The sequence below is a fragment of the Harpia harpyja genome, chromosome 11 (assembly GCF_026419915.1).
Source record: "Harpia harpyja isolate bHarHar1 chromosome 11, bHarHar1 primary haplotype, whole genome shotgun sequence".
NCBI lineage: Eukaryota > Metazoa > Chordata > Aves > Accipitriformes > Accipitridae > Harpia > Harpia harpyja.
The window spans coordinates 7,366,554-7,935,189 of record NC_068950.1 but is presented as its reverse complement, the minus strand read 5'-3'; the positions used below and the strand labels follow the sequence as shown (position 1 = coordinate 7,935,189).

Below are 568,636 nucleotides of genomic sequence, written 5' to 3'. Positions count from 1 at the left end.
CATTTACACTAGTGAAGTGGCTGAATTGCTGCTAATGTGCATTTTTATGTTAAAAAAAGTTATTGTAGAAGGTGTCTGGACAATTGTAAATTTTGTATCTCTATTTTTCAAAAGGTCTAGATACGATCCGGGGAACTACAGAACAGTAAGTGGGATGTCTGCAGCTGATAAATGAGTTGAAATAATAGCAGAGAACTGAACATAGTTATTTTTTAAATTCTGCAACACAGTTGTCTGCCATGATTTGTTCTAGGTTTTTTTGCACATCCAGCAGTAAAGGTTAACCCTTTTCAGCACTCAATAAGCTAAATCATGATTTAAGAGGATTAGAAGCAGGTAGGCATAGGACACAGGGAACAGTACGGATAGGCTGTCATTGCCATCACAGCAAAATAACTATGCAAAACTACCTCCAGGGTCTGTTTTTGTAGCTGAGTGAATGAAGTGAGTGGAGAATTAAATGCCAATGAAAGTGAACAAATGCAAAGGAGGAGAATTTGCAGAAAATCCCCCAAGTTACACTGTGAAATTATGTTCACTTTTATCCAGAATGCTTGGGGTATGGATGCCAGAAAGAAGATAAGGATAATGTGGGGAGACAAGAGGTGAGGATGGCGGAAGCATCAACATGTGAGGCAAGAGTATCTGATACTTGCTTCTACAGTTTGTCACCTTTCTGTTAAACAACGAATAAACAACTGGTGGTTGGGTAAGGTCTAATGCAGTCTTGCAATCCTGTTGTTTCTTGGTACTCTGCTGCAATCTGACTTGTTAATTTTTTATTTTAATTAAAAAAAAAAAGTTTGCCCCTTAGCAATTTTGTTACTTGTTGCCAATGCATGTAGGAATGATCTGTGCTTCTAAGTAGCTGTGCCCTAAGTTATGAGAACACATTATGAAGCATGGTGCTCATTTTGAGCTTGTACCGTCATCCTCATCTACTGATTGTAACGTTATTCATGATGTCTTTAAAATTTGTGAGGCTGGCAGCAGTTTATCAGTGCTAACTGAAGACCCCTTTTGGTAGGGACTCCGGTATGAAGGCTATATGACTGCCACATCTATGTGCTGCAGAGTTTTCGAGGAGTCTGGCCTCGGTATTGCAGGTAGTGATTTGCTCTTTTAAAAATTACTTTAGTATAGCTCTGTATGTGCTGGATAATGTTCCAGCCTATGCCCCTTTGTTGTGTAGTTCCTGTGAGTAAAACATAATGGACAGGTGAAAATTATAGCCTCTAAACACTGTGTTCCCTGTTCCCAGTTCTTCTCCCTTCCCCTACCCTTTTTCACTTGCGCTCTCTGTCCTTCTCGCCCTCCTCATCAGACATATAACTTGGATGCTTGAGTATATTTACTCTTCCACCAACTCTGCAACCTTTCGCTCCCAATCCCACTTTTCTGCTCTGCATATGTGCTTTGCCTCACACTTTGAGTTTGCGGGAGAGACGTGAATGGGGAGAAAGCGAAGCTGGAAGGGGCCAGTCCAGCTATTTTGGGCATCTAACAGAGCTGAAATTCATAACAACTAAGTTTAGGAGCCTGTGTTTCCTTTATCTTCAGTGAGCAGGGGACAACTCAGCACCTCTGAGGTGGATACCTATAGTTAGCCAATGCTGATTTCTGTCCTTGCAGATGTGAGGAACTGAATAGGAGGTTCAGTACCGATGCCACTTTTTCTTACCTCATTAGCAGTCTGGTTATTTTCATCCTGGTTGTAATATGTGCATCATTTTGTGTTCTGTATTGTTCAGTGTTTTTATTGCCTTTCTAGCCAGTGGTCAAAGTTTACCAATGCCTAATCAGAAACGTTGGAAAATAACCAGAGTACCATAGAGCAGGAATTCTCATATATGAGTGACCCTGTGTATTTTCCAGCTTAAATTTTGTGAATGCACTCAAGCACGTATTTGAACATCTGAACTGATTTTTGGATAGTAAGTTGCTTTTGGGGAGCCAGTGTGCTCAGCACAGTGGTAACAAGTGATTATAATGACTGGCAATGTTTAGATTGCATATAGGTTATTTCATTCCTGCTAAAACAAATAGCTGCCTTGTTGAATTGTTGTGGCCTAATGGGAGGTATTCTCTCTGCCTGTCATGTTTTTCTTCAGGAAAAGAACAGGATATGGAATAGCTTTGACATTTCCTTAGTCATTGCTTACTCATACGCAACACTCTCCAATTAGTGGAGATGCAAAATTAGCTGAGCTAAGTTAATTTTCGGAGTGGTGGTGAAGAGCATGATATGCCCTGGATTAACACTGTCTTCTTTCTTGATTGCTGTGATCTCCTCAGACTTTGTTTTAGCCCTGAAGCACGTTAGTGTTAAGCTTTTGGACCCTTTATAAAACCCAGATGTGCAGCTGAATCAAGTGTTCTTTTTCCCCAGTCAGACTCAAATGATTCAGTCAGGTTACCACATCACTGGAAGATCATTGCTTCTCTCATAGATGTCACTTCTCCTACAAAGTGATTGTAGTATTCAATAAAGCAAAATAACTGGACGATAAAAGGGCATGAAGCATTTGAGGGAGTGTAGGAGCATGTTGTTTACTGCTTAACCAAAGCAAAGATATATAATGGATAAACTTGCAGTGTTTTTTATTTCTTTTTTCATTCCTTTCTAGAAAAAAAAAATCTCTTTGAAAATAGAACTGCCTGGGTGACCAAAAAAAAGTGTATACTTTATAGAAGTTTCTCGTTAAAAATCCTCTGTCTTGTTGGGTTTAAACTGCTGGTTTTGTCTAATTAGAATTTGGGGTTTGATTTACCCCTCAAACATATTTTTATGAACATTCTTTCTTCTGCCCAACTGAGAGACAGTTTGTTGTTACTTTTGTGGTTTTTTTCTGGCAAAATTTTGTGTTGCAGCTATTTCTATGTTTCAGTAACATAATACACTCTGGGGGCAGATCTTGGAGATCTTTGATTCTAATGAATACCAGTCACGTGAGAGCAAATACATGATTTATTACTTGAGTATATTTTCGATAGTAATGCCTGGAGATTTTTTTAGCAGGGGGAAGGGAGATCACAAAAGAGAAGGATGCAGTTGAAAGAAATTAGTGGCAAAGTGATGTTAACTCTCACCTCAGTTCAAGCCTGTGGTTTGCAATGCCAACATTGTGAATGATCCCAAAATAAAAACATCCATCCTTTTCACATTTAAGAATATTCTCAAGGGAATTGTGTTGTAGAAGCAGATCTTAAAATGAACACCAGCAATATTGCTCAGGGCCTCTAAAACTGAAAGCCATTTCTTCTAGTATTTATTGTCTTTGGCAGAACTATTATTCTCTCTTTATATTAACTGCTGCATGAAGTGTCGTCTTTGTCTTGCCAAAACTTCTGTTCATAATATAATTTTTTCATAGGTTGACATGCTTTTGATAAAGACTTAACAATAACGAGCCAGGTTCTTGAATGTGAAATTGAGAGTTACTTTCCTGAGGCTGAATATAGCAATCTGTCATTTGTGCTGTGCAGAGATGTATGCTCTAAGAAGAGGTGACTGTCAAAGAGCCTCAGTGAGCTGTATTGCACCAGCTCCATGAAATGTTTTGAGTCTACCCACGTAACAGAACCATTCATTCTCTTTTATGACTGAGTTCTAAATCATGTTTCCAAAGATTAATAAGTGATATCCAAGGAGTAGTCATGTGAGTAGTATTTTGTCTGGCTTTTTCTGTAGGTTCTGAAGATTTAATCACCTACTGTTACTATCCAACTTGAGAATGTAGGCATAAATATTTAAATTAGAATTAAGGGCCAACTTAAAAGCATTTTGATTGCTCAGAGATTTTGAGGTGTCCTGTGAGATCTGATTTCTGCAAAATTTTAATGTGAACTGGTGAATGCTGATGCTCCCAGGCATAACTTAGATATTTATTTTTTTAGGGAGGTTATTTCTTGAAAATTTGTGAAACAGAAGAGTTAATAAACAACAGAATGTCATCATTTTTTATTACAGTATCCCTGATATTTATGGTTGCTCTTTTTATCAGTGTCTCCCAGGAAGAGAGGTTTCAAAATGGCTCATTATCACTCCCCTATATCTTCCAATTAAAAAGAACAAGAAATTTTTACTTGCCACTTGAGCTTCCATAGCCAAGAAAGAGGTTGTGTCCTGCTTTCATGGCAGTATGTGTTGGTTGTTGTTAGTCAGTTAACCAAGGTATGATTTATCAGTTTAAAATCCTGATAAAGCTGAGGTGCTGACAGATTTTCTGCCTGTTATTTACTTTACCTGATTGCTTTACAAATAAAGTTTTAGTGCTTTGCCTTAGCTGTTGCTTTACATGCAATACAAGAAAATGTGTGTTTATTGTGGCTTCACTAATGTCCTCTTAACAGCTGAGACAAGTTATGTTCTAGAAACCCTTGAGCCATTGTGTTGGTCAGGTAGATATTTCAAAGTGTTTGACGACACCCAACTGTATAAATTCACTGCAGCTACTAACCAGTAGTTTAGTAAAACACACTCTATTCAGGCCTGTTATGTTCATGGTAGGGTTTCCTTTTCTTGAATTACTAAGCATTTTCAAATGTTTATGTAAATTCCAGAGAAACTAAACAAGTTACTGAGATAGTTTGAGAGATGGAACCATGTGAGAGTGACTATGAAGAGCTTTTTAATGGTTAGTTGTTTTAGGTCCCTTTCCTTGTGGATCATCTTAATCACAGGGGATGCTTTAAAGCTGTTTGTCATGACAAACACCTCAATTGATGCCTCTTGGCTCACACTGTTCAGAGGTCAAAAAGTTTTGCCCCCTGCCCATTATTGTCTGAAATTATAGCAATAACCTAACCTTTGCGGTGTAGAACCCAAAAAGGAATAGTGTTCCTTCTTTGAAGTCCCTCTTTCTGCTTCACTATCTTTTTCTGAGGGATTTTTCATGACTCTTCTCTCTCCTTTCATGTTCTTGCTATGCTGGTCTATGCTCTGTCATCTCTCACTGACAGTAAGCCTCACTGCGTATTGATCTGTTACTTTCATGGCAGTCTCCACAGCTTCATTCCACGCCTTCCTTTTGCTGATGGCAAGACCTTTCCTTAGATGTATAGAATTAACCCCCTCTGCTGTCCAGTTGGGTACTTCATCCTAAGATGGCAAATACTTTATCAAAGTCTTTTACATATGGCACTTAACTTCTTGAGGATCTGATCTTGATTTAAAAACAAAACCCCCAAAACCAACAACCCGCCCACCTAGCCACACAGAGCCCTCTCTGGGTGCTACTGTAATACACTGTAACACCCAAGATCAACTTGCCCATATCACTGCTCACATTTCATATATCTGCAGTGGTTTCCTTTGTTGCTTTACAGACTTGCATCTGATATGTGAATCTTAGTATATGCTGAAGATTGCCTAAAGGTTAGGGATGAAGTAGACAACTATGCTTTTGATTCCCTAATGGAGCTTCTGTCATCTGGCCTTCTGTCACCTTTTACTCCAGTTACAAGGTGTGTTTATTGAATGTGTCTTTTCCTAAAGCCTTACAAAAGCATCTTTGGTTGAACGCTGAACCAAAATATTGCCTTGTGTTGTGAATTGTGTGGGATATGCAGAAAATGCAGAAGCAGCAGCAACCTTTTATAGGTATTAATGTTGCTTACAGTATTTTTCACAAACAGTATGCACGTAGGGTGAGACCTGAAAAAGCAGTTAAGTGGGTAAATTCAAGAGAGATCCAGGAAAATGATGCATATAGATGCCTGAGACATAATGGATGCCTAAGTACACTTCTGAAAATCTCTGCAACCAAGCAGGTTTCACAAGCCTGATTGAGCCAAGCATCTTGACTGCTGAAAAAGCTCACATAACTGGTGTCTGTATAAAAAAAAAGACTTCATAGTACAACATTATTTTCCAGTAGTTTTCTTCTCTATGCTCTGTTCTGGAATATTTCAACAAGACTTTTAATTGTTACTATATGTGTTAGTCTTCTGTGTAACTTTTATATCCCATGGGTTCAATCATTTCATCTTTTTTGAGACCTATGATGTGTTTTATCCATATGTCAGATGGTTACATTGAGGAAATCAGAAAACACTATTGAGTCTTACAGCACTCACCATCCAGGTTGCAACCAAAGCATGTTGTGCAAGTGTAGCTTTTTGAATTCTGTTCCAAAACCCAATTTTCAATGACCGTAGCAAAGCCAGAGTATCAAACACCTGTGTCGTGTACTTGTGCACAGAGGAAGAAGGTTTTCAGACTGTGTGTCTTGTAGACCAGGACTGGCTGAGAAACAGTGGGGAGATGTACTGGGTTATCCCAAAGCTTCCCTCCACAGGTGGCCCTGTATGTTTTTTGGAAGGTGGAGGTCACTGGACAAAGAAAATATTTGACAGTAGAACTTAATACCAAAAATTAACAAACTGAGTAGAGTTTTCAGGTATCTGAGAATCCTCTGAAAGCAAATTCAGAGTTTGGGAAGTCGAAAACTTAGTAAGATTGGAAAAAAAGTAATAGGAGAGTGGAAGGGAATAATTGATGGAAAGGTTTGTTTGTGCAAGTTCGGCTTTGTATGGAAGTGAATTTAATGTGAGGACTCGGGGATTAGAAGGTGTTGTCCCAAGCCTTGAATACTTGCTGCTTTTTCAGCAACCTGACCTGGCTGGGTTTCAGGGTCAGCACTCAAGAATGCTGAGATCTGAAGTGCCAGCTTGAACTGAGTGATAGACTTTTGGGGGGATGCCAGGTCTGTTACTAGATTTTAGAGCACGTGATGCTGTACGGATAGATTGCCAGGTTAATAAGTAGAAAAATAAAACTAACTACATACATTATATATTCATATATTTCATATTTTTTTAGTTTTCTACTGACTGCTTCTTTCCCTAGGTAACATTTTTCATTTTCTTATGCACAAATATAAGGAGACATGGAATCAGCAAAACTTCCTTTTCTTCTTTTAACATGTCAAAGAATTCTCAGTCCACAAGCCTCCATCAAAAATAGACCTGCATAACAGGTAACCTTTGTGCTCTTGATTTTTCTGAACTGCCATATAAATACACAGGTGCTGAACATCTTTTAAAGCAAAGGCTATGTCTGTAAGGCAAGACGTGTTGATCACATGCTTGCGCACATTCTCTCAAAGATAAGATATTGCCGTATACGATTTTCCTAAGTTTTGCTCAACTTGGTCTTTGCTTCCACCTTACAACTATGCAAAACTTAAGTATCTTGTCTTTACAGGGATCAGTGTGGTGGTGTTCTGATGCGCTAATCAAGTAATGCTTCTTGAGAACATTTTTCTCCATGCACATCCCCTCCTACTTGGACTTTTACCTTGAAGAGAAGAAAGGGAAGGTGCTCCAAATTTTCTTCTATTTCATTTTTGCATCCCGCTCATGCCCCCCTTAAAACCAGTCTCTAACAGGGAGGAAATCCAAACAATTGTTATCTCATGGAAACAACAAATGCGTCTGACAAACATCAGCTCATCATTCATTCTCTTCCATTGATATGTAAATCCCCTGAGAGTGTCTAGGGAAAGAAGGAGCTTGCTGCTTTGTAAACCTGCCTTGGTGTCTGATAGAAACATGGAACACTTTCTTTGGTGTTTGTATGTCACCAGGAACTGCTGAGAATGCAGGAGAAGAAGAAATTAGTATAGGCTATGAGGAACAGGAGGAAAAGATGTGTTTTATGTAAACAAAGTCAGAAAGACCTTGGAAGTAATTGTTTAAATTGGCTAGGAAAGCTGATGGAACATAATAGTTATGGAGGCTTCTTGGCAGAAGTAGTATTTATTGGCTTGGTTTAGTATAGCACGGAGCATGTCAACTAGGTATAAAGTTGTTAGCACTGGAAAACTCTGTATGTTGTGAACAGGCATAAAATGCAACAAGCTGTGTGGTGTGGACCAAACTTAGTATGCTTGAAAACAGAAAACTCTATGGCAGGTTCACACAGACGCAGCCACCATAATTTGAGTGTGCATATTTTATATATACTGATTTATTAGCTAGATCCAATGGTACTTTTTAGGAATGATTTACCCTAACAAGATAGAGCACAGACGTATTGCAGCATTTTCATGCACAGAGAGTTGACTCCTAACTCCTGTGCTGACAAGATTCTGAAAGTGGACTTCAGATCCGGATTTGTGGGAGGGATTTCTTCGTTGACTGTCTATGAAACATTGCATGAAGGAAAATGGAAACCATATGCAATTCGCTACACAGATCTGTTTTTCATTTAAATCTTTTCCTGTATTATATTTTCTGCTAGTAGAAGAGAGAGAAACAAACTGCTAGATGAATAGCATGGAGCTTAAAATAAAAGGCAGTGTGGTGGTTTGTTGTTTTTTTTTTTTTTTTAAACTGAATTAAAAATGGTGTTTGATCAGTAATATAATTTCATGTAGGATTCTATAGAAAGAGGACAATTTGTATACAATATGCTTGAAACATCTGTTGTTTTACATCTTAGTGGATTGAATTGATATGATATCAACGGAACTGCAAGGTTGCTGAGTTAATAGAGCTGTATCATTCTAGTAGTGGCACCACAATATAAAAGTTTTGATGAACTCTGCATGCAGAACTAAAATACGTAGTAGTTTCTAATACTGTTCAAAAAATCCTTGATCTGGTATGGAGTTGTGGAAAATTTCACCATCTCTGAAAACAGTCCAGTAGATTTACTCAGAGTCTCAGGGTTTGGATTTTTTTTCCTGTTTTTGAACAGAAGTTCAGTTTTTAAAAGTTCACTGAGACTCTTTAGTGCCGAGGTAGTCCCTTGTTTTTTGCACAGAGCTGGGAAAAGAAGCACCGCAGGACAAATAAAACAGAATACAGCGCTTTAAAAAAAGCTGAACTTTTTAATGTATTGGATATGTTATACTTTAAGTTCAGGCTGTGAATGAAGGACTTAACTGGCTTGAAAGGGAAGTCGTGAAGATCTTCAGCGTCTTGGACTTTTTGGAAGGTGTACAAAATGGAGATCTTCAGTGATATTGCCAGGCGCTCAGCAGTATGTGTGCGCGCATGGTAAACACCTACATTTGTCCTGTGATTTCAAGCCCTGCTATCCAGCAATGTAAGCAGCGTGGTAAGGAATCTCTTTCATTTGCTCAGGGTAGTAGTGAAAATTAAGCAAAGGAGATGGATCCCTAGATCCAATTTTCTTACATTTCCAAGGATAACATTATCTAAATCTGCTTGAAAAATAACAACATTATCATAAAGGAACACTGCAGGCATTCAAAAGTGTTTCTGCACCTCCTGTCAGCTGCACAGATGAAGGAAGGTGGAAGGACCAGTTTCAGTTGCTATATCTCTTTAAAGAGACTTTCAGTATTTTAATGTAACAATTATAAGAATGTTAAAATAGCTTCTGAGCACTAGAAATGCACGGATGAAATGATAGTACACGCTTTATACGGTGAAGAACCGCAGAAAGAGGCACTAAACTCACAAAAGTAATTAGAGGAACTTTCAGAAAGCCTCAGCAGATTGCATGCTGATGACGCTGCTGTCATGCAGTTGGTTGAAATCTGGCTTGATTTAATTAACAGCAAAGACCTGAAGGCACATAAGGGCATAACCGAAAAGCAAGTCAGAGAAGCTATTGAATGTTTCTGCTGTTTTGTCAGTGTCGCACAACTCAAATGTTCTCTCAGAGTATTTGAATTCCAAGCAGGAGAAGAAATTGAAATGTGATTCAGTGGAATGTAATTCTGAATTCCTGCTTTTTTAACAGTAAATACAGGAGAGAATTGTTTCTACTTCATTCTTTTTGAAAAGGTGTTAATGAGATATACCTAATTCCTGTATTAGCTCATTTTTTTTTAAAATGCATTAAGATTCCTGCCCTGTGAGAGTAGCTATGGTGTAATTTGGGGTTGGTGTAGCCAAAGCTTCATAGATAACCGTGCATTGAGAGGGATAAAAAAAAAAGGTTACTTTTATTTATGTAGTAGTAAAGTGCTGAGTAGATAGGAGATGTAATTATTGTATCCTTGCCTCTTATTGACAAAGCATATGAGATCCTGTTTTGATTACTATAGAACAATTTGTAAACATATTTCACTCCTCAAAAATCCCACATTAAACAAATAACTCTAACAAAATGATGTTAATCCGTATAAAATATGTTTGCTTGGTGTATCTCATTCCCATTCAATGCTCTCTGCTTGTGTCTTGAAACTGTAAGCACTTCAAAATATTGATTGTCTGTGTGTGCATCCAAATCTCAGTGTAAAAGATGTGAATCTAAGTTATGGCATTCAGATCCTGCTGTAACAAAAATATTTACTACCAATAATATTGACATTTGGCTTGTGCTTTGTTTCACAAAATCTCTTTTGTTTTTAGAAGTTTTCTTTTGGGTTCCTTAATTTTGGAGGGATGGGAAATACTTTGTTTTTCAGGTTGGATAAATCACAATGCTGTCTTTGGTCTGAAGCTTTCCCATTAGCTAGAGAGAAACATGTTTTTCTGTGGAAAATTTAGCTGTTTGAATGTATTTGAATTATCTGAAATTTTATTTATATACTTTCCACCTGTTGAGAAGTATTTGTGGTATTCTTTTAGCTTTCGTTCATAATTCAGGCCCCTATTTTGAAACTTCATATTTGGCATACTCTGAGGTATTGACAGACTGTTGCCTTGACTAGGAAAAACAATCATGGGCATTTAAAAAAAACATTCTTGGTGGTGTCCTTCCCTTCTTCACTTTGAAGATTCACCAGGCATTTAATTATGTAAAGTCAATATGCTGCTATTTTGGAAGTCTCAGTTATGTTTAAAAGATACCATGCATTCAATTCCAGCGCTGTTAGTGTTTTGTTCATTCATAGAAGGGCTGATAGAAAATTTCCTGTGCAAGACGGCAAGCTTGTATAAATCTCTGTGTAATGTGAATATTTCTTTTCATGGCTACAGTTTATTGTCTGTTTATTACACCATTAGCTTTCCTTTTTTAAAAACTGCACATCTCTTGCGATTGTAATTGAATCATAACATAGGAGTTGAAACAAATATTTGAGTTGATCAGTGGCAGAAGAGAGATAGTAATGTATAAAGGCAGTATTTAATTACTTGAAAAGGGATGACCATAACAGACTGTCAGATGTGACAGATTACACAGCCTGCTCAGTAACTACAATGCCACTGTCCTCCCAGCAACCACATTGTACCTGCAAATTAATTTGTTCTTAAAGCAAGCTGGAAAAATCAATGAAATCAGCTCTGATTGCAGATGGTACTCCAAAGAAAGGCTGTAGCCCTCTGTGAGGTCTGTGTAAACCTCTTCTCCTGAAGCTGAGACTACACATCTACATATATGTACAGTGCTTCATATAATGAAGAAATCAGCTAGATCTATTTTGTTGGGGTTTTTTTCACAGGTGGTTCATTTTCATTATAGACTTGGGGATTTAAAGGCACAATGATAATGATTCCTTCTACAGGAGGAGATGCTGAAAAAGCATTATCTCAGGAAAGATAGAAGGGAAGGAGCTTCATAATTCACCAGTGTTGGAAATATTTGGAGGAATTAAACTGTTTATTAATGATAACATGTTGGGAGTAAGCAGTATGATTGGAGTGAAAATTGAATCAAGATTTTTGCCTTTGTCTGTGTCATCTGCTTGTATGACCTTGAGCAAATTCTTTCTGCTTTGGGTTCTTTCTCTTTTCTGTAAAGCCTTCAGAAGAAGACTGTGTTACAATGCAATGCAAAGTACTTGTCTGGAGCTGCAGTCAAATAGTAACAAAACCAGGTAGTAGGGAATGTTTGAAGTTGTGCAAGATACGCTCGCTAAGTATGCAACAGGAGATGGATAGTGTATACAGTTATGTTTTATAGGCTCTGAGATAGAATTCTGTCCCACAAAATCTCCTGCAGTGTCCCCTTTACGGTAACTCTCAGAAGTCCTGCATTTGAACAACTAGAGGGGAAAAAAACTCTTTATACAATATATTGCCTTGGTCTTAGGAAAAGAAGTTTACAGAAAGATCATGTTTGGATACCGCCTGTCTTTGGAATATAATTCATCAGTGCTTCTGGATCCTTACCGCTGTAAAATTTGTCTAAGACTACTTTGGAATTCAATGAATTGGATTCAGTTTGGAAGTTCAGTGGAGTCTCCTTTGTTATGTGGCCCAAAGGCCATATTTTTGAATCTGTCTTTTCAAAAACATGTCACCTGTGGCATCTCTCAGACAGTCTCTTGAACTGATTCTGCCAAGCTAACTCTTTGTTCCATCACTCTGAACCAGAGAGGTGTTTCCTTGCCCAAGAGGTGAGGAGTGGTTTCCTGCAGGTCTCAGTAGTACTCTCTCTTCCAGCTATCTCCATCATACTACCATCACCATTTATCAATCTCTTACTCCAGGGACCTTCAATTCCTCCCCGCAGTGACTTTCTCTCTTCCACTGTCATATCTGCAGTCCACAGTCTCCTAATAACTGCCATCCAGAAGATGTAACACTGCAATTCTTTCTGCACCCAGTCCCTTTGCTCCCCAGAACCTGTCTAGTCCCACTTGACCATTTCTGCACTCTTCTCCTTCATGTCCAGTATATTTCAGTCGCATCAGAAACTTTAGTGGCATATAGCTCCTGTTGCTTTAGTTATCCTTCACCAGTATTTCACCAAAATTTTCTTGCCTGTGACATTACTCTAGTTCCCAAGGACAACCTCCCCAAATCTTGTTATTCTTTTCAAACTTCTTTCTACTCTCTCCATGGATATCTCACCAATATGTTTGACGGGGTTAATAGTCAGTTCACTCACTGTGCTTAGAAATAAAAAACACAACCAGAAATATTAATGTGTCCCTATAACTATATATTTTGTGGGCAAAAAGGTGTGGATTTTTTTCTCAGATGAGATTGGGTTACCAAAAGATTGTTTTCAATCAGGAATGGCTGTTCAAAACGAACACTTCTCTCAGGGCTTCGGTCTACATGGTGGTGTGTCTACTTGTGATGGACTTGAGCATTCTGCTGGAGATCTGGTTTTTATTTTTCCTTTTATTCTTCTGTTGTTTTGTTGCTTTGCTCTCAACTGATCATACAGAAGGAAAACTATTAGTTTGTGGCCAATCTGTCTTAATCTGAGACCTTGCTATACCACATACGGTTGAGTTTGGGAAGAGCATCCTCTAGGAGAGGAGCCTGTGGAAATCATGCCTCGCTTATTCACCTAATTGCAGCTGTAGTCTAATTACCCACAGAATTTCTTTTTACATAGAGGTTACATTTATCTTCACTACCTATCATAATTTCAGTATTTTAAGATAATTAATAAAGATGTCTGCTAAAGGCCAAAAAACTAATGGTAAATTCCTTTTGCATAGGGTATGTTCATATAATTAAAGAAAAACATTCTCTAGAGCCAGGAAGTCAGAAATGAGGCCTTACTTTATGGTATCGGAAGGTAACATCAGGGAGAGCTATTAAACGCATGTCCAATTTATAGTCTTCTGTGAAGAATCTGATATTTTACACCATGCTCCACTTCTTATGTTTATGAAGGTGTTGGTGACTTGTTCTTTTAATGTAGCTCCACTACTATCTATGAATTTTGTGCTCTTTTATTGTATATCTGAACATCCTTATCTGACTGAGTCTATATTAAAAAAAAACCCACCATCTTTCATGATCTTCGGTGAGATAAATATTAACTCCTTTGCATAGGTAAATCATAACTGTGTTGCATTTGTTTACCCCATTTGGCATATCTTCCCCAAGATAATTTGTGACTTGATTTGCAATGATAGTGATATATCTGATTTGAGGTCAAAGGAAGTGAAGATCCTAACAGGAGGCAACAAAAATTGTTCAATGTGTCTTATGAGAGTAAATGTTACCGAATTAGCCTCGTCTTGTGGATAGACTCCAGCTTCTTATTTCTGTGGGCCTCGGGCTATATTTGTGAAGAAAGGGAAAGTAGAGCCTATGTCAGTACAGTTAAAGAAAACCAGAAGAACAAATGCTGAGCCAATACTGTCAGGTGGAAGGAGATTGGAGAAGTGGAGACAGCAAGCTTGGGAAGGAAGAGTTGGAGAGGGAGCACATTCCATGGTGGAGACTGTATCATGTGGAACAGGTGGCACTACAAGTCTTAGTATATGTTGTTAGAAGACTATAAGGAGACTAAATAATATTGGCAGCCTCCCAGAAATCTTCATGTGACGGTTGTAAAGTTAATGATAAAAATTAAACTTGTTGATAGCAGCTAAGTTCTCCAAGGGTTTGTGGCACAAACGCAGGTGTTAGACCCTGAAAGAGCATTGAAAGGTTGGAGTACATATGCTTGAAGACCTTGTTAGCCGATTAAGAAATGAAGACATGAGTATTTAGTTAATCCTTCAGTCTTAGCTAGGTGGCTGCTTAGTAATGAACACTAGTTCTGTCTTATGTTGTGTGGAAACATAGATTATCAAAACTAACACTTTGTGTCTATTCTACCTGAAGATGTTTACCTTGAACTGGTATGAGCGTGTGAAGGACATTCCCTGAACACTCTTACTAGGCAACTAAAGCTTAGCCTTAAGAAGCTCTTTCTGTATATTCATTACTTGCTATTCAAACTGGTTTGCTAATATTGTTGTGAACAATATTTATTTTGAATCAAAGATGTTGTTCTAGTGTGCATGTGGGGAAAAATCCTGCTTTCCTGTCCTATAATCATCTCTTATAATTTCTGAAAATGAATGACACTGTTTGTACTTTTCAGCATAGAGGTTAAGTATTGAGGCCATCGCTAAAGCATGGTTATATATATTAACAGAAATCTCTACTTGCTTCCATGCTGCTTTTGTAATAAAGTCACATTTAACCTGAAAATGCTGCATTCTGTTTTCCATCTCCATTAAGTCCCGCTGTAAGCCATGTTATGAAAATTCCTGAATGAATTGCAGTATTGGAGACCTGCTTACCTGTTTCCAATAGAAATGACAACCCCAATTTACCTGAAATGTTTAGTCTGTCTAGTGAAAAACTTGAATTTGCTGAGGGATATCTCCTTCAGAACTCTGTCCCAGCATCTTCCCAATGTCAAAGGGAAAGTTTAAAAATTCCTCCAAGCACTGGATAGCATGGAAAACAACTAGAAGAGGAGATAGATATTCAGGGAAATATCACACCTCTACTTGTATTCCTCTGAGTGCTGACTTAATTATTTGGGGTTTGGATTTTAGTTTTACTGCTTTCTTCTGCTCACTGCCCTACAGCTAAGAGAGAGTAAAGCAGAAACAGTAGTTTGCAAAGTTCTATTTGCTTCCACCCAGTACAAATGCCCTAATGGTTAAAGGAGTTGAACGAGCTGAATTTAGGTGAGTACCTGAAATTGCAGTATGTATATGACTTTTGGAGATGCAGCAGGGATCCCTGGCTGAGTTGGTAGGGTTTTCCTCCATGAGTTCTCAAAGTAGAATCAATGAGACCTGGTAATATGGGACCCTTCAGTACTATTTTTATGGTTGTTTTTCAAAGTCGAACCACAGTTTAGTAACCAGTGCTTTTAGCTGCCTAAGAAATCTGCTTGGGGGCTATGGAGTAAAAGTATCATATCTGTGTTAATCCAGTGCCACCTGCTGAGCCAGCAACTCCATTGTGCACTGTGTCTTTTCTGATTGTAGAGTTCCGTTGAACCAGCTGACATTCTGATAGTCTAACTTGGGTATAAAAGCTACTGCCTTTGAAGACATGTTTCTGGAAATCTATAAGAGGTACTTTCTGTTTTTCTTTCAAGTTGTGTTGGGTAAGATTTGTGCCCTCTCCTGCAGCTCAGAACTTCTGCTTTACTAAAACAGCACCACAATCTCCAGCAGCTTTAAAGGGAAAACGGGCCTTATTTTATATATTGCTATTTTCCTGATATTTTTTGTAAGAGTGCAATTAAAATGCTATTTACTATAGGTTGCCCTCCAACCCCCACCCTTCTTAATTGTTTACTTGGAGCTCAGAGAATGCAGTTCATTGTTAGGAAGAAAGAGAATAATTCAGACAACTTGGTCAATCAGTGTGCAGCTTGTTTTAATTTTTACACTGCTTCTATTGTGTGGAAAATATGACTTTTATAAGCGTGATAGTGCAACCATGAAATGAGAGTTTTTTAAAATGTTTCATCCATAAAATGAGAGGGTTCCAGAAATTGATTGTGTACCTTTAGACAATACTGTAATGTAAGTTGTTGCAATGTTCTTTAGGTGTATGCTGTACAAATATTACAACTAAAAAATCTACATGAAGGGAACATTGTTTGCAAAGTCAAGTACTCAGAAGCTAGGAAATACTGGATTTATGGTTGTTTATGCAAATGTAATTCTCCACTCTTGTATGTGCTTTCTGCACACTGAATAAGGCAGGAGTCCCAGAGAAAAATAGTGCACAATCACGTAATCAGATACTTAATCACGATGCATACACATACGGAGCGGAATTAAGGTTCTATGAGCAACCATAAATCTGACATTCCCTGACTCTCAGGTATTTGATGTTGAAAGAATTTCATTTAAGTTGCAACATTTGTTGGTTTTAGGTATGATTTCCTAACTTTAAAAAGGAAAAGGCTAAAATACTTTATGCAACTGTTAAGGTTCGATGCAACTCCAAGGATGGAAGTTCAGGGTGAGAGGCTGAACTTCACAGCTGGTCCTATTCTCAAGTAACACAGCGTGAGCTACTCCGGACTGGAGCAGTGGCAGTGCTGGGGACATCAGCTACGCTTGCCACAGTAATTAACCCACTGCAACTGTAACCACTCTCCCTGCCTTTTGGACCTTCTACCTTAAGCATTGCAATAGGAATCATTGCCAGAGGAGTTGTAGGGATTAGCAGTGGTGGCTGGCAGGACAAGAGAATTGTCTCTGTGCAGTGGCAATTAATTGCCAGATTCAGGTATTGTGGGCATGAAGAATGCCAAACTTAATCTGTTTTCCTTCTGGGTGAAGAGAAGTGGAGCAGAATTTCATGGGTTGGGGGAAAAAAAAACCCCAAACCTCCTAGCTTGAGGAGTTGTGTGTTTTGGGTTTTTTCTGCTATATATTATCAAAAGCCTACTACAAACTGCACAGATTTGAGAGATCTTCAGAGATAAATCCACAAGATCGATTAATAATTGGAAATGTGAGGGAGTTAAAGTATTTTAGATTACTATAATCTGTTGAACTTGAAATGGTGTGCCCAGATCGACTGTCTTACAGCGCATCAAGATTTTTGGAAAAGAGTAGGTGATTGTAAAAAGCTTTCAGTTCAATTTCTCTTCTGTAAATAGCCCATCAAACCTCATGGATAATTGTTCAAATATATAACAGCCATCTTGCACAAAACAAGCCAACCCAAAACAACCTATAGTTGTCCAACTGTTCCTGCTAGCAGCTAACTACTTTTGGAAAAGCTTCGTAAACTGGGCACAGTTCAGCTCCCTTGTCACCCTGCCTTGACAGCTACATCACAACGAAGAATTGCCTGTGCTGTTGGAGTGCAAGTGGGAGTTGTGCATCCAGCACTGTATTTTGGTCAGAAAGCTTGCAGTCAAGTGAGTAGATTCTTGGCCTTCGACCTTTCGCTTTTTAATACACCACCTCAGTTCTGTAGCTCTCATGTGGAACTGCACTGATCAGAAGTGTAATGTGAAACTGATTTTGCAAAACAATAAATTGCAGAGAGCTTGAGGAAACAGGTGGTTTTGGTTAGTAAATTGCACATAAAATACAAAACATCAGTAAATGGAAGTCTTGGCCCCAGGAGAGGAGAAGCATGTTTTAGCCCCCTTGCTTTCCCTAGTCTGGTGATTGGTTTAAGCTCACTTGCCTTTGGCCCCAAAGGGGGTTGTTCTAGCAGCCTAGAATAGCCAGAGACTGCAGAAGCTCAGTCACAACCTTCCTGTCTGCATTTGCTGAGGATTGTAAATAGCAAGTTACAGCAGCAAGGAATCTGAGCTTCACATGCGAATATCTCTGATAAGGAGATTTCCCAAGCTGCTAGATTTGCCAACTCTTTGGACCCTGTCAGTGGCCAGAGTGGCATAATCTGCTAGATTATCTGGACCCGTTTGACGTTTTACAATGCTTCTCTTCTTTGTGATGGCATATCATTCGCAAAGACAAATGAAAGCATACCAAGAAAAACTAAAAGGTAAAAAAAACCACAACAAAAAAAACAAACTTAAAAAAAAAATCCTTCCTTTGCAATTTACACTGAATAACTTTCCATGAGGCCCAAACTAACTGCGGTAATAAAATGTAGTTGATATTGAATTAATCTTACCAATTTGATGCATGTGGTAAGGATGATGGTTGCTTCAATCCTTACTGTACCAAAGATGTATAAATGTAAATTGTGTTTTCAGAACTGGAGCTCTCTTTAATGTTGACTTCTAGCTGTGTTGCAGCTAAACCCGTGCCCAGATCCAAGACTGCAGACGCTCACACACAATTAATCTCACAAATTTATGAATGCCAGAGCATGGAGCAAAATGAAAACAACTGGAGGAATGTATAAGGGGAATAATTGGACTGTATCCAGATGTGCATGTGTAAAACATCACCGATTGACTCCTCCCCCATATCCTGTCTGAAGAAAGGAATTTTTTCAAAAATAAACTGGGGTTATTTGAAAGAAGTTGTGGTGTCTGAATGAAATCTAATAGGCAGGATTAGTGGTAATTAGGTACATTCTTTGCTCCTTGGGTTTTGGGGGGTTTGTTTTGTTTTTTTCAACTCTTTAGTATCATTGAATTTAGCAGATACATTGCCAGTTTCAGTGTTACAGCTGGAGCTTTTGCTACACATATTTGAGCTGCAGGATAGAAGAGGAGAATCACAAGAATTGTATGAGTGTGTGTGTTGTGCACTGTAAATTTTATGAGTAGTGATGGGCACTTGTAAGTTGTCTATCAGGAAAATTTTGTAGTGAAGGCTGGTTAAGAGGCAGAGGGACACTTGAAAGGTTTTATATAGTGAGACTTTACTAAACTGGAAAAAAACAAAGTGGCCTTCCTCATGTTGTATTTGCAGATTGGAATAGAAATGAAGGTAACAAACATGCTCTTACACAGATTTTGTAAAATCACTGGCTTTCAGTGAAAGAGGACTATCGCAGTGTGTGCAGTTAGGGCCAGCGTCTTTCCTCTCAGCAGCGACTGTATACTTTCTGACAGATCTATGGTTACAATGGGGATGGGAAGAGAAGAAACGGGGAAGGGAAGGAAAGGAGAAAAGTCTAGACTGGAAAAAAAGTCAACTTTTGCTTTACTGTTTTGTTGATTTAAAAAAAAAATAAATCTATCATTCCCCTAATTATTTTGATGCACTTTTAATGTTCTTCCTCTTTAATAAATTGCATTGCCCACCTTTAAATATTTGTGTGCTTTCTCAGCACAAACTTTTCCTAGACATTTTGTAGCGCTTATTTTTCTCCCCAAATTAAAATAGCAGGAACCTTGGCTGAGTTTCACAAAACACCCTCACAGGCTTGCTCTAATGTCGTATGTTTACTTTGGTTCTATACCCAAATAGGTTGAGAAAAAAGAAAGAAAGAGTACTGAATCTTCTTAAAAGCTGCAATTGATACTTACTGCGGGGAAGACTCGTAATGTTCTGATTCTTTTTCTAGTCCTTGCTCACACAGCAGTGTCCCTGAAGCCAAGGACATGAAAATAAAATTCTTTGGGGTTTGGACCACGAGACTCTAGCCACCTCCCTCCACAAAAGCCTTTATCACAGAAGCACTCTGTGCCGATTTCTTTTCACAAAGTCTTGTTTCGGATTTCAACCTTTATTTTAGCTCTGCTTAAAATGGAGTTGTAGGAATATTACAGTTTGGCTTCTGTTGAAGGGATGGGTTAGAACTTAGGCTTTCTGTGCCTCAAGGAGTTAGACTTCTTTTTTTTCCCCCCTTCTAATGGAAAAGGACATGCTAAACTGTCCAGGCAGGCTTGTATTGTTGCCAGAGATGTAAAATTCTTGCACTTAAACTGAATGAACACAGAGGCACGATACTGTTTTTACACCAGGTATAAAATTGCCAGACACAAATCTGATTTGACAGAATATGTTTTTGAACTTAGTGTCACAATGTTTCCACTAGAATACAGTGAAAGATATTTTTGAGAAATACCGATAGTCCTTGGCTAAAGAGCCCCAGAGGTTCATCTGAAAATGCTTTATAGTTGGAAAGACTCTTTTAAAAAAAAAAAAAAAAATTCAGAATTGCCGCTGCTCGTCATGTTGATTCGCTGAAGTTGCAGCAGCTGTCGAGGTGAGATCAAGTTGCCTTGGCAACAGCACATATTGTATAACAGTACCACACCACCATCAAACCATTGAGGTGAGAAGTAGTTTAAAAGCATTACTAAATTTTTATGATACGTCTGCTACATTTTCAACCTTGTGGTTGGCTGACTTTACCCAGCTTAGCCTTCTTGGAGCCCAGAAAGCTCAGCTGCTGAGTACTGTTCAGTGAAGAAAGGGGGGGGGGGAAAATCCCTAATTTGTGGGTTTTTTTAAAATGCTGAATTTAAGCTGTCTCTATATAACTGTTCTTGTTAATTATGCTCACTCTTACAATGCAGAGGTACTGCTGTATGTAAATGCATTTTTCTCTCCTTTTTATACCTTCTATTACAAGCAAGAGTGACTTTTTTTCACTGTTTTGGGTAATGAAAGCAGGAGATATTTAGAAAAATCTATTAAAGCTTGGCAGAGAAAGCCCCAAAACATGAAATTGGCCTGGTTTTATGGTTGCATTACGAATTTGGGCAAAATCCCTAAAGCATTCAAATGATGAGGTTTCTGTCTTTTGTGACGCCACCTAGGTACTGTGCTTTCTTTCCAATTTGCTTGCCTTTCCAATCCTTTGTGCTTCCCACAGCTGTTTGATTTAATAGAATATATAATCACTTCCAACCACATTATTCACAAGGGGTATCTGTTTGCGTCCCCACCCTGTATATCATACATTCAGCTAGAGAACTTCAAATCTATTATTTTACCAGTCCAGTGGCCTCCAAAATATCTTTAAGGCTCTTTTCAGCATTTCTTTACTAATAAGCATGTGTCTTGGTGGAGTGGTTGGTCATGTAAATTTTTCACCTACCTTCACCATTATTTCAGTTCTTTTTGGTTAATTTTGACAAAGATTCAGATCACCTTGAGTCTTTTTTGGCCTGTGATATTTAGATAGCTTTAATTAGAAACCAGGCAAAAAACAGTGGCTAGGTGTTATGTCATACTTTTAAATCTGAAAACAAAAAAACCCCCATGAACAAAAACATGGTATCAAGGTTAAGCAGAAGGGGAAAAAAGCAGCAAGAGGAGCAAGTGTTGTGAAAACCCTGCAAATCACAACCACCTGGTTAGAGTAGCGAGTCCCATGTAACTTAAAGAAGAACTGACATCAGTTGCCATGTCCAAAAAATAAACCTGTGAGATGCTGCCCAAAGCACTAGTTAATAATTATTGCATACAGCTTGGAGTCAGCCCAGAATCTACAGTGCTGTTGGATCCTCTCATGGGTTCATGCATACCACAGTGATTATTGAATGCTTTTTCAAGGTCCATTGTATGTTCTTACTCGTGGGATTTGGTGCCTCTAGTGTTGAGCTGTGGAACTATTTAACAAAGCTGTCTCAACAGCAGGTACGGTCGCATTTCTGCTCTGTAGTGATCTCATGGTCTGTGTAAGTTCAGTTGGTTTTAAGCATGTCATACAGATCTGAATGAAATGATTTCTTGTGCCTTGGAGCTGATCTAGCTATAGAATATTTTGTAAAAGTTATTTATGGCATACTTAAGAGTTGATGGAGTCACTTGCTGCTGCTGTTCTTTAGAATCAGAGGGTGTTCAAAAGGCCTCTCTCCTGTTTATCTGTATTTCTGGGGACTGGCTTGCACATTCAGTGTCCTGGTTAGTGATGAGAAGCTGAAGGTGTGTCCCTGGGCATAGTTTGCTCAACTGCCACACTTGGAGCAAGGGCAAGCTGGGTCGTGCCTGTATCACATTATGCTACTCATTGAGCGAGCTTACAGCTGTTCCGGGACTGAAAAACAGTCATCACACCTGCACAGGTACTTGTGCTGATAACTGTATTAAAAGTCAGGGCTCACTAACCTGGGTGCAGCCCCTTGGAAACAGGTTTATCCTACTTCCAGATTTGTGCTCAGTATCTTCATTCAGTGTTGCCCTGTGCAGGATGATACCATGCTGACAAAAGTCAGTTTGGCAGGGCTTCCTGCGTTTTCTTCTGTTATGTCCTTAATGCAGGTGATGCCGTATTCACTTTTCCAGTATTGGTCAGTCTAGCAAAGGATATTTGATGTTGGTGGATTTTGAAGACTAGGAAGAAGAAACTGAAGTAATAGTGATGAGGGAGAAATCTTTCCTTACCGTAGACTGTAAAGCCTATTAAACTACCTAGCCCAAGCACTACTTTGTTCCTAGCAGATGCAGTTTTGTTGTGTAGTTGCACAGCTTGATGCTTCATACTTAATTTAAGTGAGGCTGCATGGAGGCAAGTCTTAAAAAACAGTTATCAGTTTGTAAATAATCCTCATTCTCCCAACATGGTATGGTTTTGCAGCCTTTGAAATAGGGTCTAGCTGCAACATCAGAGGAAAGAGCATGTTAGAGGAAGAATGCCATCTGGCAGAGGAAAGACTGCCAGATGACCTCCAAGCTTTTAGTTAAGGTGATAAGGATTGTTAGCCCGTGGGGCAAGGAATGTTTGAGTATTTTTACAGTGCCAGTTTGAAATATTTTCTTGATGCTCCCACAATGCAAGTGATGATAATGGTCCTGTTACTAGTCTTGAGTTTACCAGTAGATTGACAATGTCAGCATTTCTTAGACCTGCCTACCTTCTTCTGCTCCCATTGCATCACAGACTGCCACATTTGAATGTATATTTTTACCAATAATCAGAATATGACTGAGTTCTACTGTGCTATCTCTCTTTATTAATCACAAGTAACAGATCTACTAACTAGCAATTTTTGGCTGAAACATTTTGTTAATTGTTTGTTTTAGTTGCTTGGGTGAGTGAGCTAGCCTATTAAATCTTCCAGTAGTTTTAAATAATAACATGATTTTTTGAAGCTATTTTCTATTAGCTGAGGCAACCAAATTATTGTCTTTGCAGTCAGAGCACAACATATGTACCAGAGCAAAAACTATTAGGAAGCGGATCAGAAAACTGATTAGTACATCAGGCTGTTAGTTGTCACGAAGGTTTCTGTTCTGCACAGGAGAAGCTTTTTTTTTTCCATACAGCTTTGAAGGCAGTTTTATCCTGGGCTGTAGAGAAAAGGCTTCACTATTTTTGATTTGTTGATAACGTGCCATTGGGCAGTTGTATAGTAGCTGCACTCCTTTGTTCCTCTTTTCCATTCATTTGAGGATTATCTTACTCATAGGTTGGGTCCTTAAAGAAATGGTATTTGAATTCATTCTGATTCCCTTTAAAATGGCAAATGAGAGAGGCCGATATTTGAACACACTTATTTTGGAAGAATTACCATAATGCTTTCTTTTGCATTAGTGTCTTTTCTCTGCCAGTAGTGAGGGCGCAGACCACCATCTGCCCATGCAGCAGACAGAGTTGTTGAATCGTCTACTAGCTTGCTTGTATTTCAAGTCTTGCTGTCTGTCTGTCTGTATACTTGATTGTCATCACCATTGGAGTTAACATCCTCTCTTCTCAAGGAAGTGAATATATATCAGTTACAGTCCATATCTTGGTGGATTTTGTCATGATGGCCATCTTGGCATATCTAATTGGAGTAGAATAAGAATACTCCTGAAGCCTCATGTCTCTGAAACTTGATGACATTTTCAGCAGGAATAGCAATTAAGCTCTGACTACCCCCACTGAAGCTCCCATAGGTCCAAGTGGGAAAAGCCAGGCAGGTAGCAAGTGCACACCCCATAACACTGATAACACTGGTCTAATATGTACCACAGAACATGTGTGCAGTGAAGCATTGTGCATGCCCTGTGGATGGAGGCTGGTACGGATGTACGTGCAGTCTGCCTGCAAGAGCTTTGACTAGGCTACCTGGCTTCTGGGAATCCTGAATAAGGGACCATGACCCTTCTTTTCAGTTAGGGAAGGTTTCCATTGGGGTAAATGAGTATTTCCAGGGAAGTGTTGTCATATGGTGCCTTAGCTGGAACACACCTATTTTCCTGATTGCTAGAATGTGGGGCCTCAACAAAATTAACACACTGAAACAGGAATAGAAAGAAATCATTTAAGTATGAGTTGGTGTATGCTTGTGTTCTGTTAAAGTGAAATTTGCCATTTTCCCATCCATGGAGTCACTTAATAAGCCAGAGAGGCTGGAGGTGGCATGAGGATGGTAAAAAGCATCAGTGTAAGAGATGACAATGACTCCAGTCTGAAAATAAGGGTTGTACAAATAGGAATGTTCTTGTTTGATTTAATAGTGTGGGAGTAATCACTGCAGATGAGATACTGTACCCAGTCCTGTAACCTATCTCCTCTATTATTTGTCTTTATATAACTTCTAGTCAATCTTTGGCTATTGATAAAAGTCACGAAAACAGGCTATAACCTTTGCCAGTGTGAGCAGCTTTTATGTGATACATCATCTTTTACAAGAGACATCCCATGTGCTAATCCATGTTTCTAAGCATATCTAATGTGCTGTCTGTTTACCCAAAATTATTCCTTTTGGTTTCCCACTTTTGCACTGCCCTTTTAATTTTATTACCTGGCTAGCAAGTGAGAAGTAAACTCAGGGTAGTGGTTTAAATGTTTTGCGAGAAAGAATAGTCTTGTGACTAAAACATAGGATGAAAAGTTAAAAGCTATGATTCAGTTCCTGTTTCTACTGTTTATCTTGTTAAACCCACTGTAAGGAGATACTGTCAACATAAAATCAGACTTCAGTCTGCAATTTTGTTATCTGTTAGATGTAAACAAAACTTTACGATAATGAAAAAGCTAAGGAAAAAAAATCTCCGCTTTTGACATTGTGTTATTTGACAGTATTTTGAAAAGTAGCAATTCCTGTCCTGAATCAGACAGTGTGTTTGTGAAAGCAGCAAATGCCAGATGCTAAAGAGGAACTAAATCTAATGGACTACTACAGTCCCCACAGCAGACTGTTTGGCAGCATTTGGCTCACTCCCTGGCTTTATGAAACTTTATTTTCCTTGCATGGGCTCCCTTTTCTTTTCTAAGGCAGCTGGGGGCATCCATAGGAAAGGATTCCTGGAATCACACTGAATTCTTAGTCTCAAGGATGCTTGGCATCAGTGGAGGTCATAGCTTAAGTATGTGTTTTGTTTAAAGAAACTTCTGTTTATCAGCTTTCACAGAGGAAATGCAAAAGTTAGTCACTTTCTTGATTTCATCTTCTGTTTATGTTGGAGAAAACAATATTCACAAACTAGAAGATTAATTTTAAAGCTACAGAATGGTAGTTGGGTGCTTGGAGAAACAGGTAGAACCTTACGCTACTCAATACAGTACTGGTTTTGTTTGTTTTAAATGAAAACATCAAATTAATGTCTCTTTGACTGCAAACTCTCTTAGCCATAAAATATCATGCATCTTCCCTTTAAGATTTCAGTTTAATAATTGATGTTTCTAGAGACTGCTTAGATTCTTTATGCAATGCATAAAGGCAAAAAATAAATGTTGCCTAAGCATTTAAATGCCAGTGCTCAACAATGGGTTAAAAATACTGCACATTTTTGGTAATGTTAGAAGCCCTCATGGGTGGAGTACGGCAATGGGCGTTTTAGTGTAGATGGGTTCACTAACCCTTTGCTGTACAGCTGAAATACAAAAAGACTGAAGTAATGGCCAGCAAGAAAGTGGATTCTCGGGAAGCTGTGTTTAATGAAGCCTGTTTAAAAACCTTTTCTGTGCAAAAGAGATTTGGTGTTTTGTGCTGCAGGAGGAGCAAGGATTTTAGCCATTTTCTAATCACTAGCTTTTTCTTGTAAATACTGTATGAAAAGCATTGCAAGAACAGCTTTAGAGAGTTAGGAAAGCTCATTAGCAACCAGTTGCCAAAATAGCTGTTTCTACGTATTCTACCCAAGTTAGAATATTCAAATTAAATGAAAGATGGTTTTTACATCTGGTTTTGAATCTGGAAATAAGTTGATACAGACAGAGATTCACTGGACAGTTTAATTGCTGTAATAAATTTGCAGTAAACCTCATGGAAATAATATTTTCTTTTTTCACTGTAAAGATGGGTACATCCTTACATAAAGAGAAGCCTGCTTCCTTCTTTGTCTCATTGTTGAAAACCATAATTTTTCAGTTAGATTTTTGTAATGGGTAACTACACATAAGAAATCCCATCTGTATGAAAAACTATGTAAAGTGTAGGTATCCACAGAGGTGGTCAATAAGCTGTGCTGCTAGCAACAGAAACGCTAGGAAGAAATGTCTTTTTATTATGCTTTTCAAAAATAGCCTCCAAAGATTCCACATGGGTGCTTTGTGGGAGAGCATTCCACACTGTGGGAGCAGAAGAAGTGCCTTTAGGCATCTGAGGTCAAAATGTGAACAAGGACTTCAGACATTTATATTTGTGTTTCTCCCTGCTTATGAAAAAAATTATCTCAACAGTTCAGGGATAGTTTATATAGCAAGCTTAATTTGGGGATAACCAACACTTTATTGGCACAAGTTCCATGAAACTTAAAATTCTAAGTCCTCTAATGTTTCCATAATGACCTTCTTTGCTGTGTGCAGTGCACATGTTCCTATAGCCTTCCTTTAAGACACATGAAATGATGCTTGTCTGCAAGTTATTTGCTGTTGAGATGATGGACCAACACCCTACCCTACCAAATGGAAAAGATGAGTAGCTGTTCCTGGGCTAGGCTAAGACCCAGCCAGGAGGGGATAAAGGAAGGTGTGGTGCATTATTTCCCAGAGTCTTGACCCCTTTGTTTTTGGAGCAGAATCAGATATTGACCTCTTCTCTGGAAGATGAAGGTGCCTCTATGGATTGAGTCTCTTGCTCAGCTGGACTTGCCATTGCATGGTGGAAAGCAGATGCCCCTCTTCTCTGGGTTTGGTTTGTACTGGCAGCTTATTCCATAGACTGGCAGTTCTCATGCTGGGTAAGCATGGGGTGCTGTTGCCTTTTAGCCCCGCACTGATAAGCAGTTGCACCATTCCTAGTAAACTGAGTTCTTTAGTTCTGTCATTAGAGCCTGTGTCTCGTGCCTCTGTCCCAAGCTCTAACACACCACTGCGAGCACCTTCCTGAGGAGCATGGCATGGGAGCTGGGACTTTCAAAAAGCAGTTCTGGAGAGAAGGAGCTAGCAGATGCAGGCCTACAGTATGCAAAGTTGTCTGCACTGGGATAGAGCAGAGAGGAAAAGAGAACGTGCTTAAAATAGAAAAACGTTTGAGAATCTCTGAGTTAGGCTGTGTTTTCGATGAAGATTGCGTGTCGTCTTGTACAGCAAAGATGCTAAGCTGCAGTGTAAATAGCAGAGTAAGAGTAGGGCTTAGTTCCAAGGAACTCTTGTGCTTTTTAAGTCAGGTTTGCTTTTCTGTTCACTCCATGTAATTTAGGTGAGAGGTTTACACACATGGGTTGCAGAGTTTTTACTTGTGACTTTAAGATGTTGATTCAAAACTGAGGCACTTGAGAGAACTGAAAGAATTGGGTGAGGGGGCAGTTATTGAACTTAGCAGTTATACTAGTGTTTCATTTTCTTTAACTTAACCGTACTAATTTTTACTGCTTGTTAGGCTTTTTAGTGAAGAGTAACGTGAAAGAAGGATTGAATACTGGAGCTTTCTCAACATTGCCTATTAATAGGTTTCCCCCTCAACCAAGCAGTAGGTCAGCTTTTCCATGGTGTCTTTCTTTTAGTTAAAATACCTCATGATCATCAAGTCCTGTACCGTGAATCATTGTAGTGATCACTGAAAGTCCCGGTGATGCACACGTTGTTTGTTCCTTGGTTGCCTCCAGGAATGTTCAGAGCATATCTCTCCCTGTTTGGTGTCAACCCCACACCAATACATGTGCTTTTGATATGAAGGATGATGCTTTACCAGTTATTTTCTGTCAGACTTCCTAAACAAGAATATAAAGATATGTCAATTTTTCAGATTATGTGAATTATTCCCCTAGGTCTCTGTTAGATCAGTGAAGTAATAATTTTGATTCTGTATTGAAAATTTCTAGCTTCTCCTGTTTATTTTGTGTGCCATTAGTAAGTCAGTCCACAGACATTTTAGATACCTGTGCAGCAGTTGCTACCATAACCCTTTCCTAACCTTACTCCCACCTTTGCAGCCCCTTGTCCAGGTCACCATGTGTTATACCCATCAGTAGGTCTTTCTACATTCTCATTTTCATCTTTGAGATACTCTGAAGGGCTTTAAAGTCCTCCTCACTACATTATTCTCCCCCACACCCCCACATCCCCTTTAGGATATGGCTAAATAGGGAACAAGTGTTGTGATTCTGTAATTCACAGCTTGCTTTTCTTTTTAAGCAGCGCTGTTTCTGTGTGGATGTGTGTGTGTGAGGGCAGTGAGGATTTTCTTAGACTGTGGAGTAAGTTGAGAACTTACAGCCTAATTCAAATTAATTAGAAATGTGTTCTTATGAAACTCAGCACCTGACATCCGTCAGTTTTTGTGCTAAGTGATCCTAATAATGAAATAATGAAGATCTTTTGGGCTGTGTTGTTTAAGCTCAGAGAATTTAGAATCCAATGCTAATTAGAGTGTAATAATTTTAGATTAAGGGGCATACGCCTGTTATTATATATAATATTTTTCTCCTTTTCAGTGAACATAAGCAAAATTCCATTGTGATGTTCTCTTCAAGATGATCTTGTGTCCTAGTGTTCTGAAAGGCTCTGGGATTTTGTTTATGCCTGCTGAAAACATCTGAGGCCACTGCATTCCCATCTTCACTTACCTTGAAGGAGGTAGTGTCTATTTTGTAAGACTGCAACATATGGTTTCAGTCTCTTCACAAACGGTGACCTTCTCTGCAAAAAGGCCCTAGAAGTAGTGGTCTTTGTCCACATACAATCTGTGGTCAAAGTCTTCTTTGCATTTCAATAGTTCCTGTCTTTGAAAACACTTCTCGCACCAAATATCCTCAGCAGGACATGTGAGAGGTGAAGGGGGAAATAGAAGTGAATGCAAGAAAAGCAAGGGGAATAAGGGTTCACCTATAAAGGCTCTGTGCAGATGCCAAATTAATTTGATTTTAAAATCTTAGTTGTGTGTTCTTAGACTAAGTGTGTTTTACCCCTGTCCGAATTCGGTTCTCCCCCTCCCAATTTCTAAAGTGCAATTTCAGGGCAGATTGAAACGTATTTGAGGTATTCCATTTCCGTTAGGGAATGTGAATTTCTTTTAACTGTAAATTTTCCAGGCTTAGAACACTTGGTTTTGGCAGGGGTTTGGAGGGGGGGGGGTTGAGCAATGGCAATAGTTCTATAATGTCTTTTGTTCAAATATACATGCATTTAGCCTCATCTATCACCATGTACTTTATTCTGGGACTTACTGGTAATTATATAGTTTGGTAATGTATTAGTATAAACCCCTTATTTCCTAGTATAAAACTCTGAAAATTATTTCAAACTATTTCAGTGTAATATATTATTAGACATTTAAAATAAATCTAAATTGTTAGACAATCTAGTTTTTATAACATTGGGAATATTCTCAAAGGGGAATAGAATGTTATTTCAGCAAAATGAATGAATTGAGAAAATAATTAAAATATACATTCAGTTTGGGTGATGTAAATGTTAAAAATGGTTTACAGAAAATCAAATTGCTGAATACGATGTTTAAAAAGCTCTTAGGCAGACTTGTAGTATTTTTAATGAACATTTTATTTCAATATTTTTGTGGCTTTTGGAGGTTAGAGGGGGAACTAGCTGAAATGTTTTCTTTGTTTTGTATTGTATTTTTAAAATTTTTTTGCATGCACAACTTTGCAATAAGCTGTCCTCCCGGCTTTTTATCTTTGAGTGTCTTGAAAACAAAATGAGTGGAAAAAGTGTTTGTCTAAAATGTTCTTTATTACTTTAGAACACATTAAAAGATTATCTCTGTTGATGTTAGGAATCACTGTGTGTGAAATTAGCTCATTGACTACCAATGAGATGGTTTACACCAGTAAGGCTTAGTTGTATGAATTCAGTTTTCGGAATTGATCCTAAAATAAATTTATATGTGGAAAATTATAAATTTGGGAGTTTTAGTACTTGACAGCTTGTTTCCCTATTATAGATTCCTTACTGAAATTCAAGTTTGCACCTATATTTGTAAGTTAGTTGTCTTCTTTTACTTGGATTTTGTTGTTACCGTGCCTCTTTCATGTTGAAACAATCTCAATATGTCAGTGTTAGAAAACAGTTCTAATACATATCTTCCAGCAGCAGTTCCTTGTTGGTTGCAGTATCTGTGAAGGGTAACGACATTAAGGAGTAATGGAGTATATCTTTCAAAGCACAAGTAACGAGTAATAGGAGTGTTTTGACATAGTGTTTAAAGAAAAAAAAAAAATCATGGAATTTGGTTTCCTGCCCAGAACTTTGACTGACTGTCTGGGAATTCAGTGCCGTATGTCAATGTTATGTAGAATTAGTGTATGTACTTTGGAGTGATTCTTTACAAATACAATAGTGTCCTGCAAGTTTAGGGCCAATGTATTGACAGACTACAATATTATGAGTCAGTATTGATGAAGACCTGTATTCTTGAGGAAGTGCTACGTTTCCTAATAAATATTTCATTTTCTTCTAGAGAAGCAGAGGTGTTATCTTTCTCGCCTGTAATACAACTGTATGCTATAAAAATTCAATGTTTTTGCAGGTGTGTTTCAACTTCCAGATTTCAATATGTGGTTTTTGTTGTCTTTTCTGTGTTTGCAATAATGTCATTACCTCTTGTATTGTCATTATTTGTTTATAGTTCTGAAACTCCTAGAGACTTTCTAAGACATTATACGTTTCATAGGTTCTTTGAAACAGCTGAGGTTAAGCACGTATAGACAGTTCTGCTGGAGCAAAAATTTACATCTTGTTTATTGGCTCTTTAAAATCTTATTTTCATAATATCACTTCACCAATAATAGCTATCCAAGCTGCATGTTGCAAATTTTTAGACCATGATTAAGATAGTTCTTACAGCTATTTTGATCATTGGTTAGAGGGTTTTTTTCTTAGGAATGAGCTCCTTCCCTTTTGTGTTCCTGGGGGAGTCCAACTGATGGTATCTTAACACAGACGATTGAGTGAATGCAGGTGTTTGTCATCTTAACACAACTTCTAGTCTACACAATGGTATAGTCAATTTGTATTTTCCTTCCTAAACAAACAGCATGAAATAAAAGAGGGTGTTAGGTATGAATCAGAATAAAACTTGATTGCAGGAATCCAGGCAGGGGAGAACTGGAATTCTTTAAAGATGATGTTATTTTATACAGAGGAGAAATGACATATTTTAAAATGTTATAGCAAGAAAAGACAAGGTTTGGCGTTAGTTTGGATTGGAAGAGATACAGAGAAAAATAGAAAAACAATTAAAAATATTTTTTAATTATTACTAAGGATGCTATTTTGCGATAGCAAAAGAATATAACTGCAAGATTCTTAATCTGGCAGTTTCTGAAGACCTCATCCACCATGCAGAAGCACTGGAAATGCCACCTTCTCCCAGGTGCTGATACTCTTGAGAGATACTCTCATTGCCCAGTTTTTATGCTCGTTGCTCACAACAATGATGATGGATTCTCTGGTTGACTGAGTGTTTGTGGCTGCTTTAGTGGAAATCAATCTGGCTGCCAGAAGCATCACATATGTTGTCTCCTGACTTCAGCACCCCACTTCCCTCCCGTGCCTCTTGCACTGCACAGTGGCAGTCCTGCTTTGTTCGTAGGTCTTGGTTGCGGCAGTGCACAGTCTGTCTCTTAGCAGAAGCCTCTAGCTGTTGCCTCCTATGTAGTGAAACTAATACCACATGACTGAGGATTTGCTGTAAGTTTATGCTTGTAGAGTGTTTCACTAGCCTGTTTCTTAGCTATGTGCTCAGTTCTAGCTGGCTGCAAAACATAGCTTTGGATAATCAGTTACTGGACATAAGCACTGTCTGCTCCAGGCCTGCAGGAAAACTGCCTTTGATGCCAGGTATTTGACAGTCTCTAAGACTTTGGTGTATGGTTATTATCCTGTTGCTCTGATTCAGCTAGGACATGAAGGTGAGCTTGTATGGAACTGACAAAGGTGATCTGTCAATAAATTAATCAAGTTCTGCCATCATACATAAGGGCAGTGATGACACTTGAACAGTCGTGGTTATTTCTGTTTGAGGATGTCCTTCCCTTCCAGAGGTGCTGCTTTAAGCTTCCCCAAACTGTGGTACCTCCTGCTGACATCTGTCCGAGTTCACCATCTGCCATGGTATTTAGAGGGAGCATGTGGCCAAGGCAGTTGAATTTGTCCCTCTGTTTCAGTTATGGGTTGTTAAAGTATGCTGTAAGCTTGATGTACTTTTCCCTTAGGGTGATACTGGAACAGGACCTCTGTTTTCTGTATACTGCTGCAAGTGAACCGCTGAGCAGCACAATCGAAATAACTAGCAATGTGTCGAGTGTCCTTCATGGTACATGCATTCGCATGTGAAAAAAGAACATATCGTTATCAGGAAAGAGCTGCTTGTGGGTGAGCAACACTTGGATGTTTTCATTTAATATGCAGCAACTGCAGATTGAAAACTACCATGTTTGGCAGCTCTCCTACACATGCTTCCCTCCACATGTACTCCTAGTGGTAGGAGGCAGTAGTAGACTAACACTGCCTAGCACCTTGCAGTCACTTTTTTTTAATGACAGTAGCTTTAAAAATGCTTTGATGTTGCATCTTTTGCTGCTGTCCTCTAGCTCTTGATGGTTCTTAAGGCTAATAGTTTCATGATATCTTGGATATTCTAACCTTTTTTCCCACATTCCCATGCCCATGTTTGTCAGGTTCCTTTTTCTGAGTTCAGTTTTTTTTCAGGGTTTGCTCTGATAAAGTCTGCAATCCCCACTGGTGTTCAAGTACCCACTGGGGCAGGTGATGTACACTGAGAAACTACTCCTCTCTTTAGACGGTTACAGTCTAGAGACAACTTAAAGTCAGTTTGAGGAACAACTTTGGCTATGAGCTTCAGGAGTGTTTCAGTCTGGGACAGTTTTATGGAAACAGTCTGCCTGATAAAGGCTTCACTCTAATAGCTATTCATTTCCAAGGGCAGAGGGTTACAAGTTTTCCTGCACATCACCATAATTATTTTAGGATATCTTTTGTCAAACTCTGAGACACATTTCAAAACCCACTCCCTTGAAAGTTTGATGGCATATGTCACTTAGCATTTGAAGGTAATGTTCTTGATATAAAGTAGAAATAGTGCTTGATGATTATGGTTTATTCAGTTTTCTTTGTTTATTTAATATAGGAACATCTCCAGGGCTACTTATTTTACAAAAAAACGGACACGTTGCTATGATAGAGTAAGTGGGTGGTTTTCTCACTCTTTTGTTATAATTCAACAGTTTTTCTTTGATGAAATTAAGAACCCAGAGTATATTTATACATATTGCATAGAGCAAGGAAGGAGATATCTTCAGACAGTTGTCTCAGAAGTTAATGTTTTCCATGATTGAAGTATCTTGGCTTGCTTAAAAAAAAAAATTTAAAAAGAAAAAAAGCTGAAATGTACCTTTCAAAAAATGCTGCTATAAAAAAAAAAAAAGGAGGGGTGATGGGGGAGAAGCCTTGACACCAGAAGCTCTGTCATAGCAGAGTTTCTCTCGGATGTCTGGAAAAAGTCTTATACTTCTGGGATGCTGTCCAAAATATTTTCAGTGACCATTGCCACAGGCGTGAACTTCTTAATGCATTTTGCAGTAATCTCCACCACAGTGAAATTGATTACTGTCTGAAAGGTTTTAATGATAACAAGCAATAGGGCAGCATAAATGCCATGAACTAATTTGTGTGTGTGTATTTTGTTGCATCTTCAGGAGTCTTGCAGAGACAGATGTGTCGCCTGAGGAAAATCCTGCTTAATGTTTTTTACATAATTATGTAATTGCGTATTTGTCATTTTGATTTTGGTAAGAAGCAAATTTTTTTTTTCCACATACACGCATGCGCACACACAAAGGATCTAGTGTCTCTCCAGATACTTCAATTGGTACCCAATGAAAAGTATCTGGTGGCTTCCTGAGTCTGAGCTTTTCTAGGATTCATTTTATAGAAACTGAAATGCATCCAAAAGCTAGAATAGTTTTAAGAAATGCCTTTCTAGCAGAAAACAAGGGTACTATAGCAAAGGTGTATCTTCTTCATGTACCTACCAAGGAATTTCAGGAGGCTTATAAATGAGAGGCTCTCTTTTTATGTGCATGTTAAGGGAGTCCAGGAAGCTGAAAATACAGTTAAACTTGTTGGGTTTTTTCAATCTTAACTTAGTATTCCTAATGCAAGAGGTCATTAGAACTGGAGAGGTTCTTCCACCCAGACCATCACCTTCTTGAGACTGAAATCTGAGCTGCACTTATATTCAAAGAGAATAGGTTTCAGGAATTACGTTTTTCCTTTAAATAAAAAAAATACCACCACCAAAACATGTGTGTGTACATATATATATAAAAGTATTTTTATACACACGCTTATATATGTAATAAGCAAAATTGTAAACTGTATGAATGGAAAGCTGTACCCAACTGAAAAGCCAGATCTCCCAGGAACTGGTATGTCATTGTCACTCCATGCCCTCTGCCAGCACAGACATGCTGCACCAAAGCCCTTCATCCTGCATGATCGCTCCCACAAACCACTGTAGTTGTTGGATCATCTGCAGTAGGTGAAGAGTGAAAAAATAAAAACTTGAGCACCAGTAGAAAAAAAACAAGCTGTCATAAGCAGGCTTCATTGCAAGGGATAAAAAGGTCAAAGGATACTTTTTTTCCCCTCTACCTTTGGAGCAGCCACTAGACGCATCCAGCAGAATTTTTCCAGACTGTCAACTGGTTCATCAGTCGGGGCTTTCTCTCAGTTTTAAATGCCAGCACCACTTCAGTTCAGAGGAATGGCTGGCTTCTTTCCCAGACAAGATTTCCCAAATTCAAAATGACCTTTCAAGATTCTAACTAATAGGAGCTAAACAGAGATTTCCTCTTCATCAGGCCCTTTCTCAGATTGATCCTTTTACTGACAGCACATCCCCACAGCGGAGACCAGTGAAAGACCAGCCCTTCCACTTGTGATAATAAACACCTCTCTCGAAGGAGGCAATCTTAAATCATGTTGAATTTGTTGTATATTCCAGAAACTATTACACTTCTGTTTGATGCACTGATTATGTAAAGGCAGAGGAAGAACCAGTGAAATAACTGGATTTTTTTTTTTTTTTTTTTTAATCCAGCCATTCAGGCTTTGCACTAATGCAATGGGATGCCTGCTCAGCCACCTACTTCTCATTATTGAGGGAAGTGAGAGATGAAAAATGGGAAAGCTGTTTATCTGGGTACCATAAAGTGGGGACTGCTGCGCAGGCAGCAACCCCATGGACTTAGCTTGGTGCAGCAGGTTTGTTAGCTCCCACTTAAGGGCCAGATTGATTGCTCAGCACAGCACTTCCCAAGAATTCTGGTTGTTCATCGTTGTGTGCTGTGCCCATCCCCTCCTCCAGGCAAGAAGGAAGTATTCAGGGCTGCCCAGCTTTGAGCAGGTGGATTGTAAGGTTCTGCTCTGGTGTGTGCTGCATGAATGCAAGCTGCAGCTTCACCTCCCTGTAAACCCTCAATTAAAGCTGGACAGCTGTGCTGCAAAATAGTGATATAGAGATACCCTATATCGGTGTCCTTCTGTGAAGTCTTGAAATGTAGCAGGATAGTAAACTCCTTTCAAGAAAGACACCAGTGACCATTTCTTGAAAGGATGAAGTATTTCAAACAGAGAGTTATGAAGTCTTGTGGTTCTATTACTGAAGAAGTTTGGGCAGAAGCAAAGTGCAGAAACAAATATAATACCATTTCTTATGAGAGAAAAACACTGTGGGAAATGAATAACACATTGTAAAATGAATGACAAGACCAGACTAAGGACTGATTTAACATTAGCATCAGGTTTAATTGCGTAGTTGAATTCAGAAGAAACACCAGAGATAAGACATGCCTGTTGAATTTTTTTAGTAATATGTTGTGGGAAGAGGTACCAAGAGATTGGGAAAAAATTGGAAGTGCCAGGAGTATGCATAATTGCCTAGAAATGATATTATAAATGCAAAATATAGAAAGATAATAACTGAAACCTGAAATAGCTTGATTCTATCATCAGATCTCTCTTTTTCAGCTGCAGTTTCAGGTTTGGCATTTTCAGCTTTGATTTATATAAGGAACTCATTATCTCCACCATGGCAGAGGATAAAGTCTTGTAACACTGAGGGAATACAAGATTTGGTATTGTGCTCTGTGCCATGTGCTCCATTGTTCTAACAGTCTGGCTTATCACCCTAAGTTGTTGCCACATTTTTGTGTCGAGATTTTCAACTTGGAGCTCTCATTTTATTCTTTAGCATTTTCCTAGAATTGTTTCTCTTATGCGTTGCATAATAGTTCTTCTGTGTCTTTGATGATATTTAATTATATGTATGCCTATGTGTGACAGCTCTCTAATATGTCATACTGGATTATTCTTGTCAATACAGATACATGTAATAAAACTGCTCTCTAGGTAATGTATATCCATTGTGGTGTAGCACAGCTACAGAGTTCTGGCACACGGTGAGAGCAGAGCAGGAATAGTAGTGCATCATGGAGGTATAATCCACCTGCCTGTGGAGGAGTCTCAGGGAGTGAGACAATAATTTTTCATTTTTTGCCTAAAGTTTTTGTCTGAAAACTTTCACTTGAGCACATAGGGAATCATTTATACATGTGAGAGTGCTTCTTGATGCCCATGTGGCTGGCTTTATTGACGAATCAGAATCTATGGTGGTTTGAATCTGGTTTCAGTGGTCAAAGAAAAGAAACTCTTGGAAAAGTGCTTGGCTTCAATGCTTTATTATCAACAGCTAAAGCCATGTAGGAGTTGATTGTAGAAGCCTGGAGAGAGGTGCATAGGTGGAAGAAACATGGTCTTCTCATCTGCAACTTACTAAGTATTCTTTTGCTATGCTTTTCGTAAAAACGTTAGAATGTATGTCTGCATTGTTTTTCTGTTAAAGCAGCTCCTTCTTCATTTTGTAGGCAGTTTAGAATTATGTTTCTACAGCTGTACCCAGGAGCATGTTCAGGCCCGAATCCCACATTGCTAAGTTGTCTGTAATAAAATAACTTGCTTTGTTTTTCTTCAAAAGTTTGCAGTGATATGTAAGTATCTCACACTTCATTTTTCAGAGTATGCTTTAAAGCCAAGTGTAGTAAAGCAGAGGCCATTGTGAAGATGCTGTGTGGCTTTCTAAACTGAGAGAGAAAAATAAACTGAAATAGAAACACTGTAAAATTATCTTGGGTATATTTAAAGTTAGAATATGGTTAACTCTTGGATATTGATTTAAATACTATAGAAGTTGCTATGAAGCATCTTAATAGTTTGCATTTTCATCAAATGCCACAGAGTAGGCTATTCTGCACTGGCAGTGAGAGCAGCTCGTCGGTGTAAACAGGCATAGTTTCAGCCTACCATCAGCATTTCCTTATGCTTCCTATTTTTTTTTCTTCTTTTTTTAATATAGATTGCTCTGGCTCAGCAGGTTCACAAGCCACTGCTTCTTGTGTCTCTTCCTGTCTGTAAAATGAGGGTAGTGATCCAGCCATCTAAAATAGTACAGTACTGTAGAACATCTTCATTTTGGTATTATTTTCTGCCTCTGCTACTTAACTCCTTTGCCAAATAGTTGCTCGGCTTTGGTGTTCCACCTCCACATTTTAGCACCCTGGTTACAGGATACCTTAATGATGCCCTGCCATCACTAGCTGCTTGCAGAAACGAGGTCTAGCACAATGCCTGTGAGTCAGGTAAGTATTAGGCCTGAGTTACTACTGTGGAAACAAATACAGAGAGTAGTACAGTGTGTTGGTCTGGAAATCTAGTTCAGAGGCAGAAATGCCAGCCTTTTTATCTGCTGTTCCCAAGCTTTAATTCAAAGCGGTCCTTCCTCAGTTTGTGATTTTAAAGTAGTTCACTATTTTGCCTCATTAATGCCTAATACTTGTTAAGTCTAATACTAATGGCAGAGGCATTTCATGGATACCTGTTTGCTATCAGTGCACAGTAATTACTCTTGAGAGTTGTGCTTTCAGTACAAACGATGCACAGAATGAATCCTGCTGTAAAACGGCCTTTGTTCCAACTTTTCCAGTGTGGCCTGCACTTCCAGTTGGGATCTCGATTTCTTTGAACTTGTGGTCCCCACAATTGGCACAGACAGGTTTTGGTTGGTGTCATGACCACCCCACTTGGAAACTGGTGTTCTAAAAAGCTTTACAAAGTGGTGAGCAAACCAGCTCAATTCCCCGTGACGTAACTGAAAGCGCAATTAGGCCAACGCTCAGGCTCAGACCTGCCTTTCAGAAACTGAGCATCATATATTTGAATTGTCCTGCATGAATTTTGATTCTGTTCCTCAGGATACGAAATGGGGAGTAGAGTTTGTCCTGCATGCTGCTCTTAGGCAGAAGCCATCTTGAAGTGACAAATAAAAATGAGAATCACCTTTGATAACTGGAAGAAGCTGAAGTAATTTAACAGTCTCTTTTCTTTGAACCAAAGGAATTCTGTTCCCCTTATAATCCAGTTAGCTGACATTGTGTCTGAGGTTGTTTCTTCTGCTGTTCTGACGGAGCCTATGAAGTCCCAAAAGCCAAGAATGATTTCTGCCCCTAGCTGAAGACGAAATGAAGTTCATTCGCTTGGAAGTACTGGCTGAGACCTTGCTAGGGGGAGGGGAGCTGCTGTTGTATTTTTTGCATCCCTTGTGCCATTTTGGACTTCAGCAGTATTTATTTTTAGTACATTTAAACACTGCAGAAGGAAGGGACAGTTGTAATATGGCATATTTACGTCATGCTGTCAGTTCCTGGCAGCTTACTTGCCTGTCAGAGAACAGAACTAGTCCATTAAGGATGTGAGTGCTACTTATGCCCACGAGTGGTGAAACATTGTCTCAAGGGTGGGAAGGCCTCCCCGGGCTAGCAGGTTGGTTTGTTTTTCTAAGGTGCATTATGGGGATTTTTTTTTTCATGTCACAGGGACAGGAATGGGCCATGTTATCTCCCACTTTTTCCTTCTTCTTTTCTACTCTGTATAGGAAAAAGAGGCAAAGTCTCTACATGAGGTCAGCATGTGCTGATTTTTCCCCTCATGTCACGCTTAAGTTCTCTGCCCCATTATAAAAATAAAATTCTATAAATAAAAAAGAACAAATGCTGAGGGGGACAAACTGGACCCACAGTTGTGTGCATGTCGTCACTTGTAGAAGTGTGCCTAGCCCCATTCCTCCCAGGCTTCGTACATTCCCTCTTTCTTATGCTATCAGCCTCTCAGGATGGGAAACATGCACAGATAGTCCTGGCCGGAGCTTTTTTTGCCCTGCCATAACATAATATTAATTGAGCTAAGGCTGAAATGATGTTGGGCTCATCTGCTGTTGAATTAGCTCATGCTCCATTTATACATATTTTTTTCCTCTTTGTTTGAAACAAACAAACAAACAAGTTGCTATGGGTTTTGCTGCCACGCTTTAATGTCACAGTAATACCTTTCTCCTGGAATTAAGCAGTATTTAGGTCTGATCTCTCATATGTGACATGCTGTCTCTGTTAGCTTTAAGCATAGGCACCCTATGATTTCCCTTTCTTGGAAACTGCTCTGTCTCAGCATGTGGGTAGGAGGCCATGTAAATAAATACCAACCACTTCTTAGCCTTCAGTAGGCACTTCCTTTTTCCTGGTGGCTACAGAAGAAACACTTTCTCACAGTTTGGCATCAAACATTTATAAAACTTTCCTGCTTGTGGAATTTTTGTTTAGACAATCAGATTCTTGGTATAGTTTTTTCATCAGTTTCTATTTTTACTCATCTGTGCTTGCTTGGTTTGTCAGTAAATAGTGTCTGTCAGAACAAACACTTCATCAGAAGCTTTTTAGATTTCTGGTAATTGAATAGTATATCATTATAAGCATATTCTGTAATAGTGAAAGATAAGTTTTCAAGAATAAAAATTAAGCTTACCTAGTTTATTTTCCTAGTTATGATGGAATAAATAACATTGATATTTCTGTCCAAGAGATTTTTTTTAATATATATATAACCTGTCTTAAACATTTGAAATGGAAAACAAAGTATCTTACATTACCACGCAGTCCAGCTTTCAACTGAAAAAAAATTATTTGCTTTTAATACAAAGTTTAATATGTGTTCTCCTGAATTTATATGCTAGGATATTTTTCAAGTGTGTGTCACTTTGTCTTGGCAGCAAAGCTAATGCAGTTTTCCCTTTTAAATGCTACCAGAACTATTTAGGACATAGGTTTATAATATCAAAACAGATCGTATCAATAAAAATCAATATTAGAGGACAGTGTACTTCTATTTTTTATACATAAATATATGATCTATAAATTCCTTATTTAGTTTAATTTACTATTATTTATTACTTTTTTATTGGTAAATTATGAATTACTTTGCTTAGTTTTATTTATCTTAGTGGTAGTATTTACTGAATGAATGACAGTATACTCTCCCTTCAGGGAGAGCCCCAAAGGTTCAGAGAGTATATATTCCCTGGAAGCAGAATACAGATATGAACTGTGATAAATAGCTATAGACTGGCACAGAACTAGAGTCCTTCATCAGAATTGTTGTTAGATGAGAGAGTGAAAAATATACATATGTATGATCTTTTGTGGGTAATAATTTCTAGGATGGCTAAGCTAGAGGAGGTTTGAAAATACATCAGATACTTTTTATGTAATACTCCCACACTGGATTTGATAACTTTTGTATTCAACAAAACAAGACAGTAGAAACCATGCTTTTCCAGAAGGGCCTTTGAAATATGTTTTTTTCTCTACTGAGGCCTGTTATGAAGCTGTCTAGGAAAGTGAGCCATTGTTGGACACGTCACTGTATTTTTATAGTTTTAGGTACATTCTCATATGGTTTAGTTTTGCAATCTGCTGAAGCTTTGCCAAGTTGAATTGCATCTGCCCTCACAGTACACACATCTCAGTCTAGCTAGGACTTCTTCCAGTTCTGTGCAGTGGAAGTTACTTTTGTGTATTTATTTCTTCTGGGAAATATGTGTTGAGAAAAATGAGTCCTGGTTTGGTTTGTCCCTTTTGCCCTGTTTCATGGCATACAATAAACTATTATCACATGCATATTTCTTATTTGAGCCAACCACCGTTAAGTGATGTCCCAGTTCACAATTCTCCAGCAAGTGCGATGGGTGCTGGACCTTACAGCTAGTTCTGATGATGGCTAGACAGAGACTAGTCAGTCTTGCTTCATGTTGGCAGATAAGGGACTGTGAAGGGGCCCTAAGCTGTCCAAGTTTGGTGATTTATTGAATTTCTGTAGAGTCATTGGATAGCCAAATTCACAAGAACCCCATTTGGTATCCACTGCACAAATTCCAAGGCATAAATCCTCTCCCCATTCCATTGCTGCCATGGTAATGGCACCAGCCTGAACAGTACCTTCACGGCCTTTGAAAGCTGTTAAACTCTGCACCGTGTTAGTATCCTTGTCAGCAATTTTATTGTGATGTGCAAAACCAGAATGCGGGTTTGAGGATGCAAGTGTTGCCCCTCTTGTCTTTGGATCGCTTCTACTTAGCATCGGGTGTATTTGCAAAGCAAAATGGAGAGGTTTGCTCTGGTTTATCCATCAGTATGAGGACTTCAAGGAAGTTTAACACAATCAGAACAGCTAATAATCTTAGGGCTTTTTTGTTCTGTCTTCATAAAGTAGCTTGTGAGTGTTACTAGTCCTTATTTTGGAGTGACAGGAAGCAAGGAACCCAGAAAAGGTGAAATTATAGTGATTGTGTTGTAAATGAGAATGTGCTGTAAATGAGAGTTGTGATGAAAATGCAAAAGGAGTTGCCTACAGTGAGAGTGCATAGATCATTCCTGCTGTTTGGAGAAACAAGATTAGGAGGTTAGATTAGAAGTCTGGTTTTGTTTGTATATGGTATATATGAAACCTCGATGATGGTATGATTTTAATTGATTTGTATGATTTTTGTATTTTCCACTGGAGGAATGAAAATTTATCCCTGGGATCATCAAATGCTATCCCTAAATAATTAATAATAGTAATTCTAGATAGAGATGAATTTTATGTCACAGGTTGGTTACTCCAGTTGCTACACAGACATGGCAGAAGAGTTCTGTATTGATTAGGCACTTTCATTTTAGTTAAGTCTGACCCTTTTCTTTTTAGAATTCAGAGGAATGAAGAATAATAAATGTGGATGTTTATGTGTTTGAGGTGGAATTTTTTCATTAGGAAACGTTTTAAAAGGGTCAGTGAAAAACAGAACTGGAATTGAGGTTTCATTTCTGTTGCAGGTATGTCTATGAAAGATAAGCAGACATTTCAATTTTGATATTCCCTTATGATAATAAATGTATTGAAGGCATTACCAACTAAACAGAGCTTGCTGAGATCAGGCTTCTTTGAGACTTCTCACACAGTGTTGTTTTAATCTGTTTTTTCCTAGGAAAAAGAGAAGAAGTATATGCTTCCTTTGGACAATTTGAAAGTACGAGATGTTGAAAAGAGCTTCATGTCTAGCAAACATATCTTTGCATTGTTTAACACAGAACAGAGGTAAGAAAATGTGCTATTCTGCAGATACTTCTATAAAACTGTATCTAGCTGAGCATTTTAATAACTGGGAGTGCAGTTGTGGTATTTCCACTATGTTCAGTGAAAAAAGATCTTAATACTCTTGATTTATCTGCTTCTTTGCGGTTGCATAACCATGGGATGAAAGGTTAGCGTCCTCCTAGCCACTCATGGCGTTAAACAGCTCTATGATTAGTCATCTAGTTCTTCTGTATGGCTGAATAATCATCTCCTGATCCTATTTTTGTTTTGTTTGGCAATCACCTAGGCTTACCAAAACATTCATGACTTCTGTACCTTGTGACCAGATGCAACTGGTGTAAATCACAAAAGCGTCATTGCTTTTCACTTTCTCCAGTGGAAAATCTTGCCTGTCTGTAATCTTGGGAGTCATTCTATTGTTTGTTTGGGTTTGAATACTGCTGAATGGAGAACAAGTGAGATTCCTCGGCTTCCCTAATTAATAGAAACTTTGCTTTGTAGTGTTTGCTTCATACTTTTGCTTTCAGACTCCATACTCTGATTTAAGTGGTGTGGGTACTCTATGGAAGCCTATTCCTGATACACAGCCAATTCAGATTACTGTGCACAAATAAGTCAAGGAAACACGACAACATTTAAAGACATACAAGTGTCGTGTAAATTTTTTTTTTTTTACTGAAGAGGAGAGTTGCATTGGCAGCAGTCTCAATGGAATTGCATTGCAGCAGATAAGGTGCAATTTCTGTAAGTTCTTTTTCAGGAAAATAAGTAAAATTAATTGTAGTGGTAACATGGATAGATGCCCTTGTTTTCCTCTTTTCTTCTGCTATGTCCCTTCACACCCAAAGCTTGGCAATACATTCAGATGTTGTTCAGGATGGTGAGGGCTGGATGTGGCTCCCTGCAGAGCCAGCTGTTGTTGCTCCTGAACTGGCCAGAAATAGTCCTTTCAAAAGCAAGGAATGCTCCTCCCTCCTGCAAAGCAAAAGCAAAGCACAGGATTTCTGGGCTGTCAAGTTTCTGCTGGCCCCAGAAACATGAGGATGCAATGTGAGTCTCGCTCTGAACTACCCCACGAAGGCTTTGCCTACATCTGCTGACATCTCAGCTAGCCTACATGTGGACATTGTCTGCCAGGCGATGCCCTTTGAAAGTATGTTGCATACATACTTGCTGGGAATAAGATTTCAAATACATGACCACTTGCATTTCTGGAGCACAGAAAAAAGCTTCGAAAAACTTTCCATGTTTATAAAAACATAAATGATCTTCAGATGCTGGAAATTAATGTAATTCTGATTATTCTGCTATAGATATGTGTGAATTGTCCCAACATTGCGTGTACATCAGTCAAGAAAGATAACTTTGTCCTGGTGGCTTGATATCAGCTGTACATATTAAGTTCCTTCCGTGAGAAATCTGTTAATTTTAGCTCATTGTTTCTCCTTTGTTTTGGCTAATGGCTTTGAATGTTTTCATCATCTTAAATATTAATCACTGAACTGCTGTGAAAATCCAAGAGAAGCTTGCATTTCCACTGGCAAGTTTGGGATTTATTTGGGTGTTATATAGCTGCACATTTGCATTTTTGCTGGATCTTCATACACACCGGACAGCAAGGATTTCAAAATCAGATGTCTAAAATGTTTGCCATGTCTGTAATAACCCTGCCCATCTGGGCTGTGAGTAGACCCACCGAGCATCTGCAAGCTGCTCTAAAAACATCCTTATATCTATATGGGCATGTTAAGACATGACAGCATAGTGATAAAACGACAAAATAACTGCCTTGGGAGAGGCTGTTTATGGAGACAGCCTTCCAGCTTAAAAGGAGGCAGAAGTTGTTCTTGAAGAAATATTTATTGAATACTAGTTACAACAGCAATTCCTCTGTTACTGTAAAATAGCTGATTTTTGATGTTTCTAAAAATCTGCCTGCTGGCACAAAGTGGTCAATACAAGTTTAGTATCACTTTCCCCTGTCTCCTAAATTCATAGATTGTCAGCAGAAGCAGGAATATTGGGGCTTGAATAAAGTGATCTGGCCCTCAACTGGGGGGACTGTGTTCCCTGTCCAAGATTCTTAGGGAAACTAAAACAGGGAATCAGTAAAGATCTGTTGAAATAAGGAGTCTCGCTGTTGTTTTACTTTATGCTAATCCGTTGATTTCTGCTTTCTGAATGGGGGTGTGTGTGTGAATATGGCTTGCTTTTCAAAATTTGTGTAAAAATTAACTTAGTTTCTGGTTGGGTTTTTTTTGGGGGGGGGTAAGGGTGGGGTGATTTTTTTAATTGAAAAAAACACAGCAATTGAGAAAGAAATCAGCTTTCTCTTTCTGAGTTTGCCCACTGAGGGTTCTGGTTATGGAACCATTTTGCTATTTAAGATGTAGATCATTAAAGAACAAAGGCAAAATCATCTGTTCCAGCTTCCATGATAGCATGGAGATGGTTCTGTGTCTCTCTTTTTTTTTTTTTCTCCATAATCTTTAGCATTTTTTTTCATTGACTATGCAAACGTTCTTAATGTTCAATTAAAGTATTTTAATTTTCAAGCAAATTCCCTTTAGGAGAAGAATTTTAATAAGCTTGTTCTCTTTTTCATTCCCAGCCCCTCACTGCATAGGTATTTGCTCCAGCCATATGTTTCTGATACTGTACATTTCAATAGTTTCCTGGATTATACACTGCATTTTTTCCATTTATGAAAACCTTTCCAGTTCTGAAATATAGTTACCAGGAAAATGCTCATTTCATTGCATAGAAGGAAAAACCATCTTAAGTTAGCTAAGGCTTGGGGATAGATGCAGAAGGAAACTAACAGTATCTGTCATTTTGATTTACTGCAGAAGTCAACAGTTCTCTGACAGGAATCAAATGTGACTTGGTAATGTATAGTAAATGGAGACTGTGACGATTGATTTCACAGTGAAGATAAATTCTCATGAAATGAACATAATTGTATGTTTATGAAAAGGCTGCGTTGTGAAATAATTAAGTTCTTTTCCTGTTACTTTCTAATTCAAATTTTTAAAAAAGGGCTGGGGGGGGGCGTGTAGGAAAACTCTTGGTGTGAAGTAGATATAGTACTGCTTAAGGAATGAGGCGGTGAGTTTTGTTTTTCAGCAAACTAAGTAATTTATTTATAGCTTTTGAGTGGGCCCATCTACTTAATTTATAGACACCATGGAAGACTTTTGGAGATGGAATCCTCTAGTTTACTTACCTTAGCAGTACTAAATGTTAAAACAAACTATATTAGAGTGAGTGCCCTTCAACTCCTGGATCATTTTTGGCCACATCTGTCTACATGAGTCTGCCTTTAAGCAACTGAAGTTGAGCTGTAGGGTCAAGCAGTATGTCTAAACCTAAAGCTGTCAAGAAAGCGAGTGCTATTTTGTGTTAACCATCCTTTTCTCCTCCACAGTAAACTGCTGGCAAGTCTTTTAAACTGGAAAAGAGATCAAATATATTAAAAGTATTTTAAAATAATAGTACTGTAGGAGAAAAACTAATGTTACGCACAGCTAAGAACAGAGGAGGGAGGATTTTGTCAGCACCTGTGCTTACATACAGTAGATTAACCTGTGATGTCCTCACTGATGAATGTATAAGACTCTTGGGCAGAGTTCAAGAACAAACAAAACAAATCCTGCCCATCCCGGAAAGTTTACTTTCCTTCTAGGATTTCATTCCAAACACTTTGCCTATTCCCCACGTATTTCCTGTAAAAATTATTTGCTGATTGGTGCTTTTTCTTTTAGCTAAGTACTGTAGTCTGGGGCAAGAACTGTAGTCTTAAATGTGCCTCCCTTTAGGATCTATGCAACAGTCCCATCTCTCCCTAATTAAGACAGGCAAGCAGTCATTATTTCTCATGATCTTGCTCAGTTGACTACAGGATCCACCTGACACTATTTTACTAGGTTCTGTGTCATTCTAAAGTAATCCTTTGCCTTTGCAGTAGAGTAGTTGCACTTTTGTCCTGATTTATTGGTCAATAAATTGTATTACTGTATTACAACTCCATCTAAATACTACTTCCCTTTTAAGTAAAGGAGGAATGATGAATAAAACCTCTCTTCTTTTGCTACAAGCAGAGGAGATGCTTCCTTTCCACCTCTTCTCCAACTCTGGAGAGATGAATTCTCTTTTGTGGGAGAAGAGATTCTACTAGGTATAGATTTTGGGGGTTATAAAATGGTAGTAGGCTGAAGTGTTTGTTGAGGTGGTGAATTTTCAGGCTTTTCCTACCAATACTGGGAGTAGCGACCATACAATGAGGAAGAGTTACCTGGTGGAGAGTGCCTTATCAGTAGTCTTTCTTATGCAGGAAGCTCTGTTCCTCTTCAGACTCATTCCTTTCCTTGGAGCGAAAGAAGCAGAAGCAGTGTGTGAAATTCTCCCTTCCTTGCAGAGGAAGATCCCACCAAGTCTCCCTGTCTTTTACTGTCCTGCCCAGCCAGGATCCAGATGAAACCGAATAAGGGTGTTGCTTTCCTCACCTCTGTGGTTCTGTATGATAGGGGGATGTGAGGAGCAAATTCAAAGCACAGAACTGTTCCTGTTTGCCTTTGCAGGAATAGGTTCCTGAGAGCTAAATGCTCCTCAATAATGATGAAGCAGTGTGACAGAACCTACCATCCCTGCATGAGAGCTGACTGTCTGGGGCAGCCTCATTGTAGAAACAGATCCTTAATCTGAGAAGCAGATGAATGTCAAGAGGAGAGTGATCAAAAGGAAGTTTTGTGGGCACACAATAGGACTGGAAATAGAACTGCCAGATGATAAATTTTAGCTACTGACTCCTGAGTACACTCTGACTGTCAGGAATCATATTGCACAAGAAACTGTGCTGTCTATAGGACCCAGGAAAGTACGCTGTGTCTACTAAGTGAAAGGTATGACAGTATTTATTTTGGATGCGTGTTGTTGGCTGAGTGTTGCTGTAGAAGGGGATGGAGCACAAGTCTTCTCTGGGACTCCAAATGCACTAGAACTTTTAAGTACTGAATTTTTTCTTATGGACAGCAACTGGTTAACTCCTATCCATATATAAGGGAAATCGGGCAAGAGCCAAACTAAAGGGAACTAGTGAAAGGAGACCGGGTCAGAGGAGGTGCTGGATGGAAGCCAGGCTAAAGGAGAAAGCCTAAGATGAGATGTATGTTTACTTACTGTTTTTGAATTACTCGGAAAGCTAAGCCCCAGGAAGAGCTGGACAATAAGCTATTCAGAGCCCTCTCTGTTAGAAAGGGAAGAATGAGAATCTATTTAATTAAAAAAACCCACAAATTTAATCCAGAAAAAAGATGATAACGTTTGTAAACAAACCTCTAAGATGCTGGTGAGTACAATATTTAAGAATAGGAAAAATATGCAAACCCAAGAAATAACTAGCCTTTATCCCCCCAGCCCATTCCATTAAAAAAAAAAAAAAAAAAAGAAAAAGAAAAAAGGTTGGGTTTTTTTCTGGACTATTTCCATTTTGTCATTATTGACAAGAATTCTTTGATTAATAAAACATAGTATGGTGGATAGGTGGTACAGGTATTAAGGTTTAAAACTGGTATTATTACAGAGCAAAAAGGGGTTCTCAGGGAAAGGAAACAGCAGTGCCAAACCCATACCTTAAATATGATAGTTACACTGTACTTGAAGAAAATTCCCGAAGGGGTTGTGTGGGATCTGAAATGTTAGTGACACCTACCAGAGACACGGGTGTTGTAAGCATGGGCTGTGTTGTGGCTGGTAAACTTGACTCAGCCTGCAGGACAGCTTCACCTTGCTTGCTCACTGTGACTCAGCAAGGTCTGGGTCCCACTGCTCCATCCAGAGAAGCACAGAACTGGAGCAGGAGATGTGCTCCCTCCATGCGTGATGAGGGACTGACAGCTGTGAGCAGCTTTTGCGTCTGTGTGGCCCCAAGGCAGGTTCCAAAACAGGCTTCCATCCCTCACCACGAAAACGATCAAACCTTCTTCTCCAGGCAGTTATGGAATATTTTAGTGCCAGTTACTGTTACTACTGCAGATTTTGGCCTATGTGATGTTAGTTTTGGCTGCATTTCTGTTCTGGATTACATATAGAACTCTAGACACTTCATTGTCCAGGCTTGGCTATATACTGATCAGCATATCTTCTGTTCATTTTCACCTTAAAATTGTGTGGGTTTGTGTATGTATTTGTGTGTGTGAACTTTAAAAGATCCTTCAACTTCTGGGAGACCACTTACATGAGTTACGTAGTAAAATCCTTAAGTGCTATTATTTCATGACATTGTCTCAGAGATTGTCTCTTTGGCTTTTCTGGATATTAAGAAAAAAATCTTCAGAGACGTAATTAATTTTAATTAGCATTCACATTGGACAGATCTGAAATGGCACGCCTTGGTAGAAAATATTAGTCATTGCTGTTAACTCAGAGCAGATGGTAGTTTTTGTTTCTTTAAAATATAGATTTGTGGAGCTTCTGGTAGAGCTTTCTTATATGAAAAATAGTGCATATATTCAAACCAGCCATTGTGAAATTACAGGTGTTTAAAATGGTAGACTAAGACTAAGGTTGAATACGCAGAGTGTATACAGTGGAGTTGCAGGTTGAGTAAGTAGAGAACATACAGTAGAGTTTAATCCAAGATTATCTTTCCCAATTGTGCATGTATATTTGGTGTATCTGGATTCTGTTATTTTCTCCCTTTTTCATTTTAGGTGACTATTTATGAAACCCATATTCTATATGATTTCAGTCAAATAAGAAATATCTAAGAATTGAATCTTTCGTGTTTTTCATGGAATAAAATTGGGCCAATCTGCATTTGGTTCTAGATTTCTAATGTGCATTTTAATTCTGCTTGCATCCTAATAAAAAGACCAGACGTTTACCAAATAATTGTTTGAGATGATAAGCACAGTTGTTTGAAATCCCTGTAAAAGAAGATTATTCCTTTGTCTTTCAGTCTGTGAGTTGCTTTGCTTGTATCAGTGTGACTGCTGAACTTAAATGTGGTTTTGTGTTCTTTGGAGGATTAAAGTGGTTTATAGGCACAATTCTAAAAACTTCACTAATGTTCTTGCTCTGTAATTGGCATTCAGTCTCCTCCCATATTGGCAAGAATAAATACATCTTCATTTAATCTTGGTTTATATTTTCTCTATATACAAAAAAAATACATGCATATATAGTACATCTTTGTCTACTGAAATGCTTCAGATCCAACTCAGTCTAAAAGCTGCCTATGCATATAGTTAATATGTGGATATGCATTAATATATATGCATGCATATTCACTGGGTTTGTAATGTATCTACAGTGGTTGCCCTTAAAATCTTTCCAGGTTTGTTGGAGATAAATATTTAACCTTATCTTAATACTAAGAAATTGCAAGAGATACTATACATCTTGAGGTCTAGCAGTTGAGTTTGCTGAGATAGCAAGTAGTCTTGATGTGCAACTGCTCTAGAGAGAAAGGTACTGGTATTGCCTCCACTGTAGGAGGCAACTAGAAAGTTCTTTCTTTGTGATTTTCAGTTGTGTGTTATTCACCTGTTGGTCCTGGATTGTATAGTTCTGCTGTTTTATAGGCAATCAAACCTTCTCTGTGCAATGTCGACAGCCCAGGCTTCAGGACTAGTGGGACAGGAATCTCAGTAACTCACAGCTGGGCTCAGTCTTCAAACTTACCTGGCACTTCTCTGTTTCCTCTTGTGCAGTTTCAAATACCTTACTCCATTCCTGCATTTTCATGTTAGGATTCTTCCGTGATGGGAGGCGTTAAGGAAATACCTATGGACAATGTAAAGGTCATTTGTGGATTAGAAAGTTCACTTTGGGCCCTTAAATATAGCGGGGAAAAGAATCCAGTATGCTGGAAACAAAGGTGGTAATAAAGTGAAGAAGTTGTTGGGTAAGCAAAGTTACAGCTGGGAGTCTGCTGGACTTTGAGGTAATGGGCCTGGCCTAGAGAAGGTATGTCCTGAGTGTGAAACCATTCCAGAATCGGAAATGATGCTTTTAGTCCAATTGTCTGTTCATCTCCATAAGTAATTATGTTGTATTTTTTCTGGAATGTAGTTCTTGAGGTTTATTTATCTAGAGTATAATAAAATCTGCAGGTAACAAATGGTAACCTTTTGTATTTTTCACTCTGGAAAAAAAAAGTAGTATTATGTTAATTTCCAGTAATGCCACTATAGATAAACTTTCATGTACTATGCAGGATATTAACTTACAAAGATGAGACTCTACGGGAGGAAGCAGCATAGGTAGATGTGGTATATGCATATAGCGTTGCACACAGCTTCTCTATTTATGTGTTCACATTTTAAAAATGTTACATATTCAAGGGAAATGTTGCACACAAATTGTACTTCTAGGCAAGTTCCCATTTATTGTATCTGTTTTGTTTCTACAGTCCCTTAGATTTAAAGATGCCTGAATATCAACAAGATTTGTATTGTTGAGAGTTCGTCTTTTTGCTTCTTGGTATCCTGTATTATATCATTGTCTTTGATGTATAACATCCTATTTAGCTGCTATAGATATGACAATGAGAACATGACCTCACTGTATTCCATATGGAGTAAGTAGGTGAGGATTGAGTAGTAACTGTTTCTGTGCTGATATCTTCAGCAATTTTAAAAATTGGAAGAGAGAACAAAACAGAAAGTCTGAATTGTTTTCAAGAACGTTTTTACAGCTTTCCATGAGACGCCAGTAGATTCCTAATGAGTAAAACATGTTAATGTGTTTTTGTAAGATTCCACTAGTAACAGAAGAAGGACACAATCTTTTCAGAAGTTACTTTGGCTTTTTTTCCTTTGAAAAGTTCCTGTGCCTGTCAGCCTTTCTGGAAGAAAGAAAGGCAAAGAAAGTCTAGTAGCAAGGAAGCTGATTTGGGAGGCAAGCATCCGTTTACCTCCCCTACTGTAAGCTTCCTAAGAGTTCTGGCTCAGTGTGTATGTCCTTCAGTTCCTCATTTATGCTGTGAAGCTGAAACCTGTGTTCCTTTGTGGTAGTGGTGGGGTAAGATTAGCTATGATAAAATGGTGGAGCTCTCAGATACTACAGGGCAAGGGGCCTCGGAGAGCTGGAGACATCAGCTGCTTGGCCATAAGGTGTCCCTAGACCTAGGAAAAGTCTTGATACGGAGACAGGAATGTGGGACTGCCAGCTCCCATCTGTTCAAAGCGGTTGGCTAAAATCCCTTCTCGTCACAAAATGCCAAAAAGTTTAATATATAACATGACAGTCCTGAAAAAATGTTTTCACAAGCTGGTGTCATGTTGTTTTGCTCTTGCAGATAAGTATTTTTGGAACTTCCCTATCGCTGTGTTTTACAGCTTTTATTTGCTCTATTGTTATTTTTAGTCATCTTTTCTGAGAGTACCCTTTTACCGTTTCAGCTTCCTATTTCTTCAGAGTTATAGCTGCTTAGTTAACTTAGCCAAAAAACTTATCTCGGTAAAAGTTTCTCCTAACAATAAATTAAAGCATTTTTTCCTCTGGCGATTTCATTTTGCTTCTCTCTCTATTTTTATTGAGTTCTTTGTTTTGTTCAGTAAATGTTGACTTGGACTTCCACAATATTGCAAATTGAATAAAATTCAAGTGTTTTGTCATCAGTTCAAGATAACAGCATCTGAGGAGGTCATCCAGGCTATTATTTGCCTTAAGGCAGGATTAGTACATTTGGAGTCAAGGAAGAAAAAGGTTTACTTTTAAATTTCTAATCAATAAAAAAATCCATAGAGCTTTCAGTCATTCATGCCATCAGTAGCTTTGCCTAAACTATGGGACCTGACTCTTTAGTGTCGCTGTCCCTTTGTGGGCTGGTTTCTTTGGGAGGGAAGCGCAGGTGTGCTGCCCTGAGCGGCACTGAAGCACGCTCCAGTGGCATCTCTGATCCAGAGGCTTGCAAGAAGTGCAAGCCCGGTTCTGAGCACGCCTGCCTGGCTGCTCAGATGGAGCCATTGAAATTGGTGAGAATTACGTCACCGACATAAGGAAATCTGAGTGTGTCCTTTATTTTTTGCAGTTTTGAATGCAATCTATAAGCCTGCTAAAAATACCTGATTTCCCTCTATTCAGAGGTGGGTGTACTCTGGTTGCTATACTGTGGTTTCACGGCTGGTAATTTAATGATTAGGTGTCATGGCTCCCTCATGCTCAGGCATGAACAGTTACTGTTAAATAATAATTTTTCTACCCATCTGTTTCCTGAGACTGCCCCAAAAAGCAGGGGTAGGACCTGTCTGGTGACACTGTTGGTAAGGGAGAAGCGCTTCTGTGAGTGAGAATTACATCAAGTCGGTTGTATTCCAGCAGTGTGACAATGAAATCCCACCAGTCCCTGAATGCTAAAGAAATTTGTCTAGGCAGTGATAATAATAGCTTTATTTCCTGGTTCTGTAGTGTATTCAATTTGATTTTCTCAAAATATGGGGTAGAAATGACCTCTGTAGTTGCATAAGGAAGCCAAAGAACCCATTGTCGTTGCTGTCTTTGAAAGTTAAGTAATTTCCATCAACCCCTCTCTCCACCCCCACTCCCCTTTCTCCATAGCTTGCTAAGGAAAGAAAACAGTCTGGTTGCGATGGAAGATTGATTCTTGTGCAACTGTTAAGATCTAGCAAAATGTGGTTTCCTAACCTTTGTCAGCTAAGCTTGTGTCCTTTCCTAAAAAGACTGTTGGCTGACAAATTTACAGCGATCTGGTCTGTATATAGAATTTGAATTCGGAAACTAATGGCTAAACCGTAAGGGGAAAATCTTCTGTGTAGTGAAGAATTTTCAAGTACCACCTTCCTACATACGTATTTTTCCTCCTTTCTCTTTTCTTCCATTAAGTGGTTCCCTATATTTATCTAATTATGTGAATTACCTGCAAGAGGTGTTATTTAAACATGTCCCAATTTTCTTACTATGACAGCAGACATCAGAGGTTTGTTTTGGTTTTTAAAATATCTGATTATCATTGTTTTCTTTCCCCTTTTACTGATGATGTCTAAAAGCCAAAACGGGTATATAATGCACTGAAAGGAATTAACACGGGAAAAGTTGCGTTGTTAATTGTTTTGATATTTATTGGTTACAGCAGCAATTGGTCACAAGACATACAGTTTTGTTGGTGTGTCTTATGTGTTTGTCCTCTGCATCACAACAGCCTTTTTTTCCTAAAAGTGCTTCATTTCGGCAAAAGCTGGAAAATTGATTTTAAGTAGTTTCACGGTGCTTTCAGATTATTATTTCCAGAGCTGTGCTGTAGCATTCTAAGATATTTTTAAGTACTCCATGTAATTATTAAACAAGCACCTGTCCCGTAAACTCTGTTGTCCAGAACAATTACCAAGTAATTTCTGATCCCAAAGGATTTTTAATTTAAAATGCTGTGTGTGTGATACAGTGTAGTAAAATGCTACTTTTACAATGTGGTGTTCTTTGTTCTAGGAATGTTTACAAGGATTACCGTTTCCTTGAGCTAGCCTGTGACTCCCAAGAGGAGGTGGATAGCTGGAAGGCATCTCTGCTACGAGCCGGTGTCTATCCTGATAAATCCTCAGTAAGTTAAACAGCTCACTAGTTTTCCAGTAGCTGCTCTGTTTGAGTCAGAAAAAACAATTGTATCATCTGGGAAAACACAATGTCTGCAGATATCTCAAGAAATGGTAGCCTTTTCATTGTACTCTTCTATGGTAATTTTGAAATATTCATAATTAAATATTTTAAGATTAATTTGTGCGTCAAACCTCAATATTAAAAAAAACCCCACAAACCAAATCTTCCAAAATGTTTTTCATTGGATCTGTGTAGTAAAAGTGTTGAGCAATTTGGGGTTTCCTGAGCTTCATTGTTTCTATTAATGTCTTCTAAGGTAAAGATGTGCTTTGAAGAGTTTATTCCCTCAAGCGCTGTATTACGGAACTGACAGAAGCATTCCAGGCAATCATGTGTATTTATTTTACTGATTCACTGCATGTTTTTTGTGTATGAAACACATGCTAAATGTTTCCAAAGGCAGTTTTACTCAGCTAATCATCATGTGGAGCAAATTGAACAGGATACAGTAAAAAAGCCTCTATTAATTTAACAGAAAAGACAGAAAGTTGGGAAACAGAATATGCCCAACTATCATTTCATATTTTTTGGACTTAATTATTTTGATATTTAATATCAAATGAAGGTTTGAGAAAACGTGTCCAGGGAGAATATAGCAAAAATACCTGTCACTTGAGCTTTTGAAAGTTTCTCTAATGCATGGTTCACCTTTCTTCAGTAAGTCTGCTGGTCCACTAGATTCCTTCAGCGGAGGATCTGTTCTGAGAAATGATGCTTTGATTTTGATGGAATTTGTTCTTCTTCCTGCTTGTTTTCCATGGGAAGGCCAGGTCCCTTGAGTCCAGGGTCTTGTGCTGTCTTCTGTCTCTTCATCTTTCTCTTCCTCATATTTCCCTTATACTTGGGATACCTCCATGGCTTCCAGTATAATTCTGTCTGCATCTCCTCCAGCTGCTATTCATGCCAACAACCCTCAGCTTCCTCTTTCATACCAAGTTTCAAGGCTACCACCAATAGATAAATCAGAGAATCCTTGAACTGCTGGATTCTCCAATTATTATAGGAATAAACAGTGATGATGTTAATGATAATTTTTTAAGAGTAGTTCAAATATGAATTTAGCAGGAGACCCGTCAGGTATCTGAGACCTTACCTTTTAAAAATAAATAAATAAATAAATAAATTGGTGACTCTTCAGTATGTTGCCTGACCCAGTAGATCAGTTCCTACCTAAGACTATCAGAAGTCATTTTACAGGGATTAGTTACGAGAGGTTACCTAATTAATTACTAGGAACAAAATACATTTTTTTTTTTTTTTCCTTGCTCAGGTTTTAATAATGATGTCAAAAAAGTCTGTTGCTGCCTCGGGTTTAATCATGTATTCTGTGTGACAAGTTTATCATATTCATATATCTGTTACTTTATCTTTAAACAAGGCAGACTAGTTGGATTTCTAAACTTCTCTTCTGTCTTCCTGTCTCTCCCTTCCCCCTAAAAATATTTTGTATTCAAAATGTGTTTATAAAGAATTCTTGGTTTTGTTTAAAGTTGGTCTGTCAAAGGAGTCTTAGACACAAGATGAGAGACTTCCTTGAAAGACACAAGTAGAAGGGAGTCAAAATTCAGTTTTTCTTTGAGGTGGAATTATCTTTAAGTTACAAAAAAGTGAATATTACTGTTCCAAACGCCTATAGTTTGAAATTCACCCAGTAGTCTATCAAGCTGTTCAGGAAAGATGCTTGATGCTACTCTAGTCTTGCAAAGCACTTTGTTCCTACAGGACTAGAGATCCAAATGTGGACTGCAGGTCTGCTGTTGAAGTTTTGAATTTTGCAGAGCAAAAGCTCTGAGCCCCAGGGTACTTTAGAAGCTCCAGTGGAACTTAAATAAAAATCAGCAGTGTTTCATTAAAATCCCGTGCATACTCCTCAGTTTCACACCTTCCTCTGACAATATAAAATAGTTTTAGAGACACTCCCCCAGTCTTTTATTCTCCTTCGAAGATTTAGAGACCATGTTTTTATGTAAGAGAGACTGCCAGGAAATGGCAGGAACTTGCATTTACTTCAGTGCTTCCCCACAGCTTTGCAATCCCAGAGTTAAAAAGGCAAAGAAGTACCCTAGCCCCTTCCCAGACTGACCTTCTCGCTCTTTTTCATGTGCGAGTCACAGCTGGTAACTTTGAGTATCCAAGGCTTTGGCACCAGAAGTAGAAAAACTGCTGCTTAGAAATGAAAAATAGATTAATAGTGCTGTAAACCTGGAGTATTGCAGTGGTGAAGCTGGCCTGCTTTCTGTAACTGCCAGAGCAGTGTGCGCAGCCTGGAATTTGAAAGCTAAGCTGTGTGCTTTCATTAACAGTTCTGTTGCTCGCGTACAAAGACACTGATGGAAAACCCAATGCAGTTGCCCCTAGCTGGGTTCCTTCTGTAGTGGCAGGAAAAGTAGGAATTTGTCATTGAATTAAAGAGAGTTGCTCTGAATTCTCACCAGGAGCAAATCTGTCAGCTAAGAATATTAATTTTTCTGTTGTTTTTTTTAGTAGTGCTACTTAAAATTGTGTGATTACAGTGGTGATGGGGCTCAGTACTTACTGCCACTAATATGAAGTCTCTATTACTAATTTAATCCTGTAAGCTAAGTACAAGGTTGTTGATTTGTATTTTTTCTTTTTGCCTAAACAGATCTCATTAATATATTAAAAATTAAAGGCCAGATATCACCCCATTCCTCCATTTCCTCGATTCTTTTGCCTGCCTTCCCTTGCCCTCTGCACATGGGGATGCACATTCATGTTCATATATTCACTCTCTTGTTAACTATCTTTAATCACCCCACAATGTTGCTCTACGAGCCCCCGAATTCTTCTGCAGTTTGCCAAGTCACCTCCTTCCCCCAGGAGGTTTGCTTTTGTCAGGACGTGGGCTTTGACAGCCACCCAGATAGCAATGAATCAGTGTTTTTATTTTTCCAACCCATATGCAAGTCAGCTTGCTTGATATAAATCACACTGTGGCCAATTCACTTTGAAACGGGATATCCATTTACCAGCTGACTTTACTGCTGGGTTTCTGGACTGATGCATCCAAAACCCTCCTTTTTTAAAAAATGACTACAACTTTGTGACTAACCTTTCCAGACTGTATTTCTCAACTGTAGGCTGGTGTTTATTTTGGCTGACTTCCCACTGTATAATATACTCTGTTCATGCCAGCTCATGGCAAAACTCACAATTAAAAAAAAATAATAGCACAGATGTTTGTCGTAACTTGCTCTGCACACTTCACCTTGCTAGCACCACCCATTCCTTTTCCCCTCTCCCCTAATGGCATGTCCTCCTTATTTTTATTACTAATCTGAAAGTTCAATATTTGCTTTTAAAAAGCATTGGATCATGAAACTTTCCATTCATTGGCATGTTGTAGGGAGTGGCTGTCATGCAAGGGTAAGCAGACATGTTTAGTGGGTTGCTTTGCGTACTGGAAGTTCAGCATTACCAACGCATGAAAGTCCCTCTGGCTTCCGTCCCATCCCTAGATCATTTCAGGCCTCATTTTCTTCTCCCCTGTGTTTGTGTCCACCAACTTCCCAGGAGCTGCTCCTGATTTACCCTGAAGGAAGCAAAAGTGGAATGAGAATGTTTGTGTAGAGAGGAAATTTTGAAAAACAGTGTGAATTTACAACTTTGCCGAACATTTTAAATCCTTTGTGAATGTTCTATGCTCCCCTGGAAGCTGTCTAACTAAAGGATTCAGTGAATGTTCTTTGAGTCACTTCCTCATTTGGTTTGAGCTGTTTCCAGAACTGTATGAGTTAGACTGAATGGATGTAAAATAAATGTATCTAATATTTCTTTTTTTTCCCTCTTTCCTCCTTGCTGCATCCTGCAAAGGGGAACAACAGAGTAAGTTGTTTGTCCTTTTACAAAATCCTTTTGTATCCCATCTCAAGGGTTTTGTCAGGAAAACTGGTTTCTCTTTTGGTTCACGCAACTATTGCCTGCATACTCTTAACAGCAAACTCCTCTTAAAAATGTGGATGCAAAAGTGTCTTCTAGAAAACTATTAATGGCTCTTTGTTTTAATTTTGGGGAAGGAGATGTGTTAAGTGTTGTTTTTTAAGGTAGTTCAGTAAGAGTGATGCTAAAAAACAGTATTGGGACCAAAGATTATGAAGGTATAGTAATAAAGACCTTCTGAGGAAAGGTTACTACAGTCTGATGAAACTCATTACAGCTGGATTTTTTGACCATACATCAAAGCTTGTATTAATGGGCAGTTATAAAAAGCCAGCACTAAAGTCTTAAATAACAGATTTGCTGGCGTTGTTGGCTAAGCTGAACTAGATCAGTGTACTGGCTTTGAAGGTGCCTTAAAATGGATGGAGGAGGGTGGGGTCAACATTTGACTTGGCTTCTAGACCCTTGATGTGTTCCAGCTGGACAGCAGCAGAAGGGTGTGGGGTGTGGAGAGGGAGAACTGAAATATGCGTGGTCGGGGTTTTTTTTTAAAGTAAGCAGCACATAAAAAGACAGTTTTGCTGATGTTGATCTGATAAACTAATAATTAAGCAGTTCCCAGGGTTAGTACTTTTTCATGCCATTTTTACTGAGCTTAAGAATGGAAATTGCACATCTCACACTTTGGAATATGATGCAGAGAGAATTTGTCATACCACGGAAAGAAGTTATACAGCTTTTGTGCTCCCCCCCCCCCCCCCCCCCTTCCTGTTTTGATATATTAACCCTTAGGAAGGTGTATCTGGAGCATCAAAAGATGCTTCATAGCAAATGTTGAAAGCAGGCCCTCAAATATTGCCTGTAGAATCTCATTGTGAGCTTGAAGCATTTCTGGGGTATTTGGGAAAGATCCAGGTGGGTTTTAAATGTTCTGGAGGTTGACAAATTTTGTCTGCTTTTAATTTTTGTATTTTTAGCAAGTTTTTGACCACTTCTGTCTCCACAGTAGCCAGGCTCAGAAGCACCAAAAATCTTCTGGTTTGTTGGCCTGCCTGAGAAAAAGGGCTCTTAATGTTGGGTGGGGAGGGGTTAAGAGAAGTGGTGTATTGATGGCGTGGAGAGAGGGACTTTACATAGGAGGTGGTGTGAAATGTAAATGTTAACTGTGTACACTAAAATGTCAAGGTAATGTTTATAATGTTTCTTTATGATATGCTGACTTAAGGCTTTGCTGCTGCAGTAGATGCTGATCTGATCTCCAGAGGAGAGAGGTTAGACTGTAGATGCTCTGTCAAAGGAAATGGAGATAGATGGGGCACCAAAGAGCTCTTGGGGCTGGCAGAAACAGAATCTGTTGGGCAGGAGTTGCAGGGACCAGCTATGTTCTCCAGAGACCTGAGCTATGGGGCACCCCAGGGGGGTCAGGACCGGTAGCATCTGACGTAGCGTTAGTTGCTAGCATAAGGCAGGATACCTGTAAGCACGTATAGGAGAAACCTGTGAGATGTGAGGGTTGGTGGAGCTGTTAGCTCTCCTTTCACTCTGAGCAAAGGGCAGTTCTTGCTGTAGGTTCAGAAACGTTCTTGCTCTGGCCTGGGCTGTCAGCCAGAAGGTAACTCAAAAAGAAATATCCAGAAAACCATCATCCTGATCTTTCTTTTGGACCCAGTTCCTTGTAAGGATTCTTGTATCCTCATCTGTGTGTCCCTCCCCTCTCTTTCACACTGGTCATTCATGCTGGATTCTGGAGATTGCATTATCCCAATTACACAGATAGAATTAACGTGCAGCTGCCTGCAGGGGCTCAAACCCCACAAACACCTTGAGATTTCTGGACCTAGTGGCATGGAAAATTAAATGGGTAAACCTGAGAGGTGACGAGAGTTTTTGAGAAGGGGTCGGGGGGAGAGGAGAATGGCAAATTGAGGATGATGATGGTTTCTCAAAGCTTCTTATGCGGCTTTATACTGCAAAGCTGCATAATCCCTCCTTACTGTCCTGGTACAGAATTACTGGGTAGCTAGCAGAGCTGTAACCCTCCTGCTAGTGCTGCCCAGTGTGGTATTCATACCATGGATCATGTCGTATGTACATATGTAAAGATCCAATACCCACCCACCCATTCAAATTGTGGCTGCTTTTATACCTTTTTTATGCTTTGCACCCTTAGATTTACAAAAGTAAAAATAAACATTGGAGTAATGAGTTCCTAAGAAAAAGGGGGGGAAGGGAAGCGTAGAGGGTTTATAATCATCAGAGGGCTACTAATCATTTTTATTTTCACTTTTTATTGTTGCACAATCATTAACGTAAGTGAGATTTCTCACATGGTTAAAGATAAATATATCTTCAAAAGCTTTGTTGGATAAAATCTGTAAAAGGGTCGTGTAGAATGAGGTAATGGAGACCTACCTCATTCAGCAAGCACATGTTGGCAAGCCACATTTTACTAGTATTAAAACTGAACTCCACTCCGTAGCCTTGCGCAGAGAGAGTGGAGCATTGCGCAGAGTTGCGCAGAGCATTGTAGCTTCGGTCCAAGTACTGAAGACAGAGGAGCCGAATGCTTCTGAGTGTCTTAATCCACCATTGTGATTTTGCTTCCTCCCCTGTGCATCTTCATCACCCTCGTTTAAAAATAAAAAAAAATCCCCCCCAAACAGCCCTCCAGAGCCTGCTGTTTGAAAACAACAGTGAAACCTGTAACATTTCTCGTGAAGTCCATCTTCAGTATGCTTCTACTATTGTTAGGTTAAAAGATTAGATAGATGCTCTGTCCTTATGAAATTTTGGTTCCAAATCTCTAGGCACTCAAGCAGTAAAACAGCAACAACAAAAAAACCCCCAAAACCAAAGTGACACTTTTTAATACAGAAGATTCACCTTTCCTTTGTCTTCCTTAAGCACTGAGTTAGCCAATCATTTCTGCTTAATTTGAAGGATCAAACACTTTAATGCTGAGCTCAGACTTGAGAAAATTCAACTTGGAAAATAAAAATCTGATTAAATCACTTTTTGTGGATAAAGTGACAACAAAGTTCTTACCTTCTAATTATTTTGCATTACTGCTTGCTGATACCCTTTACAAAACATGTAGATCTGAAGTTTATAAATCCTGTATTCGCATCTCAGTTAGTGGAGTTGTCACAGTGCAGATACTACTGTGCATGTGAACATTCACTGAATGTAAAGTCAGTTAGTGTAATTTAGTTTGAATTTTCTCTTGGGAAAAACAGAATTCCCTTTGAAAGGAGAAGGAAAATACTCTCCCTGCCAGGTCAGTTTGCATGTTATTCTTTAAAATATTTCTTGGTGACATATTAATTGCTTAGGTTCAAGTCTTTTTTTTTTTTTTTTTTTTTTTTTTTGAGGGGGGGTAGTTTTACTAAACCTAGATTCCAGATCAGCTACTTCATTAAGAAGACCAGATGTCCTACTGCCTCTTGAGACAGTCCTGGAAAATGGAAACTTAGTGAAGTCAGGATACTCATTCTACCTACGTATATGACAACAGCTCTCTCAGTTCATCTATTTCATGCTTGGCTATTGACATGTAAATTGTGGATACAGTGCCAGAAGCCATATGTATCTTTGCATTGTAATAAGGCTCTGATCCTTTCTTTTTCAAATTCAGCCATGTTTCTGAAGGGTCTTCAATTACCTCTGAGACATAAACTCTGACTCAGCCAGTTACTGGCTGTGGTGATGCTCTACAAGTGCCCCAGCCAGATTCAAACTGAAAGTAAGTGGTTCTGCTCTGGGATTGCTAAAGTCTGTGTTCAAGTTAAGTTCCCAAACTAGAAAAAGTAAAGACTCGTTTGGGTTTGTTGCCTAGTAGTAAGTTGAGAAGCAAACTGTGCTGATACGTCAGAGGGTAAAACGGTGTCGACAGAAGTGTAAACTGTGCATTTACTGGTTTTACTTCTTTTTTTTTTTTTTAAACTAATATATTTTAAAAAAGGAAGGCATTGAATCCTAGGAAAAGAAGAATCCACTTCAGTTATGACTAAAATTGGCTTAAGGCTAACTAGGTTTAAAAATAACTTGTAAATGAAGAAATGTTAAAATATTTTTTTTAAGTGGAAAAATGCCATAATTTTATAGACAGTGTTTCAGTCATTGCTTTGAACAGATGAATTGAATTTTACAATGAAGTCACGGTGTAAAAGAGTAGACCAAGCGAGTGAGTGTGCATGCGCACACATGCTGGGTCAAAAGCAGTCCAAAATACAGGGAGGAAAGGAAATGGCAGGCTGTTTTTCAGTCCCTTTCTTACTGCCTAGCCGTTTCAAGGATGTGAAAACATGTTTCAGATAAAAACTATCTTCTTGTTCTCCTAAATATTTACTAGTTCAAACAAAAACTAGATGCAACCTTGCTCCCCCAATGTTCCCTGAGAAACAGAGCAGCCCTGGTTTATATTCTTGTATGAGTAAAATAATTACCGGCACGAGAGAGTTAAAAATGTACAGGGAAAAAGAGATTCATGGTATTGCATCAGTTGCACTGACTGTAACAAGATGCAGGCTAACGGACTGAATGATTTCAAAACCAGTCCTGGCAAAGCTGGTAACTGCCTATCAGGGGTTGGGGGTTCAATAGCTGTCACAGGGTTTTACATTTCTGTTATTAAATGGGACTGCTGACATTAAGCAAACTCCAGGAAATTTAGAAATGAGCAAACATCTTTTATTTCTGTGATGTATTCATGGTGGGCTCTTTACTGTGCTTTTGGCAAGGCATCTACATGTTGAAAATATTTTTAAATTCTTCATTCTTTGTGGCACAGCCAATTTTTGCACCACTTCCACTCTGATGAAAGATTTCATTGAAGCTCTACAGAAAGGTGAAAACTCTTTGGTTGTGAAGTTTCAGATTATGGAGCGTGAGCGTCACCCCTATTCTGGACATATAGTGAGAATTGCCCTGGGGAAGGCAGTGAAGGTGGCCAACCTCTAAGGATGCTTTCCCAGCCCTGGTCAATGAGCACTGAGAGCTGGCTGGCGGAGTGGAAGGTGCTTCTGGACTGTGCCGCACCAACCTCTGCCACAAAGGTCCTTTGGACTCCAGGCTGATACCTGCAGCTGGAGTCCCTGTCTCTCCAGGTCTCAGAATAGCTGCATTCAGGAAGGTCTGATTGCCACTTTAGTGCAACAGTATGGGGTCACCCAGGATGGGGACCGAACAGAAGGAGAAACACACTCACAGGTACCACAAGGCTTTGGGATGACCCTAAAATATCTTCCTTGTCTTCCAAGTCAGTAACTGCACAAAAATCTACTCCCAAGTAGTAATTGGGAGTAAATAAAAATCTGAAAGATTTTTTTCCTGCCAAAAATGTCACCAGGCTCACCCTTCCATAGCATTTACAGTGTAACAGGAAATGTAGTCATTGGACATGAGGGTGGAGGGCAGCTGGTGAACGGCCAGACACTTCTTTTTTCTCATTTACAAGGGAAAACAAAATGATCAGGAGAAACTGAATGCTGTTCTCCCTGACTCTGTTTTGGACAAAAACTAAGATACACAATGTCTAGTCCGATACATAGTTCATCCTGGATTTCTTTAACCTTTCCTACCTATTTTTTTCTGTGGAGATAGGTTTATAATTACTTTCCATATGCCGAGTCAGACTCAAGTCCCATGTTCTGGGTGTAAAATCCTCCATTCTGGAGCTGCATTCTCCACTCATGTAATTCTCCTTCCATGATGTCATGTGTTCCTGTTCTGTGGTCACTCCTCAGGTCCTGTCCCACCTGTTTCCCAAATCCATTGTGGCCTTTGATTAACTGATGTCTTCCCCGTCCTTTTCTGTTTGTTGTATTGTGTGACACTTGACCTACCAAGTACGCTGATTTTGGAGAACTGGGATTTCCCACTAGGAAGAGCTGGCTATGGACATTTTGTGGTGTTTGATCAGTGCGATTCTTTGGTGACTTTCATACCCTTGTTCCTAAAACCCCTGTTCCTGCAGCTGAGAAAGAAGTGGTCTTACTCTGTTTCCTTTGCATTCTTTCTCTTTTAAACACAACCTCTGCTTTTCCTCTTTTATAATCAAGTTATCTGTAACTTAAAGAGAGAATTACATGTCACTGAATGTGCTACTAAGTTCAAATAACATATGTTAAATTATTTGGGTAGGTATAAGCCCGGTGGTGGGTAGATGCAAAGTTACCATGAGCTGTTACACAAGGTGTCAGCCCCATATCAGACCCTTTAAATAGCAGATATTCAAACTTTCCAGTCACATTTGTTGCACAGTGTTATCTTGACCTGTTCAACAGTTGGGGTTTCTGTACTGGGTGGCAGCATACCTAAGGGCATTTAGGGAATTCACCTAAAGATACTAACCCAGAGCATGGAAGATAAAGTCCATGAGAAAAATTAGTCTTATGCAATGTAATTTGGCATTCAGTTGTAATTTGATAGTTTAAAACTCTGCTTCCTTTGCAGACCTAGATATTTTCTAGTGGAAGGAGGAACCTCCATATAATGAATAGAAGCCTTTCCAGTCACAGGCCAGTTGTCCCTAGCTGTGTTCTGCAGACGCTGTGTAGAAGTAGTCTGTAGTTGCTCAGGACCATGATCTGGAAACAACTGCTGTACCATAATTCTAATTTATAGTTATTAAAGGTTATCTGGCTGATTCAGATAGCAAATTCTCAGAAGCACTGTGAGCGAGATTGTCCTTAGCTTTGCTGTCAGGGCAGTGAAAAAAATGGCAGAGGCCACCCTTTTATGCACTTTTGCAGCTGCATACAGTCAGGCATCCTCAAATAGCTCAACCTCTATTTCACATCACCTGTGGCCCGAGATATGGCTGCAGACACTCAAGAGATGAGAAGTTCTCATGCCAGCTCTGTGCACCAAGGAGCTCTATGGGCAAAGTTCCTTGCTGTTCCTCAACTGAGGGCTTCCATATCGGTAATGGTCTGGCTCTGTGAACAATGACACCAGCAGGCAGCCTCAAATGTGTTGGTGTCTAGAGCTGTGGGTTTATACGTGAACCAGAGTTGGTATATTTATATGTGGGCCAGTGTATGTCTCTGTATGTAGGTACGAGTAACCAATGTCCTATGCAAAGGTAAATTCCTACCCTCATTTGTAGGACTTCTTTACATCCAGAGCAATGGCTTCTGGTTAAGGGCTCACTGATGGTTAAAAAGTTAAAGCTAAGGCTAACAGTGAGAACAAAATACAGCATTGTCTGCAATCCTTAACACCATCTGTATTGCCCTTGGTATGGTGAAAATCAAGGCTCTTGCTTTAGGAAGGTTGTCCTTTACTTGTCTTTAATAGTTTGAAAACATCAACTCTCTGTCTGTGCTCTTTGTTATATATTGCTCTGCAGGAAATACCTCTTAACCTGATGAGTGAATGCATATGCTCAGAAATTGTTTAATTGCAACCAGTCTAGGTCATGGAAAGGCTGGAAGATGGGTATGGTGAAGTCAATGGCATCAACTTCCAGAGAGTTAGAATTTCACCCGTTGTGAGTGGGTGTGTTGTCCTTAGTGTTGTATGTTTTTAGGGGACTGTTGGTTTTTTCTGTGCTTTCTGTAGTCTGATTAGTGTTCTGCTAAAATAAAGTTCTCCTTTCCTAGAACCAGTCCTGGCATTGTCTGATTGGGGCTGTGATTTTTGCCCCATGTTGTATTTCTTTTATTTAGTTCCATCTTATTTGTACAGTTTCTTTTGTAAGCCACAGCATGATGCCTTTCCAGCAGCTGTTTTTAATATTGTGAATAGATACTATTTGTCTAGAAGCTGCAGTTGTGGACCAGGATCTCATTTTACAAACTTAGAGTAAAAACATGGTTCCTTGCAGTCAAAGAATGACGTGAGAGAATTTAGAATCAATGGATAATTACAGAACAGTGTCCTGTCTGTGGTTTTTGTTAAAGGTTTGTCACTAGCCATTGAGTGCCTCTGGAAACAGAGGCTCTTGAGGCAAACTACCTGTTTGTCACTGGTCTGACTAGCAGAGGACATGGGATTTAGGATTGTTTTGTTACTAATGAATTCTGTAAAGAAGGAGCATGATTTCTTTCACAGGAGTTCTGTCTTCAAGCCTGAGAAAGCAGTATTACGAGTGGTTTGGAGCAGGTTTGGCAAGATGTCTTCATCTTTCATTCTTTAAAAATACCCCACCTCAACATCTTTTGCGTATGCAGTGATTTCTTTCTGCCTGTCTTTTAAGAACAAGTGGTGATTAATCCTCCTGTTCTGCTTATTTACCAGACTGTCTTCAATTCATCTCTAAAATTTGACACTAGTTCATTTAAGTGTCTGTCCTTACCTGGTGGAAGCATCTCAGCTTAAAGTGTGTGTGTGTGTGTGCGCGTGCGTACATACGTACGTACGTACTGCAGAATTGCATGTATTTCTATGGATCTGTGTCTAAAATAATCTGTGATTATTCCTTCCAAGTCTGGATCTCTTGAATGTAGACTACTTCACTCTCCCTTCATAGACAGTGGTCCTTGGAAGCAAAAGCTCAGCTGTCCTGAGTGCCAGGTTCCTAGGTAATTGTCTATGGGCAACATGACAGTAGAGCAAGGGAACTCAAATTTACAATGGAGTACTTAAATACACATCTTTTCTCTGGTAAGGCTCAGGAATGTTGCCATTCCATGAAAGATAAAAGGATGCAGCACTTCTTAGTGTGACCTGTTCCTCTTTTGTGCGTTGCTGTGTTTTCAAGTCATTCCTGCCTATGCTCTTTGTAGTTGAATCTTCCATTTTGGATGTTGGAATGGTTTACTTGACCTGAAAGATGTTCATGTTTTAAAGCAGTTACTTATATCTTACTTGCAGCTGCATTTTTTCTGTGCGAAGCTCTTGCTTCTTCAGTATTGGTGGCCTTTAGGCTGCTCTTTCATAGCTTTTTATAAATTATATTTCATCATATATAGAAGAGCATTAAGCTATCTACCTGAGTTTACAGATAGTCACAAATACCTGAAAGATTGTCACAAATACCCTGTTCATTCCAAATTCAACCCACAGCTGACAATGGAAAATTACAGTTCAAATATCAGTGATGCTGCCTCTTTTGTTGCTGAGCATTTTGGTACAACACTGCTTTACTATGGTAACTCCACAGTCCCTTGGGAATGACTCTTCAATGCTTCCAACCTTCAATTTTTTTCTTGACAAGTTTCTGGCTATGTCCTGGAAAATTTCTGGAGTCTGCTATGGATCTACAGCAGCTGAAAATAAGGGGAGCAGCATAAACTAAAACACGTTATGTTTGGTATGAAAAGGAATAACTTTGGGCAGAGGAGGTTTCCAGTGCAAATTAAAATGTCCACATTCACACTTAACAAGCTAAAAACTCATTAGAGAGCGAGGTAAAATTGCTAAGAAGTTGCTACCAAGTTTCCACTCTGTCCTCCTGGACATCTGCAAAAACTAAGCGACTTTGCTACAGAACATAAGCTCTGCTTGACACAAAATGCTTTTGTTAATATTCCTACCTGGAATCTCCAACAGTAGAGTTTTTTAGTCAGTCCAAGTTCAGGCGTCACGGTGTTCAGATCTGGTCATTTGTTTGGAAACCACTGTAATTTCTCTTATTTTTACGAACTTACTTTACTGAGTTTAAAGTCTCTTTGCTGGAAGATATGCTTAAAAACACAACTTGCTTCCAAAATGTTGTGCTAATTTAAAAAAAAAAAAAAAAAAAAAAAAGGAAAAAGAAAAAGAAAGTAAGTGAAAGAAAAAAAACCCCCATAGCCAAAGAAGTTATACATTGCAAGTTATATCCATCCCTTCTTTGGATAGAGGACTATTTCTTGCACAGCCTGCTGTGTGTCTGATAACGTATTCCAGAGAGGCTGTGCATGCAGCAAGCTTTTCATTCAGTTTCTTTGGGTGTAGTACAGCAGGATATTTGAATCCATAACACTTAGTTATAAAAGATGCAGAATGTATTGAAATCCAGGCATTTATATATCTTGAGAGTACGACTGCATGTAGTCAACAGAGGAGCACCCTCCAATGCTGTAACAAAAAGCATTCTTTTCACATTTCTTCCCAGTTTGCATTAGACATGTCATACAAGAGCTAGAATATGAGGCAGACTTTGCAAGCAGCCACGGCAGTTCTTAACTGTTTTTTGGGTTTCCCAAAGAGAACTGGGCTCAATAGGTTGTCCTGCTGCCAAAGGTTTTATCATGTGGACTGAGTATCGTAACGGAACAGACAACACCATCTTCATGTGTTTTTAGACATGTTATTTACTGGGGTTTCCCTGAAGAAAGCTTAGGGATTCTTTCCTTATGAGTCACTTAACCAACTGACTGTTTTTCTATAAACTTTCCTTCAGCTGGTTAGAGTTGGAACACAGTGTCTTCTGCTCCTTCTGGGGTCTGACTTTTCTCTTAATTTCTTTTAATTGTTGTTCCTGTGGACAACAGGATGGTTTGAACCTTGTGGCCTTACCCTGCACCCTCTCCGAGTTGCATAGTCTTGAAAATCGCTGGTCTAGCCAGCAGAAGTACTGGTGGCAATCACTATCTGTGTGCGATTCCACTTCTCAGCTTTCTACCTTGTGGTGCTTTTTCAACTCCGCACCTTACTTGCAGCTTAAGGAGAATGTGCTGTTGACATAAGCCAAACTGGAGTTTGCATTTTATGTGCTGAAATTAAAACAAAAAGTTGATATTCGACTTCAGCAGCATAAAGGTTAAAAGCTGTAAAGTGCTGTGTTTCCATAATGGAAATCGCTAAACCTGGAGAGACACATGCCTTCTCTTACATACCCCTGAATCCTTTCTCACCCTTTTTTGGTGGCTGCAGTGGAGTCGTCTTTTGCCAGTGGAGTGATGCAGAGTCACTTTTAATTACCTCCTTCCACTGCTTTTGATTTCAAGCCCAACTGATGGCGCCAGGGGCTGAACCACAGGGAGATCTCTGGGCAAGTCCTGCCTATGTCAGGCAGCCTTGCCAGGCAGATGCTATACAGCCCGCTGCACTTCCTTCTGGTGTTTTTTTAATTACATTTTATTTTTTTTTAACCTGAGACAGGAGCTATGTTAAAATCTAGTAACTCTGCAATGCGCTTGTACACGTGAAATTCTAGGTTATGGTCACCAACTTCTCTTCCGCTCCCTGACCTCACTTCAGATATTTATAGTCTGCGTGTACATGTATGTAATTATATATATGTTTGACTTCACAGGTAACATATCCCGTATACACAGATTTGTTAAAATGCATGCCATTATTTTAAGCCAAGAAGTATGCAGAGTTCTTTGAGTCTTTTTCATAACCCAAGATTGGATTTCTTTATTTTTACAGGAACAGGAATGGTTTAGCTGGAATGAAAGTTCATTCCACTGCATCATTAGCTACAGGCAATCTTCAGTTGAAGCCTAGCCCATTTTTCATGCTAAAGCTCTAATAGTTTGACTATTAATCAACATGTAGGATGAATTTCTGGTGCTGAGAGCACTTGTCTGCATGCCTGTAATTTAAGCTGAAGGTTTTTTTTGTTTTGTTTTGTTTTTCTTATGAAAGGAAGGTAGCCAGAAAATAAATTATATTTTAAAGAGCTCACCTCCCTCTCACCCCCTTCTACCATTCCCCTTCTGATAAACACCCCAATAGTTTTCACTAGACGGATGTGGAGATTTAGCCAGAGTAGCAGATCCTCAAGTGTATCATTTGATCCTCCAATAATTATAAAGCAACCTTCTGTTAGATGAGACTAGTCACTGACACGGTGATTGTCTCAGGTGTGATACTGAGTACCAAGGGTCCAGTCCAACTTGCTTTTATCAATTTTAATGTTAATTTTAGGGTCTCAGATAGTTTTTCCTTCCCTTCTCCATTACATGGAAGCTGTAAGCAGCAGCCCATGTGATCAAGATCTTCAGTCAGCTGTTTACCTGCCTTTTCAGCTGCCTGCTCTTCTCACACAAGGGTCATGCCCTCTTACCAAGTTGGGTGAAGGCTTCTGGAAGGGTGACAGAAGGTGACAAGTCAACCCATGGGACCAGCTCACTGTATGGAGAGTGACAGTTTCTGTTTACTCCTCCTGCCGTTCAGATTGCTCTTTATGGCCAGGCCCCTCTCCTCCCTACATAGAAGCCCATAGAAAGTGAAGATTCAGAGGACTGATCCTCCAGTTCGGAGACAGGAATGGGGAAAAATCATGCTTGGAAGGGCAGGAATTGTTTCATTACACTGCTTCTCTACTCTAGTCTGACCAGGCTCCCTAAATCGCTCTGCACAGACCTGTGGAACATGCAGTACTTCTCCAGCCCCCACTGAAGAAAGTGGTCAAACAACAGTCTCCATGCCTGGTGGCTTCTTAAGAAATGTCTTTTCCAAAGGCCACATTCCTCTTTTCTCAGGCCCAGTAAGCAGCAGAAGCACCTTTGGGTTGATCAGTTTGTGCATGGGAGTTTTTGGAGACCGCTAACCAAATATCTTTGCTCTTTTCTCCCAGATACACTCCCCAGCTTAATGGGAGAGCTGCTGCAGAGCCCTTTCCAGCCTGGAGGCAAGGGAGTATGGTTTGGAACATGGACAAGGACCTTGTGGGGGAGGGAGGAAGAGAGCCATATAGTTCATATAAGATGCAGAGCTATTTCAATTTAACTGTCTAGGGCTCTGAAAGACTGCAGTGCTTTACCCTGTGGAGGCTGAAAAGCAGTTTCAATGCTATTGTGATAAAATCTTCTTGTTCTGGCCATGCAGTTTCATTTCACTCTTAAGGAAATAGCACAGAAACCCTGGAAACAAGGGAAATCTAAAGCATTATCTTTCCCCAGAAAGCACATAGCACAGTGTTCCCTGTATTGGACCCGAATTGCTCATAACAGAGACTACCAACACATTTGGTCTTTTCATGGCCACATTATGCCAGTGTCTCAGAATTATCTGATGCTTAGTTAGAGGTGTTTGGGCTTTCTTTTCCTTTGTTATTGCTAACTCATGAGCTCCCTGTCCAGCGTAACAGCTGTCATTAGTCTGTCAGCATATAACTATTATTTTATCCTGTTTCTGGTTTTCCAATCCTTGAAGTTATCCATGTCTTCCGGGACACTGTTCCATCCCCCACTGTGTTGACAGTACCTCACAATCTTGTGTTATGGGCAGAAAGAAATTTAACTGGCAAGTTCATGCTATTTTATTTCAGTAAGACTGATCCATTGGACACTGATGGTGAAATCCTTCAAGGCTGCTAGTTCTTCTTCCCATGTTATCATTTATTTATCTGTTAGGTTTTTTACTGTACCATTCCTTCTTTAATACTCATCTTTATAAGCCCAATTGCCAGTCTCCTAAGGGTATCACTTTGCTGAACCAAAGATCTGTCAACTTTCCCTTAATCAGAAGATCAGTTAACTTATTGAGTCTGGCATGCTCTGCTATCTTTCTTTCTTTTTATTTTTTTTTTTATTTTATTTCAAGTCTTTCTTTAGAAACATGTTCAAAAGCCTTGCATACAGTCATGGTTCAACTAACAAGCCTGTACTTGCATTGCTTCCCATTTTGTTGACTGTGGGCACTGCACTTGCTGTTCCACAAACCCAAGTACCGCACTGATACCTTCATACTGTGATGCTGCACCCACTCCATGGGCAGTAGCAGGACCTGTTGTGTTACGGGGAGCTGATGACTGGATATGGGTGTGTATCAATGATACTTGTAGGAGATTCTGCACAACGTATCTTTCTCTTTTGAGGGTAGCAATTTATTCCCTCACTGCTTCCCTTCACATCTCCTGTCCTGGTTAGGAAAGAATGATAACGATACACTGAGTTTTATTTCACCTGAGACAGTTGGTACAAGAGTGCAAGAACTTTTGTCTGTGAAAGCTTGGCAGCCAAAATACTTTGCTCTGAGGAACCCAATGGAAATCATCTTGTCAAATAGCAAGCTTCAGAGCCAGTGACTTAGGTTTACCCCTGCTCTGGTCTGGATGACAAGAAACTGCCCATGACAGCCGTGAGGAGCTGAAAGCAGTAATTCACGCTTCTGCGACACAGCATTTTCTCCTTTGGTGTTATCAGTAAATTGCACCCCAAAATATAGCCTGCAATTCCAGACCCAGTCTTTCCTCTGTGGCTCTTTTGCTGCTTGCCTGGCCACTGACTGGTTTTCCTTTTCAGGTCTTTTCATTTTTATACTGGTTCAGTTCCCATTCCTCTTCCAATGCTTCCAAACATACAATCAAGTTCCCTTGGGCTAGTTGATCTGTTAGTGCGTGTTTCGCATAAGCCTTCACTTTCTCCAACTGTGGTCATTCATGGTTCCATGTGAACCATGGTTCACATCGTTGTAGATTTTCTTGCCAATAACCATTGCCCCTGCACACGTGCATGGTATCTGTGTGTGGGTGTAAAGAAGTACATGCATTTGTAGGCATCTGAATTTAAATTGTACTAGTTTACGCTGAGGTATGTTTCTGTCTAATTCTAGAGAGTATTAGGCACAAATAAGAATTGTTTCATGTGGAATATGTAATTATCAATTGAAAAATCTGCACCCTCTCAGATGCCTTGTCAACACTTCATGTCTCAAAATGCGTAGTATCCAGAAAACTGTGGTGTTAACCTTTTCTACTCCATGTTAAACATGTGAAAAATCAGTACTTTTTTGTGTTTGCATGGGATCTTTGTTCACTGTGATTAATGGTCCACTAAGAGTGTCCAATACAAGTTCAGTGCAATGTACAAAGTGTCTTTGATGCCAGACATTCTACAGTGCTGTGCAGAAACTAAAGCTAATAGTCGTAAGCCTGAGAGGACTGGAATGTTTTCAATTTACTTTTAAACAAATGACTTTATTGTGCCATTCTCACATGGGAGTAAATTCCACAGCCTTAGTGCCACATTAGACAAAACTTTTTTACCTGCTGATTTCTGTTTATACTTGGAGAAAAGAAATTAACCTCGGTTAGGGATTGGGGGGAATAGGACAGAACTATTAAACTCGGTGGGAATTTTGCCAGGGGCTTCGCTGAGAGCAGAGTGGGATGTAGGAGTACAGGATGTAGCTGAAGGATGATTTGTGGTGCAGAGTGAGTTCAGGAATTCTGTGTGCCTAAAAATCAAACTCATGAAGGGCACCTGTAGGAAAAGCTTTAAAATTGTTTTTGCCACTCCTGAAATGTAAGGAAGCAGTTGTAGTCTGAGTAAATGCCGGTGGATGTCAGGAGGAAGATTCCTAGTCACTGCAGTTGGAGTTAAATAAGGCTCAACTCCTGAAAGCAACAATTGTCAAATAAGTAATGGGCATCTGTAGCCATAAAGGAATGACATCTCTTGACCTCAAAGAGAGAAAGTGTCTCTGAACTCACGACATTGCTATTGTAATGGTAAAGATTTTCAGACCAAGACAAGGAAGTTTTGAAAGAATGAGTCTTCAGTGCTGATAGGATGGTCTAATACCATGGATCTGTAAAAATATGAAATATTTGCAAAAGGCCTAAGTAAGAAACATGGATCCATTCAGCAAGTGGGAGACCCTCTAATGCTAATAAGTGCATCGTAGTCTTCTGATAGGTACAATACAGAACCCATTCCAGTAACTCCTTTTGATCAAAACATGAGTGTACATTAATTACTAACAGAACCAAGAATGCTGGGTTGTTTTTTTTTTAACTGCTCACTGGGCCTTTTTTGTACTAAACCTTTTTCTACAAGGCTTTTGTTTTGTGCATGTTATGTGGTTTTATTGCTTTATAAATCCTTAAGCAACCAAGAAAAGGGTTGAGTTTTGTTTTGACTAATGTTTTTACTTTTACTTTGGCCGTCTACAATTCATTAGTATTTTATGTTACACGTCACTGCATGGAAATCGAAATGGAAAAAATTACAAGTTTAAGAGATGCTTAGGTAAATGCAATTGCAGAAATTGCACAAATAAATCCACTCACCTGAAAATAGCTTTAGAGCCTTTTGTCTTCCTCTGATGTTTCTAACCACTTTCTGGTCTTTTCCAAAATAATAGCTCATCTCTGTGCAATGGCTTTCCATAAAACTTTACCTCAGTTACAAAATGAACAATGTAAATGGTGCAAATCATTCTGCCCTAAAGCCCTAAAGCCTTTGCTGCCACTGAGTTGGCCTCTAAAGGAAGATACACCTAAAGCTTTTGTAGACTGTCAAGAACGACAGGGCAAATGGTCTGAGAGCTATTTCCATTTTGACTTGTAAGGCAGGAAAAGTCTGTCCAGTTGGTTTCTCCTCACTTGGCAGCTTTTTTCCTTTTTTAAAAAAAATGTGGTGTGTTGATCATTGCTGAAAAGAAACCAGTATGTGTATAGAGGGTGACAGCTTTTACTATATAGCCAAATGCTGCCATGGGTCAAAACAGTGATCAGGAGCATTACTTGGCAGTGCTGGGAAGCTTGTGGGGGCAAAGGCAGTGCCAGTTCCTTCCCAGGTGGTGCCGGTATGTGGTTTATTTCCATGAGCAGAACAACGATTTTGTTACAAATCCAGATTTTCTAAAAAGTCTAGGATGTGTTTCCAGAGTTGTTGTAAAGCCCCTCTCCCTGCGGTGGGGAAGAAGCCGTGCAGGAGAGGGCAGGATCACTTGTGTTTAAACCAGGCTGAATGTTCCTGGGCAGCAGCTCTCCATCCTATCGTAGCAGCAGGTGCCCAGCTGTCCTCTTCAAATGGGAAACACGACTGCAGCAAGGGAATATCACCAGGGCCTGAGGCTGTATTAGCTTTCCAGACTGGGTAGAGTAAGGAGCAATTACATGCTTTTGCCTAAGACTCCTCTGACTCTCTCTCTAACCCACTCGCTTCCTGCCCATCTGGAAAGGCAGGCCCCTCACTTGCAAACTGTCTTGGGAAAAGAGAGGAGGAGGGAATATGCTTCGATGGAAGCATCTTATCCCCTTTGTCTCCCAAATTCCTGTCTACAGTAGGGACATAATCTGTGCTTAAAGGTGCCTCCCTGGGGGGCCCCAGTTTGGCAGGCAGACTGGTAAGGAACACATGCTCTGAAGCCAGAGGGTGTCTCAAATGAAATTATATTTGAATCTCATCATGCAGGTCTTAATAATCCATGAGTCTTAATATGGCCATAAGGCTATAAATTCAGGGATTTTGACCTCAAAGTCTTTGAGTGTGTTTAAAAATAGCTCACCCATCCTCATTTTATCACTTCATATACTCTGACACAATTTTGGAACCTGCCTCCATCCCATCTAGCAGGGGAACACTATAATTAAGAATCAGTTTTGAAAGGCTGTTCTCTCTTAGCTTAAGGCAGAATAAGGCTTTATGTATTTTGCAGGAGATTATAAACAATTCATCGGCTAAAATTAGCAGTAAAAAGGGAGCCCCAGTTCTTTCCTGCACTGTGGTTTGTACCACAAAGACTTAGTGTTTTTAAATCATGACAGAGCTCTCTAAAAACCTTGAAAGCATATTATGTATGTCACTTTGGCTCAGTTAGGAATAGTCTCACCTCTAAGCCAGAAGGCCATGGGTTCAAGTTCCATGCCCGCCCTTGGATTTAGCTGTCTCACAGTAATTTTATTACAAAAAAACATTTTAAAATAGAACTATAGGGGAAGAAGAGTGAAACTTTTGTATCTATAACTGCACTGTGAGACATTCAGTCATTGGGACAATATGTTAAACCACTGCTCAGGGGCTAGCCCTAATGGTGTGGCAGTTTTTTCTCTTCTTGATAAAACCAGTTCTAATCCTTGGGAGCGTGTGCGTGAGCTACTGTTCCCTGTCTGAAAGAAGTTTGCCTTTTCATTGTGCTGCCACAAGGATGGGGTTCCTTGATTGTACATTGCTGTGCAAGAGCTGAAAAATAAGAGATGTCAAATGAGTCTGGACTTCACCTTTTGCTGGTGACTAGTAACAGAAGGCAGGGGAGGACAGGGGGAAAATCAGTCCTTTGAACCGGAAATGCCACAGGTCATTTTAAAAGTTAATTTGCAAAAATATCCAACTGAAGTGCAAGGCTATGGTTGTTTGTGGCAACAATAAAGCCAGGTGATCTTAACTGCAAAGGTAAACTCCATATTGTGTCTGCTTGGACCTCAGGAAGAGTGCTAATCACTCATGTCCTTTAACTTCCCCATAGAGAGGAGGTCAGAGTGACTTAAGGTTTAAACTTTATATTTTCATTTTGGTTTGTGCCAGCAAGCATGTGGTCTTATAACATGAAGTGTTTATGTTTGTTGCTTACAGACATGTGTATTAACTTACCAGAATCTCACTGTCTCTTAAATACAATTTGTTTTTATTTTAGGGAGGGAAAGAAAAAATCTTTCATTTTCTGCTGGTTTTGTAGAATACTTAGAAGGGTTTTGGTATATTTATACAAAATGGAAGCCATGTCTTAAAGCAGTATCTAATTTCATTTGATCCAGGATTATGTGCAGCACAGTTGCTCACAACTCATTTCTTACCCTGAAAATAATTTTACCCAATAATTTTCAATTTCTGTTCTTGTGGTGTGAATCCAAAATGCTCCTGCATGGATGATTTTCTTTTGTTTAGCAATATTTTTTACACTCCAGTAAAGCTCTCGGTGTTTTCAAATTCCTCTTCTGATCTGTTTTGAGACTTTTCTGCTACAGGAATATTGCAGCTCAAATTTTTGCTTGCAAAGTTAAAGGACTTCTTAAATGGGGAGTTTGGATGGTGGTGATCATTGATGTTCTACTGGGGTAAGAGGTCCTGCCAGAATTTGTAGACCACTGTCACTCTGCCTGACGGAGGGCTTATGGAAAAACCATTAATGTGTATGAGAGCTTTGAATCTTAAGACCTGAATTATCAAATGAAATGGGTTTTTTTGAGAACTCTGGCCAAGATATGTTTGGCATATGACTAACATCTGGGAAAGGTAGATTTATCTACATAAGATGCTGGTGGTTCTTGTATGTCTACTTGCTAAATTAGATTAAATACGTTCCCATTATTAATTTTTTTCAGATAAGCAATTACTGTGGGTACTACCTACAGAGACTATAAGAATTGGGGCAAGAGATGGGGGAATAATCCATCTTGTCCTGGCAGGAATGTTCTCCCATTTAGTCACATCTGGGATGTGGGTGGGGTGGTCTGTGCAAGGCTTGAGTTGGTAATGGTCTGTCAAAAATGGGGGTAAAGGGTGGGCTAGCCAGCTAGCCTGTGAGGGGAGGTGTCCACAAGACAGATTTCTGTACTAAGATGCGGTCCATGCTGGGAGAAAAAGATTGAGAATCCTTCCCGTAGAGCCTGGCTTAGCAGTATTGACTGAATGTGAGGCAAAGGGGAAAGGAAATGGTGCCGCTCCGGAGCACAGTGATCCAACTGTGTGAAATCAGTGTGGGTGCTATTAAAATGCCATCTTCCTCTCCCTTCCCCTTTCCTTCCTCCCTTCCTCCCCCCCCCCTCTGCTGTCAGCCTGGCTGAGGAAAAGTCAAATAACGTACGACTGTGTTCCTTGGCATCACAACTGCAATTTCCCTTTAGGGGCTTCAAACTTGAGAATGGGAGGTTTTAAATCTTGCTGATTCGTGCTGTTCCAGCAAGCATATGTGTGAGGAGAAAGAACAATGCCAGTTCAAAACAGAAATCACAAGTGAGAAATCATTGCTGCTAAATCAGGTGTTGCAGAGGCCAGTGGAAAAATCAGACACTAAGAAAAGTAGGAAATTACTTTGTTTAGAGCTGGGAAGGTTAATGAGAATGAATTAGAAAGTGCTTTCTGTGTATTCAGCCCCTAAGGATTTGAGCAAAGTTAGAGGGATTTATTTACTGATTATCCAGACTATACAACTGGCAATAAGATTAAGTGAGGAATTTTGGAACATGCTGACATTTCTTATTTGCATCATTTACTATGGAGATCATTTGTCGGTACTGCACTGAGTTTGTGGTGAACCAGGGCTTAGTCTGGCCCAGCAGAGACGGATCTGGTACTTCTCATGGCTCGAGGGATGTGGGGGTGAAAACAGTTTAACGTCCTCTTTTGCGTCTCAGAGAGGAGAGGAAACATCAAGTTTGTCTAGGTGCTTATCAGAGGAGAATTTCAGAATATTTTCCTAGACATCATTAATTATGGAAAAGAGTGCAGTTATAGGTGACACACTGCATTAGGTCAACTAAAAATAAAAGACAAGGCTGTAATTTATAGAGCCCCTGCATTGGACGCTGTACAGAGCTCCCCTACTACAAGGCCTCCTCCAAGTCCGTCCCTCCCAGCATGCACATAGATCTGCACACTGCCCTTCTCCTGTATTCCAGTTTCTTTAAACCAGGCTGGTAAGTGCTGAGAAGTTACCATCTCGGCTGGAAGAAATGAAGGGGGACCACGGAACAGGGGTTAAGTACAGGATCTCGGAAAAACAGAATTGTGATTTTTATTCTTTATTCTGGGTGCCTACCTCTAAAATGATCACATTTTGTGAAAAATGTCAATTCCTAGATTATACACAGACACATGAAGTCATAAGCTATGCTTTAAACATGTAATCTTGGGCAATGTGTTTTCCAAGATTTGCCTTCACCAAGCCACTGTCCATGCACTGAGCACTTACTTGCCCCATTTTGATCTCATAAAATAAGACAATTCCTTGTCCCTAAAGGAATCCTTCAGCCGAGTCTCGTTCACTGTTGCTGGAATAAGGAAAATTTTGTTAGTGACCCTTTCTTGCATGGTTACTGCTAAGTAGAAGTCCTCAACAATGATCAGTTCTGCCAACACTTCTTCTAAGAATGTTTTTGGTAAGGAGGGAAATAACAGAGGTGAAAGGCAAGGTATTATTTCAGTCTTCATGATGACTCTTAATACTTCTCTGATCAGCATCATCACTGACTAATTCTCCTGCTTTTTATTTTCATCATCTTTGGTAGAATCTCTAAGACTTCTATTTGTTTTCCTTCTTAGGGGAACTGCATACCACAGCCAGTAGCTTTAATCCTTTAATCCTCAGATGTCTGGTCGATGCCTCCACCTATTGATTACCTCCCTTCACAGCAAATGATCCTGTTCCCTTCACAGTTAATGTCCACTGCTGGATCAGACTGTTGTCTCTGGGAACGTGTTTCATGCATTTGGTAACAAACGCACAATAAATTTCAGCCTGAGCATCTTCTGGGCTAATCATCACATTTCGAGTCTTCATCATCATGACTTGAATTCCAGGGTAACTCACCACTATTTGAGACTTCCCAATATCTGTTGACCTCCTTCTACACTGAAATAATGGCAAATATCATGCCAATAGTATCTCACATCCTAGATTTTTTTCTGATGTGCTCTTATAAATATGGGGCACTTCATGTGTTGTTATGACAAGGAAATTCTTTGACTGAAAAGTTTGCAAATTCCAAAGTAGTATTTGTTTTATAAACAAAGGTGCTGTTTTCCTTATGCCAGCCTCATTTTGCTTTTGCTTGTCCAGCAGTCTGTTCTGAAAGGCATGAAGCAGCTGTTGGCCCAGAATCAAAACTTGCAGTGGAGGGAGGGTTATGTAAAAGTCCTTTGTGTGAGAGATGTACAGGGCAGCAAATGGTGAAATTGGAGTACAGATTCTTTGAGGGGAGATAGCTATTCATGGCAATGGTTTATTTTTTACTTGATTTTTGCATAGAACAGAAAGAAAAGTAGAAGATACTGTAAAATTTTTTTGTATTTTCAGAAACACCTTTTCTTGTTGCAGTGTTCTCGGCTTGTAATTTCATGCTGCTTTGCACCCAGGATCACCCACTGGATGGAAGGGCTGCAAGAGGTTGTCTAGTTCTTTCCCCTGCCTCAAGGCAGGATCTCTGTACCTACGCCACTTCTGAGGGATGTTGGTCTAATCTTTGGAAGAGATTCTGCAACTCTCCTAGTCCCATTTATTTCTGTGCTTCACTGTTCTTACCATACAACACTTTCCAAATATTTGTTTGACACCTTTTCCTATCGGCAAAGACACTCATCTCTCTCCTTCCACAGGTGGTTTCTTTTGAACTCATCAGTCCCAACTGATCTTAGCTTTTCCTTTCAGGTAATATTTTAGAGAGGCCTGAACATCATCTTCAATGGTCTCCTCTGAACACTCTCAAAATGTTCCTGATAGTGTGATAACCAGAATTGCATGCACAATTCTTGTACTGATTTCATAATAGCAAGACATTGTTGAGTAATACTCTGTTTATATTGCACTGTAGACACAGTTTCTTTTCTGCTGAACTGCTCCTTAAGTGGCCATTCTTGTGCTGTATGTTTGTAACTGATTTGTTCCTGCCCAAGTCAAGTATTTTCTATTCATAATGAATTTCATCTAGATTTTTAAACTGCTTCTCCAGATCATTGTGAATTCTGGTCCTGTCATCTAATGCATTCACATCCCCTTCCAGTTTCTTCTCATCTGTAAATGTAATAAGCACAGGCTATAATCCACCTTCCTGAGCATTAAGGCATTAATAAGCACATTAAAAATTACAGCCCATGTGAAAGTCCCCTTGACAGAGTTTTCCAGTTTGACAGTGAGCCATTGACAGCTTTTCTATGGAAATGAGCATCCAACCAGTAACTGCAGGAAGAGCACACTCCCCTTGATGAAAATGTCACTTGAGATTGTGTCAAAAAGCTTTACTGAAGTCTGAAATATGTGCCATCTAATGTTAATACCTTACCCATAAGATCTGAATCCCTGCTCTAAAAGGAGATTGGATTGATTTAACATGATTAGTGGTCAACCTGTTAAGAACTATAAGACAAAAGTAACTCCAAATGTGTTGGAGTTCTGGTAATAGGTCATTCTTTTCTGTCTCTCAGTTCCAAATCAGCTTCTTGATTGAAGAAGGCAGGGAGAGAGCCTAATATAGGTTTTGAATGTTTGGGATCATTAAAGCTAGGTAAATATCTGGGGAGCAGTCTGTGGATTCAGCAGAAGGTTTTAGCTAATGTCCTGTACTATACGATGTCTGTAACCACAAAGAAGAATCTAAGTAGGTGACTGTTTAAACTAATCTAGAGAGTTAAATACTTTTGAATCAAATTGAGCTAGCCTATATCTTTATTCTGCGTGGATACGAAGTGAGAGAGATCGTGTGTGCAAGGGAAAGCCAGATCATAACGTCTGTTTAGAGCAGTTCAAGGCTGCTAATGAAAGCATAGTAGCTGAAAGGAGCAGCCTGTGGGTGGTTCAGTAAAGGCAACAGCAGTACAGTCAGGAGATGCTGAAAGCATGGAAGAGAGCGGCAAAGTCACCCTCTGTGAGGGAGAAGGACAGCTTCCAAGCTACCCGGGAAATATTCTTTTTCTGCTGCTTGCTTTGTTGTAAATACACAAAACTAATGTATTGTCATTTACTTGTGTTCCTTCCAGTAAGAAAACCTCACTGTGTGAAGCCATCATGTGGTTTCAGCAGTCCTCTGGCAAAAGGCATGCTATGTACAGCTGAGAGTACATCAGCTAAATTATATATACAGTATCAAACTGCAATGAAGAGAGAATATCAAGAATCGCTTGTAAAGATTTAGGAAAAGGCAGCGGGGTTAGGAGAACTGCAGTGTGCTGAGTGTTGATGCATTAAAGAAAAATCTTACTTGGACAGAAATAGATAAAATAGATTATATATTCAGCAGCTGTTGATTAAAACAAATACAATCTGGAGGGAGTAATTAATTTTCAGGTGGTAGTTTTTGTTATGAACTTGGATCTGTAAATGAAAGATATGAAAGCAGCTTTTAAATGATTGGTTTCTTACTGCAGGCATGGACTTAGTTCTTAGCATACAGAGCATAGCTTTGCTGCTGCTTTGAGTTTTACCCTTTAGTCAGTCACCTTCCAGTCTGCTTCCTTTCAGTCATTTTTAATAGAATGCCTTTTTGATTAAAGAAAATTGGTTGATACACTGCTCTAATGAAAATGCTAGACAAATGCTCCTTCTTGGAACTGACATCAGGAATGTTATACAAGACATTCTTAAATATGCTGGCAGCTGCCCTGAATGTAATGAAATCATGGAAATTAGAAGTATTGCACTCTCTGTGTGGCCAGCTCAGGACTGTTTTCAGTATGTTACCCAGTTTTGCTGTGAATTTCAAAAGGAATCACTTTTCCTGAATTTTTCTTGGGACATTCTTCAACATGCTTATAATTCCCACAATCAGGAAAATTATCCTGATATTCTGAGGTACTATTCCTTTTTTTTTTTTTTTTTTTTTTGGATCGTACACAATTCCTCATGCCTACATCCCTTTGTACCACACTAGATCATTCCTCTTGCAGCAGAGAGTTTACAGTCTTCAAAAGACTGATAACATTTCTGGTAGAAATGCATGTGTAGGGTGAAATCCTATTCCCACTGCAGCCAGCAGTAAAATTCCCACTAACTTAAGTGGTTTGGATTTTGCATGCAGTTTTTAGTCTTTTCTTGTATGACACTTTGATTAATCTTTAATACTGTCTTAGTACAGAAGGTATCTAAATGGAGGAAAGGTAGAACAGTGGCAATGATGCATACTTCGTGTTTCACTAGCACCTTTCCATGCAAGGATCACAAAGCAGCTTATGAAATACAGGTGAGACCTGCTGCAGAGAATAAGGAGTAGTTATTATTTTCATTATTCTAAAGTGCAGAGAAGGTAGGAGGAAAAGACCTTATCTCTGTGGCAATGTGTATGTATATATAAATGAAAGTACCATCTTGGCTTCCATGTTACCTTCTCTTCGTCCGTGTTTTTATTCACATATTGCTTCTCTGTAGCTTTGGTGTATTTTCATCAGATATTCTGAATTTGGGTTTTCCAAGATGAATCTGATTTTCTCTACCTGGTTTTTAGCGCTCTATATTCTTCCATAGTTTCTTTGTTGGAGGCTTACAAAAGTTCCTAAAGTAATTGCAGTTGTGTTCATTTGAAGTAACAATATTCCATTCCTGTCTACAATTAATAGCTGTATTAAGCAAGAGTCAACTGAATGAAAACTTAATCCAGATTCATATGCTGTCACTTAACGCTTGCTATTGGAACGAGCAAGTTCTGGCTTGAGGATGAGGAGCACTGAAAGGGGACTGGCTGCCTTGGCTGCTGGGAAGGAAGGCACAGAAACCTGTTTCTAGCTTCTTCGTTCTCCTTTTCTGTTTAGCATGAACGTTCTGTTCAAGAGCGGTCAGAGAGATGTGAGGGTTTTCTTACGTATTCTGGTTTGGATTTATTCATTGCAACAGACTTGCAAAAGCCTTTCTAGAATGCAGAGTGGCAGGGACTTAGGCTGAGGGGTGGCTTGCACTGAAACTAGAGTCTCCGTGATGCTCAGTGAGAAAACCAGCTGTTTTGAAAGAATGACATGGAGATGGAATAGGGCATCTACATCACTTCTGTCTTGTTGTGATGCCCAGCTCTACCAGGCAACCTTACTCTCAGATGCTGCTGTTGGCACAATGCAGAGATGGCTTACAAAAAAAAGCCTGATGATGCTTGTAGGTGTACTGTAGAGCACAGACTTCCATGTGCAGGATGCAATCCAAACAATATGGTTTCTGGTATGAAAAGCCTTCAGTTGAGACATCAAATCATTAAGAATACTATGGCCAGAAGCTTTCATAATGAATTACTGTAAACTCATGAAAGATTGATCTTTTCTGATTTCAGAGAAAATAAATCAACAGTATGAAGTCAGCTCTATCACAGTTTCAAACAAGAGATGGATTCCTGAAGTATTATCCACTTTCTGTAAATATCACCTATGAGCCTGTATATAAGAGGTTAAATGTTTGCAGACTATTACCCTTTGCCTTAAAGATCAGAGACAAATTACTATTTTTACTTTACATTCTCTTGATGAGGATAATGATAAACATCTGTCACTGCTGCTTAGCCAGCTAAGAATCTTATTGCAATCTGTAATTTAAACAGTGAAGAAAAAAAAAAGAAAAAAAAAAACTTGGACAAAATGCATTTTATATAGACAGCAAAGAAGAAAAGAAAGAGAATAGAAGTCAAATGCAGGGGAACTGGGAAGAGGGCATTTTCAGTCTGCAGTTACTTGGCTAAAATCTGTGGGTGTATGATAGATGTATGATTTTCCGTTTATTTGGTATTTCACAGGGAAAATTACAGTCAGTTTCTTTTCAGACATGGAGGCTAAGGAGAGTACTCAATCTGCACGCTGTGACTTTTTGGCATATGCAGTTTATTAACAAAATGATTAAGGTTTATAGGGTAGTGTGTCTACTGGTGTTACAGAATTGAAAACACTGTTTTCGTCAAGAGCTCTTTCAGTGTCCTCCACAGTCCCAGGATTTTTGGGTAGCACTGCTAATGATTTTTAAAGTCCATAGATTAGCTGGTTTTCCAGTAATTCATCTGTAATTAAAAACAATCTGAACTTTTGAAACTTCTTTTACAAACATTTAGTTTTGGTTCTAAACGGTACATTGGATCTTATTTCTTAACAAAACTATAACTTAACAAATCACAACTATCACCATTTCATTTAGACTGGACTGACCAAGCCATAGTTTACAAGGAGTAAATACAAAGTGGTCTACCTGCCAAAGCTGCATGAACAGAAGCAGACCCTGCATTAGGAGATGAAACTAGGAATCTCTTTTTGGCCCAGCAAGAATGGATTTCATGCAGGAAGAAGCCTCTTTGGTGACATGTTTGCATATCTGGCTCTAACGGTCTTTCGCTAATGGGTTAGCTACTGATTTCAACTGCTCCGGGAATCTGTAAAGCACTAGTAGTGTGCAAATTTTAGCTAAATGCTATATTATAAATGGAGTTGTGCTGACAGGGGTCTGGCTGGTATATAACTAGTTCTCGTTATTGGGTTATTCACTTTGTGCAAGTAATTTCTGTTTCTTCATGTTAGGCTTCTAGGTGCCAACAGAACAGGTTTAGATTTTATAGTTCATGCTAATATGACTTTGGTGGTTGTTTTCAGGGAGTATTATATGTCAGAGTCTGGGGAAAGGACATTGTTCTTTGTACTTTCCAGGTTGAAATTCCATTCTTTTGGCATCTTTGAGCCTCAGAAAGCAGTTTGATTTTTGCCAAAAGGCTACTATTCTTTTTTTAGGTTTTCTTACATTTATACGGGCCAGACCAAAGCAAAGTACATACCTTTTAGCTTCCAGTTAAAGTTCCTTGTATTTTCTTTAATTAGGTCAGCTGTTTACATACAAAGAATTTTTTTTCTGTCCAATGAAAAGGAGACCTCTAATATATAATCCAGCCTATGTTATACTGAGCCTTGAGCACTGGAACCAATGATGCTTTTGCTGTTATCCTTCATAAATCCTTTGTTTATATAGGTGCTATTCACATCTAACAAGTTTGAGGCTGAAGTGTGGAATTTGTCACAACTGAGTCAGTCTTAAATAACAAGGATGTTTTTTAGCCATAGGAGGGTAAAATTCAAAATCCAGGTGCTGCTTTCTTGCATGGGTCAAGCTGGCTGAATCTGAATGGTAAAAGATTGGATAATAAGTATCGCAGTAAGTGATCTGAGGTAATTTCTTGGGGTTTCATTTACCACCACACGTCTTTGTCTGAAAACTTAAATACAAAATTACAAATTTGTGTGGAAATATATAATGTACTTTGTGGAAAAGGTCTTACAGCTCATACTGCATTAATCTCTAAAAGTCCAGATTTCATGACGTTAAACACTAATGTTGAACAGGCCAGTACTTCATATTTTAACCTCCAGACATTCTTTGTATGAGTTACATTGCTGGATTACTACAGTGTAAGTCCAGTTTTTTTCCCCAATATATTTCCAGTTTACTGCAGTTTGAAAGACTTGACTTTTCTTTTTTTTTTTTTTTTTTTCTTTCCTGTGTAGACTGAAAACGATGAGAATGGCCAAGCAGACAATTTTTCAATGGACCCCCAGCTGGAGAGACAGGTGGAGACAATTCGAAATCTTGTGGACTCCTACATGTCTATTATCAACAAATGTATCCGAGATTTGATACCAAAAACAATCATGCATCTTATGATCAATAATGTAAGTAACAGCCAGGGTTCTAAATTATCTTAACATGTCTGTCAAATCTCTTGCACTCATACAAATACACCTCTTGAATACAGCAGCAACAACAGCAGGTACTAAAGAGAATAACACGCTCCCATAAATGCCACGCTCTTAGACAAAATATTCCAATCTTCTGTAGTAGTAGGAAGTTCTGGAGCCTTCTGAAAGGCTGGCACACTGCCTTGAGTGCTTACTCCAAAATGCTAAAGATTGAATTCATTTACATCTTAATCAGAATATAAATTATTATTTAAAGGTAAAGCAAGGTTTTTTTTTTTTTTTTGTCTGTCTTTTGATATAACAGGAAAAGGGAGTTGGGAGCTCCATCTAGGCAGTCTGTGAGACCAGCAGAGCAGAGCTGTGCTTCCTTGATTTTCAATCTGTAGCCCTTTGTCATGGTTTCTTAAAGCAGTTCTTATTTTATTTGGGTTTCTTTATATTTTCAGGCTACCATTTTCAATTAATAAATCTAGAACCCTAGGACACTGTTGTGTAGATAAGCAGATGTGGTTGGTTGATTTACTGTGTGTGTCTTAGATCTGAAGATTATTTGGTTAAAGAAATGGCTTTGAGATATCATTGTTTTTCCACTGCACTAGGATCTCAGCCTTCGCTTCCCGGCAGAGTTCCGAATGGACCTTGTTGAAAACAAAGCTTAACATTAGTGCCACTGCTGCCATATGAACTAATAATGGAAAGCACGGCTCCTGTTAGTTATGGGTAGCACCTTTTCTGTGAAGTCATCAAACCAGTCAGTTTTTACAAATACAATATGCTATAAGGCAAATCTGGCTAGAAAGTAGCATTTACTTTTGACTCAGAGCCACCTCTAGCCTTAGTCCAATGGATTTCATTAGCCCTGCGGAATTTGTGTTGCAGTTAAGAGTTAGGTGGTTGGACAGGAAATTTCAATGGAAATTCCTGGTACATATAATACAATCAGAATTTTTGCATGAGGTGAGAGATAACCCATTAACTTCTTTAGGTTTAGGGGAGTCAGACTCCACATAATGCTCTAGTCATGGGTGAGTTTTTACAAAAAAGCATGGGAACAGTGGAACTGCCCTTTTTTTCCTGAAATCAGCCATGCTCTTGAATTTATAGGGTGAGCATGTTCCCTCTGCTCTTTCCAGATCACAGCTAGCAACTTGCTCCTTCGACTTAGCACAACTTCAGTGCCTTTTGAAAGGGCTGGGTTTTAGCTCTCATTTCATAAACTGCAGAGTTTGGTGAGCAGTTCTTTTTGAAAGTTTACATTAAATTTTCTGCCACTCACCTCCTGATATGGAATAATCTGAGGGTCTCTGAAGTGCATGCTTTACTCAGAAGTAGAATACTATAAGATTTTATACTTTCAATCTCATCAGCTCTTACATTGGTAAAGTCTCCCATGCTGGCTGACCATGGCACACAGAAACAACATACTTACATCATCTACCTTTCAGCTGACCTCATAGTCTATACCTGTGTTTGGGCTTGCGAGTGAGCTAAGACCTCCACCTCAATCCTAGAATTTAAATTTGTGGCAAAGAATCAAAACTTTTTAATGGACTGTGAAGAGTGAGACTGGAAACATTAATGCACTTGTTTCTGTGCAGCATAGGCAGTAAAATACCATATTAAAAACAATAGCTAAAATATCAATTTTAAAAAATAAGCGCTATTAAAAGGAGAAAGAAATGCTTGTATTAAGACTGCTGAGCCAGGCCAAAAGGTTGTGCAAAGACCTGGAAAGCAGTGGAGCTGTGATGGAAGGTGGATCCTGTTAAATATGTGTGTGTTCCTTAGAGCCTTCAGAAGTCCAACCCATCCACCAGGAGTTAAGTGAAAACACCCTCTCTCCCCCTTAATGAGCATATTCTATACTTTCTGCTGCCCCATCGTGTTGCCTCCAAAACTCTGGAAACAAATCGATCCCAAGGAGTTTGTTTCCATGACAAATGTAACCTCCCAAGTCTTCCTAGAACTTCCTTTCCATTTTGTGGGCCTCTAAATGAGCACTTAAGATTCAAGGGAAGTATCAGGTTCAAACTTAATGTACAGAAAATAATTAGATGCTCTCCCTAAGCATATTTTGAGGCCTAAACCTAGATTGTTGTATTCCAAATGCATCCCTTATTCTTCCCTTAGGGTGGATGTTGATTACCTTAGAAGAAAATACATTTACCACACAGAACTGCATTGAGTTACCGTTAACAATTCAAACATGCAGAAACAAAATGCACATTTCAGAATTTGTATTTGATGGTGCCTAGGTATCGCAGATTATACAAGAGGGGTGGTCTTACAGTAGACAGTATATACTCCATAAGCAGTGCTGATATTAATCTCAGCTGAGTAGAAAAACTCCAGCGTACTTATTACTACCAAACTTAAGGTTAAGGAATGGATTGTGCTTGCATTTGAGGCAGTGGTATATGTTGTAGACTGCCCGCTGACGAATGAAGCTGCACGACCATCTTAGCCCGCTTCAGAGTGACAGGGCAGGCTTTGTGGCATTGACGTTTTGGACGCTTGCTATGGTTCAGCTTTGACTGCAGGCCTGATCTGATGTCTGTGAAGGAAAATGTTTTAAACCATTCCCATGAGTCTTTCTGTTTTCTAGAAAGGAGTAAAGGTGTGAGTAAGTGTCACTTTCCCTTCCTTTACCAAGCTGGAGAAAGTGGCTGTTGTGGAAGATCTTCCTCTGTCTAGTACAGTGTATCCGATTGCAGAAGGCAGGAGGTTGATCCAAGAACCGTCCTTAACACAGCAGTCTTCCCCTTCCAGAAGAGTTCAGGGAGTTACTTGAGTCTCCTGCTAGTGGCAGACAGGGATCTCTCATGATAATTGTCACAGGCTGATTTTTTCAAACAGATATTTGTGGTTTAACAATGCCTTTACAATCAGCTCTGGCCTTAATCTAATTTTAGGACTTCTTCTTCTTCTTTTTTTGAAGTGATGCCATTAAAATGCTCATTTCATCGAGTAGAATGTGATGCTGTTTAACTATGATATCTGTTTTTAATGTGGAGTTTTTGGCAATCATGAGGAAAGTAGTGTACTCTGGCTCTTGATCAGTACCATCTACTGGAAAACAGCATGAGACTCATGGAAAATTTTTCCAGGCTTTGCTAAGAATTTGTGCATCTCCTGTCATACGTGAATGGGAGATGACAGCCAAGCGCAGGCAATATGGTTTTGTTTCCCTGTAAGGTCTGTCCTGGCCTTCTTTTCATTGCTAGGTGACCATAAAGGCTCCCATGCCTGCACAGTTTGAGTGCTCTTACTGACTTTGTCTGAACAGAAACATTGCCTTAGTCTAGCTGTCAGGATTTAAATCAGTGTTGCTAAACTAGCACAAACCTGTGTGCAAACGGAGCTCAGGTTTATGTAATCAGAATCTTGGGAATGTATTATCCTTAGCATCTCCAGCTCAAAAAAGCTTTATAGAGCAAAAAGCCAGGTGAGAAATAGATCAGAACAGCAACAGAAGTCTCAAATGCAAGGATTTAGTAGGTCAGCAGTTGGTCTATTTACTGCAGTCTTATTTAATCAGAGTACTTCTAGCTTTTTACCTCTCTTAATGTGGCCCAGGTTTCCATAACCAGGGCAAGCATAGCAGGAAATCAATATAGTAAATTAGATTACGTGGAGACTTCTCCCTTCAGTTTGAATGCATGAGGATGGGATATTTAGAATCTGATGAAGTTGTTGGAGATGAAAGACACCGTCTACAGTAGGCTAAATTGTTGCTAAGAAAATAATTGACAGAGATGTTATAAAGCCTGAAAATTCCCATTCCCGGGGGAATTTAGTATCTGATGGTATTACTAATGGATGCCATTTACCTCTCAGTCAGCCGTTTAGAATTGGACCAAAATGCTGGCTGACTCCTGGGAGCTGCTGGGAAGGAAGCCTGTTTGAAATGAATGGTAAACAGAGGTGTTACCTTAGAGACGTAGACCAGTGTTAACTCCAGCCATGTCCAGTGTTTCAAAGACAGACCAAAAAAAGGCCACAGTGCATTGTGGAGTGACTGCACAAAACCATCTTATCCTCACACGTGAATCATTGTCTCAGAATGTGGCTTTGTAATTGCATTAAGCCCACCTGCATGCAGGCAGCTGCTAAAAGGTCTAGTCCATCCTTTTCCAGCTGCTCTGCCCAGCTGCATGTGCCAGCCTTTCCTTGGGCCACAGCTAGACCTCAGGCTGCTGCACCATCAGCACAATCTGAGTTCAGCATTTTTTAGTCCCTGATCTGACCTAACAAAAACCGCATGACCAGCAGGATTGATGTAAGGTAGTAGGAGAAACCAATTAAATTGAGATATGTCTGTCTCCTGGTTCCATGGATCTCGCAGTGTATTTGTTCAGTATTATATTTTCAATAGGGTCTTTTGTTTGTTTATTTGTTTGGTGGGATTTTTTTGTCTGATGAAATAGGTAAAAGAATTTATCAACGCAGAACTCCTGGCTCACTTGTATTCTTCTGAGGACCAAAACACTCTGATGGAGGAGTCAGCCGAACAGGCGCAGAGGCGAGATGAAATGCTCCGCATGTACCAAGCACTAAAGGAAGCCCTAGCAATCATTGGCGATATTAGCACTAGCACTGTCTCAACCCCTGCACCCCCTCCCGTAGATGACTCTTGGCTTCAGCAGGCCCGCAGGTAAGGATCCTCAAATCTGTATTGCAATGAAATTTAGGACAGGCAGACATTGTCAGCATCAACATCAAACTCCTTGCCTGTTTTTTGGGGCAGATACTCCTCCAGGTCTTTAATAACATTTGTGATGGAATTCAAAACATTTTCCTATATATATATCTTCTGTGGATATGTATGTGAACACCAGACAGGGTATTTGCCTTGTAGAAGACCATCCAGTGGATTTATAGCTTGTCTGATGCTTCAGATAGCAGCCACTTCTGTCACCCCAGTGGTGCATCCACAAGGCCTCTTCTTGCAAGCCGTTATAATAATTCAGCATCTTGGGCTCCATGTCCTAGAAAATCCACTTAACAGAACATTATTAGAACTCTAATATTAAAATCCATTACATTTACCTCTTTGCTCATATATTTATTTCTGACTAACATAAGGCATGCTGTCTGTGGGAAAGGTGTGAGACTTAAATATATGTGATGCTGTGACATTGACAGCAAAGGAAAGTGCCAAGAAAAAACAATTGTCATAGGCATTAAAAAGGTTTTAATATCTGTTTAAAAATAATAATAAAAGAAACAAACAGAACCCCAAACCCCACCTTACTGAACTTCTTAAATCTCTGATATTTCACCAGATCACCTCCTCCAAGTCCCTCAACTCAGAGGAGACCTACATTAAACAATCCCCCAACCAGACCTTTACCTGGCCGAGGACCTGCTCCTGCAATCCCATCCCCAGGCCCTCAGTCGGGGGCTCCCCCGGTCCCGTTCCGCCCAGGACCCCTGCCTCTGTTTCCGAGTGGCGGTGAAGCCCTTGGAGGACCTCCCCAGGTTCCCTCACGGCCGACGCGGGCTCCTCCCAGCGTCCCAAGGTAAGATGTCTAATCTTCCTGGGGGTGGGCATGGTTCTCTCCCTCTAGCATAACAGACAGATTCTGCACTGTGTCGGAAAGTCGAGCACTGTTGTTGAGGAAGTCTTGTAACAAACCAAAATTGGGCATTCCCTGCAGAGAGTCAGAGGTGTTTTGAGGAACCAATTTTTAGCACAAATATGACCTTCTGAAAAGATAGGAAGTTTTTTCGTGAAAAAAACCCCAAACAGTCAGTTCGAAGACACTAGATTAAGAACCCCTGTTCTGGTTGTGTTGTGTCCACATAGGGGTTCACAGAGAGAGGGGTCATCTACCCCTCCACCAGAAGAGGGGCAGGGGTACAACTCCTCACTTCTGCAACTGAGTCCTCCCCAGAAGAAGTAATGGCTCTTCTGGGAGAGAACAAGAACAATCCTTGTAGAACCAGTGGAACAAACTGATAGGAGTCTGATTTTTATTCCACAAGGCAAGTAATTTACAGCCAGTTGAAAACAGTCCATAGTTGTCTAACAGTGTAGGTCATATGGTACAAAACGATTAGTTAAGGAACAGGATTTTCATGACCACATCGTTTCCTTTCCTTCCCAGGGCTTTGCATTTATCAGTACTTTTAAAAGTAACTTCGCATATTTTATAATTTTGTGTGGCATTAACTGCTTTTTTAATATAAGTTATATGAATAAAATGTCCTTAATGTTTATTTTCACAATGACATAATACACGTAATCACTTTTATATATATTTTTATATATGTATATATATATGAAAGCCTCTGATTCCAAGGGCTTCGGTAACTTCCTATATTATGAGAGGCATGGGCAGATTAGGCAATGGTGGAACAAAGGGCTTTCTCCATTTTTAATAAATTAACTATTACATTACAATTAGTCACAGTTTGCAAAAAAATGCCAGTTAAATAGAAACAAAAAGAAAATGTGCACATTTTCAATTTTAGAAATGGCAATTGAGAAGAGAACCTTTAGAGAAAAACTTTCTTTTAAATAGGTGAGATCTGTTGTAGTTGTCAGTAACTTAAATTTGAGGCTCAGTTTCTAACATAATTACCCTTTATAATATGGAAAATAAATAAATGAGGTATATCAAACGAATGAAGTATTTTTTGCTATGAAACGGCATTGTTGCATCAGTGCCCAACTATGAAATGCACTCTTTCATTGTAGTGGGCATCCCATAGCTCGCAGTAGGACCGCTGGGGAGAAACCTAGAGTTGCCTTTCTGGGTACTAAACTTCACGCTGAAATGGAATAAGTCCCTCGCTTGGGAGAGCCTGGGACTGAGCTGCAGGGCACTGGTCCCAGTGCTTCCTCTGTGCCATCAGAGGATAACTCACATGCTAGATACAGAAACAAGGTCCAGTGTTTTGTCAGTTGTACTACTGGAGAGAACCATAGCTCCCTGGCATCTCTCACCTTGCCTTGCAAATGAGCATGTCTCCTTTGTCCTGCCTGGCTGTGATTTTGCATGAACGTTGCTTTCCTGAGGTGGCTTGCCAAGAGCATGTCTGATGATAATCTTTTTGATGCTAAAGTGATAGATGGGATGGAGACCAGAAAAGAATTTTCTAGCACATAAAAGACACTTGGGTAAGCAGCCTGCAAACAACTCAATTTGGGACTGCCACTGGTGGCATGCAAAGCAGTGGCTGATAAAGGAGGTCAGTGTTTTAAAAATGCTGTAGCTGGATATATAATTGAATGTACAACTGCCTGACATTTTTGTGGAAAAAATATCTGCAATACACATCTTCTGGACTGGATCCTAGATGTCTTTTTTAGAGCTATGAAAGCCTCAGACATAAAAAAATCTCAGCTGCTTAAGAATGAAGGAAGGGTTTGCCATTTTGCTGAAACTTCAGGTTTCTCCTGCTGACTAAAGTCCGAGAGAGGAAATCCCAGGGAAGGGGCTGCAGGGGAAATCACCTGAGGGGGACAGTGTGGCCGGCTCCTGCGCCTATTAAATGTTTCTTTTGAGCCTTGGAATTTCTGCTACGCTTGGTCTGGTTTTAATAACAGCCTTTGCAGGATCATAGGAAATTGACTCAGAAAATGGGTCTGAGATATTAAAAGGGAAAAAAAAATAGTTTTGAGGAAGAGTTCTTGTGGAAACTTGAGCTTTCTCTGTGACTTAGTTTTGAACTGGGGCGCTCTGCTCTGACCACACTACCACCATTTTCTGCAATGATTCCTTGAAGTGTCAGGATCCCCCATATCTAAGGAAATAGTTGAGCGTCCTGAGAAGAAAGTTGTATTTTTAAAGTTCATCTAGCTTTCCAAGGGAGCTTTTTGTTCCAGACCCTGTCAGATGGAGCTGAAAATCCTGATATGCTGAAGAAATATATGCTTTCTATTTTCTCCTGTTCTGCCTTAAGATAAAAAGATTATTTTCAGGAGTAAGACTTGGACTGTCTTTTTCCAACCAGCAGCTGAGCACATGTTTGATTTGGAGAATTGGGCACCTTACATTGAGATACAAGCCCTGCCTTTAAAAAAAATCCTTTTTTTCCTCAACACTATTAGCATTTAATCAAAGGAATTGTACAGAAATGGTGAGCTCCTGGCATTTTCTCACTGTTCCTTGCTTACTGTACAGGGAAAGGAAAAGGGTTAGTGGAGCAGGAAATAATTTTCTTCCTTGCTCTGCTCTGATTCTAAAGCTGTTTTGGGTTATGTGCTCTGAATATTTCTGTAAGGAAACAGAAACTATTTGCATGATACATGCCTCTTTTAATTAATCCCACTTGAGGTGGGTGGATCTCTCCCAGCAAAGCCTGTGAGTAAAGGCCCCTGGCTTTAAGGGCTTGATGCCAAAGCATATATGATTTGTGAAATATTCCCTGCTGCCAGAATTTAGATTATTCCCCCTCTCTCTGAAAAGGCTGCAGTAGTATTTTGAAAGAAAATGCAGCTGTGCGCTCGCTTTGGTAAGATGGCTTTAAGCAGGCCACTTTAGCCACTTTAGCTTACCGTGATGTGTGTTTGCCTGCCTGTTTGGAAAGCCTGATCTTGACCAATTTTAGTTCTACTGTGGATGCTTTGATTTATGGCTTTTTAATGTCCTGAATGGGAACCTCAGCTTTGCCACAAGGAAAACAATTGAATTGGAAGTGTTCTTCTCCTGGCAGCAGAGCCCACAGTGTTAGTGGGAGTGGGAGGGTGCTCCCCTTTTCTCTCGGTATCCTGCTCTGCAATGCTACTGTGGATTCATGAAGGCTTTCCCAACGAAGCACTGGAGATTGTTACTCACTTTGCCATCAAAACATACATGAACCCACTCGATGTGGAACCCTGGGACCTGGTTAAACAGGGGTCTTGAAGGGCTGGACCATCCACTCAAGCAGGCAGGAACATAAATGCTCTCCAGCACTTGTGTGTCACCCTCAGGCATGCTGGTGCTTGGTCCCTGGGCGCTGAGGGTGGTCTTCACATGTGAGGCAAGCAGTGGGGAGAGAATTCATGTTGTGCTGTTTGTGAATAGTTCCATACTCTCCCTACAGTTTACTTCAACCCACAACCAGGCAGCATGGAAGGGGTGATGGCTGCTATGCAGCTACGTTTTATTATGCCACTGAGGCTAATTACACGACCTGTTGTGTTTGTAACTAATATATGTTGTAAGCCATCATTACGTATTTCTGCCAAGCTGGCACAAAAAAGTACTTATACTTGACAGTAATCACAATCAGAAATTTCCAGGCAAAGTCAGAAGCGCTGCGGAAAGCATCGCTGCCTGACGTTTCCTGGTCCACAGGCTCTGTACTCAGCTCTTTGATTGTCAAGTGTCAACCATTAAGTAAGTTTTCTGTGATGGATTTTTATGGATTAGAGTTCTTTGGAAAGATTTAATGTAATGTCTAACTCTGTGCATTGAATGATAAGGGGATCCCTTGCAAAAATCGTATGTGATCCTCTGATTAAAATCTGTCATAGTGCATAGGCATATAAGGCCAGAAGGGTTATTCTGCCTTAGCCTGGGAATCTCCTCTCTGCTGAAAGTTTGACCTTGAAGCCTTAAAAGCTTACTACTATATTTTTAAATGGAATATAAATAATAATCAAATAGCCATTGCATCAAACTCTTCTGGCAGGATGAATAAGTTGCCCACCCTAAAGCATTTGCTTGCTGAGTTGGATGATCACAATCTGAACACCCAAGTAGAAGAGCACAGCTCCATAGCAGTAGCATCCATTTGTCCTCTTTGAACGGATCTTCAGTGAAGGTTATATTCAAAAACTGTAATCAGCAATTAGGAGTGTTTCATGCAAGCAAAGAGACAAGAGTGTTATATGGAGAGATTTCAAAATCCTGCTGAATTTCAGGAGAAGGAGAAAGCCTGAGAATAACTAATTTAATTTTGCATTTCATGTCTGTGATCAAAAGAATATACATCTACATGGGTGATGCAAAGCCAGAGCCCATCGCAGGAGGGGATACTGCTCTGCCATAGTCAATATGTTTCCAACTCTGCCTGTCCAAGGACCCCCAAAATCACAAGACTTACGAGAATATCAGTTATTCCCTCTGTGATTTCTGCCCTGAGGGAAGACATCCCTGTATAATTTGTTACCAGTCTAATTTACATTTCTTGTTGAAATGCACACCCAGTAATATGTCCCTTTTGCTGCTGGCTGCTTCAAGCAGGAGACTTGATTTATTTTCTCTTATCTCTTTGAAAGGAGCTCTGCTTTTCCCCCTCCTCCACTGGCTCCTTGATCACTATTTTGTTTTCCCTTTTTTCTTCCCTTCCCTCACTGTCCCTTTCTTGACCATCCTGTTTGCTTCCTCTTTCACCTTCTCCCTTCACTTGGTTTCCTGCCCAGTACATTTGTCTCCCCCACATATTCCCTCCTTTCCTTCTCACCGTCTTGTCCTGGTTTCTTTCCAACTTATCCCTTCCCTGGCACCTTTGTAAATCTGTCTCCTGCTCCTTGCATTTCTGTCTTCTTTTAAAGTCTTTCAGATAGTTTTCAAACCATAAAACGCAATATTTGGCAATCTTTCTTAACAGCAACTGGTGTCAGTGGCTGTGACAGCCATTAGAAACGGTAGCTACACTACTTGGGGTAGCCATACTGCCATGTGCAAAACCAGTTGAGGAATTCTGGTCATCTTACCTGGGGTTATCTTGCAGATTCAGTCCTAACAGAAGCAATGAAAGAAGGACCATTCTGAATGAGGATAAATATTGGAGGAATTGGCCAGAAAGCAGTTTTTAAAAACATGTAAAATATCACAATACAACAACTCTTGTGGTTTCATTATAATTCTGCAATACCGATCTTATGAGAAATTTGGAATGGCATTTGCACAGAACTGATTCTTCAGCTGCCTGAACTGTAATGCCATGAGAGAAACAGGAGGGTCTCCACTTCTGCTCCAGGAGCTTCACCAATTGCTGCCCCTAAAAGGATGGCTTTCTTCTAGACTAGCAATAGGATTTTGTTCACTGCCTTCCTTCATATACCTCTCCTCCAGATGACTGTCCTGAAGATCAAGTAAATGAAACACATTGCAGCCTAGGTACTATATGTGCTGCCATTGACTCTAACTCTACCTCCATCAGCATCTCCTTTCATCAGCCAGAGGCAGGCTCTCCACTTCGTATCTTCAGTGGTCTAGGAATTTTCTGATGGGTAATACACTATGACAGTTGAACAAATGTGTCTGAAGTGTCACTTGTTCTACACAGAGTTAAGGTTTGATCTTATTCATTGTATCTCAGGTAGTTTTTGTCGTCTTTAGTATTGTTCCTGAACCTGCTCCTGCTTTATTCAACCAAAAGTTATTTTTGAAATGAGGTGAACTAGGAGAGATCCATTTGGTTGGGACTGTTGCAAGTTACATTCAAAGTTCAGCAAAGAGGATCAGGCTGGGAAACGGCTCTTCATTACTCTTAGTGTAGACCAGTCCCATGTGATGGGGAAGGGTAAGTAAAAATGATGCAAGAGAGAGGAAGACAGAAAAAGACAGAACCTGAAAAGAGTTGAAAGAAGTCATTCTGGGACAAAGGTGATGTGAGTGCAGTCCTCAAACACAGTGGAAGCCTGCTTTGGGAGTGTCAGCTGGTGAACTGAATGAGTAAGTAATTTATTCTGTTAGGTATTTTCAGCAAAAGCTTTTTTTTTTTTTTTTTTCCTTCCTTAGCCTTTTCTCTCTCAAAATACTGTTAGTAGAAGGAAGTGGTTTTTATTTTTAGTGTCTCTCAACTTAAAAAAGGAAAGTAGAGTCAAACAATAGCAAATGTTGTTTGCCAGAAGTACAGGAACCTGAAGATGTGTTTTGTCCCCAGTAATTATTTAATCTCATAACAGAGTCATTTAATAATAGTTACCATGAAGGCTGTGCAGGATTAGAGCAAGGGTGTTTAGCAGGAAATTTCTTGCCTTGTCTGAAAGAGTGGGCAGAATAGCAGTACATTTCTAGCCTTCCTTATGCTAGAAGAGAAAAATGTATGGCAGTAAACGGAGAGAAAGCAGTGATAATTTGAACTTCCTGAACCTGCAGGCATCTTGAAAGGCTCTCCTTGAAACTCCCCTGTCCCCTGCAAGCTGTATTGGATCACTAGTGAATGAGGGCACTCAATGGCTTCATTAACAACAGTGACACTGATAATCACGTTAGTTGTCATCATGGACAAGAAGAGGTGCAACTCCAGCTGGAGGTGACAACCAGGATCTTTGCTCCCTTTCTTGCAGCGAGGTAAGTAAAGAGGAGAGAGAGAAAGGTCAAAGGTGAGTAGGAAGGAAGAACAGAGTGGGCAGTAGATCTGGTGTTCAAAGACAGGGTATGTGATTTACATTGATGCTGAACAGTACAGCTAAACACAGACCAGTACACAAGACTTGAGCTACTATGCAAAGATTAGATGTTCCTCCTGCTGATTTTGTGGCCCTTCTGTCGTCATCTTCTGTGGACAGAGGAAGGTACAGCAGCATTCTGAATGTATCACTCAGCACTCCTAACTCTTTTCTGCCATGGGCAGTTTTGGTCCTCTTGAGTATCCTGACCTAGAGTTTCTGAAAGGTTAGGACAGTCCTCCACTAATGTGTTGCACGCTTGCTTACTTGACATGTTCCCTGCTGAAGGGCAAGCAAGAACACACAGTTTGTTAAGAATAATAGTCTTTCTTGGTCGCTCCATTGAATTAATTTTTTTGTTTATTCAAGCTGAGTTTTCCGTATGACACATTAATTCCCTGAAATGACTAATTTGAAAATGCAACATCCACATAAACATACAAACATATTTGTATGTGTGTGTGATAGACGTTAATTTATGATGGTCATACAGAAAACAGCTTGAGTTGCAAATAATAAATGAATCTATTGGAGCATCGTATTTTGGACCTCTTTGCCTCTGAAAGGAGTATCTGTATTAAGTTAAATCACACACAGTGGAACCTCAGTAACCCTAATGCTTTGGAGCAGTGCTAGCATTTGAACTGGTGGAGATTTATATTGCTGCAGTGTAGTGGTGCTAGGACACATTCTTCTCTTACTTCTCTTACTTTTTTGTTTCTTTCACTTAAAAGAAATAGGTATCGGATAAAACTGCATAATCTAACACCTTTAACTTGCTTACACTTAGCACAAAAATTCTGCCACTGACAGAGTATAGTGCAGCTGGGTCATTTGAAGTAGTGAGGTTCAGCTGTATGTATAGCTGTGCAAGTATCTGGCAGTACAGTTGCAGCACACCCTCTATGCATTTGTGGAGCCTGATACATATGTGTTCAGCTGGAGAGCTACTTCAGAACTGGCATGCATCCTCAAACACTGTGCTGTGCGCCTCAGTGCTTCTGTTCCTGACTTGCCCACTGATAGCAATCCTGCGGGCATGCTTACTAGAGACATTTCATGTTTGACAAAATGACATTTTTCAGTACAGAAACAAATCTGAGAAATTTTCGCTCTCTTGAACCATTACGTTGGGGCAAGGGACCATCTCAGACAGGCACTCCCCAACTATTTTTTCCTTTCATCACCACTGAGTTCTGTTTCTCATTTCTCCCATAATCATCATCTCCTCCTGATTCTTGTCCATGATTCCTGCTTTACTCATCTTAATGTCATCATCCTTTTTCTGCTTTTCCTACTTTCTTATGACCTGTGTCACTACTATCAAGTGCCTTTCCTCCTCTTGGTTTTCCCACTTCCACTCAAGATCCTTTCTCCTGAGCTGATGTTCAGGAGACTCCACAGTAGCCATGCTGCATCTGCTGTAGGCCAGAAAGAATTTTAAGTATGCATAGAGTGTAGACTAACTAATGAGGCCTACAAACCATGTCTTGCCTCTATTCTTCAACTGTGATGGCTACAGTGGTTTCACTTCTGGTTTGGATTTTCTTCCAAATCCAGAGGCGGATGGAGGTCGAGAGGTACCATAAAAGTTAGGTAGGTTGATACAAGAACCAGGAAAAATAGAGGCTCAGCTGTGTGGGTCTCTCATGATCTTACTGAAAAAGAGAAAACCATATAAAAAAATCAGTCAAGGCATTATAACTATCCCAAGAACAAGCTACTTAGTCTCTCTAAATAATCACCCAAACGAGAAACTACATTTATTCCTCACCTGAAGTAAGTCACTCTTTTATCCTCTTATTGTATGCCACACATCCAGATTTGTATTGTCACATAAATAAAATTTGCCTGCAGTCAGACTTAAAGCCGCTTAGAGATTTTGTTTAAATATTTTCTCGTTAAATTCTGCAAAGACAATGTTACGTATCAGGGTACTCTGAGAGGGCTGTATTATAGGGAAACCAAGATCATGGAAGAGGGAGAGAATAATAGGCTTTGTTTACAATTTCAGATCTATAGGATGTATCGTAAAATATAGTTATGTGCATGCCTTCCACAAGTGTTCTCTGGTGGTCACAAGCAAACAAGAATGTAAAACGTAAGTGGAAATGAAAGCCTTTATTTAGAAGTACGTTAGCTGTGCTCCAAGAAGAGAAGCCATCTTCTTCGAGCGGGGCCTCCCATAGTAATTACAGCCATGCTTTACTGAAAGCATATTTTGTGGACTCTGTGTGGGGAGTGATAGCACTTCTCAAAAGGCAAATGCTTGAAGAGTTCCCATATGTTTCTGATCGAATTTTAAGTCTAGACTTGCTTTATTTAGTTCCTTTTGCTCTGCATTTGCCTAGCTAAAGCTTTTAGGAGTTCTTTTAAAACTGGAAAAATGGGGTGTGCTGCTTAGGTTAAAAATAAATGTAAAACTTTTCCTTTTTTAAAAAGTTTTTGCATAGGGGTAAAAGTTACCCTCTGTTCAAAACCCCACTGAGCTCTTCAAAGGAGGAGTCTCTGCAGCAACATCAGGGAGTTATTAAATACATACTTAGTCCACAATTTTCATTGGTAAATTCTTTATGTCTGCTTAATGTGTGCTAGTTAGAAGAACTGATTCTTTCTGCAGACTCGTTTACTCAACCCTGGGGACCTATGATCCCTTGCCCCTTTAGCACTAACTTTTACAAACACTGTTTCCCTTTTTTTTTTTTTTTTTTAAAAAAAAAACACCAAAAAACCACAACAGACTGAGCAGCCCCTTAAAGGGGCCAGGCAGCGGGACTCAGCCCCCAAAACTGGAAAACCCAGCTGAAATGCTGGAGACAATAACGAAATTGGAATTACCGCAGCAGTGACATTTTTACAAGAAGGAGCTTTCTATGAACCAGGAGCCGCTTTTCGGGGCCTGGGAACAGCTCAGCACTGCGAATGCACCCCCAGGCTGTCGGAGTCGCTCCGATAACACAGAGAAAACGCGGTCCACGCCGTCTCTACCACTATCATCCGTTGGCCTCAGACTAAACATTTAATTGGGCTTAGTCACATATTTACTCACTGACATGGCAGCCAGTGCAGAGCAGGGCTCTGGGGGAGGTTGTTTTTCTCCGGTTTTCCCTCACTCCTGCCCACAGGCAGGCTGGAGCTCCCTCTGCTGCTCTGCCCTCCAGGTTACTGCCCGTTTGCTCCATGTTACTCCACATTTAGAGGGTCTGGCAGCGCTCATTTATGGAACCTTTGCTCAGAAAGCGATGGTGTCGAAATCATGCTAGGCTTCCCTCAGACCTGCATTTTTTCGGAGATGCCCAGAACGGTGAGGAAGGTGGGACTACATTTGCAAGAAGCAGCACAGTGCTGGTTGCTGGCTCTGTTCTCTCAAGATGGTGGTTTGGGTACCCACGCTCCTGCACCCCTCCATCCCGGGGAGCACTCGCACTCCTAGCCACCGCTCCAGGCATAAAGGAGGGGGAGAGGCAAGAGACGTGTGGGTCGGCCTCTCCTCCTTTCTTTGGGGTTGAGATTCCTGTTAGGGTGGAAAAAAAGGTCTGAATCCTACTCGCAGTGTAAAAATGGTCACATAATGACTTGTCACCTTGAGGGGGAAATCTAGTGACAGGCAACTTCAGGGCTTGTCCTTTCCTGCACTTGGACTTGAGCTTTGGCTCGTGCCAGTTGATTCTGTGTGCTGGTAGCTAATGAAGGTGAGGTCTCTTCCCTGAGCTGAACCCCTGCACTGTGCTCTGCCCGGGGACTCAGGAGCATGGCCATTCTTCCTGCGTCACCGGCACAGGGAACCAGAGACGGCCGGGAGAGCGTCAGCAGCAGGACCAGAGGTGAATGGTGCTTTTGCAGGTCTTTTCCCAAGTGCTGCCTTTTCCGAAACATCTGCCACTCCTTTGAAAGGCACCTCTGACCTCCAGGTAACGGTCCCACTCCCCCAGTCATGGTGCGCTCCGTTAAGGAGCTGGAAGGAAGCCCTGTGCGACTGCACGGGGGCCAGGCAGCACCCTTAAGGGGCAGAGGAGAGGGGCTGGAGCTAAGGAGGGGTCTGCCCATTCCTCATGTACATGCCTGCCCATACCCGTTGGGAAGACACACACACGTGTAGGTATGCAGAGCATCCCAGGTACATGCGTGTGTCTCCACAGGAGGTATTCATAGTGTGGAGTGGTGGAGGAGAGCTTGAGCTGAGGGTTCTCCTCACTGAGCAGACCTGCCTGTTGGGCAGTGCCACAGGGAGAGCAAAGCTCTGACGCTGCATGGGGCAAGGGGAGAGGCTGCAGCGTGGCACTGCGCCCCAGGCCTTCGCAGTGGCAGCAGCTCCTTGTCGGAGAGGCCCCTCCCTTGGGGGTATCAGCTTCTCCTTGGAGGGGTACTCTGGAGTGGAAACGAGAGCCTGCTGGGGGATTTTTCTGTTCAGGTCTGGACTGGGCTTGAATGAAAATTCAAAATAATGGTCAGAGAGTACAATGACGGCTCTGGTTCAAGGAGGAAATGGGGCTCAGACCTGATTTTGGTTCAGGTTTGGTTTGACTGATTACATCCAGGAAATCCTCCCACTGTGCTCTCCAGTTTCTGATTCTGCTGGGCTAATAGCAATTTGACTAAATTACATTATTTGAATCCAGTGTGCTGCATTCAACCTGGTATTAAAATGCATGCTTGGGCTTGTATCTTTTAAATTTGATATGAAGACAGCTGTATGCATTTTCCCTTGTTTGTAAATTGTATACACATGATACGATGTTTTCAGTAAGCGCTAAACAATGCAATGTGAGGCATTTCAACAAAGGAATAATTTAATGCAACCCAGCAGAAATGCAGAGCCTTAGAAGTGGTTCTTTATGAAACTACGGATTTTGGAAGTGGGTCCAGAAGACCTACACTGGAGCAACACAAGAAACAATAGTTAACACAGTAATGTTTTTTTGTAAGAAAAATACACCATGAAGAAATATTTTGCCTAATTTTTTTAGCTTGTTGATTTACTTGAATGCTTCAGTTGGCATATTTTGTATTTGTTGCATGTTAGGGATTAAAATTCTCATTTCTTCACCAAAAGAGAATATTGTCATACAAGATACACTTTGAGCCAAGCAAGACTTTTTTTGTCAAGTGTAAATTTGTCTCATATATATGTTCCAGTTCAAAGATTAACACATTGTTACATTCTTTTCATCTTCTATTTAGCTTTAACAGAATGAGACACGTTTCCTTTGTAATCTTCTTCAGAGACAGGAACATTTCCTACTTTCACAGGTGGAAGACAGCGTTAGAGAGGGCTGTACAATTTGTCTTGGCCATTAATGAAGTCTGCTGAAGCTGGATGGGAACTGAAGAACCCTCGGCTGCCCACCTTGTTCAGACCCGAGGTTCATGCCTCTCTTAAAGCAGTGATGCCGTTTCATGGTGATCTGGGCTGGGCTAAGGAATAAAGAGAGAGCTGGTACATCCCGTTAAAGAAAATGGGGAGCAAAAGCAGTGTGTAAGAGATGGATTGGAATAACTGCAGCAAAAAAACCCTCCTGGAGGGTGCTGTATAGCAAGCTAAGGGAGCAGGCTGGCTGTGAGGAACAGTCTCTTAGGTACATTTATACAGCACGAAGCAGTGCCACGCAGAACTGTCCGAGCTAGTGCAGGCACTGGAGGCCAAACAGGTATTGTCATCTCAGATTCTGGCACGGGCTTTGCTCAGCGGTGGGGTGTTTTAGCCCAGGTGTTTTAGCCAGGTCCAAATTGAAATGCAGGGGTCTGCAGTACATGGGAGCCTGTGCTGAATCAGGGAATAAAGACCCATAAGCCTTCCCCAAAAATCTGGGACTCCCTTAGCAGTTACTGAAGTCGATAGAGGAATGCATTAGAGGTAAATGAATGAATCCAGAAGCCATAGCCATGGCTGGGATTTTCATAACTGGCCATTGATATAAAGCCTGAAATTTGTGCCTCAAATTCAGGCACATTGGCATGGATCCAGTTGGCCCAACTGTGCAAGAAGCTGGAGGTTTCTCTGCTTCTGCAAACAGCAGCTGAAGTCACTGCAGGCTGTCTTCCCAAATCCAGCTGGCCACTCTGAAATGTGCCTGTAAGACTGCTCTGAGGCTGTCCAGGCTGGGACCGACCCCTGAGAAAACAGGAATAATGACCCTCCCCTGATGGTTTCTGTGGCACAAGAAGGTAACTGTGTTCAGAGAAAACCTAGGCTGTGGACCAGAGCAAAGAGCTGTCTGATGCGTGAGAGGGCTAAGGCATGGTATGCACGTAGCGAACACATCGCTTTCTTCCTTCTTGTGGATGCTTAGGGCTGTCATGCTTCAGTGTATGTGGAAAGAAGATTGTTGTGTTTGGGAGCATGTGCATGTTCACATAGTGACAGCAAAAGGTGCTGGGTTTGTTCTCAGTGTTTGTGCTTATTGTTTCTTCTCTCTTTCTCTCCAGTCGAAGACCACCTCCTTCACCTACTCGGCCCACTGTAATTCGTCCATTAGATTCATCCCTGTTAGACTAAAAGAAGCTTCTGGCATGTCATTCATTGTTAACCAAATATGTGGAAACAAATTGCTTGATAACTGTTGCAATAACCAATGTATAGTCGCATGTATGGACATCTATAGGCAAGTAACCAATTTTACTGATATACTCTCTGTCCATTCTGCATTGTTTATGATGTCTTAAATGTTTTGGGAAGGTCTGTGCTGCCTTGACTTTTCCTTTTGCAATAGCTGATGTTAGCTAACTTACTGACACGTCTTCACCCAGGCAACTGTGCTCATAGTCCTGTACAGCAAATGGAGGGCTTGACTTTGTGTGTGTTTGTGCACGTGTTGATTTGATCTGCTGCTTTTTTTCCTCTTATCTGAAAGGAATCTTGCTTTTATTTGTACCTTTCAGGTTTTCTGTCGTTTGGAATTATACAGTTACGCCCATTTTCTCTTTTAATGGCTAAACTGGGCAAAGAAAAACAATGTGAGTTCTTACCAAGCTCTTCTGAAGGCCCCACGCTTCCATGTCTCTCTTGCAAGAAGCTTGCTGGTTGGCTGCTTCTCCTATAATTTCTCCTTATCCAAAGTCTAGTTTTTATGGAATGCTGTTAAACAAGAAGTGTGTGTATGGGATAATGCGTGTTTTACTTTATTTCCACATTTTGGCAGCTGACATGCAAAGTTGGTTGGGTGGTTGGTAACGACCAGGCTGTGGTGTCCCAGCTTGCAGGGCTCAGCGTGGAGCCATCTCACCCTGCAGCAAGGATGTGAAAGGGCAGTTGGAAGAGCCAGTACACGACAGAGCAGCGTGTGCCAGCTCGCTTTGTCCTCTGCTGGTGCTTGCTCACATTCGCACTCCCACTGAACTCATGGGAAGCCTTGGGTGTATGTGACTGCATGTAATACGTATAAATGTACTGCGTGGCGGGATCCAGAGCACCGACCGTTGCTTTTGGTCATTTTGTGAAACAGAAGGAGATGTAGATACAGATATAGATATATGCACAGCTGTGAATGGGCTACCGCTCCTCTGCCCACTGTGTGAGCCAATTCACAGAGCTATGGCCTAGATTTACATCTGAGCTTTCTACGGGTCTGGTTTGGATTTGAGATATTTGCTCACACCAGTCAATAAAGTTCCACTATGCCCCCTATATAAAGATTTTCTCTTTGCATCACTTGAAGTCCTGCACACCTCGGATTAGGGTCACTTTATCCAACTAGGTACTGAGAAGTGCTCAGCTGTTTATCCTGGCAATGGATTATTTTAGCAGATGTTCACTTGCAGAGGTCCTCTCTGCCTGTTGTTTTGCACGTTATATATTAATGCGTTATAAAAACCTTTTGTCTTAATTGCATTACTTCACCTTAAACACTTAGGGTCAGTGTCAGCCTTATAGCTTCAAACTTACTGAGTTAACAGAATTAAACTAGAGATGAATTTGGCCTTGTTTCTTCAGAAAATATTAATTGCTGTTATTACAATTATGGTTACAGATCCCTAGGCAAAGCAATTGGTGGTTTCAAAGGCCCTCAGTATAATCAGTCTAATAAATTCACTTATTGAGACTGCATGTAGGGCACCAGTATGCTGTAGCCCCATGGTTAGGAAAAATCCAATCAAAGAGCCACAATAAATGGGGATTTAGCCCGTTAAGTATTCCCAGACTGCTGATTAGTTGTGCTCACCACTGAAGCAAATCGTGTTTCAGCTTGCGTAAGAGAGACGAGCTTGGGAAAGCATCATGATTTGTATGTTAGCTTAACTTTAATTTCCTGTCAACCTTATACTTGTGATACACACCTGGGGAGTCTAGAGGTCAAATTCTGAAGCACAGTGAAGACGGAGTTTGTCAGAGCACCGGCATCTTGGTGATCTCAGAAGACTGCTTAAGTGGCCAGTGTTTGTTTGGAGAACAGGCTCAGATCTCCAACACCAAGTACACAGGACCAGCTTTCAAGGAAAAAAAAAAGGTTGCAAACCCAACTACAGTCATATTGATTTTTACTACAAAAAAAGAAAACATATTTTGATGATTTTTCTTGTGTTCTACACAGTTTTCCACTGTGTAGTGCTCTCTGCTGTAACATGCAGTGCATCTATTAGATGTATTTTTATAAATAGCTATAGTAGTCCATGCTGTTGCCTAGCCAGCAAACCTGTATATAGTTTATCAGAACCTCCGTTACTGACTGGCAGCTGCCTGCTGATGGAAAGCCAGGCGTAGCGCTTCAGCCACAGAAGGCCAATTTAACCCCAAATTTTGATATTCATTCAGTGATACTGCAAGGCCATGGTCTGGGTTTATCCCACTATACCCCAAGCACTCGACTTAGTTGTCCAAGGTCCCCTTTGTTCAGTGGAAAGAGGCAGCACCTCCAGAAGGCGATTCAGACCGGTGTGGCTGCATCAGAGACAAGGGTGGTAATGCCGGTAAATTAGGAGCCTCAATTAGATGACATAGATCCTGGCCTAAAAACATGTTTTTAAATCCTCTGTACTTGAGAGTCCTTAATTTACTTTAATGACTGTTTCTGTCAAGCATAAGGAAGTAGGTAGAACAATTCAGCACTGTCCTTAACTGTGTCCCCCAAGAAATTGTATTTCTCAGCAGTAATCCTGAATTGTAAATGAAGCTCTCAAGGGTGGATTTACCCGAAAGACGAGGAGGAGGAGGCAGTGAGGCGCCTGTGGCCCCACTGTCAGCACCATCTGGTTCTGCGCTCAATGTTGAGGTCGTGGGACACAGCTGCACAGCCCCCCTTCCTCTGCATCCTCATTCAGATCACATCTAAATCTGGCCCTGTGCCCTAAATGCAACACTTTTAGGTGTGCAGGTTAATAATTAACCTTGACCACAGAACCAGAGTTTGATGGCTTTACCTCTAACTTCTTGCATATACGCTTTTCAGAATAAACTACGTAGAATTGATGTTTCTGGGAAAAATGCTAAGTGCTTCCCAAGAAATTGCCACATCCAATTGAGTAAGTACTGTCCTCCCAACCTCAGCCCGTTTCCTCCTGCTGTACAGCGCCTGGAACGGGTTTATCCCGCTTGCTCCTGATGCTGGCGAGTCGTGTCTCTCCCGTCCTTTGTTCTCAAAGGAGCAGCCTTGACAGCAGCTCGCTCCGTGCCTGAAGGACAGCAGGACAAGCACCCTGTGGATCTGCTAGAGGGACTGGCTGCCTTGGACCGGCCACTGCCCCCTCTGCAGACACCCTTACACAGGGTGACCTAAGCCTGAACTCCCGTGTCTGAGAAGCACGGGTTGCTCTCCCTTTCTTTGATTCCCTCTGGCAAAGCCCAGAAGATTGCCAGGGAGTGGTGGAGACTCCCATTAAGCTACAGCAGGGTTTCTGATCTTACGTGAGATGCATAATTAGCTGGGTGATGTACGTGGCTAGGTTTCAGGAGGGTGCTTATCTAGTATTGCATTTAGGCTAAGCCTGAGTCTCTGCCTAGAGAACATGTTCCACCTCACTTCGTCATGGCTGACCAACAGTTGAAGAGCTTGCGCGTGCCGTAAATAGCTCTCGGCCTTTAATCTCAAGGGATCTTGTGTTAGGATTAAAAAGATTGTATGTTCAATGAAAAGGCTTATGTACATAGTTAATGTGTGTTTATTTTATTGCTGATCTTGTTGCACTTTCTGAGTAAGCCTCATAAAAGTAGATTATTTATTATATTAAAGGAGATACATTATTATAGGTTATGGCATCTCGTGTTAAAGCATAACATAGAAAATACTATATCGCAGACAGCTACACTAAACAACATGTATACAGCATATTGAGATTACTGGCTAGTTCTGTCTTTCTGTCTTAAAATAGTCCAAACTTCCTGAATTAAAAGCAGACCTATTTTGCACCTGTGACACCAAGGAGGCATCCAACCTCTTGGTGTGCTTATGGCACAGTTCCTCCCACTGTGGCATTGAACTTCCTCCCCGGGCTCTTGCAGAACAGCTCTATTGTGTAAATGAATGTTACTCTGCCTGTCTTTCCTCTTGCTTTGTCTGCAGGCGAGCTGATACCGATGGCTCCTCCCGTCCAGACAGTCCTCCACTCTTGCTTGATATATGATTTGTCCCGTCTTGCCAGCCGTTTGCTTTACTGCCTGTCTCTTTACTTTTCCAGGATGGTGTAATCAATGACTTCTTTTTTGTAAGAAGCAAATGCTTAATTTCTTTCTGAATTTTGCTCTGTATGTTAATGCCCTACTTCATATGAGCCAAAACATCTGCCTTTGGTTTCATAATCTGTAAATGGTTCCTGGTGTTGACCTTTGAGCAAGCAAGTCGATTCCTGAAACCATGGTCATTACTAAGCATCACATAGACCTGCTGTAAAAATGTTATGCTGCATTTCTGAACCTGAAATAAACTGTAACTCTTGATGGGCTTTTATTATTACTTTCTGGATGCGCATGAGTGGTCTTCTGTCTCTCACACCATCATCTCAGCATGCCGTACTCCACCTCTGTTGGGACTGCAGTGAGGATTTATCAGAGATGTGTGTTGCATTGAGATCACTGGAGGTGTCATTAAAAGGGGAGATGGGGCAGATACAACCCACGGGAAGCATTCAGCCTGCTGCCCTGCAAGGCGCTGGAGTGCTGCAGAGATGTTTTGCTGGGAAATGGATGAATGTTTTTCAAGCAGTACCTGGTATTCATTTCATTGCTGGGGAAAGCATGTTTGGGGGAGATTCAGAGCTGAGCAGAAGGCCAGACTGAGCCCTCCAGAGCAGGAGCTGGAATAAAAATCTGCATGTGTATGCATTATGTCTGGAAGGGATTTCCCCCTAAAGTGGTTGTATATGAATGTACAGATGGCTTGATTACTCAACTCCTCCTTCAGATCAGTATGATGAGCCAAGTAACTGGAATCAGTGCTTGGAGATGGTCTGTATGGCACGAGAAGCACAACAGCTTCCTACAGGAGAGGACATTTCTCACTGAGCACAACGGTCACTATGTTGGTCCTTAGACAGGTTTTGGGAAAGGAGGGAGCAAAACGTGGGACGAGCAAAGCAGCAATGTCCCCGTTGTATTCACTTGCTTGCCTTAACGTTTGGAGATAATTTTTTCTAATAGTCTTTAATGGCTATGCCTGAGGCAGTCTGTGCACCACCCCTCAGTGAACAGCAGTGTCACACGTGTCCCTTCTGGCTGGGGTACATTATGTACCCCTGTATGAGTTTGGTTTGCAGCATATTGGTCGGTGACATGTCAGTGCTCTATGCTGCATAACAGGAGGAGCATCCGCTCTTCTCTAGCCACTGCACTGGGCCATCAGCTGCCAAGGGTCTCTCTTGCTAGGGTTGGCAGTAGATTCATTGCACTGCTGTCACCCAAGTTTTTAACCTTTCCCAGCAACGTCGCCTCCAGATACCCCAGTCCAGCCCATAGGCCATCTTGTTTGATCATTCCCGATTTCATCAGAATCTCACGTAAAAAAGGTCTACTGCAAGAACAGTGTTTGAAGCAGATAGTGGTGCAAATTTCCATTGGCTGGGGAAAAGCTCTTCCAGAGGATATTATTTGCTGCAAGAAAATTAGAAAGCCTGTGACCAGCGACCTCCACACTTGTGATGTGATTGTCCTAGTTCTCTGGTGCCAGCAAGTCAGATGGGAAGCGGTGGGGGTGAAAGCCGAGGCTGTGCTGTGATAGCCAGCTGATTCTAATCTTGCTCTTGCTCTTTTCCTTAATGTGCATGTTCTGTGCCTTTTTCTCTTAACCCATTTTATTAAGATAATTTTGTATATGAGTCATTTTATTGTATCTTGACCTTTTGTTTTAAATCTCTTCTCCCCCCCTCCCTGTGAATTTTGGGTTATTTTTTGTCTTTTTCCTAGGCGACCTCCACCAGCTGTTCCAGGAAGATCATCCTAACACACGCATTTCTTTTTTGTTACATGCAATCTGTCTTCTTTTTTTTTTGTCCAAAATTATCTTTAATTTGCACTAGCCTATTTGTAAATAAAGATTTTATTTTCAGATGTCAGTGATAGCCTGGATATAAAGAAAATAAAAATTCTGACTACAAAACAAATGTGTGCTGGTTTTCTATTGAAGGGTCTACCCATTCTTTCTCACAGGGAGCCATTCACACACCCATGGAAGAAATTGCCTGGGCTCTGTGGAGACTCCCACCCTCCGAGGTGTTGGAGGGAGGGATGTTCTGCTGGGATTCCACCACTGCTTTTGAATTCATTAACCACCAGAATTGCTCCATATAAATGGCTTTGGCTTAGTGTTAGCAGGAAGAATAGCCAGCTTCTTTAACAACAAAAGAGGCCTAAAACATGTCTAACACACCAGCAGCAGCACCTGGCTGAGTGGAAAGTTGAAGGAGAAGATTGCAGCAGTCTCTAGACTGATGAATCTGCACAATTATAAATAAATCACAGCTGCTCTGACCATTTTTTTCAAGCTAAACCTCTGAATTCCTTGCGAGCCGACCTCATTGGAGCATCTGAGCTCAAATAGCTGTAATTAGCTACCTCTGGGATTCCAAATGTGTCTGAACCTATGGGAAAGAGAAAATCTGGGATTTAACATTTAGAAGATGTGCTTGTTTTGGGCGCCAGAGAAGTATATGAAGAGTAAGTCTAAAAAAAAGGGGAAAACTGATGGGTTTTATTGACTTTTTTCTCATATGAAAACAAAGAAGGGTCATCTCATAACCATGCAGATAAATTAGAAGGCACTGCACAGATATGAACTGTGTCAGAACAAACTGCACAGATCAGGACTCCAGCCTGTTGTTTCAGGAGCACAAACAGGACGTCTCTTTGTAGTAGGAAGTTCACAGTGAGAGGGAGCTGCAGTGGTGGTGCTCAGGGGATGGCGGCAGGAGAGCGGAGGAGGTCAGTATCGTGTGTGTAGAAGGGGCCTGATAACACAGACTGTGCTCCGTTTCAAGCCAGGTCTGACACAGCTTTGCTGAGTTTGGGCAATTCCTCTTGTTCCAGCTGATCTGGGTCCCTGCTGACCTCTCATATATCCAGGGAGCTGCTGAACCACCTGCATGTGCTGGTAAATGCCAGGCACTGAGTTTGCTCAGTTATAAGGGGGTGCAAGCCTGGAGAACTGTAGGCTTACACAGATTTTTCTTTCTTCTCACTTAGACTTTGTCTTTTAGTAGAGTACAACAGAAGAAACAGCAATGGTATTAGCAAAAAGGGAAAAAAAAAAAAAACAAACCAAGTACAGAAATTCTTAGGAGAAGGAGATAAATAATCATTCCTGCTAGACCTCTGAATTGCATGTGCTAAACTAGGAATTGCTGAAGCTGGAAAGAGTACAGTGATGGGCAAGGTGCTTCCCTTTTCCCCGGGAAAAGGGAGAAATGGAGTCTCCTAACAGTCTCATGAACACAACTGTCTCAAGAGTAAGGGATGAGGAGGGGAGCTCAGATTGGCCATATCTTTCATCTGTGGAACTCTTTGCTGTCAGGTACTGAGGCAAAAAAACCTCAGCAGTGTTCAGGAACTGTGTATTTTCAGGACTCCTACAGAAGCAACGGTGTTTGTACCCAGCGAGCTCTTGAGGAGGTTCTGGCCATGCTTCATCTCTCAGGTAAGAGGGAATGGGAACAGGCTGAATTTTACAAGCTGCTTTTTTTCCAGGTTGTTCAAAAATCTGTTCCACACTGGGGGAAGCTCTCACTACATTCCCTCTGGGATACAGCATGGTACCAACAGATGAACCAACAACAAATAAAAGGTGGCTGATATTTTAGTTGTATGGCCTTACCTACAGCACTGCAACCTGGAGCCACTGCTGTCCTCTGAGCTGCCAGCTGACCTCCAGGCATTAGGCTGTAAGGCACAAACTTCTTTCTTGGGGCATTTTATGGTGTTAAACCTTTCACAGAAATCTTTACCTTCTTCTGAAGTATTTCATAAAAAATATTGTTGGAAACAGGACTCTGAACTTCACAGTTTTCTGGTAGCTATTCCTAAAATCTCTTAAGTAGAAAGACAAAGGTACTGGTCTGCTGGGAAACCTTGGCACGTTCTTTAGCATCAACTCACGGGATGACTTTTTGTGAAGAAGCTGTATAACCTTGTCTGTGCTATTTCCACCCTGCAATGGTATACATTCTGTGGCTAGGTGGAGAAAGCTAAGGGTGCTGCACCAGCGGGTGGCATTATGCATCCTAGGCTGCTTTTCAATGCATGGGTTAGGACTAAAATCCTATTTTGGTTTCCTGATCATTCATGTTGTTGCCGTTGCCTCTCACATCACAAAGCTGAGAAAAGCTTAGTGATTACTGTGGGAATTGAAGAGATACAACGATCTTACCTTCAAAGACTAAAGCTTCACTCTTTCCAGGCTTCCCAGATCCAGTCTCCCACGTGGGGAAGGATGTGGGCCCCTGACAGCACGGTGTGGGTGGCTGACACTTGCCTTTCCCTGCTGCAGAGGCCATAGATGGAGATTCCAGACGGCACGTGTCAGCAGCTCCCCCAGGAGTAAGGCTTATCCCCAGCCAGTTTACAATTACTCGCATTTGGCCAGCTTCAAATCAAAAGAAAATGTCCCATTGAAGTACTCAATCTCAGTGGACTTGGAAACTTAAGAAACTGCACTTCCTTGTAATGCAAAGTAACATTTAACTCTTTAGAGTTGGGTGATGATGATTTGGTTGCATACAAACTGAGAAGGACCTATTTCTTTGGTCTCAGCATGTGCTTCATCAGAGAAGCCACAGACTGGTATGCTCAGGTAGCAAATGCTCAAAGGGCATCCAACTGAGCTGGGCATAGAGTTATGGCAAGGCATGAAGACATAATGGCCATTTATTCAGCATCTTAAATAACTTCAGCAGCGTTGCAGAGCATGCGTCCTCAGAAGAAGGTCGGAGAAGTCCTAGGGAAACTCCACTTGGCCTTTGCGTCTCCTCCCCCTGTCTCTCTCTCTTGCATTTTTCCCTCCTTCAAAGTCCCTTTGTCCATCCAGGCCATGGACCGGGCTTTACATTTTCATCTCCCAACCAGGGAGAGCAAGGTATCTCTGTGGGCAAGCTAAAGGGAGGGCTAAGCCTTTCCCCAGAGGATCACTGGGCAAGGACTGAGGCTGAGGAGGAGGTGAAGAGAAGGAGCTGGGCGAAGCAGAGAGGCCTGGGGCTGTGGCAGGGATGAAAGTGCCTGCAGCAGGCTGGACGGGACACATCCTGCATCCTGCCTGGAGCAGGGCGGACGGGGCCTGCTGCGTCAATCAAAGCCCAGGGATCTCCGTAGGTGATCCACTGGGTTCCAGCTGTGGCTGAGGCGATGGTGGCAGTCTGTGCCTGTCTCCACCTGGTGTGTCTGGGTAGTTTATGTCTGCACTTTTCCTAACCCAGAGCTGGTTTTGAGAGTCTGAATTTGGGAAGAGTATTTGGGGGGAAATATTTTTCCTTGGGAGAATGGGTGCAGCAGAAACTCTTTTCTGTAGCCTCTACCATGACAGACATTAACAACAGGCGCTAGGCAGGCTAGATTTGATGTACTTTTGATTTACACTCAAGCCTTCCCTCCCGATGGATTCTGTGACAGCAGCGTTACAATGGCATTAGCCCAACGCAAGATGGGACGTCCCGGTTGCTGAGCAGCTTTCTGGAAAACCTCCCTGTGAAAAAACAGTCTTCTTTCCGAAGAACTAAAAAAATGTCATCTTGACTGTGAGCATCTGGCTACTCTGTGCTCCCTGCGAGACTGGAGCACAGGCTCTAAACTTCTGCAGGTTTTAATTAAAACCAAAATGAGATGTAGTCGTCACCATGACGACAACAGCAACATTTAACACTTGGCAAGAGCCGTAACAAAGCACTGGAGGTGTTGGGGACTCCGCCGGGGGTTGCTCATTTCCGAGAAAGCCCAAGGAGTGCGCAGCAAGCGCCCGCTCGCTGGGGTGAGATGCCGGCGCTCAAAGGGATGGGGTAAATCAAGCAGAAAGTTGCAATTCTGCAGCATTGGGTTTCCAAAAGAGAAAAATTTCCTAAAAACCCAGGTAATGTCAAATGCATCCCCACGAGGTGGGGCTGGGGCAGGCATGTGCATCCATCCCTTCCCTCTTGTGGTGCTGGCTCCAGTGGGCTCTGCTCCCTGGGGCGCCCAGAGCAGGGCCAGGCTGCCAAGGGACGGTCCCGGATGGGAGCAGGGAAAAGGAAAGCACCACACCGGGGAAGCCCTCCCGGCACCGGGGCTGGCTCGTTCTGGCCTGGCCTGGCCTGGCCTCGCCTCCAGCTGGACTTCTTTGCCGGGAGCGCCCTCTGTTGCGGTGTGTGCGGTGCCGGACAGACGGCCGCTGGACAGACAGTGCCGGACAGGACCTCGATGGGCCCTGCTGTTGTCGCAGCATCTCCCCAGCTGGTGGGTGCACCCACAGGGGACCGTGCTGAGCTCCATCCCTCTGGCTTGGGGTCTGGCCCTGTGGCGAGGCCAGATCTGCCTCTCGGAGGGGATTAGAGGGGGGAGGAAGGCATCTTGCCTCTTCACCCCCCCTCTCCTAAAGGATTTTGGATAGCGTGGTGTCTGGCTGTGTCATGAGGCTATTCTGGCATCAGTGACCAGCGGGGTGCAGGTGAGCAGGGCTCTGCACTGCACCCGTCCCAGGTGCCCTCGTGCTCAGTCCTGCAGCACCCACCACCCTGCACCTCCACCACACCCACAGTGACCCTCACCCAGCCCCCTTCCCCTCCAGTCCTCCCGGGCAAGTGCTGTCAGTCCCCATCGCACACATCGAGGTCCCTGGGGCTGAGAACCTCCATGAGCATGTCATAGGGCACATCTGAGGCAGATGTGTGTTTCTGTGTGGTGTTTCTGCTTGGGGGATGCATCCCACCCCGCCCCCTCCCAAACACAGGTATGGGTCTGTGTGGCCAGAGCACGCACTGTCCCACTCGCCTGCGCCCCGAGCTGCTGCATGGGCCGGCCACTCTGCGGGGTTCAGCTCCTTCCTTTGCCAAAACCAAGTGGGTTGGGTCCGGAAACAGATGCTGAGGGTAACGCAAACGTGGTCCTCGTTGCTGTGTGAGAGGCTTTATTGGGCTGGTGCCCTCCCCGCAGCGCTGTCCCCCAGCAAGGAGCTTTGCACTGCTCACAGCAGAAGGTCCCTCTCCCCCTGGGCCAGGCCTACATGAGGAACCTGGAGAGGTCCTCCTTGATTTCAGCCTCGTCCCATGGCCCGTGGATGTTGTCCTTGAGCAGCTGAAGGCGGATGAGGCAGTAAGGGCAGAGGCAGGAGATGGCGAGCAGCAACGAGGCGAAGAGCACGGCGCCCACGCTGGAGACAGTGGCCAGCCCCCCCAGTGCTGCCAGCGCGAAGAGCACCGTCAGCCCCACGTAGCACCGGGGTGTCCGGGCTTTCAGCTTCTTCTGCAGCATGGGCCAGAGGGCGAAGATCTGCATGGCAAAGGTGACCATGACAAAGGCGTGAAGGGAGCGAGGCAGGCGGGAGGCCAGGCACACCGAGGCGAAGATGGCCATGTTGAGGGACAGCGTGCTGGAGACGATGGCGGCGTTGGCACCGTAGTCAAAGAAGATTAGGTGGCCAAGGAGCATGAGGGCTGACATGGCGTAGATGGTGTCCGTGCTGATGGACTCCGTCAGCGTCTTCAGTACCGGCGAGAAGCCGTAGGTGAAGGCGGCGAACACCAGTGTGCTCTTCAGGTCGGCCCACCGCGTCCTCCCGCTCTCTCGCCGCCCGGCCCCGCCGTCCACGGCGTCGAAGAGGACGTAGCCGAGCAGGGAGGTGACCAGGGCTGCCCCGAAAAGCCCCTGCGGGCTCAGCATCCCCGCGTCCATGTACCACCAGGTGACGACGAAGACGCAGACGCTGCACAGCTGCTGCACCACCGCTCCCGACTGGAAGACGACGGCCCGGTACCGGTACCGGCGGGCGTGCACGTTCTTCCGCAGCTCCTCCAGGAACCGCTGGTCCACGTAGTTATCGGGGAAGGGCTGCCGCTCGTACAGCACCTTCTGCCACCGCCGCCCGGGGACCGGCTCCATCTCCCCGGGCCGGGCACAGGGCGGGGGGGCTCCGCCGCCGTACACGCACCCGCGGCCCCGGCCCCGGCCCCGCCGCCTCGGCCGGGCCCCGGTGGCGGCGCAAGGGACGCCGGGGCGCTCGGGGCTGCCACCTGCCGGCGGGAGCCCCCGGCGAACGGGGCCGCTTCCCCCGGAACAGGCGGCTGGGGCGCGGGGGGGTGTTGCGCCGCGGGAGGTGCTCGGGGCGGGGGGGGGGCGGTGGGCACCGTCAGGCCTGAGACCCCCCCGGGGCTGCCCTCCCTTCTGCCTGCAAGCAGGCTGTTCCTTGCAGCCAGTTTTGGGTTTTTTTTTTTCGGGGGGGGGGGGTAGGGGAGACCCCAGCTCTCTGTCAGGATCTGGAGTGCCACAGCCCTTATCCGGCGCGCAGGCTTCTGTACGGAGGTGCTGCTGGGGGTGCCTCGCTCTCCCTGTCCCGTCCCCCCCCAGAATGGCAGGGCTGGCAGCTGCAGGAGGTACCGCCGGGAAGGAGGGACGCTCCCTGCTGCGGGCTGGGCTGGTCCTGCCACGGCCCCCACACTGGCTGTGCCCACGTGTCGTGGCAAAGGGCTGCTGGGGGACCCTCCTGCACCCCAGCGTGCCATCCTGAAGAGGCCGTCAAGAAGGGCACAGCTGGTCAGTGGGATTTGGTCTGGTCCTCTCTCTGCTTGGACATACCCGTGTACGTCCAGCTTCACGGCTCGGCAAGTGACCCCAGCTTGTGTCATGAGCCCCACTCCCTGTCCCGGCCCAGAGAAGCACCTGCTTTTCTGGCCAAACCAGGTTCCAGCACCCACGTCAGGGAATGTGGATGTGATGCTGCAAGCACGGGTCACCTTTCCTCTGCAGCTCCTGGCTGCTTGCAGCTTGGTCCTGCCCTGCTCCCCGAACCTGCCGGCACCCTCGAGAAGCGGAGCAGGAGGAGGAAAGGGAGAAGCTGCTGGCCGAGCAGGGGCTGAGAGGTGTGGCTCTAGAAGGACACCCATCTCCTGCACTACCCATCCCCTCGCCAAAGGGACCGAGCTAGTGTGCAGCAAGGGGAACAGGGAACAAAAAGGGACGAGGGGAGGTTTTGCAGAGGCAAGAGGCGTTTTCCTTAAGTGTGTGTTTGTTTGTGCTCAGGTCAGAGCCTTCCCAGCCCCAGAGAGGTGTTTGCTGTGGAGGAGCTGCTTACTTTGGCCTCTCCCGAGAGGCCTCAGCCCGGGGTAGAGCAGCCCCGAACACTGCCCTGTTTGTGCTTCAGGAAGGGGCGTTCGTGGCCGTCCTGTCATGGTGGGAGCAGGCGAAAGAGCTGACGGTTGTTTCCCTCCCCAGCCCTCACATGTTTCCCTTCACACGGGCCGGAGCCAGCCAGTGCCTGCCGCGGGGAAGTCTCCAAGCAGGACCCCACCTCGTCCAGATACGTGCAGAGCAGCAGGTAACCCCCACGCTGCTCGTGTGCCTTCGGGGGGGCCTCGGGCTGAGCCACCCCACAGTGACATCTAAAAAGTGCCACCTCCCAGCCCCATATCATTGCACTTGCTCCGCAGGATAGGATTGGCTGCTCATCCCGTGCAGGTACCCCATGCCAAGGGGTGAAGCCGGCAGCCGCCAAGCCAGGATGGAGCTGGACTCAGTTTTAGCTGCCCTGCCTAAAAGCCCGCCATCCCCACACTTTGCACGGAGCCATGCATGTGCCTCCGTGCGCACAAGCCGGTGCCCACAGGGACAGGGAGTGCTGCCAGCTCCCACGATTGCTGGCATTGCCTTGAAGCCCAAGGCCTGGGAACTCGAGATTTGGAATGAAATGTCACTCTCCCAAAGTCGCAGATTAAAGCTGGGGCGTGCAAGAGAAAAGCTTGGAGGCAGTGCGCCCCTCCTGCTCCCCTGAGAAGTGCCACGGCCACCACGGTGGAGGGATGCCACCTCCCATGGGCACGGGCAGGGCAACGCTGTGCTCTTGCTGCAGCCGGGTTATGGCAGGTTTGGTTTGGCTTGGCCCTGGGCTCTTGTGCATGACCGTGATGCTCTGGGGACTGCAACAGTGGGCTGGGGCATGATGCTGCCTCAATGTCGTCAGGTCTGTCTGGAAACCCCAGTGAAGGGGGGAGAGTAGAGGTGAGGGGTGCTTCTTGTGCCCCTTGAAATCTCCTCTGCTGTGGACCACCAAAGTCCCCCTCAGAGGCAGGGAGAGGTGGGAGACTGCTGCTGGTTGGTGACTTGCAGCATCCCTGAGCCGTGCTGGGCGATGCCAGCCATGGCGGTGGCAAAACAAAGCCCCTCTGGGAGATGCCAGCACAGCAGCTGTAGCCCCCCACGGGGTGCCCAGCCACCAGTCAAGGGGATCACCTTGGTGCTGGCTCCGCACCCTTGGCAGCACTGACCCCAGTGCCAAGACCCACGGGGCCTGGCGCCCACTCGGTGCTTGGGAGACCCCAACGGGCTCCGGCTGGAAGCAGCTGCCGCTGCTGCGCTGGCACTGCGTCCCCGCAGGAGGGGACAGTGTTTGCTCTGCCACGGTGTGAACGTACCGCCTACAGTCGAAAGGGCAGCTCAGCCCTGCCCGGATGGCCCAGACTTTGCCTGCAGGGGAATGACTCACCTGCCTGCGCAACCATCCTAGTGGGACCCGCCATGGGACCCGCCACGTCACCGTCCGAGGGGAACGTGTGCCGTGGAGTCACCCCTCAGCCCTCCTGGGGCTACGTGGCCAGTGGGGCTCTCTTGGTGGGGACAAGCAGTAGCTAACATCAAGGATGCAAAAGCTCTTTCTGAGCATCTTAATTCCCACTCTGGATTCCATGCAAGAAGACCTCCCTCACCTCACGATTAGGAGTCCCCAAGTGCCACTGGCCTCTGGAGAGGCTGTAAGGTGGTGAGAGCTTTGAGACACACTGCTGAAATGCAGGAATGAGGAGCTGGATGTCATGACGCTACAAACTCTGTGTATGTTGAGGACCTGTTGGCTTGGCTGTCCCCTGCCCTTTGCAAAGGGATCCCACTGTGGCTTTGTTTAGTGTCTGCCGGGCTCCGAATGTTTGAATACACTGCTAAAGCTGTTTGGAAGGAAGGCTGGAAAAGGTGACAGGCTGGGACTGAAATAGCTGTGTCTGATCTAGACCTCCACTGGAGATTCTTGAATATCAAAGTATTGAGGGCACTGCACCCCCTACCTCCGGCTTGGGGCTGCCTCCAGGTGTGTCTGCTTCTCCTCAGGGTGGGACCATCACTTGTGCCCCAGAGAAGCAGGCTTTGAAATAACTAAACAGCACACCCTGCTTAGGGTTTGAGCTTGCCTGAGGCTGCATGCGTGAGGGTGGATCCTGCACCTCTCCATGTCCCTGGGCTGGGGCTCTTCCCCTGCATCCCACCTGCGTCACCCCTTGGGGCATAGGGCTGTCCCAGCTGCAAGTCCGCAATGGTGCCAGCAGCTTTGCAGGCTGCCTTGCGGTGTGGGCTTCGTCCTTCTTGCCATCCCCCTGCAGCAAGCGGTGCCTGCAAGGGTTGTGCTGCGTGTCCTGGGTTGCTGCAGCGGAGATGGGTCCCTCCATGGGCCTGGGGCAGTGGCACAGACGGGGCTGCCTGCGAGCGCAGCTATGGACGCTTGGGCTTTGTTTCTCTGCCAAGCGATCCCCCAGCCTTCCCCTTTGACCCCGGAGCCGAGCCCTCCCTCCACAGGAATGTTTTTCGGGGGGGAGGTTGGCACAGCTCCAGCTGCTGAATTTTTCCATGCCCAGAGACCGTCTCCTGCCTTAAACGGCCCCATAACATGGGCTGCGTCTGCTTGCCTGCAATCACCTATTTAAGGAGTTTTTGGCTCCAGTCCCCAGCAACAAGTGGGAAGACACCAGCTCAGCGCCTTGCAGCTGGGCTGAGCCCCGTGGGGGGACACTGGGGCACGCGGGGCTGGTTGCCCTGGGGTCCCCCACAGCGGTATGCCCAGGCATGGGGGAGTTTGGTGCTGCTCCAGCTCTCCCAAGCATCTCCCTTCCTGTGTGCAGGTCAGATTTCCTGGATCTAGCTCCGCATCCCGGTCCCAGGGGGACTTGGGCCACTGGCAGCATGTGAGCCAGCAGTGGCATCCCCTGCGCAGAGATGCCCTTGCCGTGGGCAGCCTGTGCCACCAAGGGATGCTCCTGGGCCCCCTCAGGCACAGCTCCTGCCCACCCAGCTGAAGCTGCCCAGACCTCCGAGCCCTCCTGCCCTCTGCAGCATCTTCTACCACTCAGGAAACCTCCCTGCAAGCTCAGGTGATGGATGCTCTGTCCGATACAGGCTCAGCGGAGGCCCCACCGGCCCTGGCCATGGGCCGCAGTGCTGGTGGTGCAGCCAGGGCAGGGAGCGTGCCACGATCCCCGTGCGTCTCCATCCTGAGGCCGGACAGTGTGGGAGCACCAGGAGATCCTGGTGGGGACGTCACCAGTTTCGGTGTCAGAACTCTCTGTCCCAGGCAGGTCATTTCCAGAGCACAACCTGCCCTATGGAGAGGAGCCTGCCCCAGGGCACAAACCAGGACCTTGCTGGAAACTGCATGGAGGTATTCCCGGGTGAATGGCTCCTGCCCAGGACAGAGAGGACATAAATGGTGGTGAGTTGCTGTTTTCCCTTGTGGCAGCATCCTAGGGGCATGGGGGACAGGCTGGGCAAGACGTGGAGGCTTATAGGGGGGCACGAGGGTGGTGGGAAGGGAGGCAGAGCACCCAGGGAAGGGGGAAACTAGTACCTTCCCAGGCAATGAGCTGAGATGAGGAGGGACCCAGGCTGCTGGAGAAACCCAGTGATGCTGCTCAGGGCTGGGGAGAGCAGTCCAGGAAATTGGGATCAGGTCTGAGGAGCCCAGGCTGGACCAGCATCTGCCAGGGTGAAGTTTGGGATTTGCTGACCCTGCTGCAGGGGGAGAAGGATGGGAAAGCTGCTGTGGAGCTGGGGCAGGAGAGATGCAATGTGGAAAGGCACATGCTTGCAGGACACGACCTCTGGAAGACACAGTCTCTGGGGGCTGCAAAACTGAGCTCCCTCGGTCCTGGCATTCCCCGGCAGTCAGCACGGATCGGTGAACCCCTGTGGCAAAACACCCTCCCCACCACCCGCGCTGGGCTCCAGGGAGAGGGACAAGCCAGCCCAGCTCCAGGGCAGTGGGTCAGCAGGGTCCCATTTTGTAGGGGAACTCCGTGAAGGTCAAGATGTCACCTAGTGAAGATGTTTTTGTTTTTTAATCTGCGTTAAAAAAAAACCCCAAACTAGGAAACTGCAGCCAAAAAATGAAGTCAACGATGTGCTTTGCCACCTGCAGGGTGCTCCAGGGTGGTCTGAGTCTGAACTTCAGCTCTCCAGGTAAGCTCAGCTCAACCCTCAGCCATATGTAGCACGTCCCTAATGCACAGACATAGGCAGGAAACCAGACCTTGGGGGTGAAAAATTAAAACCTGCCTTTGGGACCTGAGTGGGGGTTGTCATGGAAGGTAAAAAATGTCTGAGATTCAAGATTTGGGAGTGAGGAGGGTCTTATGGTTCACATGGGTGCCCCCGATACCTGGCAGAGCAGGGCTGGGGCTCCAGAACAAAGCTTTGCCGAGTGGTTTCTGACTCCTTTTGTCTTTGTTTAGCACCGAATTTGAAGCGCGGGGATGGGATGTTGTCGTGGTTTAACCCCAGCCAGCAACTAAACACCACGCAGCTGCTCACTCACTCCCCCCCCACCCAGTGGGATGGGGGAGAAAATCGGGAAAAGAAGCAAAACCCGTGGGTTGAGATAAGAACGGTTTAATAGAACAGAAAAGGAGAAACTAATAATGATAATGATAACACTAATAAAATGACAACAGCAATAATGAAAGGACTGGAATGTACAAATGATGCGCAGTGCAATTGCTCACCACCCGCCGACTGACACCCAGTTAGTCCCCGAGCAGTGATTCCCTGCCCTCACTTCCCAGTTCCTATACTGGATGGGACATCACATGGTATGGAATACACCGTTGGCCACTTTGGGTCAGGTGCCCTGGCTGTGTCCTGTGCCAACTTCTTGTGCCCCTCCAGCTTTCTCACTGGCTGGGCATGAGAAGCTGAAAAATCCTTGACTTTAGTCTAAACACTACGTAGCAACAACTGAAAACATCAGTGTTGTCAACATTCTTCGCATACTGAACTCAAAACATAGCACCGTACCAGCTACTAGGAAGACAGTTAACTCTATCCCAGCTGAAACCAGGACAGATGTGAAGTGCTGATCGAGCCCTGCCACAGTTAGTGAAAAGGCATCAAGAGCTGCAGGTGGCAAAACACTGAAAAACCCAACTCCCCGGAGGGCAAAAGCAATGTACCATTGGGGAGAGCTGGTTACCAGGGTGGTGGTTGCTGGAGCCACATGCCAGCTCTCCAGTGCCAGCTCTCCATCGTCCCAAACCTCATCCGGCAGCCACTTCCCTCCCCTTGCAGCTTTGGGATGTGGAGCGAGAGGCACAAAGGGACCCACTGTTTCATAACGAGGTTTTTACCATCTGCCCAGGGGCTATGTTTGTTCTGTAGCTGTGCAGGTGCAAAGCAAGTCAGAAATAGATGGAGAAGGGGACACTGGATGAAAAGGCGCATGCGAACAGGCCAGCTGGGGAAAAATGTGGCATGTACAGATCAAAAGAGGTTGTAAATCACTGCTTTGGCTTGGTGCACTGTGAAAGGATTCTCCTCTGTGCTCACCTTCCCACTTGACTAGTAAAGAAGCATTTGTTCAAACACAGCATAGCCTCGGCCTGGAAACACAGCAGTTTCAGAGGAGATATTCGCTCCAGGAGCCCCTCCTGCCCTCTTCCCATGAACATCTACCTGAAGCCTCCAAGCAGGAGCCCGTGCTCTTGGGAAGAGTGGTGCGATGTCGGGGGCTGACGTGTGTTTTACACATGCAGTGCTTCTCCCTGCAATATGAGCTCATCCTACCCCAAAACACAGGGAGGAGGGTCCCCTGGTCCTGGCCCTGCAGGACGTGCATGTTCCCCTGCGAGCACCTGGGTCCCTGAGGAGTGACAGACACTCCCCGCTACAGGCCACCCCCTCACCCGCCTCCCTGTTTTCAAATATCTGCCACGGAGGGGATGGAGCCAGGTGGGAATTTAGTTTATTTTAGTACTCGGCAAAAGGGGAAGGGAAGCAGCTGAGCCCATGGCGTTCCCCACGTGTGCCCAGCCAGCCCTTCTCATCTCTCACCCCCACTGCTTGCATGTGGCGGAGGTGCTGCTGCTCCCGTGCAGGCTGTGCCGCCCTGCCTGGCATGCTCCCGGCATGCTCCTGGCACTGCCGCCCCAGGGCCCCAACTGCCCTCCTAGCCCCAGGCTGTGTATGGGGGTCTTGGTTTTGTGTTGAGAAAGCCACGGATATGCCATCCTGCCAGATCACGCACCTGCGACGTTGCCCACTTTGGTCTCAATTTGCATGGAGCCATGGAGGAAACCCAGCACCATGTTGCACTGGGGGTTTTCCTGGCCCCTCCGCTCACCCTTGGTGCTTATGGGCAGCTTCAGCCCATGCTGTCCTCCCAGAAATAAAGCCCCCAGAAAAGCTTTACACGTCCATCACAAAGTTTTGCCATTTCTGCAGCAAGATTTGCTTTTCCTTTTCCCAGGGGGGCTCAGCCAGCAGCTGCCGGGAAGCACTGGGGGGACCAGCAGGCACCCACCGCAGCGGTTCACCCCACTGGAAGCCCCGGTCCCAAACTACATCGTGCGACCGAGAGTTAATTTTGATTCTCTGTGCCTCAGTTGCCAGCAGCCTTTGGACTTTCCCTGCTCCATCAGCCCCTCCCAGATGGCAAGAGCAGCTCCTCAGCTGCCGACTGCGTTGTCTTCTCCATCTGGCAGTGGGCAGTGGCTTCTGCACCGGTGGCATGGCATTGAGCCGAGATGCTGCTGAAGGTCACACCTTGAATGCCTGCCAGCCAGGCTATGAGAAGGTGGGCCCCTTCTCCTTGAAGCCGTTTTCCATCCGTTCCCAAGCACCAGCTGTAGGAAATGATGTTTTCTGTTGTGCAGGGGCTCTGTGGTCCTGAAACGGGGCCAGGAGATGCTGCAGCTTCCTGCTGCACCCTGCCTGGGCATCCCCACTGGAGCAGTAATTTTGTCTCCTATTTCTAGGCAAAGTTAAAATTGAAACGAAGCCACAGGAAATGAGCAAACCAAATACAAATGTTTTCAAAAGTGGAATTCCCATTTCAATTAATTTTCTTAATCTTATTTAAAGTTTTGATTTTCAGCTTTTGAGCCACTAAAGAGGGGGCTTGGAGCCAGGTGGAGGAAATCTCTCTCTGGACCCAGCTGTGCCCCCTGAGAGCCGTGCGAGGGGTCTGAGCCTGCCGCAGGTGGTCCCGGCCACGGCTCCATCACTGCTTTTGGGAGCCATGGGACTGTGCCACCGTCTACCCGTGCCAGATTTCAGGGCTCTTTCAGGCAGGATTGGGGCTGGCTGGCTGGAGATCAGAGCAGTCGCTCTCCTATACCAGGTCACACAGACCCTGCCAAGTGTCACTGTGTGCCATCGTCCCTGCCTGCCAAGAGGCGAGCTGCCTGCCGCTCCTCGGTGCCGTCGCACACCGCTGCACCAGCCCACACCCACCCACGCTGGCCTACATTAAGTAAACCTAACAAAGCTTTGTGCAGAGCAAGCATTTTGGTGACCCGGCCTGTGAGTATCTGCAGTTTGATCGGCCGGTCGCTGTGACCGCAGTCACAGCCCAGCAGCCCGGCATGGCATTGTCTGGGTTTTAACTGATGCAAAGGAGGCGCGCAGGAGAGGGAATCAGTGTCTGCGCCCGGGGATATCTGGGACCTGCGTTGGGGACCGCAGACACATGGTCCTCCCTGCAGGACGGCACGGCAGCCCTGGCACGGCAGAGGCATGACAGGAGCAGAATCACTGGTGCAAACTCCACCGATGGTCTCTGCTGCCTCAGCCCAGGGGTGAAACCTTGCAGAAACCCTCCCCCAACAGCCCATATCTTGGAGACAGTTTATTGAGTGATGAAAGAGCAATTATCAGCTCAGCTGGAGGCAGTGTTGCTCCTGTTTGATTTTGCAAGGAAAATTATTCCACCCCCCCCCTTTTTTTTTTTGCACACCTTGTTTCCCTTCAATGTGAAGCGCAGAAGAAATAAAAGAAATTCAGGATTTTTAAAAAGTTTTACACTGGTTTGCTGGATTCTCTCCTGCAAGTGGTTAACGGTTCATCTAAAGTCAGAGGAAGCTCTCTGAAGCAATCTTGCAATTTACAGCTTTTCCTTGCTAAATAAGAAACGGTCAGGAAATTAAACAGGAAATTGTGTCTGGAAGGGACAGAAGTTGCATTGTCAGAACCTGCTTACAAAAGATTTACTTTCTTTTAACCAGTAAAGAGCCAAGATCAATAGTCAGAAGAGGAAGGAGTTTGTGCGAATTAAATCACACATTAAAAAAACCCCACTTGGGAAAACAAGAAGCCTTTGTAAAGAGTAGATAGGGATGAATGGGAGAGAAGGCTTAGCATCTGCAGCAATCAGATGCTGGAAAGTGCTGCAAGACGAAAGCCCAGGGTGTAACCCAAGATCAGGTGTCTCTCCAGAAGTCAAATACTGCTCCACGGCCTCAGTGCCCAAATCTCTGGGAGATACTCTACAACACTCCGAGGTCCATTTGAGTGTTTGAGTGCAATGGACAAGCATTGCCCCCTCGCTGTGCAGGGTATGCAGGTAAAACAGCAGCACCTTTTCTTTCCTCCCACTCAGAAACTCCGCATCAATGTGCCCCTTGGGTGGTCACCTCCAGCTCTCCCTGCCTGGGGTGCCAAGCACCATGACCCAGCCTCACAGACTTCTGTGCCTACACATCAACACTCAGGCATGGAGAGCTCTCCCCACCCAGGGGATGCAGGTACGTCCACCATCGGGTGATGTGGTGGCTCGACTTCAGGCCCACGGCAGGGCTTGCCCTCCGTGGGAACTGCACCAGCTCACTTCATCCTGGGATTTGACCAAGAGAAAGCCAAGACCCTGCTGCAAACATGCAGCACTTTTTGAGAATCCCATGCAAATATTTGCTCCCAGATAACCCTACAGTACATTGGGCTTGGGGTTAATTATGGGTTCTAGTTGGGAGATTGGGTAATCTCTAATTCTTTTTTACCATTATACTGCTCATTTTATCAGTGGTTGAGAAACAAGCTTAGCAAGTGCTGGTATGCGGGTACGTCAGAGGTGATGAATCAAGACTTCTGTCTGGCTGATGGCACCAGGAACTTTAGGTGGATGCTTGTACGTGGTGGGGACTGACTCGAAGAGGCTTTTTCTCTGGAATCCTGCCCGGTCACTGTAATGGTTCCCCTGAAATGATCCGTCCTCTGTGACAGCTCTTTAGCTGTGTTTGGCCTAAGCTGTATGTGATTAATCCCCAGCTGGTAACAGGACTGTAGCGCGCGGGAGCTGTGCCATCCGAGAGCAGCCACATGGGCTGAGCAAGTGTGGCTTCACTGCCTTTTCCCCTCCTCTTGGGAAAAAGCTCTTGGAGAGGAGGCTGGAGGAATTACTGTCCTGGGAGCACGACAGAGCCTGATGACGGAGATGGTCCCAGCTGTAAGCTGTGGCATGGCCCTAAGTAAAGCATCCCCTGCCAGTGCTGAGGCAAGTGCTCTGACTAGAAATACTGCGCAATGGGTTAATAAATGTTTACCAACTCTTCTAGCAGACAGCTAAGCAGTTGTTTAAATCTCCAATGCTTTGTGGGAGGATTTCTCTACTGCTCTGGTCCTGGCCATCCCCAACACGCTGAGTTTGTGGCTGAGGCTGTGTTGGTGGGATGGGGAAGTGCTCTCTGCCTGCTGGGTGAGGTGGCCACGGGTGCATCCATCAGTCAGAGGCAGGATGCCGGGTGGTGTGCAGGTGTACACCTTGCTCGGCATCTCCCTGTGCCGACACACCACTCTCACTCGAAGGGGAAGGTACTAGAACTCCAGCAGCATCCATGAAGGAGTTGAGTCCTATGTGTCTCCCTGGGGGTCATGTCCCGGCAGGAGGCAGCTGCAGCCAAAGCTCACGTTGCCCTGCCTCTCTGTGGCACCCTCAAGCCCCAAAGGGGGAGATTTGGGGGCACTCCCTGACATGGTTAAAACAGCTGCAGGTGGGATGTGCGCTGTCGCTCCCACGGTTTGGGGAATTTCCCACCACCGAGGCACCTCCCCGGGGCCAGCGCAGAGGCACGCCCCTGGGCACAGAGGCTTCCTGCACCTGCGCTGCTCTGGGCCTGGCCCTGCTGTGCATCCCTGGAGGCACAGCCGGGCCCCCCACACCGTATCTCTGCTCAAAACCCTCCCAAAGACGGTCAGACGCCCACACAGCCACGGATCCACACTGCCACTGTGCCATGTCTTAGCTGCACAAGGCTGAAGAAACCCTCATGGCAAAGGTGCTGGCTCACGCCCCCCACCCCGTGCCACCAAGCAGCTTCTCAGTGTTTTTCAGGACGTGCCTCACTGCCGTAACCAGTTGGGCTGCTCCTGCGTCATCCCGGCTCCTGGGGTGACAGGACCTGATGAGGGAGTTGAGTGGCACTGGAAGAGCTGGGCTTACTGCTGACTCTCTGGGAGAGCTGCCCGCGGGCTCTGTGGCAGGCAATTGCACCAGGGACACAAAGCAAATCTGCTCACTGTCAGAGCCGCCCTCCTGGCCACTTTCATCTTGGTATAATCTGTACTGTGGTTTAGCGAGACCATTTTCCTCTGCTAGAGGTTCACATTAAATCCCATGGTCTTCTTCCAAAACCTACCAGTGATTTGCCCAGGCATTCACTCCTGTTCAACCTACCGAGTCACAGCCTTGTTCAGCAGCTCCAAGCCAGGCTTCTGGCTAAGCTGCAAGGTATGGGGCAGCGGGTGCTGCTTTGTACCCTGGCTCGCTGCCCCCTGTGCTGTTATTCCCCATTTTCCAAAGAGACACAGCAGGGATCTGTCCGGGATCCTCCTGCGACAGCCCCTCCTCAGGCACTGCAGGACAGCCTGTTTCTGTCACAGGGCAGCCCGTGGTTTGCTGGCCAGGGGGGTTTAAAGCCCAGCCTGTGTGGACATGGGGCAAAGCTGGAGCTACTCCCTTTTCCCTTAACATGTTGGCACGCAAGTCTGTCTGCTGTCTGTGGCACGCGGAGCTCTCAGAAGGGTGGGGGATGCCAAGTGTTGATGAAAGCACAAAATTACAGGGTGAAAAATCAGGAAAAGAACAGACACAAAGACTCTCCAGAGGTTTCCATTGCTGGCTGGGAACATTTACTCGCAGCTGGCTGACTCCAGTCACGCCATCCTGCAGCTCGGCAGCACCAAGCCGAGCCCTGCAGGCACCCCCTCCTTGTTTGGGAGTCCTCCTGGATGGCTGTAAGGGCCAGTTTGTGGGGCTGGGGCTGGAACTCCTGTGGGAAAAACAGCAGCTGTGGCCTGGGAGGGCCCTGCTCCTGCATGGATTGCTGTGATTCACACCCTTCCCATACCTCCCCCTGGGGAAAGCTGTCCTTCCTTGTTCAGAGTCCTGACATGTGCACGTTTCCAACGCGGCGTGCTCGTGACTAATCCACCTGTGCCTTTCAGGGCTGTCGTAATGCCCTGCGGGCTGGGAGAGCAGCACACGTTGCTGCTCGCTGTGGCTCCGATCACACAGCAGCAGCAGGAACCCCAATCCTGAGCTGTTTTTTTGGCATGAGTAAGTTGCAAGGATGGTTTTCTTGGCTACCATAGCTTGGTGTAAAGCCCACCTTACAACACCATGCTTCAGATGGGCAGATTTAGGCCTGGCTAGCTACAAAATCCTTACTGTTTTGGTAGTAACTGTTGTGTCTTTCTACCAGTCTACCCAAATGTGCCAGTATCAGGAAAGGCACCTCTCTCCTGTCCCACATTGGGAGTGAGCACCCATGGATGCCAAGATCACGCTTACAGCTGCCTGGCCTCTATTCCCCCACGCATCTCCCAGAAGAGATCCACCAGCCCCAGCCATCAGAGCGAAGGTAGTGCCAGGGAGGGAAACGGGGAAGGTCTGTGCAGGCAGCTGTGGAGCTGGGGAGAGATGCTGGGCCAGCACGGCTTGGCCAGGCTGGGAGGTCCTGGGCACGGCTCCATGGAAAGCGCTCCTTGTGTGGGCCTCACGACGCGCCCGGCCGGCTGCCACGCAAACCCTGGCTCAGCTCTTGCTCCTACAATGACTAAATATGCACAAAAACACCTTAAACGCTTCTCTGGCACCCCTTGTGCCTATAAACACGGGACGGACTGCCATCGGGTGAGGCCTGAGCCCAACTGCTCCTCACGGGTCCCCTCAGGTCGTCTGCAAAATGGCGGATCCCTCCGCGCCCCCTCCCGCCCGGAACTACAGCTCCCAGCAGCGCCCGCGCCCCGCCCGCGCCCCGCCCTCTGGGAGAGGTGGTTGCCCCGCCCACTCCGCGACTTTTTTTTCCGCTGGGGGCCTCAGCCGACACCAATCAGTGCTCGGCTCTGTGGGGCAGCCCGCGGAGAAACCTGATTAAAAAAATAAAAATTATAAAACTGTCATGTCGGAGCGCTGTTCCTTAAAATGACCCTCGCACCGGAGGTAATGACGTTCCTCGCGCGTCCGGAGGCCTCGGGTTTTGCGGTCAGCCGTCATTTATTACTATGGCGATTTGCCTTTAACGGCTTATTTCGCGCGGACACCTCAGAGGGGTCCTCGGTGGGGCGGGGAAAGAGAAGGTCGCTCTCTTCATTCGCCGCCGCGCTGGAGGGGAGAAGCCAATCTGCGCCGGCAACGGGAATGTGGGAGGCGGGGCCAGCGCCGAGTACGCAGGCCATTGGTGGCGGCGGAGCTCGGGGGCGTGGCGGAATGGCGGGGAGGGTGACGCGTATCCTTCCAGCTCAGCGCGTGAAGGGATAAGGGGCGGAGGGGTGGGGGGAGGGGCCGCGCTCGGCGGGCAGTAACGGCCGCGCTCGCGCCGCCGTGTGTCGCGTTGCGTCGGAGCCGCGCTCGCGCCGCGCGGGGGAGGGGCCGCTCCAACGGTCGTTCCTCCGCCGCCGCCGCTCGCGCTTCTCCCGCCGTCCCGCTGCCGGGGAGGATGCGCCGCCTCTTCCCGGCCGCGGCAGGTAGACGGGGGAGACGATGAGGGAGCCGCCCCGCCGGCTCCTGGCGCTGGGCTCCTGCCTCTTCCTCTGCGCTGTGCTCTGGTGAGTGCCGGCCGCGCCGCGGGCCCTCGCCCTCACGGCCTCGGGGCGCCTCCTCCGAGGTCTCCCGGGGACGGCGGTGTGCCGCCGCTCGGGGAGAGGAGCGGCGGCCGTGGACCCTGACGGCGGGCCCGCCCTCAGCCCTGCCGCTGCCACCCTCCCCGGCAGCCCGGGGCCCCCGGGCCCCTCCTGCTGCCCCGGCTCCGGCGGGGAGAGCGCCCTGGTCGGGATGCTGAGAGCTGATGGTCGGGGACGCGGGGGAGCGGGAGGTGGAGGTGGTGCCACTGGGGAAAGAAAGGGGCTTCCTTTTGGAAGAAGAGGAATGTGTTAATGTGCTGGTAGCACGCGGTGTGGTGGTAGGGGAAAGGCGGGTTACAGCTTTTGGGAGGGTAATTCCCGCTGCTGTGAATAATAGTAATTTGCTGCGTTCGTGAAAACAAGCGGTGTCAGATGTGGAGTGAGTTAGCCCTCAAATATCAGGGGTTCAAAATTACGCTGTACGTTTCTGCGTGTATTTTGTTGCTGCTCTGTGCTTTTAACAAGAAGGCTTGCTTGCTTGTTTTTTTTCAGGCTGAACTTTGGCTGTGTTCTCTGAAAGATCACGATGCCTTATTCTTGAAACCGATTTTCTGTGACTGGCTGGAGTCGTGTTAAAATAAAGCCAATGAGCCCTTTAATTTCTGCATTGGTTACGTCTTTGAGAGTGCTTTTCATGGTGATTACCTTAGCTATACCTTGTTCCAGTATCTTTTCTTTACTTTGTTTTCAAACTTTCTTAAAAGATGACGTTTATTAGAACACAAATATTGGGAGAATATATTTTTGTATGGTAAGTTCTAGGCTTCTTAAACTTTGGTCCTCTTTGAACTCCGTGACTCACTGTTTGAGAAATGCTAGCCAGTTTGAACAGCAAACTGCAAATATTGAAAATGGAAAAGCAGCAGTTGTTAGAGGTAATAGTGTATCTGCTGTATTACTTTAATGCATTTCCTGTAAATTGTTTAAATAGTCTATTAAAAAAAAAGAAAAAATTGACATAGTCTTGAAGTTCTGGGTTGTCTTACAGTTGATTCTCATTGGATGAAGAAAGGGGGAGCCCAGGCATCTCTCTGTACAGAATCAGTTGCAGTCTGGTGCTGACCCTTTCATTACTGGGTTTGGACAATCCTGGAGCAAATTTGGTTCGTGTCATCACATTTTCGTTTGTAGGAGACAAAACAGTGAGTCTAAAAAGTGCTTGAAAACTCTGTTGCCATGTTTATGTTTAGCACAATTTTAAACAAAACCGCTCCTAGCCATATAGGTTTGATTAAGTGAGCTGTTAACCTGCTGAACTGTCTCTAGACAGCTTTTCTTTTACTTGTTGGGTGACTAAGTTTCTTCTCACAGAAGGTTCTACTTGTACAGTTAGGATTCTTATTAGGAAAACAGTTGTTTCTTTCTTACTGTGTCTTGAAGGCTGATAACCTGTTTCTGCCTTGAAACATGAAGGTATTCTCATCTTAATGATATCTAGATGGTCAGAGTAACTTTTTGTTGCTGTGTTCTTAGTCTGCTGTTTTAACGGAACTGTTTAGTTTAATAAAAAGTTCGGCACCTATTCCATGTTGATAAAGGAATATCATGTTCGACTAACTTGTTGAAATAATACACTTGTTCTGTAAAGCTCAGACAACTTCTGTGTTCATCTTGGGTAGTGTTAGGAGAAAAATTGAGCCGAGTTTTTTCTTACTCTTTAAAAGAGATTGCTCTTTCAAGCAGTGTCTTAACTGATGATCTCACTGAGTATCCCAAACCTTTTACTATTAAAAAAAAAAAGTAGTTCAGATTATGTGTTCACCTTGCTCACTCTGGCTGCTTTTGATTGAAGAGCCAGTAGATTAATTCAGATGTTGGGAGGGGCACAACTCTAGTTCCCTAGTCTCTGTTGTCCAAACATAAATTCACTTTAGAGAGTTTAAAATCCTCTGTCTGCAGGATGGCGTTGTGGCTTGCTTTAATTTCAGTAGCTATGTCAGAGTTGTGATTGGAAGGTCTTGAAGTCTATTAATTCCTGTATTATTGCTGGACTGTGTAACGTGATAAGTTGTGATGTATTGAAAATCAGCAACTTTGTTCACATAAGCAGTTAAGAAACTTTAAATAGTAAATGGAAGGCTTTGTGTTATGAATGTTGGCATGTGTGACAAATGTTGGCTTTTTAAATTTAGTTGTCTTGAAATGTAATCTTCAAAGGATTTAATGCTACTAGGAGAGAAGCTCTTTTCTTACAGATGAAACTAGTGGTCAACAGATGATCAAATTAAACAAAAAAGCAGGGGAAAAAACCATGAGACAAAACGGAATTACTGAAAGAATACTTGAGGCTATTTGGACTTTTTTTTTTTTTTTAAAACCTGGGCTTTGTTTTAATTCTGGGTAGATGGTTGCTTCTTTCTTTGGTGAAAGTAAGCTTAAAATAGGAATTTGTTTAATCTCCCATTATGCATTTTAAAGCATGCCTAAAGAAGTTGATCCAATGGAGAAGTATCATTTGGTAAAAATCAAGTGGGGGGAGGGAAAGATTGATTTGACTTTTTTTTTTTAACTGGAAACTGTTTAAAAAGATCTTATCCTGTAAGTTAAAAATGTGACTCTGTATTAGGAAATGTACAAAAAAACCCACCAGAAGCTTGAGTTTAGGGATTTGTAAGACAGTGTCTTTTCAATAAAGGCAATGTGATGCTCTTTGGGTGTTCAGGATCAGAGCTTTATTGGTACTTAAGGCTTTCTGAAGCTGGAACAAACACAGCTCTCTGACAAACCTGAGCCAGCAGTATTGTTCCAAGTAGTTCAAAAGAGTGGGATGGCTGCATGGCTTTAGAGAAATAGTTTTGATGCAGGTAAGGCTTAAGAATGTAGTGCTTTAAAAATAACACACATCTGTGCAGATTGGAGCTTTGCTTGTGCGTGACAAATGACTCTTGCTGTCCTGAATTTACAAAGATTTTTTTTTATGCTTCAGTTAATCCCTTTGTGTAGATGATCATAATATAAAAAATACTTTTAAAACTTACAGTGCTTTGTAGTTTGACAATATACAGAGCTGAATAAGTGGAGTAGATTTAGAAGCTTGTAGGGATACTAGTACTATGTGAATTGAGACTAGCTATGACAGTTGTTTGAAGAGTAACATGTATAAATTGTTCTGACATCAGCTTTTACCTGCCATAAACTGCACTTTTCAAAGTGTTAGCTATGAGTTTAATAAAGAAATCATGCATACACTAATTTGTCTTTCGATGATTCATTCTATCCCAGAAAGTGCTTTGCACATCCTGATCTACTTAGCTTTTATGAACTCTTTTTATCATCCTTGGTTTTACAACGATGAGTATGTAAATGGGGATAAGTGCATGTGCACATCAAGATTCTTTACGTTGTCATTACACTGTGAGTAAGCTGCATCAGTAAAGGAAGGCTTGTATCAAAGTGGCTGAGCAGCAAGATGTGCTGTTTCTGATGAAAAACCCCTGGTCTCGTAGCTCTGACTCCAAAATCCATAATGAGATTGTACCCTGAAAATTGTAAAGGTCAGATTGGGTTAGTGGCATAGCCAGGAAGAAAGCATAGATACAAATACATTGGCAAGGGGTAGATTTTGATATTGCTTTGTATTCCTACCTATTAACGTGAAGATTTATGTGAATTTTAATGAGATAAAATATTTCTAATTTTGGTTTGCACTACAGTCTTCTAGATTTATGAAGGTGTGGTTGTTGAAAGCTCCTGTAATGCCAAGAGGACCTCTGGAAAAAACAGTGCTATACTGGCAGCGTGATACATCACTAGTGTTTATTTTGCTGCTCCTGTTCTGCACAGGCAAAAAAGCTATGCAAGCCAGATAAGAGATCACAGAAGTAGAGGGTTTCCTAATTGAACATTTATTGGCCCTATTACTGACTTTTGGCTTAAACCTTGAGCTTGTATCTGGTAATAACAGAAAGGTGTTGAGTGGTAGAGTTGAGGAGTGAAAGGCTTGTGTTCCAGTGTAATGTGCCTCTTATCACAGAAATCCTCTTTTCAGCAGAGCATAATGTTTGCAGGAGAGTGCCCTAATGATCTGGATAGAACTGCTAGTGTAACTTGTAATGGGCCTCAAAATTTTATCTGGTGATCCTCCTCTTGTGTAGTTACTTAAATCTCTTCAGAAGGCTGATACTAAAATAAACACTGTGTGTGTGCATTTTATGGCAGGAAGAAATGAAGTGATTTGGGCACTGTTCATATAATCAAAACTTTTGTTCCAGGCATCTGATTTCAGAATGAAAAGTATGTTCCTAGATATGGAGAATCTTGTTTGGAAGTGTCTTTGCTCTGTAGTTAAGGTTGGGACAAAAGCTGCACTGGAACTCTTGGACTCTTAAAAATCAAGTGTGAATATGCGTAGCTTATAGCCTGCTCAAGTTGAAGGTGGTGTATGCAAGCAGGGGCTCTGGTGTCTTATGCAAAACAAATGCTTGGCTCAATCAATTATTGAATATTTGCCTTCTAAAATTATTTGAAAATCAGTGAAGTGCTTTCATGCAGTATCTTCTAAAAGATTTGTCCTAGAAACTTCAAATTTGTTTGTTATGCAAGTGGTGTACTAAAGTGACAGTGTACCCCTTCATGAGGTTGCTGTGTTAGACCATGCCTGTTGCAATGAGATGTGCCTCACTTGAGTGCTTAATTTCAACTTTTTTTTGAAATGCCTTTCTCTAACCTGTTATCATTTCTTTTTCACTTTAAAGTTCTTATTCTGCAAAATATTCACAGTGATACTTTTTGGCTTTTTTGCTTTTCTTGTCTTTAGTTTTCATTACAAATCCAGCTTTTGGTAAATTCTGTGCCTCTTTCAAGGGGAGGATATATACAATGTCTTTTAAAGTTAACACTTGGAGGTGCTACAGCCTTCTGCCTGAAGAGGGTGTTATTTCTGTGCATGAAAACTTGGTTGAGAACAGGGTAACATAGATCTGCAAGTCTAAAAACTTTATTGTAATTCTTGGTGAAAATACTGAGCAGGTATAACAGACAGACTGATCCCAAAGCTACTGCAAAGAACTCTTGCTCAGGTGAGTGAAAATATTGGTATAAATGACTTAAACTGGATTGGAATATCACTAAAAGGTTCCAACAGTTCAAAATTAGCTTAGGTGCTCAAAGGGACCTTCTTGGCTTGGCTGAGTTTTGAAATGGCAATCAAGATATTGTTGAAGTCCTTTAAAGGTAAGAAGTCTATTAAAAATACATTATAAAATGTCTCGGAGTTAGATGATAGCAGCTTTACAATGATCTAGGGCAAAATTTATGATGCTAAATTTATGCTAAAATTCTACTCCTTGGCAGTATGTTAAGCTGTATTGCATTTACAGTGGGTTTGAAGCATGGGGAGTTGGTGCAGAGCAGCTGGTGATGATTCTGAGCCTGCTGTTGCAGTGTTGTGCCTGTGTAGACAAGCTTATGAATTTAAGCAATGAGGGAAATCTTCAAAGGTGTGCAAGTTAGACATTACTACAGACTTGAAAACCTTTAAAGTTTAACCACAGTTTGTGGCTATTCAGGTTTTATTGTGTTTTTACAGAATCTGTTCTTTTCCCCAAACTCTTGCGTTAAAGATAATAACTGGAGTTTGACAATGCAGGGAGGTTCTCTTAAGCTGCAATCTTCAGTGCAGTATTACAGAAGTCTGCTACCAAGAATCATTAGGAACTGCCTGTTCCTTTGAGCACTTCAAAATGGACACCTTTTGAGGGCTAGAGTTTGTGACTTCTGTCCTGCTTTAAGTGCCTGAAATAGGGTACCTGGATACTTCTTTCAAGAAATACGGGGTATGTGTTTCAGTGTTACTTTGCAGCATGCATCTAATATAGGCTGTTGTCTATTATGGGCACTATATCAAAACGATATACAATTACAGTGTTGTGAAGGTGGCTGTTAACTGAGCAGCTTTTCTGGGAAAGGATGAGAGTAATACTGTGAGAAGGGAATGAAGAGGTTTTCCACTGTTAGTCCTCGGCCTTGATTTCTGTTGTTTAACTTAGGACAACAGTGGACAGTCATGAACAAATGTTATGTTCTCCCTCTCTCTTCTTGGATTTTTATACCTGAGTATACACTAGCTCAAAGCTAACTTCCTTTTCCTTCCTCAGAAGATACTGGTGTGTCTCCACAATCTCAAGATCAGATCAGGTGGTGCAGAGAAATGTGTGGCTGAAGGTGGGATATAGGACTACCCCTTCAGGCAGTAGTAAATAAGTTAAATCTGATAAAGTATATGGTACAACTGTAACCTTGTGTTGCAGTCTTTGCATGCTAATGCATTTAAAATGCTGAAAGCCATATTTTAAACTGACAGTTGGAATCTCATTGTCTGAAGTTATGAAATTCAGCATTGGCACAAGTATCTTTGTGTTGGGCTCCTGTGAATAAGTGTAGTAACTGTCTTTTTTGTCACATTCCAGTTAGGAGACAGTTTGGAGAGCACATTCTTTGCAAAGAGTGGGCAAGATATTAAACCCCTAAATTAATTGCAAAATTCAATGGATTTGTAAAGGATTTGCAAAAAAGCTCCAATTTCAGTTGTTTTAGGGTTTGTTTTTTTAGCATGTGGATCAAGTTAGTGGCTAGTGGTAGGAAACGAGATGGTATCAGTGCCTTGCTGGCAGCATCCTTGCTTAGTGTAGATCTAGTTTTCAGCTTTTTTCTACCTTAAAGGTCCATCATAACTTTTAAAATTATCTTATTAATGCATGCTGCTCTTCTGTGGTAATAAGTGGCTTCTAAATGAATGGTGTTGTTTGTTTTTTTTTTTTAACTGGCATTAAGATTAATGGTTCTTCATTGCATTTATCAACACTTATTTCCACTTCATATGCAGAAACGAGTATTTTATCTGGGGAGATTGTGCTAAAGCAGTCAATGCCTTGCAAATAGCTTTCTTCCTCTGACTGGTTGAAAATAATGTTGCTGTCCTAAAAGCCTGGTCTTCATTTTCCAAGAGGTTTACTTTGTTCTGCAGGCCCTTTTAAATGTAAGTCTCTCTTGCTGAACTGTTCTGAGAGAAAGATTGATTCCATTAAGTTACTGGGGGAGAGGGTTCCCTCCTTTTGCTGTTTTTTCTGCATTACCAGTGGCTGGAAGACAGATTACTGCTGACTCGAGAGTCTGGTTGTGGATCTGCTAAGCTCCTTGTTCTTACAGAGCCTTCTTTCTCTTCTGACAGTTAGGCTAGTGATAGCAGTCACAGACCTATAGGGCTTGTTCAAAGCAAAAGATAGTTTCTTGCCTTCCTTGCCCTTTCACAGCTTCTCTCATTTTTTACCTGATTAATCCAAAATAAATTATTCTGTAATCAAGAAAGTAAGCTTTGACAAATAGGCACCTCTCCCCCATTCATAGGCCTGCTCTGCTGGCTCTCTGCCCCCAGGTCCAAAACCCACCTGCCTTCTCTTGCACAGGCCTCTTCTGAACTGAGCCTATGAGTATTTTTGGTAGAGAAGTGTCACATGGCAGGGATGGTGACCTCTTAGCTCTCCCTCTTAGCTGTTGGGCATCGGCACATCTGCATAATACAACCCTCTGAGAGGTGCAGAAAATGTCCATCATAGTCCTGGAGAGACACTGTTCCCCCTTCATTCAAGGGGGGCTTGATAATTGGTACACTAGTGATAGCTTCCTTTTATTTTCCCTTTCCTTAAATTACTCTGTCTCGCAGGTGTCAACTGTAAACTGTTTTGAACTGCTTCACTCTCCGGTGTCCAGAAATAGATCTTGTTTGGGGAGAATTTAAGAAAACTCTTGAATCATTTAAAGGACAGATGTTTGAAGTGAATCTTATGTGAGAGTCAGTGGTTTTGTATGAAGTCTTTGGAAAAGAAAGCTTAGGCTGTTTTTCTCTGGGAAGATCAAATTACAGAAAAATGGCTCTTAACCTTCAGATTTTGCTAATTTGGATTTTTTTGTCAGCTGTAACTTGTATGAATAATTTTTCTTACCAGTTGTTTACTTTTTACTTGATTTTTATGCTTGTCAAAACAGTTATCAATAGCTTCACTGTCTCTGATAGTCTTCTGCAGCCTCCTTCAGAATTAGAGTTTGAGCCAAATTAGAGCTGGACAGTCTTTCACGTGAAACTTGCACTGCAATTTCAAAACCACCCGCACTTTTGAATTTCAGTGCATATTTTTTCAAAAGCCTAACAGCCCGTAGACCATAGCCAATTTGCATAGCAATAAGTGTGCCATACCATTCAGATAGGGGTGAGCAGACTTTCTGCTTCAGTAGAGAACCACAGTATGTGCCTGCCCTGTGAAGAGTAAAGATTCCTCCCTCCCCCTCCTCCCCCTTCTCTGTCTGGGCTTGCAGCTTTTGCTTTTGGGTTTGTGCATATCAAGCTGAAAAATTCATGGTGTATTAGAGAAAATATCTTTTAAACTACATTAATGATGATACTATAAAAGTTAGTAAGTGCTTAAGTTCCTTTGTTCTTTATGAGATTTAATAGCAGTTGCTATTTTGAGTCATACTTAGCAAAAATGGAACTATTGAAAACTTCTGTATCCATGTAAGTGGCTAATTGTTGGTTATGTGTTTGGAACAATCTCTTGAAGTATTCCTACACTGTTATGTCATTTGAAGATACACCTTGTACCTGAGACAGTATATCAAGTGACTAATCGCCAGTACTATTTGGGCATTAGATCTGCTTGCTTCCAAGTCAGCATTAAAATACTGCTCTTTTTTGTCATGAGAAGTGGAAGGATGTATTAATATGTACAGATGAAGAAGCTGCTGTGCTTTCACTGGACATGCTGTGCAAGTTTACTAAGCTCAAGGGAAATTCTGCTCTCTGTAAATTAACACTTGGGTTTTCATGTTTGCTGTTTTTCTGCATATAGAGAAATGCTTAACAGAGGTGCTATGCCATTTGGCAAATTTTTTTATTACAAGCTGTATCATTTATCACCCTGTGGCTAAAAAAGCCTGTTGAATGAATATGCAGAATGCTGAAAGACAGAGGAAAAAAAAGTAGCACTGGTCCAGATAAGGTGATTAATTTGACTTCTCACAGAATGGCTGGTCTCACATGGCCTTGTGTTCTGTGGATTTGTGTGTTCTTAATGCTCTGTCAGAGCTTGATGGCAGCAATTGAATGACATATCCTGCTTGCTGCATCCTCTGTTGCAGCAGGGCTCAGGTTTTCCTGTGGGTGCATGCATGCCCACATACACAAAATGAATTCTCAGTCCCCTCCCTTGCTCAGAGGGCTCTTGGGAGACTTGAGGCATCATGTTTTTGTTGGGGAGTAAACTGAGAAGAATTTCTGAAAGTAGGCAAGTTGGATATTGGACACATTATGTCGGAATAGCTTAAATCTGTGAACTGTCAAACTGCATTCTTCTAAAAGCTGCATTCATGCTCTAATAAAGCATGATTTGTTGCGTTAAAGGTATCAATATATTAAGTTAAGAAATGTATGCCTTTTGTGCTAAGTGCTTTTCATGCCTGCAAGTGCTGAAGTAGTTAATGTGGTTGTGAAAATATAGCTAGTGTTTTAAAATGCTGATTCACAGCCAATGGTATTTTTCCTTTTCTACATTAAGGGACTTAATGTTGCTCTGTACAGCTTGCTGAAGATTCCCCCCTTAGTGTAAGCAAAATTGGAAGTAACTTATTTGTGTGCATCTATAATAAAGGCGTGGAATGAGCTACAGCATGTTCTGTATAATTTTTCATCTTTCTCTTGTATTTTTATGAAGAACCTGGGAGTTGTCATAGCTGGAACGAGAAACCAGAGGTACTGTCATTAAGAGCATGAGAAAATTTCTTCATGAAATGATTGAAACGACTTTTCAGAAAAATAAATGACTCGAAGGATTTGCATAACTAATTTTTCCAAGTGAGAGCTAGGAACATAGCTAGGCCATAAAAGTCTGGTAACATTTCATTCAGTCTCTGAAATGTACATCCTGTGCTTAGGATAAGACAGAGGTTTGACGGAGAACTTAATACAAACAAGTAACTACCTGATGGGATGGGAATTTAAGGTGTGTGAGAATGCATACACCTCATTTTCAACTTAACTGAGATGTGAGACATTGTACCCGCTACAATATGTGGTTATAAATGTTTTCATACCCTTATATTCAGTGCTTTAGTTTTCAGTAACTGCAGCTGCTTCTGCTTAACTTGGGGGCTTCCATTTAGTTTAGAGGAAAGCTGTTACCTCAAAGATAAGAGGAATTACTGAGGTGCAGTGGGGCTGAGACAGACCTGGGACACCTTATTTGCCCATCTCCAGAACAGTATGTCAGATCCCACAAGTTCCTTTTCTGCTGTCTTCTGCTCTTCTGGTGGTATGAGACCTGGATTTAGAGTGGCTGTTACCCTGATAACACTCCGTGCAGCAAAAGCCCGATTTTGTGATTGCCTGTGACCTGGAGAAGTAGTGCTCCCTTTCTCTGTGTGTGTGTATATATATACATACATATGCATGAAACTTGTTTTTAAAATGTTGTACTTGATTCTGGTCTACTGCAGCATGGGTTCCTCCTCGGTGGAGGAATCTGTGCTGCGTATACATTCCAATAAAGGTGGTCTTCAAGTTTTTAAGACAGGTGGTAATTCAAGTTCTAAACACTAGACTGATCCCAGTTGCGTAAGTGAATCCTGACCTACTAATATTCTTACTATTATGACTGACTGTTAAGGCTATGTTTTAGTTTTCAAAACTTACATTAGAAAGTTGCTGTATCCAGGTTTCTTGTATGCTTAAAGATCTGCTGTAGACCTGTCTCCTCTTAGGAGGAGGCGGCCCTTTTTTCAGGGTGCAGAGTGATGTTTGTGTGAATTCACACAGGGGTCATACTGATCACCTGGCTGTCAGAGTATTTCCTGGAAAAGTGTTTGGCTTTAAAGTGGCAGGTGACTCTGGTCAAGTATAGTTGAAAACTCCACTAAAAGGTCAATTTGCATAACGTTTTGCTGGACTGATTTGACATCTGCATGAAGACCTTTGCTGGCCTTTGGGCCTCTAAGCCTAATGGTTTGCTGTACAGATGTTATCTGGGATGTGAAGGGGCCATGCACTATAAGCAACGAAAGATGCTGTTCTGGTGCAAATGTTTGTAGATGTTGGCTGTTTTTCTATGGAAATAAACCCATTTCTACTGAGAAGCAAAACTGTTCAGAACTGAAGGTACAAAACCAATCTCTGTGGAGGTTGTAGCTAAAGCCAGCACCTGGTTTGCTATTTGTCTCTACATTTTCATTGGTTTGGGGCCTTTTGTTTAACATACTTATTTTCTCTAATTCTCTTAAATGTGCTTGATGATGCTGACCATACAGAATTTTCTTAGATATAGTCTGCACAGGGAAATAAGGAGCTTTATTTTTTTAATCTGTGGCTTTAGTTTTTGCTTAGTAACAATCATTGCTAAAGACATCACATTACTATATGATGAAGGATATAGTTGATTCAGATTCTTTCTAATTTGCAGTAACTTAACTAATTTGTGTCAGCTTCCACTTTGGGACATGATATCACCCTAATAACAGTTTTGCTGATACTTTTGTCTTTTAGAAGTAGTAAATTTGTAGTGTGTTTTCTGTTACTAATTTCTTAAAGTTAAGTCATCCAATAGTTTTGATAAATGAGTATCTATGAACTGTACATGTGTATTTTTATTTTTTAGGCACCTCATGGGAACAACTGAAAAAAGGTTGAGGGAAATGATGCTGAGGGAAATTAAAAATATCATATTTTCATTGTAAATCAATATTTTGACTCTTTTTTTTTTTTTTAAATAGGCTTCCTATTTGGCATGTCTTTTGTAAAGACAGTCTTTCATCGGCAGTGCAATATGCTTCAGGTGATGCTTGTGCCCTGGCAAATGATGATGAAAATGTCCAGGAAAAGGTATGCTGAATAAATCATGTTAATTAGCTACTCAGTCTGACTTGATACTAAATTAAAAAAAAAAAAAGGTTCATATGCTACGATTCGTAGAGCCTTCTTGGCCAGAATGTTTAATGTACTCAGTTGTTCTGTGAACCATGATTTTTATATTCCCAAGTTTTTGTTTTCCTTTACTTCAAGTTTGTTGCAGTTATGCGACAATACAGCTGGACAGTTCGTGTGTGTGTCTGGCGGGGGAACAAATAGTAAAGCCGGTAATGGTGGCTCAGGTTTTTTTGAGTGCCAGATAGTAGAAGGGGTCATCAGGGATAGTATGTAGCTCTGTAGAGACCACTATAAGAGGTGATGGCCTGAGTAAGTCTAGGCCCCAGTATGTGAGTTGCATCTGTGTTGTGTTAAAAACCCAGTGCACAAATGACTGCTATCCTAAATAGGAGATTTAAGATCAATTGTTTTAAGTCAATATTTATTGCTTTGTTTTCCTCCTGTTTAATAAAAATTAACAAAGCTAAAACACTTATGTGAAATGCTAATAAACAAGATTCTGTCCCTTATTTATATTACTCAGCACTTTAGGTTAAATGGAGTGTAATCATCCCACCCTGATTAACTCATTACAAGTTTCTGCATACTGCAATTTTATAGTGAGTTCCCAAGCTGTTGAGTCATATCAGAAAGTCATGGTAGTTTCATTTATTTACTTACACAGGTAAAGAATCAGCCCTATGATAAGCGTGGGTAGTATTGATGTTATTGGTCTTCCCATTTCCTCCACCAATCAGTAGTAGTGCTAAATCATAGTCCTCATTCCAAGAAAGCTTTTATATGCCACATCAAACCTGGAAAATGTGTGTTGAGCATTCCAGTTGACTCAAGTGGAGAGCTGCCTGACCAGAAAAAAATACTTTAAATATTGTAAGTTTCTTAAGCATTTCAACATCTAGGGTAGCTGTATTTTTTTGCCAGCTTGTGTGGCCAAATAGCATTCAGTCCTATTCTTCCTGGCTGCCTGAAAAAAGTCCTGCTTGAGTTTAATGGCTGATGTAATAAAAGTGGAAAGATCAAGTAAGCTTTGAGACTGGGAAGCCACTGGTGTATGTTTTCCTACTTCTTTGCAAGATTATTCCCTTCATTCTATTAACGTGGCTGCATTGTTAAGCAGATTTCTGAACTTCAACCCAGAGATGTGAAAGCTCATACATTATACTGTACTTTTTGCTCATTAAAGAAAAATCTCTTGGGTGTATGAGAAATCTTAAGCATGTGTCTATTACTCCTAACTAGGCTGCTGGAGCTGTCCTGCTCAAAAAGAGCAGTCTTGCAGCTCTTGATCAGTTTTCCTTAGATCAGTTGTAGCTTCGAGGCATTGATGCTATTTAATCTTAGGGACTAGGATGTGAGCTAATAATATTTGGGGAAAAATGTTGCTTAGCTGTTGTCTTCAAGATTTGCCTGCTCGAATTTGTACTTCCTGCTCTTCTAGTGTATGCCTTAACTCTCAAATTAATATGATCATGTAATCTTGTATAGCATAGCAGCCCATTTTGGATCTGAACACTAGCACTTCCAGTACTCAACCACAGGATTTTAGACAGCCCTTACAAAACAAGGGGTGTGTAAACTTCTAATAGATTTCTTGCCATGTTTTAAAGTATTGCTCAAAAATAACTTGCATATGTTGTTGTCACAACTGAAAAAAAAAAGGTTCGAGGGGCAAGTAAATTCTTGTTAGTTTTCCAGTGTGGTGGTTTTAAAACTTTTTTTCCTCAAGTTGCTTTAAAAGGTTACAGCAGACTTGTGAAATTGTTGTAGTTCTGCTGATAAGACTCCTATAACTGAAATGTGCCAAGTGTTATTTTTTTAATGGTTGTCTGTTGCAAGTCATCTTAGGATTTCCCCATCGCCCCCTATTTTGGGCAGCAAGGAGACAGGGAGGATTTGTCAACATGGGAAATCATAGCAGAATGATTAACCTTCTTTAGTGCACAAACTGAATGATTTAAGACAATGCTAAAATGATCTTTCCTGTGAAGATTTAACTGAATTGCTGTAGCTTGCTGTAGTCTTTGTACAGATGAGATCTTAAACATATGTGGGCAGTGGCTCTGAAGATTCATATATCTTAACTTCTTGTTGATATTTTGGTGGTTTTAAAGGTAGTGTTGTTCAGTCTGTACCAAAGGTAATTCCTCTTACAGAATAGGCGGCCTGTGTTACTGCATACTTACTGTTGTTTTACGTTTAATATACTAGGGGGAAGAGGCTGGTCCCAGACTGGAGTCTGAGCATGCGGACTCAAGTACACGGAGTTACTCTACCCAAGAGCTGCTTGATGACTTTACAAAATCTGACCAGGCAAGACTTCTATTTCATTCACTGTCTCCATACACTCTTCAAATGCTTCTTGGATTTCAGTGTCTTTCATTTAGGTTATCTAAAGCTCGTAGTGACCATCTGTCACATTTCACTTGCATGCAGGGTTGCTGTCAGACTCATGTTTCCAATGAAGGAGAAAACGTGAGCTAACAGATCTTGCATTTCCCATGTGCATAAGTAATAGTAAGAGTAATTTAATATTTGTAGGTACTGACTAAATAAATCTTTCCAAGATAAATTAAAATTGGATGTTATAGGTAAGGTTGTCAAATTATAAATAAAATGTAAAAAACCTTCTTGGTGAAGTCTGTTGTATAGATCAGACTTGGTGATTGTAGCAGTCCGTTTGAGCTTTGGTCCTTCATGGCTTCTGTCAGTTTCATTTCCTTTGTTCAAAATGGAAAAAGGGCTGTGTTTCAGTTGTATGTGCCATTAATACCTTTAAGTCAGTGCTTGGTCTTAAATGTTGCAAAGCCCACTGTTAAAGATGATTTATTTGATAGGTATTTTTGTTTTGTAGATTACAAGACAACATACATAGGACATACTTCTGAATATATATGGCATGGTTTAGATATGCAATTCTGTAGTAAAACATTTCAGACCTCTTCATGTTCGGTTAGATGACTCGGAGTAATCCAGCTGTTGACAAGAGGCTCTTGTTTAATAGCATTTTGTATTGCTGCAAGAGTCAATCTGACCTGTTTCAGTGGTTATGTACTCTTCCAGATTTAGAAAGCCATATTTTGATTATGCTTTGCAAGGGCTTATGAAAACTGAAGACCTAGAATAAATAAGACTTAAGACTACTAGGCTCTTGGAAGTGATAAGGGATTTATCTCTCTAAGTTACAACATAGAATAGACATCTGAATCATTTCGGACCTCCATTGGAGTGATAAAATTGAAAGCCTTCTCCAAAATTAAGCTTAGGATGAAAATAGTAAATGTATATTTTATTGTAATGGAGCATGCAAATAGAGCCATTTATTTCAGTTGCTGAAATATTCAAGCTTATTTTCTTGTGGCTCGCTCTCTATAGAAATGCATGGTTGAGGAAGCTGTTGCACATGCCTTCTCCAATTCATATTTTTACACTATTATTGCAGACTATGGAAGAGTGTTGCAACTATATTCAAGTGGTGCTGAATACCACCTAGGTTTATGAAGAAATAAAATTTATTTAACTGTTTTGCTGCGTGGTTTTCTGGTTCATTGATGACAGAAATCTGAACTACTGAACTGTTAAAACTTCATACTAGATGTTGTTACATGAATACTTTTCCTATTCAAGTTTTGCAAAACGTATGTTCATCTGCAATGTTTTCACAGGCTACAGAAATAAGTGAAGCAAGCCAGCCTGAAGTTGAGACTCCACCTTCAGTAGATATAAGTGAAACTTCATCTAGCATAGTTGCAAGCACTGAAAACATTTCCAGTTCACCTACCTCAGAGATACCTCCAGTCTCGCAGCCCAAGTAAGCTCTTTCATTTTATTGTTTTGGTCTTTGAGAGAATATCACTTACTCTGATGTTAAAAGGGTTACCTGTTCAGGTTTAGTAGGGATAAGACTAGACTGCTACACATGATTCTTTTGCTGTACTTTGGTTTATGGTGTCAATGCTAATGGAATATGCCATCATTTACTCAGCGCGTGGATTAAGAGTTGTGTACTTGCATGAAGTGTCATACTATTGTCATTATCAGTTTATAAGCTGCTGTTTCTTTTATGTGCTAGATAATCTGTACTATAAAAGCCCTTGGGTCTTTACCATTAGGATTTCTGCCCTTCACAAATGCGCTTTCACATCTGTGATGACAAGCATCAGGGCTGCTTCAGTGATGGCCTCTGCTTTCAGTTAAGCAACAACTTTGCAGAATTTTACTCTAGGACTTAGAGCAGTCTTAAATAAGTTCTGATATTAAGAGACTTTTGATGAAATAGCAAATTTTAGTCTAAACACAACCAAGAGAGTTTGTAATTCTGGTACTTAGTGTATTGCAGAGCTACCTCTGCTGCAGGCAGTCTTCAAGAGTTGATGTGCTTAATTTTGTTTCCCTTCTTTCTGGAATGTTGTGCTATCAACTGTGAACTGTACTATGGAAATTCATGTATGTATACTTCTAGGTACTTTCACAAAATTCTCCTGGGCTTTTTAATGTATGCAAAGAGGAATATAGTCTTCTAATTGTCTGCTGATAAAGACCTAATAATTTGGTAGATAAAAATTCAACATATTAAAAATGAAGTAGAATTCTCTTTGGTGTTTTGGGTTGTTTAATAGTCCAGTTTTTCTGGTTTACCAAATTTAGTTTCGTTACCATAGAAAAGGTCTGGAAATCTTGTCTGCTGACTGATCTTGCCTAGTCTCCTAGGGCTAATGCTTAAGCACCTTTTGGTACTTCATAAGTGTCTTCAATTGCAAGTCTTCGAAAATCAAGCTTCCCAAATTTGCAGGTTTTATAAAGCAAAACTGGAATGTAATTTCAGCATGTTTTTATAGCTTTTGTTGACTACTGTTCTGATACGTTTGTGTAATGTGTTGTAAGTCCTACTGTTGTCAGGTCATAGAAGGACATTCGGGGTGTTCTTTGCTTTTGAACATTCAGCTTGGTGTCTTTTAATTGTTGAAAACAGTCTTGCTGTCAATAGTTGGGGAGTACTAGAATGATGAACTCTGAAGACTTGAACTGTGAAACAAATGAAAATGGAAACTTGTATTGGAGGACCCAATATGTTAGTTAATGCTTGGCAGTTGTGTTCTGACCCTAGTAGCATTTACAGGAAGAAAGGGTAGAATGAGTGTAGGAGACGTGCAAATTTATACATTATTTCAAACTTCAGTTTCGTTTTAGATAGTAATAGGTGGTCTCTTTGTACAGATTAACTCTAATATCCAAAACAGCTGTAGTCCAGCTCCATAGTTAAACAAGATCTTTAAAAAGACTCAGTTGCATTTGTTATCTTTAGACAGCATTTTTCCTGTTTTAGATGCTGATTCCCATCAGTGCAACAAAGTCCAGCTTCTTTAGGTGTTACTGGTCTGATATTCCAGCAGGACCTCTTAGTCAAAACGTTCTGGAAGTAATTTTATTCCAAACTATTTTTACTTTGTAATGAATCTTTTTTAGGACAGCACTGATTGTAGCTTTTCTATCCAGACCTAATCTGGGGAAGACTTCTTGAAAAATAATCTGAGCTCCTCTTCTGGCTGCAAGTAAAGACAGATACCATGCAGAGTGAGCTTGGTAATGCACTTTCAAAATTAAGGCAAAGCTACTAACAAATGAAAGTACCCGAAGGAGAGGGAGCACTACAGCTTTTAGGCTTGTGCTACTCACCTTCTGCCAGAATTAGTTACTTGAGGCCAGTTAGGTACACCCTGATATCAGGGTATTTTTAAGTTCGTACTTGTCCCATATTTTATTCAGTTGATAATTATTCATACTGTCATCTATCCACTGAGATCAAGAATATGTGGAGCTTTTTAATTTGGAGTGTAGTGGTCAACCTTACTTAAGTCATTAAAGTGTTACATGCAGAGCTAAACTGTGTGCATCTCAGATGTGTGTGTTTTGGGGAGTTTAGAAAAACTACTCTGTTTGTAGCTAATATTCTTGTATTCCTAGCATTTGTTAGATTTTGCTACATAGCAAAAATACTTGAATACCTATGGGGTTTTTGGTTTATACTGTGGGAACTTTATCATATGAAAGGTACTAAAATTGGCTCCCTGGGTTTGTTGCAGCTGCTTCTGTTGATAATTGTAGCAGTCGGAGAACCAGAAGGATTCCCTTTTAAGTTGCGGACATGCTGTTTGTGTTTTGGCAGCTCTGTATCATGATATTGGATTAACCTAGTTTGCTGCTGACATTGAAGAAAGCTTATGTTGAAATTTAGGAGGCAGAATAAAGCTTTCACTTAGATCTGGTTTGTAACCTTCTAGATAAATATGAAAGTCATCCCTGTACTGGGGAAGAGAGGACAATCACTGAAGTTATCAACTGAAAGTTATTATCTGTCCATCTTCTCTTCCCCACCTGTTCCATCATTCCTAAAGAGCACATAGGGAGGCTTTCTTTTCAGTTTCTGCTTTAGGATTTGTCTGATGTGCTGTGTTCAGCCTTCCTGGGAGAGAGGAAGTAAAGCAGTGGGCAGATTAGCTAGTTTAGGCTGTTGTTGCGGCTTGGATAATGGTCTACTAGGTTACCTCATTTTATTACACTAGCAAAAAAAAAAAAAACAAACAAACCAAAAACCTAGTGGAAAGGAAGTCTGGCTGGCTCTACTATATATCGTTATGCCACCCCTTTTCTCCTAGTTTTAGCCAAGGTCTGACTGCTGCCCACTGACTTGAGAACATTGGAGCTTTTAGTGATGGACTCAGTCTTGTGTTTGATTCTGTTGTTGAAAAGCAAAATTGCTGGCAGTCAGGTAACTCTGAAGCTGTTCTTAATTTGTGATGATGGGAAAAATTATCCTTTGCAGTGTTTGGTAAGATGTTAGATGAGAGTTCTGGGAGATGAGAAGCTAACTCTGTGTTCCTTTGCTGAGACAGTCTGGAAAAGAAAATTCCATTCTTGCATGGGTACAGCTAAGAATGCAGTTCCACAGGTATAGCATACTTCATTCCTCTTTTTTTAATTATTTCTGTGAGACTGTTGCTTTTTAAAAACTTTGAAATATCTTATGTGGTTGACTAGCAGGGTTACTTGTGTTATCAGAAGGGCAAAAAGCATGTTATTTCTTTCCCTTCAGTGCAATAGAGAATTCCCGTGCTGATATTCCTGTAGTCAGCTCTAGTGAAGCTGAGCAGTCAGAACCTGACTGCGATATTGGTGCAACACTTGAGGCTGACCCTCAGAGTGAGGCTTCCTCTTTCGTCAGTCCACCAGAAAGGTGAGTATTGAAGTAGCTTATGAGTCTGAATAATTTAAAGGTAATTGTTCTTTTCTGTCCTGGCCTTGCAACAAACATTTGCATGTGCTTGCTTATCTACATATGTGTGTCTAATACTGCATATGGCTGAAAATGTGATCATTTTATAAGTCCTAATACTCTTAAATTAAACTTTCAGCCTTGCAGGTCAACATATAGAGAACATATCATCTTCACATGGCAAGGGAAAGAAGACAAAATCTGAGTTTGAGTCGAAAGTTTCAGCAGCTGAAAAGGGGGCAGATGAGCAAAAATCTGCTTTGAATGCCTCAGAGAACTTAAAAAGGGAGGTAAGCAGTACTGATAGCCACTCAGTACACGCAGGAGCCTAATGCCCTCTGTTAGGTTATGACCATTGTTAAAGATGAGCGATACCCATCACTTTTCTGGTTGGCAGTGTATAAATGCACAGCCCTCACATTTTGAGCACTGTGTGTGGTTCTGATATTGCCACGTCAACAAGGGTATAATAAACTGGGAGAAAGGGGCAGCAACGTTGATCGATTGGCACAGAACAGCTTTTCTGAGCTAAGTCTCTTCAAATACAAGACTTGGGGAAATCAAATAAAACTATCTGGAGCAGAATCCAGAAGAAACGTTCTTCATGTAACAGATAATTAAGCTGGGACTTCCTGCAGGATGCTGTGGATGCTGAATTTTTTTACATAGGTTTAAAAAAAAAAAAAGGTGGGGGGGAGTGCATTGCATGGTTCAGGTAAGCTTGTAGAAGAGAAGTCCGAGGGTTGACTCTTGACTGAGTCAGGAAGTTCCTGAGTAGTAAGCAGATGGCTAAAGGCAAAGATGATGGTTGAAAGAAATACAAAATGTTTGGTGTGCTTTTATTCTTTCCTAGGTATCTTATTTGGCTACTGTTAAAGTGGGATACTTAGCTAGACAGGTCTTTTATACTTAACTGTATGACTGCTTTTGTGTTCTTACTGGGAGACACTTCCTAAAGCTTACGGTTTTTAAATAGGTAAAGAATGATCAAGGCCATGTCAATACCATTTTTTGTTCTTTTAGCATCACATTTAAACTGTCACTAGAAACTTGGATAACTCTCTGGTAAAACCAAGAAGTTTTTCCCAAGATTATTGAACAGACTACAGTGTGCCTTAAAATTGTTACATGCAGTCATGAAGAGTCTTCTAAAGAACTTACTGCAAACAAATTGGTGTAAACCATTATTTAAAAAAAAAAAAACCAAAAAACAAAAGCCAAGATTTTCTTTATTTAACCTAATGCTTTAAAGACTGCAATTTCAATAATTATGGTATTGGCCTGATGTCATAGTTAAGCAAGAGCATGATTTGGCATTTACTTAGTTTTTTGACTTAATGCTTTCATCATAGTCCAAGGAGGATCTTATATCCTGAACTTTCTTGGGAGAGGAAGATACGGAGTTTTTTTAGGTCCTCTCATTTCTAAATATATGTGGGGATATACTTTTGGGTACGCCACATCTAAAGTTCTGTTGCAGTGTAGTCATGCGAAGAATTCTTGTCACTTTTGTCCAAATATATGGGTTTGGCTCTTTTTTGAGGGCTTTCAGCTATAGAACTGTATGTGAAATAATTCTTGCTTTAAGTGCAGAGAAGATGTCAACCTACAAAGCAGTCATTCTGGAAACTACCTGTAAAATGTTGTCTACAAATAACCTCTACACTTGAAATGTCTAGCAAAAAGCTTTATGCGCATCTGGTGGTGTGCTGGAAATGTGTTTGTACAAAAGAGAAGTTAAGACTTGAAATGGCATAGCATATGGTTACCTTAAAAGGGTTGCTTCTTTGTCAGGCAAGTCCAAAACACTTATTTCTTTGATCATTAAACATTAAATAAAACATTTTCAAATAATATTTCATTCTGCTGTTTTTTTGAGGTGTTCAGAAATTCCAGGGGACCTCTGGAATTCTGCCGTGACCAACATTCATATTTGAAGATTTCTGCTACAGGGAACCTTTTTTTCCTTAGGAGGAAGAAAATAAAAAATCTTGAAGAAAAAGCAGATGTTTTATGAGATGGAATGCTTACGTTTTACTTAAATTGTATTAGTTTAGCCACAAAAATTACCAGCATCTCAAAGAATCTATAATTCTGGGAGGAAATCATCACATGTTTTTTCTGGCTGTGAGCTTACCTTGACACTAAGTTTTTAACATGGGTTCAAATGATGTATCTTCTGTTGACTTGATGAGAGCATGGGGTTTTTTGTTGTTGGGTTTTTTTCTTTTAAACTATTGAAGTTCATTTTTTCATTGTTGGTACTGAAAAATATTCACAAGTGGTGGCTCATTCTTTTGCAGAAAGACTATAAGAAAACAGGAGAAATTGACCCTACATCAGTGATAACTCCAAAGGACCCTGGAGACATTCCAACTTTTGATGAATGGAAGAAGAAAGTTATGGAAGTAGAGAAAGAAAAGAGTAAGTTCAGGATTCATTGGTTTGGTCTAAATACACACCACTTTCGTATTGTATCAGGTTTCAATAGTGAAACTCTCAATTTGGAATGCAGCCTGGAACTTCATTTTTCTAGTAGAACTACATAATTAAGAGCATTTATTATATAAAAGCAGTGAGCGGAAGTTCCCTGAAAGTGAAAATACTGTTTGTTTGTGTAGTTTGTTATAGTAGCAATATTTTCTTGTTCCTAGGTCAGTCAATGCACCCTTCTGCTGTCGGTGGGCAGCATTCCACAAAAAAAGTCCAGAAAAATAGAAATAACTATGCCTCTGTGGAGTGTGGTGCCAAAATTTTGGCAGCGAATCCAGAAGCAAAGGTAAGCATTTACTAATTATTAGTGTGCATGGTTTCAGTTTACTCTTATGCAAGAAGTAGTACAAAGTACACTTCCTTAAAACTGAACACTGATTTCTGAAGTAATCTTTTATTTCTATGTTTGGGTTTATTGTAATTTTTGATTTATAAAAATGGGACATAAACTATGATCTGTCCCTTTTTTAAGAGGGATTGCTATAGAGAAGTTCATGTCTTTTTAAGTGAATTTGAAAGGGGGAGCAGAACCTGCTCAGTACAGAAATTGAACAACTGAACAAAGTCGTATGAAACAGCTCACCATAATAAATAATCTGTGATTGCCCCAAAGTAGTACTGCATAATATCTCCTGTATATTATCTTGCTTAGAATGTTGTGAAACTTGGTATTAGTCTACATAACTAATACCAAGCTTATTTTTGGAGAGAGGGGAAAACCCCTTGGTGCAGTGTTAGTATTTACCATACAATTTAAAATACTAATTCTCTACTAATTCTCTTCTTTATACAGAGCACTTCAGCTATTTTGATGGAAAACATGGACCTTTATATGCTAAATCCTTGCAGTACTAAAATCTGGTAGGTTACTGAGGTTTGCTTGTATCACAGGAGTGGTTATAGTTTTCCATTGTGATGGGACTGTATGTAGTCTGTGGGACTGACTTGACCTTGGTGTGTCTCTGCCTGAAATGTGCATGTAAGGAACTTTCATGGATTTAGCACTAGATGCTTTGTTATGTCCCCTATAGAATTCTGTCTCTGGTATTGAGAAGTAAGATTAAGGGGATAACTTTATTCACTTTAGTATTTGTAAGTTTTGCATAATTATTATCATACAGAAAAGAAAGCACTGAGTGTTCAAGTAAAGATTTTGGTTTCTTTCCCCAGCTGTCAAATAATTGTAGGACACGTGATCAGAATTTACTGTGTACTAACTGGTATTTCAGGTGTGGTTTAAATGATGTTTGCTATCCTCAGTTTTTAGTTCTGTGACTTGTTGCCTTTGAGTACAAGATGGATGAAGCTTTTGTAGCTGCAGGTGCTATCTAGAATTGCTAAGCTAGGTGTGCAGCTTAAATATCACTAGGGATTTTGAAGGGAGCAACAAGTGATGCCTCCTTATTGTACAGCATTTTTGTAGTGTTCTTTTATACCCAGTGAAGGATGCAGTAACAAGGTAAAGGACTAAGGACTGTAATTGTAGATGGAAAAGTGCTTTTAAGATTTCCTTTTTGTCTTGAAGGTTTGTTATTGAGCTCTGTGAACCAGTCCAAGTAAAGCAGCTTGACATTGCAAATCATGAATTATTCTCTTCCACTCCTAAAGACTTCCTGGTGTCTATTAGTGACAGGTATGTTATCAAAACCCACCCTTCTGAATGAAAAATGAAATAATTGTTAAATGGATGGCTTCATAAAACATGGTCTGTGTATGTCTGTTATTACATGTAATGCATTGTGAAATTACATGGATTTTCTTTGTGTGCCTATGTTATCAGTTACTAGCGTATTTTTCCATGGAAAGGGCAACTGTGAGGTCCTAGAGTACATGGCTTGAGTTCTTTCCATGATTCCTGTATTTTTTTTTCTTTACCACCTTAAAAATGAAAGGAAAATTTGTTGAAAAGCAGCAATGAAGCAGCAGAAATTATACAGTAGCTAAGTAATGGATGGCAGATTATGAAATGAACATTCCTTTGCAGAATGCCACTGGGGTTGTGGGCTGTCTCCTCCCTTGTCATTCAGACCATTTTCACGTGTCTTAAGCTGTCTTCAATGCTGAACTCTGTCCAAAAAAATCCAAATTATTTAAAAAGAAAAAAAAACCAAAACAAACAGTAGTACACCATTGAGGAATTGGAAGGGATAAGGATACTACTGGTTGGCTGAATAGCTGGTTAAAGGGTGGCTTTATCGTGTTTTAGGCAATGTTGTACCCCCACTACTTTCCGGGATTGAGCAGATTATTCTGGTATGTGAAAGAGGAGATATTCACACACTGCATCAAAACCCCTTGTTTTCTTCAGTGCTTAAAGCATGTAGATTCTGATTCTCAACGCTTAGTCTGTTGCTTAGTTCTAACTCTGCTTTGCTCACAGGTTTTTTGCTGCTTGCTTACAATAATATTTACAACCTATCACTTATGTGTCATGTTCTTCAGTGTTCATCTGAGGTGACTTTTTTCAGTTCCAGAAACTTTACTGTAGGCTGGCTGAATTTCAATAATCAGATCAAGTATAGGGTTTCATCCTTCAAGGACTTGCACGCTGTTTTAGGTATGTGAAGAGGAACTGCTGAGGTTTTGTGTTGGGACTAACGTTATATTGCAGCTCTTCTTTCCATAAAAAACACATTGCTGCTATCTTGCAACTGAAAATAAAAAAAAAGTATTTCTTCTGGGAAAAGGCGTTTTGGGAAACTTCAGGAAATGTCTGTAAACATTGGGTTCTTGCATTTCGTTAGCTGTCTCCATTGTTTCTTTTCTAGGTATCCAACAAACAAATGGATTAAATTAGGTACTTTCCATGCCAGAGATGAGAGAAATGTCCAAAGCTTTCCTCTGGATGAACAGATGTATGCAAAATATGTTAAGGTAACTTAACACTGCAAAAGTATCTGTGCTTCTCGAGGAAGGAGGGGTTTGCTGGGCTTATGCTGTATAATAGAACATCCAGAGAAATGTGTTATCAAAGCATGCTTTACCTTTAATTGCACTAGTTTCGTTAGTGGCCCTAGTGTGATTGGCCATGTGCTAAAACCTTGTCACATGATCACAAGTATATTACCTTCCTCATAATGGTAACTGAGAGGATCTTGGGAAGCACCTATTACCTTGTGTCCAAGTACATACTTAGTTGGTATCTGAATTAGGAAAAATCCAGACAATGTTCTACTCTATTTGACTTAACCAGCTGTCGCTTGAATGTAAGATTAGAAGTACTGACCTATTTTGTCTCTTGGCTGTACCCGCTTTATATATATGCGCACACATACACGCACTCTCTCCCTGAAGCACAGATTAGAATAAGTGTACTTCTTGATACTTCTGTGCTGTATTTAAGTGTGTTAAGTGAATATGCAAGAGTAAGCATTTGAATTCTGGTTCTCATCAATAGACTCAGAAGTGCAGTTTTGCAGTTATTCAATCATAACTGTGACTCATGCAAATTATTTAGGCTTACTGCTACTGGAGCACTTGCCATGATCTCTCCACCTTCAAAATAACTTGCAGCAAGCTATCTTTAGTCAGGAGACTCAAAAGAGAATAAAACTCCATAAATAATGTGGTACTTGGAGTGGGATACAAGCTTTTGTGAAAATATTGGGATGTAGTGGAGGTTTAAATTCAAATAAAATACAAACCTTCTAGGTCCTCTCCAGTGATGTGTTATCTTCCAATTATGGTGCTGCCAAAAAAAAAAAAAATTTGGTCTGTGGTACTGAATAATGATTTGTGCTTTCATGAAGAAATAACTATGAATGATAGTTATCTAACTTCTCTACCTAGAAATTCTGCATGAGTCACAGGATAAAGATTTCATTTATTTTTAATTCTGCTTTCTGGCTGAATTAATGCCTTAAGGTAGCTGGAGTCTTGCTTGTCACTGAAGTTCCAGAATAACACTAGATGCCTCAACACTTAATCCCTTGTTGGATACAGTGTTTTGCCTTGAATAATGTAGCATGGTAAAATTTTCAAAGGATTGTTCTTGTAATGTTTTTACTTCATAGCACAAAAAGTAAGCAAGTTCTAAGCATGCCTCGTCTACAGAAGAAGAGTCCAAAAATTTTTTCAAAGTTTGATTTTTTTGAAGTGGCTTAATGAACTTGTATCAAAAATAATGGAATTTTTTTTTGTAAGAGTGCTTTTATGGGAATAGTTATCTTGATCTCACTCGCAGATCATTACAGCCCTTCATTGGTAGTGTCTACATAGTGGTATAATAAATGCATTCTACACTTGCAAATTAATTTAGATTAAACAAATACCAGTGTGTAGTCAAGTTCTCACTAGAAATACACAGATGACTCAAGCTTCCAAATGTATCATCAGATGCTCTACAAGTTTTCTTCCAGTAGCATTTCTGTAAATTGAAGCATGCTATATGGAACTTGAGTAGCAGTAGTACATAGAATGCATGCTATGAAGGGTTTTTTTCCTTTTGAGTTGCTTTCTGTAATCTGTGCTCTTTAAGGGAAAAAAAAATACACCTAGTAAATTTAACACACTTCACCATTCTGTCTGCAATCATGCTGCCTAAAAAAACTGAATAACTTCAGATCATTAATAAAACACTTGTTGCATGTTAAACTTCTATCTGCAAGGTATGAGGGCTAAATGAAATCTTGCTACCGAAGGCAGATGAAGTAGTATTGCAACTTTATCTTTCATAACTTGTCATCTTAGGCATTTATAGCACTGAATTAAAACCAACAAAACTGTAGTTGCCTGTGGCATGTGTTCGGCCTTTGTACTGACATCTTTTTTTTTTTTTTTTTTTTCTCTTTTCCTTTCTCTCGCTTCAGATGTTCATCAAGTACATAAAGGTTAGCAACCTCTTCTTTTGGAATGATGAATGCATGGGGCTTGGGGTGTTCTCTACTGTGACTCAGGACTTTAATGCATGGCAAGAACAAATCTTTCAATCTTTTCTGATGGGCAATCTACAAATCCCTTGAGTAAACAAAACTTGCAATTTCAAGATTGGATGTATATGTTAAATGAACTCTTGACTCTGTGGGTCTTTGGAGTTTTATTTTAAGTACCTTTTATTCTTCAGGTGGAGTTGATATCGCACTTTGGATCAGAACATTTTTGTCCTTTAAGTCTTATAAGGTAATATCTTAAGTGTTTTGCTCTGTCTTTCTACCTCCTTGCAGTGAGGATTAGTGTGTTTTAATAATAGTTGGGCAACAAATTCTAGTTTTCAGTTTAAGTTATTTGCAAATACTGTGAATTGAAGTAGTTGCCTAACTTACCTGCTGTGTAGCGTGCTTCACATCTGATTAAAGAAGCTTTGAATCTTTCCATTTGATTCTCCAGTGTGAAAGGAATAGTTTATATTTGCAGGGGGGGTGTTAGGAAACAGGAGCATGAGCAGCCTTACATGAGGACATTTTTTTTATTTACATTTTAAATTACATGAGCATTTCAAGGCTGACCAAGCAAAACAAGGAACAAGTGGTGAACTAAAAAGAGCAGGTGTGGTGAGTGCTTTTGGGATGCTGCTGTGTTGCATGGCACCCCAGGTACATACAGTTAGTAGTGCTTGGAATATCTAAATCAGAACAACTGTGTGTAGTTCAGAGAATAATCAGCCTCTGCACTGCTCCTAAAAAACAATTTCAATTCTCCTGTCAAAGTTGTGTCAGAATTTGAACCTGGGAACTCTAGTGTAATAAGCCAAACCATATTTTCCATTGACAAGACTGATTTAAATTGAATTGATTTGATTTTTATTTTGGCAGAGCAGGTCAAACAATATTGTATGCAAGTATCATAAGATACTCTTAAAGTTAGTCAAATTGAAGCTGAAGAGGAGGCGTAAGAGCTCGTGGAGAGCTTAAGACAAGGAAAGCTAGATATGAGTTCAAGTTTAAAAGGAGGAAAAGTCTCTTTGGAATTACTGGAACTAAAAACAGGATCTTGTTTTGGTACAGCACTTGAAAGCATGCAGTGGCCTTTGTGGATACAAGTTTGAGAAAATAAGCATACCTGCTGCTTAATCTTGGTTAACTGAAGGCAACTATTGCTTATCTAATTTATTGAGTACATACTATATAAGGTTAATATTGCTTATCGAATTATCAATTATCAAAGTAACTACATGACTAATAGACTAATATTGGGTTTTTATTTCAAAACTTTGTTCATAGGGTATTTGGTACTAGTATGGTTGAAGAGTATGAAGAAATAGCTGATTCTCAGTATCAGTCTGAACGACAGGAGCTCTTTGATGAAGATTATGGTAGGCAAATAATTTCTGCATTTTTAGCCATTCAGACATGTCTTTTGCTAGTCTGGTGGCTCATCATTTCCTGCATCTGATAAGTGATTTGACTGCTAAACTTACTTTTAGTCTTGTGGACAGTATTTCAGCATTTCTGGGCTTATCCAACAACCTTTTTAAGTTTTAAACAGTGTCTTGTAACTATTTGGAGGGTTACTTTAAAATGCTACTAATAAGCTCTGCTTCACTTGGCAGGCTAGGCAGTAATATCTTCATGTGCTGACAGTAGTAAAGGATAACTAAAATAATCAAAACAGCTCACATGAAACAGCTTTATTCTTAGTGTCCGTAGTCCATTTCCTAGGATTGTTTGTATGATCAATGCTGCAAGCAACTGGGAAGGTGCTTATTTTGGCTTGCAGACTTTGTGTTTAAATAAAAAATATGAAAATGCCTACCTCCAGCCCTCATGAGGAGGAGGGGGGAAAAACCCTATACAAAGCTCAATGAGCTGTTTGCTGAATCTGTGTCATGAATCCTGGGGAAACTGAAGCTTCAACCCTCAATCTCTTTGGTTTTCTCATTGCTTGGAGCTTGGTATTTCGGTATGTAATTTCTGACCTTTAACTTTATTTCTGTGATTTTATTTTCACACTGTCAAGCTGACATACTTGAATGATATGTTAAATCTTGAGGTTTATTTTCTTTGCCCATAACACGTTTAATTTTGATAGTCATAAGTGTTCTTCTTTATACATAGATTATCTATTGGATTACAATACAGGGGAAGAAAAATCTTCAAAAAATCTCCTTGGTTCTGCTACAAGTGAGTATGATTTATTAGGAAAATTATTGCTGTTCTGAAACAAAATGAGCTAATTGAAAGTGGAATGTCATTTTGTCATGCAACAGCTGCAACTTTCATATTTTTCTGCTGAAACAATTTATTGTGATTCCTATTTAATTGCATAGGAATAAATAGTAACAGTTTGAAGTTGGGGTATCATTCTTCAAGTGTTCTAAAAATAGAACTTTCCAGTTCTAAGGATCTGTATTATTTGGAAAGTTTGCTTTCTGTGCTTCAGGATCCTGAGCACTTAAATAATATGAATATTACATAGGGCTATAAATAACCAGTACTAAAGTGCTGTAGAACCTTAATTATTCAGAACTTGGAAATCTGTGCTTAATTAAGGTGCCTTATTTACAAGAGGCAATATAAAGATTTACTTTGTAGAGCTTGAAGGGAAGGCATGAAGAACACTGTTTCTGAGAAGGCTCTATGTAAATATTGTAGCCTCTATATTCTTCATAAGAGCTGTATATTTTTTTGAGAGCGCTAACAGTTCTTGACTGTCTCTTGTCACTTTTCCATTGGGAAACTTCCAGGTGTGGGGTTTGTTTGGCTAAGAATACTTGAATATTGAGTTTTAATGGTATTCTTAACTGCTGAATTATTTAGGATAGTATCAGCTGCCACACAATTTCTTCTAAAGAGCTCTTACACTGTACCACTCTTCCTTCTGTCCCAGTTCGTGAAGATTTGTTACTGTAGTGTAGATTTGCACTCGAATGCTGTTTAGTCTTAGGCTTTCCTTTCATCCCATAGTGGATCAGAGCTGCAGAGTTCTTTGCTACTGTTGCCTAGAATGTAGTTGTCACTTAGGAGCAAAAAGGTCATGACTAGGAATATTGCACAGCTTAGTTCAGTTTTCAAAGGGGAAATAGATAGTGGAAAGGCAGTTTATTTCTAAATGTTAGCTTCTCACAGATGAGAGAAAGCAGTACTTCTTCCCTGACACTGCTTATCTCTTATTTCTGACTTTGAAAGTTTCTATCTTCAAGCTGTCTGAGGCGTATTCACATGTTCTATGTGCAAGTGCAGTATTGCAAGTTTTTTTTGTTCACTGTCTGAAAAATGCAGTCAGTTTCTATTGTTTTTTTAGAGTACTAAAGCTATGATGAAAAAATTTGAAACACCTATTATTGATAGTGCTTTAGAAAGACAGCTGAGCACTGAAACATTGCAGTGATTATTATTTATTTGTGGCTGGTGGATCTTGTTATTGAGACCTTTAATCTCTGGCAGGGTAGTCAGTGTTCCTTTTTTGAAGGAATACTGAGTTTGTGGGTGTTGTTTTTTTGTGGTGGTTTTTTTATATGTGCATGCTTGGACAAATGTGATGGACTTCCATTTTGCATCGTTTGTCTTAGACTGATACACAGTGAGGAAGAGGGTCCTCTGAGTAGGAGGTAGTGGGCGTCTCAGACATTTGGTCTCTTGTGCTAGTCTAACCTGTAAGGGTAGCTCATGTTCTTCCTCCTGCCATTCTCCTACTGGCAGGCTTCTATACCAACTATTAATTCTCCCTCTTTTTCTGCTTCTCCATCAATAATAAGCAGCCATTCATACTTCAAGTTTAACATCTTTTGTTTATCAGGACTTCTCAAAGAATACAGCCCTAGAAGTAATGTAATTCAGGAATGTCGTTTCTGATGTGTTTTGGAGGCAAGGCAAAACCAAGGTCCTGAACAGAGCTTCCTGGAATCTAAGAAATTTGTCATTACTACTAAAATGCCTCTCTAACTTTATGAACTTATCTGTGACCTACAGTACAGGTGTATGTTGGTGGGTGTGGAAAAAATGGGCAAAATTGGGCCAACTTTTACGTGTTTACAATAAGGTGCTCTTTCCCTGTTCCTAATCTGCTAAATAAGCCTGGCAACGATGTTTGTTTTCAATATCAAGACCAAAGAGTTAGCTGTATGTAATATATGTGCTGATATAGAGCAGACCCTCTTTGCATTTAGTTCTGTAAATTTTTTGGGAAAAAAACCTGTTCTTAAAACTGATACTTAACAGATCCTTAAAAAAATCCGTATATCTAAGCCAGATCTGTGGATATTTGTTAGGGTTTTCTTCCAGTTGCCTTGACTGATCTAGATTGCATTCAGGTAACAGATTGTAAAGTGTAGATTTTCTTCACCAAATCTTAAAATATTTAGAATTGTTATGTTGCAGCAGTATCAGAGCCAAAAGCAAGTTTTGGGATTAGGGAGGGAGGTATGCAAAATGACAGAGTCCAGCTTAATTTGAATGAATCTGTAGTTTTCTGTGTTGTCGTGCTGTGGACATCCTGTGTTCAAAGGCAGAATTCTGTCTTGCTCATTTAGCAGACATTTCTTGACTCACTTTTTTAGTGCTATTATGACAAATGATCCAACCTATCTTTGTTAGAGCTCCTCTGAGTGTTCAAACTCTAACATTCTGGCTTGGGACCTCCCTCACATGCTCAGATTGTCAGAAAAAAATTCCATGCTTAAATATTCTTCTGTTTGTCTTACTGTTCCTTGGTTTCAGTGGACTAATGATCAGTGAGTACTTCTCACTGGTGTTAGAAGGTCTAGCTGGTAAAGGTTAGATACGGGTTTTCAAACAGAGGTTCCTAGCTTATAAATGTATCTTTTAAAAGCAACAGATGCATCCCGTGTAATAGAACGACCGGATTTCTTTATGTCCTTATGCTGCTATTTGTTTCAAGCAAGTGTTACGAAACAGCAGATTGCTCAGTGGTGCTAATATCTGGGCCCTCTGAGTATCTCCTCTTTGAGTAGTTGTTTTCTCTTTCAGATGCTATCCTAAGTATGGTGAATATTGCTGCTAATATGCTCGGAGCCAAAACTGAAGAGTCATCTGAAGCTGAAGGTAATTTTTTTTTAAAGATTAAAAGCATTCTGGGAAGTTTTAATTTCTCTTTGTTATTTTGTTTAATTTTTGTGAGGAGTTGGATGATCTATGTTTAAATGACTTTTTTTTTTTTTTCACCTTTTATGGCATATCTGATTAGTGCCATAGAATTCTTATCCTACTGACTGAAAAGTAGAACAAAGACACCAAGTTGCTGAGAAGGGAACTGATACAAAGTTAACATATGTTTGTTCAGCTATATTCGGAGATCTTTACTCTCTGTATTACCCAGCTTTGGTTGTAAAGTCTTAACTTGCTGCTTCTTCCAGGAAATATTTTGAGACTGTCCATAACATCGTATACATAAACTGTTGGTAGCACTTTTATTCAAATAACTTTGAATGACATCTGCAATTAATTTGGTAGTGCAGCTAATAATCTGGAAAAAAACCCACCACCCCAAAATTCATTGAAAACAAACAGTTCTCGAATTCTTATGTTCACATTTTTTCTCCTTCCTGCAGCAGGGAACAAAAGTGTGTCTGAAAATGTCACTGCCACCTCTGCAACTTCAACAGCTGCACCAAGACTGCCTGAACCAACTCCTGTTCCTTCACCAGAGTAAGTGATTGGTGTTGAGTGTTGGTTTTTTTTTTTTTCAGTGTGTCCCTAGTAGAGACTAACATGCACTAGACTCGAATCTTTGGTAGTAGAATGCTCAGATATAGCACACTGCCTTAAACAAGTAAAAAGGCAAGTATTTGGTGAAATCTGTAGTATGGTAATGCACTAACCAGGGAAATTTATTGCTTTAGTTACTGTTTGTAGCTATTTCCATTATGATATGGGTTCTTTTAACATGTGACTAAATGTCAAATTGCATCACTAACTTTCTCAATTGTTTGTATTACTTTGTTCAAAAGAAGTAGGAGGAGTGTTTTGTTCTTCTTGGCTGTTGCAGATTTCTTGGGTAGAAACCGACTTAATATTCTTCCAGGTTTTGCAGATTTTCTCCTGCAAGGGAGACTAATTGGGAATGTAAGTTGTATTGCTGAAACTTCAGTTAAATTGTGTTGACAAAAATTCTGTTTCAGAAGCTGTATTTTTTTGCTAGGCTTTCCTTGATGAAAATATGTATGCAAAGATATGGAATTAGGTTGGGAGGAGGAGTTGTATATAGATATTCCATGGGGTTTTTTCAGTTGATTACAATTGTTTAGAATTGATTTGGCCACTTAAAGCTGAGACTGTAGCTCTTAAATGTTAAGACATGACCTGTGCTATATTTAGTGGTTTTATGGTTTCCTAGCACTCTGAGAGACTGAGGAAGGTCAGTGGGAAGGTTGTGATTCTTGCATTTGCATTTGAATATTGCAGCAGAAGACTAAGATGCTTGCTATGTAAGAACTTAGTGATATTTGAACTGGTGACTTTTTTCAGGGGTAAGGGAAGGGGTGATATCTGATTGAGAAGGCTTGCTGTTTCAGAAGCAATGGTTGAATTAACTTGTTTGCAAATCGGGATTGAAAAACACCAGAGAAAATACTAACTTACAGAATTTCTGACTGTATCCAGACTGGCCTTTGGTCACTGAAATAAGCTTCACTAATTTTCTAAAAGATCCTACTTTTGCGGTCTTCCAGAGCAGGCATGTAAAACTGTTGAAGTAACATCCTGTCTTTAATTCTTTTATTGTAGACTTGTTACTACAGATATTCCACAGATATATAAAGAGCAATTAATTGTGGATTTGACAAAAGAAAGTCCTATTGTTCAGCTAGTACAAGAGTATGAAGAAGATACAAGTCAGTCAACGGTAACCTTGCTGCCCAGTGATGATCAGGAAGAAGAAGCATTGGCACGGTTTGAACTTGAGACAGAGAAGTACTGTTATGACATGGCAACAGTATGTTGTATTTCCACCTTTTCAGAATATCTGTTTAAATGGTGTTCAGTTGCAGTAGCCATGCATCGGCAGCGTAGTAAAACTGAAGGTAAACAGGGGCAAGGTTACTCTGCTGATGTTCAGCAGCCACAGGCAGTTCTGACTGAATCTATACATATGTCAATAGATGAGCCTCTGCCTGAGCAATTAGACAGCAAAGTTGAGAGACCATCTGGATCTGCTGTTGCAGTTGACTTCAGCAGTGTGGTCCATGAGGAGATCAGTAACGAGACCACAGATTCAATTGAACTGGAGCCAAGCCATCCTCAAACTGTCTCTCAATCCCTCCTCTTAGAAGTTACTTCTGAAGTTAAGCCATTGCCAACAACAGATATGGTGTTGGAGCCTGCAAAAGAAGATGCAGACCTGGTAGCACCAAGGGTGACTCCCCAGGTGGATATACCTGAGATCAGTGCAGAAACAGAAAAGGCTGAGAGCTCTGTTGCAGAGGAAAACTACGTAGCTTCCGAGACCAGTGTGGCCACTGAGGTAAAGGAGATGAGCACAAGAGAGACTATTGCTACTCCAGTGATTTTAAAGCCTGCAGAGACTGTTCTGCAGCCTGAATATACAGTGGGCATGTTAGGCAGTGATGCTGGGGAAGGAAAGGAAAGCACCCCAGAAGTGCAGAAACCTGTTTTGCCTCCTGTTGAGTCTTCTGTATCTGCCGAAACAAAGGAGGATGATCAGGCATCTGAAGAAGCTTTAATGGCAATTCCAGTTGCTGGGGGACCACAGAGAACAGCTACAGACTTCTATGCTGAATTGCAGAATTCAACAGATCTAGGCTATGCTAATGGAAATCTTGTTCATGGATCTAATCAAAAGGAGTCCGTCTTCATGCGCCTTAATAATCGCATAAAAGCCCTAGAAGTAAACATGTCTCTCAGCAGCCGTTATTTAGAAGAACTTAGTCAGAGGTAAGTCTGAGGAAGACTGGTAAGAGTCTACCCTATGTAAACAAGATTTTAGCCAACTATACAAAGGAACCTACACATACAGAAAGTGGTACAGTGGAAGAGGAGTATAATGTAAATCACAGCATAAAGCTTTATGGAAAACTGAGAAAAGTACCTAATCCTAGGCAGCTACTGGAGACCTAGATGTCTGCAGGTGACAGGGGTTCCCTTTCTGTATTTCAGATACAATCACATTTAGTTTGTTTTGAGGAATACTGCTATGGGATTTTTAAAAGGTTAAAGTGTTGCCAGGATGTAAGCACTAATCCTGTCCATAATCCTTTCAACAAAAGGGCACATCTTCCTGTTGCTGTTAAACTGAATGACACAGACCTACAATGCCTTCTTTACTGAATTGATTGTTTCCACTGAAATTACCATGTTATCTGTAATAACTCTTGTTGGAGAGGGAACCAAGGACTTTTGTGAGGGATATATGTATATTAGTGTTTATTTGTTATGCTCCTTAGCCACAGGAGAATCAGGAAACGTACCCATTTCAGAATTGGTTCCAAGGAAGTGGCCCTTTATGTTTACTGTTGTGTTGTCTGTCTTGGCAGTCAGTCTTTGCAGAGAATTCTCCATAGTGAATTCCAGTAAATTGGTGCTAAGCTCTAAGGTATTGAAATAGATTTGACTAACCTTGGAAAAAAACCTCAAAAAAACCTATAAAGAGACACATCTCTGTTTTATGTGTGAAACTTAAAAGGAAATACTACTTCATGTTTAAATAGAATTTTTGGGGGCAAAGAGAAGTTTTCTGCTGGCATAGTTGTGTTTTCTGAAGACAAGTTTAGTGCTGAGGAGTTACATGAACTAGCATTTCAGACCTTTATGCTCTTTGTTTTAGGTACCGAAAGCAAATGGAAGAAATGCAGAAGGCTTTCAATAAAACAATAATAAAACTTCAGAACACCTCAAGAATAGCAGAAGAGCAGGTACAATTTGTTGGAGTACTTAAGTGTTTTCCTAATTAGGAAAGTTTACTTTTAAAGAGTTGCAAGGGGGTGCAGAAATTTTCAATTGAAGATTTTTTTAGCTGCATATCTGCCTTTTAAAAGCAGCTGTTCCATGCTTCCAATTTTTTTCTCTATAATATTTTTAGAGATGTTCACAGTCATTTTAAAATAAAGTCATTTCCAGCTCTGTTTCCTGATTTTTGTGTTTGAAGAAAAAAAATCAGTTGTCAACTGTAATGGCTAAAACTCTTAAATGTCTTTGTCAATGAAAAAGTTACCCAGGTCGTTTCCAACTCTTGTTTCTTGGTTATAGCTGTGCTGAAAACATTTTTTTTTTTTTTAACTTGGTTTGTTTTTCATCTCTGATTTAAAGTATAGATAGACAATTGCCCTGATGCTGCTGAAGAGAACTATTTTTTAGAAAGGGAGAGGGGTACAGTAATGGCTTATGCTGAATTTGCATTTAAAAGTGTAGTGCATGTAACAAAAGCTTAGTTCATTCCTTAAAATGTGATTTAAGGAAGTGGGAGCTGAAGGAGGTTTCCCTGCTCTGCCATCCTAGCTTTCCTGAGCAGCTGTAAAATACAGTGCTGCCAGCAGTGCTGAATAATCACTATGCATGTGGCATAGCAGACTTAATCTCAAACTGTCTGAAAATTTCTGAAGTGCAGTCCCAGGCCTGTAGTTTGCTCATGCCATCAACAGTGAAGAAAATTGCAACTTCCCTGAGATCATATGCATGCTCTTTTCTGCTGCTTTTTTTTTTTTTTTTTTTTAATAGTATCAAATGCTGGTCAGTCTGAGGTGCTCCTCTTGATTAACCTCCCTAATATTCTGCTCACCTCTTGTAATTTCTAATAGGATTAAGAATCCTATTAGGGCTCTTTCTGGGAAGGAGATAAGTGCAAAGGACTTGTTCCTGGCTGGCTTGGGCTCCTGTCATTAAGTGGCTGGCTACCCGATCCCAGAACAGAAGCTGTGCGTCAGCCCTTAGACTTGAGCTCTGCCTGGTCATCTGCATGTGTATTTTGTAACATGGCAGTACTTAACTTCCTGATAGTCATTGCGTGGAGCTGGCTACTTAATCTGCCTTTAATGAAGATAGCAGAAGTCACTGTAATGAAATGCCTTTGGCATAATGTTACAAAACGTTATTTGATAAGTAAAAAGTTTGATGTTTCAAATGTTACGAAAGTTGTGTTGAAAACAATGCTGAATAGGTTGTGTGGCTACAAAATGCCTGGCTGTGTCAGATAGAATGCTAATTTGGTACATGTGAGAGTATATCATAGTGGGAACCTGACAACTAAATAGCATGGCCATGACTCTCTTTAATACAGGATCAGCGACAAACAGAAGCAATCCAGCTGTTACAAGCACAGCTCACCAACATGACGCAGCTAGTTTCTAATCTGTCAACAACTGTGGCGGAGTTAAAATGTGAGGTAATTATAATTCAGCAATATGGCATGAGAACTCAAAGGAAACAGCTGCGTAAACATATCTCAATTTGAAGAGGCCTGGAGTCTTTAAATGAAGCTTTTCATTTGAGAAGTCGTCTGTAGTGTTGCTTTCAGCCTACTTTAGCAGCTGGCCAAGGGAGGGGAGGAGGAAAGTTTGAGTAGCTTGAGCTGTTTTGTACAGAGCAAGATTGGTAGTGATTTCTACTACAACTTGACTAGCCCCATGATTGTAGTCTGAACTAATGATAAAACTTAGAATAGCTTAATGTCTCAGCCTTCCTGTAGTGCATTGGAATTGATACCATTCTGTGAAATGATTCTTAATGAAATTAGAAGACTAACCACTGACTTTGATATGGCAGTAATGGGATTTGTCGCACATATAGAATGTTTGACCTGTCAGAGGGAATGGTAAAGTCCATGCTTCAAGAACTACTCTGGCACTTGCTGTGTTATATAACCAGCTGTATTGCATGGCTTTGTTACACAACTTCAGTAAAATGGGATGGTTTGCAGTGTCCAGCACTTACATTGTCCACTGAAATATTAACAGACTGTTGCCAAAGGAGGTTTAGTGTGCAAGAGCATACTGGCCACTGTTAGAAGTGGGCTGTAAGAACAGATGAGTATGTGGAGGGCTGTGCTCTTAGCTACTGAATGGCAGGCTCACGTGACTAAGACAGCCTTCTCCTCTCCCCTCTGGTTATTGTGATCTTTCCTGGCAACAGTATTAGGAACATGTTCTGCGAAATGCTTATGTTATCCAGCTTGGTGTTTCAAGCAGTACCATAAACATGATCCTTTTTTTGTGCGTGTTGCTGAAGACATCTTTTGAGCTGTTTTCTAACACTTAGACTCCTTCTTTGGTGCCTGGCTGGCTAAGCTCCTGTTCATGAGTGCTGTGGTTTTAACCAGGATTTGACAGAGGTGATCATCAGGGTATGTTAGATGAGTATCCTGGAATTTGAACACATGGCTTTCCCTGAACTCAGCTCTGGTTACCTGAGTCTATTAGTCTGAGATATTTGCCTGTTACAAAATGGGAAGTCGTGTTCCTTGTCTTTTCTAAAGTTTCTGTATGACTTCTAAGATCTCTTAGTGTGTTTAAGATATAGATTTTTATAGGAAAACTGCGCAATTCATTTTTTTAAATGTTATCTGCAAAATACCCTTGGATTTCAACTTCCATGTAATTCCAGTAAGCTTCACCTGTCAATCTTGAGAAACGAACATACTCAAAAAAATGCTTCTGCTACCTTGTGAAATGGAAGAGTATTCAGAAAGACAAAATCAAGTGAATATAATGGTATCCTGTGAAGTACTGCAATGTCAGCTGATGAAAAGCATCACTATCTCACAAAATTGAGATAGTATTACATGCATGCCAACTGTAAAACAGAGAAGTTACTTTTAGTACACTTTCTTATGGAAAGTATATTACTTTCAGATAGGTTTGAATGCTCTTTGCAAGGGGTGGCTGCTTCTTTGAGTTATGGTAGTACCACAGTCAGTGAAATCTTGTCCTGTGTTACCAGCTAGTGGTTTTCAGCCTTCAGTCCTTGAATGCTGTGTAACCAATAGACTGCATCAAACCTCTAAAAAAGTACTCAAATTTGAACAAGTGTTTAGTGAAATTGAAGGAAAGAGACTTGAGATATGTCAACTATGTTCTTTTGAAAAATTTAATATTTAAAACACAAGAATAGTAGTATCATTAAATTATTCTTTAACAACTGTATCAAATTCTTCCAGGTTTCTGATCGGCAGACCTACCTTGTGATTTCGCTGGTTCTCTGTGTCATTCTGGGCTTGGTGCTTTGTGTGCAGCGGTGCAGAAGCACTTCTCAGTTCTGTGAAGATTACCTCTCAAAAATTCCCAAAAGTAATCACTACCCTAGCCCCAAAAGGTAATGTATTTATGTTTGAAACTTAATTGTTCTTGCAGCTTTTAGTGATATTTCCTAAATCTGCTGGGACTGGCACATGTGCTTTAATTCTGAGTCTTCTTTCTGCAAACTCAAAATTGATAGCAAAGAGCCGTTACTGCTCTGTAGTAACGCTCTCCTAGGAGCATTTTGGGTCTACTACACTTAGCATGCCTTGATAGCTTGTTACAAATACAGTACTGTGTCTTTTTGCCAGGCTTTCTTGGGCACCTCAGCAAATAATTCTGTCCTTCTGCCAAAGATGTTTCTTAATGTAAAATGCATATGACAAAGTCCTGAGAAAAATGTTTTTAAAAAAGCTTTGTGGATTTTGTTTCCTAGGTGTTTTTCCTCCTACGATGATATGAATTTGAAAAGAAGAACTTCTCTTCCACTGGTCAGATCGCAGTCTTTTCAGCTAGCTGGTAAAGAAGGTGGTATTCACATACTGTACATCTAGTCTCTAGTGTTGCTGTATCAGTGCTGTACAATGTGTGTGTTACTGCAAGTGTATGAAAATGGAATTGCAGGTTAATACCAAAGTACACTGGATTATAGTAGTTCATGTATACATTCTGTTGGACAAGGTGGTTCATGAACAAATTACCAGATACTCACAGAACTGTGCTCAAGTATGCTAAAACATTAAATGTAGTCTTTGCTATTGTTTTACTCTACAGATGTTTTCTTGCAGTTAGTAGTAATCCATGCAGGCATTCAGGTCTACAAAGCTATGAAGCTTGCAGAAAGTGGCTTTTCTAAAAATTTTTTTTTAATGCCAGACATGGACAGTCTGAATGCCATACCTCTCAAGTCCTGATAGCCTGTCTTTGAACCTTGGCAGGTATTTAGGATCCAAATTTATCAACTGTAGTAAGAAAATTTAGACTGTTTATCTTGGCTTGGGTATGAGAAATGATCTGGTCTTTTCAATATTCATGTTACACTTGGGACAACTGAATTTTGATTTCTTAGGCCATCATCAACATGCAAAACCAAAAGCATTGCAGATTATAGTAACTACCAAGTATGCAGCTGACACTGCTTTTCTGGGTGCAGCAAACTTGCTTCACGGGTTTTTGTACTGTGAATAAAACTGCATGAAAAAACTCATGAGTTGAATTAGGAACATGTTGCAATAGAGACTAGGTAAGGCATAGACTATTTTTTTGCAAAACCACACTTTTCCCAAATTCTCTCCTGCTTTGGCATGGAAGAATGATTTACAAAGCCCTGATGGAGGAATGTCAGGCTGGTCTCATGTCAGTCTGAATATCTGTGTCCTTGATAGGTACACAGGCTTCTAGTATCTGTCCTGTCATGGGCAGGCTGCATCTTAAACACTATTATATTGGTTTTGTTTTTGTAGAAGCTAACTTTTGCTGACTGTTGTTCCTTTTCCCTAAAAGATGTTCTCTGCACCTCTCCGATGGCCTAATCTATCAGGAGGTCAAGTGTTTTCAAGTGTATATCACTGACAGCTGCCATGGCAGCATAGGGGAATTCCTCTGTTGACTTCACTTTCAGTGTTCATGTATTGCACCTCCATTAACCTGTAATGGGAGCAAAAATGTGTGCCATAAGTGGAATATTTTGTCATGCTATTATTTATTTAGAATTGCGTTGCTCTAGAGCTGGCAGTGTCAGGACTGCTAAATTTATGTTCCCTCTCTTACAGTAGATCCAGAGGACCTGTACATTGTAGAACCCCTGAAGTTTTCCCCAGAGAAGAAGGTACAGTGGCTGTGGGGAGGGCAGGCCGAGCTGAGCGTGTTTCTGCCTGCAGGTGGTGCATGGCTCAGCTGCTCTCCCCTGGCCGGCTCCTAGGCTCGGTTTTTATGCTCTGCTTTCCTTCTAGAACCTAACTGTTTCTCTTTTTGCTTGTGGTTTCAGAAAAAGCGATGTAAATACAAAAGTGAAAAAATAGAAACTATTAAGCCAGCAACAGAGCCTCTGCATCCAATAGCCAATGGGGAAATTAAAGGAAGGAAGCCGTTCACAAACCAGAGGGACTTCTCTAACATTGGGGAAGTTTATCACTCTTCGTATAAGGGTCCTCCATCTGAAGGAAGCTCCGAAACGTCATCGCAGTCTGAGGAGTCCTATTTTTGTGGCATTTCAGCATGTACAAGTCTGTGCAATGGACAGACCCAAAAGACAAAAACTGAGAAGAGGGCTATAAAACGAAGACGGTCTAAAGTTTCAGACCAAGGGAAGCTCATAAAAACTTTAATACAGACTAAGTCAGGGTCAATGCCAAGCCTGCATGACATAATCAAAGGAAACAAAGATATAACAGTGGGAACACTTGGTGTCACAGCAGTTTCTGGACACATCTAAAACTAGCTGAACTTCTCAAACAGGAGAGTGTTTGTTCATTTGAGAACAGTCTGTGGTATTCTGTGGGAGGATAGTGGGAGACGAAGAGCTCAACTAATTGGAAAGTATTCAGAAATTTGGTTTCTGCCTTTTTAAATAGATGGGATTGTGTCAATCTTGGCTATAAGCTGCAGCTTTACAAGGCTGATAAATTTCCTATGAGAACAGCTTGGGGGGAGGGAGGGCAGGGTTCGTTTTATAAAGGTTTTTTTTCACAGTTCCTGGGGCAGAGATTTTTTGAAACCCAGTTTGTTGGGTGGAATAGGGATAAAAGCCTAATCCTCTTCCTTTAGCTTTGTTCCTATTTCTTGCACCTTCCCATATTTATGTGCCTTTTGTCTATTTATAATGCCACTGGAAGAGGGGAGATACAATTGTTTGTCATTTGATTTATTTTGTAATTTCTCTAGCTTTTTTTGAAGATGCAACACTACAGTGCTGTAAAGGGACATGTGTTGGCCTTCAGCTGGACTCAGTAATGTGGACTGGATACTGTAAAAATACTAATAGATGGACTTGCCTGACTAGATTCTGGTTTTGCAAACTTGGTTGAGGAAAATCTCACTAGAGATGGTAATCATGTTTATTTCCACCTTCAGTTACAAATCAGAGCTGTAGTCTGATGTACTAAATGAATGACAGTTGCTCTTTAGGATTTCCTGTGTATGATGGGATCTTAGGCTGATGAATGCATTTATCATCTAAATTGCCTGCTGTAGTTCTCTGAAGGAGGTGAATGAGGAATGCTCACTGCTTCTGTGCTGATTGTTCAGTAAAAAGCTCAGCTGAAGAATGCAAGGGCGAGCTGGTGCAGCTGGGCTGTTCTCTGAGCCAGCTCTGGATGTGTTGAGTTTGCAAAGCCTTGAAGTCTGACCAGTCAGGCTGGTTCAAAGTGGGTATTTACGTAATGTTTGCTTTTGTATTGGCTAACAAATGTGCAGTGTTTGTATGGTTGGTATTTTCATATCCAAGTGTTTTTTATTTTGACTGTGATTGTATATTTGGATACTATAGGATGTGTGATTGCTAAAATGTTGAGTGTGTATCTGAGTGAGTGGAACAAAAGGTTATTCCTTTTGACAGGTGTTACAGGTTCACGTAAAAAATAAGTTAACTTATTGAGCACTTTTAGTGGTACCCTTTTTAACAGATCTAATGCCTTTCCTGGGTATTGTATGTAATGTGACTTATTTAAAGCCTTTGGGTTTTTTTTGCTGCTTTCTTGTTAGTTTATGAATACTTTAAGGTGATGTACTTTTGGAGTTGATCTGCACAATTAGCCAGTCAGAGCACATGAACCAGACGTGTTGAACGTGAATTCAGAAGGATTTCAAATCTGGATGAGGAAAATACATACCACCTGAGTGCAGCATACAATGTTGTGGAACAAGAGTATGTAACTACAGAGCTGTAGTGCCATTAGAAACTGTGAATTTCCAAATAAATCTGAACACTTTGTCTTTAATTTACTCGCATTTTTCCTTTGAAAATGAAACTTGTGACTTAAATTCTTTGAGAAGGACTACTCTTCAAATTTCAGTCTAGGAGTAGGACTGGGGTCCTTTGGGCCATAATAAGGAGTTCATAAACTTATTTGTCAGCCTAGATATGTTTATCTGTTTAAAAAAAGAAAAGGGGTGGGATGGGGAGAGGAAGCTGAAGGTTGAGTGGTGCTTTGTCTCAAAGTTCAGGAATTGTGGCCATGTAAAACTGCTAGAAAAGTTTCCAGCAGGTGTCAGTTCACATCTTGACCTGGGGGATCCTTAGAAGTGGTAGCTTTCTGTGAGAACAGCTGCATGAAATTACCTCTTGGTACTCAGAGCTAAGGTTTGTGAAGGATATAAAAGGCCATTAAAAGAAAATGTTAGATAGTCCTTTATAATTTCAAACCAGAGTTTTCAGCTTGAAGTTTGCCCCTTACTGGTCCCTTCCCCCTAACTTATTTCTAGCAAGCATAGCAGAGCTGCATGCAGCCAAGTGCCAAATTCACCTGCTGTCCGGCATCTACTTCTCTTGTCAAATGAGACCTCCCAAACACTAATTTCTCACTTGAGTGTCTCAAGACTTTGCTTCATTATAGTGCTATGATTTAAAAAGCAATTGAATGTGGGGTTTGCTGGGAGGGTGGGGTGTTTCTGGGGTGTGTGGTTTTTTGGTGGTGTGGGGTTTTTTATTTACTGGCTGCCTTCGCGATGCATCATTTGTAGGAAGTGTGCTTTCCTTTACTGCCCTGGCAATCACTAAGCTGTTCTTCTCATTGGTAAGAATCAGCTGAAGCTGGATATGGCTGAATTCTTAGAACAGCCCATCTTCACTATCTGGCTGTAAACCAAAGACTGACCTAGAATATGCTGATAGGTGTAGAATGAGACCGAGTCGTGATGAAATACGTGGGCAACAAATATATGTCTAATGGGGGTTTATTTTTGCTTCATTCTAGCTGGCATGTAAGCATTGGATGAAAGCATATTTGGTTATGAAACTGAAGTTAAACCAAAGATGGTGGTGGTCATAAATATTTATCAACTATACAGTGTGAGCATATAGCTCTGGGGCAAGAAGGGTTGTCTTTCCTGGAAGCAGTGGTTCCGTGGATGGCCAGAAGCTTTATTCCTCATCCTTTCCTGTTTTGCTGTAAGGGACAACTTCTTTGTCCTGTGTACATTTGCTTCCTAGACTGGATTACCCCACAGCACTGGTGAGCAATCCTTGAAGATCACTTGGAAATTACAGTTGAGGAATTGGCAGCACTCCTCAGTGCTTCCTCATGCGAGAGGAGTGTATTGTGTTTGTTTAAAAGCGTTCATGTATACATCCCCATTCTCTCTTGGGAAGGTGATACTTAGCCTTGGACTGAAATCTCTTTTTGCTGGTGCTCTTCTGCTGATACAATCCTTTTCATACTTTAGATGTTGGTAAGTCCAAGTAGGTTGTGCATGTTTAAATTCCAAGCACGTGTTCAAATTTCCAAGTTAATAATTTTAGGTGTGAAACTAAATGCCTTCTAAAGCAGTCCTTTAATACCCTGCTTTCTCTAGGTATTTTCAAAATTGGGCATGACTTAGATCTAAGGAGTTGCTGCATTTTGTGGAAAAATATCACCAATAAATCTTGTCATGTAATGAACACATGGGAAACATGCCATGGGAATAATGCATATCCTAAATGGACAGAGCAGAGCTCTGTGTTGAGAATATGGCTTGAGGCCACTTGGCTTCAGATTCACACTGGAGATGTGGCAGATGCCATAGATGGTAGATAACAGAGGGCCAGAAACTTCTCACTCATGCTCCCATATTTCAAGACTGTTTTGAAAATGCCTCATGGCATTCCCACTTCTGAAGGTGTACTCCAAAATCAATGTAAAGAGTAAATGATGGCATGGGCTGTGTAGGTTCACTTTCCTGAAAGCTACTTACTGTTCCGAAGAAATGCTGCCTCAGGGGTCTGAGTCAACAGGAGCTTGTGTGAATTCAGCTGGTGTGATAGGGAGCAAAAGCATTGTGCACTGTGCAGACTTTTCTAGTATTTTAAGTATCTGGCTAACAGAAACTTAGGTTATATGGTGAAAAATGTCTGCCTAGTTTTTTCCTGCTGGGTCAGTGGAGATGGCTGTTGGCAGCAACGACTCCTGTGAATGAAGCACATCTATCATGAAGTCACTGCTGGTGCATGTCGGCCAAGGAGTGGTTTCCATATTCTCCTAAGTATGTTACCGAACCATTTCAACTATGTCTAGATCTAAACTTTCCAATCAAAGCATAGGTTATACTTCAGCCACTGAGAAAGCCAGCATCTGAAGGAACCTACGGAACTGATAGTGCTATTGCAAACTCTATATAGAGTGTTTGTTCTGGCAGTAGACTGGAGATTGAACCACAGCTTCCGCCTGCTGCTCCCTTGCTGCTTTTAATTATTTCTAACCACTTTTTTTTTTTTTAAAAAAGGCTCTTAATGTCAAGTTCTTATTGCTTAATGTTTTCCTTTCATGTGGGCTCTTGAGTCATTTTTTACTTCCAGTTTTATTAATGTCACACTGACTCTAGCTTTCAAAACTTGATTCTTTGGTGAAATCAAGTCCCTCTTAAATCAGTTATAATCTTTATGTAGAGATAATTTCTAATGAAGACAGTTTATAAATCTTGATGAATTCCTGTGGTGTTACAGATACTTAAAGGGTGGGCCTAGTCAATCTTGTGCTATTGCATAAAAAGGTTGGACAGTTGTCAGTGTAAAATACCAAGAAGCCAGCATGCATATGCAGTAGTGAGAAGTGCATCTTTGCAGTCCTTGGGTGGGCCTTGAGCCCAAGGTCAAAAAATATTTAAGCAACATGAAGATTTCCATGGGAGGATGGATAGCCACAAACATACGCATTGTATAAGTGAATTACTAGCCATGTTTGCCAAAATAAGGTATTTAGGTTATATACATTAAGCATCAGAGTGGAAATCCAATATTTTTAAAATATGCAAACTCTACCAGCTGTGTGGTATTGGTAAATAGAGAACTCGAGTGTAAGGTGTCTTTGTGTGGCTTCTGCTTTTGCCAAGTTAGTGTGAGATGAAAACATGGAACAGCTTAGCATGCTTTACTTATTAAGGTACAAACATGTTCCACTTCATTTGGAACAATTAAAGCGTAGAGCCCTGACCACAAAGTGCTGTGGGTAGGCATCAAGCAGTGTGTGTCTCATCATCTGGAAACCCTGAGTGTCAAACAGCATCAGGTACTGTTGAAGACATTACTGGGGTTTGTAACAGATGGAGAAGAATTAGTGTTCCGAGAGCTGGTTTAGGTAAAATGTGTTAGCTTAGGAAAGGATAGTGAAACTCGTGAATCTCTCATGTATCCCTTCTCCAATTTAAGAGTAGTAATTTTAAAAGAAGCTTTCTGGAGCCTTGCTGCTGTCTCTCATGTTGGACACATGGGCTGGGAGCTGCAACTGGTCTTGCCCATGCTGCTTTTCATTAGAGTCACTAATTAAATCATAGATTAGAGGTATGGCTTTTGGTAGGGAATGGAGATGAAGTTAACTCTGCACTTTGTGGACCTAGAAAGGGAAAAGAAATGTTTGCCATCTTGAGGCTTGTTTTTTTTCTTTTGTTAGTTGTGGTGGCTAGAGCCTACATCCAGCTGCTGGGCCCTCTGTGAACTCACAGCAAACAAGAATTCTTGCCTGTGATTTTTTTTTTTTTTCCCAGAAAACTCAAAGCAGCTAATGAATATCTTCTATTAGTCATAATTTGGCATGGTTACTGCTGAAATGTCAAGGTTGTGTACATTGCCCGTGAAACCACCTATAGCTCAAAGTTAAATCCCAGGAAAGTCAGCTGAAGGTCCCTCAGAGTTTTGGGAAGTTGGCTGATGTGGGTCACTGGTGTCAGGGTGCTTGTGTAACGAGATGGGCGCATCTGGTGTGGGGCTCTCCGTATGCCAAACTGATGCTAGAGGGCCTGAATTTGCTCAGTAACACAGAGCTCAGGTGTGATCCTGGTGGAACTCAGGGTCTTGGGGTAGATCTTAGCAGGTAGGGGGCATTGTTGGGTATTTTTGGTTGGTTGGGTTTGGGTTTTATTTTTGTTGTTGTTTTTTGTGGGTTTTTTTTTTTGTTTGTTTGTTTTTTATGGGCTGAGAACAGCTGTTCCCAAGAAAGAATAAAATTGTCAAATACCAAGTAGGCCACAGTGGCCAGCAGAGCCAGCTGGTGTTTTCCAGGGTCAAGGCTGGCTTTATGCTGGCAGCCTGGGGCAGGGCATGGATCCTGCTGAAGGGCTTGTGAATGCAGTTCTTGACCGTCACTGGGGAGGATGGGAAATCAACATCTGCACGTTCGCTGTGCTCTTCCTCGCAACCTCTGAGTGGCCACACCACCTTGTTCCATTTTTCTCCCATGACTAATCTATTGTATGTTATGAAATGACCCGCTTCTCTCTTTCTCGGATGTTCAAGCAATAGATCCCATTACCTCATAACCACTATACCTCATTTTCTTGCTCTTATTACAGACGTGAAAGAAATAAAATCTTACTCTGCTGCTTTCAATTCTTCCTCTTTTTTTTTTTCTCAGCTGCTTTGGCTCTTTCCTTGCTTGGATACTCTCCTGCCTCAGGTCAGAGCCCTATATCTCTTCTGCTGAACCCAGGGCTGCTGCCTGCTTGTTGAGATCATCATGGTGAAGGAGAGAACAAAGTGCCTTGCTCACTGGAAGAAGGCCATATTAAGCACTGCAATGCCAGGCCAGAGCCGTTAGAAATGGATTTTGAAACCTGCTCTTGAGTGTGAATATGTGAACGTCTCCCTTGTGAGCTGTTGGCACTGACATGGCTTTACATGTGCTGTAAATGCTTCTAGCAAAGAGAGTAGTTGTTGAGGAAAGGAAAAGCATCACCATTGTCTAGGAAACTGAACTGTTAAAAAAAACATGTAATAAAGAAATTACACTAAGGTGTCAGTGCTAACTGCAAAGGCTGGGTGAGTTCTGGTGTCTTCCACTCCCCTCAAAGGCTTCAGTGGATGGAGATCCTGTTACCTTTGGAGGCAGTTCTCACAAGCATCCATTCCAATGTTTAGTCGAAAATCCATGTCTTTTTTGCGCAAACTACTTCAGCTTTGGTTCCCAGTTAGTGGCTCCCTGGCAAAGTTTTTTTCTGTGAGATTCAAGAGCCCTCTACTGCTGGAAATTGTCTCTTTTTATATGGGTTTTTCACGCACTGTCCCTCCCTGCCCATCTTCTCTTGAATGGACCAAATTGAACATCTGTGCTGTCTGGCAGTTATGGCAACTTCTTCCTGAGCCCCTCTGAAGTTGAACATAAACTTGCAATGTGGGTTCTGGGACTGTGTAGCTGTCCAGTGCTACATGTGAGCTCATACCTATGGGAGCCCGTGGGCTTTCCCTGCTGGAAGCTCATGTCCAGCTGGGTAGCTTTTCTATCAGTTTCAGAACTGTTCTTTCTAGGATGTTATTTTCTATCTAAAGAGTTTGATCTGCAGTCTTTGTTTCTAGACTGGTTTTCTTCTGATTAAATTGTCTGTCCTCATTGTTACTTAGGATCTCTTACCAGTTATTTTAATCTGCAAATATTGCTGGCATAATATTTTGCTTGGTTTTCTCTGTGGTAAAGGCTTTGAAATAGCACTGTGTTGAGGACAATCCTGGTGGAAAATCAGAAGCCTTGTCCCGGAGGGTGCTCTCAGTTAGTCTTTCCACCGTACCCATCAGTGAGTGTTAATGGGTGCCATCTCTTCTGCCAGCTGTGGCTGATCCTTACTGGGTTCTCAGTAGTTGCCTCTCCTGGCTCTGTTGGCATGCACAGTTTAGCCTGGGACTGCAAAAGGTTGCTGAGGCTGTTAATATCTCGGGTTAATGTTTTGAATCCTGTTTTTTGAATGCAAATGATTCTCAGCTTCTTCAGTTTTTCCTGGGTGTAATTTATGCAGCCCTGTGGGCTTTCAATAGTTGCTTTTTAGCATTTCCACTGGTCGCTAGTGTAATAGGAAATACTTGTTAATTACTTTCAGGCAGACACGTGTCTGACTCTGTCCAGAACCTGATGAGAGCCTCTCCTACACAGTGGTTCGTGCTTATGTTTTTTTTTTTTTTTTTTTAATTTTATTTTCTGTCAAGTATTAGATCTGGATCATTGTTCAAGTCCTTTCTTTGGTATATTTCAAGCAGGTTATCCTTTTGTCCTTAAATCTGCTGATACAAACTTTTAGCTGCTGGCTGATTCTCTTTGCTGTCAACGTAAACTTTAGCATAATAGTGTGTGTCATTAATAAGAGCTCCCACCTCTCCTCTGGGGGCGAGGTGGGGATGGCAGGGGTTCTTCTGAGCAAATCCTCTTTTTCTGTCTGTGGAACTGTGGCTCATTTTGTTTTTGGCAAAGGGGACTGATTCTCTGATAAAGGGTATGGAAGGTGTTTCCATTTGAAAATATTCCCTCCTGTTCCAATGACATAAGGCTGCTGAAAAGAGTGTGCATCTTGCAGACTGGGTGAAGGGGGGGATAGGGAGGCAGAAGGACAAAAGGGGTGTCGGATTTGTCTTTCTTTTTATGTCCTCCTTTCCTGCCCAGCTGTCCTTGCCCTGTATTTTAGGAGAGCTCAACCTTGCCTAAATTCTGGCTCTAGGCCTTCTAGCAAAATAGATTCTGTGACTTAAATGTCTACCTACAGCAAATTGTCCCACTATTATTTCAAAAGCCCTGTTAATATTGTGTGTTGCTTGAGCAATAGGAAGCCAGCAGAACACAGACCCTGCAGACATCATGACGTGCTACACACACAGCCCCGCTTGCTGCTGTCTTCCAGCGTGTATCATCTTGGTGATCTCTGAAGGTGGTGACAGCGGAAACAGAGAATGTGACAGCAGGATCCACGTAGTAGAGCTTGCTAGGAAGCGAGGGTCTCTAAAAGCATGCTGTGCACTGCAAATGATCCTTTGATGGTAAAATAGCCCCAATCTTTGGCTTGCCACAACATGTGGTATTAGCAGGCTCTTGATTTGAGCATCTGAAAGAGAAGATGCAGCAGACATGGCTGAAATGGCTTTCTTTGGTTTCATCGTCTCTGCTCTCTCACCCACCCATTAAAAAAAAGCACCTTTGTGAAAATAGGAAGCAGTGGGTGAGAAATAAGTACACTTCTGACATTTAAGGGAGACTGCTACTGTGCCCGCAATCCCACCACAGTAAGCTGTCTGCATTAAACACAGTCAGTGGCAGAAAAAATTTGAGTGGATCCTCTCCAGGCAAAGCTATGAGCTCAATGACTCTTGACATGCTTGTCAGCAATGCCTGCAACTTTGAGAAAGTCCTGGGCTTCAGTCCCTGCTCCCTGAGCCATCACTGTATTTTACAGGAGCTGAATGGGCCACAGAGGGCATTAAAGAAATGGGAACTCCCTAACACTCATGTCCTGTTCCAAAGACCCCTGGGCATGCTGTGCTCGCTGCTGTGAGAGCAAGGGAGTGGAGGCACCGACTGCGGAGTGAGGAGCCCAAGTGGGTGGCGAGTCCCCCCACACGTGGCTGAGGTGCCTGTGGCAGCAGCAGGGCTGGGGTGCTGTGCAGGTGGGGTGGTGAAGAGCACAGGAGATGCTTGTCCAAGCGTCCTGCTGCCTCTCTTGGCTCCCGGTGCCTTGGAGGCATCTCCCTTTCTCTGTGCCCAGTACTGGCTAGCCAGGCTGGAGTTCACCATGTGGCATGGGAGGTGTGGAGCTGAGCCCAGCCCTTTGTGTGACCCTCTCTTGTAATGATCGTAGGAGTGGATGAGGACCTGTCCTCAGGCTGGCTGGGGAGTGCCATTCTGTGATGCAGAGAGGAGGACTGAGTGAGGGTAGGCATGACTGGAGCTGGATTTATGTTGCTTTTGTGTCTATGTCAGAAACCTAAAAGTACGAGGAAGAGCCAGACGGGTTGCTGAAACCTCTCACGCTGCAGATCACTGCTGCAGCAAACGGCTGTGGTGAACATCTTCAAAAAGCAGTGGGGTGTCTGGTGGTGCAGGCAAGGCTTTGAGGACACATCTGACTTATTGGTGTGGTTGGAGGAAAAGCTGAGGCCTTGCTTTGGAGAAACCAGTGTGCATATGTCGTTAAAGCGTGATGTTCTTAGACCCCAGTTTTGATGTTCAAGATCAAAGCCTGTGTGTTGGGATGGCTTCCTTCAGCCACAGAGGAGACAAATCTCCAGTTTGTTCTTGTATTAAGCGTTTTCTTTTTTTTAAGTACTGCCCCATACAAATACACACTTCAACATAGGTCTGTAAAATGGAGGAGCAAACTGCTGTTTATAATCACTTCTGTGCACCTATAAATCTGTGGGAAAATCTCATTGCCACCACTTGGAAATCTGCAGTCAATGAGGAATGGAAACTGGAAACTGAGGAATGGAAATGTCCCTGTCTCTCCTCGCTATGATTTTGTAATGAGCTCCTGTAAGTGCTGGTCCTTGCAGCACAGCCTGAATTCTGGATCCTTTCTTGGAAAGCAAGAGAAATTCTACGAAGGTGAGTAGCACACTGTCTACCCCAGGTTTTAGTCACAAGTTCCTCAGCCAGGTTAGGTCCTGCTGCAGTGCTCAGCGTTGACCTGAAGAGATGATAAAGCCCTTCTTCCCTCTCTAAGGCTTCCTCAGATTAGAAGAGGATTGTGGGGTTGGAGATAGTATTTGCAAAGGTAACAGGGGCAGCAGAAGCTGCCAGAAAAGCCTGCTTGTACCCCAAGGCACTGTGTGTTTCCCACATTACAGCACACTGCTGGTTCATCCTGGCCAGTGCCCCACAGTGATTTAGTGAAGGCAGCCCACTGAGCTTGGCTCTACTTAGGTGGTTAACACTGGGGCAGCTCTGCTGAGGCTGCAGCACTGACAATGTCTTCCTCTTCTTGGTTAGGTTGTTTTTTATCACAGTGGGACGGTGTCTGTGACCAGTGTTCTGTGACTGGGGATCCGTGCCCTGTTGGAGGAGCCAAGGAAAAGGCAGGATGTGCAACAGGCAGCGGTAAGCAATCTGTCCTGTGTGAAATGAAGCAATTCCCCGGCACCCACAGCTGTGCTTGGGATCAGGTCTTCATCCTTCTGCTGAGGGTAGGAGTCCTCAGCTCTGCCTCTCCACTCTTGTGTAGGATGCCAGAGGTTTTGTCATTCCTTTTGCTCTGCTTGTGGTCCAGGACACTGCAGTGGAAAAGCAGCTGCCTCTGCCCGAGTGGGCTGCTGGAAAGGGTGGTTGGCTGGTGGGTGTGTGCTGGGCTGATTACTCAGCCCCCGAATGGCAGCGCAGCCCTCGTATGCCCCACAAGCACTTCGCTGCTGAGTGCACCTGCTTCCCGAGCCTGGCCGCCAAGCGCGGTTTTGTGTGAGCGCAGTCTGCCGCCGGGCTGGTCCCTCCGCGTGTGCGTGCCGCCTCGGTGTGGGAGGAGCAGGTGGGTGCCCCAAACTTGCAGCCGAGGGCGGAAGCTCTTTGGGGTTTGCTGTTGATGCTTGAGGCTTTCATAGAGTTGCAGCATCTGAGCTGGGTGTTCGCTGCTGGAGTGATGCAGGCACATAAAGGCAGAGCTGGGTCTTCCCCCAGGGCTCAGTCTGGGACAGCCCCAGCAGTTTTTGGCTGCCATATGGAAGATCACGCTAAGCACGTCCAGCCCATCCCGCTCCCGGCCATGCAGCAGAACTTGAACTACGTGTATCCCCAGATCTTTTGGGTGGACAGCTGTGCCAACCCCAGTACTTCCTGCCCCCCTGCACCTCCCGTCGCTCCTTTTCCACCACCAGTACCCGACCGGAGGACAAAACCAAGGAACAACAGGGAAAGGAGGAGTGTTGGCTTCCTGGTGATCTCCTTGCTGATCCTGGTGGCCCTCACTGGAGTGGGGCTGAGCATGTTTCAGATTTTCCACCTGGAGAAGGAACTGGCTGAACTCAGAGAGGTGAGGTCTGCCTGGCTGGTCACAGAGGCTCTGGGGAAACAGGAAAAAAAAGAAAAACTTAAAATTGGGTCTGAGATGCTCAGGTGGTGCAAAACTCCCCAGGGGCGGGCTGGTGGCATTTAAATGTCTGCCATGCCAGTGTAAGTGGGGTTGCTTATTACTGTGGGGGACTGCTCTATTGGTAACTGATATATCTGGGTGTCTTTGTGTTTCTGAGTGCTGCAAGGTTTCTTTCCCTGCATATTTCTTAGCACTTTGCAGCTCCCTGTGAGCACCCAGAATTAGCCACTGCCAAAGATAGTCCTTGGCTGCTTTAGATGATGCCCTTATGCCTCTCACTCTGCTAAGATGGCTTGTCACTCTTCTCTTTTGACAGTCTGCCAGTACTGAACACATCCCTCCAGCTTTGGAGAAACTCATAGGTGAGTTGATGTACATAGAGGAGGAACTCCTCTGTGTTAATGTGTGAGAATGCTCCTGTCGAACTCTTCCCTCTCCTCATCGGGGGCAAAGGCACTGTAATGCTCTGAAAGTGCTGATTTCACTTGCTTGGCTGGAAAAAGAGCTTTATCTCTGGGGTGTGGGGATGGGGTCCTGCACCCTGCCTGCTGGAGTGCTTGGAGGTGTCAGCCACAGGTTCCTGTGACAGCGTGCCTCTACCTGGGGGCCTCCCAGGCCCAGCGGAGCAACGGTGCTGGGGGTACTCTACTGTAAAAGTGAGTTTCTGGCTGTCCTAACGTACAGCAACAACATGAATGGAAGGAGGAGAACGGAGAAGGGTACTGCACGTGTTACTTCTTTCTCTCCTTACTCTTTTAAGATTCTGGGAGGATGCAGAGGGTTTCATTTTCTGTGGGGGTGGGGGATTCACTCGCACCCTTGAGATCGCAACTTATTTTTTTCCTAAATTCTTTTGGTACAAAGTCTCACTGCAGCCAAAGCTAGTTGAGAAGAGCCTGATTATATATGGAGTTTTTTTCTTTTAGAAATGTCATTTCAGTGAAATTGAAACTTTCCACAAGAACCTGCCAATTTTTCTAAATTTCATTCAGGAAAAACCCAAAGATTTTCAATCTGAATGGAACAATTTAAAAATCATATTTTGAACTTCCAAACTATTATTTTACTTTTACTTTCTATGTTAATGTTATCAGTAAGGATATCCCTTTTTAAAGATGGCCAAGTAAAAAATTTTCAGCTCTCTTGACAATTTTTGCTAGATCTGAAAAGATTTTTTTCCCTTGAGGATTTTTGATTAGTAGGAAAGTTAATTTCTTTTCAAGTTTGTTCTCATACTGAATGAAAGCAAATTTGGAAATAGCAAAATTCTCTGGAAAGGGCAGTCCTGGTTCCCATCAACTCCCATATCAATAGATTTTGTAATGCTTAGGGGAAGGGGAGCTGTCATTTTAACTGGATGCTCAGTGGTCTGATCACAGGCTACTTTAGTAGTAGCTGAACATAAGTCATAAACAGTAACCCTGAATTTCCTGAGGGGGGATGGATAAATAAAGCAAGCCAGGGAAATAGTGTGAAGAAGGGGGAGAGGAGAGGAAAATTTAATTGGCTTGAGAAAAGGCTGCTTCTAAAGTTTGAGAACATGATGCTTGGAAGTTGATGCTGAGAAGGGAAGGATGGAGTGAGATGGGATCCAAATACCAAGTCACTGTAACTGGCCCATCTCTCCAAGGGGAACGGAGCCCTCCAGGGAAGGCAGAATTTTCCCAGTTGTGCTCTGCCTCTCTGAGGACAAGGTCTGCCTGGCCAGCGGGATGGTTTGCAGGATGTCTCAAGTGTCTGATCTAGTTGTAAGGAGGGTTGGTACTCAGCAGACAGAAGTCCACTGCCATGGGTACACCTGTCTTTGGCAGTGCTGGACTGGAGGGGGGCAACAGAACAGGCTCACCTGTGACAGGACATGAGCAAGTCACCTTGGCATGGGCCAGAGATGCTGGGTAAAGCGGCACTATTGTCCCTCTCCTACAGCCTGAGAGGGCTCTGCTTGAGCTCACCAACTGAGCCGTTTAAGATGAAAGCTCTCCTTGCTCTTTCCCCTTGCTTTTGATCACATCTGGATCCTTTGCTGCAACTCTTCCTTTTTAACTCCTCCTCTTGCCCTGCAGTGTTTGCCCAAGAACTGCTTTACCTCGCTGCGCTAAGCCATGGTGCTTATGTGCCCTGTGCTGCTCTGAATCTGCCCCATTTCAGCTTCATGGTTGGCTTCCTTCTGCTTTCTGGGCTGGCTTCTCCATGGAGCATATGGCTAATATATCTTCCCTTTTTTTGTGCAGGGCAGAAGGAGCAGTCAATGATAAAGGAAGCAAGGAATGCAGCACACTTAACAGGTATGTGCTGAGGGAGGCCAGCAAAATGTGGGAGCAGGGGATTGGGCAGAGGTGGCTTGGGTGAGAGGGTAGCATGGTTGTAGTTGTGAGGAGCCCAGCTCACACAGGCTTTCCTATTTTCCTTTGGTAACATGTGTGCTCTGACAGAGGGAAGTTACTCCACAGCTAAAATCTTCCCCTCATTTAGGCTTTTCAGTGAGGGCTCTGGTTTTCGGTTTGGGTTTGTATCTGGGGTGTGCGGGGCAGAAGGCTGTCATAAGTGGCTGTTGTTGAGCAAGGTGAAGGTGAGAGCTCCCACAAGCCTGAGGTTGGGGTGGACTTTCCATGCTGCAGACAAGGACTTGGAGAACAGTTGACTTGTTTTGACGTGGGGTGTGACTTGAGGAAAAACCACACAACTGCTTGCACTTACTGCACTTTTTCTCTTATTTGGGCTTCCAGGGAACCCGGTCCAGCAGGACCTCCCTCTGGAGTGGGAACCCATCTCTGGCCACGCCTTCACCAACGGCATTCAGTACCGCGATCAGGGCCTCGTCATAAATGAGACTGGCTTGTACTTCGTATACTCCAACGTGCTCTTCCGGGGCAGTGTCTGCAGCAGCCAGGTGTTGACCCACATTGTCTACAAGAAAAACCCAGCCTTGCCAGGCAGCCACGTGCTGATGGAGGACAAAGGCATCAACTACTGTACGAGTCAGAAAACATGGGCCCGGAAAAGCTACCTGGGGGCTTTATTCAAGCTCAGGAAGATGGACAGTTTGCATGTCAATGTCTCCAAAATTGCTCTGGTTAATTTTGAGGAATCCAAGACATTCTTCGGCTTATTTAAGCTTTGAATGGGGCTGTTGGAGCGTGGCTGGCAGGCCCCCCCCCACACACATGGATGCGTGAGGGGTGAGTGCTGCCTGAGCGGCAGTGGCCAAGCCAGTGTCTCGCACCACCAAGAAACTATGTTTTGGCCTTCAGTGTAAGAGGGTTCAAGCAACAGGTAAAGGCTTAAAAGCAGACCTGCAGACCTCTGGGAAGCACTGGGGCTGTACTGTGTCTACCTGAAGAGAATCACACATTTTCCCCCTCTGAAAAAACCAACAAACTCGAAACATAGTGTGCTGAAGACCCCATTGAAACTCACTACTTGCTACCTGAGAAGATGCTGGTGCCAGCGGCCCCACATGATGTCATGGCCCTGGTGAGCTTGGGCCAGCAGGCGTGTGGGAACAGCCGGTGGGCATCAAGGAGGCCCCTTGAGCCAAGGCTGCGGGTGCCTGGGCCATGCTGTGCCACACCACAGGCAGTGGTGTGGGAATGAGTAGTACGGAGGCCTCAACTGCCTGCCCCGAGCCATGGCTGGCCACCCTGCCCAGGCACTTGGCACTGTGACTGCTGTATGACCAGCACCTGCCTGCTAGCTGGTTTGTTAGGTGTGATACATTCATTTTGCATTAAGTTATTGACCATTCCCATCCCAGAAAATGTCCCCCCAACCTCTTTATTTAACTCCTTGCAAGGAACGTGCCAGAAGCAGTGATGCCATGACAGGGGTCCCAGCCTGGGAGAGAAACCATGACTGTGCCGTGGTGGTGGAGCTGGTGGGGAAGCCACGTGCTCTGCTGACAGGAACTGAACAAGACAGCGGTGGAGGGCAGTGGGGCCTGAGATGAAAGCAGCATCTCCAACCCCCTTCCCATCCTTTTGACACATCAGCGTCCCCCATGGAGACCTGGTCCTGCCACCCCCTGCACGGTGCAGGTGGGGGCATGCTGACCACCATCAACAGCATGTCTTTGGCTGGCACCCTTGTCACAGGGTATTCTCTCCCGAGCAAAACACAGATGGTAAATAAAGATATATTTTTCTAGTAAGTGGCACTGCCTTTCCTCATTTGGGGCAGCAGACTTCTGCAATGGCTGAAGTCCTGAAGGCCTCTGTGATCAGGGGCCAGCACCCCACTCCTCCAGCAGCATGGCAGAAATCTGGGAGCCTGACCCCACTTCAATTCCTACTTGGTGGGGCATGGGGTCCCCTGCCATGGAGCTTTGGGGCTCCAGCATCAAGACATCAGGATTTGGGGATCAGGGAGGTGTGATGTGGGCAGCACAGACGAGGCAGCCCAAGCCCAGTTTGGCCATCAGGAAGGGGACTGATCTCAAGCTTGAGCTTGAGTGGAGCCAGACACTTGTTGCTGAGCGGAAGCACTACCATCCCCAAAGGCCCCATGCTCCTCCATGTGCCCTCTGGCCCCAGCAGCACTTCCTGCCTGGCAGTCTGATGGGCAAGGAAAGGAAGTGGTGCTTTGGTGTTAAAAAACCCTATTTGCTCACTCTGGTGTCTGGTTCATGGAGCTCTTCCCTTGCATGGGTTAACCCCAGGGCTGTCTGCCACATTGCCACCAGGCAGTACACAAAGGCTGCAGCTGTGGTGCATCATCATCTTTGCCTACCTTCTTGCAGCTCTGATGTTGGTCACAGTGAACTTGTTCTTTAGCAGCCTGCAGCATTTATTTCCTTTTCCATGGTGCTGCTTTTGGCTCGGTGGTGTGTGGCCTGTGGTTTGCTGTTGCTTGCTTCAGGGAAACCTATTTCTTTGAAACTTAGAAGTGGACTGGCTACTGGTGTGGCCAGTGTGACACAAACACTGCACCTCTCTGCTCACACAGCTGTTGCTGCACTTGGATATTTCTACTGCATTTCTCAGGATGGAAAATGCCTCAAGAAGTCAAAGTTTAGGGACCTTTTTGCTTGATTGATGCTCTCTCACTGACCCCACATCCTCCTAGTATCAGAGGGGCAAACCACATAGTGCAGGGATAGAGGTGCTGGATCCAGACCCTGCCAGGAAAGGCTGGAAAGTGCTATCCTCTTTTGGTTGCTGTTTGTGCTGTGTTGCTTTCCCAGTGACCAGACATCCAAGTGGGGAGTGGGCATCTGTATGTACACATGCCTGCAAGCTTGCAGCTATTTCTGGAGCAAATCTAGCTGAACATATTGCATGTTTGCTTTCTTTACTGGTAAGCAGCTTGGAGACACACAGGGCATTCAGTGCCCAGAGGAAACTCACGCTGAGGTTATACTCTGCTAGTACTGTATTGGGGAAGGGCAGGAAAGCTCCCCAAGGTTTCTGTAAGTCAGCACATAGTAACTTATCTAGACTGTGAATGCAGTCAGTTCTGGGGCAGGATCGCTGCACATCAGGAGAGGGCAAAGATCTGTTAGTCTTTTTATCTGAAATGCTAGAGGCAGCACGGACCTGCACATTTCAGAGACAGTGGCACAGTGAGGTGGACAGTCATGTTATAAATAGTGCTGAGATCTCCTGAAGTGGACAGAGCTGGTTTATCCTTGCAGGATAAAGCTAGGTGCTGCTAGGCTTGCTCCCAAGTCAGAGAGCAGCTGTGACTGTGTGGAGTCAGTGGTATGGCTGCCAGTAAGATGAGTTTCTGCTTTGTGATCCCTTCCTCAAATATCGCTTTAAACTGCCCAGAGCAAATCCACTACTTAGCTTGTGAGCTCTGACTAAAGATTCAAAGTAACGTCATGACAGGATTATACAATTTCAAACCACATAGAGTCAATTCACAGACTGCTTGTGCCACAATGGCTTTATTAAAGTCATCTGTTTATCTAGCTAATGAGCTGTTCATTTGGTGAAATACTTGCTTATTGTTACCATTAAATACTTAATGAATATTTAATGCTGACATTATTAATAGCTCTTGGACTTTATTTAAAATTATTTAATAAAAATATTCAAATTATTGAAATTTATTTTGAAATTATCAAGTATTTTGTTCCCTCCCCAGCAAGGGAAGGGTGTCTGCACTAGTAAGGATATCCCAGGTCCATCGGCAGGGTTGGCCATTGTGATGTTTGGGTTTTTTCAGTCTTGAGGAAAATAAGTGATTCCTCCCTGCAGGTCATGTTTCTGGATTGCAGTGGTCTGAGCTGACCTCCTCCCTCCTGACGGAGCAGCCTGGGCCACGTGTAGAGGTACCCCAGAGTTCAGGCACCATTTAACAGGGCTCCAGAGAGACTCTCCTTTGCGGAGAACATGGCTGACAGGAAGTGACAAGCCCGGATCGTCTTCTGATAAGAGGTGTCTGGTCTGCTCCCACTGCCTGGGGGTCTTCTGGGGTTCATGTCCTTTCTTCCTAGGCACAGGTGTGCTTTCCTATGTGATCCACCCCGAGGGACCTGGCCAGTGCTGAGCCAGCGGGTGTGTTGCAGGCACACAGACAGCTCTTGTGGTCAGCTGAACCCTTTCCAGGAGATGCCTGTGCATTTGGGTGTGCAGCTGGCCAAATCAGGGCTCTGTGTGACATAGAAACATTTGTGCTGCTATGTGGCTGAGCACAATGAGCTGCTTGATAGAGATATGGCCTCTTCTGTGGTCAATGTGTATCAGATGCTGCATCCTATTTATCTGTCCCGGTGGAGGAAGGGGGAGGGCAGCATTCTAGTGTCTTAAAAACCTTGGCTAGGCTCAGTATGTACAGTAACCAGGGTGGCAGAAGGGACTGTGTTATAGAAAGGACTGTATGGATAGGGTCAATGCTGCTTCTACAGCAAAAGTGCAGTGGAACCAAAGGGATGCTGGGTGAGCTCTGAGAGACAGAGTATAAGCAGAGAGTGAGGCAGGATGAGCAATGAGCAGGGCTGGTGTGCAATGGGTGCTGCTACGCAGTGGGTGCTGTTTCTCACAGATCTGTGGAGGTGGAAGGTGGTGTGCTGGCAAACAGCCCTGCCAGCAGCTCCGCTTTCCCCAGTGGAGAAATCCCAGTCAGAGAGGGAGAAATATTCCCTGGACAGCTATGGCCAGCATACCTCATATCAATACTGCATATTGCATCCATGTGTCCTGACTCTTTACCAGTCCGTGGTCACTTGTGATGGGGAGGAAGGTGACTGGTGCACAGCAAAGACCTGAAGGACACCTGTAATGCAAAAGCAGAACAAGCAGTTGCTGATCTCCAGCTGATCCCTGGTATGTGGTGAGGCATCAGAGTGTCAGAGACAAGAAATGGAGTCACAACGTGGACTGGCTCTTGGCAGGCTTGCTCGCATACACATCTTGGCTCAGAAACCTCACAGCTTAGTTGCTGTAGTAGCTGGAACTGTCACTGTTGAGATGTGTTATACATGACTGTTTCTGTAGACCTCCCAGGGAGAAGAGAGAGCATGAGTAAGAATGGAAGAATTGATATGTCTGAAGCTACTCAAATCCTGTGAGTTCAGACAGCAACCTTCTATTTGATCTGACAAGTTTCGTTGTTGCTTTCGTTGTTTTTCTGCGGGATTGATTTTTTTTTTTTTTTTTTTTTGCTTATTCATTTACCTGAAGCCAGCCTTGGGCTGTCTAAGTTTCTGTGACAATATCTTGTGGGGTTATTTCTTCCAGCCCATGGAACTGTAAAGACTCTGCCAAATTTTTACCAGGTTGGGAAGGAGCATTGTCTAGTGGTTAGGGGAAAAAAAGGGAAGGGAGGTAAACTTAAATATTGCTGTTATTTTTCTAGTGCTCTGACATGTGGGCATATTACATCATGGTGACAAAAATGTAATTTTAGGCATGACTAAGTGACTGAGGTTTAACGCAAAAGAAAGGATGAGTAAAGAGAGAGGAGTTTTGATGCAAGGTGAGGCAAGTTGCATGTGAATTTCTTGTTGATTTTAATTTAAAAAAAAAAAAGAGAAAAGAAGAAAAGCTTGACAACTTGTTGCTGATTCATCTCTTGGAGTAACACAGAGAGTCAAATGTTCCGTTCCCTGTACATGACTGAAGCCCTGACAAAGGAGATGTGGGACTGCAGGCTGTGGTGCAGGAGACTGCTGGCAGTGTCTGCAATGGCGTCTTCTGCCAGACAGAGGTGTGAAGAGATGTTGAGTTCCCTGGCTCCTGCCTGTGGTGTGACCAGCAGTGCTGCTATAGGATCCTACCAGTAGGCGCTGGTCTGGCCGGTTACCCCTGCCAGAACATCGGCAGTGATGTGAACAGGCACATAGGCTTTCTGTTGTGAAGACTCATGGTTTTTTTGAAAATAAGCTGCTCTTTCCTCTGGGTAGCAAAGTGACAAAAAGCTCTAGGTGGAATAACAAACCCCAGTGTGCTTTCCTCTGCCTCAGTTGTCTCACCATTCCTCAGGACACTCTGTATGACTCAGCCCTCTTTACGGAGAAACAACTTCTCTCCCCCACTTACAAACCACTACAGAGATTTTCTCTCTCTCTCTCTTTTTCCCATACTCCACAACCAGTTTCCTTCAACAACAGTTGAAAATGTCTCCTTGCCCAGTTTCCTTTTGTCCTTGGGGATTCCTCCAGTTCCCCTTTGTCAGGTGATTCTTGGGGAGTGAAAGCTTCCTGGTCAGCTAATTCCCTGGGACGTTCAGCTTGGAAACCTGCACTGGCCAAGGGAGTAGCTGGCCTTTTGAGCCATCTGAATGACAATCAAAACTGGACTGTGTGCTCTCCTGAGCCCTGTGCTGGGGACATGCATTTCTCCTGGCATTGCTAGTGAGCTTTATGTCAACACAGAGGCAAAAGATTTCAGAAAAAGGCGTTGGAGAGTGAGATTTGTCTCTCCTAATTGAAACAGTCTACAAGCTAGTTGTTCATGCTGGAGGTGTGATGAACATGAAATTCCCTAAGCAGGGTGCAATCTGTTTATAGCTGGTGCAATTCTCAGCAATCATGGGGTCAACCAAAACTCTGGTACAAGCTGCCAATCTCAGCACAGGCTCCGAAGCACATGCTGACAGAGTGGCTTGCTACCATTCTCTTTTATGTGTGCTCCCTGCTAAGGCTTCTGCATGGAGAACAGGTATCCAAGATTTGGCTTTCATTAAAGTCCTGAAAGAGAAATCCAAACCACAGAAGATCAGAAATGCTCTAGCAACAAAAGAGGATGTAATTTGCTCTAATTCCCTGCTTGGTTTCAACAGGGAAGAACCGGGAGGAATTCGGCATATTCAGTAGACAAATGCCATTGCTGCACTTGGCTTGAGTGAGGGTGGGTTGTCTGGATAGCTTTTAGATAAGCAGCAGAAGTGTGCTGTTGCAGGCTTTGTGATGTTCCTTGCTGTTGTGTTCTGAAATTGGTACTGCATGTCCTAGCCATCCAGTGGTCCTGCCAGGCTATGTGTGGCTGTGTGTGTGCAGTGCTTTGCTGCTGAGAGCTAATTTAAGGCCTGGATGTGGCAGGGAGTTACTGTGGCTTAGCCAGCTACTGTCTTTTAGCAGAGCTGTGGCCATAGCAAACATGATATTGTTGTCAGAGCCTTTGAAGTTTGGGGGTGGAGAGGTGTTTCTGCCTCCTGCTTGCAGCTGTGCTCGCTTGTTTATCTGAACTGCCAAGGACTCAAGTGAGGAGCTTTGCGAGGGCTCCTCTGCCACCCTGGTGTGTGAGTTTGCAATGAGGGTAGGGAATGACCGTTTTGAAGGTTTGCTCGAAACTCCCCACTTGCATCCTGTGGAGACCCTGCTTCCTGGACTGGAGGATGTGACTCAGGCAAGGCTGTTGAAGGAGAGAAGAGGATGATAATTTCTTGATCCATCTCGAACCACCCTTAGGTACCGTCTCTCTGCCCTTGAAGTGTTTATTTTGTCATCATATGCATTTTATTCTGCACAGGGGGGAGTTCAGTGGCAAGACAGGATGTGATCCATCTGTCAGTCTATGCATCCATGTGGTCACTATATCTAGAGCCCTCCCAGTCACAGAATAAAGATGTTTCAGACCTGGCAGGATTGTCTCCACAGTGCTACAAGAGAAGTACCAGTGCTGTGCATTGGGCCTTGAGATGTTTTATTCTGATGCTAACATAACTTGCTGCTCTGAGTGGTTCCTGCTCCCAGAGTGCGCTTAGGATGGAAAAGATACAGACATGGTTCCCCAGCCTGGCATAAAAGCCTGGGGAAGCCTATCCTCAGTGCCTCCCCCCAACGTGTATCAGTGCAATGAAGGCTAGTGGCATCAAGTCTGCTTCGGATGCCGAGAAAAACCATGCCCACAGAACTCCCCCTCGATTTCTCTTGTGCTAGGAAATGTCACTAGAAAGGCTTCTATGTGCAGGTTGTAGAAGAAGGCATCCTGTTGGTCTTGTAATTTCTGTGGGTTTTGTGATAAATACTTTGTTAGCTCATTAGACAGGCTGAGGAGAGAAACAGAAAGCATGAGAGAACCTGAAAATGGGCTTGGGACCTTGCACTGAGGGGCAGGGGCAAGCCTGTCATGGCAAGGAACAGAGCACCAACAGCCTCTGTCCCTGCTGGCACCAGGCTCTTCGCCGAGAGCTGGTCGTGGCCACAGGTGGCACTGGGTGCTGGGAGCTTCTGCCACCATGTGCTGATTCTTCTCTCTTGTGGGACCCTGGCCCGAAAGGTCTAACCACCATTTCAGCCAGAATTCTTCCCCCTCCACCATCCTTTGTCTTCATGCAGACAAATTAAACAAGTAAACAAAAATCCAGCCCTGTTGCTTGAAGGGAGATGGAAGATACACTTGAGGGGATGAAGTAAGAGAACATTTGGACATGGTAGCAGACTTCAAGGTGGCCAGGCTCAAGACTGATGTTTGGGACTCCTGGGGCTGAATACAGAGCATACCACAAGCCATACAACCACTGAATTCTTTGAAAAAAATCCTAAAATTGGTGCTTGGTATAGCAGTGCTTTCGTTTCTCTCTTTCAGCTTGTTGCCTGTAAACCGTGCTTAGCACCTAACTTTATAGGACACTGTGAAGAAAAGCTTGCTAATTTCTCCGCAGTGTTCGTTTTGGGGTTATGACTGGCATCAAAAGTGCGTAAGGAAATTGTGACAGTGGTGAGCCTTTCCCCTACACCAGCCTGCAGCCAGGTCGAATCAGCACACTGAGCCGTCGGGAGGGAGAGAACAAGGTTATATGAACAAGGGACACGGCTTAGAGAAAAGATACTAATGCTTATTTTCTTAAATCATTGACTGTCCAGGAACCTCACTTAGCAACTGTTGCTTCTTTGTACAGCCTTCTTGGGAAGTTTGACCTCTTCCTTGTGGCCAAATTGCTCTCCTTTTTTTTCTTGTGACTGTTTTCTAGTGATTTGTACCCTCTGCAAGTCTGGTACCACTGCTGAACACTTTGCTTTTGCTCTTAGGGTGTGAAAATCTCTTGCAAAACCATTGAATTGCCTGTTAGCAGTATGTTTCACATAATTGGTTTGGAAATTCAGTCTTTCTTTAACCGCTTTTACCCGTCTCATTCTTTACTTCTGATTTCCTCTGTGAAAAAAAAGAGAAAAAAAAATGCTGCCCCCCATAGCCCTACTTTTTAAAAGTGCTATTTCCTGTGGTCTTGAAGAGCACACTGAACACAGAAATCTGAACCTGAAGTACCTCTGTGCTCTCTTGCTGAGCGTAAAAGAGAGCAGAGAGGCGGTGAAGCCCCATGTTTACTTCCAGTAACCCCCCAGCCTTGCACGGAACTGCCGAGTCAGCAGGGCAGTGTGTCTGTCAGGAATCCCACCTTCACCATGCCACTGTGTGGGGTCGTGGTCTCCAAAGGCCCTGTCAGCGCTGCAAACGTGTCTCTGTCAGAGACTCAGACGGAAACGCTTTTTTCCCCCCCTCGGTGTACCTGTGTGCTGAACAGGGCCAGTGGCTTACATCTCTGGGGCAAGCAGGGCTGAGCCACGTGTAAAATACTCTGACTCTCACCTGGAATATGCTATAGAAATGATACATTTTAAACTTGCTAGATGAATACTCCACACACCTCTGTATGCTTGAAATTTAAATAGTACTTAGTACTTGTGGTGCGTTGACTCTGGCCAGCTGCCTGATGGCCACCTGGCTGCTCTCTTGTTCCCCTTCCTCAAGAGGACGGGGGAGAAAATAAGACGGAAAAGTTTGTGGCTGAGATAAAGACAGGGAGATGACTTACCTGTTACTGTCGTGGGCAAAACAGACTCAATTTGGGGAAATTGCCAATTGAAAGAGATTTGGATAGTGAGAAAGAAACAAAGACAAAACAACACTTTTCCCCTTTTCCTTTTTTCCTGGGCTCAACGCCTGCATTCCCAACTCCTTTACCTGTGCCCCTCAAAGTGGTACAGGGGGATGAGGAATGGGGGGCTGTGGTCAGTCCATAACAGCTCCTCTTGGCCACTCATCCCTCCTCACACTTTTCCCGTGCCATGGCGTGGGTCCTTCCACAGGCTGCAGTGCTACCCTGCTCCTGCACGGTCACCCCGGGGCTGCAGGGGATTCCTGCTCCAGCACCTGGAGTGCCACCCCCCTTCCTCTTCCTCCCTCCTCGGTGTTGCAGGGCTGTTTCTCACACTTTTTCCCCTCAGTCTTTACTGCCGGGCAGCATTTTTCCCTTTCTTAAACACTTTTTGCCAAGGGGCCCAGCTGTGGGTCCGTTACTGAGGCGGCTGGAACTGGCTGGAGGCGGCTGGAACTGGCTGGAACCAGCTGTGCCCGGTGCGGGGCAGCCTCAAGCTCCCCTCACAGACACCTGCTGCCTGTGCCTGGGCACAGTTACCCGACACCCTGCTTCGGGTAATACTTGAAAGGCTTGGGAAGCAGTGGCACAGCTCTGGAAAGGTGTTAACAAGAAGAAAGGTGTTAATGTGCAGCCACGTAACGTGCTTAAGCTCTGGGACCTTCTCTGGGGCTGTGCCTTTGAGCACAACAGAGCGATGCCCTGTATCAAGAGCGGGAGGGCAGGCAGCACACAGAAGGATCTGGAAGCGGCTGTGGGGGGGAAGAGACAGGGTTGCGCAGGTACAGCAAAAGACTTGTGGGAAGATGGCTGTGGCTGGGACCATTAGAAATGACTGGCTGCAGTCTGCGTGGGAAGATGGAGAGTAATTATTAATTGATAAGTACTATCCATGTCTATAGGCGGATATTTCCCCCACACATACCTTAAATGGAGCAAACCCAAACATAATACAAATTGCAGCCAGCCACGGAGCAGATAAAACTGTCAGCAATTTAGGCAGGACACTTGAAGGGGTTTGGGTTTACATTTGGAAGGAAATGGAATATAATCATATCATAACTGTGATGTAATACTTTTATTTCCAGTGGTAGCTAGTTCACTAATATCAATCAAGCTTAAAACCAGAAGGCCTGGAAGACTTGCACAGAGAACTTCTGTTAGTTTTATGTTTCTGCCTGGAGCTACCCGAGCTGCTGGAGTTAGGTTGAACCAAGTCTTTGCATGTGTGTTGAGGAAGGGCCAGTAGTCTGATGTCTGTTAAAAATGAAATTGCTGTGTGAAGGCAGAGCTAGTGGCTGGAAAGGAAAGCCTGAATAGAATCCAAGAAATGCCTCTTTTTAGTAAGAGATAACTCAGAGCAAGGAGGGAGAACAAAACAGAAGTAAAAAAGGTTTCCCCACAGTGCTCCCCATGGCTGCTTGGTCCTCACAGCCGGGACCTTGCCTCCAGCCACCAAAGCACCCCTGCTGCCCCAGTGAGGTCTCTGTCACCCCCATGGCTTGTCCTTCTGCCACAGGCTGACACTCAGCTCCCCCTGGGACTCCTCTCCCTGCCCTCACCACAAAGTCTAGGGGCCCTTTTCCCAGGCAGGCTCAGTACGCCCCTGAGGATGGGACAGGTTCCCACCTGACCTCCTCTTAAAAGCAGGTAAGAAGTGGTGAACACACAAAGTCCCTTGCGTGAAACTTTATGAGGAATTTAAGGAGTGGGTCTGTAGAAGTCTAACAGTGGAGAGCAGCCAGTAAGCAGCAGGTGAGATCCATCCCTCCCAAGGTCAGAGGGGCTTCAGACCTGTTGCCTCCCTGACGAGAGTGGGGCAGAGCCATCAAGCATGGGGCAGTGAGCAAATAACACTGGGGTGTCTTAATCTTATGCCCCAGGCAGGTGTCAAGCACCCGCAGCAGAGGGCCATGATGCCTGCCCGCTGCACACCCCACATGCCAGAGGCACTTGCTCGGTGTGCCACCCGAAATGGCTGCAGCAACTGTGTGAGGTGCGGAGTGGGAAGATGGCTGTAGCCAAGTGGGATGCTGCCTCATGGAGCCCTGCTAGAAAGTACGTTTCCCAGCTATTGCATAGGGTCTTGTTGCCCCTTTTTCGAACTTAATGTCCTGGGAATGCCCTGTCACGCATCATGGGACCAAGTTCTTTCACATCAGGGACATGCAGGAGTTTGAGACTGTGCGTATAAAAGCATGAGAGGACAGTTCACTTGTGCTTTACTTACTGCTGGGCCTTCATCACAGCCAGTTTCCCCTTTGAAATTAGGAAACTTTGGAGTCAGGAGTAGTTACTCCTTTTTCATCCAGAGCAACATATGTTTGGTCCGCAGGCAGTACTTTCCCATGCAGCCTTTGCTGGTGGCTGAAATCTGTAGCTGTGGTTTGCACTCTGTGTTGTATTGTTCTTTGCTCTTTATTTCTGGTTGCCTTTTTTTGATGCCTTTCCAGGTGACGTATGATTCTTATTGTTATCTGGTTTGATGATTTATATGTTTCTTGTCAGCATTTAGTGCACTTTGATGTATGGTGGCATCATGGGGTGTGTGTGTGCTCATCTACAAGTGTTACTGAGGTCTTCTCAGCAATCTGTGATGACTCACGTTTTTCATGTTATCCTTTATTTTTGTTTTTCCTTTCATCGCTGTGAATGTTTGCAGGAACTCAAGTCTAGGATGTACTCTATTTTACAGTTCCCTCCAAGGGAGATATTCACTTTATATTGGAATAAGTAGTTGTCAATGCTAAGGATGAGGGGGGGGTGAGCTTGACTGGAGATGGCAGTGCCTGTGGTAAGCAAAAAATAGCTTAAATTGTGAACACTGGCAGGTGGCAGCCAATTGTGCGTGCACGCATGCGTGTACGTGAATGTCCGAAACAGAACTATTTTCCCTCTACCACAGTACCTAGGGCTGATACAACATCTCTAAAGGCAGCTTCTCTCCACGCAGCTTGTATGGCATATGGCTCCGTGCCCGGGCAGAGGAGGGTACGTGACTGGTGGTGGAGAGGGAAAAAATGATGGGGTGAGGAGCCATGTTTTTTTCCAAAAGGCTGGGGCGATGGCTGATGAAGCTGAAGGGTGCAGGACAGGCTGCAAGCAGCAGCAGGGAACAGTTTCTTGTGTCTGGGAGAGTGTCCTGCTAGTGCACTCCAGGCCCCCTTGCACTGGGACGGGAAGCATGTGCAAAGAGTTACAAATGCCTCAAAAGAAGCACTGCTGATGAAGAAAATAAGAGGCAGAGTAGCTAATATTGTATGGGATGTTTATCCCACCCAGAAGTGGCTACATTCCAGTGTTGGAGAAAGGGAAGAGCTGGTCTGTAGAAATATTACAGATACCTTCTAAGCAAGGTTATAGCATCTTTCTCTTTTGCCACAGAGCTTTGCTTTGCTGGCATGAGGTGAGACCTGGAAGCTGAGGAACATGAACACCTTGGTAGCTGTGTTTGCAAGATTTTGGGACCTGGCAGAGAAGTGACTTGGGTGAGCAGGCAGGAGATATGTTTGGGAGGGAGGTTAGGACACACTGGTGCCACGGCAAGTGCTGGGGAGTGGGAAATGCCCTGAAATCCTTGCCTGGAGGTGGGAGGTGGGTAAGGGCGGGTATGGGGCTGACAGCACAAATGGGAGGAACTGTACTGGGGCCCCTCAAACTCTGCTTGGATGAGCAGAGAGTGCATCCTTTCACTTCATAAGGAAATTAGATTCACAGATATAATCTCCTTTGCCTCAGAACCTAGTATCTTGAGGACAGTGGTCTGAATTGACTCTTGGTGTGTAGTTTGCGAGTGGGGGCATGGTTACAGGGGCATTTTCAGCTGAAGGGGAGCAGAGAAGAGGAAAGGTGTGGCCACACTAACCCTGCAGCAAAGGAAGCTGAAAAAAGGGGCAGGGGCCAGAGGCCTGGGGGGAGGATCAGGATTTAGATGGACATTGGCAGGCGTCGCCATACTGAATGAAGCTACAGGTCTTCCAACCACATGAAAAAGTTCTTTGGTGGCACAAAGCTGAACAACAGGTCCTAGCTGTAGGTAGGGCAGCTCCAGGCTCCAGCCCCATGGCACATGAACCACTAACACTCAACTAAGCCAGTGTCCCTGTGTCCTGCCTGTGTTACTTGGCTCTGCCACGCAGTGCTGCCAGGAGGATTTGTGGTCTGTAATGTTAGCACCTTCACCTGCCAGGGCAGTGCGGCATTGTGAAAGAGTGGTGTGATACTTCCAAAACAGCTTGAAGACAGCAAGTCCCACAGGTGATTCATAAATATTTGCATTCTGCAAATGACTCTTCTGCTGGGATGGGTGAATCACATCTGGTGGTGGTGAGGGCTTGTGGGGAGATAAGGCCCTTCTTTCCACAAAGGGCGGTGGAGTCTTCCCCAGCCCGGGTGCTCTAGCAGCATGGCCTGTGCTGAGCTGAGGACCTTTTGGAAACTCCTTCCTCCCCACTGTTGAGCAAGATGCCTGCCTGATCCTGCAGCAGTGCCCATTCCCTGTGACCAGGTCAATGTTTGGGATGGTGCTGAGGGTGTGTAGCGGTGCCTCCTGGCACCCACGGCCTGGGCTCCCCCCATGCTGCTGCAGGCCAGTGTGTTGCCTGCTCTGGAGAGGTCCCGGGTCTCCTGCAGGGCCATGGTCACCGCCCGCGCTGCCCTCCCTGCTGGGTGGGAGGTGATGCTCAAATGTTTCCATGGTACTTGGTGGTTGCAGGGGCAGGAAGCGCTGATGATCTAAGCTGTGAGACCTTCTTCCCTGAGACTGCTGGTTTTAGCCTTGGGTGGGTTGTGGGACCCTGAGGGCCTGAGCAGGGATAGCACCAGTGACTGGCTGGCTGGCCGGCTTGCCATGGGTTTATCTTAATCCCAGTAGCGAGGCTTGCCCTGCAGTTGGGAAACAGAGGTGATGACTTGTGGCTACAGGATGTGAGGCCTTTGCGTGAGTATGCATTCTCTGCAAAACTTGCAGCCTCCCTTGGAGAGCCCTGAGCTCAGGAGGACACCCCCAGGAAGAGATTTTGGCTCCGCGCAGGTCAGGGTCTCTGGGACTGGGAACTACAGAGTGGGCTGACACATGCCAGCACCCTGCCCTAGTTGTTAGCCCTGCCTGGCACAGGAGGCTGGACAGGGGCTCTCCAGAGAGCCATTCCCACCTTCTTATGCTATGGATCTATGCCAGGTCCTAGCTGAGCCCCAAGCTAGAATTGTCCTTCCTCTGTGTAGTGTCTCCGCACTTGGGGTGATACTCTTACGCAGGGAAACTCTCCTCCAGCAGCCAGGGAGGAGGAGAGGATGTGCAGGAGGGGCTGAATAGCTCCTCCCCATTCCAGACACCTTTGGGGTGACGGGTTTGTTCCATCTGTAGGTGCTCACAGCAGGCTGTCCCCTGTGACACCTCTCTGACACCTGGAAGGGAGCGTAACAGCAGCAATTGTGATAAACCACTAGGGGCTTATTAGAACAGCAGATAGAAAATGTTTCCTCTTTATTTCGTGTAAACACAGCTACAGGAAATCAAGCTATCTTGGGCAGGAAGCAGAGGTTACTGAGGACAGGGACAGGACAGCTGGTGGGGTTTTGCACACTTCTGGCAGCAGTCTTGATCCACTGCTGCTCCAAAGAATTGACACCATCTTAATTTTCTTATGGGGTCTTAGGACCCTCAAAGGCCTTTGGTGAGGGGGAGCAGGGATGTCAGACCTGTAGCCTGAGAGATAGTCTGCTTTGTTGTGCATCCTGCACCTCCCAGCCATGGCTGGATGAGTGCACTCAGGAAACGATCCGTAGGGAAGGAGCTGAAGTCAGGACAGCTTATGAACTGCTGTGATGAAATACATGGAGGCCTCGGAGACTGGGGCAGGGAGGCTTAAAGAGCACAATTTAAGTGGACACCCTGCTTTACACATGCAAGTTTGCAGACTTGTTAATACGTGACTTCTGGATGCAGATACCAAATGTGGCTGTGTCAAAGTGGGTTTTGGCAAAACCATACCTGGATTGCTTTGAGAATGTTAAATGGGAAGCTGAGTTCAGAGTAATCTTAAAAGTAAAATCCTCAGGAGATTCAAAAGTAGCTTAAGATCCAAATAAGGGTCTGACTGAGTCCAAAGAAGTTAGAGGTGCCTATTGCCAGTATTGTGTTATTGACACTATTCACCAGCTAGACACAATAATGTTACCTCTAGCTGTAGCCCTGCAGAGCTTTAGACAAACAAGGTAGTATTAAACTTCTTTGTGACTGGAGCTTTCGCAGTTCTTTTTCAGATCTGTCACATAGGTCTCTTGGGACCAGTGTGGGTTGACTGTGATATGAAGTATATCAAATTGAAAGTTTTAGGTTGCTGATGAGCCAAAGTGCTCAGTATTGATGCGAAAGCAAAAGGTCTGAGTGCACAGAAGAGGCATCCTATGATACATCTTCACTGGATATAGTTTGCAGCCTTCCAGTGCTCCTCCTCTGCCATTGATAACGTGTTTAACCGAGATGTCCTTACCAAGACATGGGTCACTGTTGTCTTCATTGCTAAGCATACAAAAAAAATGTCCTGAAAAAAGTCAAGCATTTGTAACAAAACTGTCATAGGCTTGGAAAATACTATATTGTTTGGGTAAGCAGGACTTGCTGTGAGAAGTGGAAAGAAGTGAGAGGAGGAATCAAATCCCTCAGTAATAAGGAGTTGTTCATTGATTTCTGACCTGGCCTAGGGGGTCATGTCTTAAGAGTCTGAATGAGTTGTGTGGGAAAATACATGCTAACTTTGAATCCTTGGAAGAGAGGGAAATTCCAGGGATTTGGAACATACCAGTGACATGACAGTAGGTGTAACAACGGCCAAAGAGCTAACATCACACCTGAGAGAATACTGGGAAACTTCACAGGGTCCAATCCCAGCCCAGACAACAGAGAAGAGCTGCAGCTGTCTCCATAGTTTGAATGGCTCATGGGTGTTATCGGAAACTATTTTATTATCTGCAGGCTTGGCTTGCAGGTGCTTTTAATTTCAACTTGGGTCTGCAGTCCTTAAGGGTTCTCAACTATTTCTAAAGGGACAGCAAAAAGATATCTAAAAGCAGTTTAAATTCCTTAGAGGTTCTCCAGATCATTGATGTGACTGATCAAATTCCCCCTGCAAAAATGTGGGAATGGGCAAGTAACAGCAGAAGAGAGAACAGGGGACCCTGGGAGGTGGCCTACACCTCGGTGAGCAACTGCCACTGAATCATTTGTCAGTGCAAACACCAGTTCAAGGGTTGCAACCCTGTGGTATGATGCAAAACCGCTTTCTGGGATGGAGCGACCCTGGAGGGCCTCTAGGATTGTCCTGGGCAAGCAACTTCTTGTGGCTCACCCATGGTAGGTAGCAGAAAAGTCTTTGAGCCGGAACAAACAGACAGAGGAGCAGAGACCAAAGGCAGCAGTTGGTGACTTTCATCCCTCCTACCTCTTCGCCAACTTCTGCAGCATCTGCCTTGTAGTAAGACTGCGACTTAAACCATAGTGTTTAAGGAATTGCTGAGAAGACATTCAATTCTGGCTCATAACTATTATACTTGGGGAAAAATACAGAAAACTTTTTCCCTTACTGGAGAAAGGCCTGAGATCCACTGGTGAAAAACAGCCTAATCTGAGTGAAAAATAAAACACCTGGTTTGCACAGGGAGGGGTGGTTAACCTGAGGAATTCTGATTTGAGGCATCCTCACACCTGTGTGGAGAACAAGGTTCAGCCAAAGGTTAATTGCCCTAATTGGGCAAATTACTTAAAGCAGGGTAAAGGTAAGTGGGGGCTGGTTTAGTTGTGCTGTGTTAGTTAGGAGGTAAGGCTGTGTGATCATCTTCTATAGTCATGCTTTAAACTCTGTAGCTTAATGTTCCTGTCTAGGCCTAGGACATCAGTACTGACTTGGGTTTTGCTGTATGTGTTTGAAAGTGGTCTGGCTTTGTGCTAATTAAACTCTAGGAGCTGAGAAAGTGCTTCAAAAGGAAGAGCATGGATTCTTAGTAATCTACCAAATACCTGTTACTGGGTAGTGCTAGGGAGTGGACAGAGGCTGGGAGGCCTTCGGTCTAACCCAGGAGCTGGTGCAGTGCTGTGTGGTTATCGCATCCTTGGTGTAACTGCTCAGAATCATGTCTCTGGTGGTTCTTTGGGACAGCTGGTGATACAGAGCCTGGACAAACTCTGAAGGCAACAAAATCCTATTCAACAAAGATTGTTTTGGTTCCTCCTATGTCACTGATATCTGCACTGCAGAGGGATTTGTGCACCTTGGCTCTTAAAATCTCAAGTCTTGTCTACAATGCCTAGTTGCGAAAGTGGTGAAAGCTGTGCCTCTGTGACCTTGGCTAACATGCAGCTCCATGTCACCCTATTTGCAGGCCTCCTCATGTTTCCTCTCAGGAGTGGGTGCCTCTGAAGCCTTTGGGACTGCAGTCACAAAAATATTCTTCTGTGGTCATAAACTAAAATGTGAACCTTAAATCCTGCATGTGTTTTTCACACAGGAAAGTGCAGTCAAAGGAGAGAGAGTGAGACTCGGCTAACCAGCAGTTGCACAGGGATCAAAAAGTGTTTACAAGAAAGGAAACCACCTGTGAAATCAGTCTCGATGATTTTACCTGACCAGATCTGTGCCCCCTTCCTGCACCTCTGAGCACTGGCTCTCCCTCAGGTTCCTGCCTGACACATAAGGGCTGAAGTGACTAAACAGGCACGTGTGAGGCTGCCCCCGACATAGGCACCTCAACCGGAGTGCTCCCAGCTCTCCTGCTGTAAACCCGTCCATCCAGACTGGGATATGCTGGACTGGAGCAGAGTAACTGCAGGCACTGGATGGAGCTGGCTGTGGATGCTGCTGCGTGAGGTAAGGGAGGGGAGAGGGACTCTGCAGCCTTATGGTGTGGAGGGGTTCCTGCCCCAAGGCTGGGCTGTGTGCTCTGCCTGGTGTGGGTCTGAGTCTAGGAGCACTGTTGGGGGACATCTCTAGGCAGCTCATTTCAAACTCTCTCAGGCACTGTTTGATGCAGCGTAGTAAAAATGCTTCCCCACTGAAAGCTGATCTGGTGAGATAAGGTACTATCAGTAGGTATTTCCATTAGACATAAAAGAAAATAACACCTTTTCCACCACCACCACACTGGTTCCACGCCTGGTGGAGGGAGAGCAACTCTACCCACTCAGCCCTCCTGCCACCTCTGAAGGCCGGTGCTGACCCAGGGTCTAGCAGCAAAGGAGCTGTTCACTCTAGCCTAGGACTTCTCTGTACGCTGGTAGCCTGCACAGAAAATCCAGCAGTAGCAGGCTTCAGAAGCATGGGTGTATACTGGTGCGTCAGAGTTAGCTGGCAGCAGCCCCTGTATAAAGGGGTCTTTTAACTCACTCCACACCTTGTCTTCTTGCCCTATTGTGCCTCAGCTGAGTGTGCTTCTAGCCTTCTTTCTGCAGTGGGGCCGGAAAATGGCAAAGAAACTGTGTGTGTGGATTAGCTGCATTGCGGGATTGAAATGCGAAACCCTCTCCACTTATTTTCATTTTGTTTGTAACTATTGTGTAGTCCCCCCTGGTTTGTTTGAATGTCAAAGCCTAAGCGTATTCCTGCCAGGGACCTCAAAGCTGTGCCCAGAGTGAGGCCCTCCTGCTGTAGCATCTAGGTAAACTGTGCTTGTCCAGGGTTGTTGAGTGAGGCTGAAGGTGGGAGTCCTCCTTCCGTAAGTCCTTGGGAAGGTTTTTGAAATGTTTTGAGTGAGGAAGGTTCATACCTTCTTCCTTGCAGTGCTCCCTCCATCCTGTAATGCCTCAAGTTCTCATCCACACTGAAGTGCTTTACACTGCTTTTGAGATGTGGCAATTGGAGAGTTTTGTCTTGGACTTTTTGTTTTTCATGTATGAAATGAGCTGCTTTTAATTAAGTGGGAGAAATGCCATCTCTCTTTTCAAAGCCCTTTTGTTCTGCTCTAAACTCCCTGCTTAGGCAAAAGCATTGCAACTGCCCAGGCTTACTCATTTGACCTTTTTCCAAGGGATGCATGTTTGTCACCAGGTTTGGGACAACATGATGTTTCCTATTTCCCAGCTATCAGAAGGCTGTTCATTAAAGTATTTGTTTGAAAACCATGTTGGTGGCTTACTTTCCTGTGCTGGCTGGTGAAGGGAGTGGATTTTTCAAATTCTTCGCAAGATCATCCTCAAAGATACAAGGTCTTTGTGCTAGCTGGAACTCTGTTGTTAGGACAAGAATATTCCTGTAGTGCCTTTTCCTCTGAGGTTTTATACCATGCTTCTGATCTTAGTGTGTTTATTTGTAGAACAGTAATTCTGTGAGTGTTGCTCCTGGTGAAAATGCTGCCACTGAGCCTGGGTGCATAGGCAGTGGGTATGCAGAGGAGTGGTGAGGGTGGCCAGTGCAATGGAGCACAGCCCTTGTTAGCTCTCGTGTGCCTTGGGCTTTATCACCATGCATATGGTTTTGTTCTGGGTGGGGTGAGAGGTGTATTGATACCTTGGGTAGTGTAGAGGTTTGTGCTTACAAATTACAGCTACTGGGATGTCCTGGGAAGGGTTTTTTGCTCTTCCCAAATGGTTAGTCTCCAGCAGCTGCAGAGTGAGGAGGGGCTGATGGGGAGGCCCTTGTCTGTGGGTGCATGGAGGAGCAAGTGGGAGAGCTGTGACTGAAAGGAGATATGGCCCTTTTCTCTCCCTGTGTGGGAACTGTATCTTAGGCCTGGGTGCAGCCCAGCAGTGAGCAAAGCTGTGCCCCAGGAGGGCAAGAGCATGGAGAAGGGCTGTACCAGCAAGGCATGAGTTGGTTCCTGTGGCTGTCCCTTGCCCTGCCCTCTAAAGGGGCCTGTGTCAGGTGGGGCTGGTCCCTCTCCTCTGGGTCCTGCTGGCTGAGTGAGGGTTGGTGTCAAGAGTGCAAGAGAATGAATGTTGCCCTCCCAGCAAGCAGGCAGCTCATCTGGATGGCGTTGCCTGCCTGCCCAGAGCTTGCTGTGCCTTTGCTGCTCAAAGTGGTACCCGGTGTAAGAAACTTCCTCAATTCATCCTGCCCTGGGCTGAAGGCTACACAGAGGGAAAGTCTGGTATAAGGTGATGTCCCTGGACGAGAGGAGGCTGCTGGGTGGTAAGAAGAGAGAAAAGGCAATCAGTATGTGTGGAGGCAGATCAGAAATGCTGATGGCATGGCAGCATGGCATGGAGCAGACCAAAAGGCCCCAAACTCTGGGACATAGGCACTGTGTTTATCAGCCCTGGCACAGGAGGGGAGAGGTAGGTGCAAGTGGCTCTGCATGCTGTTGTGATGAATGTTATACATACCCAAATAAGTAGGAAAAATACTATTCTCCTGGTGATTCTACCTGCCCCCATAATCACTTGCATCTGCATTGTTTTTACCCTGCCCACGCATTTTGACTGCTCCAATAGGCACATGAAGAAATCACCCTCCCACTGCCGAGTGACTCAGACTGTCACCCCTCCAGGAAACCAAGAGATGATCTCGCTAGGGTTGATAACAGCAGCTCCTCCTTAGCTTCACAGATGGTGGGACACCTCTTAAATGCTGCTTGCAGCAGCTCCAGGGGCATCCCCACCTCCTCAAATTCAAATGTGCTCTGGAGATCAAACACCCAGGCGTCTCAGCTGCAGGCTTTGCACAGAGTAGGTGGGGACTCCTCCTGGGGATGGCTTTTCTCTATCCTGCTTTGCGCTAGGCTGCCCTTTGAGGCTGCCTGCTTTTGTGCTCTGCTCTGCCCTCTACTCCAACCCTTTCCTCTGCAGCAGCTGTGCGTAGCACACTGTCATACGTGGGATGGAGTCACGGTGGTTCTGTGCAGAACAAGGCAAGCATGCCCTAGGGGAGATCCTGATGGGGAGAGTCCAGACCAGGGTGGGAGGAGCAGGGCCTGCAGGAGCAATGGGAAGGTGCTCTCTCCATTTTAGGATTATGTTTGTTTTAAATCAGAACTTCAGAAAACCAAGAGTGTTTGTGGGTGCAATCTAGCATACACATTGCTGCCAGGGCAGTCCTGATACCTTGTGACTTTCTTGCTTTTTCCCTGTGAGATTTCTGCTTTATTTGGCAAACCAGTAGGTGTTCAGGATTTCTCTTGTCCCTCCTGGATACCTAGATGGTGACCTATGGCTGTCTGATTGTAAACTCTCTGAACTCTTACTGGTGTGAACCTTCAGTCACTCCCATCTGATCACCCTACCATCCTGTGTAAGTGACTCTGAAATAAGACTGAGTTTAGTATCTTCAGGGTATGCTGGGGGTGGAGACAGGCTATCCTTGTCTCAAAGTGGAGGGGTAGAAACACAAATAAATTAAGGCTGAAACTGCCTGTTTTGGGTACTCCAAAGCATCTGACAGGGTGATGTGTGTATTACTTTTAAGCAAGATCTGTCAATATTTGGCATTCAATCTGTTCAAAGACACCTAGCTCCATGCAAATTCAACACTGCCTCTTCATCGCACCAGGGGATGACTGCCAAAAGTCACAGCAGGGGTGGGGAGTAGGGGACAAAGTTTAGCATGTTGATACCTGGGGCATGCCTTGCAGGACACAGCTTTCTCAGCTAGCAGTTTCCCTATGAGATGAATATTAAGCTGTGTATTGGGGACCTTTCAAGTATGCTGGGCTGCAGAGGGAAATACAAACTCTTTAAAGCTGTCAGGCTCCAGGCCCATCCTCTGAGAATGTCCCCGCAGGACACGGCTGCCCATGGGAGAGCAGAGGGGAGGGCCCTGTGCTGGACTGGTAAGCAGTGCCTTCAGTCATTGCACCCTGGGGGGCTGTGCTTGCTGAAATCTCCCTTTACAGCTGCAACACTGGGTTTCCTGTCACCCCCCAATGCTTTTTATTTTGGATTTGGGAAGATTTGTGTTGGCAAGACACTGCTTTGTGACATCTGCCTTTGTTGTCTTTTCTGGTGTGGAGACATGCACGGACGTTTTACCAGACTTGCATCATACAGATTGTGTGCTCTCTTCTTTTACATTAAGGACTACGCCAAAAATGGCCAGAGCACTGGATTGATCTGGAAGTATTTGTTTTGTGGCATGGGCTCCCTAAATGACCTTATTTAATTGGCAGCTCTTTGGGGCATGCTGATTCGTTATGTATGCACGCAGTGCCCGGCACAGGGATGCCTTGGTTTTACTTTGACAATGCAAATAAAGCATGGCGCTGGCGCTGCTGTGTGGTGGCACACGTGGAGTTTGAGCACAAACCGCTAGATGTCTGTATAAACCAGGGTTTGACAAGCAGTGGCCTCAGCTGTGGTTTATGAGTTTATTGGCTTATAAACAGCAGAGACAGAGCACAGATTCATAAACTGCAGTCTTATGCAGAGGGCGCAAAAGGCTGGCAGCAAAGAAGGGTGTCAGAGGCAGATCCTGCAGCACAGAGCGGGATGGTGCATGACCAGGAGGTGGCCTGCAGGAGCCTGAGGCCAGGTTAATGCTACCAACTCACAGCACTCTGGTGGGACATGCTCTGCCATTGTGGTCAGAGGTCCTAGCAGGGAGCCCCCGCAACCCTAGTGAAATCTGTCCCTTGCCAAGAAAGCTTATTTTGTTTAATGGCAAAAGAGGGGCTTTTGCTCTTTTCTTGCAGTGAATCCTTCCAGCTGCAGGCTTGACAGCGCCTTCATGGCACAGTTTGCTCTCTGCTGTGTGGGAGGTCAGTGCAGTCACACTTCCACTGGGAAGAAGGTGCTTTCTCAGCTTGCAGTTTCCCTACGAGATGGGCATTAAGCTGTGTGTCAGGGACCTTTCAAGTATGTTAGGCCACAGAGGGAAAATACAAACTCTGTAAAGCTCCAGGCTCCGGTGGCTCTCTCCACACCATCCTGGCAGCCACGTGTGTCTGAGCACCATGACTGCTTTGAGCAAGGGCTCTCAGGCCTCTTTGGAAAGAGAGGTCAAGGTGGTGAGAAAGAGCCCTACTCCCTCTTCCTTTACTGCTGGCAGAGGAATGTGTGTTTCTGCTCCCCAAATCCTCAGGTGTTGGTTGAACCAGTGTCCCACCCCAGAGAGCTGCATTTCCCTGCCAAAGCAGCTTGCTTTGCTTTACCTCTGCAAGACAGGGTGCTGCCAGGACCATAAAGCAGCTGCCCACCTGCCTGCTGGGGAGGTGGAGGAGGAGGAGGAAGAGGCTCTCTCAGTGCTTGTCCTTTTACACAATTCCCCTAAAACTGCTAGATGGTGAGGAAGGTCTGTGAAAGAGCAGGGTGGCCTCAAAGCCTGCTGGAAAGAGTTCAGCTGTCCCTGGGGTGAGATCCTGCACCTGAGGAAGGATCCTGCTCTCTGCTTCCTGAAGGGGTCCTGGGACAGGCTGGGCTTGCTGCAGCTTGGCCTGGTGCAGGAGCAGTCCCTTGTTCCCCAAACCCCATCCCCTCCTGCTCTGCTCCCCTGCCACCTCCCTGCATCTACATAGACCCTTCCTACTTTGCTCCACCCTGCTTCGTCCCTTATTCCAGTTCCACCAGCCTAGGCTGGAGCACTGCCTTAGCTTGCCCGGGATGCTCAACCCTGCCATAGAGATTCGGGAGACTGCTCCAAGGGACAAGCAGTCTCCCTGCATGGTGCATCTGGCGTTTGATGTCTGACACGTGGGGAGTCAGGGGGCTCAGTGGCTGAGCTTGAGTGCAAGCCCTTGCTTGAACCGCAAAATGCATGAGGATTGTGCAAGGCAGAAATTACTGTAGTGTGGTAATGGAGAAGTAGAAGCAGCACATTCCCCTTGTGCTGGCTGTGTGGAGAAGTGATAGAAAGTGGCAATGTGCAAAGGGTCTGTGTCCCCTTACAACAGATCATGGGTTAGCTCAATGCAAGGGGCACCTGTGGCTGGGGGGGGTGACTGGCCTGTGACCCACCCATAGCTGCACCTTAGCCTGTCTGTGTGACATTGGAGCTCTGGGAGCACAACAGGGCTAAGGGGAAGGTGCAGCTATGGGAAAACAGTTACTGCATGTTGTGCTTCTTGTACTGCGTCATGCCAGACATGTGCATGAAGTCCCTGAGTTGAGGGACTTCATCAGGATGTGGTTGGAGACTCTCTGGCTGGGAGTGTGACCTGGTCAGAGCTGTGGGTGTTTTTGCAATTCCCAGGAATGCGGATGTGCTCTCTGAAGATGCATTTCAGACCCACGCTCCACTCCTCACTGTACCAGCTAGCAGAGCCCAGGGTAAAGCAGCCAGAAGCAGAGCAGGCTGCAGCTGGAAGGTGAGGCAGAGGAAGCTGGGGTACTGCATGGAGGCATCAGAGCCATAGCATGGAGTGTAAACGAGGAAAGGGAGTAACGGCGCAAAGCTTTCTCTGTCTCCTGCACTTACCTTTAAAAGAGCATTTGCCTCTGGCTTTTCTTGAAGGAAGTTGGGCTTTCAGGAAGATCCTGCCTACAGATGTCTGTGCCCAATTAGGGTATTGCTCAATGGTGTTTATTCCAGGGCCAGCATTTCTAAAGTATGGAGCAGAACATGTGTCTCTTGAGGATACTCTTTCTTTTTTTTTTTTTCCTTTGATTCCAGTTAGCAAGGCAATCTACAGAAATTAGTTTGGACAGATAGTCTCCAAATTGATTGTTTAAATCATGGTATTGGACAAGCTCTGATGTACCTTTGAGGAAACCCAAGAATCCACACTTCAGGAAAGGCACCACTGCTTGCTCCTGTGTGCTCTTCACTGTTTCACCTATTTTTGAATCCAGCAGACACATTCTCCAGCTTGTGTGGGGAATGGGAAGGGGACTGTATTTCTTTCCTAGGAAAGAAAATATGAACATTTGCTTTTCTGACACAGGTGGGATCAGAGCATGGAGCCCTGTGAAGGTGGGCCAAGGCTCAGCTGGTTACATTGCAGCTGGGCTGTGTCAAACAAGCAGTTTGCCTGCTGTGCTGACTGGATACATGTATCCTCTGGCAGCCTGGACACACAAAGTTTCCTTTTTTTAAATTTTTTTTTTTTTTTTTTTTTTTTAAATTTCAAAGCTCTGTGGATGGATGTATTTGGGACTGAATTGTAGTTGGTCCAAAAAGTAGTTGGTCAGGCTTTTAAAACTCTAAGCTCTGAATTTATTCCCAAGCCAAACAGATGTACTGTTAACACTATTTGAGCTGTCTGAAGTACAAGACCACCTTCTGTATCCAAAACTAAGAGCAAGAAATATGGCACCTTCTGCTACAGCCTCTTAACTGGTTAGAGGCAGGAATATGTTGCAGCTGGGTGCAGCGTAAGTGTGTGAGCAGGACATGGGAGAAGTTGCCTCTCAGAGGAGTGGAAGCCTCCAGCCAGTGCTTGATGCAGCCTTTGGAAAGGCATGAACTGAGGCTCACTCAGCTCTGAATCTCTGTGCAGGTCACTGCTGGCAGAATATCACAGAAGCACTGGGTGTCCGCAGTACAGCTGCCTTCTCTGGGAGATGCCAGTCTGACACCTCCTCAGAACAGCAGATACAAAAAATTGCTTCAGGTTTTGTAGATGATCTGAGACAGGATGCCTTCTACCACCACTGAAATTGGTGGGTGCCCCAGTAGGCTGTGCGATGGCAGGCCAGGATTTGTTTCTTGCTGAGCAGAACTGTGACATAATGCCAGAGAAGTTCAGAAGCATCTGACCCTTTTGCCAAGTGCCCCCTCCTTTTTTAGATTTGCATCTGTCCTTCCTTTCAAGCTTTCTTCTTTGTAGAAACATTGGTGTCCAGCACAACATAAGCCAGCCCCTGGGTTTTTTTTTTCCCCATGTCTCAGCTGGATGCACTTCTAGCTTGTGAAGGAGACAAAGCCAGTAGGAGAAGGCAGAACAAGGAGAGTAAATAGGGGCAGCTAAGAGCACAGCAAAGAGTCAAGGAGGGGAAATAAGTATGCAGTCCTCTGCCAGAGATGTATTTTTTTTTTTTTTTACTCCCAGCTGAGGAAATTTTTTCAGTAACTACTGAATGAGCAAGTTGGTGCCATGGTAATCAGGGATGCATTTGATAGCAACAGTGTCTGTGGTTGCAATCATTGACTGGTGTTTGCAGTTACTGCTCACAGCTGTGGCTTCTACTTGGTTTCTGATTTGTGACTGATTTCCTGTCTTTGGATTGGGGGTTCTATCTCAACACACATCCTATTTTGTGACATTTGTTCTAACCTTTCGGCTGCTGTCTCTGTAGCAGAGTGCTGTGCAGTTGCCTCTGCCCTGTTTCTCCCCAACAAGCAAATTCTTGGCAGCATGGATGTTGCAACCAGGTGGGACTTGTTGTTCCTATGGCCTGACCTCATCACTGCCACAGTGACAGTCTTGTTAGAGATGTTGGGAGAGGACTCAAGGAGATCACCCAGGCTCACAATGACTTGCTGTAAGCCCAGTCTTGTTTCACCATATGTGAGTGAGGTGGCCTCCATGTGAAGATGACAAGGGAAAATACATCTTGGAGGGTTAAGGTGGGATCAAGAGCTGGAGCTGGGAGAATTTGCACCCACCAGAGGACCTAGTGAGGCCTTCCCAACTGTGTTAACAGTAGTTGTGTGACTAGTGCCTAAGCTTGGGGTAATGCCCAGCCCTGACAAGGCTTATTTCACACCACTGTGAAATTATGGGGTTGGAACCAGCCATGGGTGTGAAAACCTTAACACTAGCAAGATGAGTCAAAACCTCCAACACCCAATGTCCTGCACTGAGTGGCTCTGACATATCTGAAACATGATGCTGAGCAAGCCTGGATGTGCTCCTATCTGAAAGCAGCTGCTTATTTGGCTGACAGCTTTCTGTTGGCAAGCTCGGAAACTTATTCCTCATGCTGGAAAAGTCTTACTCTAAGGGAGAACCAGCTGAAATTCTGCATGAGCCAAATGGTGTAGCCATTTGTCTGCCAGTCTGATGGATTCACTCTTTTGCTGTTCAGACAGTTCTTTCAGTGCCTAAAAATGCTTTGATTCCTCTGATTGCAGGATTCCTCTGAGCATCCTTTTTTTCAAGCAAGCTCAGAGCTGTAGCTTCTCCCACCATATGAGCTGGTTGACTGGCTCTGTTGTGGTTTGTGGTTACATGTAACATTGCTCATGTGGCCCTCCTGTGCTTTTGATTTTCTGAATCACCAGTGAGTACACTTTCACAAGCAAGTGTGAGCCTTGCTCAGGAGATGTGTGTAAATACTATGGGGAGGCACTGAGAGGGTCAGCTTCTTCCAACCTGTCCTGCAGGGTCCCTGTCCCTGCTGGAGGTGTGGGTGTGCATTTTCCAGGTGCTGCTGCAACAGGCACTGTGGAGCCCAGTACTACTATGGAGCCCCAGGAGACACACCACCAGGCACGGTCCTTGCACTGAGCTGCTGTGGACTCCAGCCAGCCACCAGTGTGGGATTAAGTTCCCTGGGGTTAGATGGTATCCACTGGGTAGTGAGAAGTTATCAGGGGGGTCCAGTCTGGTTCCTCACTTGCCAAATTATCACCTCTCCATTGACAATTTGATGCAATGTTTGAATCTTGAAAGATTCGTGGAGTCCTGATGTTGACCTACCACAGTGTGGGGGCTTTGAAGATGTTTGCTCTACTGGTGCCCATGCTGTGTGTCTTAAGTGAACAAAAGGCAGACACTGGTGTCCCAAGCTGCCAAACCAGCCAAGATATGTCAATGGCAGAGGCCAGGCATGATGCTGCCATTGGAACATGGTGTTGAGTCAGTGCATTTTCTGCTAAAAGATAACAAAGCAAATGACAGAAAGTAAACTCTGCAGGAGCACTGGTTTCTCTAAATTGCAAGTCAAGCACAGGTCTGTGTCAGAGGCTGGGTCCAGGGGGTGCCAGTGTAGCTTGGAGCTACCACACTGTTGCTGGTCCAAACCCTGTGGTATCTGAGACAGACACAGAATGTCCCATTATATTGGGCTGTACTAGTGCTAGACACCACAAGGAGCTGACTTCAGTGCATCTGCAGAGAAGTATCATGAATCACACAGGCCCAGGAGTGGCATCTCTCTTGACTTAGCAGGATGATAATGAAAAATGTGGTACAGCTGATGAACCAAGATGTTGTTTAGAGAAGAAGGTACCTATGAACAGGAACTGGTGCACAACAGGGTCCCTCTAGCACACTTACAGTAACCTGCAGTTTGTCTTCACCTCTCTGCTTGAATGCTGCTAAGCTTATGGCAGTAAGTTAGCAAGCCAGCTAAACCACAAATAAGAGTCTTCAACAAGGCCTGACCCCATTAATCAGCAAAGCAAAGTTCCCCCCCCACTGCTGAACTGTTTCATAGCCAGAGATATAGCACATTGTGTTGGTAATGGCATCTGGTAATGCTAGTAGATGTGCAGGATGTTTAAGCGGTAGTGGGAGGGCGATAGGAAAGGAGGTGCACTAGATGAGAACGTAACTGCAGCTCTGCTCCAAAATGGCACCCAAGGAAACAAAAACTGCTCAGTGAGAGGCACAAACAGAAGGAAGCATCATTATAAGAGTCTCTTTAGTTCAACAGCTCTTCTGCAAAGGAAGTGATGTTTTCCTATGGTGTTTTCCTCCTGCCATTGAGTTCATCATCCTCTGCTGTCTCCTTTAAAGAAGAAAAAAAAAAAGTCATAGTAAGAAAATTAGCCAAATCTTTGTAGCATATCCAGGATGGACTCCAGATAGTGGCTACACAGCTTGCTGAGGTTTTTCTCTAGTGTTTTCTTATGTCACTCATTTTGGGTAAGTCAAGCATTTGTGAGGCCCTTAGAAATAGAAATTTCAAGATTGTGTTTGCATTCTTGACATATAGATAGGTGCCCTACATTCCTACTGGCAGATTTAACTTGGAAATGCAGAGACTTTGCATGCCTATAGATCACATTTTGGGTCTGAGTCTTCTGGGACACAGGCCTGAGCGATGTTCAGATCCACCTCTCAGACAGGGCCTGTCCCATTTCCTTTCATTGTGTTGTGCAATGATGCATTTAACTTCCAATATCAAAGACTGGTGGTGCTGTGCAGCTGTCTGAGAAAGGTCACCGAAAACCAGAGGAGTTTCACAAAAAACATAGATGAAAAGTTGACTCAGATTCACTGAAACGAACAAAACTCTCCTCTTTTTTTCTTTTAGAATTATCTGTTTTTTGTGAAACTCGCTGGTTTTGCTGTGACCTTTATCTTTTACTCAGTCACAAGAGACTTTGTTTTTGCAGGCACGTGGGGAAGGACTTTAATACAGACAGAGTTCACATCCTGTGCTCAGTGCTGCAGGATGGATTGAGATTTCCTGTGGCAATCCTGTCACCACCAGTGGCTCCCCTTGCCAGCCTCTGCTGTTGCTGGTGCCACTGAGTGGGAGGCTTACAGCTGGCAGTGATGGGTGATGCTTCAATCCAGCATCTGTCTCTGGCAGCCTGGCAATATTCCTGCCTGCCTGGGCTGCCTCTGGCTGTGCTAAGCCACGTGTGTGCTCTAGGGGTCATATCCAGAATCCTTCCCTTCATCCATGCAGGGTGGTTGGGAGGCACCTCTTCTGTGATTTGATGCCATCAGGCCAAAGTTTTTCTTGCCTGCCACTGACCAATAAAGATCCCAGAAGATAAAAAAAGAGCTGTGGCCTCTGTGTGTGTGGCAGTGTCCGAGGCTGTTCCTTAGCCTGGCCTGAATTTAGAGGATTTTGCTGGCATCTCTAGCATCCAGCTACAGTACCAGGCAGACACGCTCTTGGTGTGGCTCCTGCATCCTTTTCTGGTAGCACAGTTTATCTTTTCTGTGTGTAACCAACTAGGTAAAATAGATGCTTGATATCTGATGAGGTGTCAAGAAGGTGCCGGTGTAGAATAGAGGGCAATATGAAGTTGTGATGCCCAAGGTATTTTTGGGGAGGGGGGATATTTGAGGTAAGAGGTCACAGCCTCGGGTGACTTTAGGATGCTATTAATAGCCTGTCAAACATAATGTCTTGCTTTGAAACCAGCAGCTATTGGCTGTGGCAGCTGATGGCCTCTATGTGGGTTGGTGGTTCCCACAGACACCGCTGAAACTGGTGCTCTTGCCTTGCCGCTGCCATCTCAAGAGAGAGGCTGGGGAGGGTGGTGGAGCCCCAGTGACACTGTGCTGCAGATAGGAGTGACTGATCTGTTTAGCTGGATTGTTTTCCTAAGACATCTGCTCTCCCTTCAAGAAATCCCATGTATACGCAAGTCATACATGACTAAGTTTGTAACAAAGGAAGAAGCTTCCCCAGGGAGGAGTACCCTGGTCATCACAGAAAAGATGTCCTAGTGTTGCAGGGTGGGCAAGGGTAGGGGGCCTTGGTTCTGCCCAGACAGTGTGGTGTGGTGTGTTTTGTTGTTTTTTTGTTTTGTTTTTTTTTTTTAAAGAAAAGTGAATTTAAGTGCTGGTTGCAGAGCAGGCTGTCCATGGTCTTATTTCTTGCTACAAAGTGAATGAGGGGCGCCTCGTTCTAGTGTTTTGAGGGCTGGTGATGACTGGAGATAAGCAAGTTCCCCAGCTGCAGCTATCCTAGCCCAGGAGGCTTGTGCCTGTGGGGCTTGCTTGCTCTTTGATTGCAGTGGTAGCCTAGAGCTCTGAAACACTATTACGGCTCCAAGTCCAAGTGGTCTTTGCATGCTATAACCTTTCCCATCTCTCTAGGGAGATGCCTTTGTCCCTCATCCAATGAGAAGTGGGTGGGAGTCTCTGTGTCTCACCATAGTCATGTAAAATGTAGAGAGCTTGTCTAAGCTCTCCACCATCTGGAGATCTCCACCATCTCCACCATAAAATCCACCATCAACAGAGATGCAAAGTCCCTCAGGGGCGGTCCTAGCATCACCAGCTTCAGCATGGCCTAATCAATCTGCATGGTGTGATTGGGTACATCAAGTCTAAATGCATATGAACATCCATCTTTGTTTTCTGTAGCTTTGAGGCCAGATGGGAAGCTGGGAGGAGAAGGCTGATCTTGATGAAAACGTGAATTTGGGAGCCTCTGGTAGGATTTTCAGAAGCTCATAAAGAAAGTACAGCCTGAATTCTCAAGTAAATCCAAAGAAGTATCTTTAAAGATATGCCTTCTGTCTCATTTGCAGTTACAGGAATAGCAGCTGGGCTCATACATCTTTTTGAAGGTTGATGGAGCCCGAGTCCTGGGTACCTGGAATGCTTATTCAGAGGTTTCCCTAGTTCCATGTTGCCTATGTCATGTCTTTCCAATCTGTCAAGGCAGAGAAGTCATTCTCTAGGCATGTTCTTATTGTGTTATACAACACTAGCCCTTTCAGTGAGTTGACTAGCTGATCAGATAAGGTGATGTGATTTCTGTGGGCTGAAACAGGGACCATGTGTATGTAAACAAAGAAGAAAGTTGCCTGAATTTAATTAAAGCTGTAATTAAAAGCTTTGTTCATCAAACTGGGGTAGAACCTGCAGAGAAACCTGCAGGACTTGAGTTGGTTTAATGTGCCTTTAGGTGAAGTGGTTGCATTTGCTGAGCAGCAGGAAATGTATGTGTGTCTGTTGGACACCCTCCTTGATCATGGGTGAACTGCATCTGAGTGCAGGCTGGTCATGTGCTCTCCCCACTGATGCATAAACATGCTTATGCCTCTGATGATCTGCAAATACTTATAGAGGTTTGGCTGTCAGGCAGTAACTCTTTAAGTCTGCTATGAGTTGGTTTCAGCGCATTAGGAACCAGTTAGAGCTGACTGGAAATAAGCCTTTCCTTAAATGAGAACAAACATTTAGAGTATTCATGCCCATCCAGCTTAAGTAGTTGAAGTTCACAACTTAAATCTCACCAGCATAACTTGTCCAGCTGGGTGAAGGGGCAGAGCACCATTCAATATGTAAGTCCATAGGAAATGACTCCTTGTTAGAAAAGATGAGGACTGTTAAAAGGTGCATTGGGAGTTGCTCTCCTGGGAGACAACAGCAATACCAAAATCAGAGATATTGGGATGGTTGGAGGTAAGGAGTACTCCTTAGGGCTCAACCTTATCTACTATTTTCATTAATTCCCCTAGATCGAAAACCTGGTGCTAGTTAACAAAATGTGCTTTGGATAGAAGTTAGGAAGGAAATTCAGCATGGGGAAGGGCCAGAATATCATACCAGGAATGCTGAGATCAGAGTAGTAGAAATGGGCTGAAACTCAGCAGTACGGTGTGCAAGGGTGCTCAGTGACTAATAACAAAAACCTATTCTTAAGCAGAGGCCTCATCAGTTAGAAAATACTGAGAAGGAGAAAGATGTCGGTGTACTGGCTGATCACAGGATGACTATGAACCATTAATATGATGTTCTTGTGAAAAAGGCAAACTGTGTGAGGATCCACCAGGTGAGTCGTGATGGGCCCTGGTCCCCTGCATGGTGCAGTTATGAAGAATGACGATGTAGATGTCCAAGGATGCTGGGTGTTTATTACAAGATCATGTTGAAAGGAAGCCTACAAGAAGGCTAAGCAAAATGAAAGGATTGAATATTTGGAAGGGACAGAAGCCTAAACTGAAGGATAGTGCTGTCAGAAGAAGAAAACCATGAGAAATGGTGATGAACACATCTGGGCTGTAAATTAGGATGTTTTTTAACCATCAAGGCCTAGAATAGCCTCCTCCTAGAAATAGAAGTGTCAAGAAATCTAGCCTTCCCTAAAATGACATGCTACAGGGAACTAAATGACAGGCCCATAACAGCAAAGGATTGGCTTTGATGGTCTGTAAGCCTTCATCCAGTTCAGTGCTCTCAGACAAGCTATTGGTTAAACTGCTGCAAGTTTTGCAGATAGTTTGTGAGCGCAAAGTTAATCAGTGGAAGCCAGTTTGCTGAAAATGTATGGAAGCAAGCATTTGTAACTGGTTTAACTACAGAATTTTGCAGAGATTTAAACTAGGCTTTTCCAAGCTGTGTGTTCACAAGCCCCAAGTTTGCTGAGGCAAGATAAGCCAAGACAGGTCAAGGGAACACTGATTTCGGGAAAGTGGCCCTTGGACACACACTGATTTAATTACATGATTTGAAAGCTTGTTACTAGATGACAGAGCTTTGATGTCCCTGTGTTGGTAAGGGCTATGATGAAGGAAGGAAGGGATGCTCAAAGAATTCTTGCCCAGGTGGGGTAATTAAAAACTAGAGAGAGATTTGGAAAGCAAAGGTGGTGCTTGATCATCCAAGTATGCTTGGAGTGGTGTGCAGCTGCTGGAAATTTTCTCTGAACTGATGTTCCTTCAGCCATGCTCCGAGACAAAGCCTGTGTCCTTGTCATCATAACTGATCTTATACGAAGTAGATGTCCACTGATTTGTCAGTACAGACTTAAGATACTTTTTGCTTGTACTGCCAACTCCAACAGTGGTTTCACTTCTGTATTTTAACAGTGGTGTAATTTAAATAGGAAGAGTCATATCTGCTGGAGGAAAAAACCTTTTTTCCTTAGAGTCAAAAGGGGCTTGGGTGGTTTTGTTTGGATCAGCTTGGCAGAATCAAAAAGTCAGCAGGCAGCACAAGAAAAATTACATTTAACAACACTGCCACGTGATGCATGTTCTGCTGTGGTACCATGCAGGGCATGTTGCTTCTTCCCACTGCTGTGCTTCAGCAGGCTGAGCTGAGCAGGGCACCCACCTGCAGCTGGACTACCTGCTCTGCTCACCTATACATCAAATCCAGGGGCTTGCTCGCTCTCACCTACAATCCTGGGTGCCTCCATGATCTGCCTCCCTGAATTGTGAGCAGAAGGGCAGCTGTATGGGGTCAGAGGGTGGTCTGAAGCAGATGACTGTGGCAGAGCCTAAGAACAGAGTGAGCACGTGGTAGATCTCTGCAGCTCCCTCTGTGATCCACTTCCTATACCACTTTATCACTTTTACCTGAGGCTTCGAACCTTTGTTACATTCCACACTGGTCCAGCCTCAACCAAGCTAAGCATGTTCCTATTAAGAGAGTATCTCTTCTTACCCATTTAGTACCTGCTACAGTACTGATCTGAGGGGATCTCTAGTTAATGGTTTTTTAGAGCTCAGGAGATGGTCCAGGAGCTTGCTCTGTTTGTGCAGCACCTAAAACTTCTGATGATTGGGGGGGTCAGAATGAGTGACCCGAGTGCTTTTCCAGCAAACCAGGTACAAGCAGTGCAGTGCCAGATCACTGCTGATTCCTGCAGCAACATGAGGAGCCCTTGCAGAGAGGAGCATCTGGTTCCCATCAGCACTGTGTCACCTATCTTCTGTCAGGAGCCCATCTATTGCACCTGGTCCCACAAACGGATACCAAAGGCTTAAAGTCATTTCCGCTAAGGCTCCTGATGTTGCTGAACATGTTGCAGCTCAGATGGAATTAGAAATGGTGGGAATTTTCTATTAAAAACATCTCTAGTAATGTGGACTTAGAGAGAGGCACTGTTCGGTCCTGCTTGTGCATATTAAGAATGCAACCCAAAGTACTTGTTTCAAAGTATTAGCTGATGTCTAGCAGGCTGTCCCTTAGCAAACCCAGCATTTCTTTTTATCATCAACTTTCCCTGTGTTTCCTTCTTGTTCTGAGAATTGCTCCCAACTCCCTGGCAGCAGTTCATTCTCATATTGCTGCTTTCTGCTGAGTTTATCTTCCATGGATGCCTTTTCCAGCCCCATGTAGTTCCACTGTGGCCACTCTCTAGAAACAGTACAGAACTCAGATCAGAGACCCAGGGGGTCCTGATGAAGCAGGACTGATGTCCCCAGCTTTCTGTTTGCTGAGAGTGGTTTGGGCTGCAAAAGGCAGCTGGGGCAGCTGGAAAACTGGGAGCTCCCGGCAGCTCCCCAGGGCTGATTTCCTTGGTTTGCTTCCTCCCGCACTCATGTACCACCAGAAAAAACAAGGGGGAAGCTGCTGGAGCAGGCTGGGAGCAGTTTATCTGTGTCCTTGCTTTAATTGAAGTGCAAAGTAGTGGGTATCTAGACCCGGCTTCTCTTTGTGTAAAAGTGGTACTGTTGTTTGAAGAGGCTGGAAACTACTGTTCTGAACGTCTCTGGAAGGAAATGAGCTGGTTTTGCATTTTAGTAACAGGGGATATTTCTTGCCTGGAGCCATACAAGCATGTGTCAGCAGCTCAGTGGTGGAGAGGTCACACCAAAATATCTTTTAAACAGAAATCCCCATTTGGAGAAGTTAGACTTTGTGGGCTTTATTCTTTTCCCACTTGCATCCTCCTTTCTGAGATTTAACTTTGCTTAGTTCATTGGAGTTATTCTAACCCACCTCAATATGAGTAAAATCAGGAGGAGCTCTTGTATTTTTAAACGCAGCTATGTGTGTGTAGCAACTGTCAAATATCAAGCTTACTCCTAAAGCCACTGGTTTTAAAAGAACCACTGGAAAGTTTAGGATTTCACTTTGACTCACACTACTTTTCTTTTTATGGGAGCATCACTAAGACTTTCCTTTCTTGATACAGTTTTGAGCCAACAGGAGCTGGGATAGCCCCTTTGATGGAGCAGTGTTTTTGAATTTCATAGGAATTTAAACAGACTCCAAGGTGAGATAGTTAACTCAACAGCATGTGTGTTTGTTTTGTCTCAGGAGAATGTTTATGAGCCAAAGTAAATGTCAGACCTTTTGTTTTCCCCATCCAGATACTGGAATGGCCCAGATACCTGACTTACAAATTCTTACTGGAAAGTCAGTCTTTATATTATATGTTGTTAAAGTTTGTCTGAAAATTGAGCGCAGGAAAGTCTTTGGGTCAGAAAAGGTTGATTTTTCTATAGTGAAGTCTAAACAGGTCAGACTTCCTTTAGCAAAAGAGTATGCATTTTTCAGGGTTTCACTTAGTAAAGCAGAGGATAGTTTTATTGCTGCCAGTCAAACAGCAACAAATTACAGATAAATTGGCAATGCAACATGATAAACTCATGGTATGAAACCAAAGCTCTGCTCAAACAGCACTGCTAAAAAATTCCTTGTGACTTTATATTAACGATGCGGTCTAGCTTATTAGAGATAAAGAAATTGAAGTGGGTGCAATTTTAATACTAAACCAAGAAACATACTGAAACTTAGACTTTATCAGAAGATAATTATGTAGTCATCTTTATTTACTGTAAGCCTTCTACATTTTCTCTTCTGTCAAAGAGAAAGACTACTTGGACTACCAGCACTTGCTTATGTATTTGGAGGGTAGATGGTTATTTATCTGGAAATGATAACTGCCAACTTCAGCTGGGTAATTCTGATTAAGGAGGTAGTTTGGGCCAGCAATACCGAGGGTTTTGAGAGATGACTCTGTGACTAACTGCAGCACTTTCTGGGGTTGCCACCACAACCTCTCACAGCTCTCTTAGCTTGAACTGGTGCTGGAAGTCATTTTAGCCTATATCCTGTGCCGAGAAGTGTAGCCCTGAGCTCAGGTGCCTCTTTGTGTCTGCTCCTGGGAGGAGAGCAACTCCTTCACCTGCCCCAGTGTCTCACTCTGTGTACAAGAGCTGACCCTTGCTACCTGTGCTTGGGTGAACTCCACAGGGCTGCTCATCTTCAGCATTGTACAAAGAGGCTGCCATGCTCACGGGAAAGAAAGCTGGCTTGGGAGCTCAGCAAATCCAACACAAATCCAATACCCTCTCCATGCCTCAATTTCCTAAGAGACAGGGACAGTAAAGCTTACCTTCCTATTATATGAGGGTGAATTTGCAGAAAAATAATGAGAAATGTCTGTAGGTTCTACATGTGACACTTCATGAAAATCAATGCATTGCTGCTTTGCAATGGCATTTGTGTCACCCTCTGCTTGGGAACCTTTTGCCGAAATTGATGGCCCTCATAGAGTGAGCTGTCTGTTTCTCCCTAAGGAAACTACACGATGAGGCTCCATCACCCCCTTCCTTGCCAGCACACAAGCTTGAATGAGGGGGAGTTTGCCATGGCATTTAGCAAGGCTGGCACTTAGCACAAGCTAAGTAAGGACATACTTGGGTGACAGACCAGTGTGATGGAAAAGTTGCACTCTCAGACAGCACTGTCCTCAAGCATCTTGGTGCAAAGACCCCAGGGGCATGGCTGTTACTGCACTAGGAGAAAGGCTGTGCAAGAAGGGCAGGGAAGGCAGGAGAGTCTGGGTGCTTGCCACATTCCTGCCTCTTCCTCTGCACCAGCTCAAGGCTGGCTGTGCCGTGCTGTGTGCTTGGATATGACAGGGTAGGGTCACACAGACAGGGATTCTGTGATGGTCTCTGGGCACAGTGAGCTCATTTGGTCTTCACCTCTTGCAGGTTTTTCCATCATTGCTCGCTCAGCCTGCAGACAAGGTGCAAGGGCCATTTGGTCCCTGTATACAGTGCAGGCTCTTGGTTTCCCAACCATGGCTAGCTGCAAAAAGCACTGCAGTGGATGGGTCACACGAGTGATGGACAGGTGGCATCTTCCCACATGTCTGTGCCTGGAACAGAGGTACTTAGCTGGAGCAAAGCAGCTTGTGGCGTATGGGAGTCACACTTGGTCTCTGTGCAAAGATACTGAGATGGTCATGGAGCTTCCAGCACCTGAGCGGTGCTGTCCCTGAGAAGGGGGCTTATGCCTGAGGAAGGACATCTATACTGCCCAGGCCTGCCCTGGGCAGTGCTGACACAGGGAGGCTCTCGCTGGCTTGGGGACACTGTCAGCTTCCTCTGCACTCACCAGTCTTGTAGTCAAGATGCCCCTGTCCTTACAGGACAGCTCCCACTAGACCAAAAAACATCATTAGGAAATCCAAAACCAATGATAAACCTTGGCACACAGCCTGGACTCATGTCCAAACCCAACGGGGAGATTGCATATGCTAATATTGCGTTAGTCATTCCAGAGTGTGCACTGGTATTCGTTTTCCTCCCGCAAGAAACACGGGTGGTTTCAACAGATTTAATCTGTCTCTTGGGCTTTGGCTGCAGGAATAACTGCTGACAGAGCCAGCTTGCCTAGCTCTTTGTGGTCCCATTCACAGCATTGCTAGCACCTCTTCTTCCAGTGTGGTTCAAAGCTCCCTAAGTGGTGACACTGGAGCACTGGCAATGGAATCCAGCGCTCCCTTTGTGGCACTGAGAACAGAGCACTGGAAGAAGGTGTCTGCTGGTGCTAGGAAGAAATTACTCTGGACATGTGCCTGGGCTGCAGTAGACCTGGGCTTGCAATGGGTAAGATATGCAGACTGACATTCAAACAGATGGTGGCAAAGCAGCAAACAGAAAATAGCCTGTGGCAGTTTTGCAAGGGAAAGAGGATCTAGTCTCTCTCCACATGCATGTGAAGGCCTTTATTTGACTTCTTGCCCAAGAAATACATGATTTTCAATCCCTGCTAGTTAATTCCTGCAATTTATCAATTATTGGTTAATGAGGCCATGAAGTGCATGTCACATGGTTGAGAAAGATCGACTCAGGTTTCCCAGGCTGTGGGATATTTCATGGGGAAGACTTGCTTTCTGAAAATTGCTCCTGACAGATGCACTACCTGCCTATGCACCCTCTGAGGGATGTGAGACCTGGCAGCTCTGCCTCCAGCTGGGCAGTGATCCAGCTGCTGTTTCAATTTATCTGTATTTTTAACTATATTTTTTGTCATTTAAATTTATCTTCTGTCTACACAGATGTATCTTTATTTACCTATATGTATTAATTTATCTGTAAATGTAAAAAGGCTGCTCATGTCTTTTGTAGGCACAGAACCACAGCCCTCTCCATGCCTCTGGCAGGGGGACAGACTGGTGCTGGTGCGGCTCCAGTGAGAGCTGAGGCTCTGGTTCATTCCTCCTCATCCTCTCAAGCTGGGCTCAGGCACGCCTGGGCATGTCCCAGTCACCTGCCGGGGGAGCTCTGGGGCAGATCTTCCATCCCACACAGCAGAGCTGCGATGCGGCTCTGCTTCTGGTTCCTCCTACAAACTGCTGAGCAGAGAATGGTGCTAAAGCTGCGGTGACCATTCTGGCACTGCTCGCAGGGTTTCCAGCAGAGCTCAGAGTTTTCCAGTTGCTTGATTCTTGTGCGTGTGTTAACTCTTGGTTATTGCAGAGAGCCTGGAGACAATCTTCACATCCCAAGTGTGTGCTCTGTGTAGGCAGGCTCTTCCCTTCTCAGTATGTGGCTAGGGTAGTCACATGGTGTCCATGGTGGTGTGGTTCAGGATGTATCAGCCTTTGACTCCTAAAGCGGTCAGAGCTCAACGTCCTATGTAGTCAGAGCAAATATTTCCTGCAGTGATCTGTTCTAGCCAGCAGAGATGCCGGGCCTCCTGCTGTGATTGTGCTTGATTATGCTGCCATTCTCCAAGGTGATTTGGGGTTGCGTGCAAGTCAGGCAGAACAGTGCCAAAAGCAATGCCTTGAAAAGTTATAGCAATCACAAGTGAAACACTGATGGCTTTCCCAAAATCAGCACACATGCCACCTTTTAAACCAAAATCAGCTGCTGATTTTGATCTATGGCAAGATAAGCCAAATGGCTTTCAAAGTGGGCAGTTCCCTTCTGGTTTATTGCCTTTGTTAAAATATATATGTGTATTGGCTTTGTGTGGCAAGGTTTTTGTAGCGGGGGGGGACACACACACACACCGTTTACAGGGGTGGCTTCTGTTAGAAGCTGCTGGAAGCTTCCCCTGTGTCCAACAGAGCCAATACCAGCCGGCTCTAAGATGGACCTGCTGCTGGCCAAGGCCGAGCCAATCAGCGATAGTGGTAGCGCCTCTGTGATAATATATTAAAGAAGGAAAAAAAAGTTGCTGGGACAGACAGAAATGGCAGCTGGAGAGAGGAGTGAGAACTTGTGAAAGAAACAACCCTGCAGACACCAAGGTCAGTGCAGAAGGAGGGGGAGGAGATGCTCCAGGCGCCGGAGCAGAGATTCCCCTGCAGCCCATGGGGAAGACCACGGTGAGGCAGGTTGTCCCCTTGCAGCCCATGGAGGTCCATGGTGGAGCAGATATCCACCTGCAGCCTATGGAGGACCCCATGCCGGAGCAGGTGGGTGCCCGAAGGAGGCTGTGACCCTGTGGGAAGCCCACACTGGAGCAGGCTCCTTGCAGGACCTGCGGATCTGTGGAGAGAGGAGCCCACGGAGCAGGTTTTCTGGCAGGACTTGTGACCCCGTGGGGGACCCACGCTGGAGCAGTCTGTGCCTGAAGGACTACGCGCCGTGGAAGGGACCCATGCTGGAGCAGTTTCTGAAGAACTGCAGCCCGTGGGAAGGACCCACCTTGGAGAAACTCATGGAGGACTGTCTCCTGTGGGAGGGACCCCACACTGGAGCAGAGGAAGAGTGTGATGAGTCCTGCCGCTGAGGAGGATGAAGCGGCAGAAATAACGTGTGATGAACTGACTGTAAACCCCATTCACTGTCCCCCTGCACCGCTGGGGGGGCTAGGTAGAGAATCCGGGAGTGAAGTTGTGCCCGGGAAGAAAGGAGGGGTGGAGGGAAGGTGTTCTGAGGTTTGGTTTTATTTCTCATTATCCTACTCTGTTTGATTGGTAATAAATTGAGTTAATTTTCCCCAAGTTGGGTCTGTTTTGCCTGTGACAGTAATTGGTGAGTGATCTCTCCTGTCCTTATCTCGACTCATGAGATTGTTATATTTTGTTAATATATTGTTATATTTTCTCTCCCCTATCCAGCTGAGGAGGGGGGAGTGATAGAACGGCTTTGGTGGGCACAGTATGACTTAGCTTCCTTCTACAACACATCCAGCTTCCTCTGTACAATTGCAGTTCTCCTGATTTCTTGTTGACACCAAAAATAACTGTCATAATTATATTGCTGTTCCTCTAGGATTTCCTGACTAATTCCTGAAACAATACTGATTGGAATGTAATGTCATCTTGGACTGTATATGTGGAAGAGAAACATGAATGAGTGAAATCTAAAGCATTTCCTCCAGCTTCTCTCTTACAACATCAGGAAAGGGAATGCTGCTTTTTTTAGGACTCAGATCTTGCATTCACTTCCAATATGCAATTCCCTAGGCAAGCCAAGCTGTTTGGTTGTTGTGTTTTTAATTTGCCAGTAGCCTTCAGATATGTTCTACTTCAACAGTGCTGTGCTGCTTATTAGGGCTCTGGACTTGCCGGCTGTTCTCCAGCCTAAACATACATGAACTCTGCTACTTGTCAAACCTGCAACCCTATGTTGCTAATGCTGGTGATGGGGAAATATATGCCTGGACTCTGGCACATCCCAGAGAGCTCTAAAAACCTTGCTGTTTTTATCTGCTGGGATTTCTTCCTAGTACTTCATACGAGAACTCATTTTCCTCCCATGGCATCTCTGTGCAGAAAGCTTATTCACCTGCTGTCCAACGTGGGTGAGGAAACTCCTGGGCCTTTCTGGTTGCCACTTTTCATTTGCAGCCCAAACAACACAGAGACCTTGGGAGGGTGAGCAGCAGGTCCAGAATTTCCACGCAAAGAAGCAGACCACAACAGGGTTGTGAGCTTTATCTGATCCCTAGCTGCTAGCATGTGTAATGAGGGATGCACACTGCTGGTGTCATTCCCCACCCCACCAAGCTGGCAGTCTTTGACCACTACAAGTCAGCTGCAAATTCGCTTGGAGAATGCAAGTGAGCCTGCCAGTCTTGTCATGATGGCTACACAGTCAGTACTTACTAGTGTGACTCAGGTGCGAGCAGGAAGCATCACAAGTAAGCCAGACGTAACAGCTGGTTTTCCAGGAATGGGGATCCCCACCTGCACAGGAGCAAATAACGGATGCTCACAGTTGGCACCACAGTACAAGCAGGAGGATGTACTTGCTGCCTAGCATGCTGCTCCCTGTCTTCCTTAATAGCATAAGTTCACAAACACTCACAGGGGAGTGACTGGAAAAGCACAGGATGTTGGAGTGCTAAGAGGATCTAGCTGGGACAAAGTTAGACCTTGTTTCTCCTAGAGACATTGTGATGAGTAGGGTATCTCTCTTCTTGGGGGTGGGAGAGTCTCCTTCCAGATGTGGCTCAAGAAGCAGTGTACCTGCTGTCAGACCACTAGCAATGGAAGATTGAATTCTGTAATTAGGAATAGTTGGAAGATGGTGGCATATATCTTGGGCCGGCTCTTTCCTGTCACAGTTTCTGGATGCTGGTGAGGACCTCTGATTCCTGAGCCTGGTTATTAAACTTTGCAGTCCTCATGTGACTAATGTTTTCAGGTGGAGTAACCTCCAGAGGGTAGTGCCTAAAATCCTGGGAGTCTGGCTAGAAGGAACATAGGTACCATGCCCCAGTGAACAAAGGAAACATTTCCAGGGCACATCCTTGCAGTTCAGGGAGAGGTGGAAATCTTTTCCAGTTAGGTCTGCACTGTGATTAGGATTGTAACTGTGTTTATTCATTAGCTGTTGATGCTAATTACTTCTCTTTAGGCTTTCTGAAAGCATAAATGAAAAGGAATTTGGTAATAGTGCAATTACAACATAATTTAATGAGGATTTTGACTATTTAACATTCTATCACTACTGTTGTTATCTGTTAGCATACCCGTGGTTTTTTTTCCCTAGCAAAGCATTTGCCTTGGAAATGAGTAACAAAAATCCCCAAATATTTGGAAAGCAAAGGCAGTTGCATCAGCATGCCCATTAACAGACAGGGTGCCAGGGATCTCATGAATCTGCGTGACTGGATGAGACTATGACAAATGAGATTTGTTACCAATCACTGCAGAGCAATGTGTGTGGGAAATAAAAGCTTGCTCTAGGGATATATGTTGACATTGGAAATAGCTCTTGCCTCTCTGGAAGGGTGTTGGAATCATTGTAGATGGCTGGCTGAAAACCTCACCCCAGCTCTTCGTTGGGAGTAGAAAAGGCAAACAGAGTTCAGAGCAAAGTGAAACATAAATCCATATTGCACCCACGTCTGCAATGCTTCTGGCAGTTCTGGCCAGTTTACCTGAGACCTACAGGAAATGCAGTAGACCTATAGGAAATGCAGAGATGGGCAACTAGGATGATGAGCTTTCATATATGCAAGGTGACTATGCAAAGCTTTTTTGTTTAGAAAGAGGCAATTGTGAGGAGATGTGCTAGAGACTGGTACATTTATCAACAGAGAAGTGAAATGTGTTTCACTCGTGACTGCTCATAGTACAAGTGCAGGGGCATACAGTGAAATTATTTAGCAGCAGGTAAGCCAAAGGAAGTAGTGTTTTCACAACACACAATCCAAGTGCAATGAATTGCTACAGGATATTTTAGAGGCCAGAAATATATCTGGCCATATGGGTCAGATATATTTGTGGAAAGTAAGTCCTCAGCTCAGGAAGTCAGCAAATTTTGCTTGCTGGGAGGTATAAAGTGTGATCCCATACTATGCACACACCTTTTTATATTCTTCCTGAAGAATCTACTTTTTACCACTATCAGAAAGATGACATTGGGCTAGATAGAATAGCTGTCCTGGATGAAGACCACTGCAGTGTGTTTATGTAAAAATTGAGAACACTGGGTTGGACAGTGACATTGTGTGGACAGCTTTGAAGGGAAGTCTTCGTTTCCTGGGAGAAGATATTTGAGCACCATGTACTGCTACCTCCTTTCCTCTGCAGGTGCTTTGTATTGTGATGCAGGAAATACTAGCAAAAGTTACTAAAGCTTTACCTATAAAGGCTGATGAAAAATCAAGACAACATTCCTGTACATGTGTTAACAGACTGAGGCCTCCAGGGAAAAAGAGAAGGTCTCCCAACCAGCTCGCTGCTCTGCTTCGTGGCATCAAGCATGGAGCATGAACACTGAGAGCCAGAAGCAGAGGATCTCAGAGGAGAGTAACTGAGTAGAGCTGAGCACCTGTTCAGAATAAACCACAAGACTTTTTTTAGCAGCTGCTGCCTGCTAGTAGGAATTACCTGCTAATGAGCCTGCAACTTTCTTAATGCCTCAGGTTTTGCAGGGATTTCTCTGAGAGGATCCCTTGTAATGCTCAGTTGTTTTCTGTTCTTTGTCTTCATGCTTGGATTGCACAGTGTGTATGTGGGCAGAATGAGAGGAAGAAGAAGGAAGGAAAAGGAAGCCTCACAAAGTTTTTGTGGTTTCACCCACAAGAGAAGCCAGATTTCCCCTGTTTGCATGCTGTCCTCCTCTCTCTGGGATAATAGCTGCCCTTGAAAGAGATGGTAGGTATTCTCTGGTCCTGTGAGCTTTACCCTCAAGCCTGTGCTGTGAATTTGCATCTGCTCTTGGAAGGCAGGGTTAGTGTGCTGTTAACTTTTCATGTATTTATGGCTTATGGAGAGTGTGGTCTTTTTGTTGTGTGAGGTTCCTAAGAAAGGGTTGAAGATGTGTCAGGAATGTGTGATTAAACTGGGCATTTCATTGCTTCAGTATGTTGTAGAGCATTAAGAAATGGATCTGACACATGCAGGTTGAAAGGTTCTTAACCCAATGAATGCTGATGTAACTTCCTGTTAGGAAAACCCTAGACAACAGTTTGCTACTTGAGCTCAGAAGATATGCAGAAGGATGTCTCATACATGTATCCTAATCCTGATATTCCTTCTAAAGCACTCGGTGCTACCTCCTGCTAGAGGCAGACTTCTCAATCACCCTTTACTGTCTGATCTTGTGCAGCCATTCTTATGCATGTATATATACAGTAGTCAACAGTGTATGCCTGATTAAAATACACTTTAACTCCCCTTCTGTGACGGAAAAGGACTTAACTGCAAGGTTCAAGCAAACGACTTGAACTTCACTTGCAGACTTAACTGCAAGGTTCAGGCAAACAACTTATTTGAACTTCACTTGCAGACTTAACACGCCACTATTGCAGGTTTTACAGATACAATGGAGGAATGCACTATTGCAATTTTTTAAGGCAAGAGTAGTACATTATTACAACCACAAGCAATTCACAGACAACCACAAACGCATTTACAAACTTAAAGCATAAACAATATTCACTTACCCCTCCAGGTAAGGACTCTCAATCCCAGGGAAGTTACCTTGACTGGCATCCTGATCAAGGGGGGGGAAGGGTTTCCTTTGCAAGCCAACTGTATAGTTAGAGAAGTAACTCCCCCCATTTCCAACCTGAATCTTAGAGTTTTTATCCCCTGACTTGTGGAATGGTGTGTATGACTATGTTTGAGTGGATTATGATATATGTCTAAATGGATTATGTATATCTGAGTGGAGTTTCCCCTTATCTTTCCTTCATTGGTCTGTGATTGTTTGAATACACAAGGTTGTCATTTGAAACTGAAGCCGAAACCCTCCAGGTTTTGGGGTTTTTTTACCTTGCTTCCTCAGCAACTGGATAGTGGTTGGATTGAGTCTCAGGGCATACTATCTGTTAAGGGATTTCAAGGCTCAGTTCAGGTTTTGGTTCTTTGAATGGTGCAGCCACTGCCCTGTTTACTTTAGGGTTTATCAGACAACCCGGGGCTAAGCTGTCTACACAGCTCCCCATGAGTCGTCTCTGCAGAGAGACAGGGCCTCAAGGCAACCCAAGGCTGGGTCACTTTTGTAACCCCCCATGAGTCGCCTGTGTGCACTAGACATGGTGAAACTTGTTTGTGAACTGAGCCGGACAATCCACGTACCTTCCTACTAGGAGAGTGTTATGCAGAAAGGTTAGTGCTCTACCTGGTGTGATGGCCAAGACAACAGTGTAGGTCCTCACTGCACTAAAGGAGGTGTGCAGGGAAACATACTTAGACCTGCCATTCCCAGCTGTGGTTTTGCACACCGAGGTGGGGTGCCTCACTCAGTCCTGTACTTCGAAGAAATGTATTTGATGTTGGACTACACTGTCCTGTTTGCAGGTAGCTTCTGGGAGTTCTTTACCCTCAGAGTGGACTCCTGTCTCTTGGACTGCTCAGACCAAAGTGAAAGCAGGATGCTGGTGTGTTTTGCCAGCCAGCTACACACAAATTACAGGGTCTTCGGCGCTCACAGAGCTGGATGGAGCAGCATAGAGGGTGCGAGCTACATCCAAGATGGAAAGTCATATGCCAAGCTGAAGTCTCTAAATTACAAGGGCTAGAAAGTACAGTTGTGAAGGAAAGCTGTTTAGATTTTAGCCAAATGATCAGTGTTTGCTACCTCCAAAGTGGGTGGAGGGTGATGTGTGTTATATGCTCTCCAGGGTATCAGGCAACTTTGCTAGTAGAGGATCTGTTGCCTTCTAGATGTGTGTAAGAGCTTTGAATGTGCTTAATGATGTGGCATGCATATATCTACTTGTTGCCATACAAATAGTTTTTGCAGTGATGTTGAAGAGTGCAGGATCAGGTCCTGGCTTGTTCATCTCACCTGTCTACTGAAATCACGTAGCCAACGTGTTTCTGTCCTTTCCAGTTTCCCCACACATTGCAGTAGTACAGGGTATTTGCATTTGCAACATGAAACACAAAGTAGGCTTCTATTTTAACATCTTTGCTCTTCAGTTTGCTGCCTAGCATTTCCACCTAACCAAGTATGCCTGTAGTCAAGTTACAAGTAAAAAAAGTTGGTGATAATAAAGTTGCTCTCAAAGTACATAGAGCTGTCCTGATTCACTCTATAGAGAATCTGACCTTTTATTAGTGGGTTTCCGATGACTTGAGCCTGTACTTGAGTGTTAGTCTGCCTCCACCCTTGCAATGTAGAAAGTATCTGACTCAGATTCTTGTGTGATGACTTCTGCTTCCCACCCCCACTGTAAAAATGCTACCTTCTTGAGTTTGTAGGGGTGAATTAGGGAATCGAGCTGGGAAACCTTTGTTCTGTCCACCACTGAACTAAAGGACTTGGGTTACATCACTTAGCCACATCTTTCTGAAAGCATCACGTTCATCCACTTTATATGCATGTGAGTGCTTATTTATGTGTGTTGGATACTGTCACCAGCTCAGCTCTTTGCATGATCAGTGAATGTCTTTTGACATTCCTCTTGCATACAAGCAGATAATTTTCTGTGCAATTGTTTAATGACTGGAGTGTCCCTCATCCTGTTAAGTTTGGCTTTAGAGAAATAAGAGCATTATCACTGCTCTCTTCTGACCATTGTGTAAATTCGTGTTCAAAATATCTTTTAGAATTAGTACATATAAACATGTCTGGTCTAAAGCAGGAGGTGCAAGTTGGCGCAGTCTATATCGGGGAATGAACAGATGGCATTGGACCAGAGGGGGGAAAAAGTAAGAAAGCATGAGAGAAGCTGAGTGAGCCTGATTCTTCATCCTTTTTGCTCTGATGTGAATCGGGGACGTGTCCACTGGAGTCAATGAAGCAGCATTATTGTTATGAGAGAAGTATCTCTAGTATGAAAGAAATTAGATCAGATTGGCCTTGAAGCTCTTCTGCAGTAAACATGCTTGCTAAGCCCTTGTTGATGTGTGATCAATATGCTCCACCTGCCCCAGGATCAACTTAATAGTACACAGTGTATTAAAGCTACCTCTGAAATTGACTGCTCTAATGTTTTTTATCTTGGAGAGAGTAGTGTGGCTGTGCCTTGGTTTCAGCTGGGATAGAGTTAATTTTCTTTCTAGTAGCTGGTATAGTGTTATGACTTGGATTCAGTATGAGAAGAATGTTGATAACACACTGATGTTTTCCGTTGTTGCTAAGTAGTGTTTAGACTAAGTCAAGGATTTTTCAGCTTCTCGTGCTCAGCCAGCAAGAAGGCTGGAGGGGCACAAGAAGTTAGGAGGGGACACAGCCAGGGCAGCTGATCCAAACTGGCCAGAGGGGTATTCCATACCACGTGACGTCATGCCCAGTATATAAGCTGGGGGGAGTTGGCTGGGGCGGATTGCTGCTCGGGAACTAATTGGGCATTGGTCAGTGAGTGGTGAGCAACTGCATTGTGCATCACTTGTTTTGTATATTCCAATCCTTTTATTATTATTGTCATTTTATTATTATTATTATTTTCTTCCTTCCTGTTCTGTTAAACTGTTCTTATTTCAACCCACAAGTTTTAATTCTTTCCTTCTGATTCTCTCCTCCATCCCACTGAGGGGGGGGACAGTAAGTGAGCAGCTGTGTTGTGCTTAGTTGCTGGTTGGGGTTAAACCAGAGCAAGTTGTCCCACAAGATTGTCATTCTAGAGCTGCCAGCCAAAACTTGTGCCCTTCTGCCTGTTGTCGCCTTGTGGACTGATTGGTCTTCTCCTTTAGCTTTACATCTTTGTAGTTTTATTTTCTATTTCAGGAGCGTTGCTTCTTACTTACTGGACGAAGGAGCTAACAGTTATTTCTCTCACTTATTTGTTCTTTTCATCGGTGTTGCCAGCACAAATATTTACGAAGATCTATTTACGCACATGCAGTTGTTGTTGTTCTTTAAGAGTCACTCCAATCTTTCATGTCTCTTCTGCTGATGCTAACAGGCAATCACATGTTGATTCTGCAATAGATTTAACCTCTTGGCTTTCCATTCGGACCTCTCTTGGCCTTGAGGTTTGAAGCTTTCGTCTGCTGTGTTGCACCTAGGCAAGTATCTTTTGTTTCCAGGCGTGTGATCTGACTGCTGTGTAACACTGTCTTGTCATTGTTGTGCTTGCTCTGGTCCATCCTTAGAGTTGTGCTGTTGTCTGTATTCCAGGGAAATTAAGGTTAACTGTGCAACAGTTGTGACAGCATCTAAAATGTCCTGTGGCAGAACATAAAACCTATGTTATGTTTCTACCCTTTTATTAAATGTAGGGGTTGAAAAGAAACCTTTTTTTTTCTGCTTTTCTGACATGTCATCCTTCCACTGCTGAGGTGTGATGCCTGTTGGCGCTTGCAGGGTGTCCCCCTGCTACCTGAATTTCTGGTGAAGTATTTCAGAACAGTCTGTGTAAGCAGAGCTTTTGAACAGTAAGAATGATTTTATTTTCTGTCTTTGGCTTTTTTGAATTTCAAAGAAGTTTTGTCACAGAAAGGTGCAATCCTTTTGCAAGGCAGATGAGATGACACAGCTCACATAGAGGAAACACACTGTGATCTCTTAGGCACAAATCACTTCTGTTGTTTCCCTCATCCAAGGTAAATCAATGCTTTCTTTTGATAAACCTATCTATGAAGACAGGCTTTGGATTGCTAAACTGTGCATTCCCAGAGGATGGCCCTGCTGGTGTCTCCTGCTTGTCAGAGAATGCACTGTCTTTCAGTGAGCAGGGGTATGATTCCTGCTGTAGAAACAGAAGGTACTGGAGAGGCCGCCTTAAAAAAAAAAAAAAAAAAAAAAAAAATCTACTCTCCTCCCATGGAAAATGTGAATGTTTAAAGATATCATTTTTGTCCTGCACTGGGAATAAACAATCTCAGAGCTATTTGTGGAAGAGAGATATCAACAGTTACTTGAAAATCACCTTGCTCGCCTTGTCCTCAAGCAAAACAGCATGTTGTGATCTCCCAGCTGGAGCCTTCTCTCTTAATTTGCTTCAGCACGCTCTAAGGGATGTGGTGTATGAGAGTTTGCATTTAGGAGTAATTCCTGTAAAGTCTCACGCTGGTGCTGCTAGAGAGGAGGCTGTGATGCACTGTGGGAGCATTGGTCTGCTCATAAGATGAACAAGTAAAGCACTTGGAAGACAGCTCTGGTGTTTCATCAAGGCCTTTCAAGTTCATGTATCCGAATAGTGAATTGACCTAGAATAAAAGTGCTTCAAGAAGCTGCCATTCTTCTGCCTTGGAGAACCTAACCAGAAATGTGGCACTTAAGCTTTCTAGAAAGAAAAATTATGACGCAAAAAATCCTGAATTTTCCTAGGGAAAATTGAACATTGTATATTTTTCTTGGGGGGAAAATATTCCCCAAGGGAATATTTCCTGGGCCTAAGCCTGCATTAATGGAAGAGAAAGCCTGTGAGAGAGAGATTTGCTTAGAATGATATTGCCCATTCCCTTGGATCCTGGCAGAAACACTGGGTGGCTTAAAGCCTCTGCATGAACCACCCCTACATCATCTGGATGGTCCACACTGACTCTGGTTAACAGATGCTAGGGAAACACAAAACCTTTGCCTGCCTTCAGGTGGAAGGGGAAATCTGCTGCTTAGGAAGACTGTGAGTGTGAACAGGAGGATTAGGGCACTCTGTCTGCAGGTGCATTGACAGAACAGCTCATCACTCAGGCTAATTTTGGAAGGTTGCCTTGGGATGGTTAGAGCTAGAGTTTTAGGAAGTCAGCTCATCTGAGCAGGAAGATGGTGTGTCTACCAGCACTAGGGACATATTGATAAGTTGAAATAATTCTTTATTTTTCCAGGGACTCATAATTTAGATCCTGTTGCAAGCCAGGAGCTCATGGAGCTAGAAGTCCAACTTATAGCAGACTCCTTTTCCTGCTGCAATAGTGCCTGAGAACCATGTGCATTTTCCATGTCTACCTGTGTCAATCCAACTTCTTGTACTGATGCAGTAGTAGATCTTAGTTTTCAATGAAGAATTAAAACAGTCACGGTGAAAGAATCATATCACGTCTTCTCAGCCAAACTAACTGTCACAAAAGAGTGCAGCAGAGCATGTGGCAAAGTAGTCTCTATAGTAGCTCTGGACCCTGCCCCAGTGTTGCTGTCCCCTGCCCTCACACCCATCTAAGTGGGCTCAGGACCTCCATCATTAATTCCAAGCCTGCAGGAAATTGTCTTAGGGTTTGCTAGTCCTCTGATAACTATACAGGATAACTCATCTGAGCAGTTGAAAAGGCAGCAATGTTTTTTACAGTGCTAGCTGTCATCTCTTCTAAACACTCTGGTGTCCATTGGTTAGGGCAGTTCAAGACAAGCTCAGTTTTGTATTACATCGGATGATAGTCAATGTGAGTGAGATTGTCAAAGCATTTAGAATTTATGCCTTGCTTCATCTAATCCTGAACAGCAAGTATGTGTCTTCTAGGAAACCATGGACTGAGCAACATCGTGATGGTAACAATAAAGGAATGACCCTTTGGGAAGTAACGGTGTGTCCTCTTCAGAGGAGCACTGACATCCTCAGGCCATGTCAGAGACCTTGTCCCACCACTCGCAGACCCAACATGACCATTTGTCAGGTTGTTGTATGGGAGCGGAAGAGATGGGGATGGAGGGAAACCCCCTCTCCCTGTGGTGTGACTCAGCATTATTTCCATGGTTGTATGAACTGTGTCTGAGAACAATGTCAGAGTAATATGCTGCTGAGTAATATGCAGAGTGCCACTTTGGTTTCTAGAGCCAGTAGACAAGGACCATGGCTGGGACCGCAGTACACGGATTTCTCTAAGCTCACCATGGGACCTGGAGACTGGAATTTCCCCTTGTGCATGTTGCTCAGAGGGTGAGGGAGCCCTGGCAGAGTTAAAGCAAGACAGCCACCCCACCTCATTCTAGCACAGGTGCTCCCTGCAAAGCCAGCCCTGGTGCTGCAAGTGTGCAGAATGCATCTGGGCTATGAAGTGAGTGACACTGAGATCAAAAATACCACTGGAGGTACTTGCCTGAGCCCTCTGCAGCATAACTGCAGATTTACTTGGCTGCACAGGGTGCCCTTCCTGTCAATGCCTTTGTTGTAAAAGACCCACGTGTGGACATTGAAAATGTGCGATGATGTGGCTGGATCATGACACCATGGACTGTTAGGATACAGGCACTTGAAATCTAAGCTTCCCCTTTCTCCTTGTGTTTGAATACCTCAGCAGTAAGGTAAAGAGACACAACACATCCTGAAAGGAAGTGGAAAAGTTGCATAGTGTTCTTTCAACTTGGTGCTGTGTGCTTCCCAAGTCATCCTCCCTCCCAGTGCTTACTCTTACAGCTCCCTGGGCAGTAATGAGAGCGGGCAGGAGTTCAGGGTACAGGGACAGCAGAGTTGTCCTTGAAGGTTCATAGCTGTAAGAGTGCTAAGAAGAGAATTTTCCACTCCAATAAATGGAATCAAGTCAGGAGAACAAAGAGCTTTATTTTTTTAATGAGTATGATAGTCTAACAGGATTGCAACTAGTGTTCTGTAACTTTTGCTGCTGCTCATTGACTTCTCAACAAGCTTTTTGATCAAAATCTGTTTCTGTCTCTGAACATACTGGCTGAATTCAGCATGCCAAAATCATTAAAGGACTCCTCTGCAGAAGTGAGTCTTGGTTTGCTATGAGAAGATGGGGTTTTTTGCATATAAACTATTACAGTTTTGGATCAGACATTTCTTATAAAGTTCCATTTGCTTCGGTGGCTTTCAATCAGCATAAATGTGGCTTAACTTCTTTGTCATGAATGATACACTTTTTCTGCCTTTGGGATGGTAATTAAAATCACAGAACAGCCTTTAAGCTATGAAAACTGCCCTGGGTGATGTTTACCTTCAGTGAAAGGGTAGCTAAGTAGACCCTCAGGGGTATCAGTGGTCAATCCCCAGGTCACCAGGGCAGCTGGTGCTCCTGGACCCTAAAAGGTGGGAAGTAAGTAGTAGTAGCTTTGTTGCTATCCTCTTGTCTGGGCAATGAAGCCCTCTGCTTGCTCAGACACAAACTACTGGAGCAAAGTGCTGTTGTTCCTATTTTCTTAATTGGAGTGAGCAGAATGACTTGATTTCTTTTTTTGTGTATGCTCTGATGCCTGTGCATCAGTCTGAAGGCAAAGACGACTGTAAGACTTAATCAGGGCTTTGGAATGTATTTTGAAGTTAGTAGCACTGGGGAATAAATAATACGATTATGTCTAACATCTGCTTTCCATACTGGGTTGATCTTAGGTAGTTGAGTGTCCCACAGCTTCTGAGAAGACAGTGTTGCTACAAGTTAGAGGACAAAAAGAAATCACCTTTTCTCTGCGGCAGCTGATTACTGCATTTTACAAATTCTCAGCCAATTCTCTGAATCAAATATCAAGGTAGGACTAAACTGTGCATCTTTGCTTGGTTCTGTGAAGGCAGCATGACAGAGGAAGTGATCTACTAGGCAGGAGAATTGCTTCAAGTTTGAGGGGTGTCCACCATCACTTGTTGGGAGTCTATTCTTCATAAAAATAGGAACAACATTGTTTTCCCCAATGGTTTGACTTCTTGGAAAGTGGTAGAAGTGCAGCTGGTTCCTTTTCTTATTAACAGCTGAGGCCTCAGCTGGAAAACCCTATTTTCAGTTGTTTAAAACTTGGACCACCTTAACTGTCTGAGCTGAAATTTAATACTGTGAGTTGTCCTGCAGCAGAACTTTCCCAGGAAACTGGGACCCAACAACCTAGTGGTGTTCAGACCTAGCTGAATTTTTTTGATAGCAAGTGCCAAAGCAGAGCTGTCCAAAGGCTAAAAGGAGAGCTATAGCAGGGGATCAGGACCAGGGAGGTCCTGAACTTTTGCATTGTAACAGGATTGTTTGGGATTGTTTTGCCCTGAGACCAGCTCAGTCTGTTTGGTGTGGCCCATCCATTTTGCTGTGCCTTCTTGGGAGGGAGCTGCCTGCAGCCTAGTTCTTGTGCCCGCCAGTGCTGGTCAGCACTGTTCCCAGAAAAGTATATTCTGGCAGGTTTTTTTTTGACAAACCACCTGTGTCAGTGGTGTGCCATCTGGTCTGTCCACCTCCAAACTGTCCTGTTCCTTCCCTGCTATTATGTCTGTCTTCATCTCACAGGGTCGTAATGCTTGTAAAGTTCTCTGCTGTTGTGTAGTGACAATTACAGAAAATCCTCTGAAGAGTAATTACCCCCTTTTAGTGGAAGTTTTAAATACTGTGCATTAATAAGACCAGGGTTGTATATTAAGCAATGGGGAGGAAACAAATGTGAACTAACACTGAGTAAACGATCATTTGGCTGTCCTGTGTATGATGACATCATGATGCTTAGAGGAAAACACTATTTTTAGGGGTGATGCTTAGGGAAAAACACTATTTTTAAGGGTAATTGAAAGTTCTATCATGAGTGCACAAAAGGAAGCCAAACTGAAGTGGCAGAGGCAAACTTATTTCAGGCGTTTCCTGAATCTCGCATCATTAATAATATTTTTTTCAATGTGGTTTTATTTTTGTTGTACCCTTCATAAAAGGAACTAACAACTTCTTCCATAGTCTTTCTTATCTTTATAAAAAGATAAACTTGTAAGATGGGAAAGCTGTTCTAGTTGCAAGAACAGTTCCTCTGCTTTGTGCTATTTCAACCAGTTTATTAGAAAAGCAGTGGATATTCTAAGTAAGTAGCATGGCTCTGGAACGAGGTTTTTCCTGGTCTGAACCTGATGTCAGAAGGACAATCTGTTATTGAAACTATAGGAACAAGAATGGAAGGTCCCTACATTGAATCCGTTGAAGCAAGGAGGTGAAACAATGAGGTTCTGTCAACACTATTGCCTTACTTCTGATTTATATCATAAGTGCCCAGTTCTGGAGTAGTGTCAAGAAAAAAGTGTGTCCTTAGCTAACTTAGCTTGATTTTAATATTAAAAATGACACCCACTTGTGCATAGTGAGTATGTAAATGTAAGACCACCTTAATATAATGAGTTGGGTAATGATTTAGACATGTAGAAGTACTTTTTTTAATATAAATTGTTAGTAACCAATTGTGTGTTTTGTTACCACTTTTTCCTTGATCCTGATGTGTATATAAGACCCTGTTTGCCTTTCAAGTGTGTGCTAGCTTTTTGGAGTTACCACCTACCACCCATCCCTGTGCAGGCATGAAACAAACAAATATCTCGACTCTGTGTGTTATCGGCTCTTTGCATACCGGGTGAAGAACCCCATTTGGGGACAACAAACCCCAAAGTAAAAAAGGCTTTTAGGAGCTGGCTTAGATGGATGCAATATCCAACGGTCTTCCCACTCCTACTTTCAGATTTTCACATCACCTCTGTGCTTCCGTCTGCCCAGCAGCACAGGATTCCTCCAAGTGAGAAATGAGGAGGTGGTTTTTTGGTTGGGGTTTTTTTGGTTTTTTTGGTTTTTGTCTTTTTTTTTTTTTTTGGACCAGTGCTCAGCCTGTGCTGCCTGAATCTCTGAAAAGCACTGACACTTTAATAAGCAGTGGTGACAACAGGAGTGTCCTTTGTGGAAGGTTTTCTCTTTCCAATTTAGTGATGTCAAGCAATTTCATTTCCCTACTGAGGTTGCATAATTCTGGGGTTGCTACTTTCTCCAGCTTTTCCTCGATGCCTACAGTTGGTTAGCTCAGATCTTTGGTACGATGTGCAAAAACTCACAATTACTGAAGAAAGGTTTGTACCAAAACCTTCAGCAAACACTTGCAGGAGAGGGAAGTGTTCAGGTGCTTCCACAGTGTGTCTTGGTCCCCTTGCAACAGGGAATGCTTTGGTAGATAGAAGATGCATCGACTTGTTAGTGGTGACCTGACTGTTTCGGATGAGCTATCACTTTGCAGTTGTGCTACCTGGCACCTGAGCCCCAAAAAGCCACCTGTTTCATACTCCCATGAGTAAGCTTTGTCCAAAGCACTATTCGCTAGACTTCTAAATACTGCAGATCACTTCTGTGGATGACCTGGTGCTTCCCTCAAAGGCAGTCGCTGTGGGCAGTTTTAAGGAGGTGAGATCAGCCTCCCTAATGTAATTCTGCCTGTCGCTGATTCTTCCCTGGAGCACAGTTCACAGCTGCTACAGCCAAGTTGCCTCTTGCTGCACTAATTGCTGTCTCCTGGCAGTCTGCTTTTGTCTTCATCTCCATTTGCTAATGAATTCAACTGCAAATTCAGTCACATTTGAATATACATCAAAAAATCAGCTGCTGCTGTGAAAAGCTTTTTTTGTTTGCCTTGTCACACCAGAGGCAAATCCTCCATGCACAAGGGCAACATACAAAATAAACTTAGTGAGGAGAAGAATCTACTCTGGCTTTTATACACATTTTACACCTTTTTTTCCCGTATGTCACAGTCCTTTTCTACACAGAGAGCAGCAACCCCTGTCCAAAGGCTCATGGGAAGTGTGTAGGAATGTCCTGTCACTCCAAAAATTGAAGCTTCTCTCATTCCACATACTTTAAGCAAAGAATTTCAAAATTGCTTTACAAGTTAGCCTAGATAATTGCAAGGAGCAGAGGAACTGTTGTTCCCTATTGTGCTTTAGGACTGAGATCAGCCCCACTCACAACCTCTAGGGGCTAAGTTCAGAAACCCTGACACCCACGACACTCATGATTTCCTCTGGTCCAGGACTGATGAACATTTTTTTATTCAGAAATTATGATTACGATCACTGGTCATTATAGTCAATTGTGAATAATGCTGCTTGTCATAAACGAGCTGAAGTATTTTGGCTATTATGTGTGTGGAAATTGTTGCAGACCTATGTTGCAATTGGTTTTGATACTGGACAATTTTGGTAATGTTGTATTCTAAATATAAAACCAAACATGTGGTAATGGTTTTCTTATGATAAGGTTACAGGGGTGAGGAAGTTTTAAGAAAACAGAGATGGATTAAATACTTTGGATTAAGTAGGAAACATTGCCTATGGAACTGAGACTTTTTCTACATCTAAAAAAGTTTTATTTCTTGGCTTCGTGTTGGTCTTTGGTCAGCAAACAAATAGAAAATCATTCTTTACTCCTTTCTGGCCTGCCTATCAGAAACTTTGCAAATAGTTGAGAATGAGCTAGCCCCATCATATGTTGGGTTAGGATGTGTCATGCCTGTTTTAGGGATATGGCCTCCCATATTGTTTTTAACCATTTTTCATCTCATAGCTAAATAGTATAGTGCAGTATTCTGACAATTTTTTTTTCTTTCATATTCTGGTAAACTTTCTTTTACTCACCTACTTTTGATGTAGCTGCTTCTATGATTCATTAGTGGAAAAAGGTTTCTCTCACATTTTGTTTAGGGCACTGACTCTCAGCATATACTTGGAGTACTAGCTCTAAGGAGGAGAATTCATTCTGTAATGAGCTCAGTGAGCCTCCAAATCCTCCATGGTGGAGGGAGAAGACATATGAGAAGTGGTGATGTGCAACAATTATTAGGAGGCCTCAGATATTACTCTCCTTTATGGCTTTATGCTGTTTTGATGCCTGATTTGGACAAAGAGAATTACAGCAGGTGGGGGGAAAAGAATAATTGAAAATATCCAGAATACATTTGTTTAGCAAAGTTTCAAAGGATGTGGTCTCAGTGGGATGACCTTTTTGTAATTCTCCCAGCCTTTCCCGAATGCAGATTTTTAATGTTTATCATTGTTTCAAAAAAAAGAATTTAGTAGCTTAAAGACCAAAAGATGTAACAAAAAGATATTTCGTTTGAAGAAGAAGTTAGACAAGTTTTGTCTGGAATTAAGAGACATTATGTTTTAATGCTCTAGAGAGCAGCTAGTCATGGAGGCAAATAACATAGAAATGAGCTGACTTTGTTGTCATTTTAAGACTTTAAACCAAAGCATATCATTTTCTAGAGGAAAAGCTTTGATTAAACCATAAAACTAGAGCTTAATGAAGGAATTAGCTAGCCTGTGGTTATATAACATAAATCAAGATAGTGCCATTTAAGGTCTTTGAATTCAGTCATCTGACTGTAAATTAAAAAAATTCTTCTAATAGCACACTTATGCAACAGTATTTCCCAGCCTTAATGGTTTGGTAGCATCATATACAGTAATCTGTGAATTTCCACTGACTGACTGTGTTTTAGCCTCTTGTCCTTTTGTGTACATTTCAGATGTTATTCATTTAGCATGGTATCAGAGCTGTTATTACTCGTTTGAATTCCTCACCACAATGGCTTTAAGCACTGTGGTTTGCATTTGGCAAGGGCCATGCTGGCGGGCTGTGTTGTGAACGTGATCTACAGTCATTCTGAAAAATTATGTACTTTCTCCTCTCTTAAGCAAGAAGGCAATTCTTCACATTCTTGTTTGAAGCTCAGTATGGAGTAGCTTTTCTGTCATTTGCCATGAGTGGACTATATATTGTCTTGTGTTTTGGTGAACTGATTTATGGGTGACATTCAAAATGAAGCCACAGAAAGCAGGGCACTCAGAAATTGGCAGGCTTCCTTCTGATTAACCAATCACTGTTTAGGAGATAGGACAGGTGTGGCAATTTGAAGTCTAGGCAGTTTTTTCACTCATCACCTATGTGTGGGTAGCCTGCCAAGCCCAATGTGGACAGGTACATCTGGTTGGGAGTTGATCTGGCTGAGTATTCAGTGTTTACATTTCAGAGTTCCCTGCCTTTGCCACAGTATTTGTTGTTCCTGGGATCAGCATAGGGATTGCCCAGGAAATACTACACAAACTGGTGAAACGTTAACAGGACTATTAACAGAAGCAGTTCTACAGTTTTCAGTAGTGGCCATGCCACTTGTCTTTAATGGGGCTAGAGGAAAGAGATAATAAGTTTTACGTATATGCTACAGCACTCCATGAGGCACTTCCCTCTTCTCCATGGGCCAGTTCTTATCTTTGTCATTCTCTTAGCTTATTGGATTATAACAGTGGGGAATTGCACACCCAGTCAAGAGAGAACATGCATGGTAAATTTTAAGAGATGGTTGTTGTGGCTGAGCTGGCCAGCAGTTACGTGGCAGCTACAAATGGCAGGGAGTCTCTATTGCCCTGTGCCACTAGGCTAACTTGGTTGTTTTGGTCCTGACTTTGATCTGAGCAAGGGGAGAGCTTCTTCTCATGCCCAGATTGGCCAATCCTCACGCACTGAAATAGACGTAGTTAGAGATCTTTTCTGTAGTGATCTCTTGCAAACTCCTCAACTTGAACCACCATCTCCTTTTATTTTTGCATATTACTTTAACATCCCAGCCGCATTTATGTGCATCCCTACTTATACCTTGGACTAGTGCTTCTTTCAGTTTTAGTAGTTGCAAATTTGATGCAGAATCTGTCACTGCCATCTACTAATGCAGATAGCAACAAATACAGTTTTTAATCTACCTATTACCTAGCCTCATGTTAGCTGGGGTGCTACGGGGGGAGGAGAGGAAGGAAGTGGGGAGGGAGGGAGATGGGACGGGGGAGTGGGGAAAAATACGAAAAATACATGAAGTAGTAATGTTTGACCTTTGTCATGGTAATTTTCCTTTTAATTGAATAGTTCATTTACCAAACTTCCTTTCTTCTTTGTGGCTGTGTAAAATCCCCGTTCTGTGCCCCTAGTAGTAACACTCACCCTTCAGCTGCATCTGTGGTGTCGAGAGGTACGTATGCTGCTCCAACAGCAGGGATTCTTCCTGCTGCAATGCGGGATGCAGTGATTCAGCAGGGAAATCAGTGCAGCTCCATCAACTCTGCAGTATGGCAAGTCTGTCAATGTAAAGAATACCTTGGTTTTAGCAGCCTTTTGGGGGAGCAGCATCACCTGGCAGTGTCAGCAGTGACAAAACCAGCAACAAGGTTTTCAAAGTGCTGGAGTCTGGGAGATAATTTACTTTTCACCCCTTCGCATTTTGTTGTAGTATAAGGAGGTGTAAGGCCCACCATCACCCACCCATTTATTTACAGGCAAGTACGCCCATACTATGCGATGCATTGTGTGTGGCAGCCTGCCGTACCTGGTTGTTCAACTCCTGTCCATGTCATTTTGGTGCAAATAGTGTCTGGTCCCTGAGGGAAACACCTATACCTCTTTGGGAATTGGGCTTTGCACCTTGTAGGGATCGAGCAGTGTGTGTGCAGTGCAGACATCCAGCACCAGGCAGTGGGAATGTTCCCACCTCTGATCTGCAAGGACCTGCGTGGCCTGTGTGTTATAGGAGAGTATCAAGTCAAACCCACCAGCTGCGGATGAGGCCATGTGTGCTGCCTGTTGTTCTGATGATCTTAGGCTGCTGGCCTTAAAACAGATGAAACTGTGCTTATTACTTGTTTCCCTGTAGTTTTGTTAGTGGGTCTGGTCCAAGTAATATTTTTCTCTCTTTTTCAGTTTCTGGGGTGCTAAAATCCCTTTATTCTACTGGATAGAGGTTGTGGGAGGTTATTAAAAGCTTGTAATCCATTTTTAGATTATTGGCTGGAAGATGCAAAGGCAATGGAAAATATTTTGGCAACTGTTTCACTGTGAGAGCAGAAGCAGCAGGTGAACAGATCTGTTATGTGTATACGAGTATGTGTGTCTTTGGACTGAATCAAGCACATGCTCCATCTACCCCAGGTTATCATCTTCATCATTGGCAACAACAAATTGCCTGAGAGAAAAATGAAAGAAACTCTAGGGAAACCGTTGAGTTCTTCTGCAGGGAGATTGCTTTTTGGTTTTTTTGGCCTGAAGTTAACATTTGTCTTGGAGAAGAAGGATCTAGATCTCTTGCAGAGTTTCAGTTTTAAATCCTTGATATAGCAACCTAGATATAGATCCTCATTCTGCTGTAAACCTCATGTCATTGTTTTCACCCTGCCAAGACTTTGTCCTCTGTGGTGCCAGTGGCAGTGTGTCCTTGGGGAACCCAGCAGCAGGTAGGCAGGAGCTGTGGACTTATGAAGAGTATTGTGGACTTTGGCCTGTCCTGTAAATCTATGTCTAAGTGCTGCTATTTAGCTAGAAATCTTCCCTTGCAGGGGACACTTTGTGCTTTTCTTATATGTGTTGCTCCTGTCTTACCTGAATTTCTTAGACTGTAGTTAATGGAGCAAAAATAACCCCCAAACCGAAAACCAAAACACACCCCACCCCCACTCGAGTATCTAAAATCAGTGGTCAACATGAAGGAGTCTGGGAAGTGCTGTGTTGTCTTTTGAAGGCTGTGGCTGCCTCACTGCTCCACAATGAGGACTTCCTTGAGCAGCTGCACAGTCTTTAAGCTATCCAAGTGGAAAGAAATTAACTGAAAGTTGAACTCAAGTCTCAAAAGCAGAGGCCTTTTTGTCCTTACTAGACATTCAAGCTGAAATGATAGCTTCATTGTGTGTGATCTTGATTTTGCGAAGAGACTGACATGGGATGAGAGAGGTCCAAGAACTAGTAAGGTTCAGCCCTCTGCTGAATTAGTCACAGACATGCAGACCCTCACTGCCAGACGGATATCTTGACTGCATGGATTTCCGCTCACCTCTTCTTGTACAGCTCAAGACCCTGCTTCTCTGGCACCTCGTGTCTGGTATTGCCACTTACACCCCTGCAAAATGGATTGTTCTGGGCCTGCTGGGATGCTGTCCGGGTTAGGTCCCTGGAACAGAGCCCTGAACAGAATTACCTGTACCTGGCAGCACTTTTGCATGGTTTTTCCTATAGTCTTCTTACGGGTAGAAGTCCAAAACAGTTATCAACCCCAGGCTCTTTCCAGTTAGAATAAAATTTTAAGGAACACAGGAATCACTTAGGAGTGCTATGAAGTCAGTGCAGGTCAAGGCCAAGAAGGCTGCCGCCTTTGTTACCAACTCTGCTGAGAGCTGCTTTATGTCCTCGGGCCTCACTTTACACCCTGGTCAGGCAGAAGAAACAACTCTGGATCAGGGACTTGTTTGACATCTGTAAGGCAGGTTGAGAAGGGTGACCTGGGGAGCTGATGTCTGAAGAGGAGGATCTATAAGGTTTTGTGTTTGCAAGGTAACCTTGTAACTAACATGTTCAACAACTCACTATGGACTTCCTACTGAAATGGCCTGTGCAGTCACAGGGAACTTCCCTGGGACTTGCCACTAATGCTGGTACTGTCCTGTCTGCTGTGGATGCCCGTCTCCAGTCTGTAATAAGAAACTTCCCCAGATTGCACTGATGATGCAGCAGCAGCTTTAGCAGTTCTCCTTCAAGCATCTTGAAGTGAGTAAGGAAAACACCAAAAAAGAAAGTGATAGCTGCTGCAGCAGCACTGACACTTGGGGACAACCTTCTGTTGACATTTTTGCAAAGCATGAATCAGGAAATTTGACCTTCCTCCCCTGCACACATTTCTCATAGTATATAATTCTGTGTGATCTCTGCTTCCTGTGACCCAGATAGAACTGTGGTACACTTACGTTTAACATTTATTATGCTCTTGCCAGCTGGACTTATTGTGAGCCAGACTTCACTGGCACAGATGAACAAAGCTTCATGCCGTTTAGCAGTGTCCATTTGATATAAAGTAGCTGGGGATCCAACTTGTCACTCCCATGTGGTTGGGTTGGGTTGGGTTGGTTTTGTGTAGAAGTGTCGCAGGTCATCCCCAATCTTGGTTGTGTAGCTTGACACTTCCTAAACTGGGGAAGGCCAGGCTTACCTTGGAGGAAGGTGGTGGGTGAAAGAAGCACCAGAGTTGTAGGGAGTCTGTTAAGCAGAGAGATGGCAAGGGAAGAACCAGGGAGAGCCTGCTAAATGCTGGGGCTAGAGTAGAGAGATGCAGGAGTGGCTTAGTTGGCATGTGATTTAAAAGAATTTTTTCATTTGCTGCCCCCTCCCTGCCTTTTTTTTTTTAAGGTGAAGGGAAGAGGCAGGAAGACACACCCCTTGGGAGCCAGGAGATTAGGGCATGGTGGTTGAGATGGGCCAGAGAAGGGACTATAGAAATAGATATGCCTGTTACTTGTGGGGGGAGACAAGGGAGCAGTAAGGAGGACCAACTCTGCTGCAGAGGGGAAAACAGAGCCCAGTGCAGATCTGAAAACTGTTGCTTGAAACTGCTTTACTTCTTTTAGGCTATGTGTCTTATCTCATTAAGGGAGCTGCCAAATCTGTGCTGTCCAAATGTCAGAATTTGGTTATGGTTTGGAAAGAGAGGGAGTGGGAAAGGGGATAATAACAACTAGAAATAAAATGTAGTAGGAGAAAAGGCAGGGAGAGAGCATTGCAATTCCACTGCATTTCTAGAAAGCCAGTTTGGTCTCTGAGCAGTACATCTTTCTGTTAAGTTCTCCATTGCTGGTAACTATCAGCAGGTAGCGAACAGCTGGGGACATGGGAGCAGCCTAGTGAGATGAATATGAATGTTTTGCCATATGCTTAATCTCTACAGTGCAGTCACTGATGGCACTGTGCCCCTTCCCAGAAGCAGAGGATTCTTTGGTGGTCATGAACCTGGGGCAAGAGGAAGTTACCCTGGAGCTGGATCGGGGGGACCACAGTGGGGGACTGTGGTTTCTTCTGATATTTGTAAATTTGTCTAGCGAACAGGTTACACTACACCTTTGCTTTGGAAGGTGTAGCATCTTCCTCTTCAGGGGATGCTTGGAGTTCACTGAGGCACAGGCATGCGTGCACATTTCTGAAAGAGTAATGGTTATTTTCTGGTTCTTCCATGACTGCCCATGCAGAGGATGCTGAGCCATTCCTTTTCCTGCCATCAGGTTAGGAAAGGGTTCAGCTCCAGCCTCAGCACATTGACAATGCTGCAGGTATGTGTGATGTACACGTGTCTAATCCATGAACTGTGGAAAGGGAAGAGCATGTTCTTAATTCCTTCCTGTGACACTGCACCTGCCTGGTGTTCTGGTTACTGCCTTGGTGCAGTCCTGCTGACATTAGCAGGAGCTTTGGCTTGCGTGGCAAAACTTCACTGAAGTATTTTCACTGATAAGCAACAGAACTTCATTTCTTTGTACTTTTTATCCTGCAGAGGTATGAAAAGAACATAGGGATTCTCTCTTCTAAATGCTGGTATCATTTATTGGCATTAAAATTCAGATGGGGTGAATCAGTAGCAAACAGGAGGAATTCCTGTAGGGAAGGTGTAACGCATGGAACACTTAGTAAAATTCTCTGCGTTAAGCAGAATACAAGACTAAGACATTGTAATCATCTTTTTTGGGCATATTCCTTATTGCCTTGGGCCATAATGCACTAGTTCAGCAAAACAGTCTGTGCTTAACCGCAAATGTGCAAAAGTTCCCTTTGAATTTAGTGAGTGTGTAGGGCTGTCCTACTCATGGTTGGTTCTCCCTGGGTCTGTGCTATTACCTAATCTTTATGGCAGTGGTAGAGGAAGGGCTTTTTAAGCATATCTGATGATGGGTGCCCAAGTGAGAACACTTGAAATGGAGCTCATTTGCAAACAGTGCCAAGTGGTGGACTTTTAGAAAAATCAGCTTCACTGTGGTGTCTCCAGCAGAGACAAGTGGAAAATGAAATATTTGTATGTGCTACTGACTTTTGAAAATGCTGCTGAAAGCATTTGTAGTAGCCAAAGGTAATTCCAAGGAAAATCCCAGAAAAATTGGTAAGTCCCCTCCAGAGGGGTTGAGAGGCAGTGGTGCTTGCACCCTGTCAGATGGTTCATTTTGAAGGTGAATATGTAACTGGTGCATCTTAAAGCTGCATGGACTATTGGCTGGTGACATGTAATCCAAATGGGTACAAACTGTTTTACAAACAATCCCTCCCTCCCTCCCCTGAAAAACAACATTTGTTTTTATTTTATGACCTGCAGAGTGGTCATTGTTTTATCTCTGATGAACCTGACAGCTCTCACACAGCCACATGACTCCAAAGCAGAATGTCATTGTGGCTTCTAGTTTCAGGCAAGGCTTCTTGGTTACTGGTGCTACAAAGCTTTCCCATCTGGGGTGTTCTTACTTTTGGTAGATGCCTGGGAGGATGAGGGAGGAGGCAGCTGTTTGGGTATGTAGCAAGAGCAGATAGGGATGCATCACTCTTCTTCTCCTTCTTGTGTCAGGTCATAAATGGCTGATCTTCCTTCCTCTTCCTTGAAAGCAAGGGAATGCTTTGAACAGGTTATTTAAGGGACAGCCCCACTTCTCTGTTGATGAGCTATTAATTGCATGCTGTCACATGTGGTTAGTAGGGTTTAGGAGAGGGAGTCCTCCCATCCTTGCCACAGCTCTTCCTCCTCATATGGATTCTCAGAAAGAAGAAAAAAAAAATTAAAAAAAAATCCCCCTAACCTTGGAAACTCCCATTACTTAACCTCTTTTCTCCATCCCAGGACCTGTCCCAATTCTACAAACTAACTTAAGTATCCACCTGAGAGTTGCACATCCCTTAGTCAGACTGCAATACTGCCTGAGGTTTGCAGAACTACTCTAAATGAGCAAATACTTATTCTTGAAATCAGCGCAAGTCCTCCTTTCTACCCAGCCACCACAGTGTGATTAAAATCCCAGGGAAGACAAAGGACCTGCCCTTTTAAAGTGGGCCTCTTCTTATTAGTGCGTTTTCAGTATATGGTGTCTCCCTCCTGGCCCAAGCACCTGATGGGGCTTTCGGTCCCCTTGGCAGCCCCTCCTCCACTGTTCCCTGCCCTCCTTTCAGGTACAGCTTCCAGAGACATGACAATGTTTGCTTTTGTGTATCTGAGTTTCACTGTTACTGGCTATTCCCAGCTGTTCCCCACACACAATCTTCCCCATCATTGTATTTATGATCTGCCACACATAGATGTTACAGGGAGACAGCTAAGCAATAAAGGCAAACTTGACATGCAATGGTGATCCCCAAGCCAGTGAACATGAATATGTAAAGAATATAGTGCCTTGGTCAGATAGGGTAGACCAGGCTGTTCTGCTAACCCTGAGGAGTTTCCCACTGTGGTATAGGGCAGTTTCAAAATGACTTAGAGCTGAGCTGGCACTGGAGTCGCAATGAAGTCTGTGTTTTCTATTTTATTCTAGTCCACCACTCATTCGGTTACATCCCCTGAGTGTCTGTGTTGTCCTGTTGGCAAATGCTGCCCTTGGGGAAGGGGGAAAAATAGCCACTGCTGTGGGGTCCAGAGGGTTTTGGTGAATCCCCATGGGCACTCGGTGCTTGCTCTCCCGTCTGTCTCCTGTGCAGTCCTGTTGGAGGGGGACAGTGGGGCTGGCAGAGTGGATGGGAGCTCACCCAGGGTAGCTGCTGAATGAAGAACTGCTGATAACACCTCCTCTCTTCAAGTCAATGCAGTATAGATAGGTTTAGTCCAGTTTATTTAGTAACCAAAGATGCATTTCAGTTGAGATGTGATAATTGGATTGAATGCTTCTAGGTCATGGTTTGAGACAAACAGCTATCACTTTGGCAAAGCAAAACTCTCTAGTAAGAAATAATGTCAGATCAGTCTGTCTTTGCTGTTGGAGAAAGGACACCCTCTTTATTCTGAAATCCTCATATTTCAAAGTATACTGCTCCCCTGTGGATCAGGCAAATATTTCTGCAATTAAATTCTCAATGTATATAAGAGTAAAAACTGAAATATCTTTATCCAAACCTTATTCTAAAATCACAAATGTGGAGACAAAGTCTGGGGCAAAGTTTTAACTTCAGCTTTTCTTTCTTGGTTGTCAATGTTATTTTGAAGTTGGTAGTAGAGGACTAAAGTCTGAGCTGAGGAAAAAGTGGAAGCTTTAGTTTGCACATCTTCCTTTATTCAGGCCCTTTCCTTTATGGAACTTCTGCATGCTATCTTTGGGTGCAAGCTTTAGCCCTAAATATTGGAGAGCAGAAGCTATTCTTAAGAGCACAAGATAAGCAGGGAAGTAACTTGCATAGACCTCAGGGCTCTCCTGCTATTCCTGAAGAACAGTTGTTTTACACCAATCAGAAAAATAAATGCTCAAAGAAGAAAGGGCTGTTGACCTTGCAATATCACCCTATGAAACTGGCCGTTTCTACAGTTGTAGCCAATGGCCTGAGGCAAAAAGCTTTTGGATCTGAATGCTTGAATTGTCATGTGTAGTTTGGCCTTATAGGGTTTTGAATTAACTTGGAGGCCAGCTCTAGGTTGCTCCCAAAGGGCTCTCATATCATCAGGATCAAAAGAAACCACAGGATATGTGGTACAGAACGATCCCATCTTGGAAAAATAAACCTAACCACCTAAAAATATGTGTTAAACTGAGTCCACTTTGTAAATGTTTGTTAATATAGTGGCCTACTGAAGTGATTGAGCTGAAGCTCTGCAGTCACACACTGAAAAATTGTCCAAATCAGTGTGTTAAGCATTTTCTGTTCTAAGATTAATGCTAACAGCCTGTGCCCTACCATCTTCATGAATAAGGGACTACTGGTTCAACCTGAAGATGTTTCTAAAAGTGGAAGAGAGCAAATATGAATAAATTTGGGGGAAAAAAAGCTCCTCGAATTGGCCTGCAGAATACTGAATTCAACTGCAAGGTTCAGTCAGTATGAAACTAGTCTTTCTGTAGGCACTTTTGTTCAGTGGCTATTTTAGCTCAGGGTGAGAGCCATATCTGCAAGCATTTTAGCACAGTCATATGTGCTGGTCCCAGGCTCTTGGAGGAAGGGAGGAATGTTGCTCAGGATGATAGATCCATGGCTTGTTTATGGGAAAGGGTCATGGTGGCTCTTTATCTACCTGGCCTAATGCCATGTGAACAAACCATCGTTAGGAGATGGTCCTGTTCAGGACTCAAATTCTGGCATAAGGCCTCTGTCAGTCTGTGTGGTGTCTTGGCCAGAGCCGTCAGATCCTGTGGGGTAGAAATAATAAGCAGTGTCAAAGTAGGGCCAGGGAAAGAGCTTCCCTGGGGGTGCCTGAAGGGTGAGGGAGTATGGGGCCCTGGTGGTCTGAGCTCTGCTGCTCACTTTGCTTTACAGGCAGATGGGACCAGAGGGACTGGTGTGACATTGTTGTAGTGGTTACATTTAAATGTCAGGTCAGAGTTTAAATGCAGAGTCTAATGACAGCAGGAACATTACTGGGCTGACTCATGTTGCCAAGAATAAACTCTCATTTTTGCATGCATCTGTGTGCAAGGGGGGAGTAAATGGTGCTGCAATCTCGCATTATCCCAGTGAAACCCAATTTTAGACCCTGCACCTATTTTGTCCCTTTTATCTCTCTTTTGGCTGGATGTGATCTTGTTGGAATAGGGTTTATTGGAGGGTGTTGGACAAAAGAGGTTGCTGAAGGGATGTGAATGACCTTGTGTAAAGCGTGTTCGACATACCCTACTGCAAGGTCTGAAAGTGCCCCATCTTCCTACCTTAGGCCCCCACCACAGGCTTGCACATCGCAGTGTGGCTGTGCTGCCAGCACAGAGAGTGCATGTGGATGTATTAGTGTTTGCAAGGTGCAACTGTGAAATGTGGCCAAGAGAGCACAGTACAGCTTGCTTCCTACCATCTGTAAGGGTGCAGTGATTGAGCCTGTCTCCTCAGGGATAGGCAGCGCTTCGAGGAAGCCATCTGTTGCATCTCTAAATCTATGGTGAGGGAGTGCAAGAGGAGCACTGTCTCTTGTCATAGAGAGAGCAAATGAGAATGGAAAGGGCAGAGTGAGGTATTAATGCTTTCCTTTTTTCAGTCAGGTGGAAAGACACAAAGGTCCTGACTACACTGAATAATTAGTGCTAAAAATAACTAACCTTTTTTGAAGGAGACAGGCAATGAGCCCTGCAAGGAGGAGATGGTATGACTGGTGAAAACAAGGGCTGCAATTCTATGGCAGCTCTAACAGCTTTGTCATGGCTATAGGAAAGGCTGGGTGGCACTGTTGGAGGGGGACCAGCTGGTTAATCTCTGTAGTCATTTGACTGAGAGCACAGCTGGGGAGCCTGAGAAGGTCACAGCAGTGAGGGCATTGGAGCTAATGATTGAGTTTCCCAGAGGAGAAAACCATGGCAAATGCGTTGAGTGTGAGGTTTTGTTAATGAAAAGCCAGGTATAAACTGAGCCCATGTCCTCTGTGGACTAAAGAGGACCACCATGTTTCTCTACGTGTCAGGCCCACATGTCTGAGGCAGAAGTGGGAAGTGTGAATTGGATACAGCTGGGAAGTGTGGGGATGTCTGGGTGTGTGCCTTCAGGATGAATGGAAGTTGATTTGAGCATATGTCATGAACCTGGCCTGCCAGACAGCATTTCTGGGCAGAAAGAGAGATTTTATCCTTGGAAACACAGTGTGTGGTCACGCCAAAGCTCAACATTTCTGCTTTGAAAATTAAAGATGGCTAAGGTGCATCTGGAAGGAGGGGGCTGACGTAATAACCATTGCACAATCAGCTCCTGTGCTGTAATTTCTCTATTCCTGTTTCCAGCCTCTCTGAAATGTTTCCACTGTCGAGACATACAGTTATCTGGACTTCATTTCCTTTTGATAAGGAGTCTTGTTTTCTCCTTCATATAGACATCCTGAAGCCTAGCTGTCACATCATTCCTCTAGTAGAGGAGATGTTGCTCTGTAAAGCCAGTGTTGGGCCATTGCTGGTCATACATCTCCATCCTTAGATCAAGCCCTATCCCACTGTACTGCAAAAAGGGTTAACACTATGAACATCTCTAAGGTGCTGGACTGTCTAGTGCATGTGGCAGAAGAGTGGGGCTTGTGGGTGTACTTGGCTCTTTGGTACAGCATGATGGCATCTCTGTGGATGGGGCCCTGGGGAAACTTCTCAGTCTCTAGGGCTTCAGCTTTCACTGTTGATATGCATTCAGCCCTGGTGCTAGCCAAGTGCTAGCACCATGTGAATGCAAGGCTTTTGAATAATGCTAGGTTGTCTGCCAGTTGATATTTACCGACGTTTCTTCAGTTTGCTTCCAATAATCTTTCTTCCCCAACAAATAGGTGGAGCCAGCTGACAGAGGATGTCCTCTGCAGGCCCCAGTGAATGGCATTATAGCAAGGACCTGGCTCAAAAAGCCAAAGCAGTGTTACCTCTGGTCACACTGGTGTGGCTGTGCTGGGAATACAGCAGGCAGCCCCTCAGAGGCTGTCCAGCTGCAGCCTCAGCCAAGCCAGACACAGGGACAGTCTAAAAGGATGGGACTTCTGTCTGATCCAGCCCCTGAGGCTCAGTGATGTGCTGTGGGACCCCAAATCCTCCTCTGTACGTTGGCTGTAGATGTGAGTGGTACTTTCCCACTAGAGGGCAGTTTTATCATGCATGCATTTCCATGTGTTGCTGATCTCATTCAACAGTCTTTCTTTCAGACCAAAAGAAATTCAGATGAAAGCTGTGGTCAGCATTTAATTATTTCAGCAGCTACCAAGTGCCTATATGAATGATAAAACCATTTATTTGGAAATACACTACTCAATTTAAAGCAGGTATTGAGGAACAAATTTTTAGGTGCGTCATGTGTCTCTGGGAACAAGCATGCAGCAGATATGTCACAGCTGTATGGAAGTGAGCGAGTGTGACTGGGGCATGTGTTCTGCACTGAGAGCAGGCACACAGCTCCTGGATGCTCCTGCTGGAAAAAGCAGAGAGATAGCAGGTTTGTGTTACAGAAGTTGAGTAGTAGTGTCATGGTTTAACCCCAGCTGGCAACTAAGCACTATGCAGCCACTTGCTCACTCCCTGCTCCACCCCCAGCAGGACTGGGGACAGAATTAAAAAAAAAAAAAAAGTAAAACTTGCGGGTTGAGATAAAGACAGTTTAATAGGACAGAAAGGAAGAAAATAATAATAATGATAATAATAATAATAATGAAAGAATTAGAATATACAAAACAAGTGATGCACAATGCAATTGCTCACCACTCGCCAACTGATGCCCAGTCAGTTCCCAAGCAGCCATCTGCCCCTCCCGGCCAGCTCCACCCAGTTTATATACTGGGCATGATGTCATACAGTAGGGAATATTCCTTTGCCCAATTTGGGTCAGCGGTCCTGGCTGTGTCCCCTCCCAACTTCTTGTGCCCCTCCAGCCTTCTTGCTGGCTGGGCATGAGAAGCTGAAAAATCCTTGACTTGGTCTAAACATTACTTAGCAACAACTGAAAACATCAGTGTGTTATCAACATTCTTCTCATACTGAATCCAAGACATAACACTATACCAGCTACTAGGAAGAAAATTAACTCTATCCCAGCTGAAACCAGCACAAATAGTCAGATTTTTATTTTTTTTTAATATATTCTGAAGCTTTACAAAGAAAACCAAAAGAATCCCCAAAGACCCTCATTCTGAATGGAATGTCCTTACTAGGACATTAGCAGTCCTGGAGGTTTTGTTTCTCAGATGAATAATGATATACTAATAGGCATTAATATTTCAGAAAGCCAAGTGAGCAAGAACCATGATTTCAGGCTCACTTAATAATCTAGACCTTAGAGGCAGCCTGGGGACCTTTCTGCACTGTGAGGCACAGTTGTGTTGGGAATATCACACTCAGTTCTGCTGCTGATATATCAGAGGATGTGAGTTGAGTTTCTTAGCTAGTGAGAAACACAAGATCAGTCATGACCTTGTCCTGTAACTCAGTAAGTCAGATTTGGTCGTGTTTTAATGTGACATTTCTCCCAAACACTGAAGTTGGGCTTGTTTGCTTCTACTACCCCCCAGCTACCCATGCACAGCATGGAGGGAATGTGCTTCTCTGTTCCTTCTAGGTGCCTGGAAACATCCAGGGTTTTGCCTTCCTGAGATCTGAGCTAATGTTGGGAGAAATAACAGATGGTGACCTTGCTGGGAAGCTTAGCAGACATTTCTTGCTTGTTTTTTGTCTAGTTACACTTGCCCAGGCCATTTGTCCCTGAGCCAGGCACAGCGTCTGGGAAGAGTGGCTGAAGGCATGCCTCATGTCTCCTTTTCCCTGGGGTTAGAAGTTTCTAGGACTTCCTCTTGGAAGCCTTTCCAGCAAAGCCAAGCTCTGATTCAGCCACTGTGATAGTGACGGGTTTGTAAGTCTGTGCCGCCTTTTCCGCTGCCATGTGGGAATTGGGTTCCCCAGCAGACAAGCTCAATGTGGGCTACATTCTCTTCAGTGTCTGGCCTAGCTCCACTCCCTCACTTCACGTTTTGAGGAGATCGTAGTGCCTTTTGGGTGTCAGATTCCTTCTCAGCCCTTGTGGAAGCTGCCTGCTCCCACCCGAAGCCAATAGTGCTGTGTCACGGCACCAGCCCCATGCTTTAGAGGCAGGACAACTGCATAGCGAGGAGCACTGTACCAAGCAATAGCAACCTGAGCAGGTAAAACAGAAATGCTTTTGTTTCCCCAATGGCTGCCCGATACATCAAACAAAAAGCTATGCAAACTCACTTAGGGCATTCACGGCACACCTGAGAAGTTATGCTAGATGGACTCTGCAGATGGATGCTCTTGCTAGACAGCCTGTAAGGCCGTGCTCTCTCTTATCTGCCTAAATCTTCCTTGCCTGTATTGGGAACTCTGGCTGTGATGGTCCTTCTTTGTGTTACCTGTCAGAGTTTCTCTCTGTGTGATTCATCCCTCCAAGACAGTACAAGCAAGTTTTCAGCTGTCTGGGCATAAGCAGAATGGTTTCCTTGTGTAGGCTGTGTGTGGCTTAACCCATGCAGTGCTGAGTGAAGCTCTTGTCCTCAAACTGTCTGACAAGGCCAGACCCATTTTCATCTGACTTCCTCGGTGCTATCCCTTCCTGATAGTGTGGCTGCAATTCCTCCTCTGGTAACTCTGGAAGTCATAGGAGAATAGAGAAGATCAGGCTGGTGCTACAGGCTATCACAGTGTGCCCAAGCCACCTCCTTGATGGGTATCCTCCTGTTCAAGGGAGATGTCCAAAGAAGCTATCACCTCTTGTGCAGAAAGACCCCTGCCTCCATGAGGGAACGTAGCTCTGTCTTCATCCTTTCCACCCTTGTGGGTTTGATCTTGCATGGTCGACTTGGCATCTGTGATGGGCTTAGCGCATTGTTTTGGGATCTCATGCTGCTTGCTTGTTTTTCTGATTGTTTCATTTTCTAAGTGTTTCCAGACAAACCGTAGGCTGGTCCCTGTTGACTCGTCCAGCCTCTGTCTACCTCTCTCATAGGCCTCTCCCCTTTCTCAAGTTTCCCATGAGAAACTATGTTGCCATTAGGATCCTTGTTCTTCTTTGCTCTCTTTTTGTCCAAGAAATCTTCTCTGTGCAAGTCTCTGTTCACAGTCCTTTCCTTCTCTGAAACGGTAAAGCTGCTCTGACCCAGGCCTAAGAGAAGTATATTAGCAGCTTTCTGCCTTCTTCAACAATTAGGAGCAAAGTCTGTGTCTTAAGTTTTTCTGTGGGGTGTGAGTAGAAATGTATGAGCAAAATCATATTTAAATACCATTTTGTGGACACCAAAACAATGGGATTTCCTTAAAAAAAAAAATTCTTCTTTTTTAGTAATGCATTTGGAAATTTTTATTTTGTTTTGATGTCTGGTCTTCTAGATTGTACTTGCTTCACTCTGTTTTCTAGAGTTCTGCTGTATCATGAGAGTATCTCTGGTTCTAGCAGCTGGGACTTAAAAATATGTATTTGTTTCAGACATAGTAAAAGTTGTGATCACCTCACTAGGGCTGCTAACACAGATTCTTCCCTACCTATTCAGCAAAAACAGATGTTAGAAATAAGCTTTACAGTCTTACACCAGTTCCTGTCCCGCTTAATGTAGTATTTTGTTCATGTTCTGCTCACATACCCTGCCTATCATCACTAGATGTCTTCCCAGGTTTTTTTCATCCTCTCCTTAGCCTTTGTGTTATCCATGGCAGGTGTGGGGTGTTTAGGACCTTGTGTTCGCCTTCATCAGTTTTCTCCTCAAATGTTGCAGATGTTTAGGTAGTGTTTTCTGGTTGCTCTGATCAACAATGGTCTGTAATGATAATCTTTCTTGATAGCTTGCTTTCTGGGTCCTATCTCTATCTGGTTTTGCCAACCACCAGTCTTAAAGACAGTAGTAGAAAACAGACTGTTCAGTTAATTCTGCTTGTCTATAGAGCATGTGTTGATGCTGTCTATTTCTGCCATGGTCTGGTCAGTTAAATCCAGCTCATGCTCTTGCTACCTGAAATTACTGCTGCTCATCTTGTCAGGGATAGGGGACAGTTAGGACCACATCCATTTGATTCTTTAGGGCTATTACTGTGTGGTAAGGATTTGAGATTATTTTCTTGAGCGGGATGGTTTCTTTAGGAATATCCTTAGTCTGTCCTGCATATGGGTTACACGCTGTCTCCAAAATAGAGCTGGACCCCACCAGTCAGGCCAGTGTTGGCAGAAGGAGCCACTTGTTGAGTTATACAACCTGCTCTTCACCTCTGTGGTCTTATTCCAGCCTTGTTCTTATTCCAACATTTAGACTCTATTGCTAGTTGATGCTTTTTATTTTTTCCTCAGAACCTGAAAATATCAAACTATACTTAATCTCTACACAGAACAGAATAATATCTGTTCTTTTTTTTCTTTTTTAACATCTGAGTGGGCAGAGGCACAGTGACTCATTCTGACTCAACTGAGGTTTTTCAGAAGGGGTAAGGCAGAATGAGGGCTGAAACCTGTCTCACCTTCTTATTGGTTTGTGTGGAAGATCAAAGGACTGTATTGACATGTTTTGAGAACTCTCCGTGTGAACCCCAGCATCCCAAAACATCGAGGGTAGCCTCGAAATCCCTTTTCAGGCTGCCATTGTCTCCTACCAGTCTGGTTTTCTGGAGCAAATAGATGCAGTGAGCCATGTCACCTTGTGCTCCCACTGCAGGAGCATCCTGTGCTAACTGGTGCAGCTGCAGGGTCTGTGTCCTCACTGGATAATTCTGCCTTTGGTTGGAAGTCATTTTTTGGACATCAGAAGGTGCTTGATTTTTCTCTACCCCTCTTGTATGCTCGTTGAGTAGTTGTCCTTGCCAAGATGACCTAAGACTTTGCCACACACAGCCTCCTGGTTCTGGGAGAGTGGCAGTGTTGGGACATCACAGCTTGTTACTTAGCGCCTGTGTTCAACCCTATCTCTTTGAACACCACCACCATGGAAAATGACATGGGTGGTGCAGGGAAAAGTCTTCCAGTCTGCACAACAAGAAGTTCCAGGAATAGTCTGGAAGGTGTCAATCTCTGTGACTTTGGTGAACTTTCCTAATGACTGTATGTAGAGGATATCCTTTGATTAAATTGTTACCTATCACATCTAAAAGTTTTTAACTAGATTGAAATTATTTAATTCTTCTGATTCAAGATTTTTCTGTTGAAAGGAGACCATTCCTAGTGGTATTTCCACTTAGCTGGAGAAGTGGGGGACTAAGGAAAATAACTCATAACTAATTTCACTTGTTGGCTTTTCTCCTATCACACATTCCTCTCATCTCTTGAGCACTGGGACTGAGGGGACTTCAAACGGAGAGCTTTGCAGTTTCCCCAGGAGGAGGTAGATTGCCTGTGTCTGCTCCCCAGTGTGCCTACAACCTATCTTCTTGCCAACAAATCAAATCACAGGCATTTGTTTCCTCCTATTTTAGCTCCATGTTTGCAGCATCCTCATGCACTTGAATGGGGCGATCTGGCAGGCCAGTTGGTTTTGACATTCAATTTGCCTGCACATACAGGCATTGCTTTAGCCAATTGTATGTCCTCAGATGGATAAGCCTTGTTCTCAGCTTGTGCTAATTTAGTGCAGTTTGAATTCACAGTTGTAAGGTTAGAATGTCAACACCTGTAATCATGTAAAAGTACCTCCACTGATTTTCAGGCTCAGGCACATTTAGAGATCAGATCTGTCACTTTGTCAGCAAGTGGTCTAGCCACCAAGCTGTCACACAGAAGATGGGCACCACTGCTGTTCTGCTGTCCATTTAGTCTTAGATTATGCCTCTGCCCAGAACAAAGCCACCAGCAGGTGAGTGTTTGCTTTAAAGACTCCATTAATTTCATGAAGGAAAAATGAAAAAGTAACAGTAAAAAGTACTGGCAGTCTTTAACAATGTAGCCCAGCAGTCCTATAGATTTTAGTCCAAATAAGACTGCAGGACTGTGTCCTAATTGGAAAAAGCTGCCTGTGATTCATTGGAAGAGGAGGAAGAAGTTGCACATTCAGGTGAATTGGCAGTGCGGAAGGTTTTGTCTTCTTCTGAGCCATCACAAGTAGCTACTCTTAAGCACAGCATTCTTGTCTAGACAGGCAATCATTTCACTTCTTGCTGTGACTGGAATAAATACATCCTGGAACTGCTTCTATTAAAAAACAAAATCTGTTGATTGCCTTGAATTAGTAAATGTGTTAACCCCGGATTAGATTTGTCATTCTTTTCCCAAGAGAAAGGTCAGAGAGTTCAGGTGGGTTCAAGGAGGCTACGCCTTGTGTGCTTTATGTCTGGTTGCCCATCACAACGACTTGCAAAATCACAGAAAAAGCCGAACAAAATTCCGAATTTCCAAATCAAGACAAAACTCTGAAATGTTCTTGTTAGATTGAAATGTGTCAGGAAAAAGAGTGCATTTAAAAACATTGAGATATTTTTGATGTTTCCCCATATCTAAATAGTTTGGTTTAAAAAAACTGAGCTACAGACCTGTGCATTTTCTTCTAGTTCACTATTAAGTGCAATTTTTCCAAGAACACATTAGCTCATGAGTCTTACAGCTCCTGAGCATGCTGCTGCTACTTTAACCTTTGATACACTCTGTCTTGAAGGATTGTATTTCCAAGCTACGTATAATGCTGCAGGAGCCAAAAAGACTACAGAGTCTTTTTGGCTCCTGCAGCATTATAAACAGCTTGATTCAATTAGAGGTTTATTTAACGTTACAAGAAATACAGTCCTCCAAAGAGCCTAGTAAGAGTAACTTTTTCCAGACCGCAAGGGAAGCATAGCTCTGCATTATCTGATACTGCCTGGAAATGAAACAGCTGCAGCACAGTTCAACAAAGTGAAATACTCAATTAGAAATGAGTGACCTGACCAAAACTACGCTTCATAATTTTCCTCACAAAAAGTTGAAATTAAAAAAAAAAAAAAAAGGGCATTTGATTATTTGATTTTGTGGAAACTTCAGTTCCTGTCTGAAAATTGTATTGCCATTATGTTCTATCCAAACATAACAAGGAACACATCTTTTCTCCCTTAAAGAAAGCAAAGCAAAGCAAAAATTTTAAATGCTCGGTACAGCGCTGAATCGCTACAACTAATGCATCACCTTCTGAACGTCATCTGCCGCTTGCCTGCTTTTCTGCATCTTTCTCTGTCCCTCTATTTGTATGGGCTGAAATCCTGACCCTAGTCAAGTCAATGCCAAAACTTCCACTGATTTCCTTTCAGAGAAGGGATCTGTTCTCTGTTTTGGTAGTGGCAGGTATAATGAAATACATCTTAGCTGTCATAAAACTACTTTACAGTGCTTTTAAGTTCCCGTGTAACTCTAGTTTCAATCCTCCTATGTTTCACTGGTTCTGAGAGAGAAAGTCTAGCTGCCTAGGGAGTCCTACAAATAAATCTGAGACTCATTCTGTATTTTATGCTGTAAATTCTGAATACTCTTATTGAAGCTGTGTTAAGAAACTGCATATCTCATGGGGGCCTGCCCTGGTAATAGAAAAATTTCTGTCGTGTTTTAGCATTGCTGGTAGGTGTTCTGGAGATTTGGCATTTAGGAATTGGCATGTGGTTATACCAATTTGTTTTCAGGGTTGTCTGTGAAAAGACACCTCTGCTTTCCCTCCTTGTCCTTTTATTGCCATTGGGTGAATGTCATCAAATAAATTACTGTGGTGGGCAGAGTGAATAGGAAATGGGGAGACTGGCCCTGTTCTCCTGGGGCAACAGGAGGCAGCGAATACAAAACTAGCCACTTGAATTTTTCCCCTTCCCACTGCTCCTTACAACCTGTCCTAAAGTCAGACAGATCCCCACCTGTGTAAACAAAGCTTAACCTGTTTGTAGAGGTGGCAGTGGGAATGTCATATCCCCTATCAAGGGAAGACCTAGCTGAGATTTCTAGTATTTCGTTCACATGCTTTACACACCTACAGTTTTCTGGCATCTTCCTCCCACACATAAGAAACTTTGTTCTGTGGTTTGAGAGTTTGCCCACACCCCTGCAGCTGCAAAACCCAGTTTGCTTGTGCATCAATCTCACAGCAGCCCCTAGGACCTGGGCTGTGGGAAATGGAGGGAGGTGCTCCACCTTACTTTGAAGACTTCCTTCTGCCATTGAGTGACTTATATTTATTAATCCCTCTGTCTTCAAACCAGAAAGAACATCTCCATATTGTGAAAAGAACACAAATAACAAAGGCTTGTCAAATGTTTTGGGCTCTTTAGAGCTCAGGAGTAACCAAGACACAAAGTCTTGCCTTCAGAGGCTCCCAGGGTTACTGCTGAAGTTGGGGTAGCCTGAGGAACAGCCCAGCCCCTGCATAGTGGGCAGAAAAGCATACTAGTTGTTAGCCCCACTTGTCCATCATTCAAGTTTTCTCCAAGTTTCTGTTTCTTGGCAGATATTCCCAGGCCGAAATGCTGCTTGAGATTGAATGATTTTGCAAAACTCATAGCCTGAAAAATATTTCGGCTTAATTCACAGAAAATAAGCCTTTTGGTGCTCCATGTTCTCGTAACTTTTCAGCTCCTGGTGTCCCTGTTAACCCCTTTGCAGACAGCCGAGTTCACACCACACACAGTATAGTGAGCTTCCTGAGAGCTCCTGCTGTATTTTTCTGTGATCTCTTGTGCTTACTCTTCCACGTCTCCTTGTTCTCTCTCTTTCAGAACTGATGGCCTTCCTGAAATATGGACTACTGAACACCTGACAGTCCATGCTCTCCTTCCAGGTAAGATACCTGATGGTGTTAACTCTCCAGTAGAAACAATGAAAATTGGTGTTCAGATATCAGCCGGAGCTTTCAAAAACCACAAAGACATTTTCTAGTGAAAGCAGCTGTTTTCAGGAAAATAGGTTTGTGTCTGCGTGTGTATAACAAGAGACACCTCCCTTCTCTGGGAGGTAGATGCTTTTTCTTGCCATAATAGAGTCATGAGGAATTGAAAATTCAAGCTGGGTGAAGAACTGTGCTTAATAAGGGAAAGAGCAAGTGTATTTAGGAGGTTGTAGTGAGGTGGGGGCTGGTGTCTTCTGTCAGGTAGCTGGAGATAGGACGAGAGGAAATGGCCTCAAGTTGCGGCAGGGGAGGTTTAGGTTGGATGTTAGGAAAAATTTCTTTACTGAAAGGGTTGTCAGGTATTGGAACAGGCTGCCCAGGGAAGTGGTTGAGTCACCATCCCTAGAGGTATTAAAAAAGCACGTAGACAAGGCACTTCAGAACATGGTTTAGTGGGCATGGTTGATAGTTGAACTCGATGATCTTGAAGGTCTTTTCCAACCTAAATGATTCTATGATTCTATTTACCAAATGCGGAAAAATACAAAAATGTACAATGTTGAGGAAGAGGGCTCTTCTGTGAGCCCCTTAGCCACACAGCGTCAAAGCAAATCCCACCTGGCCCCTGATTCTACCTCTGAGAGCAGATGATGGGGAATGCTTTCAGAAGAGAGCAGCATATGCAGCATTTTCCATTCAGCAGTCTCTGATTTACAGTGGTTGCATCATGTTTATGGGTGTAATTTTTACAGATATTAGGAGACTGCATTATGTTGTCCAGTGGTTTTTCAAACCTGCTTTTATTTTTGGCCTTTGCAGTTTTCCATGGGAAATTCCACAGTCTGTGTAGTAGTATGCAGTAAGGCAAAACATTTATTTCTGTTTCTTATAAATCTGCTGCCTGAAAACGTCATTGGCTGCCCCTAGATTTTGTGCAATGAGATATAAATAATCCTTTTCTACTTATCTTCTTATCACTTATAGTTGTATACCTGCCTACTGCCTGCTCCTCCTCTAGTAAAGTTTTCCAAACTGAAAAATCCTTCTTTGCCTAATCTCTGCTCAGCTTCTAAGCCTTTGCTTTTTCACCTTGTCCTTCCGTTCGCCTTTCTAATTCTAGTATATCTTCCCTAAGATAATTCCTAATGCTCTGTCATATCTCATGAGTGCTGAGTCTGTGTCTTCAGAGTGTTCTGCACAAGGACATTGGGTTCTCCTTCCCAATTAATTTAGTAACTATTAGCATAGGTGTATATTGGCAGGTTTTCTTCCCCAGTTGTATTACATAGCATTTACTGATTTTGAATTTCGTCTGCTGGTTTTCTGTTCACTTACCCTGGACCACAAGAGCCTTCTGTGACTCTTGACAGTCACCTTCAGATTTCACTATCGTGAATATATGAGCCAACTTTATCATCTCACCCTTCACCCTGAATTTAATTTATCTGTAATGTAAAGAGCACACATTTCACCTGTTGAAATCAGAACAACAATGTGTCTTGAAACTATTTGAAAATATGTGGGGACAGGCAGACATTTTTAAACTTCAGCCCCTGATGTCTTATTTTGTTGCCAGTGTCTTTTCGGAACTATCCACAATGAAATCCCAAACTAAGTTTTTGATATAGGTAGGTGTGCCTCAAGCATTCACAAATACCTCTGCTTATTTGTCAGTTGTAAAGACACTTGTGAGTTTTTCTTATTTCTGATACACACACAAATTCCCAGTATTAGTAGGTGATTAGCAATTACTAGACTTTTTCCTGGTCTTTCATCTTTTGCTGGGAAATGATGTGAAATGAGAATAATTTCCATTTAAATGCTGTTTTCAATTAGTTGTCAGCCTGACAAACTTATTCATGCTAGCTGCAACTGCTCAGTTCACCTCCTGTTTGGAGCTGCAGGGAGTGTTCCTTGCTGATCAGGTCATTCCCTCTGCACCTACTGCACTGATCAGGGTTTTCTCTCTGCCCCTGGAGTGCCCATTTGAATTTGGCAGAGAAACCATGTGCACACTTTTTCAATTAAAGCAAAAATGAATCCAAAGCCAACTAGAATATGAGGATCTGTCTGCGTCTCCTTAGCAGGAATGTGCTCCTGTTTGGCAGCCAAGTGCTGTCAATGTGTCTGTGTCTGAAGTGAGTCTGTCTCCATGTCTGGGCTGTGGGTTTGCCATGTAATTTCTCCTTTGCATCCAAGAAATTTTACTGTTTACAGAACCAAGGGGCACAAAGTTGCCTTGGACTCTCAATGCTGCTAGTTTCTAAGTAAAAAAAGGAAAATCATATAGAGGCAAGTAGGATAAAATGCACAGCAGAGGGGCAGTATATTGATGTGGAAAAGTTGTTGTGTGTGAGGGTCTGGGAGAGGGAGCTGGCATTGACAGTGAGGTTGTTTGGGAGCAATGGGTCACACTATGGGGAGATGGGGAGGGTCAGGGCTGTGTGGGAGCTGGGCAGGAGAAAGGCAATAGTCAGGAGAAAGCTGGCTGGGAAGCGCAGTGGTGAAGCACCGTGCAGCCTTTGGGATACATGGGCAATGTAATGACAGCATTTTCTGATCTCTCTGTGGCCTTCCTCTGCCAATGGCTGCCTCCTGAGCAGCTGTTTTGTTTTGAACTGCCCGAGACAACCCGCCTGCATTTTTCCTGAGTGATGTTACCAGTTCAGGACCCAGACATAATTGCATGAAGCATAAATCAATTCCTTCTAGTAGCTCATTTTGTATTTGTCAGCAGCACACTTCCTTTGCACCTGCCTAATGTAGACCCTGCAGAGAGGAATGAGTCTGGATTTCCATGTTTAGTCTGTCTTTAACTTCAGATCAAAAATGTTTAATTTTAAGGTAAGAGCTTCTTGGCTACTAGCTTCATTCTAAGATCTGGAGCTTGAGCTCCTGTCACAGCTCGTTATCACTAGAAAATAAAGACTGTGTCCTAGGAACTTGTCGTGACCCAAGATTGGAGCGACTCAGGTTCGTGGATTTCCTTTGTCAGAATTAAGGTGAAACGACACAAGGGAGTTCAAACAACAATCCACATTTATTCAACCTAGCTAACCTTGCCTAAGTACAAGTGAACTTATCAATATGAACCTTGCATCGTGTCATTAAGCCACTGTTTGAAAAGAGAAGGGAGGTGTAGAAAAAGAAGTGGAAAAGAGGAACATGAAACTGTGTCAGAAGGAGAGCCCTCCCATTGAGTCACAAGGTTCAGAGTGGACCCCCTTGCTTTCTGGACTCCTTCTCAAAGAATTGCCATGGGGTGGCTGGATCCACTCTTAGTCCCAGACTTGGTCAACAGTTTATGTTTAAAAGGATGAGGTGTAGGGACTGTGGAAGAGAGAGAGAGAAAGAAAGAAAGAGGGAAAAAAAGGGTTTCACCAGTCCTGGGTCCAGCATTGGTCCAGCCAGCCTAGAGATCCAATTCCAGAGGGTGCGCACCAAGAACTCGTCCTCCCTTCTTTTATAGCTCACGAGTGTTAGTTGGTGGTCTCAATGCGCAGTTCACATTCCTGGGGTTCTCTGGAATTGGTCGGTGGGCTTGGGAGGTCATTGGGGAGTTGCCTCTCTCTCCCTGCTGGCATGACCCCTTAAGATAGAAGCGTGGTCCCACCCTCTGTGGGCCCCCCTCCTCCAGGCGCATACGCTGTGCTGCTTCTCATGGTCACTTAAGATAAGGACTTGCGGCTTTGGAGAAGCACAGTCCCACCCTCTGTGGGGCCCTCTCCTCCAGCCACATTTTTCTGTTCACACAACTCCAGCACTTTTACAGAGGTTGTCTTCTCCACCAAAGTTCTTTAACAAATGTTTGAGACGTCGACCATAATTTGTCATCACAGAACTCAGCTTGACAATTTTTGTTTCTGAAATGGAATAGGAGCTTGCTCGCTCTTCCAAGGGGGTCTTAAATATGCACTTTTGTAGATCAAATTAACTGGGTCTATTCCACATGAGAAGGCTGAGTAGGGTCATAACAGTGTTCAAAAAAGCACAAGCAAATAAGCACAGGCAGGCAGGAAGATAAATTGTTCTCCAGATCCATGGTGGATAGGGCAAAAAGTCATGAGCTGTTGTGGTGGAGGTACATTCAAATTGGACCCAAGAGATAACTTTTAATGGGAAGGATGGTGAGGACCTGTCATCAATTACCCATGGCAGCTGCTGAACCTCCATTGTCAGAGCTTTCCCAGAGGAGCCAAGTGCAGCAGGTGTCAGAAGTGAGTTAGGCACAGTGGCAGGTTCCAGGGCTCTCCTAGGTGAGCCCACAGGAGGGCCAGGCTATTGAAACACCTGTGGCTCATACACAGGGCAGATGTTCTCGTTAACAAATATTGTTCATAAAAATGCAGCTGCAGTGTCATCCCTTTTATTCTGTTAAAGGCAGAGTGCTGTTTCTGCACTGATTTCACTTCACGAGGAAGTTCTGAGTTTCTTGGCTTCCCTTATGCAAGAACTTCTTTGTCACAAACACCACTGTATTCTTCATGTCCATGTACCTAAGTGCATGCCTATGTGAAACAGCATGGTGCCGTTTTCTTGCTATTTCAACTTTTCTTGCTATTTCAGCACAGAAAACAGAGACTGCACCAACAGAACCCATCCCCTCCAACTGCTGGGCTAAGCGGGTAACACACACGTACGTATACACTCACAAACTGTACTTGCGTTGAGCAATTTCCAAAGAAATCAAGCAGTGAAGCAGTGCAGGAGGCAGCAGTGAAAGATCCTGGTATGAATGAGAGAGTGTCAGAATAGCTAGCATGACCTTTGGTAGTGTCTCCTGCTTTTCTTGTCTCTTTGTATTGTAGTCAAATATTTCATGATGTGGGAAAAACAAGAGTGTGGAAGGGAAGGAGGTAATGAAAACATCTTACACATGAAAAGTGGAACTGCCACAATACAAGCTAGCGGTGACCTGGAGACAAGGTGTTCTGGGATACCAGGGAGAGGTGCTCAGCCTCTTTTAAAGGAAAATCATTCCTTTGCAACACACGTGAGGCTGCGTGTGGTGCTGCTTGTATACATAGGCTGCGTGATGAAATAAGCAGAAAACCCCCTGTGTGTCTGAGCTGAGAATTCCTTCAAGGCTTTGGTAGCAGTGCTGAAAGAAAGGTCTGAAAGACAGAGGGAAAGGCCCACTTCCATCTTTAAGTTTAATCATCTACCATCTCCTGCAACCAAAACTGTAACACAAACCACAAGTACAGCCATGAATCATCATGACTCCTGAGCAGATTTCTTGCTCTCAGTATTGCTGCTCTTGACACTTCTACAATGTAACAAATTATCCCAGACTTCCCCTCAGCAGATGTTTAACATTTCCATGTCATGAGAGTTGGGTAATGCTCCAGTTGTTAAACATGGAATAAATTTGGAGGCTTGCCCATCACTAAATTATCTGATTGCAAGCTGAGCTTGGTGACTGATGATCTTTGAACCAATTATCACATGTAACCACAATGCAGCCAATGCATCTCAACTCCAAGGATAAAGCACCTGGCGATTACCAGGGTTTTAATAGTATAGGTGAGGCTTTATTGGCCGCACAATAATACGGAGTATAATTTTGAATGGGGATTCAGTTTTCCCAGGGCATCAGTGTTCAGATTCTGCCCTAGTGTTTTAAGCAAGCTAGACCCTTGTGTGTGAATGGCAAGTGGTTAAGACATGTTTTGGAGATCACAAACATGATGTATAGACACAGCCACTACCACAGTAAGCACTAAGCTGTTTGGGAATACCTCTGAGGAAGGCCTGTTCCTTACAGAGATATGGCCAAAGTGGTTCAGGCCTCAAAAGTGTTAGTGAAAACTAGCTATGAGTGTGCTCAGCTGAAGAAGCTAAGAGTATGTGTGATTTTTCCTGTTTTTATTTATAGGAGGCTTTTTATTAGCCAGATAAAGTGCTACTCTGCTACTCTCAAAGGGTCTTCTGACATCTGTGAAAAAAGAACTCTTTTTCAGCTTCAAACTTGCAATTTGGCAATGAAATGAATGGGAGAGGTTTCCTGTGTCCTGCTGCTCTCACTGGCTGTGATGCTTTCCAGACAGGCAGTTCAGCGGTGCTTGGGGGGTCAGCACTGAATATCCATGGGCGCTTTGGCAATTTTTTGGCTTTTCAGTCTTCCTCCTCTTAGTTGACATTCACATATAGGATGGGAAGAAACTGCAGTATGAGAGGAGGTAGGAAGCTATTAACACAGCCTTACGACCTGGCTCCTGGCCCTTTAAACTGTCTCTTGAGGGCTCCCAATCCCAGATGCTCTTTAGTATGAGGACAGGATAGGGGCCTTGGGTGGAGAAGTGGGTGCTGGTGAGGGAAGCTGTCCTGAGGGAGAGAGAACTATTATCCAGATAGGACCACATCAGCCAGGAGAAAAGGGATGTTAGTTCTGTGGAGGAGGACAGAGGGGATGGGCATGGCATAGAGCCCTCCCAGCACATGCCTGAGACCAAATGCACCACTCCGTCTCCACACCTGGCCCTTTACATGGGAATTCTGAGATCAGGGGCTCCATGCTCAGTTCTGCATTGTGTGATGGAGTGTTTCCTTCTGCCAGTTTTGCATATGACATCATTTTTTTCCCATACATCTCCCCTTCCTCTTGCAAGAGAGAAGAACACAGGTTCCCAGTCTGCTTTCTCTCATCTATTTATTGTTCTGTCTCTCTTGGCCACTTCTTTTCCTGTATAAACAGTCCCACTTTATTCAGGCTATAAGTCCTTCTATTAATTGGTTGTTCTGGTTGCCTTTTTTGATTTATGTCTATTTTAATAACAATCCTACTGCTGACAGTATGCTCGTGTCTTTGATCTTTACAATAATGTCGTCACTTTCTAGTCTACAACATCCAATCCACTATGGATCCTTCCTCCTTCTGACTTTTGGGGGGGGCTTGGGGATGGTCTATAGCTGCAGGCAGATCTGAGCTCATTGGGAGAGGAAGGCTGTTTGCCCTCTCCTCATTGCAGCAGCATTCAGACAGGCAGAACCTCTGCTATAGGGAAGGATGAATGGGACTTGCGGGTGGAGCGGGTTTCCCCATGTGTAGTACTGAAAGGAGTCAAGGCAGAGCTGTGCAGTGCAACGCCCTCCCATAGAGGTGCAGGTCACCCTCCAGGTAACCCTCTCCCTAGGCAGAAAGGAAAGTGGTGCCACTCTGTAGTATTTGATATGGCTTGCTATTTCTTTAAGAATCTCCTAACTCTTTTTACCCTGCCATCACTTCAAGATTAGTATTTTTAGCAGTGTGAGTTATCTTGAGAGTTGTTAAGTCAAGTGTTACTGTGCAGGGATGGACTGCAGTGCACAAATCTAATTTCCAGCACTGGGCAAAACCCATTTTTCTTGGTGTAATTGTATTGATTTCAGAATGGGTTGCAACACGCTCAGTTAAAATCGGGCATATTCTTTCATGTCCTGATGCCTACCTATACTATTGTGCAGTACTTCTGCTGCTTACTTATGCTGCTTAAATTTCCTTCCAGTACCACTGACAGTTGTCTGTGTATGAAGGACTCTGTATGCAGCTTCTCCTATTTGACACTGACATAGAAATAATCTGTTTCAGTTTCTCCTGTGCTAGTAACAATAATTACATAATAGGTCCTCTTCAGGTTTCTACATACTTAGTGTCTCAGTTTCTATTTTCAATTTGTTTCTGGGTTTGATGTATCTTGTAAATTTTTGTAATGACTGCAGAAAGGATGGTGGCAAATATGTGTCTGTGCTGGAATCCATCCATAAGTCTTAGAAAATTTCTTGATTTGTTCTTTGCAGTTAATGTTAAGACCAACGTGTCTTGGTCTTTGGCTTTCAACATTGTTTATATTTAAAAAATGGATCTGAATGAGTCTTGGGACTTTTAGTATAATCAGCTGTTTACTCTGCAACAGCTTGAGTGGGGATTTTAAAACACCTTGTGTGACAAAATGTTGCCCAGCCAGAGGTGGCTAATGATGAAAAGCAGAGTCTTCTGGTGTTAAAAGGGATTGTTACAAACCCATAGCTTATGCTTATATTAATCAAGTATTTGTTGAGTATGCAAGTCTTGGATGAAAAAAGCACCAGATGGACCATTCATCACCTTCCCCAATAAGTTGTACCAGGAGTTAATAGCTTACTCCAAAACACATCAATGTCATGATTGCCACCAAAGGGCCCAGTAATCGGTAAGAAACTGATTGCAAATCTTCCCAGTTCCATGCAGTGACACCTTGACTAGGCCAGTGGTTTTCAAGCTTTTCGACACTCATCCCACAAGCTTTCCTGTGGAACAACATTGCACTTTCATACAGACCTGACATTTTTTTTAAATGTCGAGTTTTTAATATTGTACCAAAGGCCATCTGCAGAGGTCCTTTGATAGAGCTTCCCACAGCTCTGCCACTGTCTTTGCCAAAATGGAAGTTACCCCTTAGCTGCAGCATTGCTTGATCGGGGACAGCTATGCTGCCAGAGAGTCCCAGGACAGCGAGTCATCACACCTTCCTTCAGGCTTCTAGACCGTGGCTACCTCTAGGCTTCCTCTGTAGTCCTTGAAGAAAAAGTCATCTCCTGAGGATTATTCCTCTCACCCTAAGCTAGATGAAGGGGTTTCAGAGATAAACAATTTTCTCTGGATACTTATCTCTCCCCATTGTTTAGTGAGAACTTAGATGACCAGTTAGGCTGAGCAGCTATCAGGTATCAAAGGTAGGGGAGACTAATCCTACCTTAAGTGTTTTTGTGTTATTACCTGTGAATCATAGAAATCATCATCCGAATGCCATCTACCTTCCCTTGTGAAGGCCACTACTGACAGGCACGTGTGAAGGTGATGTGTGGTTTAACACGCTGGTATGCTGTTTTCTTTGGTGGTTGCGGGTGGAGCAAGCGCCAGCAGCCTTGCACCAGGATCGCTGCTGGAACCAGGTTACAGTGCAGGTCTGAATTGCAACAGATGGTCCTCTATTAAATAGCAGTCCTTAGAGAATAGATGTGTCCAACTGGCTTTTGTCCCATCATGAGAAAAGCGATGGTATAAAACTGTTGAAGTCAGGGTGAAGGTGGTTTTCCTGTTGGTGGTAAAACTATGTCAGAGTGTGTGCGGGTGGTTCATCATACATCTGCAGTTCTCCAAATATCTGCTTTCCAGAGCAGGCATTCCTATTCTTGTGTGATAAGGAAGGAGGTTTGGCAGTGGGAAGTGGGAGACATGCTTCTTCTTTCTGCCACTACTTCTTCATATTTGTGCCTTGGCTGTTAAGCTGAGCCTGGCTGCAGCTCTATACTGACACATTCAGAGGCTGGATCATGGTCTCTGGGTACAACCCTGGGCAGAAATGCAGGGCAATGGGGGCAATGTCCCTGGGGATACCAGTCCTGCCCCAAACTCACAAGCAGCCAAGCACCTGCTTGTGCTGTCTGAACAGGAAAGCTAGGATTTGTCCTGGGACTTTTGAGTTGCAAATACCATGTGTGGGAAATGAGGAGATGGGGCTGCTCTGCCTAACCCTTCTTTCTGTCCATCCACCTCCTCTGGGTTCAAAAAGAGTCTGCTGCCAAAGATGGCTGGTGGTTAGCAGTCACACCATCTTGATTCAAATACATGAGTGAAGAGGATTTGTATTTAGAACTTCAGCTACAGAGACTGAGCCAAGCTGACTATGCCAAGCATCAAGTGTCTGATACCCACCACAATCATCTTACTACAGCTAGTAGAGTATCTATGTTCTATATTCTTTGTGCTTGGATGCTTTATTTCTTTTTATTATCTCTCTTTCATTGATTCAAAAAGACTTCAAGTCCTTGTGTTGCTTAAGCTGAGGAGAGCCATATTTAACCTTCCATCTGAGGTACACTCAGTACAGTCCTCCTGCCTTTGGGAGTGTAGCTGTCTCTGGCACTGAGCATTAGAAATGCAGATGGTGGAAGCAGTCAGCCAAGTGAATAGAAGGGAATCAGAAGACTGGAGAAATTTTCTTCATGTTTTCCCAGTCCTCTGCTAAGGAATTTCCCTAGCACATTGTGAGACTATCAAGCCTTGGGGATGTAGTTGGTGATGTCGTCCTGAATCACTTCTCCGGGCAAACCTGCTGACTTGGTCTCCCTTTGCCCTGAGAGGTTTCCTAGGACTGAATAACAGCAGAAAGCTGTAGTATCAGCTTGATGCACAGAATTCCCAGGGAATCAGGGTCTTTTGCCCCCTGTATTTGGTCTGGCTGAGATGGAGTTAATTCTCCCCATAGCAGCCCTCGTAGTGCTCTATTTCTCCCCTGAAAATCAGGCACCAAAAAGGACTGGGTGCCAGGTGCCCACCAAAGCCACTCTATCACTCCCCCTCCTCAGCTGGACAGGGGGAAGAAAATGTAACAAAAGGCTCGTGGGTCAAGATAAGGACAGTTTAACAAAGTGAAAACAAAGGTCGCGCATGAAAGCAAAGAAAAATAAATGATGTTATTCTCTACTTCCTATCAGCAGGCGATGTCTGGCCACTTCCTGGGAAGCAGGGCTTCAGCATGCGTAGTGGTTGCTCCGGAAGACGAAAATGCCCCCCTTCCGTCTCCCTTTACTTAGCTTTTATATCTGAGCTGACATCATATGGTATGGAATATCTGTTTGGTTAGTTTAGGTCAGCTGTCCTGGTTATGTCCCCTCCCAAGATCTTGCCCAGCCCCGGCCTGCCGTTGAGGGGGGCAAAAATGTTGGAGAGAGCCTCGATGCTGTGCCAGCGCTGCTCAGCAGTAGCCAAAACACTGGTGTGTTATCAACACCTTTCTAGCTACCAGTGCAGAGCACAGCACTACGAGGGCTGCTATGGGGAGAATTAACTCCATCTCAGCCAGACCCAATACACCCCCTCATGAATGCTGTGAGTGCAGCCTGGGGTGACAAAGCACAGCTGTACTGGCATTAGGAACATAGGTTACTAGAGAAGGACTCTTACTTCCAAAGGGATATGGCCATTCCTAGCTCCTCTGTGCTACCGGCATCCGTGTGTTGTCCCTCAAACAGGGTTCATTTACCTGGTGTGCAAGCCAATAACACACAGAGTTGAGGGATTTTCAAATTAATTTCATTGATGCCCATGAATGGGTGCCTGTCTCAAGACAGCACACCTTTGTCTCAAAAATTCCCACATTTATATACTTAAGTAATACATATTCATTATTATTTCCCTTAATGATTGGTTATTTCTTCTTCACCTCTCGTGTAAATTAGTGCTCAGACTCTGTCTTCTTCCTTCATTGTCTTCTTTTGAGTAGGTGGTCAATGAGTCGGTGGTCATGATCTCCCCCTGTAGGAATTACCTTTTACCTACTTTTTACTCTGTCTTGGCAGTTCCAAGTGGTTCTTCAAGGTTTATTGACCAGACCACAACCCATTACGTTTTCTGACATAAACATAAAGCCCCATTGTCTAATAGTTAGTTCCTAAACCTTAAATCATATCTAGTTATTGTTTCCCTATTTTAAATATTAACTGATGGGGGCTGTACAGAGGACTTTAGCAGTTCCCTGGTTATTTCAATCATATTATACTTATTAATTGATAACACATGTGCTCAGTTTTTCTTTCATTATCCTGGCTTGAATGGCATCATTTATCTGTGGTTAGATCAGTGAATCTGGAGATGTCACAGTTGCCCTTTGAAAAGAGGGAGGCAGGAGTACAAGAATGAGTTGGTGTTTCCTTAGTGCTTTGGAAAACATTAGGTGAGGATCAGAAGGGATGGAAAAGAGCAGACGAGTGAAACAGCAAGTGTGAATATCTAGAAGGGGAAGAGAAGCCAGGGAAGTAAGGCAGCAGCTGTGGTCCAAGGAAGAGGTGCAGTCAAAGTCATGGGCAATACAGCAGATTTGAAAATCATTCTAGGTCTGACCTGATGGAGTCTGGTGTACCCTGACACTCTGTTAAATCTTCTCTGAAAGCACTCTAGACTTCAACTCCATTACTGGGCCTCACTGTCCGGCCAAGACTGAAAACCAGGTATTAATAAGGAAGAATTTACTAGTAGCATTCAAGCTGCAGTGATGCCAGGATGCCCTGGCTGAGGTTGGGACTCTGTGTGAGATGCAGTACAGGTGTGAAGTAAACAAAAATCCTGCACAGATTTGAGTTCTGATGGGTACACAACTGGTACAGAGTAGGGGACTGTCAAAGATGAGCAATTGAAATACAGACAGGCTGAGGGTGGCATCAGAGATGACGTATGTCCTTCCAAAGGACCACAGATCTGTTGTGAGGTGTGAAAGGTGGGTGTGCAAAATCAGCATGATGATTGAAGAAAATAGGGCAGAGATCTTGCTCTTCATGGGGTGGAAAGATCTTGGGGCCTTGTGGTCTCTCTCTGACCTTCTTTGTGAGAGCGCTAACTTGAGAGGGATAGTTAATGAAGTTTCCTTCTTCAGCCTTCCTAATTCTCAAAGTCAGAATGAGATAGTCTCAAAACTATTGGCTTCCTGCATTTTTTTCCTTTGAAACTGCTGCCAAAGTTCTTCACTTTGTGTAGACATAATTGGAATGCCACGGTCATGACCTAAATCTTCCCACCCAGGACATTCCTTCCCAAAACAGGGCCACTGTTTTTCACATCCCCTTTCTGCATTAGTCTTCAAGACAGGAGAAAACATCCAGGGTTTTCTTTCCCAGAACAGAGGTACTTCTAATACTCTGCTCATGGTTTTCAAGACCTCCAAACTGTTACTGTGCAGCATTTTTGTACATTTCTAATACTTGAAGTCTAGAGAATCCCATGACTTCTGAAACTATGTCAGCATTTGCCAGCAGACTCCATCTGCATTGGCCTGCCATTAAAGTGCTCATTTCCCTTGCCTCGTTAAGGGTGCTGCTATGAGCCCTGGACTGGGATCCCCAGGGAGGGGGGTGTGTGCAAGACTCTGTATATTGTAGCCATACAGAGCCTGGGCTGATCAGACTAAGATCTTTGATGCTTTCTGCTGAGATCTATGATGCAAGTGAAAAAAAAAAAAGTAGCTAAACTTCCTGAATTTGTAAACAAAAAGTGAGTGATTTACCAGTTTTTGGTCTTTTAGGTGAGGCAGCGAGAGCTGGGTAACCTGTGCACCAACTGCAGTAGAAGCAGGTTGAGTCTGTTTCACAGGACCACTGAGCACAGATTGCTAAGTGGGGCCATGGGGGCACTCACAGCGAGGAGCTGGGACACTGCTTCTCGCTGCTGCCTCGCGCAATGCTGCCATGCTGCCCATCAAGCTGCCAGACTCAAAACTCTTCCCCCAGGCCCACTGCTTCTGTTTGCTCCTGTCTTGTTTTTCCCCATAACCTGCCAGGTACGTTTCCAACTTGTGGTGGCCGTACTGTGGCTGGAGGCTGAGATAATGTGTAAAGCATTAAAGATAAGCAGCTGCTTGTCTTGGAAAAGGGATTTCTTATTTGGCAAGGTGCAGAGCAGCTGTGTTATGCACCCTGCGCATGGGAGGTAGTTTTTGACATACTGTGGGCTAATTTTGTTCAGACTGTTCTGGAAGCAGAAGGCTGTGACACTGGTCTAGTGCTAGTGCCGTACCAACCTGAGCAATGTAAAGGAGAGAAAAGTGCTTCATTGTTAGAAGCGACTGCTTTGTGGTTTATCATCATGTTTGCTAAAAATACTAGGGCTGCAAAATTACCTAGTTTCTTTGCTGTGTTATATGCTACCTTTTAGGGTGGAATCACAAGTTCAAGAAAAACATAAACAAGGGGGTAAAGACGAGTCCTGATTTAAGAGAGAGATTAGTTTCCGCAAGGATCTGTGAAGCCCTAACCCCAAACTGTTTTTGCATCTAGATATGCTTTTGGACTGTAGAATGTGAGCCTCATTGTTTCTCTTGGATGCATTGAGATCGAAATCAGACTTGCTCATTCAGAACTGATTGACACTGTTGTACACTTGTGAGAAAGCTGTTTTTCTTAGTGAGAGTGGTGGCTTGCTGGGAATAGCCGTGGTGAGGTTAATGTTGCCTTTGTCTAATCATAACAAATCTAGTCTAACTTGAGATCTGCTGCCCATGCAAATTCTGGATAGACTCTGGATGCTGGCCATTACATGTAGATGGCAGGTGGAGAGGAAAATTCTGGCACAAATAGGAGGTATTGTCAGTACAAAAGAAGGTTGGTTAGGATAGCAAACAGAAACATCTGGCTGGCCTTGAAACTGAAGTGACAGTATCTGACTGTGGAGATGGAGCATAGGAATTCAGCCAAAATCATGAAGCTTGAGCTTCATTTCCATGAAGTAAGAAATTACCATAAAGAACAGTAATGGATCTCCCCAGCTGAGCAAACACCCCAAGCAAGGGTAAATCTAGAAAATACATGGAATGCAAAGATAGAATGAATATCTGAGGAGCCCATGTCCTGGAGCCTACTCATGGATAAAAAGTTGAAATGAAACACGGAAAGAAAACAAGTAGTGGAGGGAAAAATGTTCAGCCTCATAAACAAGAGAACAGCGGGGGAGGAAGTGGGATGCTATACTTTAAGGAAGTTGCGTAGGATGAGGTATGGCCCAAATACTGAATTAATGCCTTAACTCAGTTTTCAGTAATGTTGACATATGTTAATGTCAGAGTCTGTAGTAAAAATGTCAATGTGGTCAGGGAAATTCAACATCTGGAGTGGAAACAAAACTTAGGCTAATCAGTATGAAAATACCATGGTCCCTGAGTAAGCTTTTTCCTTGGCTATTGAAAGAAGTGGTGCATGAAATTGCAGATGGGTTTGAAAAGATTTTTTTATTGATCTGTAAATTTGGGAACAGAGAGGTGGCAGATACAGTACCTATCTTCAAAAATGGGGGCAAAAAACCCCCAGACATTTATATGTTTCCTAATTTGCTGCCAAAAGTATCAAGTCTTGACAAGCAAGAGGAAGGATGGCTGAGGGTGGGAAAGCAGTGGAAGTGGATAAAGATAAAAATCTTCACACACACACCCCCCAAGGTCAGTAATTTCAGAATTAATTTAATATATTTTGTTAGAAGGTAACTAGCTTCTTAAAAGGGGTAATGTCATGGACATAATCAAGAGTCAAGTAAAACACTGATCCATAACCCCATAAGGACATTCTCTTTCTTGGTGGAAATGATAATGGAAATTACAAGATAAAGACAGACTAAGCTAAAGAGAGGCACCAGGAGTATTGAAGCTAGGACTGACCCTATTTAATATATTCCTTGGTTATATAGATATTTGGCCATGAAGTCTGCAGAAGACACAGCTAGGATTATTGTCATTACTGTGGAGGACTCTTTTTTTCTTACAGGAAAATAATTAGATGATCGTTTGAACTAAGGATTGAAAACAGTAGCATGAAGTGCACAGTTACTTTTTAAGAGAAAAGGAGCAAGAACTTTTGCAATACCCTGGGAAGTTATTCCTGAGAGAGGGTGGAGTAGGAGAGAGGAGGATGGATTGTTGTTGTGACTCAGCTGTAAGAAAGCCTTGTTAAGGCTGTGGGATGCATGAGACACTAAATTCCTAGTAGAGACAAAGAAGCATTAGTGTAATTGTAGAAGCTGTTTTTAAGACCCCATTCGGGGTACTGGGTACAGTTTTGATCCCTGATGTTTAAAATAAAATAAATAAACTGGAGAGGAGCAAAGGATCCCTAGGATGGCCAGGTCAGCCTTCAGAGAGTCATTCCTATGAAAAAAAAGAGTGGAGAGTTTGTTTTTTAGCCTAGCAGATAGTAGATTTACAGAATATGCCAAGTTTCTCTATAAACATATAAAGAGTGAGACTACTTCAGTTTAAGATTAATTCTGAGTGCAAAGCTAATTAATTATGAATAGATTAAGTTGAAAATTGCCAAAAGCTTTGTAACCATTCTGAACAGTTGAACAGCTTTCTGGGTGACTTGTGGGATTTCTTCTATATGTAGTTAAAGGAGGAGATTATCTGAGGGTAATCTTAGAATAAGGGCTGGAAATTTTAATGGTACAAATCCTGGGACTAGCAGTAGTGTTAGTCGTGGTAAGAAAGGGATGGAGAGTACTTAACAGCTGTTAATCTTTGGTAATATTAATATTCTGTTACTGCTCTGGGATTCTGTTTGTTATCTACAGATGACACCTACATCCTAGGGTCAGGAAGTTTTTGTTTTCTCCCTGGTGCAAGCTGTATTCCGCATCTGGGGTTTTTGCCTTTCTGTAAGTATCAGATATGGGTGACAACTGGAGTCAAGAGACTGCATGAGGTGTGCTGGCTCTTTTGCTGGTATCAGATGCTCTGGTGCTCAGTGGTCTGCCTTACTTATGCACTTCTGGCTTAGCAGATGGCCACATTTCAGAAGAGAAAGGAATTTTTTCTCTGAGGCTGGCAGTGACTGCTGTGTGAAGCATAGCCTTCTTCCAACCACCAGTAGGGAGTTTCAGGTGATAAATTTCCTTCTATTGCCAAGCAATTAGAAAACATTTTTTATTTCTAAATGTCTCTTAGGTGGACTTACAACAAACTTCAGTATCACAAAATTCGAGGCCACTCTTTTGACTAATCGTAGGAATGGCTGCTGTTTCTTGGAAACTTATTGTCTGGAAATGGTGGAAAAGAGGAGGACCTCAGTCTGTTAAAGACGTAATGCAACTGCATAGGAAGCACATTCAGCTCCTGGCTTCGTCACATGCAGTCTTTCCATTTGAAAGATTTCTTGTTTTCTGTTTCTTACTGTCTATTTCCTGAGAAAGAAAGGACATCAGAAGCAATGCTGAAATGTACTATGCATTCCTGCTTTGTCATTGTTTTATAAACCCCTGTGCAAATGACTAATTTTACATGGTTAAAAAAAAAAGGAAGAAGAAATTAAATTATACCCTGAGGAACTTTGTCACTATCCTGAAGATTTTTAGTTTGTATTCAGACTGCTTCCCCAAATGCAGCAACTTGCTAACCTGTTGAATGCAGACTTCAAGAGAAAACAAGCATTTCAAGAAGGGGTTCTCAGCCTCACTTATTTAAGCAGATGATTAAGTGTGGGATTGAATTATTGTCCTCATGTTTTATTATAGGTACTTATGAAGTCTATTTCTGCATGCCTTTCTATGACTAATGACCTTATTGCAGTACGTGAAATAGTTGGCACAGATTAAAAATAATCATAACAAATTGCACAGGACTTGTGCAATAATGCAGACAGGCATGAACAGACACAGAAAATTCCAACCCTTCTCTAGGCTTCTATTGAGATGTTGCTAAAACTTTTAAATATATATTTCTTCATTGTCTCATCCCCACTGGATGTGACCTTTTCATACCCTTAAGTGTAAGAGAAGTCTCTTTTAGATACAAAAAGAAAAGCAAAAATGGAGAGAGCATGATTTCCCTGTGACTTGAATGAATCTCATTGTTCAGATTAGGGAAAATACTGCTGTTCTGATTAAGGATTTGTGTACCTTTTGTAGACTCTGGGCGATTAACCTTGGATGTCTGCCAGGTGCTCACCCTGCTGTGCTCTCTGTCCCCCTCCTCAGCAGGACATGGGGAGAAAATAAGATGAAAGAGCTCATGGGTCAAGATAAGGACAGGAAGACTACTCGCCAATTATTGTCACGTGCAAAACAGACTTGACTTGGTGAAGATTCATTTAATTTATTTCCAGTTAATAATAGAGTAAGATGGTGAGAAATAAAAACAAAATTTAAAAAACCTTCTTCCCGCCCCCCTTTTTCCCAGGCTCAACTTCACTCCCGACTCTTCTATGTTGTCCCTCTGAGGCACGCAGGTGGATGGGGAATGGGGGTTGTGGTCAGTTCATAACACCTCGTCTCTGCCACTCCTTCCTCCTCATGCTGTTCCCCTTCTCCAGCACAGAGTCCCTCACGTGGGCAGCAGTGCTTCATTAATTTCTCCAACGTGGGTCCTTCCTACGGGCTGTAGCTCTTCAAGAACTGCTCCAGCATGGGTCCTTTCCACAGGGTATAGTCCTTCAGGAGCAGACTGCTCCAGCGTGGGTCCTCCCCAGGCCACAGTCCCTGTCAGAAAACCTGCTCCTATGTGGGCTCCTCTCCATGGGCTGCAGGTCCTGCCAGGAGCCTGCTCTGGCATGGGCTCTCCATGGGCTGCAGCTTCCTTCATGGCACATCCACCTGCTGTGGTGCGGGGTCCTCCATGGGCTGCAGGCAGGCAACCCAACTTCACCATGGTCTTCACCATGGGCTGCAGGGGAATCTTTCTTGCAGCGCCTGGAGCACCTCCTCCCCCTCCTTCTTCACCGACCTTGGTGTCTTCAGGGCTCTTTCTCTCACATTTTTCTCACTTCTCTCTCACAGCTGCTGCACAGCATTTTTTTACCCTTTCTTAAATATGTTATCACAGAGGCATCACCAGCATTGCTGATGGGCTCAGCTTTGGCCAGTGGTGGGTCTGGTTTGGAGATAGCTAGAACTGGCTCTGTCCAACATGGCGACAGCTCCTGATCTCTTCTCACAGAAGCCACCCCTGAAGCCCACCCTGCTACCATAAGGACCCTCTAAGGCCTACTGTAGTGCCTCCACCAAGAAGACATTAAGTTTAGACCCCCTTAGGCAATGAAAAAGTCCAAATATGGGCTGCTGTTACAGTTTGGAACTACACAAATGTTTTTGGTATCTGTCTTATATAATATGCTGCAGCTGTAAAAGACTACTAACCACTCTGAAAGATAGGCACTTTTTTAACCCTTGTTTCTAAAGTCTGGCATACTAATGAGCCAAGTGTCCTTAGGAAGGTCCTTACAAACCCTGTTGCAACTGCCTAAGCTTTCCCCTCTCTAATGGGGAAAAAAGTCTCTTCCCTATTCCCATCCTGAGGAATGCTACCTGTTCTCTCCTACAAGCTATTCCTACTACTCTCTTTCCCTGCATCTCTTCCTCCTGTCCTGGGGTACCCTGAATCACATGCAGAAATGCTTACTGGTTTCTGCTCCAGAATCAGACGGTCCCAATGAGCAAACCAAGCTGGAAACCTGGGAGGACTCCAGCAATAAGCAGATGTCAGAGAGCTTGATGAAGGTATAATGACAACGAAAGAGAAATTAGTCTGGCTCCCAGACACAATAGCTCTGCTGGATAGGTCACTGAGGGCATGCCTATGTGAATGTCACACATTTGCTCCGTACAGGTCTCTTAGTAGGTTATATATAAAAGCCATGACATTTCTCCCCCTGAGTCCTGAGGCCTGTTAGATCACAAAACGCCTCTAGGATCTTGATATTACTTTGCATTCCTTCCCACGATCCACTTAACAGTACCAAGTCATCTGCAAAAGCCATAGATGTTACTCGTTTTGAACAATGTTGGTATCCATTGCCTTGATCAACACGCTGTACCTTGCCTTGCAAGGAAGGCCAGGGATAGTGCTGAGCTGGAAATGGGTTAGAAATATAAATGTCTGCAACCAGGTGCAGAGACATAACCAGTATATCCCTCAGCAGCCTTCAACTTTGGGGAGGACATTTCACTACATTCCCCTGAAAGCTTTCTAAATGAAGCAGATGTCAGTTGGGTGAGGACCTGGTCCTACACATTAAAAGCACTGGGTTTTTTAAAATCTAAATCTTCTGTCTTGAAAAGAGTTAGCTCACCAGCTAGAAAGAGGATTTTTCATACCATCTGGCTGATGGTCCCTAGTCAAGTATTCTCTCTCTGTCTGTGGCCAGCAGTACTGGGAAGAAAGCTTTGAGCCACACACAGGACACAGACTTGTGTCCTGGGGCACATTTCTTGCTGATTCAGAAACCAGCTCTTGGCCTGTGGGAATCTCAGTTGTAGGGATGGATAAAACCATTATTGTTTCATTAGCATCTGCCATATCTCCTTGAGGATACCTTTTTTACTAGCCAAAATGACATTTTAGGATAATGCATTGCCACTATTTCAAATACCCTATGCCTAAAACTAATTAAAATCTTATCTAAGTACATTCAAACTTTAACATTGGTAATTTGTATTTGGCAGATTTGAGCCATAAAAGGCAATGTGGAACAGTGAATTTGGTCATGTCCGCTTGATGTTGTTTAAGAGCCACCAGCCTTTTAAAAATAAAGCAAAACCAAACAAATGCTTTGAAATGGCTTAAAAGTACAAGGTGATTTCCAATAAACTTCAGTTTTGTTCACAGCGGTTTTTTTTTATTCCATCCCTTTTATGTGCTGTCCTGCAATCATACTCTTAGTCATTACATTACAGGGTGTGAAGTATTTGAGACATTTTCCTGCTGAATAAACCTAAGACCTGAGTTTTAAACATAGAAAGCTTTCTATGTTTGAAGTGTAGTCTGTTCTTCTCTTTCAGTCCTGTTTGTGTGTCTTACCATCACTTGTTATGCTGGTTTGATGCTGTTACCTATTTTGGTCATAGACTTTCATAAGCTAAAGGAGCCGATCATTTGTGAAGTTTTAGTGGTCACTGATTCTCATGTAGTTTCAGAGAAACCATATGATAGTGAAAGGAGGAACATAACAAATCCTACCTCAAGAGGATCTGAAAGGGGATCCACACAGGATATCTTGCTGAAGTTGCTAGTTTTGCTGTGTGCCCTAAGCAGTAAATCTCTTCTCAGAACAAGAACTCAGACATAAATGAAAAGTAGCTAACTGAAAGGATACCTGTGCTAACTTTCATGCAAATGGTGTGCTGCAAGCAAAAAGCCTCCCCACAAGAGTAACTCTTCCTGGCTTGCACACCCCTTCCACTCTAGATGAGAACCTGCAGGGATCAAAAATTCGTCCCCTGTTGTCACTGGCAGTCATGCTCCAAAAGTTATCCCTTTTTGCGCTGCAGTACCACGTTTGTGATTCATAGCTATCATGTCTTTTAGTACATCCACACTCAGTTATTTCAAATTGCTGTGGTCTTTGTTTATTGAGGAAAAAGAACATTAAATCCCAGCTTGTCCTAGTGTAAAGAATTACCAGTGGATTCTTTTTTTTCAAGTTTTTTTAATCTGTGGCAGTATTCTTTGACATGATCCCTGCAGGGCTGGTCCAGGGAAGAAGGGAGGTGAAATTTTGACATCTGGCAGAGCAAATGGTTTGAGGAGGAAGGATTCTGCTTGATCAGGGACTGGGGGTATTTTTGGACTAGAGGAAGCCTATGTCAAAAGGACAGACTCCATTTAAACTACAAGTGAAACAGGCAGCTGCCACTTCAAATCCAGAAAAATGTCATCAGTGAGCCTTTCAAACCAAAGAGCAGGGGAAAATTCCCAGGGAGCAAAGCACACAAGTTTCAAGATGATGCAGCCACTACTGATGAAGCCACAGAAGTTCTGTGTTGTAAGGAAAGGGCAGAGGATGGCAACAGTCAAACCTGAAAAGAAAAAACAAACGGGACCAACCAACCAAGTTCTGTTTAAATGAGGAACCAAAAAGAAAATCAAAACAGTGGTGCAACCATTTCTAAGCTAGATGTGGTCATACTACACATATCAGAAACTTGATGGACAAAGGACAGTCAGTGGTATTTCTGTTAGCACCATGACAAAAAGTAGAGAGGAGAGACAGAGCAAGATCTTCTGCTGAGGAAGAAGTGAGGTAGACGTATGTATAATATATAACAAAGAATATGTATTTTATATTTCTTTAAAATACATCTAGAAGTCAAATTAGAGTCAAACCAGGTGAATGAGCTAGTGATTTCAGCAGTACCACAGAAGCCCATGGATTAAAATTTCAGGCCCAGATAGGAAAAGTATAGTCTAGGGTCTGTGTTAACAAGTGCCCACCAGGATAAGAATATTGCCTGTGATATACCAAGGGAGGTCACAGAGGCTGCAAGGGCAGGAAATGCAGTACTAATGGGAGACTTCCACCACCTCTCCCTTTTCCCCACACTCACAGATTGGGCAAGTGTCACATCAAGACATGATGTACATAAGAAATTTTGAAATGCAATTAGCAGTGGCTTCCTCAAAGAGCTAGCAAGGAAGCCTGCAAGAGGCAGTGGAGTCCCTTCCTTTCTCTCTGCATATCAGACATGGTCCACAAGGCTGTAATCACTCTATACCAGTGATTGCATTGCACACTCAGCGTCCCTGCAGGACCCATTGAAGATGAAAGAAAAAACCCCTCCACGCTCACAAACGCAGTCAGCTTCAAAAAGGGAAATTACATAAGAATGAGGAAGCTTGTTGGGAAAACAGTGATAAAAGATGCAGCAAGAGAGTTAACCTTTCCAGGAAAAATGGGTTTACACCCCATATTGGAGACTCTGAGCCAGCATATATCACTCCTCCACGGCCAAGGAGGAGCTGAAGGAAGCAGCTGGCTGAACAGCCAGGCAAGGGTGGTATTGGCAGCTACAGGGCATTCTTCAAAAACCTAGGTCAAATGAGGAAAACGGACAGGTTCTTGGAACTCTGGCAGGTTACTTGTAAAATACAACAAGGCTGGTCAAAAAAATTTGAGGAACAATCATGTCCTTTTTTAAGCGCTTCTAGAGCCTGCTGGGTGGGTAGGGGCTGCTCAGTACCGGAGAAGCACCCGCAGGAGGTAAGATCACAGCAGAAAAGCTAAACAAATCATGTGGCTTTGCGTTTGATGTGGGAGGAACAGGCATGTTTCCTCAGCTAGTGTGTGTCACAGCATCTGCTTAGCAGAAAGGTGTGGGAAAGGTGATGGGACAAAGCTTAAGTAACTGCTTTTGGTCACTGGTGGCTACATGGAGCTTTTCTCTGTCCCGGTACCGGTCTGAGAGTCAGAAAAACATGTAGCAAAACCACTTTGTAACCTTAGACAAATAATTTATGCCCTACTGGGCCTCCCTTGCTTCCTATAAAATTGGGATAACAACTTTCTCCCTCCATCAGTTATGTGGGACTCCAACACTACAGCAGTGGTGCTTCTGCAACACACTTTATAGACAGGACCAGTTACTTGTGTGGGTAACTCCCTGCCTGTACCTCCACACCATGACCTGCTTGCAAAGGGAGCAATGCTGAATGAGGAACCTCTGTGAGCCAATATCTAAATGGGATATTGAGGGCTTGTGGGTCTGTTTCTTTGAGTAGCTTATTTTTCTGAATATCTGAGATGCTTTGAGCCTGATTTCTCAGGGGTTGTGATCACAGACATCCGCCTGTTGGTGGGAGATCAGCTCTTCTGAAAATTGAAGAGAAGCTGGGGCAGGAGTAGGGGTTTGTTTGGTGTGGCATTGGGTTGTGGGTTTGGAGGAGGGGGCTGTTAAGCATTTGGACTTAAAATTTAGTCTAATTTTAGATGCCTGAATACCAGGAGTTTAGCAGAAGGTAGGTTCTAAGACTGGTCTTTACTTTGTATATGAATTAATGTGTATATTTAGAGCTAAACAGAAAGAGCACAAGTATGGTTGTTTTAGAAAGAGACCTCCTTAAACACAGCTAATAGTGCAGACCTGCGAATAGTCCAAACCCAATAGCTGGAAGCACTGGACAACACGTGGGCTACACAGGAACTAGATGCTGTGGAAACAGCATTCTTTAGCGGACTTATGGTAGCTCACAGCAGGTAACATGTGTGGTCAAAGAGAAATATGCATAGAGAGCAATTCTTGGGCATGGTAATTGAATTGTAACCTATCCATTTCCTCTGGAAAAGAAAATACCTTTCCCACTCAGTATGGGAGATAAATCTGAGACTTGATTCTTCTCTTGTTTATAAATGCTGAGTAAGCAGGTCTTTGTGCACAATAAAAGTCTTTGTAAAATATATCAAATTAATACTAATACTAGCTATGCTGCAAAAGAACTGAAAATTAAGATTAGCAACAGCCACTGTCTATACATCAAAAGCAAAGCAGAAATATCTGTTAAATACTTGAGATTGCACCTGTGTTGTTAAATTACTGTGAAGATTTATTGGCCGAGCATTCACGAAGCAGGAAATGCAGCTTTAGAGCTGCCTCTGCAGCTTTGGCGTGGTTCCCTGTGTACAGAAATCAGGGAAAGCTTTTATTCACTGATAGTGGTCTTGCTTCATGTTTGCATGCTCCAGGACCTTGCCTTCTTCAGGGCCAGGATGATGATGTTCCTTAAGTTTTTAATTTTTTTTTATTTGTTAGAGTGCAGAATTACCTTTTCATCTAACCTGCAGCTATGGATCCCTGTAGCTCTAAAAATCAGAGTCCAGCATCTCAAGTCAGAGAATGAGGAATGTACAATTAGCAGCCACTTTTAAAAGGTTTGGGTTTTGTTATTTGCTTAACATCACACAAATATGCTGTTGGTAGAAGAAGGGACAAAAGTAAAATGATCAAATCATCCCTAAGTCATCTATCTGTAAGGTTACCGTCCATCAGCTTGCAGTCCTCTGTTCTGTGCCCCATGTATGTCCTAATTTCTGTAGCAAATACAAAGGAACTTAGATGGACTAGATCTTCCTTTCTTACAGGATCAGATCCACCCCTAATGGATGTAACTGCTGTGCAGAAAATGAGACCTGGTGCTGTAAGACTGTGCCATGACATGTCTTGGTGCACACGCACACAAATAGCTAGAACTATGATTAGCATTTGCAAAGCAGTTTACATTCTGATATTTTCTAAACTTTGCATACTTGAGCTGATGACGTGAAAATACTGCCTTTTGAAATGTTTTCTTTGTGCCCCTCTGTTAATGGTGAAGGAAGAGAGGCAGAACAGGACTCGGGTCCTGAGGCATTCATTAAATAGAAATAAGGTGTCAAAATCCCAACATGGGCCCCTGAAACTCTTTTTGTGCAGCCTCCTGCAGTGCAGGGAGGGAGAGGCTGCCTGAGCCAGTCTCCAGACTGGAGGTCCCCCAAGCTCTGCTTGGGTTTGTGCCTAGGGTGGCCCAGTCTGGACAACGCTCAGCACAATGCTGCATTGCTCGCTGGCAGTCCTGGGGCAGAGGAGAACCTGCCTTCTGGCTGCCAGTTTCTCCAGTGGGCTTCATCCAGTCAATATTTTCAGGATCTTAATAGAAGTGAATTTTGGCTAAGTGAAGAGACAGCAGCTAATTCTGCCTGCGGTAAAAGACAGCAGTGGCCCTCTTGCTATCACCTCCACTCTGGAAAGGGCACACAGTCACCACCATAAGCCATGGCAAAAGGTGAACAGGAAAGCCCCAAAAAGGCACATCTCTAGTTCAGTGCCTTTTCCTCATCTGTGGGCATTTTTGTTGACAATGTGGAACAGCCACAGGCATTCAGAAGAATCGATTGTCCGCTTTAAATTATTTTCCTAGGAAAAATTATGAGGTAGACTTACAGAATCCCTTGTTTATATGCTTTGCTCATATAGTTCAGACAAGTGGAAATAGACCCATATATATACTTAAGTAGGAGTTAAAACTGGGAAAATCTGATGACTTATTCCAAACACACAGCCCCAACAGACTGTGCACAAAGGGTTGTAATGGTAACACAGAGATGAAAAGGAGACCCAAGCACTGCTCTGAAGGGACAAATCATCCAAATGTCTTTATCACAAGGGATTTGGATCTTCTCAAAGCAGCTTGACATTCCCACTCTGCTAGTTTTGAGTGCCACAGCAGGTGGCAGGAAAGTCACACTCTGGAAGACGTGGCCTTTGTTGCTTAGTATTATCCAAAAGGGATTTATGGCTAGGCTAGATGCAGGGTGCTGCAGGGACCACAGCTTCTGCATATTCGTGGCTATACCTCAAAATTGGACATCCGTGTTCTTTGCATGTCCCCATATTTTTCTCTGCCTCCAAACAAATGAGATAAAGAATCACGTTATCCAGATCTTTGAGGGGAAGGTGGACAGAGAGGGGAAAGCCATCCTCATATCATGAAAGTCCTGGTTCAGGAATCAAGGCAGAGGTACTGTAATCCCACATCTCTCCCAGGCTCATCTGACTTTATGTTCATCACTTAACCACTTTGCGCTTTGTTTCGCTGCATTAATAAACAACTAGTGGTAACCAGGTGGCTTCATGTGTGCTCTGCAAGGGAAATAACTTCCCACAAAGCGGGCTCCCTCCAGGCACATCAGGAACTGTTCCAGGCAGAGCTAATATGAAATATGCAGGTGAATTCCAGTAATGGAATAGTAGTTTCCTGAGCACTCTTTGAAAAAATCTCCTGGGTCTCAGTTCTCATGTTAATAGCATCTGTCTGAGTTCATCGGGGCAGAGACAGGACAGCTCCATTGTCCTGTGTTTTGGGATGCATGGAGGGCTGCATGACTCCAATAGGATTCCAGGAAATAACATCAAAGTAATCTGAACCATATTTTTATTGCATTTCTTTGCTGATCTAATTAATGGTAACAATTAAACAATTATTTAATAGTTAATAATAAACAATTAGTCAAGCCATACTTAAATCCCTGCTCCTATTGAAGTTATCCAAATCAGCTGTCAACAGAAAGCTTAGGATGATCATTGCTAAGGGCAGGATGGTGTCCTCAGCCCCCACATATTAAAAGGTCAAATGACTAAGCAGGAGATGTTACTATATTGGACTTATGTCCTCGGTCTCCCCCACTTACGGAGGAGTTACTATAAACAGTTAAAGATCAACTGTTTATATGATTTCCCCAACAAATAATATTAGTATATAACTGGACTTGTGTTTTCGAAGACAAGGCTGTTGTGCAACCATCTGAATTTCAGCACATAAACAAAAATAATATTTAAAAAGCATGCATATAATCATGTTGACAGCTCCAAAATATTTCCTTATATCTTTTCGTCAACAGTGAAAACAAATTGTTTCACTTATACTGATGATAAGCGAGGATAAGCCAGCCTGTTCTGAATCCTTGATATTCTCCCTTTCCTTCTCAGTAGCCCAGCTGTGTGTTGGGTTGAGTTCTGTACCTGGCTAGCTCTAGCCCAGCAGGGTTTGGATGTCCTCCCTATAGTTGGAGCCTGAATGTCTTGAAAGCCTGTGGCACCTGGTAGCATTTCTGTGTCCATAATAAACAAAATCCATACTGATTTGGATCAAATTCTGCTGTAGGTACGCTCCCTAGGGTGGTCTTTTTTCAGTGCTGCTTTGTCAAAATGGTTTTGTTGTCTCTGCTGATCTTATGCAGTTATTGGCCCATCTTGGAGGTAGAGGATCCATCCAAGGGAGGGGATAAGCAGGACTGAGTTTCTTTTGAGGCTCATCTAATGGCCTGTACCTCTGTTGTCTGATGTAGCAGCTTCATCTAAGCACATTCTTTGTGGAACATCCCAAATGAGGGATGAGAATCTTATCCCTGAACACTGGTCATGTCCTTCCAGAGAGGATGCAAGCATTTTTACTGTGGTCTCCTGCGTACCTGCTACCACTGCCAGGCAATATCACAGTATCCTGTGTACAGCACTGAGGTCCATCAGGTGGGAGAGAAACAAGATCTGTTCTTTTTCCAGTGGCAGGAAAAGCTCATCGCAGAGGGGTTTCAGGTCTTTGTCCCAGTCTGGTTTCCAGCTTACATTCTTGTCTAGACCATTATCTGCAGTGAGAGGAGAGTGAAGCTGACTTCTCTGGATCCATCTCTGCTGTGGTCATCAGTAAACTAAGCAGTTGTTCCAGTGGCTCTGGGACAAAAGGAGATAGCACAGAGAAGCTCTGTGGCATGGGTTTGAGACATTGTTAAGGTAGATAGGACATATGTTAATGTACGAATGCAAATGGAATGTAAGTATGGGAGAATATAAATATGATTGTGAGCAGCAGGACTGGAGCAGAGTCACTGCAGGTCATTTGAAGTCTTCCTAGCCAAATAGAGCTTCTCCAGAGGGGCGAGATGACAATTCCTTGCAGGGTTTTTGTTGCAGACACGGAGCAACAAAAGGAATTTATTCCGAAATTGATGTGAACTTTGCTGTTAATGTTCATCAGTCTTCAGACCATAATGGAGGCTTCACGGAGCATTAAGTTTAACAATAAATAGCTAATTTCCTGCTCCCACTGATAGGTGATCCTGTGCATGGTTCCTAAACGTTGTAAAGATTTTGTACCTTTTGTCTGCTGTTGTCTTGAGAGGTTATTCTGACATACAGAGTATGAAGATGGTTATTTTCACTTCAATCTACCATACAGTTTTGCCTGAACAGCAAAAGAAAATCCCATACCACAGAACAGTTCATCATAAAGCATGTGGCTGAATAATAAATTTTGGTAAATGTTGTTCTAGACCACCAAATGTTTGATCTTTTCATGTGTTTCTTCATGGCCTATGTGAAGGCTAAGCTACTATAAATTGTCATCTTTCCCATGTAAAGGGGAACATCAGATCAAAAGGCATATGTATGCTGAGATTAAGATTATAGAAGTGTCAAACTGCCAGGAAAGATTTCAACACCAGTTACGTGAAAAAGCTGCTTGAGGTTAATTCTTTATGGTTAGGAAGAGTCTGAGATCAGGCTGTTTCTCTGCATGCATCTGTGTATCCTCTGTACCCACACTAACCCCTCCACCTGTTTTGTAAAGCTAGTATCAGCTAAATAGGGAAGGGAAATCATCTCAAATTACTACAGTTTTGACGTGGGTGGGCTGACTAGTACAAGAGAGGGATCAGGGAATGGTTGAACCCCACCACGCAGGACAGTGTAAGCTCCAAGCCCCGGAAGGGCTTCTCTCAGAGCTGTATCTATTTTCAACAGTAGATTATCCAAGCACAAAATCAAGGTTTATGGAAGAAGTAAGCTTTGTTCATCTCACTGCTTATCAAGCTGTGTGGCTATACCCATCCAGTGATGGCTGTAAATACTGGCAATAAATGGGAAGTAAGTTCTGAGTTACTATTCCTTCTCCTGAGAAGCAAATACTGAAAGAAAGAAGAGATCCAAGCTGCGGTTGCCACAGTCCAAAGCTTCCCCCATGCCCAAAGGGGAAAGGATTCAGCCATCTCTAGTTCCTCACTGCACACTGTGAGATTTTCCAGCTTTTTCTTGAACAGAGTTGTGCCAAACAAGACTTACTGTTACAGATTCACTCCTGGTTTCCATCCCCACTAGTTTTCCCATAGTCCCTTTTCAGAAAAGTACCTAAACACATACGTAAATTTCCGCTCTGCTGTTTAGGCAGATGCTTAAATGAATGGCTGGTTCATCAGGTGCTGTGAGCTGCATTTCCACTTATGGCCCTGATCTGAATAATGGAGGAGGAAAGAAAAGCTACAAAGATGAGTTGCATTAGAGACCTGCAGAAAGACAGAGTTTGAAGAGCTGCCTGCACCCACTCTGACTTTCTCAGATTAAAGACTTCAGTACTCAAAGCAAGCTGCCTAACTTTATAAATAGGGGCTGCAGAGGCCTGTCAGGGTTCACTGGTATATGGTTTGCTTCCTCATCCATTCAAAGGCCTTTTCTTGACTTACAGCTCAGAGGCTGCTCAGGTGGTTTGTCTCCCTCATATGAGAGAGTACATGTTCCTGCTTCACCTCACTTATCATGGGTGTATGTGAAGGGAATGTCTAGGAGGGTCCCTCCCTTTCCTATGGGAAGATATATTGGAAACTCTTGATATTGGAGAGAAATTTTGCCTTTAAAGTTTACAATGACCCTTCAGGAGCAGGGCTTCACATACAATTAACTTGATCTGAAAACATTTTAAAACTTTGAACCTGATGGTCATCAAAAGCCAGTGGTGTTAATCATCCTGGCTTTGAGCTGCAAGTTCAGGGATCAGCTTTAGATCTGGAATTTGAAAGCTCTTCCCAACATTCAGCTCCAGCTGTACAGTTTTGACTCACATTTGAAAGCATTTGAGATAAATACCAGTCATGAAAAAGAAACAAGGTCTTCTCTGGAAGTTCATGGGCTGCTGAGATGAGCACAAAACTGCCCGAAATTGGAACTTGCTGTCATATTCCTCCCCGCCATGTCATGCAACACTTCTTCCATGCATCTCAAAAGTTTGTATAGGTTTTCCTAAGTTAAATCTCATAATGCGGTCCACAGCATGTAACACAAGTAAACTATGGCTTGTTGACAGTGCCGTAATGGCTTCCATACAGCTCTGATTGTTAGTTATTTTTTTTAATATGGTTTACTTGATCTTCCATTATTGCTAGTCTCAAATATTAAAAAATTTTGACTGAGACCTCAAATATTGTGAAACCAGCTATAAAATCTGAAGATTAACAGAAGCAAAATGCTTAGTTTCTGTTACCTTGGAACTTTTTGATACCTTTGGTTTCTTTTTATTTTTTCACTTTTCCTCCAAAACCTCTCAGGAAAAGAGCAAACCCTTTAACTGAAACTTGCATTTCTGGTATCTGGTGCTGTGAGAAAGCCACTGGCAAGGCTCGCGATGAAAGTTTTGTGGCACTGTTTGAGGAGAGGTGGCAGTGAGCTGTCAGTATTGCAGGAGAGTTAAGATGAGGGAGGGAAAGGAGTACTGGGAGCAAAAGCCTCATATGTAGAGGAGAGGGTATCAACCAGTCAGAACTTATTTCAGGTTGGAAATGTTTGAAGGGCTTGAGATGACCCAATGCCTTCCAGAGGAAAGATGAGTGCCAGGGAACCTACAAGGATGGAGCTGGAGGAAGGTGTTGCGTGTGATAGCAAGAAGTGAGGTTGGGATTGCAGGATGAAACAGCACCCAGCTCTCACCTCTTAGGCTATCATGTAACAAAATACTTTGTGATTTTATACCAGGAGTGAGTCATAGCCCTGTGACTTCCCTTCAGTGGCTCTTCTGTGAATTGTTGCTTCCAAATCCTTCCTACTTCTTCAGAGGTTTGCCAGAGGGCTAGGCAGGGTGCTGGGCAGCATCAGCAAATGTCTTCTGCAGCAGCATGGCCATACCATGAGGCAGTTTCTCCAACACCATTTGGTGGCTGAGCCCTTGTGCTGTTTATCAAAAGGTCTAAAAGCGAATGTGTTTTCTGCATTGTGCATAAAGCCTGTGCTAGCAGTACCCAGTGATTGCTCTGCGGGCACTGGGAGCTGAGGTGCTATGGGATCTTTCTGTGTAGGGATGGCATGAAATCAGAATTTTTTTTTCCACAGATGAATGTTGTATGTCAAAGGAAAAAAATGCTGTTGTGTTCTTTCATCTCAAATGAGATGAAAGGTGGGATTTGCCAAATTTACACTGCAGGGCCGTTCAATACAAAATCCTATTTCAAAAGACATAAAGCAGAAATGGGTTTCTGCTTCCCAGCTTGCTAAAGCCCAGGGATCCATAGCACAGGCAGGTGTCCAACGAGGCCAAAGGAAGTGGTAGGTGAGCACTGTGCTGGCCAGCTTGCTAACGCCACCGTACTCTGCACCACAGTCACGTTTCTGGTATTTGGAAGCTTTTTTTTTCCCACTCCTGGGATATTGTGAATGTATTATATTGTTTTCTTCAAAAGAGGGAAAAAAAATTGATAATTGAATCCAAATGTGGCACTTTCTGGGTTTATTTCCTCACTGCTCTTACTGCTGCTTCTACTGTCTGCCATGAGGATGTTTGGTTTATACCTTCCCCTGAGTTGCATGATAAATTCTCATCTCTGTTTGTCTAGACTTCTGGTGACCCTAAGGAAATCACATCATCTTGCTGTGCCTTTCTTCCCTATCTCCAAAGTGCTGATAATACTTTCTTCCCCTCTAAGATATATTTTGTTTATTAGGCTAAAATCTGTGATGATACAGGCTGTTATTTGCTATATGTGGAAGTGAAATGCCCAGCGCAGTGGAACCCTGAAATCAGGAGGTACTAGAGCACACAGAAACCTTGATGTGGATGGGGGCGTGATTCTTCCCAAAGCATCTGCTAGTGCCACCTCACATGGTGAGGCAGCCTTTGGTGTGCCTGGGAGGTGAAGAGGCTGGGCATGATGCAAACTCTTCCCTAACTTGGAAGAAGAGAGCAGGAAACCAGAGTGCTGCACCTCAGCTGGAGTGTCTGACTTGTCACCAGAAGCCTGGTGCCTAAGGCCTTTTGAGTTGCACCATTAAATCTCCACCCAGCTGAGAAACAAGAGGGGTAAGACCACCGCAAGACCCTGTCTCACTAAGAGGATTTATGAGAAATATAACTGTAAAAGCAGTTGTCACTCTGCAGGGGTAGGAATAACAAAAATACTTCTCTACTGGTTCTCTTGACAGACTGTTTTCAGCAGTTTTGAGCTTCCCATGCACTCATCTTTAGAGCTGAAATTGCCAGTGCAGGGGGTTTGTGCCAGGCTGAAATTTTTCCCTGGAAAATTTCCATCAGGACAGTTCATTCTTGCCCAGGAAGCACAGGTTATGGTGTCCAGAGGAAATGCTTTTCGGAGCACCCTGCTTAGGTAGCCATCCTTCTGCCAGGACCAAAGCCAGCTTGCTTAGCTCCAATGTCCTAAGCTGCATTACCTCATTGGACTGATTTGCAGAAGTCTTGAGCACTGGAAATTACAACCAAAATTAATGATAGTTCTGTTCATACAATAGAAGCTACTCTGAAAAATCAGGTCTTTATGTAGCTTGCTTCAAGCAACCCAAATTAAAGGTTGTTATTTATCTTTCCTCTATGATTGGGCTCCCTGTTTGTGAAGAGAGGACAGCATCATCTACTCATTTCACCGATCAGAATGCTTACCTTGTTTTTGAGACGTATGCATATGTACTATACAATGTGTACTTCATCTTCAGAACAGGGTTCTGCATGACAGAAATGAGGACAGAAAAACTCTTAATGCACAGTACATTTATTAACCAGCACAAGCAGAGAATGTGTGGGAGCTGCGCTGGGGCAGGTTTTCAGGCACTGCTACTGCGTGTGGTATCACCTGTCCTCAGACAGCCAGTGATGGCTCTGGACACGGGATGCTCTCAACATATCGTCAGCTTAGGCAGAAACCACTGTGTCTTTGGGCAGTTCAAAACCGGGACTGCTTTGCCCCAAGGTCTGCTGGCTACTCCATCTGACTGGCCAGGCCCAGTAGTGACTTTCAAAGCAGCCTGAGAAGCCCCTGTAATGGTGGTTTTCTAAACAGTGTGTGCTTGTGCAACATCATCAGAAGTGTCTCTGTGCCTACTTAGAGGAAAGACCGTGCTGGTTTTGATGTGCTTTGTGGCACGTTTTGCCTGAAAGTCCGAATTAAATTTTCAAATTATGCTAGAACAAAAAATAGGCAACCTCTGTTGACTATGGAGAGCATAGTGTACCGAGGTGTGGTGATGATAGGTGGCATGTGGCTGTTTGTTGAACGGAAAAACTGCTGAATACATTGTGGTTACTTGTATTCAAGTTTTGTTTTTTTTTTTTTAATCTGATTATTCCTTTTATAGGGCTACATTATGGCTGATTTCTGAAGACACAGAACTCTGTACTTCAAGGGCCACTTGCATCTCTGATCCTGTGGGGGGCTGTGCAGTGTACTAAGCTTCTGGGAAAGCAGAAACTCCCCGAGTCCCGTAAAAAAAAAAAAAAAAAAGGGCATTTTTTTCCTGGTTGAAGGCACATGACTAGCTATCTCATGATGCATTCACTCTCCTTTAAATCATACTTCCCGTAGATTAGAAAGCACATGTAATTAAAAGGCATCATGGCACAGAGAAATATATGACTTTTTCATAACCCCATATCTCAGTGAAAACACTCTCCAAGTGGCAAGTAATAATTTCAAAATGTCAAAAAAAAGAAAGTTTTTTATGTAAATGACTTTTTGACACTGCATTGATTTGATAATTCTGTGTAACCGTTTTCAGAGAGGCAGGATGTCCAGCCCGAGGGAACCTTGTCTTTTAGGTCTACTACACATTCCTGGATGCCAGGGGCAAAGCAAGGAGACACATTTAAATTTTCAAGGAATCTGAACAGTTTGGTTACTGGCAGGTTGGGGAGGAAGGGCTGGAGCACTCTTATTATTTCTTGACATTCATGATGCTGGCACCATTGAATATGAGTACCATTTTGTGAAGGGCTTTATAGGCATGTCACGGGCAAAGCCTGACTCAAAGAGGGAAACAGACTGATTTTCCTATTTATTTCTGAAGTGCGGGGCAGGGTTGGGAGGCCCAACAGCTTGCATAAGAAGCCATGGGAAGCACTGTTGTGGTCATCCATCATGTCTGCTCTGAGCGACCTTCTGATGGGCATGTTGAAAACATCCCATGGATCAAGGAGGCCTCCAGGCAGTTTCAGTGCAGTGGCATTTGCACATCTGCCTTCTGCTTTCATCCCTGTTTTGGGTGCCTGGGTCTTGGAGCCAGATCTTCAGGCCAGGGTGTTGCAGGGTCTCGGATTTTGCTGGTCTGACATGTAGAACAAGGAGTCCTTCATCCCCAGTGGGCCATTTTGGGCTTGTTTTGTGTCTCAGAAAGTAACTGGGGAGGGTGGTGGTGTGTGTGTCTTGACATAACAGCTTCTGCCAAATGCTGAAGCCTTATTGCTTGCTTCTCCTGCCTGTTGCTTTTCTTGCCTGCATCCAAGGCTTAATGTGCTTTGGTGTGTGGGGTGCCCTGGGTACAGACATCCCCCCTCCTCCCCATCCCCATGGGGTTGGGCCGCATGCAGCTCCCCTGTGTGCTGGGAAGAGGACTGAGTTCGGCACTGCCTCAGCACTGTGCGGCTTAAACTAATCTTACTCCGTGCTGATACTGCCAACCTCTCAGAGCAGAAGAGGCAGTTTAGTGAAAGTACATGAAGGGTAGAGAAATGTGTCAGTTATCTTCTCGGTCTGTATCAAAGAAGTGAGATACACTTGCGGTTTGCAAGATTTTTTTTTTATTATTATTTTGAACTAAGGGAAATCAACAAAGCGAAGTAAGAACAAGAGTAACATTTTAATCAGTAGCAGCCTGTATGAAGCAAAACACAAGACTGCTGACACCTCTGCAAAAAGTTGACTCCAGTTCTTTAGAGTTACAATACACAGAATACAAAATTATAAGAGCAAATAGCACCCCTAACTGCCCTGACCAAGACCAAATCACTATTTATTTCCAGACAGCTTCTCAGTTGCTTTGCTTTACCATGAAAATCCATCCACAAGGCTGTGACGTGCTCTGAGGAATGGTGGAGGAGTTTTCACCCATGAGGTCCAGGTGGCAGGAAAGCAAAGCACAGGGCCCTTGGGAGAGCTTGCCCAGGCAAGGGAGAGGAACCACGCCATGGTGCAGCTGGGCTGTCCTGCAGCCACAGCAGCCTGCTTTGCCAAGAGCACTCTGCTTTGCTGAGGTCTTGAGACCTTCCTGTGATCTGCAGGTGGTTCAATGCTCATCCCAGGAAGCACAGCAGATAGCCAAGGCCTTGAAGCGAACAGCATTTCAGTACCTGCTGGTTCCCCAAGCAGGTGAAGGGTGTGCTGCTCCCCTGCTAGCTCATGTTTTCCACCTCCCTGCTGCGGTACTGGCACAGCTTGTGCTTTGTGCTGGATATCAAAGCTGTGCCTGGAGCGGGGAGGTGATAGGGAGGGATGCTCAACCCTTCCCCATTTCATGTCAGGACTGTGTCTGCCCTGCCCTGCCCTGCTTGCAACACCCACTACAGAGCATAGTAAAAAATGCTGGCAACAGTTCTCCAACTCTCCATCCTCTGCTCTCTACTCCATGCCCACTCTCCTCATGTGCATCTTTCTATCATTATCTCTTCTTCACAATCTCTACTTACATACAGCAACTTTCATTGCATTTCTGTGCTATTCGGCCAGCAGTGATGCATCCTTTATGGCAGCTGGATGCAAAGCAGCTGCATTGGCTGGATCCACAAGCTCGCTGTGGTGTGTGTGTCTGGACCACGGCAGGGAGCTGACATGAATTCACAGAGGTGCAGTGCTGCTTGTGCTTGACTGGAAAGGCCCTTGTGCTCTGAACTACCCATGAAGATGAAGCTTCCCTGGGGAAGCTCCTACGTGGTGTTTCTCTTGCTAGCGGCAAGGCTGTGGATGGGGCTGAGAAGCTTTCCTTCCATCACAGAGTGTTTCTGAACTATTTTGTCCCTCTGCTCTAGACACATCTCTTCACGGGCAGGTTGTACAGGAAGGATATAGAATACCTTAGCTTTACATAGCACCTTTTGTTAGAAGACACCCAAGGTACTGACGTACCCAGCTCTGAAATGCAACCTGCTGCAGAGCAGAGCTCCTCCCCAGCTCAGAAGAGACTGAATATTATAGTGACTTGTTTTTCCAGGATCTCAGAGTCAACCCCATAAGGCATCAAGAACTTTTCCTCCCAGAAGCATCTTTCTCTCCTACTTTGTGATGATCAGGTGTCATCCATTATTACCAAAGTTTGCTATTCGCTTTGTTTTACACCATACTCTGTCACTGCAGGATACCAGCCTACTATGGCACATACTCCAGGAAGTTGAAATTCATACAAAGAGAAACTGCAGACTCTTCATCCATGCCCTAAGGTTTCCTGGAGGGAATAAGGGAGGAGATGACTCGGAGCAGAATCCCGCTATATTTTATACAGGCCCCAATAAGTCTGATTCCCTGCCAGAATATGGCTAAGATTATAATTTCCCTGGCAGTACAGCTGATCTCCCTTCTGCAGGAAAAAGGGTCTCCCAAAATTTACTGTGCCCTTTTCATCTCCCATGTTTGGTCCCACAACCTTGTTGAGGAGGATTTTTGGCTCTTTGCACAGCACCAGTGTAAAAGACTCTTCTATACTTTGTTTGCGGTTGACCTGAGCGTAGATGAAGTAGTTGCCGCTCTGCTTGATTATGAGGTACTGGTCACGGTCCTTCTGCACAAATCCGTCGCAGTGCTCTAAGTTCCACTCCCAGCTCATGACACCTCTGGTGTTTGGTGTAGAAGACTCTTTTACTGAGGAAAACACAGACAAAATGGGTATGGTGATTAATTATGTTTAAGGGCAACCTTGTTCTGTATATGAGCCTGTTTTGTTATGGTTTCCCATGGGTGCATCTCACTCCTCACTCCCTTCCTGACTTGTTTTGGTTTTTTAAATTATAATTATTAATCTTTTTGAGTTTACTAACTCCTCAGAAGTGCTCGGAAGGGGTCTCAATCTGCCAGGAGAGGCTGCGAAGGACCCCTATGGCCATAGGTAGCTTGGAAGGACTCCCCGCCAGGACAGGTTAGCTGCTGAAAGCACCCTGGAGACAGGGAACCATTAGGGCTGAGGATTGGGTCCGAGCTGGTCTCTAATAAGAAAAAATTCATGGGCAGAACTTCAGCCGGAACTGAGGATGATGAGGGTGGTTACAGTAATATTCTGCTCGCTGGCTGCTGTGGCTATAGCCCTTCACAAGAGCTGAGCCTGCAGGATCTTCCCAGATTTCCCCCCTCTCTCTGTGCTGGATGAACAAATGCTGTCAGCATTAAAGCTAACGATGGGTGGCAGCTGTCATACCCCTTGCTGTGCGCACTGACAAACTAGGTAAGGAGACAGCAACGCATGACAATGTTAGACTGTGCATGCCATGAGGGCATGTGTATCTGTGGTACGTAATGCAGGTCTCCATGCAGAATGGATCAAATACCATATAACGGGGACACCCAGCTCACACCACAGTGCTGGTCAGTACCTTCAGCCACTGCGTCTGCCTGGGGGAGATTCTGGCCAGTTAGGGTCTTGCACAGTCAACATTCATTAGCTGAAGTTTTATGCATGCAGAAGTTTTTCACTGTTTTAATTAAATCTCTCTGAGGGTCTAAGCTGGGATATGGGGCAATACTTTAGGACTGCCCTAGGTTGATCTTAGGCAACTGATGACTAACACTTGACAGCAATAAATCTGACCCTTGAGACACTGATTTTACTGGCCATTTTTAGTGAGGTGCAGGTGGCTGATTCAGGCAGAGACAGACAGTTGCTGGCTGACAGCCCTGGGTGAGGAGCTGGGGAGCTCCATTTGTCGTAGCCACAGTGCCCTATGGGCTCTATATTTCTGCAGTCAGAACTCATGCCTGTCCTTGGAGCAATTGTAACCAGGCATGAGGGCTGTGAGACAGTCATCTTTGTCACAGTACAAGTCTGACAAAACCAGAAAGCGGGTCTATCATCTCCATACTTACAAACTCCGTGTGCCCAGCACAACCCCGGTGCCTGTGGAAAGAAGCAGTGCTTAGTCAGCGTTTTCTGTCACAATTTTGCCATCTATCAGTGAGCTCAACCGAGTAGCATTATCATTACAAGAGCACAAAAGCATTCTCCCAGGAATGGAAATAACCTTTTTATCCATCATTACAAACAAACACAAGGAATGATTTGTTATGAGTTGTTCTCCAACAAAGTTTGAAATGTTTAAAATAGATCTGTATTTTTCATATCTATTTTGGTGGTATTTTCATAAAATAAAAAAGACAACCATCAGCAGTGCCCAGAGGAGATCTACGCTTCTCTTGGGTGACAAGACTTCCATATCATCCCTGGACTCAGCTATCTCAGACTGTCAGAAGTGACATATCTGTGGACGACTTAAAGCCAGTGCATACACGCAGGGAACTGCAGTGTTGTGCGAATTCACCCTCCTTAAAACCATGAACATTTCCTCCTGTGCATCGTAGTTTGAAATCATTTAGCACTGATTCGGTGCGTGGCAGAGCCATGTAGTAGCCATGCACTGCAACACTCATGCATGCTGCTTTTCCGTGGCACTTTGTGCTCTGGGAGCAGCAAAGGCATGCTGACAGTGGTCACCTCTTCTTTGGAGTCACTCTCAGGCTTTGTAGCCCCTGTGCAAGGAGGAAGAAGGAAACATGGAGGGCTGAAGTGATGCCCTCCAGGTCACACCTGATAAGCAGAACGGGGAGGACAGCTTCTAACTTCTAAGCCTACTTTTCTTTAACTGCTACACCATGCTTAGCTCGGGGTGACAGGCACGGTGCTTTCTCATCCACTAGTCAGACCAGCTTTCCAGTGCCCTTCCAGCCAAGGGAAGGAGGCAGTTCTGTGGGTGCCCAGGTGGTAAACTCTCAGTGGCAAGAGATTTCAGTCTGTTCCTGTGACTCACGGCTCAGTGTTTGCTTATGGAGGTCATGCTCTTCCTACACAGCAGCTGTTCTCTCTCTGGCCAGAGCCCATAAAAAGCAGACTTGGGATCAACTTGCAGACCCAATTCTGTCTCACATCTTAATGGATGCAAGCTCTGAAATGCTTAAAATCGCTATTGAAGCACAACCTTATCTGTTCCTTAGGAAGTTGCTGTCCTGAGTGCTGGGGAGGTCGTCAGCTCCCTTGCAGTGAAAGGCTTTCATTACCCGGTCCTGTTTTCCCCAATTAATATGAATCAACAGGACTAAAGGCAGTTCTTTTATCTTCCACTTACTAAAGTAACTTTCTGCAATATGAAAAAAAGAAGGGGAGGAATGGAATATGTGTAAAATGCTGCCTGCATCCGTGTGCTCATTGCCATCAGAGGGATGCAGCTGTGACTGCAGGTCACCAGAGCTGCTGCTTCACAGCTCCCAAATAGATGAGAAAGGCTGTGGGAGCAGGGCTAAAAGTACCAAAGCAATTAATTTTTTTTTTTTTTATATTGCCTGCTAAATGATAGTGTTGTAAGGTACAGAGCCGGCTCCTTTCTTATGGGAATTTAGCAGTTTTCATATTTTACAAAAACAATCAGTGCCTTGTAGGATCAGTCGTCAGAGGGCTTCCTGGTGTCATTATGACACAAGAAGCTAGCAGACCATGAGTACAAGCCATCCTGCCTCTTAACAGAAGGGGACTTTTTCCTCGTCCCCTTCCTCCTCAGAACTGGAACCAGAGGGACCTACATCACACCAGGATATGTAAACCGGCATACCAAAATAGCACTTGGATCCTCCAGGAGACTGATTCACAGTTTGGAAACCAGAAAATAAAAATCTGGCCTTCAGCAAATTAGTCACTTGGCTCACTCCTGTATTTCTGCTGATTACCACACATACAGATATAAACAGAAAAAGTCCATTGAAATCCGCTAATGAAACGCAGAAGACAACTTGACTCCGTAACCACTATTTGGGCTAGATTGTATTAGCACTTGGTAAAACCAAGACTGAAAAGACTTCGTGCCTGGTGAAATACCAGGACTCCTCAGCCTCTCCTGTCTGTACAGAGCATCATCAGTTGATATTACATTAGGACAGCGTATATCATTGGTGCAGGAGAGGAAACAAAAGAGAAATAAAAACTGGTTTGGTTTTTTTTAAACTTATGGAAATGAAAGCAAAGTGCTGAAGACATTTACGCAAGGAATTGATGGAAATATTATCAGCTGAAATCTTGGAAAGTAAAAGCGTTAGCTGTCTCCGAAAGAGAAAGAATGACTAGGTTGCAGTTAGTTGATAGCATCAACACAGCAATGTTAATCATTAGGAATAATATGCGTGTTGTATACTCCAGAGTTAGGAATTTTGCTTTGTCCTTACCTGCTTATGATGGAGCAAACAGAAGACTACAGAAACCACGGCCGAAATAATAATCAAAACAAATACTAAAGCATAAAAAGCCACTTGACAAGACGTGAATTTCCTTTCCTGTGGAATATTTCCATTCTCCAGCAACTTTGGTGCCTCCATGATGGTTATCCTCGAGACGGCTAGAGGTGAGGATGCCAACAGCACCACGGTTGAGAAAGGTACTGCCAGAATTCCTGAGGTCCTTATCGCCACAGTGGAGCATGGACACGATTATATGCTGGAGATTTCCCCATGCTAATAAAGCCAAGAGGAGGAGCCACGGTGTGTTTCATCACCAGCTGGGGCTAAGAGGCAATGAGCTAACATTTCCTCATGAAACTGAGGCAGAGAACTTTCATTTGGCTCCTGGCCCAGAATGACCAAAATGAAACTCCGGCAACAGGCTGCAAGGGCTCTGAGAAGCACCTTGGACTTTCATGCGAGGAGTTAAGTTTACAAACTCTCCAGCAAACGCAAAGTGAAGGGATGAGGTGCCCAAGCACAGGAACCTCCCCATGGCTGCATGTGATCAGCTTCTGTCTATGGAGGTGCCAGTGTCTTTTATGGCTAAGTTGGCACCAGATTAAATCTGCTTCTCATTCTGACAGCACAGATCTGAGCACTGGCAATGGAAGGGCATTTTTTTGCAGTTCTCTGAGGACATGATTCATGCAGTAAAAGTGAAACTACACACACTTAAAAATATGACTGCGAGCAAGCACTGATGTGGAGCCACAAGTATAGCCTTAGCGGCAAATGGAAACAGTTGCATGCAACCACCAGCCTTGACTTCCACACTGACGCCATTCGAGGAGAAGGAGGGAGAGTAGGAAAAGAGTTGGGATTTTGTAAATAGCTTTCAATTTGCAGTCTTTCAATTTGCAGACTCTCAAAGGCTTTTCAAAGTCTTGCCAAAATAATTTTTCGTTTTGCCCTTTTTATTTTTTTACCTGCCTTTTGAATTCCTTACTGTGGGAACAAAATTGTGAATTAGGAGCTGTGGGGGGGAGGCAAAAAAAACCAAAAAGGAACGAAAAAGCAGATAGGCATGAGAAGTAAAAAACCAAGGAAAACTAAGCAACACCTAGGAGAAATATAACTTTAATTGTCAACCTTTAAAGTAGTTTTTATTTTTACATTCTGCACATTCTTTTCAATTTTCTTTCAATATGAAAAAGTGTTCTTTGTTGGTGTTTATTTAAAAAAGAAACTCTGACGCATAGAGATGTCACTTAGAGATCTCTGCCAGCTCTGCTGCACTCCCTTGCTGGGGATGGGATGCATGGAAAATGTCCTTTATATACTTTAGTCTCACTTCTGCTCTTCCCTCTCCTCTTCCCAACCTGCGGAAGAAGCCTCAACTCTTCCAGCTGCACAGAACCAAAGTTAAATATCTGTGTGTTGCAGAGTGGTGGGATGGAAACAAAAATTTGGAAGGGGCACAAGAACAAAACTAAAAAACCTGAACTGTCGTGTCAATACTCTGCTTCATCTTTCAAATTCTCACTTAGCAGTATAGTGGGTCCTCAGCACGCACTTAATTCAGGGTGAGACAGAGGGAAACCTGCTTGTGCTGCCTCCAGAAAACTGCTGAGCTGAGCTGCTGGGGAGCTCCTAGCCATGCTGCTGCTGGTACAGGAGGACACACCGTTGCCAGCCCAAAGCCACCCACCACTCTCCTGGCTTTTTGCAGTCAAACCTGGAGCTTCTCAGAGGAAAGGTAGGAGGGAGTTACTCAGAGTAAAGCCAAAGGTGGGAGGGCAGCGATGGAGGCAGCAGCAAGCTGCCTGCTCGGGGCTGGCCCCGGCAGCGTTGTGTGCGCCCCTCGGGGCACACTTTCGGGCAGGTTCAGGGCAAGCGGCGGGAAAGCCCCAGACAGCCTCAGCGCAACTTTCCTGTGCCCCCCTCCCAGAGCCCATATAGGTTTTCTGCCTGCCTTAGTAGTGACTCCACATGACTAATGTCAAGGAGACAGGGTACTTTCCACCAACTCCTTCCTCAAAAAAGCGATTAAGGTCTTGGCCTGTGTGGGGAGACCTATTAGCCTCTATGACATATGCCTTCCTCTGCACCCTGGCCTGGAGTGACACCAGGGAAGAGCAAACGGCTGTCCCTGCATGAGCTCCTTTCCTCTCTCCCTTAAATAATTGCTTCATTTAAGCCATGCGTGCAAGAGCCCCTAATGATCGAGCTGTTCTTCTGAGCTGGACCAAACCCTGCAGTCACACTGAAATGCAGCAGTGCCAGTATGGCAGATATATACCACCAGCTGCAAACAGGCGTTGTTTATGGACAGAGACCCTGCTTCTCCCTGCACACTCCTGCAGGCTGGTTTAGAAGCCCCGTTTTGACCGCAGAACAGCATTGGCCTGCAGTTCCAAGCCCACAGCCCCAGATTCTAAGCTCGCCACTTGTTAAACTCTTGGCTTTGACCACAAAAAAAGACCTAAGCAATCTTCATTTTAAAGCATGCAAATGAGACTTCCTGTAACATCCCATATAGCGCAGAGGCAGCAATGGGTTGTTGTGGTTTAACCTCTGCCAGCAACTGAGCACCACGCAGTCACTCGCTCACTCCTTCCCCCTCCCAGTGGGATAGGGAGGAGAATCGAAAAAAAAAAAAGTAAAACTTGTGGGTTGAGATAAGAACGATTTGATAACTAAAGTAAAATAAAATGTAATGCTAACAATAAAATATAATAATAATAATAATAATAATACTAGTAGTAGTAATGAAAAGGAATATTTTAAAAAGACCAACAAACAAACAGACAGTCAAAAACCCAAGAAAAGACAAGTGATGCACAATGCAATTGCTCACCACCCACTGACCGATGCCCAAGCCATGATCTGCGCCTCCTGGCCAATGCCCCCCAGTTTATAAACTGAGCATCATGTCCTACGGTATGGAATATCCCTTTGGCTTGTTTGGGTCAGCTGTTGTGGCCATGCTCCTTCCCAGGTTCTTGTGCACCTGTTTGCTGGCAGAGCATGGGAAACTGAAAAATCCTTAACTTAGGTTAAGCACTACTTAGCAACAACTAAAACATCCGTGTGTTATCAACATTATTCTCACACTAAATCCAAAACACACTGTACCAGCTACTAAGAAGAAAATTAACTCTATGCCAGCTGAAACCAGGACAAGGGTCTAAAAAGAAGTATATTTAAAAAAGAGCCAAACCCAAACAAGAAAATATCGCAAGAAGAAAAGATGATCTACCAACAGCAATTTCAGCAATTTTTTTTTTAACCTGCAAAACAACCACTTTTTTTGTTCAAACAAAAAATTATCATTACTACCACAAATAGAGCTCAGGGGCAGAAAATGTCAGTCCCGGTACCCAAAATTTGCCAGTTACTTAGATGAATACAGGGTTAAAATGGGAAGGATCATACAGGGGAGGGATTGTACAGGGTCAGAAAGGGACTGGAGTTGAAAACTTCCAGACTTTGAACAGGCATTTCACTTGGTGGAGGTAGAGTCCAGCTAGTACTATATTTTATGTTAATTATATCATATTATATTATGTTAAGCATGGATACAGTGGCTTGTGTGACTCACTGTTAAGTGGCATCACTGAAGGACTGTAAATCTGCCTTTCCATCACGTTATCTGTAAATATACTGCCTGGTGCATGGAGGGGAGAGTGCCCCAGCGCTGCAGTGCTGTGCCAGGATCCCAGTGATGCCGCAAGCCCTGTGCAGGGCTGGAGGAGCCCTGGCAGGAGTCAGCAAGTGGGAGCATTTTGTTCTGCAGTTCCCACCAGCCTCAGCCAGGCTTGGGAGCAGTGAAAGTAATGTTTAAGTTAAGGCTTAAAAATGTTTGCAAGAATATTTATGGCTGCATCTCAACTGTATTTTCCCTACAGACTCCAGCAGTTTTTGTTCAGCCAGTGTTTAACTATGTTACCCCCAGCTAAAAAACAGACTCAGACTAAGCCCAGCAGTGCAGAGAATGCGATCACCACCACATTTGGGCTCATTTTCTTCCTCATTTCTCAGCACTTCTCAAAAGTAGCCTCAGCTCTCGGAATATGATTTTGCAACGAATGTGTTTATTGACAGGGTGCCCACCGTATGCTGGTCTTGTCCTTCCTTTTCTTTCCTTTCTCTCTCCTAACAGCCTGTTAGGAAGGGATGGAAACAAATCCAGTGTAGAGGCAGCCATGCTTCGTATGAAGGAGCATGATGTGATTCTTGCCTGCCTTTTCTCCCTAGCTTCCCTTCCCTGGTTTCTTTAAAAGGCAAGTGTTTGATAGGCTTCACACTAGCAATGCCGCAGCTCGAAATACAAAAAGTTTATCTCTAGCCTTTGAATTTCCATTGTGTGGGAGTGCACTGGTGGAGACATTTGACTCTTTGCCAGTTTCTAAATACGAAATATCTGCTAAGATGATTAAAGCAGAATGGGAATTTCACGTGCTCAAGTGCTGTGCAGTCCTAACTGCATTTCCTCCGCCTAAGCCTACCCCTGGGGACTTCGGTAATTTCACGGCTCAAGCACAGATTGGGATTTGCAGATTTACCACCCACATATTCAGGCAGGAGCTTTCCATTACCCTGCTTGACGCTATGTGACGACTTTCATTAGCATGTTTGTCCCAGCCCCTCTCACTCAGACACCAGACTCTGCTTTGCAGCCTGTCCCTGGGGAGCTGCTTTTCAAAGTCTCAGCAGTCACAGAAGCCTGTGCATTTTTCGTCATCAAATATAGCACCACCCAATATAAGTATGAAGTTTGCTATAACCCTGGGGAAAGTTTTCCAGGTCCTGATGAGCTTGTTTTCAGTGACAACAAAGGTTGCCCCATCTTTACTTTGCAGTACAGACTTTCTTTATGTGTATTTGTGGGAGGATTGGCGTGTTGCCAGTTGCCACAGCTTTCCAAGGATATGAGAGGCTTAAGAAGCACAGAAAAGCCCTAGGAGAGTTTCAAACCCAGTCTGCAGGAGTAGAGAAAAAGAAAGATTGATTCACTTGAATTCCAGATCTATCTTTTGCACTGTGTGTCCAGGCATTACTGCTGTCTTTGTTTCCCTCAAACTGAATGTTGGGGGTGGGCAAAAAAATCAATGGGCAAAACTGGAAAAAATTGGCTGCCATTGGGAAAAAGACAGTAGGCAACCGTGACAAGAGATGCCTTGTTGGGGCAGCCCATGGGCACTGGTCAGTCCCACATCTCAGGGCCGTGGGCTCTGCAGTTGGCATGGAGCCGGAGCAGGGACCACAGTGGTGAGTCCCCCAGAACGAATCCCTGACATTAGGCAAGAAGGAAGCAATCGGACCGCACTGGCACCCTGTCCTGGCAGCCGGTGCAGGCAGCTGCCAGTGCTGCTGCTGCTGCTGCTCCTGCTGAAGCAGGCTGAAACACCTGCATGGCTTGGTGTGCATTGCCTTCTGGTACCTGCAACCACCGCATACCAAAAGTACTCTTCTAAAATGTGAGCAAGCTGTAGTGAAATCTCTAATGTTGGGTAGCTGCTGCAAACACCTAATGCATCTCTCTGATTCAGGCTTCATTTGCTCTAAGGCCTAAACATTGCTAGAAGTGCGTGACTCCACGCCTGACTGAAAATACCTTGCTTTGATTAGGCTGCACTGAGGGTGCACACCAGAACCCACGGAGGCTCAGTGGAAAGCTTGCCTCTGCAGCCAGGTGCTTCAGACCCCGCCATGGGACAAACAGCCACTGGGTGGTCCACCCAAGCTAGCACCAAGCCAGGCTCTGCAACAGGGGGGCAGAGCAGGGAGGTGGGGGTGATAATCTGACAAGGAGCACTTTTTGCACCGGTGTTGGCCAAAGGCCCCAGCTGGTGTTGCGAGGACAGCAGTAGTTACCAGAAAAGCCCTTAGTGTTTCCTGCTGCAGGTTTTTTCCAAAACGCAGTTCTTTACCTGAGTACAACAGACTAATTCTCAACTTAGCAAATTCTCTCTCCTTAAATGCTGCTTGCAGTCTCCCTGGGGCACAGCCTTCTCCCAGGCGTTTGGGAGATTTCTCTGATTTTGCCTTACGCTGTCAGCAAAGCAGTGGCGCTTCTGAGATTGATGGCAGGGCTGAGCCATGCAGGAGGGACCATGATGCCTGTGCGGTGCAGCTGCCCGCAGAGGAGGGGGAGATTCCTCTGGGGCCTTGGAGGGAACCCAGGCACATGAGCCTCCCCGGAGCACAGCTGTTGGAGAGATGCCTGTGCTTGAGCTGAGGACTACAGGCTGTGCCAAATTTGTGACATACCTACCTATGTTTTTCCCTCGGAAAAGCACTGTCAGTGTTAAAGACTTGTGTCTCGCGCATTGTTTGCCTTCAGTTTCTATCCACCGTATTTCATTTCACCACTGGCTGCCAGGTTAGTGAGTGGTATGATCTGAATAGTGACTGATTTCGGGAATGGGTGAAGCAGTGGCTGCATAATAAATGGGAGCTTAGACAGAAAGTTGTCCTCTGTGTAGTTGATGCTGTGACCGGTGATTGGAGCCTTAATCCAGCAAAGCCAGCAGCTCTTGGAAGAAGGCTGAAGGCAGCTCCAGGCCATGAGGTCATGGGCAGCGTGCCATCCTCTGAGGAGAGCTGTGGGAATGGGAGGGGTGTGAAGAGGGGCCAAGTCCAATTCCAACCTGACATCCACAGCACGCTCTAATAACTCCAGGGGGCCTACTGACACAGAGAGATGTTTTGTGCTTGAAACGTTCCATTGCACAACAGATGCTTCTGGTTTTAGTTTTCCAGAAGTTGTGATTCCTTATTCCTGTTCAGAGCTTTTGATCTGAGATCACAGAGCATTTCTTCTGATGCACAGTATCAGCACTGCTCCTACATCTTTTTATGGAGCCAGAGCAGATTAAGGGCTGGAGGCACCTCCCCACCAGCAGCAGGGCTGACCCAGGGTTTTATCTGGCTCCCCAGCCATGCTGAGCTCACCTCCTTGCTGTGTTGTTAGGTGTCAGAAGGGCTAAGGCAGAAGCTGGCTGTCAGTTCAGGCTGACTTGTAGTGTTGACTGCAAGATGGCAAAGTCATCCTGTGTTAGTGGTAAGCTCCCAAGAATGCGGGGAAAGGGGATGGTGGTGCATGATGCCTTTTTGCATCAAGTAAAATGTCTCACTGCTGCAACATGAGCAAGGTGGGCATGCCCTGCCTGGCCTGCCTTTCACCTGTTGGCAGTTGAATATATCACAAAATGTGCAAGTGCACCTTGCATATGTGGGTGGTGGAAAAGGGAGAGCGTTATGCTAGCCTTTGACAAACTGCATTTATTTGTAACTAGGAACAAGCTGTTGCAGGTCTCCCTGCTTCATGCAGTTCATCTGTCCCCTGTGTTTTCTCTTTCTACATAATTTCTTTTTACTGGTGCCAGGTGCGAGTGTCAGGTTGGCCAGCCCACAAAACAGGGCTGCACTGCTGAGCTCACCCCTCTACTCCTGCACTCATCATCTCTCCGAGCAGCCTCCTTCACTTTCCATCTCTGCACTATCATCTCAGAGTTAATGTTCACTTCCTCTTGGTCTCCCTTAACCAGCAGCCATGTAGGATGGTGTTGTCATACGTAAACACCACAGATGACGTGTCCTCTACCCTCCTCTTCCTTTCCTTGTGCCAACTTTCCTCTGCTTTCCCTCCCAAACATTTTTCCATTTTGTATTTTCCAGTTGTGAGCATTTTAACATTGTAAAGCCAGGTCTGCCAATGGTGCTCCACTGAAGGTAACCACTCTCCTCTGACGCAGCTGATAGAGCTACCATGATGAACTTGTGTGAGGCATAGGTTGTCCCATACCATGGTGTTTCCCAGCAGGGATTTCACCAAGTGGTGGGAAATTCCATGTTCTCTATTACATGTGCAGGCAGATCAGAGTGCCAGCTTCTGTGAACCTAATGTTTGCTGGTTGTCAGTACTTGTGCTGGTGTGGTGAGGTTCTCTTTGATATACAACAGCGTTTTGTTTCTTTAAGAGGTGTTTGTACTGGGTCGGTTCCTCCTGCTTCTCCCAAACTATTATGCAGCATGCATTTTGCCAGGTCACACACTCACCTTGGGCAGTGTGTCCAGGCTGCTGTGATTACTCTTCTAGGTAGAAGTGAACATGCAACAAAACCAAGAAGAATAGTTTTCTGCAGTAATATGTTCAGGACAAGCAGCAGGGGTGCAGGCTCTGCCTCCTCCATGTGCTGTAGGCTTTACTCCTCTAAATAGTGGAGAGAAGCAAGCCTTGCTTTATACCTGCTTCTAAGTCTGGACTGAGCATGTAGGGTCCCTGAGATACAGTGGTGTCACCCAAAGCAAACTGCAAGAACAGCAGCCCTGTATCTCTTCTCCATAGGAGACCAGATCACTACCACTAATGCAATGACTGGTGTGAAGACTAGGTCTGTTCCTCCCGCATCACCTCTCTCAGAGTCACTGGGCCAGGCTCTCTGCAGAATCATCTCCATTCATCGCTGAGACTCTTCCATGACCACAGACACTAGGGTTTCTTTTTCTTCCCTGCAAGTCTAAAGGTAAAAGAGAGAGATGCTTGAGAGGATCCTGTCTCATCTCAAGCATCCTCACCAGTTTCCCTCTAGGCTTAAACCAAGAAAGTGTCCTAGCAAGTCTCTGGGTTTCCTACTTGCTTCTTCAGTTTGCTCCCCTCACAGCAATCATAAATGTGGCCTAAATGCTGGAAGCTGACTCTCCTCTTGCACCATTTGAGAAGAGATTTTCAGAAGTGCTTCTTGTGATCCTGCAGATGCTAGCTGAGAGCTGAAGTGCAGAGTTAATCATGCTTGCTGGTCTGGAGCTGAAAAGCAGCAAGCTATGCTTGGCTGCTCTGGAGCTGAAATATTTCAGAACTGAGTAAGCATTTTAAACCTTGGGGCTTTTCACCAGAATTTATTCAGGAAAATTTTTCAAAAACATCTGGACTCCTGTGGTATCATATGAATTACTGCAGAATCACATTGTATACAGGTACACAGTCTGTTGGATTTCTGTGCAAGAGGCTTCTTGCATTTCCTTGTATGGTTCTTGGCTGCTCTGTGCATGTTTTTGAATAGTGTGGTTAAGCATTAGTAATTGACAACTTAGAAACTTATCTGAAAATTAGACTTGCTTCTGATATCCTTGAAAAATCTAAAAAAGTAAAATAAGAGTAATCTGAGGAACACTGGAAAATCTTGGTTATAGTGTCTTCTCTAGAATTGTCTTTTCTCATGTGAGTTTAGAACCACATTTTTCCTGGTGTGTGATGAAATTATGCATTGCGTGTTGTGACAGATAGGATACCCTCCAGCTGTGATGCTTTTACCAGCAGCCACTAGCCTGTAAAGCCTTCCTCCGGAGTGACAGCATTTTGCTGTCATCTTTCCTTCCCCTGCCAGCTTTAGTCTGATTCTCCCTGCTCTGCTTCCTGCCGAGTGCAGCAGCAACAGCAGCTGTGCAGGAGCCGAAATGGAAGCTTTTGAAGGAACTTTGCCACAGATCCAAGTATGAGGGGGCATGGCTGAGTCTGTCCTAGGCTGAGCCCATGAAATGATGCCAACTTTCCCTGGGAGCTGTCTCCTTCCCCACACACTTTTTTCCCCCTCCGCAGCCCATGGCAAGAGGAGTGTGCTAGCTTGGAGCTGGGCAGTATCCACAAATATCCCCTAGCAGCAAGATAAAAGATGTGTCTGAGGAAGAGAAGGAGCCTGTAACTCTGACCAGTTTCCATTCACTAGGAAGAATGAAAAGCAATTGCGTTGTTTTGTGTTCACTCTGTTCTCCTAGTCTTTCACGTGAAGATGTCTGATGGTGGAGTTATATTTAGCCACTTTCTTTTCCTTGTTCTCTAATTAACTCTTCTGTTTCCTTCAGTGGTAATGCCTGTAAACACTAACTGTTAAAGTAGCTAATTTGCAAGCTATCAGAAACCATAACAGGAAGAAATCTCACCAAAGGAAGCAGCACAAAGGCAGTGGCAGCACCATGTGGTTTGGATACCACTATATTGCGACAAGACTTGAGTGTCTTCATCAACATAATGAAAAAGACTAAAACACAGAGAAACCATGGAGCAATATTAATTATTAATGTGTTTTCAGTGTGTGCCAGTGGTTAGATACTGGTAAGTGTTGCCCTTTGGGCCAGGGATGCAGGTCCAAGCTTGGTGATACACCTTGTAGGGAGACCTCTCCAGGGCCTTGGAAGTACTTGCTCAGAGCTAAGGGTGTCGGGGCCATCTAAGCTGTTGGTGCTCTTTGAGGAGGGCTGCAGGGATAACAGTTTGAGTCTCACGTTGCAAATGTTATTTTGTGAAGGGATTGAGAGTCTCCATCACAAAGCCCACTCATTCCCCTTGCCCAAGTCCTGCATTCAAACCAAAACACGAGCAGGGGACTCCAGATAGGGAGATACTTCTCTGTCTGAAACCCTGCAGTAAAATGGTGGTTTGTCTAGTCCAAAAGGCTACAGAGTCCTTCCCGATCCCTCAGCTGTTGTCACTTGGATTGGAAAAGGCGGTGCAACCTCACTCTCTGCTCTGCTTCCTCTTGCTGCAGAAGCTGGGCAGCTGTAGCTTGAGACTGTGAGCATTAGCAGAAATAACGTGAATAGGACAGGGTGAAAGAGTTCTAATTATGGCACAAGTTCTTCTAAAGAGGCCAGATAGAGAAGTGTTGATCTCATGTTTGTGCTATCCTCACCCAGTGAGTACCAGTGGTTTTGGTTTAGCTAGAAAATCACAGTGGTTCTGCACCGCCCTTGGAAAGACTTTGACTCGGTTCTTTTGCAGACAGATGGGTGAGTTAGTTTTCGAAGTCTTAGTAAAGCTGACCCCAAAAGCTTGTGCTTGTTCTCTCCTTCAGCTGTAAGCATTGCATGCCCCAGGGAGGTCCTCTGCCCCCTCACCTCATTCCATAGCAGGAGCACTGGTACTTGCATGGTACCTAAAAGGAATTTATCTAAACTGCTCTTAAAGAGCCCAAAGAGGCACTCCGTTCTACAGCTCTGCTCTCCTTAAAAATGTGGAGCTTCTCCTCAGTCTTCCATGGGCTCCCAGATTAAGCCTGTGGCCTCTTTCATATCCACCATGGGCACAGAGAACAGGTTATTCCTTTCTCTTTGCATCAGTCATTTACAGAGCTGAAATCTGTCCAGAGGACAACAGGACTTCTTGAGAGATGTTTTCTATACCTCCAAATGTCCCAGTTTTCCTTTGGATTATGTGTGCCTGATTCATGCCCTTTCTGGAAGCGGGATATTTGGGACTAGACACAGCCCTCCCATGCATGCCTTCAAGTTTTCATGTACAGCATGATGTCTGCCTTTTCCAGTGAGTGTCATCTTCAGCCTGGTCCCAGCACTCTGTAGCCCCCAGATGCATTTCTCCCAAACTGTTTGTTCCTTATTGCATTTCTATTGGAGATCATTCCTGCTTAGGCAGAGTATAAACTTGCATGTTCTTCTTTCTGAATTGCATCTCATTTTTTCAGATCCTCTCTCCAGACATCCAGATCACTTGAACTTCACCCGGCCCTTTCGTAACACTCCTGGTTTTGTGTCCAGGCTTGAGATACTTGTTCTTCTATACCCAGCCCCTCACATAGCACAGTAATCTGAATCAATTGTGGGGTCTCACTGTAGGAAAGCATTCACCTTGGCTCCAGCGGGACTTAAACTAGGCCCATGTGAAACTCATGAGGTTCAACAGGGCCAAGAGCAAGGTGCTGTACCTGGGTCGGGGTAACCCTCAGTATCAATACAGGCTGGGGGATGAATGGATTGAGAGCAGCCTTGCAGAGAAGGACTTGGGGATACTGGTGGATGAAAAACTGGATATGAGCCGACAATGTGCACTCGCAGCCCAGAAGGCCAACCATATCCTGGGCTGCATCCAAGGCAGGGTGGCCAGCAGGTCAATTCTTCCCCTCTGCTCTGCTCTGGTGAGACCCCACCTGGAGCACTGTATCCAGCTCTGGGGCCCTCAGCACAGGAAACACATGGACCTGTTGGAGCAGGTCCAGAGGAGGGCCACAAAAATGATCAGAGGGATGGAATACCTCTCCGACGAAGAAAGGCTGAGAGAGTTGGGGTTGTTCAGCCTAGAGAAGGCTCCAGGGAGACCTTATTGTAGCCTTTCAGTACTTAAAGGGGGCTTATAAGAAAGATGGGGACAGACTTTTTAGTAGGGCCTGTAGCGATAGGACAAGGGGTAATGGCTTTAAACTAAAAGAGGGTAGATTCAGACTAGATATAAGGAAGAAATTTTTACAATGAGGGTAGTGGAACACTGGAATAGGTTGCCCAGAGAGGTGGTAGATGCCCCATGCCTGGGAACATTTAAGGTCAGGCTGGACGGGGCTTTGAGCAACCTGATCTAGTTGAAGATGTCCCTGCTTATTGCGGGGGGGGTTGGACTAGATGACCTTTAAAGGTCCCTTCTAACCCAAACCATTCTATGATTCTATGATTCTGTGATATCAGCTTGGTCCATATTCATTACTGGAGCTGCTGGGATTTCTGTCAGCAGAGTGGTCAGGTGATTGGTTTAGATGGATTCACTTCAGTTACAGACTTGTCTCATCTTTTTTTTCTTTTTTTTTTTTTCCTCTTCTTTCACATGCTGTCTCTTTAACAGCAGAATTTGGCTCCTCTGTGCAAAATTCAGACGCTCCTGGCGTGGAACAAGTATGGAGCAATGTTCCTTCTAGCAGCGTGGGATGTTGTGTACAGAAGGATGGGATCTGGTTTTCATGTGAAATCACCGAGCCCTTGGGGATGCTATGGAGTGTGTGGAGTAGTCCCTGGGCACTGGCATACCCAGACCACGTTATAGGAAGGAGCTGAGAGAGGAGTGGAGGAAAAAGAACAGTTGTTATCTCATTCAGCTCTTTCACTTTCCCTTAAAATTGCTTTAAGAAAGTGAAGTGCTGTTTGTTTACTCATCCATCCTACTCCTCGTCTGGCAGAGATCCCAGCTCACTGAGATGTGAAAGAAGAAATCCTCCTGAAGGCTGTGAAACATTGGTGTGGTTCTTCCCCAGCCCAGGGCTGGGAGGCTTGCATCACCCGCCCCCAAACACTGAAATTCTCCTTCTAATCCTTCAGAAAAACTTACATCTTGCATTGCGTCAGCATCTGGCAGCCTGCCTCTCTCTGCTTCTGCCTTCACTAGTAAAATGAAACTATGGCCCTGCTGTTGCCTGTTGCCCAGCTTGGAGCCACGTGTCCATTCTGGGCCAGCCTGCCAAGACACCCTGCTCCAAAAACCTTGGCAGTGCTGGGCTGCTTGTTAGCCCAGCAGTGGCAGCGTGCTACACAGCGTGAGCCATGCAGGGTGAATGACCCTGTGTGAGAGGTGGCTCCTGCCTTCCCCGGTGCTTCCCACTGGGCAGAGCCTAGCTGTGGGCAAAAGCCCCCCAGCCCCTGCACTGCCCACCACTGCCCTGGTCTGTCCCTGCTTCCCACAGCATTGCTCAATGGTGGCTGCGCAAATTGTATTCTCATAGCCTTGTGCGTGCATGTTTTTTAAAGTTTCCCACTCCTGACTTCCTTCACATTACATTGTCAGGCACTGATTTTATTTCCTCCGTTCATTCGAAGAACCACTGCCTTACCAGCAAAGCCATTAGGAAACGATGGAGACAGGGCTGTGCGAGCAGCCTCTCATGCCATGCCTTGCACAACTCCCTGCCGTTGATCACATGAGCTTTGCAAGAGGGGATTTCTTCCTCTGCAAGGGCAGTGGGTGGCTAGCGCTGCTGCAGGAGCAGCCAGCCCCGGCACACCAAAGTGAGCCTGCCCGCACAGGGCACGTGGGCACACAAGGGGAGGCAGCCTGGGCTTGCAGTGCTGTGGTTTGGGTACTAAGCTCTGGGGACCTGATTTTCAAAGTATTTACCTTTCCATTCAACCTTGTATAACAGCGGACAAGCTGAGTGGGCTCAGAGGCCCATCCAGCATGGTAACCTGCCTTACACGTCGGGACTGCAATGTATTCTGTTTCTTTGTGTTCAGTAGTTTGTGAGGGATTTCTCTTGTGTGAATCTGCTGCATTCTGAGCCTATCCAACCTTTTAGCTCCCTCCTATGGCAATGACTTCCACAAGTTATTTACCTATTGCGTGAAAAAAACCTAGAAGTCCTAGTTTTCCATTTAAACGTGCTATCTGTCCCTTTAATGAGATCCTCACCTCTACCTGAGCTTGCTTTGTAAGGAGCAGTGAGCATCGCTCCTATCTCACCCTCCTGACACTCATGGCTCTGAGGGTCCATGCCTGGTCCTGCAGCTGCAGGGCTCTCTGTTCTTCCTGGAGTGGTGCAGCTCAGGGTATCCCCTTTTTCCTCTGACCATCTGTGATCCCGGGACGGAGGCAGGGATGTGGTGGAGAAAAGTCTTTTGAGAGAGGAGTTGCCAAACCCCTATACCACTTCTGAGGATATCCCAGCTCAGGGGTTTTTTAGAGTTTGTGGCATTGCGCCAGAAAAGCAAATGGTGTCTCCTGTGTAGTTTGTGGTGAGCAAGCCTGCTGCAACAGCAGCCACGCTGTGCTGCGGCCCACGCATCCACAAACACACTCCAAGAGGACCGCAGGCTTGAGCGGGCATGTGTTGGGCGCCCATCCCTGGACCTGCCTCTGCTCCCTGGGGACAGGAGGCACACACGCATGGCCGGTAACTGAGATGCCGTGACCTGCCCCTGGCTGGCTCAACTGATGGGCCAGGACCTGCAGCAGCCTCTCCTGCTAGGATCTGTTTCTACTTGGCGGTTTGCGAACCCACTGTGCTGCTAGAAACCCCGTGGCTCTGTATTGAAAGCTCCTCTGCAGGAGTTTCCTTCCCATGTTTACTTAGCAGATGGTTTCTGAGTTCTGTCCAGAGGAAGGCGAGCAGGGTGGAAATGCCTTGAAGAAAAGCAGGCTGAGGATCTCCATCATGCACCTAAGGCAACCCTTTCCCCTTCCATGCCGGGCTTGTCAAGAAGCTGGGGGAGCAACAGCCGAGTGCTGGTCTGGGGCTCAGCCAGGGGCCGGTTCTGCCATCCAACACCCCGCAGCCTCTCCACCGAGCTGGGTTGCTGCCTACCATCTCCGTTCATTTGCTTTTTGCCTTCCCAGAGCTGAGCTTCTGTTACTGCTATCTCAAGCAAGGTTTAGGAAAACATAAGTCATCCTCAGCCTGGACCAGAAGCAAGTCAAAAATGCAGCCCCCCAACTCCTTCATGCATTATCACTGTCAAGTTCCCTGGGTTGTGCTTCCTCGGCCAGACTTCCCAATGCCTGGGAGATGTCCTGGACAGGCCCCGTAGCTTGTTTGAAAGACCAGTGGAAGGTTCCCTGGAACTGTGTGAATGTCTGGTTTATTAATTCACTGAAAATTTGTAAAGATCAAGAAGGAAAAACATCTTCCTCTGCTCCTCTTTGCAGACAAAAATATCAGAAGTTCAGTCATCCCCATACGACGTTTTGTTTTGCTCTCAGGGTCTTTATTTATTTGGCTTTGAAACAACCACTGTTAGTTTTGAAATGAAGCCTTATTTTGACATGAAACATGGAAACATTTAATCTTGAAATGAATTAACAGAAAGTTACTGCTTGTGGGAATATGCCTGCTCTAATTTGAATCCAAATTATGTTAACATGGCTCGATCCAACCCCTTAACTGATTTTATTGAACAATAGAATTGCATTCGGGGGGAAGAGGTTTTGGCAGAAATTAAAGGATTTTCACCCAAATCAAGTATGTTTGCTCAGATTAAGAACAGTCACAAGCCTTTTCCTAAAACCTAACCCTGAGCGGATCTTTCAAGGGCATGATGCTTGAGAGACTGCGTCAAGAGCCGCCACTTTCTGTATGCTCAAACCCCTGCTCACAGCCCAGCACACCCAGCCTCTCCCTGCAACTGGGCTCATCTCCTTCCACTTGCAGAGTCCCAGGCCCCTCTCCCCATCACCTCCTCCATTGCCTCTCTTGATCTATCGCTATATTCACCCTTATTGTCCCATCTGAGCTGCTCCTCAGCTCTGCAGCTCAGTGTGTCAGGACTCCAGTGGGGATTTAAACATTTGAATTGCATGTTTTCCAGGTATGCTGGGAGCTGCTGTGTAGGACACGGCCATCTGAAGACTGGCATTTTGGCTATGTTAGCATTGCCGAGCTGCAGTGTGGATGGGTGGTTGGGCAGCAGCAGTAACAGCTTTCTCCTGAGGTTCACCCCCAGGAAAGGCACACCGTCCTATCCCACTGGCTTTTATTTGATAGGTTTTAGCTTGCAGTGTTTAGTTGGTGCGACAGAAGGGTACAGAGATTATGTGTTGGGAATGTCAAATGGATGATCAGTTGAACTTTCAAGTTAATCGTCCTTTTCCCCTGTGACAGCAGTCACAGCAGCCCGTGCTTGGCTTCTGCATGCCCTTACCATGACACAGGCATGAGTGAATTTGTTTCAGTAGAGAGCTAGGAAAACAAGGCAATTCCCCCAAGCGCAGCACACGAGGGAATACAGCCAGTGGTTGAAGCGCAGCTTACCTGATGTTTCACAGCCCACTGGTGCGTGGAGGGTTGAGAGTGAAAGCTGACACTCTATTTACTTATCTGCCTTCTCTATTTACTTTCAGAACAGAAAAGCTGATTGAGACAGCCAGAAGAAAAAAGACTTAAGACAGTTTTGTAGCCATAGTGAGGTTTTTTTGCCCAGCCCAGAAACTGATGATCTGGCATTACCAGTTGGCACCTGCTGCATCCCTGTTTAATTATTAACCTCCTTCGGAAGCCTCTCCCATCAATCTCCCCTGGCAAAAGGACAGAAACCTCTTCTCCTGCTCCTCTTGGCTAAAGGAGATGTCATTTATGAGCTCGCAGAAGTGGGCAGGTTGCTGACAGATCCCAGCTGCCCACCCAACACCTGGCAGGATGATCTCATGTGGCGCAGTGCTCTTCTGAGGTAAAAGCAAGGAGAGGAGGAGCAGGCAGGGAAGGTGCAGCCGGAAGGGGGGCGTATTTTCATTTGCAAACTTTCTGACTTCAGGGCATCTCAGGAAAATGATACGAGAAATGTCTTGTGATGACAGGGCAGCCTTGCAGGGCTGCAACATGCCCCCTCGCTCCTGCTGTGGTGCAACCCCTCAGGACCTCCTGCCTCTGCATCCACGTAGGGCTTATTTTCTTTACAAAGATCCAGATGTTTCCCACACACATACGAGCTGCCACTCACCATGTTTACACCACCTGCCAGCATATCAGGCAATATCCAGTCCTTATAAATGTAGGGACATCCCATGCATCTTTTTCCCTCATGACTGCCCAAGCTTATTGGGCTGTATTGTAGTTAGGAGCCTCTCTGTTCAGCCTGAAGCTCTGTGGGCAGCTAATTTTCTCATCCTGATGTGACTCAGTGTGCCTGTTCTCAGAAAATGCCTGTTTCTTCTCACCCTGCTCAAGTTCTGTTGCAATGCAGATGGAGGCAGGAAATCACCTAAACCTCCATCTCCAGGGAAGCTTGAAAAATCAGGGAAAGACCAGAATTCAGCTAGTGATATTGGCTTGCTTTTGCATGGCGATTTACACCGATGTGGAAGACAAGCAGCAGGCATCATTCAGCCTGTGAGAGAACCTGCACGCTGAATGAGGCCTCTCTCACTGCTGTATGACAGCTAGCTGCAACCTTTCTGTTGAGTTCGTGTCATCATGCAAAGGTGATGGGACAGGGAGAAGAATAAACCAGAGGGACCCCAGCTCCAGCTGAAAGGCTGTGATGGGTGGGACATTCTTCATGAATTTTGATTTAGGCCCTTTTTTGGATAAGCACCAAAACCAGGTCCAGGAACAGAGACCAGAACTCCAATCCTAACCTCTCCTTACTCATACCTCTTAGCTTAGGGCCACAACAGCATACCAGGTAGCAAGAGGAACGCTTCAACATGGCTTTGCCTGCAGTATCCTGTGGCCTGCTGGTTGGAGATGACTGGCCTCCAAATTAGTAGGACCCGAACACTGGTCTCCAATGGTGTTGGCACAAAAAGGATGGGCACCCTGAAGCCCATGTGGCCAGTGGAGATCTTGAGGGCTGTCTGGGGAAGGGAAGAAAAGATGATGGCTTCCTCCTGGCCCTCTCCAGCCTCCTAGAGGAGAAGGAGTTGTGGGACCAAGGCAGTCTGGATTGCCCTCTGCAGGGCTTCATAGGCACCTACCTCTCCATCACTCGCAGAGGGGGAGCAAGGTTGCCCTCTTGGGGCCAGGGGCCTGGCGTTTGGGGCAGAGTGCCCAAGGTGGGCACCGAGAAGAGTCTGGGCTCCATGGTCACCAACTCGGTTGGGAGAGCCCAAGTTAGGCAGAAGTCCAACACGCTCCTTTAGTCCTGTCTTCCGCCTGTCCTACCGTGTGGTTCCAAAGGCCTAAGCACAATTCATGGACCTGCTATGAGCATCACGTCTCTTCTGAGCTCTCCTTCCCTGTGCTTGCCTGGGCTTTCTGCCCAGTGTCCTTCCCTGCACTCAGCTCCCCTGGCACTGGTCAGCCAGCCCCACTGCCCCCTCCTACCTTGGCCTGTGGGTTTTCTGGTCCTGAGGGTCCTGCTGCCTGGCGCGGTGAGCGCAGTGAGGCCCTGCCGGCACAGCACGTGGGGTGCTGCTGGGATATGTTTTGCCTGGGGATGCTGAGCAGCTGCCAGCAAGTGAGCTCACTGCTTGGCACCTTAATGGGGAGACATGCCTTCAGCCTCTACTCTGCTTGCCCGGGTTGCTAGCCCTTTACAGCCTTCCTCATCAGCTTAGAGAACTGAGCAAATAAACTTTCGGATCCTCCCTAGCCTTAGGGCATACAAGGCTGCTAATGGCAAACGATAAATCCTTCTGCAGCTCTCTTGCCACTGTCCCTTTCTGGTCTGGTACCAACTCCCATTCTCCCAGTCCTCGGTGAGTGTTACTCAGTTTGGTTTACTTGGTGGATCACCACATAGCTGGAAGCAAGCATCCCTGGGGCTGGTCTGGATCCCTTGGAAAACAATAATCATCAGCTCAGAGAACAGTTCTACTGGCTGAAGTTATGGATGTTGCTGAGAAAAGTCTAGTAAGTCAAACCTTCCCAACCAGTTACTGCAGGAGACCGTTGGATTTTGTATCATACTTTCCCATTTTGATACTTGAATATGGAAACTAAATTCCTGTGCTTTCTGCCGTCTGAGCTGGACAGTGCTAGCTTTACGGCAGTGGGATCGATTGCACTTTGCTAAGCACACTCCAGCTTTCTTGTTCTCTCTTGCTAGTGAAGGGGACAGGCAATAGCTGTGACTCATGCTGACTGATGAAATGTAAGTGGTGTCTAAAAACCACAGGCTCATTATCCACCATTACTGGTAGCCATTTGTGGTAGAAAAGGAGATGACTTTTGAAGGGACATGAATGGAATTTAAATTAAATGTTTCCCATCATTTGTTCTTGTACCCGTGTAAAGAAAAGGAGCCCCCGTCCATTCTGCTCTGCGCTGCCTTCAGTAGTTTCTTCTCGGCTGGAGACCAAGAGTCCTCTGGCTCTGATGGGTGCAGTGAAGCCAGCTCCTTCGCCAGGGGTGACCATGGCTCTTACATCAGGTTTGTCACCCTGTCCCCTTGCTTTACATGAGTGGGGAGGTTGGAAAGAGGAGAGAGAAGGGAAGGAATACACCATGGCCACCTCATGGTAGTTTATGCAGTAGCATGTGTTAAACACAAGTCACAGCAGCAGTGGAGATTGCTTTAAAATCGTGGAGGAGTCAGTAATCCCTGGATGATGACTGTATTCTTTGAAATGGGTCTCGTGAAAAGCCCTGTGAGGGACAGACCACGAGGTCCTGTTTCAGTGGTGGTAAGCATAGGAAGGGGAACACGCTGTCCCTCCAGAGTTAAGGATTGTCTCCAGAAACTGCCTAGTCCAGCCTTGCACTTCAACACCTCCAGCTGTAATGAGCTTTGAGGGGTGACCTAAAACCTCAGTGCACTGACCTGGTTGAACAGAGCTGTATGATGTGACTTTAGCACCATCTACAAGCTGCCACAAAGCCTTAACAACTCCAATAACAAAAACTAATGTTTCTCATATCAAAGAGACTTTTAACCTTGTGGAGGAAGGGGTCACCAAATACAAACAGAAGCTGATAGTATGGAACCTTAGTGGTGAGGATAGTCAGTCCCAAAGGTAACTAATCTCAGGAATTGAATTATTTCAACCTTTATTTCAAGACAAGTGCATGATGTATATGTATATATGTAGGTCAGTCTAGTTCAGCCTGAAAGTGCAGGGGAATCAGTGTGTGAAATGCCCTCTCCTGCTCTAAGCAAGAAGAAAGGGTGCACCCTTCTGAGGTACAAATCCATTTGTGTTGTTTAGGCTTAATCTTTCTTGCTGTCCTGTGCACCCCTGTCCACACCACTGACAGGGCCTGCCCTGCCCGTGTTAGCCGACATTGGGAAGCACCAGCCCTGCATGCCCTTGGGGAGAGCTGAAACTGAAGCTGAACTGTAAAAAAAAGAAAGTATTTGAAAATTTCATATAGCTTTCATACCAGTGAAAATGTCTGCAAACACAGACCCCCACTCCCAAGGGACACTGCAAGCCCGAAGGTTACAAAGGAAAGTTTTATTAGCTTTTAGGAAGGGAAACACATTCTCACTTCAGCTGGGGAGTGTGACAGTCCCCAGCTTGGGGACAGGGTGCAGCTGCCTGCGATCCCTGTGGTGGACAGAGTGGCCAGAGGTAAAAGCCCAAAATGCCCCTTGCAGCTGGGGAGGAGCATCCTGTGGGTGCAAGTCAGCCCACAGCTTCTCAGTCCTGAGATGGGAAAAAGCTCCTTCTGGCCACTGCATGAATAATTGCTTCAGCCATGGTGGTTTCCCCTGGGGCTGTGGCCTGGCCCCAGGTAGGGAAGTTCATAAAGCCTATAACAATAGCATAAAGCATATAGAAAAGCTCACCAAGGCCTGAAAGATTTCCTTAGCTACCTTTGGCACTTGAGCCCACAGGAGTGCTCAGCCCGGAGCGGGTCAGCCGGGGAGCCAAGGCGGGTGGCAGCACTGTGCCCATGTAGCAGGAATGCTCCGCAGCATTGGGAGCATCTGCAAAGAGCAGCTTAGTGCTGACAACCCAAAGTCTGAACCCTTCCCAGTGTTTCTAAGAAATCTGAAGTAACATTCTTATGCCTATAGTATAAATACATAAATACTTTTAACAAAAGCAGTGAGAGGCTGAAATGTTGCTGGAGTTCGTTGGAGCCAGGTAGTCACTAGCCCTTGAAATCTACCGCACTTCAACCAAAAATACAACAGTTGCTGGCTGTGCTCAGGTCACGTGCTGCCTGCAGTGCAGGCAGAGCAGGACTTGTCCTCAGCAGCCATAAGCTGTAATGAGAAGAGGGATGCACAGCCCAGGATGGCTGAGAGCAGTCTGACTTCAGCAGGAGCCAGGCAGGGTGTGCATGGGTGCACAGGTGCATCGTGGAGGTTGTGCCTGTGAATCTCTCTGTGGTGCATACCTGTATGACAAGATCTACTGCGAGGCTCATGGGAACCATCTCAGTCCTCCCAGAGGAAAGGATGCGTGGACCTGCAGGTTTCACTTGGTCCATTAGAGAGAACCCACCAAATCCAGAGTCTTCATGTTTTTCCAAATTTTCGTGTGCCTGGATCATTTTGGGGTCAAGCCAGTCTGCGTGTGTGTGCTTGAAGGAGATTCTCCTTCAACTTAACACCGCCGAGAGCTTGTGTCAAGATGTAAACGTCCCACCAGATATTCCCTCGGCTCAGGCTTCAGTAGCCTGCAGATAGCTGGAACAGCCAGTGGGCCTCCACTCTTAAAAGCTGCTCCTAAAAACCTCATAGTCACTGCAGGACCTGCGTTTCTGCTGTCCAGTGCAGTCCTGTTAGCTCATTTTGAAATACCACCTTCTTTTCGTGGCCTTTACCTCTCAGAGAGCATTTATCTGGATCACTGCAAAGGAAGTCCCTTGCCGCCTCTTCCCTGTCTCCTGCCTTGCCAGGCAAAGGGCTGTTGAGCAGGTCTGTTCTCCTCCTTCTCCAAATGGCTTCAAGACACTTGAGGTATCTTCCTGATTTAGCAGACTTTTATTTTAGCAAATATACAGCGCATTTGTACTATATATGTATACTGTCAAATAAGTAGAGAAATCCAGGGTTTCTCTGAATATGAGCTAAGCTTAGGTGACTTTCTTTGGCTTTCATCTCTGTTTCCCTCAAGGGCTCCATGCATCCCTTTCTCCACTGTTAGAAAGATCCATCCTAGGTAGCAAAACAGCTGCGCAGAGCTCCAAAGAGATGAACATGGCATGCACTACATAAAGCCCGTTTGCACTGTGATTTATCTGCACTCCAGCTGAGGCCTTCCGCAGCCCCAAGGAGGGAGGCTAGAGCAGTCTGCCTGTACAAGTACAGCCTGTGAGAACAAGCCTCCCACATGCAAATGGATTGGTAGGAAAGGCTATAATTTACATGTTACATTTCATATGTCATCTTCTACAATGAGCAAATGAAGGGACTTAGTAACACAAGGCTAAACGACAGATCCGCGATAGTGGCATTGGAGCTGGTCCCCAGGGTGATGTTATCTTGAGCAAACAAGTAGAGCACTATGGTGAGATTTACTGCCTCGCCACTGACCCAGACAGTTTGCTCCCAGAGAGCCCTGCTGCTCTTGTTGTCTGTCTTCCACACTGTCAGCTTCAGCAAGTCCTCCTCTTTCGGGTTATGGAAAAAGATAATGCCCTTCAAGGACAATAGGTAGAGGCCATCACAGGTGATCATGATGGAACCATTTCTGATCTGAATAGAGCCTACTTCAGCAGTGAGATTCACGGCTGCTCCTTTGATGCTTTTACCTGGAATGGAAGAAAGCAAAGATGATCCCATGAGGACAAATGTCTTCTTGGAAATGGGTTGTTTTATACGGACTGACTGCAGGAAAGGTGGAAAAATATAGGAAAGGAAGAGAGTGAACTAGAGAATAGGGCAGACCAGAGCTAGAATATCATCTACTCTAGACAGGCATCATCTACAGTGGAAATTTCCAGGTTCCCACTCCTGAGCGAGATGTGCCTTTTGGACTACAACTCCAGTTTATATGAATTATTCCTCCAAGTTTCTATTTATGCTTGTCTTTCTTAAATGTCTTTCTTAAAATACAGACATGTGAGTTTAGGAAGAACAGGTTCCTAAAAAGAACAGAAAATAAAGACAGTAAATAAGAAGAGGAAAAGGTGTTCAGAGCTGGAAGGAAGAGAAAAAGTGCTTTCTGTGGAGATGCTGGTAACGTAAGTCCTTGTCTCTGGGTTTGTTTGGGGTTTTTTTTAACAGGAGACAGCATAAAAGAGCAGTGTAGAGACAGAAACAGAAGAAACGAATAAATACAGAGCAGGGTCAGGAAAAATTAAACTAGAACTTAGCATGAAAGGTTTTCTCTTGGAACAAGCAGTAACAGTTGCCAGGGCTATGGTGGAAATGTTTCCCTGCCATGCTCCTGGGTTTTCAGCACAGCAGCTGAAACCCCTGGGACCAGGGGACCCGGAAGGTCTCCTGGCAGGCAGCACAGCCCCTCCAGGCTGAGGCCAAATTTCTCAAGTTTTTCTCTAAGAACATGGGTTTCTATTACGTTAAACTAATTGCTACCTTACAATATTAACAGTAAGTAAAGCCATCAACAATATTTTTAGTACGATTTAAAAATTTTAGTATTTGCTTCTATCGTTGAGATATGTCATCGGACAAAATGTCCAACATAGCACACAGAGCATTGCTATTTCTACTACCGTGTGTACGCTCACTTGCTCTTCCCCAGGAAATCATTTACATTTTTCATAAATCAGGAAATCATTGACTTGTTTCAGAAATACCCCAAGAGCACACCACGCGTATTCAGTAAATTCTCAAAAACACTTTTCTCGTTCTGTCGCAGAGTGAAAGCTTGGTTTAGTAGATAGGTAAGGTTTGCAGAAATCCACGCAGGTTTTCAGGTTTTTTCTTCTGCTCTGGGAAAACCCTTTTGTTTGGTTTTGGCACCTTGCAGCACTGGGTCAGATTTGGCCCCTCTCCCCCCAGACAGCTCTCCTGGCACCTGCCTCCACCAGAACAAATAGCCATTGCTGTAACACGAAGCGCGTTATTAACAGCCTCCAGCACTTTAGGGGCCACCGGCTGCCACGGCAGCGCCCGGGGACCGCGGGTCGGTGCGGGGCACGGCGAGGAGCCGGGAGCCCTCCCGGCTACCGGGGGGAGCCCTCCGGCGGCACCGGAGTACTGGGGGGAGTTGCAACGTAGGGAAGCCGGGAGCCGCCGCCGGCTACCGGAGGAGCCTTCCGGGGGTACCGGTGTCCCGGGAGCCCCCCCCGCAGGAAACGCTCCGGAGAGCCAGCCGGGAGCCGCCCGGTAAGCGGGGCAGCGCTCCGGCGGAGCCGGGAGCCCTCCCGGGGTGCCAGGGGAACGTAGCGGCTGCTGTACGGGGGCAGCGGGCCGGGGGTAGCGGCGCTCGTCGAGGGGCCGGGGACAGCGCTGCGGGGCCCCGGGAGCCGTCCCGGGGCGCCCCCTGCCCCGACGCCCACCCACCTGTGTACCGGATGTGGGTCCACGGCACTCTGTCGCTCCGAGGCTGAAAAAACCAGAAGAGAAATCCTCGTTAACGCACCCGGCGGGCTCCTCGCTGCTGCCGCGATCGCTCTCGTTTCCCGACCGGGACCGCGCCTCCAAAAGCACCTCAGGTAGCCTCAGCTGGCACGGCTGCTGCTAGCTAGCTATGCTCTTTACCTGCTTTTATATCATTATTCTAAAATACGATTTTAGAGTGGTTCCTAGCCCGTCCGACTTCCAGCCCGGTGCTGAGCCCTCCAGAGCACACCAGGTAGTGTTCGTCCTGTTCAGAAAAACACCCTGGTGAACGTAATTGAGGCAGACCAAACAGTAAGGAGGGACCTCGGAGTGCAGAGCCTCTTCTGCATGATGCCCTCGAGTCTGACTTACAGCTGGGGGTGCCTGTTTGCAGAGCTGGGACCCACATGTGCCCCCGCTGTCTCACTCTCCTCCTGCAGGGCACTAAGACGTGGGTCTGGCTTTATGGTTCCCTGCACTTTGGGTCAGGCTGTTAACTGAATGTGTGGCTCCCTTAGAAGTGCATTAAGACACGTTTAAAATTGATTTGCATTTTATGACTATAACAGAAAAAGTGAATGCAAATACAGAAATGTGTATCTTACTGATCAGATACGCCCAACACCAAGCTTCTGTATTAGATTTTTAAATCTGAACTTCGCATCTCAAACCCATCTCTCATCTTAACCACAGGAGGCCCAAATCTGCAGTCTCTTCACAACCACAAGTCTTCAGCAATTTGCCTGATTAAAGAGTGAAAGGTTAGGCTGGCTTCTCCGTGTTCTTCTCTTTACCTATGCCAGTGGTTTCCTAAGGGAGAAGGTGAGATGATGAGATGTATGTTGGGCTGACTTTCATATATTTGGCTTTGTGTTACAGGAACAGAGCAGCCCCTTCACTCTGAGCACACAGAAAGTGTTGAACAGAGAGTGAGCACAGACATGCAAATCTGCAGGTTCAGTGCTGCGCCCTGGTAAAGGCAAGCGGCAGGGGAAGGAGGTTGGAGCCGGGCTGCCCTGTGCAGTCTGTGCCGGAGGGTGAGGTGGGTGCTGCGTGCTGGTGGTGGGAAAGGTCTGCTCTGGCACCCTCTAGTGCTGTCACAGCTGATGCTCTGCCACTTGCTCCACTGGCAAGGCTAGATTCTACTATCGAATACAAGCCTTTATTGCACACTGGCTCTGGTGAAACTATCTATCTCCCCCGGCGTTACTGATCCTATCCTAAGCCTCAGCAGCTTGAGTTTTACGCTTACTCTTTTTCTAGACACCTAAGCGCACGAGCATTTCACTCTTTGGCTCAGGCAGCTGGGATTTCCAGGTAGTTTCCCAACAAGTTGATAGTTAAGCATAGGACCCAACGAGATGATAGCTAAGCACAGGACTGCTGAGCTTCTGAGGTCAAACGACATCTACCGCAATATGTCCTGATCTGGCCACTGGTGTACAGGGCATCTTAGACACAGACAGGTTGGGTGACAAACTTGTAGCAATGGTAAGAATATCAGCCCCCTTGTCACTAATGCACATTACCCATTTTACATATCTCTGCCAGTTATTGCACAATCTCAAAGCACTTTGCAATTATCTGCTAGTAAATTCTGCTGAGGAGAGAACATATCAGTAGGACTGGAAGGATGTCTGCGAGCTAGTAACAAAGTTAGTCACCCTCTTTCTCTGTTCTGCCTTCTTATGGTGTGTGGGAAAGGATGCCAGGAGGGCTGAGGGCACAGAGGTGCTCCTAACTTACTGCTTCACATTTCCCCATATCATTTACATGCAGTTTCTACATCATTTTTGCCTGTTCTGGATTCCCAAACATGAATCATAGAATGGTTTGGGTTGGAAGAGACCTTAAAGATCATCTAGTTCCAACCCCCCTGCCACAGGCAGGGACACCTTCCACTAGACCAGGTTGCTCAAAGCCCCATCCGACCTGGCCTTGAACACTTCCAGGGGTGGGACATCCTCAGCCTCTCTGGGCAACCTGTTCCAGTGCCTCACCACCCTCATAATGAAGAATTTCTTCCGTATATCTCAATCTACCCTCTTTCAGTTTGAAGCCATTACCCCTTGTCCTGTCACTACATGCCCTTGTAAAAAGTCCCTCTCCAGCTTTCTTGTAGCCCTTCTTTAGGCACTAGAAGGCTGCTATAAGGTTTCACTGGAGCCTTCTCTTCTCCAGGCTGAACAACCCCAACTCTCTCAGCCTGTCTTCATGGGAGACTTCATATAAGACTTCCTCCTATCTGGGACATTGTGGCTAGAGCCATGCCACATGGCAGAAGTTTCAGGAATAGGTTTGTACTGCACAAAGTGCACATCTCAGGGAACTGTAGCAATCCATGCTGCTTGAGAGGGCCGTTGCAATCATGTGCCTGACTCCCTGTGTCATACAGATTGCAGATGGCTGTGCACTGGAAGTGGCTTGTACCTTCTCCACACCAGGAGATAGTAAGATTAGGGCCATATTTTCCTTATCTACATTAAAAATGCACGATTACTGCTCCTGCACCTTTTCTTGCCCTGCTCAGCCAAAACCTTCCTGCAACAGATCATTAGAAGCCTTTGAACTCCCAACAGCTGCTCAAGGCTTTTACCTCCCATGTGTTTGCCATTGGGGGGTTGCACAGCCCCTGATCACACCTGTAAGTGGCTTGCCCGTGGCCTAATCACAGCCGGCGTGGCAAGAGCAGGTAATTCCAGCAGAGTTGGGAACTCACAAGCATTGCAGATGCAAAAGCAGACTAGCACTATGGTGTTTTTTTAACTTGCTCATTTGGAAATCACAGCTGAGGCTTGCTCTCCAGGCAGCATGATGACAGAAACTGGATCACTGCCCCTTTTTGTTAAGCATGGTCTGAGCTGCAGATGCTAACTTTCCTGAGCATGTGCCATGATATTATTTGCACTGTGTTTTCACAGAATGGTCCAGGTTTTTTCAGGAGCTGTGAGGACAATGGAAAGTAATCCAATATGGTCTTGCTATTAAAGTTAGTGTGGCACTCTCCAGCCCTGGAGAGCAGGAGGAGACTCATCCCAAGAACAGGGACAGCCCTTCAGTTGCTCCCATGGACCAGCGCTCCCAGCCTGCTGCTCTGATGCTGCTGTGCCCCTACTTCCATAAAGTCTGTCTCCCTAAACTGCCCTGAGAGTCAAGTCAGATTAGCACTGCTGCCTCTTCTGTAGACAATTATATGGTCGGTTCATGGTTATCCTACTGAGCCCTGTAATTCCAGTGTGATGAAACCCCCCCGTGTACAGCCTGTGAGACTGCTCCTGCACAGCATGGTGCAGTCAGAACAGGACACGATGGTTATCTGGTTAAAATAATAGAAACCAGTTCTGAGCCTGCAGTTAGCAAGTGTTTAAAACTGAAAAGGTCCTCTGGTGACTCCCAGGGCCTGGACTTTTCATCTGCTGCAGCTGCTGCTCCTTGAGCACCCTGTTTCAGTTGTTTCTGTTGAGGAAGGGAAACTCCAGGCACATACTGTGTCCCCTCCTCAGCTGCTGCTCTCTTGGGTTTGTAAGGCTCACAGGCAGCAATGCCAGCCCCTGCCATCTTCCTCTGGAGGAGAATTTGAGTTAACATTTTTACAGAAGAGAGATACTAAGAGAAGAGGATTCACAACCCGAGTGTGACCCAGGAGAGGTTTCTGCATCTTGAGCAGTGTGATAGCTTGCCCTTCTCTGTTGGCTTCCAGTGTGACTTCTCTCTCCCAAAGTAGTGGAAGGAGAAAAGGACTGAACTGAACGAAAAGTGGTATCTTTCAGTGTTATCAGGGTCATCATTCTGCAGTTTAATAACCACTGTGAGACTCAGGCCAGTGAAACTTGTGCAGAGCATGAGGGTTTTCATTAAACAGCAGAGGACCCAGAGCATGAGGCCATCCCCCCCCTTGCATGGTTACATGCCTGGCTTGCTTCTCTGCCAGGTCAAAGTGGGAGGAAAGAATGAACTCTGAAAAGATGAAGCACAACAAGCTTTAAAGTAGTACACAGCTCCTGGAGAAGATGTGGGAGGAGAAGTAGCTAGTGCGTAAGTAGCAGTGAAAGGTTGTTGACAATCCACCAGCCTGCAAACACGTGAAAGAGGCAAATGTATTTGCTGCAATTTTTGCTAAAGTATTCTGAGTTTCAAGCATCTCTGTTGCTTATATCTTGTTTGCAGAGGTGTTAATATGTACACAAAACTCTCTCTGGCCACATCAGTCTTTCTCTCTCTCATGTACGCGCGCGCACACACACACACACACACACAGAGGCTGTCCTCTGCAGATATAGATGACTACTCCTAAAGCCCAGTACATGTGCAGACTGAGAGCACTGAAACGTTTCAGGGGTCTTGCTAGAGCTGTCACAAGCTAGCTTGCTTTCTCACATGTCTGCCTGCACATGTAGTACATTTTAAAAGTTCAGGAGGTGTTTATGAGCAACCTGGGTTCTCATTCTTCCACATGCACTTGTTGAAAGCAAACATGCACCCAGATGATCCCATTTAATTAAGTGGAAATACACAGGAGTCACTGCAAATAGGGGAGGGAGCAGGAGGGAGGTCTGCCTCCCCCAGAGGCCAGTGCAAAGAGCATTCTTGGAATGATCCCTGTTCCAGACAACCTGTCCCCAAACCCTGCACTGGGCAATACTGAATGTTGTTTTGAGGACAGGCAATGTAAAAAAACAAAATGACAATCATTAAGGAAAGGATTAAAAACTTGTGGTTTGAATAGGGATAAACCTAAATGCTTTTTTCTTTTCTAAAAAGATAAATAATAAAGCCCATAGAAAGCTTTACAGGCCAACAGACAATGGGTTGAACATGAGCTCTTACCGTTGAGGGTTGCAGAGAACCTATACCAAGGTAAATCAAGCAGGCAAGCAGTAATATCCACTGAGCAGCCGCGGACACGAGGTGCAGCGTGTTCCTAACCTGTCCTCTTTGCCAGCTCTTCCACTCATCCTCTGCATGTTCCCTATTGCGATCCATCTGGTCCTGATTTCTTGGCTCTACATCTGGCTGTCCTTCCATCTCAGCTGCACTGCCAGCAACTGCCGGGGAAGCGGCTAGGAGCACAGCAGGAGCCTGGAGGAGCAGGGGCAGATGAGCTAGGTGCTCCTGTCCCAGGAGCAGAGATGAAGTGAGGACAGTGCCTTCAGGAGACCGCTTTATGCACACAGAGAAGCAGGCGGGGGAACTTCTTTGTGACTAATCTGAATTTCCCCTTTCTTCCTTTCTTTCTTTCTTTCTTTCTTTTCTTTTTTTTTCTTTTTTTTTTTTTGTGTGTGTGTGAATGTGGGGGCTGATTTATTGCATCCCAGTTCAGTTTTGAGTAAGGGCCTTTGAAAGTAGATGTGTTTATGTCTTTCATAGCTTCAGCTGTGGATGTCTTGGTATGTGATGTTTCCAACAATAGCTAAGAGTTGGGTGGACAGTGCTTGTCTTCACTCAGTCTTTTGTCAGTAAAAGCTCTCATCTTTCTGTTCAGCCTCAGGTGGGGGCTTTACAGGGCTGGCTCCCTCCCTTGTTAGCAGCATATAATGCTGCTGAAATCTGTTTTCTGTAAAGAAGCAATGAATAGGAAGGGATGTGGGACAGGTGGACAGCATAAAGAGCTGGAGAGAAAACAGGCATTTTCTATTTCTCTTCCCTTTTGACTTCTGCCTTTAAAGCCATGGGATGCTGCATGAAGCCTACGAGGGAGAAAATGGAGAACTGCTCAAGGAACATCCCTTTTTGCATACACTGCAACCTGCAGTCCAGGGAATGCACTTGGAGGGGCACCCCCAGGCCATCCACGCTTCCCTCCTGGAAGAGGACTGCCTGTCCCTTGGGACACCAGCACCTCCCCTTTGCTCAGTCTCCTTGTGACATTTGCTTGTGATGCACAGAGCTGCTAAATGTCAGTTGTCTGCAGCAGGGACCATCTCCTGTGCTTATTTTAGGTGACAGGCTTTGCATCCTTTTCGGGGGCAGTCCAGCACTGCTCTTTCCACCACTCTTTTAGCCAGAATTTTTTCTGTTGCAAATTAGCATATCATGACTGAAGTCAAGCGCTGCCTCCTCCTGGTCATGATCGAGCCCATTGGGAGTGTTATCATCTGTCTGTCTTTCAGGGATGAGTTGTCAGAAAGTTTCCCTTCCCCAAAATGGGCTCTCTCAACCTGTCACAAGGCACATGTCCTGACAAACATGCACTCTGCATGCAGAGGAGGCAAGAGTAATGTTCTTTCATGTGTTTTTCCATCTAGGCAAGGATATTTCCTATAAGCATAACATAAACCAAACGAAGGGGGGAGTACAGCACCTGGGTAAGCAACCTTCCGTGAGGACACCCCACCTTCACCACCCTTGCTCTTGAAAAATAACCTTGAGTTGCCAGTACCTGGTGGATTGAGTCAGGAATACACTCTGGTGTTTGTCTCGAGAGCAAACCAAAAGTCATGGAAACTTACTGAAGAAGGTTCAGCTTTCACATTTTTCCATTGGCTTTTGAGTCCGTGGGCATTCTCATCCTGTTTTCACCGGTGGCCACTCGCCAGGTCATGCTGGAGACCCCGGCTGAACTCCAGCCTGATGAGAGGCCCTGGGAACAACCCTAACCCTCCTTCCTCATCCAGAAATATAACTGGAGCCACAGCAAGGAGAGTTTCTGCTGCCTCTGAGCAGTTCCCTCTGACCTAGAGCGTGAGTTTGGAGGCAGGACTTTGATGCCTAGTGGTCACACAGTGCCTGGGAGCCCGGGTGGCCCCACACCAAGCTCAGCATCAGCTGTGACCAAGCTCAGGTTTGGCCAAGCACTGTAGAGGAGTGAAGTGATGCCTTGGGGTGCTGCGGAGGCCTGCTGAGGCTGGGGGATGTAGGGAAGGAGATTGTTTGCTCTCGTGGATCTGCAATATCTTGCCATGTCTAGGTGCTTGCTTAAAAGGTCCCCAGAAAAACATTCAGCCCTGGTGTCCATCCATAAGGGGCTTGGTGGTGTGTGTGAGCCCGCGGAGACTCTGGAGATGAGGAAAGCTCAAATGTGGCTTCAGAGCAGCTTCCTGGTGGGGAACAAATCCAGCTCTGCGTCCTTCCCCCATGGGCAGGGGCTCCTGCATTCCTACCTGTAATGAGAGCCGCCAGCGAGTGACTGCAGAGGCAGCCAGCTGCAGGTCTTGCACAGCCTGCCAATGAACTTGTCGGTGTTTCAGTGGGGAATCACAGAACGAGAGTGCGCGATCATCACGCCACAGCTGCCTTCCTGGAAGAGCAGGCAGTGCTGTGTATCAGAGCAGCTCTGTTGAGCGCAGACAGCCTGGGCTGTTCTGCCCTGCACGCTTCCTCCCTGCTCCCTCCAGGAAGGGAAAGTTGGTTTTGCCGTTTGCTGCTTAGTTTCTGCAAAAATGCCAGGACACTGAGCTAAGATGTTCCAAACTCATGTGATCCCAGAATTCTCACATTTTGAGTACATGCCTTTGAACCAGACACAAGCTCTCACCCATCTCCATCTCCTCCCTCCCCGACTCTGGATCTTGTGCTGGTTTTGTTTCTAAAACCCTAAAAAAAATGTGGGTGGAAGTTGTGCATATGTATTTCTGAAATTGCTTCGTCATTTCTGTACTCCCCCAGTGCAAGTGTTGCTCAGCCTGGATTAACAACACTGGTAGCACTGAGGATCGAAAGCTACATTTCAAGTAATGTATCTGGCATTGTGTCCGAAACAGGAAAGAGGACAGCTCATTCAGAGGCATCATAAACACCTATGCACAGACCGTCTTTCACAGTTTTAATTGCCTTCAGCTTGTCCTCCTGCCTTGCATGTGAAAACCCAAGTGCATGCAAATTCATTGGCTTTAGACATGTGCTGTCTCAATTGGCTTTAGACACGTGCTGCTCTCCTTCCTAGAGGAAACCTTCCTGGCCTTCGGAACCCCGCCGCATCGCAGGCTTGCTGCACACACCCAGCAGTTGCCAGAATTTGCTGCATTGATCAAAATTATTTTGGTCCCTCTTCCACAGGGACCCTAAAGCTGGAGTCTCTTGAGGCTTTTCTCAGCCCTTTGCAGTCATCCTGCCATTCTAGTGAGGGGGCAAGCAGGCAGGCTGAGGTGGCTCTGTGAGCCTGTTGACGCTCTGCAGCAGACCCTGATTACTTGGTCATCTCAGTAGTTTTCCAAAAAAAATGCCTCTCGGTGGCACATGCAGCAACGTTATTCCAACAAGGACTGAAGGAAACCAGAGTTAGTTGGCAGTTTGTCTTGCTGGGGGCGGGGGGTTGACAACACTTTAGGCTGTCATTTCTGGGCTTTCCCAGACTGGGGAGCTGAGTGTTTTAAAACCTTAGCTAAAGAGTGTCAGTCAAAATCCGGGCTAAGTCCTGCAGTGTCATTGCTGTACCAGCTCGGAGCCCCAACCTGCTGGTGCCCCTGTGCCACGAGGCTGCTGTGCTCCAGTTGGCGGGATGGGGCAAAGAGCATTCTCACCAGGGACCACAGCCCCTGGCCCGCAGGGAGCACCCCGTGTGGGAGTCACAGGGCAGGGCCTCTTGCCTGAGGCCTGGCAGCCCTTGCTGGCACCCTCCTCGATTTAGTTCCCATTTCCTGGGAAAGTGTCCTCACCACCCCAAAAGGAGGAATTGGGGAGTTATATAGGCAAGTTTAACTTTACTTCTCAGAAAAACAGTAGAACAACTGATTGAACTGTTTGTAAACATCTAGAAGGAAAAAGGAAATGAGTAGCAACCAGTATGGGTTTCCAAGAATAAAACCTAATGTCTTGCAGGGCAAGGAAGCCTCCTGGGCAGAGGAGTAGCTGTGGGTATTCACTGTGCCTTCAGTAATAGCTTTGACTCTCTATTTCGTAGTATTCATGAAGCATGGTGTGTACAAAACCGCTGCTCAGCAGAAGCGGAGCTAGTTGAGTGATTATTGATGGTTTGTTGTCAAAATGGAAGGACATACCTTGTCCTCCTGGGGCCTGCCCTTCTGCAATGTGCCCTTCACCTTGGGGATCCTCTGGACCCTCTGACAAGCCAAGAAGGAATGAGGACACTAACGTGTGACTTTATAGGCTCCCCGCCCCGGCTTTTGCCAGGTCTTTGGGATGCATGATGGGGACAGATGTTGCTTGCCCTGGTGGTGCCTTTGGTGGCCAGTGCAGTAGAGCTTCTCCTGGGAGCTGGGGTTTGGTGGCTGGCCCCTCACACCAGGGCATTACTTGGACAGGCAAACCCAGGCAGTAACACCGCACACCACTGCTGCCCGAGATGGCTGCCGCTATCGGCAATGGGAGCTGGAGGGCAGCTGTGAGGGTCTGCGTACCCTCTCTCCACAACCACCACAGGCAATGTTGGAGCACAAGCGCCATGCTCACGGGCGAGATCTGGCCTCTTGGCTCTTGCCGGTAGTCTTTGCCTGTAATTTAAAGGTTTGGCCTCCGTTTGGAATAAATTACTAGGAGAGCAGTGCTGTTGCTGTCATGGCTGCAGTCAAGTAATAAAACTTACACCTGGTGTTGGGCTGTCTTCTTGTGTGCGGTTGCTTATTTTCCACGAAGGCTGTCTTTGCCTCCAGAATAACTGGTCGCATGGTTTGATTTAGTAAAACAGTGGGTAATAGCAAAGGAAGCCTTGCAGTTATATAGGAGGGGGAAAAAAGCGAAGTGTTACAAAGGCAAGATTTTCATCCAGGTCCTGCTGCTCAGTGTGTGCTCCAGCTATTGCCATTTAATGTTTCTATCCATTCCAGAAATAAAATATTTGTAACTAAGCCAGATTTATTTATCAAAGCCAATGAGCTGTGGACTCCTGCTCGCTCCAGTGTCTCTGAACTACGTGGACTATTTCTCACCCTTGATTTTAATTCCACGTGGCTTTTTCTTGCTCCTTGCTTACAGGCACTCTTTGGCTGATGTGTGCGTCAAGGATTTCTGCCAGCAGAGGCACAGAGCCAGTAGGAAGGAGTTATGTTAGTCAGGCTACTTTTGGCAGTGTAAAATACGGAAGGAAATTGTGAAAATGCTGTGAAATCACAAATAAAAATATTGACATTTATGTGGAGCCAGGATTTTGTGGGGCGATCCCAAAAGAGGAGTGTCAGCACCAAGTAAACCCCGCTGTGCCTCATCCCAGAGTGCTGCGCTGTGATTTTTCTGAGCGAGCTGCTTTATGGGAGCAGTGGGGTGAGAGGCAGATGTGTTCCCCAGGGCACACCTCCAGCAGCTGCTGGTTCCTCACTGCTGTGCACAGAGTCATTTTACCTGGCTGTCACCATCCTCGGGCCAAGAGAAGCCTTTTTTCCAAGAGGACCCAATGCTGCGCTCCAGCTGCCCTGGGCATGGCAAAGCCAGGCAGGATTAGGAACTGCCCTTCTGATAGTGGTGGCAGCTTTTCTTGGTGTTTAGGGACTGTGGCATGCCCAGCGCCCTGGGACAAGCTAGGTGGCATCTGTAAGCAGGTACAGTGACTGGCAAAGAGCTGCTTGTTTAATGGCATTTTTTAACGGCAGTGTCATGTTGTTCAGCACAGACCCCAACGGGCAGCAGTTTTAGACCCCCGAGCAAGCTGAAGTTGGCATTCCCGCAGCTGGTAGCCACCACATTTCACACCAGAGTTGTTAGGTTTCTAAAGGTCAGCTGCTGCCCCCTTTTTGACGTAACAGATTTTCCATTGTTGGTGGTGACCTTTGCCCTCAGTGTTATCTCTTTTCAGTGAGCCCCTGTGGACTGTGCTGTTCTGTTCCTCAGAGTAGACTTCATTTACCACGGTATCAGCTGAGTGGGTAGGGGCTAAGCGTTCACTGTGACACATTTAAAATGTCAAGGTGAACTTAGTCATACCAATCTCCCTTCCTTTTCCTCAGTAGCTGCTTCAGTCAGAAATCCTACCATACCATACCATACCATACCATACCATACCATACCATACCATACCATACCATACCATACCATACCATACCATACCATCACACCGTAAGGTATCAGGAGAGAAAATCGAATACATCTTTTGCCATTTTTCTGGTAAAGAGGAATAACAATCTATGAAAAAAATTGAAATAATTCTACAGCTGACATTCAGAAATGCAGCTTATCTTGCAGAGCTCCCTGGCTCAGCCAGCTCCATTCCCAGTCACTCCTGTGGCATTAGAAACCCCCAGGAGGGACACGAAGCCAGTGATACTCCACATACACCTCTGCCGTGCATCAAGGAAGTGGTTTCTCTTGCCTATATGGCACTGTCGTCATTGACCTGTCTCCTTCCCCTCACGACCCCCGTGGGAGTTTTTTGGCCAACAAAGATGCTCCCAAAATCATCTCTCCTGAAAATGAGATTTTATTGCGGCTCTTGATTATTCCTGTGGTTCTCTAACCTGTTCACTTTTTTTAAACATGATGATAGGAATTGCGAGCAGGGTTTGGGGGAAGATTTGCAGGCAGAGGTACTACCTCTTATTAGCTCCCTTAAATAGCTGCAGTGGAGCATGAGCAGATGGTCGGTGGGCAGAGACTGCAAAAAGAAGGGGAGGCATTAAGAGCTGCTGACCTTTCTAGGACAGAGACAGGATGGAGATTGCAACAGCTCTGTCTACAAACCCCAGCCTCTACCATGTGTCCCTCTATCTTGGGGTGACTTGTGCTTTTTAAATCGGTGGTGATGGTCTTACATTTACTTCCAACTGTTGCATTAAAGAGGTGGAGAAGGGTTAGACGTCATTCCTGCCGCAGCCAAGCCCAGCGAGAAAGACCCACATGCAGCACCATTTCCTACTTGATGAGTGAATTCATCCCTTTGCAGGTGTTTTATTGGGATGACATGCTCATCCTTTTCTAATCAGGATGCATGCAATACTGCTTCCCCTGCCTCTCACATCAGCTTCATCAGCAAAGATTTATCCATTAGTTATGGAGCTCTGGAGACTGAATGAAGATCTGTTGTCAACAAAAGCACATTGACCAGCATGGTGCTTCATAGCATCTCCCTCATAGACAATATGAACTCTTGTTTTCTTGTTTTCTGAATATTGTTTTCTTATTTTTAACAGCTATCAGGTTAAACTTCTGGCTAAATTGTTTCCTTCACTGTTTCTTAAACACTTCTTAAAGAGCTCTTTAACTTTCCATTCACAGTCATTTAGTTATTGTTTTTTCCACCTGGTCAGTTTTGCTCATAATTTCCCCTAATTTCTATTAGCCCTTTTGAAACATCTAGTAGCTGTATTACTGGCTGGGGCTGCCCTCTGTTTGCTCATACTGCCTATAATCAGATTGTGGTCACTACTCCTTAAGCCCTGACCATTTCTTCAACAATTAAATCATATTTACTCACGGTAAAAGCACCAAATATAGCGCTTGCATCCAGCTTAACAGTTTCTATATCGGGAAATGTCCATCTGAAACCTTTGGAAACTCTCCTGACACTCACCCTGGTCATGCACGAGCCCCGATAGAGATTTTCCCCACAGCATCACTGTTTCCTTCTTTGGACCCTGCGTGAGGGAGGTTGCTGGGACCCGATGGCAATCTCTGCTTTAACGCAACAGACAGAAACAACCTGCTCTCAGTTTTCTCTTTTTATTCTTTATTCCTCGTTTGCAAAAGACTGAATTGTCTAGATGCAGCTTGAATGAATGATTGAAAAGTTCTTATTACAACAGGGTTTCCATAGGTTTAAACTTTTACCTTTGGGTGAGATGAGAAAAGGCCCATATCTCCAAAATACAAGCAGTCCTTGGCCTGTTCTCCCAGGGTGCCCCAGCAGATAGTCCTTGAGGCTTTCAGGCCCATCTAATGCTGATTGCACTGTCTTTGTGACATAAGCCAGTAACACAACAGGGGCAGGAAATGTTTCCCAGCTGCTGTATAATTCTCCTACAACTAAAAGAAGCGGCCAGGCCCTGTTTGCCCAGGGCTGAACGTCGTAGCAGGCAGGAGGCCATGTGCACTTGCAGGAGCAGCCAGCCCACGGGTGCCATGGATGGGGGCACTCACAGCCATCACGTCGCGTATTTCGGTATGCGCAGGGGCTCTACAGATGAGTGCGTCCAGCCCCTCCGCAGCGCCAGTTCAGAGGGCTGCGAGGCAGTATCGAGAGCCTCAAATGACTAACCCCGGCCGGAGGTTTTCTCTGTATTACACACAGCAGCACTCGTGCTCCGTCAGGCTTTAAAGAGGGGGACAGCACAATGGCTGTGGACGCAGCCAGAGCCCCCAGAGACTCTGGCTCCCTGCCCATCCCATGCAGCCATCACGCTGCCAGCCCTGAGGGACGCAGGCAAAAGTACAAGGGGTGCAGCAGTATGAAACCCAGGGGGCCGAGCAGTCAGCCCCTCAACACCAATATTTGCAGTTGACCTGTTTGTTTTCTTTTTCATCTACCACTTTCACTAGTCCCTACGTGAAATATAAACAGCCCTGTCTAGTTTCTCCCATAGACATATGAACACGGCTGGGCTTCAGGAGCATGTTCGGGGCTCCCTTGCCTGCAGCCAGCGCCACCCTGGGGGGGGCTTGAGAGGGGACACTTCTCTGAAGACAGGCAAGCAGGTATGGGTTCATACCAATGTCCCGCTGGAGAAGCCTGCGCTGAGGTTGGTTTGTGTTAGGGTTTGCCAAATCTGGCAGCCCGACAGAGGTGAGGCTGCCGCAGCTCCGACTCCCTGGGTCCAGCCAGCAGTAAGGCTGAGTGTGCGTACACACAGTACATACATACATACACCCACCCACAGTACATATATACATACACACATATACACGTAGTCAGCCGTGCAGATCAGCACGGGCAGAAAATGCATAGTCCTCGCACAAACAGCACCAGTGGCCTCATCCTGTTTCCCTCCCTGGCTAATCAGGATGAAAGCCCATTAGCAGAAAATATATACCTATATACACACAATATAGATTCCTTCAGCTGCTGGTCTCAGACATACAGCGTCTCCAGTCTATTCTCCAGACTCCTGAGCCTTTTATCCTAGTTTCCAGCTGGCCTGGCTTCCTGTTTGGTAGCGATCGCACACACCAACATACCCACCCTCACCACCGTCTCTCTGGCTGCTGCCATCCCATCACACTGGCTGCTGGGTCCCATGACGCCTCTGCCATCGCTGGCACTCCGACATCCATAGACACCCATGCACACCAAGCAGACACCCTCACCAGGAAAATAGCTAAAGAGAGTTTAATAAGCAGACAGGACACACCACAGTGATCAGGCACAGGGCATGGCCAGACATCCAAGCAGTCCCTTTTGTCCCCTTTTCCCTCTGTTTTCCCACACTGGTTCCTCCCCAAACTGCTTTGATCTCTGCTTTTGCCCCGTTTGCTCCTTCCCCTAGACATCCCGCAATAAGTCCTGTACAGCCTCAGAAGGCTCTTCCCAGCATCCCACAGTAAGCCCCACGTGCCTTTGGGCAATCACCCTCTTTGCTGGGCAGATGGGGAGAGTTTCCCAGTTCCTCACCAAGGCAGATGGAGTAACCCATGGGGCGTGTGACCACCTGCCCCCCCGAGCAGTGTCATCTCCCCCTCAGTGCCACCAGAGCTCACATGTTATACAGATACTTAGAGCTTTTCATTTTCTCTCAGATAGCTACAACCCTCCGGACAGGCTCCCACACTGACATTAGCTGCTAAATATTTTCACTGCAAGACTGCAAAAACAGTAAGGTATAGCTCATGCATTTGGTGACATCTTTTTCTTGTTAAGTCATCTCTTCCTCATCCAGTGTTTAGGGATTCTTTGCTTTTTTAGTGTATGCAGTTTTTTTAGAACCTTAAAAGACTGATTTTTTTTCAGTTGCATCTTCAGTACATATCCAACAGGTAACTCAGATCTGAGGAAGGAAGAAAGTTTATTCCCCTGAGACTACTTTTTCCCTGCCAACATGCTCAGCTCACTTCAAGACGATAGGGGAAAGAGCCCAGATTACCTTGGTTTTTTACAGCATTTCTTCTCCTTTTGCGGAGTCTGTCCTGGGCATGGTGGGAGCTGTGGTGGCCAATCCACCAGCTCACATGGAAATACACAGCAGCAGCACAGCATGGCTGCTGGGATTCACCTGCAGCACCTCAAGAGGTAAAGTAAAGCCTCACTGTCCCAGCTCTGCCTTGGGCAAACCCCCAGGTAGAGAGGCCCCCAGCCCCGCTCCCTTTATAGCTGGAGACAGCCTCAGCTGGCCCCAGGGATGTTCCCCTGATGCATAATGAGCTGAGCCTGTCTCCAGCCTCTGCAGCCCTGCCCTGCAGGTCCAGCTCTTAATGCTGTTTTCCAGCCCACAACATGCCAAACCCAAGTCCAGCTCTCCCATGTGCGGAGGTTTTCTCTTTTTGATCCTCTTCTCTGCAAAAAAAGGTCTGCACACAAATAAAAGACTTTTCAGGAAAAAAAAAAAAAAGTCTGCCAAATAAAGCCTGCCTCTGCATTTCTGTCCCAATTCTGAGTAACCTTTAGTGCCAACAATAATAATAAATCTGTATTTTTCCCAAGGAAAGGCTTTCTGTGCCACAGCCCGCCTGGTGATGCAGAGAGGGTCACAGCCAGTGACAGCACCGCCTGCTTCCCACTGCCCTGGGTTCAGCAGGCCCGGGAGGAGGGTCAAACGCGTGTCCTGACCCCACAGGGCTCCCCAGGTCTGCCTGGGATGGGTCCCATGGAGGGGCAATGATCAGGTAAGACACACCAACTCAAGCAGGAAAAGCACTTGCAAGCAGTGAACACGTCTGAACGTGCTTAATGTGTCTGAACTGGCATTTAGCACCCAGCCAGGTCCCTTCAGGAGCTTACCCAGAGCCCATCTCCTTTCCCCACCACCCAACCTGTGCCTTCAGCTTGTGCCATCTCTCCCACATATCAGCTGGGAGAGAGGCACCAGCAACGTCCCTTGCTCTGGCCAGAGGAAGAGAAATCAGCTTTTCCCTTTGGACCGCAGCATAGAGAAAAGGGCCAGGCTGGCACGACATGGGTGTAGGTGAGAGCCAGCCCTTTCCACCGGCCCTGCCTTGGGGCACTCATCTCTTGTCCCAGCTCCCCCTGCCTACGTGGGGCAGGGACCGACCCTTGGGAGAAGCACCTTTTTCTCCCCGGGCAGTGTCAGTGCCAACCACAGCGCAGGATGTCTCTCACTCACCATCTCCCCGTGACTCAACTAGGTCAACTGAAGGCAGGCAGCAAGCGAGCAGGGAGGCAGCCGTGGTGCAAGTGGGGTTTTCTCTTCTCTTCTTTTAATGCCACAGGCTCTCATCAATTTGGGACATTTTCCAGCCCCAATTTGAAGACAGGAGCAATGGGAAATCTGTCCACACTTAGGTCCACTCTTGCACATAACCTTGACAGCTCCCCACGGGCACCAAAACCCACATGAGCCCCGATGGGAGCACGCCCACCGGCTTGCCAGGCTGGGGTGCTTGGCCAGGCAGGCTGGGACAGAGGGGCAAGTGGGCCACTGCCTCCAAGCTGGTGCCCCATCCTGCTTTGATGGTGGAGCATGGACGTACCCATAAGAGACCTAGCTGTGAGGTACCATCAAATCTCAAATGGTTTGTGCTGTGCTTTGCCAGGTTTCATGCCCACTTTCCCATCTTTAGGGCAAAGGTTCTTCCAGTCATTTTTCTACTTCCTCTGCTAATTTCTCTGTGGTTGTGTTACTTCTGGCAGGCTTAGCACTATAATTGTGCTAATGGATAAATAATATTTCTGGTTGTGACTCATCAATTGCACCATTACCGTCTACAAAATTAGTGTAGATCTGGGTAAAGATGCTGGCTAGTGCTGGAAAATAAAGCCCCTATGGCTTTACGCAGCACCCACACTTGTCTCAAAGTTGTGATGCACTAGCCCTGCCTGGTGGGCCCCCCTCTCCTGCAGTGACACTGGAGTGAAGGGGGGACTTTTTAAAGCCACTGTCCCCATGGCATTTCAACAGGCCAGCAGGAGCATTTGAAGAGATGCCTTTTGATCCACTTCACTTTCCAGCATTTGCTTGATATGGGTTTGTTGCAGTTTAACTGCAAAGAAATCAGCATTTTTGCTGGAAAAAGACTTCTGGTATTTGGTGGCTGAAGAAAAAAAAAAAAAAATCCCAGAGAAGTTCAGCTGATAACGTGGCGGAGTCATCTGCGTAGTGCTAGGAGCGAGTGCAGTCATGTCTCTCCACCTAGCGATATCATCAATACTGCTATGACTTGTGTAGAATATAGGATGGAAAAAACAAAAGTGCTCGAGTCAGCTGGAAATTTTCAGGTGGAGTGTGTGTCTGCAGGCAGCGCCACTGCCCACCAGGAGCCCACCATGACCGGCAGCCCCAGCCGCACAACGGCCCCCGTCTGAGAGCCACACTCGGGTGCAAAAACTCCCCCAGTAGCCAGAGAGAGCCCCAACCCCTGGCATGGAGAAAGCAGAGGTGGAGGGGCTGCTCCAGCCTCTGAAATGGAGATGGCTGGTTCTCCTTCAGCCATGTGTCCTGCTGAAACAGAGACTGGGGATTTGTGGGGCTGGCTGAGAGGCAGATGCAGGGCAGGAGCTTTGTCAACCTCCGGCTAACTCCAGTTGCAGGTAGCTAAATGAACACTCCTGTGCAGAGCTCCCCGTACCTTCTCACTGAAATTATTGACCCAGGCTGACTTAGACACATAGTAGGAGCCTGGGAGCCCCTACGCCTGATGTCCAAAGCCTGGGGCAGTGTTGCTCCCCTAAGGCAAACACCCCAGAGCTAGTGAGTGCTGGCCGGTCCCTGTCATCTCGGCACAGGGTCCCTCAAGCTGAGCAGGGTTGTTTGATGCTGGGCATTGTGGGCTGGTGGCACTTCTTCACCCCACACGGAGCCCTGTGTAGGCTTTTAATAATACAGTATGTCTGTACTCAGACATACTGTAAAAATGCACTACTTAAGACTGTGATTGTCCCAGGGTTAAAGCAATCCAACACTTGCATCCCCAAGACTTCTGTAAATCTTCTAGATACCTTTAAAGATGAATAACCAAAACCCCAGCTATCAGAGGCTGACAGGCTCCTGGGGTGGAGTGTTGCTCTCAGTGCTGGACACCAGGTCCTTGAGAGGAGCACTGCCTGCAGAGCAGAGACACAGCCTTGTCCCCGGGATTCCATCCTCCATCCCACCCTTGCTGCAGGAGCTACTCGAGGGTAGCTTCACAGCCTGGCTAGAAACCCCAGCACAGCTCTGAGGCCCCAGAAAGGAGCCAAGCAGCTGAGACAGTTGTGTGTCCATGCCTCAGAGGATCAGAGAGCCGAGGGCACCCGAGCTGCAGCTCTCTGGCACCGTGGGCAGCTGGTGTACCACAAATCGCAAATTGCTTGGGCAGATCTTATTTTCGAGCATTTCTTGCCTTTGCAGGGAATGACAGTCCCTCTGTCTCTGTGCTGGGTTTGTCAAGAGCCGTAGGGAGGATAACAAGCTGGTTTCCTCGATGGGCAGTTTTGCCACGCTGATAGGAAGCAGGGAGGAATTTCTCTGGAGTCATCACCCGGTGTCATGGTTTAACCCCAGCCAGAAACTAACCACCATGCAGCAGCTCACTCACTCACCCCTACCCAGTGGGATGGGGGAGAGAATCGGAAAAAAAAAAGTAAAACTTGTGGGTTGAGATAAGAACAGTTTAATAGAACAGAAAGGAAGAAACTAATAATTATAATAATAACAATATTACAATTACAATAATAATAATAAAAGGATTGGAATATACAAGTGATGCACAATGCAGTTGCTCATCACCTGCCAACTGATGCCCATTTAGTACACAAGCGGCAATCCCTCCCGGCCCCACTGCCCCCAGTGTCCCATGTCCCATGGTATGGAATACCCCTTTGGCTACTTTGGGTCAGCTGCCCTGGCTGTGTCCCCTCCCAACTTCTTGTGCCCCTCCAGCCTTCTTGCTGGCTGGGCATGAGAAGCTGAAAAATCCTTGACTTGGTCTAAACATTACTTAGCAACAACTGAAAACATCAGTGTGTTATCAACATTCTTCTCATACTGAACCCAAAACATAACACTATACCAGCTACTAGGAAGACAATTAACTCTATCCCAGCCGAAACCAGGACACCCAGCAATGCCCCTAAAAGCAAAACAGAGATAGCTGTGGCAGGGGAAACCACTGGAGTGAGCCCTGCAAGCTGCGTCCCGTCCATCTCACCACGAGCTGGCAGTGCAGCAGTGCCAAGCCTGCTCCAACCACCACCTGTCTTCCCCTCTCCTCCCCACCAGTACAGATTTTCAGGCGTCTTTTAGACGTCTTTCAAACTGACGCCTTCTGGGCTCAAAAAATCTCTTGGCAATCTGCTGGCTGTCAGCTAATCCAGCGGATGATAAGTTTAAGCAATCTTAATCACTGCTAAATGCTGCAAAGTATCACCCATCGTTGGGAAACCTTGGCCATGGGAAGGCTGGATGGCTTGCTGGGCTGCCTCGCTGCCTGCAGCCTTCCCCTGGCTCAAAATCAGCCCCAGTGCAAGCTGCTAAATATTGGGATCCTGTTCCCAGCTTAACTCGCCTTCTGGTGACTGCCTCGTCAACGAGGTGTGATTTGCTCCAAGACGCCATGTGGGAGGAATGGAGGGAATAAAGTTAATAAATCGGTTTTCAGACTACTGGGAGCAGGGAAGCTAATGGATGGGAGCTACCGTTTGGGAAGCCAGCTCACTTACAGTAGATCTCTGCAGTGAGTAATGATTTAAGCCCCTAAGTGAGCAGCGTTTCACTGCTCTTTGATGCTTATGTATGCCATCACTCAGCGTTAGGCCACATGGCCCAGTTGGTGCCGACTCCAGGAGAAATAAGTTTGCATTTCTCAAGTTTCCTGTGGGTTCCTGCAACATTAATTCCTTTGAGTTACTGGATCTGAAGTTTCTCTCAGTCTTCTGCTTTCATTTACAGCATGCAAGTTGTCCAAAAGAGGATAAACCACAGGAAATGCGTGCACAGAGAGGCTGCGGTGGGATGGCAACTGCCCTGTTGTGCGTCTGCCTGGTGAGATCTGCTGTGGACCATATTCATGGAGGTCAGGTCAGTGGGGTGCTCCGAGTGCAGCCTGGGGTAGATACTGCTTCCCATGCACTCCCCATGTTCCTGGAAGCAGTGGCATGTTCCCGTATTAGCAGTGACTATTTGCATGTGATGCAAAGCCCTAACCAGCAGCAAGGGGCTGGGGACCACACTGTACTGTTGTGCTGAAATTGTGCCTCTCATCAGGCTTTTACATGGGTTTCTTTTCTTTTCCTATTTGACAAGATCCTCCCCACCATAAAGTTCATCTTGCCATTGCAGCTGCCTTTGGGAGTCAAGAAAATGATCCATTAAGAGCCTTTATATTTTTTTTTAAAAAAAGGAAATTGTCTTCAACCATGTCAGCTGCAGGGCACAGCATGTGCCTCAGGGCAGACAGTGGTCACAGGCTGCGAGGTGGGGACACGGGCTGGAGCTGGTCTCACCATCATCCCCCCTCCTCAGCAGTGTGCTGCCCAGAGCAGTGCCAGCCCAGGGCTCCAGCCTCCTGGCTGGGTGCAGGGTGCTTGGAGAAGCTTTCAGCTGCGTGTAGCATCCCCTTTTCAGCCCATTCCCCATCAAGCATCCTCGCTGTCACTTCCAGCTCTCTGCCCACACACAGTTGCAGCGAGGTGCTGGTGAGCTGCATTTAACCTTGTGCTCCAGAGATGGGCTGCAAGAGTGGGCCAGAAGGAATCCCCCCATTATCTTGCTGGTATTTGCGTCATGGCTTCATCAGGCTTTGGAGGAGCGTTTCCTACTGCGTGTGGCTGCCCAAGGGCTGCGTGGGCGCCCATTGGGGGCTGGGACCGTGGCCTCAGCCAGGCTGGCATGGGGCTGCAGTGATGGATCTCCTGTGCTCCGCTGTTCTCTGACTCACCAAGATGAGTCTGAACCAAAGTGCTCACAAAAACTCTATAGGAGGAAGCACACAAAGATCGAGATCTCCTTTACACCACTGAGTCCTCTTGGTTTTTCATGGACACATAATTCACTGGGCCCAACCCACAACAAGGGGAAAAGCAGCAACCTCATGCCGAATGAGACCCCCGGACCCCCTCCCCAGGCAAGCTCTTAGCCGGGGGCTGGGACATGCCAAGGACACGCATCAGCCTTTGTGCTCGAAGAGCAGTGCGCTTCTGTCTGGTGATCCCAGGAAGGAATTAGACTTTAGATTATGTGCTTTAAATAGAAAACTCACTTCTGAAGTGAGCAGAAAACCACAGATAAGAATGGTGCAAAGATGTGGCTAAACTAACAAGGAATTCCCCCGACAGAGCGAGCCGTGGCAGCAGCCCCAGCCCTCCCCAATCTCCCCGCTATGCCCCAGCCTCAGCCAGCCCCACGCAGCCACCACAGATTAGCTGAGGCACCAGGGGCTTTCTGAAAACCTCCTGCAGCAGTGCACCATGGGCTGGTCCCACGCCTGGCCCATGGCACCACAGCCATTTGTTTGCACAGAGTCAGTGACGGTTCCGCAGCACCCACCCAGCAAGCCACGCACAATGGGGAGGGGACACTGGTCCCTGGCTCCCAGCCATACACCGGCATCTACAGGGGCTGAGAGGAGATGGAACGTGGTGTCAGCATCCAGTCAGCTGCTTCTTGGCAGTCATGCTCAGCCTGTATAGCCCAGTATTTCCCCAGCCGTTCAGTGAAGGCAACAGGGCAGCTGCTGCGTGGTGCTCCCTCTCCCTTTGTGGCCAGCTGTGGTGTGTGCTTGGCTCGGGCTGGGCTCCCTGCCGCTTCCCTGGCCCCTGCAGCTCTGGATTTGGTAGCGATACCAAATGGGGCTGCTACACCCCTCCCCAGGCTTTTTTGGGTTGATGCAGCTGCAAAGCACTGCCCAGCTGCTGGGAGCCCCAGGGACCGCAGCTGCGAGCAAGGGCAGCATTGGCCCAGCCGAGGCCTGCAGCTCTGGTAACATACCTGCTCCACAGGGACAGGCTGAGCCCCATCTCCCAACTGGGCAGCGCAGCAAAAGGGGGCTTTTGGACCCCCCCATCTGTGCCACAGGACGATGGCCACTGCTCCCCAGCCCCCCAGCTCTTTGTGAGCCCCCCAAGAGGCATGGAGACTGGCCACAGCCTTTTCCTGCATGGCTGCAGTTCTTCCTGCTCACCTGGCCCCTTCCCGGCCATGCTGTAACACTGAATTTCTCCAGACTTTAAACAAGCCGGGGAACAGCATGCTCCTGCCCCACTGTAGCAGGCAGCACAAGGCAGGCAGGCAGCACCGTTACCCTGGCCTGAGGGAGCAAATGTGCCTCAGACATGCATCAGACATGCCTCAGACATGCCCCAGACATGCCTCCACACTCTGTTCTTTAAAAGAAATCCCTAGTGCTTCTCTCCCTCCCCAGTTTCGATTTGAAAAGCAGCTACAGCTCCTCTCGCCTGCGACACCGACAGGAAACACGGACCCGTGGCCAGGGCATGCTCGTGCCCCAGGGCACCAGGCTCACAAGCACGGGGCATGCGGCGAGCCTGGCCCCGTGGCACAGACATCACACAACAAGGGGAGCACAAGCCTGAGGACAGGTTTCTGCAGGGACTGGAAATTTTCTTACAAAAATATGCGATTGCCAGGGTCATCCCCACCGCTTCAGCTCAGCCTCTGGCTAGGGACCACTTTTTTTGCCTGTGGTTGCCATTTTCAGAAAACATTAATGAATAAACCAGTAAAAGCCCAAAACAGAAGCCATGACTAATGGTCTTGGAGCTTCTCCCAAGTTTAATACCAGAGCAATAAACAATTACAGGAATGGAAATGACACCAGGCAGCGAGTAAGCAGTCGCTGGGAGCGCCAAGCTGCTCTTCCATCACCTGGACAATGTGGTGTTTGGGCAGTCAGGCCCATGCTTTTATTTTTTTTACATATTCCCCTTTACTAGTAGCAAAAGCAATAGCCATTAAGTGCCTGGGGGAGCATTAGTGTTAGGGGCACCAGGAGGGTGCAGCGTGCCCTTGGTGTGATGCCAGCGAAGGTACCCATGGGAGCCATGCTCTGCCTGCTTCTCTCCTGGTCTCCAGCAATGCCTCAGGACCATGGAGGACATGCTTCCACAGTGCTGGGCCCACGCTTGACCTGACAACCCCGCCCCGATGGTGGGGCCAAAGCCGTGGGGTAGACCACAAGCACCTCTGAGCTGATACAAGAAGCTTCAGAAAGGGGAACCATCGGCTTATTCCCACAGCACATGCAAAAGCACAGCTGTGGTTAAGCACCAGCTCTGAGGTATTGCTCATTTGCATCGTGCACTTACCTCAGCCGCTTTGATGTCGCACATGAGGTTATGGTGCCCGGGGTGCCTGGAGCTCCCGTTTACCCCAGGAGGACATGTATGCCCACACTACTCTCTGGTGAACACAACCACCAACATCCAGGCAGCCTGGCTGGCTGCAGGCTCATCCCTGCTCTTGCTCTGTCCCCGCCGTGGCCAGCTGAGCCACCAGCAGCGTGGCACCCAGGGGACCTGGCCCCGCTCGCACATCGCCACCTTCCAAGGAACGAGGAAGGGCTTGCCAGGGTGAATGAGGGAGGACACAGGCCAGGAGGGTGCCTGCACCTCTTTAGGAGGCTGCTCTTGCCTTTGTGTCATTTCTGCAAGATGGGGCACGTCACTGTGTGCTACATGGTCAGTGCCACCACTCAGCAGCCCCTGTACCATCAAAGCTGGCAAGCTTGCAAAAGGCACCTCTCGGAGTTCGCCCAGCACGATGGTGAGGTGGGCTCAGGCTGCTTAAACCTGGCGGCACACAGGGTAAAGAAGCAGCCACCAGCTGAGGGGCTCCTTGGGTGACTGCAGCACATAAGGGCAAGGCAGGCCTAAGGGGGGTGATGCCAGCGATGCTGATACCTCTCTGAGGTGAGAGAGACAGAGCTGACCTCGATGGGCCCCAAACAGCCCCCAGACTGGGGGTTTGTCCCTTGGCATCACTGCAGATGCCATTAGGTATAAGCCAGCCCCACTGGCTGCTTACCAGGTGACTGGCTGCTTAAAGGTGTGATCTCCAGATGGCTGTGGCTGCTCTGTATTAATGATGCTCTTCAGCCTTTGCTTGCTTGTTTTTTTGGTTGCAGATGCAGAAGTTTAGTTTTAATGGGATCAGCTGTGTGCAGGGGCCAGCACCTCCCTTGAGCATTGTGGTGGAGGAGGCCATTTTAGATGACCCAGGACATGGACTTGTTCTCTACAATGCCAAAGCCACAAATATATCCACTACTCGCACACTTGGGAACTGGAAATAGGTGACTGGGGTGAGCTGTAACACCCACCACGCAGCAGGGAATAGCCAGGCTGAGGAACAGCCTGCAAAAAGCAGCGCCTTCACAGTGGCAGCTCCCGGCATGAGCACGGTGGCCATTTGTCACCAACAGCCAGCGATTGGCAGTGGCTGGGCTGTGCTCAGGTGGTTTATAGTATCTGTGTGTGCATGCTACCGGGTGTTTGTCTCTTTTGGTTTTTTTCCACCCGTGGGCGTCCTGAAGACTCAAGTAATGCAAATCAATCACCCCCGTCACTGTCCAAGTGGGGCAAGGGGAGCTGGAGCCCACAAAACCTCAGGGAGCATGCGAGGCCAGAGGGTGCAGCTGCCCCAACAGGCACCGACATGTCCCTCTGGCACCGGCTGCACCCACTGCATGAGGCTGGCCCAAGGGATCTCATCCGAAAGCTCATCTGAAAAAAACACCACCACCTAAATCAAGCCCTGCATGTTGTTTTTTACCAGAAAGCTCCAGGAAAAGGCAGGAGAGCTGTTCTGGGGCCGGGGGGAGGTGTGTGAAGCCTTGGCAATGGTGATGGGCTTCCCGGCCATCCCCATGCCCTTCAGGGGGAAGGGGCTCACGGTGCCAGGAAACCACAGGAGCTCCTGCACAACCACACACTGCTCCCTGCACCCAGCCGGCTGAACAAAGGGTGTCCCCAAAGCCTCTTGGGATTTGGAGACTGGGTTCTACCATTCCTTCCTGTTGGATTCCCAAATTGGCTTTTTTCTCATTTAAAAAAAAAGGGGGGGAGGAATATTCCTACCCTCCTGTTCTCTCCCCTTCTGCCCTGCCTCTCAAGCTCTCCATGTTTTTCCCTTGGGAACAAGGATGCTGAAGACTATGGCATTGCACTGGCTGTTTTGGAAACAGGATGCCTATGCTCGGGTACAGCGCAAGCTCTGCTTGACTGCATCAGCATTGCTGGCTTTTGCAGCCTGCAGGAGTGAAACTGAGAAAGCTGAAGTGGAGGGATAACACAGCCAGCATACGATCAGCCCCAGGATGTACGGCTCAGCCGTGCATGGGGGCGTGGGGACAAGCGGTGGTACCCCCTTGCCGTTCAAATGTGGGTCGGCGAAGGGAACTGTGCCTCAGCAAGGCAGACAGCGAGGGGGGTACAGGCTGTCCCACGCGGGGCCTCGTACCCCAGCCATGCTGGCAAGGGTCCACAGCCGCAGGCAGATGTGAGGCAGGGGCAGCTGGCAAGCGGCAGCCAGCCGGCACAGACACAGCAGCAGGAGCACAGGGAGCAGTGCCACGTGCAGCCAGCCCACGCTGCGGTATGCCACAAAGGGCCTGCTGCCCTGGAGCAAGGACAGGGCTGTTTGCCTCGATGCTAACATGATTTATGACTCACTGCATCAGCACGTACAAGTTGGTTTTGGGCAGGAGAGTAAATACTTGATTTTTTGCCCCAAGGGCTTTTTTTCCCCTTTTTTCAGCACCACCAATATCAAGAGTTTTCTGAACTGCAGCTGCTGACCCCCAGGATGACTCCCAGGGCTGTGTGCAGTGCCTGCTGCAGCTCCAGAAGGGTCGCCAAGCTCTGCTCCATGTCCCTGGCTTAGGGACAGACACACACCTTGCCACACCGTGTGATGTCTGCTGCCTATGATGGAAGTCCAGCCCCCGCTCTCGCACATCCCTTGCTCAAAGGCACGAGGAAAAGCCAGGGAGTCCAGCTGAGACATTTTGCAGGGCAGGAGGGATTCATACAGATGAACCTCCAACACATCAGAAAGGAGAAAACCTGCCAACACCCCTGAAGCACCGAACCTCTGGTGCGAGCCATCAGCCACCTGCAAAACAGCAGGGCTACATCTCAACTGAGCACTCCCAGGGCACAGAAGCAAAGCTGATGGACAGCCTTGCTCTTGCTTCCCCTCTTCCTATCTTTAAGAAGCACAGTAGAGAGTGGATGAGGACAGAGGAGAAGCTGGTAGATAAGCATTATTCTGAAGCCATTTATTATGGAGTTAATAAATAACTATTTATTAGAGAGTTAAAAACCAGATTTGACAACTTGGAACAATCTTCTGGTGAATATTTTGGAGAGGTTGGGGGCAGAGGCAAAAATAAAGTAGGCTGAGCTGCCTTGTGATTTCTTTCTGGTGGGAAAATAGTGTTTTAGTGAGAAATGAAAGTTTCAGTGGAAAAACATCTGAAATCTTTGCTTTTCCCTAAAACAACACAGAGTATCTGCTACCATCAGCATTTCATATAGTCTAATAACAAAATATTAATATCTGAAAATCAAGCCTACAGTTCACAGAAGGGCTTTTTGCGAACCTCCTACAGCACACAGACAAGCACCTGCTGATGGCTCTGCCAAACCCCCTCTGGAGCATCTGCTTCCAACATAGAAATAAAACCATCTGGGAGACTGTTCCCTGCAGTGTCTTTACCACTGCAGTCCAGCCCATACTGAGACAGAAAGCCCTAAAGAAGGCTTGTCTGTAATTACCTGTGGCAGGATAACAACCTCAAGAACTGCTGGGGATGACTGCTCAGCCCCGGCCAGCCTCCAGGGATGCAAGAGCAAGCTAGCCAGCTGTGCATGTGGAAGGAGGAGTAAGGAAGGAAAAGAGGAACAGGCCTTTGCCCACATGCAGCACTGCCAGGACCTGGACAGGAGCACTGCCTCCGCACTCCAAAACAAGGTCTAAAACCTTCAAAGGGTTTAAAGAGGTTACAGGCTGCTCCATGGCCAGCAGCCCTTCCTGTGAGACAAAAGCAACCCAGCTCCTCTTTCTTCTTATCGAAGTGGAGTTTCAGAAGTGGCTGTCATTGCACAGAAGCAGATATCTGATTCTGGGAGCTTTTAAATTTAACAAAAAGACATAACAAAACCTACCAACGGGAAACTGGTTTCAGATATTCAAATGGAAACAATACTTTTTAATGATAACCAACAACACACCCCCAGCGAGGCAGTCACTAAGCCGATGCCTGCCATCTTTGAGGGAGCTCTCTTCAGAGACAATTCCTCCAGGGCTTACCCAGGCATCAGATCCAGATGGAGCAGAGCAAGCTGCCAAGCACCCTCCCAGCTGGGCATCCAAGCCCCGCTCCCAGGCACAGCTCCCCAGCAGCTGGCCCCCCAAGGCGAGGGTAAGTGCTAGACATGTGGCAAAGGGCCTGCTCACAGGATGTGTGATGGGAATGGCTCTGCTAGGCACACCTGAGCTGGCAAGGGGGCCACAAACACTCACTGCAGTGGCAGTTTCTTTTCCATACATTGTACCCATTGCAGGGACGTCAAGGGTCCAAGCAGAGCCGCAGGTGCTGCTTGTACACTCAAATGCAGAAACTTCTTGTCCTCACTTAAATGGCCCTCAGGCAGAACAAGAGCCCAAGACCAGGCCTCCAATACTGCACCCGAGCATCCTCAGACTGAGGATAGTCCGCAGTCATAAAACCCCCATTGGCCAGATGTTATCTGGAGACAAACTCATTTCCTGGCAAGAAATTAATCAAAAAGGCTACAAAAAGCTTCACTTGGATGCAATTCTTGGTGAAAAATTATTCTTACACAAGTCTTCTGTCCAGTTACCTCTGCCTTTTGTGATCTAGGAAAAAAAATAATCATCTAATCAGGACCTTGGACCATAATCAAACTCAGGGCTGGAAGCGGGTTACAGCAGCAGCTCAGTGGTCACCAGCAGCCTGTGCTTGACCCAGAAGAAATCTGCACCATGTTCCTGTCATTGCTGCACAACCCCACCCAGAGCTGGGTCTGCATGGGGATGCCCAGGACACTTAACAGGACTCCTCAGAAGATGCAAAGTCTTGGAGGCAGCTGAGGTGCCCTGATCTCAGTGTGAACTATGGTCTCTGTACACCTGAGGAAGGCACACAGTAGTGTTTGTGCCCTGACTTTGCACACTTTGTTAACCGTTTGCTGCTGGGCAAACAAGCCTGAGGGGTGCCAAGCCCGCAACAGTCCCTTCAGCCTGCAGTGTCTAGAGCACACAGAGCTGTGCTTGCCTCAAGGTTTGGCAAATACTGACCTCAGGGACACAAAGGGTGCACTTGCCTGACACTGCCTGGTTTCCCTGCCTGCCCCAGGCTACAGCCACAGCTACACATAAAGTTCTTTTCTGCAGTAACTGCAAGGCAGGCTGGTGAATTCGTCCTCTCCTCCTGCCAACCAGACCACACCAGTAACCACGCTGGTGAAGAAAGGCAACACCACAAGCAAACCTTTCGGCTCCGAGAAATTATTTACTTCTTAGGAGCCTGTTGAAGTTACACTGCCAAAGCCCTCCTCTAGCAGCACGAGCTGTACCTCTCGCTGGGAGAAGAGCTTGATGGCATCACGCTACTGCTACAGCACTGCTGCAAACCCTTCTGCACATGACTTCAGGCCAGCAAGACACATCCATTATCACCTACAAGTCCCTGACAGGGAACAGCCACTACCACCCCTCTCTGCAGCTGCATTCTCAGAACTGGGGAGGCAGCCCCTCTTCTGTGGAGACTTTCTTCTTTGACGACATCAGACTGCAGCAATAGGTCACACACTTCCTTCCACCCCAGGAGCACAAAAGGAGGTCTCCTTTCTTGGTATTGTTTTTGCTTGGCTGGACAGCAGATCATTTTTGCAAACCCAGTTTGGGGCTCTTGGGCATTCACGGTTAAGGACAGAAATGCAGTACATGTGGTTTCTTCTTAAATGCAAGCAGTCTCATTTCCTCATTTTCCTCTCTTTGCCAGAAGTTTCCTAGAGGTCAAGTAGGAAGAAGGTGGTACAAAGTCACTAGTTTAGATTTTTCTCTATTGAGAAACCAGAATCTGTATTTTTAGGCACTGCTGGCACAGTTTCTGGACCTCAAACAGAGGGCCCACTCTTTGCATCACACCCAATCCCAGCTTCCTACAACAGGGGGATTTTCTGCTAGGAAGGAAGAACTGGGACAACAACCAAAAAAGTCCACCTCAGCTGCAGAAGAGTGGGAAGGCTGGGAAGGGATATATGAGCAGTTAAGCTAAGAGAAAGGCAGTGCAGTCCATGTTTGATAGCAAGTGCTATGCTCCAGGCTTCTGCTGTGAACCAGCAATGAGAAACATCTTTCCTGGTCACCAGTCTTGGCAGCAAGAGTTTGGCTATTTAGGGGTGTTGAGGAGGGCTACATTCACATCTCTAGGATCCTCCTTGGTACCCAGCTGTAAAGGCTTGGTCAGACTTAAGCCAGGTCTGACAGCTGGAACTATCTGAAAAGTAAAAATAAGAGATTTTCTTTCTGCATCCAACACTCCCAGGGGCATTGACTACATCCTGAGATCAGATGGCCATCTTCACCCAAACTCAGGCCATGAAGTAAGCCTGGTGAAGCTCTCACGCACTTTTTTCCCCCTCTCCATGTGGTGGCTAATGGTTTTCCACTGCAAACCTAGAAGTGGAAGCTAGAAGCACTAGAAGCTCCCGAGTGGCAACTTTCAGTACATTGCATAGTTCCTACTGGATTAAGAACATAAGATGCAATTCTCACTACTACGGATGTGACAGATGATCTCTCATTCCTTGCCCACCCTCTTTCCATACAATACTCTGGGGTGAATATGACAAGTTCTAGGCCTAAGCTGCCGTAAGAGGCACAGGACTGTGGAAAAAGCCTTCAATGGTGAAGACTGCTAAACAGCACAACAGGTTGCCTAAGAAAACTCTGAAAGCTTCCATTATAAGTTTTTCAGGCTAACATCTGTCAGGAAGTTTTGGTCAAGCTCAGCTTGCCATAGACCTGGCAGGTTCTTGGTGGATCTTGGGGCAGAAAACAGACCCCTCCAAGCTAATTTCAGTGCTACTTTGAGCTGCTGCTTTGAAATTCAGCAATCTTATTCATTTTAGAGGGCTGATTATTGTAGTGAAGACAGACGTATGTCATGTCACAGTGAAAACCACCAGCCTAACAGCGATACGTATCAGTACCATAACCCTGCTTTCAGGGCAGGTCTCCAAGAGCACTGGTCAGCAACTCAGAGTCCAGTTGGCTGCTGGTTACTAGTGGCACTCAATACTGGGACCAACACATAGGAGTCTATACTGGGGCTTCTTATGTTTTAATATCTTTGCTACTGACCTGGATGATAGGATGGAGCATATGGGCAGCAAGTCTGGAGATGACACCAAATTGGGAGGAGTGGTTCATACACCAAAGGGCAGAGCTGCTATTCAGAGGAACCTAGACAGGTTGGAGAAATAGGCTGAGAGGAACCTCAAGAAGTTCAATGGCAAATGTACAGCCCTGCCACTGGGATAGAGTAATCCCCTGCAGCAGAACAGGCTGGAAACAACAGGCAAGAAAGCAGCTTCACAGGAAGAGACCTGGAAGTGTGGGTGGACAAGCAACCCAGCAGTCAGGAGTACACCCGTGCAGCAAAGGCCAAACCCTAGCAGGAGTGCAGCCAGCAGGGCAAGGGGAGGGATCCTGCTCAGCACTCGTGAGACCATCTGGAGAGCTGGTTCCAGTTTGGGTTCCCCAGCACAAGGAAAGTGACGTACCAGAGCAAGTTCAGTGGACACCATTTGATAATAATTTGGTAGGAGGAGAAGCTGAGCAAGCTGCGTTTGTTCAGCCTGGAGAGAAGGCAAAAGGGAGATCTTACTGTTATCTGCTACTCTGATGGGGAGCCACAGACACACTCAGGAAAAGCTGAAAGGCAACAGGCACAGGCACAACATGAGAAATTCTGACAGGATGCAAGGAAAACCTTCACTGTCAGCATGGTCACACACTGGAATAGAAAATGCCACCACTTCTCTGGTCTCATCTCCGGAGACAGACAACCTGCTCTAACTTTGAACTTAGCCCTTCTTTCAGCACAGGGTTGACAAAGCAGCCTCCGGACATCCCTTCCAGCTAAATTACCCCAGAAGAGACCTCAGACTGTGGGAAAGTGCATTGAGACCGTGTGCCTTTCAGTTTTCCGATCTGTGAAATGGGGCTGACAGGATTTCCTTATTCAAGACTTTGTTGTCTAGCAGGTGTCCCGAATAACCCACTTTTTTCGGTGTGGAATAGATGACTCAGCTCTTCAGAATATGAGGCTCTGTCTGCAGAGCCTTCCCCCCAGCACATGCAAACAGAAGAGAGAGGCGCTTCTTGTGCCATACTTAGTATTTTGTTTCAGAACTCACTTGTGATGCTGTCGGAGGCTGCGTGCTTTCTTCAGATCTGAAATCGTCAGAGCTGCCCCAAAGTTTCTAGCAAACAAACTTAATGCTTTCATTTTACACCAGAAGCATAACAATTATCTGGGAAATCCCCCTCCCACACCCCAGAGTCCGTACTTTGGGTGACTTGATGATCTTACCACATAGTTACTCAGGTTCAATGTTGCTTTTAAAAACTGTCATGTAAAAGCCACTGGGGTCAACTTTAAAGCTAAGGCTTGCTCCGAACAGCTATGTATGCTTAAATACAGGAAAAATGGCAGCTGAGAGAAAGGGACCAAAAGAAATCTTGCATCTCCTCTCTCCCATTTCCCTCTTAACCACACACTGCCATACCCTAAGAGACATGACCTACCAAGTACAACTGCTCTCATCCTGCCAGGCCCTGCTGTAGTTCTCTGCTGTTGCCTTTCCCAGCTTCTTCACAATCTTAAAATGGTCTTCTCATGATGAGAGCCACTGATATCTGCATGGGCACTGCCTCTTGCTATGCCTAACTCCACAGCACATCCCACAAGGGCACGCAGGACAGCCAGGAACACAGTGACAGCTGCACAGCCCCTTGCTACAACACTGATCCAATATGAACAGTCATGGGGGTCAAGAAAGGAAGTTATAAAAAAAAAAAAAAAAATATAACTGGGAGGAAACATCAGGGACCTGCACCCTCTTCAGTCCTGGGGGTGCAGTAGAGACGGAAACTGCACAGGAAAGGGGAAAGATGACACATCTCCTACCCAAATACTTCCCAAACAGAGGAAAACTAAAATGGAGGGGAACCATGAGCTTCCCCTTTCATATTGCCTCAGAGGAAGCTGTTTCAATTCCACTATCTGGAGGCACAATAAGCCAAGTCATCCTTCAGCAGGTATCTCCATAGGTGTGGTTAAAACCAGGTAATAAAGTAATTAAGACACTTTAATAGAATTCTCGTGTTATAATAAGCCTGTTCCCTTCAGCATCTGAGGAGCACACAGCTGACTCAGGAAGACAGTAGAGTACCTGAAACACAGCAGGTGGAATTTCCCCTTTTACAGCGATCTGCACGCCTCCCCATGTGGAAAGGGGTGTGGCTGCATATTTTTTACAGTGAAGTAATACGAGACATCTTGTTCATGCTGCAAATCCAAGGAGTCTGCAACACTAAAACAGTTGATTAGTATCTGTATTCAGGAGTTGCTGTCCCACCTCAGGGATGGTCAAGCTGCCTGCTGGGATGGCTAAATCGTTAGCTGTACTGACAGGCACAGAGTTTGCCTCTTGTCATTGGTCCAACAACTCCTAGAACATCTGATCGCTACTACTACAAGACAGAGGTGAGTCAAGGACTAGGCTGATATGAAAACATTACTCACAACCCCGATTTTATTGCGCATTTTGGTAACTGGTGAGAGATTCCTATGATAGTGTATACCTTCATGTTTTGTGATGCAAAACAGTTCAAAAGACAGGCTAGAAAGGACTTTTCCCTTTTTACCTTGTTTTCTCAGAGTTTCTAAACAGAAGTTCCCCTGGTAGAAGAGGAACAATGTCAGCTTACAGAATTGCTCATCTTCACTTCACAAGAGCCCACCCTGTTTCCAGTTAAATGAATGGAAAAGGATCCCACCAACTGCAACAGAAGTTGGACAAGGCCCTTGGAGACTGATCTCAGAAGGGAAACTACCAGAGAGGGGAGGGCGAGGAGGCAGATTCCCCATGCTCACAAAAGAAAACACAAATACACCTTATTTAAAACCAACGCTTTCCACCCTCACATTTATTTTTCCTAAAAAACAGTCTTTGCAAACAAATCTCGTTTCTCCTTTCCAATTCAGTGGGATTGCTGCAAGCACTCCATGGCACATGACTCTGGGGAAGCAGAGAAAGTGTACCACAATTCAGTCATATTTCCATAGGAAAAGTTGACTCATAACTTACATCATCCTTGAAATGCTGACACAGGTTTGCAAGAAGCATCTGAATGTCAAGTCCAAGGAATAGCACCGTAGCCACCTGAGGCCTGACACAGCTGCCTAGCTCTAGCAGAGTAGAAGGCCCTCCTTTGCTGCCAGGCGCTGGCGATGGATTTTATCCTGCTGTAGCTCCTCGTGGTTTGGATGCCAAAGTTTCATGACAATTCTCTCAATGTTTAGAGCATAGACAGTGTGCGCAGGAATAACTTCTTTGTGCACCTGGAAATACACGTTAGAAAACAAGTTTAATGCTTTCATACACATTTCCCCATATTGCCCATGGAAGAACCTCCCTCTACTACAGGATGATCAGAGCACCAGCCCTGCAGAGCAGGGATGCAGGCTGTCACACGTGAGGAGACCTGCAACTTGCCAGCACTGCCACAGCAGCCAGCACAGAACAACTGCCTGTTATGCCATTTTGCAAGGAAGTGGCACGGTAAGGAAATTGTCATTTTGCTCTCGCGATGACAAAAACCAAATTGCCATCAAAATCTTACAAACAAGTCTATCTGACTAAACACGCGAGATGAATGCTTGTTTACAGCTCTTACAATGAATGGTCTGCCCCTGCAGCCTTGAGACAAAATCTCAAGGCCTGTTCACAAAAGCAGTGATCAAGGGGCAATTTCTCACAGCTAATTTTAGACATTCTAAGTAGCCTGAATGTCCCCAGAGCTGCCAGAGAGGGAGGGAACCACAGGCATACATCTCCACAGGAAGATTCATCCAGCCTACCTTAGACACCTCCCCAGGGTTGGGATGATCCTAGCTAACCCACTGCAGCAGCCTGCATGCCAGGACCAAGTATTCCTCCAAGTACCAGGTGGAACATGAGGAGTAAGAAGGGACATGCGAGGCAAGTCATTTTGCTGCATCACTGTCAAAATCTCAGTCTAGCTCAAGTTCCGATATAATTGCTGCAGCCTTGCTAGAGAGAAAGAGTTACATAGCCTTCTTACATAGCGATAAGAGACAGGGATTTCCTCACCAACTCACTGACCAAGGGGAGCAGAACAGGCATTAAATGACGAGCTGACCATATGTTAACCATTACCTAACAGTGGGATCAAGTCAAAGCCAAAGAATTGTAAATTTGAGAAGGAAAGAAGGAAACAGACTGTAGGAGGAGAAATCAAATCCCCCACCATGCACATAACCAAATCTGAGACTGGTAGCTGGTACTCAGGGCAGTGCTGCCTGTGACACGACAGTCTAACATGAACAGCTTACCTGTAATGCCTCAAAAAGGTCATACATGTTCACTGGCGGGAGGGACGCTGGCAAGGTGTCTCCAGAGCACGCTAGGAGTAGAGCTGCCTGCTGCTCAGCATCATCAGGCGGGGGCTGGGGAGTTAGACTCTGACCGGCAGAAGGTGTCGCACAGTTTGGAGGGCTATAGACAGAGCAGGTAGTAAAACCTTCCAGTCAAGAAAACAGCACCAGCTTTGGAAGTCACAGAGCAGGGGCTTAGCCCCAGGGTTTGCTTTTCTGTGTCAGTTGACTTATCCCTTCTGTACATAATATTATTTCAGCTGTAATTAAAATATCTTTAAAATTCCAGTTTAATAAAAATAACGCAAAGTGATCCTCAACATGCTTCAAACCTGCTTAACTGATCTCGATTGGGCAACTTGTGTTATTTACAGCTGACAGTTTCTACCCAGCAGAAAAATCAGGGCACCCACAACATTAAATTGAAAGACATTAGCCGTTAGGCAGAGTTGTTTGGAGTGGATTGTGTTTGTAGTATTTGTAGTGCTACAATCAAATCTCAGAACACCCACGACCTCCTGTCAACTTCTAGAAGCTGCCATAGACAAACACAGCTGCCTTCTCATACACACATACTACCAGATGCACAGCACAAGCTGTTTGACATTAAGACTTCAGAGAACAAGATGACCCTGAAGCTCTGCTAGCTGTAAAGGCATGCCAAGGAACCATAAATACATTTGGATGCAGGAAATGACAGGATGGCAGTGTCCTGCAGGTCCTCACTGACATTTCACTCCTGTGGCACAACAGGGGTGCCCCCACAAAAGAAGGGCTCTTCTGCCTTTCAGGCAGTTTCCCTGAGAGCAGCAAAATTCCCATGTCACTCACTACAGCTTCCAAAAAGCAATAATTACTGAGGACATTCAGAGGGCCAGGGGTAACCTTCATGAATTGATGGACAAGCACAGGCAAGGAAGAGAGACTTAACACTGTCATGAACTCCACTGCTGAGAAATCCCCATATTCTCCCTCTCTGTTTAGCCATACATTCCTCTGTACTGATACCTTCTCAGTGTGTGAAAGCTAAACACCATTATTAACAGATTCTACTAGGTAAAAAGAGAAACTGAACCATGGAGTAACTTCAGGACTAGCAAATTGCATTTGAAATGAGCGGTGTGCTGAGAGCTCCTTACCACTCAATTAAATTGTTATAAGCCACAACACTGTTCTTCAGATATGGCTGCGGGTTAACATTGCTTCCAAAGGCATACTTGAAATGGCCATCTCGCAGACGATAGGCTTTCCGCCTGGATATCACAGATGTCAGAATATCCTTAAGATGGTTCTGCAACGAAAAACAGTCTTATTACACATGCCGATTTATTCACTCTACCAAGCCACGGCTGTGAGAAGTGCCTCACCTACTGGCAAGACAGAAGTAGTGCTGCTACAACCACAAGGACCTAAAGACGAAGGGAACCAAGATCTGGACAAGTTACAGTATGTTTTCACATACTGTATCTGATACAGTTGGATACAGAGAACATGGCACTGTGCAAGTACTTTCATGCGTTAGCCTGTGAACTGTACTTTAATATGTGATGCGCTGCTTCAGATGTCAGAAGAGGTTTCTTAAATGCTAGGAAGCTCCCAACCTCTGATCCCTTTGATAAAAAGTTAAGAGATTTCATAACTGGCACTAGATGGTACACCTGTACTGAAATACTGGCCCTAAAACTACGGTGAAAAGCCACTCAATCCTCTTTTTCAGACTGTTCAGTTGCCTGGAAAGTGCTGGAGAAGCAACTGCCTGAAAAAACAAGCAGACAACTGCTTCTTAATTTGGCCTCACCCCCAGATGGGGAGTTCAGGTTGGCCACCACATCCTCACTCCAAAACACCATCCACATCAAGGCTGCAAGTCATGGCTGTATCATTCCTGGGATATGTCAGGAAATGCACCACTGATGGCCAAAACCAGCAACAGCACGCACTTCACCTGCGGGTATTACCTGATTCTGTCACCCCACTCCCATGCCAGATACTTGCGCCTAAAATGGATTCTTTTTCATGGAACTGTTTAAACTGGAGTTCCCGTTCTGTCCCTGCTTTTAAGTGACAAGAACAGCATTTTCCAAAACAGCTACTTAAGCATACCTGGAGTTCTTCATATGCAAGTACTTCAAAATTAACACTTGCAAGCAGAAATCCAAGACTTTACATCTATAACGCCACCAATCTGGAAGCCCTTTGGTTCTCATCTTATTCCTCCCGAGGCAAACAGGCAATTAGAGAAGCAGGTTTCCTCTCCCCACTGAAGGACGCTACCCCGTACTGCACACAGAGCCTTTTGTTGCTGCTATAATGAGACCACCACTGCTGCCCAGCCCAGTCTCACCTCCACAGCATAAACAACTGCAGTCACTGCCTCCTCTGTGACATTGTCTAGGCCGTGCTCATACGCAGTTACAATCATCCTTCCTTCTAACTGGCCACGTGTAGGAAGCATCATGGTGTGAGAACACAGCTTCAGGTCATCATCCTCCTGAGGATCCTTTGCCACAAATTGCTGAGCTCCAGAGAGCGGATTCTGAGGCTGGAACCGGTGCTGTTATGAACACATTAGAGCATCAGCTGACAAATACTCAGTCAGACCCTTTGGTTCATCAAGCCAAACATCCCTTCTCCAGTCAGAAAGCAAACACCTATAAAAACATATCACAGTAGGACAAGCAGAGTGATATTCCTCCCCAGGATACTCTCCCAACCCCCAACAATTTGTGACTGAAGAAATTTCTGAGCCAGTGTTGGTGTCCTTTTATTAAACAGCCCATGAACTTGTCCAGTAGCACCCTGAACCGCCTAAACCTTGGGTCTCCACAACATCCTGCAGCAAGAAACAACACACCACATGAAGAGTCACCTCCTCTGGTTTGCTCTGTACTTCCCACCTGCTAGATTCATTTGATTCTCCTGTACGTCTCAAGTGTGGTCAGTCATTGTCCCTTTTATCTCTGTTCACGCTATCCGGGCCAGTGATGATTTTATGGACTTTCACATCTCTCATTCACCTCCTTCTACACTGAAGAGTCCTTGTCTATTTAGTCATTTCTTGTACAGAAGGGTGTATTTTTGGTTACTAACTGTACTGTTTCCATCAAGATTAAAAAACATGATCCTAAGCTTGTGTGATGAAGTGCTTCTTACATTTCTTTAAAGCTTCAAATGCAACAACTTAGCCAAATTCCTGTTCTCAATTTCATACTGTAGTCTCCCCCATGCACTTTCAATACTCAAAGCAGAGCTGTGTTACTGAGCAGCCACTGATTCTGAGATAGATTATGGCTATTTTTCAGAACTGACTCAGTTATTTAGAAAAAAAAAAAAAACATCACAGAACAGGAATTCATACCAGAAGGTGGCAACCCCCGTTTCCCAGACCATGGTTATTCCAGCACAATTCCCTTGCTGTGCTGGTGTCTCAAGCTCTGAGTGCTTGTGGTGGCTCCCAGAAAGCCTCAGTCCCCAGGTAAAGGGGGAGGAAAAAGCAGACAGGAATGACTGATCCTTCAGCCCAGACATGTGCTTGGCCCAGCCCCAACCCACAAGGGAAGGAACAACATGACCCTGATTCATCGAGTGCTCCCACAACTCCTGGACAGTCCCTCAACTCTCCAAGCCACAAATCCAGTGGCTCTGGAATGAAGATTGCTGCAGGGCTTTTATGGGGCATCAAGACAAACACATACTTTAAATATAAACAATGAATATACAGCAAAGTGGATTTCTCACATCTTCGTTTCAGGAGAGGAAGGGGGGCTGCTTCATTCAAAGGACAGTGTGGCATTTAACTCAGAGTGAAAAACCAATCCACCCACTAATGATGTGAAAACAGTTTTCCCTCCCCGTAATTCTGAAGACTTATGCTTTCATTACAGGAAAGCTGGAAAAGGCAACCTTCAAAATGTAAGCAACTCAAGAGGAATGTGGTTTGGGAGAGCAGAAGCCAATTGGAATGAACCTGTGGTCATTCACAACTGTTACTCTGACCAGTGAGGGAAACATCAGGAAATATCAAGGCACTTCAAGATCACACTACTCAGGAATTCCACTAATAATAGACAAGCTCACTAATCATAACATACACTTCATACAGTACTTGCTATCAAGCATTCCAGGAACACATGTATAAACACACACTAGAAATGTGGTGTAACACAGGGGTATCTGAATAAACCAAATTCCAAGACTTCCACTACATCACAACTTGCTTCTCAAACTCTCCTCTACTTGCTACTGGAAAGTTATGGTTAAGTTTGAAAACAAAAAGATAACACAGACTGCCAGCAGAATTCGGGTTGCAGCTGTGAACACTGCAAAGTATTTCAGCACTTTCTAAATACAATGAGCCTTCAGCTGGACTCGCATCCCTTTGAAACACTACTCTCTGAAGCGCACACACAGTGCCTAATTATAGTCCCTAGGAGTGCGGTATGCACTTCGGCTGAGCCAAGCTAACCTTTCACAGCCCCACCTTTCTCCCCTATCCCCAGCCCCTTCTTCCTTTGTGCTGGCTTTGGCATTCATCCAACCGCAAATAAAGCTGATCCAGCTGAATAAACCAGCAAGAAAAACTTGGGGTTTGGGGTCTTTTGTGATTGGTTAGTTTTCTGCCTTGTCAGAGAACTGAACTGGATCACAATGTGCTCAGACACCTGATAAGTCTGGCTCAGTAAGAGACAGACACTCTCCCTTTCAACAACGTGTTACTTCAGTTTGAACAGTCTTATCAAACTCCATCCGTGGAAGACAGTGCCCCACCCCAATCCTCTTTCACACCAGGCCCCCTCCACACTGGTCTGGCAGCACAGAAACAACTGTAGAACAGATGCGTGACAGTACCAGATGCACGTACAGAGCCTTCACCGCAAAGCGAACCGGATCTTGCGCGTTCCTCTGCCACCTATGAGAAGACAGCATCTTTGCAAAGCGTTTTCAATTCTGAAACAACTTGACCCTCTAGAACGTTCCAGCCGAGGAATATCTTACTTCTAACACTCTGGACTGCAGTCATGTGGAGGGGTTCATACAATCACGGAATTCTGCCTGACTGCCTGAATAAATAGGCAATCACTTTTGCTTCAAGAATGTGGCAGATGTGTGAAGTGAACAAGATATTACAGAGAACGTGAAAGGTGAATGAGACTATGAAAGACCTGCCCAAGCATTACTGCAGTGACCACAGAGCTAAAAGTACTCCTCGATGGTCCCAGGAACACAAGCTTTTGCAACTTTGACATTTAGGTGTTCTTCCATGTGTTCTCTGGTGTCTAACAAAGCCAGGTCACACCGTAGCCTTTCTCCCAAGAGGCTTCCATGAGACAGGCAGCAGCCACTAACCCTCAGCTCTTGCCCCAGTGCAGAACTCAAAACAAATATGACGTACATCATTGCATGTGTTGAACTTCCATCATCCCTGGTAGTAACAAAAACTACATGCTGTGCAGAGCTCTTCACCCCCAACAGAACATCAGAGAGCCACGACTATTTGACTGTGGACACTTACATCAAACTTTTGTCGAACTGAAGAAATCTTTTTCTTTCCTTTGGGTTTTCCAGGTTTAGTTGCAGAGCCACCTGGCCACGGCAGAGATCCAGCACCTTCTACAAATTGAAAAGAAAAAAAACCCACTTGATAGGTGTTGCTGATTTAGGGCCAGGATGAAACTGTCCACACAGGAAAACCCTTAACATTTGGCCTCCTGCTAAGCCTTAACCCAAAATCAACAGCCATGGCCCAGAGGAAGGACTTCGCAGGGGAGAATGCTTTTGGCAGCCCTTCCCTTCGTCAGACCCCTGCTAGCTTGACTTACTTATGACCCATTACTTAAGTAGAACTTTTCTGTCCACACACCACACAAAAACCCATGGCCGAAGGAGAGAGATAAGCACAGCCTCCAAGGAAAGCCACAAGGAAGGAACAAGTAATTTGTTCCATCAGGAAGATGACAGCAGCTTGCCTGGAGGGGGATTCTCCTCCCACCAACTCCTGGATCAGGTCAGACATTAACCAGCAGGATCGAGCAGTCTGACTCATTACATCTGCCTTTACAGTTCCTCATCAGCTTTAGCAAGCGTTGTCTCAGACCCTTGTTAAACATCACGGCTGATCATTCTCGTCACACTGAGGGGAAAGGCAAGGGGGAAAAAAACTGCAAAGCTCCACTGAGCCCAGGAGCAGGACAACACCAACATGAGCAGTGAGCTTGTGACTGACCAGAACTGGCAAGCAGCTGAAAAAGAGATTACTGTGTAGTACCAAGAAATAATTACATTTGGCCACGTCACCTTGAGGAGACTGCTCAGAAGTCCACTGTATGCTGTTTTGACAGCTACACCTACAGTAGGCCAAACCACATCCTGATAATCACACAGCTCTTGGCAAGGACAGCCTAGCAAATTTCCTGCCAACGGGTTTACAGGATCCGTGCACAATTCCTTCAGGCACGCTAGGGCTTAAGATAACATTGCATTGGATGCGTATGCGCTTGCTGACAGTGAACAAGAAGTGCAACCCAAAGACTGGACAGCCCTCTCACGGCTACAGAGGCAGCCTCTGCTTTGTGTCACCAGTATCCTCCTTCCTTGGTTTGGCACAGCAAATGAGTTATACTACAGCCCTGTTTACAGGGAATGAGGCTGGCTGGAAATCCTTGGCTATGTGGAACTTCCCACACTCATAGCTGGAGCATGAGCACAGTGTCCTCTGCCATGAAAAAAAACTTCTAAAACATGACTTTATGGATCAAGCTAAACCAGAGGATTCAGGTGAAGTTTTTGAACAGTCAGCTGCTGAGAAGGGGTTAGAAACAACCTACATTCACACAGAAAGATGGCATATTCTCCTTATAAAAAAAGTTTACCAAAAAGTTTAGCTACATCCTGTTAGTGAGGCGAAAACCAATAGTCTACAACAACCCCTGTTGTCAAAATCCACTGGTCAATTATAGGAAATTAAGAGATAATAAAGCCTCTCCAGAAAATCATAAAGCTGGTGTCACTACTCATCACTACAACATTGCAGTAGAGGCCCTAACAAGGGGGTGTGGGAAAGCACCGTGAACAATCATCTCAAGGACAACTCTTGCCCTTCATTGAGATCTCAGGACTTACATCTTAGATGTATCAAAATAACGCTACTTCTCCCACAAGATGTTTTGCTTTTTACAGACGAGTCCTTTCCTCCTCCTCCTCCTCCTCTCTTCCATAGCAGGTCAGACCCCTTCTAGGCAGGAGGGGGATTGGGTGTGTTAAGGACAGACACAGAAATCACCTGGCCCATTTCAAACCTTTCAATAAAAGCACATCTCTCTAGTTTGCAATGTCACCCCACTCGAGGCCCTTCCTCCTTGTCAAAAGTGTCATACAGCTCCTTCGCAGCTTCGCTGACAAACATATCCGTAGTTAACTGTGTGACCAGCTGGCGGAGACAGAGAAAGTGGAACAGATGGAGACAGAAATAGCAAACACTATCCTTTTATCCAACAATGTATTACAGATGAATAGGTTATAGCACAATCTGAATTTTTAAAATGCCTTATTTTAAAAAATAAGATAGTAACTTTTAAAGTAAATGGCAACTAAATTTGGAGGCTTTGACAGTAGATCTGAAAGATGCAACTTAATTGAATCTCAGCCTGCACATTTAACAGACTTAGCCAGACTTGGCTTAGAACAAGGAAAAGATGAGACACTATCTCCTATTCCCCATTATAACGAGCCCAGAGCAGAATTTTTTTGGCTCCTTTTCTAGGTTTTCATATTACCAAGCCTGACTTGCACCACATGAAGAAAGCAAAATTTCCCTCTTGTATTCTAAGAAAACCAATACTTGCCTTCCTGGCCACAAATGACAAGGCTGGGTAGGCTCAGACACGAAACTTCAGAGACGTTAGCAGCTTTTATTTAATCTTGCTAGCAAGAGAATTAGATGTTAACAAGCCACAGCAATGGCTGCTGATAGGCCTTCAAAGATGAGCAACAGATAAGAATGTTTTTCTAAGAGCTGCCACATCTCTGCAGTGATGGCACCAGCCAGTCCAGGCAGAGTGTGTCAGGTTTTCCTGACGTGCTGCACCAGCACTGCACAGGAGGAAAGGACAAAGATACAGAGAAAGTCATGACAGAGAAAAGCAGCCAGGCACAGGAAACATGCATGTTCCCACCCTCGTTTATTTGATCTTCAGTTGTTTTTTTTTTTTTTTAATCTTCTTGCAGGGACAAGGGTTTAGTCAAATATATTCTGAAGACCCTCCTCTGTCAACAACCGACACTTCCATTTTCTTCCTTTTCCTCCCTTCCCAGCTCTCTGGAGAGAAGTGGAACACGAGCAACCTGAGCCCGTCTCACAGCTGGCAGCCCTTCAAGCAAAGCCTGCGGGCAACCCTGATATAACAAAATGCTCCTGCTATCCCAGCAAGAGTTCTAATTCGCTGAACCATCTCTTAGTTAGCTCCAGATTACTGGTAAATAAATTAAATCCTTACAGCACTAACTCAAGTGCTTGCAATTGTCTCAGTTTTATTGTTAACATTTAGCTAAGGAGGGAAGTAACAGTTCAAGTGAGATATGTATTAACTCAATAAACCTTGCTACCTTGACTGCTTGCAATCGTCCAACAAACAAGATAAGCTTAGTGAGCAAGTCCATGCAAGGTTAAGAAAGGCTTTAAACTGGAGTTTCTCTTGATGGAATTTTTGGGCGAAGAAAAACCCCAGATGCAAAAATTCAGAAAAGCACTTCTGAAAATATTGGTAAAAAGAGAATACCAAGAGAAAGCCATTTTCTTGTAATGGGAAGTGTGCCACAGTGCTCAGGCTGGTACAGCCAACCTAAAATCACCATTAAGGCACTCTCTAGTATTTTGGGTAGCATGTTTCTGGGAGGTTCCTCTCTTCAGGCACTTTCACAACTTCCCAGCTACATTACAGCTGGGTGCCACTCGAGTATTTATGGGTGTCTTTACAAACATGGCTACCAGAAGGAACATCATCACCCATTTTTAAAAAGGGCAGAGAATTCAGATTTAGGATTACTCGGGATCCTGCTGTGCCCTCAGTGGGAGCTCAGCAGGAATTAAAGCAACTGGTCATTCTTCACATCGGAACAGATATGAACTTCCCTCCCTCTCCACCGCCAAGGCCTAAACATCCTGTGCCACACAGGCTGTTGAACCAGAATTTGAAGTTTGTGTGACCAACAGCCTAAGCAGATGAGAGGGGGAAATGGAAAGCCTTCTCACAAAGGGTCACATTCACCCTGTCTTCCCCTATAAGCCCAGGTGGAACCATTACTACCAGGGGCAGCAAAATTTGAATCAGATGGATTTGTTTGCATGGTTCAACATATGTTATAATCACCCCTTAAAAATACCTTCCCCAAGGTTTCCTATTCCAAATGCCACAATATGAAGTACACTTTTAACACTGACCACACGTTTTGGTTTTTTTTTTAATACAAAATAGCATTTTAAAGATGGTTCTTTACCCCTTGTCTCTCTCACACGAAGGTGGAAAGTACATGCATCAATAACCCATGTGATGGCATGACAAGTGCATGAAGCACACTTCTTTAAAGTTACTTGTTTCCATGAATCATGAAGTAAACACCTTCTACCCAAAAGACAGTGGTGGAGACAAAAGCCTGTTAGCTTTCTGTTCTTACACGGGGAAAAAAGAAAAAAAAAAAAACCAGAAAAAAAACAACAGAAAACTAGCAGGTGTCAGACTGGCATCTAGGAGGAGAAAAAGAAATCTAGACATACAATCTAGTATTCCACCTTCCTGGGCTTGCATGTACAATCCGCTACGCCACAAACAGCAGACTGGCAAGTAAAACGCATGTGTAATTCTACCAGTCAGTGGCCCAGAAAGACGTATCTCCTTACAGATTAGCTCCAAAATCATTGGGAGACTCTGCACTGATCTGAGGAGAGCAAAACAGACTCTAGAAGGGACTAGCAGTATGTACTGTTAGCTGTTAGAGCACTAAACCATGTCTTTAAGAACACACACACGTAATTAAACTGATTTTTTTCAAGCTGGCTTATGCAGATCTGCGGACATAGAGCCAACAAAAGCCTGCCTGAAAGCACTGAAGGTGACCAGCTGGTCCGCAAGCACTCCGTTACATGCTGTCACAGATCTGCTGAAGCACTACAAAGAAGGGTTCTTCAAAGGCTCTTAAAGAGAATAAGCTTCAATGGGACAAGAGGAAAAGTCCTTGCAAGGACTTGAAATTAAAAAAGGTCAGGCAGGAAATAACAAGCATATGGAAAGCAGCTGTGGAGCACCACACTGCTTTGTGTTGGGGCTCATACTTTTAATACACTCCTAGACAGCCTTGAAAAAAGGGGGTACTGGGGAGCTGGTAGAGTTTGCTGACAAATCTGAGCTATTCAAGCTGGGAAGATGAAGCCTGACTGGACAGCTGCAGAAGAGCTGCACAATATTAAGTGACTGGATAAAGAGACAAATGGAATTCAACACAGTTAAGCACAGAGTGGTGCACATGGGAATAAACAACCCCAACTTTAGCCACACAGCAATGGGCTCTAACCTGACTACTGCCGCGCAGAAGCAAGATCTCTGAGCTATGATCTCTGCTCCAACACGCACATCAGCTCAGTGCTGAGCTCAGAGAATGCAGGTACTCTCTCCCTCCCCCTCCTAATTTAGACTCTGCTACTTCAGGTAATACTCACAGGGGAATCACTGTTCTTGTGCTCTTTTTATAATCCAGCTGTAAGTACTCTAAGTCAAAAGCAAGGAGCAGCAAGATTTAGACATAAGTCTTCCAAATTACATGAGTGTAGACCACTAAAGAGGGCAAGTCTGGGACTCAAAAGGTATTTGTAAAGTTCAAGAGCAAACAAAGCAAGTTCAGAGGTGGGGAGGTTAGCATTTAATTAGCACAGCTGGTATAGTTAAGGACCTGCTACGACACAAAAAGCTGTGGTTATCCATAAATTTTGCACTTTTTCCTTCCTCTAACTACATCAGGTACCCTAATAACAGGTATTCTCTCCTTGCAAAAACTCATCTCTCGGTCTCAGCCCTTCAGGGCAGTAACAATTTTCTTTCCCTTACTACACAGCAGTTTCGTGTCTTGAATTGCAGCTCAGTTCTCCTTCCTATCAGATCTCTGGACTGAGAGTTCTTCTGAAGACCAAATAAAACATACCTTGCAACCCTGACGACAGCCATTCTAAATGCTTACAAAGTTAAAAGGTTAACTATCTGCAGAAGGTTGGGTTAATTGGCCATAGCTCAATCAAGACTCACGTAAGCATTCCCAGTAAGCATCTTTCTATGATATACATACTCGATTTCAAGATCAGTCAGGAATATCCAGCTCCTCAAAATGATATCCCCAGCAGAGAGAAGAACAAAGAGTATCACCAAGTTCAGAAGAGAGAAGCACAGCAGTAAGCAAAGCAGATCAAAGACAAAGCAGCATCTCCCTTTACACTTCAGCTCACAGCACACACCCAGTCCAGAAATCAAACCAGCTTATCGCACACAGCAATCCAGCGTTAGCCTCTAACCAAGCACATGCAGCTTGTTGATAAAGGCATCTCTGCTGAAATCAGCTGGATCGCTACTTTGCTACCCTTTTGCCTGTGTGGCAAAAAGAACATGAATATTAAGGCCCAGAAAACTGGAGTGTTTTGTACAAAACCCACCAAACACACATGCAGCAAAGCGTTACTACCCAATAGTTTTTCATGAAGCTTCTCAGGACTTACCTGGTGCAGAAACCAAGATCTGGCATCGCGTAAGAATAGCCAGGAGGAAATCGTTGTGAGAGTGGACTGCATAAAGACAGACAGTTCATTAGCAACACGTCAGTGCCCAGCAGCACCCCCTCAAAGCGATCTTAAAGTAGCTCACTATGCCTTTCCACAGTTGTGTTTTCCCCACGTGCTTAGCTACATAGGCACAACTTTCAATTTAAGTTTTTTTGAGAGTTTTCTTCTACTAGACCCAGAATCTGCTACTACCACACTAACAAAAAGGATACTACACCTGGCATGGAAACAAGTTAGGTCACTTCTCAGCATGCCACACACACAAACCCAGCCCTACAGCACACAACGTGAAACGTCTGGTGTATTAGGCCAGTCCGAGGAGGATCGGTTGTCCCTCCTGCCATGCAGACTTCTGGTAGCAGGGCTTTTGGTTTTTCTAGAAAAGGACCAGTAAGAGCCAGCCCCAGGAAGGTGAAGTTAACTCAAACAGGTTCTAGATAAAATGCAACTTCCTCGCAGAAGGGTTACAGGAACAGAGAATGAGTAATTACGCATTAGAAAGAGCAAAGACAAACTTCATAAGCAGGGTCAGAGGGTTACAGGATGCCCTTTGGCCTTTGAGTCCAAGCACCAACAAACTCCCTGCCCCTCCCTGCAGGGATCACGAATGTGGAAGTCGGGAACCTCCACAAAGCTCCCAGCAATGCTCGCCAATGTTTGCAGACCCACACAGAGGCGAGACGAAGGAATCTCACCCTTCAGCGCTCCAGCCTGCCACCCCCAAAGGCCAGGAAGGGGATCTGCCGGCTGCACAATCGACTAGGTGAATTCGGGGGTCCCTCCCCCACTTCAGCCACACCACCAGTTCAGTCCCAACCAAAGGGAGAGCGCAATACAGAAAGGACTGGGTCTCTACGGTGACATAAAAAAAAATGGCTTTTTGGTTGCTGGGACAGCATATTTTACCTTTTTAGCGTATTTACACAGAGCCAAATTGTCTGTCAGTACCGGAGCCACAACGGTACTTCCCCCTGCAGGCCAGGGCACCTCCCACCTTTTTAACTCTACTGATACCGGAGCCCCGGCCATTCTTACTTCCCCCACTGCAATTTCCCTGTTCGGGAAGCAACATGCAGCAAGGAGGAGCTCCCCCCAGGCCTGGCTGGGGCAAGCGAGCACTAGAACCGGCAGGAAAACAAACACAGGATGGCTTTTTACCATTGTCTTGCGTGAGAAGCCTGCGTGCTTCCAGGTCAAACTCCTCCTTACTGATCTTTTGCTTGAACCAGAGCTTCAAGTTGGCCCAGTACCTAGGGAAGAGCGGGGAAGTGCAGACACCAAACGAAAAGCGTTGTTCCTAAACCCACTGCTTTCTCCCACCAGCGCAAAGGGGCCCGGGGCCAGGCCAGCGCTGAGGCTACCGCACAGACACGGCCCTTCGAAGGCCGGGAGAAGAGGAACGGGCCGCGCAGCAACCAGGCCCGGCCCGGCCCGGCCCGGCCCGGCCCGGCGGGACACCCCCACCGCTGCTCGGCCTCGCCCCCCCCCCCCCCGCACTCACTGCTTCACATTCTCGCCCAGCGCCTCGCTCAGGCTCTTCTTGGCCGCCTCCAGCTCGCTCACGTACGTCGCCATCACCGCTCCCCGTGAGAGCGACAACCGCCCGCCCCCCCCAACGCCGCAAAGCGCGACGGCAGCCGTAAAGCACGACGGGCACCCGTCAGGTGACAGCCCGCCGGGCCTCACCGCCGGAGGGGGAGGGGGGGGGCGGGGAGGGGCGGTGGCCTCACGCATGCGTAGAGCCGGCTGCGGCCCCGGTAGCGAACGGGAAGGAGAGCGGGCGCGGGAGTGGGAGCCATGCCGGGTCTGCTGCTGGGCGACGAGGCGCCCAACTTCGAGGCGGAGACCACGCAGGGCCGCATCCGCTTCCACGACTTCCTGGGAGACTCGTGAGCACCGTAGGGGGGAGCCGGGGCGGGGGGAAGGGGCCGCTCACCGGGCAGCAGCGAGGGGCACGGTCCCCGGGGGCCGGTTGTCCTGCCGCCGGGCCGGGCCGCCGAGAGCGAAGGCTCTCCTTCCAGACGAGCACGGCGGTGAACTACGTGTGGGAACCTTGCGGGCCGTGTCACTCCCACGGGCGTGTGACCGGCGTGAGGAGGCATAGTCGGGCCAGTCCGTGCCAGGGGCTTGTTCCAAAAATGTTGTTGGTTTTTTTTTTTTTTGCCTCCACGTCGAGGCGCAGCGGCAGCCCCCCGGGGGGGGACACTGCTATTTTCCAGGGGAGTGCGGTGGCGAGGTGGCCGCAGGTCCCTGCGAGCGGGCAGAGCCCCTCTCCCCATCGCCCCCCCGTCGCCTCCCGGGGACAAGAGGGCGAGCCGAGCTGGCTGCGGGTCAGCCGAGCCCTGGCGGGGAGGGAAGAGGTGCTCTGGAAAGGGCAAAGCCAGGCTTGCCAGAGCCCAGGCTGGTCCCAGAGATCAGCCCGTGTGTCACATGGTGGGTGAGCCCAGGCGTGCAAAGGTGTGTAAGGGAGCGGTGGCAAAGGGCTCTGGTCCTGTTTGAGCCTGATGTGTTTTCCCCCAAAGCCCGTCACTCCGTTTCTGGTGCAAGCGGGAGGGTGCTGGCACAGCATGTTTGGGACTCGGCAGTGTTTGGCAGGCTTGAATCGGTGTTTGAGTCGGCTTCTGTCAGCATTGTGAGCTTGGGCAAATGGGGAAAAAAGGATCCCTCTTAGTGAGAAAATAAGCTGCAGGGCTTCTTAAAACTGGCTGTTCCAGCCTGGTCACCCACATGGCAGCTTTCTTGGCCAGCTTCTACTCCGTGGTTTGCTGCCTTTTTATTCAAGTAGTATACTTATTGTATAAAGAGGCTTATAGCACCAGTGGCCAGGTGGCAGCCCCATAACTTCATGGTGAGCCATGGCAATCACACGGCTCTGGCAGAGCTGCAGGGTGCCTCACTTGATCCCTCCAGCTCCGTTCCCAGATCTCTAAGACAGGACTTTCCCCAGCTGCTGTGGCATGTGGCTGTATTTACTGAGTGCTGGGGGCCAGGTGAAGAGTGGTGCAGTAAGACCTGTGAGCGTTGAGCTGAGAAATGGTGCAACAAGTCCCTGGCAGGGAATTTTAAGGCTTTGCGTTAGCCTCTGGAAACTCCTGAGAGCTGGGAGCCATTTTGCCATAAGCCCATCTTGCTGCTGGGCTGCCTTTCTCTCTGCACCAGTTGCCTTACCTGTAAAGTGGGATGACTAGTATTTGCCTGCTCTAAAGACTGCAAGATCCACTGATGGGAAGCGGTGGGCAAAAGCGAGGTGGCAGTGTTGTTGTAACTGTAGCCATAATGTGATGTTAACTTCTGGCATCCCCTGGTAGTTGATTAATTCTTATTTTTTCATTATGTTTGGCAGCTCATGGCAGCGGTTGGGTTAAGGTTTGGTCCTATCCCATTCTTTTAAGTTGCATGATATACATGGGTGTTTCTCCTCACGGTAGTTGATGAGGTGATGGCAGGATAGTGAATAGCCTTGTAAATCAGTAACGATCTCTGCAATAACGTGGCTGGCAGGTTGGCCTCTACATCCCCTCGCACCTGTGGTCTCTGGGGTACAGAGTGTACATGTGGCTCCCCCAAACTTCCTCACGTGGCATGGTGTCTACCTCCACATCAAGAACCGTGGGCTATTCCAGCATCCCCTGTGGGATCCTGGAGGGAGAGGGGGAGTGAGGTGCAGGGAGTTTCTCAGAGCATGATGAACAGGGCTTGTCTTGTGAAGGCTTCTAGCGATAGCGAAAGAAGAGTTCCCAGGACAGGATTTCCACTTAGAGAGATGAGCCGTTCCCGCACTAGTCTCCGTGCAGTGCAATCTGTACAAGTTTTTGTCTGAAGTACAAACCGGAACGACATCTCACCCTAATGCCATCTCCTGCCCTTTTCTTTCAGATGGGGCATTCTCTTCTCCCACCCACGGGACTTCACACCCGTCTGCACCACAGAGCTTGGCCGGGCGGCGAAGCTGGTGCCTGAGTTCAGCAAGCGCAATGTGAAGATGATCGCGCTCTCCATTGACAGTGTCCAAGACCACCTCTCCTGGAGCAAGGTATGGGGCATGGGGAGGCGCAAGGGGAGCTTGCACTGCTGCCTTGCTCTGAAGGCCAGAGGAAAAGCCCAGACAGAACAGAGCACAGGCTTGGAACTACATATCTCGAATCCCAAAGTGTGTAGGATAGGAGGTGCTAAAATTCAGAGCAGGAGCAGGAAGGTCTGCTTCATCTTCATGGAGTGCTCCACAAAGTCCAGGGCACTCTATGCACTGACGCTTTGACACAAGAGGAAAACAGTATTACTGCTCTCCTACCAACTCCTGAAAGGGTAAAGCATATGTGAAGGTGGTGCTAAAAGCTCAGAGGAAGGCAGTCTATCCACAGACGCTCAAAAAGTCTGGTAATAAAACAGGAAAGGAAAGGAGGCATTAGAAGGGAACAGGCAGTCTTCAAAGGGTGCGATTCACGCCCAGGCAGGAAAAAGAGAACAAACATATTAAATGTAAAACCACAAACAGGAGAATATTCAATATAAAACCATCATGAGGGAGTATAAAAAAAGATCGGAACAAAACAGCTTGCTGAACTAACATAAAAGGAACTAATGAAAAAGTTCAAACGCAGTCTCAGCAATGGTGTGCTGCCAGGGAGTATGGCTCCAGGGCTCATAGGTGGTAGGGTTGTAAAAGGAGCATTTCGGACAGATAGGGCCAGAGTGTAAAAATCCCTGGGTGAACTTTCTTTGCTGGGCCTCTTTCTTTGCTGTTAAAATGAGGAATGTTCTCATGCATTTTCCAGGGGTGAGACATGCATGCATTAAGAAGTAGTAAAGGTGAGAAATTTCCACACTCAAACATTGTTTCATGGCTGACTGGCTTTAGAAATTACCTAATTGCCTTATTGCTTAAATTGACCTCCGCACCTGCCATGCACGGCCGATGTCCCACCAAGCCTCAGAAGGGCCTGGGAAAAACAGTGTACAGATCCCACACCAGTAAATGTCATTTCTGTGCTGGTCAAACTGGCAGAAACTACCAGTCAAATTAGGAGATAACATCCCATTAAATATAACAGAAGGTCTGGGTTGTGCTTTTGTAAGGCAGTCTCATCTCCTGGTTGGCCAAAGCCCTCTGAATAACTATAGGGTATTGCTGACTTGTACAAAGTCCTTGAATTTCCAAGAAGCTTTTCAACAAAATCAGCTCTGTGAAGGGCAGGCTTTTTTCTGCAGGGAGACAGGAGGAAGCAATAAATTGTGTCAAGGGAGGGAAGCAGTGAGCTCCCTCGAGGGTCTGCAGGGATGTGTGGTGTTCAGCATACTCAGGTGATCTGGAAAAGAGGTAAACAACAAGCTGACTTTGCTGATGCTGTGGAATTATTCAGCGCAACCTCACATAAAACCAGAAGCTGCAGAACAGCCTCTCAATGCTGACGGATGGGAGGCAGAGTAGCACTTTTGGAAAACCTTCCACTTTTGGAAAACCTTTGGAAAACCAAAACCAACAGCATGCATGCATCGTAGAGGACATAAGAGAGGACAGGGATGCGATTGCTTGGCTCTTAGACCTTGCCTGTACATGTGATCCTTTGTCCTTGGCAAAGCAAAGAACTTCAGATAACACAGAGAGCTAAAGAGCTGAACTGGGAAGGCAAGTGTTAGGGCCTGCCGCAAGTCTGAGACCAGGGGCACCAAAGGTTCTCTTGCCCAGCCATGGGGTAAAAAAAGAGCTTAAACAGAGATACCAAGCCTTGGTAGAAGCTGCCTGTCTGGATAAAAGCAGTCTTCATTAAATGCTAGATTGAGATCTAGAAACTGCAGTTCCCTTCACTAGATCTTAACTTAGAGAGAATTCCTAGGAGTAAGCAAAACTTTGGGCAGACCTCTCTCTGCAATGTTCTTTTACATACCTATGCTTTCTCTTTGGATGAAACTCCTAGCAGTAGTGAGAGGATGAAGCTGTTTATACCTGAAGCACAGCCTGTGAGGAAGCGAGTGGGCAGGAGGGATGGCTGAAATCCTGCATGAAACAACAAAGAACCTTCTGCTTACTTTGCTGCCAAATTTCAGTGGGCAGATGGGGCCTGGAAAGGTGGGACCAGGTAGGACCAGAGTATAGCCAATAATTCTCATGTCACTTTGCTCAGCTCTGCTTTCCCAGCCAAAGATGTCACTGCTGTTCTTAGCCATCCCTAGCCAAGACCCAGAGGCTTGCTCCAGGACCCAGAGCAAGCCTGTAGCTCAGCCAGAGATTGATCCCACTCTCCTACCTCCCAGTCTGTGCACTGCTTCTCCCAGGGTTGGATGAATGCATAAGCTCCTTAAGCAGGGTTTACTGGGATGTGCTGTGCATGTCAGAGGAGGTTTCAGTGCTCTCTTTGGCCACTGATGCCTTTGCCTTGGTGAGTCAGGGGTGAATAAATCACTCCAGTGATGTCTGTTTTCAGCTTGGACTCTGGAAAGAAAAATAGTTCATAGGGAAGTGAGTGAGTCTTGGGTATCTTATTGCAAAATAGGGTGGGGTTTGTGAGGCTGTTTTGTACAGAGGACCCCAGGTCATGAAGTTACGTGCATTTTGGAACGAGTTACAGTCCACAGGATTTGGATATTGCTTCTCAGAAGCTCTCTTCATCCTCCAGCCCCCACTCTGAAGAGTGGTGGGGGGGTGTGTCACTGTCTGACCTTCATCTACAGCCTCCTGTGACTCTGTGGGGCATTCAGAAGCATTTTGGCTGGGCTGGCCTTCTCAGCTCTGCTTTCCTTCCCTCTCTGCTTTGACAAGGCAGGTCTGCAGGGGAATAGAACCGATTCCTTCCTACCAAGGCAGGCCTGACCACAACGCAGCTGAGATAAATAGCCCCTTTTTTTGCAGTGCAGTGCTGACTCAGAAAGCCCTGGGGAGAAAACAAGCGAAGAGAAAAGCTGGAAAGGAAACATCTTGCCACGTGTGCACCACTTGACCTGTTTGCAGCATCCTGAGCAGCCGGGGCAGGGTTACAGCCCCTGTCACCGCTGTCAGCCTAGGAGGGCTGAGGAGTGGTGCAGGGCCTGCCTGCTCTTGCTGCCTCTGGCATGCTCTGAGCAGCAGTGGGTAGTGCCAAGGGGCAGCATTTCCAACCCTGCCCTCCCCGAGTTCCTTCTGAGCAGGATGCAGCCTGTTCCCCCACATTCAAAGCCCAGGGAAGGCAGAGAGACTTGTACATTCAAATTATCAGCTCAGCTGATAACGCACCACAGTGGTATGCGGGAGGCTTGCGTCAGCGCTGGAGTCAGTTTTGTCCCCTTGTAGCATAAGGAGGATGGAAGGAACAGGCAGCTTTGTTCTGGGGCAGAAACCTTGGATTAAACTTGCTTTAAAGCTGGCAGCTGTTCTCTTTGTGCTGCCTTGAGCTGGCTCCTCCCAACCCTGCTGTTGTTCAGCATGACCCATACGGGTGGTACCGCAAACAGCAAGGATAACTTGAATGCTTTGACCAAGTCCAGACCAGATTTGGAGACACCCAAAATACAGTTTCACCATGAAGCAGGTCAAGTTTGGACTAGCACAGGGAGCAACCTCATAAACTGTGGTCACAAGGGAGAGCCTGCACAGCTGTGGACAGGGATGGTTTTCTCTTCTGTCCCAACCATGGTTCAGAAAGGAGCGTGCAGTGTCCCAGCACCTGCACTCAGACTTTCACTCTGTTTTCAAGACCCTTTAGTTAAGTAAGCTAGGAGTGACGTGCAGAATGGAGCTGGTCCCTCGCACAAGACCTGTGAAGTGTTCGACCCTTGACCTTTATTAGCTGTAGAGTTGCTGGTTTGCTCTGCCACTAGAGAAACTTTTCCTTAAGAGCACAGTCCAGTTCAGGTGTGACACGAACACATCTGTCAGTAGTGCTAGATCACTTACTGTGAGAGGGTTAGAAGAGGGACACCTCTGTTCTCAGGGAAGGGCAGGTAAATCTCCCTGTGTCACTAGCATGGGCAGGACTTCCCTATTTCTCCGTACCCACTGCCTGGGCAAAGCAGCTGGTCCACAGGCAATTCCAGAGGTGAACGACAGAGTGTGAGCATAGACAGCCTAACAGCTAACCTCTAAGAACAAAGCAGAGTCTGGCCTGGCATGCAGGTTTCTCATTTGTCACCTGGTTTCTGGAAGCAGAGAAACTTCATGGAAGGCCATGAGCCCCTGGCTGTGCTGCCCCAGCCTGAGGCCTTGGGGCCAAGCAAGTCACAAGCTCCTGTAGGGCAGCTGCTGAACGTGTTTCTGCATGGCCCCTCTGCAGGAGCTTGCCCCACACATGTAAAGCCTGCACGGAGGTCTCCCTGCCTGGCCTCTGTCTCCCACGGTGGTACCCACAACAGGGAGCATGAGCATGCTGATGGTTTTGTCTCTGCAGGACATCAACGCATACAATGGGGAACAGCCCGAGGAGAAACTCCCCTTCCCCATCATTGCTGATGCGAACCGGGAGCTTGCTGTCAAGCTGGGCATGCTGGACCCAGATGAGCGGGACAAGGATGGCATGCCCCTAACGGCTCGCGTGGTGAGTAGCTGGCCCTGGAGCACTGCTGCATGGTAGCCTTCTCGGCAGTAGGCATTGCCTGCCATCCTGCCCTGTGTCCGTGGGGCTGGGCTTGAAGATGGGGGCAGCTTACCTGAATGGACATGACCATCTTCAGGAGCTAGGTTGACTTCCTTGGGCTAGATTCATGGGTTGTGGTGCAGCAAGAGGCTGGTGCAGCACTGGCCTTCTGGCAACAGCTTCCTCTTGCTATTGCCGCCAGCTCATCCTGATTGTGCCCATCCTAACACAGAGGGGACAAAAGTGTGTGATCTGCTGGACTTCCCCTCTGTCCTCCTGTGCCTGCATTAGAAGGGCACAGGTCAAGGGGAGGAAACATTTCAAGTAGCAAAACAAGCTGGCATTGGAAACGGGAGCTCCCAGAGCAAACACCATGTTCCCTGTGCTTTGGCATCACTTGTTGCTGTAGGAAATCCCCACCATGTCATCTCCCCTGTCCGGACACCTGCGATCAAGCAAGCGACCTCCCAGGAAAGGGAGGAGCAGCAGGGCTGAGCAGATCCAGCAGAGCAGTTGGACAAACACCTTCTGCCCAGCCCCTGACCCTGTCTCCCTGTGCTCAGGTGTTTGTTTTTGGCCCGGATAAGAAGCTGAAACTCTCCATCCTGTACCCAGCCACCACTGGGAGAAACTTTGATGAGATCCTGAGAGTGGTGGACTCCCTGCAGCTGACGGCGTACAAGAAGGTCGCTACCCCTGTGGACTGGAAGGTGAGGAAGGGAGCAAAGCTCACAGCCAGGCACTGAAAACGTGCATTGAAATGTCAACCAGCCTCCCTTCGAGGGATACCGACAGGGTGGGGAAAGCTGCTGAGGTCCTGGGATATGAGTTGGATCTCAGCCCAGGCCCCAGGGCTGTTGCAGTCTGGAGTCAGCCATAGGAACCTCCTTTCCCTGCCCTCAGTCCCTGGTGCCAGCAAATGCTGGCCTTGGCCCTTCTGGCTATCAGTACTTGAGCTTTGGGTCAGGGCAGGTCCTGCCCTTGTTGTCTGTGATAAGGAAGGGCATTACCAAGTGTCAGTGTGCCAAATTCCACCCAAAGCCAGCAAAGCAGCAAGCATGGGGCACCACTGCCTGGGCCAGCTCCCTGCTCTCCTGCCTTTGAGCCAGGAAGGGCCAGTATGGGCATCCAGTATGGGCATGGCCCCACTTTGCCCAGCACATACACAGCTGAGTCCTATCCTTGTGGAAAATTACTAGTTGAAGTTGCTTAGTTGTAGCCATCCCTGTTTGGTAGCATTATTTAAAACTCCCCAAAACAGTTTGGGCAGCCAAGATAAAGCAAGAACAAGCAGCACAGTCTGGCTGCTTTAGCTAGCCAATGTTTCCTCAGCCCAGCAGAGCTGCTTAGCTCCTGGACCTGTCCTGCCACTGGCTTTGACAGCTGTTCCTGGGGAAGCCTGCCTGTCTGGAGCCAGAGGACACACTCCTGCTGTTAGAGGGTGTCCTGGAGAAGTCCTACTGTGTTATGAGACAGGACCAGGCTCCCAGAGCATTGTCCCAAACACCCAGCCACTCCATCTGGGCAGGAGGGCCCCGTAGGCACAAGCCTCAGAGGTTGAGTAACTCGGGCTATCGGTACCCCTCAACACCAGTGTCCGTGTGCTGAGTGTACAACAAACTGCACCTTCACTTCCTGGGGCAAAGCAGAGCGTGGAGGCAGCCTTGCCTCTGAAGACTCCTGTCTCCTGCAGCTTAAGCTGCCAGCGGTGTGGGGCCAGCTCACCCACCAGCCCACCTCCCAGGGAAGCACACCTTTCCCTGGGGTCTTAGCACGCCAAGGGGGAATCAGCATCCCCTGTCCAGGGGTGCCTGAGCAATAGGAATGGATGAGCAGACTCGGGCAAGCTGTGCTCCCTCCTGCATTGTAGAGATGCCCAAATTCCCCTCTTGTTACTCCCTGTTCCCGTGGGAGTGCTGTGGGGAAGTTGGGCTGTGGGATCCCGTTGGCAGGGCTGGCAGATGGCACAGCTCTCCCTTTCGACATCACCCACGCCTCCTGGTGTAGCTCCCAGTCAGTCCTCACTGCTGGCTCCAGGCAGAGCTGCAGTGGACATGCCTGGGGCGCTGGGGCCGAGCGTTCACGGGGAGGCAGTGTCACCTGCCAGCAGGGATGTGCCACCTGCATCCAAGCCTGCCAGCTCTCACAGTTCTCATCTGCTCCCCAGCCTGGTGACAGCGTCATGGTCGTGCCCACCTTACCTGACGAGGAAGCCAAGAAGCTCTTTCCCAAAGGAGTCTTCACGAAGGACCTCCCGTCGGGCAAGAAGTACCTGCGTTACACCCCGCAGCCGGAGTGAACGGGTCTGCCCGTCCATCCTGCTGGGCTGCAGGTCGTTCCGCATCAGGAGCCTTCCCTGTGCCCAGCTCTGGCCTCCCTGGCAGCATGTGATCAGCAGCCTCGTACCGTCACCCTGATGGTGCATCGCAATACTAAACCAATCCTTTCCATCCCTTTCATCCCCCACTTCCCCTCAAAACTAAAACCCTGGGTGTTTTCTTGCCTTGAATCAGCCCTGCAAGGAAGCGGTTAGCAGACCAGTCAGGGCTCCCGGGCTTGCACTGTGGAGTCTCTCCTGTTCGGCTCTTCCTAGAGGCACAGTGAGAGGTGTGGTGTCAGCAGCCAGGCCCCGGAGGGGTGTCTTGGTGGGCTCACATGCCTCCCATCAGGGAGCTTCAGGGGCTCCAAACTGCTGCGTGCCTTTTGGAGCAGCCATCACTAATGCATTAACACCTTTGTCTGGTCTCGTGCGTTGGGAGGAGCTGCAGAGCCAAATCTCTCACTTCTTAACTGCTTTCTCATCTCTTGCTGGAAGTTGATTGTTTTCAGGTTTTATGGAAGAGGGAATAGAGCAAATAAACTGATCTTCAGTACTACTTGCAGTATCCCTCGTCTGCCTCTGCTGGCGTCCACGGCACCCTGCATGATTTACTTTGTTCCCTGTGGCTGTGCAGCTGGGATGTGTGCCCATGCTCCTGGGTGGGTGGCAGTGGCACAGATTGACCCTGTTCTTGCTCTGTAAATAAGGCACTTTGGAAACATAGGGCACATCATAGTCTCAAAACAGGGCAGTTGTTCTGCTGCCCCTGCTTTGCAGCAGAGCCTCAATGGTGGGAAGGAGGCCATGTCTGCTCAGGGAACATCCCTCAGCCTGGCCTGCCATTAGCTGCAGCGTGGGGAGTCCTACCCTGCTTCCCAGGGCACAAGCAGGCATGATACAAGCCATGCAAACTCCCCCCTGCTCCTCTGCACCTACATCTTGGGGATCTGTCAAGAGATGAGCGATGCTTTAATATAACACTAGGAAAGAAACCGGCTTACCGAATAGCTCATAGGCTGCCTGCCAGCATCTCTCGGTGCCCAGCACAATCGGTAACACTCAAAATGAGCAGCTGCTAAAGAAATTGGCTGGCTCAGGGTACAAATGCACCCCACAGCAAGCAGGGACTAGAAGGCTTGATGTTCATGGTAGACAATGCACTGGATGCAATGAGCTACCCTCCAGCATCCTGCAGGGCCTAAGTCTAGAGCAGCACCCACACTCACCTGGGATGTGGCCCGTCAGTCCTCGGACAATGTCCAGAGCCACTGGCTTCTCCCAGCACCCATCATTGTTCTCCTTCACCCCAGTGTGCAGGCCAGGACTCCCTGCTGAGGACATCCTTCCCCAAACATGGCTGCATTTCAGAGACCTCCCTCTTTTGTTATCAAAAAAATGTATATATTAATATTTAATTGCCTCCAGGAACTATACAGTGAATATTTGTATTTTTCCCCAAATGACTTTTAAATGAACCTTCGTTATGAAATTCTGCATTATCCCCATGTATTATTTTTACTATAAGAAGAAAAACCCTGGTCTCTGGGTTGACTCTTGTTCCCCTCTCACTCTACAAGAAGTGGGAGGGAGATCTGCATTTTCAAAGGGGAACTATCCCTTTTCTGTGTAGGTTTTTCAGCCTTATCAAGGTTGGCAGCTTCCCTAGTTCCCCACAGCTGGGCTGCATGAACTCCTGGGTTTCTTGCCAGTCCCTCAGCACAAAGCCCTGGCCTTGATCTGGTTTCCTAAGGGAAAAAAGGGCTGTCTGCCCCTCCACAAGCTTTCCAGCCAACTGCCCAATTTTCTGGAAGCTTGAGGACACAGCCCCACAGCAAGCTTTGTGCAAACAGGCTGCTCTGAGCATCCCCGAGGAAGGGGCACAGCAGGACAAGCACGCACAACCTCTCCAGGACACCAGAGAAGCCACCTGCAAGTCAGGACAAGGGGAAACGAGTCCCATCACCAGACCCGGGGCTTAAAGCCAGCAGGGGCAGCTGCTGGTCCTGCCGCGGAGCCAGGCAGGGGCTGACGGCCGAAAGCCCGTGAATTCCTGCTTGCTCTCCCACACCACCACGGCCCCAGAGGTGCAAGCCAGCCAGACGGACTCAAGCAAACACAGGGTTTGGTTCCAGTACAGCTCGAGTGGTTTTCTTTTAATCCCAGAGAAGTGAAATGCAACATCTGTTTGAGTTGGTAATAACATCCAGAGACAGAAGTCCAAGCCCCCTACTCAGTAAAGTCATTTGTGTTTAAGGCACTCTGCAAAACCAGCTTTCCTCTTCTCCTTCCGATTTTCCCCACGCGGCAGCAGAATACCTGGTTTGGTCTTTTCTCCATAGCGACACCCACACGTCCTGGCTCTTCTCACCATCTCCGGAAATTGGCAACAGCAAATCCAGCAGCAGTGGAACAGAGAAATGCCAGGAGGCCGGGTCAATAAATACGGACGGGCACGGGAGGGAGCACAGCGCCTGGGGAGGAGGGGGCACGGGGGGCTTTGAGCTTCTGCAGGAAGGGGACAGGCACCGGGTATCCTCCCTGCAGGCACCAACATTATTCCCCTTCCTTTCTACCCCCCAGCTCCAAAAGGGGATGGGAGCGCAGGGGCCCACAAGATCCCTTCCCAGCGGCGCTCCCAAACGTGGCAGCACCCCAAAATGCAGGGCGCTGGGTGGGGGGGGACTCAGCTACCCCCCCCGTGCAGCAGAAATTATCCCCCCCCAACTTCCAGCCATCAATAAATACCAATAAATAACTTAAACCTTAAATAAATAAATAAATAAATAGTTAAATAAATAAATAAATAGATAAATAAATAAGTGACCCAAAGACGAGGACGGAGGGGAAGGGGCACTCCGAGACTCAGGGCAAGGGGAGTGTGTGGGTGGGCATTTCCATGACCTGCCCCTCCCTGAGATAACGGGGTGCTGGTGCAAAAGGGGGGCACAAGGAAGGGGTCCCGCGGGGCGGTTGGACCACCGAGCCCGGGGGTCCGGGTGCTCATCCCTGGCGTGGGCTCTGCAGCTGGGGCGCCCACTCAGGGTCCCCATCAGTATGGCTGCAGGCCATGGGGACGTGAGCCAAACCCGGACTTGCACGCAGGAGCTCTCACCCACCGCCTCCCTCCCTCCCTCCCCTTCACTTCAGCATCATGAGCCCTGCACCCAGGCTCCACCGGTCAGGGCTACTGGCAGACACTCACCCAGCACCTCCACCCAAGTGTGAACACACACCTTTTGCAAACATGCAAAATGCCTGCAAATTTTTGCAAACATTGTTAGCAAATTATTTTTGCAAACAATTTTTGCAAACTTTTTTTTTTCTTTTTTTAACCGGGAAATGCCCACGAAGACAACCCACGCATCAGAGTCAAGTGAATCAAATCCAGCCGTTGGAGAAGGAGCAGGCGCAGAAGCCCAGCAGAAGCCTGAAGAGATGAACACGGGCATGGCCCGGGGGCTCAGCCAGAGCCTGCCTGCAGGCTGGGGCAGCCCTGGAGCTCAGGCACACAGCTACGGTCAGGCACTGAGCCCAACACCAGCACCAGACAGCACCAAGCACCTCCCTGGGGACATTGCAGACACGCATGGACAGAAACAGCGGCCACTGCTGTCTCAGTGTCCCAGCAGACGATGTGCCAAGGCTCCGGCCAGCCACCAAATCCCAAAAGACGGCAATGAATTCAACAGCATCCCTGCGCCAGCATCTCCACTCTCCCAGCCAGTTGGCACCGCGGCAGTGCCACAGCGGCTCCCTGGGCTGACGGCCGGCACGCAGCCCCCGAGCGCAGCCCCAGCCCTTCCCTGTAGGTTTTGGGGAGCTGGCTCGCGCAGGCTCTCTGGATGCAGCATCCTCTCTCAGCAGGGAACCCACCTCGGGACTACCTGTTTGTTAGGGAACCCTTTCCTCTGGCTTTTTAGCTCTGATGCTGTCAGAGACATTTCTGTCCCACTGGGTCCAAAGTATACATCTGCCTAATTTCAAACTGAAAGGTACTTACCCCTCCTCCTCCCCCAAAAGTTAAGGAAAATTGTATTTAAAGTTTTTAAACCCTCTCCACACATGCTTTTTGAGAAACAAAACATTGGTGACAGCAAAAGCTGCTGTAAATCCCATACCAGGACAAAACCATGGGCAGAGTCTCACAAGAGCGGGACATCTTCCCACGCCAGCAAGCTCCCAGTAGTTTTGTTCCAGAAAACACAGCAAACCAAAGTTCAGAGCCCCCTCTCCCTCCAAACCTTTCTCACTGCAAGGCTGTAGCCCCTGGCAAAACCCCAGACATAGGCACCGAAAGCAGCAGGTTCCCAGCCCACCATGAGGCTGAGCGGGAGGAGCAGGACCACTGGCCCCGGCACAGGGAAGTGGGCATCAAGGCGTCAAAATGCAACGTTCCCAAAGGAAAAAATAAATAAAGAATCGAATCAGCAGCAAACACTACTGAGAACAGTAAGTAGCACAGGGATTTCACAGGGATTTTTGGTCTACGATGCCTAGGGAGCCCCTTCACCAGCAGGGACCGGGGTACACATCCCACCCTGGAAAAGCACAAGCCATGGCTGAAGCTTTGCAGGAGCTCAGCCACGCTCTGCGGAGCGATGCCGCGGGGATGTGCCAGCACACCCTGGGGAGCAAAGCAGCACCGGGCTGGGTGTCCCGACGGCCAGGCTCAGGGCAGCACTGCTAATACCGCAGGAGAGGCTTTGCATGGAAGTGCCAAATACGGCAACCCTCCCCAGGCTCTTCTGGTAGCGGGACAGAAGATGGGACCCTCCCAGCAGGAATTACCCGCATCCCCAGGGCAGCGCAAACCTCCCGTGGTGCGAAGGCAGGGGTGTGAGCCAGAGGAGCCACAGGACTCGTGCCAGGGCAGCGGACGGAGCAGAGAAAGCAGCGAAAACCGTAACCGTGTGCTCAGGAGCAATGGGGCACCTGGGGCATCGGCAGCACGGCCGTGGCTTATGCCTCTGCTGCATCTTGAGGGCGAGATATTGGGAACTGCAGGTCACAGCCCACAGCACCGCACCGCCCCACAGACCAGGTGATGCCAGCCATCCAGGCAGCAAGGGGCGAGGAGAAAGGCAAATAAAACCTCCTGTTATCCCCCAAGCACCTGCAGCAGCAGGAGGCAGCGCCCAGGCGGCACACTCGCCTCCTCGTTCCCAGGCAAACCCCGGCCTGCCCTGCACAGCCTCTGCTCACATCCCTGCCTCCAACCCACAGAGAGGAGACCCCCTTCCCTGCAGAGCCTGAGGAATTACCGCAAGGCACGCCATCCCCTCCACCGGCATCCCTGCCAGTAGCCACCCTGCTCCCTGGGTGGCTGAGGAGGAGGGTCTCCACATGAACCAGCATTTGCGTGGAAAACGAGCAAGCACCCAACTTCTTGCAAGAAACTTGGGTCTGCAGGGGAAGCGTGTGAGTCCTGGGGTACCTCCAAGCTGGTTTGGGTACCCCACACACAGAGTCAGCGAGCACCTGGGCTGGGTGAATGGGAACTGCTCCCAATTTCTCGCTCGCTGAGAATCGGTTTTGCTTCCACAAAAGAAGGGTCAGAGGGATTTGGGGGCAGGGGGAGGTTGAGGAACTGCAAAGATTTAGTGCACCTTAAAATGAAAGGACATCTAACCTGCCCTTAGATCTCACTCCAAGACAGAAAAGAGCTATGGCATCTCCTACACTCACAACTACTCCAAACACACCCAGACGCATGCAAAACGTGTCCCGCTTCCCCTCGGCTGTGGAAAACCCCTCCCGGGCAGTGGCACGGGCCAGCACCGGGCTCTGGCTCAGCACCCTGGCACTGCCAGCTCCCACTCCACTCCCGGTCTCTCCCGCCCAGTCCCAGCAGGCAGGGCGAGGGGTCGATTATCAATCCGAAATGCATAGGTATAGACACCACGGGGACACCCATGCCCCAGCAGGAAGGGTCACCGCAGGAGCCCTCCACATCCAGCAGGCACGGTCTCCACTTCTACCTCCAGTTGGGTGGAAAGCAGCATTTGCCACAGGCACGGTTCGATCACACTCACGCTCCTTGCATTGCCCTGCAAGGAAAGATGAGTCGTTTAGGTCAGACAGCCTCTTTGCCAGCCGCAAGCCCCTAGAAGTACTCGATTCCACTTCCTGGGAAATCCTCCATCTCAGTGATCCCTCTTCTGCGCCCCTCTGCCAGCCGGGCTCTCTTTCTGACTAAGGAGGAGCCACATTTCCAACCACAGCTACAAAGGCAGGAGAAGCCAAGAGGTCTGCTTTGGCTCAGAAACCCCATTCATTTGCAGCAGGCTGACAGCACCCAGGTCCTCACACGCGCGCCCCGGCGCCGCTTTACTTGGGAGGTATCACAACTATAGGCTGGCCTCGCTTGGGTCTCCACATGAGGACTTGGGCATCGTTGGCATTGGGTTTCACTAGTGCGTTTGGTGGGATGGGCTCCATCCTGCTGAGGATCCGGGGCTGCTCCTGCTGAGTCCTTCCCACCAGCCGTGCCCGCTGCCCCAGGAGCTGCATGGGATCAACCTCAATGTCCACTCGCATCCTCCACTTTATAGTCTGCAGGATGATCTTTTCCTTGGTGGTGGTGTTCATGGCCACCAGCCACGTGGTAAAGCTCTGGTCCCTTTTAATCCTGGTCAGCAGCGGCACGTTACTGTTGCTCACAGGGACAGCCCACGTCACACTGGGGTAGAAATTGTCATTCATGCTCACCGAGAACCTGGAGATCTTGTTAGTGGGCCCCACCAGGGTCACAGTTTCTGTGGTGTTTCCATACCAGGGGTAGCTCACGCCATCCGAATCGCTGATGGCTTTTACTCTTCCTTCTCGCAGGTCGGGCAGCTCCCAGCTTGACCTAGTGAACAGGAAGAGAAAGGCCAGGTTAGCAGGGAAATGGCAGCGACAGTGCCCAGCGAGAGACGGGGAGGCAAGCAGCATGGGGACCCTCTCCCAGCCTGCAGCAAGCTCTCAAGGACCTCCTTCAAGAACAAATTCGGCTTCGGTTCCTTCGCCGAGTCTCTCACGGCCAGCTGAAGCCTTTGCTCTGCCAGCACAACACTATTTTAATTAACCTGCCATCAAACCAAGTGGGCCAAAACTCATTGCTGAGTCTCTCTGGGGTCACTCTCTCCTTCATCAGCTCCCGCACTGGAGAACAGCCTTCCCCATCCACCGGCTGCAGCACCACGACCACAGCACTGGCCAAGCCTGTCAGCAGCCCCCTCCTGCGATAAAAGTCTGTGATTTTTATGCCTCTAAATACACACGCCTGCACAGAGGCACGTACAATAATTAAATATCACAATTAAGCCTGCCGCTGGTGCGATGAAATCCCTGCAATATGGCTGGGGGGGGGAATTCCAGCCCAAATGTTGGCTGCCGACCACGTTAGCAACACCGCGCGGCTACAGCAAGGGAGACAATCGCCACGTGGCAATTACAAGCAGGGAGCTTCGGTGAAGCCTCCCACTGAGTCCGAGCTCTGGCTTCAGATGCATCTGGGCTCTGGAGCTGCCTGCGAGTGGCAGGGGGACACGCGGCCGCCATCCCCCTGACAAGTGACGACCTCCGCTTGCTCCAACGTCCCCCAGCGCTCCAGTGCCACGTGCAGACGAACCTGCCGTGACGCAAGGATGCGGGCAGGCAGGATGAGGACCCGCTGCTCCCCTGCCCTGCCTGCCGCCCCGTGCCGGCACCACAGGGCACCGGTGGCAGGAGCCCGCCGGTGAGCTGTGGGACAGACCCCTCTGGCCATCTCCAGCCCAACTCACGCATCACCCCTTTCAAACGGGGGCAGATGACACAGCACCATGGTCAACAGCTTTGCCCCTCGGCATCCCCCCCGTGTCACCCGTGCCCTCAGCCTTGGGAAAAGCTGGTATCCAGCAGCCATTTCTGCTGAGCGCTGCAAAGCTTCCCCCTTTTAACGCAAGCCGAGGGGGCAAATCCCCCAGCAGCACCCGCGCTCGCGACCCAGCGGCAGGAGAAACGCTCCTCGGCGGGGAACGGCGGCCGCAAAGCCTCGAACGAGGGAGCTTCGGGCCAGCCGGCCGGAGCGGGAGCCGGGCAGTGGGACGAGAGGAGCAGGCGCTGCCCGGGCCTCAGGTCTGAAGGGGCCGGTGCCGGTGCCAGGAGCGGGAAGGTGCAGACACGGGGTGGGGGTGTGACACCCGGTGCCGGGGAGCTCAGCGCCCGCGCCGGCTGCTGGGGTGCCGGTGCCGTACCCGGCCCGGTGCCCGCCGCAGAGGCCTCCGTTCCCCCCCCCTACTCCGCCCCGGTCCGCGCTGCCGCCCCGTCGCGGTGCCGGGTGCCGTCCCCCCACCCCAGCCCGGTGCGGGTGGCGGGGTGCCGGTGGCGGCGCCGGTGCTCACACGCCGAGGTCGCTGTAGGTGTTGTAGAACTCCATGTGGTTGCAGGCCTGGATCCAGCCCACCACCCAGGTGTGCCGCCGGGCGATGGGCGGCATGAGGACGCGGGCCGAGGCGCGGAAGTAGGGCGTGCGGTACCGCAGCACCACCGGCGAGCTCTCCTCGATGGCGGTGGCCGCCGGCTCGATGGTGGCCGACACGTCCGACACCACGATCTGCTCCCGACGCACCCGCGCCTTGCAGGCCACGCTCTGCAGGCACCCCATCGCCGCCGCCGCCGCCGAGCCGTCGTCACCCGCCTCCGCCTCCGCCGAGCCGCGGGGCCGGGGGGGCGGCCCGTCCCCCCGCCGCCGCCCGCCCGCCGAGCATCGCCGCCCGCGCACCGGCGCCCGCACCGGCGCCGGCAGGGCGAAGGCGCCGCCGCCGCCGCCGCGCCTCTTGCGGCCCTCGCCGGCTGCCGTACGCCGGCCGGGGCGGGCACGTGCGCGGAGGGGGGGGCGGGAGGGCGGGGGGAGGGAGGCGGGGCGTGCCCACGGATCCCCGCCCCGGGGCGCGGCGGGAGGGAGGAGGGAAGGGGAGGGACCTCCCCGCCGCCAGGGGGCACCGCAGCCCCGCCCCGGGGCGTCGTGGCTCCATGGCAACCGGCTGCGTCACGGGGGGCGGCGGAAGAGGAAGCGGGGCCGCGCCGGGGCCGCTCCTGGTACCGGGGGAGCGGATTGCGGGTCCCGGGTACCGGAGAGACACCGGGAAGGGGGGAACTGAGCCCCGGAGGTGCGGTGGCGGGAGGCGCGGGGACAGGCCCGGGGCTTGCAGGCAGCGGGGCCCGTAGGAGGTTGCGGGGAGGGGGAGAAGCAGGCCCGGGCAGGGGGCGGCACGGGGCCTCCTGGGCGCCTCGCCCGGGTCCCCTTGCATGAGCAGGCCCGGCAGCCGGTGACCAGCCCCCACCTCTCCCAGGCCAGCCTCCTCTCGCCATGCCGAGCCCCCGGAGCAGCCGCGAGCGACGCACCGGCAGCGGCAGCAGCCGCCTGGAGTTCCTGTCCCTTGTCAGCCAGCGCAGCCCCGGCGCCCCGGACAGCCCGTCGCGCCGCAAGGAGCCGGGCAGCTCCGCCGCGGCCCCGCTCCCCGAGGAGGACTGCATGAAGCTGAACCCCTCCTTCCTGGGCATCGCCCTCAGCTCCCTGCTCGCCATCGACCTCTGGGCCTCCAAGCGCCTGGGCGTCTGCGCTGGAGAGGGCTCGGCCTGGGGCAGCGCGCGTCCCCTCATGAAGGTCATCGAGATTTCGGGGCACGGCATCCCCTGGCTGCTCGGCACCTTCTACGGGCTCTGCCAGAGCGACAGCTCCGCGGCCAGGGAGGTGCTGCTCAACCTGCTCTTCGGTGAGGCTGGGGGCTCACCAAAGGGCTCTGCAGGCAGGGGCTGGCCAGAGCCGAGGGGGAGGTTGGGACCTGAAGGACGGGGCAGAGCCGAGTAAACCTCAGCCTCCTACAGCCCCAAGGGAGCCAGGTGATTTTGAGTAACTGGTGCAGGCTCATCTGGGGTGCCTGGTACCAGAGCGAGTAACCCTGTGGCTGGAGGGTGTGGGGGCGGGGGTATGGCTCATCTGTCATCTGTGCTCATCTGTGGAGCTGTCACAGCTCCAACCACACAGTGTGAAATTCCTGACCACTAAACTGCTCCCGCAGTTGCACAAAGCTTTTGGGGAGCTTCTCTTTTAGTTCTTTAGCTTATCAGAACAGCGCATTCCAGATTCAGCTGCCTAGTGTTGAGACACCAGCCCGTTCCCTGAAAAAGCTGCTCTGGCACACAGACGTCTGCACCCTTGGGCTCCCTGCAGTCAGTACCTGCATGGATTGATCTGTATAAGCCAGTGAGGAAACTTGGTTTAAAGCACACATTTTAATCTTGCGTGGTGTAATATTCCCCCCCCCCAGCATCCTGTCCTATTAGGCATACTTAGATTCTTCATTATTGCTCATTTAGAAACTGTAGTAGCTCCGGAGCAACAGACCTTTTCAGGTTCCTAGTTCTTACTCTTCTATTAAGTTGCAGATAATTGATATCTCACACTTATCACTTGAATTGAAATTTGCTTGGTGGGAAACACATGGTTTTGTGCATCTTTTTCATCTGACAGCACATAATTAGAGTCCCAGAGCAGAGCTGTGGGACGGGACCTGGAGGCCTCCAGTCTAACCTCTGCTCTGAGGAGGTCTCTCACAGCACGAGGGCCTTGTCTGGCCCTCAACGCTCTGGGCCAGAGTCACCCCCCTGTCTGGAGCCCTGTCCCAGGGTTGCAGCACCCATGTGGAAAAGGAGTGTTCCCTGATGTCCAAGCTGAATCTCCCAAACCATACGTTAAAAGAGAAAAAGCAAGTGAACTAGGTTTGCCTGTGGGAGAAAAAAAAATATTTGTTCTTAAATGATTAACCAAAGGGAATGAACTGAAGTGACTGAAAGATTTGGTGTCCAGAAATGAGCCTTAGGACAAGCAGAAGTCAGACTCTCACAAGACTTTCTTGGAGGAAGTAGCCCTGGCTGTGAGCACTGTGCTAGCCAAGCTAGTGGGGATGGAGAAGGCACCCTCTTCCCTACATGAGAAGCTGCTCTTGCCAAATACTGGCTGCACACTTCTCTCGGGTGCTTTGCCTCTGACTTCTACTGCAACAGCCTTTAGCTCTCTGGGGACAAGCCACCATTATTTAAATCATCCTTTATTCAAAAATATTTTTATTATTTGAAAACAAAAGTGTGGTTAACTTTCTGGCATTAATTCCCCCAGCAGCAGGGAGAAGCCAGGCTGTGGGAGCCCTGGCACCACACAAGCTCAGAGCCCCTCACACTGAGCTATGGCCGGGTGGTTGAAGTGGGCTGATCATTCACCCAGGTCAGTTTGACCCCCAGCCACGAGGGTAGGCAAAGCAATGCTGAGTCAGCAAGGACTGTCAGGAAGGGGGTTGTGGGGAATATTAACCCCTCTGTTGCCTTCAGATTAAGAGTCAGTTTGAGCCCTGAGTCATGGTGAGATCAGATTTTACGCAGAAAGAAAAGCCCTTGGGTGCAAGCCAGGCAGAGCCCTGTTGTTGGCTGTGGCAGGCAGAAGGTCTGGTGTTCCATGAGGGCTGTGTGCAGCAAGAGCAGAGACTGAAGATGTGCTCATGCTGGAGAAGGCCACGTGCTGGATGAGTGCCATGCTCTCCCTACCTGGGTATTGTAGCCATGGGATACAAACCTTGGCAGGTTTTTGTAGCCAACTACTTTCTTCTTAGCTAATGGCTTTGCTTTGATTCTTGCCTTGTTTTCCAGAGGCGGGGGGGAACCACACAAAAACCAAACCTTGCTCACTCGCTGTTACTGTCTCCTAGCATTGCTGCTGGATCTCGTGCTGGTAGCAGTGGTGAAAGGGCTCGTCAAGCGGCCACGGCCCACCCACAACAAGATGGACATGTTCGTCACCATCTCGGTGGACAAGTACTCCTTTCCGTCAGGCCACGCCACCAGAGCCGCCCTGGTCTGCCGCTTCATTCTGCGCCACCTCGTGCTCGCCGTCCCGCTCCGGGTCCTCGTGGTGCTCTGGGCTCTCATCGTCAGCGTTTCAAGGGTCATGCTGGGCAGGCACAACATGACAGATGTGCTCTTTGGTTTGCTGCTGGGTTACGCGCTGTACAGCGTGGTGGAGCACTGCTGGCTGTCCCCTCTCAGCGCACCTGCCCTCTTTGCCCTCTGGAGCCATTGATGGCTGGGTCCCTCCCAAAAGAGGGGGGCGTGTGCCTGGTTTTCTAAGCACGCACAGGGAGGGGATACTGGGACTTGAACTCACATCCTAGACCCCATCCATCTATCCAGCCAAGACTTCAACACTAGCGGTGTTGGGCTCCTGGGCCCACACTTAGACATTTGGTGCTCTCTTGCCCTCCTAATGGGCTGTCAGGCAGGGTGTGCACTGGCCAAGCAGCTGCACTGACTGTTCTTCTGTGAAAAAAACAGTCCTTGCAGAGCCTGGGGAGGGCTCCGCACATTCATCTGGCAGCTGACTGCTGATACTGTGAATCTGCATGCTCTTGCTGGGCACCTGCTGTATTAGCCTGTGGTGTACGTGGTAGCTGTGGCTCTGCAGATATTTCTCTGCAATCGCCCATGTATCTGTATGCTGTAAATACACTGACCGTGTTGCTGTCGTGAGCATGCCCTGCAAAGCCTGCTCCATAACAACTGCGTGGAGGGGACTCGCTGGGGTCTGTCCTCATGTTTATAAAGAGCTCTGCCTTCCTAAACAAAGCATCTCTCCCCTATTGCTCTAGATTCAATTACTGAGGCCAGACCTTAAGCAATGAGGACACAGGCACCTGGCTCCCGGTGCCATGGGGAAAGGATGGTGCAACCGAGGGTTTGGTCCATTCATACCATCTCAAAGACAGCAGGTAATGGGAAGCAGCTCCCAGCAGCAGCCTGCTCCTGAAACCCTTGTGCAGAGCTTCACAGCTCCTTTTCCCCTCCACAGGATTTTCAGTCTCCTGGGGGATACAGTGCATTCAGAGCAATTCCTGTTTGTCAGCTTGTTACCAGTGCTGGTGACAGCATACTGCAGAGCAAGCCCCTTCCCCATAGCCCAGCAGCCAGCATTTCACCCTCACCCAGGCTGCTGGGCAGCCCCAGGAGCTGAGCCTTACCTGCACCTCCTGCAGCAAAAGGCCCTGGCTGTGCCAACCACCACCGCAGCTCCCTGTGCTCCAGGCAGGCTGGCTCTCCTACTCTGGTACCTTGTCTTTCCATAGAGGACTACTTGTCCTTGGCAGGAGGGGACCATAAGGAGCCTCTGTAACAGGCTGAGAAGCACAAACTAACCACCCTCTCACCTCTGCTGTGCTTCTCCCCACCTCTGCCAGCAAGACTTTTGGTCTCCTCTTGTGCTTGTCATTGATCCTCCAAGCACGGGTGCCAGCCCGCTGATAGGAAGGAGGAGACTGGTGCTTTCTGCTCAGTTTGTCTCGTGGCACCTCTGCCCTCTGCAGAAGTCCTGAGCAGATGTGTCTGCATGCGCTGCACACCACACTGTACATCCTGGGTGCTTGCCAGGCATGGGGGACCGTGGCTTTCCCACAGACATCAACAAGCCGGTCTTGACTGAAATGCCCATGGCTTGACCCTGGTGCACTTCTGCAGTCCCCTGTGCCTGACGGCACGGTTCAGCCAGGCCGTGAGCCCAAACACAGTGGGGTAAAGTCCAGGGCTGTGCAGCCTCTTGTAGCTGCCAAGAGAGAAGGGCAAATTCGAAGGCAAGGTGCACAGAGGTTTCATAGCACGGTGGCAGGGTTGAGAGCTGGGAGAAGTCCACTGTACCTGTTGCCCTTGGGCAGTCCCTGCAGAGCTTGCAAAAGAGCCAGAAGCCAGCTGAGAGCAGAGCAGGGAGGGTAGTGCTGCCTCCTCACCATCCCCGTGCCGATCCCCTTGTCTGGTAAGAGATGCTTTTGATGCTTTTCAACAGGCAGGCACAGAGTGTCGGTTGGCAGCTTGGCGCCTCTGCTCCAGGCAGAGATCAGCCCTTGCCAACAGCGAGGGACAAAAAGAGCTTTATTATACTTACTGTAAACATACTATGAGTTTTAGAAGGTTAAAACCATTCCAGCTGCAGAGCTTGGCCCCTCCGCAGCCCTGTGCCTTGCTCAGCTCTGGGACAAAGCTCCCCAGACACGGAGGAGTAAATTTTCCCTGCAGTCCCCAGGGGCTGTCTGGCTGTGAGCGTGCTGGGAGCCAGCAGTGTGCTCCCGAGCCACCTGGTCTGTGCCTCCTGCTGCCGGGGAGACCCTTTTTCTAACCGGTCCCATCACCTCGGCACCAGCGATACCCCGGCAGCGCAGTACTCCTCGCGCCAGGATCCCGCTGGCCCCAGAACTCTGACAGCCCAGGAACGAGCTGTGGCTATGGGGATGCTGTGCCAACATGCCCAGCCCAGGGGCACGGGGGACATGAGTGATGTGGTGCCAGGTGCCACCAGAGCAGCCGGAGCTGTGTGTGACCATGGGTACCAGCATAAACAGGGTTGGGCTGATCCTGATAGTCGCAGAGGTAAAAGTTCACAGCAGCGTTTGTTTACCCAGCATGCACACCACAGGGACTGGCTGCGTCTTTGCCTCTCCTGCGAGCCCATGTCCCTACAGTGTCCCCGCATGGGGGTGCCCAGCAAGGCGCCTGGGACGGTTCCTTACCCCACCGTCCGAGGCTGTGGCGAGAGCCGCTGCCGGAAAAGCCAAGCAGGCGGCCGGGAGCCAGCTGGGTGCTGGCTTCCTCTCCCCGGCCGCGTGGGAGGAGTGACGGAGGGGGAGGCTCTGCTCACCACTGCTGCGCACCATAAAGCCAGGCCGCCGTTCGGCGTCACGGGTCGGGGCAACCCAACAGAGACCCTCGTGCAGCTCCCCGCCTGCCGCCGGCCTTCCCTGGCTGCCGCTCCCATGGCCACAGGTCGGTTGAGGCGCGACAGGGCTCTCCCCGGGGAAGGGAGAGGGCAAAGGGCAGGCGGAGGGGCCGTCACCCACCTGGGAGGGAGCCATCCGTCCCCGCGGCAGGGCACGGCACTCCCGCACGCCTCCATCGCTGGGACTTGGTGTAGGCAGGGAGATTTCGTGGCTCCCTGGCACTGGGTAGCATTTCTCCCCACGGCATCCAGAGGCAACACCATGATGGTATAAAACCCCAGCACTGGCCAGGTCCCTGCTGGGGTGGGGATAGCAGTTGCCTCGCAGTCCCAGACAAACTTTTTGGGGGTTGCCTCTCGACTTGGGACCTCTTTGGTGCACAGGGCCAAAATTTGGCACAGCTGCACCCCTCGCTTCACAGCCCCACTCTCCGGCACTGTCCCCAGGCAGAGACCCGGTGGTGGAGGGCAGCATGGCGAAGAAGGTGGCCATCATCGGAGGGGGCAGCAGCGGGTTGTGTGCCATCAAAGCCTGCCTGCAAGAGGGGCTGGACCCCATCTGCTTCGAGAGGACCGGGGACATCGGAGGGCTCTGGAGGTTTGAGGTAAACCCTGACAGCCACATGTCCGCCTGGGGTTCAGCACTGTGGCAGCTAGGGATCAGTAGCAGCTGGTGGGGTGGCACAGAGCCGGCCACAGCAGGGTCCTGGGGGCAAGGCTGAGGGCAGGGGGTCTAAGCAAAGGGCCACCACACCAGCCCTGGCCATCCCTCCCCATCACTGCCCCTGGCCAGCACCGAGCCGTGCCCTGCTCCCGCAGGAGTGCCCCGAGGAGGGCCGCGCCAGCATCTACCGCTCCGTCATCATCAACACCTCCAAGGAGATGATGTGCTTCAGCGACTTCCCCATCCCTGAGGACTTCCCCAACTACATGCACAACTCCAAGATCATGGAGTACTTCCGCATGTATGCCCAGCACTTTGACCTGCTCCGCCACATCCGCTTCAGGGTGAGAGCCGGGGGGAGCCAGGGGGGCGGCGGCGGGGCTGGGAGGCACGGGGTGCCTGACGCCTGCTGCCCCCCACCCCCAGACCAGTGTGTGCCGCGTGTCCAAGCGCCCCGACTTCGCCGCCACGGGCCAGTGGGATGTGGTGACGGAAAGCGAGGGGAAGCAGGAGGCGGCCGTCTTCGACGGTGTGCTGGTGTGTACCGGGCACCACACCGAGGCACACCTCCCGCTGAGCACCTTCCCAGGTACTGCCCCACGCCCCAGCACGAGGAGAGACCCCAGAAAGCTCAGCTGTGGCAGCCCCTATTCTCCCTGCTGCTCTTCCTCCCAGCCCCAGCATTTCCCTGCCTTGCTTCAGCTCCAGGAGCGCTCCCATGCTCCCCAGGAGTGGTCTGGCAGGGCCAGGGAGCGTCCCCACTTCAGTTTTTGAGGAGGTGACCCTCCAGACCAGTGCCAGAAAGCCAAGCATCCCTCCTCCCTGCCCACAGGAATTGAGAAGTTCAAGGGCTGCTACCTCCACAGCCGAGACTACAAGGACACTCGGCATTTCACAGACAAGAGGGTCGTTGTCATTGGTATCGGGAATTCAGGGTCGGACCTGGCCGTGGAAATCAGCCAAACGGCCAACCAGGTGAGCAGCAGGAGTGGGGTCCCTGTGGGCAGAGCAGCCCCCCATGGGACACTGCTGGCTCCACGAGGACACCAGGACCAAGGCACTGGCACAGCCACTGCTCTGTCCTGCACTCGCTACATTTGGCAGAGCTGGCACCTGCCAATCCCAGCCACCAGACAGTGGTGGCAGTCAAGACTCAATCCCATACAGATACTCCGATTTCCAGCCCCGAGCCCCGGGCTGGGGCTGCCCCTGTGGCTCTTCCCTACCTCTTCCTGCTAGTTGCTGACCACCTGCTCTCTCTGCCCTCGGGGTCTTTGCCCAGCGCTTGGGCAGCACGAAGAGCAGCAATCCTGGGGCAAGGACATGTCCCCCGCAGGGCAGCCCCCCAGGACTGTCACAGTGTTCAGGAGACAATGCTTACTTCCTTGCCCAGGTCTTCCTCAGCACCCGCCGGGGAGCGTGGATCCTCAACCGCGTTGGAGATCAGGGCTACCCCATAGACATCATCTTCACCACCCGCATGAAGACGTTCCTGAAGAAGCTGCTGAGCATGTCCATGGTGAGCAGCTTCATGGAGAAGCAGCTGAACGTGAGGTTCGACCACTCGCACTACGGACTGAAGCCAAAGCACAGGTGCCAGCAAACACTCCCTCTGCCCAGGAGGGACCCTCTGCCTCCGCCCGTGTCCAGCCCCACTTGGCCATTTCCATGCTCCCTGTGCCTGGGCTGGGACCAAGGTACTAGCCCTGGAAACCTGGTTAATAGCTGTGTTGTGCTCAGGCAATGCTCAAGGGAGCCACCACTGCCCCTTCCAGGGACCCTTGGTGGCATCATTGCAGTGGCAGCTGCCGAGCATCCCTGGGGGACCAGATCCACTGTGATGAGCATCCCTGGAGACAAGCATCCCCAGAGCAGGGAGCAGTGGCTGGAGCAGGACATGGAGCAGAGACACCCCACCCCAGCACCCTGATGGCTACTTGTACCTTCCAGGGTCCTTGACCAGCACCCGACCATCAACGACGACCTGCCCAACCGCATCATTTCGGGCAGGGTGCTGGTGAAGCCAAACGTCCAGGAGTTCACGGAGACGTCTGCCATCTTCGAGGATGGCACCAGGGAAGACATCGATGCTGTGGTCTTCGCCACAGGATACAGCTTCTCCTTCCCCTTCCTCGAAGGCTGCGTGAAGGTGGTGGAGAACCAGATCCCCCTCTACAAATTCATGTTCCCCCCTGACCTGGAGAAGCCGACGCTGGCTTTCATCGGCCTCATCCAGCCTCTGGGTGCCATCATGCCCATCTCCGAGCTCCAGTGTCGCTGGGCCACCCGTGTCTTCAAGGGTAAGTGAGGCAAACCTCCCCTATGGCTGCAGCCCAAGCCTGCACCCCCAGAGCCAGGGCAAATGGTGCCCAGCCATGTTTGGGAGGCACCATCTGGCTGTGCCATCCTGGCCACGGGCGATGGCATGGCCACCTTGCAGCTGTCGTGGTGAGCCAAGCTTTTGCCCGAGCGGCACAGGAACATCCGTACCCTGAGCCCCACAGGCTGCTCCGTCCCATCCTGAGGGGCTTGGACATGCCTCGGGTGCCAGAACACCTGCCACGGTGGTGCTGGCGGGGGCACAGCACCCAGGCAAGGGCAGCACCGCAATGGCCACTGTCAACAGCAGGGTGCAGCACCCCCATGCTGTGGCTCATCCTCCCTAGGGCTGAACAAGCTGCCCCCACGGCACGACATGGAGGCTGACATCAAGCTGAAGAGAGAAGCAATGGCAAAGCAGTAAGACCCTGCCTGGGAACAGGGAGGGGGCTGGTTTGGGCACGGCTACTTGTGGGCACCCATCCTGTCCGGTGGCTGCGTCCTGGCACATTTGGCCATGCCAACAGACGGCAGGGATGTGCTTGGCCACGCTACCCCCATCCTGCTGATCCTTCCCAATGGCGGTCCATCCAATACCGCCTTGCTGGTGCACGGGGCATCTGCCGGCTCTGCCGCCAGCACCCACCTGCCCTCCCTGTCCGCAGGTACGTGAGGAGCCGGCGGCACACCATCCAGGTGGATTACATCCCCTACATGGACGAGCTCGCCTGCCAGGTGGGGGTCAAGCCCAACCTGCTCGCCCTCTTCCTCACCGACCCCAAGCTGGCGCTGGAGGTGGCCTTCGGGCCCTGCACGCCGTACCAGTACCGCCTGCGGGGCCCGGGCACGTGGGCGGGCGCCAGGGAGGCCATCCTCACCCAGCAGCAGCGTATCATCAAGCCCCTGCAGACACGGCATGTGGAGGAGCAAGCATCAGGACCTGCCATGCCCCTCTTCTTCAAGCTCGTTGGGGCCATGGCCATCCTCGCCATCATTTTTGCTTACTTGTAGGTGCCCTACAAGTGCGGGAAGGGAGGCTTTGTGATGTGCCAGGGAGCTGGCCAACCACCCCATGCCCTGCAGCAGCTTGTGCATTCCAGTGCTGGCAGGAGCCCTCCTCCTGCCCAGCACAGCCCCACTGTGGCCACACTGCAAGCTCTGGGTGTGTGGAGCCTCCCTGGCTGCCGAAATAATGCCTCAGTGCCTTGTTCTGCAACTCCTTCCGGGGAGCTGCTGCCAGGGACGGACAAGGAAACCTGCTTACATGCAGGATAAACTCCAGTCCCTCCTCAGGCAGCACTTTAGATGCAGCAGGGACGTACCAGCTTTCCTGCCACCTATAATCCATGTGAGCCACCACTGGCACACTCACATGAGAGCTAAGTAGCAAAGGCACAGCAGACTTCCTAACTGGATAAAAGCATGTTAAACAGAGCCAGGCGTCCGTCCCATCACTGACACCACCACGTCCCCCTGCGTGCTGAGGGGATGCACACGGGTTTGAGTTGGCCTCATGCCAGCGGCACAGCTCCAGCTCCGCAACAGCACAGGCTGCGTGCACACGCTTGCATGCACATGCATGCACATGTGTATATCCACAGCAAAACGGTCTCGCCCAGGGCGTGTACTGCCGGAGCGAGTCATGGTGGTCACAGCGCAGTGCCACCCTCATCACCTGCATGCAGACCTTCCAGAGGATGGCTGGGTGGGTTGGGGACCCGGAGCAGTGACAAGGGGTCCAGGCCATCACAAGCCAGGTCTGGCACACCTGCCAGCCACCAGTGCCCTGAGCATCCCCCCGGTTTTGTTTTCCACGCCATGACCTGTCAAAATCTGGAGCACAGCAACATCTCATTCCCCATGCCCAGGATGTCCTGGGGCTGCGTCAGCATCATTAAGCACTTACAGAACTTTAAAAGCCCCTTGGAGAGGGCAGGCGTGGGCAGGAGGTGTGGCGTGGCAGCAGGGAGAACCTGTAGATCATGTCTGGAAGAAACGCATCTTGTGACACCCCAGCTGACCTCAGTCGCCCATGGGAAGCATGGGGACGGCCATCCCCAACCGAGCAGCATCGCACATCCCCCCGGTGTGACCTGCCAGGCTCTGCACCCCTCCGAGTGTGTTTTGCCCCAGGCCGAAGCTTCGCCAGCATCCCTGCCACCACTGCACCGCAGGACATGGCTGCCCGGAGAGTAGCCATCATCGGTGCCGGTGCCTCTGGCCTGTGTGCCCTGAAATGCTGCCTGGATGAGGGGCTGGTACCCACCTGCTTCGAGAGGAGTGGGGACATCGGGGGGCTCTGGCGCTTTGAGGTAAGCCCTGTGCCATGCCAGCCTGCCCCGCAGCGGCAGGACAGATGGGATTGGGATCGGTCGTTGGCAGCTAATGAAGCACCACTCCCCTGCTTTGCATGCATGCAGCAGGCAGGTTTCCAAGGAAAACCAAAAGAAAGATAAACTGCTACGGCAGCGGGAGGTCCCCGTGGTGCCAGCTGGTGTGCCGGCTACATGGGACCCATCTCCTTCCCACCAGCAGCAGGACCGACCCTCCCCAAGGACCTTACCCCAGGGCTTGCTCCCCCAGCTCAGCCTTCCTCCTTCCCATCCCTCCCTTCCTGGTCTCATCCATCCCTTCCCCTGCTGTTTTGCTCTTGGTCCTCTCCAGCCCTTTCCTACTCATCCTGGTCCCATCTGATCCCGCTGGCTGTCCCACTCCCTGTCCTGCCCAGCCCTTCCCTGGAAGTCCTGGTTGCTTTTCCCCCTGCTTCTGTGCTGCTTGCCCACACAGAGACACCAAGTGCTGCCTCCTCTGTGCCTTGACTCTCCCTGCTATGGGGGAAGCCCCAGAGCTCATTTCTGCCCCCACCTAATGAGGCTGCTGACTTTTCCCCCGGGGACCCACCGACAAGAAGAAAGCCTTCCCACCGTGCCCTGATACGCATGTGGGAGAGCCGAGCGGGGGACACACCACACCACACCACACCACGCCAGTGTGGGGTTTGGGGTGACTCAGTTACAGTCCACTGGTTCTGCATATGGTGGGTCAGAAATGGGGCTGGTGGAGCACAGCCAGGGCAGCAGCGCCCAGCTGCCGGGGCAGAGACCCAGCGAGCAAGAGTGGCCACTCAGCTGGAAGTGCAGGAGCCAGCTCAGCAACCGGTGAGACAGGATGTGGCAAACGGGGCAATGGCTCCACAGGCAGCTTTGGGAACGTGCCGCCTCATCGGGGCCAGGGGTGGGAGTGGGGAAACTGAGGCACAAGACCCCCGCCATGACCTGCTGGCACCACTGCATGGCCCCCACCAACCCGGAGCTTCCTCTTCCGTTTTGTGGGGTGGGCAGTCGCACCCGCAGGAGGGTGCTGGGCCCAGGGATGGGTGCTACAACCACCCGTGGCTTAATCCTGCACCCACAGGCATGGCAAGGCGCCAGGCAGGGCAGGCAGGCAGCCCTGGGGTCCCCGGCCAGCACCGAGCCGTGCCCTGCTCCCGCAGGAGTGCCCCGAGGAGGGCCGCGCCAGCATCTACCGCTCCGTCATCATCAACACCTCCAAGGAGATGATGTGCTTCAGCGACTTCCCCATCCCTGAGGACTTCCCCAACTACATGCACAACTCCAAGATCATGGAGTACTTCCGCATGTATGCCCAGCACTTTGACCTGCTCCGCCACATCCGCTTCAGGGTGAGAGCCGGGGGGAGCCAGGGGGGCGGCGGCGGGGCTGGGAGGCACGGGGTGCCTGACGCCTGCTGCCCCCCACCCCCAGACCAGCGTGTGCCGCGTGTCCAAGCGCCCCAACTTCGCCGCCACGGGCCAGTGGGATGTGGTGATGGAAAGCGAGGGGAAGCAGGAGGCGGCCGTCTTCGACGGTGTGCTGGTGTGCACCGGGCACCACACCGAGGCACACCTCCCGCTGAGCACCTTCCCAGGTACTGCCCCGTGGGCTACTCGCCTGGTCCCTGACACCCCTGGGACCACGCTCCTCGCCGGCTTAGCCCCCACCCCGCTCTGGCTGCTGCCAAAAATCCCTCCACAGGTTAACGCACCAAATGGGATTGCACAAGCATGTTGCTATCCCACCCATCTTGATGGTCTGTCCTTGGTGGCTCTTCCCGTGCCATCAGCACCTGACCAAAGTGCACTGCTGGCAGGTGTCACTGCTGCCAGCTCACCTCTCCCACCAGAGACAGGCTCCCCAAGCTGCTGGCCACACACCCGCTGGGCTCTCCAGCTCCCCAGCAAGGCTTGAGGTCGGCGCTTGTGGTACCCCCCTCCTCTGGGTGCCAGACAAAAATGCCTGCAGGGCTTTCAGCTGTGGAGACCCTCTTTCAGTGGGGAACAGGCTGGAGCACACTGTCACCAGGGTCTGGCAGAATGGCACAGACCCCGTCTGCTCCTCTGCCCCCAGCACCTGGCACCAGGCAGGAACTGCAGAAGGATTTGGGGATGGGAGCGTGGAGGTATCCAGTCCAAGCCCTGCTCCAAGCCAGGCCAGCCCCAAAGCCAGAGCAGGATGCTCAGGGCCACACTGAGCATCTCCCAGGCTGGAGATGCCACCACCTCTCGGCACCATACCAGCATTCCACTGCTCCCGTTGGTCATGCTGGTCCCAGCCTGTCCCCAAAACACACCAGCAGTCCGAGCAGGGAGACAGCCACCCCCTGACCCACATCCCTGCCCGGCACAGCTTCCCCCTCTCTTCCAGGGCTGGAAAAGTTTGAAGGCTGGTACCTGCACAGCCGGGACTACAAGAGCCCACAGTCCTTTTCAGGGAAGCAGGTGGTTGTGGTTGGCACTGGGAATTCAGGCATCGACATTGCGGTGGAGCTGAGCCACGCAGCCAAGCAGGTGTGCTGGGAGAGCTGCCAGGGCTGGGGTGCTTATTATTTGGGCCCCAGAGGGCAGCAAGCAACCCCCCTCCATCCCCTGCGGGCTCCCCTCCCTCCAGCACCCAGCCATGAGCACCCCATCCCCTCTCAATGGGGGTGGCTGTTGTGGTCCCAGCAGCTGTGCTGGCAGCCCTGTCCAAGGAGCACAGCAGGGGCCCAGCCCGGTCCCAACAATGCTGCCATGCCACCACCTCTCCTCTCCTTCCTCCCAGGTCTTCCTCAGCACCAAGCGCGGGACCTGGGTGCTGCACCGGGTGGCAGATGGTGGGTACCCCTTTGACCTCTCCTACCTCAGCCGCTTCATGCAGCTCCTCCACAGCCTGCTGCCTCAAAATGCCAGCAGTTTTTTCCTGGAGAGGAAGTTGAACGCCCGCTTTGACCACGCACTCTACGGCCTTCAGCCCAGGCACCGGTGAGCACCCTGGCAGGACCACAGGTACATGCCCCGGTGCTGCCCATCCCACTGCCCAGGCCCCACACGAGGTCTGCCTGTGCCTTCCAGGATCCTTGACCAGCACCCGACCATCAACGACGACCTGCCCAACCGCATCATTTCGGGCAGGGTGCTGGTGAAGCCAAACGTCCAGGAGTTCACGGAGACGTCTGCCATCTTCGAGGATGGCACCAGGGAAGACATCGATGCCGTGGTCTTCGCCACAGGATACAGCTTCTCCTTCCCCTTCCTCGAAGGCTGCGTGAAGGTGGTGGAGAACCAGATCCCCCTCTACAAATTCATGTTCCCCCCTGACCTGGAGAAGCCGACGCTGGCTTTCATCGGCCTCATCCAGCCTCTGGGTGCCATCATGCCCATCTCCGAGCTCCAGTGTCGCTGGGCCACTCGTGTCTTCAAGGGTAAGTGAGGCAGTTTGGGGGGATGCAGCTGGGCTCCCCCAGCCAGGGCAAGCCTGAGTTATTCAGCTGGTGGCATACCCTTGTATGCCGTCTCTCTCCACTCACCTTTTTATCCTCCTTTTTCTTCTCCATGGGGACAAAAACCAGCGCTGCATTTTGCAACGAGCCTTGCACTCATCTTTTCTTGCGGGGACCACTAACAGGTCCCATTGCCTGCAAACCACCTTCTCCCTTTCCTTTCCTGCCGTTACTTTCTTTGCCCATGCCTCCTGCTTTGCTCCTGATGTGGTGGCACGTCCCCGAAGCCCCAAAGGCTTTCACGTGCAAGCAGAGGCCAGGCTGGGCTGCAGAGCCAGCCAGACCATGGCAGGAACACAGCCCCCCCTCCAGCTACAGCCTCCTCTTCCCCAGGGCTGCAGGACCTGCCGCCATCCGCTGACATGCTGGCTGACATTGCACAAACCAAGGAGAAAATGGCCAAGCGGTAAGGACCCTGTGCAGGCATTGCCCCCGTCACTGTTACCCCCGCACCCACGTGCCAAACCCCTCTGCCCTCCCTGCCCGCAGGTACGTGAGGAGCCGGCGGCACACCATCCAGGTGGATTACATCCCCTACATGGACGAGCTCGCCTGCCAGGTGGGGGTCAAGCCCAACCTGCTCGCCCTCTTCCTCACCGACCCCAAGCTGGCGCTGGAGGTGGCCTTCGGGCCCTGCACGCCGTACCAGTACCGCCTGCGGGGCCCGGGCACGTGGGCGGGTGCCCGGGAGGCCATCCTCACCCAGCAGCAACGTGTGGTCAGGCCCCTGCAAACCAGAGCCAGGGACCGTCCTGCCCGCTCCAGCACTGTGCCCCACATCTTCAAGGTCGTCTTCAGCATCGGTTTGATTGTGGCCACCCTTGTCTATGTCTCGCTCCCTCCTTAACCTAAAATGAAGGAGGCAGCGGGTCCTCCTGGCAACCTTCTTCCTTTCCTATGGGCTTGGGTGTTTCTGTCGTCTCTTGCTAGGTCTGCTGCCACGTCAGGAGACACGGAGGGAGTCCCCCGTGCCGAGGGGACCAGGGACCACGCTGCGTGCGCTGTCTCGGTCTCCAGTGTCCATCCTGAGGCGTCCGTCCTGCCCACGCAGGGCCTGGCCAGCCCACGGGCAGCACCCTGGCCACTTGCACCCCACAGCCGGCCTGCTCACCGCCTAGCCAGCCAGCTCACCTCACCTCACCTCACCTCACGGCCCACCCCACAGCCAGCCTGCCTGCCCACCCCGCATCCCGGCAGCCCAGCCCCGCTGCCATCCCTGACCCCTTCCCCGCCACCCCCGGGCCCCAGCCCTCGCCCTGCCCTCAACCGACATGGCCGCCCGCCGGCTGCGGCGCGGATGAAGCCGCGCGGCCCTCAGCCGGCGTGTCCGCGCCCCAGGCCGGCCGCCCTTAACAACAATGGGCGCAGCCGCCCTCAGAAAACATGGCGGCTGCCCGGCAGCGGGGAAGCGGGTCCGCGGGGAAGGAGGGGGGGGCGCGGCCATAGAGCGGCGCGCGGGGGCGGGCCAGAGCGCCCCGCAGAGGCTGGCGGTGGCGGGTGTCGCCATTTTGGACGGAGGCGGAGAGCGGGGCGGCGGCGGCGGCCAGGTGGGGCCGCGGTCGGGGCCGGGGGGTGACGGCGGGGTGTCGCGGGTGGGTGGGTGGCAGCTGGCCGGGCGTTGCTTAGCCTGGCGCTGCTGCGGGAGACGGTGGGTGAGGCTTGGCTGGGCGTCCGCACGGGTGACAGCGTCCCCACGCGTGACAGTGCGGTGGGTAACGGTGGCCTGGACCCCCCCATTTGTGGCTGACCGCAGCCGTGCCCTGCAGCCGGCTCGGAGCCCCTCAGGAGGGCCCTGTCCCTTGCCGCTGCGGCCCGCTTCTCCTCAGGGCCGTGGGAGACGCCGTTTCACCGTGACCCGGCAGGGAAGGGGAGCGGACGGCCGTGGGCCGAGCCTGCCGTGACAGCCCTGCCACCGCCGCTGCTTTGCAGAGCCCTCGTCCCAGCCGTGCCTGCTTGGCACGAGTCCGGGGGAGGGAGACTTTCTTCTCCCCGGCTTCCCACCTCATGCCCTTAACCGTAGGGCAACCCTTAGGGTTGAGCTCTGGTTCCCTCCTCCGAAAGAGGGGGAGTCCGGGTGAATCCGGCTTCCCTGGGTAACTCCAGCACCAGGAGGTGTCAGCCGAGCAGGCTGCGGGCAGCTGAGGGTGCTGAGACAGAGACCCCCATCTCTCCACAATAAACCCTCTCAGGCCGGCTGCCGGTGGTTCCCAGTGCGGGTCACTGGCCCGGTGCGAGAGGCAGCAAGCGTGACACATTTCAGGGGGACCTGGTGTATTTCGCTTGTCATTTTGCAGAAGCAAAGTGGGGAGGTGGGGCTGGTTGAAACTGAAGGGGCCTTGTGATCCGGCAGGCAGGCACCCACCTTGCTGCAGACTGCAGCTGGCAGCAGCTCGCTGCCAAACAGGGAGCGGGTGCACTGAGAAGCTGCGAAGGTTTGCTTGGGCTTTGGTATGGGCAGCGTTTCCATCAGTGACTTGGATGTACTTGTGTCACACCATCAGAGCATGCCGTGCTACAAGGGCTTGTCTGAAGACAGGAGGGTTTGAGCTGTAGAAGTTAATTCAGTAAAGCCAAGTACCTCAGGCTATGCTCAAAGGGGTGCCTGTGTGCCCGATGCAGGAGGTGGGATGGTCTTGTCTGTGCGGGGCTTCGGATGCCACATGCCAGAAAGGAGCCACTGCTTGGAGGAAACCTCAGGAGGCATTGGGAGAGCGTGACCTGTGAGGGACAGCCAGAGGGACTGGATTCCTTTTAGAGAAGAGAAAGGGAAGCTCTCACATCTGTTAACACCTGCACGTATCTCTCAGGTCTGTCTTGGTACAAGAGGATGTTCAGCCCTTCCTACCTTCCTGCCCGTAGATGAGAAGTAAGGGAGCCTTAGCGGAGATACGGGGGAAGAAGCTCCTCAACAGCAGGTCTAGTGGCACAGGGGCAGGAGCCTCCTCCAGGGCAGAGGGGGAAGATGTCAGAGCAAGTGGTGCAGCTCATCTGACCTGGATCTTCAGGTACACTTGATCCTCACTGAGAGGGGGTGGGGTATGGGTTAGCTGTCCTCTCGAGCTGCCTTTTAGCCCTCAGGATTTAAGAAATACTTCAGTAATTGCTCCGTAATGTTCTAAAGCCTGGCTTTGGCTGGCAGCCTTGCCTGGCACCCTTCATATAACTTGATCTTCTAAACAAATCTCCAAATGTCACAACTAAGCGCATGAAGCAAGGCTGGCTGTCTTCTTGCCTGGCCCTGCAGAGCCCGTGATCAGCACGGTAAGCTGAAAGCTGCAAAATAAGCCTAGGAAGGGGGCAAGAACCCCAATCCCATCTCAGCTGCTGGAAACTGGGTGAGGCCTGAAGAGTCCCATGTAGCTTGTGGTGGCTTTGTTTGTCCCAAGAGGTGTGTAGTTGTTCATGGCTTGGTGCCGTATGGCCAGCTCTTCTGTTTTGCCTTCTCTGCACTGGGTGAGATCGGGGATGACAGCCCGTCTCCAGCTGCAGAGTGGCGCTGAGGCAGCTGGGATTGCCCTTCTCTCATCATGTGCCTCCGGATGGCCAGGCAAATGCCGGAGTGCTCGGGGTGGTGCTGCTCATTAGGGTCACAACAAGCTGTGCTGCAGCTGACATGGTGGCTTGCTTGGTGAATCATCAGTGAATGCTGTCGAGAGCTGAGCTTTTTGCAGACACCACGACATTAGCCCCACACCTTGGCCAAGCTCCAGCCTGGGCGATTCCACTCGGACACTTTAAATGTTCCCTGTTGCCTTTGCCAGGCGCAAGGCTCCTCTCTTCTGCCCACGAGCTTTTGGAGACTTGTTGGGAGCTGTTAAACAGCTGCTACTTTCACTCTCCGGCTGTTTTCTTGCTGGATGTAGGGGATTTGTCTGTAGAGCCTGACTGTGGGACTGTGAAGGAGTCTCTGTTAATGCCAAGCAATTGATTTGCCAATAAAGGTTGGCTTTATTTTTCCCATTGGCCCCTCTACTATGCTGGCTGCTGAGGGCTTTTGTGGGACGCAGCGTAACTAGTATTGGTTTTGGAGTGTAACAATTACCAGCTTAACTAGAGTGATGGTTCATAAGGATATGGCTATAATTAGGTCAAGCTGTCTTGTTTGTTAAATTCCCATTCAGCTCCCAAACTTGGCAGTGGGAATGAACTTTGGGCCCTTTTTAGGATTGCTGTCAGTCTCCTCTGGCAAAGAGCAGTGGGAAACGGTGCCTTTGCTCCTCTCTTCGCTGCCGGAGCCCGTGAGCGCAGGCACACTGCTGTCCTTTCTCTCTCACAGGGGCTGCTGAGCTGTCATGGGGAACACCACCAGTGAGCGAGTGTCTGGGGAGCGCCATGGCTCCAAGTCCCACCGCTCGGATGGCTCCGGTGCCCCCCCCGCCACCAAGGAGCACCCGCATAAGATCATGGTGGGCAGCACCGATGACCCCAGTGTTTTCAGCTCCCATGACTCCAAGGTAGGGGCTGACCGCTGCCTTCCCTGTCCTACCTTCTGGGGCCCTTGTTGGGCCTTCAGCTACCTGGCTGTGCAGGGCTGTGCTCCCAGCCATGTGGGGGGTCTGTGGAGAGCTGGGAGGCTGGAGGAGCTCTGCAATGCTCTTGTCTGGGATGTGCAGGTGGGCTGGTAGAGGCCAGAAGGAAGTGAACGTGGTTCCGGTTGTCTCTGTGTCTCAGTCAGGCTCTGGTTTTCTTTGCTCAGATTCCTGGGGACAAGGAGTTTGTGTCGTGGCAGCCAGATCTGGAGGAGTCAGTGAAACCATCCCAACAGGCTCGTCCCACTGTCATCCGCTGGGCCGATGGAGGCAAAGAGGTCTTCATCTCCGGATCTTTCAACAACTGGAGCACCAAGATCCCACTCATCAAGAGGTAGCTGGTCCCTCAGGTCACTCTGTGTTCTCCTCTGCTCCGTCACAGGGAGTGTTTTCCCTTCTCTATGCTGGTTGCTGTTCCCTTTGCTCACCTGGCTTTTCTCAGTTCACCCAAGCTGGAGGGTCTGAGCACAAATACATAGTCAGCTTCTTCCCTGGGTGGTGCTGCGGTGGCGGTGGGAAGTTGTGAAACAGAGGGACAGGGCAGGATGGGCCACTTTGCTTGCCCAGCTGGATGTCATGCAGCAGCTAGTCCTGGCAGTAGAGCCTTGCCCAGGTATGCGGCAGTCTTCTGGAAGTTGTCAGCTCTTCCCTTGGCTGTGGCCTTACCCTATGCCTAGTTGTGTTGTTGCCAGCGGGGGTTCGTTTGTCCCTCACGTGCCTTCCTGCCCTAATGATGTTCTCGGTGTTCTGCAATACATCTGTGATTTCCATGGCAACACTGTGTAGGACTCGGGGCATAATCCCAGCAAATCATCTGGAATGGGTTTATCTCAAATGCAGGCTTCACAAACAGAGCTGCTATGCTTGCTGCCCCCATCCTGCAGGTGCCAGCACAGGGTTAGATGCTTTGCCCATGTGTCCTCCCCAGTGTGTCTTGCGCAGGGTGTCTGTCACGTTGATTTTCTGTGGGCATGCAGGGCTGGACTGCCTCCTGTGCTTCTTGCAGCCGGACTCCTAGGGGTTTGAGCCACGCTAGCACTCTGAATGCTCGTGCCTGTTGTGTCTGTGCCTCAGATCACTGACGCTGAGCGAGCCTAACCCTGCATGAAGGTGTTGGGGTAGAGGGGCTGGGCAGTGCATGAAAAAGTGCTGTTTTCCAGGACCCCATGGAAAAGCAGCATCCAGAGCATTAACAGGGTAATGCTGTTGCATGTCTGTTCTCTCTGCACAGCCACAACGACTTTGTTGCTATCCTGGACCTCCCAGAAGGAGAGCACCAGTACAAATTTTTTGTGGATGGCCAGTGGGTCCATGACCCATCTGAGGTAACACTCAAAGCTTTATCCCTGCAGATCTTTTCTTCAGGGGACTAGACATGATGTAACTGCAGTAGAGGGGGAACAGGAAGAGCAGAGGGTATCTGCCAAAACGAAAGGGGCACCTCCATCCTTCTGAGTCCTTTCAGAGGCTGGTTCCTCTGGGCTTAGACATGCTGTATGGGGGAGTGTCAGGGAGGTGCTGGGGGGCAGGGAAACACCAGGAGGCCATTAAGTCCCATTGAGAATTGGCTACATGGGACAGTGGTCCACGGGATCAGCACTCATTTGCAGGTTCTCCTCCAAACTGAATCACGGAGTAGCAGCATGGGAAAGAGAGGACACTTACTCATCAGCATGTAGCAGGATGGAGGATGAAAATAGGAGGTGGTGTAGGAGCCTGAGAGTAAAGGGTAATCCTCCCAGGGTAAACAGCAAAGATCTGCAAGCATAGAGCAGAGCTAGACACTGGCCACCTGTGCTCTCGGGTAATGGCGCAGCAAAGACAGCTTGGGCCGGGAGGATCTAGGAAGCATTGAGTGTGCTTCGACTGGAGGTGAACATAGGAAGACTCTTACCTCAGTTCTTTCCAGCCTGTGGTCACCAGTCAGATGGGGACGATTAACAACCTGATTCACGTCAAGAAGTCTGACTTTGAGGTGTTCGATGCTTTGAAGGTGGATTCCCTGGAGAGCTCAGAAACCTCAGGTCGGGGTGAGTTTTTGTGGCATTACAGCTTTGCATGTGCTATTTTCCCCCTCCTCTGCTCTGAGACTTGCTGCTCTGGGGGTGAACAGGCCCCCTGAGCAGAGGTGTGGGCCTGCACCTGAGGAAGGGTAGTGTTCAGCAGCATGTCCTCAGCAGCCCACAGCTGAGGCCTTGTCTCTATGGAGGGGCTGTGCTGGTGTAAGTTGTTTTGTGCTAGCACCATCCCAGAGCAGGGTCAGTGCCTGTGTGTGGCTGAGGCAGCCATTTCGGACTGATGAACGCCAGGAACATCAGCCCTTTCTGCTCAACTGTAAGTCATCTGATCTGGGGTACAAGCTAGGCGAGAGCAGGATCCAGGTTATTTTCAGCAGCTACTCTTGGTTTTCATGCCAAGGTAATCTGTACTAGCGCTAGCATATCGGAAACCTCCCTCTCCACTTGTCTTACAGCAGCAGCTTAGGTTACCACGCAGACACCAACAGTGCTGGCTCGGTGTGTCATGCTGGCAGGTAGCTCAGTCATGTTTTGGTCCAGGATGCTCTGAGTGCGGCCTGCCATCCCTGGTACAAACTCCATCTCAGATATAGCTCAGGTCCACATCCCTGCCCAGCCTGGGCAGGAGATACTTCATTGGAAAGAAGCCAGCAAGCAGCAGCAGTTCCAGGGAGGTGGAGCCCTCCTGGGTGCTGGTTATTCCAAAATGATCAGGTCAGATGTGGCCAGGAGATACAGCCAGTCCAGCTTCCAGTGACCACAAGCTCCTGTGGTCCCTTACATGGGTTGAGCAGCTGCTTAGTCTAGACTTCCCATTTGCCCTTTCCAGGACCTGCTTGTCAGGCAGTCCTGCAGCACCGAGAGCATGCAGGCATGCTGCACCCCTGCTGCAAAGGGTACAGCTCTGGGGCAAGCTGGCTGCTTGCTACAGGGAGAGGAACCCAGCTGTGCTGTGAGCTGTGTGCAGGGGTCTTGGGGTGGATACCACAGGGTGCTTGTGTTGTGTCAGTGCACATACCAGCTTACAGCCCTGCTTGGAAATGCCCGGGCTCACGTGGCTGCTTACTCTGCTGTGAAAAGGCTGAGCTGTTGCTATAGGATACATGGCCATGGCTTGTGGAAGATGTTTGTGCCTGAAAGACCCTGCTGGGTCCTTCTCAGCTTCTTGGGAGCTGCTCTGTGCTCACCAGTCCTGCTTCAGCCATTTCACGTCTCCTCCTTTCTCTTCTCTTTAGACTTATCAAGCTCACCACCTGGACCTTATGGCCAAGAGATGTACGTATACCGGCCCGAAGAGCGCTTCAAATCCCCACCCATCCTCCCACCTCACCTCCTCCAGGTCATCCTGAACAAGGACACCAATATCTCGGTGGGTACCAGCATACTGGTGGCACACAGAGAGCCACACTGGGGTTGGAAGGGGAGCCCTGTCTGCAGGGAGCCTGGTCTCCTCTTGGCTGGGGCCTGGCCCTTGGCATTTCTTGGGAAAAGCATCACTTTTCCCATTAACCATGCTGATTTGGCCCCTTGCTCTGCCTGGTGCTTAGCTGAGCTCTGTTCCTGTTCAGAACAGCCAGAGACGCCAGCAGCTCAGATTGCCTGAGGTGGCAGCTCCCTGTGATGGCTGGGGCTGGGGGGTCAGGGCTCTGCTGTTCCCCTGTGACACTCCTCTTCTCCTAGTGTGACCCAGCACTGCTGCCCGAACCCAACCACGTCATGCTCAATCACCTCTATGCACTCTCCATCAAGGTAAGGACAGGTCCCGCAAGGCTGCTGGGTGAGGGAAGGGGAGCTGCTGTGGCTCCCAGGAGCTGGCAGCACCTGCAGGGAGCAGAACCTGGACAGCTGGGGGGTGGAGATGGTGGTGCAGGGATCGGAGGATCCATGCGAAGACAGCTTGGCTGCTCGGTGAAGTGTGGCACGTGCAGGGGCGTAGGTCGCGGTTTCCTTACAATTCCCTTTAGCTGCCTCCCTGCAGCGTGGTGGAGTTGAGCAGGAGCCGTGGGCTCTCCTGCTGTGTACCAGACCCTTCCCTTGTTCTGCCCTGGCTCCCTGTCACAGGTGTTGGATGTGTCTCGCTGGCTTGGGCTGAGACTCGGGACAGCAGGGATGGGCCGGGGCTGCTCCCTGAGCCTGCAGAGCCCTCTTCCTGACAGCTGCCTTGGGGGTGCTCCACTCCCAGGTTGGTGCAGCCAGGCTGTGCTGAGCTCTCCCACCTGCTGACGCTGTGCCTCTTGCAGGATGGCGTGATGGTGCTCAGTGCCACGCACCGCTACAAGAAGAAGTACGTCACCACGCTGCTGTACAAGCCCATCTGAGCTGGGGCCTTGCCCGCCCCCCACGCAGGACACGAAATGCCGCTTTGTCTGCACACACTGGGCCGCAGGACTGTGCGAGAACTGGCCGCTGGCTCCAGCCTCGAACCTGGCGGGGACACAGGCCCCTGGCTCCAGCCTCAAACCTGGCAGGGACACAGGCCCCAGCGACGAGCCCAGGGCCACTGGGGCCTGTGACACTGTCCCATCCTACTGGTGTGGTTTGATTTAACCCTTGGTTTCCGCCCACCTACAGCTCCCCTTGGCTTCTGTGAGTGTCTGGGGCCACTTTGCTGCTCACCAGAATAGCCTTTCCTCATGCCCACCGTGGAAAGGGCTTCACCCTCCCCATCTTCTCCAGCCTGCAAAGGCCCCAAGGCGGTCCTGGCACTGCCCCCAGCCCAGGCCTCCAGGAACGTGTCCTACCTGCTGAAGGTTGCCGTGCTGTCCTCATGATGAGCCTCCAAGGCCACCTTGACCCCTAGGAGCCCTGGGATACCCCAGCCTGCCACCTGCCCCCTGTCCCGCAGCCCTGGCTGTGGGGCTGCCCCCCTGCTTGTGCTCCCCAGCTTTGAGGAGGGCTCTCGGCTCTGTCTGCAGCCCCAGCCCTCTGCCAGGTTCAGCGTCGAGCCAGCGGGAGGGAGGGTACAGCCGGATGCAGCCACGCTTACCTGCCACCGGGACAGCACCGTCAAGCACTGAATGCCCCATCCCCAACATCGAGTGCTTCTGCGGGGCAGGGCTGACTTCGTCACAGGCAGAGGAGCACCCACGCACGCCCATGCTGGAGGGGGCCTGGGGAGAGTGGAGCAGGGCAGGTACCCCAGGACCCCCGGCTACACCGTCTGCTGCCGGAGCAGTGCCACATGACAGGATTTTTCTCTATTTATTACAGTATTTATTGTTCTCGGTGCTGCTGGCTTGGTGTTGGCAGGGGGCTCCGGAGTGGGGAGGGAAGGGAGCACCCAGTGGGGTGCAGAGCTGCTCTTGGGGTGCTGGAGTGGGGCTCAGAGCCAGCCCCTTGGGGCCAGCTGGTGCCTGTTGCTACCTGTGCTGTGGGTAGCTTGTGGAGGGAGGGTGCACTGCTGCAGAGACGGGCGTGCTAGAAACACCACAACCCAAAGGAAACCTTTATTGGGGACTTTCCAGCCACTGAACAGAACATGGCATTTCTTACATCTTCCTCCCGCGCCAGGGCCCCGATGTGCCCGGGGAGCCCCTGAAACGCAGCTCCGATACCTCTATCTATATACATATACATACATCCACGAGCAGGGACAGGTACACAGCAGGCTTACAAATGGGACCAAGTCGTGGGGCAGGAGGTGCCCGGTGCGGAGGGCTGTGAGGCCCCACGCTAAGCACCGCAGGCGGGAGGGGAGCAAGCGCTGAAGCATGGGGCAGGCAAAGCCCAAGCCAGCAGCTGCTGCTGCGATGCCAAGCAAAGGTGGGCAGAGGGCACACGACCACCACGGAAGCACAGACGCACTAACCATGCAGCACTGGGCCCCCCCCAGATCCCTGTCCACCCCAGCCCTCGGCAGTAGCAGGGACAGGGTCTGCTCCAGCCCTCCAGTGTGGCACAGCTCGGCAGCCAGCAGGGCTGTTCCACGGCCGGGGGCATCGCTCCCCGTCCTGCCTGGGGCTCAGGCGACGGGCAGGGCCTGCTGGGCCTTCACCTGGTGAGAGAGCAGGTGTGGTGGTGAGGGGGGAGCGCTGCCATGGCAGGCCCGCACCAGGGTGCTGCTGTGCTCTGGGGACAGCCAAGGAAAACGGGTCCCTGTGTCCCACACATACACACACTGCACCCAGTTGGCCCCTCAGCACCTCCCCGTCAGCCACCACTCTGCCAGCAGAGGATGGGGTGTCTGCCATTTGTGCCCATCCCCAGGGCATCAGGGCTCACCAGGGCAGAGGCACCCACCCCTATCCTGCACTGGCTGCCAGGACAAACTCACCTCCAGGTTCGTCCTGGCCTTGCGCAGCACGTTGTGGGTCCTGGTCACTGTGAAGGAGAGAGAGAGAGAGAGAGAGATGGGCTCGGTGAGGTCCCTGCACCGTGGAGCCACCCCAGGCGCAGGGGGACCAGGCCAGCTTGGCCATGCCACCCCGCAGCAGGACACCACACAGGCCACGTACGCTGGCTCACGATGAACTGCTCCATGCTGTCCTTGAGCTGGGTTGTGCTGCGCAGCCGCTCAGCTGTGCTCTGCAGAGCATCCTCCCTCTCAGAGAGCTGGGCCCGCAGCGCTGCAATCTCACCCTGTAGCACCTGCTCCTGGGATGAGACAAGCCTGATGAGCAGCGAGCATCCAAGCCCCACTGCCCCGCTAGCCCCCAGCCCCATGCTTGCCTTGCCCTGGTGCTGGGCAGGACTGACAGGCAGCACGGCGCTCCAGAAGGCGGTAAGGAGAGACGCGCACTCCTCCAGGACACGGTGCAGGGTGCTGGCGCTGCCCCAGAGGTGCCCTGCGCCCGTCCACCCCAGGGCCTGCAGGAGAAGGGTGCGGGAGCGAGTGCTGCCGGGGCAGCTGCATCCCGCTGCACCCAGGGACTCGCCGTGTCCAGCCCGACACAGCAGGGCAGTGCTGGCATCAGCCCCCAGGCAGAAGGCTACCTGCTGCTTGCCAGCCCTGCAAGCCTCGGGGCCGATATTGGGCTCAGGAGCTGCTTTATGCGTGGTCTGCAGAGGGTCTGGCCCCCAGCAGCTGCCAGCCCCATGCTGCCCACGCTTTACCTCCTTTCCTGGGAGTGGGCAGTTGGGCAGCCCAAGTGCCGGGCGCGTGAGACACATCAGCTCGCGGGCCAGTGTCTTCCCCTCCAGGATGTGCTGCTCCAGGGCCTGGTAGGTGTCCAGGCGGCCAACGATGTGAGCCCCCGTCGGTCCCTCACTCTTCCTGACCAGTGGGTCTGCCCCGCGTGGCTCTGTGGAATAAGCAGGGCTAGGTGAGGACCACTGCCTGTTTCCCCTGTGGCCCTCCCCATCCCATCCTGGGGACTTGGATCTGCCCTGGGTTCTCCATCCTTGCTCAGAAAGGGTGCTGCCCTGAGTTTTTCAGGTCTCAGCAACTCCTGAGGCACATGTCTGTGCAGGCTCTGGTACCCACCGTCCATCTGCCGGGCCACTGACGTGTCAGAGGGTAGTGGGGAGAAGCGAGGAGCTGCTGAACTTGTGCCAACATCCCGCACCGGAGGAGATGGGAAGCAGCCTGGAACAAGAAGTGTCTGAGCCCCTGCAAATGGCTGTGGCTCTGTGCCTGGGGCTGCTGGGGTCCTGCCCTCCCTCTCTGCCTGCCAGCAGGGCCACCATGTCCCTCCTGCTGCCACAACAGGAGAGGTGTTTGGGACCACCCAAGGGTTGCAGAGAGGCCAGGCACCCCAAGACCAGGAGCTGGGCAGGGGGGGCTGGGGCTAGTGGCAGGGGCTGGGCATGGGTCCTGTACCTGCACGGCTCTCAGCAGAGGGGCCAGGGAGGCTCTCGTAGACGTGCAGCTCCGTGCGCAGGGTCTGCAGGAGCAGGCGGTGCTCCTCACACTGCTGCTGCAGGAGCGTCACTGTGTGTTGCAGCCTGCAGAAGGGTGACGTATGGGTCTAGTGCCAGCCATACCGCCCAGCCCTGCTGGCCCCAAGGCCACAATGCCCCAGACCTTACCTGTTGTTGTCCTCCTGCAGAGAGTGCCGCTCGTCCCGGAGCTGCCGGACACTGTCTTGGTGCTTGGCAAGCTCCTCTGCCAGCCTCCGCTGCTCCCCACGCCTCTGGCCCAGCTCTGCTTCAGCCTCCCGTGCTCGGGAGCAGGCAGCCAGGAGTGCCTCCTGCACCCGCGCCAGCTCTGGGGACAGAGAGCATGGAGGTGTCACCACCACCCCACTCAGCCAGTGCCTTCTGGGACTCAGACTGGGGATGCTGGTGGCCCAGCCCTACCTTGGGAGAGGTGGTCACGCTGGAGCCGCAGGGTCCGGTTGTCCTCACGCAGAGCCTGGTTCTCCCCACTCAGCTGCAGCCCTGGCTCTGGCGTCTGGGCATAGACATCGCTGGGCAATCCTGCAAAGGGGGACTGGTGCTGAGTCTCTCTCCCCAACATCCCGCCGTGCATGGGGTGAGTGCCCTCCCCATGCAATGGCTCCCCCAGCAGCCCAGGCCCCAGTGCGGCACCGTACCACTGGCCTTGCTGGTAGAGGCCAGGCGGCGTTCGAGCTGCTCCCGGAGCCGATCGTTGGTGCAGATGGACTCCTCGAGGCGCTGGCGCAGGCTGCGGATCTCCATCAAGTGTTCCTCCAGCAGGTCTGCCCCTGCCACCGCCAAGGAGATGGCTCAGGGCAGGGATGGCTGTGCCACCTGCCTCATGCCGTCCCCACTATCCTGCACCATACCAGAGCCATATCCCACAGCCATTCTGGTGCTAGGTCTCCTCCCTGTTCCCCCACACCCAGCCAGGATGCCCCCGTGCTCTCCAGCATGGACCTTACCTGTCAGCTTCTGGCCGGAGGGGTACCCTGATGGCAAGGCCCCGTAGAGTGGCCGGCTGGGAGGGGGTACATCCCAGAGGGCATGGGTCTCGCTGGCCCTGGGGATCTCAGCCAGGCTCTGCAGCGCGCCGTGTCGGCAGAGCGATGCTGGGGCTTTGCTGCCCTCTCCGAAGGGGCCCAGTGGGGCTGTGGGCTTTGCTGGTGCCATGGGCAGCGTCACACCTACACGCACAGAGCAAAGCAGTGAGGAGGAGGAGGACAACGAGCAGGGAGGAAGAATGGGAGTAACACATTCTCGCCATGTACTTTTTGCCCCCTCCTCGCTCTGCCCAACAGTGCAGCCCAATGTCCCCCCATGGTGATCCCCCATCATTGACCTCCTGCCCCAGTCAAACCCATTCCCCCTGAAGAGCAGAGGTTCTCCCAGGGCTTGCTGATTATGTGACACAAGTTGGAGGGTCTCATCCCCACTCTTACACAACAACTAACCAAACCAGCCCTTTCTCAGAGGCCCTAGGATGTGCAAGTGCCCACACTAAGAGCTAGTGCTGACTCAGGCTGTGTCCATCCCACCCACCAGGTCCTCCCTACATGAAAGCCACATGTCCCTATTGTCCCCCAGCCAAAGTGATGGGACCCAACCTCGAAGCAGTAGCCCCAGGAAGCAGGAGAAGGGCAGGGCAGGACAGGGAGATCAGAGAGGGTGGGGGGCCATGTGGCACAGCACGGCACAGCACGGCACGCAGGACCAACCCCATGCTGGAGGCAAGTGCTCACTTTCTCCCAGCTGCCTCCGGAGCACCTGCAGTTCCTGCTGCGCCTCAGCCAGGGAGCAGACGGGGGTCCCGCAGCAGCCCAGGAGTGGGGGAGCTGGGGGAGCCGGGGGAGCCGCAGGAGGGGTGCGCCCGGCAGGCAGGAAGGGGGGCAGCCCGGGGGCCAGTGCAGGCAGGGGGGCACTAATGGGTTTGGACAAGGAGTCAAAGTGAAGGCCTAGAGACAGGAGAGAGATGGAGAGAGATATTAGCGTGGCTCTGGCTCAGCCTGGCAGGGACCCCTCCTCCCCGGGGGCACTGGGGACCCTGGCATGCCCCGAGCAGCTGAGTCCCCATGTCCAGAGACACTGCGGGCTGGGATAGCCCACGTGAGGCCAGTCATGTCCCAGCCTTGCAGGGCTGTGGTACCACGGCAGGGCTCCCTGAGAGGCTCCCCTGCGGCCCCAGGTGCTGTGTGCTCAGCCCCCCGAGGCTGGCACTGGGGCATGATGCCACACAGGCAGCCCCTGCCCAGGCCTGATGGGCACCTACTGCTGCAGGGACCCACACACTACAGAGGGGCTGCATGTCCCCAGCCCACGGTTGTGGCCCCCAGGCACCCCACGGTACCTGCGAGTCGGGCGGGCTCTTCGCGGCACTGGCTGCATTCGCTGGCTACATCCCCATCGGAGCAGGGCTCCAGCCCCTCGGACACAAAGGAGGAGCTGGTGGCAGAGCGGGACGACTCGGAGGGCAGGTGGCTGCTGCCTGGGGACTCACAGCGCTCCTGCAGCTTTGCCTCCAAGCTCTCAATCACCTTCTCCTTCTCCTGGAGTTCCCAGCTGAGCCTGCGGAGGTGGCACATCACCAGGGCTGGCAGGGCAGGATGACCCCCATCCTACAGCCCTTCCCCGCTCCAGCATGACACCCCATGTGCTGCATCCCACCCGTGCTGGAAGGCTGCCCCAGGACACCCCCAAGCCTGGGGCTCCCCATCCCCAGAGCACAGGCAGCCCCAGGACGTCCACCTGGAGCAGAGACCCCAAGGGCACCCCGGAGCCCTACCCCAAGAAAAGTGATAGCCCTTGGGGTGCCCACACAGAGCAGGTCCCCCAAGCCCTCCCAGGGAACAGGTACCTCAGTGCCAGGAGTTCATGGCTGGCTTTATCCTCCCCATCTTGTCGATCTCCTGAAAAACCAAGCCAAAGAGGAGCCAATCAGTGTCTCCGTGCCCCAGGCTGCCTGTTCTCAAACAGAGGCAGAGCAGGACAGGACAGCCCAGCTGGAAAAGCGTAGCCCACGTGACACAAGGTGTCCGAATGGCCCCAACCCATCGAAGCATCCCTTCTTAGCCCACCATGCCCCACGACGTCCAGTCGCAGTACCCCCGCCAAAGGTACTTACTGGTGCCCAGCTTGTCGCTGAGCCTCTCAGCCAGCTGCCTGCCCTGGGCCAGCTGCTCCCGGAAGCCCTGGCCCATGTAGTAGTCGATGTCGGTGCCGCGGAGGAGGTCCTCAAAGGACCGCAGAGCATCGCGCAGGTGCTGGGCCAGGCTGCGGCTCACCCCACGGCCCTCCCGCAGCGTCTGCCGCAGGTGGGAGAGCTCCCGAGCCTGCGCTTGGATCAGCGAGTCATACTTCCTAGGAGGGATCAGCAAGCGGGGGGTCCACAGGGCTGCTGGACCCCCCAGAGAGCACAACAGGGTCAGTGTACCATGAGTGGAGTCTGGGCACTGTCCGCTGCTAGGGCTCTGCCCCACCGTGCAAACGTCCCAGGAGCCCAGCTACAGTAAAAGCATGCAGAAAGAAGCCACCACCCTTGGGCAACCCCTGGAGACCTCCGTAGACCCCTGTCTGGTCCCAATCCCCACGGCCATACCCTGGCCAAGTGGCAGATTGCAGCTCCTTGGGCAAAACACCTCCAGGTTTGGTTGCGGGCAGCTGTGCCTCGAGGAGGGTGACACGGTGCACCAGGTGCTGCAGGTCGCGGTGTGCCTGCAGGGCAGGCGGGCAGAGGGTGCCATGGCCGTCCGACTGCCAGCCCTCATCCTCGTCGGTGAGGCTGTGAGCTGGGGAGGTCAGGGCCGTGGGACCCGGCGGGGGCCGCTCAGTGCCCGAGGTGTAGCCACTGGTGACAGAGACGGAGCGGGCACGGCGCTGCAGGCTCTGGATCACCTTGTTGGCATTGAGCAGTTGTGCTTTGAGGTCCTGGATGTGCTGGTGCAGGGCCCCCACATCTGCCGGAGCCATGGCTTTCTGGGCAGCCTTGCCCGCCTTGGGCATCCTTGGCCGGCACGGCGACCCTGGCTCCTCGCCGAGGCTGGGCTCACTGAATACATCTGGCTCCTCACACTCTGGAGAGGGGACAGGGCACGATGTCACTTCTCCATGCCAGGTGGGCAAGGCACAGGAATCCCTGGAGCCCTAGCTCTCCTTACCAGGGCTGGTGGTCTCGTCTCGGTCAGCCTCGGTCTCGCTTCGCCCGCACGTCTCATAGCCCAGGTCCTGGAAGTCCACCTGCACTTGCTTGCTGAGCTGCTGGGCGTGGGGTTCACCTGCTGGGCAGCCCCACCAGCTCAGGGTCCCCCTCCAGGCAGGATTCACCACCCCTGCCCCACGTACAGCACAGTGCACAGGGCACGCCAGGCTTGGCACAGACTCCCCCCATCCCGCCTGGGGTTTTAACTCACGGAGCAGGACGTGGTACTTCTCCAGCTGCTCGGCTTGTGCCCGCACCGTGGCCTCCGAGGCGGCAAGCTTGTCCTGCAGCTCCTGGCACTGCCTTTGGCCCTGTGCCACCTGGGAGCGCAGCTCTGCACCCAGCCCCGGCCAGCCACTGCCAGGGGCCATGCCCTCCACCTGCCAGAGGGAATATGGGCTGTGAGCCCCCCGTTTCCATCCCCATCTCTATCTGCATCTCCATCCCGGTCCCCTGTGCCCAGGGCACTTACGTGGCTCCTATCTCCTCCGCCCGGGGTACCAGGGCAGGGTCTCTTGGGCATGTCATCCTGGGATCGTGCCTCCAGCGCTGGACGTTTGGTGGGCACAGCTCCCCTCTCTGCCAGGACCCCCTGGCCATCCCCACTGCCGCTGGCCGGGCGGTCCCCAAGGGTGTTGCGGCTCTTTCGCTGCAGCCTGCGGGGCTCAGGTGCCAGGGGGCTGCCCAGCCCAGCCTCCTCCTGCTCCCCACTCTCCAGCAGCGATGTGGCTTCACCCATCCGCTCCTTCAGCTCCGCATTCTCCAGGCACAGGCTCAGCATCGCCTTCCTGGGGGCACAAGGCACTGTGAAAGGCAGGCAGCGGCTGGGATGCAGGGTACCCCCTCAAGCCACTGCCACTCACTGGCTCCAGCATCCCAGGGCTCTTGCCTGATGTGGGAGACAGAGGAGAAGCCGGCTTCCTCCAGCTGCGCCTTCAACGCCCGCAGCTCCTCTTCCGCCCGCAGCTCCCGCTTCGGCACAGCAGGTGCCGTGCTCTCCATCGGGGTCCTTTCAGTGCCCCCGCTTTCCTTAGGGGCCCGGGGGCTGCTCTAGAGGGACAAAGACAGAGGGTGACAGGGGACATTTCTGAAGGCACCAGGACACAGTCTGGCAGTGGCGCAGTGCTCAATTCTGCCGCTGCCATTGCCAGTACCACGCTGCCCTGACTCACGTGCTGGGTTGCCACACCATGGGCTGCCTCCTCCTTGATGCTGTCGGTGAAGTTGGTGCTGGCATCATCAGCATCTGTGCCTGTGGCCTGACCTAGGGGACAGCACAGCACAACAAGGCGCTCAAAGCAGTGGCAATGGCAGCACTGCCTCTGTCCCCTCCTTCCTGGTAATGCCCATGGCCACTGTGAGCAGCCCTGGGGCAGGTGCCTACTCTCATACATACCTGGTGCTGGGGAACTCCCAGCAGGACTGAGGTCTCCCCGCTGTCCCTGTGCCCTGCCACCCTCTCTCTGCATGCTGGAGCTCCAACCCAGCACCCTGTGCTGGCCCTGCGCCCAGGGACAGGACAGCCCCAGCTGCCTGCAGCCCCAGGGACAGCACCTGCCCCATCCACATCTCTGCCTTTACATCACCTTGCGCTTTTTGCCCCAACACACATGCATAGGTGCCACCCACCCTGCAGCCACGTCACAAGCCACAGCCAGCAGCAGCAGCACGTGCTCAGTCAGGGACCCCTGCCAGCACTGCCCCAATCTGGCAGGAGTGTGGGGGTGTACCCCACACGATCACCTACCTGGGCAAGGGCAGCTCATGGAGGACACTAACAGCCACCCTGCCTGCATTGCTGAAGCCCTGCTGTCACGCATGGTACTGGGCTCTTTGCAAGCCCTGCGCTGGCCTTGCAGAGCTGCAGCAGAGCTAAAGGGACACTTGCATCCCATACCATGGTGCGTGGGGGGCTTGGGCCCACCCTGCCCCACAGAGCTGAGCTGGGAGCACGTTTTTCTGCTTGCACACAGCTCTGCTCCTGGCTCCTTGGTGCAGAACCCCAGGCAAGGGCTTGCACCCCTCGTCTGGGCAGCTTTCCTCCCACCCAGCTGCAGGGCCCTGCCTGCTCTGCTTAGGCTCAGACTGCCTAGGCTGGGAAATAGGTGTACCCCCCAATCCCTCTTCTCCCCAGGGAAAGGGGAGCTTAGACAGGGCCCAAGACCATTCCCTGGGGCTGCGCAGGGCCAGGTTTCACAGCTGCCTGTACCCCACAGGAGATGCAGCTGCTTTGCCTGTGGCCAAACGCATCACCATCAGGTCTGGAGCTCCCAGACAAGGCTGAACACGGAGTACGAGAACACAGAGAAATCCTGGCAGGAGAGAGGCCAAACATCGGTGGTGAAGGAGAAGCCAGCAGGGAAGCATATGGCTCCTGGGAGGGAGAGCCAAGGACCAGCCAGGAGCATAACTTGCAGCAGGGCAGGCGGTTGCACAGCACAATGTGCACATAGATGGTGACACACTCAGGAGACCCACTTGTGATAAGCAACAGCCAGGAGGTTGCAAAAGTCAGGGCCACCTCACTGCTGAGCCTGGGCAGACATTACCCTGCATGGTGGAGCCTTTTCGCTGAAGCAGCCGTGCCCCAGGCAGCAAGGACAGCCATCATGGAGAAGCGCTGTTCCAGGAGCAAAACACTTAAGAGGCAGCTGGAAGTGGCAGCAGCACCCCAGTGAAAAAGCAGCTTCCATGGGTGGTATTCAGCATAGCCAAAGCACAGCCCCTAGGGACACAATCTGACAGGTGACAAACTATCTAGGGCTACAGCTCAATCCCTGCAGGGCCCCGAAGGGTAAGGGGACGTAGACCCTCAGCTGCAGGCTTTGCTGGGGAGCTGAGGGCCATGCCCACATGGGTCTCAAGCTGGGTGACCATGGCTGAGAGGCCAGGGCAGGGTGGCTCACAGCCAGCACACCTGCTCTGGGGACATGGGAGAATCACCTCTTGTGCCAGGACACAGCACCCTACTTCTCACCATCACCCACAGCTCTGCACAGCTCCCAGCGTTCCAAGACTGGGGCAGAAAAAGGGAGCACACATCTCAAGGAAAAATAAAAAAACAGGAAGAGGATGAAGTTGGTGCTGGAGGAGCAGAGAAGTGTGCACATAGGGCAGACTGTGCCCAGGCTGCTGCTCACCAAGTGTTTGAACCATCCATCACAGCAGGAGCACACCAGGGTGCAAATTCAATGGGACAGGGCTGCTCAGCTCTCTGTGTATTACTGGCAAAGGACACAAGAGATGTAACCCCAGCACTATTTTTCACAGACTCCTCTTTCACACCTAGCCTGAAGGCAAAGAGAATTAGTTGCATGGCTTGAAAATTGCACATGGTCCACAGGCACAGGACACCCAGGTGCATTGGCTGCGCTGGAAGTCTTCACGCTGCTGGGAACGAGGGAAAGGAAGCAAGGTCCCCAGGGAAATTGAGAGAAGAAGGAGACACCTCCACAAAGAGCTACGAGACAGCACAAAGCACTGCACAGTTTGACAGAGCGTGCTCTCAGGCATGGGATCTCAGGCTGGTCCTCCCATGGGACAGAGGAGTGCAGAGCCAAGGATACCAGGGATGAAAGGAGGCCCTAAAGAACAGCAGAAAAGTTGGGACACCTCACCCTAGGATAATGCTCTCCTATGGGGCACTTTACAGCAGCAATGCTAGCCAGGGACAGATCTGCAGCAAACACACACAGAAGAAGAGATGGGAGCTGTTGGAGCACCAGCCAAGACTTCCCTCATGCCATGCCAATGAGGCTGTGCTGGGTCCTGGGCTCCATGGTACCCAAGGGACCAGGGAGGCAGCTGGGCATCAGAGCCAGGATGGAGGAGGGAAGGTGGAAAGATAAGGACAGGGACACAAAGGCTCCTACAAAGTGAGAGGCAGAAGGAGAAAGAGAAGATGGTGCTACACAGAGAAGTGAGAGGAAGGGAATGAGATGAAATACAAGAAAGGAAAAGCTAACCCAGTACCAGAGCAGCCCAGCAGCCACCACCTGCATCCCTTCAGGCCACGTGAGAACTGCTGAACTCGGCACGCAGCTAGGTGCAGACCCAGAGGAGCAGTGCTGACCTGCTGCGTGCGAAGGGAGAGCTGTGCTACCTCCTATCCCCACCTGAGGCAGGGAAGAGAAGACCTCAGCATGGGTGCGAGGCCTGGGATAGGTGGTGCCATGTGAAGCAGTCACAAGATGTGCAGCAGAGCAGTCTCAGGTCCACGTGGCGCAGCCCAGCAAGACAGAGCTCTTCTGCTCCACTCGCTCCTAGTTCAGCTTCCCCAGCAAGCAGAAACAGATGCTCAGAGGTACAAAATTTGCTCCTGCCACTTTGGGAAGTGATTGAGTATGAGACAGCTGATCCATAGCCCACTGCGCATGAGAAGTGCTCGTCATCGGAAAGCTGCTGCTATTGTTTTTCAGCTCTCACGCCAGCCTCAACGCTCCCAGAGGAGGTAAAAGATGCCCTAGAAAAGGTATGCAGTGGTGCCAAGTGGGACTGTCCCCAGCAAAGCAGAAATAGGGCCCTGCCCATTGCCCAAGGGGCATGTGGAGCCTGTGAGATGTGCACATACAAATGAGGGAGCAGACCCAGCCCAGACCCTGGGAGCAGGGACAGGTCTCAGTCACCCCAAACCATCTATCAAAAAAACAGTAGGAAGCTCTCCCTTGAAGGCACTTGCAGGCTAGGCTGAGACAACTTACAATTAGGAAAAAGTCAGTAAAGCCATCAATACTGGAGTAGGATTTGCTTTAAGCATAAAACGAATCATTGGTTCTACACTCAAGACTTCTGTAAGAGCCCCAGGCAAGTGCCACCAGGTCTTGCGGCCCTTCTCAAATTCTCTGGCTCTGGAACCCAGTTTTCCATATACACCTTCTCCTTTTGGGCCAGCCACCATCAACCCAAGAGGGGGATGTCACTGGGTAAGAAAAAGGGTGAGGGAATACAAAAACTCACACTCATGCACTTGGGAGATGATAGAGAACATTTGGTGTTTCCTTCAGAGAAAGGGAATCTTTATTTGGCCCATGGGGGTGGGAGGATAAGGGAGATAAAGGGAAATCAACTAAAATGGAATGATTTGGATGTGCAAATACATCAGTGGCCACCAGGGTGGGTCAGACAGGAACATACACAAGACACAGGTGGATTGCACTGATTGCCGTTTCCGAAGCAGCTCAAAAATAAAACAAAAAAGCCCTGCACCAGTTCTATCGTACCATTGCTAAGTACCAAAGCAACCCTCCCAGAGTCAGTGAGACAGGCTCGCTTGGTTAGTGAACCGTTTCCGTGGCAGGCGGGCGAGCGCCAGTGCTCAGAAGGCATGCTGGGGTAGGACTCTCACACGCTCCTGCTCCCCACCTCCTATGGCGCCCTGTGTCTCCAGCCTGCTCAAACACTCCAAGCTTCTTCCAAGAGCTTCTTCCAGCTGTCCCCGGAGCTCCTGGACCCCCTCCAGCTCCACCTGCAGAGTGTGGTCTCTCGCAGCGCTAAGCGGACACACCGCACAAAAGGGAAGAGGGTTAGACAGGCTGCAGCAAGCACATGCTGAATTGGCCCCTCCATCCAGGACTGCCACTTATTCCAGGCGCAGGACCTGCGTGCTCCCCAGGCAGCTCGGCCACCTCTTGCCTCACCTCTAAACCTTCCCAGAGCACAGCCATCCCCCAAAAAGGCTCCAGCCCATGGTAGGGGACTCCTAGTCACAGCTGTTCTTCAGTACTTACCCCAAGCACTCCACTTATGCGCTCTCTTGCTATCAGGTAGCTCAAATATCCCAGAGGCTGCAGCCCCATGAAGGGCAGGGATTAGTGCAGAGGACAGAGAATGCAGGCCATACTGCGTTGCAGGATAACTGCCTGGATAAGCACCTAGATGGATCCTTATCAACCCAACAGCTGTTTGGGAATTTGACAGCAGCCTCTGAAAGGTGGCCAAGTGTGGGTGGGAAACTAAGCTGGGAAGGGATAAGCCAGGGAACAGAGATGGAAATCCCAGGGCCTGAACGAGAGGTGGCAATGGGGGCAGTTGACATAGCATTTAAAGCTGGCCATTGCAGCCTCTTCAAGGGAGGAAGGCAGCCTAAAACTTGGACTCCCAAAGCCACATTTGTCCGATTCTTTGCCCAGACTCCCTCCTTTCCACTGAGGGCTCTCAAACTTATAGAAAAATTACTGCTTCAGGAAATGCCCCACTGGACCACCCACACTTGCCCTAGCAGCAGAGCAGGGCAGCACAGAGCCAAGGCAGCCTTGCTTACCTGTCTGGGTGTGTGTGAAACTTTACCAGGCTGCCGTAGAGCTGCCTCTCTGCCTGGAGAGCCTCATTTAACCGATTCCTTTCAGCCACCAGCCCTTCCAGCATCAGCAACAACTGGTTGGAGAGAAGAGACAAGACGCAACACTTAAAAAAAGAGACAGAAATCAAAGGAGCCATCTGGCTGCTTCAGAGAAACAGGGGCTTCCCCTTCCTCTCTTGCTCGTGTCCAAGTGATGAGGGTTGATCAGTGTCACCCCTGGACTCTCAAAAGACTCTGCCCTTGAGACAAGTGCTGAAGGGAACCAATCCTTTCCTCTGTATTCCCCCTATCATACACAGCCAGCTTCCAAGAACAAGCACATCTTGGCATATCCAAAGGCTGAAAACAAAGCCTCATAACGGAGCCCCAGCAGAAATATAAACACATGCAAGCTTGCCCCACATGGCACACTACCTGCTGCCTTCTGTTTCCAGTAGCCTCCTGTCCTCGTGACTCTGCTACGGCCACTTTCTCCCGAAGAACCAGCACTTCTTGCGTCAGCCTTTCCACGGCTGGAATTTCTTCGGGATCCACCAGCTGCATCTGCAGATCCTGAAAACGAACAGCAGGAGAGCTCAATGAAGAAGGGATCAGTAACAAGGACAGCTGGACCTTCGTAATCCTCTCTGGAATGCAACTGCCAAAAGTTTCCAGTGTTTGGAAAGACCCAGGTCTCCTAAGAAAGAAATGCCAAAACACCCAGAGTGTATTAGGTACAGACAACAGCCTGGAGTAAGAACTGAGAAGGTACACAATACACTCTGTTCAAAGGACTCTCAAAGAAGGGTGTTTGGTACACATGGAGCAAAAAGCCAGATAACACCACTCAGAGGGTTTGAGGCCTTTGCCTTCTGGCCAAAGTAACACAGAGGGCTGTAGGCAAACCAGTAGCAATACCATCCATGGACAGCCAGCCACATTACTCTGAGGATGGGGGGAGGGGGGGAAGAGACTCCTCTGCAGCCTTCCCCCGCAGAACTGACCCAGCACAGTGTTATCTCACCTTGATGAGGTCCTCTTTGATCTGGATAGTCCTGGTCAAGGACTCTATATCTGAGGCCTGCACTTGCAGCTCTTCCTCCTGCGCGGCCACGACAGACTGGAGAGCAGTGAGCTCCCGCTAGGGAAGGAAGAGAAGTCCATGAGAGACTTCAGAAAGCCAACACCCCACTGCAAGCTGCTGCCCCGTTTCTCTCACTGGGGGTACCCTCACAATACAGGGGGTCCAAAACCTTCAGTGAGGGGCAGCCCAACAGTCTCCTGTAAGCAAGGGAGATCAGCACAGGTTCCATCACAAGCTCACCCTGCTTTCCCTTTCCTTCTTTGCCATTAGCTCCAGCTCCTCTTTGGCATTAACAAGATCCTTCTCCAGTTCTGCTGCTGACGTCGTAACTGCAAAGACAGCTTGGTTACTGGAGGGATACCGTGTGTCAGTTCTGACCCCAGAATCAGACAGAATCCCTCTTTGGCAAGACAGGTCCACAATGCTTGCACTTCTCATCACACCGCCTCTTTAGAAAACACTCTTCTTCTCTGCTTGATCCTTAAACAGCAGCACAAAGCAACAGCAACATCCCAGGCCTGCTGTCCCACCCCTGGCAAGTTCAGGTGTCCTGGCCACAAGGCAAAACGCAAACCAGTTGCACTTGTCTCAGTCCAGCCTGGATTGTAGTCATAAACCCTTCACTGGACAGGGTCAGCTCTTGCGTAGAAGCACCTCACCTCAAACCTGACACCAGCCTTTCTTTTTCCCCATACTCCCATCCTCAGACATCCCTGAACCATCACCCAAAGGGGAGGCACAGCTTTATTTCAAAATACTCACTTTTGCTCAAAGCTCTTTACTCTCTCTCAGTTTCATGTAATCATGTTTCTCCCACAGCAAAAAGCCCTGGTCATGTTTGGGGACCCTGAAGGAACCCGTCACCACACTCACCTCCCTCTGTCCTGCAGCTGCTGTCCCCCTGTGGGGGTCTGGCAATGGCTGTAGCTCCACAAGCTCTTTGCAGTATTTCCTGAAAACACAAAAGCCTCCAGGTTTGCACCTTTATGAGGAACCTAGCACTTGCAGCTTCCCCAGAGCTCCAGGACAGCAGCAAAGCTGCTGGCTGCTTTGTTGATGCCTCTGATATGTGAGAAACCAATGAAGGGGATCTAGCCAGGCAGCAGGGACAAGTGAATTGCACCCAATCTAGAAGCTGTATGTGTGAGCAACAGGGCACTGGCCTTGTTTTATTTGGCACTGGGAGGTTGCTGGCAGTGAGCGTCTTCATAGTAAGGATTAAACAGGTTTCACTCAACTGCAGCAAACCCATCTTTCAATTGAGAGTCTACAAAGACCTACATCTTCATCCAAAGATGTGGCCCAGAGGGACCATGCAGGAAGGAAAACACAGAGCTTGGCCCATATACGTGTCCCTGGAAGTCTCTAGAGTTCACTTTGATCCTGGGAATAGAAATGAGCAACCTGTTTACAGCTGCTTAAAAACATTCAGCATGTCAGCTCACCAACAAACCATTAACAGCTGCTCAAGTAGGAGCGTGGCATATGTAGCCTTGGAGTTGTGTTCAGCCTCAAAGGGGTTTTTAGCAAAGCTGCTTTAAAAATACCAACTCCAATTGTGGAAGAGACAGCAAACAGCCAGCAGGCTCTGCCAAGAATTAGTGGGACCTAAAATTAGCTCCCTTGTCCCCTCCAGAATGTGACAATGTCAGGGAGGGGATTACAATACAGCAAGGCAGCCCAGTCCAAGGAAGGACTCGGTCAATGCTGGAAGGTCAGAGGGTGGATTTCTTTCATACTCTCATGTGCCCTAAGAACTCAAACACTGCCTGATCAAAACAAAAGGAGACACTGAGTGACAAAGGCTGGTGGAATCAAGATCAGAACATCCAGGCAGCATTTCTGCTCCTCAGTTTCTTCTCTTCCTCCTATAGGAAGTCTCTTCCCTAATCCCACTTTCATTTCTATCATTCTCTGTGGTGCTCCACCCTCTGGAGCACCGAGGCCACAGGCAGTGAAACACAGTGCATGATTCTTACTTGTATGGGCTGTTTGTCCTGCTTCAACAGCCTGGTACCAGCCGACTGGTTCCCGACAGGCTCCTTCCCCAACACATGCTGGCGTAGGATTTGTAACTCGCAGCTCCTTTCAGCCAAAGCGTGTGCCATCTTCTCAGCAGCTGCCTGATTGAGCGGGAAAAATAGGGGAAGGCAGGTCTGTGACCAGGGGTCCCTGTCCCTCACCTTCCTTAGAGACTAAGGGAAACCATCTCAGTATTCATCTGTCACTTGAGACTAGAAGTGCTCTGCAAACCAGCCTGGGAGCTACTGCTCCTGGCCACTCACAGCAACTCCACTGCAGCCCTCCCATCTCTACTTGCCAGACAACTGCAGCAAGGCTTGGCCTCTCTACCTAGAGAGGAACAAGCTCCTCAGTTTCTCTTACCCCATTCAGGAGGGGAGAAAGACAGATGACAGACAAGGAGGAGATAGTGCCTGGCCTTTGAGCCCCCTTTTTATGAAAGGAAACTCAATGCGAAGTATCTTGGGTAACACTGAACTGCACCCAGTGTGCAAGAGTAGGCAGAGTAGGAACTGTAGCTCTTTAAGGGGCATTTACATGCCCAGGACCACGCACTAGTTTGACTAACGTGTAAGTTAAGAGGCAATGAGCAGAGCTTCCTCAGGCTTCTGCGCTACAAAAGAAAACACCCATCTTCCTTTCTGGTCTGCTAACACCCATGTGAAGCAGCAACCCTCCCACAGCCCTTCTGCTGCCCCAAGCCCAGGAGCACAGATACCTAGGAGGATCTGCACCTCCCTTCCTACCACACAGACAAACCCCACCCAGTCCACTTGATGACAGGGATCTAACACATGAACACTGCTGCAAGAGCTGCTGCTTTGTAACTGCTCTGATGTGATGGGATGAGACCAACCTAGAAACAGCTCATGGCATCTCATGTGGTTCTTCGACACTCAACAGCTCCACCACACTACGCCAACAGCAGCCAGAGAGCAGCTTCTATTTGCTTAATGCAAGGCAGAGCCATCCACCCCAGCCTGCCCACTGCAGCACTGCACACAACTCACTCTGCTCTGCTGCTCCTTGGTGCTCACAGCCTGCAGCAGCTCCCGGATTTCAGCATCATGCTCTATGGTCTGACGGTTCCTGTCACTGAGAAGATCCTGCAGCATTTTCTCCTTGTGCTGGAGACGCAAGCACAGCTCCTCTGCTACCTCACTCTGTCCTGGGCCCAGCTTGCACAGCAGAGTTGCTGTAAGCTCCTGAACAAGGGGGAGGAAGGGAGAGATGGAGACATTGCTACCATCAAACTGCAAGCTATTCAAGGATGAACAGCCCTTCAGCCTGGGTGTAGCTGAGAGAGCAGCGTCTCAGCAAGCACAGGTGTTTACAGGTACCAAAAGCAGCTAGCTTCCAAAGCACTGGGCACAGGTTCGAGTGCCCTCCTCAGGGGCAGGCAGCCAAGAGGCTCTGGTTTGGGACCACTCTCTCTGCAGACAAACTGGCTGAAGGCTCAGAAAGCCAAGCTAAGGTCTTACCTCCACTTCCTTGTTCCTGTCATGCAGGCAGGTCTGCAGCTGCTGGATGATCCCCTCCTGCTCCTTCTGCCTGCTGCAGGATTTGGCCTCAATCTCCTCCTTGAGCCAGCGGAGTTTTTGGCAGGTTGCTGAGACCTGCTCTAGTTCCAGGGTTTTGGCTTTCAGGAGGCTCTCCAGGCTCTGGGGACCACAACAGAAGCAGCTCAACCAGGGACAGAGACTTTATCCTGAATTAAGCAGAACTGGTAATACCAGTCTCTTCTACTAATGGCGTCACATAGATTCACTCACCCCTGTCCTCTCCAGGCACCACACTCACATCTACACCCAGCCCAGAAACACAAGCGACCCAGGAACGTACCCTGCACACAGGGCCAGAGGAAGGCCAACACCCTGCAGCTGCTCCCCAGCAACAACCAGAGCATTTACAGGAAGGTTTTCTAGCACCACACCACAGCCAGGCTGGACTCCACACGCCCAGATACAAGGACTCACGTGAATGGTAGTCTCATTGCTGGACAGGACATTGCACAGTCTCTCCAGGTCACTTCCACGCTCCCTTATCGAGAGATGGAGCTGTTGCAGCTCTTGCTCCTTCTTCTCCAGTGCACAGAACTTCTCATCTACTGCTCGCTAGGGTGAGAGGAGGTGATCACTCAGAATGGGGTAGTAGGGCTCTGCAGCCCACCACTCACTGTGTGGGGCATCTCAGCTCTCCCTTTCAGAGGACTCCTCTGGAAGGCTGAGCCATGAAGAGCATGTAGAAGACATGGTTGCCCCTGGGGTCAGCCTGGGGCTGCACCGCTGACTGTAACCCAAAGGCTGAGCCTCAGGGAAAACTGAGACATCACCAACACCGTGCTCACCTCCAGAGCAGCATCCCTGTCACTGACTCGCTGCTGCAGTTTCTCCAACATGGCATTCATGGCTGCAGGGCTCTTGTCCAAGCTTTGCTGGCATTGCAGAAGCTCCCTTGATTCCTAGGGGTCACACACACACACTCCTAGTCAGTCCAGAAACCCCCCAGAGCACAACACAGGAGAATCAGGGCTAACTATCTCCACCCCCAACATTAAAGGACAGTAGAGTCCCAGCACCTGGGGCTGGTTGACTAGCACCTGCCAGGGCTCACCAGGCATTGCTGTGGGCTGACGTACTCAGATACCTGTGATTTCTTCCTCATCTTGGGAGCCCAGAAGCATCTCTTTCTATCCCTTCTTCAACGGGCATGTGTGAAAGCTACAGACTGACTTTTGCATCGCCAAATACCAAAGGAGGAGCAAGGGCCCTGGCTAATTATGCTCAGCTTGAATCTTTCTGCATCTCACCTGCAGAAGCTGTTCCTTGCGAGCCAGAAGCTGACTCAAACGCTGAACTCTCTGCTCCTGGGCCTGCAGCTCACGGCATTTCTCCCACTCCACAGTCTGGAGCTGCTGAGCCTTGTCCTGCAGCTCTGTCTGCAGCTGCTGTACTACAGCACGCAGCTCCTGTGAGGGAAAGCACATACCTTGGCAGTCAGTCCTCAACAGACCTGTAAACAACAGGCCAATCTGAAGAAGCCAAGAGCAACAAGGGCTGTGGGAACAGCCAAAAACGCTCTGCAATACTACAGCTTTCCCATCTTAAAACACACTTCCACAGTGATGAAGTCTGAATTTATTTCATTCTCCAGGCTACCCATCCATCTAAACCCCTTGCTCCGGCCACAGGCAGAGCTTTACAGTCAATCACAGCTAACCTGTGCAGCAGTGGACATTAACTTTGTAACATCGCAAAATGAGATGGGACATTTGTACCAGCCAAAGACATACAAGTGACAACACACCCGCTATCAAGTGTCTTTGCTGATTCTAAATCCTCAGATATGAAGCTAAGGCGGCTGGAGAATTCTCCCTGCCACATGTGACAAGGGATTAGCCAAGTATGCCCAGACTGGTATAGGCAGAAATGATGAATGAGAGTGGAGTACTGACTACATCAGTGCTTCTTAAGTTGTGTAAACCCAGAGACTTCCAGGCTAAGTGCTTGTCATACCTGGTTGTGTTTCCAGGTTGCCTCTTTCTGCTGCTCTTCCTCATGCACCATGGTCTCTAGGAGCTGGGTTGCTCTCCTGGCTTCAGCCAGTTGATGCTCTTTCTGGCGCTGAGCTCTTTTCAGCTTCCGCACCTCCAGCTTGGTGCAGAAAAGTGTGTTCTGAAGATCTAGCAGTGACACTTGCTGCTCCTGGGATGAGAGTGGGCTCTCTGACATCTAACAAGAGTGAAAAGCAGAGAAACTCAGAGATTCACTTCACAAGAGGGATTTAAAAATCACGATCCCTGCAGAACAAAACCTGATGTATTTAAGGCTTTCCAGGGACATACCTGCAACTGTCCCAGATGGCTTCTGTGTAACATGTCCCGCAGCTTGGCTATTGTCTCATTCTGCCCTTCAATGATATGGTACAGCTCTTGTGTCTATGAATCAAAGGATAGGAAGCCCAGTCATTGGCAAACCAAGCACAAACTCTCCCGTCCCAAGCCTCCAGCATGGATTGTGACACATCAGCATTGCACGAAAGTAAGAGCTTTGCAAGAAATAATTTAACGAGATCCAGGATGCCTAGCAATGGCTTAAGCGTTCCTTTTCAGTCACTGCCTACAGGGCTAGCATACTTTCCTCTTTCGGTGAGCACCACCCTGTCCACCCAAAACTATTACCTTACTCTCTTTGCTCTTCAGGGCCTCATTCAGACTCTGGATTGTACAAACTTGCTTCTGCGACGTTTCTTGGACGGATTTTAATTCCAAATTCAATTCATTCAGCTTTTCCTGTAACAACTGAAGACAGAAATATGTTGGTTTTTTTCAATCCTGCCTAATGCTCTACAAAAACACCCTTAGGACTCCCTCCACTCCTTACTCAAGTCCATACAGCCCAGGTGTTCATCTGATCAAGATCAACGTGGCTCCCTCTAGAGTCTGTAAATACTGTTTGAGCTGGGTGGAGACCGGTGAGTAAACACAAAGCCTTCAAGTCCCTCCACAGGACTGTTCCAGTGCTTCTGGCCCCTCCAATGCAGCCCCCACACGCAGGGCGGAGGTTACAGGCTTGGGTTCACATATCATACTGCCTCCCACATACTCCAGGAGAGTCTTGCTCGGACTGCCCAGCAGCCTTCCCAGTTTCTATCATTTGTTTCTGTTCCCTTAAGAGGAAAGGGGCTGCTTCAGCCCAAAAACCTCCCAAGAGATCTGAAAAAAAAAATCAAAATGGAGAAGCTACACATTCTAAAAACTGTCCCCTTTGCGATTGAGGTCCTCCAGAGCATTGCAGCTACCCCTTTAACAATCTTCCAGCCGCTTCTCTAACTGTCTCCTTTGACCACCCAGGCACTCTTGCAGCAACTGCTGGTCTAGGTAATTCTACATTTGATCAGATCAATGGCTTATTTAGCCTCAAATTCTGGCTTCAGCACAATGGAGTCTAGCCAGTGCCAGCACACCAACAGCATGGCTGCAAAGCAAAGGGGAAAGTCTCACTAGTCTCTGTGGCTGGTTTACAACCCAAGAAACTTTTGCCATTCACATCTTCACCGTAAAGAGGCTACCATCTCAAACAGTTTAGGACAGTTTTCTGCTTTCACCACAACATTCGTGACACAGCACACGTACATTTAAGCAACTGCTTGTTAGCATTTCTAAACGTGCTGCCTCTTGGCATTCTTAGTCTTGGATGATACGCATATTCCTTGGAACTTACTCAAGCCTCAATTTCTTAAGGAGTGGGTGCTGCCACGTGATTTCCTCTTGTTGTTCATTAGTTTACACACCTGTCATGTTTTCTCTTCTCTAAGAGACACCCCCCCTAACCTGTTTAAACACTTCCAACTCCATTTCCTGGGCCTTGGGCCTCTCTTTCCCTGTCAACCTTTGTGGTCCAGGCAGCTCCAACAGCTTACAGCTGTCCCCACATTTAAATAAAGATCCCATCCCAATGTTTCTTCCCATTTAACCCCTCTGTTTTCCCAGTGGGTATAATTTACCTTAGAGTTCAAGAGCATAACTAAGAACAATCTACCCCTCACAACACATGTTAAATTTGACCTGCCTCAAGACAACTCAGATGCATGTTTCTTTCCTAAGAAAGCCTTTAAACTGAAATGAAAACAGGACCCCCTCTGCACTGATCTCCCTTACTGCTTGAAAAAAAGAAGGCAGCTGTCTCAAAAGGCAGGTGCCCTTCTCTCCTGCAACAGGCTCAGCCCATGCAAATCCAAGAGACAGGGAAATAGTTCTGTGCATCTCTCCTTCACCAGCTCCCAGAAGGCTCAGCAGGCAAGTGGGAAGTTCTTCCAAAATAATGGTTTGCAAAAATTAACATGGAAAATTTACACAGCCCAGCTGCAGAAAAAAGTAAATGCTTTTAACTCAAGCTGGCAGACAACAGCACTGAGAACCATGCGTCGGCGCACACCCTTGCTGGAACAGAGGTGTAGATGCCTGCCTCTGGCCAGGCTAGGAGGCATCCTCCAATACTAATTATATCAGACTCACTAGGCACTGAACTTGCTGTTCATGAAGAAATACCTTGTTGGCAGCTTCGAACTGCTGGATTTTGCCCTGCAGCTCTGCAGCACACAGATCGGACACGTGCTCCCCTGCTGCAGGGTCACCTGGAGCCAGCTGCTGACGTTCATCCTGCAAATTCTGAAAAAAAGTGAGATATGGCTCAAGTCTTGCACTGGCTACTTCTATTCAGCTGTCAGCCCTCACAGACCTTGCAGCATGGGCTTGAACATGGCCCACTGTGCTTTTCTAACTGTCTCCAAAACATCATGCTGCCCGTGTCTCCCTTCACCTGGGGGGCAGGCTGGCACCCAGCAGCTCTCGGCCCAACCTGCCAGAAGCACCCTGCTGCCCCGAGGCTCTGGTTGGGCTGCCTGTCTCTCCTCACTCCCGTACCAGCAGCTTGTCTGGCTCTAACCACTGCCTGCAGGCTGATGATGGATCTGATCCCCACACCCGAGCCACATCCCTGAAACCTCCCCTCCTTCCCATGTGCCCTGCTGGCAGCTTCAGAAAGCTTCAAAACCAGCACCAAACCAACCCCTTTCTTTCCACATTCTGCCAAGCTTCTCTGTCTTAATCAAGCCCACAACCTTCAACCCTTCCCACCAGCTACCCTCCTGCCATGACCTAGCAGTCACCCCCTGCTCTGAACCCCTCCACTTGATTCTCTGGGCTCTCCTTTCATGCTCCAGCACCCACGCCATGTATGATTTCCTGCAGCTCCACAAACCATAGCAAATTTAGTGCCACAGCTGAGATTTTTTTCATGACACACACCCATTTATTGAGAATGGAAACAGCCTGCTTTCTGATGCGTGGCCTGCCAGACCCTGCTGGCTGAGCACACACTACTCCCTTGTCATCCCTTCTTACTATTTTGCTACCTCCTGCCTAGTGAGTTGTTAACTCCTTAGAGCAGCATTCAAACCCAGCCACGCACCCCAGCCCTCACAGGACTCGTTGAGTATTCCTGAATATTATCAGTGATACGAGATTGATTGTACTGGTGTCTTGTTTTAAGTAGGAGCTCTGGCAAGTGCAGGGTTGCAGTGCAGAGGCTACGAGAACACAGCAGAGCTTTTCAGAGCACACAGGAGCACCAGCTCCAGGCAGCACAGGGAGAATAACAACTAACTCTGACTAGCCCTGTCAGACTGAATCCTCATCTTCAGCAGCCACAGAAACACTGTCTCTGGGAAAGACAGCCAGCACAGGGGAGCTCCCCCAGGCCTGTGCATTGCCTCTCACATATAGAAGCAATGCTTCCCTTTACCCTGATGTTTTGTTAAGATTTTAGTGAAAACTTAAACAGTCACAGCAAGTAATTTCAAATTTGCCCAGCCAGAAGACTTCAGATCAGACAGGGAGAGTGGCTGGAATCTGTCACACAGCAGCTATTTGAAATAACACTGACGAAAAGAAAACAGGGAGGGGGAGGAAAACACACCTTTCCTCACAATTTGCACATTCCAAAGAAAAATAAGCAGAAAGCCCGCAAAGAGCTAAGAGCAGGGAGGGGAAAGGCAGAGCCACCTCCAGAGTCCAAAGTTCCAAAGCCCAAGCTGCCTCCCTCATCCTTCCCTGCAGCCATGTCAGGAGCACAGCTCCCCAGTGGTTTCTCCTACATCAATATTTTACTGACAATCTCTCCTCAGTACAGCTCCAGCAATGTCAGCACACGCTAACCTAGACAGAACACTTCTTTAAAAAGTAAGAATAATAATCATGGCATTATCTAAGCCTGCCAAGCTCACATCTGCCCAGAACAGTGGGTAAAAGACCAGCTGTCAGCAGGGCAATGCTTCCCTTGCTGCCAGCACAGCACTGCAGGCAGCTGCAAGAGTGTGTCTGATGAAGGCTTAGTTTGGTGGCATTTTCCTGGGGCTGCAGTGGTGAAGGGGAAAAATTGTTGGTTCAAGAAAACACCCAAAATGACAGTACCTACAAGGTCACATACCCCAACACCAGATTGCTCTTGGTCATTGTAGCTTACAGCGGTAAATTTAAAGAACTGTAGTTTCCCAAAAGCAACAAGGGAGCTGTGGTCCTATATATCCTATACATTCCTTTCACATTACCACAAAGGCATTTATGCGTATGAATCGCTAGACAGCAGTTCCTGACTTATAGAAAGAGTGTTGCTTGTACAAAGAGAAAGAAAAATCATTTATACAAGAACTATTTAGTCTACTAGCTGCATCTGACTTCTCATTTTTGCTGATAAAGCCATCCAAAGGATGAAAGTCCTTTCCCCCTTCTGCCAGGACCTGCACCAAAGACCACAACTGCTGCTGCCATGGCCAGAAACAGGCAGTAAAAAATCCTGCAGGATGAATTCCTGGCAGGGACTGTCAGATGGCAGAGGCTGGAAAAACTCCTCAAACACAGCTCCCAGACAAGGATGGTGATGCATGACACAAAGCCAAGCCGTAAACACGCCGCGTCAATTGCACCATGTTCTGTTAAGAGAAAGCCTATTTTTATGCTGTAAATATATCCCTAGCAGTGAAAATTAGTAGCAAGCAACACAGACTACAGGAGCAGCATCAACGCCCTGCTTCACATCTGCAGTCACTGGCTGCCAGCACGATGCCTTTGTGCACCAGATGAAAATTAGTTCTGCTACATCCCTCCCTAGCACCATTTCTTGAGCAGGCTTCTATGAGAAAAGCACACAGCTCTGGGAAACGCCCAAGCAGACGGGACAGCAAGCAGTGCTGGCTGAATAGGAAGCGTAATTCAGCATAGCCACAGTTGCCACAGTGATAAACAAGCATTTTTCTAATCCCCCAGGCTACCTAGAGCATTAGACAACACTAAGGCTGCTAATGGAAATGCAATTAGGCTGACATGGATATTCCTGAATTGAAGCTGACTGAGGCCTTCTATTCATTAAGGAAAGAGGTAAAGGAGTTACAAGTTCAGCTTTTTGACTGCATACTAATGAAGATTTCTTTAAAGCCAGCAAACCAGAGGCAATCTGGAGCTACACGAGGACTACCATCGAGGCAGATAACAGCACCAGGAAGTCCCATGAAAGCAGGAGCTTTCATCACCTCTCAGCAACACCTGCCACTAATTGATGAATCTTTTCAAAGGATCAGAAAATAAACCAATTATCTAGAATACCAACCCTAAAGTCATCCTCTGGCACAAATCCACCTGCAAGGAAAACACCTTTTCCTCGGGGCACACGCCACAGATCCCTGCACAGATCTGCACGTTAGGCAGGTTGGAGGCCTGATCCGCAGAGGCAGGGCTCTGGAGGCAGGCGTTCCTGACACTGAACCATTACCCAGGCACAAAGAAAACAGATTTGCTGGAAAACACATGCCCGGAAGCTTAAAACACTCCCTTTGGTTGTAGGTAAAAGTCACACTGACTTCTTAAAGAGAAAGTTGAAGTGAAACTGGTGTTTTCTCAGAAAAATGACAAAGCATGCAAAGAGCTTAGACCCATCTAGCAGGCTGCATTGACAGGGAGAGCTGATGGAGGAGGGGAAGGTTAATTTCTCAGAACACAAGGAGGAAACAGATGACAGGAGCATGACAGAGGAGAGAGGTGGCACACCTAAAAAGGACCAAGCTGCCTATTCTTAGCCCTGGGTTCAGTGACACGTGGCTATCTGTATTATCTCAGCACAGAAGAATCCCTAGCGGGCTCAGTGTCGGGCCACAGGGACGCTGCTCAATTGAATGGCGGCACAATGACCTCTACCTGTACCCGCAGCGGCATATAATCCTCACAGAGGTCATCCCACAGCTCCTGCAGTTCAGAAATCTCCAGGGGAAGACCCAAAGGAGCTCTGGAAAGGGATTTTCTGTCTGCATTCAGGAAGGCAGAACCAGCACACGCTAAGCCAGCAGAAGCACTGCCATCTGCCAAGTCACGGCTGAGCTTGGGAGGGGGCAAGCTGGACTTCACAGGAATAGGTAGCCTGCTGCCTCGGGGGCTCTGAAGGGGTTTGTAGTCCAAAGCCTTGATCAAACTGAGGGCCAGCTCCAGCCTGTTGCCGCTCAGCGAAGAGTTTGGGGTCATGCGGTCATCTGAGAAATCGTCACATTTCCCATTCCCTTTCACCCCCTTATCTGCATCTTCATCCTTCTGCTGTGGAGGGCTTGCCTCCACAGTCGTGTCCAGGGACTCAACAGAGGATGCAGGCGTGCCTTCCTCCATGCTCTCCCCATCCACAGGCACTCTGGCACTGGCAGACTCCGCCACATCACACACGGATGACTCCTCGTTGCCCACGCTGGCCGACCACCGGCTGGACAGCCCGCAGGAGATGCTTCTGGCCACCTTTCGCGGCACTTTGCAAATCGCTTCATAGTCAGCATCGGCCACCCGCAGCGCGGCACAGCCACGGCAGCGCCGTGGGCGGTTACTTGCTCCCTCTGAAGAATGGCAGCTGTGTGGCTCCAAGCTGTGCTCTTCTTGATCCGTCCAATATTCATACCCAGAATAAGCAAAGTCCTCCTGAAGGAGGGCAGCATACCGTACATCAGGCAGGTTAGAAAGGTCCACAGTCCCATCCCCAGCTCTGTCATCTGTGCTAGAGTCTTCGTTGTTCCTGCGGTACATACTTGCAATGCAGAACTTGAGGCGGTCTTTCTCCAGCAGCAGTTTCTGTAGGCGCTCGATGGAGAGGGCTTCGATGCGTGCGATGACAGTGTCGAACCTGTAGATGCGGTCCAGCATGAAGGCACACTTGCTGCAAGCGAACTCGGATTTGCCATCCCGGCACAGCTCCCTGCCCAGGACGTGGGAGAGCAGCACCTGGAGGTTCAGCTTGGCCGCCGTGTGGAAGATCCATCGCCGCTGGTTGCCGCACAGCTCCCGGGCACAAATCCGGCAGGTTTCCTTCATCCTCCCTCCTGACCAGCACCCAAACCTACTTCTGGGGGCCCTCAAGAGACCTTCCTGAGGCCTCTCCCACTCACTCTGTGCATCTCCCAGCGTACAGCTCCCTCAAGCCCTGAGCCCACCGGCACTTCTCACCCCACCAATCCCCCCTTTTTAGGGCGGTCACACGCCGGAACTCCTGGCGCTACAGAAACATCCCACTCTACCACATCTTCACACTTCAGCCCGGCCACAGCAGGGCTGCCCCCCTCTCCTGCCTGCCCCCCCCCAGCCCCCCTCTCCTGCCTGCCCCCCGCTTATCACAGCTCCCCCCGCTCTCCTCACTGCCCCCCTTCCCCGGGGCTGCCCCTCACCCCGGGCTGCCCCCCTGCCTCACAGGCCCCGCCACTCCTCCTCCCCCCGCCGCCGAGGATGCTCCTGCCACGGCAGCGCCCGGCTTGTGGCTCAGATTTCAAGATGGCGGCAGGCGACAGCCCCCACGCGTGCGCGGAGGCCTCGACGCCTGCCGGGATTTGTAGTCGCCGCGCCCGGGCGCTACGCATGCGCAGTGGGCACACGCGGGGCCGGCACGGCGCAGTGCCGGGGCCGGCGACAGCGACAGCGACGATGACAGTGCAGGGCCGGCGCCCCGCCCCAGCAGGCAGTGCCGGAGGGGCATGTCCCCGCATCACAAGGCCACCAAGCACCCATGCAGCAGTACCTGCGCGGCACCCCGTGCCACCCAGTGGGCACACACCGGCGTCCCCCGGCCAGACCACGCGCTGATGGCCCGAGGCTGCTGGGGACAGCGCTGTGCCACCCAGACAGAACATGGCCGGAGCCGTGCGGCTGCCAGGAACACGCTGCTCTGATCCCTCGCAGCCCCGAAATCCCGCCTGGCACCACGCCGGGCGTATTTTAAGACCCGGGATTTAAATGGCAGACGGGCGCAGAAGGACTGCGCAGGCTCCCTTGATGCCCCCTGTCCCCCCCAGCACCGCGGCACAGCTGTGCAAATGCTTGGGCCGGACGTGGCACAGCCCTGGCCACAGCCCCAGAAGGGGACCGGGATGACAACTGCCAGCCGAGCCCTGGGCGGCTGCGCTCCTCCCCGGGGTGTCGGGCTGAGGTCCCCCACCTGCAATTGCCCACCCACCTGGCCCCCCACGGCCAGGGGCTCCTCCAGGCGCTGCTGCAGGTCACGCTTCTCGGCTGACAGCGTTTCCACGAGCCGGTTGCTGGCGGCCAGCTCTTGGGTCAGCTCTTCGATCCTCCTGAAAGGGAGGGAAGGGCAGGGGATGCTTAGGCACTGGGATGGTCCCAGGATGGCACTGTGGACAGCTGCTGGGGGGCAATCTCTGGGGCAAAGTAGAGCAGTCTCAGGGATGCTCCCCCTTCCCCACAGCCCAGCTCTCTCTCCTTGGGGTGACCCCTCCACCCCCCTGATGCCCGCAGCCTCCCAGCCCTGCACAGCACCAGCCCCTTGGTAGTCCCCAAGGATCGGCACAGGGCACAGGCTGGCAGCATAGAGGGGACAGGTCCTGGGCACCCACCTCTGGGCCATGGTACCGCAGCCATCATCGCTCCTGTCCTCCTCCTTTGTTCTCGCAGCTTCCTTCAGCTTCCCTGCCAGTTCCCGGCACCGCTCCGCCTCGGCTTTGGCCAGCGCCGTGGCCTGCTCGGCCTCACTCCGAGCCAGCCTGGCCTCCTGCATGGCAGCGGGGTGAGCCCCCAGGCACCGACCCCCAGCCCCCCCCCGGACCCCACCACCCCTGGGCTCACCTCCTGCAGGAGCTGGATCTTGTTCTCCAGGAGCTCATAGACGTGCTCCGACTCCCGCTGCCGTTCCTCATACTGCTGCCGGAGCGCTGCCTGGCTGCGGGTTGTCTGGTTCTCCGCAGCCACCCTGCCAAGCATAGAACAGCACGGCATGGCATAGCATGGCATGGCACAGTGCATTATGGCACAGCACAAAGTGGCATAGCATGGTATGGCATGGCATGGCATCTCACATGACATAGCATGGCACTGCACAGCATGGCACAGCACACTATGGCATGGCACGGCATGGCACGACATGGCATGGCACAGCACGGCATGGCTTGGCAGGGTGCAGCATGGCGTGGCATGGCACGACATGGCATGGCCTCCCTTTGCAAAAGCCCCCACCCCAAACCAGCTGGACTGGGTGAGCCATGCCACCCCGGGTGCCCCCAGCCCAGCTCCCCCCATGCCATGGGTGCTGTTTCTGCAGGACCCCCGGGCAGGGCGTACTATAACCTCCCAGCGCTGCTGCCCTGGGGACACGGCTTCTCTGGTGGCACCAGGTCATGCTCAGGCTCTGAACCACCAAAGCAGTCCCCTCATGCTCCCAGAACCAGGGGGTCCCCTGGCTGCCGTGCCCCAGGCCCCCCTGCCCAGCGGTGCCCCGCTGCGGGACACCCACGCCACGGCCCCCAGGCACGGCGCTGCCCTCCCCTGCCAAACAGGTGCTGCCCTTTAGTTTTGGCTGGCGCCAGGGCTGTAAGAGGAGCCCTGCGGGTGCCCAGCCCCATTGCAAACAACTCCAGCCCCACTGCAGCCCCTCCGCTGCCTGCTGCGGGCAGGGCGCAGGCAGACAACCTCGGTCCCCCTTGCCCACGCAAACACCACAGACGGCGTGTGGGTGCCATGTCCGCCCCAGGGCGAGGGGCTTGGCCGGCCCCACTCACCATGTGTTGTCCAGGGCTTGTTGCTTCTCCTGCAGCTCCCGCTTCAGGCTCTCCACCTCTACTTTCAGCTCGATATTCTGTGGGGAGGGAGGGAGGTGGGTAAGATGCCCCCATGCCTGCCCGGACCCCCCAGTGCCACTTCCTACGAGAATGCATCAGAGGTGGCATGGGGGTCCCCCACCCCACGGCAAGACTTCGGGTGCTCATGGCACCGAGTGGCACAGGTGGTATTTTAGCCTGCCGGTGCTGGGATAGGGTGTACCCGCTCCATCTGTCTGCACCCAAACTGGCACCGCCACTCACCCTGGGCACCCCACCAGGTTGGGGAAACCCTCCGCAACCCTCTCCCCGCTCCTGTCAAAGGCAGCAAGGGGCAAACTCCTGCACAGCAGCTCCCCCAGCCTCAGCGCCATGCCCGATGCCCTCCCCGGCATCCCCACCGGCTGCGCTCCCCTGGCCCCATCCCCTCCGGGCAAAGAGAGGGCACCGGGAGGGAAACCCCCCTCAGGCACCCATCCCTGTCCCCCACGGGCGCTCACCCGCCGGTAGACATCGTCCCGGCTGCCCTCGCCCTTCTGCTGGACGCGCTCCTCCAGAAAGTAGATGCGCAGCTTGAGGCTGAAATTCTCCTTCTTGAGGTCATTGAGGTGCTGGGAGAGCGTGCGGTACCCGTTAGCCATGGCCGGCGCTCCATGGGGGGGGCATCCCGGCACCCCTCACATGGCGCCGCCGGGGACACGGCCCAGGGTCCCTGCCCGCCCGCAGCTCCCGCCGCCGGCCCTGCCGCGGCCCCTTTCCTTTTTTTTTTCACCTCTCGGAGCTATTTGAGGAATCGCCGGAGCGGGGACGGCGGGGACGGGAGGGTGGTGAAACCCGAGCCCTCGCGGCCCCCGCGCGCCTCAGCCAGGAGGGCGGCGAGGGGGAGCGTGGCGCCCGGGGGGGGCTGAGCCCCCTCTCCCCGTCCCACCGCCGCTTGCTCTGCGTCCCCCTCCCACCCTCCGCACCCCCACTGGTGCACCCAGGGGATCCGACATGTATCCTGCAAGCACCCAGTGGTGCTGGGGGGGGTGGGTCTTGGCGGTGCCATGGCGGGGGTTCCGGCACCCCGGGGTCTCACCTGCTCGAAGTCCCGCAGGGTCTGCGTCTGGGCGAGGGGACCCATCTCCACGTCCCGGAGGAGACACGTTTGCACCAAGGGACCAGGCTGGGGCTGAGCACCCGGGGGGCCATGGGACCCCCCCGGCTCAGCCGGCGTGGGGTCCTCGTCACCCTCACCCCACGGCCCATCTTGGGAAGCTGGGAGGGAGCGAGGGCGAGCGGCAGTCAGATGAGCAAAGCGGTTGCTCCACACACCGCCTGCCTCCGAGGTGTCACCGGGAAGGACGCCGGGACGCCTCGGGGCCGGTAAGCCGCTGGCCATCCCCTGGGGCAATGCATGCTGCCGGGGCGCTGGGCACGGGAACAGGGTGTGTGGGGTACGGGGGGGGGCTCTTGGGGTGTCTTACCCGCCATGCAGCTGGCTCCAGGGAGCACGGCTGGCCTGTCACCGCCGCAGGGGTCCCTGCGGAGAGGAGTACATGGCCATGTCACGCATGGCATCGGGGGTCCAGCCCCCAGGGTCCCCCATGCACCACCCAGCTGCTGTGCCAGAGGGGCTAGGGAGGGCGGTGGGGGAATTTACGATGGGGAATTTTACCAGAGGCTCTGCGTGGCGGCGGCTGCTGCAATCTCTCCCACCCCGGGTGGGTTGCAAGCAGCTGGTGGGCACTGGAGGGGGGGGGGGGGCGGCAGAGGTGAGCTCCCGACATCAAACGGTCACACAAAAGCCTGCCCGGGGTGGGGGGCAAACTCCAGGCAAGGCAAAACCCTTGTGCATCCGTGAGGGTGCATGGGGGGTGGGTGTGCATGCCTGCGTGTGCGTGCACAGGGGCACACGGGTGTCCGTGCACACGTGGGGGTGCACACGTGTGTTCCCGCAGCCGGCAGACATCTGCTCTAAGTGCAAAGACACAAGGCCCTGGGGGCCGTGCAGATGGCGCTGCCCCTTTAGGAGCACTTTAGCCCCATTAGCAGCCCTGGCAGGGCCACCTGAGCCCCCACAGCACACCCCCGCGGCCCCGGGGAGGGGGTCTGGGTGCTGGCAGCGAGCAGGGGCTGCCTAAGGCAGGGCTCGCCCCGGCCGCTCTCCGAGGGGGCCCCGTGCCATCACAGCAGACCAGCTCCCCACAGCAGCCGCAATCAGGTTTATTTTCAGCTGAGAAGCATGAGTCATTTCATAATTTAAAAGAAACAGAAAAAAAAACCAACCCACAAATAAAAAAAAAAACCCACAGATTTTTTTCCTTTAAAAAAAAGAAGAATATTTATTTTCTAATGTCAGCATGACAGCTTTTTGGTGGGGTCCCGTGAGCAGGGAGGTGGGCACTCGCCCCCAGCACCACGGTGGGCACAGTGTCCTGCCCACATGCACAAGACTGAGTCCCAATGGCCAGGTAGGGCCAGCACGTTCCCGTGGCACAGGCCATGGTAGGGGCCCTGGGGCCATGTCCCCAGCGCCAGGCACACCACACCAGCACCTTGCAGGCCGGGGACACAGCACTGCCAGCCTGGGAGGGAGCAGGGGGAGGCAGCCACAGGCTGCCATAGCCCCTGCAGCAACAACCCATCACGAGGGGAAACTAAGGCACGATGGCTTTAAACACACCAGTGCTGGCCAGGCATGGCCCTGCGCCCTGCCAGGCACCATAACCAGCATGATACCCAGAAGCACAGTACCAGAGGTGCGGTGCCCAGAGGCACCCAGAGGCACAATAACCAGAAGCATGATGCCTGAGGAGACCCAATACCCAGAAGCACAATATCCAAGGAGGCACGATCTCTGGAGGCATGACACCCCAGGATGACCAATACCCAGGGGTGCGATACCCAGAAACAAAACATCCAAGGAGCCATGATACCCAGATTCAAGATACACAAGGATGCACAATAGTCAAGGAAGCACAGTACCCAGCGGCATGATATCCCAAAGCATGATATCCCAGGAGGCAAAATACCTGAAGAAGCACAGTACCCAGTGACATGGCATCCAAGGAGGCATGGCACCCAGCATAATACCCGGAGACAAAAATCAAGGAGACATGACAGCCAAACGCCTGATACCCGAGGAAACGCGATACTCAGAGACACAATACCCATGAAGACAGTACAAGACCCGAGGAGGTACGGCACCTGCAGGTGTGACACCCAAGGAGGTGCAATACCAGAGGAAGCACAACACCCAAGGAGATGCAGCGCCTGGAGGGGTGATACCCAGACAGGAGGGTGACCAACCCCTGCAGCTCCAGCGCCGTGGGGGCTCCTTGGGGCCACCCTGAGGCAGGGCCAGCCCCGCATCATGGCTGGCTATGGGCTCTGGGGTGAGTGAGCAGAGCACGCGGTTTCCTGCAGCCCAGCCAGCACCCCCCAACACCAGGACTGGGAGCCCCGTGCCGGGCCATGGGGATGCTGGGACCGGCAGGAGCCCCGGGCTCCACCGTGGCCACAGCCGGCTGGGCTGGATGGGGGCTCCCCCCTTCCCCGACCGTGTGCCCAACACTGGGAATTTGTTTGCCGCGAAGGAGAGGCCGCCGCGGTGCTGCCGGGGCTGCAGGAGGACAAGAGCCCTTTCATGCTGGCCATGCCACCCCAGGGCATGGAGCAGAGCCGCCAGCACAGCGTGGAGCTGGAGGGGGGGCACAGCCTGAGGGCCCCCCACCCGCCGGGCGGCACTTCCCACCCCAATTTATCTTCAAGCCCTGGCACGAGGGGTGCCACACGGCCCTGACTCAGAGCACCCGCTGACTCACAGCATCTCCGTGGCATTGCACCAGGGCCACTGCGGCCGCCTGCCGGCACCGGCACCCCAGGGTGCTGCCGGGGAGAGGGGAGAACGCAGGGGTGGCTTCCAGGGCCATGGCATGTGGGCTGTGTGAGGGTGGCCGCTGCCCCACACGGGAGAGCATTCCCAAAGCGCCCGGCACCGCTTAGCTCACCGACGGCAACTCACCTCCTCCTGCTGCTGGATCACCTCCCACGGACAGAGGGATGGATGGAGGGATGGAAGGCAGCCCCCAGCCCCGTGCTCAGCCACAGCCACTCCGGGTGCAGGTGACAGTCTCCAGGCTGGCAGAGGGGCCACGGCGAGGGCTGAGCAAGGCCAGGGCGAGCGTGGCAGCTCAGTGCCGGGGCCAGGATGCTGAGCGAGCACAGCCCGGCTCCCCGCTGACTCGTCGGCACAAATGTTTCAGCAGGGGCTGAGTGCCGCCACGGGGGAGGTAGCGCGGGGGACAGCCGGCCACGACCGTGGCGGCCGCCTGCACGCCTGGGCGTGTGTGCACGGCACACAGCACGGCCGCCCACCAACTGCCTGCACACGGGGCACGGCAACAAGGTCTCCATTGAGCGTGGCAGGACGGGGGGAGCCGGGGGCTGGCGTTACCCACACTTCTGGCGATGACGGCTCCCAATGCTGCACCGCACGCGTGGCAGCCGGCACAGCTCCCGAGGGCCGGCAGCCCTGGCCGGGTGCCAGGACAAACGGTCTGGCCAGCGGCTCAGGGTGGAATTGGGGATGGGCAGAGCCAGGGGAAGAGCAGGGAGGATGCAAACAGCGCTGGGGAGATGGGGGAAGCCAAGCTCCCCATGCCGGCACCCCAAACCACAGCCCTTCCCCCGGGTCCACCCTCAGCCCAGCACCTCCCAGCAAACCCCACCTGCCCGGCGCCCCAAGGAGAGCTGGTGCTACTGCCGGTGCAAGCCCAGCCCCACAGGACTCTACAGCTCCTGCCCTCTTGCTTGGCACAACGCACGCTGCCCTGGCACCCCTGGGTCCTCATGGCACGGGGCAGCGAACACCCGTGTGCCCCCGGTGCTGGATGAAGGGTCCCTGTTCCTTTCCTGGATGCCCAGCAGCGCTCCTGGCCTTGCCCAGCGTGGGGCCCAGCTGGGAGCAGGGTGTCCCACAGCCCCGCCACCAGTGCCAAGCTGTGGGACCCCAGCAGCAGGCAGGGGACACCCACCGCCCAAGAGGGATGGGGCTTGGGACAGGCAGTGTCCGGCCCCACACACTCCCGAGGGAGCACACCCGCATCCCGGCCGCATCCTGGCCACACCGATGCCGCTTGCTACCTGGGCCTCAACCTGCCGCGGCATCACCACGGCCCAGCGTGGGCACACGCAGCCCCCACGGGCGTCCCGGGGACACGCAGCCCCCACGCGTGCCCGGGGCACACGGACGCCCCGACCCGCATCACTCACGGCCCCACGGCCCCACGGACGGATGACACGCGCACCCACGGACACGCTCCTCACCTCCGCCGCGGGGCTCGCATCCCGCCCCGCCGGGCACCGCCGCACCGGGCCGGGCAGCACCGGGCCGGGCACCGGCGGCACCGGGCGGCACCGGGCCGAGCCGGCGGGTCTCCGCAGGCGCTGCCGGGCCACCCCAGCGTGCGCCGGGGAGGCGGCTCTGCGGCACCGGCCGGCTCCGCCCGCCGCTGCATGCCCTCCTCCTCCTCCTCCTCCTTCTCCTCCTCCTCCCTGCCTCCCTCCTTCATCCATCCCTGCCTCCCTCCATCCTTTCTTCCCTCCCTCCATCCCTCCCTCTGACGCTCCAGCCTTCCTTCCCCGCTCCCTCCCTCCGTCCTCTCCCTGCTCCCTCTCTCCACCCCCCCCTTCGTCTCCCCAGTCCCCCCGCCCAGCAGCCAGCCTGTCCCGGCTGACACAGCCACTCCCCGCCCCAACCCTCCACTCCCCCCAGTCTCTCTGGGCTGAGCCCCGACCCTTCCCCACCCTTCAGTCCCCCAGGAACTATCCCTGATCCCTCCCTGCCCCCTCAATCCTTCCCCCAACCTGCCAGTCACCCCAAAAGACCCCCAATTAGCCAAGATCCCCCATGGCACCCCCAACCATTCATCCTGACAACCCAGTTACCCCCAGTCCTCCTTGTCATCCCCTACCACCCTGGTCTTCCTTGGATGCCTCCACCCCAACCTGACACCCCCAACCCCGTTTGTCACCCCCAGAGCCCCATGAGCCCCCCAGGTACACTTCCAGCCCCACAACACCCTCACCTGCTCTCTAATCTTCCGTGACTTCCCAGTCCTGCACTGGGACATCCCTAGCATCCTCGATCCCCCTTGACCCCACCATCACCCTAACCTGCCCTTGAACACCCACCATCCCAACCTAACACCCCCAATCTCCTCCACCCTTGCCTCTCCTTTGCCACTCCCCATCCCAACCCCAATAACCCCAGTTCCCTTTGACCCCACTAATTCCTTTCCCTGCTTGATACCCCAGTTCCAGTGCTGCCCCTACCCTCTCCCCCAGCCCCATCCACTCTGCAAGGACCCCCCCCCCAACACTCCCCCATTGCCTGGCCCCACTCTCCTCCATCCTGCACCCACAGACCCTCGGCCAGCTGTCCCCTGTGGGTCCCCCACCTGCCACCAAGCAGAGCCCATCCAGGACCCTGGTGGTAATGGGGTCAGCAGTGGGGTGCCGTGTCCCCGTAACCCCCACACTCCATCCCCATCACAGCCCAGGTCCCCCGGGCACCCACCCCGCTGGCCCTGCCAGCTTTGGGGTCCCCTCCAGCCCGAGGGGCCGTTCCTCGGGACACAGGCAGGGACCAGGTTCAAGTCTCTCTGGCTGCCTCCCTTGGAGGGCCAGGAGTGGGGGGACATGCCTGCCGGCACCTCCACCCCACCAGCACCCCTCACGTCCCAGCAGCCCCCTGGTGAGGGATGGGGTGCAGGGGTGCTGGGGTGCCGTGGGGCTGTGCCACCAGTGCCGCTCCCCAGGAGAGGGCACCAGCAGGCAGGGAAAAGCCAGCAAATACCACGCCGTGGCTTGGCCACGTGTGGTCTCTGCACAAGTGGGCCACAGGTGTGGGAGAGGGGCCACGGAGACGTACGGAGGTGCTGGGCAAACCCAAGTGGTACCAGCACAGGGAGCAGGGTGCTGGGATGCCGGGTCAGCGGGCACCTTGAGCAAGGTCTTAATGGTTAATGGAGGCCAGGGCCGGCGGCAGGGCTGTGCCAGGGGCTGCGGGGCCGTGTCCCAGCCACGGCAAGTCCCACACTGTGGGTGCCCCCGGCCCATGCCATACGCGAGGCTGTGGAGAGGGAACCCTGTCCCGGTCCCTGGGTCACACAGCCCCACCAAGGGCCAGTTTCGGGACCCCCGCTGCAGATTTCACCAGCCACTGCCCTTGACCGTGTCTCTCACCCTGTGTTGGTTGCCCTGGACTTTCCTCGCTCTGGCGTCACGGTTGTTCCCTGGCTGCGGCTGCAGTGTACGCAGGGTATAGGTAGTGCCAGGGTGTACGTCGCACTGGGGGGTGGGCAGTGCCGGGGTGTACGTAGCGCTGGGGTCTCCCACTTCGGTCAGCTGTGCTGCCTATGGTGAGGACATCCATCCTGGCCACCTCCCGGCTGCTGGGGCAGATCTCTTACTTGGGCTCTGCTGGGTTTAACAGCCTCTGGGGCCACCCCAGGTTTCACACAGGGCAGTTTGGTCCAGCCCTGCTGCTTGGGGAACACGCAACCTGGGGAAGGGCTCAGTCCCGTCAGGACCCTGTTTGGGAGCACCGTGTCCCTGCTGCCCACCCCCAGCGCAAAGAAAGTGGTGGGCAAGGAAGGGCCAGATCCTGGCTCACTGATGGGCAGGACCTGAGGCCTGTCTGGTCCAGCTGCGCTGTGAGGTTTTGTCCCCAAGAGCAAGGGGACGCCCTCCATCCCTTGCCATCCACCATGCCGGGCTGTGCCCAGCCCTGTGGGTCCCCACACCGTCCCCTCTCGAGGGCCAGCACTTTTCCTCGCGAGGTCACTGGATGCAGCCACGTGTGTCTTGCCCCACCGAGGGCGTTTGCTGGGCGGCTCCTGTGCACCCCACATCATTGGGAGCCAGTGGCCAGGGCTGGACCCGTGTCCCCGGCACCTTATCGGGGGCATTGCTCAACAGCGGGCGCGATGTTGGAGGCGGGCAGGGGCCACGGCACTGCCTCACCTCTGGGCTGTGGGATCCGGGGAACCCCCACTCCTGGGCAAGCTGGGGGGGGGCATGGCCGGGCTCGCCATGGGCTGGGGGCCGGGCTGCTTCCTTACCAGCGGCACCCCCACCTTTGGGGGCAGCCACCCGCAGCACCGTGGCTGCCACCACCGTTCCCCTCCTGCCTCGCCGTGCTGCGATGTGCGGCGCAGGGAAACTGAGGCACGGCCGGGGTGCGCGGGGTGGGGACACGCTGCCCCCCCGCTCCCCCTGGCTTCGTGGCTCCCCGACCCGGGGGCAGCGGGGTCCTGCCGGGGCACCCCCTCCCTTCGCTCTGGGGCTGCCGGGGGGCCCGGCACAGCCCTGGCCCCCCTCCCCTCCGCCTCCTCCCTCCCGAGGTGGGGGGGACGGACACGGGACCCGGGCGGGCTGGGGCGGGGAGGGGAAGGGAAAGAGGTGGGATTATGGAGGCGGGACCCAATGAGCCCGAAAAACGTGCCCCGCTCTCAGCCCTTTTAGCGCGGCGGAGGGGCGGCAGCAGCCTCCCGGCGGCGTGCGGAGAGAGCCGGCACCCCCAGCCCGGTCCCGTCCCGTCCCGGTCCCGTCCCGGTCCCGTCCCCCGCCATGGCGCTGGGGAAGCTGCAGAAGGTGCTGATCAGCGACAGCCTGGACCCCTGCTGCCGGGAGATCCTGCAGGCCGGCGGTCTCCAGGTGCAGGAGAAACCCGGCCTGAGCAAGGAGGAGCTGCTGCGGGAGATCCGGGTGAGCGCGGCGCGGCCGGGCTGCACCCACGGGTGGGTGGGTGGGTGCGTGGGGGGCCGACTGTCCCGGGTGGCAGCGGACCCCCTCCGCCTCGGCCAGCGGGGCCGGTTCCCGCCTCCCGTCTGATGCAAGAGCCCGACCGGTTTCGCACGGCGGATCCCAGCCCCCGGCAGCGGCTGTCCCCCACCCGCCACCCCCCAGCCGGGACCACCCTGGGACCGCCAACCCCGTCCCCGGTCCCGGTCCCACCCGCCACGTCTGTCCCCCCCAGGACTGCGACGGGCTCATCGTCCGCTCGGCCACCAAAGTCACGGCCGACGTGCTGGCGGCGGCGGAGAGGCTGCAGGTGGTGGGCAGAGCGGGCACCGGCGTGGACAACGTGGACGTGGAGGCAGCCACCAGGAAGGGTGTCCTGGTCATGAAGTAAGAGCACGGGGACATCCCTGCCTGCGCTCCTGGGGAGACAAGGGAGGCTTCCACAGGGTGCCCTCCCCACCCATGGCACCCCATGGCACCACCCCGCGGGTCTCCATCCTCACTGGGTGCAGACCCCTGTCAGCCCGGGGGTGACACACCAGTGACACCGCTTTCCATCCCCAGCACACCCACTGGGAACAGCCTCAGCGCCGCCGAGCTCACCTGCGGGATGATCCTGTGCTTGGCCAGGTGAGCGCGGGGCAGGATGGGGGGACGGATGCGCGCCCCATGGCCCCCTGCTCCCGCGCTGACCGCAGCCTCCCTTTTCAGGCAGATCCCGCAGGCAGCTGCCTCCATGAAGGAGGGCAAGTGGGACCGTAAGAAGGTAGGAGATGGGCACAGCACCCCAGGCGGGATGGTGTGGTGGGTGCCCGTGTGGACTCTGCTCACTCATCTCCGCTTTTCACCCTAGTACATGGGCATGGAGCTGAACGGGAAGACGCTGGGCGTGCTGGGACTGGGGCGCATCGGCAGGGAGGTGGCTACCCGTATGCAGGCTTTTGGCATGAAGGTAAGGAGCTGGGGCAGAGAGGAGCAATGGGGAGCACGGCCCCCCTGGCCTAGCTGCGAGCATCGTGCCAGGCTGCAGGACTGAGCGCCCGCTTTTCCTCAGACCATAGGCTACGACCCCATCATCACCCCCGAAGCCTCGGCCACCTTCGGCGTGGAGCAGCTGCCGCTGGAGCAGATCTGGCCCCGGTGTGACTTCATCACGGTGCACACGCCGCTGCTGCCCTCCACCACAGGTACAGGGCAGGCGCCGGTGTCGGGGGGTTTGCGGGGAGCCAAGGCAGCCCCTCACCGCTCACAGCCCTCCCTCCGCAGGGCTCCTGAACGACAGCACCTTCGCCAAATGCCGCCGCGGCGTGCAGGTGGTAAACTGCGCCCGTGGCGGCATCGTGGATGAGGGTGCGCTGCTGCGGGCACTGCGGTCAGGGCAGTGTGGCGGGGCCGCCCTCGACGTCTTCACGCAGGTGAGCGGGGCCGCGGGGACCCCCCAAGCTCGGCTTCAGCTCAGCATCACCTTAACTCTGCCCAAGCCAGGCCAGGGCAGCCTGACAAACCCTGTGGGACTGGGATCGGGCACAGCCCTGTCCCAGCTCCCCTCCTTGCAAGGGAGGAGGGGGTAAATGCCCCCCTCGGGCTCCCAGGTGGGTGCTGGGGGCTGACGGTGGGACGGGGCTGTGTTGGCAGGAGCCCCCGAAGGACCGCGACCTGGTGAACCACCCCAATGTCATCTGCTGCCCACACCTGGGTGCCAGCACGCAGGAGGCGCAGAGCCGCTGCGGCAAGGAGATCGCCATGCAGATCGTGGACATGGCCACGGGGAAGGGGCTGGTCGGCACAGTGAGTCCCCCTGCCAGGCACCTGACCTCCGTGCCTCAGTTTCCCTGTCTGTAAAGCATGGATGTGTTGGGAACGACCCTGTGCGCTTGCTGGTGGGTTCCCATCACACGTCCTGCTCTTCCTTGCAGGTCAACGGGCAGGCTCTCAGCAAGGCTTTTGCACCCCAGACCAAGCCCTGGATCACCCTGGCCAGGGCCCTGGGCACGGTGCTGCGCACGGTGGGCAAGCAAGCGCAGGGCAGCGTGCAGGTCTGCATCCTAGGTGAGCCGGGCAGGCTGCGCCCCGTGTCTGGGTGCAGGGACCCCGATGGGTGGGCAGTGCAGTGGGGTGTGTGGGGTACCACTGGGCTGGGTGGATGGAGGAGGGATAGGAGGGCAGCCAGGAGAAGGGATGGACAGGAGAGTGGTTGATGGAGGGATGGGAGGATGGTGGGAGGACGGGGGCATGGGTGTATGGGTGGGTGCATGGATGGGCGGGAGGATGGGAGTAGGGGTGGGTATATGGATGGGTGGCTGGAAGGACCAGCCCCAGACTGGCTGCTCCAGTGTGGGGCTGACCTCTCTGCTGCTGGCCCATTCACCCCCTGCCTCCTGCCTCCACCCCAGGGACACCCCTGCGGGAGGCCGAGAGCTATCTGACGCCCGCCGTGGCCGCGGGCATGCTGGCTGGAGGGGCGCAGAAGGAGGTGACCCTCGTGAACGCCCTGCTGCTGGCCCAGGAGGCTGGGCTGAAGGTGCGTGGACACCTGGGGCTTCACACATCAGCCTGGTGCACCCAGGCCCCATCCTTCCCAGGGTTGCCCTGAGGGGCTGCTAATGCAGCTCTCGGGCTGGGGGCCATTCCCTGGGGTGGCCTCCAAGAACATCCCTTCCTTCCCCGTGCCCTGCCACGCACCTGGGCACTGAGCGGCCACGTCTCTCTGGCAGGTCGTGACCACCCATGGCGATGTGGCCCCTGAGCCCGATGGCAGCACTGGCTTGCTGCAGGTGTCCCTGCAGGGCACCCCGCACCGGGCGGCAGGGACGGTGCAGGGCAGCACCCCGGTGCTGCAGGAGATCAATGGGGCCACCTTCAAGCAGCCAGCCCCACTGGCCGGCCCCATCCTCATCTACAGAGCTAAAGCCTCCGAGTCCAGCACGTTGCCTGTGCTCACCGGTGAGCTCCCCATGTCACCCTCGGGGGGGGGGGGCAGCCTGGGGGAACCCCGCATCCACCCCAGAGCTGAACCCCTGCTGCAGCAGGGAGGGAGCAGATGTTGCACGGAGAGACAAGGATGGGGGGACTTGAGCAGAGGGTTGGGGGCTTGGAGCAAAGGACTTGGGATGGGGGAAAGAAATGGCATTGTGGACCTTATGAGGGGTGTTGGGGTGGGCAGAGCCCTGCTACCCGCTGGGTGCTGGGGCAGCCTGTGGCCCCTAACACCTTTCCTCTTCTCCAGGGCTGCTGGGGAAGGCGGGGGTCCAGCTCCAGTCCTACCACAGGTCCAGCACCGTGGCAGGGGAGCAGTGGAGCGTCGTGGGGCTCTCGGCCCCCCTGTCTGACCTCAGCGAGCTGAAGCCACACGTCATGGAGGTCTTCCAGCTCCAGCTGTGAACCCTGACTGCCAGCAAGGACTCTCCCCACGGCTGCAGCACCTGAACCCCCCCCACGGCCAGGGGAGCATTGCACCTGGCTGCCCCTGGCCCCCATGCTGGGCTTGGGGTGGCCCTGTGCTCAATAAAGGGTCCAGGAGAAGTGTGTGATGCCTTGTCTCTGCAGTCCTTTGTCCTCAACCCCAAAGCTCCTGCAGGCTCTGTCCCTCCTGCCCCCCCACCCCGGCCCCATCACTTGTTTGCTCAAGGGTGCAAAGGTCTCCGTGGTTGCTGTGGCCCCGCCAAGGTCCCATCCGGCCACCGTCTTGTGCTGGGACATAGCCCAGAGAGCAGGCAGCGATCCAAGGGGGGCTGAGCCCTCCCGTGAGCCCCTGCGTCGCCTGCCCCCTCCTGCCCCCTGGGTGTTCCCATGGGGATGTTTCAATTTACTGATGTCATGGGGAAAATGGCACCTTACCACCCCCAAACTGGAGACTGGGCATTACTTGGCTCCCCCAAAACGTCAGGGCATGCTCCCATCATGGGGAAAGGGGGGTACTGAGGCATGTCTACAACAGGGCAGATGGCCACATTGGGTACCCATGGGATAAATCCTGTAAGGGGCCGCGATCTAGCCCCGCAGTGGTTGAGGGGACCACTAGTGACCAGGAGCCAGAGTCAGGCTGTTGCCCCCTCTCATCCGTGCCTTTATTCCCCCCTGCCGCCCAGGCATTTGCAGAAAACGCCAGCCACTGTCTCCACCAGCTCCAGGGCCCGAGGTGCCGCTGGCCACTTCCCGGCCATCCAAGGTGAGGTTTGCCACAGAGGCCAGCCCCGGATTTGGGGGTGAGCAGGGATGCCGGTGGGGAGGAGAGCATCCCCTTCTCCAGGGCTTACCGCTCCGCTCCCCCCTAGACGGGCTTCCTGGCATATTCCCGGCGGTACTTGGCATCCACCCGTGTCAGATACCAGGTGCCGGGGAAGAGATCCGCCTGAGAGCCGTGGGGAGCGTGGTCGGCTGCAGGGAGAGGGCGGTGATGCTCAGGGGGTCTGTGGGGTCCTGGCGGGGCGGGGAAGTATGTCACATCCCCTCGCCCCAACTCACCCAAGTGATGGGTGTCCTCCCGCTGCTTCATGATCTTGGCAAAGTCCTGTGGGGCCACGCGCTTGCGGGCATCCAGGCGAGCTGGCAGGTCAGCCAGGCTGGAGACCAGCTTGTCCAGGGGCGAGCCTGGCGATGGGCACCCGCCGGGTGAGACGGCACTGCCGGTGGCCCTGGCCCCACACTGCTCTCCCTTCCCGGCCCCCCTCACCCGTGGGGCTCACCTGGGGCCGCATCCTGCGAGACGCGGAGGGAGAACATGCTGGCGGCCAGCCCTGAGCCGTAGGAGAAGGCGCCGATCCGGGAGCCAGCCAGGTCCTGTGCCGAGGACCTGCAGCAAGGGGTTAGGAGGATTAGAGGAGATTTGGGGCTGGAGGGGGAGTGTGGGAGACTGTGGCATCGATGCAGGGGGCTGCCTCCTGCCCCCTTTGCAGGCAGGGGGGTCCTGGGACTCGGGGCTGCATGGCCCTGGAGTGCAGTGGTGCTGGGGAGCCCCAGGACGAGGCTTTTGTCCCCCCCAGTGCCTGGCTGTTCCCACGGCTCTTTTGCTGCGGGGTCAGCCATTCTGCCGAGCATGACAACGGGGTTTTCATCCTCCCGGTGCCAACAGAAGGGCTTTATGTGCCAGCCCAGCTCCAGTGAGCTGGTATGAAAAGGTTGGCAGGGAGATGGCGTGGAGCGGGATCCATCAACACTGGGGGTTATGTGCGATGAAAGTGTCAGGTCTCTGCTGGGGGCAAGGGATGAGTGCTGGCACCTGCCCCCACAGCTAGCCAGGCCAGGGGCTGCCCTCCCTGAAATGACCTCCTCCCCACCCGTGCCAGCTTTTCTGGGGACTCACTGCGCCAGGAGGGAGGCCAGGCAGCCATACATGGAAGGTGTGTACATGTTGCCATTGCGGGAGGAAAGGAGCAGGGAGGGCTTGGTCTTCTGGTTGAAGATCTCCTGACTGGCTGCCTGGAACGCCTTCTCCACCTCCTTGCTGGTGTAGGTGTCCTCCAGCTTCACGCCGCTGCCCAGAGAGAGGTCGGCTTGAACCCCACATGGGCACGTTCCCGGCTGGGCTAGGGGATGGGGGACACGGCGTGGGGACCCACCGAAAGGGCTGGAGCCCCTTGTAGAGGCCGGTGGCAGTGTCAGGGTTAGGGGTGGCCAAGAAATCATTCAACAGCAGCCGCCCCACAGACTTCTGCACCAGTTTGCAGAAGGGCGTGTGGAAGATGATGAACTTGAAGTCGTCGAGGGTGAAGGGCCGCTGGATGCCAGCTGGAAGGCAACGTGGGGCCGTCAGCATCCGGTGGGATGGCACGGGCACCCCGGGGGTGCCGCCGCTTACCCTGCTGCCGCTGGCTCTCCGCCTTCCGGCGGTACACAGCGTAGCAGCGGTCCAGCGCCCGCAGGTAGCACTGGATAGAGAGCTGCCCGTCCACCACCGGGTACTCGGAGGCCAGGTCCGGCTTGTAGAAGTCGTAGGCGTGCTCCATGTGAGTTCCCCGCAGGCCTGGGGAAACAGGGAGAGCCAGCTGTCGGGGAGCGTTGGGAGGTCCCAGCCAGATGGCAAGCACCCATCCGCCAGCCTCCCTGGGTCGCTCTGTGGTGCCCAGAGGGATGTGGCCAACTGGGATCCTGGGGTCCCTAGCACCGGGCAGCCACCAGGGCTGGCAGAGCCGGTACTGCTGGAGCTGAGCAGCTGTCTGGGGCTGGGACATGGACGTACAGTACCCAGAGACAGCACCCATCAGCTCGCCATCCCCAGGGTCTCATGACACTGACCTCTCTCCAGCACCAGCGGGGCATTGGGTCCCACCAGCATGGCGATGGCACCGGCACCTCCTGTGGGCCGCGCGTTCCCCGTGGCATAGACAGCGATGTCCCCACATACCACCACAGCGTAGCGACCTGGGGGAGAACAGGGGGGCCAGCGGGGCCATCAGCAGGTGGGAGCCTCCATCCCACGGCCCGCATGTACTCCCATCCCCATGCTGCCACGTGTCATGGCCAAGGTGGGCAAGAAACAGGGGTCATGGAGAGTTTGGAGGGGCAGCAGCTCCCTTTGAGGCTTGCCAGAACATCTTTGGGCTTCAGGCCACCTCTTGCCTCCTTCTCCCATCCCATGGAACCCACCCAACATCCAGCCGCCCCATCCTCACGGCACAATCCCTGTCCGCACCCACCATCCCAGGCACTGGATTCCACCCAGGCGGCCGCGTTGAAGAGCGAGGCCGTGCCCCCGTAGCAGGCATTGGTGGTGTCGATGCCCTCCACGTCAGTGTTGCCCGAGTCGTGGAAAAGCTGCATGAGGACGGTCTTGACGGCCTTAGACTTGTCGATGACGGTCTCGGTGCCCACCTCAAGGCGGCCGATGGCATCCCAGGAGAGCCGCCCGCGCTCCACCAGCCGCTGCACCACGGTCAGGCACAGGGAGTTGATGTCCTCGTGGGCGGCACAGAAGCCCATCTGCTGCTGGCCCAAGCCCCGTGTGTACTTGCCGGCCTCTACGCCGTCGTACCGCTCCAGCTCCTCCTGCTCCACATACTGAGAGGGGAAGTACACTTCCAGCGCCAGGATGCCCACATCCTTGGGCCAGGTGCCCGTCCCGGCGGCGCTGGAGAGGCTGCGGGGCAGAGGGAGCGGCGACAGTCCTGCGGTGGCCCCGAGCTTCGGGGACAGGCGGTGGCCCTGGGGAGACGCCACCAGCGAGCACCCCAGGCCGTGAGCATCCCAAATCCCTGCTGGTTCCCTGTGCCCAGCAGTGCTGCGGGGAGGAGGGAGAGCGTCCCCTTCCCCAGCAAGGTTTAAGAGCACTGCCAGCTCCCCGACCCCCCCTGGTTATGCCTCCACCCCACCCAACCCGCGTGGATGCTCACCATGCCCTCTGCATGGCCATGGGGTGCTGGGCCCCCCTGGGTGCCCGCTCTGGCCCTGGTGGTGCCCGCCTTGCCCCCCAGCAGCGTGCAGCGCGGCCGACCAAGCGCAGCATCTTCGCCCCAGCCGCTGCACGAACAGAGGGACAGACGGCAGGACGGACCTTGCGTGGTGCTTTTATAAACTGCGCGGGCGGCATGGCACAGCCCTCCTGGCCCTTATCAGCATGCCGGACCCCGGCGCTCAAAGGTCACCTAGCACCAGCCAACGCGACAGGGACAGCAGAGTAAGCGCTGGCTTTGGAGGGGGAACTTGCAAGACGTCTCTGTCTTGTGCCCCAAAGCCTGGGGACGCGCTCGGCTGGAGCTGGGGCTGAGCAACGGAACGGGCTCTCCCGCAGCCCCGGTTCCCCGTGCTGTGTGGCGGCGGCAGCTCCGGTGCCCGTGGTTCACCGGCATGGCTGCGGTCACTGCGCGGCGTGTGAGGCGCTGTGTGGCCTCTCTGACTGGCCCTGTGGTCCCAGGGAGGGAGCAGAGGGTGGTTGGGGCTTTGGTGCCGGCACTATCCGTGCCATCCGGGACGCGGTCCACCTCTGTCACGTGCTGTGGCTCCAAGAAGGAAAAAACCCATGAGCTGGGTGGGGGCAGAGCCATCTTCAAAACAGCCGAGCAAACAACCACGTGATGCCTGTGGCAATACTGTGGTGACACAAGAAGGGACCTTTGGTCCCGGTGCTGCTGTCAACATGGCCATGGGGCAGCATCGCACCCCCGGGACCCCTGTGGAGCCGTCTGCATGGGGGGGGGCACCCATCCTCACGCCTGCACACACACGACAGCTCCCATCCCCACCCACATCTGCGCCCCAGGAGTCCTCCATGCCTGCACCGTGGGGACACTCCTGTCCACCCCACCTGCGCCCCAGGGACACCTGTCCCATTTGGCACCAGAGGGCTGGGGATGAGCAAACACGAGCGGCCGGCTGGGAGGGCCACCAGCCCCACGGCTCCCAGGGACTCACCCCCAAACAGCTCCGCCACCACTGGCAGCACTGAAGCCCCCAGAAGCTGCGAAGCTCGGAGAGCCGCGGCAGCACCTGTCTCTCCCTCACCTAGACCGGCTCAGGGCTTTGCACCAGCACCAAGCTCACACAACACTTGCATGCTTCTTTTTTTATAAGTGTATTTTTAGGAGTTGGAGGGAGAGGAGCAGAGGTGGCAAGGGAGGAACATCGCCCGTGCGGGGCCACCCAGGGGCTGTGCTCAGCGCAAGGGGTTGAACTTGCAGATGTAGTGATGCTGCTGGGTGCAGTTGGCGCTGGACCACAGGGTGAAGCCTGCCGGAGAGATGGGCCAGGGGTTGGCGGGGGCCACGGCAAGGACAGGGGCACCAGCTCTGCTTGCCGCAGCCCCCTGCAGGGATGGGACCCGGAGACGGAGGAAGGGGGGATACCGGCCAAGACTGAGCGCTGGAGGTGGACGCGGGGTCCGGGCACTCACCGCTGAGGTGGGTCAGCATGCCGCAGGTCCCCCCGTGGGCACTGTTCCCAGCCAGCCCGCTGGCGATGCTGTACTTGTCCCCACTTGCCCACTGCCAGGCCTGGCTCTGTGGAGGGGGGGGGGGGGGGGTCAAAGACATGGCCCCGCTGCCCCCCACCCCCCACCCCCCGCTGCCCACCGCCTCACCTCTTGCCTGTAGCGGAGGCCGAGCCAGACGGGCTTCACGCGCTGGTAGTAGGAGATGAGTCTCTGCAGGGTGGCCGCCTCCCGGGGCTCCTCCACCCAGGCCAGGTGGGCACCAGGGTGTTTGCTCTGGCACTGCCTCTGCGGGGAGAGCCGTCAGTGCCGGGGCACCCCTGGGAGATGGGGGGTGCCCGACCGCCTGCGTACCCCGGTGGGCTTACCTCGGCCTCGTCCCAGCTCTGGGGCTGACGGAAGTACCCGAAGCAGCTGAGCTTGTAGTAGGACCAGCCCTTGGGGCAGTAGCTTACGTACCGGGAGCCTGTGAAGGGAGAGCGTGGGGAGAGATGGGGGACAGCCGGTGTCGCTGGCCGGAGAGGAGCGCGGCTCCCTCCTAGCCCCGCTGCAAATGCAGCTGCCCCCCAAGTCGTGGGACTCACCGGCCGGCCGCAGGAGCCCCACGCAGCCCAGCAGCAGGAGGACGAGTCTGGCCGCTGCCACCATCCTCCTTGCTCCTGGAAGTGTCCCCTGTAAGAGCTCGGGGGCTCACAGCAGGTCCCTCAGGGACAGGGGGTGCTGCTTGTGCCCAGAGGCTGCAAACCCGCCCTTGCTGTGGACCGAATCTGGCCCCTTTCAGCTGTCTGGAGAAGATGGCAGCCCCAGGGGCTGTGCCTCCCTCTCCCCTCCCTGGCACAGGTCACGGCTCCGTGCCCGCATCCCATCCTCCAGGCACGGCTTGGGGTCCCCAGCCCACACTAGTGCTGGGGTGTCCTGGCCCCACCAGTCCCAGCCTCGGTGGGAGGCATCTGGGTGAGCCAAGCTGCTCTGTGGGGATATGGGGAGAGCACTGCCATGGGCACAGATGGGGGGACCCCAGCCCAGCCCTGGCATTGGGCAGCAGCAGCAATGGCACAGACAGAGCCGGGGCCGGTAGGGCTGCGGGGACTACGTGCACAGCATCATTTTCACTCCCCGAGCTCGTAGCGCTGCCAGACCCAGGCAGGGGAGGCAAATCGGCCACATCAGCGCAGTTCCCCTTTATCTGGGCTAATCCCCGGGCACCGGGGCCGATTTGCAGACTCAGCTCGTCTTCCCCTCAAAGAAGCAGCGACAAAAGTCAACACAGGGCTGAAAACTGCATTGTTGCAGCCTGCCCCATCCAGCAAGGGCAGCGCTCAGCTCCCCTGGGAGCTGCCAGGGCTGGGACGGGCTCCTGTTCACCCACAAGCCACCTCGGAGCATCCCGAGGCCCCAGCCGCCCCGCGAGGGTCCCCTTCCTCACCTGCTGTCCAGAGATTGGGAAGAATAACGGCTTCTGGTGGGTGGCCAGGAGAGGAGAGGAGAGGAGCTGCCCTTTATAGCCCGATGCTCACCAGCATCAGTGTTTGCCCAGCTCAGGTGATTCCCACCATAAAAATCTTACTGCTGATTCCCCTCCATCCCCCCCCACTTTGCTGGAAAGCTGCCCAGATCTCCACTCTGTTTGCATTCAACATTTTTCCAGAAAAGGCAGGAAGAACCTCTCCTAGTTGGTCAATAAACCCCCTGCAATTAGTGTTAATTACTAATGCAAACACAGAGATAACCTTGTGGCAGAGAGCAGCCTGGCAGCAGGCAGGGATGCCCACTGGCTCAGCCCTGGCTGGACTGGGGGCTGGCAGGGGTGAGCCCCAGGGCAGGCTGTCCTGATCCCGGCGGGAGCATCCCTGTGGCAAGCGGCCAGGCTGTGGGTACCACCCGTTGGCATTGCCCGCATCCCCGGCCGAGGGATGGCACCCAGCCGGGCCCCACACCCTGCCCGGTTCCGTGATGCGTCACCCACACACCGCCCTTGTTTGAACTGCCTGGGGATGTTTGTCAGCAGGATGCAGGACGCGGGGATGTGGGAACAGCCTGCGGCCGGGGGCTGGCGGGCACCATCAGATAGCGGTGGGGGTGCCCGGCCCCCACGCCCAGCAGTGACGCAGGGCTTCGTCAAGTCTGCGTCCCTCCAGGAGGAAGGGGCAGGCCCTGCAGCAGAAGCCCCCCGCTGCCCCTGCCCCATGTGGGGTACCTGCAGACCTGGCCCTGCGGAGGCTGCTGCTGGCATGGAGCTGCACAGGTGGGCTGCCCCTGGGCCCAGCAGCCGGAGCCCTCCGTCATGGTCCTCGCTCTTCACCCCGGGGTGTCCTCTTGCGCTGCCGGGAGGCAGCTGAAGCTCATCTACCCTACTGCTTCCACCACGCTGCTCTGGAGCATCGCTTCGCTGGCTCCTAACATACCAAAGCAGCTTTGAAAGCTCTTCCCGCCGCCTGTCCCGTAGCCTCCCGCAAAGCTGCCAGCTCCTGCCCAGCACCCTGCCGCTGCCAGCTACAGCCAATGCCAGGCTCTCCTTCCCCCAGCCCTCTCGAAAACGCTTGGAGGAGACCATTGGGAGCTACACAGGAGGCAGCTACCCGCGGAGGATCCAGCCCCAGAGCTTAGTCCTGCTTCCCCCAACACGGAGGGCTTGTAGCTGGCTGAAGCTGTTACTTCTGGCTGTGAGGCTCAAGCCACATCCCCCAGGGATCTCCCACAGCTCCTTTGTGGCAGCATTTACCAAAACACGCAGCCAGTGAGTGCTGCTACACCCACAGGGAGCAGCTCCACACCAGCATGCAGAGGCAGGTCTGGCTTTTGCCCTGGGGAGGGAGGAGGAGCAGACCCTCCTCTGCCCACACAGCCGGGATACAGCTGCTGCTGCTTCCCGAGACCTCTGAAGGCTCAGCCAGCTTGCTAGGCACCCTCCGGGATCAAAGGGATAAGCCGTCTTGTGTCCAAACACAGCTGCTGCCTGCTATCGTTTCTCCTGAAAGAAACAACCTCACAGAGGAGATCAGCCGCTCTGACTAATGGGGAAACCCTTCAAACACAGCAACCCCCCAAAAGACAGGACTCCACCCTTGTTTATGAAAAACCATGAAAATGTTCCCCAGAGGAGCCTGAGGCTACTCCATTACTCCTCAGTTAGATAAGGGATGCCCCAGCTCCCTGCCTGGCTGGTTCAATTAGGCTTATTTGGATGCAACACAAGTTTTCACAAGCCCCTCGTCATCCCAGGCAGGGGAAGAGGCATGTGCCGTCCCTGAGGAAAGGCAGTTTCAAGTCTTAGCCTGAGCACCAGCAAACTTGACACAGCTGTGCCAGAGACATAGCAGAGTTCACTAAACTTTGGCACAGAAGTGCAACCTGTGGTAGAACATGGATGAAAACCTCCCGGAGGTTTGTATTTGCCAAGCTGGCTCTACTAGAAGATAAAGGAGCTGCGCTGTTTGAATATTAAACCCTTAAAATGCCCCCAGCAGCTTTATCCCTGCTAGGTATCCATCCCAGTCTGCAGTGAGAGCTGGAAACCAGCCAGGTGAGCACTAGTGGAGGCCAAGGCTTCAGTGGCACCTCCCTGCTCAAAATACAGGAAGGCAGCCATTGTCAGTTTGATCTCCGATAGTTCAAGTCAAACTTTTCAAGTCTGAAACCAGCACAGAGGAGCTGTGATCCCGTTTCAGAGGCTGCAGAATTGCACATCTTCATGCATCAGCTGCCAAGCCAAAGCCAGGGAGGCAGCCTCAGCTCCATGGATTAGGGTCCTCCTCCCAGCTGGAAGAACAGTGGTGAACAGCCCAGGGAAGCAAGCAGGACCTGAAAGGGCGAGTGAATCCACGGCTCCACTAATCACCGCCTGACCCACGCTTGCTCACAACCTTTCTAAAAGCCACACAAAAGCTCCAGCCCTTCTCTGGCTCTCAGACTCCCAGGGAAGCGAGAGCTCTTATTCAAAGCATCTCAAAAAGGCCTGAGGTAGCAACGCTTCATTATTTGCAGTGAAACACGTACCTGGACAGACCTCCAGGAGTGTTGGTGAGCCACAGCACAGAGCACCCTTGATCCCCAGAAGCTCTCTCCTGACATGGACTGTGGAGGTCCTAACAAGTCCTCCCTTGCCAGGGGTCTGAACAGCTATTGAACACCGATGATTCGTTTATAATCCAGTGGCTGTGCCGCGATAGCCAGGAAGACAAATGAAAACAGCGGCACACAGACACTGGGCACATACTCTTTATTCTGGGGATAAAAATTGCTTATACATTTTGCAGCAACTATTTTCATAAAAGACTTTTATAAAAAATGTAAAAATAAGCAAATATTTTCCATTATTAATATAGGAAAATGCTGCTGTGTGAATGGTTACTCTACAACTTATGAGATAAAATACCACCTTAAGGAGATATTATCTTTACAAGTAGTTAAAAAAAAAAAGGCAGGCAGAGGGCCATCGTATTAACACACCAGGCACGAAACTGGCTTCATTCCATAGAAAGCACTCATCTTGTAAAAGGTAGCCACATATATAAAAAGGCACTTGGTTATTTGGGGCTAACGAGGAAAAGCCCTTTGTTTCTTTAGCATCAATGTAGCAACACTTCATTATTTGCAGTGAAACATGTACCTGGACAGACCTCCAGGAGCTTGCAGGCTCCTGCCTGGAGATCTCAGTCAGTTGCAGCTAAACTTCACAGGACACACTGCAGCGAGCGTGCTGGGGAACGCTGTGTGCGTCATAAAAAGCAGTAACTTCAGAATTAAAACTTCAGCCCGAAACAACAGCCCCGGGAACCAGCTCCTCCTGAGGCTCTGCCTTCATGTACCATTGAGTCGCATCGAAAGAAAAAGCTTTTACACTTGATTAGAATGGAAAGAAACATCAGAAAAAATACTGTACATGGTAGGATGCTGAGTGGCCGCTGCTCAGAGGGGAGCGGCCTTCTCTGTCCTTTGGCGGCAGCCAACAGCCCCGATCTCTTTGGAACACGTCTGTAGGGTTCCCCCGAAGAGGTAGGAGCAAACCATCCCCAGAAACGTTCACTTTGGCTGCTGACTGGTTGAGAGCCCTTCAGGGAAGGATTACTCTTGTGGACAAAGCAGAAAGAGCAGCTGTTTGTCTAAGGTCAGAGACAGCTGGCTTCCATAACTCCAAAAATATCGGGGGAGCTGCAGTACAAATGGCACTACCGTCCCACAGAGCACGTGGGGCACCTCAGCTGGGAAATCGCGGTGCAGGCTGAAGTTGAGAGCAGAGGACAGCCCCAAACCTGTTAATCAAACTGCATTAGGCAACCGTTTCTGAGCTATTTGGTCTGCCGCTTAAGCCCAGCTCCTGGCTTCAGGCACGCTGTTGCTGCTGGAAGCCTGCTCGGGAGTCAGTGCTGCAGCCTCCTTGCTGGTAGGGGAAGACAAGGCAGCCCTGTCCCAGGGCTGGATCAAAAGGGACACTTTTCTAAGGGCTGGAGCCGTTCCTGATGGAGAAGGACGCACACTGCAAACATGTTAACAACGTCCTTGACACTTTTGATAATACCATAAAGAGGCAGCATATGGTATATGGAGGACAGAACACACAGCCACCCTTGGATGGAGGGGAGGGGAGTACTGTGCAAGAACGCTGGGAGCTTGTGTTACCAGGTTTTGAAACACTCATGCTCATCCCAAGAGCTTCCCAAAAGGCCTGTATTGGTTGTAGGGCACCTCTTCCGGCATGGGAGCCTGTGAAGGCGGTCACAGACACACCTGGCAGGACGGGGGCACGGGGAGGGTAGTGTGTCAGAATGGTCAGGTGTGTCTCAGGGAAGACATACAACACGGGAGAGATGTGCCTACAGGCCACCACAGGGGGAAGACCAGGTCAGACCAGTGTTTTCGGGAGGGGGGGGAAAAAAACAAACCCAAAACCTAAGAGAAGGCTATATGTATATATAATCTCATAATACCTGGGGGGCAGGCAGTGAGAACACTAAGGGGCATTAGTGGGTCTGTATAAGACAAAGACTCTTGAAGAGGTAAAGGGTGAAGCTGCGTGACAGAAGGTGTCACTTGACCTGCAGGTGTTTTGGGAAGTCTGGCTCGCTTCCTGAGCAAGAGAGGCCGAGGGAAGGAGGGGTCTGGGAATGTGGGTGCAGCTCTGAGCTGTGTCAAGACAAGGCAACTTGAACTCGAGGAGAACTAGTAGAAGGTGCTTCAGAGAGAGGTTATGTGGGTAACAGGAGGAGTAACAAAATAAGGATACAAAGCTGGTTTTGGCTAAATTTCTGGAGAAACGACCATGAGAGGCATTAAGCTGAAGAGCTGTCTCCCCAGAGAAATGGTGGAACATATTTAAAAGCAGACTGGAGTCCAGTGCAGACAGCAATCACACCCAAGGTGCATGGGAGTTGGTTAGAAGTGACCCAGCTGGTCGTCTCCATCACCAGCTTCTACAGTTCTCTGTGTAGCATAAAAGCATACAAGCCTACAGCGACCACAGTCCCTCCAAGGAAAGAACAGCCTGGGCTCATTAAGATTCTTGGATACTAAAATGGTTCTTCATTTCCATCATGGAAGACCTTCATGAGTTCTGGAGTCCACTTTAATTGGGCATCACCTTGGCCAGCCTTCAGGCATACACCTGCATGTTGTTCCGCTGCTGCTCTGTCATGTGAGTGGCCGCCGGCCCGCGCTGGTTGTTACTGGGACTGGTTGCCACATCAGACCAGTCAGAGGCTGAGTGTGGGGAGGAGCTTGACCACTGGTCTGGAGATTCGGGCGATGGAGTCAGGTACGGGTGCTCCCCTTGTAAGTGCCGGTTGTGGCTAGGAGTCCGTTCTGTGGCCGAGGAGTAGCAGCTGTGCTGTGAGGGAGGCGTGGGGTACTTCCCCATCGAGCTCTGGAACTGGTGGTAGGCCGGGAGGACCGTCTGAGCCACTTGCCCGTCCTGCTGAGGGATGGCAGCCATGGAGAATGAGGCGCTGGGCAGCTGAGCTAAATCCGGTAGCTGGTACATGGAGCTAAGAGGACCAGCCATGTTCTGAGCGCAGTTTGACTGGGCCTGCTGTGGCAGTGCTTGCTGGTTTATGCCGCCCTTGGGAACCAGCTGGAAAGTCATGATAGGGGGCAGAGACTCCCTGGACACTCCCATGTGCTTTGTATCTGCTTGAACCAAACCACTCTGCTGAGAAACACTGGGGTGTGAATGCATCACCTGCGGCACCATGCCAAACATCTCATTGTACTGGGACTCGTTCACTTCCATACGGTTCATCCACTCGGTGGAAACGTTGGCTGGCCGGAGCCTGCCAAGCCCACTGTTAGGAGGGGTGGTTCTGTGCTGCGAAAGCAGCTGGCTGACAGATGGGAGCACCGTGCTGGATCCACGTCCTAAGGGCTGCATCTCATGGAGGTTGGAGAAGGACATCGTGTGCGCGGCCTGCACCGACGGAGCAGTCAGCAGTGAGTTGGGCGACGAGTGTAATACCCCCGGCGACGGCATCACAGGAGATGACGTTGGCTCGGATGCAAAAGCATGGGGCGATTCTAGGGAATCAACTGGTGACAGGGTCACTGAGCTCTCCGAAAACTGCCCTTTGCTCTCACTGAGGGACTTCTTCCTTCTCCTCTTCGCATCTTTGGTGAGGTTCGTGGGCATGATGCCTTTGGCATTCGGTTTTCGTGACTTCTTGCTTAATGAAGCGTGCTTCAGATTGAGGAAGGACCTATTCGGGCCACAGATGACCGGGGAGAGGGCAGAGTTCAGCATGGCACCAGGGTGCCCAGCGGGGCTGTGCGCCACATTGTACTCGTTGAGAAGCTGCACTATGTCGTGGTGCATCCGGTCCTGGGCCACATCTCGGGGCAGGCGGTCCATGTGGTCCGTGATGTCTCGATTGGCAAAATGGTCCAGCAAGATTTTTGCTGCTTCGAAACTGCCTTCCCGAGCAGCAAGGAAGAGCGGTGTCTCTTCCTGAAAACACAAAGAATAAGTATTTTAGCTGCTTTGCTGTGGGGGGACTGACTTACAGCTAACACTCCCTTAATGGTGTAGCAACACCTGGAAGCACTGTTTAATGCAGTGTTGCATTAATTGTCTCCAAGAATGACCCACCCTGACAGGTGCCCATTGAAAAAGGCGGATTACAGGGGATGATTTCATACACGGCAGTGGAGCACACAGGCTAAACTATCCTACCAGGAGTGCGCTATTCTGCCATGGGTCCTTGGAGGTACTGTGAAAGCACCTGGTGCCTTTCTCCCATTGTCCCCTATGGGAGAAAGGTATAAAGGACTAAACCAGCCCAGTAAAAAATCAGCTTGTTGATAGCTCTAAAATCCACTGAGCAATACAAAATAATCCAAAAAATAAACCCCAGGCAGAGGAAAGAAATCAAGGACTAAGACACAGCAAAAACTAACAGTGAAGCTACAGGAAGTCTGCACAGTGCAGACTGTCTCTCAGAGGGGCCTTTACCCCATATCCAGCCTTCACTGACATCCTTGGAAATGTGACAGGATGTGACTCCTGCTGTGCTGCCAGATCTGTGTCTCTGCTGACCAGAATCCAGCTGCTTGACACCAGCAGCACTTCACCCTGGTGCTCTCACACACCACTGACTGTGTACTGCATTCCTTTTCTGCCAGAAAAGCAGGACAGCATTGACGCCCAGGACTTGGCCAAACAAGGAAGAGAATTGCTCTCCTATATCGGAAATCCTACAAGACATCCAGCACTTGGGGAGAGTTCCAGTCACAGTCTGGGTTTGGAAGACCCACACTGAGCACCCAGTTTAGAAAATCTGAACTTAGTTCACTACCAACAGGAAAGAGATGCTTTGAGTTAGGAAGCACAGCCATGCTGAGCACACCCAAACTGTACCTTGTTATCCTGCATGTCTCTGTTGGCTCCGTTTTTCAGCAGCACTAGTGTTGCTTCCACGTTGTTGACAGCAGCAGCCCAGTGAAGAGCGGATTTACCTGCAGGGAAACCCAACACTTCAGTAACAAACCCAGGAGCTATTTTCTAAAGCACCAAGATGGACAGAGTACACTGAGGGAAGAAAGCAACTGCAGTGCAGCTCACAGCACGTGAACATGTCCTGAAGTCATGTTAACACTTCGGAAATCACCATGCTGTGGCATACCCCTATGTTACCAAGATGCAGTGGGACTTTTGGCACTTGCTCTGGGATTTTTTTACTTTTATTTTTTAAATAACCTACCCACAGAGTCATGTCTGCAGTCCAGAAAATCCCAGCATATCCAACCCCATATTTCTTCTGCTTCTCTTCCAGGACTGTCTAGCCAAGCCACCGTGCAGCAGCCTGCAGTCTATTACTGATGGGAGGACTTCCGCAAGGGAGCCAAGTGTCTGATTTAGCTACAGAATTTATGAGCAGCCCACGCTCTGGGAGAGCAGAAGCCCACCCGTCCTTGCTTGCACCATGACAAATATTTGCCTAGCCCAGTATGTTGTGTTCACATTACCGTGGTCATCTACGGCGTTCACATCTGCCTGGCAATTAATTAGCTCGGCCACCATTCCTTCCACAGCCAGACGTGCAGCCAGAATCAACGGGGTCGTTCCATCATTCATCCGAGCATCCAAGTCTGTCACTCTGTTTCGGATCAGGATCTGGAAAACAAGGGAAGACAAATTTTCTTCAATACTGCTACAGACCAAAACTGAGGATTTGGCAGAAACTGAAGAGAAACTTTATAATGAAAAAGCAGCCTGAGCACTGAAATGCAAGGACCCAGATAATAGGTGAGAGAGGCAAAATAAATACATGCCAGATGATTCATGCATGCTGAGTTCTTCAAGCTATTAATACCTGAGGAAACTGGATGTAAAATACAGTTTCGCCTGGCTATCACACTGTGGAAGGCATGAGAGCAAGGCTGTGAGTGGACAGAGCGCAGCTTGGGCAGGCTCATATAATTACAGAGCACAGCTACTCTAAAAGGGGTTCTTCAATTGCTGTACCTGGAAGACACCCTGGGCATCAGCAGCTACAGCTGCATGCAGGGGAGTCCGTCCCATGTTGTCCCGTGCATTAGCATCTGCACCAGCATCCAACAAACGTTTCGCAGCATCTGCTCTTGAGTAACGGGCTGCTAAATGCAGTGCCATCTCCCCAGTGCGGTCTGTTTGGGCCTGCAGGTTGGCACCTTGATAGATCAAATCTGTTATTATATTCGCTGAGGAATCTTCTGCATCCTCATCATCCTCGCTGATATCAGAGCTGCCCACACGCAGAGATGCCAACATAAGTGGAGTACATCCATCTGCAACAGAAGAGATATCATAGTAACCTGATGGTTACAGCAAAGGAAAGGAAACCCTCTCACAATTCTCTCCCCTTGAGCACCTACAGCTACAGACAATCCCTCCAGACACTTTAACCCAGACCTGGGTTAAATCCCGCCAGTCACTTTAACAGAGACCCTGTTCTCTTATCTTAAACCCAACAGAGTTAGTGAGTTGTTTTCCTTCCAAGCAGGACTTTAATACCTGCTGCAACCCCAATAGAACTTAGATACTTCTCAATTAAGTAAGATCACTATAAAACAAAAAAAGTTTGCTGCTAAAGTGGAAAAATTCCTCAAAATGTAAAGGCTAGCTAAATTCCTAGAGAGAAGCAAGGTCTATAAAAATCAAAGACTTCAGATAACTAAGTATAACTATTCATGAGGATGTTCGAATCACATGAATGGGGAAAAGAAACAATTGACAGAGAAAAACTATTTGACAACTAGCCACTGACCGTTGGTGGCATTTTGCAGATATTAACCTGAAGTGAAATGCAGACAAAAGCCTTCATATCTATTACACACCAAGGTCTTCATGAGAAGGACCCTGAAGTTGTGACAGTCAAGCACTGAAAACTGAAAAATGCCCCAGGATGAGTGCCTGAACCAACCTCAACTTGCTTTTAGTAAAGTCCATGACCAGAGCCCTAAACAAACTGATCAAGCACACTCCGTACTTTCACAGAAGTACACCACATAGGAAGGGACCATGGAACAGGATCTAATCCAGTATTATTCGCTGGTGCACCAGTAGCATCCTACACATGCACAATGCCTTGTTCCCCACGCACCCCTCCATCGCAGCATGGACTGCCCACAGATACAAATTGCTGGAAGTCTCACACAGTCTGAGTGCTTTGGAAGATACTGGGCTCGTGTCTCTCCACAAGTCTCCAGTGATGGGCTCACACTGATCGGACATCCACAAAGGCTAAATTCACATTCATCCAACCAGCATCCTTGCATTGTCACTGGAAGGGGAAAGGCTTCTCCAAATCTCTAATTTAACTTAGCTCCCTTGGACGAACTTCCCTCTCTGCTGATCAGAGAGGGCGGTCCAGCAAGACTAGCTCATGCTGCTGATTTTTCACCCTTATTAATACCCCCCTTGATGCAGTGTAATCAAGATTTAGAACATCTCCACATATTTTCAGCTACCCATCAAATGCCAAGTGCTTCAGTTTCAGCAGACTCTGAACATTACAAGACATTCACTACCTAAAACCAAGGACTTCAACTGTAGACGCTAATGCTTGCTTACTGATTTTACCGCTTTACTTCACACACATCATAGGCACCTAGAAAGTAAGAGGGACTAAGATGGCAGCAGGAGTGAACCACTCTGTGCTAAGCACCCCACTGCAGCTCTGCAAAGGTGAACACAAATTTTGCTTCTCCAGTGTGGCTTGCTAGCAGAAATTCAAGACAATCTTTCAGCAACTGTCTGATTTATTCCACAGACAAGCAGTCAACCTTCCCAGACCCTACAGACAACAGCTTCCCTGCCTGCACAAGTCTCGATCTACAGTGCACTATCTGCACTGAATGAAGTGTGTAAGCCCTGCAGAAAGCCATATGGCAGAATTAGGATTCTATGCAGATAAACAAGGTGATGATCTCCTACTGAAAATAATATACAGAGCTCTAATGCTCTGCTCCCATTTCCCAACTTCTGATCACCTAGCCTTCCTGACTCTCTATTTTAGGGCAATTCCAAAACTTGCTAGAAATCTGTCGTTCTACCACAGTGAACAGTGTCAAGCACCGGCAGAGATCAGGGCTGTGGCCTCCAGGTCTGCTCCCCAGGCAGGCTGGCGGCAGCAGCAGCAGCATGCACGCTCCTCCTAGTGGCTCACAATCACAGGACACACAGGTTTACACCGAGCTACTTTCTCAGGATTTGCTGGATGGCAGCAAAGTGTTGACGTATGGGCCTGGGTTCAGTTCCAAGATCGAGTCCCGTCTACAGACCCTCTTGCCTGTTGTCTATGGCTATACCTCCTTTTGTGCTTCTCCCTCCCACTGCTGGCTCTGCTTCCTTGTCCCAAATGAATACTTCTCAGTATTCAAGTCAGGCTGTGGTCTCCTCTGTACTGCCCTGACACAAAGAGCAGAGAGACGGAGCACAGAAAGGAGTTTTCCTTTTCTCCAGCACCACAGCCCTGGGAAAACCACTCGCAGGAAAAGACTTGCTTGCTCAATCACACTGCAGTTGTCCTGGACAGATCATGCCTAGCTGCTCTTCAGGGACACGGCTATAGTATGCATTAAATACTTGGAAAAATTAGCTGCCACCCTCCAAAATGTCTCTCAGGTATGTGCAGCTCTTTTCAGAGCTTTGTAAATTGGCCACACACGGGTAGTTTTATGAGGCTAGCAAAAAGCACATCCAGCTAGACAGTCACAATTAAGTGCTTGATGGACTACTAGAAAAAAAAAGCCGTGGACACAATGCCTTTTTGCCTCCTTCTAGCTTGTTCTCTGAAATAGCTGGAAAAGAACCCAAAAGGATCCAGCTGGAGGCAGACACGCAGCATGGAAAATTCCAGTCTGAACCACTGAAGTTTTAGTAACTGAAAAAGAGGGGCATATAATAGGGACAGTTCATCAGTTTTAATTATAGGTGGTGTTACCAGTTATGCCTATGATTGCATTACCCTGGTTACACACTCACAGTAACTCCAGTGAAAAGAATGTCCTCACCATTCTGGGGCACACAGAGAAAGAACAGCATAGGGAGACAAAGGTGACAGCAGCATTTTATAAAACCTCTTCTGTTTGCTGTCTTTCAAGAAGACAGCCCCTGAGTAAATGTAAAACTCAGAGCAAGATGGTAAAGCCAGAAGTTCACTAGACAGGTACAACTGAAGGACTCATACAGGCACAATATACTGAAAGCTAGGATGTAAAGAAGCCACTGGCAAAGTCTCTAGGCAATGCTTCTGTAGGAGGCTGGACCTCTTGGATACCCCTAAACTCGAGAGACCGCAGAAGGTGCTGGATTAAGAGACAGAACAACCCCTTGGTATACTGAAGCTTTTCAACTTGCCTCTCCTCTCTCTAGAAAAGATCTCTACTGTTCTACCTGCCAGCTGCACCTGTGGCCAGGATCTAACTCACCCAGATTCAGATGGCTCCAGCCCAGACACCTGCACCGAAGTCAGTCAGCCTCAACGCCCTCTGTAATTAGGGGCAGCGAAGCATTACTGGAGTGTGAGCCATATAGTCTTCAGGATACTTCTGCCTGAGACAGAGATGAACTGCCTCTCAGAAGTGCCTATTCCCTCTGCCTGCAAAGGAAGAGGAAGGTGGCTAGGGCAGATGAATAGCTACATTAACTGCAAAGAATATTACCCCTCCTTACTAACCCATTACTCCAACACTTCTCAGACTTTTAAAACGATTTCTTCCCCTGACAATAACTCGGCTGCTTGCTTCTGATGCCACAGAGGGGAATAGCTTACAGCGGCTTGCTGCAAGCTTCCCAGTTGCATCTGAATGGCAGGAAAGCAACTCACAGGTCAGTATTATTCCATTGCTATTGTTGGACAAAGCTTTGAGTGAACGTGAAAATAAGCAGTTTGAAGTCTTAAGAACATTATTGCCTGCACTTGGAAAGCTTTTACCCTGCCACACAACTAGAAGCTTCAATAGGGGAAATAAAGAAAAGCTTAAATTTGGCAGAAACTGATGGTTTATGTTCTCACACTCGTTACACAGCAATCCCTCCTTCCCTGTGCTTTGCATTTAGGAGAGCTAACGGGTCAATGAGCAGAAAAGACAATAGAAGAGAACAGAGAGAATGGGTCCAGTCATCATTAAATTGCATGGAAATATTCCCACAAAATCCAGTAAAAAGCAATTGCAGCAATATCATCAGAATCACCTCTCTGCATATGAACAAGAGCCATGCTTGCAGCTCTTCTGACCAGGATAAAGTTCTTGGTCAACTCTCTCCTCTCGGAACACAGGAATCAGTTATTACCAGATAACCCACCCAGTCCCTTACCAGCTTACACAGCCTTAGTGCTACACTTATAAAAAGCAGCATTCTTACTGCATCTAGTCATTTGAGACTGAAAGAGAGCGAGCCTGTGTGCACATGTGAGTGTTAAGGAAGTCTCCTTCAAAGTTCACAGTTGTGTTACGAATTCAATGAGTTGATCACCCTAAGCTGAGGATATAAACCAGTGAATAAAAAAAAATAATTAACAAGTTTGCTTGCTGCTCTGTTCCAGCACAGGTGTCTCACAAACTGCTAATCAGAGTATACTGTCTGCCAGAAGTCACCTTATTCAGGAACAGGCCATCCATCCTTGCTTCCACCCCAGAAAACAGACACCTAAGGTATAAACCGTGCTAAGCTGGTCCTTAGTGAAGTCTGGCAAAAATCTCTGCAGTGATCCAGCCAGAGAAGCTGGGTGTTATTTCCAGCACAACTATGCATTCCAAATTTCTGCCACAATGGCATTCTGACAATATCTTTTAGTCATGCATTGTTATAAAGGAGATCCTATAGCTGTAGTTCCTACAGGTGCTTGCTAAGTGAACTCTTCTTCTCCTGGTTACATGATATTCCATGTGCTACAGACCATGATCCAATCTCTCCAGCTTTCTTTTCTGGAGCACACATGAGCTTTCCTTGAGTACCATAAAATTTCTGCTGGTGTTCCTGTATGCTCCATATAATTTTTAAACATTAGCAGTCCCAGTCATTGAAGACAGGGGAGGTCAGTGGCTGGCTGGCAGAACACATGGACACTTAGAGTACTGACCTGGCCCTCTGACATTGACATCCAGAACATCCACTTCTTGATCTGCTTGAGGTGGTGTAAGGGCTAGTGACGTGCTCCCACAGACGTCTGCTGCCTCCAAGTGCTGCTGTGTCCACTGGCGCTGATCTATCTGCTCATCACCTTCTGGGAGCAAGGCTTGATCCTCAGCCTGAACACAGGAAACAAGCAGTTGCTTCAAAATGCTCATCAAGTGGCCAAAGACACTGGAAGTTCTTGGGGTTTTCTCAGTTTTGTTAGGGTTTGGTGTTTTTTTATTGGGTTTTTTTGGTGTTTTTTTCATTTGTTTTAAGTTAATGATGGTCTCAGTTTACTGCTGCTTGGCATTCTCAGCTTTCACACTCCCACCATATGTTATGAGGCCTGAACTGCAAGACATTACATTACCACTAACCTTCTCTTCCCTTTTGATGCAGCAGGGCCTGGGTAGGGAGGGGACACTGGAACAGAAGTTACCGGGTTTCTCTTCTGGCCTGTGGTGGCAGTGTTACCCTGAGGATTTGCTCCTCAGGTATCATTAGTTATATATTACAAATCCCTAAGCAAAGGGAGGCTTTGAGCAAGGGGCATACTCTGGAAGTTAATGCAGCTGTTTTCCTCACTAGCAGTTTCAGTTTCAGGCAATATTCAACTCTTGTAGCTCCTTACCTTTGCTCTCTTTGGCTGAGGTCCACCATCACCTGCCCAGTGTTCAGTTGGTCCAGAATCTGCCAGGTTACCCTCTGGTATCTGGACTGACAGATTTCTAACAAACAAGGAGAATACATCACTTTTCAGGCTGACCAGGTGCTACTACTGCTACTTACACTAGCCTGCAGAGACCAAGGATGGAATGCATGCAAGTTTGGTAGCTTGCAAACAGAGGAACCAAGAAATTAGGAATCTCAGGCAGCCAACAGTGGCATTAAATGCATTTAGAACTGCAAACTTGGTTAATTCAATGGAAAGCCAAAACTGCATAAATGGGATTCTTCTTTTGAAACTTTCCATTATTTCTGAGTCATGTCTTTAATGCATTGAGATAGATGTATTAAAAGTTCGCTGCCACCTATCACCCTAAAAATGTCTCACCTATTCCAGGAGGAAATTATGCAAACAGTACTCAACTGCTGAACTAAACAGCGTCAGAAAACCAAACATAACCAGGAGATCAGATTCCTTACTAGCATTTTATAGATTACAGTTAATTAAAGTTCTTCTGTCCAAAACAGATGTATTAAAATTTAGAGAAATAGCCTAAGAAAGTTCTAGCTTAGCAGGCAGCTTTCTCTATAGACTTACGTGCCTTTAGTGAAAGATTTATACACCACATTCTCAAAATCCTCTAACAGGCTAATAAACACAGTCAGTGGCCTAAATGCAAACTTACTTGAGTCCAACAGCATCTTCCCCAACTGGCTCTCTGCGCTTATGATTACTAGGATCCCTGCGCAGAATAAAGCCCTCTGGGAGCCACAGTGAACCATGTTTGCGCTTACGCTTTGCCATCATCACACCCAAGAGAAGGATTAAGAGGATGATCAAAGCTGCCACGGCAAGTAGGTAAAGCAACTGGGTCTTCGGTGGTAACAAGGGTTCACCTAAAAATTCCAGTTAAAATACAAAGAGATTAACAAAGTAGAGACAACAATCTTAAATCTACATACTTTCTTTTCTCACTCAGACTTCCCCACAGAGACTGTATTGCCTCTATACTGTGATGCATTTAGAGCAAAGACTTGAGGAAGTTTAGGCTCTGCTGCAACTGTTGTAAGAATACATCCTGTCTTTCTGGCTTCCCCTGATCTTGTTTCTCAAAATATTTTTTAGAGTATATGACTGCTGAACTGAAGATCCTGCTCCTTCCTCAAGAGTCCTGCTAGCTGAAGCCAGCCACCCTGAATCAGTGTAGAGAGAGCTGATCTACATAAAGATATGAGCATGAGCCAACTAGGAATAGTGGTATTGCCAATCTAGTACAAGGTTGCAGCCGAGCCTCAGACTGAGGGAGAGGGGAGCAGAAGGGAAAGGGATTACGTATGGCCAGAGGAGAAAACATATGGTAGGCTGAGGAATACCCCCCACACTTTCTCTCTAATGGCACTTTTTTCATTGAATCCATGGCTTAGAGCACATGAATGGTTTTTAGTGCAGACAAGATCACTGCAGTGTGTGGTGCACTGCTGCAGCACATGACAGACTACTGTTTCTACAGGTATTAAAATGACTAGGCTCCAAACTTAAATGCCCTGCCTTACTAACCAGATGTCCCCTCAGAGCAGAATAAGCATATTGCATATACATACTTCCATAACTGGGGATGAAAAAGTTAGCTCCCAGAAACCATACTGAACAGTGAGACATATTAAGATGATGATCAATAATCTGAGCATGAATTTTGAAAGTCCAAGTTTGCTGACTGCCTTTCTCCACAAGCAATTTTCCCTTTGCAATTACTTACTTTGGACAGACACGAAAGGATAGGGCAACATGCCCTTGATGGCCTGAGCAGCTAAGAGAGCTGCAGCAGCTTCCGTGTTCTGAAAGCACTGCTCCGAATCCTCTGCACACTGACGGTTGTCAATCTCCAGGAACACCCTTGTGCTGCAGAGACAGAATAAGAGGGCACAGAAGTCAGCGACAGAAACTTTTGCCAAAGCACTAGGTTAAAATGCAGCCTTTTCAGTTAATCTTTCCACCCCAGCACTGAATTTGGCAGTTGCGATAGCTTTCCATTTCCCCATAAAAAAAGACTACAGCCCTAGAAGGTCCAGAATGCCCCAGACACCTACAAGCAAGAGCTACCAGCATTACAAGGCCAGAGGAACACAAAGGCATCCACTCACCCAATGACCTCTTGCTCTAGTTCTCTGTGCTTGCGAATGACCACAGGTGATCGCCGACTCCGTGCTGCCGATTTCTCCCCATAGTATGGGAATACCATGGGGTTACCCTGAGAGTCCAGCTTGATTCTCAGATTGGTGTGCAGGAGAGTTCCCAAAGTGCGCAAGAAGCTGCGAACATCACCCAGCAGCTCGTCAGGGGGCATCAACACCACAATGATTAGGGTCCCTTCTGCCAGCTTCTCGGCTTTGTCACCAGCACAGTCCAGACCGTCCCAGCCACACTCCTCACTATTACAGCCCTGGTCACAGCGGCCATCTGCGTAGTGATCTGCACAATACTTGTCATACCTAGAACAGTGAAAGGGTTACAGGCAGCATATAGGACATACACATTCTGTACAGTATACCTGCAGTCTAGGGGCCAAGGCCTTACATTCTTCACAATCATTTGAGGTAAAATAACACTCATATTCAGGATATAAGGAGAAGAAATATAACCCCAGGATAAGCTTGCAATCTGGCAGGGTGGAAGTAGGAAGCACAGAACACCCCAAGAACACCTGGTTCAATTCTGGTACCAGTGGAAGAGAACTGCTTATTCTGTTTACTAAGACAAAGCTATAACACCTCCTGCCTCACCAAGGGAGAATCATCACAGCAAAGCTGTAGCATTTATCACAAATAACTGAAGAGAAAGAAGTGCCATGACAAACAAGCTGGAAAACACATTTAGAGGTAGCAAATACAGCTGGGATAAAAATACAGGTATTGCTGGTATGGAGTGAAATTCAGGATAGGAGGCAGTACTATTAAAATCTAGTACAAGGTGAAATACCTCCTATTTACATTTCCACAGAAAGCAGTGTACCTCCATCAAGCAGGTTAACACATTACCATTGCTCAGGCTACCAACTTAGTTCATAGCATACAAATTCCAGAACTTCTTTCCAAAAATAAGATGAGAAGTATACAAAGCAGCAGAAACTCCTTGATGTCAAACTCTCAGCAAGAGCAAGGACCGGCAACAGAAACAACGGAAGAGATGGGAGCAGCAGGCATGAAGCATACCAACTACTGAAAGCGCTAGCAGGAGATGTATTAGTGACACAGAGAAACCATTCTCAGAATCAAGCCTTACTTGCATGTTTTGCTATTTTGCTGACATTCAAAGTTGTCAAACAGGCACTCGGGTGTGTTGCAGAACTCATCACACTGTCCATTGAAAAGCATCCAGCAGCGCAGTGAAGAGGAGCAGTTGGCCCAAGGATCTTCCATTGTCAGGGAGCAGTCGCCTCCATCCCACTGGCAGGCATGAGTGTTACAGTCTTCATCACAATAGCCATCTTTTGCTTTTTCCGCACACTGGGAATCCAAACATCCTTGGGGCTCTGGGCTGAAAGTTACGGGCTGTTCACACTGGCTGCCTTGGGTGTGAACAGGGCACTGACAATAATAGTAAGGAGGCTGAGAATGAGGGTGGCAGCTTCCACCATTCTGGCAAGGGGCACTGGCACAACCCGTGTTCGTCTGGCATTCCTCTCCCACAGACAGCTTGGGGCAATAGCACCGTGGACCAGAAGATGTCTGGATGCACTGCTCCCCCTTCTTGCATTTCACTTGTCCACAAGTACTGTGGCTGCTGAACTCACATTTTGCTCCAGAATAACCCTATGGGGGGGAAAAAAAAAAAAAGGCAAAATAATCAGGCTCACAAACCTATTCTTCAACGCTCCGAAGGCTGGAGGCAGGCTGTCATGTGCAAACCCTTTGTCCCCCGTAATTCCTCTAGCCTCAGTGCAAGAGCCATGATTTTCTGGATCTAGCCTCAGGGGCAAACTAGGAACTTATAAGGCTCCATTACATTTTGAAATGGACTTAGAAGAGCCACGAACAAGGGGAATCTTGCAGTAAGCACAGAGAACACAGGATAGCAAAAAAATTGTTGAAATTTAATGCCAGGTTTAAGACAGAAAAGCCAGCTATCCTGCCTCAAGAGCAGAATTTTTTGGGGTAACAACAGGCAGCATCACTCTCCTAGAGCACCTGGAAGCCCTGGGTTTCCCAGCTAAGTAGATAAACTAGAGGATGTGGGTAAAGAATGTCCAACGACACAGCTTTGCAAGCAGTACAGAAAAGATAACCTTCACCTACTGTGGACCAGTGAAACGGATGAAACTGTAGCTAGAGAACTCTACAGCTGAGGCAGGCAATTCAGTTTCAGGATATGGTGCTTACCGGTGGACACTGGCAGATGAACCCATCTGGCATATTACTGGCAACAGCACAGGTACCTCCGTTCTGACAAGGCTTCCGGGGACACACATCTATTACACTCTCACAGTGACGACCTGAGATGCAGACACACGGGGAGAAGAGAGCAGAGAAATGTGTGGGTGTGCACACCACAAAGCAAAACACTACAATGAATAGCCAATGAGCCTAACACTCCAGTGAGACCATCCCCTCAGAACAGGTAGGGCACATGTCTTCCAATAACACACGCTCTCTAAGTCGCTGAAGGCACAACCCTAGAATCCACAAGGAGTATTTGGAGACAGCCCACCTTGTCTGCTTCATCAAGAATATGTGTGACCCAGCCCAAAGACAGAATTTGCTGCTGTCACCCCCAAGTCATCCAGGCACAGAGGCTGAAGGTGCTGTACCACATCAATTTGGTGGTTCCTAAGACTTCTTTACTTTTTGGGAGATGCTCAATGAGTCCAAAGACAAATCACACTCTAACCATGAATGAACAACCCTCAGGACCAGATGCAATATGAGTGAACAGGACAAGCAAGCAGTTTGTCCTCAGACTGATCAGCTAGACAGAGGTCTTACTGCACTGACTAGCATTTGCAGGAGCTCCCAGAGTCAAACTCTGACACCAGACTTTAAAAAGAGGAGGATGACCTAAGCATGACTTGGACCCCCTAGGAAAACGTTAATAGAAGTCTCCACACATGTGCAGCCAAGACTGACTGCTCGCAGACAGGAGCAGACAGGGCAGGATACCCCACAGAGTCCTGGCATCCTATCAGTCACGAACCACAGCAAAGCCACCCCGTCCCCTCCCAGGCAGAAGGGTCAATGTGGAATGTGCAGAAGACGAACAGCTAGAGGAAGAAGCATGCACCCCTCTGTGCCTAACATTTCCAGACAGATTTCATGTCTGAGACGCGGCAGCTCTCCCTGCTCCTCCTAGGGTGCAGCAGTTCTGCATTCCCCATGCCGCAAGTTTCAGCAACCCTTCCATGAGAGCCGGAAGCAACACGAGGCATAAAAGCAAGCTTAACAGACGGGCTTAAATATAAACCTGTCTGATGACCTGCACCGGTGTCCCACTAGCTAGCCTAGCTCCACTTCTTCCCTCATATGTTGCTCTTTTAGGAACTTCTTTTGTCAGTCTAGGTAATGCATTCAAAAACTACTACATGAATTCTTCAGATGTATGTCTGTGTGACTTCTTTGCATCTGACGATCACAAATTTAGTGAAAAATCACAGCATCTTTAGCTTTTAAGAAAAAAAAAGAGCAAAAACTACTGGTAAAGCACGCAGGGAAGGTCACTGGCAAGCAGGGAAAGTGAAAGGTTTTAATGGAGGAAAACTGAATATGTAAGAAGTTAAACTGACATGGAAACTGGTAAGCTGAAAGTTAAGACACATCTGGAGACTATCAGCCCAAACTTATGCCCAGTGGGAGGCAGAAAGCAGAATAGCAGAAATACTAACAAAGAAGAGATCTAGAGAGAGACATAAGTTTGCGCAGTGTGAAATTCTTGCAAAGTTGTGATTCAAACTTGGATTGTGAAAGGATCACATCACTAAGCTAGGAATGTACAGTCTGTCTATGCACAGAATATTCCATCCTGACCACATCACCAATATAAGGAAGAAAGGGAGCAAGGAGTAGAAAAGGAAGCCAAAAGCTAATTATGGCTACCATGACACTGATTTATAGAGAAAATTCATATGCTGCTTTGCAAAAGGAAAAGCCATGGAGAAGCTGACATGTGAATAGTTACACTTCCAGTATTAGAAATATGAAATTATGAAGGAGAAATACCACAGAAGAAAAATCCTGGCAGCCAAGTGTCCCAAGAGATTCCTTTGTCTGAGACAGCTCTGGAAGCCAAATTTCTTAGAAGATTTAAAAGAAGGATTGGTTTAAAAACTAAGACATGGTGTAGCGAAACAATCAGCTATTGTAAAGGGAAGTGACTAGATAACATGACTGCCAGAAAGGGAAAGAATGACCATTTTTCAATATATTACTCTGAAGTTGGAAGTATGTTTATGACTACTCACCAGTAAAAGCACTACGACAGACACATGTATAATCGTTTATCAGCTGAACACAGTCCAGACTTCCACGAGGGTTACAAGGATTAGAGAGGCATTCATTGATATCTCCCTCGCATCGCTCGCCTGCAAAGCCTGGGAGACAAATACAGCTGTAGCCCCTGATCTGGTCAATGCACTGCCCTCCATTAAAGCAGCGGGGTACTCCTGAGTCTGAAACACAGTCATCGACGTTCTCCTCACAGAAACGGCCTATCAAGACAGTAAAAAGCAACAATTTGAGGATACGGTGTCATGGCCTCATTTCCTACTGCTCATCAAGTTTTAAGACCGTGTCACACACGGTCCCAGATATAAACAGGTAAAGATCCCAGCTTAATGCAATCCATACCGTGTGCAGACAGACAGCCTCAGATCAGACCTAGGGAGCATGTGTTTTAGATCCAGGCCGTTCTCAATGGTAGGTCATATTGGTATTTAGCAGCTTTCATGCTTGACTTAAATTAAGGGCATAATTAAAAACACAAACCCAACACAAAACTAAAAAAGATGCACTCAATTTAGCCCTGCGACTGAACATAGCCAGAGAGCCCTGTGCTGCCCTTGCAAGGCTGTGAGCTTCCCACCATTCATTTAACTTGGCAGTAACTCTGAAACTTGGCAAAGTGCATTTGTAGCAACATCATTAAAATAAGCTACAACAAACCAACAGAAAAGCAACTGTGATAAAACACAGATTCCTGCCCAGCATGCCATTCCTGCAGTTTGACTTCTGGGGACCTACAGTAAATTCTCAACACCGGCTAGGGATGGCAGTTTCTCCCTCTCCCTACAGGGTTCCCTTTCAAGAGACAATGTCTGGTACTGGTTCTGCCCTCACCACACAGTATAACGAATAAAAGGCGACAGAGAGGGCAAGTTGAGCAAGGAGTTTTGTCCCTTAATACAGTTGATTCATCCAGAGCAAGTAAAGCCATTCACCTAAACATGGAGGATGCTTACACTGGCATCAGTAAAGTATTCATTTCAAACTGGGCCAGGGACAAAAGCTAAGTCTTGATATTATAAGTAATTATACGAATATTTTCTAATCCTTTCATTTACAAAAAAAACCATCCACAAAGTAATTAATCTCAACAAATAAAGACTGAAAAATTGAAAGCAATACATTCAGAACCTCTCAAAGGAGGATGTGTGCTTTAGTACAACACAGAAATTCTGGCAGTGCAGAAACTGGTACATAAATACACACTTGGATGTAGAGACTGAGAAGCAACTTTTTTTTTTTTTTTTAAATTGAAGGACCAAATTAAGAACAATACATGAAGAATTGCTACTGCAATGATTTACAATGAAATAAACACTTATCCAGACTGCAGAGATGTGCTGACAGCCACACTAAAGTGAATGAACTGGTAATATGCATGGGCAGGAGGCAAATATATTAGATTATTTTACAATTTTACTTAAATTTACTTTATGAACCAAAAATTTAGTTCTGACACACATCTGGAGATTTTGCCTACATTGAGATGACACACTTCAGAAAGAAAAAGTAAGTTCAGAGAAATGTAAAATCTTTAACTGTCTTGAGAAATAAACTTAAGAAAAAAAAGTCAAGTGAGAATGCATTCACTGATGGGTTAAAATGTGCAAACCTGAGTATTTTGAATGGTAGAAGTCAGGGCCATCAGGTCAGATATAGCAGGGAAATGGAAGGTTAGGTTTCAAGAAACATGACATTAAACAGGCTGTGGAATCATACTTACTGAAAACTACCATTATGTAAGTGTGAACCTTTTTTTAAAAAAAGAGCTTTTAATAAAAGAGTTCAAATTTGCTGAAATAGTTTAAGCTAGCCTAGAGACACTGAACTTCTTTTCCACAAAAGACTCCAGGACAGAGGAACAATGCAGGGCCAAAATTTAAACAAGGACACTGGAAATTATGCAAGAACTAAGCAAGTTTTCTGTATATTTCATAGCATCTTAGCCAAAAAGAAACCTTGTATTTACTACATCAAAACAGATAGGATTGGGAGAGACTTTAACGGTAATCTAGTCCATCCCCATTGCCAAAGATGTATCATACATTCCCAAAGGACACTGTCATGACCTATTCCTTTAAAAGAAAAAAAAGGAATAAGAAAAAAAAAAGCAGCATTTATTTTTAAAGAGAAAATATGTATCTCAAGGGATTCAGTGCACTTTGGGAACATTCTTCAAAGAAAATAACGCATTCCCTTTAGACTCTGCATCATTAAACCAGTAGTCAGAAAGGAAAATTCACTCTTGTAACATTCACTTAATTGCTGAGCTTCATACCCCGGGTTCCTGGTGGACAGGAGCACTTGAAATGATTGACGAGGTCTATACATGTTCCTCCATTCTGGCAGGGCTGAAACTGGCACTCATCCACTTCATATTCGCAGTTGACACCCTGGTATCCAGGCACACACTGCCAGTATAAAGATAAGTGTGAATAATCTTCTCCTAATAGATACATTAGTAGACATCTGAGAAAGGCTAACACAGACAAAGCAAACCCTCAATGGGACAGATTATGACTGCCTTTGTAGCTATACAACTGCAAGTGATTTCAAGGGCTGCACAGCCAGCCAGCTTAAGCGCACAACTTGACCATGTGACTACTCAACAGCACACTGCATGTTTGAATTTGAGTGACTTTATTCCTGCAAAATATAGTGATCAAATCCTGACACCCGTTTACCACCGAGACTGGCTTAGTAGTTTTGACTTAAGGTTTATATAAAACTCCTTTCCTTCTGGGCACAAGCTTCCAAGGTGTTCTACCATTCTGAAAAGCATAGGAAGGTTGATATACCATAATCTCATGGTCTACACTGCTCTCTGCATCAGCTGTAGGAAACAGAAAGCAGTGGACGGCATCTCCCACCCTGAGAGCGAAGGCATACTTTGCCCATCCAATAGGGAGAATACAATATTCCTTTAACACATTCTATGTATATTTTAATATAAACCACACCTCAGGCAAAAAGTCTTTCAAGATAAGAACTCTGTCTCCAAAGAGGCAAGGAGTTCAAATGCCCATCAACCACACCTCCTTACACCTCTAATTCAGTCTTAAAAGCCTCTCAGGAGCACTGCTGCTGCCACAGCAAAATTAAAAATTCTTACCAGGTGCAGGTTGCTTTTATCCCTTCTTTGAAGCTATTCTACCACTTGCATGTGTTTCTGATTTCTTTTGATTCCTTTGCATTACAATGCTTTAAATATTTACACCTCTTCCTACTAAACCACTGTGCATTACCTCGCATTGGTATCCACCCAAGTGATCCCGGCAGGTAGCACCGTTCTGGCAGGGGCTGGAGTCACACTCATCCAGCTGCACCTCGCAGTAACTGCCAGTGTAACCCACCTGGCACTGACAGTGGTGTGTGTTTCCAACATTGAGGCAATGACCAGAGTGCTGGCACAACTGGTCCACTGTGACTCCTGAAACAAAGTAAAGTAAGTAAACATGTAAAACGCACTTGCCACCAGTGTTGGTAGCGCAGCCAGGAATGAATATGGCTAGACCCAAGGAATTGGAAAGTTGGAACTCAAAAATTGAAGAGTTACTTTTTAAATTACAGTCGGTCAGAACCACAACTAGCTTCCAAATGAAGTCACTGCTCTGTCCCCTTTGGATCATCAGCATCAACACTGGCATGAAGTATTTGTATTGCTGTATTATTTTACCACTGGCTGGTAAATACACATCAGAAGTACTACTGTTGCAGTACAAAGGTTCAATGTTTGTACCTAGAATGTCTGCAAAAGGTATGGGAGCTTGACACTCTTCTCCTTTGACAGTGAATCTGCTTGTTTGGATTTCCTGGACTGAAAATGGCATGACAGTGTCCATCAGCCTGGGCTACAAGCCACCTTCCAGGAAGAAATTAACTTAAAAACCAAATCTTTTACGTGTACATCATCTGAGGCAGGAAATTACTACTTTGGGGGCCCATGGTATTACTTATATAGCTAAATAGCTCATTTAGTAGCCACTATTCTCTGTAAAAAAACTTACAAATATCATGAGTTACAAGATGCCTTTCTTGTACAAGGATATGTCTTAAACGTGGCCTGCCTGGTATTTAGCAGAAAGGCATAAATAGCTGATGTATTTTCCAAAAAGGCAAGTCCATGTAAAACAGTATTACTGAAACTCTGAGACTTCATAAAATATTTAATTCTTCTTTTCTAATATTTTTACGGCAGAAGCTAGCTTCTTATGTCAGGAGAATCAAGAAAGCCTTGACTCCCAAATACAACCTTGCAGACAGTTTTTTAGCTTAGAAGTGATCATGATCAACCACCTAGAGGCAAAGCTCTCTGGGATTTCCAATATATGCTGTGTTCACAGGCGCATGGGGAAAGGAGTCGCAGATTAATGATGCATGGGGAAATGTTTTCAGTTAAAGCACAGAGGATGATTATTTACCCCTTCGTGAAGCTGCCACTTGACAAGAGACATTGGGCACATCACAGTAAGCACCGGCCCAGCCAGATGGACAGACGCATCGAGTCTGGGCTCCGCTCTGAACACACGTGCCTTTATTCTTACAGGGAGACTTGCTGCATAGATCCATAAGTGCCTGGAGAGAAAAAAACCACAACATGGTATATGGCAAGCGCAGTAGGAAACACTGTTTGGAGTACAAGTTCAAGAAGCAAAGAAAGGAAGCTCTGCAAAACTGGTTCCATGTGGCACTGAAAAGGACAGTACTTCCCAAGTCTAAGTCAGGTGTTTCACTGACAGTCTCAAGAGCTCCTATGCGTAGGAAAGCACAAATGTACAGAGAAGTAAACCCCAGATAGCAGCACCATTTCAAGAGTAAGCTGATCCTCATGCCTTGCTATGCAAAGGGATCTTTGGCTGGCTGGGTCTGAGAAAATTCAGTTTTATCTCAGACTAGGCTTCTAGTCCCACATTAGCAGGAGGGTTCCAGCTATCAACAGGAACAGGTATACTTTCTTCTCCCAAACTCCCCCCAATCTTCACTGCTTTTTGAGGATGACAGATGCATCCCACATTTTGATCTTTGCTTTTCCTTTTTGTCATTAGCTCACCATGCCTGCTTTTGGCCCCATTTGCTCTGGTATGGTCTCACCGAGTTCTCCTGTCTTCGAGATTCAATCGAAACCCCACAACTGTTTTATGAACTGAAGATGGGCCCAAGTATACTGCTTTAATTGATTCCTTATATAAAAAAACAGTTTCCGAACAAAGAGACTAAAACTCAGTAAATCATCATATGAAAGTGGAGTGAGGACCCAAAATAACTGTGTGACCTAATATAAACCAGCCACTAACCATCATTTCCTTTTTGAGCACTTAGTCTTCAAAGTAATAGAGCTATTTGATTGATTTCAAGCTGACTTGAGGGAAGGATGAGGTTTTTAAAGCGAGTAGTACTGAATTTTGGCTGTAAAATGCAATTTCAATTGCAGAAAGTTCTGCTTTTCAGATGCAAACTGTCTCCTCACAAAGATTAAAGTAGAAAAATCTGTGCTTTCACAGGCAACCAAAAAGAGTCTTGGAATTAAGTTTTATCACATGTAGTTGAGCGTGAAGAAAAACACCGAGCCTCTTGCTTCTGCATTTGTAATGAGTAGCTGACTATTTTACATGCAAATTCTATAACTTATGAATCATTGTCTGATTTTGTGCTGCTTATTTAGCTTTGCTAATTAGGTCAAGCCAGTTTACCACTAAGACAAGAACTACAGTGTAGCTGTAATCTATAAATCTCTACAATACAGCTTTAAAAAGTACTTATAAATTTAGAAAGTTCTGATTCCATGTAAAAAATGAGTAATACATTATGATCAAGCTTCTCTGAACATAAAGCAGACTTTCTGAGAATCCACAACATTTAATTTAGGGACAGGAACATTAATCCTTTTCTCAAGTAAAAACAAAGCAAACATAACAGAAGAGGAACTACTGAACTTCACACTACTGTACGATCATTCTCAATGCTAATTCTCCCAATGAGGTTTAAGTGGTGTGCCCAGAATGCATAATTAGGGTAGCAGAGGGGTTGTTTTTTTATATCACTTCATCACTTTGCATTCACTTCCTCCATTAGCAATACCTAGAAGCAGACCTGACAATTTAATGTCTAGCAACATACTTCTGGAAAAGCACCTCCCCCACTGCCACTAAAATATTCTTCTAACACCCACTGCTTTACAAAGACACATTGGCACGAAAGACAATTGCAAAATTCTTACAAAATTGTAGTGTTTTCCAGTAGTTTAAGAAATTCACAGATTTATTTGTTTCTAAAATGGCAGCACTCAGACTGCTTATGAAGGAAGCCAATACAGTGTTTACTGTTCCAAAGCCAGAAACAGTCTTAAATCATTCTTGCTGTTTTGATAAGCATAGAATAAAAAGGAAAAACTGATTTGAAAAGTTAAATCAGCATTCTGTTTCCACTGTGATATGCCAAGTTTCAAGTTTTTAATAGGTACTAGTCAGTCATTTACAGTATGGGTTTGCAGCTCCTACACTCAACTGTGGAAAACTGTAAATTACCTGAACTTAAGTCTGCAAGTAAGACTACAGCTTTTTATTGAGGTTGTGAACAGGACAATCATGTTGGTTACTGCCTGAAAACATTTTCTGACTTCTTATGGAAAAAAAATCTACAATCAACCCAGAATAACTACACCTCCCTGTAAACAAACAAACCAGTTAAATCAAGGTCCTGCTAATCAGACTGATACTCTGCTTTTTGTTTTGTGTTTGGCCTTCTTTTAATGCAGGACTCTGCCTTCAATCAGGACAATTTTATGCTTCAAATGAAATGCAGCCATTTTCAAAGTTAACAGCTGTTTTTCATTTAAGAAGAAAACTAATCTAGAAGATTCCAATGACACCTGTCCTCATAAATAATGTGCATTTTTCTCCTCCTTGCAAATAGACGCTTTAGATTTCCAGAGTTGTGAACAGGGGCACCTGCTCTGTCAGACAGAGGCACTGGACTTATTCTTCCCAGGCCTAATGAGCCAGCCACCTCTTACCAGAACTGAAGGAACAAGAGCTCTGCCATGTTTGGTACCTCACATCTAACCCAGTCACTTCTGCTGTTGGGACAGTTCAAACAACAGTGCCCCATGCAAAACGGGCTACAAAATGTCACTCACCTGACAGTTCTTGCCAGTATAACCCAAAGGACATATACATCGATATGTGCCTAGGCTGTCCACGCAAGAGCCTTTGTTCAAGCAAGGATGTGAATCGCACTCATTGATTTCTGTGAGGCAGAAGGGTCCTGTAAACCCCACCGGACACTGGCAAGTAAAGGAATTGATCCCATCCACACAAGTACCTCCATTGAAACAGGAGCTGCAAGAGAGTGTCAACAAAGGTAAGCTGAGACAAAATGCAATTAACTCACAGCCAAAACAGCACATAACCATTACTGTAATGAGACAGAAAACCAGGTTACAGGATCTTCTGACCACTGGTAAGTTCCTGCTAAAGAAGCATAAATCGGATAACAGCAATTCAAGGGAACTCCAGCTCACCCTCCAGCTCACTGTCTTTTACCTTGGCAGGGAAACAAAGTAAAGCAGGGTTTCAATGAGTCATTAGCGATGGAGGTAACTTATTTAATGAAATCTTCCCAGCTTCAACGTGACCACAAACAGTACTGTACCAGGTAGGCGTGTGGCTTGCTCAATCTGATAAATTTTATACAAATTTTATTACGAATTACAATTGTATCACAAATTATGAGAAACAAAACAATTTGCCTTTTTTTTAAAGCTTCAAAGGAGTCACAGGTATGTTTTCTCAAGGAAAAAGTTCGTATAACATGCAAAACACAAGCATGTTCTTCACTGAAATTATGTGAAAGTATTGGTATTGCTAAATCCCTTCCCACTCTTCTCACGAGAAACTTAAGTCCTTGATTTATAAAACTACTCATACATGCCCCAGCAGAATTCAGATCAAAGGAATTATTCCCCCGCGCCCCAATCTTCCGATTGTAAGAAATTCTGCCAGATTAGGTGTCCTACAGAGAAGTGACTGGGAAAGTTAGAAGTGATGCCTCATGCAAAATTGACTCCTTTTTCCTTCTAAAGAAACGCCTGCCAGTAAACTCCTGCTCCTCTGAAAACAACCCTAGAACAGACTCAAGATAATCAGTTTGATAAAGTACACAAAACGAATTCATGCTTGTTAACTGTTTTGTGCACTGTCAAAGAGTACTTCCATGAGAGAAGCCACTTGAACTTCCAGTGCAAGTTTTAAGTATCTAAATTCTGACTGTGATTACAGCAGACATGTCAACAGTAACCTGTTTATCAGAGATGATCCTGTGCCTTGTGGGCTGAATTCTGTTTTACAGGGAGCAGAAACTGCTGTTTACATTCATGGCAAAACAAGGAAGAGAAGACAGAGGAACTGTCAATCACTTGGCATGTTTCACTGAAATCAGGTACTCATCTCCAAAAGAAAATGGCACTCTCTCATAGGCAGCTTCTCACACAAGATACAGAAGAATTATTTGAACTGAATTCAAATTAGCCAACCATCACGGTGCTCTTAAGTATAGCTCAGTAAATTTTGGTTGGGAACGTGTGACTGGTTTAGCTTGGCAGAGCATTGAAAACTGCTACATCCTTCATTCATACCTGCAAGACTGGTTTCTCTCCTAACTGATAACGAAAACAAAACCAGGATGAACCTCAAGGAAGAACCAGGCATTCTGCTAAAACAGCCAACATACTTCACTTGATTAAACAACTGTTGGGCCAATTAAACACACCCTCACCAGTGACACAATCCTGTTCTTAAGCAAAAGATGTTAAAATTCTTCCTCCCCCACAAATGCAATTTTATAAAAGATAAGAAAGATCTTTTCTTTGTGTGCAGAACACACATGAGAATACCAAGAACTTTGCATTTAGGCACCTTATTTGTTTCTGGTAACTAGACCAGAAAAGACTGTTTTTTAATTATTTTTTTTTAACCATTTCAAGCTTTACTAGAAATTGCTTTCATTTGAGAATCTGAAGTTACTTACATCAATCCTAACAAAGCTTAAAATAAATATGCAGGCAGACGATGGATACACAGGGTTAACTCTCAAAGAGCGTTTAAAACTACCAAGTGAACCATTTATGTAAGCACCAGCTGTTGAGCATTTTAACCCAGTTCCACACCTCCCCCTTAGAACTACCTCAGGTTTTATCTCAGCACTGCTAAACCACATCCAATTTGTAAGCATTAAAAGATCTCTGATGATCAAACCTCTCCAGTAATGAATTTGTGGATTTAGTGTTCCTCCTGGTTGCTTCTTCATATTATTTGCAGTCAATAATTCAACTCAGGGCTAATTTAATTTTCCTGCCTTTCTGAGAGTTGGCCATCGCTTCCATTTTTGCAGCTTTTGTATTTCTCAACACAGTAACTGTTCATAACCAATCAATTATTTCCCCTCCCCTATATGATAAAGGTCTTATAAAAATATAAATTATTTATGTTTTAATAAGCTCGCATCTGTTACTGTCTTAACATTTGTTAAACACTATCACATTCCTCCTGTAATGGAACTAAGCTTCTAACTAGTTGTGCAAACTGAAGGCCAACTTTGACAGGCAACTGCCTTTCAGCTGATATCCTGCACAAGGTAAGCAAGTTTTCCTTGCATGAATCACAAGTATGTCTCAGGGACAAAAGGCAGGAAAACAGATCCACATCGTTAAAAACTGCTTCTGGGTAGGACTGACTTCAAGCCACGAGCACACATTGTGTGGCTCCTTAGTGCAGCAGCACAGTGAAGATAGCTCACCTCTCAGTGCATTCATCGATGTTGTTCTCGCAGTTGGTTCCCTCAAACCCAGGCTGACACTTGCATGTGTAGCTGTTGACGTAGTGGGTGCACGTGCCTCCATTCCTGCATGGTTCACTCAGACATTCATTGGTATCTGTTTGACATTTATCTCCATGAAATCCAGGTAGGCAGATGCATGAGAAAGAGTTTATCCCATCCACACATGAAGCTCCATTTTGGCAGGGATCTAAGACAGAAGCATTACAGTAAGTGTTAAAATGGATAACACTCAAAGGCCAGGCCTAGCATAGTAGCTTTTAGGAAAAAAAGTGTCACATAGCCCAGAGTGTGACAGACTACTGACAAGTTTTTCTGAGCCACTTTATGGAAGAGATAATCGCAAAGCATTATCAATAACAAATTCACAGGAAGGTGTGGATCAAGACCAAGCTTCAAGGCCTAAAGGTTTCTCTGCTGGGATTTGTTCAACCAAAACCAACAAAACCAGACCCAGTCTCTTGGTTTAAAATTCAAACTCTGCTTTTTTTGACAAATGCCTACTGATAAAGACAATACAAACAGGACAGCAACTGTTTCTTCTTCCTTACCAAGTCTTATTCATAAAAGAACTTGATCCATTCTCTCTTTTCCAGACACTGCTCAACACAGGAGAGAACTTGCGTGCTTAATTTTAAGCATGAAAGCAATCCAGTCAAATCAAATGTGTATGTGTATATTAGTATATATATGAGCACTTAAGCGTTACTGAGCACTTAGCATTTTTCCCAGTATCAAAGGCTGATTGGGGAAAGGCTGGCAGAAAAGCTCACAAATTCATACACCACCTCCTCACCTCTGCATTTCTTGATATTTTCTTTATCCCTACCATGGTCTTGCTACTTGTGTGTCACCATTTTTTGGTCTAAGCCACCCCCTACTAATGTATTCCTTCTACTTCCACAAGTACCAATCTGCCTGAAAGATCTCTGCCATTCAGTAGTTTCTTCCTGCTTTGCTCCTTCCACTTTTGGATTTAAGACCCACATTCCTCTGTCGGATACTGCCTCTGAAGCCAGATTCCTTTTCTACTCTGCATTCCCTAGACCAAAAGCCTACCTATATGAAGGCAGGGTGGGAAATTGGGAGGGGGGAGGAAAAGGGGAGACAGGAAGGGGGATGAAAAAAAGGTCATGGAGCAAGTTTTTTTGATCTATGACTATCTTTAAGTACTACTAAAATACAAACTTTAAAATTTAACACCAAAAATTTGCAGTTCAACATAAGTACAAGATCGTTCTGTTCACTGGAAAATGAAGAAAACAGATGTGAAAGGTAATTAAAGCTCATTTATCGACTGAGAAATATGCTCACATGATAAAAATTTGTGTTAAGAGACACACCTGCATCCATTTAAAGGTCATCTGACTACTGCAGAGAAAAAGCACATTCAAAGTGAGACCCCTGGCAGCTGTAAAATGTTGTGTCTATGGCAGCCAGCCATTTATGACTGAAGCCAAAAGCTGCGCGTTAATTTTCTGTGCCGCACATTTACTGACAGAAAAAGGAGACTTGAGTATCAACTTTTCAATAAGTTCTTGTTGTTGGAGGGTTTGTTTGCTTCATAGATTAAAGACATTTGGCTCAAGCCGTGGAAGGTTTTTGTTATGCTAAATGAAATCAGCTGCAGCAGTAATTTGAAGTTCTTCAACCTCATGGGTGTGCTGCCTAACAGACAACATGGCATGAATCTCACAGCTCTCAGAAGACTTAGGAATAGAGAGAGATCTCCCAGCTGTTCAAGAGAGAAAGATGAGCACTTTAAAAACATTTTTTCTCTTCAGACACCCACATAAAAACTAACAGGACAAGCAATAATTTTGTTGGCTTCAGTAAGCAAAGCTCTGAGTCAATGCACCAACGTGACTTTTTTTGTACTGTACCTGTTTGCTCAGAAAGAGGCAATCAAAAGCTCAGGCTAAGCCAGTTGTCTTAGAAGTTCTTTCAGCAGTGCTGCTTTGGGGTCTCCCACGGTAACTTTTGCTAATAGACTTGTTTGGATCCTTCTCTACAGCAGTCACAAATTTAAATTTTTTTCAATGTAAAACACAACTCTCTAAATTCATACCTAAAATCTTTAAGACTTAGGTATGTTTTTAAGCTACTCTAATAAAAAAATTGAAGTTTGTTGTTTTGTTTGGGTTTTTTGTTTTGTTTTTTTTTAAAGAGACAGCCAATTAAAAAATTACAACATTGTGAACTCCTCCAAGGTTTGATAAAGCACTTCCAAATAGTAATAGATGAACTCTTAAACACATGATGCTTCTCAGGAGACTCTGATTTTTATCTGATTATGATAAAGAACATGCCCAGCACAAAAAATAAGTTACTATGTATTTAGTTTCCCTTGTAAACAGCAGTGTCAAGGGCATGAAATTAACATTTGCTTTCTTGTAATTTAAACAATTTCAGTACTCATCAGTGTATGCTATCCTCCTGCAACTGATACCTATTCCAGAACAGAGTGCCTTCCTGCTACTTAATTTGCTTTCAAATATGGATTAACTGGAATAGCAACAGGACCCACTCTTTCCAGAATATTCATGTCAGACAGAGACATTTCAGGAAAGACGGCTATACCCCAGATTCCCACCACACCTCAATCAAGCTTAATGTTGAAATACAGGTAAGCCCTGCAGTGTTACTTTAACTTGTTGTATTAAAATTTCAGGCAAATATAATTCTTCATTTAACAGTGCTCCTTGTTCAATTATGTAAACTCTAAGGACCTTTTCAAGTTAGGTATCTGGGAACAACTCCTGCTATCAGTTAGAACACGGTAGTCCATTACTAGCAGCAGAATGTGATGGATTTGACTGCCTCAAACTTGCAAGTCTTACAAAGCTGAGGTCTGGGGTTTTTTCTTTTTGGTAAGGGATTATAAAAGAATTTTCAGTGTCTGTCAAATAGCAGTCATCAATAGTACAGCAAAATTATTTCCAGGAAAAAATGAAAAACACAGAACAATCTGCTTATACTCACTTGAAAGACAGTCATCAATGTTACTGTCACAGTCTCCTCCAGTGAAGCCTGGCCGACATTCACACAGGTAGCTGCCTTGAATATTATGGCACAGAGCATGATTTTTGCAGGGCTTTGAGAGACATTCATCAATATCCACTGTACATCTCTCCCCTGAAACACAGAGAGTCCGTAAGTAAGACCCCTCGTAAGGCAATGGTCAAAAGGCTCAATGCCAATACTGCTCAGCATTGAAAGTACAGTATATTCCCCAGCCACATTACCTTCCCAGCCAGGGGCACATTGGCAGGTGTAGCCTTCAGAGTCAGGAGATTCTTGGCAAATTCCCGAGTTCTCACAAGGATCGGGAGAACAAGGAGCAACCACTACCTGGCAGTTCACACCTGGAGAGCAGAAGGGGAAAAACCAGGACAGTATGCTGCTAAGAGCTTGGTGCTGCTTGGAAGAATGAATAAAGAGATTGTAACTTGCATGATTATCCTACACAGCAGTGGACAGCATTTCCATATTTGAAAAATCTCAGCAGAAGGAAAACAAGATCAGAGCACTCCTCATGGGCTCAGTGGGTACAAGCAGAAAGCAGCCATAGTAATTCTGAGTTTAATGCCCCTTCAATTCTCAGTACATTTATATATCTCAGTCTAACTTTCTTACAAAGAAAATTAAGCTCAGCTGCCACCAAGACATTTCTTAATGAGTCCAAACAAGGCTTAGATATGGTCTTACTAAGTATTCTACTGCTGTATCATGTCTACATGAGCTGACTGTAATTTAACTTCATACAAGCATGGCATTTCCCCTCTTGATTCCTATTTCCATGAAGTTTAATGAAAAGATTAAAATGGCACTAAGGGTGCAATGAAGTTGAAAGGAAAAAGAGAACAGAAACTTCTCTCTGAATTTTCACCTTTGAATCCTTTCCTACAGGTACATCTATATCCATTCAACAGATCTTCACAAGTTCCTCCGTTCTGGCACGGGTTTGATTTACATTCATTCCCTTCTGTTGAACAGTAATCTCCTATCCAGCCTGGGTCGCAGACACACTTGTACCTTTAAAGGCAAAACCAGCAGTAATTTTAGAACATTCTGAAATAATTCATCTATCAGTTTCTCCTGCAGATTAGTTTTGGAGAGAAAACCAAAAGACCTCTCTTTAGGAGAGCCCTAAGTTACGTTTAGATTGCTTACCCCAGCTGTATAGTTCTGAAGATACTGAAAATAAACCCTCCCTTAAAACCACACTTCCCTCCATTACAGTTTTCACAAAGCGCTCAGTCAACCAGCAATGTGTTTCTGCTTTGATAAGACCATCTCAACACATTTAAACAAAGACAGAAAAAAAAAGATTAAAAAAAGTGGAGGGGAACAATAGGTTCCAAAGATAACTAGACTGATTTAATACAAAGCAGTGGTTACAAATGAAAACAGCTGGCTGGGAGCAGGAGCAATCTTCTCCATCATGTTTCAAAATCTGAAGTAGAGCAGCACTCCACCCATATGACGTAGAACCAAGGACTCAGTGAACCACCCTGGACTCAAGCCATGCAACACACACACTGGCCTCCTTCCCTGTCATGCAAACAAGACTTATTTTATCTGGCACCGAGCGTAAGGTGTACATGGGCATAAATATGAATGCAGGTGACAGATGATGGACAAGATGAACCAAAACATTTGTTTTCCAAGCTTACATGGAGGCTGAATTAGCAATAAAGGCAGCCTTCCTGCCAGCTCCAGGGAAAGTGCTGAATCCTGCCCTACAAAGCTACCCACAGTGGTAAATCACTTCCTTGCGCAACTGCTGACAACACTCTCCAGGACGCAGCACACATCTCAGAGGCACTGCTATTCCACGTACAGTTGGGAAGTTTAACAAACACAAGCCCTACCTCCGCAAACTTGTTGACTCCATAGGCCCTGCATTCCCAGACTTATCATTACCAAAAAGAGGTCTGATTCAGAGCTCCTGAAATCAGCATTTGGTCTTCCTGGATGGGAAGATTCAGAAGCAACTACTGCCATCAGAATAGCCAGAAAGAGCTTTCCTTTTTTCTCTCAGGCATGCAACAATGTGACTAAAGCTGAAGAAATCTCAGCCTTGGACAAACTGTTCTAAGTCAATTATCGCTCTATCTCCAAGTGTCAAAAGTTGTCTGCCTGTTCCTTAATACACAGTATTTGGGTAGCAAGAACAGCACTAGGCAAGTCTCCACACTCAACATTTTAGAGTTTGATGGAATAGATAGATAGCTGCTGCTCCCCAAAGATTCAATTTGGAACAATCTCTTTATTTTAATTGCATTCACTCGACTTACTTGAATTGCCAAACCCTCCCTTTAGATGGTGGCAGTCCACCGTGTGCTACACGCCCATGCAAAGACAGCAAAGAATACAATGCAGGACAGAAAAACCTATGTTGAAACAGCACAGACTGCAGCTGGTGACTAAAGGTCTACACCTTACTGTAATTATGTCATGGGCAGCAGGTAAGTCTGGATCCTAATCTGAGAAATCAGAGAAAAATCAGAAACCTCAAGTCAAGATGGAACTCCGGGCAAAGCAAGGAAAAAAAGTATAGAAAGCAGCAGGTAAGTTTAATGTGACAATAAGTACTTACCCACTAGCAGTATGTGTGCAGTTGCCATGTACACAGGGATTACTAAGACACCCATCTGCCTGTGACTGACAGTGAGGATGATGGTAACCTTCAGGACATACACACCGAAAGCCATTGACTTCATTTATACATGTTCCACCATTATGACAGGGGCTGGATGTGCATTCATCAATGTCCACATTACAACGTGGGCCTAGAAGAAAAAGCAATACTTATTAAGTAGTATTTCTTATAAGAACATTTGCTTTGTACGTCTGTGAGAACATACACTGAGGCACAACTCAGTAAAGCCAATGCAGCAGGACAGAGCTTGCATGCCTCTGTGCTTTAACTGAAGTCAAGAGAAGCATTTTTAAAAGATGCAGCACCTTTCTGTGCCTGGAAAACACACTCAACAAGTATTTACAAACCACTCAAGAATCTCAACAGAATTCCACTACAAATCACTGGTTAATATTGATTAGGAAGGCAAAAATCACTCAACTATATCATGCTTGGAACAAACCTCTTGAGCTCCACTTGTCATAGCCCTGCTCTTCTGCTTTGAAAGTACCTATCCTTTGAACAACCAATACTGCCATAATGTCTGCAGTAAATATAATTCTGGTTGTTTATTGCACAAAAGGTTCTCTAAAAACCACCGTTTCCTGTTTTTGCCTGCCTCTGATTACGACTGCAAGATCCTTGTAGTGACCATACGATCTTGTGAGGCTGGAAAGCTAAACAAAGTGAACGTTGCAGTAAGTTGAAAGCATTTTTAACATAAGGAAAGGACAAAGTAACAAGACCCCATGCAAGCCATCTCTTTAAATACTGGAATATGCAAATTCATCATATTACTGAATTATTTTAACAGCATAACAGTAAGAAGTCCAGTAGGATAACAAATATGGTATGCCAGCAACAAAGACGACTGAAAGGCAAAAGTTATCAGGATCATGCCTCTTCCTGTTCTGGGGACTACAGAGTACCACCATGCCAGAGCCAAAGGAAGGAAGGAGCATCAGAAGTTTAGAAAGACGCCAAGACAAAAGCACAAAACACATGAAACCTCTTAGTGCTATTTCTAATGCATTTCAGATCAATTCTAATTAGAATCATTCAGTAATAAACAGTAACAAACGTGATGAGAAAACTGTTATAAACAGTACCACACTGTCTTACAACAATTATTTTACGAGCATATTACCCTACATGGCTCAAAACATATTAAGTCTGTTATAAACAGTGTTGAGATCTGCTTTAGTCATCAGAAATAGTCCTGATATAGATCTACAGCTCTAAGCATGGATCCAAAAGTGCCTAAGAGCTTATTTTTTCAGCCCTACTTTTACTGTATTAGATAAGTCTTTAAAAAGGAAACAGAACAGACCACACTATGAAAGAGAGTACTGAAAAAAGCAGGTTATTCAGTTGGAGACTTCAGAGTGGAGAGCAGCTCATTAGAACACTGAGTTAATGCTTTGCTTTCACAGAAAGAGAAACACTGTTCGTGGTCAAAGCACCAGGTACTGTCTAATCAAACACCTATCTATATTGTCCACAATCTCTCTGTCCCTGGAAAGAAGCTGTAAATAATAAACCAAAGTCACATGGGGTTTTTTGTCATAAAACCAAGAACCATGAACTGGACGTAATTACCTAACAAGAATGGCATTTCACAGCACAGATTAGGCCATCTTTCTGCTTGGTAGAACTTGCTGTAATGTAAGACGCCAAGATTCAAAGATTAGAAGGATTTACCGAGATACTAACTGAATCCCTTGCAGTCAGTATGCAAAGAACAGCTCCCTTAGCTAGCCGGATAACTATTTTCAAAACACCTCAAAGCTATTGGGTAGCTGACTTTACCTGTAAATCCAGGTTTGCAAGCACAATTGTAGCGATTAATGCCATCAATACAGTCCCCGTGAATGCATGGGTTACTTGCACAGTCATCAAAGTTATTTTCACAGTTCACTCCTGGAAAAAATAGTTAGAAGAATAAGGAGGCCAAATCTTGCAAAGACGACAACAAAACTATTTCCCAGAAATAGCCAAATTAAGAACCCCACCTGCTTCAAAGTTACACATGCACTGGGGCAACTGAAACAGGCGATGATGCAGCAGCACTGCAACACCAAGGAATATCACCTGAGTCACTGGGTGCTGACTGAGTATGACCCTGAACTTGTACTAAATGTTTCAACAAAAGAATAAACCATTTTGAACACCATGCCTATTTTTTTTCCGCATGCTCGAATTTTGGGAGTAAAGAGGAGGTAAATTCTTCCAAGACCAGTTCCAGTACCAGTGAGGGTTAGGCAATCCACACAAACACACCAAAATTCAGTAAGGAAAAGTAATGTGAAAATGATACTCTCATACCACAAGCTTATCTCTGTATGCAAATTTAGCACACACCAGAGCACACATAGGAAATAATAAAATACTCGAATTCTGTTAGAATCCAATCCTTCCACTTGTGCTTTGTGTACCTGAAGTGCCCAGCAAACAGTTGCATTGGTAGCCATTCACTAAATCAATGCAGCGCCCTTGATGGAGGCAAGGATTGCTGTGGCATTCATCTATCTGCTCGCTGCATATGGCACCCATGTAGCCAGGATTGCATATACATGTGTATGAATCAATTCCATCTTGACATTCCCCATGGTGGCAAGGATCAGGATCACAGTTGTTGATATTCTCCTCACACAGAAGGCCAGTAAAACCTAGGGAAAAATGATGAACAGGAGTAATTAACAAGTTAACTGGTATGATGCTACAGTGAATATAATGCAAATATAGAAAGAATCGTATTAAGAATCAGCAAAGTGGCAGACAGCACAAAGGGTAACTGGGCACCTCAACTGCTGCCCATTTTCCAGCCCTGGAAAACAACACTCCTCCACAGCTCACAGCATTACAGAACAACATCTTGCATGGAGAATCCCAGCATTGGAAGTGGTTACCTTCAGTTTATTCAGAACAGCAGCAATGAGAGGAAACATGTAAATCTCCATGAGAAATATTTACCCACATCAGTATAAACTATCTGAAGGCACTCTCCTGTCATTACTTCCTCTACACAATACCAAGGGGATTGACTTTTTCAGTGTGAGGAATTACTACAAAGATGCTGCAGAAACCTTCCCAAGTGAATTCCCTTGACTCACGTCAAAGCTTCTGCAGCTCTGCTTTTTTAAAAGTTTCTTGCCCCTCTCATTGGGAGGAAACCTTTCAGTAACTCCAGTCAAGCACCAACTGCAAATTTATGAAAGACTGCATGCAACCTCTTCAGTTAGGAGCAATGAAACAAGCAGCGATTTGGCCTGTTTCATTCTGCTTCAGCTGGGAAACATCCTGAGCAACAGAGAAGGACAGAATCTATTCACCAGAAGGGCTAAAACAATGGTTCAGGAAGGTCAGAGCAGCAACCAATTCCCTCAAGAGCCCTGTTTTCCATGATGGAGCAGAGTTACATGAAACAGGGACAATTTAAAATAAATTGTTTTCAGAGATGAGGTTTTGGAGCAACAGTTCAAACTGCCTTCCAGCAGCTGGAGATTAGGAAGGTAGAACTTCAAATTTCAAACACCAACTGGAGACTGATACAAACCAAGCTGCAGGGAATTTCAACAGCTGAAGAGTGATTCTCACCTGAGTATTATAAGTGGATAACAGGCTCCCCATTTTTCATACAGGTTTGTGGTTATTTCTCTGGTCAAACATACCAGGTGACGGCTAACATTTCCAAGTTCTGCGAACGTATGCATGGATGAATGGGTGTGGAAGTAGGTGGGGAGAGGGAAGGGAAGCTAGTTAGAGAGATGGATATAAAAAGATGTTAGGGAAGGAAGAAAAACAAACCGGTAAGAGAACGAACAGTGGCAAAAAAAAACGAGGACAGAGGCAAAGAAAAGAGGAAAGACCTAAAACAACTCAAGAAAAGAAAAGCTATGATCTACCACTGGGAAGGAGAAGTGGAATAATGCCAGAAGGGAAAGAAAAGACAAAAAGCAAGCAGTAAATAGAGCTATCTGTACAGCATTTGGCCAAACATTTTGCAGTTTTCAATCACTTCGGCAGCTGGCGATTACCATTCAGGGAACACATATCACTCATAATAGGAGATTAATAGAGCAAGAACATACCCAAACATTATTTTCCAATAACTGACCAGTCCCAATGATGAATTCCATATTTCAGTCTTATAGAAGGCTGTCAATATTAAATATAATACTTAGCATACATTAATTCAAAAAACTAGTACCTTGCACTGAACCACATGAAGATCAGATATCTTTATCAATCTCTTAACTGAACATACCTTACTGAGATACGATTTCCCTCTTTACTGACAAGAGTTAGACTAGAAAAAAACCACTTGAATATAGAACATAAAAATGCCTCAGACAGGATGGAAAAAAGCCCTAGTACAGAGTCCCTCTTCCATTTTCAGCCAAAATACTAACCAAGGATTTTACCAAGAGCTGCTGCTTCAGTAACATACATTTGGTTGCTTCCAGCCTGTTCCTTGAAAATGCTCCATACATCATGTGCCTTCATGGAAGCAGTAGTCTTTCCTCCTCATCTAGGAAACCTAGGATTTCTGTACTTAGGTGGTTCCAGCAGTTTCGTACCCAAATTCAGAATACACTTTTCAAGGCGCAGCTCTCCACGCTATCCACCACTACATAACCCAAAACCCTCTTAGGCCCAATAAGCTCTGCACTCTCGGTGAATGAAAGCAACCAGACTACACACCAGCTTGAGAAAGACTTTCTAAGATAGTTTCCAAGTTTGGAGAAAATTTGAGCTGCTGCTTCTTTTTGCAAGTGTGAGCTTATTCTGTCACATGCAGTAATCAAAAGGAGAATTCTGTAAATAATTGTTCCTCTCCTGATTAGAACTACTGCATTCCCCTACTTCCAACAAATTCATTGTTTCTTCAGGCACTTTTGGCAAGGGGGACAGGGTGTGTGTGAAAAGACTGGGGAAGAATTTTTAGGCTAATCTCTGCTATATTCTGTCCAGCGTAGAATAAATTAGGGAAGTCGAATTTGCCTTAACAATTTGATTATTGGAATGATTCAAAATGAGAAAAATTATACATAAGTCTAGCCAACCTAACAACACATTTCTGGGACAAAGGTAGCTCCAGGAATTGTTCAGCCTCTTCCCTAATGGAAGAGCTAAAGCCAATGCATTCCACACCTGAATCTGCACCACGAACAATGCATCAGGCACCATTAATTGAAAGCAACCAAAAGTCATTCCTTACTGAGAATTAGAGTGTAACTGCTCTGAACTCTCTTATTTGACCAGATGTAAAAATTAAGATAAAATATATCTACACCACTCTTAGAGGTCTGAAGATAAGAAAATCCCATAATTAAACCTGCTGTTTCCAAATGTGTAATTAACCAAGCAGTAAAGGAATTCAGCACATTCAAAAAAAAAAAAACCACCTCAGTTCCATCCACAGCTCTGTCAAAATTTCTGTACGATGCTTGACAGATCATTTTAACTACATTCTGGCAGGCAGCTACTGTGTGGTATATCCTGCAGTGGGCACAATTTTTACTGCATTTCAATCTTCCAGTTTTGACATAAAATAGCCTGATGCAACAGAAATCAGAATACACAGTAGTACTGCTCTGTTCATCTCTTGTTCTTCAACTGTATACTATATAATCTGGCTTGGAAGAAACAAAGGTAAGCCACAGATAAAGGGCTTCACACTGCTGTTTTTCCACTCATGTATTCCATAGTCAATATGAAAGAAGCTGTCACCCTCTGGGAAGCAAGAGATGGGGCTGAAAGAGGGATGCCAGAACACCCATTAATTGTGAACTTACTGCTGTCACAAGTGAAAGGCTTTCTGTACTTAAATACTACTTCTCTGCCGCAAAGGAGTAGACAAAGCTTCGCAACAAACAAGCAGCATTTCAGAGAAAGAAAGAAAGAAAGAAAGAACACTGGCACTTCTTTGACCACCCCTTTATGTATTTAGGTTACATGCGATCTCCAGTCCAGGGGTTCTGAACACAAGACTAACCTGTGGCGCACTGGCACTCATAGCCATTGGGATGGTCGATACATTTGGCTCCATTGAGACATGGTGTGCTGGAGCAGTCATCTATATCAATCTGACACACGGCACCGCTGAATCCTGAAAGGCAGAAAAAAGATGAAAATCCAGAAGTAATTTGAAGTACTTAATCTAAACAGCTGCACTGTCAGGAATTATTTATTAGCAAATCCTTAAAACCACCCAAATATAAGCTCAGTAAATCTAAACTCAATTGCATCACTAAGCACACACACCACACCCTGGGTGGATTGGTTCCTCGTCCAAACCACCAGCCAAAACACAGTTTCTATCCTCCAGGTCAAAGGAGCCTCAGCTTGAAAACTGAGATGGCCAAGTCAAACAGAAATAAAGCTGATGGAGCACAAGTGGTGTCCACTACTGGACAGTATGCCTGTCTATAAAACCGAGCGGCCACCAATAAAAACTTTCAAGCAATCAAAGCAAGTAACTTAAAATGAAACAATAATACATACATCACTAGAGCCTTCAGACTAGAATTACTACAGCAGTGTGGAATGTGGTACAATACAGCACTGTATCTTTCAATACACTTATTGAAATAGTTAATGAACTATCAACAGGTTATGTCAGATGATGCAGATCCTTAGGCACTTCAACAAAAAAATAAAAAATGCCAGGAATGTTTCTTGGAGGAAGGAACCAAAGGAGGAGCCAGAACATCATTAGTCAATATGAAGGGATGCAGAGCAGGCTTTTGTTAAGTATATTCTGAACTCAAAGCATCTTGTAGGCCATCATGAAAACAAGTGACATTTACCATTATAGCTAACATTGATCCCTCAGCTCAGCATTTATCCTTCTTTTCTAAAGCGGAGACCCAATCCACCTCCCTCCTCATGCAAGCAACATAAACTATACTGATGCAAAAATGGCTTCTGCCTACAAACCTCAGAAAAAGACAAAAAGCATGCAGAGGCTCTGATTTTTAAAATGTATTTATAATTACTCATCTATATCTCACTATCCCACAATAACAGAAGTTCATGCTGCCAACTACCATTTAAGATGAGACATCCAACCGTATATTTCTCAACACTTACTCAGCTACAGGCACAATACTATTGCAACCAATATATGTCTATTCTTATTTACCAGTGATTGCAATTCACTCATTCAAACAGATGCTGCACTAAGACAACAGAAACTCACAAGAAACATACCACCCGCAATCTCTCACTGGTTATCTATGCAGTTCTTGGTAAGGTGAAGCAGGAAAAGCTTCCAGAAATAAGTACTTACCAGGAGGACAGACACAGAGGAAGCGGTTGACTTTATCAAGACACTCTCCGTTGTTCACACAGGGATTACTTAGACACTCATCAATATCTTCTTCACAGTGAACACCTTTAAAACCTGTTTAAAAAAAATAAAAATAAGAAAGAAGAGGTGACTGAAGGCCTTAGAAAGTGCCCTCGAAAGTGTAACTGCCTCTTATACCAGCCCTGAAAGTCTAAGCCTAGTTTCATTGCAAGTTTGGAGTTTGGACAGAACCTACAAGGTAAGAATATACACCAGAGGTTAAAAAGGGATGCTGAATGTGTGTTTTTCACCGTTGATGAACGTGCTCACTTAATCAGCAGTAACAGGAGAAGTTTGTGCTGAATTCACATGTAATGTTTTCTTCCACTTGATAAGAAGAGGTTATGTTTTAACACTTTGGAAAATAGCAATAAATTTGGGTATGCACCAATATAAGGTAAAAGGTAAAGAAACAAACACAGAAGATAATTTTAGCTCAAGGCTTTTTAGCTAATGACAGGGTAAAAGAAAAACATTAAGAAGGGTGAAATACTTGGGACTAGAGTTCCAGCTTTCAAAACAGATTAGATATTAATAAAAACTCATTCTAGTTTTCATCGTATCATTTGATCACCTGCAGGGGTCACAATTCTTTCATTATACTTTATAAGACTGTGCAACTAGCAACTTGCACCCTTTTCTTTTTTTACCACTTTCTATCAGAAAGAAAAATAGCAGACTATATAGGTCATTGGTATGGTGGACATGTAAATTTTACAAACACGATTTCAATCAAGTAACTTTTTTACAGTTATTTCCTCAGGTCAATGGAAGCTTGCATCATTTGTGGTATTTTAAGCAGATAAAAAACCCAACCACTATTATCCAGAATCATCATATACAGATCTCAAAACACAGTCACTCTTTTCAAGTTTGCACCTGCTTTACTTTTACAAATGTAAGTTTCTGCACATGCACTTTACCAGGCATAGTAACAAATATGTTCACATATACTCCAGCTCAGAATGCTAACTTCCTTTGCTGATGTACAGGTTGGTTTCCTTCTCAGTCCTCTAATTGCTTTCTCCCCCCCCCCCCGCCCCACAAATGCCAAGTCCTCCTGGCTGGTGCCGCCACAGCAGGCTCTCTCTCACCATTTCATCTAGCCTCACCCCTTTGCAATTTTGTGTTCCACCTCAGCAGAGCTGGCAACCCTCCCTGTGCTCTGCCTCCTGACTTTTTCCTTTGCTGGAAGCCCCATCTTTGTCAGAAACTCCCCTCACCTGGCATACAGAGACATGTGAATCCTCCGATTTTATCCAGGCAGGTGGCATCGTTTTGGCATGGATTTGAATGGCATTCATTGATGTCCATTTCACAGCGAGGTCCTGTGTAGCCCTTCAAACACTCACAGTGGAAAGAGCCTTCTGTGTTTACGCATTTCCCAGCATGTTCACATGGATTGCTGTTTGCTGCAAGAAAAATATATATGCGTGTGTGTCAAAACCTCTCCTCGGAGCAGGAAAGCCACAGCATTCTTTATTAGTCATGGTCTTTTCCAGTGGTCATTCCTTTCTGGCAAGTAATACCGGGGAAAGACTGTTCATCCTTCTGGGGAAAGGCTACTGTGATTGAAGAAAACATGTAGCAGTAACTTGCCTGTCAGAGGCAAAAAGAAAGATTGCTGTCATTACCAATGGACCAAAGGAGCAACTGTGGTCCGTATTACTAATGACAGTTCTTAAGAGGAGAGTATCAACTAGCAGGGATTAGCAAATTAACAATGCTTTCAAGGAAAGCCTTATCTCTAGATCATCTTTTACATTTACTTTGCTCCTGAGGCTGACAAGATGCCGCCACAGCCACAAAGCAACCAAACTAGCCCTTCGTGTGTTTTCAAAAAGGAACAGCACTCTTGTCCAAGGCAGGCTGAGGAATAAAATTCAAAGAAGTGCTTCTTTCCAATACTTCATGAGTGCTGGTTAGGTATTACCTTCATGCATCACATGCTAGAACCATGAACTTGCACTCACAAAATTATAAGCAAGTCTGTGAGAGTCCAGCTAATCCCCAAAACAACACAACAGCATGATATCAGAGAACTACAGCTTTAAAAGCCCATTTGGTCACCAGTCTCAGAAGGCACTCAAAAGATCCAGCCATATTCTGGCTGTCAAACAGCCTTGATATATTTCTACCAAGGCAGGAGCTGCAACAACTCCCACACGAACTGCGGTGTTCTAAGGATCAGCTTAATTATCACATCCGTTTGCGTGCACTTCTCACACAATGCTAAAGCCTTCTTGCACAATGAAGAATGGTTAAGCATCTCGCTGCTTTTCATATTCCAGAGGCTAACAGTTCAAACATGGACAGCTACTCTGACTCAGCCCTTTGCCCCAAGTCTCACACAAGACTTAAAACTCATCTGAAGACACTGAAATGGAAGGGGGAGAACAGGAAAGGAGTCGCACTTTTGTTGAGAAGCTATGACGAAATGTGTATTCTTGCCCCTCTGTTAGTTCACAAAGCAAACAACCCAACTCCTTGTTCACGTACTCACAAATAGCAAATAGAAACTCACCCATTGCACATTCGTCCACATCCTCAGTGCAGTCTGCTCCCTTATGGCCTTGAGGACAGGTGCAGATATAGTGTCCATTCACAGGATTGGTATCACACAGAGCACCCTTCTGGCATGGATTGCTAACACATGCATCATCCAAGTGGCACAGAAGACCTAGGGAAGCAACCGAGAGTTTATTCAAAAAACTGAGATATAGCAGTTGGACTGTATGTTACACAATCAAATCCTCTGTCCTGATGTTTCAAATAGAGAATCCCACAGCCAGAAGCTTGAGCAATAATATCTTACAGGCTTCAACCTATAGACTACCACAGGGATTTCACCACACACTTATAAAACGTTATATTTAAATATAGATTCTGTGACTTCAGAGGTGTCTCCAGCACTTCTGGAGCAGTACAATGGTTTACCATTACCAAAATCTCCTCCTTGGAGCAGTTAACTGACTCTTCTCTAACCAGCATGATGATATTCCTAACAGCTGAAAACACAGGTCCACATGAAGCTCACCTTCTCAATTCAGATATGCTGATCACTTGTATTTCCAGGTAGTAGTTAGGAGACCTTTGTATTTTTACCTACCCTACAACAGCAAATTTTCCACTATACCAGTAAGGGCATCCTCACTCACGCAAAAATATCTGAACTTGCCTTCTAGACTTTTAATTACAATTATCATAAGTAGCACAGAGCAAGTCACCCTCATGCATAACTTCTCAGGCAAATACAGGTCCTGCTAAGCGCTAGAAAAAGAACTGCTTTCCTTGCAATCTAAACTACAAGTTTGTCTTCCAGCCTAATACACATACTTCTTTGTCCTGAGCTACAGAGGTTTAAAAGGTCTTTGCTTGTGGACAGCACATGTTTCCTTTTGTTATTCCTGGTTTGGTCACAAAGTGTGTAAAATTAACACACCACTTCAAGCAAATGCATAAACTTAAGGAAGTATGTTCTATTAAGTGCCAGACCTATGCAAGTTTTCTGTCCTTACCTGCCTTTCCTTCTGGACAAATGCATGAAAAAGAAGCCACTCGATCAATGCAGGTAGATCCATTAGCACAGGAGGCAGTGAAGCAATCATCAATGTTCTTACTGCAGTCGTCCCCACTCCAACCATTGACACAGACACAGGCATAGCCACCATTGTGGTTGGTGCAGGTACCTCCATTCTGACAAGCATTGGGCTGGAGCTGACATTCATCAACATCTTCAGTGCAAAACTGGCCTGATGCACAGAAAGGAACATGTTTAATAAAAGTTCAGACACTCGGACACAAGATGACAGAAAACATAACCCAGGGAAATGCTGTAGTCCAACTTGATTGCTACTTCTTATTTCTAGGACATTCAAGCCTGAGAACTTCCAACAACACTGTCATCAAATTAGGCAAAAGACAACTGGCATCCATACATGACCCCAATGCAGGAGCTGAACTGCAAATAACTTGGAAAGATACAGTGTGAGAGCCAGCAGGCAGCCTGCAGTATATGAAGATAGACCTGTGAGGATGTGAGAAGCAGAAAGAATAAAGGTCTGCCTGCAGAGCAGCCAGAGGAACTAAGAAGAGAGAAGATGGCCTCACAAGAAAATCTTGGCCAAAGACGTGTCAGCAGGCCAGCAGCAAAGTAATTCTTGTCAGTAGAACTTAATTCTTTCCTATATAATTATGCAATGAATATTACTTGATGAGGAAGAATAGAATTCTTGAGACTCCTCTACCTAAAATACTCATTTTCCTACCCCCAGGTATTTCCACAGACAACCACAAATAGTTGGGGTTTTTTGGGTTGTTGGGGTTTTTTGAGAGACAAAATAAATACTCCAATAAAATGCTTTAATGACTGGAGATACTAGAGGGAAGAAAATAAATGTACACTGTATCGGGGAGTTTTAAGGAAAAGGACCACTAGACCACTAAGTATGAAATCAGTTTCACAGGATACTGAATTTCACAGTAACATCTCTAGGAAGCTCTACAATTCACATTTACTAAAGTATTTATTTACCCAAATCCATCTTGCTTTGACATCAAGATCTGGAGAACCTACCACTTGCATCAATATTTTGTTTCAACACTTATTCATCTTCCTGATTAAAGTTGCACGGTTTACTTTTAAGCTGAAATTGTTTAGCTTAAGTTTCAAGTCATTCATTCTTATTTTGAGTTTCTTCAACAGATAAAACCTAAAAGCTAGTTTCTCCCAGGCTGGCATACGGGTGCACATGTGCAACCAGAGTACTGGTCACAGTCCACAATCTTCTGATAAACTATTTCTCCCCTTTCTATTAAGAACTCTCTAGCACTGAAAGCAAGCTTTTTTTTTTTTTTACACTTCCTTGTAACTTGCTTTTACCACCCTTCCTAAAATGTTGGTACAATGTACATAGCACCAAAAGACTGCCCTTTATCAGAGAACAAGATTAGATTTGTTTGATGTGACCTCCCCCGCCCCGCCTCCAGCTGACACCATCAACTCCCTCACTAGCTTGCAGCGGCTTTCCATTATTTGAGTCAAGACTCTTAAGTAACTGTGCTGCTACTACCAAGATCCTCCCTCCCATTTGTCCTCTCCAGCTACTGTATCAGCTGCACACTTACATTTACCTGGAACTCCCCCCGTATTCTAAGAAGAAGAAATTCAAGAGCAGGCCACAGATCTTCCCTGCCAATTTGCCTGGGCTCCAGTTTATTCAGGCTTGCCAATTTAAAAATACATATTAGATATTGCTTAACAGTCACCTTGTTTACTAATGGCCCAGAAATTTTGATGCAAATGCACACACCCCCCCCTCTTCCAATACACAGAACTGAAACATTTATCGTTGGCAAGAACGTAAAAAAGTTCAGTCTTAACCATCTCTGTCTACTATACTCAAATCATGATTCCTTTGGTTTTAAAAGTACTTAAACCTTAGCCTTTGGTCCTGTGAGCTCTGGATTTTTTTCCCTTAGTGGCAAAGATATAAAATTATTAAGAAAAAAAAAAGTCACTTTGTTCTGTGGATGTGTTCCTTCCTTCAGCAGGATTACTTCAAAACATGGATTTTATCACTTGAAAAAATGTAATAAAATTTTAACAGTAACAATAATTACAATAGAGTTTCCAGAATTAATCTTCACTTCCCAGTTTACTTAGTAAAACAGTTGTGGGGAAATCTAACGCTTCATATTGTTATCTGCAAAACATAGCTCTCTACATTATGAAAAAACAAAACCATACATTTGTCATAATAGAAGTCGTTTGTTCATTAGCTTTTGATATTAGCTTATCAGTAACCAAACTGAAAAGAGTCAGTTATCTCAAACTGGTTCCTAGTAGTCATGCATATCTTGCAACTCAACACAATTGACTTCCTTTTTAAAAAAAAATAATCAAAACGTTATTTGCTTATTATAAAAGTGATTTTCCTGCTTTTCTTGGAGGGGGCCCAACTCAGATCAAAGAACGTACTCTCTGACACACACTCATCTGTAGCATGATCATTTTGCAGAAGCGTTCTTGCAGCATTTACATCTTCCTTTTGACTGCAGCCAATTTAAATCGGTATCACTAAAGCCTGAAAGTTTTCAGGGCTGAAGCTGCCACACCACTCCAGAGTGCTATGCCTCTCTCAAAATCACTTGCCTTGTGATTGACTGAATAGAACTCCTGAAATACAACATTTTGTAGGGTTTTTTGGTGTGTGTGTGGGGGGGTGTGGTTTATGGTGGGGTTTTGTTTTTGTTGTTCAAGCAAAGATGGGCAAACTACTCCCTCATATAAACTCTCTGGGTTTGCTTTTAATTTCTCATTTCAAGCGTCACTAGTACCATCAACACTTGTTTGAGCTCCTTAAACTTGATCTCCACTTAGCTTCCCAGATTTCCAATACACCTTTTGCAGCTACCATATCACAATCATATTTGTGTTTAATTATGAATAGGAGTCAAACAGAGCTCCATCTTAATGCAGCTTGTTTTAAAACCAAAGGAAATTCAACTCAATGTATGAGGGGCATAAATGAGCAATTAACTATTGCATTTCACTATTGAGTATTTTAATGAAAAAAACTTGTTCTTTACTGAAGTTAACTGAAATCCAGACTCAACTTCTGGGCAAAAATATACAAATCAAAAGCAACTTAAGGCAAGCAGAGCATATCAATCTAACTACATTAATAAGTACTCAGTCTCATCACCATTGGGCAATATAAGCGTAAGAGTTTTTGAAAGATTTTAAGACCGTGTTTTAAAATACTACAAATCCCACACTAAAGTCCAAGGCACTCGCATTTCTTAACTGGACCTGGTGAATTGGCAAGAATGCAAAGCAATTTCAAGTTCACTGACGCTTGAGACCTTATTACTGAAGTGGGGCTTGAGTGGCTTGGAAACGAATTCTGTATCCCAAAGTCTTCAAAAGAGAGAAATACAGGTTTTTTAGGTGGGATAGTTTGGTGGGGTTTGGGTTTTTTAGATAGCCTATGGTTGCTTATACGGTGTTTCTGAATCTTTAGGTATTAACAACAGGGGATTAATGGTCAATATTGTAATTCTTCAACACAGGTTTTTTGTTTGGGTTTTTTGGGGGTGGGAGGGCTGGGTTTTTTTGTTTGGTCCCATCCCGTCCCCCCCTGCCAAAACCAGCACACTCATTTGTAAATGGCTTTCACAACTGCCCTCCCTCAAGGCAGTATCATGACTTAATTCTTAGCAGGACTGTAGGATGGCCCCAACCTCTCATTCTCCCAAAAGCGCTGATTTGCCCTCAGTAGAGACTTCAACTCCTTGTGCAAATGAAAGAAATATATTAATATTTTGGGCAGGTGCTACAAAGAAAAGATTTGATACTTCTGTTGTTAGCAACCTAGATCTTCAATGTAGTGTCTGTCCTGGGAGATTCCCGAATTATTTTTTTCATGGCAGAGACAGAAGTATCTTTTGGTGTCAGACATAAACCAGGATTCACTTCTAAGACTTCTCAGTGAATATTCTGCACAGGACTTCTCTCTGCCAGGTTAGTTAGGTAGATTTAAATCAAATGAGACAAAAGATCTCTGAAACAGTTTACTTAAGGGATGCTGCTTTGACTTAATTGTGACTGAACAAAGTATATTTATTTGTAGCCATGTACTTGCTAAGCTTGATTCTTCCTAAAACTCTTAACAAGCAGAAAACAAGTCTTTCATTCACAAAACTGAAATTCAACTTCCAAGTGCAAACTCTGTTATGAATTGTACAGTGTAATACACGTCTTCATAACCCTAGTGTTTCTGAATGCCACAACCACTTCAGCTAAGTGTTAATCCATTTAGCTGCAAGTTTCTGTAGGTATTTCTTTTTTTGTGCTCTTGCTAGTTTCAATGACATTTCTGAGAGAAACACAGTAAATATAGAGTGAACAAGTGAAGGCAAGCACAAATACACTAACTGTACAATATTTTAATGGAAATGTAGAAACATACGTATAAAAGACAACAAGAAAGGAAACACAAATTACTCCAAGAAGCTAATAAAAGCATAACCTGACCTTGATAGTTGCAGAGCCTGGGAAATCAGCAAAATGCCAACTCAGGTTCTAAGTGACCTTGTACAAAGTAAACAGCTAGTCCATGTGGTATTTCAAAATTGAAAACTGGAAGTAGAAAAAGGGAACAGCCTTCAACTCTTAGCACTTTTTGCCCACTATGAAACTGAGTTACTTCCTGCATATTTCCCCTCAGAAAAGCCATATGGAGTAAGACAGACACGTTCACTGCTTTGATTGCGCCCATTTTCAGACCAGCAGGAGGAACTGGACAGGAACTCTGAGAGCTTCTCTTTAGGCAGACACAGGATGCAGTAGTTCAAGGCCCCTCAAGCAGTTGTAGCAGATCTCATTGATGAGAAAGAGCCAGCCCCTTCTCCTAGAGGTCTTATGTTAAAAAGAAAATAAAGCCTGATTTATAAGGGTAAGGCAGATAGCACAGAAAATGAGTACAATCCTACACTGAAAAAAGTAGAGCATTAGCTTGAGCAAGCAAGAACCAAAACAGTCACCCTGGAAAGCAGCAACATACCAAAAGGTGATCCTACTGAACCATACAGGCTTTGCATTAACCCCAATTCCAACTGCACTGATCCTGCAGCTGAATGCAGGACCTTCAGTCAGTTCAATCAGAGGTCTTCGTCTTTGGCAGAGCAGACTTTCCATAAAGAAGAAAGTTTTCTTGGCCTCTTAACAGCTCTCCAGCAGGAAAGTATGCAGCTGGAGTAACAGAGGCTAAAGCTCCTGAGAGGAAATCTCACAGGCAGTTTAGGCACTAAAAACATTTAGCAGGACGAAGGATGCAAATACCTTCCCATGCCTTGAAAAAAATCAGTTCCTCGAAAACTGAGCTGGGAGGAGACAGCAATGTGCATTTCTCTCAAAATCACAACAATGACAGCACTGGAAGACTGAACTGGAAATCACAGTATCTTAAAAGTTTAGGGATACTGGAAGGGAAATACAATCCAGTGAGAATCGCAAACTGGTCCTCAAGGTCCTAAGAGACTCACTGGAAGAGGAACATCAGGTTTCAAGAAGCTCTTATGCCCCCATCCACTCAGCACCTCACCAGAAGTTTGTCACTTATCTTAAACTAGTGCTCCAGTACACAGGGAAGAGCTCACTAGCTCTCTTGATAGGACTATCTGGGAAGCTATAAACCAGACCTACAGAAACTCTCTGAAAGAGTAATTTAATTCACAAAGTATTCCAAAGATTGTTATATGGTTTTTTGAGTATGATCAGTGTAGCTAAAGAAAGCATGGCTCATTAGAACTGTTTACATTTTTTCTCCAAGTTTCAAAGGACTATTAAGTGAGAAGGTGAACAGCATCTTAACAAGACTCAAGAACAGGCTAAGAGATAAGAAACAGTATTTGTATAAACAACCGAATCTAACTGTGGCAGAAGGTTAGCAGTGCCACACTGTAAGGGACCATACAGTTTCTTCCCCTCTCTAATCACCCGTGTGTTCATTCAGGATGCCAAGTGGCAGACCACATTTGGCTGGGGAAGGACATTTCTCTGCCCAGTTTCTTCTTGTAACACAAGTAAAATGTCTGCATTGACATCATAACCCAATGCATGTTGGTCAGTCAGGTCAAAGCTCAGTTTTCTCAAGCCGCTGTGTGAGTCTCCTCAGCAAATGAAAAGTAAAGGAAAAACTGCATGGAACCACGGGGCCTTCTAGTAAAATGGTGTTTATGAAAAATACTTTAGCTCCCATGTTTTTGAATTGTGTATTTGTAAAAACATTCAATTAGTCTTTAAACCACAGAATTATCCAGACTCCTTGAAAAAAACTAAGTTACAATTAATGAATACATATAGACACAGGAGCATTTAATTAATGGCCTGGAAGGAGATGAACAGTAGGCAGTGGTATCTTTTACAAAATAACCTTTATATTATCCAGGAAGAAGCCAAGTAATTTCAGACAAATTTAACCAAGCAAGGTTGCTGCGCAGTGCAACAGCAGACAAGGCTTAATGCACCAACGCCAAGTAAAATACAAAGGCAAACAGACTTGTTGCAGAAGGTTTAGGTTAGGCACTCCTTGAGGAAACACTTCAACTTCCCTGGAAGAGTTCAGTGGGGACCTCTGCTCAATCACAGCTTTAATCAACAAAATAAACATCACTGACAAGACATTTGACTACAAGGAAGAATAACTAATGCAAACAGTTGTTGTGTAATAGCAATGGCATAGCCTCAGTCTGGAATACATTTTGCAGTATTGAAGCCACCACCTCTGAGTAAAGACGCTGAAAAGGGGTAGAGTTCAGAGTCCAACAGACCAATGGAGAGAAGGATTTCGTAAGAGACTTACAAAGCAACTGTTACCCACAAAGGGAGAAAGACAGATGATAAAAAGTATAACACAACAGTCATCACAGGGAAGATACAGCACATGGCAAAGTATACAAAAGAAAATATTTGATCATTTATATAATTTGCTTTATTGACACAAAGTATCTCAAAGCAGAGAACTTCAGACTTTTCTGAAAGAGGCAACATCTTTATACAGACAGGAACATCCAGAGCAATAAACAGGTAATACTGAGAGAAAGGGATCTCAAGTGTGACGTCCAGATGACATCCCAATTCCAGACCCTCCAACAAAGCCATCTCCACAGCTCCCTGCAGGCAATCCGACGAATAGGCCTGCTGCTTTTAGCTCCAAGGATGGCTTCAGGCACACACAGAATTCACTGGACTACACTGTCTACATCTGCAAAAAGTGCCCCCAGCTGCATGTGTCTTTAGTAAAGGTCTTCCCTGTTTAAGTATTACAGTAGTATCCCCTGAAAAAAAGGGACTGAAGCCAAATATTTTTTCCCTGACAGGAGTCTTCTTTAGAAGTGAGAGGCATCACAGCTCTGAAAAGTGTTTCTTCCCCAGGATCTCACAGCATCTTTCTTCCTTTTGAAATACAGAACTACAGAGCAGCAAAGCAGTAGCAGCCATTCCCAAACCTCAGGTGTTGGGGTCTTGGTTTTGTTTTCAATAGCTCTACTGTATCTTGGGCAATGTCAAATGCCATCCAAGATATCATAGAATTTAAGAGCTTAATATAGAATTTGAACAATTGAAGATGAATGTACAATTGTAGTGAGCAGAATAAACATCTGTGTTTATTTTAGGCTAGTATGGTGGAGAAAAGAGTTTAATTTCATAACCACACTGGGAAGCATGTAGTGGAACTAATGGGCTTTTACAAGGGATTTTACAACCCCCAAATACAAAACTCTGGGCTTTAAGAGACTTATGCACACTCTGATCCATTAAATACTGCCCTAAATCACTCCCCACAGACTACTGGGTAGAGAGGGCAGTCCTGACTGAGCTCTTCAGAGGCAGTAATACAAGTGAACAGAACAAAATTCATTAAAAATTATTAGTGATGCATAAGAACAGACTGGTTTAATATGGTGGTAGTAGGTGAAATGACTGGGGACAGCAGTAGGATAGAGAAGTAACCAAAAGGAAATACACATCACCGAGCTACTCTCCATTGTGCCCTTCTCTTTACCTGCTCTAGAAAATCCAGTGAATCAGGGAAATACCTAACAAGTGAAAAGATCTACAAGGCAAAAATATAACAGTTGGAGCCAAACCTTACAATAAAAGCTTCATATTCTCAAGCTATCTCAGCAACGCATCTTCAGTAATTATCCAAAGACAAATCACCTCATTCTAAGTACAAGGGAAGGGACAGAAACTGCCAGAAACAAGTCAGCTGCAGATAAAACAACTGTTACCTATTAGCCTGGTCTCACAGCACAACATCCACCAACCCAGCCTCACCAGAGTGGTCTAGCCTATTTTGTTTTAATGCCAAAGTCATGCAAGATGTACTGAAAACGTGAAGACAGCTCCACAAGAGATTATTTGGCACATTGGATCACAAAGAGTATTTCACAGCCTGGAAAGTCACCAAAGGCGCAAGGGAAGAGGCAGCAGCATGGTCTAAATTGGATGCTGTCATTCTGTCATCAGATCAGTTCAGCTGTTAACACCTCAGGTGTTTTATTACTGCTACCTCCTAACCAAGGCTTGCTGTTGGGAAATGGAAAGCAGCATGAAGCAAACGGGAGGTTGTAGTACATGTTCCAGAATCCATACTGGATAAGGTACTGACTAATGGTGTAACTTTTAATGCCTCTGAAATCAATCTGCTCTGCACAACACTGGAATCAAGTACCACAAGAGAAACAACATCCAGGATAAAGTTTTTTTATGTCTAATGCTTCAAATCATTTGTACACTCAAACTTAAAGCTGTCAGCTCCAGAGGCTGCCACGTGCTCCCTGCTCCCTTTGTATCTGCCAATTCAAACATGAAAGAAGAAAAAGAATCATAATCCCTCCTGGCCTCTTTCAGAGACCTGTCTCTTGGAGATACTACTGTAGTGACAAGCAAATCACCAGCCAACTTGCCAAGTTTGGTGTAGGCAGATCTCAGCCAGCACCAAAGAGGCTACTATGCTTTTTAATAAAGCCTGGAAAGGCACCAGGAAGTGTACCATTGCTACACCACTGGGAAAGATGACTGCACTTCTCACAGGAGTCTGAACAATCCTCCCTGTGCTAATACAAAGGTAAAGACTGCTCTTTGCACATTATGTATGCACATGCCAACCACAATCAGAAAAGAGTGCAACCCCAACAGCACCCTCTGTCAGGTAATAATCAATACTCTATAGAAAATAGCAAGGATGCGTATTCCATCATTTAGGAGACTGGCATGTTCAGCATTTTTGATCTAGGTCATCTAGTGTCAGAGTTAGTTCATCTACATTTCAAGCCTCTAAGTATTCCAGCAAGGCAGTGTTTTTCTGAACACTAAGTTAACACGACTTGTTACCGTATACTTTGTGATACAGAAGCTGAGGAAAGTGGTATTTGGCAAAGAAAGTTTTAAAAAACAAAATACCAGAGCATACGATCTTACATAAAAATGTTAAACATTAGCCTTTTGATGTTTATCCTCCCTTCTTAGCAAAGAAAAGTCACATCTGCCCAGAGTTTAAGGCTGGGATTTTCAAAGAAAACCAAGGTAGGGAACAAATATTACTCTAATTAAATAGGAATCAAACCCTTAAGTCCCCCCTTTGAAAATTCCTGCCTAAAGCTCTGCAGAAAAAGTAACCCTTGTGCTAGTGTTTAAGAGCATATGACCAAGCTAACAGCTATTTTAATTAAAAAGCACAGCCCTGCTGCCTGAAGAGCTTTTCTGCTCAAGACAAACATTTGCTTCTTAAGCTAGCTCCCAATGCTGGAGTTATTTGGTGGAGTCAGCTGTTAGCTCACTGTGCTTCCCTTGAGACAAAGGTCGCCTAGATTTTAAAATATACAGTTCACTGGAGCCCCCTTTTCAGGGGAAAACAAAGCCTAAATAAATACAACTGCCATGGGAGTCTCGCCTTGCCAGCTACAGGAATAGACATAATGAAAGGAGGCAAGCAGGCCAAGCCTGCAACTGAAGTACTATAATGTAGGTCTTCCAAAACCCACTTGAGCATGGACATAGTGGGTCCCCCAACCCAGAGACTCATCCCACAACTCCTGATGCAGCACTTCAGGAGCAAACTGTGCAAAGGACTTAACTCAATGGAGGATACAAATCTTAATCTCTGCTGTGCACCATCCTTGAAAGGTGATTTGGGCCAAACACAGATTATGAAGATCCTCTGAAACACTGCAGACTTTCCACAGTGAAGTAGGAGTCCTTCTCAGCCAAGAAAAACAAAAGCATGTACAGCATTTTATATCGTTAATCACTTTAGTATCCAAATTCTCAAGTCATCTTTCTTGAAGCAAAGCTGCATACATTAGATCAACAGAGTAAACAGGTGCATTTTAAACAAAGGCTTGTTTCTTTATATGAATTGTAGTCTGGAACAACTGAGCAGCCTTTCAATTCTCAGATGGTTTCACCATGTCCTGTGGAAGGACACGCTAACCTTCCACATGACTTTACAGCCCTGGACTGCCATCGCTTCCTCTGCATCCACTCACCCATGAGACCGCTCTGTGAATTTTAATTCCTGATCCCAGACAAAAAAAAAAAAAAAAAAAGAGGGCAGCTGCACAGAATTTTTTACTAGATTAGTGAGTTTAAGTGGCACACTCCAACAAATACCAGAGTGAGCTCAGGGGAAGGGGAAGAGTGGCTGGGAACAGGGAGAAAAGGCAAAGACACCTTCCTCCTCAGACCACAGTGAACCCATCAGGCTGGTTTAACTGCTGCAGAACAGCAGCATAAAGCAGAGTCTTCACATGGCACAGACATCAGCCGGGATTTTTGGCTAATTTTGACTCAAATCACACTTAAAACACACCAAATTCTCTGGCCTGCCACACACAGAGGAAGGGACCTTCAGTCTTCTACAAAAGCATCCTGATCTATTCCCAGGAAAAGGTAAGTTTCATTACACATCTGCAACATTGGGCCTTGAAAGGACCCAACAAACACTGGTTCTGGCAAAGGATTTAGCCTGGGACAAGACAAAATCATCCTTAAACAAACAAACAAAAAATCAGTTAACATTCAGCAACAGGAAAGATCTGGGGCAGTTTCACCAAAACACATCCAAGATTGTCTTGCCAGCTACAAATTTATGAGGTTGACAATCACTATAACCATATGAAATACAAGAACTTTGAAGGTGACAAAAACAGTAGTGACAGCAGGAATTTCTCGTCATTGTTTCTGAAAGGCAAGATTTTATTTTTCCAGAAAAAGCAGCAAAATGAGAAAGAGAAGGCATGTACTTCAACAAAAAAAAAAGGAGCAATGAGCTCTGTTTGAGGAGTAGGAAATTAGACCGAAAGCAAACAGCCTCTCAAAAGCTGGATTCCGTAGCAAGCAGAAAAAATATTAAAAAAAAAATGCATAGTTATGTCCAGCCTACCACCTGTCAGGGAATTACAAGAGGCAGATGGTTACCAAAAGGAATTGGGACAGATTCTGTTTCAGTAAAGGGTGTTTCAATATTACTTTACACAAAACTATTCTTCATCAGATGCAGTACAGCTTCTTGATTTTTCTAGCAAGGAATGGGACTGATTTCTCTATGCCATGAAGCACAAACTATATTAACAAACATGCTAGATCATCATCCACAGCACAAAGATTAAAGACTAAAACTGCAAACAGACCAATTTAAACTTCTCCAAGATTACTTGACAAGTCAGTATTTGAAAGAAGAGACTGCAGAACTGTTATGAAGACAGTACATCTACACTGTTAAGTATTTTTAGAAAATTTAACAGCCTTTTGGTTTTGGCTGACATTTACTTACAAACATGCATCTTTGCATGCCCCCCCCCTTTTTTTTTTTTAAAGCAGCACAGTGTCCTCTAACCTTAAGTTCTCACTGGAAGCTTTTGATTTCCTGAAGTGTTCACTCTCAGTGTTACACTGCTGGGCTATAAGTGTTTATCAGGAGAGACACAGACTCCAAGAGTTGTTTGCTCAGCTCTCCCCTCTTCACTTACCTGAGAGATAATTTACAATGTTATAAACCATGTTTGTGCAAAGGATGGACCTGCACTTACACAACTTTTCCTTATTGCCGAGTAACTCATCTTTTATTGTAGTTTACTCCTGTCAGCATCATTTGCAGTTTAATCTTGAAAAAAAATCATCTCTCTCCAAACTACTCTAGCAGTCCTCCATCTACCTTCCCTATCTTGTGCCCTGCCTCAGTGTCACCCCTCATGTTTCCAAGCTGGACATGTACTGTTCACCTGCACCTTCTTGGTCTCTAATTGAAGATGCAGGAAAGGGATTGAAGTCCATTCAGAGAAACAAGCTTCTTTTAAGAAAATGCTACCAAGATGACAGAGCAGAATCACTGCTGGGATCACATGCAGGACCACATTAGAACAAGAGGTATTCAGGTGACTTGCAAGACGTTTGTCCACTCGTACCACATGGCTGCATTCACTGTGGAGCTGGACAGGATTTTGGGGTGTCATGGGACATCGCTTGCACACACATTTCTTGGGCAAAAGGAATATTACAGACAATACGTGAATTCTTAAAGGCCAGCTGGCCAAGAGCATTTCACTGCACAGGCTTTCAAGCAAAGCAACATAGAGAAGACCCCAAACACAGCCCTCCATTGCCATCGTGAGCCTGCATCCTCCACAGGCACTCAGATCAGCAGTTACACTGCAGACGAATGGCTATTGCTAAGGCATCCTGTGGATGCACAGAGCTACTGCCCTACACGTGTCAAACATATGCCAATAAAAACATGCATAGCTACTTGTGAAGTTACTTATGTTTTAGTTTGAACACTGAAACTGGCACTGTTCATTTCAGACAAGACCATTCAGTTCCCCAAAGGCTCTAATGTTCATTGTTCAAACAGCCAAGCTGCTGTTTCCTAAACGGTGAGACCACTTTTAGTTCCAAACTGACCTGACCTTGACATGTAGAAAGTCAATGGCCTTGAGAAGCCATCATCTAAAACCACTGCTACGCTGATAACCTTAAATTCACCATAAACAAAGGAAATTCTCAGAAAACCCATTCCATTAACGTGTTTTAGAAAGCCATGGGAACATAAGACTTGGGGAGTTCCTCTCTCTTTCCAGGGTTTCACCGAAGGGAAGCATCCTTCATGCACACAAGGTTTCCTAGAGAGACTGTCCACACAGAAGAAAGATGGCACAAGACTAGGCCACAACACAGGTCTAAATTTTTCCCAATGCTAGTCAGTCAAAGCCCATAAGAGGTTCAGAGAGGGAACCACCACAACTGCATTGCAAAGAACTTCAGTGGTTAATCAGAGAGACAATCTACCACAAAACCAAAGAGAATCACAGCCTATTACCACCAAGGTCTGTTCCAGGTGAGTTGCAGAAGTCATCCTTAGTTGACAGCAGCTATCCACCCAAATCCTGTAAACCAAGCTAAATTTACGATGCCTCTACAAAGCAAAATAATCCCTCGTAGATTATATACTCACACTGTACACACATGATCCATCATATCCTCTATGTTTCAGGAATAAGCCTGAGATTAATTTACAACTGAGAGACACTAGAAGCCATAACAAGGTTTATAATTTCTGTGGCATGGAGCAAGATTTTAGGGGTCAGTGAAGGGTTGTTGGCTCCACACCCAAGCTCTCCATGTTTTCCTTTGCAGGTTTCACTTTCCACAGGCTTTAAGGACATATAGACAGAGAAGCAGTATAGAAGCAAGGGCACTTGCTCATTAAGGGGAAGAGTCATTTTCTCCTCTTAACACCTAGTTTCAAAGAGCTATGCAAGCAGTGGTTCATTTCACTCTTTTATGTGGTTTTAACTTCATTTAAGACTATATAATTTTTTAAAGTTAATGAGGGTTCTTTACTGGCAGCCTCCTTTGCAGTTAAAGACAACCGGTTTATAATGAGAATGATGGTTTCTGAGGAAAAAAGATAGAACAACATGAAACGTCTGGTCTCTAGCAGTCAAACTCCTCGCAGTGCATTTGTCTCAACTACCAATCACTACAGATGTTCTGGTTTCAAACATAGTATTTTCTAGATACAGAGAAAAATGTGCTAAAGGTTCTTCAGAACCTGAGGAGCTAGTTCAAGCTTAGTTCCAAAGAAGTATCCCAATTTACTCTATGAAAGAAAAAATGCAAATTGAGTCCATAACTCAATTTCCCAATTTTAGGGCTGTTTTATCTATGATTTTGAAAGAAGGGCAAAACTATACTCAACTGAAAAAGTGTGCCAGCTAAGAATGACTAGTATGACTCAAAAAAACCCACCCCAAAACCGGAGGCATTTGTTTATTTTTGAGGTATGGAGCCATTTTGTGACTAAATATGACACTGAATTTCCTGTAAGCTGCTTCCTTACATCATGCATAACACTTTCTTGAAATTCACGCTTTTTTCCCCTGCAGACTCAGAGTAAAGCACACTCATTTATGAAGCAAAAGTAGCTTTGCTAGTCAGAGAACTCCAGATAAAAATCAGTCACAGCAGGAAAATACAGTAGCAAAAACATAAGCTTCCCATACATACACTTCTCTTCCCTCCCTTTCTCCCACTTACACCTCTTTTCAGATCTGCCCTGTTGCTCAGCAGCATTACAATTACCTACATGGATCATTATCCCAGGTTAAAAATACCCCCCAAATGCATCAGTAAAGCATTGCTATATGCGCACACCTGTAATAATACCAAAGCCACATTTTGTACTTTTGGAAAACAAGTATCCTCTTACAAAGTAATCCATTCAAGCACAAGTGCAGCTCTGATAGTTGCACTGCCTTGTGGCTCAAGAATCACGGTACCTGTCTGCCAAACCCAAGCGCACAAAAGCCTGTAACACTGCCTGGTGCAATGGGAAACTGCCCTCCATTGTGGTGGCTTTGACGCAAACAATTTTTTTTTAAGGGTTGCACTGACATCTGCTCTCCAGACTGCAGAACAAGGCACAGATGCAAGCTGCATTCAGCCATATGCAACTCCAGTTGTACATTGGGTGAAGACCAAAAGTCCTGCATTTGTTTTCTGTAGTACATACCTGTCCATTGTGGTGGGCAGCGGCAATTGTACGTGTTCACACCATCCACGCATATACCCCCATTTTGGCAGTTGTGATTTGGGCAGTCGTCAACGTTGTGCCCACAGATGCTTCCCTCGAAACCTGGACAAAGCAGAAACACAGCAGACTGAAATGGGCTTCCAGCCTCTTTTGAAGAGAATTCACCCTTCATGCAGATTCCCCCCTTTTTTTTCTTAAACACTCGCCCTGTTAACCTAATCCTGATGAACCTCAATGTACCACACTGACCAGAAACTTCATTGAATGCCTTTGCTGATAGCATGCAAGTCAGATTACACAGTTAAACACTACTACTGCGGATAGATGGCCAAATACGTTTTCACAACCGAAAAGACGAGGGTATTTTTTCTTTAAGTGACTAACGAGCACTGTCATTCAAAGCAAACAAAGTGAAGACCAAGACATTTATTTTACTATGAGGTAAGCTGTCACTGCCCACCAAGCAGCAGTTAGAGCATCAGCTAGGACAAGTTTATCCCATGGCAAAAAAGTGCCTGGCGTTCACTTCATGAATACCTCAGCATAGTTCACATGCCTTGGCTATGCCAAAGAAAGATCTTCTATGCTTTGAAAATGATCTTCCAAATTCCTGATTTGGCCCTTTTCAGTGTTAGACAAGCCAGTCAATCAACAAATCAGCCACCACCCAAGCAATGCTTGTACACCAAGTCCTGACTGAAAAGCAGAAGAAACCAGACACCCTTCCCCAATGAAAATCAAAGCTCCACTAGCCACACTGGCAAAATACCCTTGCCACATCTCCCTCTCCTTTCAAATAAGGAGAAGTGGGCACATTAGGGAAGGGAGTCATCAATAATCCATCTTCCCCTCAATTTCCCCTGCTGATTTATTTCATGCTTCATTAAATAAACCTGCCATTTCTGCTGGATGAGAGTGCTATTTATCAAAGCACAAGTGGATGCATGCTAATGTGGATGAAGTAAGTGATTCCAGAACACACATGTTAATTTAAAACATCAGCTCTGCCTCTTCACTGCTTTGGAACGTAATATTAACATGACAGTCCTCTCATCCAAATTATGCTTTAACCCCTCTACTTTTGATGCCCCATTCCAGATGCTTCCATAACATCTGTGTCAAGTCACATAGACCCTCTAAGCAACATCTGGTCCAACACAGATCGTGCTGTGTGGCAGATGAGACTGAGACTGTAAAGCTCTGACACAGCTTCTCCAGACTATTGCTACTCTCAAGAGACTTGAGATGATTTGTATGCATTCCCACCTCTTGAACTTCTCCAATACTACAGGTAAGAGTCAGAAGCAAAGAGGAGTGCTGTTGCCAAGCTGTATCAAGTGCATTAACATCTATCAGCAAGGAAGAATAGACTCAAAAAAAACCCCCACCCAACAATCCCAAGAAAATAAAAAATCTGCAATATTACCCTCTCCCTTCAAAGCCCTTCCCAACCTCACCCAAGATCCTGCAAATTTCATGGTGGTCAGGAAGATTAAAACAAAGGAAAAATATAACTTGGTTAGTCTGAATCCTAATCACAGCAGTGCCTTCCTGGCAAAAGATGCTGAGGAACAACTACCAAGGAATACAATTAGTATCACATCACTGTATTTAAAACTGTGTAAAGCTACCATGCATGACCAAAGGCTCAGCTGTATAACACAGGGGTGTCCTATCAGCTTGCTTTTCAGCTTGAGGAGAATCACCCCACTGACCATAGATTGCAGTCATGCCAGCAACATGATCAGCATAGAAATACACCCAGAATCACAAACGTGAAAGGTTTAAGTTCTTATCCTTTCAGCTCAGACAATATGAAGGCCCACCCTACTTTCTAGTAAACAAATTCCTTACAGCGGGCATTTATTTAAAACTATCTCACTGTACTGCACACAAATTTAAAGTGGCCCAATGATTTTGAGTAATAATAAAGCATGGAAGTCACCCCAATACTAAAACCTCACCAAGCCATTGTACATTTTCACATTTTAACCAGCTATACTACCATCTAAGAGCTGGTCCTCAAGCATCCCATGCAAATGTAGAAAACCATTAATCCCACACTAAAAGCTGCAGGATACCACTAGTGACAGTAGAAACACGAAAGAGCTTACAAAAAAAAAAAAACACCAACAATGTAGTAAAAGGTTCAAGAGAAATGACACACAGCCAAGTGTGCTTAGTCAAAAGATAGCTCCAAGGGAAAGGGAATCAAGAAAGGTTGAAATGGTGAAGATGACACTATTTTGAGTGCACAGCTGAAGAAAACACAAGTTTCCTTTTTGGAAACTTCCCAACTCCCAAATTCCCTTTAAATTTGTCTTACTCTGAAGAACAACTTTGGCTTAGCTTCAGAACATCTAACAGCTGTAAAGGCATGACTTTTGTGTCCTCTTCAACTTACACCACAATATTGTGATCTGCTTAATTTATAAATAAAACTGTCTTAGTGAAGTTTAGCTTTCATTCTTAAAATAGGTCCTTTAGAGTCATAGTTGTTTGGGCCAACGCACCTATGTTTGAGCACAACAAGCATGAAGTTGCTCCGAGACATGTGAGCTTTTCAGCTGGGTCCCAGAATCTGATTCTGCAGTTGCATAACCTGACTCTTTTCCAGAAAGCCAAAGAAAAGTTCAGTGTTTTGATGTATTTGGACACCTGACACTGTTTCCTGTTCCCCCCTGTGCTGGGACTCACATGTTGTCCTTTGCCTTCTCCCTCCAGAGAACAGTTTGCAATACATATCCTGACTTTTCCTCTGTATTTCCAAGCACATCAAACTAAGGAATGAGAACCTCAAGGGGAAAAGTGTTCCCACTGCTAACAGCATATTGTTCCTCCTCTAGTACACAGACGGATACAAGCAGATGACTTTACTCCTATGTCATCTGAAATCTCTACCTCATTCCAGAGCACCATATCCAATTCCCTCCAAATCTTAATCCTTAGCCTCATTTCAACCTATAAATTACAGCTAAGACTTTCTGCAGGACCAATTAGTTACTGGGACAGGAAATTATACCTGAATGAAAGTATCATATTATTGCCAGATTTAGGGCCTGCTGACAAGAAATTAGGGATCTCAGAGTGCTAAAACTGACCTGCATCATTTTAACACAGAAGTAAGGTTCTGCATACCAGGTACCCAACAGCAGTTGCCTGCATGCAGCTCAACAGTTCAGCTTCTTGAAATAAACGTGAGGTGGGCTGCTCCACAGAAGAGAGCCAGCTCACCCAGAGCAGAGGGGCACACATGCCATCTGGTACCCCAAGACTGCCACCATGCAGAACCTCACACCCCACAGGAAGCAGCTCATCTCTAAATCCCAGCAAGCAGGGTCTTCCCCACCTTGGGAAGTTCAGTATGTCTGTTAGACCCCATTCATGATGCTCACTGCACGGGGCAGCGTGACACTCCGCTAGGAACCGGCATGAGGTTACTTCCTCTTCCCAGGAAGTGTTCCAGCTCTCATAAACAGCCTGCTCCAGCCTGACAGATCGTTTCCTGAACAAGCCCTTGGAATTCCCTAAGGTCCTTATCTTAGTTAATGGGTAATTATTTTGATGGATAACAATGAATAATCACTTTCCCAGCTAAGAACTTCCTCTATTGACTTGTTTAACATTCCATTAAAGGTTAGTTGCCAAATGAACTCCTTTTTTGTCAAATATTTATAACTACAAGCTCATTCTTATATTTAAAGGAGTTGCTAATGCTTCAGGTTAAACCTCTTTCACAGAAGTTTTTTTTTTTTTTTTACTATGACTATCTGTTATGATTTACCTAACATGCTCACTTGTCTACAATCCTTTTATCTAAATCAAAGCCCAGAGGAAAAATGATTACTCTAGATGGATAGAAAATAAGTTACCTTTCATACAGATGTAATACCGACAGTATATATAACTCTTCACTTAAACTTGCCACCAAATGCTGACCTCTTCTAACACATGACTTCATGAATTACCTAATGCAGGATTTGTTTGTGTAAATCCACAAGTGAAGTGGCAACCTGAGAATTTAAAATAGCAGCTTGACTACACTGCGGATAAACAGTACTTCCACCACTGCAGAAAAAACTGCTGTGACATGTAACGCCAGGTTGTAGGCTTTTTCTGTATTTTCAAGCTCTCATTCTCATGTATCTATATTTATAAAAAAAGAAATTCACTCAAAAGCAAAGAAGAAAACATCTACAGGAAACAAGAACTTATTTCAGGGGCCAGTCCAGGAGTAACCTAATTATGCTTAAATTGCTGCTTGGGCACAATCAGTTTCTTCAAAGCAGTTTCACAGGTCACAAGATGCAAAATCATATCAAAAACCATTCCAGCAGTTCAAGATGTAACTGCCTTCTGCCTCTACTGCCATAACGCTGAGCTATGGTAACGTCTTAAGGCAGTCCAGAAGGAAGGGTGAGAGCAATTCCATTTATAGTCACAGTATCGTTGGCATTGCTCCAATTCAGAGAAGGAGTCTAAAGAAGAATTTCTAGTCCATACTCTTGGCACTCTCTTCCAGATGAGCAGGCCTTGTTCACATCTTCCCTGGGTGTGACAGACCACCATTTCTCTTCTCTCTCTCTGTTGACCTTTCCTTCCCAGACAGAACCTTTTCCAACACTTCAGAAATTTCATGCTGCATGCTTGACTGTAAGGGGGAAGAAATGGCTGGGTGCCTTGCCTTTATCCAAGAGTTTAATGTAAACGTTTTGGCCTCTCCAACCTCTCTCTCTGCTGTTTTTCAAATGACTAGGTTTTTTTTAAAAAAAAAAAAAAAAAAAATCAAGCTAGCAAAACAACATGGCCAACTTAAATACAGGAAATACAGAAGTGAAGGCTCTCAAAGCCACATCAACTCACCCCCACTATACACGTTGTGTAACAAGTCCAAAAAAGCAGCTAATAATCCAAAACGTGTGTGAGCAGTGTGGGTGTATAACTGTTACTATAGTAATCTCATTTTCATTTCCTGACCATAGTTTAGCCAGCCCACACGCTTGTCTGAGGGAAAAATGTGCTCCTACCCAGCCTTGTGCCCCTGTAAGAGTCACGGAAATCAAACTGTCTTATCAGCTTTACAGGATCAAGTCCTTCAAACTTCAGCTCTTCTTCTCCCCACCACACTGCTTCTGCATGAGATCTTAAAACTCCTTAAACTGGCTAAACAGATCTAACTTTAATAAAACTCTGAATTTCTGATCAAGCCTGTTAATCTAGAGATACTTACTTTGCAATTTCATTTTAAAAAGATGCAAAGCAGAGAAGAATAAATCCCCTGAGAGCAACTGCTAATTCATAGAATGGTTTGGGTTGGAAGGGACCTTAAAGATCATCTAGTTCCAACCCCCCCTGCTACAGGCAGGGACACCTTCCACTAGACCAGGTTGCTCAAAGCCCCATCCAGCCTGGCCTTGAACACTTCCAGGAATGGGGCATCCACAACTTCTCTGGGCAACCTCTTCCAGTGCCTCACTACCCTCACAGTAAAGAACTTCCTTTCATCTAATCTACATCTAACTTCTTTCAGTTTAAAGCCATTACCCCATGTCCTATCACTACATGCCCTTGTAAAAAGCCCCTCTCCAGCTTTCCTGTAGGCCCCCTTTAGGTACTGGAAGGCTGCTCTAAGGTCTCCCCAGAGCCTTCTCCTCTCCAGGCTGAACAACCCCAACTCTCTCAGCCTGTCTTCATAGGAGAGGTGCTCCAGCCCCCTGATCATCTTCATGGCCCTCTAGACCCACTCAAGCAGGTCCATGTCTGTCTTATTTTGGGGGCTCCAGAGCTGAACACAGTACTCCAGGTGGGGTCTCACAAGAGTGGAATAGAGGGGGAGAATCCCCTCCCTCAACCTGCTAGCCACACTTCTTTTGATGCAGCCCAGAATGCAATTGGCTTTCTGGGCAGCAAGCGCACATTGCTGGCTCATACTTAGTTTTTCATCCACTGATATCCCCAAGTCCTTCTCTGCAGGGCTGCTCTCAATCAACTCATTGCTCAGTCTGTATCTGTGCTCGGGATTGGCCCGACCCACGCGCAGGACTTTGCGGTTGGCCTTGTTGAACTTCATGAGGTTCACGCAGGCGCACCTCTCAAGCCTGTCGAGGTCCCTGTGGATGGCATCCCTTCCCTCCAGCACGTCAACCGCACCACACAGGTTGGTGTTGTCAGCAAACTTGCTGAGGGTGCACTCAATCCCACTGGCCATGTCATCAACAATGTTAAACAGTTAAGATAACAGCATTTTCAAAGACCCTGTATGTTCAAGCACTGTTTCTTCAAGCATAGTTAGAAATGGTTGCTTTCACACAAAAATAAAGATGATATATCCTTCTGTTTTAAGATCGACTTTCCTAAATTCTTCAAAGTCACATGCTTGCTCAGACAACCCAGAAAGTTGTTGTACAGGCACTAGCTAAGGCTGGCAATGTACATTTAAGGTCATTTGAGCCAACAGTTCAAGACAAAGGTCTCCAAAGAGAGAACATTTTTTCACAAGTTCTAAATGCTCTTTCCACACATACCCATGACTCCAGATGATCCTCCTGAGAACACAGTCACTCTACATTCATCTTAAACAGTATATGGCAGCTACACCTTTCACATAAATAACAACAGAGAAATGCTTAAGGGTAGAGAGTTTACTTTTCTAGATTACCACACACCAAGTGTTCATGTGCCAAACTGCAATACACTTAAGTAGGAAGTCTAGTCAAAAGCATTTCCAAACAATCAGTTTCCCATGGAGTTGAATTACTCAGTAAAAAAATATCAGCCTAAAAAAAAAAAAACCTGATACACAAAGACGACTAGTACTGCTCTGTGGTCAGTATGACAAGCGGATGGGTAGGAGCAGGACAGGATGAGACCACCAGGGTCACAACCAGGTGACATATGGTCATTTTAGAGATGGATGCCTTGGTGATTGGAGCCCAGCTTGACGCACAAAACCAATACAGCCCATGATCCTGAGTAAGCACATCACCCCTGCTGTGGATGAACTCAGGACAGTGAACAGCATCAGGAAACAAGCAAGCATAATTTATCTGGAGGTATTACAGGACAAAAAGGGTGTGGTGAGTTGGAAATGGTATCTTCTAAGATTTGGAGGAGCTGGAGGAGAAAAAGGAAGGTAATAGAAACTAGTATGTTTTAAGAGTAAAGACTGAGAAGGAAAAAGACAAATGTTTGTCTTCACTCAAGCACTGAAGTTAACTGTGGCCTTCACTGAAACAAACCCATGTATTTGTTGGGGTTTATGTTCATGGAATTTGGCATTCCAAATGGGCATTAGGAGATACCACCTTAATCTTGAACCTACCTTGTAGTTCTTACCTATTTGATTCTCTGTCTCCAACTGGGTTCCAAAGATATCTCATTTCTAGCCTTCTTCCCTTTTCTTCCCTTCCACATTATGAAATACAGACACTCAGAAATTAACGTCCTAGCAGAGCTGCCTGCCTTGCTGAGATTTCTCCCTTCAACCTTACATTACACGAGCATCACACAGAAACTCCAAGAGAAGTTTTCAGAAAAACACAGACAGGAATGCAGTGACAAGACTACAAAACCAGGCACTTTGAAGAAGCAGCGTTTACCTGGCAGACAGTTGCACTCAAAGGTGAAATCACTTGTTTGATGACAAGTTCCTCCATTCATACACGGTGATGGGGAACACGGCACATATATGCTCTCACAGTGATGCCCTGTATAGCCTGGCTTGCACTGGCATCGGTATGAACCAGGCAAATTGACGCAGGTCCCACCATGTTGACAAAGGCCCTGTGTGGCACATTCATTCACATCTATCTCACACTTATGGCCAGTGTAGCCAGCCAGACAGATGCAGGAGAACTTATTTCCAGATACAGTACATGTACTTCCATTGGCACAAGGTTGAGATGTACAGGCATCAATCCACTGGCAATCCTTTCCTGTAGGATCAGACAGAGCACTATATTAATAAGAAGTTATTTCTATGGAAAATAGTATTTCCTTCATGTTACCTCACAATGACTGGTGTACTAAATCTTAAAATTATTACAGGAAAATTTATGTCTGCATTTTACAGTATTATATTTGAAACAAAAATCAATTTGCTGGTTACAGTACAAAGTCATTTTATTTACAGGGTAGCAGCAAAATATAGAATATTGTGATTTATAAAAATAACCCATGACCTGAAATCATACTACACACTGACAGTCACTCTTCTTCTATGTTCCCTTCAAGAATGAAAGGAGTGGGTTTCCATGCTTCCCCTCAGGCACCCAATTATAGTTTTCCCATAGAAAGATTTTGCTGGCCAAATTTACTTCATTTTTCCAGAAGGAAGACTCTGAACTCAAAGTGCAACAGCCACTCCAGAGTAGCTCCTGCAGTCAGTTTTCCCACATGGACAACGCCACAAGATCTGAATGTCTTTCTGCTTACGTGTAAAGGGTAAAGAGTTTGATTCCCTACTCCATGACCAAAAAAAGCAAAGGGGAGTCATTTAGACTTCTTCTCATTTCCTGTGCTGGAGCTAGTAAATTTGAGAGCATATTATGATTGCCCCAGAACATTCCAGAATGAAGTAATTCGCAAAGGAGGGAGTCTGGAGGTACAAACACAGAACCCCACCTGTGTAACCTGGAGGACACACACACTCATATGTTTCCTGGCTGTGGGGATGACAAGTTCCTCCATTCCGGCAGGGCTGGGACACGTAGCAGAGGTGCGATTCAGAGTACTGACAATCCTCTCCCGTGAACCCTGGAGCACATTTGCAGGTAGCCTTTCCTATCAGAGACGTAGTTTCACAAGTTCCCCCGTTCTTACAGGTATTGCTTTCACAGGGGTTTCTGTACTGACAGTAGTCTCCAAGAAAGCCTTCTCGACACCTGCAACAGAGAAGAAGTCACATGCATTACACATTCACCTGAAGCCTCGCTGTCCTGGGAAGATACCAGGAATGAAGTCCCATGACCACTTATGAATTTGTCATAATTAATGGTGACACTAATCTAAACGCTAATGCCATAGATGTAACGGGGCCTTCCTCTGGGATTGTCCCAAATGACACCACTGAAAACTTAAGTTCAAATTGTGAAATCGCTCATTACAAAATAAATAAATACTGCATACAATCAGAGTTACATCAAATGCAGGACCTTATTCTCGCACTTCCCTTCTGAACTTCGGTAAAAGCCTAAGTGTTAAAGAACTGCTGAGTAACAGTTAATTCCTTGCACCCAATCCCATTCTAGTAAGCATCCTTTTTTAGAAGAAAATCAAGCAGTTTCAATAATAGGTATTAACACCAGGTATTATCCATCTTCCAAAATATTTATAAAACCTTATACAAATGCAGCATCTGAGGGCCTGAAAATCTGTAGCAGATCTTTCTCCACAACACTCCCGTGAGACAGGAATATACTGTTATCCTCATGTTGATAAGTCCATCTGGGACTGTGACATGCTGAAGCCTGCACTCAACTAGCAACACAAGCACTCAAGCCAGGTCTCCCACGCCCCTGACTAGCACCCTAACGACAAGGTCATTGTTCCTCTGTCTCCCACAGAAAAATGAGTACACACGCACACTATCTACAACTAGGGTAGTATTTTATACACACACACTATCTACAAGTAGGGTAATATTTTATACAAAGATCTGTGATTGCAGAATAATTGCAGTTATTTCTCTCTAACCTAAACTTATGTCAATATAGCCTGACTACACTTGTCAGCTGTAATCCATCTTTTAACTGGCCTTTGTACTACAAATTTTCCATTTAACTTCCAGCAATACAGGACCCAGGCAAGCAAGCCTGCAAACCCCACCTTTGTATCACCGACAGTTCTACTTGCCTCTTTCAGGTAGCAGAAAGCTGCAAGAGTATATGCTGGATAAAAATAACACCTAACATACAGAACAGGACTGTCCACTTGAAGTTTTTCTATAGTGCACAGCTGCATGCTTTAACTGGTAAGTAACCCAAGATACACACAGCTCAAGAAAACGTGTATTTCACTGCAAAAATTTCAGAGGTGAACATTAGATATCTTTTGCTCCAGAACAGGGTAGGTGCAATTATTAAATCAATGAGCTACTCAAATCCAAAGGGAGGAGATTCCAACTGCAAGAAATATAGTCTCTAGTTTGCCCCCAGACAAGAATGTAACAGTAAAGAGACTGCCTTTTCCTTATGCACTTGAAAGTGTATGATGGATTGAAAAACAAAAAAACAAACCAAACAAACCAACAAACCCTAACTGGATAGGCCTTAAAACTCAGTTTAAAATCAAAGAACAGTCATGAAGCTGTGTTTTACACAGAATACTACAGGGATCTGCCTTTGTTCCTATGCTACTCAACACTTCCATTAATGAATAACAACAGAAAACACCAATGCTGGTCAAACACGTAGGTAAGAGAGAAGACAAGTTCTTGATAGAGAGTAGTAACACAAACTGCTTAACAAGGCAGTCAGCACGCAAAGTGCACTTTAAGCACTGAGAAGTCATACATCTAGAAACAAAACGCATACAGCATCCTCACCAAAACAGGAGACTGATCTGGGAAAGACAGATTTGCTCTGGGGGTTCCTAACAGTCAGCTGAACGTGAATTCCTAGCATGACAGTTTGGCCAGGAATACTTCAGATGTACAAACAGCATATATCAAGTAGGAGTAAATGAGATTATGCTACACCTGATACTTGTAGCACAGTATCACAACCATTACATCAGTTCTGGTGTCTGCTCTTTAAGAAGGAAGAGCTGAAATTAATTCAAAGCAGCCAACAGTAATGATTAATAGAAAACTCTTGACATAATGAATAGCTCAGGTGGCTCAGTCTATTTATCAAAGGGAAAAGGGAAGGAGACAGTTAATCAAAAGCTCCAAGTACCCACAAAGAAGCTCAGATTTAACAGTAATTCCCAATCTAGAAGGCACAGGGATAACAGAACTGAGCAGTTAAAAGTTCAAGGTAGATAAATTCAAATTAGAGATAGGGTAATATCTTTATCTTCAGACAGACTTATACACAGTATCTCAGCAGTGGAGAGAAACAACTAGAACAACGCATTTAAGGTTGCAGTGGAATTTCTCCATCACTCATGCTTGTTTAAAAGAACACCAGGATTGGCTGTTTCAGAAAGAGTATGCACACTAGTTCAAACACTGCTATTCAGAGAGGTTATTATCCGAGTTACGCAAGGGGTCATTACTAGATGACCACAACTGTTTTTTCTCATGTTAAAATTTATTAACTAGCTTTAGCCGTATGTCTGAAGCAGGAAAGTCATATAATAGATGTGCATAATCACAATTTACCATTCCCCACACCCAAATTAGGCTCCTTTCACCATACCTTAATACTTTCAACTTTGTACCCAAGAACAGACATGAAAGAAGAGTTTTTGCAGGGCAAGGCAGGATTAATAAAGTTACAGAAAGCAAATCCTGAGACAACACCATTTGCAGAATATCCTCTGCCTCTTGTGCCATCCTCGGTATAACAACTGAAGGCTGTCAGTCAGCATGAGCTGCTGCCACATCACCCAAGAGGCAATCTTTGGGTATTCTGGGCCTAAACCAGTTCTATAGGCTTCCTTTAACATCCCAAATCCCTCCTTGCTACGGGTTAGAAATCAGTCCAAACGCCAGCAGGCTACAGCACGGCTGTGTCGGAGCTCGATCATATAGAAATCTGGCACCCGGCAAAGACGGCTTGTGCCAGAAGCTGGAGGACTGCTTGACTCCCACGGCATTCAAGCCTGCACACAGTGCACTGGCTAGCTCTGCTCAGAGACTGTCTGGATAACTACAATTAAATCATGTTTCTGGACATCTCTATGCAGCTGATAAATGTGTAAAGTCAAATTGAACTTCAGTCCCAGAAGGGTTACAAGCTTTCGCTACAGGAATTTCTTCTGGTTTCACCACCGCCAGGGATGGGGGGTTTGGGCAGCTCAGCCACCTTCAGTGCCAGCAGTACACCAAGCTCCTCTAACAGCAGCAGGCGCAGACCATGCACTTGTAGTTCTCTTTAGAGAACTCAGACAAACAAGAGGTCCTCCAACACCAGCCACCACTCCAAATACAAAATAAACCAAAACACACCTAAAAGATAAGTCCCAAGGTGCTTTTTCATTCAAAGGCTGTAAAACAAACTAGAAAGTCTAGAGGAACATCTCACATTTTGTCCACAAGCAAACAAACTGCCAAAATACACCTTCTCTCCCACCCCCCCCCCCCCCCCCCCAAACACTCAGGGATACTGGAAGGTACATTTAACTGTTGCCCCTAGGTAACAGGGAGGAGGGAGCTTAACAATGACTAAAAGTATTGCTGGTATGATTTAAAAGGAAAGCTGAGACCTGTGCTCTAAGACAACACTCACAACCATCACCCACAAATGGTCCAGCATTTTGTACACAAATGTTCTGGTACAAAGTTGAAGAATGCTCCAAGACCGGGCTTGTTCTGGTATCTTCTGAGGCTAATCAGAAAAACATGAGGGAGCACTCCAGCAGAGAACAGCAAAAGCTCTTTTAACTTTAGCTCTTTATATTTGGAAGGACAAAGCCTTACAGAATATGCCAGAGGGAACGTGCCTGCCTGTGGAAAGATGGTAAGTCAGGTATACACAGCCCTTGTACCCACCATTCTGTTCTCCTCCTGGAGAAGTGCTTGGTCACACAGTTATGCAATTTTCCCCTCCAGCAATTCCATGCAATCCTTTTTGAATGTTAAAGAACAAAAAAACTACAGTCCAGATTTTCAACCACGTCTCCTGTCATCAACATTTCTAGGCACAAATACTAGTAATTTAGTTCTAAATGTTGGTGTAGACAAAACTGCAAATATTTGCCCCTGATTCATGTTGGGCACCACATTGTTTCTCTAAAAATAGAGGCAAACGCTGAAAAAGCAAGGTCTAAGTCCAGACTTCTTTAAAGGATATGATTATCCTCAACAGCAACTCCAGCTTCCCACCACCCCTGCTCTGCTCTCATCCCAACCTACTCTTTCAAGTTCTCTTTAGGAGAGAAAACAAAAAAGAAGAAAAAAGCCACTTGTCTACAGAGCAGCTTAAAATTGTAGCAGCTTGTGTCAGCTCCAAATGACATGCTCAGAACAGGAAACCAAATCTTTTCCAAATAAAAGCCACTGTTTCTCCTCAGTTTTCCATCTAACACTCAGAAACAGAAACAGGAAGATAAAGTTTGTTCTGGCACTTTCTGGAAGCACATGAGGTCTCTTAACCTACTTCAACAGGAATTTAATCTTTTAAGAACAAATTTCACATACAACTTAATTCAAATCATGATTTCTGAAAGCTAGAGAGTTTGAAATGGGAAAATGTCCTGTGGGCTGCATCAGCTATGCAGCTGCTTCTAATTAAAGCTTCTCCTTTACTCTCTCTGGGCTACTTTCCAGCACAAATACTTTAGTCAGAGCTCAGCCCATTTTTTTTTTCCCCTCCTCCTTTTCAGCTCCAGCCTGTGTTTGCCTTAGCTCAGGCTCTCATGGAGCTAAACCAGAGACATAAAAACAAGATGAAGGTATTTATCCAAATTTGAAGTATCCACAAATCCACAGAGCCGCATTCACTCCAACAACCTAATGCTACAAAGTGAAAGTCGAAAACTCACAAAAGCTGCATTTTTGGCTCTTAGGCCACAAAACTACATTGACGTTACCTCCCAATACTTAGTTCTCTCTTGCTTTCAAAAGACTTCTGGAAAATATGTCTGGCCTGTTGGAAAAAACTCCTCATCTGCCGTACTATATTTGCTTGGGCACATTCATAGGACAGTCTCTTCAAATGCACCTTATAGACTGTTTTAACCAGTCTTCCAGATGTTTGATTTTCATGGGAGTTTCCCATTCAGGCCCAGTGATATCATCTGGAGATGCACAGAAGGAAGCAGATGGTTTTAATTTAAAACGCAAAGGGAAGAATTTCCTAGTCATCTTGCTTCTCCCCCCTTCAACCCAACACTCCCTTCCCTTTGACTGGAAGATGCTTCAACTGGGGGGGGGGAATACAGTCTGATGACTAACGTGAGAAGGGTCTCAGCTATTCTGCTACAGATTTTAGCCAGACTTCCCTCTGGCTCCCAGGTTCAGACTCCCACACCTACACCTCCTCTCAGGAGGGAGAACAGGATTCTCTGGTTAGCTTTACAAACGCTCCTTCCCATGTCTCAAGGCTCTTATTTATGCGTCATACTTTGAATGCAAACTATGGGATGGCCTCTCTGTTGTGCATTTAAAGCAGTACACAGCTATTGTTTCTAGTCCATGGCAAGCACTTCCACAGTGTACCACTCCACAGATACCAAGGAGTAACAGCAACCGAAGCCTAAACAGGCAAGGTTTAGTTCAGCATTTTCTGACCATCAAAGCTCTGAACAGCTTTTGGTCTGCACAGATAAATCACAATAGAAAATTTTGGTTGAGTGACTCGAATTACCACTCTGTTCCCAGATTTGAAGCTAAAAGTGTGCGTACTCTCCCCTTTTTCCTCTGCCCTGATCTCTAGGGTCTCCTTTAACTTTTGAAAGGAGACAGAAGGAAACAGGAAAGGGCAGCCCATTCTCAGAAAGGGACAACTTTTCAGCTTTTGCATTTAGCCTCCTCTGGAAAACTCTCAGACCTCATCCCGCTACAAGGTCTCCTATGGGTATTCCCCATTCACTGGTCTAAGAGTGATTAGTCTCTCGAGATAGATCCTGAGAAGATATCTGCTGCAGTCTCAGAAGCAGTTCTGCAGTCTAGGATCTTGCCTTAAGCCCCAGAAGTCCTCTTAAATCCAAGTTAAAATTCATTTATGAAGATCCAGCTGGAAAGAAAGGTAGGTCAAAAACCTGGCAAGGGGTTGGAGTTACTGGGGGTTAGATTTGGGATAAAAGCCCCTTACTGCCATGCTGTTGCTGCTTTGAGTTTAGCACACTTTGAGGTCCTCCTGTTGCCACCTTGCAGATAAGAGGAAAAAACTGTATCATGCACTGTAAAAGTGTGCACAAACTTCTGCACACAGTAAGAAAAACACTGCTCACTGATGAGGCACAGAAGCACACAAAGCTGCACAGATCCTGACAGCTTTGGGCATGAAAGGATGTGCTGAAGGAGACTGTCCTTTTGGCATCAGCTAACTTCAGCAGTCTTCACTTTTGACCAAGCACAGCAAACAAGCCATGGTTGCCATTGTACTTTTTCCTTTTTTTTTTATTTTTTTTTTACCATCCAGACCCAACAAAAGACACTAGAGTTAAAGCAGTACTTTGGTTCATACAGAGGTACTGATATCCCTTCCGGGCACACAATGTGCAACAGTCCTAAGGTCAAAAAATCCACTCTTAAAAACCTACAAAGTACGAGAAGTAGCAAGGCCCAGTTTCTTCCCTAAACCTTGGAGCACCCCTACCCCAACTCCCTTCCTTCTCACTTCTGCTTCTCTCCCTGGCACAGTCTTGCTTCTGCTCCCTGTCACTGGGGCACAGGGAAGGGAAGTTGGGAGAGGCCACAGCTGCCAAACATGGGGAAACCAGTTAAGATACTCTCCACTTCAGGGCCCTGCCCCACTCCAAGCACAGAGGGACTGCCCAATCCTGCATCCACCTGCAGCAGAGCAGACTCTTGCACTCAGAGAACAGCAGGCAGCATTGCCAAAATCTCTGCTCTGCTTGCCCTTGAAACAGTTCCCTGTATCCACGCCTTCTCAGCCTGCTTGCAACTACAGAAATACTGTAAGTTAGAAGTACTATCCCTCAGACTCTTCCTACTACTTTCCCAGTCATCTAGCAGCAGGGAGATGAGAAAGGGTTCTCCTGTGACATTCACAGTTAGCATTAAGCAACAAGCAACTGTATCCTGCTTCTCAGCCAGGTATGAGAGCATGCAAGAAGGCTCCCTCATGCTTAACACCTCAGTGTGCAAAAGGCTGCCTGGAGATGCTTTGGAGCAGGGGGGGAATGACACCCTACAACAACAACAAAACCCCCACTACAGTGCAACACAGAGCCAAACACCAAACTGAAACTGCCTTTTATCAAAGCAGGACCCAGAAAGCTTGGGATGACAGGTCCCCTTCATACCACTACTGCAGATATCGCCATATTCCTTGGAATAAGGTCTGCGTCCTCACGACATTAGTCACTGAATGGGTGTAGAAAGGTCTCTCAAACAAAAATTCTGACCTTGGAAGACGCAAACACAGGAATGTGTAATTTTCTAAATATAAAATCAAGGTCAAAGAAGGTCAGTAATTCTATCAAACAGTGCCACAAGATGACAGCCATGGGCCAGCAGCGTCACCAGGGGAACGGAGCTACTTAAAGGGCGCTGGCAAGAACAATCTGATAAAGATCCAACTCCGATTTCCTTACAAGGGTCACAATCACTGTTCCCATAACAGAAGCCAGATGCACCAGAACAAAGGTTTCTTCGCAGAAAACTAGCTTTCTTTTTTAATGGAGTAGATGCTACAGGATTTTCTGACAAAGAAAACTGTTTCAGCAGTCAGCTGCCACTTACTGCTTTGCCAAATATCTAGACTAGATGTTTTGCTTATCAGTGCTTACATTACTCATGTCTTATTCATCACGTAAGATTGACTCTGATGCAGGTTCTCCCTCAGCTGTTCACTTGTTTCTTACAGACAGCAGGATTGACTAGATGGACTGACCACAGGCTAGAACAAACACCTTGGCCAACAGGAGGTACAGAAAGAGGAAGAGAGCCTATTATAATAACTTATTGCCCAGCAGAGGAAGTACTGCAGAAAACTTGAAAAAAGTGGAAGGGGTGGAGATTTAGCTAATCAGTGAGTGATCCTGCAGAGCTAGAAGCCAGGCCACTTGCTTTAGTAATAAGTTCAGTTTCCTGAACAAAACATTTCTACTCTTACAGCCATCAAAAATTCAGAAAGTCATTTAGGTTACTACGCCAGATAGAAAAGTTCCCCTATTCAGAGTTCCTCATAGTGCAGGAAAGAAAAAAAAAAAGTTAAAACCAAAACAGGATGCTAAGAATCAGCCTGCTAAAGGTAGAGTCTCCACAATTGAGGGGTTTTTTTGCTATTTTTTCCTTCCTTTCTGCAAAAAAAGAGTTCTTGAGCCAGAATTAGAAAACAAACACATACTAATCTCCCTACACAGGCCTCTATTAGCCTTTCCAATTACTCTGGCACCTGCAAAGGGACTGAGTTGTTACTTGTAGGAGGGGTTGGCTTAAGACCTGCAAGAAGACTTTGCACAAAAAGGAAGAAGGCAACATTAGAATTATAAATAACTCTGTGTGCTAAAAAAATGTAAGTGTGGTCAAAGCTGCGACTGTGATAAGGGAAATGTGTCAAGATCTGGACTACAGTACAAATACTGAACCAATGTTAATCAGATGAACCAACTAATTTTTTTTTTTCCACAGTCTAATGCATAGTTAAGAGGAACAGGCAAGTTAGAGAAAACATCCTTAGGGAGGTACAAGCAGCACCAACATCAATACCAGTCTTGTTTATTACCTTCATCATGACCCACATACTTTGGCTCCAGACTAACATGCTTAAGTATGCATCAGAAGGACCTACTAACATCATACAATTTCTTGTTTCAGTCTTAAAATAGAGGTAAAAAGCAGGAAAAGTTCCAGCTTTCCTTTCAGAAGGGCAGCTCGTTTCTGTTGACAGCAACATAAAGCCATGGAAAGGAAAAGACTAGGAACTAGTAGTAGTTAAAAATGTGAAAAAAACAACAGGGAATAACAAATGACATATTTGCCTTTCCATGGCCTTTCTGCACACCAGGTATTGATTTGAAACTGAGAAGAACCTCAAATTAGATTATGATTTCCCCTTTGTGTGCCACAGGTGCAATTTAAGTATATTGAGTTTTATGTACCACATTAACAGAAAGAACTAAAGGTTGTGGCTAGGGAAGATAGATGTGTAGAAAAGGGTGGAGCAGAGCTGTGTGTGTTAGCCAAGCTAAACCAATAAGACAAAACTGAATAATATTTAAAGAATGTTAGCATTAAGAAAAGACAGATTTAGCATGCTAGAAAATGGCACAACTTGCACTGGTGAAGTAAACAAGGTCTAGAAAAATAATCCATTTACTGCAGACATAGTAAATTAACCCTGCCAGACAAGGAGGATTTAATCTTTTTGCAAAATATCACTTCATTTTAAAAAAATCTAAATACTGCAGATTGAAAGGTGAACTGCATTTAAATAGATGTGATATCATTCTCCAGACACCGCCTACTCCACCAAAGCTCCTGCTGATCAGCTTTCCATGCAGCAGAGTGAAGGCACCATTGAATGCAGGTGTGAACATTTACCAAAATCAATTACATGATAAAGACAAACGTGGGTGTGTGTTTGGGATTTTGTTAGTTTGTTTTTGCAACTCCCACACATTACTTTCCAGCATGTGGAAGGGAACTGGCACACTTCAGAGTGCAGAATAGTTCTGAAAAACCTCATAAAAATATTCAAATTGGGGCTGAAGCTCTATAAAGTAAGGCAAGCTATAAGATGGAGAGCAAGTTCCAACTTAACTTGTGGGTCTGGAAGCAAGGTACAGAGTTTACTTCTATGATCACTTTGGCCTTGCTTCCTACACTAATGCAAAGAAACCAAACTGACAAGATCCAAACCCAGAAATCTGAACAAGAATTCAAGATTTCTTATGTTACAAAAAGCTAGCACATAAGAACTAACACATTATCAAAAAACACCAACTGTGCTAAAACAGTTACACCAAATGCACCCAATAAGAAAATCTTAACAATTCACATTTCCTTTCTGGCTAGGACCCTGAAAGACAGACGACTGGCAATTAAATTGATGAGAAATGAAACCAACTTACTTGCAATATCCTGTACCATTTTGATAGGGAATGCACTTTCCCTCATTAACACACGGCTTGGAATCATCCATACATTGCAAAGCTGAAAGAAAAGAAAACGACAGTCAAATCAGTAGCCGTACATGTCCAGCCAAAGCTTCATTAGCATATTTTGAGGAATAAAAATCTTACAGTAGAAAATTTTATATTACTGGAACAAAAACAAAGACACTATCACATAGTTTAATTTAATCTCTGGTAGCATCAAAGAAGCCAGACTGAAAGAAGAATCAAATACAGATTTGTTCATCAGGCAACTAAATGTTTCCAGAATTTCTTTTAGGTAGATTTTCAAAGCAAAGGATGCAGTAATTTCAGCAAGCTACAAAGACATTTGCGTTAGCACTTGTGTATTTTGGGTTAAGTGTCACCAATTACTACTTTCTGATCAAAATTCTGGACTGAAATTCTCTGAAACAAGAGGCAACTACTCCTAAGCCTTTGTCCACAATATTTTGCCTCAAATTCTTTCCTCCTTTTCTACTATCTCTAGGAACGCTTGGCACTGAAATAGGGGCATCTGTCCCTCATAAGCTTGCCTGCTGTACATTTCTAGCAATCCAGAATTTGCTGCAACATCATTACTGTTGTAGCACTCTGATTTCAGTCAGAATTGTGTTTGGGAGTAAGTGAAAATATCAGAGATGTTAAAGACTTTCAGGAAAGAATTTGGTATTTCTAAGGAGGAGATACTCTGTAGCTCAAACTTGACATTTTCAGTATTGTTTTTAAAAAGGCATTAGGTACGATACAGTTCAGGGCTGGTCAATTTTTATCCAAGTCTACTAGAAGCTCTAGTGAGGCCTGTTCTGATGGAAGCAGCGTATCAGCTCCAGCTCTGACAAGCGCTCATCTCTTCACAGGGACCTGAAGCAGCATGCCGTGGCTATTTCTGAAGTGACCAGAAGGGTGAGAACTACGGAAACCCTGCAGGAGCAGAAGGCACTCTAGAACCACAAAAATTGAGCCAGTCCACCTAGACCACAGCCTGCCATTTGAACGGCACTGAACTAGTGGATAAAGTTCTTGGAACCAGATGATCTGGGTCCTATCCTAAACTTACCCACATACTGAGAAGTCACAAGCTCTTCCCAGCCTCCAGTTCTGTCTCCTGGCCCCCAAACACACCCAATTCCATGCCTTTACATACCCTATTTCAACAACCTTACTGCATTTGGGAAAACATTTAACCAATCTTAGTTGAAGGCACCTAGAGGCATCAATAATGTCCAACCACCAAACTGCCCACTTGAGTACCAGCTGCTGTAAGGCAGATTGCCTTTTTTTTTTTTTAAGGATGGTTTTCCTTTCCTCAAGAGGTATTAAATTTTCAATACAAATTCAGCAAGGGACATCCGGGAAAACTGGTGCAAATCACCACTAAAGTTTATATGCTGGTGACTACGGAATGGGGCTCAGAAAGAGAAGAGTTAATGCATCAGTCCCACTAAGCTCTCCCTGCAACCAGCGCAAATTCAGTCCAGCAATTAGACGACTTGGAACAGACTCCCGTTTCTGCTGTCCAGGGCTTGAAGTGTTATTTCTCAATAACCCTGGAGCACGTAAACAGGGAGCACATAAACAGGCCACATGTAGTACGAGGCACTATAGGATTGTTTCATACTTGCAATCCCTGTAGAGAATACAGTTAAATTAAACTCAGTTACCCAGGAAAATTATCAATATTTCTCACAATATGAGTATGCCTGTTTCTGTTAACACGATTTCTGAAAAAGAGGCACTTAGATGGTGCTGCTTCTGCAGAGCTCTCAGGAAATGAACAAAATTCCACTCTGAGCCCCTCTCAGATAACCCCTGAGGTCAGGGTTACTAAGCGACAGAAATATTAACACAGATTTTGCATGGCATTCCCCCCCACAGCGGGCAAAAACACTTACAGTGATTTGCACCTGTCTGAATTTTTATCCCATTTAACAGCAACATCCACAAGACTTCAACTCCAAACTTCATCTGCTTCTGTCTAACACTACAGCAGCTTGTTTTCACAGCAAAGATTAGCTCCAGTTAGCATAGTTCAGCTACACTGTGTTCAGGAGAAACGGCAGAAGGACCTGTTATGATTCGGAATTCTCTTACCACCTATGCTACTCCAAGAAAATGGAAGAAGGTTAAAATGAGCCTTACCGCATTTCAAAGAACTGGGAGGGGAAGCAGACTTGGTATTCTCATCTCACTACCTTGAATTTTCATTCTTTTCACACCAATCAAGCCAGTGAAGCAAATACTCAGAGGATTATTTCTTTTGTGCCCATGCTTTCAAACACAATTTTGTAATCTCTTCGAGTACCCGCATCCCCAGTGAGAACTGAGCAGCCAGCTGATTTTGTAACCCACATAGTAAAAGCTTAACTAGCCAAAAACACCTCCCAGCACAACTGCACGGAGGGAAACATGAGGGTGACTACTTTCAGGGTCACAGTAAGGATCTGAATCAGTGATTCCTGTTTAGCTTGCTAGGCCAAATACAGACACAGGAGAGAGGCTTTAGCAAAGTAATGATTAATTTTCTCCTGGTTTTTGACAAATTATTCCTGCCTTGAACTGCTGTTTAGCAGGTCATTAAACTACTACTAGTCCTTAGAATTCTTTAACAGAGACACATAGTGAATAGGGCAATGCAAGCAGCTAAATACATATTTTGTATATAGTAATTTAGAAGTGAAAGAAGCTAAGGAAACAAAAACAGAAAGATTCTTTTGTACTTTTTCAGCTTAAGACTAAAATAGGCTGAATAGAAATAATTGAAATGCAACTAAAGCTGAAGTCAATGTAAATGTAACCATATGCTATATTAAAATTAGTATTAAAAAGTAACATGACCACTTCTCTTTAAAAAAGAAATCACAAGGGAAATTGAAGACTACAGTTCTCACAGTAAAATTAGCATTTCTGTGCACAAAGCACTGTCTTCCTGTATTTCATGATATCTTTAACAATTTCACAATGCATGCAAAACCAAGGCATTTCAACATGACTTACTTCAAAAGCTACTTTTCTGCTACTCTACCATGTTGTGCTCAAGAGTTAATAGTATCAGAAACTTTACCTTCTACCTCAGCCAGCATAAAAAGTATGTTTCACTACATCCATTATGTTAACTGGAAATACTTTGGTGTGTACAGCATAAGAGAAGACAGCCTTGTCTTGAAAAGATAAAGCCACTTTTCTAGAAGCCACATATAGATAGCATCAGCATGCTGTCAATGCTTTGAGTCTAACAGGCTGCTTTTGACAGTTTTCTTCAATGTTTAAAAAAACAGCAACGGTGAATTATTTGTTAGTTTTCTGGACTTGCTCTAGCTTGCCAAAACCACCAAGACTATAAGAAGCTGGGTTAGCCCAGACCAAGCACAAGCAGTGATGTTTCAAGTCCTTGCACTCTTGTGTGGTGGAGGGCTCGCTCCAGTAAGCCAGCAGGTCTTCAAGGGGAAATGCCATGGCTTTTTAATATATTGAACTGCCTCATCATTTTTATCAGTCCTTTTGGGCATATTACGGGAACATTGGGAAGACGCCACAATTATAGAAAGACTGGTTTCTTATGAAGTAGGCAGGCCACCACTTTGTGAAAGAAGTACCCTATCTCTAGCATGCATCATAGCCAAGTTTGAAGGACTTCTTGGATGAGGGCTCTAAGCGCATACAAGATGAATGTTATTAGCTATACTACCCAGCCCAGAGTCTGTACAAACTCTTGCACATGCGTGCATTTAGACACAAATTCTAACCTGACATTTAACTAGCCTACCAGGACTGTTTTCCAAGGCCAGAGGGAAAAACAGGTAGCCGCTGCTGTAAAGTGAGCACAAGCAGAAAGCGTTACTCGCAGAAACACTATAGGAATGCTGCAATTCTCAACATCTGAATCCACCAAAGCTCACAATTAACTGGAGTACAGTTTCACCCCGGTTTAATCTTTTTGGCAAAAGAGACAGTTAAAGCAAATCTAGGAGGAAAAGTCATGTTTCTGCCTCATTGTTCTTCAGGATGCCAAGATGATCTAGAAGTTGTGATTTGCTTTCTATACTTCATCTGCCCACTATAAATTCAGATTCTTTCTAGGCTAGAAAATTAAGAGAAATAGGGAAGGATTAAGATCAGAAACTATAAGTGTCAAGAGTTCAGCTTTTAAGAGGAAAGACTGCTATAGGGAAACAGCCATAACCAGAGAAAAATCTAAAAGGGCTTTGTTGTAAATACTAAAAGGAAAGCAATGCCAATAAACTCCTCAGCCACAAGTTCAGAAAAAGTCAAGCAGAAATAAAAATGCAAAATACCAAAACAATTAATGCTGTGAGGAAGAGACGTTATAAGCTGGTTTCCTGTAGCTTTGTGGTTGATTATCCTGCATCTAAGAAGGTGCAGGCTCCGACCAAAGGTTTTACTGCAAGTAAGGGGAGAGCGATATTCTGGTAGAGAACACAGCTGAGCTAGTGGTACAGCCTTCTCCTTGGGAAGACACTATGGGTCTCTCCCCTTCCTGTCTATAAATTTACCATTAAATTCACAGAAATTCCATATCATTTAAGAACCTAGACTTCTGTCATAATTGGTGGAAACTTGTCCATAGGTTCAAAAGCTCTCTTGTGGGAGAGGGTAGAAAACAACTGACTTGAACATAGAAGAAAAGTCAGGCTACAAATACATTAAAGACTAGAAAGAAAACTAAAGGACAAAATAGGTTTCAATAACCTTTATGCAGTCAGTGGATTTTATGTCTCGATTGACATTCTTGAGAAATAGCCTGTCATTTCAACTGTGTTACCCATTATATATAAAGAGAATGGAGAAAAAGGATTCAAAACCCCCAAGCAGCAACAACACAGGACACATGGGGAACGCAAGCTCAGGCTGCTTGCCAGAGGTGGATCAGCTCTGAAGAGGATGACCATCAGCACGGTCAAGAAACACCAGCTACACTACAAATCAAGGGGTCTCAAATTCCGAGGAAGCGAAAAACAGCTTCTGATTCCCTTCAGGAAAAAGAGTGTGAAAAAAGCAGCTAAGAGAAAATGCTGAAACACGAGGTGTAGTTCTGGAGGAAGATCGGTAGGTCCTCAATGTGCAGAAAGGAACAAAATCCTTCCACAACAGCACCTCACACCACACAAACAGCTGCTGAAAAAGCTGGTAAGTGATAAGAAGCACTGCACATATGGAGAGAATACCCAAAGATAACCAAATTTTGGAGGAAAACCACAAAGGAGTGATAACTAATTATGCTATTCACTAACCTCAACAGATTACAGTTCCAGTGAGATTACATACCAGGGAAGAACCCACTAGTAAATAAGCGCTAGCTGAAAATATGAAAATAGCTTTTTCTGGTTTTTTTCTTAACAGATTGCCCTGTGGCAGCCACATGGAGAGGGAAGAAGCTAACTAGTAAAAATCCTCACTGTGAAAAAGTGATAAAGCCTTATATTCAGCTCAGATTTAGAAAATTTTTAAGATTTGGGGAATTTAAACAAGCTGACCAGTTTGCACTTCACAGACACAGGGTAGTACTTAAGGACAAAAAGCTTGTCTACAAGGCATGGAAATAGTCTGTAAAGTAAAAATGCTTTAATCAGATTATTAAGACATCCCCACTGTTTTTACACACAAAAGCCTGAAATCAATTGGATAATGCAAGACTCATCAACTGAGAAGCTAAGCAGAGCTCAGAGTAGCATGAAGGCACTCAGCCAATATCCTGTACCTTTGGGGAGAGAAAACACCAATATCTAAGCTGGTTTTCTTCACTAACTTCTCTAGACAAGTGTGAAAAAAAAAAAAAATTCGCAAAAAAAATATTTAAGTGGATTTCAGAAGAACAAGCCTGTCAGAAGAAGAAATTTTGCTTTAGAAGTTCATCAGGTTTTGAGTTCGAGAGTGCTAACAGCAAATCTGACTACGTTAAGCTCTCAGACACACAAAACTTATGTCCTGCCATCATCTGTTTCAAATCTCTCCTCCGAACATCTAGGAACTGGCAAAAACTACTAATTGGCCCTCCTAAAAGCAGAGCTGGGAACTGTTGTACAAATTCACAGGTAGAGTTGCAGTCTTTCTGTTGTCGGGGTCTTAGGCCTAGGAAACTGCAGGAGGACTGTTATTTCTATCAGATGCAGCTACAGTTCATGTGACACTGTTCCTGTTGAAAAACTACTGATAAAAGCTCAAGTTATAATACATACTGAATTCAGGATGAACTTGTAATAGAGTTCGAAAGTCTGTCAGTGACCGTATTCTCCATTTCCTTACACAGCTACCGTTCCCTGCCTTCCCCTATTTTTGGTTTTCCGAACAAAGCCAAAACGCCTAAAATCCAGAACGACAACATAGAGCATTTAGTTAAAAAAAAAAAGTTTTCAACAAAAAAAAAAATGTAAGGAAGGCAATTAAAGAGCTGAAGAGGTATTGGTGTTTCCACGGCAATCTGGCAGACGGGAGCCATGCTTGCGTCTTCTCCAAAGTCTCCGTCATTCTCCAGCACTAAATCTTTATTAATTTGAACGTTAAGCATGTTTGCCTGTGTAGAAATGCTAGCCCGCTGCTTGTGCTGAGCGGCGCTTCCACAGCCGTCCAGGGTGATGTCAGAGAAACGAGATGAAGACTTGCTGCATGGAACAAACAGCAGACGCCCGTGCCATTTTGAGATACAAAGCTCTTTTTTCATCCTTGTAGCAGTCTAAAAAAAGGACATATGCCCTAGGAACAGACTATTTTCTAAACAGAACGAATGATTATTTCTGCGGCTCTCAGATGACCATGTTTAGAACGATAAAAGCACTGTTTCTTCTAGATGGGCACTAACAGCCCTTGACTTCTGTTGGCAAGATGATTTCAGAGTGAATTCATAGAAACTAAGAATATAACTACAAAAGGACTTTTTAATGCAGATGCTTAGGGAAGCTCTTTTTTTCCCCAACATGGATGACATTTCCCTAACATGTCCCAAAGGAGGGGTGAGACCTAATAATCACTGTATCACTCCTCCACTTAACAGTCATTAGGCAGGAGTACAAACTTAAAGGAAACAACATTACACCTGGAGTTAGAAATTGCAACTGTTTGAGTTTGCTGTTCAGTAAGATTCCCAAGTCCAGAAGAAACAGGCTGTGAAAGTCCTGCTACTGCTTTTTTACCTACTCCTTGTCCTGGGTTCAAACCCCAACCACCGGTCCCCTCTCACAGCACAGATACCATTTTTGAAAATGGGAGAAGCTGAACAGGACCAGAGTGTATCGAAGAGAATTACCCACTTACTGCAACAGCAGCAAGACACCCAAAAAAAGGGAGGGAGGGAAATAGCTGTGGAAGCTGACAAAAACCCTACCCACCCACTGTAGGAGATTCGAATGCCAAATGCCACCAGAAGCGTGAGTCCTCTTTTCCCAAGGATTCAACTCCTGAGAACATCAGCAAGAGGATCTTCACGTATTTCTAATCTGAGCGATGCCCTGCAGGAAGTGATGTGCTTTAGCCAGATTCTCATCATGCTCCCTTTTGAAAGTCTAAATCAGCATCTTTGATAAGAACAAATTTGATAGACAGTAACACCTTCAAAAGATCAAGTAAAACTTGCTCTTCCATAGGCAAATTCACATCAAGCAGACCGGCATTGTCAGCATTATCTGAAGCCCTCAAAAGTTTCACTGTTTGAATACTAAAGATCTCAAACTGCCATCCACATCAACGCACTACCTTTGTGCTGCTCTAGATTAAAAATGTTTTGCAACCTGTTAGAAATATGGGCTGATAGTCAACAGCAACCTGGTGAAACTGGGCTTAGCAAAACCCAAGTATTAATAATGACAGTGGGTAATTAGGGTGGGCTTTGCTAGTGAGGATTCCTGTTTCACCCATTGCTGTCTGATCAGAAGAGGAGCAAATCGTTCACAGCAATTATCAGGAGAGTATCCTCACCAAACACGCAGGTGTTGCTGCCCCACCCCAGCTTACTGCAACTTCAACTGCAGCCTTTTGCAAAGCTAAACAACGCTCAACTGGAAAAGCAAGTTGCTACACCATTGGGCTTGCATGATGAGGCAGAGTTGAGTAGTCCAAACCGTAGCGCTTAGTGCATCCAGGAGCCTCCTATTTATTGACCAAGAGGGCTGACATCAGATACCTGCCCTCTCTTGCACAAGAGCATCAAGACAGTTGAACATGCACCTGAAAATACCCTTTCGGTGACTTCATCTTTCCCTTTCCCATTAATTCAAGCCACAGCTCCCACTCCCAAGAACCAGATGCAGGTCAATATCTCACGAACAACAAGAGTAATTTTCAGTCTAGATTTGTCATCTCTGACAACCGGCCTTTGTTTTGCACTGGGAAGAGATTTCAGCCACAAAGCCAAAAACTTCTGCAGCATGGGAGGACCTCGACCGGTCCGGTAGGTGTCCATACCCAGTCAAGTGACAACAAGCGATACCACTGCTACCTCTCCTCTCAGCCCCTGTCAGAGAAGGAACCAGTAGGGCTAGCAATAAGCTGATGAGTTGCTGGTATGAAGGTACAGTTTAACGAAGTGGACATGACATTTAGTCTTTGCAAAATAGTATTCTGCCATCTTACTGGACTGCGTAAGCCATTTCCAGAAATAACAGTCCTACCATGCACCACACCTCTACCCTACCAAGAAAACATATTTCTGAATTTATAAGACACCTACTCTTGAAAGACTCTTTATTTTTCCAGTCCCTTTTGAGCAAACCTGGCCAAAACACATTCAGAAAATAGCTTTTTTTGACTCCAACCATCTTCTTGCAAGGTATTAGTAAAACTAAGTAAGTCAGATTTCAGAGGGGGTTACTGGAAGAAAAAAAAAAAACAACAAAACATTTCTCCCAGGAGACAAATAATAACCATTTCAAAGTCAAGACAGATTGATTAACCCAACTACTCTTTATCCAAGACAGCAGTAATGGTCAAAACTCTGCAGACAACAGTTTCCACTCCTAACCATACTAAAGAATAAAACTGCTGAAATTATCGGTGTCTCGCTCAGTCATGCACTAAACAGCTTCCACTACCACTTTCTCCCATCGCTGCACTCTTCACAAGTCATCCGAACAGCGATACGGCCTCTCAGGAGCAAAAAGGAAGAAAGAATGAGAAGTCATGTAAGCAATCAATGACTGCTGGTCCTCGACAGCTTTAACGTGCTGTAAAGCTGCACATGCTTTTACTCTACAAGCAGGACTGCTGCTGGGAGAGGCATGAGATCCATCAGAACTCAACAGTTAAGGCTATGGACCACGTTCTCCAGCCCGGCTGTAAAACATATTGCAAATGCCAACATGCAACGGGGAACAGTGATGAAAACCAGGAGTTTCTTCAGATGCACACACATGGCTTCATCACGCCTGGACTGATTAACAATGAAAGGAGGAGGATACGTAGAAATTCTTTCTGTGTGTGTAGATATGTCCTCAACAAAGAGGCCAGAACGAACACGATGCATAGGTATTTCAAGCGATGGAAAGCAGTAAACCATTTTCTCCCGTGTTTTGAAATCAAAAAACCTCAAGCACTCGAGCCATTTTTGCAATAGCACATATATCACTGCCGTGCACTGCCAATAAAGGATGGCTTCCATTTCAGTTTTCCGTTACGTGTAAGCCCCCACGGGAGAGCCCTGTGCCCCCACGGGAGAGCCCTGCTTCGCGGGCAGGACCCGCACCACTGCCCGGCGGGGCGGCTCGGCTCCGGGGAGCCCGCCTTGGGGGGGGGGGGGCGCTCCACACAAGGAGGGAGGCGGCGGCCCCCGCGGGGGCACCCCCCACGCGGTGACACCCCACGCGCGGCCGCTGCGGCCGCCCGCCCCCCCGCCCCAGGTCCCCTTCCCCGGCCGGCCGGAGGGAGGAAGGGGACACCGACGCCGGCCCGGCCGCGTTTGAAGCGGCGCCGAGAGAGGAGCCGGTCCTCCCGCCGCGACGCCGGGCCGGGCAAGGGGCGGCTCCGGGCAGACCCTCAGCCTCCCGGCGGGCAGCCGCCCGCGCACCGCCTCAGCCCCACAGGCCCCCCACAGCCCCTCGCCGCCGCCGCCCCCCACCCCGTCACTCACCGGCCGCGGGCTCGGCGCGGCTGAGTACGGCCAGCACCAGGCCGAGGAGGGCGGCGAGCGCTGGCCCCGCTCCGCGGGCCATGGCCACGGCCGCTCCCGCCGCCACCGGCACGGCGCGAAGCGAAGCGGAGGGATCTACCCCGCCGCCGCCGATGGCGCCTGCGGCCGCCCCGCGCGGAGGGACACGGCCCAGACGCTCCGCCCCCGCTTCCTCCGCCGCGCCGCCCGCCACGCCCCGCCTTGCCCCGCCCGACCGCCGCCAGGGGGCGCCCGCCCGCGGACCGCCGGGGCGGGGCGGGGCCGGGAGGGGCCTGCGGGGGGCGGGGGTGGGCGGGCCGTGGGTGCGTGGGGCCGGGCTGCGGGTGCGACGGGCCGAGGGGCAGGGGGGGCTGCCTGGGCCGGGGACCCGGGCCGTGGGGTCGGGGGGCGGATGGAGGGCAAGGGCAGTAGGACGCAGTGGTCGTGCCCCTGTGGGGGGGTGGCCGCGGTGGCGGGTGCCCACGGGGGAGGACGACGGGGTCCTCCGCCTGAGGTGCTGGCCGAGGCGCTGCCCTGCCCTTTGCCCGGACGTGGGGTGCAGGCAGCCGCCAGGCAGGGGTGACCGAGCATCGCCCAAGGGCAGGCGCCGATGGGAAGGGAAACCCGAAAACGGCGTCGGCTGCCGGAGGTTCACCCCGGTGGGAAGGGGGGCCTCTGGAGCCGGCGGAGGGGCTCCCCGCCCCACGGCTCAGCCCCACGGCTGCTCGTGCTGCAAAAGCCCGGGAGGAGACCCGGGTTCCCACGGAAGAGGTCTCGGGAGGGCAGCGGCTGAATTCAACTCAAGATCCCTCCCAGTTCTCAGCCATCATCTAAAGCGTTAAAAATCCTTCTGCCCTGGCTCCCGCTCCCCGCGGACTGAGAGCCCTTTGTGTGCGGTGCTGACACGGCAGGCTGGCCCGTGAAGGCAGGATTGTGCCGCGTTCGGGGGAGAGAGGGGGCAATGAATAAACCTCACTGTTTTCCCCAGATCCAGGAGCTCCTCCCAAGCGTGGAGCTGGCTGGTCAGTGCCCTACCGCCACGATGATTTTTCCAGGTATGCCGATGCAACCTGGGCGACGAATCCCCCACCGTCCCGCACAGCTGCCGGAGCTTCCCATTGCCGCTCCGACGGCCGCTCGTGGGCGGACGATGGTGCCTTGCAGCCACGATGGCCGTCTGTGGGGCTGCTCTGGGCACACCTCCCTCCCCGCAGCTCATCGCCTGCGGAGGTGGATGCCAGACCCCCCCAGCATGCCCCAAACTTTCCACATATAAAATTATGGGTGGTGGTGACCCACGCATAAGTTAAAACCATCACAAAGCCAAGCTGCGAGTTGAGGAGGGACAGGCAGGAATGTGACTGGAACAAGGAGGGCTTGGGCATGCTCTCCTGAATGCAGCTAATTCAGGAGGAATTCTGGTGTTTCACAGAAAGCTGCCATTTCCAGCTCCCCTCAGGGCTGAGCTTTACTTGTTAACCCTGACCTTGAAGTGGCCGCTCCTCTGCTCTCTGTGTTTCGCTTGGCCTGAGCACAAGCTACCGATCCCCAGCGCAGGGACAGCATCCGCAGCCACCCTGGTGCAGCTCTCGGAAGCTGCCACGAGGGCAACCAGCTCCACCTGATAAATGAGGCTCGTTGGGGGAATCCAGCCTGGATGAGGGAAGACATCGCTTCACTCCCGCAGGTCTGGGGAACCTGCTGATTGCTCCCATCTCTCCTCTCTGACCTGGCTCTCATGGGTGCACGTGGGCTCAGCTGCCCGTGGGGGAGAGCATCCCACGGCGGCTCCGTCGGACAGAGAAAAGGGGTGAGAGCAGCCACCAGCAGGTCCTCTACATAGTAGAGGCTGGGAGGGGCTGGACTTGGATGGGCAGCACAGGTTTTGCAGCTGGGGAGGTGAGGGCCAAGCCACCCACGGCTGCCCTGGCCAGGCGGGTTGCCTGTGCCAGGAGGGAACGTGCAGGGCAGAGCGGGAAGGGGACAGGGGCAGGTGCCCCACTGTGTCCCCATGCCAAAGCTCCTCAGTTAGTTCCCCATCATCCCCATGTGTCTGTCATTAAGCTGTTTGCAGAGGAGTTAAAAATAAGTTTCAGCATTGCTTTGTCTTATGCGTCTTGTTACAGTCCCATTAATAACAGCATATGCAAACAAGCAAAGGTTCATCGTGCAGGCCACCCACTGGCAGAAGTGACCCTTCAGCCCTACCGCACACCATCTCATCCCCAGTTTTCCACCCAGAGATGACCAGTGGCCAGTGCTGGAACTGGAGGGCTCTGGCAAGATTTCCCATAGTTTCCATCTGGTTTCCACCGTGCCCTGCGCCACTTTGCCCAGGGAGTGTCTCACCTGGGTGCGGGAGCAGAACCCTGGCTGCCGGGGGTGGCAAGGGGAGGCAGGCAGGGTGGCAGGCAGGGTGCCGGTGCCTGGCAGAGGGCTGGGTGCGCTCCGGCGCTGGAAGCGATGCCAGCTGAGGGATTAGGAGAGCTGAACAGACTCCATATCCACAGCATTGCTAGTTAAACAGCCCCAGCAATTAGGGAAATCCTGGCACTTTGGCTGACAAAGGCAGGGAGATCAAGCCCTCTCTGCAACTCCATGTTAGGAGTCTCACTCCACAGTGATTTCAGTTGCCTGCTCCACAGAGCACCGGCACACTCGTTTTGATCTCGGCGTGTGCAGACCACTCTCCAGCCCCAGCGCTCTTCAGGCTTCCTGCCCCGCTGCTTCAAAGCCAGCCCCGTGTGCCGGCCCTCGAGCCATCACCGGTGGGTGGAGGTGCTGGGCTGTCACCCACGATGCTGGGGTCCAGATCCCCCCCTTCAGCAGGGACCCCCCCCGGGTGATGCTGAGCGGCGGATCTCTGCAGACAGCGTGGCTGGCCGTGAAAGGGGGGTGAAGGCATCCTGCCCCCAGCCTGCGCTCGCTCGGCTCAGGGAAGAAGCCCACGGGGACAGCACCTCCCCATGTCCCGTGTGCCTCATCGCTCTGCAACCGGGGGGGACGCTGCCAGGCAGAGACGTGCCGGGGGGCTCTGCTGTGCTCTCTCCAGCTCTCCTCGCAGAAGGCAAAATGTATTTAAAAGCTCTGAGGTGCTTTTTGGGTGTCTGTACATGGTCGGTGAGTGGCTCAGCACTTCTCTTCCATCCCTCATGTTGGAGGAACCGCTGGTTTCACCAGCTTTGCATCGGCTCTCAGAATAAATTGTGTTTTCTTGCAATAACCTTTCAGTGACACTGCTGGTGGTTCAGGCATTCAGACCTCAGCACGGCCCACACCCAAACGCCTGCCTTACATCCCAGCATTTTATACAGCCAGATAAATGTTGCCTCATTTTTACCTGCCCCTGGTCTGGGTGTCCTTAGGACATGCTTGAGTCATATATCCCAGCTTTCTCTTTTGCAAAAAGGAGAGCTGGAATCCCGTTAAAATGGAAGCTGAAGGTATTTCATAGTTACAAGACGTCAGCAGCCAAGAGGTTTAAGAAAAACAGCAGGGAGAGAGGTTTCCAACAAAATCCTCGGGGCTGGCAGCCTTGTGCTTGCGCCGCAAATAGCTTGTCCTGTGGCTCATCTGCTAACTCTTAACATTCACATGACTTGGCTTATGCCGCGATTACCTTACCTGCCAGCTAGTCTCGTCTTAAAGAGCAGCGAAAAGGCATTCCCGCATCAAGCCCTGCAGGAATGCGCCAGGCGCCCTGAGCCGCCTCCGCCTTCCCCGCTTAATCACCCGGGGAATTCGTACCCTCTGCCTTCCCCTCTGCTGCCCTCGCTCTCAGCACTCCCTGGAGTATTTATATTGCGGACGGAGCCGCATAGCTTTTACCAAAGTTGGTCTGATGGACAGGGTGGCAGTGAAGCTCCCGAAATGCTGCTGGCTCTGGGCACACGATGGAGCAAGAATTCACTGATTTGTGGTCACCCTCCAGGTAGCAGCTGGTGCTGTAATGATGGCTGGCATGGTGGTACGGCCACGACTCAAGTAAGGGGCAGCTGCTCAGCATCGCTCAGATCCATCCTTCAGTTGCCTTTTTTGGGTCTGTACCTGGGACTGGCTGCATAGATGGGAGCCTACAGCTTTCCCTCTTGATCAGCAGCCGCTGGGGAGATAACATCGGTGATTTGCAGCAGCCAAACACCCCGCTCCTCTCCCAGCGCACGCCCAGCCCTTGCAAGCCACCTCTCGCTGTGAGCTGGTCACCCGGGCATGGCCCCCAACACCCGTGGTCCCCATGCAGGTAGGGGCACAGGAAAGCAGAACAGAGGCTTCTTCCTGCTCCTGTAGGACCCAGAGCCTGGCCTCAGTCACCGGCCGTGCTGTTACATCCCTCCCAGCACCGGGCAGGAGCCTCGTGCTGCTCCATGCAGCCTGCTCCCAGCCTTCTCGCCTCGATGGTCCCCTCCTCTCCCCAGGTGGAGGCTGGGGGCAAGATGCCATCACAGCTGCAAGGGGCTCATGGCCATGCATGGGGGACATGCAGCTCCGGGAAAGGTCCCTGGGAGCTGCGCACACCCCAGGCTCTGCGGGCTCTGGCACCACAGGGACCCACGCTGGTCCTGGCGTGGAGGACTCGGGTTCGCCGTGACTCCAGCAAGCACATTTAGTTCTGCTCCTCTATGCAAATCCTGTGTCTGCTGCCATTTTGGGGGGCCCCAACAGTGGCTGATGAGGAGGATGCCCTTTCCACTCCGGGTGCTGTGCTGTGACGGGGCCAGGGCGTCCCTTTTCCAGCAAGCGTGGGCAGCGTGCCAGGGGAGTGGAGCGTGCCGGGGCGGCTGGGGAGCACCCACAGGGCTGGGGTGCTGCTGCGGGGATGCTGGGGGAAGGAAAAGAAAAAAAAAGCAATGACAGAGGAAACAGGTTTATCAGCTCTCTGCAGAGGGCTGGGGCTCAGCCACAGGGGGTTTTCTGAGCCATGATTCAAAATCATGCCGGGCTCCTCCATGCAGCCGTCAGCCCAGAGAAAGCCTTGTGGCGGGGGTCTGGCAGCCCCGCCGGGGTGGGCATAGGGAGCGGGGACTCCCCAGCTTCTGCTTTATCCCCTCCAGTGGCTTTGTGAGCTCAGGCGTGACTGCAACCAGCTGGGAGCAGCCATGTGAGATGCTGCGAGGCTCAGTGCTGTGGGCACGGCCCCGGCAAACTCTGGGGCATCCCTGTGCCCCCAGGGGACCCAAACAGTGCCCGAGCCAGGGGAGAAGGGGGACAGGCTGGGGAGGGGAGGTGGCACAGCTGCTCTAGGGGAAGGAGAGCCTGGGACATGTGTGGGCAGATGGGTCGGAGGCTGTCCAGGAAGCGTGGGCAGAGCATCTGCGGCGGAGATGTCGTACCCCACGTCTCCCCAGTGCCGGCTGCAGGGGCTCGGGAGCAGCCAGACCCCAAAGGGCTCAGGTGTTGGGGGCCAACAGGGATGGAGCGAGGAGGCTGCCAGGGGCCAGGCGGGTGCCCTGTGTCCTGCCCTGGGGCTTGCCAAGTGCTCAGGGCTGGGCACCAGCCCAGCTGCGTCACTCGGGATGAGGTGGGGGGGACAGGACGGTTCAGGGGTGCGCTGGGATGGGACGTGGTGCTGACTCAGGCCCCTGCGGGAAGGCTGGTCCCGGCAGTCAGCCACCCATGGCCAGCTGCCAAGCCCAGCACCCTGCCATCCGAAAAGCCTTCATTTTCAGGCAGCAGAAAATCAACATCCTCCTTTCCGAAAGGTCACCTCAGCAGCAATGCAGCACAGCAAAGCATGAGGAGAGGGGGGGGGGAAGGTGACTGCCTGAGCCCTCCAGCCTGGCTCTGCTGGGCATCCCTCTCTGGCCCAGGTGGGATCGAGAGTCCCCCAGAGGGACAGAGCTGCTGTGGCCCCACAGCAGACCCCAAGGGAGGGAGAACAAGGACTAGGGTGCTCAAAGGCTGAACTCCAAGCCCTGTCGCCCTGGCCATTGCTGCCCAGGCCGTTATCTGTTGTCAGCTGCCCCGGGCAGGCGCTTGCCGTGCCACAGGGATGCTGGCACAGCCCTCCACACTGCTGGGACGTTCACCCATGGCAAAGCAGCTGCCAGAAACCACCTGAGGTCAAACTCCCCCAGGGCTTCAGAGGAAAAGATGCTGAAAGTGGTGTTTTATGAAAAGCTGCCTGAAAGAGGGGTTTGTTTCCGAGTGTGAGGAGCTGGTTCAAAGTGGGGGAAGCAGCTGCTGCCCGAGTAAACACAGAAACCAAAACCTTGCAGCGCCTGAATGGCTGTTCCCAGGAGTGGTGATGGTGCAGAGTATGGCCGCAACCTGTGCCAAGTGAGACCTGGTTTATATTCGACATGGTGGCCAGAGCAACCTGCCAGCCTTCGCCATCCTGCCACACTCCTCCTCTCCACAGTGCCGTGCCCCACCCATGGCAGGTTTGGCAGCGTCCGGGAACCAGCTCTGCCTGTCTCCTTTTGCTGCTTCACTTTTCAGACACTCTGGAGAAAAAAACTCACCACCCAGCACCAGCATGCCCAGCAGTGTAAGCCACCCAGCGCAGCCCTGTAGTGAGCCAGGGTGGGCACAGCCACGCACGGTTCCTCCAGCAGGCACCATCCCCAACAGCAGCCTCGGCCCTGTGGACACAAGGACACCCGGCGATGCCTAGACCTGAGCTGAGCAGTGGCAGCAGCAGGCACAGCCAAAACCGACAGCTTTTCTGAACGATCACTCTTGTGACAAGGCTCGTCACCTCTGTGCTCACGCGATGAGCAGAGCAGCTCCTGGGGCACCTCGCACCATCCTCTTTTCTTTTGCACCCTGCTGCTCTCTGCCTATACCCCGTGCCAAGGGTTTCCCAGCGGCAATGGGCATGCCGTGGGGCCAGAGAGAGCCTGTCTCTGCCCCCACAAACCCCCCAGCGCAGGGGGCTCAGATGCTGCAGAGGTGCCAGGACTTTGTGCTGCTCCCAGGTCCTGCTTCCCTCTCTGCTCCGCGTACGCCTGGCGTGGGACAGAAACTCTCAGCCTCTGTCAGGTTGAGGGGACCAGGCGCAGGAACCAGGGGATGCCTGGTAGGGAAACCTGGCAGGCAAAGGCTGCTCCAGAGCCTCTGGAGGCAGAGGGGCAGCTCGGAAACAGAAATGACGTGGGTGTCGGGTAGGAGGTGACTCAGGCAAACACCCTGCTGGAAAGCGTCACCATCCAGCTCGGTTGCAGCATCCCAGCCGTGTGACGGGATGAGGCCAGGCAGCACAGCCTTGCGTGACACAGTCCAGGCTGGAGCCCTCGCAGGCAGATCCTCCGATTCATGGGGAGGCAGCCCACGCCCAGCAAAGCTGGGGGTCTTTGGGGAGGCCAGGGCATTGCAACAAGGTGGGGGTCCCCTCAGGAGGAGCCCCTTTCATCTTGCCAGCTCTGGGCACGGCTCTACACCGTGCACCAGTTCTGTGCAGGCACTGCCATCTGCAGGCAGCGGCTCCAGGGCCAGCTCTGGGCCTCTGCCAGCACCAAGCGCACAGCACCGTGACTCCTGAGGGAGCAGCAACCCAACCACTACAGTCACCCATACCCAGCAGGGCTGCACCCTGCACCCACTCCTCGCTGCTGCACAGCAGGGCA

The 568,636-nt window shown here is 46.7% G+C and overlaps 15 protein-coding genes and 1 long non-coding RNA gene across 46 annotated transcripts in view; 9 read left to right on the top strand and 7 right to left on the bottom strand.

Annotated features, from left to right (window-relative positions):
* The window catches only part of DNM3 (dynamin 3), a 193,712-nt gene extending 82,529 nt beyond the window's left edge, over positions 1-111,183 (top strand). For 4 of the 5 annotated variants that reach the window (XM_052800741.1, XM_052800740.1, XM_052800739.1 and 1 more), the window contains 6 exons: positions 42,734-42,843; positions 54,292-54,403; positions 86,130-86,294; positions 90,749-90,975; positions 91,607-91,843; positions 105,085-108,284. In XM_052800741.1, the coding sequence (XP_052656701.1) occupies positions 42,734-42,843; positions 54,292-54,403; positions 86,130-86,294; positions 90,749-90,975; positions 91,607-91,843; positions 105,085-105,154 (921 nt within the window). In that variant the 3' untranslated portion in view covers positions 105,155-108,284. Of the gene's footprint in view, positions 1-42,733; positions 42,844-54,291; positions 54,404-86,129; positions 86,295-90,748; positions 90,976-91,606; positions 91,844-105,084; positions 108,285-110,986 lie in introns of those variants that run through there. The other variant, XM_052800743.1, reaches the window with a different exon arrangement.
* A 4,956-nt stretch (positions 111,184-116,139) lies between these two features.
* Positions 116,140-117,248, bottom strand: PIGC (phosphatidylinositol glycan anchor biosynthesis class C). The gene has a single exon (XM_052800745.1). It carries the CDS (start codon positions 117,131-117,133, stop codon positions 116,255-116,257), a length of 879 nt encoding a protein of 292 aa, XP_052656705.1. The 5' UTR covers positions 117,134-117,248; the 3' UTR covers positions 116,140-116,254.
* Positions 117,249-122,180: 4,932 nt separating this feature from the next.
* Positions 122,181-125,319, top strand: LOC128148059 (uncharacterized). The gene is made up of 2 exons (XR_008237177.1): positions 122,181-122,461; positions 124,743-125,319. It is a non-coding gene; the product is annotated as an uncharacterized LOC128148059 (long non-coding RNA).
* A 5,728-nt stretch (positions 125,320-131,047) lies between these two features.
* SUCO (SUN domain containing ossification factor) lies at positions 131,048-174,075 on the top strand. 5 transcript variants are annotated; one of them, XM_052800881.1, is made up of 24 exons: positions 131,049-131,314; positions 143,144-143,252; positions 145,506-145,607; positions 146,960-147,105; positions 150,388-150,528; positions 150,707-150,857; positions 152,871-152,991; positions 153,222-153,346; positions 153,854-153,921; positions 154,586-154,693; positions 155,829-155,934; positions 157,869-157,889; positions 158,123-158,178; positions 159,219-159,310; positions 160,053-160,118; positions 162,924-162,998; positions 163,505-163,601; positions 164,679-165,845; positions 166,735-166,822; positions 168,184-168,288; positions 170,059-170,213; positions 170,574-170,656; positions 171,910-171,965; positions 172,125-174,075. In XM_052800881.1, exons 1-24 carry the CDS (start codon positions 131,250-131,252, stop codon positions 172,569-172,571), a joined length of 3,750 nt encoding a protein of 1,249 aa, XP_052656841.1. In that variant the 5' UTR covers positions 131,049-131,249; the 3' UTR covers positions 172,572-174,075. The 5 variants fall into 5 exon arrangements, with proteins under 5 accessions (XP_052656843.1, XP_052656841.1, XP_052656840.1 ...); XM_052800880.1 differs by having other exon boundaries at positions 170,574-170,665; XM_052800883.1 differs by lacking the exon at positions 168,184-168,288 and having other exon boundaries at positions 131,048-131,314; positions 170,574-170,665.
* A 9,147-nt stretch (positions 174,076-183,222) lies between these two features.
* FASLG (Fas ligand) lies at positions 183,223-188,207 on the top strand. The gene is made up of 4 exons (XM_052800584.1): positions 183,223-184,036; positions 184,413-184,458; positions 186,328-186,381; positions 186,823-188,207. Exons 1-4 carry the CDS (start codon positions 183,590-183,592, stop codon positions 187,215-187,217), a joined length of 942 nt encoding a protein of 313 aa, XP_052656544.1. The 5' UTR covers positions 183,223-183,589; the 3' UTR covers positions 187,218-188,207.
* PRDX6 (peroxiredoxin 6) lies at positions 185,432-388,166 on the top strand. Its single transcript, XM_052800590.1, has 6 exons — positions 185,432-185,438; positions 378,538-378,636; positions 380,624-380,780; positions 385,105-385,251; positions 385,854-386,000; positions 387,458-388,166. The coding sequence occupies exons 2-6, from the start codon at positions 378,545-378,547 to the stop codon at positions 387,587-387,589; spliced, it is 675 nt and encodes a 224-aa protein (XP_052656550.1). The 5' UTR covers positions 185,432-185,438; positions 378,538-378,544; the 3' UTR covers positions 387,590-388,166.
* On the bottom strand, positions 363,050-378,384 carry TADA1 (transcriptional adaptor 1). The gene is made up of 8 exons (XM_052800582.1): positions 378,249-378,384; positions 377,906-377,997; positions 376,685-376,750; positions 370,445-370,542; positions 367,277-367,486; positions 366,072-366,223; positions 364,891-365,053; positions 363,050-363,876 (listed from the first exon to the last, which is right to left on the bottom strand). The coding sequence occupies exons 1-8, from the start codon at positions 378,320-378,322 to the stop codon at positions 363,724-363,726; spliced, it is 1,008 nt and encodes a 335-aa protein (XP_052656542.1). The 5' UTR covers positions 378,323-378,384; the 3' UTR covers positions 363,050-363,723.
* Positions 388,167-393,529: 5,363 nt separating the features above from the next.
* Positions 393,530-396,345, bottom strand: FAM78B (family with sequence similarity 78 member B). Its single transcript, XM_052800587.1, has 3 exons — positions 395,977-396,345; positions 393,942-394,460; positions 393,530-393,657 (listed from the first exon to the last, which is right to left on the bottom strand). Exons 1-3 carry the CDS (start codon positions 396,237-396,239, stop codon positions 393,639-393,641), a joined length of 801 nt encoding a protein of 266 aa, XP_052656547.1. The 5' UTR covers positions 396,240-396,345; the 3' UTR covers positions 393,530-393,638.
* A 295-nt stretch (positions 396,346-396,640) lies between these two features.
* PLPP6 (phospholipid phosphatase 6) lies at positions 396,641-400,153 on the top strand. Of its 2 annotated transcripts, none has more exons than XM_052800588.1 (3): positions 396,641-396,673; positions 396,928-397,350; positions 399,337-400,153. In XM_052800588.1, exons 2-3 carry the CDS (start codon positions 396,945-396,947, stop codon positions 399,705-399,707), a joined length of 777 nt encoding a protein of 258 aa, XP_052656548.1. In that variant the 5' UTR covers positions 396,641-396,673; positions 396,928-396,944; the 3' UTR covers positions 399,708-400,153. The 2 variants fall into 2 exon arrangements, with proteins under 2 accessions (XP_052656548.1, XP_052656549.1); XM_052800589.1 differs by having other exon boundaries at positions 396,671-396,744.
* An 804-nt stretch (positions 400,154-400,957) lies between these two features.
* Positions 400,958-415,593, top strand: LOC128147698 (flavin-containing monooxygenase 5-like). 10 transcript variants are annotated; one of them, XM_052800575.1, is made up of 11 exons: positions 401,964-402,430; positions 402,768-402,988; positions 403,203-403,391; positions 403,474-403,636; positions 403,880-404,022; positions 404,441-404,640; positions 404,998-405,347; positions 411,517-411,589; positions 411,673-411,742; positions 414,043-414,188; positions 415,460-415,593. In XM_052800575.1, exons 1-11 carry the CDS (start codon positions 402,118-402,120, stop codon positions 415,467-415,469), a joined length of 1,878 nt encoding a protein of 625 aa, XP_052656535.1. In that variant the 5' UTR covers positions 401,964-402,117; the 3' UTR covers positions 415,470-415,593. The 10 variants fall into 10 exon arrangements, with proteins under 10 accessions (XP_052656540.1, XP_052656531.1, XP_052656534.1 ...); XM_052800580.1 differs by lacking the exons at positions 401,964-402,430; positions 414,043-414,188; positions 415,460-415,593 and adding an exon at positions 400,958-401,426 and having other exon boundaries at positions 402,831-402,988; positions 411,673-412,079; XM_052800571.1 differs by lacking the exons at positions 414,043-414,188; positions 415,460-415,593 and having other exon boundaries at positions 401,457-402,430; positions 411,673-412,079.
* Positions 415,476-420,957, top strand: PRKAB2 (protein kinase AMP-activated non-catalytic subunit beta 2). 2 transcript variants are annotated; one of them, XM_052800586.1, is made up of 7 exons: positions 415,476-415,637; positions 415,880-416,046; positions 416,944-417,037; positions 417,622-417,736; positions 418,966-419,099; positions 419,411-419,479; positions 419,971-420,957. In XM_052800586.1, exons 1-7 carry the CDS (start codon positions 415,476-415,478, stop codon positions 420,046-420,048), a joined length of 819 nt encoding a protein of 272 aa, XP_052656546.1. In that variant the 3' UTR covers positions 420,049-420,957. The 2 variants fall into 2 exon arrangements, with proteins under 2 accessions (XP_052656546.1, XP_052656545.1); XM_052800585.1 differs by having other exon boundaries at positions 417,622-417,742.
* A 188-nt stretch (positions 420,958-421,145) lies between these two features.
* LOC128147696 (myomegalin-like) lies at positions 421,146-456,209 on the bottom strand. Of its 10 annotated transcripts, XM_052800568.1 has the most exons (44): positions 456,059-456,209; positions 452,215-452,270; positions 451,827-452,005; positions 451,249-451,359; positions 450,710-450,786; positions 449,781-449,904; positions 449,552-449,706; positions 449,155-449,272; positions 443,175-443,294; positions 441,306-441,425; positions 440,970-441,062; positions 440,641-440,856; positions 439,935-440,093; positions 439,473-439,586; positions 439,102-439,239; positions 438,607-438,786; positions 438,136-438,330; positions 437,083-437,226; positions 435,977-436,055; positions 435,344-435,432; positions 435,044-435,160; positions 434,455-434,592; positions 434,002-434,114; positions 433,104-433,231; positions 428,915-429,006; positions 428,632-428,792; positions 428,215-428,530; positions 427,954-428,122; positions 427,702-427,821; positions 427,143-427,617; positions 426,669-426,904; positions 426,402-426,453; positions 425,895-426,112; positions 425,266-425,502; positions 424,513-424,734; positions 424,204-424,335; positions 423,968-424,087; positions 423,698-423,875; positions 423,489-423,613; positions 423,153-423,254; positions 422,399-422,970; positions 422,185-422,323; positions 422,004-422,050; positions 421,146-421,724 (listed from the first exon to the last, which is right to left on the bottom strand). In XM_052800568.1, the coding sequence occupies exons 1-44, from the start codon at positions 456,076-456,078 to the stop codon at positions 421,692-421,694; spliced, it is 6,729 nt and encodes a 2,242-aa protein (XP_052656528.1). In that variant the 5' UTR covers positions 456,079-456,209; the 3' UTR covers positions 421,146-421,691. The 10 variants fall into 10 exon arrangements, with proteins under 10 accessions (XP_052656528.1, XP_052656526.1, XP_052656527.1 ...); XM_052800566.1 differs by lacking the exons at positions 449,155-449,272; positions 449,552-449,706; positions 449,781-449,904; ... (3 more) ...; positions 452,215-452,270; positions 456,059-456,209 and adding an exon at positions 446,874-448,274 and having other exon boundaries at positions 422,399-422,536; positions 422,783-422,970; XM_052800567.1 differs by lacking the exons at positions 449,155-449,272; positions 449,552-449,706; positions 449,781-449,904; ... (3 more) ...; positions 452,215-452,270; positions 456,059-456,209 and adding exons at positions 446,874-447,834; positions 447,933-448,274.
* A 3,045-nt stretch (positions 456,210-459,254) lies between these two features.
* PHGDH (phosphoglycerate dehydrogenase) lies at positions 459,255-463,060 on the top strand. The gene is made up of 12 exons (XM_052800790.1): positions 459,255-459,502; positions 459,774-459,925; positions 460,103-460,168; positions 460,250-460,304; positions 460,392-460,490; positions 460,593-460,725; positions 460,805-460,953; positions 461,174-461,326; positions 461,455-461,587; positions 461,932-462,059; positions 462,253-462,481; positions 462,765-463,060. The coding sequence occupies exons 1-12, from the start codon at positions 459,365-459,367 to the stop codon at positions 462,917-462,919; spliced, it is 1,590 nt and encodes a 529-aa protein (XP_052656750.1). The 5' UTR covers positions 459,255-459,364; the 3' UTR covers positions 462,920-463,060.
* Positions 463,061-463,581: 521 nt separating this feature from the next.
* HMGCS2 (3-hydroxy-3-methylglutaryl-CoA synthase 2) lies at positions 463,582-467,001 on the bottom strand. Its single transcript, XM_052800791.1, has 9 exons — positions 466,867-467,001; positions 466,174-466,613; positions 465,773-465,898; positions 465,336-465,500; positions 465,097-465,265; positions 464,841-465,011; positions 464,224-464,330; positions 464,003-464,128; positions 463,582-463,915 (listed from the first exon to the last, which is right to left on the bottom strand). Exons 1-9 carry the CDS (start codon positions 466,977-466,979, stop codon positions 463,809-463,811), a joined length of 1,524 nt encoding a protein of 507 aa, XP_052656751.1. The 5' UTR covers positions 466,980-467,001; the 3' UTR covers positions 463,582-463,808.
* Positions 467,002-468,026: 1,025 nt separating this feature from the next.
* On the bottom strand, positions 468,027-469,212 carry REG4 (regenerating family member 4). Its single transcript, XM_052800792.1, has 5 exons — positions 468,983-469,212; positions 468,767-468,864; positions 468,549-468,686; positions 468,363-468,468; positions 468,027-468,199 (listed from the first exon to the last, which is right to left on the bottom strand). Exons 1-5 carry the CDS (start codon positions 469,044-469,046, stop codon positions 468,126-468,128), a joined length of 480 nt encoding a protein of 159 aa, XP_052656752.1. The 5' UTR covers positions 469,047-469,212; the 3' UTR covers positions 468,027-468,125.
* Positions 469,213-472,600: 3,388 nt separating this feature from the next.
* Positions 472,601-561,224, bottom strand: NOTCH2 (notch receptor 2). Of its 3 annotated transcripts, XM_052800787.1 has the most exons (33): positions 561,054-561,224; positions 550,937-551,018; positions 540,692-540,951; positions 539,668-540,003; positions 532,049-532,171; positions 516,986-517,219; positions 515,992-516,147; positions 514,691-514,879; positions 513,408-513,521; positions 512,112-512,225; positions 508,549-508,782; positions 507,923-508,033; positions 506,072-506,264; positions 504,359-504,504; positions 503,715-503,834; positions 503,452-503,604; positions 500,431-500,659; positions 497,774-497,975; positions 495,060-495,213; positions 493,884-494,068; positions 492,917-493,049; positions 490,599-490,844; positions 488,527-488,639; positions 487,430-487,959; positions 486,292-486,639; positions 485,907-486,049; positions 484,836-485,046; positions 484,115-484,211; positions 483,449-483,617; positions 478,348-478,649; positions 477,849-477,996; positions 477,241-477,338; positions 472,601-476,331 (listed from the first exon to the last, which is right to left on the bottom strand). In XM_052800787.1, the coding sequence occupies exons 1-33, from the start codon at positions 561,133-561,135 to the stop codon at positions 474,988-474,990; spliced, it is 7,299 nt and encodes a 2,432-aa protein (XP_052656747.1). In that variant the 5' UTR covers positions 561,136-561,224; the 3' UTR covers positions 472,601-474,987. The 3 variants fall into 3 exon arrangements, 2 of the variants coding, with proteins under 2 accessions (XP_052656747.1, XP_052656748.1); XR_008237107.1 differs by lacking the exons at positions 472,601-476,331; positions 477,241-477,338; positions 477,849-477,996; ... (17 more) ...; positions 506,072-506,264; positions 507,923-508,033 and adding an exon at positions 509,711-510,020 and having other exon boundaries at positions 508,669-508,782; XM_052800788.1 differs by lacking the exons at positions 472,601-476,331; positions 477,241-477,338; positions 477,849-477,996; ... (23 more) ...; positions 515,992-516,147; positions 516,986-517,219 and adding an exon at positions 521,403-521,889.
* Positions 561,225-568,636: the final 7,412 nt, after the last annotated feature.

Coding starts and splice junctions, on each gene's coding strand:
- PIGC (XM_052800745.1), bottom strand. CDS start 117,133: ATGGAGCCGGTCCCCGGGCGGCGGTGGCAGAAGGTGCTGTACGAGCGG.
- SUCO (XM_052800880.1), top strand. CDS start 131,250: ATGAGGGAGCCGCCCCGCCGGCTCCTGGCGCTGGGCTCCTGCCTCTTC. Junction 158,179..159,218: donor TGTCCTTTAAGTCTTATAAG/GTAATATCTTAA, acceptor CTTTGTTCATAG/GGTATTTGGTACTAGTATGG. Junction 168,289..170,058: donor TGGCGGAGTTAAAATGTGAG/GTAATTATAATT, acceptor AAATTCTTCCAG/GTTTCTGATCGGCAGACCTA.
- FASLG (XM_052800584.1), top strand. CDS start 183,590: ATGCTTGAGGCTTTCATAGAGTTGCAGCATCTGAGCTGGGTGTTCGCT. Junction 184,459..186,327: donor AGCTTTGGAGAAACTCATAG/GTGAGTTGATGT, acceptor TTTTTTGTGCAG/GGCAGAAGGAGCAGTCAATG. Junction 186,382..186,822: donor GAATGCAGCACACTTAACAG/GTATGTGCTGAG, acceptor TTGGGCTTCCAG/GGAACCCGGTCCAGCAGGAC.
- TADA1 (XM_052800582.1), bottom strand. CDS start 378,322: ATGGCGACGTACGTGAGCGAGCTGGAGGCGGCCAAGAAGAGCCTGAGC. Junction 376,751..377,905: donor GCTTCTCACGCAAGACAATG/GTAAAAAGCCAT, acceptor GTCTTTATGCAG/TCCACTCTCACAACGATTTC. Junction 363,877..364,890: donor ACCTTTTTGAGGCATTACAG/GTAAGCTGTTCA, acceptor GTGTATTTCCAG/GTGCACAAAGAAGTTATTCC.
- PRDX6 (XM_052800590.1), top strand. CDS start 378,545: ATGCCGGGTCTGCTGCTGGGCGACGAGGCGCCCAACTTCGAGGCGGAG. Junction 385,252..385,853: donor TGCCCCTAACGGCTCGCGTG/GTGAGTAGCTGG, acceptor CCCTGTGCTCAG/GTGTTTGTTTTTGGCCCGGA. Junction 386,001..387,457: donor CTACCCCTGTGGACTGGAAG/GTGAGGAAGGGA, acceptor TCTGCTCCCCAG/CCTGGTGACAGCGTCATGGT.
- FAM78B (XM_052800587.1), bottom strand. CDS start 396,239: ATGGGGTGCCTGCAGAGCGTGGCCTGCAAGGCGCGGGTGCGTCGGGAG. Junction 394,461..395,976: donor ACCTACAGCGACCTCGGCGT/GTGAGCACCGGC, acceptor CCTGTTCACTAG/GTCAAGCTGGGAGCTGCCCG.
- PLPP6 (XM_052800588.1), top strand. CDS start 396,945: ATGCCGAGCCCCCGGAGCAGCCGCGAGCGACGCACCGGCAGCGGCAGC. Junction 397,351..399,336: donor GCTGCTCAACCTGCTCTTCG/GTGAGGCTGGGG, acceptor ACTGTCTCCTAG/CATTGCTGCTGGATCTCGTG.
- LOC128147698 (XM_052800571.1), top strand. CDS start 401,893: ATGGGGATGCTGTGCCAACATGCCCAGCCCAGGGGCACGGGGGACATG. Junction 404,641..404,997: donor GGACTGAAGCCAAAGCACAG/GTGCCAGCAAAC, acceptor TGTACCTTCCAG/GGTCCTTGACCAGCACCCGA. Junction 405,348..411,516: donor GGCCACCCGTGTCTTCAAGG/GTAAGTGAGGCA, acceptor CCTCTTCCCCAG/GGCTGCAGGACCTGCCGCCA.
- PRKAB2 (XM_052800585.1), top strand. CDS start 415,476: ATGGGGAACACCACCAGTGAGCGAGTGTCTGGGGAGCGCCATGGCTCC. Junction 416,047..416,943: donor AAGATCCCACTCATCAAGAG/GTAGCTGGTCCC, acceptor CTCTCTGCACAG/CCACAACGACTTTGTTGCTA. Junction 417,038..417,621: donor GGGTCCATGACCCATCTGAG/GTAACACTCAAA, acceptor AGTTCTTTCCAG/CCTGTGGTCACCAGTCAGAT.
- LOC128147696 (XM_052800561.1), bottom strand. CDS start 448,022: ATGAAGGAAACCTGCCGGATTTGTGCCCGGGAGCTGTGCGGCAACCAG. Junction 424,088..424,203: donor CTCTACCAGCAAGGCCAGTG/GTACGGTGCCGC, acceptor CCCCCTTTGCAG/GATTGCCCAGCGATGTCTAT. Junction 423,255..423,488: donor CTCTGCTGAGAGCCGTGCAG/GTACAGGACCCA, acceptor TTCTTGTTCCAG/GCTGCTTCCCATCTCCTCCG.
- PHGDH (XM_052800790.1), top strand. CDS start 459,365: ATGGCGCTGGGGAAGCTGCAGAAGGTGCTGATCAGCGACAGCCTGGAC. Junction 460,726..460,804: donor GCTGCTGCCCTCCACCACAG/GTACAGGGCAGG, acceptor CTCCCTCCGCAG/GGCTCCTGAACGACAGCACC. Junction 461,327..461,454: donor GGAAGGGGCTGGTCGGCACA/GTGAGTCCCCCT, acceptor TCTTCCTTGCAG/GTCAACGGGCAGGCTCTCAG.
- HMGCS2 (XM_052800791.1), bottom strand. CDS start 466,979: ATGCTGCGCTTGGTCGGCCGCGCTGCACGCTGCTGGGGGGCAAGGCGG. Junction 466,614..466,866: donor ATGGCCATGCAGAGGGCATG/GTGAGCATCCAC, acceptor TCTGCCCCGCAG/CCTCTCCAGCGCCGCCGGGA. Junction 464,129..464,223: donor CTCGCAGGATGCGGCCCCAG/GTGAGCCCCACG, acceptor GCCCATCGCCAG/GCTCGCCCCTGGACAAGCTG.
- REG4 (XM_052800792.1), bottom strand. CDS start 469,046: ATGGTGGCAGCGGCCAGACTCGTCCTCCTGCTGCTGGGCTGCGTGGGG. Junction 468,865..468,982: donor GGGGCTCCTGCGGCCGGCCG/GTGAGTCCCACG, acceptor CTCCCTTCACAG/GCTCCCGGTACGTAAGCTAC. Junction 468,469..468,548: donor GCCTCCGCTACAGGCAAGAG/GTGAGGCGGTGG, acceptor CCCCCTCCACAG/AGCCAGGCCTGGCAGTGGGC.
- NOTCH2 (XM_052800787.1), bottom strand. CDS start 561,135: ATGGCCCGCGGAGCGGGGCCAGCGCTCGCCGCCCTCCTCGGCCTGGTG. Junction 503,835..504,358: donor CTGTAGGAAAGGATTCAAAG/GTGAAAATTCAG, acceptor TCTGCTCTCCAG/GTGTGAACTGCCAGGTAGTG. Junction 486,640..487,429: donor CAAAATAGCAAAACATGCAA/GTAAGGCTTGAT, acceptor TCACTGTTCTAG/GTATGACAAGTATTGTGCAG.